The sequence below is a fragment of the Pleurodeles waltl genome, chromosome 9 (assembly GCF_031143425.1).
Source record: "Pleurodeles waltl isolate 20211129_DDA chromosome 9, aPleWal1.hap1.20221129, whole genome shotgun sequence".
Taxonomy (NCBI): domain Eukaryota; kingdom Metazoa; phylum Chordata; class Amphibia; order Caudata; family Salamandridae; genus Pleurodeles; species Pleurodeles waltl.
Window position 1 is genome coordinate 1,189,602,932 of NC_090448.1, and position 576,716 is coordinate 1,190,179,647.

At 51.0% G+C, this 576,716-nt stretch overlaps 2 protein-coding genes across 3 annotated transcripts; both read right to left on the minus strand.

Moving 5' to 3' along the window:
* Positions 1-7,990: 7,990 nt before the first annotated feature.
* Positions 7,991-358,285, minus strand: LOC138260535 (glutamate carboxypeptidase 2-like). Of its 2 annotated transcripts, XM_069209149.1 has the most exons (18): positions 358,155-358,285; positions 327,442-327,731; positions 299,708-299,996; positions 286,988-287,113; positions 258,555-258,738; positions 215,580-215,670; positions 196,430-196,525; positions 162,137-162,222; positions 131,951-132,070; positions 109,246-109,328; positions 89,760-89,823; positions 89,003-89,070; positions 79,565-79,665; positions 79,000-79,090; positions 63,569-63,821; positions 49,728-49,809; positions 45,358-45,450; positions 7,991-10,778 (listed from the first exon to the last, which is right to left on the minus strand). In XM_069209149.1, the coding sequence occupies exons 2-18, from the start codon at positions 327,636-327,638 to the stop codon at positions 10,574-10,576; spliced, it is 2,229 nt and encodes a 742-aa protein (XP_069065250.1). In that variant the 5' UTR covers positions 327,639-327,731; positions 358,155-358,285; the 3' UTR covers positions 7,991-10,573. The 2 variants fall into 2 exon arrangements, with proteins under 2 accessions (XP_069065250.1, XP_069065251.1); XM_069209150.1 differs by lacking the exons at positions 7,991-10,778; positions 49,728-49,809 and having other exon boundaries at positions 358,155-358,276.
* Positions 358,286-400,568: 42,283 nt separating this feature from the next.
* LOC138260537 (fibrinogen-like protein 1-like protein) lies at positions 400,569-564,596 on the minus strand. Its single transcript, XM_069209151.1, has 3 exons — positions 564,524-564,596; positions 546,002-546,168; positions 400,569-406,658 (listed from the first exon to the last, which is right to left on the minus strand). Exons 1-3 carry the CDS (start codon positions 564,574-564,576, stop codon positions 405,964-405,966), a joined length of 915 nt encoding a protein of 304 aa, XP_069065252.1. The 5' UTR covers positions 564,577-564,596; the 3' UTR covers positions 400,569-405,963.
* Between the last annotated feature and the right edge of the window lie 12,120 nt (positions 564,597-576,716).

Below are 576,716 nucleotides of genomic sequence, written 5' to 3' on the forward strand. Positions count from 1 at the left end.
TGGAAGAAGCCATCCACTCACCCCCTCCTTGCCAGGGTGAAACACACTGGGCACAAGGCCCCCTCCAGAACCAGTGGAAGAAAACATCCACTTGAGAGACTGTGGCCTTGCACTCCCCAGGACCAAGCAGTGGGCAAACCACCCACTTGAGAGACTGTGGTCTTGCACTCCCCAGGACTAAGCAGTGGGCAAACCACCCACTTGAGAGACTGTGGCCTTGCACTCCCCAGGACCAAGAAGTAGGCAAACCACCCATTAGAGAAACTGTGGCTTTGCACTCCCCAGGACCAAGCAGTGGGCAAACCACCCACCTGAGAGACTGTGGCTTTGCACTCCCCAGGACCAAGCAGTGGGCAAACCACCCACTTGAGATACTGTGGCTTTGCACTCCTCAGGACCAAGCAGTGGGCATGGAGCCCCCTCCAGGCCAGTGGCGTTGTACCATCTTCCGGCTGAGGTGTCCCCCCATTCCCCGTCCCCCTGAGGTGCCTGTATGTTTTCGACCTGATGACCCTGCAGTGTTCTCTCTGTATTGAGGCAGGAGTCAAGTGTGGCCTTGGCCTATGTGTTTTGGCCCAGTGGGCCACGTACATTTTTGAGTGGGCATTGTCCCTCCTTTTGTATATATTGTATGTATTGTACATACTGTTTTTTTGCTATAAGAACATATTTCTCAAACTGTCTAATATTACACTCATTTTACTCCATTCCTTTTGTCCTTGCGTTATTCCTGAGGGTTAAGGGGTCTATATGTAATGTTGTTGCATGTGTCTGTGTGTATGGTGTTGGGGTGGGGGTGGGGGTGGGGTGTTGCGTGTTGCGTGTTGCATATGTCACTCTCTTTTTCCTCTGCCTCCCTTGTGTGAGTCCCAGTACTCACCTTGGTTGTCTTCACCGGCGTTCGTATTCCTGGTGTATGAGAAAGTAGACCAGCATAGGGAACACCTGCAGTTTGGGCTTCATGGTGTTGTGGTTCTTCCTTGAGTGTCGAGAGGTGAGTCGTTTTCCTTCAGAGCAGTGCTTCTGCCGTGCTTTTGATGGCATTGGTACCGCCCCAGGAAAGCTGGCGGATAGGCGTGTTGTAATGCAGTGGGCGGTACATTGTCTGCTGCCTGGCTGTTGGCGGTTACCATTGCGGTGTTTGTTGCTATCGCTGTGGCGGTTGGTGTGTTAAAGTGGCTGTTTGTGTTGGCGGTTTCCACCGTGGTCATAATTCAAATTTTTTTACTGCCGGTATTACCGCCGCTTTATCACAGACCGCCAGGGTTGTAATGAGGGCCTATGTGCGGATCCCTATGTAGACATTGCGATGGGGGGTAAAATGTTACACTTATTGGTTGACTCAGGAGCACATATTACAATGATTACATCTGAACTATTTCACAGCACCTGGAGTGATAGGAAATTGTATCCCCCAGACAGGGCACCTGTCTCGTATGAAGGAAGGGAAATAGAACTGGACAATTTTATTGAAGGCATTTTAGAGTTTAAAGGTTGTAAGATCCAAGGCAAAATATATGTGGCATTTAAGGGTTTGAATATTTTGGGGTGGTTCCGCCAAGATCTCTTTGGTATGATGGTGAAACCCGGAACTAGAGAACAAGTTCTAGTAGTTAAGGATTCTACATATTTGCCTCCATTTGAGGACGAATTTCACAGTCTTCACAGAAGGACTAGGGAAAATTAAAACATAGGGTAAAAATTAAGCAAGTTGAAATTCCTGGGAAACATAAAATCAGGTCGGTTCCGTTTAGTTTGAGAGAAGTTCTCAAATGTGAACTGAATAAGCTTCAAAAGAGTGGTGTAATAGAATCATTGAATCCAGTTTGTGGCTTTCGCCCTTAGTTGTTGCTCGGAAATGGAATGGGGACATGCACTTGTGTGTGGATTTGAGGAGTCTTAACAAAGAAATTTGGGTGGACTCACATCTTCTACCCAAGATTAGTGATCTTTTAGAGGAACTCAAAGGTGCAGAGTGGTTTTCTAAAATTGGTCTTGCATCAGTTTACCACCAGGTAGTTTTGGAAGAAGAATCCCAGCACTATACAGCATTCAATTCACCGTTTGGTTCATTCCAATTTTGCAGGATGCCGTTTGGCTTGGCATTAGCTGCTACGGTTTTCCAGCGCATAATGCACAAGTTGTTGGAAAATATTAAAGGTATTTTAGCATTTCAAGACAATGTTTTGATGCATGCTAAGCATCCAGAAGATCATGACAAGATTATTATATTTTTACCCTACATTTTTCAGACAAATGGTGTGACTGTCAAGAAGAAGTGCGAATTCTGGAAAAGGGAAATTGAGTTTTTGGGACACTGTGTGCCAAGGAAAGGAATAGCACTTAGACATGGGTTGGTTAAGGCAGTGTTAGACTCTTGAAAACCCAGAAAGAAGGAGGAATTACGCTTGTTTACTGGGATGTGCAAATATTATGCTAGATTTATTCCAGATTATGTAACCAAAATGAAAGTTCTGTAAAATATGCTAAAAACAAGGTTCCCTTTGTGTGGGATAGTGAATGCTAAAACACATTTGACAGTGTTAAACTGAAATTGACAAATGCTAGAACATTAAGTCTATGAGTCCTGGAACGTTTGCACCATCACAGTGGATGCTAGTAAGTATGGGTTGGGTGCAGTTCTGACTCAAGGTTCCAGAGAGGATGAAACTATCATCAGTTATCTTCAAGAGTACTATGTGAAACTGAGCTGAATTACTCAGTAATTGAGAAGGAATTGCTAGCTTGGTACAGGGCGAGTGAGAAATTCAGGAGTTATGTGTGGGGCAGGAAATGTGTAATACAAACAGATCATAAGCCTCTGGTACACATCTTGAGTGGGGACAAAGTTAAGTACACCACGCCACGCGTCTCACTACGAAATTGTTACAATATGATTCCAAGTTAAATACATTCCAGGTAAGGAAAATATCACAGCAGACTTATTGTCGAGGTAACCTGTCTGCGAACAGGAAGCAACAGGTCTGGAAAAGGATAAGGGTGATTGTTTCATAGCAATAGTGGATACTGATGAGAGCAAAGTTTGCACTGTTTGGAAAACGGAGGAGAGCAATGATGTTGTGTTGGGAAAAGTCAAGGAGTATATTGTGAATGGACGGTCCAAGGAAAGGAGTGTGGGTACTGAGATTCAACCTTTCTCCAAAATCTGTGAAGAACCATCTATTGAAGATGGTGGGGTGCTGAGGAATGATAAATGTGTTCCCCCAGATATGTTGGTTAACTATGCACATGAAGGCCATTTAGGCTCAACCATGATGAAGAGAAGAGTGAGAGCTCATTATTGGTGGCCTTCTATGGGCAGAGATTTAGATATGGTGGTGAGTAGGTGTGTGGTGTGTAGCAGAGCAGAGAAGGGGTTCAAGGTCGTGACACCACTCTTACAACCTATACCTATGCCTGAGAAACCATGGATAAAAGTTGGCATTGACATGACCTTTTCACTTTCTCCCACATCATTTACGCTATACATTTGTGTTGATGGATTACCATAGCAAATGGCCAGAAGTTTGTTTTTTCCCTAATCCAACGGCTGGCAGTGTCATATATTTCCTCAGAGATGTTTTCATGAGGGAGCGGTTCTCAGAGTCCATAGTCTCTGATAATGGAGTCCAGTTTGTCAGTCATGAAAGGGAAGCTTTCCTGGAAGAATCTGGTGTGAAGCATCTGAAACGTTCACTCTACCAACCACAAACCAATGCTTTGGTAGAAAGGATGAATAGAGTGGTGGAAGAATGTATTAAGTGGGTTAAGGATAATAGGTTTTGATGTGGGAGAGGCGGTGAAGTCTATGCTGTGGTTTTATCCCATAACACCACATTCGCTCACCAAAATGCCCCCGTTTGAGCTTCCCAAGGGATGACGTTCCCCCTTTAAACTATATCCTGCCTGGTTAGCCAAAGCAGTAGAGGGTAAGGTAACAGATAAGGTGAACCAAAGAAAAATGTTGGGAGAAGTAAAAGAAGCACAGACTAAAATGAAAGACAGGTACCATCTAAAAAAAATCTACCAGAACTCAGATTTTCAAACCTGGGGATGTTGTACGCATTGAACATCAAACATTTGTTAAAAAGGGGACTACCAGTTATGGTGAACAGATCACTGTGAATAAGGTATGTGGCAATGCTGTTATGGTGGAAGGAGGCCATTGGTGGAATGTTGGGATGTTGGGAAAATTGTTAAGGTTAGAGATGATGTTTTCAATGAGTTTGGAAGAAATATAAATGTGTTATCCAGTCAGGTGATAAATGAGAACAAAAAGCCAATGTTTAGAAATATGGAACAACACAATCCAGGGAGATCCACTTTGTGAAAAATATGTACCATGGAAACTCAAGGAGGGTTACATTTGTGATAATTTTACGAAATGTAAACATCATAACATTGTATGGTTTTATTGTATTATGCTCATGGTCTCCGAAGTGTATTTTATACTTCTTAGGTTTCAACTTGCAAACATTAGTTCTTTACAATTTAGTTTTGTCTTTGTTATTAGGGTTATCTGTGTTATTCGTTATATTTGGTTGGGTACTGTAATGGGATTTTTATTTTTATTTTTTAAATTGAAAAAACCACAGAGATAATGTGTTATGCTCACACTTTCCATTATCATGGAAGGTATTTGGGTGGGTTCTGTCACTGTGTGTACATGGAGGGTTCCAACGATGTCAGTTGGAGCACGTCTGGCAGAGGGCCCAGCAGTGGTTCTGTACGCTGATTTTTGTAGAAATAAAATCTTACCGATGATGACCTCCACACATCTGTAACTCATTACAAGAGAACATAACACGCTGCTTATCACCCCTAGGGGTATCCAGGAGCTGAGGTCCAGTGGGCTCTAGTCATGAAGTCTGCAAGTAAAGATAAGGTTTGAAGGTGGAAGGGGAAGCCGTTGCAGGACATGGCCATGAGGTAGAAGAAGGAACGACCTCCACTCCGGTAGATGCAGGAGACGTGTTCAAGGCCAAGAGAGGCAAAGCAGAGTTGTCTGGCGTGTTGGTGGAAGGTCTCGTGATGGTTGAAGTAGGTAGTTTTGATGCTGTGGAGGGCTTTGTAGGTATGGGATAGCAGCTTGTACTGGCATTTCTTCTGGATGGGAGTCAATGGAGGGTTCTGAAGTGGGGGTGATGCTGGTTCATTTTGGACATTGAGGACAAGTTTGGCTGCGGTATTCTGTATTGACTGGAGTCACTTCAGGAGCTGGGTGGTGGCTCTGGCATAGGGTACATTTCAATAGTCATGTTGGCTGGTTACTGGGACTTGAGTGACTGTTTTCCTGGTTTTGATGGGGATTCATCTGAATTCGTTGTCCAGGATGATTGCAAGGTTGTAGGCGCAGTGGTGGTGGTTGGCAAGGGTCCGAGTGTGGTGGGTCACCATGTGTCATCTCATGGTGTGATGCTCCTCCTGAAGATGAGCACTTCCGTCTTGTCTGTGTTCAGCTTTAGGCAGGTGGACCTCATCTAGTTGGCGAAGTTGGCAATGGTGTTCCAGAAGTTGGATCTGGTGGTGGTGTAGGGGTCTTCAGTGAAAGAGAGGATGAGTTGGGAGTCATCAGCATATGAGATGATGTTGAGCCTGTGAGTGCAGACGATGTCAGCCAGTGGAGTCATTTAGGCATTGAAGAAGGTGGGGCTGAGGGAGGAGCCTTGAAGGATGCAGCAGATGATGATCTTGGGCTCAGAGGTGAAGGGCAGAAGGTGGATTCTCTGTATATGTCCTGTGAGGAAGGGGATGATCCACTTGAGGGTGTTTCCCCGGATGCCGATGTAGTAGAGTCTGGTGATGAGGGTGTGGTGGGACACGGTGTGGAAGGCCACGGGAAGGGCTGCTGTCACGGCTCAGTCAAGGATGGGTCTGATGTCATCAGTTGCGGGTATCAAGGGGCAGTCTCGGTGCTGAGGTTGGAGCGGAAGCTGGATTGGGAGGCATCAAGTAGGACCTTGGCAGGGAAGGGGAGTAGAGAGATGGGGCGGTAACTCTTGAGTTCACTGTGGTCCGCGGAGGGCTTCTTCAGGAGAGGTTTAACCTGTGTGAGTTTCCATGCGTCGGGGACAGTGGCAATGGTGGTGTATGAGTTGAGGATGTTGGTGAGTGCATTTCTGATTTCCTTCTGTCCCAGGTTGAAGACGTGGTGGAGGCAGGGGTTTGTCGGTACTCTGGAGTGGTCATGATGACTGGGGTGCCCAAGGTGGTGAGTGGTTTCCAGTCTGTCAGCAGGTGGCAGTGGGCGGAATCAGTAGGTGGCCAAAGTCAGTTGGTTTTGGGTCGAAGTTGCAGTAGTTGTCAGATATCTTGTTGTAGAAGTAGTCCCCCAGGGTGTCGCAGATGGCTTGGAAAAAGTGAATTGTATTCGCAGCTGCAGATGGGCAGGAGAACTCTTTGACAATGCTGAAGAGTTCCTTCATGTGATTGGCACTTTCCTCAATGCTGTTGGTTCGGGTGTCCTTCCTGGCTTCTTTGAGGCAGTGGTGGTATTCACTGAGGGCTGATTTGAAGGTGGTGAGGTCTGTGGGGTTCATTCTGGAGTGCCATCTTCTCTTCCGTTGCTTGCATTCGTGTTTGGAGGCCGGAGTTTGGGGTGAACCAGCTTTTGGGATAGCTGGATCTGCTGGTGTTGCCCATTTTCATGGGGTGACAGTGTCAGCACAGCTGGAAATGTAGTTAGAGAGGTTCTGGAAGGCCACTTCAAAGTCACTGGTGGAGTCGGGCCAGGTGGTGATGAGGGCTTTGGTCCATTGGGTCTCAGTGATATTTTTCCATCCTTGGTGTGAAGGGATGGGGGGTTTGGTGGTGGGTCTTGGTGATCCTGCGATAGTGAAGAGGACGATCCTGTGGTCATTCCAGGTCAGTTTGGCGATATGACTAAGGGGAGACACTGCGACCGGAACTATCCACCATAGAGAAGATTGTGTGAATGACTCTGTATTCATTGACAGGGATTAATTGTGGTACATCTCGCCTATAAGTTCCACATGTATGCAAACACCAGACAATATGTCATTTGATTGATGTCACCAGGAATTGCCAACACGTTGATAATCTTTGTTCATTTATTTGCACATATGCATATCTAAAATTAATTAAAAGGTTGTTTAAAAAAAAAAAAAAAAAATATTCAGAGAAAAAGGTGAATAAGTCATGAGACAATAGCATCAACCATTATTACTTTACAGCGAGCTGCGGTCACTGGATGGATTGTTCCAATAGCCTTTTAGTCCTTCTGCCGAGGGCTTTCTTGATCGTCAATGGTCCTCTATCTATGGACCATGCCTGAGACCAAGGTAAGGGCCAATAATGAGGCAGAGGGCCTTTAATAACTAGTATGACCTTAGGCAGAAAGACTAAAAGGCTCTCAGAACAATCCACCCACTGAGGGTAGAATGTTCTGCATCAAAGGGATGGAAAGAGAAAGATCATCACTGGAATGCTGGATCTACCCTGGCCACCCTGGCCCAGAGCCAGTCCACTGTCTCCAATGCAGCGTCCAACGTCCCAGTGGTGGAATGTACTGTGGGCTCCAGACAGGGGCTACAATAAACTCCTTGTACATACATTACATATACATGCTAGGTAGTGTGAAGGAAGATCAAAGGCTCCATTGCTATTTAAAGTCTAAAATATGTTTTTAAAGATGAAAATGGCAAAAAAAAGCAATCAGTCAGAGAACCCTTGCCCATCGGAAACACTGAGCATGTAATTCTCACCCCCTGGCCACAAATCAATAATTTTTATGCATTTTCGTCCCATGAACGGTGAAGGCACAAGTGATGGAGGCTGAAACTCACATAGCAGGAGTGTGGGCAGGAGCCAGGCTTTCTCGTGAGAAGGACTGAGAGAAACTTGAAAAGATACAGATAATATATATTACCCAGATGCAGAGGTGGTTTTGTGAATCCTCACTTACAAGGAGGAGGCAGAAAGCGTCAGAAGCACGAGTACAGCGTGAGTAAGTATAACATGGAAGTACAAAAATGGCTGACATTTTAATAAAATGCAATATAAATCATCAAAAAAATTTGAAAAATGGTAAACAAGTTCACTGTTAAAAGGCCTTTTAACAATGTCTGTTCTGCAAACTACTGATCCATATTCACAAACTTCAATGTCTGAAATCATGAAGGGCCAGATGCATCATGCTTTTTTGCGATCGCAAATGTCCCAATCTGTCTGTTTCCAATCGCAAAAATGCATTTTGGTATGTATGAATTCCAATTTGCGATTCGGTAACGTGTTACCGAATCGCAAGTTGGAATTTTGCATACATACCGATTTGCTATTAGGAAGGGGCGTGTCAAGGGCATCCCTTCCTAATACCGAATCGCAGTGGTATGTAGGACTGTTTTGTGACCCAAATGCGGTCACAAAACATTCACATTTTACCACCTACATCAAGTAGGTGCTAATCCGTTCGGAAACGGGAAGGGGTCCCTAGGGGACCCTTTGTGAATGGTTGCAAAAACATTTTTTAAGGGTAGGCAGTGGTCCTACAGTCCCACCAACCACTGCCTACTCTTAAAAAATGGAAAGAAAACTTTTAATTTTTCTTTTTTAAACACATCCCATTTTCCTTTAAGGAAAACAGGCTGCATTTAAAGAAAAAACAAAGATTGCTTTATTTAAAAGCAATCACAGCCATGGTGGTCTGCAGAGCCCAACAGGCCACCATCCGTATGATTATAGCCATTCACAATGGGTCACAAATTGCGACCTACCTCATGAATATTAATAAGGTAGGTTGATTTGCGAGCCATTGGGAATCGCAAAATGAAACTCCTGGAGTTTCATACATTCAAATAGCGATTACATAATTGCGATTCGTAGGTAATCACTATTTAGAAAAGTGATACATCTGACCCAAAAATACATACCATGAGCGCACGTGATGGAATAAGTTGTGATGATATTCAATGAACAAAGACACCTTTTACAGAGCACAAATAAAGTCATTCAGTTCTACAGTTCTGCAGGATTTCCACTAATCGATTCCCCCTGAAGAAGGCTTTAGAAAGTCGAAACATCACTGTCAGTGAAAATGTTTCTCAGTAGTGTCTTCTGAGGTCTGGTGCACTGTTTAATTCTTATTGCTGCATAGGCTGTTTGTTTTTAGTAGGTGTCTTCTGAGGTCTGGTGCACTGTTTGTTTCTCAATGGTGTCTTCTAAGGGCTGCTGCATTATGTGTCCCTTATTGGATAAATGACGTTTGTTTCTCATTGGTCTCTTCAGAAGTCTACTGCATTGCTTGTTTCTCCTAAGTGTCATCTGTGGTGTGCTGAAATGCTTGTTTCTCACTGGTGTCTGCGTTGTTTCTCGTTGTTGTCTACATTGTTTCTCATTATTATCTTCAGAGGTGTGTTGCAATGTTTCTCTTTGGAGTGTTTTTTTGGATGTGTTGCATTGTTTGTTTCTCGTTGGTGTCTGTTGTTTCTTGTTGATATCTATCTGCTACATTGTTGTCTTCTGATGTGTCCTGCAGTGATTCTCTTTGGTGTGTTTTTAGACATGTTGCATTGTTTGTTTCTCACTGTTCTCTTCTGAGGTGTGTTGCAGTGTTTGTCTTTGGAGTGTTTTTGAACTTGTTGGTTTGTTTGTTTCTCATTGGTGTCTGTGTTGTTTCTTGTTGCTTTCTTCTAAGGTGTGCTACATTGTTTGGTTCCCATTGTTCTCTTCTGAAGAGCCTTGGGTTGTTACTTTCTCATTGGTGTCTGTGTTGTTTCTTGTTGATATCTTCTGAAGATGTGCTCCATTGTTTCCCATTGTTGTCTTCTGAGGAGCTCTGGGTTGTTACTTTCTCATTGGTGCCTGTGTTGCTTCTCGTTGTTCTCTTCTTCTGTGGTGTGCTACATTGTTTGTTCCTTATTATTCTTTTTTGAGGAGTCCTAAACTGTTTGTTTCTCATTGGTGTCTGTGTTGTTTCTCGTTGATATCTTCTGAGGTGTGCTTCATTGTGTGTTTCTCATTGTTCTCCTCTGAGTCGTCCTGGGTTGTTTGTTTCTCGATGGTGTCTGTGTTGTTTCTCATTGATATATTTGAGGTGAGCTACATTGTTTCTCATTGTTGTCTTTTGAGGAGTTCTGAGTGGCTTGTTTCTTATTGATGTCTGTGTGTGTTTCTTGTTGCTTTCCTCTGAGGTGCGCTACATTGAGTGTTTCTCATTTTTCTCCCCTGAGTCGTCCTGGGTTGTTTGTTTCTCGTTGGTGTCTGTGTTGCTTCTCGTTGCTTTCTTCTGAGGTGTGCTACATTATTTGTTTCTCATTGTTGTCTTTTGAGGAGTCCTGGGTGGTTTGTTTCTTACTGGTGTCTGTGTGTGTTTCTTGTTGCTTTCCTCTGCGGTGCGCTACATTGTGTGTTTCTCATTGTTCTCCTCAGAGGAGTCCTGGGTTGTTTGTTTCTCACAGGGGTCTCTTGAAGTATGTTGTTAGTTGCTTCTCATCCATGTCTACAGTGTTTATTCTATTTTGTTTCCTCTTAGTTACAGAGTGTTGTATATTTCTGATGGGGTCTTCTGAAGTGCACTGCTCTGATTCGTTGGCCCGTGGCTGGTCATTTGTCCAGCCTATAATCCGCCAATATCACTGGTGTCCCTCAGGACGCTAGCCGCGGATTGGATGCTGAAGATGATGATGGAAATCTGCTTCTTCACTTGCTGCCACCGCAGCGTCTGCTGCGCATCAGTCTCGATGTCGAAGAGAGCAGCTGCCAGCCCTGGGAAGCTGGATGCGGCGTAGGTGTTGTGCTGGTTTGGAGCATAAATGATGTGTCTGGAGAAAGCAATGAAGGGTAAAAGAGACACAGAGGATTAGGGTGGTGCTGGAGGTGACAGCTTCACACACTTACGATACCTCTGGGAGGACAAGGTGCGACCCACAACCGCATTGCACCAGCAGGACAAAAAACTCAGTCAAACCTCAAAATACTGGGAAACCTAACCAGACAATTCTCACACCATCAGGCAACACCTTCCCCATGTAAAGCAACTCAGGAACCAACACCTATTAGTGCATTTACCCCATGGGGTACAATCCTACCCATCCATAGAATACTGGGAGTACACCCCAACAATTCATGGAGCTTCAGGACACAAACAATCAACCAATTCATGCAACCAACAGCCAATGGCTGAGAGACTGTGCATAGATGAGGGTCAACAAAGCCGGCAATTTGCAGAACCTATGGACACCAAGCCCAAGAATTCATACCGCCCATGAGCAAAACCCACTCCAGACTAAAATCCAGAGAATACTAACAGTAGCAGGTTATTTAATCAAAGAAAAAACAACAACCCATTAATCAAAAAAAGCAAAGAACAACAATGTACCAATTGCTAAACTATGGGACCGCAATACCACAAGCCTATGACACCGATTGACAACAGCCCCACCAATTCATGCCACACGAGGCAAAACCCCTTCTAACGAAAACAACACAGGGACTATAAATACATTACCTAAAAAAACAGCACCAACAAAAATAACTCACACAATCTGTGGGCAATAGCCCCACAATATTAAATAATAAACCAGACCACCAAGTAATATACACCAAGACAGCAACCTCACCCGGGAGTGACAGTCCCACCGTTACATAAGAGCTTATAACAACAACTCTGTCGGTGAATTCAACCAGGCCAAGGAACATGCACAAGAATCAAGCAATTCATATACCCAGGGTCAACAACCACATTCATTCATAGAACTAAAGACACAAAATGACAATATCATAGTCCCAGGGGTAGAAACTTCATAAAATTCATAAATCAATGGACAATATTCGAGGAAGGTAGCCCACCGATCCATATACCCAGGGATGACATAACTGTACATTTAGGACATAACAAAGTCAAAAATGTATCCACCACAGGGCACATAATATACCCAAGAACAACAGACCCATCAATCAGCAGAGCCTAGGACAACATGTCATTATTGTTTTATATTCCACACACACTCATAGCAATCAGCTATATGTATTAGAGATTACCAAAAAGGCCGCCATGTTTTCTCCATTGTTTAACTGCTGTGAAAGACTGAGATGTGGCTGCTTTCAGACATAGCTTTAGCTGCTGAAAGAACCCACTAATTTTAACAACATGTGAATAATAATTCAATAATCCCTACAAACAAGACACATCAACCACACCAGTTGACAAAACCAGTGGCAACATCTGCAATTGTTTATAAACCCTGAACGCCTACTTCATACCGTTTAGGTAGAACAACTGCTCATCAAGTATATTGACAAAACTCCCATTAGATCATAAGTTGAGGCACAATGCCATTGACAACACAATACAGTATGAGTTTCTGAATGCCTGGGAAAATAACTCCGGCAGGTCATAAAACCAGGGACAAATAACCTCACAATTCATACCAGCAAGGGTCACATTGGACAATATAAGAACTCCCCAGTTTCTTACAAACCCCCAATTCATTTATCTATTATAAACAACCAGACACGTTTATATGATCCAGGGTGAACGGCTAACCATGTTACATAAGGCAGAACCACAACAATTTGCACCGCCAAAGGCGTGGCACTCATATCCCAAGCTTATTGAGTAACCAATCAGAGATGTCCCTACACACCACTAATGTTCCATACTATAGAGACGTCACAAGGTGAACACCCACCTAAGGAAGAACCAACCACAGGGACTCTAAGGGGGTGATTCTGACCTCGGCGGTAAAAGGCCCTTACCGCCGGTCAGAAGTCCGCCATTATACCGCCGCGGTCGCGGTAAACCGCCACAGTCATTCTGACCTCCAACTGTCAAACCGCCAAAAACCCGACATCCACGGAAGGCTGCCTCATCAGCGGGCAGCGATAAACTGGAGATGACCAAACCTCCACCGTCACGCCAACACAAACACGCCCATGCCATTCCGACCCACGAATCCACGCGGCGGTCTTTCAACCGCAGTATTCCATTGGCGGTACACACTGCCGCGGTCAAAATACACATACCCTTACAAAACACAGCCACATTGGACAATTCGAAATACACACACCTGATACACATACACACACCACTCCCACACACTCAATACAATATAAAACACACACCCACATCACCCACAAACCCCCATAAATCGAAAATCAGAGACAAGGCGCAATACACAGAGAGAGAGCACAGGGAACGCAAACCACAACACACACAGGAACCCAACTTCATCACCCACACCACATCTACGCACACATCACCACACACCACCACTCACATCACCACAAACACCACCCCACACCTCATCCACACCACCCCATGGCACCCCAAAGACACCCCAGGTTCTCAGACCAAGAACTCAGGGTCATGGTGGAGGAAATAATAAGGGTAGAGCCCCAGCTCTTCGGCACACAGGTGCAGCACACCACAATAGCCAGGAAGGCGGAGCTATGGCAAAGGATCGTCGACAGGGTCAACGCTGTGGGACAGCATCCCAGAAATCGGGAAGACATCCGAAAGTGCTGGAACGACCTACGGGGGAAGGTGCGCTCGATGGTGTCGCGACACAACATCACTGTGCAGAAGACTGGCGGCGGACCCCCACCCACTCCACCCGAATTCACAGCATGGGAGCAAAAGGTCTTCAACATCCTGCATCCTGACGGCCTCGCTGGAGTACCCGGAGGAATGGACTCTGGTAAGTCTAATCTCAACTACTTCACCCCCCCCCCAACCACCAGCATGCCAACCCACACCCCCACCCTCACCCCCAACCCCAACCCCCCAGCACAGATCCTCCCTGCCAATGTCTCACCAGCACAACCCACCCAAGACAACACCAACCCCTGAATGCCAACACAAACCATAGACACCCATCACCTATGCATGACCACTGCACATACCCATCCACCCCCCCAAACCACCCTCACATCTTCTCCCACAAGGGAATGCCAGCACTGGGGGACAAGGGCACCCACAAATCGCACGCCATGGCACACACAAAATCAATAACCATACTCTCTTACCCCTGCAGGGCCCGAACGCCAACACACCGGCCAGGAGGGTCCAGATTTGTCCATCCCACCCCCACAACAGGCCCCCAGTGATGACAGCAGCTCTGTCGACCTAGAACCTGATGACCAGCCCGGACCATCGGGGACCTCTGGACAGTCGGTTCCCCACACACAGACACAGGCCACAGCAGACCCAACCCCCTCTGGGAATATCAGCACAGCACCCACCCAGCGGGCCCATGCCTCTGTCTCCAGGACAGGTCAAGCAGCGTTGTGTCTACCACTACAGGGCACCCAGGGTAACCCACCACCCCAACAACAACAGGGACCTGGGGGCAGTGGTAGTGGGCACACCGTCCAGGGGACAGAGGCCCGGGGAAACAGGGGAACTGGGAGGGCTGCTGTGTGACAGGGGGGGGAGGACAGGCCCAGGGAACCCACTCTCCAAGAGGCCCTCACCACCATCATGGGAGCATACCACCACTCCCAGGAGACGATGGCGACGGTACTGGCCAGGTTCCAGGAGATCCAGGCACAGCAGGAGGAACGCTACATGGGGTTCAGAGACGAACTCAGGAACATCCGTTCCACTATGGGGACCATAGTCCTGGCCCTCAACCGGATAGAAACCACATTGCGGAACCATGTGGCACTCCAAAGGGCCCCTGTCACTAGCCAGGACCTGGAACTGCCTACCACCTCCGCCAGCGCTAGTGGACAGGAGGCCCCCACACAACGACAGGCCACCAGAACCCCACCTCCTGCTGAAGAACAACCACCACGCAAGCGGAACCTGAGATCACAAAAGAAGACAGAGTAGGATGCCAAGACCCCCGCCAGCATAACATACCCCCTGATGTCATCCCACTGTCCCACATTGTCACCCTGTCCAACCTTAAACAGCCCCTGCTCCATCCTTCCACAGGCATATGGACAATGCACCTGTGAAACTGAGAACTGGACTCTGCCATGGACATTACTCCACCCCCACCCATCACCGTTTTACTATCATGGACCTCTATGTAGCACTAAAAATAAATCACTCATTGCACTGAAAATAATCTGGAGTCAGCTTGTATTCTTAACAAATGTATTACACATAACGGTTCAATAATGTCCAGTTAATTTGTGATGACAACATACCGATGTCAATAAGCTTTAGTCCATGGGCAAACAAAGCAGAAGTCACACAGTGGGTCATACAGCTCTGAAAAGGGAAGGGAAAGTCACAAATCAGTTAAAAGGAAATGGGGGGAAACACAGAAAGTAGAGATGCAGGAGGCCTGAAGTAAATTTAAAATGGCGTGGGTGATTCTTACCTGTGTGCTACTGAAAATACTGTTGTATAACTGTGTCCCTGTTGTCTGTGTCGTCCCCGTTGTCTTCCTCGTCTTCACTCTCCACAGCTGCTACAACACCACCATCTGGACCATCCTCCTGCAGGAAAGGCACCTGGCGTCGCAAAGCAAGATTGTGAAGCATACAGCAGGCGACGATGATCTGGCACACCTTCTTTGGTGAGTACATGAGGGATCCACCTGTCATATGCAGGCACCTAAACCTGGCCTTCAGGAGCCCGAAGGTCCTTTCTATGATCCTCCTGGTTTGCCCATGGGCCTCATTGTACCGTTGCTCTGCCCTGGTCCGGGGATTCCTCACTGGGGTCAATAGCCAAGGCAGGTTGGGGTAACCAGAGTCACCTATTAGCCACACACGTTGTCTCTGTAGCTGTTCCATCACATAGGGGATGCTGCTATTTCGCAAGACATACGCGTCATGCACTGACCCAGGGAACTTGGCATTTACATGGGAGATGTACTGGTCAGCCAAACAGACCACCTGGACATTCATCGAATGGTAATTTTTTCAATTTCTGTACCCCTGCTCATTGTCTTTGGGGGGTACTAAAGCCACATGTGTCCCGTCAATGGCACCAATGATGTTGGGGATATGTCCAAGGCCATAGAAATCACCCTTCACTGTGGCCAAATCACCCTCCTCAGGGAAAACAATGTAGCTCCGCATGTATTTCATCAGGGCAGACAACACTCTGGACAAAACCTTAGAAAACATAGGCTGAGACATCCCAGATGACACGGCCACTGTTGTCTGAAAAGACCCACTTGCCAAAAAATGGAGGACTGACAGAACCTGCACCAGAGGGGGAATTCCTGTGGGTTGGCGGATGGGGGACATCAGGGCTGGCTCCAGCTGGGCACACAGTTCATGTATAGTGGCTCGGTCAAGTCGGTATCGGAGTATAATATGGCGTTCTTCCATTGTCGACAGGTCCACCAGCGGTCGGTACACGGGAGGATTCATCCTTCTCCTCGCAAGTCCCAGTGGACGGTGCCTAGGAAGGACAACATGGAGTATAGAGTCAAGCAACACACAGGTACGTAACCACAGCTTGCACAGTATACGAATCGCTAGTCATTGAAAGGCTTGTATGAGTGGCAATGCAAGGCCTAGGCCTGTGTGACGCAGTACAAATTATGCCATGTGGACCCTTGAAATGGCGGCTGCCTGACCTGTGAAGTGTGACAGTGGGATGTGAGGTCAATGCGCTGGCGTGGCACACCGTGGCGGTAGGCGGTCGAAGACCGCTGTGCGAAGCCGCATTGGTTAACATTGAAACCTGTGGGTTTCAGGAGCCAATGATGATGTGCGCCGGCGGTACGCTCCGCTGCGGTACGCTCCGCTGCGGTACGCACCGCCGCGGGCGTGACCGCCATTTTCTATCTGCTTAATCACTCGAGACCTGATCATCCACAGGAGAGGACCTATACTGCAAGTGCTGCTGTGACCTCGGTCTGGAAGAGACAATGGCTGCTGCGACTGGGGAAAGGGCCCCTGCCTTCACTTCTGAAGAGTTGGAGAAACTAGTGGATGGGGTCCTGCCCCAGTATGCGCTACTCTACGGTCCTCCAGACCAACAGGTAAGTACACTGGGTGCACGTTGAATGGGCTATGCCTGGGTTGTGTATGGTGGATGTAAGATGGTGGGGTGGGGAGAGAATGAGGAGTGCAAGGCACGACAGATGAGAGCATGTGCCACATGGCAAGGTTGGGGAGGGGGGGCCAATCACATCTAACATACGGAAAAATTATGATATTTCCTTTCCCACCCTGTACATGTCAAATAGGTCAGCGCCCATCAGAAAGTCGACATTTGGCGTGCCATCGCCAAGGACGTCCGGGCCCTGGGGGTCCACAACAGACGGGGCACCCACTGCCGCAAGAGGTGGGAGGACATCCGCCGCGGGACCGGGAAGACCGCCGAGTCACTGCTGGGGATGGCCTCCCAACCTAGGAGGGGTGCCAGTCGTACCCTGACCCCCCTGATGTCCCAGGTCCTGGCGGTGGCCTACCCCGATTTGGATGGGCGCGTGAGGACATCACAGCAGACACAAGGGGGTGAGTACCAGCACATTCAGCTATCTTTACGCGCAGTGGAGGCGTCTGGGTGGGGGAGGAGGGCTGTGGGTGACATTAGACCAGGGCGCTTTCTGTAGTGTAGTCCTCTCCTTTAGGCATGGCCCTGTGCCCCCGCCCCCCACCTCTGTAGGGTGCCAAGTACAGCTATCCATGGTCCAGCATCACCCATGTGCGCATTTGTTGTCCCTAGACCTGTTGGCCTAGTCACAAGTACTGAGTAGTGTACCCTGATTGCGCGGTGTAGTGCATGAGGCACCTGTGTCTGTCCTCTCCACCAACGGTGTTGACAATGCATGCACTCAACCTATCTTTATTTCTCCCCCCACCCTTTTTCTTTATCTTCTTTTGCATGTGTGCATTAGCATCATCAGGCGGAGGAGAATTGGCATCGGAGCACGAGGGAGCTGCAACTCACAAGGCCCCGGTGGGCCATGGTACAGACACCGAGGGCACCAGTGATACGGAGGGCGAGGGGAGCATCACAACGGGGACCCGTGGTGACACCAGCGACACCGACACGTCCTCGGATGGGAGCTTCCTAGCGGTGGCGGCAACATCCGGGCCCCCCGCCTCTACAGGTACAGCCGCCACCCAGCGCACCAGCTCCGCCCTCCCAGCAGCCCCTCAGCCTTCGCTCCGTGCCCGCTCGCCCAAGAAGGCGGGCATCTCCTTCGCCCCAGGCACCTCAGGCCCTGCCCCAGTTACCCCTGCTGCCCTCAGTGAGGAGGTCATTGACCTCCTACAGACCATCATTGTTGGGCAGTCTACCCTTTTGAATGCCATCCAGGGTGTAGAGAGGGAGGTGCATCGGAGCAATGCATACCTGGAGGGCATTCATTCGGGTCAGGCTGCCCATCAACGATCGTTCAATGCTCTGGCCTCAGCACTGACGGCAGCCATTGTCCCTGTTTCCAGCCTCCCTCTTCTAACTGCCTCCACCCTGTCTCTGTCTCCTGTTCCTCAGCCTATCCCATCCACACCATCAGACCAGCCTGCACACACCTCAACACCCAAGGGCAGCTCATCCAGACATAAGCACCACAGATCACACAAACATTCACCCAAGCAACACTCAGATGCAGACATGCCAACAGTCACTACCACCTCTGTGTCCCCCTCCTCCTCGTCTCCCTCCTCCCTCCCTGTGACGTCTCCACTCACACCTGCATGCACACCACCATCAGCCAGTACTTCCATCACCAGCACACCCTCCAGTACAGTCCGCACACGTGCAGTCACCACCCCCACTGCCATTTACACGTCCCCTGTGTCCTCTCCCACTGTGTCTGTCACCCCCTCTTCCAATACACACAAACGCAGGCAGCCACCCACCCAACAGCCAACCACATCACCACAGCCTACGTCACAAGCACCTGCACCCAAAGACAGCACACCTGACTCTCCTACAACCACATCCTCTTCCTCCACTTCCATAACCACTACACCTACCCTTTACCTTGCTCCTAAAAAAGTTTACCTCTCCAATCTTAACCTCTTTGCCCCACCTGACCCACCCCCTCCATCTGCTAAGAGTCCCAAGAGCACCTCAGCCACCACCAGCCCGGCTTCAAGTGTCACCATAGTGCATGGGTTTTGGAGTCCACCCTTTGCCAGCAGTGATACATCAGTCAGCAGCAAGGGGACAGCCAGCCCCCCCCCCCCCCCTGGAAAGAGGACCCGTAAAATCAAGGGCCGCCGCGAGAAGACTGACACGGCTGCCCCCAAGGACCAAAGTTCTGCCACTTCACCTGCCACAACATCCAGGGGAGGCAAGGGCCAGAGAGCCTCATCGAAGGAGGGAAAGGGCAGCAGGGCGGAGAAGTCAGCCAGCAGGAGCGCGGACCAGGAGGGCCCCACAAGCCCCATCCCGGATGTGAGGGAGGACACCCAAGGGCCCAGGACTCCGTCACCGAAGGGTCCAGCAAATGCACGGTCGGAGGGCGACTAAGCATGGAGTCCTGGCCAGGTCTGGCTCCCTTGAATGACTGGACAAGCACCGCTGAACAGGGCCCCGCCGTGAAGAAAGGCACCGCTGAACAGGGCCCCGCCGTGAAGAAAGGCACCGCTGAACAGGGCCCCGCCGTGAAGAAAGGCACCGCTGAACAGGGCCCCGCCGTGCAGAAAGGCACCGCTGAACCGGGCCCCGCCGTGAAGAAAGGCACCGCTGAACAGGGCCCCGCCGTGCAGAAAGGCACCGCTGAACAGGGCCCCGCCGTGAAGAAAGGCACCGCTGAACAGGGCCCCGCCGTGAAGAAAGGCACCGCTGAACAGGGCCCCGCCGTGAAGAAAGGCACCGCTGAACAGGGCCCCGCCGTGAAGAAAGGCACCGCTGAACAGGGCCCCGCCGTGAAGAAAGGCACCGCTGAACAGGGCCCCGCCGTGAAGAAAGGCACCGCTGAACAGGGCCCCACCGTGAAGAAAGGCACCGCTGAAAAGGGCCCCGCCAAGACAGGCACCGCTCCGCTGGGCCCCGCCGTCTCAAGCACCGCTCCGCTGGGCCCTTCCTGTCAAGCACCGCTCCGCTGGGCCCCGGCGGTCTCAAGCACCGCTCTGCTGGGCCCTTCCTGTCAAGCACCGCTCCGCTGGGCCCCGCCGTCTCAAGCACCGCTCCGCTGGGCCCTTCCTGTCAAGCACCGCTCCGCTGGGCCCTTCCTGTCAAGCACCGCTCCGCTGGGCCCCGCCGTCTCAAGCACCGCTCCGCTGGGCCCTTCCTGTCAAGCACCGCTCCGCTGGGCCCCGCCGTCTCAAGCACTGCTCCGCTGGGCCCTCCCTGTCAAGCACCGCTCCGCTGGGCCCTTCCTGTCAAGCACCGCTCCGCTGGGCCCCGCCGTCTCAATCACCGCTCCACTGGGCCCTTCCTGTCAAGCACCGCTCCGCTGGGCCCTTCCTGTCGAGCACCGCTCCGCTGGGCCCCGCCGTCTCAAGCACCGCTCCGCTGGGCCCTTCCTGTCAAGCACCGCTCCGCTGGGCCCCGCCGTCTCAAGCACCGCTCCGCTGGGCCCTTCCTGTCAAGCACCGCTCCGCTGGGCACCGCCGTCTCAAGCACCACTCCGCTGGGCACCGCCGTCTCAAGCACCGCTCCGCTGGGCACCGCCGTCTCAAGCACCGCTGGCCCAATGACAGTGCCGGTTCTGTGTCGAGCTACTGTTCACGCTTCACTCGGCCCACCCTGCCTCCTCCATTACCTGTGGAGACTGTTATCCACTTGAGAGACTGTGGCTTTGCACTCCCCAGGATTGAACAGTGGGCAACCCACCCACTGTAGAGACTTGAGAGACTGTGGCTTTGCACTCCCCAGGATTGAACAGTGGGCAACCCACCCACTGTAGAGACTAGAGAGACTGTGGCTTTGCACTCCCCAGGATGGAACAGTGGGAAGGTCCCTAAGGGCTGCAGCATGTGTTGTGCCACCGTAAGGGACCCCTCATCTAACACATGCACACTGGCATTGCAGATTGTGTGTGTTGGTGGGGAGAAAAAGGCAAAGTCGACATGGCATCCCCCTCAGGATGCCATGCACACAAAATGCTGCCTGTGGCATAGGTAAGTCACCCCTCTAGCAGGCCTTATAGCCCTAAGACAGGGTGCACTATACCACATGTGAGGCCATAGCTGCATGAGCAATATGCCCCTACAGTGTCTAAGTCTATTCTTAGACATTGTAAGTACAGCGAGGCCATATTAAGTATATGGTCTGAGAGTTTGTCAAAAACAAACTCCACAGCTCCATAATGGCTACATTGAATACTTGGAAGTTTGGTATCAATCTTCTCAGAATAATAAACCCACACTGATGCCAGTGCTGGATTTATTTTAAAAAATGCACACAGAGGGCATCTTAGAGATGCCCCCTGTATTTTACCCAATCGTTCAGTGCAGGACTGACTGGTCTGTGCCAGCCTACCACTGAGACGAGTTTCTGACCCCATGGGGTGAGAGCCTTTGTGCTCTCTGAGAACAGAAACAAAAGCCTGCTCTTGGTGGAGGTGCTTCTCACCTCCCCCTGCAGGAACTGTAACACCAGAAGTGAGCCTCAAAGGCTCAGGCTTCGTGTTACAATGCCCCCAGGGCACTCCAGCCAGTGGAAATGCCCGCCACCGGACACAGCCCCACTTTTGGCGGGAAGTCCAGAGGGATAATTAGGATGCCCTGTAGGTTATGCCTTCCGTCCATAGGGCATCAACCATGCCCTGCAGGGTATGTGTCCCGTCCACATGGCATCAACCAGGCCCTGTAGGGTATGTCTCCTGTGTACAGGGCATCAGCCATGTCCTGTAGGGTATGTCTCCGGTCCACATGGCATCAACCATGCCTTGTATTGTATGCCTCCCGTAGGTATGTCTCCCGTCCAGATGGGATCAACCATGCCCTGTAGGGTATGTCTCCCGTCCACGTGGCATCAACCATGCCCTGTAGGGTATGTCTCCCAGCCACAGGGCATCAACCATGCCCTGTAGGGTATGTTTCCCGTCCACATGGCATCAACCATGCCCTGTAGGGCTTGTCTCCCGTCCACGTGACATCAACCATGCCCTGTAGGGTATGTCTCCCAGCCACAGGGCATCAACCATGCCCTGTAGGGTATGTCTCACGTCCACATGGCATCAACCATGCCCTGTGGGTTAGTCTCCCAGCCACAGGGCATGGTCCCATCCACGTGGCATCAACCATGCCCTGTAGGGTATGTCTCCTGTCCACGTGGCATCAACCATGCCCTGTAGGGTAGGCCTCCTTTCCACAGGGCATTAACCATGCCCTATAGGGTATGCCTCCTGTCTACAGGGCATCAACCATGCCCTGTAGGGTATGTCTCCCGTCCACGTGGCATCAACCATGCCCTGTAGGGTATGTCTCCCAGCCACAGGGTATCAACCATGCCCTGTAGGGTATGTCTCCCGTCCACATGGCATCAACCATGCCCTGTAGGGCTTGTCTCCCGTCCACGTGACATCAACCATGCCCTGTAGGGTATGTCTCCCAGCCACAGGGCATCAACCATGCCCTGTAGGGTATGTCTCCCGTCCACATGGCATCAACCATGCCCTGTAGGGTATGTCTCCTAGCCACAGGGCATGGTCCCATCCACGTGGCATCAACCATGCCCTGTACGGTATGTCTCCCGTCCACATGGCATCAACCATGCCCTGTAGGGTAGGCCTCCTTTCCACAGGGCATTAACCATGCCCTATAGGGTATGCCTCCTGTCTACAGGGCATCAACCATGCCCTGTAGGGTATGTCTCCCAGCCACAGGTCATCACCTATGCCCTGTATGGTATGTCTCCCGTCCACATGCCATCAACCATGCCCTGTAGGGTTTGTCTCGCAGCCACAGGTCATCACCTATGCCCTGTACGGTATGTCTCCCGTCCACATGGCATCAACCATGTCCTGTAGGGTATGCCTCCTGTCTACAGGGCATCAACCACGCCCTGTAGGGTATGTCGCCCATGCACAGGACCGATATAGAACAGGGCGCAAGGCGATTCAGCACACTATTGCTAGGGAAGAAAGGGAGGCATACACTCTCTCTCGGGGACACAGCGCATAATTATTAAGTGATGTGACAAGACCGGACACATTGTTCCGATGAATAAAGAGGATTACATTAGGGAAATTGATCGGCAATTAGCCGACACTTCAGCATATTGAAGACCCCCGTATAACCCCTAAATGAGGATAGCAGCACGTTACAAGAAAAGTTGAATCACAGGGATTGATGTCTTATTACAAACTTGGAATATAGGTACATCTATAACCCCACTCCCAGGTCACCCTGCATATACATTCTCTCTAAGATAGATAAAACTGACTCATTTCCACCAGGCAGGCCCATCATCTCAGGATAGGATCTCCCACGGAGAAACTATCAGAGTTTACTGATATTTTTTTACAACCTTTTGTATGCAATTTGCCTTCATACGTTAGAGACACCAAGGATCTGCTATGCAAGATAAGTGATTTCGATTGGAGAGAGGGGCCCCTTTTGGTTCCTGTTGATGTGGTATCTCATTATACCAGCATCCCTAGGGCGGAGGGTTTTATTGCCAAACATGATTTTCTGGACAACCGTGATGCGAATTTGCTCGAACCTTCTAATATTTTGATGCTCTTATTTGAGACTGTATTGAATAACAAAGTTTTTCTACACAATGGGGTTTGGCAAAAACAAGGAGTAGCCATGGGGGCGAAACTCTCTCCAGCATTCGCGAACCTCTATATGGGCTTTTTTGAGAAAGTACAATTGTGGCAGAGTCCCCACCAGAATTGATCAAACATGTCATTTCCTGGGACAGATACATCAACGATGTACTTATGTTCTGGTCCGGCGATTCTGACTCACTTTGCCTGTTTATTCAAGAACTCAATATCCATAATATTAACTTTTCTAGTCAACATAGTACCTCTCACATCATTTATTTGGATGTTACTCTATATATTAACAACAGAATATGTCCAAAGATCTATAGGACACCCACAGTATGTAACTCTATATTGCATGCCAAAAGCGCCCATCCCGGAACACAAACTTGGGCTATCCCTGATGGAGAAGCCACGAGAATTAGACGCAATTGTAGTCAGGACAGGGAATTCCTTAATGAACTATGCCAGATGGAGCAGCCAATGGCCAAAGATGAATACCCGACCAGTTTAATAACAGTGGCCAGTAACAGGATCAAAAACTAAATCGGGGCACCTTACTCACTGCCTCTAATATGTATAAACGTAGGGAACATAGAAATCTGTCTCTCATCACTCCATATAGCGCCCCTAGTGCTCGGATCTACAACATTTTGCACAAACATTCATCCTTTCTACTTGCTGACAACACGCTGAAGGAAGGCGTCACATCGAAACCTAGTGTCACGCACAGCAGGGGTCGCGCAGTGAGAGATATTCTTTGTCACAGTTTCTTACCACCTGATACCAAGGAAGCACCGTCACCTAGGCCACTCGGTGGGTTTCGTAAATGTGGACCTTGTAAAGTTTGTTCTGATGCCAAAGACAAGACTGGTCAGTTTCAGTATGTGGGTCGCACAATCAGGCCACGAAGGAGAGGGCCCAAGAACATATAAGGGTGATTAGACACAACAACAGAGACTATCCCTTTGCCGTACATTATAATATTGTAAATGGAAAAAGGGACATTTTGAGCATCACTTCTCACTGCATTGATGCAATAGGTGCCCTTCCACAGGGGGGTAATAAAACATTGATTTTGAGACGTATGGAGAGTAAACGGATTATCAGACTTGGATCAGGGGGAGGACGGGTTGGTGAGGACCTACATGTTTTCTTGGGGGAGTGAGTGAGTACATTTATGAATAGACAAGAGCCGCTGTGAGGGACATCGTTCGCGTTTGGTACAATATGTACCACTGTGCTAGTCACACTATATGTACCTGAGAGTTCCACCTTAACTGCCATAATAATATGATATTTTAATAATAATGTGTCCTTCTTACCCCGGCATTAACTTTCTTCCCCTATTTTAGATGAGAGGATGGTTCCCTAAGTGGTACCTTATTTTCCTTTTTCTGCCGTGAAGCCAACAAATATCGTAACGATGTTTGATTGGTGATGAGCATCATGGATCCCGTCCAAAGTACTAGAGTCTTCTCTGGTTCCTCTGAGCCCAGGCGTGCTCGGGTACCCATCGGGCTAGTACTGATGTTTACGGCACTCCCATTGCGTCTGACATGCATGTGAAGATTGGAGTATTTCAGGCCCCAGTTACTGAGCAGCGTTGATACCAATGGATAGACATGTGTGTTATATTCATGTTTGGTATCCCTTGGCTTTACAGGGTGTAATATTGTCTGTTCATTTCCACGCTCAGCTGGTCTCACGCATGACTCTATCATCTCTACTGTGATTCCGGTAAGAGCAGGTCATCATGTGTTCAACTTTCCAAGGATATCACGTTTGGAGCACATGGATGGACTCTGTACATATGACATGGGACCAACAGCTCCATGCGTTGCTGAGATGGTGCCCACATTCACCCTGCACCCTTCATGCCATCACAAAGGGCATTTAAGTGCTCGTTCTGGATTATCATTTGCTGTTTCCATTGTATCTTTACCCCAAGAAGTTTGTTCCCATATTGGAAACTTTCTGGTGAAACAGACAATTTAAATACAACCCAAAGATGTCCCTAATGACTTATACTGTACTTGTGGAACATGCATGTATTTATTGCGAACAGTGGATGAGGTGTGCACGGTTCAGGATGGCGCCTGCTTGTTCCTAACCCCCGGGGGCTCCTTGAGCCAATTAAGGCCTCTGGTATTTTCTAACCTCCTGTGTTCACTCCTCCCGCCGGCGCCCTGGCACTTTCCGCCTTCGGTAGGTCGGTGCCCTTGCGGTGTGTGGCACTAGCCCGGTGTTGGCGCTACGCTGGAGCTTTCCTGGATGGGTGCAACGGCGGCATTAGACTGTCAGCGCCTGCCCCGCATTTGTTTTAGGTGTCCTGCCCGAAGGCGCTATATTTAACCTGCGGCGGCCTTCCGCTAATGAACCTAATGCCCTCCTGGCATTCCTGTTGGCATCGGTGACTCGGTCGGGCAGGGTAGCTGTACATTGAGCACTCCCAGCTCCGAGGACTTCCCCCACCGGAAGCGGCAATCTCTGACCCATGGGCTGAGGCTGTGCCCCCTCCTCTGCTTCACCCCCACATGATGTGTAACTCCCATGCGCGCACTTCCGCCCGCAGTAATTACCGCCTGGCATTTGTGGCATCAGCGGGGGTCAATGGCACGGCGACGAGGCTGCCACTGAATGAACCCCAAGGATGGTCTGTGGTATCAGTGGACCCTCTCTCATAACTGGCAATCACAGCCTGTGTGCGGGGGACCCCCTGAACAAGATTACTGGGTTTATTTTTCAAAAACATTGTGGCGATGCCCGCCCACCTGCACGCCCTGATTATTCCGTGGTTTGTACCCGAGCCAAGCCGTGTACACACAGTACAAAGCGGCCCAAGGGTTTCTACTCGCACTAAATATAGTTTATTTTCCAATTCATCCTCAGATCTGTCTTACACTCATGTGCAACACATTCAACCCGTTTTCGCTACAATTTAGCTTTAACATTAGAGCGTCCTTCTTCGCAGGCCACGGTTTTCGGGCTCCCACGGCCGAGCCGGCTCTGCTCATACCAGGGGCGCCTCGGCCTGCCCATGCCTTGTTTGATGACCTCCCAGGTACTGACCCCCAGGTACCAGGGGCGCCTCATGGCCGGCTCCTTGGAGCTGCTGAGCTCATACCAGGGGCGCCTCGGCCTGCCCGCGCCTTGTTTGATGACCCCCCAGGTACCAGGGGCGCCTCAGCCTGCCCATGCCTTGTTTGATGACCCCAGGTACCAGGGGCGCTTCAGCCTGCCAGCGCCTTGTTTGAAGACCCCCAGGTACCAGGGGCGCCTCGGCCTGCCCACGCCTTGTTTGATGACCTCCCAGGTACTGACCCCCAGGTACCAGGGGCGCCTCATGGCCGGCTCCTTGGAGCTGCTGTGCTCATACCAGGGGCGCCTCAGCCTGCCCGCGCCTTGTCTGAAGACCCCCAGGTACCAGGGGCGCCTCAGCCTGCCCATGCCTTGTTTGATGACCCCCAGGTACCAGGGGCGCCTCGGCCTGCCCGCGCCTTGTTTGAAGACCCCCAGGTACCAAGGGCGCCTCAGCCTGCCAGCGCCTTGTTTGAAGACCCCCAGGTACCAGGGGCACCTCAGCCTGCCCATGCCTTGTTTGAAAAGCCCCAGGTACCAGGGGCGCCTGGGCCTGCCCGTGCCTTGTTTGAAGACCCCCAGGTACCAAGGGCGCCTCAGCCTGCCAGCGCCTTGTTTCAAGACCCCCAGGTACCAGGGGCGCCTCAGCCTGCCCATGCCTTGTTTGAAGACCCCCAGGTACCAGGGGCGCCTCAGCCTGCCAGCGCCTTGTTTGATGACCCCCAGGTACTGACCCCCAGGTACCAGGGGCGCCTCGGCCTGCCCGCGCCTTGTTTGATGACCCCCAGGTACTGACCCCCAGGTACCAGGGGCGCCTGGGCCTGCCCGCGCCTTGTTTGAAGACCCCCAGGTACCAGGGGCGCCTCGGCCTGCCCACGCCTTGTTTGATGACCCCCAGGTACTGACCCCCAGGTACCAGGGGCGCCTCGGCCAGCCCGTGCCTTGTTTGATGACCCACAGGTACTGACCCCCAGGTACCAGGGGAGCCTCGGCCTGCCCGCGCCTTGTTTGAAGACCCCCAGGTACCAGGAGCGCCTCAGCCTGCCAGCGCCTTGTTTGATGACCCCCAGGTACTGACCCCCAGGTACCAGGGGCGCCTCAGCCTGCCCGTGCCTTGTTTGATGACCCCCAGGTACCAGGGGGGCCTCAGCCTGCCCGCGCCTTGTTTGATGACCCCCAGGTACTGACCCCCAGGTACCAGGGACGCCTCAACCTGCCCGTGCCTTGTTTGATGACCCCCAGGTACCAGGGGCGCCTCAGCCAGCCAGCGCCTTGTTTGATAACCCCCAGGTACCAGGGGCGCCTCAGCCTGCCCGTGCCTTGTTTGATGACCCCCAGGTACCAGGGGCGCCTCAGCCTGCCATTGCCTTGTTTGATGATCCCCGGGTACCAGGGGCGCCTCGGCCTGCCCACGCCTTGTTTGATGACCCCCAGGTACAAGGGGCGCCTCAGACTGCCCGCGCCGGGGCGCCTCAGCCTGCCCACTCCTTGTTTGATGACCCCCAGGTACCAGGGGCGCCTCAGCCTCCCCGCGGCTTGTTTGATGACCCCCAGGTACCAGGGGCGTCTCAGCCTGCCCGTGCCTTGTTTGATGACCCCCAGGTACCAGGGGCGCCTCGGCCTCCCCGTGCCTTGTTTGATGACCCCCAGGTACCAGGGGCGCCTCGGCTTGCCATTGCCTTGTTTGATAACCCCCAGGTACCAGGGGCGCCTCGGCCTGCCCGTGTCTTGTTTGATGACCCCCAGGTACTGACCCCCAGGTACCAGGGGCGCCTCAGCCTGCCCGCGGCTTGTTTGATGACCCCCAGGTACCAGGGGCGTCTCAGCCTGCCCGTGCCTTGTTTGATGACCCCCAGGTACCAGGGGCGCCTCGGCCTCCCCGTGCCTTGTTTGATGACCCCCAGGTACCAGGGGCGCCTCGGCTTGCCATTGCCTTGTTTGATAACCCCCAGGTACCAGGGGCGCCTCGGCCTGCCCGTGTCTTGTTTGATGACCCCCCAGGTACTGACCCCCAGGTACCAGGGGCACCTCAGCCTGCCCACGCCTTGTTTGATGACCCCCAAGTACCAGGGGCGCCTCGGCCTGCCCACGCCTTGTTTGATGACACCCAGGTACCAGGGGCGCCTCAGCCTGCCCGTGCCTTGTTTGAAGACCCCCAGGTACCAGGGGCGCCTCAGCCTGCCGATGCCTTGTTTGATGACCCCCAGGTACCAGGGGCGCCTCAGCCTGCCCACGCCTTGTTTGATGACCCCCAGGTACCAGGGGCGCCTCAGCCTGCCCGTGCCTTGTTTGAAGACCCTCAGGTACCAGGGGCGCCTCGGCCTGCCCGTGCTTTGTTTGAAGACCCCCAAGTACCAGGGGCGCCTCTGCCTGCCCGCGCCTTGTTTGATGACTCCCAGGTACCAGGGGCGCCTTGGCCTGCCCGTGCCTTGTTTGATGACCCCCAGGTACTGACCCCCAGGTACCAGGGGCGCCTCAGCCTGCCCACGCCTTGTTTGATGACCCCCAAGTACCAGGGGCGCCTCGGCCTGCCCCCGCCTTGTTTGATGACACCCAGGTACCAGGGGCGCCTCAGCCTGCCCGTGCCTTGTTTGAAGACCCCCAGGTATCAGGGGCGCCTCAGCCTGCCGACGCCTTGTTTGATGACCCCCAGGTACCAGGGGCGCCTCAGCCTGCCCACGCCTTGTTTGATGACCTCAGGTACCAGGGGCGCCTCAGCCTGCCCGTGCCTTGTTTGAAGACCCCCAGGTACCAGGGGCGCCTCGGCCTGCCCGTGCCTTGTTTGAAGACCCCCAGGTACCAGGGGCGCCTCGGCCTGCCCACGCCTTGTTTGATGACCCCCAGGTACTGACCCCCAAGTACCAGGGGCGCCTCAGCCTGCCCATGCCTTGTTTGATGACCCCCAAGTACCAGGGGCGCCTCGGCCTGCCCACGCCTTGTTTGATGACACCCAGGTACCAGGGGCGCCTCAGCCTGCCCGTGCCTTGTTTGAAGACCCCCAGGTACCAGGGGCGCCTCAGCCTGCCGACGCCTTGTTTGATGACCCCCAGGTACCAGGGGCGCCTCAGCCTGCCCACGCCTTGTTTGATGACCCCCAGGTACCAGGGGCGCCTCAGCCTGCCCGTGCCTTGTTTGAAGACCCCCAGGTACCAGGGGCGCCTCGGCCTGCCCGTGCCTTGTTTGAAGACCCCCAGGTACCAGGGGCGCCTCGGCCTGCCCACGCCTTGTTTGATGACCCCTAGGTACCAGGGGCGCCTCAGCCTGCCCGTGCCTTGTTTGATGACCCCCAGGTACCAGGGGCGCCTCGGCCTGCCCGTGCCTTGTTTGATGACCCCCAGGTACTGACCCCCAGGCACCAGGGGCGCCTCGGCCTGCCCACGCCTTGTTCGATGACCCCCAGGTACCAGGGGCGCCTCGGCCTGCCCGTGCCTTGTTTGATGACCCCCAGGCACCTCCTGCTGGGGGTCACCTTCACCACCACTCATACAAGAAGCGGGTAATCGCCTCGGGGTATTTTCTCATCACACGGGTGGGCGTTTTTCTCTCTTTCTCCTGACACGGCCGAGGTGGCCGGTGTATGCGGGGGATAGGTATTGATGTCCTGTGAGGTTAGCTGCGGTCTGTGACTCGCGGAGTCCCCTGGTTTTCAGGGTTATTCAGCACGATCCTGCTTTCTATAGGGGCGCTATGTGATTCAACCCGCTATGTCTTACTTGAAGTCTTGTATGCACGGTGTGAAGTTAGCTGTACTTTTGTTGAGGTTTGCAGGAGTCTATCCTGTGTTTACGTCACTCCGTCAGCACCGCACTTTAAAGTCACGGGGCTGAGACTTATTTCCACATTTGTTTCCGCGGCACAGGACCCCTCGTTAACCTCAGTCTCTGCACCTAGACTGAGCCCTGGAAATACACAAGGCCAACATCTTTTCATTCTCTTCTTTCTTCTCGTATTTAATAATACTCTATTTTGGGGGTCATTTACATTTTTTGGGGTAATTATAATTCACATGTTGATTATCCACAGTGGTCTTGGTTTAACTCGTAAATAGTCACCAATTTTCTGTTATCGTCTTGCAATCCGGTTGAATTGCTCTTTTATGTATCGACCTTCACAGCCTTGAAAAAGTCTTGAAGACAAAACACGTGTTGCCTGTTTTCCCACCATTGGATGAGTGGCATTCTCCCATCACTGCATGAGCGCCGTTCTCCCATCACTGCCTGAGTGGCGTTCTCCCACCATTGGATACGTGGCGTTCTCCCATCACAGCATGAGTGGTGTTCTCCCATCACTGCATGAGTGGCGTTCTCCCACCATTGGATGAGTGGTGTTCTCCCATCACTGCATAAGTGGCGTTCTCCCACCATTGCATGGGTGGCGTTCTCCCATAACTGCATGAGTGGTGTTCTCCCATGCATGAGTGGCATTCTCCCACCATTGCATGAGTGGCGTTCACCCATCACTGCATGAGTGGTGTTCTCCCATCACTGCATGAGTAGCCTTCTCCCACCATTGCATGAGTGGTGTTCTCCCACCATTGCATGAGTGGCGTTCTCCCATCACTGCATGAGCGGTGTTCTCCCACCATTGCGTGAGTGGCGTTCTCCCACCACTGCATAAGTGGCGTTCTCCCACCATTGCATGAGTGGCGTTCTCCCACCACTGCATAAGTGGCGTTCTCCCACCATTGCATGAGTGGCGTTCTCCCATCACAGCATGAGTGGAGTTCTCCCATCATTGCATGAGTGGTGTTCTCCCATAACTGCATCAGTGGCGTTCTCCCACCATTGCGTGAGTGGTGTTTTCACACCATTGCATGAGTGGCGTTCTCCCATCACTGCGTGAGTGGTGTTCTCACATCACTGCGTGAGTGGCGTTCTCACATCACTGCGTGAGTGGCGTTCTCCCATCACTGCGTGAGTGGCGTTCTCCCATCACTGCGTGAGTGGTGTTCTCACATCACTGCGTGAGTGGCGTTCGCACATCACTGCATGAGTGGTTTTCTCCGGCGGCTACATGAGGTGGCATTCTCCCGCCACTGCGTGAGTGGCGTTCTCCCACCACTGCGTGAGTAGCGTTGTCCCACCAATGCGTGAGTGGTGTTCTCCCACCATTGCATGAGTGGTGTAGGAGGCTGGCCTGGCTTGTAGTGGGTACCAAAGGTACTTACACCTTGTGCCAGGTCCAGTTATCCCTTATTAGTAGAATAGAGGTGTTTCTAGCAGCTTAGGCCGATAGAAGGTAGCTATAGCAAACCAGCTTAGGCTGAACTAGGAGACATGCAAAGCTCCTACTATACCACTGGTGTCATATGCACAATACCATAAGAAAACACAATACACAGATATACTAAAAATAAAGGCACTTTATTTTTATGACAATATGCCACAAGTATCTCAGTGAGTACCCTCAGTAAGAAGGTAAGTAATAAACACAAGTTATATGTACACAAACCACAAATAGGTAAGTAAGAGTCAGAAAAGTAATCCAAACAGTGTATAATTACAATAGGTTGCAATAGGCAAGCATAGGTATAGGGGCAACACAAACCATATACTCCAAAAGTGGAATGCGAATCACAAATGGACCCCAGACCTATGGGAGCTTGTAGAGGGTCGCTGGGACTGTAAGAAAACAGTCAGGGTGTCCAAGATACCCCACCACAAGACCCTGAAAAGTAGGAGTAAAGTACACCTACTACCCCAGAGAGCACAATAGTCGTGATAGGGGGATTCTGCAGGAAGAACACACACCAGCAAAGCACTGAAGACGGATTCCTGGATCTGAGGACCTGCAAAGCAAGGGGACCAAGTCCAATAGTCGCAACAGTGTCCGTGGGGGGGGGCAGGAGCCCAGAAAACCCCAGATGAAGGTGCAAGGAAGCTGCCTCCGGACGGAAGAAGCTTGGAATTCTGCAAGAAAGAAGAGGACTAGGAACTTCTCCTTTGGAGTGAAGTTGTCCCACGTCGCGATGAAGCTTGAAGAGGTGTTTCCACGCAGAAATACTGCAAACAAGCCTTGCTAGCGGCAAGGGTCGCAGTAGAGGTTTTTGGGTGCTGCTGAGGACAAGGTAGGACCAGGATGTCGCCACTTGGAGGAGAAGACAGAGGGGGCGCTCAGCAACTCAGAGAGCCCTCACAGAAGCAGACAGCACCCGCAGAAGTACCCCAACAGGCACTTGGAAGATTTGTGAACCAGAGTCCACGCAGAGTTACAAAAGAGGGTCCCACGACATCAAAGGCCAACTCAGCGGGTTGAGCACTGCAGGACGGAGTGCTGGGGACCCAGGCTAGGCTGTGCATGAAGGAAATCCTGGAAGAATGCACAGAAGCCGGAGCAGCTGCAAATCACGCAGTACACAGGTTTGCAGTCAAGCGTGGGGAGGCAAGGACTTACCTCCACCAAACTTGGACTGAAGGGCCACTGGACTGTGGGAGTCACTTGGGTGGAGTTTCTGTGTTCCAGGGACCACGCTCGTCAGGATAAGAGGGGACCCAGAGCACCAGTGATGCAGTCTTTTGGTGCCTGCGTTAGCAGGTGGAAGATTCCGTCGACCCACGGGAGATTTCTTCTGTGCTTCTGGTGCAGGGTGAAGGCAGGTGACCCCCAGAGCATGCACCACCTGTAAACAGTCGAGAAAGCCAGCAGGATGAGGCGCTACAATGTTGCTGGTAGTCGTCTTCCTACTTTGTCGCAGTTTTGCAGGCGTCCCGGAGCAGTCAGCGGTCGATCCTTGGTAGAAGTCGAAGAGGGAGATGCAGAGGAACTAGGTGAGCTCTTGCATTAATTATCTGAAGAATTCCCCAAAGCAGAGACCCTGAATAGCCAGAAAAGGAGGTTTGGCTACCGAGAAAGGATGATTGGCTACCAAGAAAGGTAAGAGCCTATCAGAGGGGGTCTCTTACGTCACCTGCTGGCAATGGCCACTCAGAGCAGTCCAGTGTGCCCCCAACACCTCTGTTTCCAAGATGGCAGAGGGCTGGGACACACTGGAGGAGCTCTGGGCACCTCCCCTGGGAAGTACTGGTCAGCGGAGTGGTCACTCCCCTTTCCTTTGTCCAGTTTTGCGCCAGAGCAGGGCTGGGGTATCCCTAAACCAGTGTGGACTGGCTTATGCAGAGATGGGCACAATCTGTGCCCATCAAAGCATTTCCAGAGGCTGGGGGAGGCTACTCCTCCCAGCCCTTCACACCTATTTCCAAAGGGAGAGGGTGTAACACCCTCTCTCAGAGGAAATCCTTTGTTCTGCCTTCCTGGGCCAGGGCTGCCTGTACCCCAGGAGGGCAGAAACCTGTCTGAGGGGTTGGTAGCAGCAGCAGCTGCAGTGGAAACCTCGGAAAGGCAGTTTGGCAGTACCCGGGTTCTGTGCTAGAGACCCGGGGGATCATGGAATTGTCCCCTCAATACCAGAATGGTATTGGGGTGACAATTCCATGATCTTAGACATGTTACATGGCCATGTTCGGAGTTACCATTGTGAAACTATACATAGGTAGTGACCTATGTATAGTGCACGCGTGTGATGGTGTCCCCACACTCACAAAGTCCGGGGAATTGGCCCTGAACGATGTGGGGGCACCTTGGCTAGTGCCAGGGTGCCCACACACTAAGTAACTTGGCACCAAACCTTCACTAGGTGAAGGTTAGACATATAGGTGACTTATAAGTTACTTATGTGCAGTGTAAAATGGCTGTGAAATAACGTGGATGTTATTTCACGCAGACTGCAGTGGCAGGCCTGTGTAAGAATTGTCAGAGCTCCCTATGGATGGCAAAAGAAATGCTGCAGCCCATAGGGATCTCCTGGAACCCCAATACCCTGGGTACCTAAGTACCATATACAAGGGAATTATATGGGTGTACCAGTGTGCCAATGAGAATTGGTATATTTAGTCATTAGCCTGCAGTGACAAATTTAGAAAGCAGAGAGAGCATAAACACTGAGGTTCTGGTTAGCAGAGCCTCAGTGATACAGTTAGGCACCACGCAGGGAACACATACAGGGCACATACTATGAGCACTGGGGCCCTGTCTGGCAGGGTCCCAGTGACACAAGGACTAAAACAACATACATACAGTGAAATATGGGGGAATCAACATCTACAGTGCACCCAGTATCTGCATTTTGTGACTCACCATGTTTTTGGGGTACTAGCGGTCGTACCTCCTATAGCTGTGTTCAGGCTGCTGGCCTGGCGTCCCTCTAGATCATGCATTTCTGGGGCACAACCACCAGCACCTCTAGTGACACAAGTACTAAAACAACATACAGTGAAATATGGGGGTAACATGCCAGGCATGATGGTACTTTCCTACACAACCCCCCCCCCCCCAAACGAAGGACAATAAGACTAGCCATGACCTGATTAGTCTTCAATGTCTAAGTGGAAATATCTGGAGAGTCCATCTGCATTGGAGTGGGTACTCCCAGGTCTATGTTCCACTATATAGTCCATTCCCTGTAAAGATATGGACCACCTCAACAATTTAGGGTTTTCACCTTTCATTTGTTTTAGCCAAAGTATAGGTTTGTGGTCTGTCTGAACAATGAAGTGAGTGCCAAACAGGAATGGCCTCAACATTTTCAGTGCCCAGACCACAGCAAAGGCCCCCCTCTCTATGGCAGACCAACACTTTTCTCTAGGGGTCAACCTTCTGCTGATAAAAGCAACTGGTTGATCCTGGCCCTCAGAATTCAGTTGTGATAAGACTGCCCCTACCACTAATTCAGATGCATCAGTTTGAACAATGAATTTCTTGGAGTAACATGGGCTTTTTAGGACAGGTGCAGAGCACATGGCCTGTTTGAGCTCCTCAAAAGCTTTCTGACAGCTAGCTGTCCATAACACCTTCTTAGGCATTTTCTCACTTGTGAGATCATTAAGAGGGGCTGCTATGAAGCCATAATTTTTAATGAATCTCCTGGAATACCCTGTGAGGCCTAAAAAGGCTCTCACCTGGGTCTGAGTTGTAGGGGGAACCCAATCCATGATTCTCTGGATTTCCCCCTGTAGTGGTGCAATCTGTCCTCCACCTACCAGGTGGCTCAGATAAACCACTTTACCCTGTCCTATCTGGCACTTTGAGGCCTTGATAATGAGGCCTGCCTTTTGCAGGGCCTCCAAAACTTTCCACAGGTGGACCAGGTGATCATCCCAGGTAGAGCTAAAGACAGCAATATGATCAAGATATGCTACACTGAAAGTCTCCAACCTTTGCAGGACTGTGTTCATCAACCTCTGAAAAGTGGCAGGTGCATTTTTCAAACCAAAAGGCATCACTGTGAATTAGTAGTGCCCTCCTATGGTTGAAAATGCAGTCTTTGGTTTAGCATCTTCTGCCATTCTGATCTGCCAATACCCTGCAGTCAGATCCAAAGTGCTAAGATACTTGGCAGAAGCCAGTGTATCAATGACCTCATCTGCCCTGGGTATAGGGTGAGCATCAGTTTTTGTTACCTGATTGAGACCTCTGTAGTCTACACAAAACCACATCTCCCTCTTTCCATCTTTGGTGTGAGGTTTTGGTACAAGCACCACTGGGCTAGCCCATTGGCTTTCAGAAGGTTCGATCACTCCCAGATCCAACATTTTCTGCACCTCTTGTTTAATGCAGTCTCTGACATGGTCAGGCTGCCTATAAATTTTACTTTTGACAGGCAGGCTGTCTCCAGTGTCAATTGTGTGTTCACACCAGGATGTTGTACCTGTTACAATTGAAAAGAGGTCTGAAAATTGGCCTAGGAGATTGATGTAGTTGTCTTTCTGTTCTGCAGTCAGACAATCTGCTAAAAATACTCCCTCCACTAAGGCATCTGCTTCAGTGGTGGAAAAGAGATCAGGGAGAGGGTCACTCTCTTCTTCCTGTCCCTCATCTGTTGCCATGAGCAGGGTGAGATCAGCCCTGTCATAGAAGGGTTTCAGGCGGTTGACATGACTCACTCTAAGGGGACTCCTGGCAGTGCCCAGGTCTACCAAATAGGTAACCTCACCCTTCTTCTCAACAATTAGATGGGGTCCACTCCATTTGTCTTAGAGTGCTCTTGGGTCCACAGGCTCCAATACCCATACCTTCTGTCCTGGTTGGTACTGGATCAGAACAGCCTTCTGGTCATGACATTGCTTTTGCAGCTCCTGGCTAGCCTGACGTTTTTTACTGGCCTTTTTCATGTACTCAGCCATTCTGGATCTTAGGCCAAGTACATAATCCACTATGTCCTGTTTAGGAGCTTTTAAAGGTTGTTCCCAAACCTCCTTCACAAGAGTGAGTAGACCTCTTACAGGGTGCCCAAAGAGGAGTTCAAAGGGGCTGAAGCCCACTCCTTTCTGGGGTACCTCCCTGTAAGCAAAAAGGAGGTAAGGTAACAGGACATCCCATCTCCTCCTGAGTTTTTCAGGGAGTCCCATTATCATACCTTTGAGAGTTTTATTAAACCTCTCTACCAGTCCATTAGTCTGTGGATGGTAAGGGGTGGTGAACTTGTAGGTAACACCACACTCCTTCCACATTGCTTTCAAGTATGCAGACATGAAGTTGTTACCTCTGTCTGATACTACTTCTTTAGGAAAACCCACCCTTGAAAATATTCCCAGGAGGGCCTTTGCCACTGCAGGAGCTGTAGTGGTCCTTAGAGGAATGGCTTCAGGATATCTTGTGGCATGGTCCACAACCACCAAGATGAATCTATTGCCTGAAGCGGTAGGAGAGTCAAGGGGGCCAACTATGTCAACCCCTACCCTTTCAAAGGGCGCCCTAACCACTGGAAGTAGAATTAGAGGGACCTTTGGAGTGCAACCAGTCTTGCCACTGGCTTGGCAGGTCACACAAGACTTGCAAAAATCTTTGGTGTCCTCTGACATCCTAGGCCAGTGAAACAAGGGGACAAGTCTTTCCCAAGTTTTTATCTGGCCCAAATGCCCAGCCAAAGGAATGTCATGTGCAAGAGTTAGAAGAAACTCTGTACTGCAGGGGAATGACCAATCTCCTGGCAGCTCCAGGTTTTGGGTCTCTTTCCTCGGTGTACAAGAGGTTATCTTCCCAGTATACTCTCTGGCTGTCACTGACATCCCCATTTTGCTGTTTGACAGATTGCTGTCTGGGACCCTCTAATGTGGGACAGGTTTGCTGTGCCACACTCAGCTCTTCCCTGGCAGGCCCCCCTCCATCCAAAAGCTCAGCAGTGTCTGCTGCCAGCTCCTCTGGTGAAGGTTCTGCACAAGAAGGAAATTCCTCTTCCTCAGAAGGGTAATCCTCTGTAGAGGGACGGATAGTGGGTAGGGATTTACCCTTGCTACCCCTAGCTTTAGGGAGCACTTGGTCCATTGTTCCAGGATCCAGGTTACCCTGTCCCTTTTGCTTTTTGGCCTGAGCCCTGGTTAAAGCAAAAATATGCATGGAATGCCCAGTATTGCTGCATGAGCCTCCAACTCCACTTCTGTCCAAGCTGATGTCTCTAAATCATTCCCTAGTAGACAGTCTACAGGTAAATTTGAGGCAACCACAACTTTCTTTGGACCAGTACCCCCCCCAGTTGAGATTCACAAAAGCCATGGGGTGGCTAAGACTGTTGTTATGAGCGTCTGTCACTTGGTATTGCTGACAAAGTAGGTGTTGTTCAGGGTGTACCAGTTTTTCTATCACCATAGTAACACTGGCACATGTGTCCCTGTAGGCCTGAACCTCAACACCTCTGATTAGGGGAAGTTGCTTGTACTTACCGATATTAAGGGGACAGGCAACCACGGTGGCCAAATCAATGGCACCTTCAGAGACTAGCACAGCCTCTGTGGTCTCCCTAACAAGACCAACCCCAACTAAATTACCCAAAGTGAGCCCAGCTACTTCCTTGGATTGGCTATTAGTAGTATTTTTCCCACCACCACTGCTATTACTAGGGGCACTAGAGGTTGCAGTAGGGGTTGTGATAGTGGGAGGTTTGGTGTTTTTCTTTGGACAACTGGCATCAGTTGCCCAATGGCCTTTGACTTTACACAAATAACACCAAGGCTTTTTAGGTTGATTATTGGAAGAGGATTTGGACCCACCACCCGAGAGGATTTTTGTGGGCCTGATGAAGACTCAGAATGTTTACTTTTGTCCCCACCCTTGCACCCTTGTCAGAAGACTTACCATCCTTCTTCTTGCCATCCTTGTCACCCCCTGTATGAACTTTTCTGTTCACCCTTGTTGTGACCCATTTGTCTGCCTTCTTTCCCAATTCTTGGGGAGAGGTCAGATCCCAGTCCACTAGGTATTGGTGCAACAAGTCAGACACACTGTTGTTCAGAATATCCTCTCTCAGAATAAGATTATACAGGCTTTCATAGTCAGAAACTTTACTGCCATGTAACCACCCCTCCAAGGCCTTCACTGAACAGTCAACAAAGTCTATCCAGTCTTGTGAGGACTCTTTTCTGGTGTCTCTGAACTTAATCCTGTATTGTTCAGTGGTTAAGCCAAATCCATCCAAGAGTGAATCTTTCAATACTCAAAAACGTCCGACCAATCTCTCTCCTCCCTTTTCCAGCGAAAGTCATCGAGAAGATCGTCAACGCACAGCTCGCCCACTTCCTAGAAGACAACTCCATCCTAGACCCCTCTCAATCTGGATTCAGACAAAACCACAGCACTGAGACCGCACTCCTCGCCACCACAGATGATATCAGACAACAAATGGACAACGGCGAAACATCAGCCCTCATCCTCCTCGACCTATCAGCCGCTTTCGACACAGTCTGCCACCGCACCCTACTAACCCGTCTCCATGAAACCGGCATCCAAGACAAAGCCCTCAACTGGATCTCATCCTTCCTCTCCGACAGAACCCAGAGAGTCCGACTCTCACCTTTCCGCTCCAAAGCCACCAACCTTATCTGCGGCGTCCCCCAAGGCTCCTCTCTTAGCCCAACTTTGTTCAACGTCTACATGGCCCCCCTCGCACAACTGGCCCGCCAACACAACCTCAGCATCATCTCCTACGCCGACGACACCCAGCTCGTCCTCTCCCTGACCAAAGACCCTCTCACCGCCAAAGCCAACATCCACGAGGGACTGAAATCCATCGCCGAGTGGATGAACAACAGCCGTCTGAAGCTCAACTCCGACAAGACGGAAGTCCTCATCCTCGGACGCTCCCCCTCGGCCTGGAACGACTCCTGGTGGCCCAACACCCTCGGACCCCCACCCACCCCAGCCAGCCACGCACGAAACCTCGGCTTCATCCTCGACTCTGCTCTGACCATGTCCAAACAGGTCAACGCCGTCTCCTCTTCTTGTTTCAACACCCTCCGCATGCTCCGCAGAATCTTCAAGTGGATTCCAACAGGAACCAGAAAAACGGTGACTCAAGCCCTCGTCAGTAGCAGACTTGACTATGGCAACGCACTCTACACAGGCATCCCAACGAAAGACATCAAACGACTCCAGCGCATCCAGAACGCATCCACCCACCTGATCCTCGACATACCCCGCTGATGTCACATCTCCCCCCACCTGAAGGACCTCCACTGGCTCCCCGTAGAAAAAAGGATCACCTTCAAACTCCTCACCCACGCACACAAGTCACTACACAACACCGGACCCGCCTACCTGAACACCAGACTCAACTTCTACGTCCCCCCACGTCAACTCCGCTCCACCAACCTCGCCCTCGCCATCGTCCCCCGTATCCAGCGCAAGACCTCTGGCGGCAGATCCTTCTCCTTCCTCGCCGCCAAGACCTGGAACTCTCTCCCCACCTCACTACGCCAGACCCAGGACCTCCTCACCTTCAGGAGACTCCTCAAGACATGGCTCTTCGAACGCTAGCAGCACCCCCCCCCCCCAGCGCCTCGAAACCCGGACGGGTACATAGTGCGCTTTATAAATTCACTGATTGATTGATTGATTGAATACTGTGTAGTTGTTAGCTTCACTTTCTCTAACAGTAAGGAGCCTATCCCTACCCTTTCTAGTGAAAGATAGCCACAAGATAGCAGCCCACTGCCTTTGAGGGACCCCCTGTACCATACAGGCCCTCTCAAGTGCAGCAAACCACTTGTTGATGTCATCCCCCTCATTGTAAGGGGGGACTATCTTTTGCAGATACCTGGAATATTGCTCTCTAACAGGATTACTATCAGGAATACTGTTGCTGCCACCATGGGGAACTAACCCCAACCTCTGTCTTTCCTTCTCAATGTCTAGGGATTCCCTATCTAAGGCCAGTTGTTGCTGTTTATGCTTCAGTCTGGTCTCTTCAACCCTCAACTTTTTTGAGTTCCCTTTCTAACAAGTTATCCTCAGGGTGAGTGGGTTGGGAATGCTTTGACACAGATGACAAATTGGAAACTTCAGAGGGGGACCTGTCCCTAACTGTCTGGACCCTGGTAACCTGGCCTCCAGGGATAAAGGATGCCCTACTGTCATGGGAACCTCTATCACTACCAGCATTACTAGGTGCCCTGCTAGGGGGCAGACCCTTATCAGAACTCTCCCCAGCTTCCTCAGGGGGATCCTCTGAATCAGACTGGGAAGCTTCTACTAACCTCTCATTTGATGGGCCAGACTGGTTCTGGTCATCCACAACAAGCATGTTAAACAGAAACTCTTTTGTAGGGTTCTTTCCTATAACTAAACCTCTATCTAAGCAGAGACTCCTTAAGCTCTTATAGTTCAAAATGTCATAAGTAGCATTGACAGTTTTGAGAGTGGAATTTACCACAGACATGATAGTAAAAGGTTTAGAGATAGGGAGAAGAGAGAAAAAGTTTTAGAACGTTTGAAAGCACAGAGAAAAAAACTTTTTCTAACTTTTAGAAAACTTTTAGAAGTTTTAAGAAACTTTTCAGAACTTTGTAAAAAGTTTTTAGAAAAGCAAACTTTTTGGGTTAAGTGTACATACACTGAACTGTTTGGTAGATGATTCTCTTATGAAAAGTACAAAATGACAAAGTGGTAAAGCAGTTGCAAGTACTTATCCCACCGCTGCACCACCAATGTAGGAGGCTGGCCTGGCTTGTAGTGGGTACCAAAGGTACTTACACCTTGTGCCAAGTCCAGGTATCCCTTATTAGTAGAATAGAGGTGTTTCTAGCAACTTAGGCTGATAGAAGGTAGCTATGGCAAAGCAGCTTAGGCTGAACTAGGAGACATGCAAAGCTCCTACTATACCACTTATATCATATGCACAATATCATAAGAAAACACAATACACAGAGTTACTAAAAATAAAGGTACTTTATTTTTATGACAATATGCCACAAGTATCTCAGTGAGTACCCTCAGTAAGAAGGTAAGTAATATACACAAGTTATATGTACACCAACCACAAATAGGTCAGTAAGAGTCAGAAAAGTAATGCAAACAGTGTAGAATTACAATAGGTTGCAGTAGGCAAGCATAGGTATAGGGGCAACACAAACCATATACTCCAAAAGTGGAATGCGAATCACAAATGGACTCCAGACCTATGGGAGCTTGTAGAGGGTCACTGAGACTATAAGAAAACAGTCAGGGTGTCCAAGATACCCCACCCCAAGACCCTGAAAAGTAGGAGTAAAGTACACCTACTACCCCAAGAGAGCACAATAGTCGTGATAGGGGGATTCTGCAAGAACAACAAACACCAGCAGTGCACTGAAAATGGATTCCTGGACCTGAGGACCTGCAAAGCAAGGGGACCAAGTCCAATAGTAGCAAAAGTGTCCATGTGGGGGCAGGAGCCCAGAAAACCCCGGAAGAAGGTGCAATGAAGCTGCCTCGGGATGGAAGAAGTGTGGAACTCTGCAAGAAAGAAGAGGACTTGCAACTTCTCCTTTAGTGGGAAGTTGTCCCACGTAGCGATGAAGCTTGCAGAGGTGTTTCCACACAGAAATACTGCAAACAAGCCTTGCCAGCTGCAAGGGTCATGGTAGAGGTTTTTGGGTGCTGCTGAGGACCAGGAAGGACCAGGATATTGCCACTTGGAGGAGGAGACAGAGGGGGTGCTCAGCAACTCAGAGAGCCCTCACAGAAGCAGGCAGCACCCGCAGAAGTACCTGAACAGGCACTTGGAAGATTTGTGAACCGGAGTCCATGCAGAGTCACAAAAGAGGGTCCCACGACATTGGAGGCCAACTCAGCGGGTTGAACACTGCAGGACAGAGTGCTGGGGACCCAGGCTAGGCTGTGTACAAAGGAAATCCTGGAAGAGTGCACAGAAGCCGGAGCAGCTGCAAATCACGCAGTACACAGGTTTGCAGTTTAGCGTAGGGAGGCAAGGACTTACCTCCACCAAACTTGGACTGAAGGGCCACTGGACTGTGGGAGTCACTTGGGTAGAGTTCCTGTGTTCCAGGGACCACGCTTGTCAGGGTGAGAGGGGACCCAGAGGACCAGTGATGCAGTCTTTTGGTGCCTACGTTAGCAGGGGTAAGATTCCGTCGACCCACAGGAGATTTCTTCTGTGCTTCTGGTGCAGGGTGAAGGCAGGCTACCCCCAGAGCATGCACCACCTGGACACAGTCGAGAATGCAGGCAGGATGAGGCGCTACAATGTTGCTGGTAGTTGTCTTGCTACTTTGCTGCAGTTTTGCAGGCGGCCTGGAGCAGTCAGCAGTCGATCCTTGTTAGAAGTCGAAGAGGGAGATGCAGAGGAACACTGGTGAGCTCTTGCATTCGATATCTGAAGAATTCCCCAAAGCAGAGACCCTAAATAGCCAGAAAAGGAGGTTTAGCTACCAAGAAAGGAGGATTGGCTACCAAGAAAGGTAAGAGCCTATCAGAGGGGGTCTCTGACGTCACCTGCTGGCACTGGCCACTCAGAGCAGTCCAGTTTGCCCCCAACACCTCTGTTTCCAAGATGGCAGAGGTCAGGGACACACTGGAGGAGCTCTGGGCACCTCCCCTGGGAGGTACTGGTCAGGGGTGTGGTCACTCCCATTTCCTTTGTCCAGTTTCGCACCAGAGCAGGGCTGGGGGATCCCTGAACCGGTGTAGACTGGCTTATGCAGAGATGGGCACCATCTGTGCCCATCAAAGCATTTCCAGAGGCTGGAGGAGGCTATCCCTCCCCAGCCCTTCACAACTATTTTCAAAGGGAGAGGGTGTAACACCCTCTCTCAGAGGGAATCCTTTGTTCTGCCTTCCTGGGCCAGGGCTGCCTGGACCCCAGGAGGGCAGAAACCTGTCTGAGGGGTTGGCAGCAGTAGCAGCTGCAGTGGAAACCCCGGAAAGGCAGTTTGGCAGTACCCGGGTTCTGTGCTAGAGACCCGGGGGATTATAGAATTGTCACCCCAATACCAGAATGGTATAGGGGTGACAATTCCATGATCTTAGACATGTTACATGGCCATGCTCAGAGTTACCATTGTGACGCTATACATAGGTAGTGACCTTTGTATAGTGCATGCGTGTAATGGTGTCCCCGCACTCACAAAGTCTGGGGAATTTGCCCTGAATGATGTGGGGGCACCTTGGTTAGTGCCAGGGTGCCCACACACTAAGTAACTTGGCATCCAACCTTCACTAGGTGAAGGTTAGCCATATAGGTGACTAATAAGTTACTTATGTGCAGTGTAAAATGGCTGTGAAATAACGTGGACGTTATTTCACGCAGGCTGCAGTGGCAGACCTGTGTAAGAATTGTCTGAGCTCCCTATGGATGTCAAAAGAAATGCTACAGCCCATAGGGATCTCCTGGAACTCCAATACCCTGGGTACCTAAGTACCATATACAAGGGAATTATATGGGTGTACCAGGGTGCCAATGAGAATTGGTAAATTCAGTCACTAGCCTGCAGTGACAAATTTAGAAAGCAGAGAGATCATAAACACTGAGGTTCTGGTTAGCAGAGCCTCAGTGATACAGTTAGGCACCACACAGGGAACACATACAGGGCACATAATATGAGCACTGGGGTCCTGTCTGGCAGGGTCCCAGTGACACAAGGACTAAAACAACATACATACAGTGAAATATGGGGGAATCAACATCTACAGTGCACCCAGTATCTGCATTTTGTGACTCACCATGTTTTTGGGGTACTAGCGGTCGTACCTCCTGTAGCTGTGTTCAGGCTGCTGGCCTGGCGTCCCTCTAGATCATGCATTTCTGGGGCACAACCACCAGCACCTCTAGTACATGCACTTGCAGTATTTGTGGAATACCCCATAGTATCCTATGTCCTGCACTTGCTGTCTTTGATAGCCCATCCTCCAGTTCATGTATTTGTGGGTAACACCCTACCCAGAGTACATCCAGTTGCTCTATTTGGGTATAACACATCACATTGGCTCAAGCCCCGGTAGTTATGGGGCACCTGAGGTATACCACAGCACACAAATGTGGATATGACACCATGCAATACCTCCAATGCCTGTAGATGGTGTGTTGGGGTGCTTAATCTAGAGTACCTCAGTATCTGTACTCCTAGGGCACCCCAGAATCCCCCCAATTTTTATATTGACTATATTTGCAGGGGTGGGAGAAAAATTAAACCCACTTGTACCTACTGTTCTTGTATTCATGGGCCACACCCCCTGAGTACCCCAAAACCTGTACTTCTGAGGCACCCCTACAGTACCCTCAATATTTATATAATCTGTAATATTTGGGAGGTGGGGTTGTCCGCCAGTACCTCTTGTCCCTCTATTCATGGAGCACCCTCCTGGAGTGCATTCTGTACCTGCATTTCTGGAGCTCAGCCCCTCCCGTCCCCCCAGTGTACCTACAGCCCCTGTATTGATGAGGCACCCCAGAGTTCCCCAGTACCTGTATTTGGGCTCTCCGGCTATGCCCAGCGGGTCAATGAATGCTCTCTCCAGCTGCATCAGTTGGTCATTCACTCTGCGGACATCTAGGGGGCTGCAACAGAGACAGAAACACAATGAATCCCTCACTTGTGGAACACCTACGGTTACAAATATATTTTAATTTTGAGTATCAGTTCTATTTAAAATAAAAAACACAACGTAACTATTAAAAACGATTAAAATATTATAAAAAAATGAAGGCCTCTATCAAGGTTTGGCGAGCCGAGATGGACAGTATACAGTGGTCCCCCACCCTGCCAAACTATATTTAGAGGCAGGGGAACCACTGGGAGCCTGATTTCGGACTTGAAATCAAGCTGCGTCGACGGAAGACCCAAGAAGACCGCCAAGTCGACAGTGTTCGGCTCGCTGTATTTAGATATTACAGTTTTGCAAGCGGTGGACTGGCGCCGGTCGCTGATGGAGGGAGGAGATCGCGGGAGCCAATGGACATCGGACGATAACAGTGACTGTGGAATAGAGGTATTTTCACACGCACACACACTGAACCCTTGTCATGTGTGTCCCCTGCATCACACACAACACAACTCCAACTACCAACACTACTACACACTCAGCTACACAAACACTCACACACAACTACAAATATCACAACAATGACTGCCACACATCACTCACCTGAATGTTGCCTGCAGCAACGCAACACACAACACAATAAACACAACATCCAACCAATTTACAGGTTGCACACAGACTGACACAACCACAGCACCCCCTCAAGCTCTCTCCCTCTCACCCAGTCAATCGCATAAACAAAGCAGATGCTGACTTACGCAACTGACGGCTGTAGGAGGCTGGCCTAGTTTGTGGTGGGTACCTGAGGTACTTATACCTTATACCAGGTCCAGGCATCCCTTATTTGTGAAGTGTAGTCAGTGTCTAGAAGCCAGGCTGTCCAGGGGTAGCTGTAGCTGAGCAGCCAAGACTGAACTAGGAGACATGCAAAGCTCTTGCAATACCACTGTAGTCACACAGTACTCACACACATGAAAGATAATACTCAGTGTTACAAAAATAAAGATACTTTATTTTTGGTTACACAATACCACAAACTACTAGAAGGGCAACCCTCCAATAAGGTGTAGGAAAATGCCACTGTTGGCATGGTTACCCCCTCACTTTTTGCCTATTTTTAATGCTAAATATGATTGAAAGTGTGCTGGGACCCTGCTAACCAGGCCCCAGCACCAGTGTTCTTTCACTTAAAAATGTACCATTGTCTTCACAATTGGCACAGCCCTGGCACACAGATAAGTCCCTTGTAAATGGTACCCGTGGTACCAAGGGCCCTGTGGCCAGGGAAGGTCTCTAAGGGCTGCAGCATTTATTATGCCACCTTGGGGAACCCTCCCTCAGCACATGCACACTGCCTCACAGCTTGTGTGTGCTGGTGGGGAGAAAATGACTAAGTCGACATGCCACTCCCCGCAGAGTGCCATGTCCACAACCCACTGCCTGTGGCATAGGTAAGTCACCCCTCTAGCAGGCCTTACAGCCCTAAGGCAGGGTGTACTATACCACAGGTGACGGCATAGCTGCATGAGCACTATGCCCCTACAGTGTCTAAGCCAATTCTTAGACATTGTAAGTGCAGGGTAGCCATAAAGAGTATATGGTCTGGGACTTTGTCAAACACAAACTCCACAGTTCCATAATGGCTACACTGAATACTGGGAAGTGTGGTATCAAACTTCTCAGCACAATGCACACAGAGGGCATCTTAGAGATGCCCCCTGTATACCAACCCAACTACTAGTGCTAGGTTGACCAGTTTCTGCCAGCCTGCCACATCCAGACGAGTTTCTGGCCACATGGGGTGAGTGCCTGTGTCACTCTGTGACCAGGAACAAAGCCTGTAGTAAGTGGAGGTGCTTCACACCTCCCCCTGCAGGAACTGTAACCCCTGGCGGTGAGCCTCAAAGGCTCAAGCCTGGTGTTACAGCGCCCCAGGGCAGCCAGTGGAGATGCCCGCCCTCTTGGACACAGCCCCCACTTTTGGCAGCAAGTCCGGAGGCGATAATGAGAAAAACAAGGAGGAGTAGCAGGACAGCCCCTAAGGTGCCTCCAGGCAGGACAGCCCCTAAGGTGTCCTGAGCTGAGGTGACCCCTGCCTTAGAAAATCCTCCATCTTGCTTTGGAGGATTTCTCCCAATAGGATTAGGAATGTGCCGAGGCAGAAGAAGGGTGTAGCCGCCCTCAGGGACAGCAGCCATTGGCTACTGCCCTCCAGCCCTAAACACACCCCTATATTAAGTATTTAGGAGCAACCCTGAACCCAGGAAATCAGATTCCTGCAATCTACACAAAGAAGAAGGACTGCTGACCTGAAAGCCCTGCAGAGACGACGGAGACAACAACAGACTTTGCCCCAGCCCTACCGGCCTGTCTCCAGGCTCAAAGAACCTGCAACAGCGACGCATTGAGCGGGATCAGTGACCTCTGCCGACTCAGAGGACTGCCCTGCAACCCAAAGGACCAAGAAACCCCAGAGGACAGCGGCTCTGTCTGAACATCCAAGAAGAAACCAACTTTAAAGGGACTCCAGCCTCACTCCGGAAGTGTGAGTCCCCAACACTCTGCACCCGACGCCCCCGGCTCATGTTCAGAACAACCAACACTGCGGAGAGGACCCACAGGCGACTCCAAGAACGTGGACACTCTGAAATGACCTCCCTGCACCCCCACGACGACAGCTGCAGAGAGAATCCAGAGGCTCCCCCTGACCGCGGCTGCCCGGTAACAAAGAACCCGACGCCTGGAAGAAGCACTGCACCCGCAGCCCCCAGGCCCGAGAGAAACCAACTACCGGTGCAGGAGTGACCAGCAGGCGGCCCTCATCCTAGCCCAGTCGGTGGCTAGCCTGAGAAGCCCCCCGGTGCCATGCCTGCATCGCCAGAGTGACCCCCTGGGTCCCTCCATTGATTCAATAGCAAACCTGATGCCTACTTTGCCTACTGAAACCGTCCGCCTCTGCGCTGCTGAGGGTGTGTTTTGTGGGCTTGTGTGTCCCCCCCCCCAGTGCTCTACAAACCCCCCCGGTCTGCTCCCAGAGGATGCAGGTATTTACCTGCTAGCAGACTGGAACCGGAGCACCCCTAGTCTCCATAGGTGCCTATGTTATTTGGGCCCTACTTTGAACTCTGCACCTGACCAGCCCTGTGTTGCTGGTGCTGGGTGTTTGGGGTTGACTTGAACCCCCAATGGTGGGCTGCCTATGCCCTGGAGACTGAACTTGTAAGAGCTTTACTTACCTGCTAAACTAACTTGCACTTACCTCCCGCAGGAACTTTTGAATTTTGCAGTGTTCATTTTTAAAATAGTTTATTGCCATTTGTATGCCAAACTGTGTACATTACTGTTTTAATTCAAAGTTTCATACTTACCTATGCCAAGTACTTTAGAATGTCTGTACTTACTTGAATTCTGAATCTTGTAGTTCTAAAATAAATTTAAAAAATAATATTTTTCTATATAAAAACCTATTGGCCTGGAGTTAAGTCTTTGAGTGTGTGTTCCTCATTTATTGCCTGTGTGTGTACAACAAATGCTTAACACTACCCTCTGATAAGCCTACTGCTCGACCACACTACCACAAAATAGAGCATTAGAATGATCTCTTTTTGCCACTATCAACCTCTAGGGGGAGCCCTTGGACTCTGTGCACTATCTCTCACTTTGAGATAGTATATACAGGGCCAGCTTCCTACACAAAGTACCACTCAGCTGCAGTTAATACTAGAAAATCAGCCATATTTAGACCATGATCCTCACGTCAGGCAATGATTTTTCTATGAATTATTCTAACGTAGCTCCCTGGGGCAGGGTATTTCCAGTCTGTGCTGGTCCCTGGGATCTGTCTTTGAGGACTGTAACCAGCACTGGGCGAGACGTACGGAGCGGGAGAGGGTCCCCGCGAGGGTGTCGTACTGTCTGTGCTGGGGGTGGATAGTCTGTCCTCTGCGAGGTACCTCCCTACTCACGCTGAAGTACCTCGACCTGCCCCCAGTGCGTACTTTGAGCCGCGGTTGCAGGTGGGGCCGCGGCACCAGCACTCATTCTTCCTAATCAGACTTTGGCCCGGGGCAAGGGAGAGACAAAAACAAAAGGAGGAAAGAAGGACGAGGGAGCAGGGATGAAGCGAGAGAGAGAAAGGCTGGGAGAGTGTGGTAGTGGATGAAAGAGACATGAGGGGGAATCAGGACCATGCAGCCATGATATTCAGCCCTTTGACAACCCTGTCGTGAGCTTCTCAGCAAACTCGGGGTCCTGGCACTTATCTTTCACAAACTAAGCACTGCTTGGACCTACTTCTTCAGGTCGAGGTTTTCAATCTTCTTATGTAGAGTCTCTGCCGCGGCCCGGAAGTCAACGGTGGCTCCTCGGACCCCGTCTGGGAATCAGGAAACAAGAACCAGTTAGTCTGAGGTACAGCGTGTGTGCATATGGTGGTGTATGTTTGCGTATGCATGCATGAACATGTTTGTATGTATCTATGCGCATGTCTTGTTGGTTTGGTGTCTGTGTGTGCATGTGTCTAGGACTGCATGTGTGTGTGTATGTGACAGGCACAACTTGCATGCAGGGGCGAGCATATATAAATGCTTCTATGTGTGTCTGTGTATGCCTGCATGTGCGTGTGCGTGTGTGTGTGTGTGCATGACTGTATGTGAGAAATGGCCTTTTTAGGTTCACATCTACTTCTGCACACTTTCTAACTATCAGGTACTAGTATAATGTCTCTGAGTGTACTGAGGCCTGCTAACCACACTTCAGTACCCATACTCGGACCCTTAAAAGTGTATGTTTAGTTGGTTTATACCACCGTAGCACAGGTTAACTTACTTATAAGTCCCTAGTATATGGTGCCAAGGGTTCTCAGGGCCTGTAAGATAAAATGTTCACCGTGGCCTGCAGCACTTATTGTACCACTGCGAGTGCGACAAAGTAAAACATGGCTCCCCGTCGCTACTGCAGTCTGGTAGAGCAGGACTAAACTGCTAACTGGACTTTTTCATTTAAACTCATGACAAAGTCCAGACCTCCCTTTTTACTATATAGAAGTCTCACCCGTATGGTCGGCCTGTAGCCCTGAGCCAGGGTACTGTATATGAAAAAGAAGATGAGTGTTTTCATGTCCTAACTAAAAACTCCAAGTTGTTGTTTTACTGTAGAAGGTCTAGTGGCCCCACTGGTGAGTACAGAGTTACACGCTGACAGCTCAGCTGTGCTGACTTCTGAAAGGAACTACCGAAGTTGGTACCTAAAGGTATCAAAAGAATCATTACATTAAACTCAGAATAATCTCCAAGTCGGATTTGATGTAACTTTTGAGTAAAAGGAAAGTTTAGAAAGTTGCCACTCTGTTGCCTGAGTTTTCCAGTAGCCGTAAGAAGGGCTGCTCTTATGGTCTGGTAGCCATGTTGGCATCTGGCATAGAGAGGAGAACAAGTTGGCAAACTAGTTTTCCGTGGGCTTGTAGCCCTCATGTAGCTACACCTCTACGGCGAGCCACCAAGTTTGACACACCAAAAGAAGGGTTCTGCCATATTGAGAATGGAGAGAATATTGCACTCTGGGATAGACAGATGCCACACTTTGCGGGAAGTCATCAGACAGGAGGGAACCTGGTAGCCCATTGGCTAGTAGTCAATGCATCCCCTGAATGAAACATTTGGGCATATAAGTGGCACACAGAACTCAGATCATGTCTGTAGTGGAGAGAGGCTCAAAGAAGGACTGCCCTGGACCTGGCAACGAGAGGCTGCACCAGAGACTGGACTGCACCTGCTGGCCCTTGGGCTAGCAAAGAAAGGACTGTGTCTGTGATGCCCTGTTTGAGGTAAGTCATTCCTGAGCTCTAGACAGAGAAGTTGAACTTCAACAGTCAGTTTGCTGACTTCCTGTTACAGCTCCATGGCCACAAAAGCTGAAGACGCCACCTTGGAGAGTTGGTAGCCACAAGCAGTTGATTGTCACTGACTGCTGAAGCGGAGCCTGAGAAACCAAGACCTGACACTCAAAAGTCGCACGTGAGTCTGCTGGACTTGATAGAGTCATCAGAGTGCAGTTTGATCACCCAAGATGGACACTGGCCTCAGTTAGAGGGGAACCATTAGTTTTGCTGTGACCAGAGACCGATAGACTAGTGGCAACTGGTTTTGGCTGGACTTCACCAGGACTTTGTGGGACATTGGCCTCTGCGGCCAATGTCTCCCTACATATTCCAAGGGGAGGCCCCAGGAGGACCCCATCGGCATGCACAGCATCCTTCAGCATCCTGTATCCCTTGCATCAGGACCACTCCATTAATGTCTATGGGTGGATTCACCCATAGAACCTGGAACTTGACTGGAGACTTCTTTGACTGTGAGGCAACAGTCCTGCTAAGCTTTAATGGCCCCCTGTGAGTCACTCCCTAGAGACTTTGGTAGTTCAAAGTGGGCTGGAGTAGCAAAACACAACTTTACAAAAGTTTTCAATGTAACTGCTAACCGCGGTAGTAGCCAATGCTTGCTTGCGTTCTGAGTGAAAAGCTGTGATTTATGATTTGCTTGATAATTTATATCTCCGGAGCACTCCAGTGGCTTTTCTTCATTTTAGTGTCTAGAGTTTATACAAATAAGACCCATTTTCATAAACTGGTGTTGGATTTACTTTGTGTTGCGTTTCTTTGTCATTCAATTGTTTTGGTACGTGTAAAAGCTTTGCACTTGTTCCTTTGTTAAAGCCTGACTGCTTGAAGCTGCATCTACCCTGGGCTGAGCTAAGGTTTTACAAACAAGCCTGACTGCACCCAAGATGGGTGTGTGAGTTTATTACACAGTGAGGTCGCACAATCAAGTCATGTTGTAAACCGCATTTCCTTGCAGTGTGCATTTGCTATGACAGTGAGTGTGTGTGGCTCGACGTGTCTATGCATGTGTGAGCATGCATATACAAATGTGTATGTGCCTGCACTGGTGTATCTGTATATGACCATGTGTGTTGGTGGCTGTGTGCCTGCATGTGTGTGCATGTGCTGAAGGCAGTATATGTGTGTGTATCTGTTTGTGAGACTCGACTTGTGTATGCAGGTGTAATCAAGCAAATATGTGGGTGCAGGTTGTGTGCGCGTGTTGTGTCTGTGGATACATGTGTGTGCTGTGTGTTTATGTCTGTACTTATGCAAATGTGTCTCTGTATGATTGTGTGTTATCTTTACCACGAAGGAGCTGGTCACCCCGCCTGGCACCCCTGTTCACCCCTGTACCTGAGGCCTGGCACCCCGCCCGGTGTCTCTTCCTCCAGTTTCATGACACACTCTCTTCACTGTCCCATCCTTAGTTCCTCCACACTCTCCCACCCTCCTGAAACCCATTTCTATCCATCTCCAGGGTCACCATCAGAGTGGGACTGAAAACCAAAACCAGCTCTGGCAGTACTGTGCCAACCAGCCACACGCCACAAGACACCACAAACAAAATGGGACCACAGGGGGCATGGTTGGATCATGCCAGCCCGTCATGCTCTGAAAGATTCTGGGTCTGCAGCGACTGGGCATGCGGTGCAGTGGCACCGGGTACTGACTACAGTTACATTATATGTCACAGAAAATACAAGTCTGCCTGGGCCCTGGCACTGTCTACTGCTGGTGGAGAGGAAGTGTGGTGGAGGGATGAGGAATGGGAAGTTAAGGGGGAACCTGAGAAGAGAGAGGAAAAGAATAGAAGGAAAGGATGAAAGATAGGAGAGGAAAACGTTCAAGAACAGAAGAAAGAGGTAAGGACAGGAAAATGGGAGGGGGAAGAGGAATAGTAAGGGGCCAGAAGTAACATCATCAAGGAAAGAAGACGACTCAGGAGATGGAAGATAGAGAAGCTAACACAAGTTACTTTTTTACAGCGCCGAGGTACCCTTCCCGGGTGATTTGTGCGCTACATTAAATTAACATAACATATAGATGTGAGAGAAAAGGGGGAAGGAGAGAGCGAACAGAGGTAGAGTAAGTGGAGAAAAGAAGGAAAGAAGGGTGGGCTATGGATAGAGAGAAAGGACAGAGGAGAGTTAGGGCAGAGAAGGAATGAAAGAGGACAAAAGGTGAGAGAGAGGCATGGGAAAACATAGTGAAGGAAGAAGGAAGAGCAGGTGAGAAGCAGGCAGGGAAGAGAGGGTGAAAGGAGGACAGGGGCTAGGGAGGGAAGGACATAGGGGGTGAGAGGAAAGAGGAGGTGAGAAGCAGGAAGGGAAGAGAAGGTGAAAGGAGGACAGATCTTGGGGGGGGGACATAGGGAGGAAGGAGGGAAGAGTGGGTGAGAAGCAGGCAGAGAAGATGGGGTGAAAGGAGGGTAGAGGTTAGGGAGGGAAGGACACAGGGAGGAAGGAGGGAAGAGCGGTGAGAAGCAGGAAGGGAAGAGAGGGTGAAAGGAGGACAGAGGTTGGGGGGCATAGGGAGGAGAGAGGGAAGAGCAGGAGAGAAGCAGGCAGGGAAGAGAGGGTGGAAGGAGGACAGAGGTTAGGGAGGGGGGACATAGGGAGGAGAGAGGGAAGAGCAGGAGAGAAGCAGGAGGGGAAGACAGGGTGGAAGGAGGGCAGAGGCTAGGGAGGTGAGAGGGAAGAGCAGGTGAGAAGAAGGAGGGGGGGAGAGGACGAAAGGAGGACAGAGATGAGGGAGGGAAGGACATAGGAAGGAAGGAGGGAAGAGCAGGTGAGAAGCAGGCAGGGAAGAGAGGGTGAAAGGAGGACAGAGGTGAGGGAAGGACATAGGGAGGAGAGAGGGAAGAGCGGTGAGGAGCAGGAAGGAAAGAGAGGGTGAAGGGAGGACAGAGGTTAGGGAGGGGGGACATAGGGAGGAAGGAGGGCAGAGCAGGTGAGAAGCAGGAAGGGAAGAGAGGGTGAAAGGAGGATAGAGGATAGGGAGGGAAGGACATAGGGAGGAAGGATGGAAGAGCAGGTGAGAAGAAGGCAGGGAAGAGAGGGTGAAAGGAGGACAGAGGTTAGAGAGGGGAGGACATAGGGAGGAAGGAGAGAAGAGCAGGTGAGAAGCAGGCAGGGAGGAGAGGGTGGAAGGAGGGCAGAGGCTAGGGAGGGGAGGACATAGGGAAGTGAGAGGGAAGAGCAGGTGAGAAGAAGGAGGGGAGGAGAGGGCGAAAGGAGGACAGAGGTTAGGGAGGAAAGAACATAAGGAGGAAGGAGAGAAGAGAGGGTGAGACGCAGGCAGGGAAGAGAGGATGAAAGGAGGACAGAGGTTAGGGAGGAAAGGACATAGGAAGGAAGGAGGGAAGAGCAGGTGAGAAGCAGGCAGGGAGGGCAAAAGGAGGATAGAGGTTAGGGAGGAAAGGACTGTAGGAGGCTGGTCTGGCTTGTAGTGGGTACCAGAGGTACTTACACCTTGTGCCAGGTCCAGTTATCCCTTATTAGTGTAGAAGAGGTGTTTCTCGCAGCTTAGGCTGATAGAAGGTGGCTATGGCAAAGCAGCTTAGGCTGAACTAGGAGACATGTAAAGCTCCTACTATACCACTTATATCATATGCACAATATCATAATAAAACAAAATACACAGAGTTACTAAAAAATAAAGGTACTTTATTTTTATGACAATGTGGCAAAAGTATCTCAGTGAGTACCCTCAGTATGAGGATCAGTTATATACACAAGTTATATGTACACAAACCAAAATTAGGTAAGTAATTGCAAGAAAAGTAATGCAAACAGTGTAGAATCACAATAGGTTGCAATAGGAGCACATAGGTATAGGGGAAACACAAACCACTTACTCCAATTGTGGAATGCGAACCACGAAGGGACCCCAGACCTATGTGAGCTTGTAGAGGGTCGCTGGGACTGTAAGAAAACAGTGAGGGTTAGAAAAATACCCCACCCCAAGATCCTGAAAAGTAGGAGTAAAGTGCACCTACTACCCCCAGAGAGCACAGAAGTCGTGATAGGGGGATTCTGCAGGAAGAACACACACCAGCAGTGCACTGACAACAGATTTCCGGACCTGAGTACCTGTAAGACAAGGGGACCAAATCCAATAGTCGTGACAGTGTCGAGAGGGGGCAGGAGCCTAGGAAATGCCAGCTGAAGGTGCAAGGAAGCTGCCACTGGTTGGAAGAAGCTTGGAGTTCTGCAAGAAAGAAGAGGACTAGGAACTTCTCCTTTGGCAAACGGATGTCCCACGTCGTGCCGAAGCTTGCAGAGGTATTCCCACGCAGAAAGACCACAAACAAGCCTTGCTAGCTGCAAGGGTCATGGTAGAGGTTTTTGGGTGCTGCAGGGGCCCAGGAGGGACTAGGATGTCACCTTTTGGAGGAGGAGACAGAGGAGGCACTCAGCATCTCAGAGAGCCCTCACTGAAACAGGCAGCACCCGCAGAAGTACCCCAACAGGCACTTGGAAGTAAAGTGAACCAGAGTCCATGCAAAGTCACAAAAGGGAGTCCTACGACGCCGGAGGACAACTCAGAAGGTTGTGCACTGCAGGATAAAGTGCTGGGGACCCAGGCTTGGCTGTGCACCAAGGAAATCCTGGAAGAGTGCACAGGAGCTGGAGCAGCTGCAAATCACGCGGTACACAACTTTGCAGTCTAGCGTGGGGAGGCAAGGACTTACCTCCACCAAACTTGGACTGAAGAGTCACTGGACTGTGGGAATCACTTGGACAGAGTTGCTGAGTTCCAGGGACCTCGCTCGTCGTGCTGAGAGGGGACCCAGAGGACCAGTGATGCAGTCTTTTGTTGCCTACGGTTGCAGGGGGAAGATTCCGTCGACCCACAGTCGAGAAAGCCGGCAGGATTAGGCGCTACAATGTTGCTGGTAGTCGTCTTGCTACTTTGTTCCGGTTTTGCAGGCGTCCTGGAGCAGTCAGCGGTCGATCCTATGGTAGAAGGTGAAGAGGGAGATGCAGAGGAACTCTGGTGAGCTCCTGCATTCGTTATCTAAAGAATTCCCCAAAGCAGAGACCCTAAATAGCCAGAAAAGGAGGTTTGGCTACAATGGAAGGAGGATTGGCTACCAAGAGAGGTAAGAGCCTATCAGAAGGAACCTCTGACGTCACCTGCTGGAACTGGCCACTCAGAGCAGTCCAGTGTGCCCCCAACACCTCTGTTTCCAAGATGGCAGAGGTCTGGGACACACTGGAGGAGCTCTGGGCACCTCCCCTGGGAGGTGTAGGTCAGGGGAGTGGTCACTCCCCTTTTCTTTGTCCAGTTTCGCACCAGAGCAGGGCTGGGGGATCCCTGAACTGGTGTAGATTGGCTTATGCAGAGATGGGCACCATCTGTGTCCATCAAAGCATTTCCAGAGGCTGGGGAGGCTACTCCTCCCAAGCCCTTCACACCTATTTCCAAAGGGAGAGGGTGTAACACCCTCTCTCAGAGGAAATCCTTTGTTCTGCCTTCCAGGGCCAGGGCTGCCTGGACCCCAGGAGGGCAGAAACCTGTCTGAGGGGTTGGCAGCAGCAGCAGCTGCAGTGGAGACCCCAGAAAGGCAGTTTGGCAGTATCCGGGTTCTGTGCTAGAGACCCAGGGGATCATGGAATTGTCTCCCAATACCAGAATGGTATTGGTGTGACAGTTCCATGATCTACACATGTTGCATGGCCATGTTCGCAGTTACCATTGTGACGCTATACATAGGTAGTGACCTATGTATAGTACACGCGTGTTATGGTGTCCTCGCACTCACAAAGTCCGAGGAATTTGCCCTGAACGATGTGGGGGCACCTTGGCTAGTGCCAGGGTGCCCACACACTAATTAACTTGGCACCCAACCTTCACCAGGTGAAGGTTAGAAATATAGGTGACTTATAAGGTATTTAGGTGCAGTGGTAAATGGCTGTGAAATAACGTGGACGTTGTTTCACACAGGCTGCACTGGCAGGCCTGTGTAAGAATTGTCAGAGCTACCTATGGGTGGCAAAATAAATGGTGCAGCCCATAGGGATCTCTTGGAACCCCAATACCCTGGGTACCTCAGTACCATATACAAGGGAATTATATGGGTGTACCAGTATGCCAATGTGAATTGGTAAATTTAGTCACTAGCCTATTAGTGGCAAATTTGGAAAGCAGAAAGAGCATAACCACTGAGGTTCTGGTTAGCAGAGCCTCAGTGAGACAGTTAGGCAACACACAGGGAACACATACAGGGCACATACTTATGAGCACTGGGGCCCTGTCTGGCACGGTCCCAGTGATACATAGACTAAAACAACATATATACAGTGAAATATGGGGGTAACATGCCAGGCAAGATGGCACTTTCTTACACAACCCCCACCCCCAAACGAAGGACAATAAGACTAGCCAGGACCTGATGAGTCTTCATTGTCTAAGTGGAAATATCTGGAGAGTCCTTCTGCATTGGAGTCGGTACTCCCAGTTCTATGTTCCACTGTATAGTCCATTCCCTGTAGAGATATGGACCACCGCAACAATTTAGGGTTTTCACCTTTCATTTGTTTTAGCCAAAGTAGAGGTTTGTGGTCTGTCTGAACAATAAAGTGAGTGCCAAACAGGTATGGCCTCAACTTTTTCAGTGCCCAGACCACAGCAAAGGCCTCCCTCTCTATGGCAGACCAAAGCTTTTCTCTAGGGGTCAACCTTCTGCTGATAAAAGCAACTGGTTGATCCTGGCTCTCAGAATTCAGTTGTGATAAGACTGCCCCTATCCCTAATTCAGATGCATCAGTTTGAACAATTAATTTATTGGACTAACATGGGCTTTTTAGGACAGGTGCAGAACACATGGCCTGTTTGAGCTCCTCAAAAGCTTTCTGACAGCTAGCTGTCCATAATACCTTTTTAGGCATTTTGTTTACTTGTGAGATCATTAAGAGGGGCTGCTATAGAGCCATAGTTTTTAATGAATTTCCTGTAATACCCTGTGAGGCGTAAGAAGGCTCTCACCTGGGTCTGGGTTGTAGGGGGAACCCAATCCATGGTTGTCTGGATTTTCCCCTGCAGTGTTGCAATCTGTTCTCCACCTACCAGGTGTCACAGATAAACCACCTTTCCCTGCCCTGTCTGGCACTTTGAGGCCTTGATAGTGAGGCCTGCCTTTTGCAGGGCCTCCAAAACTTTCCAAAGGTGGACCAGGTGCTCATCCAAGGTGGAGCTAAAGACAGCAATATCATCTAGATATTCTGCACTAAAAGCCTCCAACCCTTGCAGGACTGTGTTCACCAACCTCTGAAAAGTGGCAGGTGCATTTTTCAAACCAAAGTGCATCACTGTAAATTGGTAGTGCCCTCCTATAGTTGAAAATGCAGTTTTGGGTTTAGCATCCTCAGCCAATTTGATCTGCCAATACCCTGCAGTCAAATCAAAGGTGCTAAGATACTTGGCAGATGCCAGTGTATCAATGAGCTCATCTGCCCTGGGTATAGGGTGAGCATCAGTTTTTGTTACCTGATTGAGATCTCTGTAGTCTACACAAAACCTCATCTCCCTTTTTTTAATCTTTTGAGTGAGGCTTTAGTACAAGCACCACAGGACTCGCCCATGGGCTTTCAGAAGGTTCAATAACTCCCAGATCAAGCATTTTCTGTAGCTCTTGTTTTATGCAGTCCCTGACATGGTCAGGCTGCCTATAAATCTTACTCTTAACAGGCAGGCTGTCCCCAGTATCAATTGTGTGTTCACACCAGGATGTTGTACCTGGCACAAATGAGAAGAGGTCAGAAAATTGTCCAAGGAGATTTATGCAGTTGTCTTTCTGTTCAACAGTCAGACAATCTGCCAAAACTACTCCCTCCACTTAAGCATCAGTTTCAGTGGTGGAAAAGAGATCAGGGAGAGGGTCACTCTCTTCTTCCTGTCCCTTATCTGTTGCCATGAGCAGGGTGAGATCAGCCCTGTCATAGTAGGGTTTTAGGCGGTTGACATGAATCACCCTAAGGTGACTCCTGGCAGTGCCCAGGTCTACCAGATAGGTAACCTCACCCTTTTTCTCAACAATGAGATGAGGTTCACTCCATTTGTCCTGGAGTGCTCTTGGGGCCAAAGGCTCCAATAACCACCCCTTCTGTCCTGGTTGGTACTGGATCAGAACAGCCTTCTGGTCATGCCATTACTTTTGCAGCTCCTGGCTGGCCTGAAGGGTTTTACTGGCCTTTTTCATGTACTCAGCCATTCTGGATCTTAGGCCAAGAACATAATCCACTATGTCCTGTTTGGGAGCTTCTAAAGGTTGTTCCCAATCCTCCTTCACAAGAGTGAGTGGACCTCTTACAGGGTGTCCAAATAGGAGTTCAAAGAGGCTGAAGCCCACTCCTTTCTGGGGTACCTCCCTGTAAGCAAAAAGGAGGCAAGGTAACAGGACATTCCATCTCCTTCTGAGTTTTTCAGGGAGTCCCATTATCATACCTTTGAGAGTTTTATTAAACCTCTCTACCAGTCCATTAGTCTGTGGGTGATAAGGAGTGGTGAACTTGTAGGTAACACCACACTCCTTCCACATTGCTTTCAAGTATGCAGACATGAAGTTGCTACTCCTGTCTGATACAACCTCTGTAGTGAAACCCACCCTGGAAAAGATTCCCAGGAGGGCCTTTGCCACTGCAGGAGCTGTAGTGGTCCTTAGAGGAATTGCTTCAGGATATCTTGTGGCATGGTCCACAACCACCAAGATAAACCTATTGCCTGAAACAGTAGGAGGGTCAAGGGGGGCAACTATGTCAACCTCTACCCTTTCAAAGGATACCCCAACCACAGGTAGTGGAAGAAGGGGAGCCTTTGGAGTGCCACCAGCCTTGCCACTGGCTTGGCAGGTCACATAAGACTTGCAAAAATCTTTAGTGGCCTCTGACATCCTAGGCCAGTGAAACAGGGGGACAAGTCTCTCCCATGTTTTGATCTGGTCCAAATGCCCAGCCAAAGGAATGTCATGTGCAAGAGTTAGGAGGAACTCTCTATACTGCAGGGGAATGACCAATCTCCTGGCTGCTCCAGGTTTTGGGTCCCTTGCCTCGGTGTACAAGAGGTTGTCCTCCCAGTAAACTCTATGTGAGTCACTGACATCCCCATTTTGCTGCTTGACAGCTTGCTGTCTGAGACCCTCTAATGTGGGACAGGTTTGCTGTGCCACACTCAGCTCTTCCCTGGCAGGCCCCCCTTCACCCAAAAGCTCAGCAGTGTCTGCTGCCAGCTCATCTGGTGAAGGTTCTGCACAGGGAGGACATTCTTCTTCCTCAGAAGGAGAATCATCTGTGGAGGGAGGGATAGTGGGTAGGCATTTACCCTTGCTACACCTAGCTTTAGGGAGTACTTGGTTCATTGTTCCGGGATCCAAGTTACCCTGTCCTTTTTGCTTTTTGGCCTCAGCCCTTGTCAAAGCAAAAATATGCCCAGGAATGCCCAGCATTGCTGCATGAGCCTTCAACTCCACTTCTGCCCAAGCTGATGTCTCTAAATCATTTCCTAGTAGATAGTCTACAGGTAAATCTGAGGCAACCACAACTTTCTTTGGACCAGTACGCCCCCCCCCCCCCAGTTGAGATTCACAACAGCCATGGGGTGGCTAAGAGTGTTGTTATGAGTGTCTGTCACTTGGTACTGCTGACCAAGTAGGTGTTGTTCAGGGTGGACCAGTTTCTCTATCACCATGGTAACACTGGCACCTGTGGCCCCGTAGGCCTGAACCTCAACACCATTTATTAGGGGAAGTTGCTTGTACTTAACCATATTAAGGGGACAAGCAACCAAGGTGGCCAAATCAATAGCACCTTCAGTGACTAACACGGCCTCTGTGGTCTCCCTAACAAGACCAACCCCAGCTACATTGCCAATAATGAGCCCAGCTACACCCTTGGATTGGCTATTTGTAGGTTTCCCACCACCATTGCTATTACTAGGGGCACTAGAATTTGCAGCAGGGGTTGTGGTAGTGGGAGGTTTGGTGTTTTTCTTTGGACAACTGGAATCAGTTGCCCAATGGCCTTTGACTTTACACAAATAACACCAAGGCTTTTTAGGTTGAATATTGGAAGAAGATTTGGACCCACCACCCTTACCAGAGGATTTTTGTGGGCCTGATGAAGACTCAGTTTTACTTTTGTCCCCACCCTTGTCAGAAGACGTACCATCCTTCTTCTTGCCATCCTTGCCACCCCCTGTATGAACTTCCCTGTTCACCCTTTTTCTGACCCACTTGTCTGCCTTCTTTCCCAATTCTTGGGGAGAGGTCAGATCCAAGTCCACTAGGTATTGGTGTAACAAGTCAGACACACAGTTATTCAGAATATGCTCTCTCACAATAAGATTATACAGGTTTTCATAGTCAGATACTTTACTGCCTTGTAACCACCCCTCTAAGGCCTTCACTGAACAGTGCACAAAGTCTGTCCAGTATTGAGAGGACTCTTTTCTGGTGTCTCTGAACTTAATCCTGTATTGTTCAGTGGTTAAGCCAAATACATCCAAGAGTGCATCCTTCAAAACTGTAAAATTGTTAGCTTCACTTTCGCTAACAGTAAGGAGCCTATCACTACCATTTCCATTGAAAGTTAGCCACAAAATAGCAGCCCACTGCCTTTGAGGGACCCCCTGTACCATACAGGCCCTCTCAAGTGCATCAAACCACTTGTTGATGTCATCCCCCTCCTTGTAAGGGGGGACTATCTTGTGCAGATTCCTGGAATCATGCTCACTAACAGGATTACTATCAGGAATACTGCTGCTGCCACCATGGGGTCCAAACCCCAACCTCTGTCTTTGCTTCTCAATGTCTAGGGATTCCCTATCTAAGGCCAGCTGTTGCTGTTTAAGCTTCAGTCTGGTCTCTTCAACTCTCAACCTTTTGAGTTCCCTTTCTAACAAGTTATCCTCAGGGTGGGTGGGTTGGGAATGCTTTGACACAGAAGACAAGTTGGAAACTACAGAGGGGGTCCCAGTGACACATAGACTAAAACAACATATATACAGTGAAATATGGGGGTAACATGCCAGGCAAGATGGTACTTTCCTACAAGGACATAAGGAGGAAGGAGGGAAAAGCGGGTGAGAAGCAGGCAGGGAAGAGAGGGTGAACAGAGGACAGAGGTGAGGGAAGGACACAGGGAGGAGAGAGGGAAGAGCGATGAGAAGCAGGAAGAAAAGAGAGGGTGAAGGGAGGACAGAGGTTAGGGAGGGGGCATAGGGAGGAGATAGGGAAGAGCAGGAGAGAAGCAGGCAGGGAAGAGAGGGTGAACGGAGGATAGAGGTTAGGGAGGGGGGACATAGGGAAGAGAGAGGGAAGAGCAGGAGAGATGCAGCCATGGAAGAGAGAGCAAAAGGAGGACGGAGGTTAGGGAGGGAAGGACATAGGTAGGAGAGAGGGAAGAGTAGGTGAGAAGCAGGCAGGGAAGAAAGGGTGAAAGGAGGATAGAGGTTAGGGAGGGAAGGACATAGGGAGGTGAAAGGGAAGGGTGGGTGAGAAGCAGGAGGGGAAGAGAGGATGAAAGGAGGACAGAGGATAGGGAGAGGAGGACACAGGGCAGTGGGAGGGAAGAGCAGGTGAGAAGCAGGAAGGGAGGAGAGGGTGAAAGGAGGACAGAGGTTAGGGAGGGAAGGAGAAAGGGAGGAATGAGGGAACAGCAGGTGAGAAGCAGACAGGGAAAAGAGGGTGAAAGGAGGACAGAGGTTAGAGAGAAAAGGACATAGGTAGGAAGGAGGGAAGAGCAGGTGCAGGCAGGGAAGAGAGGGTGAAAGGAGGACAGAGGTTAGGGAGGGGAGGACATAGGGAGGTGAGAGGAAACAGCAGGTGAGAAGCAGGAGGGGAATAGAGGGTGAAAAGAGGACAGAGGTTAGGGAGGGGAGGACATAGGGAGGAAGGAGGGAGGAGCAGTGAGAAGCAGGAAGGGAAGAGAGGGTGAAAGGAGGACAGAGGTTAGGGAGGCGGGGAAATAGGGAGTTGAGAGGGAAAGGCAGATAAAATGAGGCACTTGGAAACCTCTCGGTACAGTTAGTGCAGTAGGTGCAGTGACACCCGGGCCCGGGGGTGTGAAGATGTCTTTGATTACTCACCCATGATGCAAAGAGTCCATTCTCACCTTTTGCATTAGGGCCCAGGACACTGCCTCCAGGAAAGCTAGAGTGGTGAAATGGCTGGTCTCACTGGCCCCCCTCTTCTCACCCTGTTGACCTCTCTCAGGTCTATCTCCCTCCCCCCTCCCCCACACCTCATACCACATACCCAGAGTAATGTTCTGGCTCCTCAGCAGGGATCCCTGGGTGGTTTCCACCTCAGTCACAATCCTCTCCAGAGTGGACGCATACTCCAGACAGTCCAGCCTCAGGATTACTCGATCCGCCAGGGCCAGGGCCATCTCCCCCCACATCCGGGCCACAGCCTGGTGGTACTTAAAGCCCCTGTCCATCAGGCGCGAGACCAGGTCATACGTCTCATACACTGAGTGGTACATGGGGTAGGAGGCGATGGAGATACTCTGAGAGAGAGGAAACAGATAGAGCTTTTCAGTCAGGAGCCACAAGACAGAGTGCTGTGAAGACAATCACGTTTAGAAACATTAAAGTATACAAAAGAGTGATGGATGGAATGTTAAATCATTTTTGTAGGAGGCTGGACTGGCTTGTAGTGAGTACCAAGGGGTACTTGCACCTTGCACCAGGCCCAGTTATCCCTTATTAGTGTATAGGGTGTCTAGCAGCTTAGGCTGATAGATAATGGTAGCTTAGCAGAGCAGCTTAGGCTGAACTAGGAGACGTGTGAAGCTACTACAGTACCACTTAGTGTCATATGCACAATATCATAAGAAAACACAATACACAGTTATACTAAAAATAAAGGTACTTTATTTTTATGACAATATGCCAAAGTATCTTAGAGTGTACCCTCAGTGAGAGGATAGGAAATATACACAAGATATATATACACAATAGCAAAAATATGCAGTATAGTCTTAGAAAACAGTGCAAACAATGTATAGTTACAATAGGATGCAATGGGGACACATAGGGATAGGGGCAACACAAACCATATACTCCAAAAGTGGAATGCGAACCACGAATGGACCCCAAACCTATGTGACCTTGTAGAGGGTCGCTGGGACTATTAGAAAATAGTGAGAGTTAGAAAAATAACCCTCCCCAAGACCCTGAAAAGTGAGTGCAAAGTGCACTAAAGTTCCCCTAAGGACAAAGAAGTCGTGTTAGAGGAATAATGCAGGAAAGACACAAACCAACAATGCAACAACTGTGGATTTCCAATCTAGGGTACCTGTGGAACAAGGGGACCAAGTCCAAAAGTCACAAGCAAGTCGGAGATGGGCAAATGCCCAGGAAATGCCAGCTGCGGGTGCAAAGAAGCTTCTACTGGACAGAAGAAGCTGAGGTTTCTGCAGGAACGAAAAGGGCTAGAGACTTCCCCTTTGGTGGACGGATCCCTCTCGCCGTGGAGAGTCGTGCAAAAGTATTTTCCCGCCGAAAAAATGCCAAAAAGCCTTGCTAGCTTCAAATCGTGCGGTTACCGTTTTTGGACGCTGCTGTGGCCCTGGAGGGACCAGGAGGTCGCAAATTGGACCAGGAGAGAGAGGGGACGTCGAGCAAGACAAGGAGCCCTCTCAGCAGCAGGTAGCACCCGGAGAAGTGCCAGAAACAGGCAGTACGAGGATGCATGAAATGGTGCTCACCCGAAGTCGCACAAAGAAGTCCCACGTCGCCGGAAAACAACTTAGGAGGTCGTGCAATGCAGGTTAGAGTGCCGTGGACCCAGGCTGGACTGTGCACAAAGGATTTCCGCCGGAAGTGCACGGAGGCCAGAGTAGCTGCAAAAGTCGCGGTTCCCAGCAATGCAGTCTAGCGAGGTGAGGCAAGGACTTACCTCCACCAAACTTGGACTGAAGAGTCACTGGACTGTGGGGGCCACTTGGACAGAGTTGCTGGATTCGAGGGACCTCGCTCGTCGTGCTGAGAGGAGACCCAAGGGACCAGTAATGCAGCTTTTTGGTGCCTGCGGTTGCAGGGGGAAGATTCCGTCGACCCACGGGAGATTTCTTCGGAGCTTCTGGTGCAGAGAGGAGGCAGACTACCCCCACAGCATGCACAAACAGGAAAACAGTCGAGAAGGCGGCAGGATCAGCGTTACAGAGTTGCAGTAGTCGTCTTAGCTACTTTGTTGCAGTTTTGCAGGCTTCCAGCGCGGTCAGCAGTCGATTCCTTATCAGAAGGTGAAGAGAGAGATGCAGAGGAACTCGGCTGAGCTCTTCCATTCGTTATCTACAATTTCCCCAGAGACAGAGACCCTAAATAGCCAGAAAAGAGGGTTTGGCTACTTAGGAGAGAGGATAGGCTAGCAACACCTGAAGGAGCCTATCACAAGGAGTCTCTGATCTCACCTGCTGGCACTGGCCACTCAGAGCAGTCCAGTGTGCCAGCAGCACCTCTGTTTCCAAGATGGCAGAGGTCTGGAGCACACTGGAGGAGCTCTGGACACCTCCCAGGGGAGGTGCAGGTCAGGGGAGTGGTCACTCCCCTTTCCTTTGTCCAGTTTCGCGCCAGGGCTAAGGGGTCCCCTGAACCGGTGTAGACTGGCTTATGCAGAATTGGGCACATCTGTGCCCACCAAAGCATTTCCAGAGGCTGGGGGAGGCTACTCCTCCCCTGCCTTCACACCATTTTCCAAAGGGAGAGGGTGTCACACCCTCTCTCAGAGGAAGTTCTTTGTTCTGCCATCCTGGGCCAGGCCTGGCTGGACCCCAGGAGGGCAGATGCCTGTCTGAGGGGTTGGCAGCAGCAGCAGCTGCAGTGAAACCCCAGGAAGGGCAGTTTGGCAGTACCAGGGTCTGTGCTACAGACCACTGGGATCATGGGATTGTGCCAACTATGCCAGGATGGCATAGAGGGGGCAATTCCATGATCATAGACATGTTACATGGCCATATTCGGAGTTACCATTGTGAAGCTACATATAGGTAGTGACCTATATGTAGTGCACGCGTGTAATGGTGTCCCCGCACTCACAAAGTTCAGGGAATTGGCTCTGAACAATGTGGGGGCACCTTGGCTAGTGCCAGGGTGCCCTCACACTAAGTAACTTTGCACCTAACCTTTACCAGGTAAAGGTTAGACATATAGGTGACTTATAAGTTACTTAAGTGCAGTGTAAAATGGCTGTGAAATAACGTGGACGTTATTTCACTCAGGCTGCAGTGGCAGGCCTGTGTAAGAATTGTCAGAGCTCCCTATGGGTGGCAAAAGAAATGCTGCAGCCCATAGGGATCTCCTGGAACCCCAATACCCTGGGTACCTCAGTACATATACTAGGGAATTATAAGGGTGTTCCAGTAAGCCAATGTAAATTGGTAAAATGGTCACTAGCCTGTTAGTGACAATTTGGAAAGAAATGAGAGAGCATAACCACTGAGGTTCTGATTAGCAGAGCCTCAGTGAGACAGTTAGTCACTACACAGGTAACACATTCAGGCACACTTATGAGCACTGGGGCCCTGGCTGGCAGGGTCCCAGTGACACATACAACTAAAACAACATATATACAGTGAAAAATGGGGGTAACATGCCAGGCAAGATGGTACTTTCCTACAATTTTCAGTCACTAGTAATTACTCGGACCACATCCCAGTCCATCAATATTTTGCTCACCATGCCTCCTCAATTTGGACCCTGCTAAGTGCAAATTAGTCTTTACCCTGCTATAATCATAACAGTCCAGCCCAAACTGCCAGGCCCTGCCTGAACCAGAACACAAGCAACCCAGGACCGGTTTCACGCTCGTTATGGGCTCATCAGCAGGATACAGCTTGGTTCCAGTGACAGTGTGCACAGGAGCCACGTCTGGGCACACCCTTCCCACTTAAGGTATTGCACTAAAGTATACAAAAAAGTGAAGGAAGGAGTCCTTGAATTACTCTCAGCCACTGGTAATTACTCACCCAGAGTAGGATGTAGGAAACTAGCCTCTTTCTAGATTGGTTACCCCCACTTTTGACTTATTTGTCAGTGTGTTTGACTGTGTCTACTGGGATCCTGCTAATCAGGACCCTAGTAGTTATGCTCTCTCACTTAAATTATGGCTGTTGCATACTGGTAACACAGTATTTCACCCTCAATTGGCATACTGGTGCCCCCTTATAAGTCCCTAGAATATGGTACTTAGGTACCCAGGGCATTGGGGTTTCAGGGAATGCCTATGGGCTGCAGCAATCTTTTGCCACCTATAGGGAGCCGATGCAATGGTTTCTTCAGGACTGCCATTGTAGCCTGTGTGAAATGGTGCATGCACCCTTTCACTGCCATTTACACTGCACCAGATCACTTATAAGTCACCCCTATAGAAGGCCCTCTAGCCCTGAGGCCAGGGTGCAGAGTACATGTGTGTGAGGGCACCCCTGCACTAGCAGAGGTCCCCCACGACATCCAGGACCAATTTCCTGGGAATTGTGAGTGCGGGGACTCCATTTCACACGTGTACTGGACATAGGTCACTACCTATGTCCAGCTACATAATGGTAACTCCGACCATAGGCATGTTTGCTATCAAACATGTATGAATCATACCCCCATGCTTTTGCAAGCATTGGTTGTATGATTTCATGCACTCTGGGGGCTCCTTAGAGAACCCCTAGTATTGCAGTTCCAGCCTTCTGAGGTTTTCCAGGCAGCCCCAGCTGCTGCCACCTCACAGACAGGTTTCTGCCCTCCTGTTGCTTAAGAAGCTCAAGCCCAGGAAGGCAGAACAAAAGATTTCCTTTGGGAGAGGGCTGTTACACCCTCTCCATTTGGAAATAGGTGTTACAGACTTGGGAGGGGTAGCCTCTCCAAGCCACGGGAAATGCTTTAAAGGGCACATTTGGTGCTATCCTTGCATAGACCAGTCTACACCGGTTCGGGGACCCCCTGTCCCTGCTCTGGCGTGAAACTGGACAGTGGAAAAGGGAGTGAACACTCCCATGTTTATCACCACCCCAGGGGTGGTGCTCAGAGCTCCTTCAGAGGGTCCCTGTGTTTTGCCATCTTGGATTCCAAGGTTGGCAGGGCACTCTGGGAGCATCTGAGTGGCCAGTGCCAGCAGGTGACGTCACAGCCCTCCCCTGATAGGTACTTCCCAGTGTAGCTGACCAATCCCCCTTTCAGGGCTATTTACGGTCTCTCATTTAGGTGGTTCTTCAGATTCGGATTGCAAGACTCCAGCAGGAATTCTCTGCATCCTCCACTCACCGAAGAAACTGCATCTGGACCCTCCAGGAACTCTACAAACTGCAACAAAGAAGCAAAGATGACTTCAGCAACATTGTATCTACAGCTCCTGACAGCAACAGCAACTGTTTTCCGGTTGTGCATCTTCAGAGAAGTGCCTGTCTTCAGCCTGCACCAGAAGAGCGAAGGAATTTCCCTTGGGCTGAAGAAGTCACTCCCCTGCTTCTGCAGGTAGCAGCTGCAACGACAACCGGCTGCGTGGATTCCCTCTCCTGCTGAGCTGCATGGATCCTGCATCACGGGTGGTGGACTGAAGTGATCCCAATGTCCTACTGTCCAACTTTGGTGGAGGTAAGAGCTTGCCTCCCCAAGCAAGACAGTACCCCGTGCACAACATGTTTTGCAGTTGCCAAGGCTTGTTGGCGTCCTTCCATAAAGTTCTTCAAGCATCTTGCAGCTCTGGCCCCCAGCACTCTATCCTGCAATGCACAGCTTCCTGAGTGGTTCTCTGGCGGCGTGGCAGCCTTTGTCGTAGTGCTGCATTGGCCTCCTTTAGCACCTTCTTTGTCCCCATGCTGTGGACATCCTATGCACACTGCCTGGTCTGCTGAGAGCCCCTTCTGAACCCCCTCCTGGGTAGGATCCACCTGGTCCTTCCTGGTCCCGGGCAGTGCCATCTTCTGCTAACCGTGAGCTTTACATGTGCCCAGGCTTATTGGCGGACTCCAGTGACGCAAACCAGACTGCAATCCTCCATCCGGCGTGGGACATCACTTGCACCAACCAGGAACCCACAACTGTCTTCTTGGATGCAATACTGGCTGTTGTTCTTTACTGGTGGTTCTTCTTTTGCACCTTCCTCCGGGTTAGCAGGGGCTCCTGTTCTCCCTGGACTCTTCAGTGCTTCTTGGAGTTGGTCCTCTTCTTCCACAGGTCTTCAGGTCCAGGAATCCATCGTTGGTGTCTGGCAGCCTCTTCTAGTTCTTGCATAATCTTCGTTCTCGTGTTCTTGTGTGTTCTAGGAAAGTTACTGTGATTTACTCCTGCTTTCCTGGGCTCTGGGGTGGGTTCTATTACTTACCTTTGGTGTTTTTTATTTATTATTTTATTTATTTATTTATTTATTCAGTTTAATAAACATACAACAACAAGCCCAGGAGCAGGGCAAATACAAACAAAGACAATCCCAGCAATGCCCAAATGTCAATTTTTTATAGCCAGTCAATAATAAGATGTAATAAGGGACATAGAGCCATTATACTCAGTGCAGCAGGGTCCGGCCAACATATCGCATACTGGCCATTGGGATTAACATTAGAAACATACCTCAAAAAAAGGGCTAAATGTTACCACGCTCCCAGGGGGGAAAAAAAACAGGTAAGGAACCAACAAAAGAAGTGAACTGCGGCAGGGAGGAACACCAGCAGCACAGTCATCCATCCCAGCAAACTAACATGGCATAGACAGGCAGCAACACAGAGCGGGTGCTCCATGTGCATGGCGGACCGAGAAAGCACACAACATTTCATTTATGAGACTCCAGATAGGAGCGCAAGGGTGCCCAAACGTCCCTCGGGCGGGAGACCTCAGGGACCAGTTCCCAAAAAATCGTTAACTGCTCCTGACAAAATGCTGTATCTTGCAGCCAGTTGGCCCCGCGAGGAGCCCGGCCCCTCCCCCAACACATCGACACTCTGCGCTTAGCCAACAGCAGCAATAGTCCCACCAGCCTCCGCGAAGCCGTTGGCACCCCGTCCACCAGTCCAAGCAGTGCCAGCACAGGGGAAAGAGGAAGATCCAAACCAGTCATTTCTGCAATCGCATGCATCACTTCCAGCCAGAAGGCGTGCACCGCCCCACAATTCCACGCTAAGTGTAAAAAACCAGCATCAGGGGCCCGACACCTTTCGCAATTATCATCCGCGCGCAGCCCCATAGCGTAGAGACTTCGAGGGGTGTAATATAAACGATTCAGAAATTTAAAATGGATAAGCCGCAGCCGATAATTCGGCGACAGCATTTGTTCCACGCTTCTTCAGAAATGCACTCCCCAACATCCATTTCCCATCTGGTTTTAGCAGACACAGCAATATCCCTCTGCTGTTCCTGCAGACAACCACACAGCCTAGTAATGAGTTTGTGCGGTGACTGCACACACCACAACATCTCCAGAGCCCAACAGGTCCTCGGAGTAGTCGGGAGACCCGCGAAACACGCGCGGAGCATCGCATAGACTCGCAAAACATATAACCGATGCATAGCATTATCGGCACCCTCTCCAGGCACTGCCTCTGGGGAGATCAGCCACCCCCCCTCAAACCAATGCCCCAAAGAAGACAGACCCAAGCTATCAGGGAAGTCCCACAGCTGCACGTCCCGGGACATCCTCTCATCAGTGACATCCAGCACTGGCATCGCAGAAGCAAAGGGCTCACATGTCACCGACCGTCGCAACAAAGCCACCCATGCCCTGGAGGTGCACGCCACTGTATCCACTCCACAGGACCGGGACCGAAACAAACACCTAAGGACCCACGGCAGCCTATCCGGCCACACCGCATCACTCTCAGGCGCAAGATGTGGTAGGTAGCGCACTGGGCAAATCCAATAGTATGCAAAGTGGGACTGCGCACAATAATAATAGAGCTCCAAATCAGGGACAGCCAGGCCGCCCAGTTCAAAAGGCAGCGTCAGCTTCTCCCAAGCAATCCTGGGCTGCCCACCCGCCCAGACCAATTGTATCAGGGCTGAACGGAGGCACCGCAGGAAACCAGCAGTAAGTGCCAGTGGAAGGTTCACAAATAAGTATAGAAACTTTGGCAACACGACCATCTTAGCAATAGCTATGCGCCCTATAAGCGACAACGGCAGCGAGCACCACACCTCGATCCTGTCTTCCAGCCAAGCTACTAGCCTGCCATAATTAGCCAACCAAAGCGTTTCAACATCACAGCTCAGCCAGATTCCCAAGTATCTGACCGGACCGCTCGCCCACTCAATAGGATACCGGGACAGGAAGCTCGCCGTCCCAGCAGTAAGAGGCAGCACAACCGATTTCGACCAGTTGATTATTATGCCAGAAATGGCACCAAATCGAACAATCTCGGTTCGTGAACATAGAGCGCAATATCATCAGCGTACATCAAGATTAATATAGGCCGCTGCCGGTACGGCATACCTCTGTTATTATGGTGTTGTGGCAAACAGGCTGCGAGCGGCTCCATTGCCATTGCAAAAAGGAGGAGGGACAGGGGGCAACCCTGGTGGGTCCCCCGTTCTACCGGGAAGGGGTCTGAGATACTGCCATTCAGCCGCAATTGAGCGACAGGGTCTGAATACAGCAACCAAATCAATTTAACGAATCGCGCATTCAGGCCCACTCTGCCAAGCAGCGCAAATAAATACTTCCACGCCAGCGAGTCAAACACCTTTGTGGCATCTAAAAACACCGCAGCAGCCTCCTCCTCCGCCTCAAGTGTGCCCACCACTGCAAAGAACGTTCGCAGATTATGGGGGTCATTACGAGGGGTAATGTTGCATCCGTACCGCCAACAGGCTGGCCATACGGAGACCCTCATTATGACCGCGGCGCGTCGCAACGCCGGGGCCGGCGGTTTCCCGCCGTTTTAGCCCTGGCGGTGATAATCCGCCAGGGCAGCGCTGCAAGCAGCGCTGCCCTGGGGATTATGACCCCCCTACCGCCAGCCTGTTTCTGGCGGTTTGCACCACCAGGAAGAGGCTGGCGGTAAGGGTTGTCCTGGAGCCCACTGGCATGGGCAGTGCAGGGGCCCCCTAACAGGGCCCTGGGCAGCTTTTCACTGTCTGCATAGCAGACAGTGAAAAGCACAACGGGTGCAACTGCACCCGTCGCACGGCCGCAACACCGCCGGCTCCATTAGGAGCCGGCTCCTATGTTGCGGCCTCATCCCCGCTGGCCCGGCGGGCGTAAACTTGGTTTGCACCAGCCGGCCCAGCGGGGATGTCGTAATGGGGTCCGCGGGAGTGCAGCCGCATTGGCGGCCTACCGCCGCCCGCCAAGCTCGTAATGACCCCCAATGTGTCGTCGACCGCCCCGGAACAAACCCAGACTGGTCAGGAAGCACCAACCGCGACATCAACGGCTGCAATCGTGCCGCTATCATCTTGGCCAAAATTTTATTATCCAGGTTGATCTTAGAGAGTAGGCGATACGAATCACATCTATGGGGTCCTTGCCAGGCTTGAGAATCGTAACAATCAGCGCTTCCCGAAGGGAGGCGGGAAGAGCTCCAGTCTCCATCACCTCAGCGTAAACCTCCAACAATTGAGGAGCTAGTATATCAGAATATTCTTTATAGAAAGCAGGGGTCAGGCCATCTAACCCAGGGGACTTATCACCGGGTAGGCCGCTAATCGCCGCCATCACCTCCTCCACAGAGAAGGGTGCATCGTCAAACCAGAGCAAGCTGATCTCGGAGAAATATTCCTGCGCAGCCTCATTATTCAACTCGGTGGGAGCGGAATACAAATCCATAAAATATCTAGTAAAAACTTTCATAACTCCCTCCGTCCCAGCCACGCGCTCACTCTCCAACCTATCTATTCCAGTAACATAGCTGCTAGCCCAGGGTTTGCGTAGCATGTTCGCCAGTGTGCGTCCCACTCTATCTCCCTTGCCATAGTGCCTCGCCCTGGCATACTTCCCCAAAAAGCAAACTTCTGATTTTTGTAACATTTTTAAGACCAAGTTTATCAACTTATGGTAAGTATTTTTTTAGTTATGATTTTTCAAGGTTTAGAAAATGTTGCTTTTCTGTGCTTAATTACACACCATAGGAATCAATCAGAAAACTTTAAAAATTCATAAAAAAATCAGGCAATACTCTCACAAATGTCACTTTCTATTCTTAGCTCAAGGTCGTTAAGTGTCCAATAGGTCAGCCGGAGAACGTTGGGTTGTTCCCCGTTCAAGCGGGAGCAGCGGCTGAAGGTCTTGGAGCTGGTGCGTAAAGGAGAAAAGGATCACTTGAAAACACACTGCACAGTTGTACTTAAAGATAAATCCCGTGGGTCCCTTTTGAGGGTGGAGGCTGCAAGGGGTTAGGGATCCCTGGAGCACAGCTGGTTAGTTGATGCAAAGGCCAGGGAGGCAGGAGTTGTGCATCTTAGGGTCCTTGGAGTCAAGAGCAGGCAACTTTGAGGGTGGATTGCAGGTCAGCAGGACCACTCTGGGGGTGGCTCTCAGGTGTCCTAAAGTCCCTGTGCTTGCTTCTCTACTTCTGAGATTCCAGAATGGACTTTCCTTCTGAGTGTCCGATGTTGGGGGTCCGATACGCCGGGTAGTAGTACTCCACAGCCCTGGAGAGTCATAGTGCCACCAAACTTGGCATGGTGGCAGGTCTTGCCTTAAAAGCTGTTATAAGACATTTAGTTGAGCTGCTGGGTCCGAGTCATAGGTCAGCAGCTGGTCACTTCACCGGACGTTGCGGGTTTCTTGCCTGCTGGGTTTAGGGAGTTATACCTTCACGCAAAGGCAGGTTCTTGTTGATTTTTTGAAGGCTGGAGGTGCTCTGTTGTTTTGTAGAATCCTTCAGGTTTCCAGGTGACACCTCAGCAGCGATTGTCAAGTCCTTGGAACAGTAGGCAGGGTTTGTTGCCTTTTTCTTCGTGCAGCAGGACTTCTGTTCTTGTACCTCAGGTCTTCTTTGTTCCGGGTCTTCCTATGTCCATTGAATCTAATCTCTTGGTCTTAGGTTGCCCTCTAAATACTGCATTGAAGGGGTGTTAGGGGGAGTACCTGGTAGCGGCCAAAGGGTCACCTACCTTAGGGTGGCTATACCCACTAAGTGACCACTTCCTGTCGGAAGGGGTCACATCACTAACCCTGATTGGCTATTTTCCTGCCATCCAAGATGGAGGAAAATAAAATGGAGGAGTCATTTCGTCTGCCACACTTGAGGGGTGGTGCAGGTTGTGGATGGCCTATCCTCTTATCCTTGCTAGGTTTCCCCCTGGTTTTCCTGCCTAAAGTGGGGGCAAAACCATTGGGCAGCCATCTGCTGCTAGCAGCAGAGGCCAAATTTCAAAGGCAGTAAGCCTTTGAAGCTGATCGCTGGTGCAGGGTGCCTGCCTGGGGAAGAGATGTAATACCTCCACCTAGGCAAGGCTTTGTTTTCTGATTCCTGGGAGCAAAAGACTCTCACCCCAGGAGTCCAGAATTGTGTCTGGTGGTGGCAGGCTGGTTAGGACCAGTCAGCAACCATGCCAGGGCAGTTATGTTTTGCAGGGGGCACCTGTAAGGTGCTCTCTGGGTATTGGTTAAAAAAATTCAACACTGGCATCAGCGTGTGTTTATTATTCTGAGTTGTATGAGACCAAACAACCAAGGGTTCAGAGAGGCCATCATGTAGCTGGAGAATGTGCAATCACCAGTGTCCAGTGACATGCAGTGACATGCATTTGCTATGGCTTCCCTGCACACTTACTATGTCTTAAGGGTTTTGTAAAGACACAGCAGCGACATATTTGCTCATGCACATATGCCCTCACATGCATTATAGTGCACCCTGCCTTAGGGCTGTAAGGCAGGCCTGAGGGGTGACTTACTTATACTGAATGCAGTGTTAGTGGGCATGGTACTCTTGCTGAGTGCTGTGTCGAGTTTGCAACTTTGGATTCACCTTGTCATGCATTTGCATTGGCAGTCGGCATGAGGCTACTGTGTGGCGCCACAGAGTGGCACAAGTGGTGCTGCAGCTGTGAGGGGCCTTCTGCAGTACCCATGCCCTAGGTAATCAGGGTATCATTTACTAGGGACTTAGAAAAGTGACTGAAGTGCCAAATAGTTTAGAGCAAAGAGATCTGGCCCTGGAAACCTGTTTAGCAGGGGCCAAGGGCACTTAGAGTTTGAAACCATATCATTTTCCAGGCACAAATTAGGAGGCTACCATGTCAAAAGATGCCCTTTCCCACAGTTGGCACAGTAAAAGTACTGTGGACTCCCCGTCCTCAGCACCAAAAGCACATTTGAAGTTGAGACCCTGTGCCTCGTATTTGTCTGACCGAGACAGCATTCAGCACTGTCTCAACCTTCGGTGCCAAGCCAGCAGTCGACCTCAACTACCTTGACGCCAGAAGCTTTGAAGCCAAGGACTTTGGAGCCGAAGATATCAAAGTCGAGCTCCAAGCCCGCTGCAGATCCACAGGAGGAACCAATCTTGCAAGGGCTACAGGAAAAATTGGACACACAGCAGAAGATAATCCACAGACAGGTTGAGGCAGGACAAATTCTGGTTAAAGATTCCTCTCCTTCACCACCTAAAAGAAATCTTACTTTTGAGGAGGCTTTGAGCTTGCTAGTCCTTCCTAAAAGGAAGACTATGGCCAAGGCCACTAGCCCCCCACACTACCATGTCCCTAAACAACATCACCCCAACCATCTTCACCCCCACCTCCACCATTATCAGACTCTCCTTCACCACCACCTCATGCAGGAAAGCCACTAGACATTTCCCCGCAGGGGTCACCGCAGTCAGAAACTTGTGGATATGGGGGACCACAAGAAGATGATCCCTGGGACACCTATGACACTGATCCCCATGCTGACACAGAACCTGACCTTACCCTGCAGACCCTTCTCCCTGTGAGGATGCACCCTCTTAGCAAGAAGTTATAGCTAGGGCTGCTGCTTTTTATAATGTAGAACTACACAGAGAGCCCCTAGAGCAGTGATTTTTAAACTTTTTAATGCCACTCCACCTTAGGTGGAAGAAAAAAATCATCGGGCCCCAATCAGAATTTTTTCACAGTCATTCTACTAAGTTGGCAATGTTTAAAAACGTCTCTCACAATGATCCTGGTAGCTCCCACCTGGACTTCTCAGGCCTGGTTCACAACACTACTAGACCTGTCAGTAGTTCCACATGAGACGGTCAACAGGACGGTCCTTCTCACCCAGAACCACAGACAAATCAGACACCCAGATGCCAAAACTCTCGACCTACCAATTTGGCTCCTGAGCTCATAGATTGTGGTTACCTTAACTTGCCACCAGGATGTATGGAAGCATGCAGACCCACCACTAGAGCTTGCTATGCAGCAAAGGGGAAAGTTTTGTCTGCTACTATCATGCACAACAAATTGACCCTTTTAAAGCAATGGTACAAGACATTGGCTGCACCTTTTTCTGTGTTAGGTCTCAGTCAGTAAAGCCTTCATGGACAGCCTCAAAAGAGTTATTACACCAGGGGTTCCATCCCGCACCTTCCTGGAACCTCAATATCATCCTCACAAGACTCACGCCCCCCTCTTTAAACCACTACACTCATGCCCCCTTCAATTCCTTTCTTGGAAGGTGGCATTTACCATTCACCATCACTTCACTTACATGTGCTGGAGAGCTCCCGCCTTTAACCTTAGAGGAACCTTTCTTGCACAGCTCTGGACCCAACACTAGGTGGCAGGAGTATGCGGTGCATGTGTATCTACGGTCACACACGCCTTGAACAGATTATTTCTTTACTGAGTTACTTTACAAAGCCCATGATCACAAAGGGGGGTTGATGGATGAGTGTACTTTCCTGTGCAACACCTGGTGGGAGTGAAGCCCTGATGGACCCATGTACCTGACTCCCTACCTGTGTGGCTAAGATGTCAAGGAAGAAGAAACCGTCCTTTACCTGACTACCTCCTGTCTCATCTTTAAGACCCTTCCTCAAGTCTTAACAGTAAGTTATTTACTGAACTGATAAATAATATTTGCATGAGTTGAGGTATTTACCAGGCATGTAAAACACTTCCTTCTGCAAAGTCTTCCCTTGGAAATGTGACATAACTTGCAGAATTGGTAGTTAACTGTTGAATCTGATCCTTCAATAAGGTATGTTTTGTTGTTTTACTTCTCATTGTTGTTGTGTTGGCTCAAGTACGTATTCTCCTCATCGTCACAAGCTTGGGTCCCTTTATGTTACTATGGGGGTCATTATGAACACAGCTGTGTTTACCGCCGTTTTCACGCTGGCGGTCATTTCACTGACTGCCAGCCCCCCTGGGATCCCGCCGGCCGCATAATGAACATTTGGCTGGGCCGGCGGGTGGAAACATTGTTTCCGCCCGCCGGCCCAGCAGAATGCATGGCCGTGACAATGCCGGCAGCTCCACATGGAGCTGCCATCAATGCCGCTGTGCGGCAGGCACAGCTGCACCCGTCGCACAGATCACTGCAGTGACCTGCGTGATGGGGCCCCCAGGGGGGCCCCGGAGCACCCCTTCCGTCAGCCTTTCCCTGGCAGGGGAACCCGCCAAGGAAAGGCTGGGGGCTGAAGGGATCATTATCCGAGGGGCAGTGCTGCCCTGTCGGAAAATGATTCCCTCCACCGTCAGCAGCCTGGTGGTGGAGGAGGGCCACCTATGGTGGCCCTCCATGTGTTCTTTATATGGCGGTTCAGACCGCCATGCCGGTGGCAGTCTTTTCCGCCATTGCCGGCATGGCGGTCTGAACCGCCATGTACATAATGAGGGCCACTGTTGTGTCTGGGGCCGCACTCATGGGCACGTACTTCTGGTGTCCAGTTCGATCTGCACCCCTGCATCGCCTGGAACCTCGTGGTGTGAGGTTGGGAGGACCTTTGACGGAGTGTGGACCACCATGCAGGACTGGTAGTGAAAACATCAAATTTCATGATATGGCTTAATTCAGAGTGTTATTTCTCCCTCCTTCAATTTCCTTATACATTTTGGCACATCTGATTTGCTGTCATCTGCCAGTGGAAAGCAGAAGGTGCTTGGTACGTATTCCCTGGGCAAAATCTTGTTTGCGGAGAGATCAGAACTTACCCCACAGCTTGTAGGTGAGTGTAGGCATGAGAAGAGAGGTCCTCGTGCCAACCTCTGTGTGCTTGGCTGACGTTCAAGCCAAATTGATGTCAAAAGCATTGTTTAGATATTGCTGCTGGCAGGTCTCCTGATCTGTTTCTGTAGACAAGGTTTTAAGTGACCAACAGTGGAAGTCAGCAGAGACCATGTGGCAGGAGGGAGGAGAGCCGGATTGAAAACCAAACCCAGCCCTTGCAACAATGTTCAAACCAGCCCACACTGCCTAGAAGAGGGGCACAGGGGCATGGTAGGGTCATGGCAGCAATCTTCTAAAAGAAACCCCCTGGACTGCCAGGGAAGTGCCAGTGAGGGCACAACTGCCAGCCAGGCCCAGGAGGGAGGTGGGTGCTGGCGTTGCAGGTGGGGGTATTGTGACGTGCAGGACGCAGTGACTGCTTTCATACTCTCAGTGAAAGAACATTTCAGCATCCCGTGGACACAGCTGGTGAAGAGCGCCCTGTGCTGTAATTAATCGTAAGCCACAGTTCACAACCATAGTCTGTGGAGCACAGGGCGGATATCCCAGAGCACCCCCTGCTGGTCCGTCCCTGAGATGTAAACTCTCCATGGTATGGGGGAGAGCAGAGGGGTCAGACTTACCTTGTCGTAGGTGTACTGCATATCTGCCACAGAGACGCCGGTTATGAGCAGGAAAGGCGCATGGTCACTGGCAGCTCCGGGGCCGTCAATGCTGCAGAAAGAGGAAGAGATTACTCCACGGGGGGCACTTCTTAATGATGTGGTCTTCCTCCCAAGGCAGGTCTCAAGTTTGAGTCTCACAAATGACTGAGGGCCTCATTTAGAGTATGGGGGAGGGGTTACTCTGTCACAAACATGACGGATATCCAGCCCACCAAAATCTAAACACCATTATATCCAATGGGATTCAGATTTCGGCGGGCAGGACATCAGTCACTGTCGGAGTTACCCCTCCTCCAAACTCCTAATCAGGCCCTCACTCATCATTTATTGGATAACTTATAACACCGATGGGCTATCACAGTACGTGAGAGTATCCTTAGTAGACATTACTCCTGACCACAACAGAATGACTTTTATTAACTTCTCAACTTGAGTCTTTCCTGAACTTCTCTTGAACCTCTATATCTGATCTAGTTCTTCACTGCCTAAGCCACCCGCCCAACCGTACTAAAAAGCCACGTACCCTGGGACAGACTTGTCATACTCCGATGGGGTGTTCGCCAGCCAAGTGTCGTACACTGTCTTCCTGCCCGCTGCCACCTCCGATGGGTTGGGATTCTCAACCTCGTGGAGAAAAGAGAAGACTGTAAGAGACCACAAACCCGGACGGCATGTCTTTCACCACTGCACCCTAAGCCCACGCTGGAATCATGTGGGCACAAGCCAACACTTCACCCCCGGCCCCTTCAGCCCATGCGGGAACCATGTAGGCACAGCCTCAACACTTACCTGAAAACTCATGCCCCTTGAGCTCATGCTGGAATCATGTGGGCACAACCCAACACTTCACCCAGGCCCCTTCAGCCCATGCGGGAACCATGTGGGCACAGCCTCAACACTTACCTGAAAACTCATGCCCCTTGAGCTCATGCTGGAATCATGTGGGCACAAACCAACACTTCACCCCCGGCCCCTTCAGCCCATGTGGGAACCATGTAGGCACAGCCTCAACACTTACCTGAAAACTCATGCCCCTTGAGCTCATGCTGGAATCATGTGGGCACAACCCAACACTTCACCCAGGCCCCTTCAGCCCATGCGGGAACCATGTGGGCACAGCCTCAACACTTACCTGAAAACTCGTGCCCCTTGAGCTACTGCTGGAATCATGTAGGCACAACCCAACACTTCACCCCAGGCCCGTTCAGCCCATGTGGGAACCATGTAGGCACAGCCTCAGCACTTACCTGAAAACTCGTGCCCCTTGAGCTAATGCTGGAATCAAGTGGGCACAAGTCAACACTTCACCCCAGGCCCCTTCAGCCCATGCGGGAACCATGTGGGCACAGCCTCAACACTTACCCGAAAACTCGTGCCCCTTGAGCTAAGGCTGGAATCATGTAGGCACAACCCAACACTTCAGCTCTGGACCGACACCTCATCAGTCCAATGTTAGAACCATGTAGGCATAAACTCATCAATACTGCTTCAACCAGTGCAGGACCCATGTGGGTACAACCCCAACAATTTAGTCCAGGATCAATGCCTCTTCATCCAGCGATGGAGGTGGCATAGTAGTCCAAAGAAACAATGGACGAGCATGCAGCCCAAGTAATTACTAGTGTTTCAGATTAACTCAAGCATTACATCCATCAGTTTTTAGTATTCTTCACTTATTTATTTTCCCCTCATCCAATGATGGCAACACCCATTGCCAAGACCAAACCATTGTCTCCACACAAAGACCAAAACTCCACCCAGGACCAGATGCTCTTTCACCTCAGAGTCACCCCCTGAGCGTAACCCCAGGTCTTCTACGTCACACATGGAACTCAATGGATGTTGCCTCAGGACCCCACCTCAGGACCTATGCCTGTTCACCCCACAGAGGCAATAAATGTGGAAGGACCCCCAACACTCGACCCCAGCACCAATGCCCCTTCACTTCCTGGTGACACCAAATGGGCATCCCTAACACCGTACCCGAGGACTGATCCCCCTTCACTTCCAGGTGACACCGAATGGGCATCTCTAACACCGTACCCGAGGACTGATCCCCCTTCACTTCCTGGTGACACCGAATGGGCATCCCTAACACCGTACCTGAGGACTGATCCCCCTTCACTTCCTGGTGACACCAAATGGTCATCTCTAACACCGTACCCGAGGACTGATGCCCCTTCACTTCCTGGTGACACCAAATGGGCATCCCTAGCACCGTACCCGAGGACTGATGCCACTTCACTTGCTGGTGACACCAAATTGGCATTTCTAACACCATACCCGAGGACTGATGGCCCTTCACTCCCAATAAAAACATATTGGTACAACCACAACACTCCAGCCCAGGTCCAATGCCCCTTCACTTCCTGGTGACACCGAACGGGTCTCTAACACTGTACCCGAGGACTGATCCCCCTTCACTTCCTGGTGACACCGAATGGGCATCCCTAACACAGTACCTGAAGACTGATCCCCATTCACTTCCTGGTGACACCAAATGGGCATCCCTAACACCGTACCCAAGGACTGATGTCCCTTCACTTCCTGGTGACACCAAATGGGCATCCCTAACACCGTACCCGAGGACTGATGCCACTTCACTTCCTGGTGACTCCAAATGGGCATCTCTAACACCGTACCCGAGGACTGATGGCACTTCACTTGCTGGTGACACCAAATTGGCATTTCTAACACCATACCCGAGGACTGATGGCCCTTCACTCCCAATGACAACATATTGGTACAACCACAACACTCCAGCCCAGGTCCAATGCCCCTTCACTTCCTGGTGACACCGAATGGGCATCTCTAACACTGTACCCGAGGACTGATCCCCCTTCACTTCCTGGTGACACCGAATGGGCATCTCTAACACCGTACCCGAGGACTGATGGCACTTCACTTGCTGGTGACACCAAATGGGCATTTCTGACACCATACCCGAGGACTGATGGACCTTCACTCCCGATGATAACATATTGGTACAACCACAGCACTCCATCCCAGATTCAATGCCCATTCTTCCTTCAAAGGCAGTAAATTGTTGTAAAGTTCCTTCCCTGGTGTGAAAATCATTCACACCGTTGCTGCACCGAAAGAACATTCCACAGACACCACATTTTAGGACCAATGCCCCTTCACCCCAGAACAGCACCTAAGACCATGGCACAAGCAACCACATTATAGTGCCTCTGCACACCACAGCATCCACCACAGCACCTCAAAAGATCATGCAGTGGGTTTCCTTTAATATCAGATCCCAAGATAAATGTCCCATCATCACAGCAGCATTCTTTCTTCTCTTTAAAACTATTGGCAAATAAACTCATTAACAGCAATGAAAGTGCATGTCCCAAACATGCTCTCCTAACTAATTGCTCTTTTCACCCCAAGTCCAGAGACTGTTCACCTCAAAATCACCCTCCTTTCACCCAAAAAGCAGTGCCCATTGATATGAAGAATGTCCCCCATGCCAAAGTCGTTTCCATTCCCTCCATGATGAAAATGATCATGCATGCCTCATACACCCTACGGCAAGCGTATGCCTCAAATACTACACCCCAAGTGCATGCCATGTTCAGCCAGAGACCAATATCCCAACACCCTATAAAAAAAAGTCAAACTTCATATCCCAAAAAAACCACACTATGACCAGAGCCATTTTCCCTCCATTACCAGTGCTTCTTCCAACCCAGGATCAGCTGCCCCATTACTTCAAAACAAATGTTATCCCCCGGCCCAGCCCCACCAGCACCCCTTCACTCCAAAATCAGTGACCAATGTTACGTTTTGTTATTTGCACTTGAAATAGCACAGTGACTCACACCTGTATGTGTATGTTGGAGCTTCACTAACACAGAGCCAGCCAACTGCTAAAAAAGCCAAGTCTTCAAGAGTTTTAAAAACTTGGCATAGCGTGAACAAGAGTGAATAGATGTTTGTCTCAAAAAGTTGTACCATTTCAGATCAAGACCACTGGTTGTCATTCTAAGAACCCAGCCAGAAAAGGGGTATCCAACACTTGCTGAAAGAGCAGTGCCCTCTCTACACAAGGAGAAATGCTCGGCTCATGTCAGGGCTAGAGCCTCTGTAAAGAGGGGCATGAATGAGAAAATCTCCAAATAAATGAATGAAAGACTAGCTCTCCGTTCACCTCAAGAGGAGCAACAAAACACCAACGAATGAACTCATCTCAAGACCAGTGCTCTCTTCACAACAAGACCAAAATAGTCTCTACATCTCAAGACCTGTTACCTCACCACATCAAGACCAACACCTCCTTTATCTCAAGACCCGTTCCATCATCACAGCAAGGACAATGCCTGGTTCATCTCAAGACCTGTATCCTCATCACACCAAGACCAACACCTCCTGTCCCTCATCACACCAAGACCAACACCTCCTGTCCCTCATCACACCAAGACCAACACCTCCTGTCCCTCATCACACCAAGACCAACACCTCCTGTCCCTCATCACACCAAGACCAACACCTCCTGTCCCTCATCACACCAAGGCCAGTTCCTTCTTCATCTCAAGATCTGTCCCATCATCACACCCTGGGCAATTCCTTCTTCATCTCAAGACCTATAAACTCATCACATCAAGATCAGTTACTTCTTTGTGCCAAGAACTGTACCATCATCACACCAAGACCAGTTCCTTCTTCGTGCCAACACCCATGCCATTGGCCCACTAAGACCAATGGCTTTTTCATCTCATTACCTGTGTCTCATGACACCAAGACCAGTTCTTTCTTCATGCCTAGACCTGTGCCCTCGAACAGAAAAAAAGAGGGGTTTGCTCATCTAACTCCAGTCACTAGGTCAGTAAATGTTAAAAAACAGAAGAGCGGTTCACCGCAGGGATACATTTATAGAAAAACATTCATGCCACAATGAAGTAATTAATTTCCACCGGGATTTTGACTTAATCAATCGTAGATCACTTTAGCATTATTTACATAAGCCAGTCGGTGCATCTTTCCACATTCCATAGTATTAAAATGGTTATAGATCTCTGGTACAAGAATTAGGACAAAAACAAATAACAACTTACAAACACAAGACTTAAACATTCAACATATTGCATATGCCCAAGAAACAGGGAAGCTCCTTGTCCATGTGTTCCTCCATGCTTCCTTATTATGAACGACAAAAAGGAGGTTGAGTAATGAGTCCAGTTTTCATTCCCCCCGGAGGTAGTCACCGAGGCAAGGGAGTCCTGGGGCACCTGCCCCTTGCTTTTTCCTTATGACTGAGCAAATGAAACAAAATGGGCCTGATTACGATCTTGGCGGATGAGATACTCCATCCCAAACATGGCCTATATCTTGTTAGACTCCTCCTACTCTAAGGTTGACACATTTTGGCCATAGTCATTAAGGGTCTTCTGAAGACTAGGAAGACAAGAGACCCCAATGCTGTGTGATGACCACTTGTCACATAGAGAAGCGCAGCAGCTGCACCACGAGCATAAGCGCCATGGAATGTTATCCTAGTCACGTCGTACATGTTCCTTCGAGGACCGGATCGACCAATCTATTCTCCCATTGATGGTGCACTCTGTGATGTCACATCTACTACATGAAAACAAATACTGACCTGTACCCTCATCACCCTCAAGACCTGTCCTACCTTTGTACTAAGAATGGCACGAAAACAGACTGCCCAAGCAACCCCGTACAGACTAGTGACATCTTCCAATCAACGCTGGCATCGAAAGAGCAGAACATGAAGTGTTCCTTCCAAGACCAGTGCCAGTCGCCACAAGGGTGACGAAGAAAATCAGAATAGACACCTTCTGACACCAACAAAGCTCTTCCGCAAACAGATGGACTGTTCGCTGTCAACACTTCCACCTAGCAATTGGACGGTTCGGGGTGTCACTGTTACAAGTTATGGACTGCTCATCAAGCCCTGGGACGTGCCATTGGGTAACTGGTCAGCAGCTACTAGTCAGGAACAGTTGGGGGTGAATTGCCAGTGTGTTATTAGTCAGCAACTACTAGTCAGTGAGAGTTACGGGTGACCCGCCAGTGTGTTACTAGTCAGCAACTACTAGTCAGCAAGAGTTAGGGGTGACTCACCAGTGTGTTACTAGTGAGCAACTACTAGTCAGTGAGAGTTAGGGGTGATTCAACAGTGTGTTACTAGCCAGCAACTGTCAGCAAGAGTTAGTGGACTTGTCATTGTGGTACTAGTCAGCAACTACTAGTCAGCAAGAAGTAGGTGTGACTTGCCAGTGTGTTACTAGTCAGCAACTAGTAGTCAGCAACAGTTAGGAGTGATTTGACAGTGTGTTATTAGTCAGCAACTATTAGTCAGCAAGAGTTAGGATGATTTCATAGTGGCACTAGTCAGTAACTACTGGTCAGCAAGAGTTAGGAGTGACTCACCAAGGTGTTACTAGCAACAGTTAGTGGTGACATGACATTGTGGTAGTAGTCATCAACTACTTATCAGCAAGAGTTAGGGGTGACTCATCAGGATGTTACTAGTCAGCAACAACTAGTCAGCAAGAACTAGGGGTGGCTCGCCAGTGTGCTACTAGTCAGCATCTACTAATCAGCAAGAGGTAGGGATGACTCACCAGAGTGGTACTGGCCAGTAACTTCTAGCCAGCGAGAGTTAGGGGTGACTTGCCAGTGTGTTATTCATTGTGGATGACTGATCAATCTACACTTTGCAAAGCATTCAGAATGTGAAGCAACTTCATGTCCAATCTTTCAGTTCCAACTTAGTAAACTACGCCTAACCTTACTCAGTAATGGGTCGTAATTTATTGGCACCTATTTGCTGACATCACCTGCCAGGACCACCCCTAAACGAGTGGCATGTTTGACCTTATGTTAAACATATGTGATACAATAATGATTTGCAATAATCGTTTTTTATTTTTTTTATTTAGGTGATAACCTGATAGCCGGGTCACTTTCTGCAGCTTGAACAGTTCTATCCACCTCAGGTGCCAAGGCAACATCATAGATCAGATCACAGGCATCCTGATGGAACTCCATCCCCTTGTTGGCCTACATCACCTTCAAACCCTTCTGCATCATTGACAAACCCATCACCATCAGCAAACAAGCCACTATCTCTGGTCGTATCTCTGGTCGTTCTCTGCACTCCCGGAGCCAGGACACCTTCAGACTGCAGACCAAGAAGTAATAAAAGAACACAAGGCCCAAGCCTTTTCCATCGATGCACATAGGATCTGGAACAACATCCTTGTTTGCATCAGGATCGCCTGAGGGCTGCTCCAGTTTAAGAAAGAGTTCAAGCCTCACATCTTTAAAGAACACAACATCACAATGTAATAACCATCCACAACCCGCTACTCCTCCTATCACTTGTTGACTTTATAGTCCATCTTTGACCCTGTACAGTGCTCCACCGCCTCCTGGCGCTTCTCAGAGACCCCCGGAGCCTCAACCAAGAGCCCACCCAACATTCCCTTGTTGCAGACTTCCAACTCTGGTACCCCAGGATGTGTGCACCAACAGACCCTAACTCTTCTCAACCAAGAGCCCACCCATCATCCCTTTGTTACAGACTTCCACTTCTGGTGGCCAAGGATGTGTTCACCGAGAGTCCCTAACTCTTCTCATCCAATAGCCCACCCAACATTCCCTTGTTGCAGACTTCCAACTCTGGTACCCAAGGATGTGTGCACCAACAGACCCTAACTCTTCTCAACCAAGAACCCACCTATCATCCCTTTGTTACAGACTTCCACTTCTGGTGGCCAAGGATGTGTTCACCGAGAGTCCCTAACTCTTCTCATCCAATAGCCCACCCAACATTCCCTTGTTGCAGACTTCCACCTCTGGTGGCCGATGACCTGTGTACTGAGAGAACCTAACTCTTCTCAACCAAGAGCCCATCCAACATTCCCTCAATGCAGACTTTCACCTCTGGTGGCCAAGTATGTGTGGACAAAGAGGCCTTAACTCTTCTTAAAGAGGAGCCGACTCAACATTCCCTCATTGCAGACTTCCACCTATGGTGGCCAAGGATGTGACCGAGAGACCCTAGCTCATCTCAACTAAGAGTCCTCCCAACATTCTCTCATTGCAGACTTTCACCTCTGCTGGCCAAGGATGTGTGGACCGAGAGACCCTAACTCATCTCAACTAAGAGTCCACCCAACATTCTCTCACTGAAGACTTCGACCTCTGGTGGCCAAGGATGTGTGGACCAAGAGACCCTAACTCTTCTCAACCAAGAACCCACCCAACATTCCCTCATTGCAGACTTCCACCTGGTGGCCAAGGATGTGAAGACCGAGAGACCCTAACTCATCTCAACCAAGAGCCCACCCAACATTTCCTCATTGCAGACTTCCACCTCTGGTGGCCAAGGATGTGTGCACCGAGAGACTGTAGTGATATTTGTGTGTTGACCACTGATCTCGTGTCGCACCACTTTGCACCTGGCTTAGCTGCCTACTGTCACTTTAGTGGTCACTGGTTATAGACTATTTTGTATTCAGCCTAGGCTCCCATTTTGTTTTCAGCTTAGCTTCACCGCCACATTAAAGTATTTTTCAGTACAAACATGTTATGCAACATGTGTTCCATTTCTGCATGTTTTCCTTCTCACTGAAGAGCTAGGAAATATTATCACCATGGACTGGTATATAATATGTAGGCGGTAAGCAGTCAGTACGATAAGAATGTACCAGTCTGATGTTTATTGATGTTTACAAGCAGAGAACGGTTTGACTTTGGGAGAAATGCTTTGGGATGCTGGACAATTCTCCACGCGTTCCTTTCAAAGTTTACCCAAACTAGCCAGCATTTTTTAATATTTCCTTCTTAGGGAGGGGTTTTTCTAGAAAGCCCTTTCCACGGTTCTTTAAGATCTAAAAAGATGGCCCTGCTCAGTAGCAGTGGATTCCGAGACCTCGGTCAGGACTGGATGTCAAATGCCTGACATCTGTCCTGTAAGGGTGGAGATCTCTTTCTCACAGTTGAACAGGGTCATCTTCTTGTTGGCATGAGCAAGATGAAGCACCTGACAGGCCCTACGGTGATGAATTTTTATCAATTTCTTGCTTTGCATTGTGTATGAATATATATATCCATATATCAATATAAGCGTTTGTATCCTTGCATGTATATATTTTCTGTTTATAGATTGAAGATTCTTTACACATGGCCTTACATGTGGTTGCACGTTTTGAAAGTACACTTTTTACTATTCAAACCTTCCTTCACGAACCTTGCAAAAAGCTATAATAAATGTCTTCTTCAGATTAAGAAGTGCATTCCAGAGAATCTTTTCGACTCCTTTCAGTGTGTGTATCTTGGCTCAGTCAAAAGTAAAGCAAAACAGAGACCCTAACTCAACCCAACATTCTCTCATTGCAAATGCCCACCTCTGCTGGCCAAGGATATGTGGTTGAGAGACCCTAGCTCATCTCAACTAATAGTCCACCCAACATTCTCTCATCGCAGACTTCCACCTGGTGGCCAAGGATGTGTAGACCGAGAGACCCTAACTCATCTCAACCAAGAACCCACCAAACATTCCCTTATTGCAGACTTCCACCTCTGGTGGCCAAGGATGTGTGGACAAAGAGACCCTTACTCTTTCTCAAGCAATAGCCCACCCAAACTTCCCTTGTTTCAGACTTCCACCTCTGGGGGCCGATGACCTGTGTACTGAGAGTACCTAACTCTTCTCAACCAAGAGCCCATCCAACATTCCCTCATTGCAGAGTTCCACCTCTAGTGGCCAAGGATCTGTGGACAAAGGGACAGTCCTCCAAGACTTGCTCTTCCTTCTCATAAGCATAAGAGCCCTTGACTGAAATCTTGCTGGTTTTTTTGATCTAGCAACCATTTTGTGGACTTCGTGGCACTAAGGGAGACAGGCTGTGCATCACACATTCACAAATAAAAACACATTTCAGAAGAGAAGCTGGGAACTTGAGTCCCCCATCATCCGACTCACCTTCTTTGCCGCCTCATAAAGAAGAGAGTTAAGAGCAGGAGTTGCGTGCGCCGCGAAGGTGGCGTTCCCTGAGAAGAAAACACATTTACACTCAGAGACAGTAAGTAAAGTGCATCTTTCCCTCCCTTAAGCACACAAATAATTAACTGTTCCATTATCTCGTCTTAAGAACACTCCATCACTGTTCTGTCCTGTTAGCGTTACCCCATAATAGAAATAGACTGTTCCATTGCCTCAAACCAGCTAGATTAAAATAAACTTCTATCATCTCATCCCGGACTAGAATTGGACTGCTCCATCATCTCACCCAAGGTATCCCAGATAGAAAAAGCCCAGAAATGTCCTCTGAACGCTGGAAAAAGACTCTCCTCTTGTTGGGGTATCACTGGTATTGTTTCAGAAGACAGGGGTGTTTTGGGGGTCCACCTTCAGAAATGATGTAATGGCAGGCTTGCGTTAGTATGTTTTATTTACAGTGGCGGGCTGTGCCCTGCCAGTGATGTGGGAGTACGGTGACATTGCTGATGTCATCGGCATACACATCATCGCAGGGCTCTCCGCAGCATCTCTTACCGGTGTCTCACACAAAGACCATTCCACAATCACCTCCATCCAGACACAGCAAAGAATATGAAACACCATCAGCTGAACCAAGGGATCCCAGCATTCCTTGCAGCTGCCACCATCTGGTCATGATGTGAATGGAATAAGATTCTTAATGTTTTCAAATCTAACTTCTCCCTCTGCGGCCACTTACCTTGTAGAGCCAGGTCAACGTTGAGGTAGGCGACAGCCCTGGAGCCCAGCACCTTGGACATCTCCTGGGAAGAGAGGAGATGTCTTTACACTACTCGCTCCTTGCACGTCGAGCACAGATTCAGTATTAAAACAGCTCAGTGTGGTGTCAGTGTCTGTGGGGTGAATGCTTATTCAGTATTAAAAACCGCTCAGTGTGGTGTCAGTGTTTGTGGGGTCACTGAGGATTCAGTGTTAAAAACAGCTCAGTGTGGTATAAGTGTCTGTGGGGTGAATGAGTATTCAGTATTAAAAACAGCTCAGTGTGGTGTCAGTGTCTGTGGAGTGACTGAGGATTTAGTGCTAAAAACAGCTCAGTGTGGTGTCAGTGTATGTGGGGTGAATGAAGATTCAGTATTAAAAACAGCTCAGTGAGGTGTCAGTGTTTGTGGGGTGACTGAGGATTCAGTGCTAAAAACATTTCAGTGTGGTGTCAGTGTCTGTGGGGTGAATGAGTATTCAGTATTAAAAACAGCTCAGTGTGGTGTCAGTGTTTGTGGGGTGAATGAGGACACAGCAGAGGAAACAGCTCATCTCGGTGTGAGTGTTTATAGGGTGAGTGAGGATTCAGTGATAAGAACAGCTCAGTGTGGTGTCAGTGTTTGTGGGGTGAATGAGGATTCAGTGCTCAAAACAGCTCAGTGTGGTGTCAGTGTCTGTGGGGTGACTGAGGATTCAGTGCTAAACACAGCTCAGTGTGGTGTCAGTGTCTGTGGGGTGAATGAGTATTCAGTATTAAAAACAGCTCAGTGTGGTGTTAGTGTTTGTGGGGTGACCGAGGATTCAGTGCTAAAAACAGCTCAGTGTGGTGTTAGTGTCTGTAGGGTGACTGGGGATTCAGTATTAAAAACAGGTCAGTGTGGTGTCAGTGTTTGTGGGGTGACTCGGGATTCAGTGCTAAAAACAGCTCAGTGTGGTGTCAGTGTTTGTGGGGTGACTGAGGATTCATGATTAAAAACAGCTCAGTGTGGTGTCAGTGTTTGTGGGATGACTGAGGATTCAGTGCTAAAAACAGCTCAGTGTGATGTCAGTGTTTGTGGGGTGAATGAGGATTCGGTGCTAAAAACAGCTCAGTGTGATGTCAGTGTTTGTGGGGTGAATGAGGATTCAGTGCTAAAAACAGCTCAGTGTGGTGTCAGTGTCTGTGGGCTGAATGAGTATTCAGTGCTAAAAACAGCTCAGTGTGGTGTCAGTGTTTGTGGGGTGAATGAGGACTCCGTGCTAGAAACAGTTCAGTGAGGTGTCAGTGTGTTTGTGGGATGACTGAGGATTCAGTGCTAAAAAAAGGTCAGTGTGGTGTCAGTGTCTGTGGGGTGAATGAGGATTCAGTATTAAAAACAGCTCAGTGTGTTGTCAGTGTTTGTGGGGTGAATGAGGACACAGCAGAGGAAACAGCTCATCTCGGTGTCAGTGTCTGTGGGGTGACTGAGGATTCAGTGCTAAAATCAGCTCAGTGTGGTGTCAGTGTTTGTGGGGTGACTGAGGATTCAGTGCTAAAAACAGCTCAGTGTGGTGTCAGTGTTTGTGGGGTGAATGAGGATTCAGTACTAACAACAGCTCAGTGTGGTGTCAGTGTTTGTGGGGTGAATGAGGATTCAGTGCTAAACATAGCTCAGTGTGGTGTCAGTGTTAATGGGGTGAATGTGTATTCAGTATTAAAAACAGCTCATTGTGGTGTTAGTGTTTGTGGAGTGAATGAGGATTCAGTGCTAAAAACAGCTCAGTGTGGTGTCAGTGTTTGTGGGGTGAATGAGGATTCAGTATTAAAACAGCTCAGTGTGGTGTCAGTGTCTATGGGGTGACTGAGGATTCAGTATTATAAACTGCTCAGTGTGGTGTCAGTGTCTGTGGGGTGACTGAGGATTCAGTGCTAAAAACAGCTCAGTGTGGTGTCAGTGTCTGTGGGGTGACTGAGGATTCAGTATTAAAAACAGCTCAGTGTGGTGTCAGTGTCTGTGGGGTGAATGCTTATTCAGTATTAAAAACAGCTCAGTGTGGTGTCAGTGTTTGTGGGGTCACTGAGGATTCAGTGTTAAAAACAGCTCAGTGTGGTGTCAGTGTCTGTGGGGTGAATGAGTATTCAGTATTAAAAACAGCTCAGTGTGGTGTCAGTGTCTGTGGGGTGACTGAGGATTTAGTGCTAAAAACAGCTCAGTGTGGTGTCAGTGTATGTGGGGTGAATGAAGATTCAGTATTAAAAACAGCTCAGTGAGGTGTCAGTGTTTGTGGGGTGACTGAGGATTCAGTGCTAAAACATTTCAGTGTGGTGTCAGTGTCTGTGGGGTGAATGAGTATTCAGTATTAAAAACAGCTCAGTGTGGTGTCAGTGTTTGTGGGGTGAATGAGGACACAGCAGAGGAAACAGCTCATCTCGGTGTGAGTGTTTATAGGGCGACTGAGGATTCAGTGATAAGAACAGCTCAGTGTGGTGTCAGTGTTTGTGGGGTGAATGAGGATTCAGTGCTCAAAACAGCTCAGTGTGGTGTCAGTGTCTGTGGGGTGACTGAGGATTCAGTGCTAAACACAGCTCAGTGTGGTGTCAGTGTCTGTGGGGTGAATGAGTATTCAGTATTAAAAACAGCTCAGTGTGGTGTTAGTGTTTGTGGGGTGACCGAGGATTCAGTGCTAAAAACAGCTCAGTGTGGTGTTAGTGTCTGTAGGGTGACTGAGGATTCAGTATTAAAAACAGGTCAGTGTGGTGTCAGTGTTTGTGGGGTGACTCGGGATTCAGTGCTAAAAACAGCTCAGTGTGGTGTCAGTGTTTGTGGGGTGACTGAGGATTCATGATTAAAAACAGCTCAGTGTGGTGTCAGTGTTTGTGGGATGACTGAGGATTCAGTGCTAAAAACAGCTCAGTGTGATGTCAGTGTTTGTGGGGTGAATGAGGATTCGGTGCTAAAAACAGCTCAGTGTGATGTCAGTGTTTGTGGGGTGAATGAGGATTCAGTGCTAAAAACAGCTCAGTGTGGTGTCAGTGTCTGTGGGCTGAATGAGTATTCAGTGCTAAAAACAGCTCAGTGTGGTGTCAGTGTTTGTGGGGTGAATGAGGACTCCATGCTAGAAACAGCTCAGTGAGGTGTCAGTGTGTTTGTGGGATGACTGAGGATTCAGTGCTAAAAAAAAGGTCAGTGTGGTGTCAGTGTCTGTGGGGTGAATGAGGATTCAGTATTAAAAACAGCTCAGTGTGTTGTCAGTGTTTGTGGGGTGAATGAGGACACAGCAGAGGAAACAGCTCATCTCGGTGTCAGTGTCTGTGGGGTGACTGAGGATTCAGTGCTAAAATCAGCTCAGTGTGGTGTCAGTGTTTGTGGGGTGACTGAGGATTCAGTGCTAAAAACAGCTCAGTGTGGTGTCAGTGTTTGTGGGGTGAATGAGGATTCAGTACTAACAACAGCTCAGTGTGGTGTCAGTGTTTGTGGAGTGAATGAGGATTCAGTGCTAAACATAGCTCAGTGTGGTGTCAGTGTTAATGGGGTGAATGTGTATTCAGTATTAAAAACAGCTCATTGTGGTGTTAGTGTTTGTGGAGTGAATGAGGATTCAGTGCTAAAAACAGCTCAGTGTGGTGTCAGTGTTTGTGGGGTGAATGAGGATTCAGTATTAAAACAGCTCAGTGTGGTGTCAGTGTCTATGGGGTGACTGAGGATTCAGTATTATAAACTGCTCAGTGTGGTGTCAGTGTCTGTGGGGTGACTGAGGATTCAGTGCTAAAACAGCTCAGTGTGGTGTCAGTGTCTGTGGGGTGACTGAGGATTCAGTATTAAAAACAGCTCAGTGTGATGGCAGTGTTTGTGGGGTGACTGAGTATTCAGTGCTAAAAACAGCTCAGTGTGGTGTCAGTGTTTGTGGGATGACTGAGGATTCAGTACTAAAAACAGCTCAGTGTGGTGTCAATGTCTGTGGGGTGACTGAGGATTCAGAATTAAAAACAGCTCAGTGTGGTGTCAGTGTTTGTGGGGTGACTGAGGATTCAGTGGTAAAAACAGCTCAGTGTGGTGTCAGTGTCTGTGGGGTGATTGAGGATTCAGTATTAAAAACTGCTCAGTGTGGTGTCAGTGTCTGTGTGGTGACTGAGGATTCAGTGCTAAAAACAGCTCAGTGGGGTGATGACTGAGGATTCAGTGCTAAAAACAGCTCAGTGTGGTGTCAGTGTTTGTGGGGTGACTGAGGATTCAGTGCTAAACACAGCTCGGTGTGGTGTCAGTGTCTGTGGGGTGACTGAAGATTCATGTTTGTGGGGTGACTGAAGATTCAGTATTAAAAACAGCTCAGTGTGGTGTCAGTGTTTGTGGGGTAAATGAGGATTCAGTGTTAAAAACAGCTCAGTGTGGTGTCAGTGTTTGTGGGGTGAATGAGGACACAGCAGGGGAGACAACTCATCTCGGAGTCAGTGTCTGTGGGGTGACTGAGGATTCAGTGCTAAAAACAGCTCAGTGTGGTGTCAGTGGGGTGACTGAGGATTCAGTGCTAAAAACAGCTAAGTGTGGTGTCAGTGTCTGTGGGGTGACTGAGGATTCAGAATTAAAAACAACTCAGTGTGGTGTCAGTGTTTGTGGGGTGACTGAGGATTCAGTGCCAAACACAGCTCGGTGTGGTGTCAGTGTCTGTGGGGTGACTGAAGATTCATGGTTGTGGGGTGAATGAAGATTCCGTATTAAAAACAGCTCAGTGTGGTGTCAGTGTTTGTGGGGCAAATGAGGATTCAGTGTTAAAAACAGCTCAGTGTGGTGTCAGTGTTTGTGGGGTGAATGAGGACACAGCAGAGGAGACAACTCATGTCGGAGTCAGTGTTTGTGGGGTGAATGACCCATTATTTAACCAAGTTACTGTCAAAGACACCTTCCACGGAGAGCTCCACAGGGTCAGTGATGGGGCATTCATCTCTTGAGTCCAACCAGTACAGGTGAAGGTTGGCCCTCTAACCTAGTGCCTTTAGTACCTCGGAACTCATGAAACGGGTGAAGGTTGGCCCTCTATCCTAGTGTCTTGAGTACCTGGGAACCCATGAAACGGGTGAAGGTTGGCCCTCTAACCTAGTGCCTTGAGCACATCGGAACTCATGAAACGGGTGAGGTTGACCCTCTTTCCTAGTGTCTTGAGTACCTGGGAACCCATGAAACGGGTGAAGGTTGGCCCTGTAACCTAGTGCCTTGAGTACTTAGGAACCCATGAAACAGGTGAAGGTTGGCCCTCTAACCTAGTGCCTTGAATACCTGGGAACCCATGAAAATAGGTGCCTTGAGTACCTGGAAACCCATGAAACGGGTGAAGGTTGGCCCTTTAACCTAGTGCCTTGAGTACTTCAAAATCCATGAAATGGGTGAATGTTGGCCCTCTAACCTAGTGCCTTGAGTACCTGGGAACCCATGAAACGGGTAAAGGTTGGCCCTCTAACCTAGTGCCTTGAGTACCTGGAAACCCATGAAACGGGTGAAGGTTGGCCCTCTATCCTAGTGCCTTGAGTACCTCGGAACCCAGTAAACCTGAGTGGGAGAGCCACCTGCCCTGTAATTAAGCAAGGGGATGTACCACCTATTGTTAGCAGGTGAAACACCCTGATTCTCCCAATACACAAGGTGGGGAAAGTCTAGACCTTAGGGGTATACTCAATGTGGGGAACCCAAGGTTATCCGTGGCCCCCAAACCTGACACCATACTCTCCTCCATCCCTGCCAATGCTCAATGGTTCACCGTGGTTGACCTTGCTCCACTTTCTTCTCCATCACAATACACCATCACCATACACCATCACTATACACCATACACCATCACCATACCCCATGCCCCATCACCATTCACCATACAATCAATTAATCAATCAATCAGTATTTGTAAAGCGTGGCTACTCACCAGTGAGGGTCTCAAGGGGCCATACACCATCAACATACACCATCACCATACCCCATCACCATACACTATACACCATACAGCATCACAATACATTATACACCAACACCATACACCATCCATTACACACCATCACCATACATGATCACCATAACCATAGACTATCACCATACATCATACACCATCACCATACACCATCGCCATACACCATCACTATACGCTATACACCATCACCATACACCATCACCATAACCATACAGCATCATCATACACCATTACCAGAACCATACACTATACTATCACCATATACACCATCGCCATACACCATCACCATACATCATCGCTATACACTATACACCATCGCTATACACCATCACCATACATCATCGCCATACACCAAACACCATCACCATACACCATACACTATACACCATCACCATACATCATCGCTATACACTATCCACCATCGCTATACACCATCACCATACATCATTGCTATACACTATACACCATCGCTATACACCATCACCATACACCATACAATCAATCAATCAGTATTTGGAAAGCGTGGCTACTCACCCGTGAGGGTCTCAAGGGGCCATACACCATACACCATCACCATCCACCATCACTATACACCATCAACATACACCATCACCAAACACCATCACCATACACTATACACCGTCACCATACACTATACACCATACAGCATCACCATACACCATCACTGTACACCATAACCATACACCATCACCATACACCATCACCATACACCATACAGCATACAGCATCACCATACACTATACACCATCACTATACACCATAACCATACACCATCACCTGATGTAGGAAGAATAGGAATACATCACATACAAACAAACATAAGTTCCCAAATCCCAGTCCAAGCATTTTAGGCTAGATAGTTGTAAACCAATGTACATAGTGAAAGGCTTAATAAATGACATGTTAAAAAAGACAGACCGTGGGTTCAATAGAAAGGCAGGTCATATTTAGGACAAACAAACACTTATTACTTAGGAAACATATACACATGCTGCATGGTTAAGTTAGATGTGCTGAAACACACAAGAGGCCCAAGCCACATTAGAATGAGAGTTTTTCTTTAAAGCTGCACCAACTGTTGCTTTCAAAATGTTCACTTAGCATGAACATGGAGGAACAGAAGGGTGTCTCCTTCCTTAGCACAGGGGTCCTAAAAACCACAAGTCATTCATATCGTGTTAAGGGGAACTGTGTAAGGGTCAGATAAGTATTTGCAAGGCAGGGTTACCATAAGCAGCACGCAACATATAGGGCCTCATTCTCACCCTGGCGGTAATTACCGCCAGGGCGGAGGTCGGCGGTAGCACCGCCAACAGGCTGGCGGTGCTCTGCCGGGCATTCTGACCGCGGCGGTACAGCCGCGGCCAGAAGCGGACAGCCGGCGGGCTACCGCCGACTTTCCGCTGCCCGTCTGAATCCTCCATGGCGGCGGAGCGCGCTCCGCCGCCATGGGGATTCAGACACCCCCTACCGCCATCCTGTTCATGGCGGCTCTCCTGCCATGAACAGGATGGCGGTAGGGGGTGCCGCGGGGCCCCTGGGGGCCCCAAAAAGTATTTCAGTGTCTGCCCAGCAGACACTGAAATACGCGACGGGTGAAACTGCACCCGTCGCACCTTCCCACTCCGCCGGCTCAATTCTGAGCCGGCATCCTAGTGGGAAGGTTGATTTGCCCTGGGCTGGTGGGCAGACTTTTGGCGGCCGCCCGCCAGCCCAGGGCAAATGTCAGAATCACCGCCGCGGTCTTTCTACCGCGGTGCGGTGTTCTGACGGTGGTACCTTGGCGGACGGCCTCCGCCGTCCGCCAAGGTCAGAATGACCGCCATAATCTCTTGTTGTGCAGAAAGATAGATATGGTGAATGACATCATTGTAACTTACCCACCCATGAGGCCAACAAGTGCAAGTGCTTCTTTCCAGAGGCACCTCATTATCTTATCTGTACTGCTTGTAGTTGCTTACGTCAATGGTGAACTCTTCACCACAGTTTTTTGTGGATTTCACAGTATAAATGCTACTGGTGTTTGAACTAGAACGTTGAACTTCAGTCATGGCCTCTATGTTGAGACTGCCTGTTGTTCCCAGCTGAAAATTAAACCTATATTATTGTGTCAAATTGATCTGTCTTATTTTATTAACAGATTTCCCTCTATCACACCATAACCATACACCATAACCATACACTATACACTACCACCATACACTATACACCATCAGCATACACCATCGCCATAAACCATCATCATACACTATACACCATTACCATACACCATTACTATACACCATTGCTATACACCATCACCATACATCATCACCATACACTATACACCATCACCATACATCATCGCCATATACCATCACCATACACTATAGACCATCACCATACACTATACACCATCGCTATACACCAGCACCATACACTATACACCATCGCTATACACCAGCACTATACACTATACACCATCACAATACACCATCACAATACACTATACACCATCACCATACTGCATCACTATACACCATCACCATACACCATCACATACACCATCACCATACACTGTACACCAGCACCATCGCTATACACTATACACCATCGCTATACACCATCACCATAGACTATACACCATCACCATAACCATACACCATCACCATAACCATACACCATCACAATACACCATCACCATTCACTATACACCATCGCTATACACCATCACCATACATCATCGCCATACACTATACACCATCACCATAACCATACACCATCACCATACACTATACACCATCACCATACATCATCGCCATACAGACGGAGAGGCAGTGTCTCTTCTTCATGTCCTGAGGGTCCCAGCTTTCTCAGACCAGTCTCCCTCGAGCCTTCACAGGGTCTCGCTCAGTCTTTTCACAAACCCTGAGAGGGACGTGGACACGTGGGTCCCCCGGGGTCTCCTCCAGCCCAGAACCTCGAGGATGGATTGTGGGTTCTGTTGCTCTAGATCCGCACAGAGGAGGCTGAGCGGCGGCAGGACTGGCAGGAAGGGCTGGAGTTCCGCTCCCCTGACATCTTGGGCCCAGAGTTTCCTCTGAGAAGCGCCGCCTGCCTCGGAAGGAGTTGGGTCCAACCATCAGGTGCCCCCGACCCCCGTTCCTGGTTTCCAGGGGTGCACATCTCTGGCACTGGCTGGATATTTCCGACAGTGGTGTCTGGGTTTTGGTTAAAAGGCCAAACCTTGCAAAGAGCACAGATGAAAAGACGCCCCTGAACCCTGGAAGTGCTCTAGGGAAGGAGAAGGAGCATTTGTAAAAATCACCCCGGCCTGACTCCGCCCACTCTGGGGTCCCTGCTCGTGCGAACCCTCGAGCCTGCACTGTCCTGAACAGGGGGTGCTGGTAGCAAGAGATGGGGATCGGAAGTGGCCTGTACTGTCCTGAACAGGGGGTGCTGGTAGCAAGAGATGGGGATCGGACGAGGCCTGCACTGTCCTGAACAGGGGGTGCTGGTAGGGGCCGTGGGGATCAGAAGGGGTCCATGGCTACTGCTCCCCAGCTCTGGGGACGGGCACAGCTGTGCTCCGCCTTGTCTGTGGTCTGGGGGGGCTGCAAGTCTTCCTGGAGCCTCTGGAAGTCTGGTGCTGGGGTCCCCTTCACCCTTGCTGAGTACACGCACCCCTCAAGGCCTTGGTGTGAAGTATTGCAATTCTCCGGCTCCCACACAACTTTCATCCGTGGTCCACGGCTGAGAGGCCAGGGATGAGGAGGAGGCCAGGACTGAGGACGGAGGCCACGGCTGAGGATGGAGAGGCCAGGACTGAGGTCGGAGGCCAGGGCTGAGGACGGAGGCCAGGGTTGACGACGGAGGCCACGGCTGAGGATGGAGAGGCCACGGCTGAGGATAGAGAGGCCAGGGCAGAGGATGGAGAGGCCAGGGCTGAGGACGGAGGCCAGGGCTGAGGATGGAGAGGCCAGGGCTGAGGATGGAGAGGCCAGGGATGAGGACGGAGGCCAGGGCTGAGGATGGAGAGGCCACGGCTGAGGATGGAGAGGCCAGGGCAGAGGATGGAGAGGCCAGGGCTGAGGACGGAGGCCAGGGCTGAGGATGGAGAGGCCAGGGCTGAGGATGGAGAGGCCAGGGCTGAGGACGGAGGCCAGGGCTGAGGATGGAGAGGCCAGGGCTGAGGATGGAGCTGAGGATAGAGGCCACGGCTGAGGATGGAGGCCAGGGCTGAGGACAGAGAGGCCAGGGCTGAGGACGGAGGCCAGGGGGCCAGGGCTGAGGATGGAGGCCACGGCTGAGGATGGAGAGGCCAGGGCTGAGGATGGAGGCCACGGCTGAGAATGGAGGCCAGGGCTGAGGACGGAGGCCATGGCTGAGGATGGTGAGGCCAGGGCTGAGGATGGTGAGGCCAGGGCTGAGGATGGAGAGGCCAGGGCTGAGGTCGGAGGCCAGGGTAGAGGATGGAGAGACCAGGGCTGAGGATGGAGAATCCAGGGCTGAGGATGGAGCTGAGGATAGAGGCCACGGCTGAAGATGGAGGCCACGGCTGAGGACGAAGGCCAGGAGGCCAGGGCTGAGGACGGAGGCCAGGGCTGAGGATGGAGAGGCCAGGGCTGAGGTCGAAGGCCAGGGCAGAGGATGGAGAGGCCAGGGCTGAGGATGGAAAGGCCAGGGCTGAGGTCGGAGGCCAGGGCAGAGGATGGAGAGGCCAGGGCTGAGGATGGAGAATCCAGGGCTGAGGATGGAGCTGAGGATAGAGGCCACGGCTGAGGATGGAGGCCACGGCTGAGGACGAAGGCCAGGAGGCCAGGGCTGAGGACGGAGGCCAGGGCTGAGGATGGAGGCCAGGGCTGAGGTCGGAGGCCAGGGCAGAGGATGGAGAGGCCAGGGCTGAGAATGGAGAGGCCAGGGCTGAGGACGGAGGCCAGGGCTGAGGATGGAGCTGAGGATAGAGGCCACAGCTGAGGATGGAGGCCAGGGCTGAGGATGGAGAGTCCACGGCTGAGGATGGAGGCCAGGGCTGAGGATGGAGAGGCCAGGGCTGAGGACGGAGGCCAGGGGGCCAGGGCTGAGGATGGAGGCCACGGCTGAGGATGGAGGCCATGGCTGAGGATGGAGGCCTCGGCTGAGGACGGAGGCCACGGCTGAGGATGGAGAGGCCAGGGCTGAGGATGGAGAGGCCAGGGCTGAGGTCGGAGGCCAGGGCAGAGGACGAAGGCCAGGAGGCCAGGGCTGACGACGGAGGCCAGGGCTGAGGATGGAGGCCAGGGCTGAGGTCGGAGGCCAGGGCAGAGGATGGAGAGGCCAAGGCTGAGAATGGAGAGGCCAGGGCTGAGGATGGAGGCCAGGGCTGAGGATGGAGCTGAGGATAGAGGCCACAGCTGAGGATGGAGGCCAGGGCTGAGGATGGAGAGTCCACGGCTGAGGATGGAGGCCAGGGCTGAGGATGGAGAGGCCAGGGCTGAGGACGGAGGCCAGGGGGCCAGGGCTGAGGATGGAGGCCACGGCTGAGGATGGAGGCCTCGGCTGAGGATGGAGGCCACGGCTGAGGATGGAGAGGCCAGGGCTGAAGATGGAGAGGCCAGGGCTGAGGTCGGAGGCCAGGGCAGAGGATGGAGAGGCCAGGGCTGAGGATGGAGCTGAGGATAGACGCCACGGCTGAGGATGGAGGCCACGGCAGAGGACGAAGGCCAGGAGGCCAGGGCTGAGGACGGAGGCCAGGGCTGAGGATGGAGGCCAGGGCTGAGGTCGGAGGCCAGGGCAGAGGATGGAGAGGCCAGGGCTGAGAATGGAGAGGCTAGGGCTGAGGACGGAGGCCAGGGCTGAGGATGGAGCTGAGGATAGAGGCCACAGCTGAGGATGGAGGCCAGGGCTGAGGATGGAGAGTCCACGGCTGAGGATGGAGGCCAGGGCTGAGGATGGAGAGGCCAGGGCTGAGGACGGAGGCCAGGGGGCCAGGGCTGAGGATGGAGGCCACGGCTGAGGATGGAGGCCATGGCTGAGGATGGAGGCCTCGGCTGAGGACGGAGGCCACGGCTGAGGACGGAGGCCACGGCTGAGGATGGAGAGGCCAGGGCTGAGGATGGAGAGGCCAGGGCTGAGGTCGAAGGCCAGGGCAGAGGATGGAGAGGCCAGGCATGAGGATGGAGCTGAGGAGCGAGGCCAGGGCTGAGGACGAAGGCCAGGGCTGAGGACGAAGGCCAGGAGGCCAGGGCTGAGGATGGAGGCCTCGGCTGAGGACGGAGGCCACGGCTGAGGATGGAGAGACCAGGGCTGAGGACGGAGGCCAGCATCAGTGTCTGCTGCTCGCTCTCGGGTCACTGAAGCTCCCTCTGAGATGAGTGATGGCCTCAGTGAGGTCCGAGGCTCAGCGGGATGGGCACATCACTGGTCCACACGCTGAGCTGCAGCATCCGGGTGACGGGTCAGGAAAAAGGGGGACAAGAGGTGATGAGGGCGGAACTAGCAGGCGCCCTCCCAGTGCTCCCGGGGCCAGTCTGCTTGGAAGCTCCACAGACCGGAAGTGGAGCTCATTAGTGAGGACCAAGGCGAGGAGCTCGTGGAACTCTTCATAGCTGAGGCTGCACCTGATGCACAACAGCAACCACTGGACACACGCAGGGCTCACTTCTTACCCTGCGCACCACAAACGAACCACACGTAGCTCACCGATGCACCAATGCACTGGACGCACGCAGCTCACTGATGCACCAATGCACTGGACGCACAATGAACCACACGCAGCTCACTGATGCACCAATGCACTGGACGCACAATGAACCACACGCAGCTCACTGATGCACCAATGCACTGGACACACAATGAACCACACACAGCTCACTGATGCACCAATGCACTGGACACACGCAGCTCACTGATGCACCAATGTATTGGACGCACAATGAACCACACGCAGCTCACTGATGCACCAATGCACTGGACACACAATGAACCACACGCAGCTCACTGATGCACCAATGCACTGGACACACGCAGCTCACTGATGCACCAATGCACTGGACACACAATGAACCACACACAGCTCACTGATGCACCAATGCACTGGACACACAATGAACCACACGCAGCTCACCGATGCACCAATGCACTGGACGCACAATGAACCACACGCAGCTCACCGAGGCACCAATGCACTGGACGCACAATGAACCACACGCAGCTCACTGATGCACCAATGCACTGAACACACAATGAACCACACACAGCTCACTGATGTACCAATGCACTGGACACACGCAGCTCACTGATGCACCAATGCACTGGACACACAATGAACCACACACAGCTCACTGATGCACCAATGCACTGGACACACGCAGGGCTCACTTCATACCCTGCGCACCACAAATGAACCACACGCAGCTCACAGATGCACCAATGCACTGGACGCACAAGGAACCACACGCAGCTCACTGATGCACCAATGCACTGGACACACAATGAACCACACACAGCTCACCGATGGCTACGTTGGAAGGTCTTAGACACTCAGCCTAGGCTGACCCATGTCATCACATCTCCATCAAGCTGACCGCCTCTTCTACAGCAAGAATGGGGCCCTACACAAAGGACTGACGTTTGTACACAGAGCACTCAGTGGCACTGCCCGCCACACTCAGTACCTCTCCCGAGACGTACCATTCTGGAACCTATCATCAAAAAGCCATACTCGCCATTCTGTGCCTTCTAGGCGCTTTACACTCCTAACATCCGTGTGTAGCTGTTGCACTGAAATATCGGATCTGATTCACAAAGGTAACTTACTCTTTTGAGCAAGTTTACTCCTTTTCAGCACGTATAAACTGCACTTTTGTACTGTCTGTGCTCGACCAATGGGAAACCTGCCAGCTTGCAGTCAAATGCAACGCAGCACAAGCAGCCGCGTTGTGCTACATTTCTTCACAAAACCACGTGATCAGCCTTGCGTGGTTTTGTGAATTCTATAGAGGGGTTTGCGCTGCCCCGTGTCCCTCTGCACGATGCAAGGACAATGCCAAGGCTTAGTAAATCTAGACCTGAGTGACCCCTAACTCCAACAAACCTTCCCATCAACCATTAGCAAACAAACACAACCACAACACAAACACCACACAACAGCAAACCAAATCAGCACATCAATCACCCCCACCCAAATAACCTCCAAACACAATCTCACTTCCAGAAGGACACCCGTGTGATCACAAGGTTCCCTAACTGTACCGTAATTGTAGTTTCGCACCACAGTCCCCCACACTCTACACAAATCACCAGACAACGCAGAAGTTACACCACCATGATCCACCACAAAATGACCGCACACACACGCACTCACATATACACACTCACACACATACACACATACACCCATACACACACACATATACACATACCCACACACGAACGCACACGCACATACACCTATACACCCATACATACCCACACATATACACATACACACACCCACACACGCACGCACACTCACACACATACACTCACACATACACTCACACACACACACACATATACACATACCCACACACGCACACACACACCTCCAAGTCCTCATTTCTCTAACCAAGGAACCTCCCTTCCACCGCCACCAGAAGCCACAAGCACAATACACCCCAGACCAGCCACATCAAAATATCCCCTCTCCCCCCAGCTCCACCATCACTGCAGGACACGAGGATGGAAGAAACATGACAACTAAAATGCAGACTCTTCAAGGCGAGATCCAAGTTCAAACATCCCTTTAACATCCTTAATCTACTCTCAGAAACAAACCGGACGGACCTTTCTTACAGGACCCCGGCTCTGCCAGACTCTGCAGCCACGTGCCACAAACCCATCCCTCCCGATCTTCACATCATTGCCAAAAATCATACTGGCAATTTTAAAGGAGGTCTACCGGTCATCCACAAAACACCCTGCGCATAGAAATGATTGAATATCTCCCCATGGAGGGCTGCGAATCCTTGATGGTCAGATGTCACCCCACTCCACCCGGTGCCTGTCCCTCCCTCTTAGCAGCAACGCCGACTTTAGAGATCCCTACTTGATACAGTGGCCCTCATCCCCCGGGACCACCCACACCTATACATTCTAGCAAGGGGGGCAGGCATCCCGCATTGGCCGGGACAGTCCCAGCTTTGCACCTGCTGTCCCGGCGGATGCTCATGTCCGGGTTTATGGGGGGGGGGGGTTCTACTGAAAACGGGGGGAGGGGACTTTTTATATTTTCCGAAGGAGGGGCAGTTATCAGCTGTTATAAGAAAGGAATTTCATCAACAGGAGTGATGCTGGCTTTAAAAACTGCACTTTATTTATGTTCTTTTTGCCTCTTGTGTCATTGCACGCTGGTGAGTGGCTTCACTCTGTGCGCTCGGTTGAAGTAACATTGTTACCCTTCTTCTAATTTTGTGAAATGTCCTGGTTTTTGGCTTTAAAATTCTGGTCACCCTAATTCTAGGAGACCTCAAAATATGGTTTAACAAGAAAAACTAACCACAGCCACAGCTACCACAATCAACCTTGAAGCCTTAATTATTTGTGTCCCACCTCACTGTGAAGGAGAGATGCTAGATGTCATATCTGCACCTTCAGGACAAGCCACAGTCACACACAACTCCACCGTAAGCTCAAGAGACACAGCATCCTCATCTTCAAGGTCTACACACCTTTCAATAGCAACGCTTGTAAGGCAGCCAAAACAAACAACAAGAAAGACCCCTGCAGACAATGGAGAAAACTAGAGATCCTAAGAGGACACTGCGCTCCAGGCTTGCACCAGTTATCACCACACCACTGTACCTTAAGAAATCCGAGGAGGCCCTGCTCTCTCAGCGCCAGCCGCAGGCTCTGGAACTCACCACCAGCCAGCATTAGAAACGCCCAAGACATGTACACTTCTGAAGACAGATAGAAACGTGGCAACTCCCTAGATAACTGCACCATCTGCTTCCCGGCAGCATACCCCAAAACAGTTGCACCCTCAAGCCCAGTCCTCCACTTACAACCCACAAAGCGCAAAGAACTCAACCAGCAAACTGCTTTTGAGATTCAGATAGGGTGAGAAGGGCTGACCTATGCCTCGCTGTGGTATCATACAGTTACCTCTTTCCATATATAAACGTTATGGCCCACACTAATATAAAACCATGATAAGCAGTGGTCCACAATAAATTATAACTTATACCTCTTACATTCACAAACATGCATCTGCTACAAGGGTTGTCCATCACCAGCACTGTATGATAAAGCCTTATTGGAAATGGCCGTCTCTGCAAGGTTATCCCCAAACTTTTTGCCTTTGTCCTGCTATTTTTCTGACCCACTTTTTGTTGGCTTTAGGTCTCTGGGCGCTTTACCACTGCTAAACAGTGCCAAAGTGCACGTGCCCTCGCCCCTAAAACTTGGTATTATTGGCTTACACCTGGTTGGCTTATTTAATTTACCTGTAGGTCCCTTGTACAGTGGTAAGCCATATACCCCGGGCCTGTAAATTAAATGCTACTAGTGGGCCTGCAGTGCTGAATGCACCACCCACAGAAGTAGCCTTTCAAACCTGTCTCAGGCCTGCCACTGCATGGCCTGCGTACTCAGTTTACTTCCACATTGACTTGGCAAGTCAAACTACTTGCCAAGGTCTGAACTCCCTTTTTACTACACCTAAGTCACCCCTAAAGTAGGCCCTAGATAGCCCGATGGGCAGGGTGCTGTTGTCGTTGGTCCAATTTAGTTTCTTGTCTGGGCACAGTATTTGCCTTAGCGTAGGCTTGCGGCCTGTACCCCTTTACCCAGATAATATGCTCTGTTTTTAAATATTCAATTTTATTCATTTAACCACAGCTTGTTTTAGCAGTAATGTTTTTATTTTCATAATCAATCGCTTTTCTGCGAGATCGTCACTATCAGTGCTTTGCATGACATATTTTTCATTGTATTCTTTTACCCCGGTTTAGCAGGAACAGAATGCAAGGCACACAGGATAATATTTTGAATTGCTGCCACAAGATTGTGTAAACAGTCCAGCGGTTAGGTACATACCAGCATCAGGCTTCTGTGCAAGGACAAAACATGTCCCCTATATAAATATCTTGTGGGACAAAGAGCGGGTTCAAGCCAGGATTTTACATCCATACTTCATGCCGGTTTGAGGCTGACTTCAGCCTTTGTGTCTCTATGGATCCTGATCTGGAGGCTGGAGGCCTGCCCAGGTACCAAGGTGATGGGGGTGGGATGTACATCTCAGACACTCCACGGACAGATTTTGGCTTAAATCGCCAGGCTCTCACTAGGGACTAGAGATTAGTTTCTAAGTAGGAATTATATATTCATGCTATTGCATTATGTTGGGGTTGTTTATATTTACACGTCTGATTTTCACAATCCTGATTTTGTTATTCCTCATTATCCTAATCATTGTGGCTCATGCATTTTATGGTAGTTTGCATCGTCAGTAAATGTATTGAAAACTATCCTGCCTCTCCTTCTTGAGTACGTGTGTGGAAGAGACTTGTATGTGGATAGGAAAAGGTAAGGCTTGTTCATCACAATTTCTCATAGGGTGTTTTTCAGAGTTCCATGCGGTAAGCTGCCACAAATCATGTTTATTGTTTGGGTTCAAGTGAGATGCTCCTAGAGAGCGGGGATGGTTGGGCTGACTGTTGCCCAACCCTCCTGGCTTATGACATTGTGTAATTAAAAGGTAGAACATGTACTTTAACGTTTTGCATGTCCTAGTAGTATCAAACATCCTATTTCCTTTTTAACTGCTGTGAGGGTTTTAACTGCTGTGAGGGTTTGCTCCTCTCATAGGTTAGCATTGAGAATTGCATTATATATGTCTAAGTGGTCATTTCTTATCTGTGAGGAGTAGTATGGCCATGTTTGGTATGTTGGGAATGGGAGTGAGAAATCCTGCTTACTGGTGTGGGTGGATTTTACAGTACTATTTTAGAAATGCCACTTTTAGAAAGTGGGCATTTCTCTGTGCTTTTAACTCTAGTGCTTTTTCAGCCTGAATCCAATCCACATCTGGAGAAAGTGACAGTTCCAGTTGCTGCATAGTCTCCAGACAACCATCGCACAGATAGGGAGAATGAGGGTCGTTCACACATTACATGCAAATAGACTGTGTCTTGCCCTCACACAATGGACTGTTTACCCCCTATTGATGTCTGGAGACAGGGCTGGGTTGAAAGTGTTCTGCTTCACTTGAAAGGGATCCTTTGAGCCCCTCCCCCCAACAAAGACATGTTTTAGTATGAGGACATGGGCGCTGAGACCCCATGATTGGCAAGCACTTTTGCACCTGGGACTGAACCTCTGGCTGAAGGACTGCTGAGCTGCACCAAGGACTCATCTGGACTGCTCTTCTATTGTTGCCTTGCTGCCTGCTACTGGCTGGGTGGCACAGAGGACTCACTGGATTGCATCGAAACAACATTATATTATGAGCATTCACCTAATTATTCTTGTGTCACATCCTAAAGGATAACTAGGGGAGTATCCCTGTGGGCCATGGCTCTTAGGGGGACCCTTGGTAACTTGCATGTTCTACTGATAGAGTTCTTACCCTGATGAGTCGTTATATGCCGCTATGGATATCTGCAATGTCAGGATATCAAGTGCTACCTTTCAGCAGTTGCATATTATGATTATGATGTTCTTGGTCCATGATCTACATTGACAATATAAGACCTATATTTTTATATAATCCTGTGTGGAGTCTCTTTTTGTGGTGTATTTATTGTGTGGCTGGTGTATGTGCGTTCCACAGATGCTTTACACATGACCTCTTGGGATAAATGTGACTGCTCTGTGCCAAGCTACCTTGGGGATCGCACAGGTTATCTTTGGTGTGTAACTTGCTCACCCTGGCTACAGTGGTGGGGGGTTCTGCCTGGCAGAGGTGCCCACCCTTAGCCAACCAGAAACCCCATTTCTAGCAGCATCATCAAATGAATGGGCATGAAACAACTGAAGAGATCTGTCACACATTGCTGGACAATTTGGAAGACTCTAATGTAGCCACTTCGGGTCCCAAATACCTATATAATCTGACTGCTTCTTTACATCTCACTTAGACACTCAGATATGGGATGAGAGTGAAAATGCCCATCCCAACAGATCTCTCCTCTTGTCTCTTCCTCCAACGATGCCCGCTCAGGACCACAACTGTACACAAAATCTTAGATTGTACAATCCAGTGGAGCAACCAGATAAGCAGACTATGCCACACGACACATCATAAAGGACCTGACAAACTGCACATCTATGGCTCACACTACATCACGAAACACACAGCTGTGTGCTGCGTCCCATAACGTGATAACCACACCTTGGTGGTCATGATGCACAATATGGAAATAACATGGAAACACTTCCCACATAGGATCTAAGTAACGACAACACCCTTCGAACCACACCCCCCACACGTGTAGCGTGCTACTCATGTAAGCAAGCGCTTCAGCACCCCAGATAGGGGTAGTATGCGCTATATAAATGCTGCAATATAATAAAATACAATACAACACACTTACCTCAACCCACTCAGACGAGCCAATGAGGTTATATTCTTCTGCGCCCCAACTACAGAACAGTATGGATCGACGAGGCCTCCAACCTGGGGAGAGGCAGAGATACGGTTAGGAGGAAGAGAGGTGAGAAGATAGAGGGAGTGAGAGTGAGTGAGGGGAGAGATGAGAGGATGGAGGGAGAAAGGTTGAGAGAAAGAGTGAAGAAAAGACAATAAGTTAGATGGAGAAGAGGAGAGAGAGTAGGGAAGAGAAACAGAGGGAGTGAGACAGTGAGACATGGAGGGGGAGACAGGATGAGGGAGAAATAGTGAGAGACAGAGAGTGAGGAGAGAGACTGGAAGATAGAAGGAAAAGATCAGACAAGAAGAGACAGGGAGGGAGATAATGAGAGAGTGAGAAGATGGGAGTGAGACAAAGTTTTGAGAGGAGGGGAGCTGTTTTTGTTATAAAAGTGTCCAATATTGAGGAATTGCACATAAAAAGATGGAATGGAATGGATCCAGAAGAAGTGTCAGTGTTTAAAGTTAATTCAGGTTTTTAAGCCACCACTGAGTCACTTCCTCAGTTGACGGCTACTGTCTGTTGATTCAATGTCTCGCGAGTGGGACCGAGGGAAATTGTCAGAAATTACGGGAAAAAACAAACCTTGGTGCATTTAAGCCCACTGACAGGTAATTAATTGGGTCCTCACCAGACAAGGACCACCCAAATGCAAGTCAGTCGTATCCCCACTCCAGTAGGTACAGTCCCTCTCAACGGTCCTGGTCAGGTTCACTTTAGATGGGAGCTCAAACAATATCAGTTTCCACCGGTTTGGGTCTCATACAGGAGGAACAGCTTGAATCCAAGAGCACAGTGAGCACTGAACCCATGTCTGGGTTAGGGGTGGGCGGTGAGCGCAAGGAGTTTGTCCCACTGCATGCGCTACCCTGCTGAGTTTTTTCCTTGTTCGGGCTCGCCAACATTAAGTTGGTGAGCACGAGCGAGGAAAATCTTACTCCAGACCACCTCCCAGCATCTCGCTCAATGCGGGTGGTCGTAGATGGTCACTACCGCCCACATTGACAAATCTGTTTGCGGTGAGCGAGCTGCCGCTTGAGTAGAAAATCTACTTGAGCGGGAGAAAAGAAGCAGTGCTCTCCTATGCTGTCCGTGGTGCCATTTGCGCTGGTTTTTCAGCACAGTACAAACAGCCGGCACTAAAAATCAGCTCAAACGGCATGACCTAACGCACTTCACCGCTTGCAGAACTCAACGTATCGCAGCAGAGTTTTTTGGCCACTTCGAGGAGTAACGCGTAGCAGAACTCTGTGAACTGCGCCCAGGCCTAGTCTGGGCCTTCCCATCACACGTAGGGCACCTCACTTAGAAAAGCAGCTTAAAGGCAGTATAGAGATGGAGGGGCTGGGAGCAGAGTGGTGCTGCAAAGCTTTACTTCCTAGAAGATGTTTTGAGTTGGCATAGGTGTAGGCAAGTACCATCTTGCCTGGCATGTTACCCCCATTTTTACCTGTATGTCAGGGTGTTTTTGCCTGTCTCACTGGGATGCTGCTAGTCAGGGCCCCAGTGCTCATAGTTTATGGCCTAATGTATGTGGTGTCAGTAGTGCTTGACTGTGTCACTGAGGCTCTGCCAATCAGAACCTCAGTGGTTATGCTCTCCCTGCTTTTAAATTTGTCACTAACAGGCTAGTGACTAATTTTACCAATTCACATTGGCATACTGGTACACCCATATAATTCCCTAGTATATGGTACTGAGGTACCCAGGGTATTGGGGTTCCAGGAGATCCCTATGGGCTGCAGCCTTTCTTTTGCCACCCATAGGGAGCTCTGACAATTCTTACACAGGCCTGCCACTGCAGCCTGAGTGAAATAACGTTCACGTTATTTCACAGCCATTTTCACTGCACATAAGTAACTTATAAGTCACCTATATGTCTAACCTTCACTTGCTGAAGGTTAGGTGTAAAGGTACTAAGTATGAGGGCACCCTTGCACTAACAAAGGTGACCCCACATAGTTCAGGGCCAATTCCTGGAACTTTGTGGGTGTGTGCAATACATATAGGTCAATACCTATAAGTAGCTTCACAATTTTAACGCCGAATATGGACATGTAAGGTGTCTAAGATCATGGAAATGTCCCCCCGTTCCAAATCTGGTATTGGGAGCCAATTCCATGGATCCTGGGGGCTCCACCATGGACCCCCCGTACTGCCAAACCAGCTCTCTGAGGCTTGCACTGCAGCTACAGCTGCTGCCACCTCACAGACAGGGTTCTGCCCTCCTGAGGTCTGAGCAGCTCATAGGAAATAGGTGTTACAGGCTGGGAGGGGTAGCCTCCCCCAGACTCTGGAAATGCTTTGAAGGGCACGGATGGTGCCGTCCTTGCACAAACCAGTCTACAAACCCGTCTACACCAGTTCAAGGATCCCCCAGTCCCTGCTCTGGCACGAAACTGGACAAAGGAAAGGGGAGTGACCACTCCCCTGTCCATCACCACCCCAGGGGTGGTAACCAGAGCTCCTCCAGTGTGTCCCAGACTTCAGCCATCTTGCTTTGCAAGGTGTGGGGACACTCCGGAGGGCTCTGCTTGCAAGTTTCCAACAGGAATTCTCTGCGACTACTACTTCATCCTCTGAACTCGGATTGACCGCAGACTGCTCCAGGAACTGCTGTAACAGCAGCAAAGTATCCACAAGGGATACTTTTCTTCTGCAACTTCAGCTCCAGCCAGCAACTGCAACAGTTTCCATGCTGTGCACGCTCTAAAGACTCCCTGTCTTCACCCTGCACCAGAAGGCCCGAAGAAATCTCCTGTGGGGTGACGGAGTCACTCTCCTGCTCACGCAGGCACCTTCCAAGTCGACTACCAGTTCTCTTGGACTCCTCTCACAGCAACAAGCGTGCTCCTTGGAACACAGAGGGTGGACGACCCCATAGACACAGACTGTCCTGAGGTCCTGTTGACGCAATTTGTAGTAGGTAAGACCTTGCCTTCCCTGAGAGCGACAGTACCCCTGTGCACTGCGTCTTCTTCACCGCCTGAGGCGTCTGTGCACTATTTGCAAAATTCCTTCATGCACAGCCTGGCCCAGGTCCCCAGCACTCTATCCTGTGACGCTCAACTCGCTGAGTTATCCTCCGGCGGCGTGGGACCCTTCTTTGCAGTGCTGCACCAACTTTGTTTTTCACCTCCTTTCTCCCTGTGTCCTGGGACTCCCGTGGGTGTCCTGAGGGCTCTCTGAAGTGCTGAGAGCCCCCTCTTCCTCCTCACACAGAGTTGAGGCCCCCAGGTCCCTCCTGGGTCCAGCCAGCGCTATTTTGACGCAAAAAGCAACTTTGTCATAACCAAAGCTTGTAGGCGACTTCCAACACAAAATAACGTCTGCAACGATCTTCAAGTCGTGGGACATCCATTGCATCATGCAGGAACCCGCTGGCATCTTCCTTGGGTGCATTTCTGCAGTCTTCGTCCAACCTGGGACTCTTCTTTTGCACCCTCTCCTGGGTTGGCAGGGGCTCCTGTCCTTTCTCGAACTTCTTTCGACTTCTGGACTTGGTCCCCTTCTTTTGCAGGTCTTCAGGTCCAGGAATCTAGCAGTTGTTGTTTGCAGACTTGGTTGGTTACTGCAATAGTCCATATCACAAGGTGTAGTGTCTCCTAAGGAAACTTGCAGTACTTTACTCCTGCTTTTCTGGGGTGTGGTAATTTACTAACCTTTACTGTATTCTTACTCTCCCAGCGATTCTGCCCACACTACACTTGTCTAGGGGGGAATTTGTGATACGCATTCCACTTTCTTAGTATATGGTTTGTGTTGCCTCTAGACCTATTTTCTCCCATTGCATTCTATAGCATTTCCTATGGTTTGCACTATCCTCTGTCTAATTACTTGCCTTATTTTGGTGTCTAGTGTATATATTGTGTACAATACTTACCTCCAGAAGGAGTATTGCCTCTAAGATATTTTAGGCACTGTGTCACCCAAATAAAACACCTTTATTTTTGGTAACACTATTGTCTTTGCTTGTGTATAAGTACTGTGTAACTATAAGTGATATTGCATGAGCTTTGCACGTCTCCTAGTTCAGCCTAAGCTGCTCTGCTATAGCTCCCTCTATCTGCCTAAGCTGCTAGAACACTACTACATTTCACTAATAAGGGATAACTGGACCTGGTGTAAGTAACCAAGGTACCCACTACAAACCAGGCCAGTCTCCTACAATAGGTAGGGTATATCAGCCTTTAGTGCCGAAGATGACAACCTTACTTATCCAGAAGCCGAATCCCATGATTAAACATTTGTTTCATATAGTGCTTCACAGTGCACTTCTGCCTTTTCTAAGCACAGTAAATTACAGAAGCTGCTATCACCCAAATTTAAGGTCCTCAAATTACTGGTCTGTGGAAGGATGGAAAGCTAAAGCATCCTTGCTGGGATTAAAACCTGTGCCCTGCCCATCACCACGTTGTTCATGAGGCAAAGGTTCCACTCACAGACTTATCTTCCCACCCCCTGGCGCACCTCTGTCCCTCCGGGACCTCAACCTGTTACATGGCTGCTCTTGAGGTTCAGAAGTAAGAATAGGAGTTACAGACGACCAAAGAGAGAGGACCTGGGATACGACAGGTGAGAGAAGAGAAGAAATGTGATTGTGCAAACAAGGAGCAAGACTGATAGAAGAAAAGAAATGTGTGACTGCTAAGAAATTGAAAGACGGAGCCGGATACTGTAAAACAACCAGAACTTGGTGCCTGCAGCTCCCCAGTACTTCAACCCTCCCGCTCTCATGGTTCTAGGGTCTTGCTGGGATTTGCATCTGGTGCTGACATGATTGCATGAATGAGCATGTTTGAACTGGTATGTCACAAGCAGGACCTGACTGAGGCAGAGAAGGCGCAGCCCTGCATGCTTGCGTGCCCTCACAGGGAACAATTCTACCGCCAGATAGCAGTGTGCATCATGCTGACCTCTGCCCGATTGATAAAGCCACCAGTAAACCCTCCATGTCTCACAGGAGGCCTGCATCCGTCCATGAACAAGAGGAGGGCAGCAACTCATGAAGAGTGAGGCAATTCTTTGCGGAATCAAATGTTGAATACTTGTCCTTCGAACCTCTGGCAACATTGGTGATTCATCCAGTACACATCTTAAGCAGCTTTTAATCTCATCTGGCAGGTGAGTTGGAAACAGGATGCTTATAAGAGGAGTCAGGGCTGCACCATTAACCACTTACATATTCACAAGATGCCTTAATAGCCACCTACAATTCCACAAGCTGCCTTCTTAACCACCTACTAATCCCCAACACACAGTCTTAACCACCTACAAATCCACAGGATGCCTTCTTAACCACCTACAAATCTGCAAGATGCCTTCTTAACCACCTACAAATCCCCAAGACACACTCCTTCTTAAACACCTACTAATCCCCAAGACACTGGCTTAACCACCTACAAATCCACAGGATACCTTCTTAACCACCTACAAATCTGCAACACTCCTTCTTAAACACCTACTAATCCCCAAGACACGGTCTTAACCACCCACAAATCTGCAAACCACCTTCTTAACTGCCTACATATCCACAAGCCTTCATAACACCTACTAATCCCCAAGACACCATCTTAACCACCTACAGTCCCCAAGATGCCTTCTTAACCACCTACAAATCAGCAATACGCCTTCCTAACCACCTACAAATCTGCAACACTCATTTCTAACCACCTACAAATCTGCAACACTCCTTCATAACCACCTAATCACCCAAGACACCATCTTAACCACCTACAAATTCCCAAGATGCCTTCTTAACCACCTACTAATCCCCAAGACGCCTTCTTAACCACCTACAAATCAGCAAGACACCTTCTTAACCAGCTACAAATCTGCAACACCCCTTCTTAACCACCTACAAATCAGCAACATTCCTTATTAACCACCTACTAATCTGCAACACTCCTTCTTAACCACATACAAATCCACAACACTCATTCACCTACAAATCTGTAACACTCCTTCTTAACCACTTACAAATCTGCAACACTCCTTAACCACCTATGAATCTGCAAGATGCCTCCTTAACCACCCACAAATCCCCAAGATGCCTTCTTAACCACCTACAAATCCCCAAGATGCCTTCTTAACCACCTACTAATCCCCAAGACACTGTCTTAACCACCTACAAATCCACCAGATGCCTTCTTAACCACCTACAAATCGCCAAGACACCTTCTTAACCACCTACAGATCTGCAACCCTCCGTTTTAACCAGCTACAAATCTGCACTACTCCTTCTTAACCACCTACAATTCCCCAATACACTGTGTTAACCACCTACAAATCAGCAACACTCCTTCTTAACCACCTACAAATCCACGAGATGCCTTCTTAACCACCTACAAATCCCCAAGACACCTTCTTAACCACCTACAAATCTGCGAGAAGCCTTCCTATCCACCTACAAATGTGCAAGACACCTTCTAAACCACCTACACATCCTCCAGATTCCTTCTTAACCACCTACAAATCCCCAAGACTCTTTTTAAATCACCTACAAACCCCCAAGATGCCTTCTTAACCACCTACAAATCTGCAACACATCTTCTTAACCACCTAAAAACCCACAGGATGCCTTCTTCAAGTGGTCTTGACAATCACCAGGATTCTAAGAGGGAGAAAGCATTGTACAAAGAAGAAGCTACATGAAACAACGCTGCTTAGCTACAACTTAGGATGACCAAACATGCTGATATAAGAACCCCCTCCAGCAGCTTTCTATTATAAGATGTATTCTGCATGTACAGCAAACATTAAAATGTGTTTTTATATGTCTAATAATATGAGAGAGGTGGCTTGTTGTCACTTAAGGGATTAAATCAGAAGCAGCAATAAAATAATGATAGTCAAACAGGGCTCACACTGACTTATTTGGGCTGTGTTGGAATGGTACATGTGACAGTGGGGGAACTAAACTGAAGTATGAAGAAGTCCAGGTCCACAAAGCAAGCCCTGGGAACGATGCTTTAACTGTGGGCAACAGAGCCACAGAAGGAGACCGCCCTAAGGTGACCTCAGCTCCGAAGATGTCCAACCTGCTTTCCACATGGAGGATGAGTGCAAGAGTCCCCCTGTGGAAGCAAGGATGTAGTCCCTGGATTTCTGGGTGGTGGATGCTTCGGTTCTACCAGTGGTGCTGCCTAAAACCAGACAGTGTCTACACAACATGTGGATGGTGTGAGTGTTAATGTGCTCAGGTGTTCTGGAGCCACTGTGAGGAGGGGTGCCATGAAATACCTTAAGGGAGGTACATCCAGTGCCGGAGGAGAGATCAGCCAAGTTTCTTGTTCACCATTGCTGAAGTGCAGTCACCACTGCCCTCATCAGGTGTGGTCATTAACAAAACCTGTTATTCCCCCTACACAGGAAATAACCATTACCAGGGGCCCATACAATTTAATAGGAGGAAATAACAAGGGTTATGTGGTTTGGAGAATAATACACAGAAATCGGACTTACTGTACCAATTTTCACATGTTTTTGCACGGTATTCCCCCCGATGACATCTACCTGTTGAAGCAGGTGAAATCTCCTGGTCGAATGCCACTTACCAGCGGCACGTCTGCTGGTAACGCATAATTCCAGTGAGCCTGGTAACTCCCATTACTGAGCCCATCGGAATTAATGGGCTACTGGTTATGAGGCCAAAGTGAAGAGGTTCAATGTAGGTGATAATTCACCTCCAGATTGACTGTCTGCTGAGGAATGATATCTCTAGCTGGGGATGGTGAGGGTTGTTCTTGCTTACTGTCTTACAGTGCCTGGGAGGGACTCACGTGGAGGAGACCCCACAACAGGAATTAAGTAGCAGCCAGATCTCAGTCAGCAAAGCCCACAGTGCTGCAGCCTTGGGCAGGGAGGAGTTCATACACACTGCAAGGTGCTGTTGTCAGTGAACCTGCCAGATCTACAAGACATGTTGGCTGATAAAATTATTCAGAGCTCAGGAAGTGTGCTCCACTCTTCAAGGACTGCACCGTATGATGAAGGTGCTGACAGAACAGGAAGATTATGTGTGTCATGGTTGTGTGGGAAGATTGGTTTGTCTACAGTGAAGACACCGATCTTTGTCAAAGTGCTAGAGTTCCAGTGACACAGAAGCTTCCACTTGCAGACGGTTCTCGAAGTTCCCGTAGTAGAACAAGCTCAATCAGGAATAGAAGGATACGCCCTGTGTTCTTTTAGTATGAAATGGGCGAGATACTAGAAGATTTTCCTTGCCATGCCTACCTTAGCAAATGAGTGGCAAGTTAGGAGGCCAGACAAAGATTTAAATCACTGCGTGTCGTTGCAGTTGTTTTTGAAAGGGAGTGGATAAGTATCATTAGGACTCTGTATGCCCTTATAAAAATCAGATAGTAACAGAATACTTCTTGTTATGGAACAGACACCACACACATTGAGGCTGTGCTTTTGAGGTGCACTATTGCCCCTCTGGTGATAGAGACCATCATGGCAATCTGGTCAGATTTACCAGAGTTGTGATCTCTACCCAGTGAGCTAACCAAGTCCACTTACATGATTAAAGATGGAATAACAGGGAGGTGCCTTAAAAGTTGTCCACTTTGTGCATTACCCTCAAATCAACAGGTTGGCAGAATGTTTTAACAAACCAAAGAAGAGGAAGTATAACATTTTCCTGCAGTACCAGGTATTTGCATATCGTGAGGTGCCACAAAAGGGAGTAGGAGCAAGAGTTTTTAAAACTTTATTAGGTCAGCCAAGCTGCCCCTTTCCCTTTTGTGAAGGATGAGTGGTCAGTAACCTAAGATTCTACACACATGAATTTGTGGATTCAGTCCTGGGCCCCAGGAAGAAGATTATCTATTTGGTGCACAAGGACAGGCAGAAGCTCCTGAAATGGCGGAATGACCGGAATGTAAGTATCTAGGGTGCCAGAAATGTAAGACAATTCTTATACAGAGGCTCATCTGTCCTCCTGCTTCTGAGGATAAATTGTGTGCACATTTTCTGTACAAATCACCAATATCAAACACTTAGCATACATTGGAGAGACCCAGCAACCACAGATGGCATTCTGTTCTGTGTTCAGCAGTTGAAGCCCCACCCTAGGCAAGTGGAGAAGTAATAAAAACTTTCAGTCACACTGAAGGATAAGGTGGATGGTGAGCCGGTGGCATGCCTGGTGCTAGGATCAGAAAAATATGCTGGCAAATTTAAGAACACTGTGCACCACTTTAGCACCTCCTTAGCGTCATTTCTTTTACACTTAAGGCGGTGCTAAGGTGGCCTTTTCCCCGTGCCATATTTCAAAGTGGTGCAATGCGTGCATTGCACCACTTTGTAACCCTTTGCACTACATTATGCCTTTGCCATGCATAATGTAGGCAAAGGGGGCGTTCCGGCACAAGGGGCCCGCAATAATGGCGCAATGAAATCTACACGTGTGCCATATTTACAAAGTGGTGCAATGCGTGCATTGCGCCACTTTGTAACCCTTTGCACCACATTATGCCTTTGCCATGCATAATGTAGGCAAAGGGGGCGTTCCGGCACAAGGGGCCCGCAATAATGGCGCAATGAAATCTACACGTGTGCCATTAATGTTTGCTGAAAGCAGACGTTAAAAGGACGCACCCATTGTAATATATGGGCCTCCTTGCACTTTGCTTCACTAGCGTCAACATTTTTGATGCCAGTGGAGCAAAGCGCAACAATCGTGTCAACATTTTTACGCTATTGTTCCTAATACTACCTTGGCACACCGTATCATAAATACAGCGCACAGATGGTGGCGATAGGCGGGTGCACACGGTGTAAGAAAAGTGGCGCTGCACCTGGTGCAACTCCACTTTTCTTAAATTCAGCCTTTGGTTTGGTGGAAGGAGTTTATCCCTCCCTCTTGACACCTACACACTATGAAGAGTGTAGGGTCTGTTGTCAAAGACCTTTGAGTTGACATAGGTCCGTACATTCATCTGTTAACACTGACGCTTGGATAGACTCGGATCTGCATGCACGCCTGTTATCATAGATCCATTGGTCGACTTAGTTCTACACGTTCATCCGTTATCACTGAAACTTGTATGGTTTGTTGGAGGGAGTTTATCTCCCTCCCTCTTGACACCTACACACTATGAAGAGTGTAGGGCCTGTTGTCAAAGACCTTTGAGTTGACATAGGTCTGCACATTCATCTGTTAACACTGACGGATGAGCATGCGTGCCTGTTATCATAGACCAGTTGGTCGACTTGGTTCTACACATTCATCCGTTATCACTGAAACTTGTATAGTTTGTTGGAGGGAGTTTATCTTGCCTCCCACTCAACACCTACACTGAAGGATGAGTGTAAGACGTGGTATCACAGACCTTTGGGTTGACTCGGATCTGCATGTGCACCTGTTATCACAGACCTTGGGTTAGCTTAGGTCTGCATGTACACCTGTTAACGCAAGCACATACCCTTGGGTGGCTTAGATCTGCACGTTCATCTGTTATTGCTGACACTTGCGTTGGCTCGGATCTGCATGGACAGCTGTTATCATAGAGTTTTGTTGACTCTGATCTGCATGTGCGCCTCTTATCACAGACCTTGGGTTAGCTTAGGTCTGCATGTACACCTGTTAACGCAAGCCCTTGGGTTTACTCAGATCTGTGTCTCCACCTTCTATCACTGCATAGATTATCAAGACTTTGAGGCAGTTATCAAGACACATTTTGAAGCAGATGGCCCTTACTCACAACACATAGGAGGAAATGGCTTCTTTAACACAAAGCTGTGCTCTTCAGGATAAACTGTTTATGTGACTTCTCAATGGCCAGTGAATGCTATTGGGCATAATCTGGATAGCTTCTGTGTCACCTGCTTTTAAAGCTGGCTATGTGGTGTGTCATGGACACCTGGGTCCTGATTCTCAAACTGCACTTTATAGCAAGCTCTGTAGTATTACAAACTGTAACACTAAATGTACGTTTTGCCTGTAGTTATGTGTGCAGAGGTTTCAACCCTGACTGCAGAGCCTCCACACCTGAAGGTATAGATTTTAGCAGCAAATGTTGAAGGGACCGAGGGGAATGGGTAGGAAAAGGAGCAGACTTGCCACAGATGGGGATGGGATTAGGAAGGAGTAAAAGGGAGTTAGGGATGAGTTTAGGGAGGGCCGTCACCCACACAAGGGTAATCCAATTGCTATACTCCAGGGTGGGAGATTTGTAACCTTCACATTTGTAGTAAGTTGTAAACATACTCAAAAGTGAATCTGGCTCCAAGAGTGTGGGTAGGACACCCGGTGCCACAGTCTAGGTTGTAATGGGCTGAGAAGTTTCCAATACCCAGGCCCACCAGGTACCACTAAATATTCTTCTCCACCTAAGGATAGATAGTTGCACTCTTCACTGTCCTGATCTCCCAGAAGCTTCCACAGGTCATTTGGAATCCGGAGTACAGGAGGTCTTTGTGACATTCAGACTTCCCCTGTGCAGGGCATTTGTGGGGAAGCCTCCTGATTTCAGACATGCCTTTGCACTACTGCCACTTGCCTCTGACAAGGGAGTTGGAGTCATTCCTTCTCAACCCAATGGGAATTGCAGAGAGCATCCCAGGACACTAGGGCCCATATTTACAAGAGAATTATGCAGAGTGGTGCCGCAAGCCAGCTTGCTGCGCTGCGCCATTAGGAAAGTGCAGGGATGCGTAGTATTTACAGCAATACAACGCATCCCTGTACACTCCTCTGCAATGGCGAACAACTGGCTGCTAGCGCCAACGCAGGCACGCTTGCACCATGGTGCAAGGGTGACTGCATTGCAGGGATGATGGTTTATGGGCAGGAAGGGACACCTTCTTGCACATAAACAATCCATTATGGTGTTTTCCTCCTTCTATGTGTGCTGCAGAATGCAGCACACAGAAAGAACAGAAAGCAAGGAGAAATAAAGATACTCGGTACTGTCAGCAACGCTATCCTGTTGTCAAGATTGCGTAAAGTCGGGATACAGGGAACAGCCCCAGCTTGGTTGAGCTCTTTCCTGTCTGGCCTTTCCTTCCAGGTCCATTCACAACAGCAGAGGTCCAAACCGTACCACTTACCTCACGGGGTGCCAAGGGGTCCATTCTAAGCCCCCTCTTACTCCATCTTTAGATGAGTCCACTGGCAGAGATTGTGGAATCCAGTGGGCGTGCCCTGTTTTCCTAAGCAGATGACGCCCAAATTGTGTCAGCTTGGATGAATGCAAAATTAAATGGAGATAAGACAGAGGTTCTACTTGTGGGGAACCATCCCCACCTCTGGGGTCCTCATATGTGGCCAGTCATCCTGGGTTACACCCTGTCACTGATAAATGTTGTAAGAAACCTGGGGGTGTGGATCAACAAAAAACTGAATATGGGCCATCAAGTCAATAAAGTTGCTGGCACCTGTTTTGATGTCTTCAAGTGTCTAAAGGAGTTTCTGATGTATCTTCCAGCACCAACTCAAAGAACGGTAGTCTAACCGCTGGTAGTTCTACCAATACCCTTTACCTTTACCTACACATCAGACAGAAATACAACAGGCACCTCAGGGGGAAGGGAAGTGGGGGCACCTCAGCCGGATGAGTGCACGATGCCAGATCCACGAGGGGGCTCCATGCCTATTGATGTATCCTGGTTAGTGCAAAGCCACAGTCTCTCAAGTCTACACAGTGGGTGGTTTGCCCACTGTTCAATCCTGTGGAGTGCAAAGCCACAGTCTCTCAAGTCTCTACAGCGGGTGGTTTGCCCACTGTTCAATCCTGGGAGTGCAAAGCCACAGTCTCTCAAGTCTCTACAGTGGGTGGTTTGCCCACTGTTCAATCCTGGGAGTGCAAAGCCACAGTCTCTCAAGTGGATAACTGTCTCCACTGGTTCTGGGGGGCGACTGGTGCCCAGAGTATTTCATCCTGTGAAGGGCAGACGGAGTGGATGCATGTCTCCACTGGTTCTGGAGGGGGACTGGTGCCCAGAGTGCTTCATCCTGTGAAGGACAGACGGAGTGGATGCATGTCTCCACTGGTTCTGGGGGGGGACTGGTGCCCAGAGTGCATCACGCACCCCGTGACGGTCCAGAGTTGCATCGGTGCCACTGCCGCTCATGGGCTAGCGGTGCTTGAGTTGGCAGTGCCCTGTTCAGCGGTGCTTGAGTTGGCGGTCACCTGTTATCGGTGCTTGAGTTGGCGGTGCCCTGTTCAGCGGTGCTTGTTTTGGCTGTGCCCTGTTCAGCGGTGCCTGAGTTGGCGGTCCTTCATTGCCCAGCTGGGCTGGGGCTGGCGGTCCTTCATTGGGCAGCTGGGCTGTGGCTGGCGGGGCCCTCCTGGGCAGCTGGGCTGTGGCTGGCAGGGCCCAGCTGGGCTGTGGCTGGCGGGGCCCTCCTGGGCAGTGAGGATGGGGCTGGCGGTGGCCTCCTGCGCAGCTGGGCTGTGGCTGGCGGGACCCTCCTGGGCAGCGAGGATGGGGCTGGAGATGGCCTCCTGTGCAGCGAGGATGGGGCTGGCGGTGGCCTCCTGGGCAGCGAGGATGGGGCTGGCGGTGGCCTCCTGGGTAGTGAGGATGGGGCTGGCGGTGGCCTCCTGTGCAGCGAGGATGGGGCTGGCGGTGGCCTCCTGTGCAGCGAGGATGGGGCTGGCGGTGGCCTCCTGGGCAGCGAGGATGGGGCTGGCGGTGGCCTCCTAGCAGCGGGGATGATGGCGGTCTTCTCTGCCGTGCTGCTCCTCCCAGACTTGCCGGGTTTCTTGTGGCCCTTCCCCACCTTGGGAGAAGTCACAGCTGAGTCCACACTCCCACCAGGACCCGTGGGAGCGGCTTGGGTGGCTGGAGTCTTCCCCCTCTCCCGCCGGGCATTGGCCAACTTCTGGTGCTTCACGGGAGGGACTGGCTGTTCTGTGACTCCGTGCCACACTGGCTGTCCTGGTGGCCGGTGCACTCCACATACCTGTGACAACAGCCACCACTGGTCCCGGAGATGTTGTGGCTGAGGTGCTAGTTCAGGACCTATGAGTTGGACGGGGGGTGGGAAATAGGTCAAGGCTGGACAGGAAAAGTTGTTTGGACACACTGGGAGGGGTAGCTGGAGGGGGTTTGGGAGTGGAGGAAGAGGTGGTGGTTGTAGGAGGTGTAAGTTTGGTGGCTTTGGGTGCAGGTGCATGTGCTGGAGGCTGTTGTGAGGTGGATGGCTGTTGGGTGGGTGTGTGCCTGCGTTTGTGTATCTTCGGAGGGGGCGTCACAGACACACTGGTAGAGAACACAGGGGACGTGTGTATGGTATTGGGGGTGGTGAGTGCACATGAGCGGGGTGTGCTGGTGGGTGTGCTGGTGCGGGATGTAGTGGCTGTAGAGGTAGTGCATGCAGGTGTGAGTGTAGACGAGACTGGGAGGGAGGAGGGAGACGACGAGGAGGGGGACACAGTCGAGGCAGTGGATGTTGGTGTGCCTGTGGGATGTGTGGTGCTTATGTTTGCCTGAGCTTCCCTTGTGTGGTGAGGTGTATGCAGGCTGGTCTGATGGTGTGCTTGGGATAGGCAGAGGTACAGGGGGTTGGGTCTGGGTGGAGGAAGTTGGAGGGGGGAGGCTAGACACAGGGACAAGACTGCCATCAGTGCTGAGGCCAGAGTTTGAAAGGCTCGGTGAAGGGCTGCCTGACCACAATGAATGCCCTCCAGGAATGCATTTGTTTGTTGCAACTGCCTCTCTACACCCTGGATGGCATTCAAAATTGTAGACTGCCTAACAGTGAGGGACCTGAGGAGGACAATGGCCTCCTCACTGAGGGCAGCAGGGGTGACTGGGGCAGGGCCTGAGGTGCCTGGGGCAAAGGTGATGCCCACCCTCCTGGGTGAGCGGGCACGTGGAGAAGGCTGAGGGGCTGCTGGGAGGGCAGTGCTGGTAGGGGGGGTGGCGGCTGACCCTGTAGATGCGGGGGGCACAGATATTGCCACCACCACAAGGGAGCTCCCATCGGAGGGCGAGTCCGTGACGCTGGTTTCAGCTCCTGTCCCCGCCGTGGTGCTCCCCTCGCCCTCCGTCCCACTGGTGTATTCTGAGTCTGTGGTGTGGCCCTCCATTGCTATGTGGGATGCAGCTCCCTCGTGCTCCGATGCCACTGCTCCTCCGTCTGATGATGCTAATGCACACAAGAACAGGGAGACCACAAAAAGGGGGGGGGAACAGAAGAAAGACATGTTGAGTGCATGGATTACCGCTACCGTTGGCGGACAAGACAGACACAGAAGCCCCCTGCACTACGTCACGCTCTTGGGCTCTACAGTGCAATTCATGGGAAATGGCCTACAAGGCTATGGACGACATCTACACACATAGATGACACAGGTGCATGAATAGCTGTACTTGGCACTCTACAGAGGTGGGGTGGGGGGGCCACTGGGCCATGCTTTACGGAGGGGCCTAGCCTACGGAACTCGCCCTGGCCTAGGGAAACCCACAGCCATCCTCCCCCACCCAGGCACCTCCACTGCACTCAAAGTCAACTGAATGAGAGTGTACTCACCCCCTTGTGTCTGCTGTGATGCCCTCAAGCACCCATCCAACTCCGGGTAGGCCACCGCCAGGATCCTGAACATCAGGGGGGTCATGGTTCAACGGGCACCCCTCCCACGTTGGGAGGCCATCCCCAGCTGAGCCTCTGCCGTCTTCTTGCTCCAGCGGCGAATGTCCTCCCATCTTTTCCTGCAGTGGGTGCTCCGTCTGTGGTGGACCCCCAGGGTCCGGATGTCCTTGGCGATGGCACGCCAAATATCCTTCTTCTGGTGGGCACTGACCTACATGAAATGTACAGGCATAGCCCATACAACATGCTCTCTGTGTACTTACCTGTTGGTCTGGAGGACCGTAGAGTAGCGTGTACTGGGGGAGGAACCCATCGATGAGCTTCTCCAACTCCTCCGATGTGAAGGCAGGGGCCCTTTCCCCAGACGCACAAGCCATTGTCTCTTCCAGACCGAGGTCACAGCAGCACTTGCAGTGTAGGTCCTCTCCTGTCGAAGATCAGGTATCGAGTGATTATACAGATAGAAAATGGCGTTCACGTCCGCGGCAGTGCGTACCATCACCGCCGGCGTACATCGTCATTGGCTCCTGGGACCCATAGGGTCCAATGTTAACCAATACAGCATTGCACCGCGGTCTTCGACCGCCTACCGCAACGGTGTACAACGCCAGCGCAGTTACCTCACATCCCATTGTCCCACTATAGAGGTCAGGCAGCCGCCATTTCAGGGGCCCACATGGCCTTATTTCCAACTGCGTCACACATACCTAGGCCTAGTCTCAACACACATACAGGCCACATTTTGTGTATGATTGGGGTTCTGTGTAGACTGTGGGTACATACTTCTGAGTTGTTTGACTCTGTGCTTGTTGTTGTCCTTCATAGGCACCGTCCGCTGGGACATGTGAGGAGATGGCGGAATCCTCCAGTGTACCGACCGCTGGTGGACCTGTCGACAATGGAGGAAAGAAATGTGATTATCACCTACAGGTTTGACTGTGCCACAATCCAGGAACTGTGTACACAGTTGGAGCATGACCTGATGTCAGCGATCCTCATCCCACAGGAATCCCCCCTCAAGTGCAGGTGCTATCAGTGCTCCATTTCCTTGCAAGTGGGTCTTTTCAAACAACTGTGGCCATGGCATCAGGGATGTCCCAGCCTATGTTTTCCAACGTATTGTCCAGAGTGTTGTCTGCCCTGCTGAAACACATGCGGAGCTACATCGTTTTCCCTCAGGTGGAGGATTTGCCTACAGTGAAAGGTGACTTCTATGCCCTTGGACATATCCCCAACATCATAGGTGCCATTGATGGGACCCATGTGGCTTTGGTCCCCCCCCCCCACAGGAGTGAACAGGAGTACAGGAACCGGAAGAGTTATCATTCCATGAATGTACAGATGGTATGTTTGGCAGACCAGTACATCTCCCATGTGAATGCCATGTTCCCTGGCTCAGTGCATGACGCCTACATCCTGCAGAATAGCAGCATCCCTTATGTGATGGGTCAACTCCAGAGGCACCGTGTGTGGCTATTAGGTGACTCTGGTTACCCCAACCTGTCATGGCTACTGGCCCCAGTGAGGAATCCCAGGACAAGGGCAGAGGAACGCTACAATGAGGCCCATGGGCGAACTAGGAGGGTGATTGAGCAGACCTTCAGCCTCCTGAAGGCCAGGTTCAGGTGTCTGCATATGACAGGTGGATCCCTATTCTACTCACCAAAGAAGGTGTGCCAGATCATCGTGGCCTGCTGTATGCTTCACAACTTGGCTTTGCGACAACAGGTGCCTTTTCTGCAGGAGGATGGTCCAGATGACGGTGTTGTGGCAGCTGTTCAGCCTGTGGACAGAGATGAGGATGAAGCAGAGGAAGAAGACATGCAGAACAGGGACTCAGTGATACAGCAATATTTCCAGTGAAACACAGGTGAGAATACATTCCTGCCTACTACATGTACTTTTACACTTCTATCTCTATCTTGTCTGTCGTTTTCACCCAGTGTATGGTCACTGAGTTGTCACTTTCCCTTACGGTTTCACAGGTGTGGGTCCCAACGTGCCTCATCTGCTTAGATTCCTCATGGACTAGAGCTGTGTGACATAGGTATGTTGACATTACTATTTCAAGAACATTTTGTCACTGTAATTGCAAATACACTATTTTGAAATCACAGACAGACTCCAGATCTTTTGGTGCTTTAGGTGTGTTTATTTAGATACAAAATATTGGAGGAGGAAGTTAAATGGGGAGGGGTGATGGCAGAGGAGTGTCCATGGCAGAGTCCAGTCTATTAGTCTCACCGGTGCATTGCCCATATGGGCATAGGAAGTGGAGCTGGGGCAGTTTCAATATGGACAGGGTGACAAAGTGGGACAGTGGGATGACAATCAGGGTGGTCTCATTTCTTGGCGGGGGTCTTGGCATCATGCTCTGTCTTGTTCCTGGATCTCAGGGACCGTTTGCGGGGTGGTTCTCCGTCTGCAGGGGGTGGGGTGCTGGTGTGGTGGTCCTGTGGCGGTGCCTCCTGTCCACTAGCGCCGGCGGAGGTGGTGGGCAGTTCATTGTCCATGCTAGTGTCAGGGGTCCCTTGTAGTGCCACAGTGTCCCTCCTGGTGTGGAGTACTTCCTTCAGCACCCCTACGATGGGGCCCAGGGTGGAGCTGATAGTTCTGAGTTCCTCCCTGAACCCCAAATACTGTTCCTCCTGCATGCGCTGGGTCTTCTGAAACTTGGCCAGTACCGTTGCCATCGTCTCCTGGGAGTGGTGGTAGGCTCCCATGATGGAGGAGAGGGCCTCTTGGAGAGTGGGTTCCCTTGGCCTGTCAGCCCCCTGTCACACAGTAGCCCTCCCAGTTCCCCTGTGTTCCTGGGCCTCCGTCCCCTGGACCGTGTGCCCACTACCACTGCCCCCAGGTCTCTGTTGTTGTTGGGATGGTGGGTTATCCTGGGTTCCCTGTAGTGGTGGACACACAGCTGATTGACGCGTCCTGGGGACATAGGGATGGGCCCGCTGGGTGGGTGCTGTTCTGGTGTTTCCTGAGGGGGGACGGTCTGTGGTGGCCTGTGCCTATGTGAGGGGAACCGACTGTCCCGAGGCCCCCGATGGTCCGGGCTGGTCATCTAGATCCAGGTGGACAGAGGTGCTGTCATCACTGTGGGCCTCTTCTGTGGGTGGAGTGGACATGTCCGGACCCTCCTGTCTGGTGATGTTGGGTAGTGGTCCTGCAGGGGTGGAAAGGCATGATTATTGCATCTGTGTGTGTCATGGTGTGCAATGGGTGGGTGACTGTGTACCCCAGTGCTGGCATTCCTGTGTGTGAGCTTGTGTGATGATGGTTTAGGGGGGTGTATGGGTATGTGCAGTGGGCATGCTTTAGTGATGGGTGTCCATGTGTTGTTGTTGCATGCAGGGCCTGGTGTTGGGATGTGTGGTTTGTGATATTGGTACATTTGTAAGGAGTTGGAGTGATAGGGGTGAGGGCGAGGGTGGGGGTATGTGATGGCATGCAGGTAGGGTGGGGGATGTAATAGTTAAGATTTGACTTACCAGAGTCCATTTCTCCACCGACTCCTACAAGGCCCTCAGGATGCAGAATCGCCAAGACCTGCTCCTCCCATGTTGTTAGTTGTGGGTGGGGAGGTGGTGGTCTGCCCCCAGTCCGCTGAACCGCCTGGTGGTGTCTTGAGACCACGGAATGCACCTTCCCCCATAGGTCGTTCCACCTCTTCCTGATCTCCTCCTGATTTCTTGGGTGCTGTCCCACTGCGTTGACCCTGTCGACTATTCTTCGCCATAGCTCCATCTTCCTTGCAATTGAGGTGTGCTGCACCTAGGATCCAAATAGCTGTGGCTCTACCCGGACGATTTCCTCCACCATGACCCTGAGCTCCTCCTCCGAGAACCTGGGCTGTCTTTGCTGTGCCATGGGGTGATGTGTGGGGTGGTGTGTGTGGTGATAAGTGTGGTGATATGTAGTGGTGTGTTGTGTGAGGTGCGTGGAAGTTGTATGGGTGATGGTGTTGTGTGCCTGTGGATGCTAATTTGTTGATGGTGGTGTCTCTCTCTGGCCTTCTCTCTGTAATTGTGGTCGTAGGGGTTTGTGGGTGATGTGGGTGTGTGTTTTATATTGTATTGGGTGTGTGGGAGTGGTGTGTGTATGTGTATCAGGTGTGTGTATTTCGAATTGTCCAATGTGGTGGTGTTTTGGTGATGTGTGTGTATTTTTAGCGCGGCTGTGTGTACCGCCAATGGAATACCGCGGTTGAAAGACCGCCGCGTGGATTCGTGTGTCGTGATAGTGTGGGCGTTTTTCTGTTGGCGTGACGGTGGAGGTTTGGTTTTCGCCAGTTATCACTGACCTTTGGTGTGGCGGACTTGTGTGGGTGTCTGAATTTTGGCGGATTTCGGGATGTGGGTCATAACAGCTGTGGCGGAATTCCGCGGCCGGGGCAGTGTGTTGGTGGTCTTCTTAACGGCGGTAAGCAGCTTTTACTGCCAATGTTGTAATGACCCCCTAAATCTAGAGAGACCCTACACCTGCAAAGTGTCCAGCGGAAAGATTTGCCTTCGAAGAGTCCTGGAGTTCATTGTTGGTGCCGAGAGATTGAGGCCTAAAACCCAAGAGGTCCTTCTCAGGTATAGAATCTTTGACCAGTGCTGTAGTTTATTCTTTCTTGCAAAAGGACTGCAACTTGTGAGCCACGGCCAAAAAATAGTGTTTTTTAAGCACAAACTTTGAGGCTCATAGACTACCACTACTATCCAATTTGTAGGCAGACTCAAGTGCCCATCAAGAACCAAGGCTCTCACCAGACGCCTGGACTTTGGCAATTTGTTGTCGTCGACCCCAAGACTGCACTCCAGCAGCAGAGGACCCTGCTGACCTCACCATCAACAAGAAAAAGAACCAGAAAAGTTTCTAAGTGCACAGGTAAAATCTTGTCCGGGACTCACCCAGCACCTGCATTGGATTCTTATTTCCATCGCGTTTGGCCTGAAAATTTGACTTTGCCCCTGATGCTTGCGTTTGAAGCTTATAGACTGCAGTTGAGGTAAAAAATCAGTGATTCATAAACTTTTCCAAACTTTTTGGAGTGAAAAGCACTGATTTGGAGAAATCTCACAAAAATCATAACTCCTGTTCCCTCCATCTGATTTTTGTCGATTTGGTATCTACCTTAAGATAAAAATAGACTCTAGTTTTATATGTTGGAGTGGGATATGTATTGTGTTGTTTTGTGTTAGTCATTGACTGTTTTGGTACAGATAAATGCTTTACAGTTATTTGCCTCCGAGTTAAGCCTGACTGCTCGGTGCCACGGCTAGCCAGGACTGAGCTAAGGTTTCATTTAAAGAACCCGTTCTTGTTGTGCCCTCCAAACCTCAGATCTCCAGTTTCTTAAAATGCCTCCAACACACATCCATGACTGTTAGTTAGCTTTATTTAGGTAAAATAAAATACCATCAAAGCACATGAACAAAAGACATAAATACATCGAAGTTAAAAACAAAAAATGATAAAACCTCTAGCTAGTAATAGCAAGCAATAAATATAACAATTCTGCCATATCTCAAGCCTAATTTAAAAATACAATATGATAAAAAAACATTTGAGAATTATGAAAAACAGTATTAAAAAGCATAAATACAAACCACAACGCATCACATATTCTCAGGGCTAATTCTCATTGGTCATCGCTATAATATTGGCTTTCGATTTACAATTGCTAACTAATGACAATTATAATACTGTATGTCATGATTATGACTTCAAGGATTTGCATCTAATGGGCCAAATTGCCTCCAGAAACTGCCAATGCACATGCCACGTTACCACAAGCATTTGATTTAAAAATCCTAAGAGCTAGACTCCCGCTCCCAAAACCCATGGATCTGCAGAGTGGAATAAGCCAACGTGCCCTCTGCTTAGAATAAGCGATGCAGCAAAATAAAACGTGGGCTATATGTTCAACAACTCCACATCCCATCGGACATAAGTCATTGTCAGTGCCAGAATTAGACCATTTACAAGTAAAAGAGCAAAGTGCTAATGTTCCTAACCTAAATCTGGTATAAAGTGCACGTGCTGAAGGAGATACAATCAAGTCCATAAAGTGCTCAAATTCATAATGGCATTTCAAGGATAAAAAACTATCAGTTATACTAAGCGAGTAAACCTCTGCTAGTTTTTTCATTTGTACAGTCAGCCAATATGCATCTTTCACAAGCTGCACAGCATTGTTTTGGAAGGTGAGAGGGGTCTGACCAGAAATCGCCCAGGCCAAGATTAAAAAGGGTTTCTTTAATGTAATTTCACCACCTAACTTTCTTTATGGATTGCGTACTAGTCAGGGCACTAAGCCCAGCTCTATATGGGCCTAAGATGTCCAAGGACCATATCCTAATCCAGTGTGTCAATGGCCTTAAGGCAGCATATGCGAAATGGAGTGCAGATTCAAACCCAACCTAATGGGCAGAGTTGGGGAATTTACCAGTATTTTTAATAGCATTTTCAAGAAAAAGATTTCAGCTTTCTCCAAATCATTCAGGTTACAATAACCCCATAACTCTGCACAATATATTACTCCACCCCTTGCTTGGGCTTTGTATATTTCTATTGCAGGAGTAATTGCAAAGCTGAGAGATTTGGCAACATCTCAGAAGACACCCAGATTTTAGTTTTTTAGCTCATAAGAGACTTTGATAAATGGGCCTGCCATTTATGGGAATCCTCCAGTCTTATTCCCAGATAATCAAAATCAGTTACTCTTTCCAAAACCTCTCCCTCCAAAGATATCTTCCTTCCTATTTTGTGTTTACGATCACCGAACACCATATATTTGGTTTAGGAAGTATTAACTTCCAGGCCATGGTCTCTGCAGAAGCACGTGAACCTCTCAAGCAGATGATGTCATGTTTGCTGAAATGGGGGACACAGATCAGGGGTCCTAATGATCTCGAGGAGGTGGCGCGCGATCTTTGGAGCCATGCGGGGGGTTTCTTTGTCTCTGACGTCCACGCCCCAGAATCTGTGGGATGTCAATGGTACTTAGACCCCAGTGTCCAGGAGGTGTGTGTATGTGCATTTATTGTACGCTTTGTGCACACGTGCACTGCGCAGTGCCACATTGTGATGTATTTCCCAAGCACTTCTTACCATCCTTAAGGAGCCGTCCCATCGCCCGGCTGAGCTCCATCATGGCAGCGGTCCCACTGGAGGGGTCAACGGCACCGAACACCCAGGCGTCGCGGTGATTACCAAGCATCACATACCGGTCTGAGGACAGAAGGGAAGAAGCTGAGTCAACGACAGAGGCTACGGAGGAGATGCTGAGTCAATGACAGGCTACAGAGGAGATGCTGAGTCACTGACTGAGGCTACAGAGGGGATGCTGAGTCAATAACAGGCTACAGAGGAGATGCTGAGTCACTGACTGAGGCTACAGAGGGGATGCTGAGTCAACGACAGAGGCTACAGAGGGGATGCTGAGTCACTGACTGAGGCTACAGAGGGGATGCTGAGTCAACGACAGAGGCTACGGAGGAGATGCTGAGTCACTGACTGAGGCTACAGAGGGGATGCTGAGTCACTGACTGAGGCTACAGAGGGGATGCTGAGTCACTGACTGAGGCTACAGAGGGGATGCTGAGTCAATGACTGAGGCTACAGAGGAGGAACTGAGTCACTGACTGAGGCTACAGAGGGGATGCTGAGTCACTGACTGAGGCTACAGAGGGGATGCTGAGTCAATAACAGGCTACAGAGGAGATGCTGAGTCACTGACTGAGGCTACGGAGGAGATGCTGAGTCACTGACTGAGGCTACAGAGGGGATGCTGAGTCACTGACTGAGGCTACAGAGGGGATGCTGAGTCACTGACTGAGGCTACAGAGGGGATGCTGAGTCACTGACTGAGGCTACAGAGGGGATGCTGAGTCAATGACTGAGGCTACAGAGGAGGAACTGAGTCACTGACTGAGGCTACAGAGGGGATGCTGAGTCACTGACTGAGGATACAGAGGGGATGCTGAGTCACTGACTGAGGCTACAGAGGGGATGCTGAGTCACTGACTGAGGCTACAGAGGGGATGCTGAGTCAATGACTGAGGCTACAGAGGAGATGCTGAGTCACTGACTGAGGCTACAGAGGGGATGCTGAGTCAATGACTGAGGCTACAGAGGGGATGCTGAGTCACTGACTGAGGCTACAGAGGGGATGCTGAGCCAATGACTAAGACTACAGAGGGGATGCTGAGTCACTGACTGAGGCTACAGAGGGGATGCTGAGTCAATGACAGGCTACAGAGGAGATGCTGAGTCACTGACTGAGGCTACAGAGGGGATGCTGAGTCACTGACTGAGGCTACAGAGGAGATGCTGAGTCACTGACTGAGGCTACAGAGGGGATGCTGAGTCACTGACTGAGGATACAGAGGGGATGCTGAGTCACTGACTGAGGCTACAGAGGGGATGCTGAGCCAATGACTAAGACTACAGAGGGGATGCTGAGTCACTGACTGAGGCTACAGAGGGGATGCTGAGTCAATGACAGGCTACAGAGGAGATGCTGAGTCACTGACTGAGGCTACAGAGGGGATGCTGAGTCACTGACTGAGGCTACAGAGGAGATGCTGAGTCACTGACTGAGGCTACAGAGGGGATGCTGAGTCACTGACTGAGGATACAGAGGGGATGCTGAGTCAATGACTGAGGCTACAGAGGAGATGCTGAGTCACTGACTGAGGCTACAGAGGGGATGCTGAGTCAATGACAGGCTACAGAGGAGATGCTGAGTCACTGACTGAGGCTACAGAGGGGATGCTGAGTCAATGACTGAGGTTACAGAGGAGGAACTGAGTCACTGACTGAGGCTACAGAGGAGATGCTGAGTCACTGACTGAGGATACAGAGGGGATGCTGAGTCAATGACTGAGGCTACAGAGGAGATGCTGAGTCACTGACTGAGGCTACAGAGGGGATGCTGAGTCAATGACAGGCTACAGAGGAGATGCTGAGTCACTGACTGAGGCTACAGAGGGGATGCTGAGTCAATGACAGGCTACAGAGGGGATGCTGAGTCAATAACAGGCTACAGAGGAGATGCTGAGTCACTGACTGAGGCTACAGAGGGGATGCTGAGTCAACGACAGAGGCTACAGAGGGGATGCTGAGTCAACGACAGAGGCTACAGAGGGGATGCTGAGTCACTGACTGAGGCTACAGTGGAGAAGCTGAGTCACTGACTGAGGCTACAGAGGGGATGCTGAGTCACTGACTGAGGCTACAGAGGGGATGCTGAGCCAATGACTAAGACTACAGAGGGGATGCTGAGTCACTGACTGAGGCTACAGAGGGGATGCTGAGTCAATGACAGGCTACAGAGGAGATGCTGAGTCAATGACTAAGACTACAGAGGGGATGCTGAGTCACTGACTGAGGCTACAGAGGGGATGCTGAGTCACTGACTGAGGCTACAGAGGAGGAACTGAGTCACTGACTGAGGCTACAGAGGAGATGCTGAGTTACTGACTGAGGCTACAGAGGGGATGCTGAGTCAATGACAAGCTACAGAGGAGATGCTGAGTCAATGACTAAGACTACAGAGGGGATGCTGAGTCACTGACTGACGCTACAGAGGGGATGCTGAGTCAATGACTGAGGCTACAGAGGAGGAACTGAGTCACTGACTGAGGCTACAGAGGAGATGCTGAGTCAATGACTGAGGATACAGAGGGGATGCTGAGTCAATGACTGAGGCTACAGAGGAGGAACTGAGTCACTGACTGAGGCTACAGAGGAGATGCTGAGTCAATGACTGAGGCTACAGAGGAGATGCTGAGTCACTGACTGAGGCTACAGAGGAGAAGCTGAGTCACTGACTGAGGCTACAAAGGGGATGCTGAGTCACTGACTGAGGCTACAGAGGAGATGCTGAGTCAATGACTGAGGCTACAGAGGGGATGCTGAGTCAATGACTGAGGCTACAGAGGAGGAACTGAGTCACTGACTGAAGCTACAGAGGAGATGCTGAGTCAATGACTGAGGCTACAGAGGAGATGCTGAGTCACTGACTGACACTACAGAGGGGATGCTGAGTCAATGACTGAGGCTACAGAGGAGATGCTGAGTCACTGACTGAGGCTACAGTGGAGAAGCTGAGTCAATGACTGAGGCTACAGAGGAGGAACTGAGTCACTGACTGAGACTACAGAGGAGATGCTGAGTCAATGACTGAGGCTACAGAGGGGATGCTGAGTCACTGACTGAGGCTACAGAGGGGATGCTGAGTCAATGACAGGCTACAGAGGAGATGCTGAGTCACTGACTGAGGCTACAGAGGGGATGCTGAGTCACTGACTGAGGCTACAGAGGGGATGCTGAGTCACTGACTGAGGCTACAGAGGGGATGCTGAGTCAATGACAGGCTACAGAGGAGATGCTGAGTCAATGACTGAGGCTACAGAGGGGATGCTGAGTCACTGACTGAGGCTACAGAGGGGATGCTGAGTCAATGACAGGCTACAGAGGAGATGCTGAGTCAATGACTGAGGCTACAGAGGGGATGCTGAGTCACTGACTGAGGCTACAGAGGGGATGCTGAGTCAATGACAGGCTACAGAGGAGATGCTGAGTCACTGACTGAGGCTACAGAGGGGATGCTGAGTCACTGACTGAGGCTACAGAGGGGATGCTGAGTCACTGACTGAGGCTACAGAGGAGATGCTGAGTCACTGACTGAGGCTACAGAGGGGATGCTGAGTCAATGACTGAGGCTACAGAGGAGGAACTGAGTCACTGACTGAGGCTACAGAGGAGATGCTGAGTCACTGACTGAGGATACAGAGGGGATGCTGAGTCAATGACTGAGGCTACAGAGGAGATGCTGAGTCACTGACTGAGGCTACAGAGGGGATGCTGAGTCAATGACTGAGGCTACAGAGGAGATGCTGAGTCAATGACTGAGGCTACAGAGGAGATGCTGAGTCACTGACTGAGGCTACAGTGGAGAAGCTGAGTCACTGACTGAGGCTACAGAGGGGATGTTGAGTCAATGACTGAGGCTACAGAGGAGATGCTAAGTCACTGACTGAGGCTACAGAGGGGATGCTGAGTCAATGACAGGCTACAGAGGAGATGCTGAGTCACTGACTGAGCTACAGAGGGGATGCTGAGTCAATGACTGAGGCTACAGAGGGGATGCTGAGTCAATGACAGGCTACAGAGGAGATGCTGAGTCACTGACTGAGGCTACAGAGGGGATGCTGAGTCAATGACTGAGGCTACAGAGGGGATGCTGAGCCAATGACTAAGACTACAGAGGGGATGCTGAGTCAACGACAGAGGCTACAGAGGAGATGCTGAGTCAATAACAGGCTACAGAGGAGATGCTGAGTCACTGACTGAGGCTACAGAGGGGATGCTGAGTCAATGACTGAGGCTACAGAGGAGGAACTGAGTCACTGACTGAGGCTACAGAGGAGATGCTGAGTCAATGACTGAGGCTACAGAGGAGATGCTGAGTCACTGACTGAGGCTACAGAGGAGAAGCTGAGTCACTGACTGAGGCTACAGAGGGGATGCTGAGTCACTGACTGAGGCTACAGAGGAGATGCTGAGTCAATGACTGAGGCTACAGAGGAGATGCTGAGTCACTGACTGAGGCTACAGAGGAGAAGCTGAGTCACTGACTGAGGCTACAAAGGGGATGCTGAGTCACTGACTGAGGCTACAGAGGAGATGCTGAGTCAATGACTGAGGCTACAGAGGGGATGCTGAGTCAATGACTGAGGCTACAGAGGAGGAACTGAGTCACTGACTGAAGCTACAGAGGAGATGCTGAGTCAATGACTGAGGCTACAGAGGAGATGCTGAGTCACTGACTGAGGCTACAGAGGGGATGCTGAGTCAATGACTGAGGCTACAGAGGAGATGCTGAGTCACTGACTGAGGCTACAGTGGAGAAGCTGAGTCCATGACTGAGGCTACAGAGAGGATGCTGAGTCACTGACTGAGGCTACAGAGGGGATGCTGAGTCACTGACTGAGGCTACAGAGAGGATGCTGAGTCACTGACTGAGGCTACAGAGGGGATGCTGAGTCAATGACTGAGGCTACAGAGGAGATGCTGAGTCACTGACTGAGGCTACAGAGGGGATGCTGAGTCAATAACAGGCTACAGAGGAGATGCTGAGTCACTGACTGAGGCTACAGAGGGGATGCTGAGTCACTGACTGAGGCTACAGAGGGGATGCTGAGCCAATGACTAAGACTACAGAGGGGATGCTGAGTCACTGACTGAGGCTACAGAGGGGATGCTGAGTCAATGACAGGCTACAGAGGAGATGCTGAGTCACTGACTGAGGCTACAGAGGGGATGCTGAGTCACTGACTGAGGCTACAGAGGAGATGCTGAGTCACTGACTGAGGCTACAGAGGGGATGCTGAGTCACTGACTGAGGATACAGAGGGGATGCTGAGTCAATGATTGAGGCTACAGAGGAGATGCTGAGTCACTGACTGAGGCTACAGAGGGGATGCTGAGTCAATGACAGGCTACAGAGGAGATGCTGAGTCACTGACTGAGGCTACAGAGGGGATGCTGAGTCAATGACTGAGGCTACAGAGGAGGAACTGAGTCACTGACTGAGGCTACAGAGGAGATGCTGAGTCACTGACTGAGGATACAGAGGGGATGCTGAGTCAATGACTGAGGCTACAGAGGAGATGCTGAGCCACTGACTGAGGCTACAGAGGGGATGCTGAGTCAATGACAGGCTACAGAGGAGATGCTGAGTCACTGACTGAGGCTACAGAGGAGATGCTGAGTCACTGACTGAGGCTACAGTGGAGAAGCTGAGTCACTGACTGAGGCTACAGAGGGGATGCTGAGTCAATGACTGAGGCTACAGAGGAGATGCTAAGTCACTGACTGAGGCTACAGAGGGGATGCTGAGTCAATGACAGGCTACAGAGGAGATGCTGAGTCACTGACTGAGGCTACAGAGGGGATGCTGAGTCAATGACAGGCTACAGAGGAGATGCTGAGTCACTGACTGAGGCTACAGAGGGGATGCTGAGTCAATGACTGAGGCTACAGAGGAGGAACTGAGTCACTGACTGAGGCTACAGAGGGGATGCTGAGTCACTGACTGAGGATACAGAGGGGATGCTGAGTCAATGACTGAGGCTACAGAGGGGATGCTGAGTCACTGACTGAGGCTACAGAGGGGATGCTGAGTCACTGACTGAGGCTACAGAGGGGATGCTGAGTCAATGACTGAGGCTACAGAGGAGATGCTGAGTCACTGACTGAGGCTACAGAGGGGATGCTGAGTCAATGACTGAGGCTACAGAGGAGATGCTGAGTCACTGACTGAGGCTACAGAGGGGATGCTGAGTCAATGACAGGCTACAGAGGAGATGCTGAGTCACTGACTGAGGCTACAGAGGGGATGCTGAGTCAATGACTGAGGCTACAGAGGAGGAACTGAGTCACTGACTGAGGCTACAGAGGAGATGCTGAGTCACTGACTGAGGATACAGAGGGGATGCTGAGTCAATGACTGAGGCTACAGAGGAGATGCTGAGTCACTGACTGAGGCTACAGAGGGGATGCTGAGTCAATGACTGAGGCTACAGAGGAGATGCTGAGTCACTGACTGAGGCTACAGAGGAGATGCTGAGTCACTGACTGAGGCTACAGTGGAGAAGCTGAGTCACTGACTGAGGCTACAGAGGGGATGCTGAGTCAATGACTAAGGCTACAGAGGAGATGCTAAGTCACTGACTGAGGCTACAGAGGAGATGCTGAGTCAATGACTGAGACTACAGAGGAGATGCTGAGTCAATGACTGAGACTACAGAGGGGAAGCTGAGTCAATGAGAGAGGCTGCAGAAGAGATGCTGAGTCGGTGATAGAGACTACAGAGGGGAAGCTGAGTAAATGACTGAGGCTACAGAGGAGATGCTGAGTCAATGACAGGCTACAGAGGAGAGACTGAGTCACTGACTGAGGCTACAGAGGAGAAACTGAGTCACTGACTGAGGCTACAGAGGAGATGCTGAGTCACTGACTGAGGCTACAGAGGGGATGCTGAGTCAATGACTGAGGCTACAGAGGAGATGCTGAGTCACTGACTGAGGCTACAGAGGGGATGCTGAGTCAATGACTGAGGCTACAGAGGAGATGCTGAGTCACTGACTGAGGCTACAGAGGAGATGCTGAGTCACTGACTGAGGCTACAGAGGGGATGCTGAGTCAATGACTGAGGCTACAAAGGAGGAACTGAGTCACTGACTGAGGCTACAGAGGAGATGCTGAGTCACTGACTGAGGATACAGAGGGGATGCTGAGTCAATGACTGAGGCTACAGAGGAGATGCTGAGTCACTGACTGAGGCTACAGAGGGGATGCTGAGTCAATGACTGAGGCTACAGAGGAGATGCTGAGTCACTGACTGAGGCTACAGAGGAGATGCTGAGTCACTGACTGAGGCTACAGTGGAGAAGCTGAGTCACTGACTGAGGCTACAGAGGGGATGCTGAGTCAATGACTGAGGCTACAGAGGAGATGCTAAGTCACTGACTGAGGCTACAGAGGAGATGCTGAGTCAATGACTGAGACTACAGAGGAGATGCTGAGTCAATGACTGAGACTACAGAGGGGAAGCTGAGTCAATGAGAGAGGCTGCAGAAGAGATGCTGAGTCGGTGATAGAGACTACAGAGGGGAAGCTGAGTAAATGACTGAGGCTACAGAGGAGATGCTGAGTCAATGACAGGCTACAGAGGAGAGACTGAGTCACTGACTGAGGCTACAGAGGAGAAACTGAGTCACTGACTGAGGCTACAGAGGAGATTCTGAGTCAATGACTGAGACTACAGAGGGGAAGTTGAGTTAATGAGAGAGGCTGCAGAAGAGATGCTGAGTCAATGATTGAGGCTACAGAGGAGATGATGTGTCAATGATTCAGGATACAGTGGAGACGATGAGTCAATGACTGAGACTACAAAGGGGAAGCTGAGTCACTGACTGAGGCTACAGAGGAGATGCTGAGTCACTGACTGAGGCTACAGAGGAGATGCTGAGTCACTGACTGAGGCTACAGAGGAGATGCTGAGTCAATGACTAAGGCTACAGAGGAGATGCTGAGTCAACGACAGAGGCTACAGAGGAGATGCTGAGTCAACGACAGAGGCTATAGAGGAGATGCTGAGTCACTGACTGAGGCTACAGAGGGGATGCTGAGTCAATGACTGAGGCTACAGAGGAGATGCTGAGTCACTGACTGAGGCTACAGAGGAGATGCTGAGTCACTGACTGAGGCTACAGAGGAGAAGCTGAGTCACTGACTGAGGCTACAGAGGAGATGCTGAGTCACTGACTGAGGATACAGAGGGGATGCTGAGTCAATGACTGAGGCTACAGAGGAGGAACTGAGTCACTGACTGAGGCTACAGAGGAGATGCTGAGTCAATGACTGAGGCTACAGAGGAGATGCTGAGTCACTGACTGAGGCTACAGAGGAGAAGCTGAGTCACTGACTGAGGCTACAAAGGGGATGCTGAGTCACTGACTGAGGCTACAGAGGAGATGCTGAGTCAATGCCTGAGGCTACAGAGGGGATGCTGAGTCAATGACTGAGGCTACAGAGGAGGAACTGAGTCACTGACTGAAGCTACAGAGGAGGAACTGAGTCACTGACTGAAGCTACAGAGGAGATGCTGAGTCAATGAATGAGGCTACAGAGGAGATGCTGAGTCACTGACTGAGGCTACAGAGGGGATGCTGAGTCAATGACTGAGGCTACAGAGGAGATGCTGAGTCACTGACTGAGGCTACAGTGGAGAAGCTGAGTCAATGACTGAGGCTAAAGAGGAGGAACTGAGTCACTGACTGAGACTACAGAGGAGATGCTGAGTCAATGACTGAGGCTACAGAGGGGATGCTGAGTCACTGACTGAGGCTACAGAGGGGATGCTGAGTCAATGACAGGCTACAGAGGAGATGCTGAGTCACTGACTGAGGCTACAGAGGGGATGCTGAGTCACTGACTGAGGCTACAGAGGGGATGCTGAGTCACTGACTGAGGCTACAGAGGGGATGCTGAGTCAATGACAGGCTACAGAGGAGATGCTGAGTCAATGACTGAGGCTACAGAGGGGATGCTGAGTCACTGACTGAGGCTACAGAGGGGATGCTGAGTCAATGACAGGCTACAGAGGAGATGCTGAGTCAATGACTGAGGCTACAGAGGGGATGCTGAGTCACTGACTGAGGCTACAGAGGGGATGCTGAGTCAATGACAGGCTACAGAGGAGATGCTGAGTCACTGACTGAGGCTACAGAGGGGATGCTGAGTCACTGACTGAGGCTACAGAGGGGATGCTGAGTCACTGACTGAGGCTACAGAGGAGATGCTGAGTCACTGACTGAGGCTACAGAGGGGATGCTGAGTCAATGACTGAGGCTACAGAGGAGGAACTGAGTCACTGACTGAGGCTACAGAGGAGATGCTGAGTCACTGACTGAGGATACAGAGGGGATGCTGAGTCAATGACTGAGGCTACAGAGGAGATGCTGAGTCACTGACTGAGGCTACAGAGGGGATGCTGAGTCAATGACTGAGGCTACAGAGGAGATGCTGAGTCACTGACTGAGGCTACAGAGGAGATGCTGAGTCACTGACTGAGGCTACAGTGGAGAAGCTGAGTCACTGACTGAGGCTACAGAGGGGATGTTGAGTCAATGACCGAGGCTACAGAGGAGATGCTAAGTCACTGACAGGCTACAGAGGGGATGCTGAGTCAATGACAGGCTACAGAGGAGATGCTGAGTCACTGACTGAGCTACAGAGGGGATGCTGAGTCAATGACTGAGGCTACAGAGGGGATGCTGAGTCAATGACAGGCTACAGAGGAGATGCTGAGTCACTGACTGAGGCTACAGAGGGGATGCTGAGTCAATGACTGAGGCTACAGAGGGGATGCTGAGCCAATGACTAAGACTACAGAGGGGATGCTGAGTCAACGACAGAGGCTACAGAGGAGATGCTGAGTCAATAACAGGCTACAGAGGAGATGCTGAGTCACTGACTGAGGCTACAGAGGGGATGCTGAGTCAATGACTGAGGCTACAGAGGAGGAACTGAGTCACTGACTGAGGCTACAGAGGAGATGCTGAGTCAATGACTGAGGCTACAGAGGAGATGCTGAGTCACTGACTGAGGCTACAGAGGAGAAGCTGAGTCACTGACTGAGGCTACAGAGGGGATGCTGAGTCACTGACTGAGGCTACAGAGGAGATGCTGAGTCAATGACTGAGGCTACAGAGGAGATGCTGAGTCACTGACTGAGGCTACAGAGGAGAAGCTGAGTCACTGACTGAGGCTACAAAGGGGATGCTGAGTCACTGACTGAGGCTACAGAGGAGATGCTGAGTCAATGACTGAGGCTACAGAGGGGATGCTGAGTCAATGACTGAGGCTACAGAGGAGGAACTGAGTCACTGACTGAAGCTACAGAGGAGATGCTGAGTCAATGACTGAGGCTACAGAGGAGATGCTGAGTCACTGACTGAGGCTACAAAGGGGATGCTGAGTCAATGACTGAGGCTACAGAGGAGATGCTGAGTCACTGACTGAGGCTACAGTGGAGAAGCTGAGTCAATGACTGAGGCTACAGAGAGGATGCTGAGTCACTGACTGAGGCTACAGAGGGGATGCTGAGTCACTGACTGAGGCTACAGAGAGGATGCTGAGTCACTGACTGAGGCTACAGAGGGGATGCTGAGTCAATGACTGAGGCTACAGAGGAGATGCTGAGTCACTGACTGAGGCTACAGAGGGGATGCTGAGTCAATAACAGGCTACAGAGGAGATGCTGAGTCACTGACTGAGGCTACAGAGGGGATGCTGAGTCACTGACTGAGGCTACAGAGGGGATGCTGAGCCAATGACTAAGACTACAGAGGGGATGCTGAGTCACTGACTGAGGCTACAGAGGGGATGCTGAGTCAATGACAGGCTACAGAGGAGATGCTGAGTCACTGACTGAGGCTACAGAGGGGATGCTGAGTCACTGACTGAGGCTACAAAGGAGATGCTGAGTCACTGACTGAGGCTACAGAGGGGATGCTGAGTCACTGACTGAGGATACAGAGGGGATGCTGAGTCAATGATTGAGGCTACAGAGGAGATGCTGAGTCACTGACTGAGGCTACAGAGGGGATGCTGAGTCAATGACAGGCTACAGAGGAGATGCTGAGTCACTGACTGAGGCTACAGAGGGGATGCTGAGTCAATGACTGAGGCTACAGAGGAGGAACTGAGTCACTGACTGAGGCTACAGAGGAGATGCTGAGTCACTGACTGAGGATACAGAGGGGATGCTGAGTCAATGACTGAGGCTACAGAGGAGATGCTGAGCCACTGACTGAGGCTACAGAGGGGATGCTGAGTCAATGACAGGCTACAGAGGAGATGCTGAGTCACTGACTGAGGCTACAGAGGAGATGCTGAGTCACTGACTGAGGCTACAGTGGAGAAGCTGAGTCACTGACTGAGGCTACAGAGGGGATGCTGAGTCAATGACTGAGGCTACAGAGGAGATGCTAAGTCACTGACTGAGGCTACAGAGGGGATGCTGAGTCAATGACAGGCTACAGAGGAGATGCTGAGTCACTGACTGAGGCTACAGAGGGGATGCTGAGTCAATGACAGGCTACAGAGGAGATGCTGAGTCACTGACTGAGGCTACAGAGGGGATGCTGAGTCAATGACTGAGGCTACAGAGGAGGAACTGAGTCACTGACTGAGGCTACAGAGGGGATGCTGAGTCACTGACTGAGGATACAGAGGGGATGCTGAGTCAATGACTGAGGCTACAGAGGGGATGCTGAGTCACTGACTGAGGCTACAGAGGGGATGCTGAGTCACTGACTGAGGCTACAGAGGGGATGCTGAGTCAATGACTGAGGCTACAGAGGGGATGCTGAGTCAATGACTGAGGCTACAGAGGAGATGCTGAGTCACTGACTGAGGCTACAGAGGAGATGCTGAGTCACTGACTGAGGCTACAGAGGGGATGCTGAGTCAATGACAGGCTACAGAGGAGATGCTGAGTCACTGACTGAGGCTACAGAGGGAATGCTGAGTCAATGACTGAGGCTACAGAGGAGGAACTGAGTCACTGACTGAGGCTACAGAGGAGATGCTGAGTCACTGACTGAGGATACAGAGGGGATGCTGAGTCAATGACTGAGGCTACAGAGGAGATGCTGAGTCACTGACTGAGGCTACAGAGGGGATGCTGAGTCAATGACTGAGGCTACAGAGGAGATGCTGAGTCACTGACTGAGGCTACAGTGGAGAAGCTGAGTCACTGACTGAGGCTACAGAGGGGATGCTGAGTCAATGACTGAGGCTACAGAGGAGATGCTAAGTCACTGACTGAGGCTACAGAGGAGATGCTGAGTCAATGACTGAGACTACAGAGGAGATGCTGAGTCAATGACTGAGACTACAGAGGGGAAGCTGAGTCAATGAGAGAGGCTGCAGAAGAGATGCTGAGTCGGTGATAGAGACTACAGAGGGGAAGCTGAGTAAATGACTGAGGCTACAGAGGAGATGCTGAGTCAATGACAGGCTACAGAGGAGAGACTGAGTCACTGACTGAGGCTACAGAGGAGAAACTGAGTCACTGACTGAGGCTACAGAGGAGATGCTGAGTCAATGACTGAGGCTACAGAGGAGATGCTGAGTCACTGACTGAGGCTACAGAGGGGATGCTGAGTCAATGACTGAGGCTACAGAGGAGATGCTGAGTCACTGACTGAGGCTACAGAGGAGATGCTGAGTCACTGACTGAGGCTACAGAGGGGATGCTGAGTCAATGACTGAGGCTACAGAGGAGGAACTGAGTCACTGACTGAGGCTACAGAGGAGATGCTGAGTCACTGACTGAGGATACAGAGGGGATGCTGAGTCAATGACTGAGGCTACAGAGGAGATGCTGAGTCACTGACTGAGGCTACAGAGGGGATGCTGAGTCAATGACTGAGGCTACAGAGGAGATGCTGAGTCACTGACTGAGGCTACAGAGGAGATGCTGAGTCACTGACTGAGGCTACAGTGGAGAAGCTGAGTCACTGACTGAGGCTACAGAGGGGATGCTGAGTCAATGACTGAGGCTACAGAGGAGATGCTAAGTCACTGACTGAGGCTACAGAGGAGATGCTGAGTCAATGACTGAGACTACAGAGGAGATGCTGAGTCAATGACTGAGACTACAGAGGGGAAGCTGAGTCAATGAGAGAGGCTGCAGAAGAGATGCTGAGTCGGTGATAGAGACTACAGAGGGGAAGCTGAGTAAATGACTGAGGCTACAGAGGAGATGCTGAGTCAATGACAGGCTACAGAGGAGAGACTGAGTCACTGACTGAGGCTACAGAGGAGAAACTGAGTCACTGACTGAGGCTACAGAGGAGATTCTGAGTCAATGACTGAGACTACAGAGGGGAAGTTGAGTTAATGAGAGAGGCTGCAGAAGAGATGCTGAGTCAATGATTGAGGCTATAGAGGAGATGATGTGTCAATGATTCAGGATACAGAGGAGACGATGAGTCAATGACTGAGACTACAAAGGGGAAGCTGAGTCACTGACTGAGGCTACAGAGGAGATGCTGAGTCACTGACTGAGGCTACAGAGGAGATGCTGAGTCACTGACTGAGGCTACAGAGGAGATGCTGAGTCAATGACTAAGGCTACAGAGGAGATGCTGAGTCAACGACAGAGGCTACAGAGGAGATGCTGAGTCAACGACAGAGGCTATAGAGGAGATGCTGAGTCACTGACTGAGGCTACAGAGGGGATGCTGAGTCAATGACTGAGGCTACAGAGGAGATGCTGAGTCACTGACTGAGGCTACAGAGGAGATGCTGAGTCACTGACTGAGGCTACAGAGGAGAAGCTGAGTCACTGACTGAGGCTACAGAGGGGATGCTGAGTCAATGACTGAGGCTACAGAGGAGATGCTAAGTCACTGACTGAGGCTACAGAGGAGATGCTGAGTCAATGACTGAGACTACAGAGGAGATGCTGAGTCAATGACTGAGACTACAGAGGGGAAGCTGAGTCAATGAGAGAGGCTGCAGAAGAGATGCTGAGTCGGTGATAGAGACTACAGAGGGGAAGCTGAGTAAATGACTGAGGCTACAGAGGAGATGCTGAGTCAATGACAGGCTACAGAGGAGAGACTGAGTCACTGACTGAGGCTACAGAGGAGATGCTGAGTCAATGACTAAGGCTACAGAGGAGATGCTGAGTCAACGACAGAGGCTACAGAGGAGATGCTGAGTCACTGACTGAGGCTACAGAGGGGATGCTGAGTCAATGACTGAGGCTACAGAGGAGGAACTAAGTCACTGACTGAGGCTACAGAGGGGATGCTGAGTCAACGACAGAGGCTACAGAGGAGATGCTGAGTCACTGACTGAGGCTACAGAGGGGATGCTGAGTCAATGACTGAGGCTACAGAGGAGGAACTGAGTCACTGACTGAGGCTACAGAGGAGATGCTGAGTCACTGACTGAGGATACAGAGGGGATGCTGAGTCAATGACTGAGGCTACAGAGGAGATGCTGAGTCAATGACTGAGACTACAGAGGGGAAGCTGAGTCAAAGAGAGAGGCTGCAGAAGAGATGCTGATTCAATGATTGAGACTACAGAGGGGAAGCTGAGTAAATGACTGAGGCTAAAGAGGAGATACTGCGTCAACGACAGAGGCTACAGAGGAGATGCTGAGTCACTGTCTGAGGCTACAGAGGGGATGCTGAGTCAATGACTGAGGCTACAGAGGAGATGCTGAGTCAATGACAGGCTACAGAGGAGAGACTGAGTCACTGACTGACGCTACACAGGAGAAACTGAGTCCCTGACTGAGGCTACAGAGGAGATGCTGAGTCAATGATTCAGGATACAGAAGATACATTGACTGAGGCTAGAGAGGAGAGGCTGAGTCACTGACTGAGACTACAGTGGAGAGGATGACTCAATGACTGAGGCTACAGAGGGGATGTTAAGCCAATTACTGAGGATGCAGAGGAGATGCTGAGTCACTGACTGAGGATACAGAGGGGATGCTGAGTCAATGACTGAGGCTACAGAGGAGATGCTGAGTCACTGACTGAGGCTACAGAGGGGATGCTGAGTCAATGACTGAGGCTACAGAGGAGACAATGTGTCATTGACTGAGGCTAGCGGGAGAGATTGAGTCACTGACTGAGGCTACAGAGGAGATGCTGAGTCAATGACATGCTACAGAGGGGAAACTGAGGCAATGACAGGCTACAGAGGAGATGCTGAGTCAATAATTCATGATACAAAGGAGATGATGAGTCAATGACTGAGGCTACAGAGGAGATGCTGAGTAAATGATTCAGGATACAGAGGAGACAATGAGTCATTGACTGAGGCTAGAGAGGAGAGGTTGAGTCATTGACTGAGGCTACAGAGGAGATGCTAAGTTAATGACAGAGGCTACAGAGGAGAGACTGAGTTGATGGCCGAGGCTACAGAGGAAAGGCTCAGTCAATGACTGAGGCTACAGTGAAGATGCTGAGTCAATGACAGAAGCTACAGAGGAGAGGATGAGTCAATGACTGAGGATACAGAGGAGATGATGAGTCAATGGTGAAGGCTACAGAGGAGACGATTAGTCAATTACTGAGGGTACAGAAGAAACTGAGCAAATGACACAGACTACAGAGGGAAAACTGAGTCAATGACTGAGGGTACAGAGGAGAAGGTGGGGCAATGACTGAGGATACAGAGGAGAAGCTGAGCCAATGGTTGAGACTACAGAGGGGAAGCTGAGTCAATGCCTGAGGCTACAGAGGAGATGTTAAGTCAATGATTCAGGATACAGAGGAGATGATGAGTGAATGACTGAGGCTACAGAGGAGATGCTGAGTCAATGACTGAGGTTACAGAGGAGATGCTGAGTCAATGCCTGAGGCTACAGAGGAGATGCTGAGTCAATGATTCAGGATACAGAAGATACAATGAGTCATTGACTGAGGCTAGAGAGGAGAGGCTGAGTCACTGACAGAGGCTACAGAGGAGAGACTGAGACGATGACCAAGGCTACAGAAGAGACGATGAGTCAATGATTGAGGCTACAGAAGAGACTGAGTCAATGACACAGACTACAGAGGAGAAGGTGAGTCAATGACTGAGGCTACAGTGGGGATGCTGAGTCAATGACTGAGGATACAGAGGAAAAGGTGAGTCAATGACTGAGGATACAGAGGAGAAGCTGAGTCAATGATTGAGACTACAGAGGGGAAGCTGAGTCAATGACTGAGGCTACAGAGGAGATGCCGAGTCAATGATTCAGGATACAGAGGAGACGATGAGCCAATGACTGAGGCTACAGAGGAGATGCTGAGTCAATACCTGAGTTTCAGAGGAGATGCTGAATTAATGATTCAGTATACAAAGGAGACAATGAGTCACTGACTGAGCCTAGAGAGGAGAGGCTGAGTCACTGAATGAGGCTACAGAGGAGAGGATGAGCCAATGACAGAGGCTACAGAGGAGAGACTGAGTCGATGATTGAAGCTACAGAGGAGACACCGAGTCAATGATTGAGGATACAGAGGAGAAGCTGAGTCAATGATTGAGACTACAGGGGAGAGGAGGAGTCAATGGCTGAGGTTACCGAGGAGGTGCTGAGTCGATGACAGAGGCTACAGAGGAGAGGATGAGTCAATTACTGAGGCTACGGAGGAAATGAGCCAGTGACAGAGGCTACAGAGGTGAGACTGAGTCACTGACTGAGGCTACAGAGGAGCTGCTGAGTCAAATACTGAGGTTACAGAGGACATGAGTCAATGACAGAGGCTACAGAGGAGAAGCTGATTCAATGATTGAGACTACAGGGGGAAGCTGAGTCAATGACTGAGGCTATAGAGGAGATGCTGAGTCAATGACTGAGACTACAGAGGGGAAGCTGAGTCAATGAGAGAGGCTGCAGAAGAGATGCTGAGTCGGTGATAGAGACTACAGAGGGGAAGCTGAGTCAATGACTGAGGCTACAGAGGAGAGACTGAGTCAATGACTGAGGCTACAGAGGAGGAACGGAATCACTGACTGAGGCTACAGAGGAGATGCTGGGTCAATGACTCAGGATACAGAGGAGACACCGAGTCAATGACTGCAGCTACAGAAGAGATGCTGAGTCACTGACTGAGGCTACAGAGGAGATGCCGAGTCAATGATTAAGGATACAGGGAAGATGCTGAGTCAATGACTGAGGCTATAGAGGAGATGCTAAGTCAATGATTCAGGATAGAGAGGAGACGCTCAGTCAATGACGGAGGCTACAGAGGAGGTGCTGAGTCAAAGATTCAGGATACAGGGAAGATGCTGAGTCAATGACTGAGGCTATAGAGGAGATTCTGAGTCAATGACAGAGGTTACAGAGGAGACGCTGAGTCAATGACAGACTACAGAGGAGATGCTAAGTCAATGATTCAGGATACAGAGGAGACGCTCAGTCAATGACTGGGGCTACAGAGGAGATGATGAGTCACTGACTGAGGCTACAGAGGAGATGCTGAGTCAATGATTCGGGATACAGAGGAGATGCTGAGTCAATGACTGAGGCTACAGAGTACATGAGTCAATGACAGAGGCCAAAGAGGGACAAGTGAGTCACTGACTGAGGCTATAGAGGAGATGCTAAGTCAGTGGTGAGTGAGTGGTGAGTGCTTGACTGGGGATATAATGGGGATGAGAAGATCTTAGGACAGAGCAATGAACTATGGTTTGTGTAACACATCAGGAGGGCTGCGGACAACAGAAAAGAGGTTGTGTCTGGAGGTGTGAGCGCTGAGCACGAGAGGTTGGGTTAGAGGGCGCTGTGATACTGTGGGAGAGGAAGGATGGGAGGACAGACCAGGAAAGGATGGGTATTCTGGGGTCTATGGAACAGACAGACTCAAAGACTGAGGACAGGCGAGGAGAGGCCAGGTCTGGGGACTCAAGATGCAGTTGGAGAGCCAGGTCTCAGGCTATAACAGGGAAGGATGGGTCTGGCTCTGGGGACAGGGTCAGAGGATACTCTAGGAGAGGCCGGTTCAGTGGGACTCATGAGGCAATCAGAGATGCAAGGCCTGGGGGGGTTGATGGTAGTGTTAGAGTGGCAGGGTCTTAGCGCTTGGTCTGAGAGTAAACCAGGAAAGGGTGGGTTAAGGGTCTCTGGGACAGTTTGAGTTGTCGAGACAAGGTTGCTGGTAGAACAGGAGAGGCTTAGTAAAGAGGGCTGTTATACAGTACAAGAGTCAGTTGTGTTGGGGGTCTGATGATGCAGACAGATGTACAAGGATCCAAGGATAGACAAAGTCTGAGGGTAGACCAGAAAAGATTGGATCACGTGGTCTGAGGATACCGAGGGAAAGGATGGGTCTGAGGACAGACAAGGTCTGAGGAGCAATTCCTTCATGCAATGGCAGGTGGCATCATGTAGCTCCACTTCAGATCCATCTCACCCCAGATGTAATGCCGGGTCCCCATATATGTGCCAACTCTGTGCTCCAGCATCAGTTTCTTTTCTTACGCACCTGCTGATACGGACCCGGAGCTTTTGAGTCCTGTCAATATGACAGACTTGTTACCCTCTAAAACATGTCAGTGTGTAGCATGTCTCCTCCTGAAACATCATGCTTTCAGCTGTGTCTTGACTACTATAGTCAAATGTCGATGACTGACACCCATGACCTGCGTCTCTGGTGCCTGTGCTCCAAACATGACTCAACCTTGTGCAACAGCTGCATCACAATGAAACATTCCCAGTTGAGATAGAAGTTGACGGAGTGGACGTGCTCTCTCTCCTGAGTCTCCTCCTGTGAGCGGCAGTCATCAAGATCACGGAGTTCAGGCAAGTCAAAAAAGGCCAAAAAACATAACAAGTCTAAGCATGGCTCTCCATCGTCATGCACTCACACCACTCGGAGGCGCACAACACGCTGGGCACCTCTAGGCTGCAGGAGTCAATCCTCTACGTCAGAAACGATTGCTGGCCTCAATACGCCCTCAATTTCCTTGGCCTTCAGCGATGTCACAACAGCTCCAAGAGCTGAAACAGGCCTTAAATACCAATTGTTGTGCTCCTACCACATTCCTCTGGAAGGTCTTTGGGCCCCAAAGGCCTAAGGGGCCTCCATCGGGTTACTTCTGCGCTTATCTGCCTCGCTTCGAGGCTGGCCCTTTCCTTGGCTCTACCGACCCCGGTGCCACACAGACGCCACTTGGCTGCTTCAGGCATCAACGCCAGTACCAATGTCACTGATGTCAGAAACTGCGCCAATGAATTTATTAGAATCAGAGACCCATCCCTTTCACCCAGAACCTGATACATATATTCCACGCTATGATGATGGGGACAATGATTATGACCAGGACAAATATGATGAAGGTAAAATATTATGGGGGTCATTCTGACCCTGGCGGTCATGGACCGCCAGGGCCAACGACCGCGGGAGCACCGCCAACAGGCTGGCGGTGCTCCCATGGGCATTCTGACCGCGGCGGTACAGCCGCGGTCTGAAACGGGAAAGCGGCGGTGTCCCGCCAGTTTCCCGCTGCCCAAGGGAATCCTCCATGGCGGCGCTGCTGGGGATTCCGACCCCCTTACCGCCAGCCTGGTTCTGGCGGTTTTGACCGCCAGAACCTGGCTGGCGGTAACGGGTGTCGTGGGGCCCCTGGGGGCCCCTGCAGTGCCCATGCCAATGGCATGGGCACTGCAGGGGCCCCCTAACAGGGCCCCACCAAGAGTTTCAGTGTCTGCCAAGCAGACACTGAAAATCGCGACGGGTGCAACTGCACCCGTCGCACCCCTTCCACTCCGCCGGCTCCATTCGGAGCCGGCATCCTCATGGAAGGGGGTTTCCCGCTGGGCTGGCGGGCGGCCTTCTGGTGGTCGCCCGCCAGCCCAGCGGGAAACTCAGAATTACCGCGGTGGTCTTCTGACAGCGCAGCGGTATTCTGACGGCGGGACTTTGGCGGGCGGCGACCGCCTATGTGATCTTTAAGAAGCCAGTGGCCTAGGTACATCCCCAGATATTGGCCTCTCATCCCCGACCTGAGCTATGGCATAGTAAGAATCTGCCTCCTTTGCTACAGTGACCAGGAGAGCAGCAGAGGTTTTAGACCTCACTACCACTGAGGTGAAAACAAATGTACTTAACAAGGTCCTCATCCCTGCACGAACCAGCCAAGAACCTCTCTTACCATCTAATAAGGCCCCGACAGATGTCCTGGTAGGCACCAGGACGAATCCAGGATGTTGCCCTCCAGTGCACACGCAGGTGTCGAGGCATCACAGACCTACTCCTGGAGATCTGGGTTTCCTCCTTCAGCACCCCACTCCATAGAGCTTGGTGGGACAGACATCTACCAGTCACCTAAGCCCAATTCATTTCCCATGGCTCCCCTGATAGGGGATCTAAATGGATGGGAACATTCTGTAAGTAAATGTTATCCTTTGGGCCTCCTGGGCAGTTACTCGCATGCATTGTGGGACAGAATAGTGGCCATCTTGCCAGTTGTCCCAGAGGAAATCTGACCAACATTGCAATTTTTGATTTTGGATGGTCAGGATACGGCAGGGTACTCTATTCGCTCGAGCCTGGATACCACCAACTGTCTGGGTACGGACGTCAGTAACAGGTTAGTGCTTTGTCACCACACCTGTCTCAAATGCTCTCCGTGCCTTGGCCATTGCCTAACTTTATGCGCTCAGGCCTGAATACCACTGATTGTATAGGTAGGGCAGCCAGGACCAGTGTAGTGCACTCCATAGGCTTTTCCTTAGACGTTCAACAGTCCTTGATGACTTCAGGAACTACCTGGACCTCCCACCAGAGTACCCCAGTTGTCCTGCAAACAACCCTGGAACCGACTTACCTCCTTCTCCAAAGGGTATCTTTGTGCACAGCTCCTGGCTCACCGATTAGCTCTGCACCCAGCCACCCTGTGCTCTGCAACGAAGAACCTGCTGTGTCCTAAGGGTCCTGCACCCCTTGTGACCTCAACACCCCAAGGGGACCACAAGGAACCACCTGCAAACTTACCTGTGTAGTCCTTTTCCAAGTGGTCCCTCCCAGTGGCCCTGCACCAGCTCCAGGGGCTTTTCACCACTGCTCCCACCGGAACCGGGAGTCGCCCGAACTTCTCCAGCTGGCACCGTGTGCCCACCGATGACCTCAACCAACCCGCAAAAGGAGAACTTGGTAAACCAACTATACCATTTTATTTGTATTTTTAAAGGCGACTTTCCATTGATTCCTATGGTGCGTAATTATGCACAAAAAGTCTATTTTTATTAAACTTCAAAAATCCATATTGCAGAAAGTACTAAACCAATTTTGATAATCTAGGGCTTAAAAATTACATACAAATATGCAGTATTTTTATAGATTGGTCTTGAGTTATTCCTTTGAGTGTGTGAGTTGCATGATTGATACTGTGAGTACAACAAATGCTTTGCACTTCTCCAAGATTGGCATAACTGCTCGACCAGCTACCTTAAAAATTAGACCATTAGGTGTTCCAGTTTTTACCCCTGTAAACCAATATGTGGTTGCCTGGACCCCCTGCGCAGTGTGTCTACCTTTGTACACTACATAGAGGGCCTGCCTCCTACATTTGGTGTATCAAGGATGGTATAAATACTTTGCTACTAGTGGGCATTTGCTGATACCCCTTTGTAAATTTTGTGAGCACACAGATGTATCTCCAAATTGCCTTGAGTTCATTATTTTTTCATTTTCAATTGCTAAACATTTTTTGCAAATTTTTTAAATAATTGTTAGGGTCCTGGTTTTCAATACGTTTTTAAAAAGTACTTACTTTTGTTGGTCTATCCAAAAAGGTGATTCCAAATTCTTAAAAAGGTACCAACTTTAGTAAAGTAAAAATGACAGATGTAGAGACCAATAACCACCAGCTTGACCTAGAACCTTATGAGGCCTACAGCTATGACTAATTCAGGAGACTCTGTAGTCTGTACAAACTACATACTGGAAAGAGCCCCAAAGCAGAGAAACGTAGGTTTTTGGTGGCCCAGCATGAAAATGATAATCCCCCAGATGAAATAGATGATAATGATTCATCTGTGGTGGATGAAGACCCTGTGAACAATGGAGATGAGAGTAGCTCATATAGCAGATGCACTAGTGCACCCACAGAAACATCCCTGGACATTGCCAGGCTGACCAGGAGACTGGCCTTAGAGAGGCAGCTCCTTGAAACAGAGAAACAAAGAAAAAAGTTGGGCCTAGGACCCATCTCTGGTGGCAGCATATTAATAGGTAGGATGAGAAACCTTTCAACCAGAGATTCCCAAAAGGAGTTGCCTCCCCCTCCCAATAAGGAGAGGATACCCAGAAATGGTTCATTCCCTTTGAAAGAGCCTGCATTGGGTGGAAAATTGAGAAAACGTATTGGGGCATTCTGGTATGGGAATTTTTCTCAGGAAAGTGCAGGGATAGGCTCCTGACATTGAGTGAAACAGATGCTAAATCCTCTGATGTCATGAAGGGTACCCTGATTGAGGGCTTTGGATTTACCAGTCAGGAATACCGCATAAAGTTCAGGGGGAATCAAAAAATCCCAGTCAGTCCTGGGTAGAATTTGTAGATTTCTCAGTAAAAATGCTAGGTGGTTGGTTATAAGGTAGCAAGGGAGCCATGAAAGGCCTGGGGCCTAGCCTTTATCCCTGACAGCTGTCAGCGGCCACTGTAGCTTACTGTCCTGGTGGGCAGAGTTGGCCCTGGGGGTTGAAGGAGTCACACCCCAGGGGTGGAGTGGGCCACACCTCTGTGTTGGCCATGGTGGTACTGGCTGCCCCCTGGGATACATCTGTGACTAAAGTAAGGTTAGATGCTGCACAGATGGTATCCGCAGGTGAGTAGAGGGGTCCCCATGGTTTAGCTTAGTAGGCCCAGGAAGTACAGACAGAGGGATGCAACTGGATTCAAGATGGCATAAAACTGGAACATGTCTCTGCTGTTGTGGGCTACGGTCAATTTCTATCTCCCTAATCAGGGAAGTCCATCAAGGTATTGTGCTGGACCTGGCCCTTTTTGCAGGGTTATCCCCAGACCTTTTGCTTCTTTCAGAAATAATATTAAAGGGTGTAATTTGAGGAAATATGGCGCTCAAGGTACCAATCTACCCTATGTCAACAATGGGGAACCTCACAAGGGAAACACCCAACCCTCCGAGGTAAAACAACCTCTACACTAAGAAAAATTGCACAATGAGGGTCCCCTCTTGTAAATAAGATGAAAGAATTTAAATAAACAATTCACAGGAAAAATTCATTAGAAATATTAGTCCATATCACACCAAACTGCTCCAAGTACGGACGCACTCGCTATGCGTCCATACTTGGAGACGCAGCTTGCCTTAATATTAGAAGTATTTAAACAACGGGTGGTTTGGATTGCCCATTGAAGTAATATTTGAGTTGTGAAGCACATTTGGATTGGAAGAACTTGGATTACCGATTATTGTTTTTGAATAGTGATGAACAATTAAGTGGATTGGATTTCCCATTGAATCATAGTTTGGTTTGTGAAGCACATGTGGTTTTGAGGAACCTGGATTATCGATTATTGTTGTGGAATAGGGATGAACAATTAAGCCCTGAAGAAGTCGTAAGGGATATAATTATCTCCCAAGACGAAACACGTGTTGGCTGGAAGCATAAATTCCTGTGGATTTCAGACTGTTGAATGTTAATCAGATTTTGAATAAACTTTGGACTCATCGATTGATTCTATTGATTTTCTCCAGGACCAGTTTGGTGTGATATGGACTGATATTTCGAATGAATTTTTTCATGTGAATTGTTTATTTAAATTCTTTCATCTTATTTACAAGAGGGGACCCTCATTGTGCAACTTTTGCTTCTTTCATCCTATTTTTTCTGACCAGTTACTGTTGTCTTTAGAGGCATGTTACTACTGCTAACCAGTGCTAAAGTGCATGTGCTCTCTGTGTAAATTGTATTGGTAATTGACATTTCCATGATTGGTATATCCGATTTACTAGTAAGTCCCTAGTAAAGTGCACTAGAGGTATCCAGGGCCTAAAAATCAAATGCTCTTGTGGGCCTGCAGCACTGACCCACATCAGTAGCCCTGTAAATATGGCTCAGACCTGCCACTGCAGTGTCTGTGTGTGCAGTTTTAAACTGCCAAGTTGACCTGGCACCCAAACCTTCCTTTTTTGTACATGTGAGGCACCCCTAAAGTAGGCCCTAGGTAGCCCCATGGGCAGGGTGCAGCGTATGTTAAAGGTAGGATATGTACTGGTGTGTTTTACATGTCCTGACAGTGAAATACTGCTAAATTCGGTTTGCACTATTGCAAGGCCTATCTCTCTCATAGGTTAATATCGGGACTGCCTTTAAATATCTTTTAAGTGCACTTTCCCATTGGGAGCAGATAGAGATTTGGAGTTTGGGGTCTCTGAGCTCATAATTTAAAAATACATCTTGTCGTAAAGTTGTTTTTTAGATTGTCAGTTTTAAATGACACTTTTAGAAAGTGGGCATTTTCTTGCTTAACCATTCTGTGCCTCTGCCTGCTTGTGTATTCCCTGTCTTGGTCAGATTGACAGTTGGGCTGTTTGTAAATCTTCACTGGACTGTGACACAAAGGGAGCTGGGGTGTAGCCTGCATATCCTGATGAGTCTCCTGGGCTAGAGTGTGCAGGGAGGAGCTGACACTTACTCCTGAAGGGGCTGTGCCTGCCCTTACACAATGCAGTCTCCAACCCCCTGGTGTGTGTCTAGGGCCTGGCTTGGGCAAGGCAGGATCTTGTGAACAACAGAGACTTTCCTTTGAAGTTTACCAACCTTAAAGGCAGAAAGGGGTATAAGTAGTGGACCCAAAACCACAGATTTTTAGATTACTTCTAGATTCAAGAGGAACCTCTGCCAAGAAGAAGGAGTACTGCACCTTTGCCTGTGACTGGTCTTTGCTGGGTTGGCCTGTCGTTGCTGCTTCTGCCTGAAAGAGGACAAAGACTGGACTTTGTGGTATATTCCTGCTTGTGAAGTATCTCCAAGGGCTTGGACTGAGCTTCCCTCCTGTTTTGATGTCTCAGAGCCATCAAAGACTTCCTCTACCAGCACGTGGACTCCCTGCTGAGCCTCATACCCTGCCAAGTGGTGCCCTATCCACTCCATGGGCCCTTGAGAGGTAAAGTTGGCAGAATCAAGCGTAAAATCCACACACAGGAGCCGTGTGGGGAAAATTTCTACACATCACCGGCAACGCGGCTGTAAAAACGACACAACACCTGCATTGCGGCTGGGAAATCAATGCATCACCTGCATCATCGCTGGAGAAATGATGCAAAACCCATTTGTGGATGCTGAAAACGACGCAAACCCCACACAGCGTGGTTCCTCGTCATCATGCGACCGGATTTCACATGCATTATCGCTGGGTGTCAAAATCGACGTGAACCTGCCCATCCAGAAATCAACACATTTCTCTCCTGCGGGAGAGAAAAACGACACATTGCCTATCCCACTGGAGAAGAAATTATGCACGGCCTCACTTGCAAGTAAGGAATCGATGCATAGCTAACTTTTCCGACACATGCTCGCCCGTATGGCTTTATTTTTGATGCAAATCAGGTACTTTGTCTAACATCAATGCATCCATTGTTTTCTATGGAGTAAGACTCTTTTTAATTTAAAACTTTATGACTTTACTTGTGTATGTTGGATTATTGTCATTTTGGTCTTGTTTAATTTAGATAAATATTGGCTATTTTCCTAAACTGTTGTGGTGTCCATTTTGTAGTGTTTTCACTGTATTACTGTGTGTGTTGGTAAAAATACTTTACACATTGCCTTTGAGATAAGCCTGGCTGCTTGCTACCAAGGGGGTGAGCAGGGGTTATCTTAAGTGAGTATCTCCACTGCCCTGACTGGAGTGAGGGTCCCTGCTTGGTCAAAGTGCAAACTGACTGCCAACCAGAGACCCCATTTCTAACAGTAGGCCTCTAAGAGCAGCAGCACTGATTGTGCCACCCTCTCGGGCCATGCATCCAGCCCTGCCATGGTAGGCTGAGTGTCCTGTTGCAATCCTAAAATTCAAACTCGACATGGCACACTGCCTATGTGCCCTGTCCACTCCACACTGCATACCATAGAGGTAAGACACCCCTCTGGCAGGCCTTTCAGCCCTACGGGAGAGTGCACTATATTGTATGGGAGAGCATAGCTGAATGAGCAATATGTCCTTACTGTGTCCTTGCCAAACCTGGGACATAGTGAGTGAACAGAGAAACCATTTTAAAATGCATGTGCTGGACACTGGTGAGTACGAGTTTCTCAGCTACATGATGGCCACGCTGAAACCTGGGTTGTTTGGTATGAATCAACTCAGAATGATAAATCCACACTGGTGTCAGTGTTAGAATTTATTATAAAAGGTACCTGAGGTCACCTTGGAGGTGCCCCTGCAAAAGCTAACTACCCTGGCATGTTTGCTGACTGGGTCTATCCAGCCTGCCACCTCCACACAGCCAATCTACAAACCTTGGGGAAGAGATCTGTCTCTCTGGTTTGAAGGACAAAGTCCTTCCTGGATGGAGGTGTCAACACCCCCTCCCTCAGGAATCTACACTGCCCTGCGGCAAGCTTCAAAGGGCTAACCGCCTTTGAAACTCGACCCCCAGGCCTGCTGCTAGCAGCAGATGATAACTCATGTGCAAACCCCAACTTTTGTCAAGAGCCACAGCAGGAAACTCAAACAAAGGGTAGGAGGAGTGGCCTCACCTGGCATGCACTTCCCCTAAGGTGTTGCCTGCGAGGTAAGAACCCCATTTCGTTTTCCTCCATCTTGGATGGAATGAAAATAGCCAATCAGGAATAATGAAGTGACCCTTCCTACAGGAAGTGGTCCCTTTAGTGGCTGTAGGGACCCAAAGGTAGATGACCCATTGGCCACTACCAGGTTCCCCCTAAAACTCCCACTAAATACAGTATTTAGGGGGCATCCTTAGACCAGGAAATCAGATTCAATGAACAAAAGAAGACTAGCACCAAGACGATCTGAACCACGAGAACTGTGGACCTGCTGCACCCAAGAAAAGGGGACAAATCCTGCCTGCTACACTCAGGACCCGACAAGCTCTGCTGAGGAACTGCTGGACAATTGGACAGCTTTGCAAAAACCCCAGAGGACCTCCAGACTTTGTAATTCACCCAAGACCTCCCTCCAGAATATAGGTACCACTCTGCAACTGCAAGAAACCAACAAACTAGTGAGGGTCACTTCACTGACTAGCCCCTATCTCCTGAACCAGATACTGTACCTCGGCGAGGAGAAGCCCTGCCAGTGTGCCATGTTTTGTGGCACTGTGATCCCTAGCAGGCAAACTGTACCAATACCCTAGGTATTGGTCAGCTAACGTCAAACGCTGAGTAAAACAGCCCACCTGGGGCTTCAACCAGAACAAGAGGAAGCTCCAGTCCAGGGACTTCAGGAATACCCCAGTCCTCCTGCCAGACTGCCCCTGTTGTCCTGCAAATGACCCTTGAACCAACTTACCTCCTTGCTCCAGAGGGCATCCTTGTGCACAGCTCCTGGCTCACCGTTCCGCTCTGCATCGGCCGCCCTGTGCTCTGCACCAAAGAACCTGCTGTGTCCCTAGGGTCCCCCACCACTTGCGGCCTTGAGACTCCAAGGGGACCCCATAAATCCAACTTTAAACTCACCTGAGTAGTGCTTTTACAAGTGGTCCCCTGCAGTGGCCCTGGACCAGCTCCAGAGACCTTCTCCCGCTGCTCCTGCCGGAACCCGGAGCCACCCAAACCTCTCCAGCTGGCACTCAACCAACCTACAAAAGAAGAACTTGGTAAACAAACTGTACGATTTTATGTGTATTTTTAAAGTTGATCCACCATTGATTCTTATGGTGCGTAATTACGCACAAAAGGTCTATTTCCATTTATAGTTCAAAAATTACTTAACCAATTTTGATACTCTTGGTCTTAAAAATTATTTACAAATCTGAAGTATTTTTATAAATTGGTCTCGAGTTATTCTTTTGAGTTTGTGAGTTGCAACATTGATACCATGTGTACAACAAATGCTTTGCATTTCTCCAAGATTGGCATAACCGCTCGACCAAGCTACCTTAAGAATTAGAGCATTAGGTGATCTACTTTTAATTCCTGTAAACCAACGTGTGGTTGCCTGGACCCTCTGCACTGTGTGCCTAGCTTTGCACACTACAAAGAGGCCAGCCTCCGACCGTTGTCTGGTGTTCCTGTCACAACATCGAACCCTTAAATGTACAGTTGTCTGATGTACTAATGCTTTGTATTTCTTTAGCCCAGCAAGGCTGTGCCAACTGTTAAGGTTAAGCTTTCAGCCCTTTCGGTCTTATGTTTGCCAGCTCAGCCATTCCTCTTCAAGGCACAAGTTGTGATGTGTTTTTTGAAGGCGCTGATAGACCTGTTCCCTCTAACACCTTTACCATGCCGCAATGGGACCCTAATTTGGTCCCCACTCTCCTGATGAACACTTCCTAAGAGCAAATACACAGTTGTGCTTCCTTTCTTCAAACCATGAGGGCAGCATTCCTATCACCATTACATCTGCCTGCAGACTCCGCAAACTTTAATCATCATCTATGGCTCAACCATACACTTCATTCTTCCCAAACAAACTGGTCCTTCCGGGCAGAAGCAGGATTCCTACAAAACTAGTCACGCCCTTCCATGTAGGGCAGTTCATAATTTTGCCAACTTTTTATGCACGCCCTTCTCACCATGAAAGAGGAAAGGCTGCACTGCGTGGACCCTAAGAGGGCCTTTAGTTTCTTCACAATGACAGGGCCAGAGAGTACCAGAAAGATTACTAGCTATTGCTTGGTTTCTCTGGAGCAAAAAAACACAAAGTGGTGCAAAAGAGAACCATCTCCCAAATGAATGTGTTATTTAATTTAGATTTGCTATGGGCTGGCAAAACTCCAGAATGATTGCATGCTCATTCCACCAGAGCGAAGGCTGCCATGACTGTTCTAGCATGCGGTGCACCAGTTCTCTACAATTGCAAGGCAACTACATCAGCGTCCCTTCACAGATTTATACATTCCACCCACCCACAACATTAGGGAGGTAATGCTTTGGTATCTATTCACATGGTGAAGAATCTGCAGTTAGGAGTTTCTATCAGTAGAACAAGTTGCTTAGCTTCGGTAACGCCTTTCCTACTAGAGACTGTCTGACTGCAGATTCTCCACCAACCCTCCCATCCTCCTCATTCTGTGTAATGTTCTCACTCCGTCCAAGAATAAGATCCCAGATTTGAAAATCAGCACTGTGCCATATTCTGATTTCAGTGACTCTGCATCTGACTGCCCAGTGATCAAAAAGAATCTGATGCCTATGCTTGGGGGTGGCACCTATATGGGGCTCCAATATCACATCCGGGTCGGGACGGAACTAGCATGCAGCCAAAGGATGCCACCTGCAGATGCATAAGGGAATTGCTAACAAATGTTTCCAAATCCACTTTGGTGCCTGGGGAAAATCACAAAGTGAGAAATCTGCAGTTAGATAAAGTCTAAACCAGAAAAGGTGTTTCCGAAGGTAATGTCTTGATTACTATTTTTTACTTCTATGGGTGGACACAGTGTTGGGAAGGGTGTGTGTAAAACATTGTACATTAAAAAAGAAACTGTGCACGATAGGATCTCACAAATAAGGGGGTGAGGGATGGATCATGGGACAGAGGTAGGGACAGGATGAAGGGACAGGGATTAACTATCCGGGACAGAACATGATCCAGGCAGCAAAGGTGTGAGGGTAGAGGGACTGTCCATTTAGTCTGGGACAGTGAGGGGCAGGAGGAACCGCAGATGCTGGCAGGGAGGGTGGCGGACACGGAGACCTCCTGATCCAGGGAGGGACAGAGGGATCTGCTGATCCTGTCAGAGAGAGTGATGAAACCGAGGGATCTGCTGATCTTGCAGACAGGGTGAGGAGTGAAGCGACTGGCTATGGTGGCACTGGGTTTGGAGGACGAGTGGTTCATCATGTCTTAGATAATTTTAGGATTGGGGAATGTTTCACGCAGCGGACAGCGCATGTGGTAGCAAGCAGACAGGGGCAATGGCCGGCCGTGACGATGGTGGCAATGTGCCACTGGGTGGATTTTAAAGGTCACAGTGTCAAGGGTTTGATTTATTGCCCACTTCCTCCCCATTCAGCATGAAGCCTTCACTGAAGCAGCGCGGGCCTCACCTGGCTCATGCATGCCCCGGATGTAGCCAATCACATTCTTGATCTGCTTCCTCACGTTGTAGGTCTGGACGTAGAGTCTGATTTTGCTGCAGTGGAAGAGAAGGCAAAGAAGGTGAGCTCAGGTAGCGCAAGCGCCTTGAGTGATGATGTCAGAGGTACTAGATGTAATTATCAACTCCTAATGAGAGGAGTTAGAAATGGAGTTTGTGGGTGGCTAGGGTATGCACCTAAGCCAGGCACAACCCACCACTCTAGTCAGGGCGAGTAAGTTACACACCAAAGATAACCTGTGCTCACCCGCTGGTAGATGGCCCAGACCAGTTGGTCTTATCCTCAGAGGTCATGTGTAAAGCGTTTGTGCAACACACACACACACACACACCAGGGACATAATGAATACACCACAGAAGAGACTCCGTACAAGATTCTATCAAAATATGTTGCTGTATTATACATCTCTATCACCAGACCAGCACTGACATCAGACATTAATACAGTGCACACTATCCCTCCCAGGTGCAGGTAACAAGTCAGTACTCCCCTGGAGATGCTGTTAGCTACGGGATAAACACACACAGTTATCACTTGAAGTGCACTTGTTATTCCGGTGGAGGGAGAGAGAGCTACTGTGATCACAAATTTTTTAGGGGACACAACGGAGTACAGGGCACCTGTACTGCTACCCCTCCTTGTACGAGGTCGAACTGAACCGATGAGCCAATGTAGGGAAAGGCAAGGTTGCGGTAGTCATGCAGCAAGGACCTGCTCTGTCCTCGTCGTCGTCAGGGTAACAAAAGGGATGCGGCCGCTCTACCCCAGAATTAGTGATGGCGAGGGGTGGGGATAGCAGGTGCCTGCCCCGGCACAGGTGTAGGCAATCGCCCGTACCTCCCCAGGGCCACCGGGCCTTCTTGGAAACAGAGCGCAGGATGGGGAAGGGCTCCTCTGGGACCAACTCACCCGCTGTACTCCTGGTGAGGGCGGGTTTCAACAGAGTGGTCCCTGCCTCCCTGGGGAACCACTCACTCTGCTCCTCAGAGGGCCAGCCCTGCCCTCCGAGCCTCCTCGTGAGGGCCATGCCAGGGGGCAGCCAGCGAGGGAGACCGGGCCACGTAGATGTAGCCGCGAAAGAATGCTTCAGGATGGCAACGCTCCCCACCGGGTTGTCCATCGCGGTCCCCTCGGGGGGCTGTCCTGCAGATGACAAGGGCTTCACTGCTCTACACCCTGGGGAAGTGGAATATACAGCACTCACCACATGATGACATACTCAGAAGAAAAGTGCTTGTAGATCCTAATGAGCTCGCCACGTGCTCTGCAAGAAAGCCACTTACAGCACTCTCTGTGCGCTAGGGCAGTGGTTCCCAACCTTTCCACTTCTGTGGACCCCCACTGTGTCATTACAGGATCCCGGGGACCCCCCACTGCCTCATTACTGAAAGCAGGGGACCTAACCTGTTAATATTATTTAATTTTCTAAGTAGTCGCGAACCCCATGAGGAGGCTTTGCGGACCCCCAGGTGTCCCCGGACCACAGGTTACGGCAAACAAGAAAGTGCTCATGAGGCAGCGAGGGATTAAAAAGTGAAATGAGCAACATAGAGCGCTCCCCAGAACACTGGTTTAAGCAGACAAGGGACAGAAAACAGCGCCCACCCTGCGCTGGGGCCCCTTCGAGAATACTTGGGCACAAAGCAGGGCAGTTATGCAGCAGGCCAGTACAAGGGTTTCCTTGAGCAGAGTGGCATTTTCTCCCACAGGCAAGCTGGCTGACAACGCAAGTAGTCCCATGGGCAGTTCCTCCTGGCAGCACCAGCAGTGCTAGGGAAACCAAAGTCAGGGAGCATCTGGCAGCAGGGCAACAAGCAAAAAAGCAATTCAGTGAGTCTTTGATGCCACCCAGCAGACAGCAGGAAGTAGGACAACAGAAAAGCAGCCCAGATAAGTCCTTTGTGCAGCTCAGCAGTCCCTCTGACAGAGGTTTAGTCTCCATTCCAGAAGTGCTCTAAAACATGGGCCCAGCTGCTTAAGCTCAAAAATGCCTTTGTTCAGGGGGTGACTTCAAAGAAACTCTTTCAATTGAAGCCCAAAACCCTTTCAACCCAGGTCTGGCTCCAGATATCAGTAGGGTTAAATCAGCCTTTTGTGTTAAGCCAGGACACAGCCTATACAAGTGTAAGTGTGCCCCTCCTCCTTTTCTCCCAGCCCAGGAAGACTATTAGTATGTGGATGGATGCAGATGCCTCTCCTGTCACACCTAGCCCCTCCTGTGTTGTGGCTGTCGGGAAAGTATGCACAAAATGTAGCTGCCAATCAGCTCTAGACGTGGATTGGAGTCAGGCTGCAAAGCACAGAGAAATCCCACTTTCTAAAAGTGGCATTTCTAACATAGCAATGCAAAATCCAACTACAGCAGTAAACAGGATTTCTCAATACCATTCCAAGCATACCAAACATGCCCCCACCACTCCTCACAGATCAGAAATTACCACTTAAAAATATGTAAGGGAATTCCCAGTGCTAACCTACGAAAGAAGCAACCCTTGCAGCAGCAAAAACATGCAACAGGTTGTTTGTCACTACTAGGACATATAACACCTAAAAGTACATGTCCCTCCTATGACAACACCCTGCCCATAGCCATAGGGCTATCTAGGACCTACCTTAGGGATGACCTAGGTGTAGTAAAAAGGGAGTTTAGGCCTTGGCAAGTATGCCAAGTCAATGTGGCAGTATAGTGTGCATGCAGGCCCTGTGGTGGCAGGCCTGAGACAGGTTTGAAAGGGTACTTCTGTGGGTGACACAATCAGCACTGCAGGCCCGCTAGTAACATTTAATTTACAGGCCCTGGGTATATTGTATACCACTTTACAAGGGACTTACATGTACAATGAATAAGCCAACCAGGTGTAACCCAATTATACCAACTTTTAGGGGACAGAGCACCTGCACTTTAGCACTGATTAGCAGTGGTAAAGTGCTCAGAGTCCCAAAGTCAACAAAAAGAGGATCAGAAAAATAGGAGTAGAAAAGCAAGACGTCTGGGGATGACCTTGCAGAAAGGGCCATTTCTAAAAAGCAGAAATCAAACCACAGACAAACACAAAGAGAGTGATGCTACCACATCACACCCACCGAAAATCCAGCAAACAAACCACCCAATGAGACAATGCACTGCATGTCACATGGCCACCTCATGCAGCAGAAAAAGAAAAAAGAACATGCATGTGTTGCTTCCTTTAGGGAAAGAAGAAATCCACTAAGAGTACTGTTGGAGGCTGGCCCTCTATGTAATGTACAAAACCAAGTACACTATGCAGAGGGTCGGAACAACCACATGTTAGTTTTCAGGGGTGAAAATCAGAGCGCCTAATACTTAAAGGTAGCTGGTCGAGCAGTTAGGCTAATCCAGGAGATATTCTAAGTATTTGCTGTTCTCACAAATCCAATCATGCACCACACACATTCAATGAATAACTCAAGACCAGAATTTATAAAAATACTTCAGACTTTTATAGGATTTTAGGACCAAATTCATTCGACTAGGTTAAGTACTTTTCTTGTTATGACTTTTTAAAGTTTTAACAAAGTTAGTCTTTCCGTGCGTAATTACGCACCATTGAAATCAATAGGCGGGCACTTTTAAAAATGCATTAAAAATCGTATGGTTGAGTTACTTGTCTCTTCTTTTGCAGGATGGTCGCAGGGGTCAGTGGGCACCTTGTGCCAGGTGGAGAGCTGCGGGCAGCTCCCGGTTCCAATGGGAGCAGCGTTGGCAAAGTTCTTGGCACAGGCACAGGGCCACCTGGATGGGCCACTTGAAAAAGGAGCTGGTTTGCAAACTCACAGTGGTGCCTCGGGGTCCCCTTTGGCTGTCGAGGTCACAAGGGGTTGGGGACCCGGGGCACACAGCAGAAACCGCAATGCAAGGTCTTGGAGGCTGTGCGCCACGGAGTCCACTGGAGCTGGAGGTAAGTCTCTTTGGGGGTCACTTGCAGGACACTGGGCACACTCTGGTTGGAGGTCCGGGGTGTCCCTGAAGTCCCTCAACTGGGGCTTCCGCCTGATCGTTTGTTAGCTCTGGGGGAGCTGGTTTTCTCCAGGTCCGTCGTCGGCTGACCAGGACCCAGGGTATTGCTTTATCTTGGCTGGGGGTTGCAGTGCCACCAAACTTGGTGCAGTTGGGGGTCACTTCCGGACTATTGTCTCTGTGTTGTTGGTCCAGCTGTGACTTCCGGTCGCGGAGATATCGGCAATTCAGTGAAGTGTCCTTCGCTGGTTTCTTGTTCTTTTGCAATTTACTTGCTTTTCATGAGTGGTGCCTCCACTCAGGAGGGAGATCTGGGGTGATCCTTGAAGCCTGGAGGTCCCCTGGGTTTCTTGGGGTCGGTCCAGTGTTCAGCTCCTCCGCTGTCACGACTGTCGGGACTCTGGTGCAGCAAGCAGGGGTCTTGGCGTCTCTTCTGGTGCAGCAGGTCCTCAGTTCTCGTCCTGGCAGTTTCTCTGGTGCTGGTTTTCTTGTCTTCTTGGAATCTTTTTCGAATCTAGAACCTTGGTCTAGGGGAGCCCACTAAATACTGAATTTAGTGGGCGTTTTAGGGGGAACCTGGTGGTGTCCAAAGGGGTGCTTACCCTTGGGTGGCTACACCCATTATATTGACCACTTCCTGTGGGAAGGGTCACTTCCCTAAACCTCATTAGCTGTTTCTCTCCATTCCAAGATGGAGAAAACTGAATCAGGGGTCCCACTTTGCATGCAAGCCCTTAGGGGTGGTGTATGCTCAGTGAGGTCACTCCTCCTACCCTTTGTCTGGTTTCCCGCCTTTGCTCCTGCCAAAAGTGGGGGCTTGCCAGGGGGAAGCCCGCTGCTGCCAGCAGCAGGCTTGGGGGTCACATTTGAGGGGCTATAGCCCTTTGTGGCTCACTGCCAGGGTGTTGCACATTCCTGAGGGAGGGGGTGTTAGCTCCCACCCAGGAAGGGCATTGTGTTACAAACCAGAGAGCCAGGGCTCTCCCCCAGGTTTGTATATTGGCTGTCTGGAGTGGCAGCTGGATGGAACCAGCCAGCAACTCTGCCAGTTAGGGTTAGCTTTAGCAGGGGTCACCTCTAAGGTAGCCCTGGGTACATTTAAGGTTAAATCCAATACTGGTATCAGTTTGGATTTAACATTCTGAGTAGTTTGATACCAAACAACCCAGGGTTCAGAGTGGCCATTATGTAGCTGGGGAACTCGTGTTTGACCAGTGCCCAGTACATACATTAAAATGGCTGCTCTGTTCACTCACTATGTCTTAGGTGTGGCAAGGACACAGTGGGGACATATTGCTCATCCAGTTATGCCCTCACATACAGTATGGTGCACCCGCCTTAGGGCTGAGAGGCCTGCTAGTGGGGTGGCTTACCCATAACATGTGCAGTGTATGGTGGACAAGGCACACAGAGAGTGTTCCATGTCGTGTTTATCCTTTTAGGGTTGCCCCAGTACACTCAGCCTGCAATGGCAATACTGAGTGCATCTGGGTGCAGGGCCCTTGGGGGTGGCACAATCAGTGCTGCTGCCCCCAGGGGTCTACTCTTTATATCTGGTGCCCTCGGTACAGGGGTACCCATTTACTAGGGACTTACAGGGGTATTTAAAAGTATAACCAATTGTGCCAAGCATCACAACAGTTTTAGGGAAAGAGCTCTGGCCCAGGGAACCTGGTTAGGAGGGCCCCTGGGCACTACAAACTTCTAGAACACGTCAATATCAGGCAAAAAGTGGGGCTAACCATGCAAAAAGAGGCCTCCTCTCACAAGTACAACATCTGAAAGGCCGGAGAGTAAGTCGTAATCAAGCCCATAACTGCAGGAGGACTGGTGGAAGAGGGCAGAATCTAGTAAAAATAGGTGCAATGAACATCAGAACACTTAAGATGGACATAGGATTCTGAAGCAGAGGCCGACCCTGCAGTAGCAGAGGATCTCCAGCCGGCCTGCATCAACCAAGTTCAGATGACAAAATGGAAGCCCTAAAAGCCCTGCACAAGGAGACAAGATCCATGCCGCTAATGCCAAGAGAATGCTGTGGATCGGAAAAGGAATTATTAAGCAGAGCTTGCAAGATTCCCAAGAGGAAACGATGTACAGAGTGTCCCACACAGCCCAAGCCAACAAGAATGAAAAGCAGATGGTCCTAAATTTGAAGAGGTAGATGCAGCAGGCCTCCCTCCAAACACAGGGAGAGATCGGAGGACTCCAGAGTTGTTCTATTATCACCGGTAGGAAAACACAATCGCACCAAAGGGACATCCCGCAAAAGAACCACTCAAGCCAACGACGTTTCTGCGGACATTGCACACTGTGGCTAATGTTTTTCACAAGGTGGATTAGGGCAACTGTGAGAGCTGTGGACAACAGACGCCTGGATATCCAGATATAATCCAGATATAATACTTTGCATCCCATATTAATAAGGCAGAGAGATTTGAGTCAGCTTCATCTGGGGCAGGTGACTCTACTCAACAACATGGGCCACTATTTATGGGCTTTTGATGCAGGGCAGAGCAGCAAGTCCCCATCCTGTGCGTCCCCGTGACAGAGGGAAAGGGCAGGAATGCACCGTATCCGTGCAGCACACTGCATTGCTCTCCTGTCCCCTGCGCTGGTGCCACTGTGACAGCCTAGCTCCAACGCCGGCAGCCTTGCACCTGTCCTGCATGCAGGATTGGTTTTGTGGGGGAAGGGGCACCTGGGACTTGCCTTACTCCATATCTATGAAGGGATTCAAAGTCGTGTGAGGTGTCTGCGTGGCCTCGTAGATATGTGTTCAAGGTTTGCTTTGCTGTTGTATCACAGAACGTGGCGCAATGTTGGCGCAATCGGCTCATAAATAGCCCATAGCATTTAATGCTACTGATACAGTGTATCAGGCTTTGTAGTTACATTTGGAGATGCTCAATTTTTTGAAGGCGTAGGCCTGAAATCCTTTGAGTCATCTGCCAGGTTTAGGCTGAAGAGTGTAAGTATTGGGAACTCCACATTAAATGGGTCCCAGAGAGACCCCACCTTTCGAAGCGGTCTTGAATGGTGGGTTTTCCGCCACACTATGAGAAGCGGGGTGCAGCTGGTTGGTTCTATCTAGAGCGGTACTGCTTTTTAAACGTCTTGAGTCCCAAAGGAAGCGCGACAGGAAGGAACCTTCCTTGATCCTGTTTCATCAGTTGATGACTTTCTTCAAGCACATTTGTGTTTTTGAACTGTTCCCCAATCCCAGGGGAGAGTACACGCAGTGGGGTACAAGATACGGATGAAAGTCAACCCCCTAGATGAGAAGCTGTGGTAGGAGTGGGGTGCAGACCTGCTTACTCACACACATTAGTATCCCCTGCAGGTCTGGAAGATTATTCATAATGATAACGGTGGTGACCCACCTTGTGCGGACGAGACCAATTAGTGGCCTCCAAATTTACCACCATGAGGCGTGAAGGTGCTGCCACATATCCAGATCAAAATGTTAGATTATGGTTTGTTTATTGTTATTTGCAAAGTTCTTGATTTCTAAGTACTGGGTTGAAAAGAATGTGTCCTCCTTTCATGAATGAGTGAATGTATCAATGAAGACACAGGTGCTTGCTAGGGCAGCTAAACGAAGCATCAAAATCTCCCTGGATGAAGACATAGGGGCATACTACATAAATGGTGGCGCAACAAGTGACCTTGCAGCGCTGCCCTGCACCACAGGAAAAGGGCAGAAATTCACCGTATTTTACAAAATATGCAGTGGCGTAAGAAAACTTGAGGGGGCCAGTTGTTAAGAACATGGAAGGCCCCCTCTCAACTCACTCAGGAGCTCTTAGGCCAGGGTACTGTGCTGAGGGGGCCCTTTGGACCTCGGGGGCCTCCCAGCCCCAGGGGGCTACGGGGACCTTTGTTACGCCACTGGGAATGGAGTGCATTTCTGTACTACCCCCTTGTGCTGGCGCCTTTTTACCTGCCTAGCACCAACGCAGCCACCATGGTGCTAGGGTGTCTGCATTGTAGGCAGGATCATTTGTGCCGCAAGGGACACCTTCCTGACAGCTACTCCATGAAGGCAATAGACGGCTACTGATGGAGGTGTTAGATGGCTACTGATGGAGGTGTCAGACGGCTACTGATGGAGGTGTTAGAGGGCCACTGATGGAGGTGTTAGAGGGCCACTGATGGAGGTGTTAGACGGCTACTGATGAAGGCGTTAGACGGCTACTGATGGAGGTGTTAGACGGCTACTGATGAAGGCGTTAAATGGCTACTGATGAAGTTGTTAGAGGGCTACTGATGGAGGCGTTAGACAGCTACTGATAAAGCTGTTAGACGGCAACTGAGAAGGCATTAGACGGCTACTGATGGAGGCGTTAGACGGCTACTGATAAAGTTGTTAGACAGCTACTGATGAAGGTGTTAGAGGCGTTAGACGGCTACTGATGAAGGCGTTAGACGGCTACTGATGAAGGTGTTAGACGGCTACTGATGAAGGTGTTAGACGGCTACTGATGAAGGTGTTAGACGGCTAATGATGAAGGTGATAGACGGCTACTGGTGGAGGAGTTAGATGGCTACTGATGGAGACGTTAGACGGCTACTGATGAAGGTGTTAGACGGTTACTGATTAAGGCGTTAGACGACTACTGATGAAGGTGTTAGATGGAGGAGTTAGATGGCTACTGATAGAGGCATTAGACGGTTACTGATGAAGGTGTTAAATGGAGGAGTTAGACGGCTACTGATGAAGGTGTTAGACGGCTATTGATGAGACGGCTACTGATGAAGGTGTTAGACGGCTACTGATGGTGGTGTTAGACAGCTAATGATGGGGGTGTTAGACAGCTACTGATGAAGGTGTTAGACAGCTACTGATAAAGGTGTTAGAGGGCTACTGATGGAGACGTTAGACAGCTACTGATAAAGCTGTTAGACAGCTACTGATGGAGGCGTTAGATGGCTACTGATGGAGGCGTTAGACGGCTACTAATGGAGTTGTAAGACAGCTACAGATAAAGCTCTTAGAGGGCTACTGATGGAGGCATAAGACAGCTACTGATGGAGGAATAAGACGGCTACTGATGGAGGCGCTAGACGGCAACTGATGGAGGCGTTAGACGGCTACTGATAGAGGTGTTAGACGGCTACTGATGGAGGTGTTAGATGGCTACTGATAAAGTTGTTAGACAGCTACTGATGAATGTGTTAGACGGCTGCTGATGAAGGTGTTAGACGGCTAATGATAAAGGTGTTAGACAGCTACTGATCAAGGTGATAGACGGCTACTGATGGAGGAGTTAGATGGCTACTGATGAAGGTGTTAGATGGTTACTGATTAAGGCGTTAGACGACTACTGATGAAGGTGTTAGATGGAGGAGTTAGATGGCTACTGATGACGGTGTTAGACGGCTACTGATGAGACGGCTACTGATGAAGGTGCTAGACGGCTACTGATGGAGGTGTTAGACAGCTACTGATGGGGGCGTTAAACAGCTACTGATGGGGGCGTTAAACAGCTACTGATGAAGGTGTTAGAAGGCTACTGATGGAGACGTTCGACAGCTACTGAGAAAGCTGTTAGACGGCTACTGATGGAGGCGTTAGATGGCTACTGATGGAGGCGTTAGACGGCTACTGATGGAGGTGTAAGACAGCTACAGATAAAGCTGTTAGACGGCTACTAATGGAGGCATTAGACGGCTACTGATGGAGGTGTTTGGATGGCTACTGATGGAAGCGTTAGGCGGCTACTGATGGAGGAGTTAGACGGCTAATGAGGAATGCTTTAGACGGCTACTGATGAAGGCGTTAGACGGCTACTGATGAGACAGCTACTGATGAAGGTGTTAGACGGCTACTGATGGAGGTGTTAGACAGCTACTGATGGGGGCGTTAGACAGCTACTGATGAAGGTGTTAGACGGCTACTGATGGAGGCGTTAGATGGCTACTGATGGAGGCGTTAGACGGCTACTAATGGAGTTGTAAGACAGCTACAGATAAAGCTCTCAGACGGCTACTGATGGAGGCATAAAACAGCTACTGATGGAGGAATAAGACGGCTACTGATGGGGGCGTTAGATGGCAACTGATGGAGGCGTTAGACGTCTACTGATAGAGGTGTTAGACGGCTACTGATGGAGGCGTTAGACGGCTACTGATGGAGGTGTTAGACGGCTACTGATAACGTTGTTAGACAGCTACTGATGAAGGTGTTAGACGGCTACTGATGAAGGTGTTAGACGGCTAATGATGAAGGTGTTAGACAGCTACTGTTGAAGGTGATAGACTGCTACTGATGGAGGAGTTAGATGGCTACTGATGGAGGTGTTAGACTGCTTCTGATGGAGGAGGAGTTAGACAGCTACTGATGAAGGTGTTAGATGGTTACTGATTAAGGCGTTAGACGACTACTGCTGAAGGTGTTAGATGGAGGAGTTAGATGGCTACTGATGGAGGCGTTAGACGGGTACTGATGAAGGTGTTAGACGGGTACTGATGAAGGTGTTAAATGGAGGAGTTAGACGGCTACTGATGAAGGTGTTAGATGGCTACTGATGAGACAACTACTGATGAAGGTGTTAGACGGCTACTGATGGAGGTGTTAGACAGCTACTGATGGGGGCGTTAAACCGCTACTGATGGTGGCGTTAGACAGCTACTGATGAAGGTGTTATAGGGCTACTGATGGAGACGTTCGACAGCTACTGAGAAAGCTGTTAGACGGCTACTGATGGAGGCGTTAGATGGCTACTGATGGAGGCGTTAGACAGCTACTGATGGAGGTGTAAGACAGCTACAGATAAAGTTGTTAGACGGCTACTAATGGAGGCATTAGACGGCTACTGATGGAGGTGTTAGACGGCTACTGAAGGATGGGTTTGGATGGCTACTGATGGAAGCGTTAGGCGGCTACTGATGGAGGAGTTAGACGGCTAATGAGGAATGCGTTAGACGGCTACTGATGAAGGCGTTAGATGGCTACTGATGAAGGCGTTAGACAGCTACTGATGGAGGTGTTAGACGGCTACTGATGGAGGTGTTAGACGGCTACTGATGGAGGTGTTAGACGGCTACTGATGGAGGTGTTAGACGGCTACTGATGGAGGTGTTAGACGGCTACTGATGGAGGTGTTAGACGCTACTGATGGAGGTGTTAGACGCTACTGATGGAGGAGTTAGACGCTACTGATGAAGGTGTTAAATTGCTACTGATGAAGGTGTTAGAGGGCTACTGATGAAGGCGCTAGGCGGCTACTGATGGAGCCGTTAGACGGCTACTGGTGAAGGCGTTAGATGGCTACTGGTGAAGGCGTTAGACGGCTACTGGTGAAGGCGTTAGACGTCTGCTGATGGAGGCATTACATGGCTATTGATGGAGGCGTTAGACAGCTACTAATGGAGAAGTTAGATGGCTACTGATGGAGGCGTAAGACAGCTACTGATGGAGGCATAAAACGGCTACTGATGGAGGCGTTAGACGGCTACTGATGGAGGCGTTAGACGGCTACTGATGGAGGTGTTAGACGGCTACTGATAAAGTTGTTAGACAGTTACTGATGAAGGTGTTAGAGGCGTTAGACGGCTACTGATGAAGGTGTTAGACAGCTACTGATGAAGGTGATAGACGGCTACTGATGGAGGAGTTAGATGGCTACTGATGGAGGTGTTAGACAGCTTCTGATGGAGGAGGAGTTAGCTACTGAAGAAGGCGTTAGACAGCTACTGATGAAGGTGTTAGATGGTTACTGATTAAGGCGTTAGACGACTACTGATTAAGGTGTTAGATGGAGGAGTTAGATGGCTACTGATGAAGGCGTTAGATGGCTACTGATGGAGGCATTAGACGGGTACTGATGAAGGTGTTAAATGGAGGAGTTAGACAGCTACTGATGGAGGTGTAAGACAGCTACTGATGGGGGCGTTAGACAGCTACTGATGGGGGCGTTAGACAGCTACTGATGAAGGTGTTATAGGGCTACTGATGGAGACGTTCGACAGCTACTGAGAAAGCTGTTAGATGGCTACTGATGGAGGCGTTAGATGGCTACTGATGGAGGCGTTAGACAGCTACTGATGGAGGTGTAAGACAGCTACAGATAAAGCTGTTAGACGGCTACTAATGGAGGCATTAGACGGCTACTGATGGAGGTGTTAGACGGCTACTGAAGGATGGGTTTGGATGGCTACTGATGGAAGCGTTAGGCGGCTACTGATGGAGGAGTTAGACGGCTAATGAGGAATGCGTTAGACGGCTACTGATGAAGGTGTTAGACGGCTACTGATGAGACGGCTACTGATGAAGGTGTTAGACGGCTACTGATGGAGGTGTTAGACAGCTACTGATGGGGGCGTTAAACAGCTACTGATGGGGGCGTTAAACAGCTACTGATGGAGGCGTTAGATGGCTACTGATGGAGGCGTTAGACGGCTACTAATGGAGTTGTAAGACAGCTACAGATAAAGCTCTTAGACGGCTACTGATGGAGGCATAAAACAGCTACTGATGGAGGAATAAGACGGCTACTGATAGAGGTGTTAGACGGCTACTGATGGAGGTGTTAGACGGCTACTTATGGATGGGTTTGGATGGCTACTAATGGAAGCGTTAGGCGGCTACTGATGGAGGAGTTAGACGGCTAATGAGGAATGCGTTAGACGGCTACTGATGAAGGCGTTAGACGGCTACTGATGAAGGCGTTAGACGGCTACTGATGGAGGTGCTAGACGGCTACTGATGGAGGTGTTAGACGGCTACTGATGGAGGTGTTAGACGGCTACTGATGGAGGTGTTAGACGGCTACTGATGGAGGTGTTAGACGCTACTGATGGAGGTGTTAGACGCTACTGATGGAGGAGTTAGACGCTACTGATGAAGGTGTTAAATTGCTACTGATGAAGGTGTTAAAGGGCTACTGATGAAGGGGCTAGGCGGCTACTGATGGAGCCGTTAGACGGCTACTGGTGAAGGCGTTAGATGGCTACTGGTGAAGGCGTTAGACGGCTACTGGTGAAGGCGTTAGACGGCTACTGGTGAAGGCGTTAGACGTCTGCTGATGGAGGCATTACATGGCTATTGATGGAGGCGTTAGACAGCTACTAATGGAGAAGTTAGATGGCTACTGATGGAGGCGTAAGACAGCTACTGATGGAGGCATAAGACGGCTACTGATGGAGGCATAAGACGGCTACTGATGGAGGCGTTAGACGGCTACTGATGGAGGTGTTAGACGGCTACTGATAAAGTTGTTAGACAGTTACTGATGAAGGTGTTAGAGGCGTTAGACGGCTACTGATGAAGGTGTTAGACAGCTACTGATGAAGGTGATAGACGGCTACTGATGGAGGAGTTAGATGGCTACTGATGGAGGTGTTAGACAGCTTCTGATGGAGGAGGAGTTAGCTACTGAAGAAGGAGTTAGACAGCTACTGATGAAGGTGTTAGATGGTTACTGATTAAGGCGTTAGACGACTACTGATTAAGATGTTAGATGGAGGAGTTAGATGGCTACTGATGAAGGCGTTAGATGGCTACTGATGGAGGCATTAGACGGGTACTGATGAAGGTGTTAAATGGAGGAGTTAGACAGCTACTGATGAAGGTGTTAGACGGCTACTGATGAAGGTGTTAGACAGCTACTGATGGAGGTGTTAGACGGCTACTGATGGAGGTGTTAGACAGCTACTGATGGGGGCGTTAGACAGCTACTGATGGGGCGTTAGACAGCTACTGATGGGGCGTTAAACAGCTACTGATGGGGGCGCTAGACAGCTACTGATGAAGGTGTTATAGGGCTACTGATGGAGACGTTCGACAGCTGCTGAGAAAGCTGTTAGACGGCTACTGATGGAGGCGTTAGATGGCTACTGATGGAGGCGTTAGACGGCTACTGATGGAGGTGTAAGACAGCTACAGATAAAGCTGTTAGACGGCTACTGATGGAGGCATTAGATGGCTACTGATGGAGGTGATAGACGGCTACTGATGGAGGTGGTAGACGGCTACTGATGGAGGTGTTAGACGCTACTGATGGAGGAGTTAGACGCTACTGATGAAGGTGTTAAACTGCTACTGATGAAGGTGTTAGACGGCTACTGATAAAGGCACTAGACGGCTACTGATGAAGGCGTTAGACATCTACTGATGGAGGCATTAGACGGCTAATGATGGAGGCATTAGACAGCTACTGATGGAGGCATCAGACGACTACTGATGGGGGCGTTAGACGACTACTGATGGAGGTGTTAGACGACTACTAATGGAGGCGTTAGACGGCTACTGATGGGGGTGTTAGACAGCTACTGGTGAAGGCGTTAGACGGCTACTGGTGAAGGTGTTGGACAGCTACTGGTGGAGGCATTTGATGACTACTGATGGGGGCGTTAGACGACTACTGATGGAGGCGTCAGACGGCTACTGATGGGGGTGTTAGACGGCTACTGATGGGGGTGTTAGACGGCTACTGATGGAGGAGTTAGACGCTACTGATGAAGGTGTTAAATTGCTACTGATGAAGGTGTTAGAGGGCTACTGAGGAAGGCGCTAGACGGCTACTGATGGAGCCGTTAGACAGCTACTGGTGAAGGCGTTAGACGGCTAATGGTGAAGGTGCTAGACGGCTACCGGTGAAGACGTTAGACGTCTGCTGATGGAGGCATTACATGGCTATTGATGGAGGCGTTAGACAGCTACTAATGGAGACGTTAGATGGCTACTGATGGAGGCGTAAGAGCTACTGATGGAGGCATAAGACGGCTACTGATGGAGGCGTTAGACGGCTACTGATGGAGGTGTTAGACGGCTACTGATAGAGGCGGAAGATGGCTACTGATAGAGGCGTTAGACGGCTAATGATGGATGGGCTTGGATGGCTACTGATGGAAGCGTTAGGTGGCTACTGGTGGAGGAGTTAGACGGCTAATGAGGAAGGCGTTAGACGGCTACTGATGAAGGCGTTAGACGGCTACTGATGAAGGCGTTAGACGGCTACTGATGGGGGTGTTAGACGTCTACTGATGAAGGTGTTAGACGGCTAATGATGGAGGCATTAGACAGCTAAAGATGGAGGCATTAGATGGCTACTGATGGAGGTGTTAGATGGCTACTGATGGAGGCGCTAGATGGCTAATGATGAAGGCGCTAGACGGCTAATGATGAAGGCGTTAGACGGCTACTGATGAAGGCGTTAGACGGCTACTGATGGAGGTGTTAGATGGCTACTGATGGAGGTGTTAGACGGCTACTGATGAGACGGCTACTGATGAAGGTGTTAGACGGCTACTGATGGAGGTGTTAGACAGCTACTGATGGGGGCGTTAGACAGCTACTGATGAAGGTGTTAGACGGCTACTGATGGAGGCGTTAGATGGCTACTGATGGAGGCGTTAGACGGCTACTAATGGAGTTGTAAGACAGCTACAGATAAAGCTCTCAGATGGCTACTGATGGAGGCATAAGACAGGTACTGATGGAGGAATAAGACGGCTACTGATGGGGGCGTTAGACGGCAACTGATGGAGGCGTTCGACGGCTACTGATAGAGGTGTTAGACGGCTACTGATGGAGGCGTTAGACAGCTACTGATGGAGGTGTTAGACGGCTACTGATAACGTTGTTAGACAGCTACTGATGAAGGTGTTAGACGGCTACTGATGAAGGTGTTAGACGGCTACTGATGAAGGTGTTAGACAGCTACTGATGAAGGTGATAGACGGCTACTGATGGAGGAGTTAGATGGCTACTGATGGAGGTGTTAGACAGCTTCTGATGGAGGAGGAGTTAGACAGCTACTGATGAAGGTGTTAGAGGGCTACTGATGAAGGCGCTAGACGGCTACTGATGGAGCCGTTAGACAGCTACTGGTGAAGGCGTTAGACGGCTACTGGTGAAGGTGTTAGACGGCTACCGGTGAAAACGTTAGACTTCTGCTGATGGAGGCATTACATGGCTATTGATGGAGGCGTTAGACAGCTACTAATGGAGACGTTAGATGGCTACTGATGGAGGCGTAAGAGCTACTGATGGAGGCATAAGACGGCTACTGATGGATGGGTTTGGATGGCTACTGATGGAAGCGTTAGGTGGCTACTGGTGGAGGAGTTAGACGGCTAATGAGGAAGGCGTTAGACGGCTACTGATGGGGGTGTTAGACGGCTACTGATGAAGGTGTTAGACGGCTAATGATGGAGGCATTAGACAGCTAATGATGGAGGCATTAGATGGCTACTGATGGAGGTGTTAAATGGCTACTGATGGAGGCGCTAGATGGCTAATGATGAAGGCGCTAGACGGCTAATGAAGGCGTTAGACGGCTACTGATGAAGGCGTTAAACGGCTACTGATGGAGGTGTTAGATGGCTACTGATGGAGGTGTTAGATGGCTACTGATGGAGGTGTTAGACGGCTACTGATGAGACGGCTACTGATGAAGGTGTTAGACGGCTACTGATGAAGGTGTTAGACGGCTACTGATGGAGGCATTAGATGGCTACTGATGGAGGCATTAGATGGCTACTAATGGAGTTGTAAGACAGCTACAGATAAAGCTCTCAGACGGCTACTGATGGAGGCATAAGACAGCTACTGATGGAGGAATAAGACGGCTACTGATGGGGGCGTTAGACGGCAACTGATGGAGGCGTTAGACGGCTACTGATAGAGGTGTTAGACTGCTACTGATGGAGGCGTTAGACGGCTACTGATGGAGGTGCTAGACGGCTACTGATAACGTTGTTAGACAGCTACTGATGAAGGTGTTAGACGGCTACTGATGAAGGTGTTAGACGGCTAATGATGAAGGTGTTAGACAGCTACTGATGAAGGTGATAGACGGCTACTGATGGAGGAGTTAGATGGCTACTGATGGAGGTGTTAGACAGCTTCTGATGGAGGAGGAGTTAGACAGCTACTGATGAAGGTGTTAGATGGTTACTGATTAAGGCGTTAGACGACTACTGATGAAGGTGTTAGATGGAGGAGTTAGATGGCTACTGATGAAGGCGTTAGACGGCTACTGATGGAGGCGTTAGACGGGTACTGATGGAGGTGTTAAATGGAGGAGTTAGACGGCTAATTATGAAGGTGTTAGATGGCTACTGATGAGACGACTACTGATGAAGGTGTTAGACGGCTACTGATGGAGGTGTTAGACAGCTACTGATGGGGGCGTTAAACCGCTACTGATGGGGGCGTTAAACCGCTACTGATGGGGGTGTTAAACAGCTACTGATGGCGGCGTTAGACAGCTACTGATGAAGGTGTTATATGGCTACTGATGGAGACGTTCGACAGCTACTGAGAAAGCTGTTAGACGGCCACTGATGGAGGCGTTAGATGGCTACTGATGGAGGCGTTAGACAGCTACTGATGGAGGTGTAAGACAGCTACAGATAAAGCTGTTAGACGGATACTAATAGAGGCATTAGACGGCTACTGATGGAGGTGTTAGACGGCTACTGATGGATGGGTTTGGATGGCTACTGATGGAAGTGTTAGGCGGCTACTGATGGAGGAGTTAGACGGCTAATGAGGAATGCGTTAGACGGCTACTGATGAAGGCGTTAGATGGCTACTGTTGAAGGTGTTAGATGGCTACTGATGAGATGGCTACTGATGAAGGTGTTAGACGGCTACTGATGGAGGTGTTAGACAGCTACTGATGGGGGCGTTAAACAGCTACTGATGGGGGCGTTAAACAGCTACTGATGGAGGCGTTAGATGGCTACTGATGGAGGAGTTAGACGGCTACTAATGGAGTTGTAAGACAGCTACAGATAAAGCTCTTAGACGGCTACTGATGGAGGCATAAGACAGCTACTGATGGAGGAATAAGACGGCTACTGATAGAGGTGTTAGACGGCTACTGATGGAGGTGTTAGACGGCTACTGATGGATGGGTTTGGATGGCTACTAATGGAAGCGTTAGGCGGCTACTGATGGAGGAGTTAGACGGCTAATGAGGAATGCGTTAGACGGCTACTGATGAAGGCGTTAGATGGCTACTGATGAAGGCGTTAGACGGCTACTGATGGAGGTGCTAGATGGCTACTGATGGAGGTGTTAGACGGCTACTGATGGAGGTGTTAGACGGCTACTGATGGAGGTGTTAGACGGCTACTGATGGAGGTGTTAGACGGCTACTGATGGAGGTGTTAGACGGCTACTGATGGAGGTGTTAGACGCTACTGATGGAGGTGTTAGACGCTACTGATGGAGGAGTTAGACGCTACTGATGAAGGTGTTAAATTGCTACTGGTGAAGGCGTTAGATGGCTACTGGTGAAGGCGTTAGACGGCTACTGGTGAAGGCGTTAGACGTCTGCTGATGGAGGCATTACATGGCTATTGATGGAGGCATTAGACAGCTACTAATGGAGAAGTTAGATGGCTACTGATGGAGGCGTAAGACAGCTACTGATGGAGGCATAAGACGGCTACTGATGAAGGCGTTAGACGGCTACTGATGGAGGCGTTAGACGGCTACTGATGGAGGTGTTAGACGGCTACTGATAAAGTTGTTAGACAGTTACTGATGAAGGTGTTAGAGGCGTTAGACGGCTACTGATGAAGGTGTTAGAGGCGTTAGACGGCTACTGATGAAGGTGTTAGACAGCTACTGATGAAGGTGATAGACGGCTACTGATGGAGGAGTTAGATGGCTACTGATGGAGGTGTTAGACAGCTTCTGATGGAGGAGGAGTTAGCTACTGAAGAAGGCGTTAGACAGCTACTGATGAAGGTGTTAGATGGTTACTGATTAAGGTGTTAGATGGCTACTGATGGAGGCATTAGACGGGTACTGATGAAGGTGTTAGACGGCTACTGATGGAGGTGTTAGACGGCTACTGATGGAGGTGTTAGACGGCTACTGATGGGGGTGTTAGACTTCTACTTTGTTAGATGGCTACTGATGGGGGTGTTAGACAGCTACTGATGGAGATGTTAGACAGCTACTGATGGGGGCGTTAGACGACTACTGATGGAGGCGTTAGACGACTACTGATGGAGGCGTTAGACGCCTACTGATGGGGGTGTTAGACGGCTACTGATGAAGGTGTTAGACGGCTAATGATGGAGGCGCTAGACAGCTAAAGATGGAGGTGTTAGACAGCTACTGATGAAGGTGTTAGAAGGCTAATGATGGAGGCATTAGACAGCTAAAGATGGAGGCATTCGATGGCTACTGATGGGGGTGTTAGACGGCTACTGATGGAGGTGTTAGACGGGTACTGATGAAGATGTTAGACAGCTACTGATGGAGGTGTCAGACGGGTACTGATGATGATGTTAGACGGCTACTGATGGAGGTGTTAGACGGCTACTGATGAAGGTGTTAGGCGGCTACTGATGAAAGCGTTAGACAGCTACTGATGAAGATGTTAGACAGCTGCTGATGGAGGTGTTAGACGGCTACAGATGGAGGTGTTAGACGGCTACTGATGGAGGTGTTAGACGGCTATTGATGGAGGTGTTAGACGGCTATTGATGGAGGTGTTAGACGGCTCCTGATGGGGGTGTTAGATGGCTACTGACGAAGGTGTTAGACGGCTACTTTGTTAGACGGCTACTAATGGAGGTGTTATACAGCTACTGATGGAGATGTTAGACAGCTGCTGATGGAGGTGTTAGACAGCTACTGATGGGGGCGTTAGACGACTACTGATGGGGGCGTTAGACGACTACTGATGGGGGCGTTAGACGACTACTGATGGAGGCTTTAGACGACTACTGATGGAGGCGTTAGACGACTACTGATGGAGGCGTTAGACGGCTACTGATGGAGGCGTCAGACGGCTACTGATGGGGGTGTTAGACGGCTACTGATGGGGGTGTTAGACGGCTACTGATGGAGGAGTTAGACGCTACTGATGAAGGTGTTAAATTGCTACTGATGAAGGCGTTAGACGGCTACTGATGGAGGTGCTAGATGGCTACTGATGGAGGTGTTAGACGGCTACTGATGGAGGTGTTAGACGGCTACTGATGGAGGTGTTAGACGGCTACTGATGGGGGTGTTAGACTTCTACTTTGTTAGATGGCTACTGATGGGGGTGTTAGACAGCTACTGATGGAGATGTTAGACAGCTACTGATGGGGGCGTTAGACGACTACTGATGGAGGCGTGAGATGACTACTGATGGAGGCGTTAGACGCCTACTGATGGGGGTGTTAGACGGCTACTGATGAAGGTGTTAGACGGCTAATGATGGAGGCGCTAGACAGCTAAAGATGGAGGTGTTAGACAGCTACTGATGAAGGTGTTAGACGGCTAATGATGGAGGCATTAGACAGCTAAAGATGGAGGCATTCGATGGCTACTGATGGGGGTGTTAGACGGCTACTGATGGAGGTGTTAGACGGGTACTGATGAAGATGTTAGACAGCTACTGATGGAGGTGTCAGACGGCTACTGATGAAGATGTTAGACGGCTACTGATGGAGGTGTTAGACGGCTACTGATGAAGGTGTTAGGCGGCTACTGATGAAAGCGTTAGACAGCTACTGATGAAGATGTTAGACAGCTGCTGATGGAGGTGTTAGACGGCTACAGATGGAGGTGTTAGACGGCTACTGATGGAGGTGTTAGACGGCTATTGATGGAGGTGTTAGACGGCTACTGATGGGGGTGTTAGACGGCTACTGATGGGGGTGTTAGACGGCTACTTTGTTAGACGGCTACTAATGGAGGTGTTATACAGCTACTGATGGAGATGTTAGACAGCTGCTGATGGAGGTGTTAGACAGCTACTGATGGGGGCGTTAGACGACTACTGATGGGGGCGTTAGACGACTACTGATGGAGGCTTTAGACGACTACTGATGGAGGCGTTAGACGACTACTGATGGAGGCGTTAGACGGCTACTGATGGGGGTGTTAGACGGCTACTGGTGAAGGCGTTAGACGGCTACTGGTGAAGGTGTTAGACAGCTACTGGTGGAGGCATTAGATGACTACTGATGGGGGCGTTAGACGACTACTGATGGGGGTGTTAGACGGCTACTGATGGAGGTGTTAGACGGCTACTGAAGAAAGCGTTAGACAGCTACTGATGAAGATGTTAGACGGCTATTGATGGAGGTGTTAGACGGCTACTGATGGAGGTGTTAGACGGCTACTGATGGAGGTGTTAGACGGCTACTGATGGAGGTGTTAGACGGCTACTGATGGAGGTGTTAGACGGCTATTGATGGAGGTGTTAGACGGCTACTGATGGGGGTGTTAGATGGCTACTGATGAATGTGTTAGACAGCTACTGGTGGAGGCATTAGATGACTACTGATGGGGGCGTTAGACGACTACTAATGGAGGCGTTAGACGGCTACTGATGGAGGTGTTTGACAGCTACTGATGAAGGTGTTAGACGGCTAATGATGGAGGCATTAGACAGCTAAAGATGGAGGCATTAGATGGCTACTGGTGAAGGTGTTAGACAGCTACTGGTGGAGGCATTAGATGACTACTGATGGGGGCGTTAGACAGCTAAAGATGGAGGCATTAGACAGCTAAAGATGGGGGTGTTAGACAGCTACTGATGAAGGTGTTAGATGGCTAATGATGGAGGCATTAGATGGCTACTGATGGAGGTGTTAGACGGCTACTGATGAAGGTGTTAGACGGCTACTGATGAAGGTTTTAGACGGCTACTGATGGAGGTGTTAGACAGCTACTGATGAAGGTGTTAGACGGCTACTGATGAAGGTGTTAGACGGCTACTGATGAAGGTGTTAGACAGCTACTGATGGAGGTGTTAGACAGCTACTGATGGAGATGTTAGACAGCTGCTGATGGAGGTGTTAGACAGCTACTGATGGAGGCATAAGACGGCTACTGATGAAGGCGTTAGACGGCTACTGATGGAGGCGTTAGACGGCTACTGATGGAGGTGTTAGACGGCTACTGATAAAGTTGTTAGACAGTTACTGATGAAGGTGTTAGAGGCGTTAGACGGCTACTGATGAAGGTGTTAGAGGCGTTAGACGGCTACTGATGAAGGTGTTAGACAGCTACTGATGAAGGTGATAGACGGCTACTGATGGAGGAGTTAGATGGCTACTGATGGAGGTGTTAGACAGCTTCTGATGGAGGAGGAGTTAGCTACTGAAGAAGGCGTTAGACAGCTACTGATGAAGGTGTTAGATGGTTACTGATTAAGGCGTTAGATGGCTACTGATGGAGGCATTAGACGGGTACTGATGAAGGTGTTAGACGGCTACTGATGGAGGTGTTAGACGGCTACTGATGGAGGTGTTAGACGGCTACTGATGGGGGTGTTAGACTTCTACTTTGTTAGATGGCTACTGATGGGGGTGTTAGACAGCTACTGATGGAGATGTTAGACAGCTACTGATGGGGGCGTTAGACGACTACTGATGGAGGCGTTAGACGACTACTGATGGAGGCGTTAGACGCCTACTGATGGGGGTGTTAGACGGCTACTGATGAAGGTGTTAGACGGCTAATGATGGAGGCGCTAGACAGCTAAAGATGGAGGTGTTAGACAGCTACTGATGAAGGTGTTAGACGGCTAATGATGGAGGCATTAGACAGCTAAAGATGGAGGCATTCGATGGCTACTGATGGGGGTGTTAGACGGCTACTGATGGAGGTGTTAGACGGGTACTGATGAAGATGTTAGACAGCTACTGATGGAGGTGTCAGACGGCTACTGATGAAGATGTTAGACGGCTACTGATGGAGGTGTTAGACGGCTACTGATGAAGGTGTTAGACGGCTACTGATGAAAGCGTTAGACAGCTACTGATGAAGATGTTAGACAGCTGCTGATGGAGGTGTTAGACGGCTACAGATGGAGGTGTTAGACGGCTACAGATGGAGGTGTTAGACGGCTACTGATGGAGGTGTTAGACGGCTACTGATGGAGGTGTTAGACGGCTATTGATGGAGGTGTTAGACGGCTACTGATGGGGGTGTTAGATGGCTACTGATGAAGGTGTTAGACGGCTAATTTGTTAGACGGCTACTAATGGAGGTGTTATACAGCTACTGATGGAGATGTTAGACAGCTGCTGATGGAGGTGTTAGACAGCTACTGATGGGGGCGTTAGACGACTACTGATGGGGGCGTTAGACGACTACTGATGGAGGCTTTAGACGACTACTGATGGAGGCGTTAGACGACTACTGATGGAGGCGTTAGACGACTACTGATGGAGGCGTTAGACGGCTACTGATGGGGGTGTTAGACGGCTACTGGTGAAGGCGTTAGACGGCTACTGGTGAAGGCGTTAGACGGCTACTGGTGAAGGTGTTAGACAGCTACTGGTGGAGGCATTAGATGACTACTGATGGGGGCGTTAGACGACTACTGATGGGGGTGTTAGACGGCTACTGATGGAGGTGTTAGACGGCTACTGAAGAAGGTGTTAGACGGCTACTGAAGAAGATGTTAGACAGCTGCTGATGGAGGTGTTAGACGGCTATTGATGGAGGTGTTAGACGGCTACTGATGGAGGTGTTAGACGGCTACTGATGGAGGTGTTAGACGGCTACTGATGGAGGTGTTAGACGGCTACTGATGGAGGTGTTAGACGGCTACTGATGAAGGTGTTAGACGGCTATTGATGGAGGTGTTAGACGGCTACTGATGGGGGTGTTAGATGGCTACTGATGAAGGTGTTAGACAGCTACTGGTGGAGGCATTAGATGACTACTGATGGGGGCGTTAGACGACTACTGATGGAGGCGTTAGACGGCTACTGATGGATGTGTTTGACAGCTACTGATGAAGGTGTTAGACGGCTAATGATGGAGGCATTAGACAGCTAAAGATGGAGGCATTAGATGGCTACTGGTGAAGGTGTTAGACAGCTACTGGTGGAGGCATTAGATGACTACTGATGGGGGCGTTAGACAGCTAAAGATGGAGGCATTAGACAGCTAAAGATGGGGGTGTTAGACAGCTACTGATGAAGGTGTTAGATGGCTAATGATGGAGGCATTAGATGGCTACTGATGGGGGTGTTAGACGGCTACTGATGGAGGTGTTAGACGGCTACTGATGAAGGTGTTAGACGGCTACTGATGAAGGTTTTAGACGGCTACTGATGGAGGTGTTAGACAGCTACTGATGAAGGTGTTAGACGGCTACTGATGAAGGTGTTAGACAGCTACTGATGAAGGTGTTAGACAGCTACTGATGGAGGTGTTAGACAGCTACTGATGGAGGTGTTAGACAGCTACTGATGGGGGCGTTAGACGACTACTGATGGAGGCGTTAGACGGCTACTGGTGAAGGCGTTAGACGGCTACTGGTGAAGGCGTTAGACGGCTACTGGTGAAGGCGTTAGACGGCTACTGGTGAAGGCGTTAGACGGCTACTGGTGAAGGTGTTAGACGGCTACTGATGGAGGCGTTAGACGGCTACTGGTGAAGGCGTTAGACGGCTACTGATGGAGGCGTTAGACGGCTACTGATGGAGGCGTTAGACGGCTACTGATGGAGGCGTTAGACGGCTACTGGTGAAGGCGTTAGACGGCTACTGGTGAAGGTGTTAGACAGCTACTGGTGGAGGCATTAGATGACTACTGATGGGGGCGTTAGACGACTACTGATGGAGGCGTTAGACGGCTACTGATGGGGGTGTTAGACGGCTACTGATGAAGGTGTTAGACGGCTAATGATGGAAGCGTTAGACAGCTAAAGATGGAGGCATTAGATGGCTACTGATGGGGGTGTTAGACGGTAGACGGCTAATGATGGAGGCATTAGACAGCTAAAGATGGAGGCATTAGACAGCTAAAGATGGAGGCATTAGATGGCTACTGATGGGGGTGTTAGACGGCTACTGATGGGGGTGTTAGACGGCTACTGATGGAGGTGTTAGACGGCTACTGATGAAGGTGTTAGACAGCTACTGATGAAAGCGTTAGACAGCTACTGATGAAGATGTTAGACAGCTGCTGATGGAGGTGTTAGACGGCTATTGATGGAGGTGTTAGACGGCTACTGATGGAGGTGTTAGACGGCTACTGATGGAGGTGTTAGACGGCTACTGATGGAGGTGTTAGACAGCTACTGATGAAAGCGTTAGACAGCTGCTGATGGAGGTGTTAGACGGCTATTGATGGAGGTGTTAGACGGCTACTGATGGAGGTGTTAGACGGCTACTGATGGAGGTGTTAGACGGCTACTGATGGAGGTGTTAGACGGCTACTGATGGAGGTGTTAGACGGCTACTGATGGAGGTGTTAGACGGTTACTGATGAAGGTGTTAGATGGCTACTGATGAAGGTGTTAGACGGCTACTTTGTTAGACGGCTACTGATGGGGGTGTTAGACAGCTACTGATGGAGATGTTAGACAGCTGCTGATGGAGGTGTTAGACAGCTACTGATGGAGGCTTTAGACAGCTACTGAGGGAGGCGTTAGACAGCTGCTGATGAAGACGTCAGTCAGCTACCACAGGAAGTTCTTAGCTTCTCCACAACTCCTCTAAGGACTATTTTTCTGCAGGAACGTGCCCCTTGTGCAAGGTTGCATGCATTGGTGCTAGGCAGCGCATTGTGCGCCGGTGCGGGTGCAAGGACAGGAATGCGCTGTATGCCTTTAATACTGTGCATTGCTGCCCTCTCCTAGTGACACAGTGCCGCACTGCACGGTGACAAGCTGCACTACGCCTCTTTGCATGCGTATGGCCCTTAGTTTGTGTTTGAGGTGCAGTCGCAAATATTAATTAAAACTGTCTAATATACCAAATGAAAGCATTGTCCAAGGTGGACTGAAGAGACACCAAGAAGCCCCCTGTCTCAGATAAGGAAATGTGCTTCCCATACTGCTTTCACTGGAAGTGTTAAGGGGGGTGGTTATTTTGTTTTCTAAATGTCCACACTAACTAGCTGTGGCACTGCTGAGAATGGGGGTCCCCAGCTTCACCTCAGGCCTGTCCCACCCACACACAGCTCTACTACTGCACCTCAGGCCTGTCCCACCCACACACAGCTCTCTGCACCTCAGGCCTGTCCCACCCACACACAGCTCTCTGCACCTCAGGCCTGTACTAACCACACACAGCTCTACCACGCCAGAGGCGTTAGACGACTACTGATGGAGGCGTTAGACGGCTACTGATGGAGGCGTTAGACGGCTACTGATGGAGGCGTTAGACGGCTACTGATGGAGGCGTTAGACGGCTACTGGTGAAGGCGTTAGACGGCTACTGGTGAAGGTGTTAGACAGCTACTGGTGAAGGTGTTAGACAGCTACTGGTGAAGGTGTTAGACAGCTACTGGTGGAGGCATTAGATGACTACTGATGGGGGCGTTAGACGACTACTGATGGAGGCGTTAGACGGCTACTGATGAAGGCGTTAGACGGCTACTGATGAAGGTGTTAGACGGCTAATGATGGAAGCGTTAGACAGCTAAAGATGGAGGCATTAGATGGCTACTGATGGGGGTGTTAGACGGCTACTGATGAAGGTGTTAGACGGCTAATGATGGAGGCATTAGACAGCTAAAGATGGAGGCATTAGACAGCTAAAGATGGAGGCATTAGATGGCTACTGATGGGGGTGTTAGACGGCTACTGATGGGGGTGTTAGACGGCTACTGATGGAGGTGTTAGACGGCTACTGATGAAGGTGTTAGACAGCTACTGATGAAAGCGTTAGACAGCTACTGATGAAGATGTTAGACAGCTGCTGATGGAGGTGTTAGACGGCTATTGATGGAGGTGTTAGACGGCTACTGATGGAGGTGTTAGACGGCTACTAATGGAGGTGTTAGACGGCTACTGATGGAGGTGTTAGACGGCTACTGATGGAGGTGTTAGACGGTTATTGATGGAGGTGTTAGACGGCTACTGATGGAGGTGTTAGACGGCTACTGATGGAGGTGTTAGACGGCTACTGATGGAGGTGTTAGACGGCTATTGATGGAGGTGTTAGACGGCTATTGATGGAGGTGTTAGACGGCTACTGATGGAGGTGTTAGACGGCTACTGATGGAGGTGTTAGACGGCTACTGATGGGGGTGTTAGATGGCTACTGATGAAGGTGTTAGACGGCTACTTTGTTAGACGGCTACTGATGGGGGTGTTAGACAGCTACTGATGGAGATGTTAGACAGCTGCTGATGGAGGTGTTAGACAGCTACTGATGGAGGCTTTAGACAGCTACTGAGGGAGGCGTTAGACAGCTGCTGATGAAGACGTCAGTCAGCTACCACAGGAAGTTCTTAGCTTCTCCACAACTCCTCTAAGGACTATTTTTCTGCAGGAACGTGCCCCTTGTGCAAGGTTGCATGCATTGGTGCTAGGCAGCGCATTGTGCGCCGGTGCGGGTGCAAGGACAGGAATGCGCTGTATGCCTTTAATACTGTGCATTGCTGCCCTCTCCTAGTGACACAGTGCCGCACTGCACGGTGACAAGCTGCACTACGCCTCTTTGCATGCGTATGGCCCTTAGTTTGTGTTTGAGGTGCAGTCGCAAATATTAATTAAAACTGTCTAATATACCAAATGAAAGCATTGTCCAAGGTGGACTGAAGAGACACCAAGAAGCCCCCTGTCTCAGATAAGGAAATGTGCTTCCCATACTGCTTTCACTGGAAGTGTTAAGGGGGGTGGTTATTTTGTTTTCTAAATGTCCACACTAACTAGCTGTGGCACTGCTGAGAATGGGGGTCCCCAGCTTCACCTCAGGCCTGTCCCACCCACACACAGCTCTACTACTGCACCTCAGGCCTGTCCCACCCACACACAGCTCTCTGCACCTCAGGCCTGTCCCACCCACACACAGCTCTCTGCACCTCAGGCCTGTACTAACCACACACAGCTCTAACAGTGCACCTCAGACTTGGCCTAACCACACACACCTCTGCCAGTCCACCTCATGCTTGTTCCATCCACACTCAGTTCTGTAATGCACCTCAGTCCTGTCCTACCCACCCACAGCGCTGCCAATGCACCTCAGGCCTGTCCCACCTCCCGGCCGCTCTGCAATGCACCACAGTCCTGTCCTATACACAGACAGCTCTGCCAATGCACCTCAGTCATGCCCTACCAACACATATCTCTGCCAATGCACCTCAGTCCTGTCGCAACCACAGACAGCCCTACCAATGCACCTCAGGCCTGTCCTACCCACACACATCTCTGCCAATGCACCTCAGGCCTGTCGCAACCACACACAGCTCTGCCTGTGCACCTCAGGCCTGTCCCACACACACACAGCTCTCTGCACCTCAGGCCTGTACTAACCACACACAACTCTACCAGTGCACCTCAGGCCTGTCCTAACCACACACAGCTCTGCCAGTGCACCTCAGGCCAGTCCCACCCACACACAGCTCTCTGCACCTCAGACCTGTACTAACCCCACACAACTCTACCAGTGCACCTCAGGCCTGTCCTAACCACACACAGCTCTGACAGTGCACCTCAGGCCTGTCCCACCCACACACAGCTCTCTGCACCTCAGGCCTGTACTAACCAGACACGGCTCTCTGCACCTCAGGCCTGTACTAACCACACACAGCTCTACCAGTGCACCTCAGGCCTGTCCTGACCACACACAGCTCTACTACTGCACCTCAGGCCTGTGCCATACACACACAGCTCTCTGCACCTCAGGCCTGTACTAACCACACAACACCTCTACCAGTGCACCTCAGGCCTGTCCTAACCACACACAGCTCTGCCAGTGCACCTCAGGTCTGTCCCATCCACACACAGCTTCCTGCACCTCAGGCCTGTACTAATCACGCACAGCTCTACCAGTGCACCTCAGGCCTCCCCTAACCACACACAGTCTACCAGTGCACCTCAGGCCTGTCCCACCCACACACAGCTTTCTGCACCTCAGGCCTGTCCCACCTCCTGACAGCTCTACCAGTGCACCTCACGCCTGTCCTGACCACACACAGCTCTACTACTGCACCTCAGGCCTGTCCCACCCACACACAGCTTTCTGTACCTCAGGTCTGTCCCACCCACACACAACTCTCTGCACCTCAGGCCTGTACTAACCACGCACAGCTCTACCAGTGCACCTCAGGCTTGACCTAACCACACACACCTCTGCCAGTCCACCTCAGGCCTGTTCCATCCAAACTCAGTTCTGCAATGCACCTCAGTCCTGTCCTACCCACACACAGCACTGCCAATGCACCTCAGGCCTGTCCTACCTCTTGACCGCTCCGCAATGCACCTCAGTCCTGTCCTACCCACAGGCAGCTCTGCCAATTCACCTCAGTCCTGCCCTACCCACAAACATCTCTGCCAATGCACCTCAGTCCTGTCGCACCCACAGACAGCGCTGCCAATGCACCTCAGGCCTGTCCCACCCACACACAGCTTTCTGCACCTTAGGACTGTCCCTCACACACACAGCTCTGCCAGTGCACCCCAGGCCTTCCACATCCACAACCAGCTCACTGCACCTCAGGCCTGTCCCACCTCCTGACAGCTCTGCCAGTGCACCTTAGTCCTGTCCTAACCACACACAACTCTCCCAGTGCACCTGGGGCCTGTCCTAACCACACACAGAACTAACAGTGCACCTCAGGCCTGTCCTAACCACACACAGCTCTACCAGTGCACCTCAGACCTGTCCTAACCACACACAGCTCTGCCAGTGCACATCAGGCCTTTCCCACCCACACACAGCTTTCTGCACGTCAGGCCTGTCCCACCTCCTGACAGCTCTGCCAATACAACTAAGTCCTGTCCTAACCACACACACCTCTGCCAGTGCAGCTCAGGCCTGTTCCACCCACACACACCTCTGCCAATGAACCTGAGGCCTGTCCCTTCCACATGCAGCTTTCTGCACCTCAGGCCTGCCACACCCGCATACAGCTTTCTGCACCTCAGGCCTGTCCCACCCAGACACAGCTCTGCCAATGCAGCTCAGTCCTGTCCCATTCCCACACACAGCTCTGCCAATACACCTCAGTCCTGTCCCATCCTCACACACAGCTCTCCCAATGCACCTCAGTCCTGTCCTACCCGTACACAGCTCTGCAATGCACCTCAGCCCTGTCCTACCTGTACACAGCTCTCCAATGCACCTCAGTCCTGTCCTACCCAAACATAGCTCTGCCAATGCCCCCCCCAGTCCTGTCCCACCCACAGACATCTCTGTCAATGCACCTCAGTCCTGTCCTACCCACACACAGCACTGCCAATGCACATCAATTCTGTCCAGCCTACAGACAACTCTGCTAACGTACTTCAGTATTTTTCTACCCACACATAGCTCCGCTAGGGCACCTCAGTCCTGTCCCACCCACAGACAGCTCTATAAATGCACCTCAGGCCTATCCCACCTACACACATCTCTGCCAATGCACCTCAGGCCTGTCCCATCCCCACACACAGCTCTGTCAATGCACCCACATACAGCTCTGACAATACATATAATTCACAACCTACACTAGCCATAATGCAGGAAGTAACCGTTCACTCACTGTGTCAGTGGACTTCAGTCCTGTTCTAACAACACACAGCTGTGCCAATGCACCTCAGTCCTGTCTCACACACACAGCTCTGCCAACACGCCTCAGTCCTGTCCTATCCACACACAGCTCTGCCAATGCACCTCAGTCCTGTCCCAACCACAGCTCTCCAATGCACCTCAGTTCTGTTCTACCCACACATCTCTGCCAATGCACCTCAGTCCTGTCCCACCCATACATAGCTTTGCCAATGCACATTAGTCCTGTCCTACCCACACACAGCTCTGTCAATATACTTCAGTCCTTACATACCCACACACAGCTCTACAATGCACCTCAGTCCTGTCCTGCATGCACACAGCTCTGCCAATGCACCTCAGTGCTGTCTTACCCACACATAGCTCTGCAATCCTACCCACACACAGCTCTGCCAATGCACCTCAGTCCTGTCCCACACAGCTCTCCAATGCACCCCAGTCCTGTCCCACACAGCTCTCCAATGCACCTCAGTCTTGTCCTACCCACACGCAGCTGTCAAATGCACCTCAGTACTTTCCCACCCACACGCAGCTCTCCAATGCACGTCAGTCCTGTCCCACCCACACACAGCTCTGCCAATGCACCTCAATCGTGCCCTACCCACACACAGCTCTCCTATACACCTCAGTCCTGTCCTACCCACACACAGCTCTGTCAATGCACATGAGTCCTGTCCTACCTGCACACAGTTGTGTCAATGCTCTTCAGTCCTGTCCCATCCCCACACACAGCTCTGACAATGCACATCTGTCCTGTCCTACTCATACGCAGCTCTGCAATGCACCTCAGTGCTGTCCTACCTGTACACAGCTCTCCAATGCACCTCAGTCCTTTCCTACCCACATACAATTCTTCCAGTGCACCTCAGTCCTGTCCCACCCAGACAGCTCTGCCAATGCATCTCAGTCCTGTCCCACCCACACACATCTCTTCCAATGCACCTCAGTGTTGTCCTACCTGCACACAGTTCTGCCAATGCACCTCAGTCATGTCCCACCCACAGACAGCTCTGCCAATGCACCTCCGTCCTGTCCCATGCACACACATCTTTGTACACCTCAGGCCTGCCACACCCACATACAGCTCTCTGCACCTCAGGCCTGTCCTAACCACACACAGCTCTGCCAGTGCACCTCAGGCCTGTCCTAACCACACACAACTCTGACAGTGCACCTTAGGCCTGTCCCACTCACACATAGCTTTCTGCACCTCAGGCCTGTCCCACCCACACACAGCTCTGCCAATGCAGCTCAGTCCTGTCCCATCCCCACACACAGCTCTGCCAATGCAGCTCAGTCCTGTCCCATCCTCACACACAGCTCTGCCAATGCACCTCAGTCCTGCCCTACCTGTACACAGCTATGCAATGCCCCTCAGCCCTGTCCTACCTGTACAGAGCTCCCCCATGCACCTCAGTCCTGTCCTACCCAAACATAGCTCTGCCAATGCACCTCAGACCTGCCCCACCCACAGATAGCTCTGTCAATGCACCTCAGTCCTGTGCTACCCACAAACAACTCTGCAAAATGCACATCAATTCTGTCCCGCCTACAGACAGTTCTGCTAATGTACTTCAGTCTTATCCTACCCACACATAGCTCTGGCAGTGCACCTCAGTCCGTCCAACCCGCAGACAGCTCTATTAGTGCACCTCAGGCCCGTCCCACCTACAGACATCTCTGCCAATGCACCTCAGTCCTGTCCCATCACCACACACAGCTCTGTCAATGCACCTCAGTCCTGCCCCATCCCCACACACAGCTCTGCCAATACACCTCAGTCCTGTCCTACTCGTACACAGCTCTGCCAATGCACCTCAGTCCTGTCCCTCCCACAGACAGCTCTACCAGGGCACCTTAGGCCTGTCCCACCCATACACAGCTATCTGCACCTCAGGCCTGCCCAACGAACATGTCTCTGCACTTCAGTCCTGTCCTATCCACCCACAGCTCTCTGCACCTCAATACTGTGCCACACACACACACCGCTGCCAGTGCACCTCACGCCTGTCCTACCCACATACAGCTCTGACAATACATATAATTCACAACCTACACTGTCCCATACACACACAGCTCTCTGCACCTCAGGCCTGTACTAACCACACAACACCTCTACCAGTGCACCTCAGGCCTGTCCTAACCACACACAGCTCTGCCAGTGCACCTCAGGTCTGTCCCATCCACACACAGCTTCCTGCACCTCAGGCCTGTACTAATCATGCACAGCTCTACCAGTGCACCTCAGGCCTCCCCTAACCACACACAGTCTACCAGTGCACCTCAGGCCTGTCCCACCCACACACAGCTTTCTGCACCTCAGGCCTGTCCCACCTCCTGACAGCTCAGGAAGTAACCGTTCACTCACTGATGACAGTGGACTTCAGTCCTGTTCTAACAACACACAACTGTGCCAATGCACCTCAGTCCTGTCACACACACAGCTCTGCCAGCACACCTCAGTCCTGTCCTATCCACACACAGCTCTGCCAATGCACCTCAGTCCTGTCTCACCCACACACAGCTCTCTGCACCTAGGTCCTTTCCACCCACACACAGTTCTCCAATGCACCTCAGTCCTGTACCACTCACACACAGCTCTCCAATGCACCTCAGTTCTGTTCTACCCACACATATCTGCCAATGCACCTCAGTCCTGTCCCACCCATACACAGCTTTGCAATGCACATTAGTCCTGTCCTACCCACACACAGCTTTGCCAATGTACTTCAGTCCTTACATACCCACACACAGCTCCCCAATGCACCTCATTCCTGTCCTAACCACACACAGCTCTGCCAAAGCACCTCAGTCCTGTCCTACCTGCACGCAGCTCTGCCAATGCACCTCAGTACTGTCCTACCCACACATAGCTCTGCAATGCACCTGAGTACTGTCCTACTCAAACACATCTCTGCCAATGCACCTCAGTCCTGTCCCACACAGCTCTCTAATGCACCTCGATCTTGTCCTACCCACACACAGCTGTCAAATGCACCTCAGTACTTTCCTACCCACACACAGCTCTCCAATGCACCTCAGTCCCATCCCACCCACCCACAGCTCTGCCAATGCACCTCACTCCTGCCCTACCCACACACAGCTCTCCTATGCACCTCAGTCCTGTCCTACCCACACACAACTTTGCCAATGCACATGAGTCCTGTCCTACCTGCACACAGTTGTGCCAATGCACCTCAGTCCTGTCCCATCCCCACACACAGCTCTGCCCATGCACCTCAGTTCTGTCCTACCTATACGCAGCTCTGCAATGCACCTCAGCCCTGTCCTACCTGTACACAGCTCTCCAATGCACCTCAGTCCTTTCCTACCCACATACAATTCTGCCAGTGCAACTCAGTCCTGTCCCACCCACAGACAGCTCTGCCAATGCACCTGTCCTGTCCTACCTGCACACAGCTCTGCCAATGCACCTCAGTCCTGTCTCACCCACACACAGCTCTCTGCACCTAGGTCCTTTCCACCCACACGCAGCTCTCCAATGCACCTCAGTTCTGTTCTACCCACACATCTCTGCCGATGCACCTCAGTCCTGTTGCACCCATACACAGCTTTGCAATGCACATTAGTCCTGTCCTACCCACACACAGCTTTGCCAATGTACTTCAGTCCTTACATACCCACACACAGCTCTCCAATGCACCTCAGTCCTGTCCCACCCACACACAGCTCTGCCAAAGTACCTCAGTCTTCTCCTACCTGAACACAGCTCTGCCAATGCACCTCTACTCAGCTCTGCGGTGCTACAACAATTCGCAAGTGAGCTACCAGTGAGGACAGAAGTGTTGGGGGGATGGGAGTTAAAACGTTTCTTACCTTTTTTCATGGGGTGAAGTAAATCCCGGCCCAGTTCTGTAGGTGATGTTAAGCTTTCCTCGCCAGGATGGAGGGACCTGCTCTCCTCCCATTTTACTAAATGTAAAAAAATAAAAAAATTTAACCAAACAGTTTAAAATAGATTAGAATAATTCAGTTCTCTTCAGCACTGGACTGAAATTAAAGTATTTCTCCTTGTTGCACCATGACACTGCCCTCGTCCCCCACTCACTCCTACTAACCACAAACGCAACCTCTGGATTATCCTGGTCACCCACTGATCATGAAGCAACAGATCAACGCTGTCTCCTCAGCCTGCTCCTACCTCCTCCGCAAGCTAAACAAGATCTTCCGAATGATCGCCATCTCCACCAGGAAGACAGTCACCCAGGCCTCATCACCAGCCGTCTCAACTACGGCAACGTACTCTACGCCAGAACCATGAGGCAGCTCATGAACCACTTCCAGATCATCCAGAATGCGGCAACAGGACTAGTACTCGACCTCCCAAGAAGAACCAGCATCGCTCCTCACCTCAGAGCCCTCTACCGGCTCGCTGTCCAGCAAAAAATGTCTCTTCAAGCTCCTCACACACACCTACAAGGCCCTCCTCAACACCAGACCATCCTACATCAACAAGCGCCTCATATTCCACCAACCGACCAGAGAACTCGGCTCAGCCTCCCTCATCCAGGCCCACGTCCCCTACATCAGTCATGAACGCTTCGGAGTACGCTCCTTCTCCCACTTCGCCACCAAGTCCTGGAACGAGCTCCCCCTCCACCTGCACTCCTCCCCTTCCCTGAAGGACTTCAGAAAGCAGCTCAGGACTTGGCTGTTCGACTGCATCACAAACTGGTAGAGGCCTGCAGCACCCCTCTAGCGCCTACAAGAACACTTGATCGATTGAGTGTGAGTAGGAAGAGTATTGTAGGATCTTATAGGACTACACAGTTAATGATCAGTCATGTCCATAGGATCAGGCAATTCTGGTTAGGACAAGACTTCGGAACACCAGCTAAACCATTCAGTCTCCGTACGTGCCAAGAAGACGTGTCATTTCCACCACCCTCCAGTCAGTGAGTTCTGAAGACCAGCCAGGTGGGTCTAACAACCTTCATCCAGCTTTCACTCAGGAGCCTAAGACAGGCCACAGCGCCCACTTTCCATCCACTAACTTCACAAGAACAGACCTGGAGTTCACTCCTTGCTGAGAGATCTTGAGGCAACACCCTTGTCACTGACTGGCTTCTCCAGGTCCAATCTCCATTCATTCTTTATGCAGGAAACTAGGAGACATGTTGGGCCTCCACCCTCTCTCCAAAGACATGAGAATACCAGCCATGGTATTCAGCCTCTATCCGGTCTCCCTGCGTACCAAGAACAGGTGTGATGCCCATCACCCCACCTCTACTGCAGACACATTCTGCAGAAAGTGATCTGTCAGTCCTCCAAAACCGGGTCCTTCATCACATCCGTGTAAGATATGCATGTGGCGCGGCTTTTGAACATGTACACGTGTGTCAGAGTAAGCATGAAGTGTCACTATAGCAACCGTGAATCCATTGCCTGGCAAGGGTGGAACCTGAGAGATCGCTGTGCAGCCTTCAGGGCTCCTCCAAGCGTTCCTGAGCTCCTCAGTAGAGCAGACTCCATGTCAGTGCTTCTTAACCTGTGCTCTGGGGACCCGCGGGGTCCACAAGGCCTTCTCAGGGATCCACGAATGCTTAAAAATGTAAATAATATTAACAAAGAAATGAAGTGTACATAAACAAAAAACCATTATGTAAAACTGAACATTTTAAAACATTCTGTAAATATGAAGGAATTTGAACTCACTGGTAAAAATGAAGCAGTTTCCTGCGGTTGATTTGTGGGAGCGGTGCACGTGCACCACAGGGAATAACTATTTAAGAGCTTAGGGGTTACACAAATACAAGTGACACTTCTAACCCGGGGTATGTATGGGAGTAACAGCGCAGCGCAGAGGCCAGCCACCATGCTCCGCTGCCCTGCATCACTGGGAAAGGGAGGAACGCGCGGTATTTAGAAGAATACTGCCCATTCCTGTACTCTCCCCCTGTGCCGCTGCCCTTGTGGCTGCCTAGCGCCCACACAGGCACCCTTGCCGAGGTGCAGGGGTGTCTGCGTTGTAGACTGGATTCCTGTTAGGCAGGATGGGATTTCCTGCAAACAAACAATCCCCGGAGACTCTTTCCTCTTTCCATGTGCGCTGCAGAATTCATCACCAATAGAAACAGGAAAAAACAAGCATTTGCAATGCAACGGGTCTTGCGTTTGCTCATGTTAGAGCTGATAGCGTTGTAAACTCCTAACCCGACTTTTCACCTATCGGCAAAAGTGCATTTATGTACGTAACCCGAAAAAGTGCAATTAACTATGTAAAGTGCTCGATTTCTGCCAAGCGAAATCGCACTAGTAAATTAGAGAAAAAAAAGTCCACGAGCCCGATGGAAAACAGCGAGCCGCGCATGTTTTCTGTACTTGGTCGCTGCGCTCGAGGAGGGCTAGCCACCGGAAAAGGCATGACGCATGCGTGCCTTCGACTAATGAAAGCAAGCACATTTTATTAGGCAAACCCACCAATGAAACACACTGACGTGACGTGGACGGGGCTCTGAGCCCTTTTCTAAACCCTAAAGCGTCTCACTGTGATACGCATGCGCGAGCGCATGCAACGCAGGCTCGACCCTAACGAGGAGAAATACAGATCATTCTGCTCGTTACGCCTTGCCTGGGGCGGCGCATCTTCATGGCGCATTACCAGGCTTATCTGTTCCTATAAATCTGGAAATGTTTTAAAATCCATGGATGTGTCCTGGGAATTCCCATGGAAACGCCTCCCTCGTGCAGAGTAACGCAACTCAGCGATTCGCCTGCATTACATTCCTCAAGGTGTATGTGCTGCGGGAGCGACACGGCCTGGGTTGTTTAAGTGATATGTTCAGCATCACACATGGCAGCATCAAGCGCTGCGCCAGGATCTGAACCTGGGTCTCAAGGTGAAAGGCAGCAGCTCTACCCACTAGGCCACACGTCCTGCTGCTTCTTCGCCATTCACATTTTTCTTCCGCTCACTACAGCACACTCCCTGGGGCAATGCTCCCACACCCCCTTTAAAAAAAGGGGCCTGGTGGACGGGGTCCCCAGGGCCGAACAGCCCTGCCAAGTTTCCGAGGTCCTTTCGTAATGTGCTGCCCTAGTGCAGGATTTGTACGGGAATTCTGGGACTTGTAGTCTTGTTTGATCCATTATAAAACATGACTTCAAGTCCCAGAATTCATAGGGAGAAGCCAGGAGTAGAGCAGCCCTTCACCCGTGGAGCTGGGAAACGCGCAGCTGTGTAGCAAGGCTCGGGGAGGGGGGCACGGAGATACAAAGCGGGCACTGAGAGTCAGTGCTGTTTATAACCTGTCTGTGCACTACAACCGAGGTTAGGCCTTACTTTTCACTCTGCACGTCCTTGGATAGTCGCTGAACCTCGGCCTCTGGGCGCTACACTTTGGGTTTGGTGCTCAGGTCGAGGGGAACCCTCTTGAGAGGCGTGGGCGGCCCTCTGGGGCAGAGGGTGAGATTACACGACTCTAAAATCGCCTTTTCAGATGGAGGCGCCTGGTACAATATTCGGTATTTCTGAGTAAAGAGCAGGTTGGCAAACACATGCAGAGCTGCAGGTCTTCCGAAGTGTCCTCCAAGCATCGGGTCATATCAAGGCCTCACCAGAGATGGTAAACACGAATCAAAGCACAGGCTGTAGAGTGTAAGGAACACCCCTACAGCCCCCGAGTGCCTTGAAGCTGCCCTTCAGTGGCCGAGCCATAAGCCAGCAGGGGCCAGTGACGCACCAAAGACATATCTCCACCTGGTAAGTGCCCCGGCGCTGAGATATGCAAATCACCAGGAAGGGGGAAAAGAGGAACGTGCATGAGTGAGGTAAAGGGGCCGGGAGTGTCTGGAAGTCAGTTAAAGAGGCCTGAGCTTCATTTCAGACTATCTAGCCTTGGCTCGCGGGCACTTACTCAACAACAAACTAAGCGTGGTATGGCGTTCGCATCCAGGCGCGTCCCTCCTTCCTCGGTGTGCTCTTCGCTTGTCGGTACAGCGCTTGTCAAGACTCCTTTGAGGCGCTAGAGCAGCGCTTCCTGCTCCTCTGTGCCGAGTTCTCTACCCTGCTTGTCCGTGATGAGGGCGCTGTGTGTTCCTGGGAGTCACCACTGACTATCGTCATGACATGTGGGACCTCACCCGCTCTCACCTGGCGCCCTCAGCTGGGCAGGCGCGGTCACCCGTCTACGCCTGTCTGCCTGCTTCTGTCAGTACTCTGCCTGCTTCTGTCAGTGCTCTGACTGCTCTGCCTGCTTCTGTCAGTGCTCTGACTGCTTCTGTCAGTGCTCTGACTGCTCTGCCTGCCTCTGGTAGTACTCTGTCTGCTTCTGTCGGTACTGTGACTGCTCTGCCTGCTTCTGGCAGTGCTCTGCCTGCTTCTGTCAGTGCTCTGACTGCTCTGCCTGCCTCTGGTAGTACTCTGTCTGCTTCTGGCAGTGCTCTGCCTGCTTCTGGCAGTGCTGTCTGCTTCTGTCAGTGCTCTGACTGCTCTGCCTGCTTCTGGCAGTACTCTGCCTGCTTCTGTCAGTGCTTTGACTGCTCTGCCTGCTTCTGTCAGTGCTCTGCCTGCTTCTGTCAGTGCTCTGACTGCTCTGCCTGCCTCTGGTAGTACTCTGTCTGCTTCTGTCAGTACTGTGACTGCTCTGCCTGCTTCTGGCAGTGCTCTGCCTGCTTCTGTCAGTGCTCTGACTGCTCTGCCTGCTTCTGTCAGTGCTCTGACTGCTCTGCCTGCCTCTGGCAGTACTCTGCCTGCTTCTGGCAGTGCTCTGACTGCTCTGCCTGCTTCTGGCAGTGCTGTCTGCTTCTGGCAGTGCTCTGACTGTTCTGGCTGCTTCTGGCAGTGTTCTGACTGCTCTGTCTGCTGCTGGCAGTACTCTGACTGCTTCTGTCAGTGATGTCTGCTGCTGGCAGTACTCTGACTGCTCTGTCTGCTGCTGGCAGTACTCTGACTGCTTCTGTCAGTGCTCTGACTGCTCTGCCTGCTTCTGGCAGTACTCTGACTGCTCTGCCTGCTTCTGGCAGTACTCTGACTGCTCTGCATGCTTCTGGCAGTACTCTGACTGCTCTGTCTGCTTCTGGCAGTACTCTGCCTGCTTCTGGCAGTACTCTGACTGCTCTGCCTGCTTCTGGCAGTACTCTGCCTGCTTCTGGCAGTACTCTGACTGCTCTGTCTGCTTCTGGCAGTACTCTGACTGCTTCTGGCAGTGCTCTGACTGCTCTGCCTGCTTCTGGCAGTGCTCTGACTGCTCTGCCTGCTTCTGGCAGTGCTCTGACTGCTCTGCCTGCTTCTGGCAGTGCTCTGCCTGCTCTGCCTGCTTCTGGCAGTGCTCTGCCTGCTCTGCCTGCTTCTGGCAGTGCTCTGACTGCTCTGCTTGCTTCTGGCAGTGCTCTGACTGCTCTGCCTGCTTATGGCAGTGCTCTGACTGCTCTGCCTGCTTCTGGCAGTGCTCTGTCTGCTTCTGGCAGTACTCTGACTGCTCTGCCTGCTTATGGCAGTGCTCTGTCTGCTTCTGACAGTGCTCTGACTGTGCTGCCTGCTTCTGGCAGTGCTGCCTGCTTCTGGCAGTACTCTGCCTGCTTCTGGCAGTACTCTGACTGCTCTGCCTGCTTCTGGCAGTACTCTGACTGCTCTGCCTGCTTCTGGCAGTGCTCTGACTGCTCTGCCTGCTTCTGGCAGTGCTCTGCTTGCTTCTGGCAGTACTCTGACTGCTCTGCCTGCTTCTGGCAGTACTCTGACTGCTCTGCCTGCTTCTGGCAGTACTCTGACTGCTCTGCCTGCTTCTGGCAATACTCTGACTGCTCTGCCTGCTTCTGGCAGTACTCTGACTGCTCTGCCTGCTTCTGGCAGTGCTCTGTCTGCTTCTGACAGTACTCTGACTGCTCTGCCTGCTTCTGGCAGTACTCTGACTGCTCTGCCTGCTTCTGGCAGTGCTCTATCTGCTTCTGACAGTGCTCTGACTGCTCTGCCTGCTTCTGGCAGTACTCTGCCTGCTTCTGGCACTGCTCTGCTTGCTTCTGGCAGTACTCTGACTGCTCTGCTTGCTTCTGGCAGTGCTCTGTCTGCTTCTGTCAGTGCTCTGACTGCTCTGCCTGCTTCTGGCAGTGCTCTGACTGCTCTGCCTGCTTCTGGCAGTGCTCTGACTGCTCTGCCTGCTTCTGGCAGTACTCTGACTGCTCTGCCTGCTTCTGGCAGTACTCTGACTGCTCTGCCTGCTTCTGGCAGTGCTGTCTGCTTCTGTCAGTACTGTGACTGCTCTGCCTGCTTCTGGCAGTGCTCTGCCTGCTTCTGGCAGTGCTCTGACTGCTCTGCCTGCTTCTGGCAGTGCTCTGACTGCTCTGCTTGCTTCTGGCAGTGCTCTGACTGCTCTGCTTGCTTCTGGCAGTGCTCTGACTGCTCTGCCTGCTTATGGCAGTGCTCTGACTGCTCTGCCTGCTTCTGGCAGTGCTCTGTCTGCTTCTGGCAGTACTCTGACTGCTCTGCCTGCTTATGGCAGTGCTCTGTCTGCTTCTGACAGTGCTCTGACTGTGCTGCCTGCTTCTGGCAGTGCTGCCTGCTTCTGGCAGTACTCTGCCTGCTTCTGGCAGTACTCTGACTGCTCTGCCTGCTTCTGGCAGTACTCTGACTGCTCTGCCTGCTTCTGGCAGTACTCTGACTGCTCTGCCTGCTTCTGGCAGTGCTCTGACTGCTCTGCCTGCTTCTGGCAGTGCTCTGCTTGCTTCTGGCAGTACTCTGACTGCTCTGCCTGCTTCTGGCAGTACTCTGACTGCTCTGCCTGCTTCTGGCAGTACTCTGACTGCTCTGCCTGCTTCTGGCAATACTCTGACTGCTCTGCCTGCTTCTGGCAGTACTCTGACTGCTCTGCCTGCTTCTGGCAGTGCTCTGTCTGCTTCTGACAGTACTCTGACTGCTCTGCCTGCTTCTGGCAGTACTCTGACTGCTCTGCCTGCTTCTGGCAGTGCTCTATCTGCTTCTGACAGTGCTCTGACTGCTCTGCCTGCTTCTGGCAGTACTCTGCCTGCTTCTGGCACTGCTCTGCTTGCTTCTGGCAGTACTCTGACTGCTCTGCTTGCTTCTGGCAGTGCTCTGACTGCTCTGTCTGCTTCTGGCAGTGCTCTGTCTGCTTCTGTCAGTGCTCTGACTGCTCTGCCTGCTTCTGTCAGTGCTCTGACTGCTCTGCCTGCTTCTGGCAGTGCTCTGACTGCTCTGCCTGCTTCTGGCAGTACTCTGACTGCTCTGCCTGCTTCTGGCAGTGCTGTCTGCTTCTGTCAGTACTGTGACTGCTCTGCCTGCTTCTGGCAGTGCTCTGCCTGCTTCTGGCAGTGCTCTGACTGCTCTGTCTGCTTCTGGCAGTACTTTGACTGCTTCTGGCAGTACTCTGACTGCTCTGCCTGCTTCTGGCAGTACTCTGACTGCTTCTGACAGTGCTCTGACTGCTCTGCCTGCTTCTGGCAGTACTCTGACTGCTCTGCCTGCTTCTGGCAGTACTCTGACTGCTCTGCTTGCTTCTGGCAGTACTCTGACTACTCTGTCTGCTTCTGGCAGTGCTCTGCCTGCTTCTGGCAGTGCTCTGACTGCTCTGCCTGCTTCTGGCAGTGCTCTGTCTGCTTCTGGCAGTACTCTGACTGCTCTGCCTGCTTCTGGCAGTGCTCTGTCTGCTTCTGACAGTGCTCTGACTGCTTCTGACAGTGCTCTGACTGCTCTGCCTGCTTCTGGCAGTGCTGCCTGCTTCTGGAGGTCTCTGCCTGCTTCTGGCAGTACTCTACATGCTTCTGGCAGTACTCTGACTACTCTGCCTGCTTCTGGCAGTGCTCTGTCTGCTCTATCTGCTTCTGGCAGTGCTGCCTGCTTCTGGCAGTACTCTGCCTGCTTCTGGCAGTACTCTGCCTGCTCTGCTTGCTTCTGGCAGTACTCTGACTACTCTGACTGCTTCTGGCAGTGCTCTGACTGCTCTGCCTGCTTCTGGCAGTGCTCTGACTGCTGTGCCTGCTTCTGGCAGTGCTGCCTGCTTCTGGCAGTGCTCTGCCTGCTCTGCCTGCTTCTGGCAGTGCTCTGACTGCTCTGCTTGCTTCTGGCAGTGCTCTGACTGCTCTGCCTGCTTATGGCAGTGCTCTGACTGCTCTGCCTGCTTCTGGCAGTGCTCTGTCTGCTTCTGGCAGTACTCTGACTGCTCTGCCTGCTTATGGCAGTGCTCTGTCTGCTTCTGACAGTGCTCTGACTGTGCTGCCTGCTTCTGGCAGTGCTGCCTGCTTCTGGCAGTACTCTGCCTGCTTCTGGCAGTACTCTGACTGCTCTGCCTGCTTCTGGCAGTACTCTGACTGCTCTGCCTGCTTCTGGCAGTGCTCTGACTGCTCTGCCTGCTTCTGGCAGTGCTCTGCTTGCTTCTGGCAGTACTCTGACTGCTCTGCCTGCTTCTGGCAGTACTCTGACTGCTCTGCCTGCTTCTGGCAGTACTCTGACTGCTCTGCCTGCTTCTGGCAATACTCTGACTGCTCTGCCTGCTTCTGGCAGTACTCTGACTGCTCTGCCTGCTTCTGGCAGTGCTCTGTCTGCTTCTGACAGTACTCTGACTGCTCTGCCTGCTTCTGGCAGTACTCTGACTGCTCTGCCTGCTTCTGGCAGTGCTCTATCTGCTTCTGACAGTGCTCTGACTGCTCTGCCTGCTTCTGGCAGTACTCTGCCTGCTTCTGGCAGTACTCTGCCTGCTTCTGGCACTGCTCTGCTTGCTTCTGGCAGTACTCTGACTGCTCTGCTTGCTTCTGGCAGTGCTCTGACTGCTCTGTCTGCTTCTGGCAGTGCTCTGTCTGCTTCTGTCAGTGCTCTGACTGCTCTGCCTGCTTCTGTCAGTGCTCTGACTGCTCTGCCTGCTTCTGGCAGTGCTCTGACTGCTCTGCCTGCTTCTGGCAGTACTCTGACTGCTCTGCCTGCTTCTGGCAGTACTCTGACTGCTCTGCCTGCTTCTGGCAGTGCTGTCTGCTTCTGTCAGTACTGTGACTGCTCTGCCTGCTTCTGGCAGTGCTCTGCCTGCTTCTGGCAGTGCTCTGACTGCTCTGCCTGCTTCTGGCAGTGCTCTGACTGCTCTGCCTGCTTCTGGCAGTGCTCTGACTGCTCTGCTTGCTTCTGGCAGTGCTCTGACTGCTCTGCCTGCTTATGGCAGTGCTCTGACTGCTCTGCCTGCTTCTGGCAGTGCTCTGTCTGCTTCTGGCAGTACTCTGACTGCTCTGCCTGCTTATGGCAGTGCTCTGTCTGCTTCTGACAGTGCTCTGACTGTGCTGCCTGCTTCTGGCAGTGCTGCCTGCTTCTGGCAGTACTCTGCCTGCTTCTGGCAGTACTCTGACTGCTCTGCCTGCTTCTGGCAGCACTCTGACTGCTCTGCCTGCTTCTGGCAGTGCTCTGACTGCTCTGCCTGCTTCTGGCAGTGCTCTGCTTGCTTCTGGCAGTACTCTGACTGCTCTGCCTGCTTCTGGCAGTACTCTGACTGCTCTGCCTGCTTCTGGCAGTACTCTGACTGCTCTGCCTGCTTCTGGCAGTGCTCTGTCTGCTTCTGACAGTACTCTGACTGCTCTGCCTGCTTCTGGCAGTACTCTGACTGCTCTGCCTGCTTCTGGCAGTGCTCTATCTGCTTCTGACAGTGCTCTGACTGCTCTGCCTGCTTCTGGCAGTACTCTGCCTGCTTCTGGCACTGCTCTGCTTGCTTCTGGCAGTACTCTGACTGCTCTGCTTGCTTCTGGCAGTGCTCTGACTGCTCTGTCTGCTTCTGGCAGTGCTCTGTCTGCTTCTGTCAGTGCTCTGACTGCTCTGCCTGCTTCTGTCAGTGCTCTGACTGCTCTGCCTGCTTCTGTCAGTGCTCTGACTGCTCTGCCTGCTTCTGGCAGTGCTCTGACTGCTCTGCCTGCTTCTGGCAGTACTCTGACTGCTCTGCCTGCTTCTGGCAGTGCTGTCTGCTTCTGTCAGTACTGTGACTGCTCTGCCTGCTTCTGGCAGTGCTCTGCCTGCTTCTGGCAGTGCTCTGACTGCTCTGTCTGCTTCTGGCAGTACTTTGACTGCTTCTGGCAGTACTCTGACTGCTCTGCCTGCTTCTGGCAGTACTCTGACTGCTTCTGACAGTGCTCTGACTGCTCTGCCTGCTTCTGGCAGTACTCTGACTGCTCTGCCTGCTTCTGGCAGTACTCTGACTGCTCTGCCTGCTTCTGGCAGTACTCTGACTGCTCTGCTTGCTTCTGGCAGTACTCTGACTACTCTGTCTGCTTCTGGCAGTGCTCTGCCTGCTTCTGGCAGTGCTCTGACTGCTCTGCCTGCTTCTGGCAGTGCTCTGTCTGCTTCTGGCAGTACTCTGACTGCTCTGCCTGCTTCTGGCAGTGCTCTGTCTGCTTCTGACAGTGCTCTGACTGCTTCTGACAGTGCTCTGACTGCTCTGCCTGCTTCTGGCAGTGCTGCCTGCTTCTGGAGGTCTCTGCCTGCTTCTGGCAGTACTCTACATGCTTCTGGCAGTACTCTGACTACTCTGCCTGCTTCTGGCAGTGCTCTGTCTGCTCTATCTGCTTCTGGCAGTGCTGCCTGCTTCTGGCAGTACTCTGCCTGCTTCTGGCAGTACTCTGCCTGCTCTGCTTGCTTCTGGCAGTACTCTGACTACTCTGACTGCTTCTGGCAGTGCTCTGACTGCTCTGCCTGCTTCTGGCAGTGCTCTGCCTGCTTCTGGCAGTGCTCTGACTGCTCTGCCTGCTTCTGACAGTGCTCTGACTGCTCTGCCTGCTTCTGGCAGCACTCTGCCTGCTTCTGGCACTGCTCTGCTTGCTTCTGGCAGTACTCTGACTGCTCTGCTTGCTTCTGGCAGTGCTCTGACTGCTCTGTCTGCTTCTGGCAGTGCTCTGTCTGGCAGTGCTCTGACTGCTCTGCCTGCTTCTGGCAGTACTCTGACTGCTCTGCCTGCTTCTGGCAGTGCTGTCTGCTTCTGTCAGTACTGTGACTGCTCTGCCTGCTTCTGGCAGTGCTCTGCCTGCTTCTGGCAGTGCTCTGACTGCTCTGTCTGCTTCTGGCAGTACTTTGACTGCTTCTGGCAGTACTCTGACTGCTCTGCCTGCTTCTGGCAGTACTCTGACTGCTTCTGACAGTGCTCTGACTGCTCTGCCTGCTTCTGGCAGTACTCTGACTGCTCTGCCTGCTTCTGGCAGTACTCTGACTGCTCTGCCTGCTTCTGGCAGTACTCTGACTGCTCTGCTTGCTTCTGGCAGTACTCTGACTACTCTGTCTGCTTCTGGCAGTGCTCTGCCTGCTTCTGGCAGTGCTCTGACTGCTCTGCCTGCTTCTGGCAGTGCTCTGTCTGCTTCTGGCAGTACTCTGACTGCTCTGCCTGCTTCTGGCAGTGCTCTGTCTGCTTCTGACAGTGCTCTGACTGCTTCTGACAGTGCTCTGACTGCTCTGCCTGCTTCTGGCAGTGCTGCCTGCTTCTGGAGGTCTCTGCCTGCTTCTGGCAGTACTCTACATGCTTCTGGCAGTACTCTGACTACTCTGCCTGCTTCTGGCAGTGCTCTGTCTGCTCTATCTGCTTCTGGCAGTGCTGCCTGCTTCTGGCAGTACTCTGCCTGCTTCTGGCAGTACTCTGCCTGCTCTGCTTGCTTCTGGCAGTACTCTGACTACTCTGACTGCTTCTGGCAGTGCTCTGACTGCTCTGCCTGCTTCTGGCAGTGCTCTGACTGCTTCTGGCAGTGCTCTGACTGCTCTGCCTGCTTCTGGCAGTGCTCTGACTGCTGTGCCTGCTTCTGGCAGTGCTGCCTGCTTCTGGCAGTGCTCTGACTGCTCTGCCTGCTTCTGGCAGTGCTGCCTGCTTCTGGAGGTCTCTGCCTGCTTCTGGCAGTGCTCTGTCTGCTTCTGGCAGTGCTCTGACTGCTCTGCCTGCTTCTGGCAGTACTCTGCCTGCTTCTGGCAGTACTCTGACTGCTCTGCTTGCTTCTGGCAGTACTCTGACTACTCTGACTGCTTCTGGCAGTGCTCTGACTGCTCTGCCTGCTTCTGGCAGTGCTCTGACTGCTCTGCCTGCTTCTGGCAGTGCTCTGCCTGCTTCTGGCAGTGCTCTGACTGCTCTGCCTGCTTCTGGCAGTGCTCTGCCTGCTTCTGGCAGTGCTCTGACTGCTGTGCCTGCTTCTGGCAGTGCTGCAAGCTTCTGGTAGTGCTCTGACTGCTCTGCCTGCTTCTGGCAGTACTCTGACTGCTCTGTCTGCTTCTGTCAGTGCTCTGTCTGCTTCTGCCAGTGCTCTGACTGCTCTGCCTGCTTCTGGCAGTGCTCTGTCTGCTTCTGGCAGTGCTCTGACTGCTCTGCCTGCTTCTGTCAGTGCTCTGACTGCTCTGCCTGCTTCTGTCAGTGCTCTGACTGCTCTGCCTGCTTCTGGCAGTACTCTGACTGCTCTGTCTGCTTCTGACAGTGCTCTGCCTGCTTCTGGCAGTGCTCTGACTGCTCTGCCTGCTTCTGTCAGTACTGTGACTGCTCTGCCTGCTTCTGTCAGTACTCTGACTGTTCTGCCTGCTTGTATCTGCTGTTGCTTGCACTCCTGCAGCCCCTCCTACGACCAGATCATTTGTGGCACAAAAGTGCAACAGTCCTTCTCCATTGACACTTCTTTCCTGTGGGTCTGCCATGGTTCGTGTTGTCACTTCCCACTTTAGGGTCTCACGTTATAACCCGAAGGCTGTGGTTCAGCTTCATCTGCTGGTAGAACAGGCCCTTGTCCTCCCCATCTCCAAGGACGGAGCTCGAAGCCCTCCTACCTGGTCCCAGAAAGGAGCTCAGATTCTCTTCCTCCGTCCCAGGCACGAGATTGAGCATGGGCGTAGGAAGTGTGGGGGACGCGGGGGATATGCCCCCCCCCCCAGATGTTGGAGTGGGGGGGACACGGGGGACAAGGGTGGGGGGCACGAGGGGACAGAAGAATTTTCCCTTCTCCTGTAATTCGCAGGGCCATTAGCGCCGCGTGAAAGCGCTACCTATATGGCCCTGCACTTGACCTGTGACCTGCCTCCAGGACACTCGCCCTCTGCCCTTTTGTTGTGCTGCAGCACACAAGGGATTCCTTCTCACCTTGCCCCACAGCCGCCTGCAGTCTGCACTTCTGAGAGCAAAGGGAGAAGAGAGGCCCTTTGTTGATTGCTGTCTGCATCCCGTCCCTCCTGAGCCCGACCCTTCCTGTCCCTTGAAGATCGACCCCTGAAGACAGCAGCAAGATTTGAGAAGGTAAGGAGGTTTGGGTAATTAAATAAAGTACTGCCAAGTAACTCCCTTTCTTTTTAAATCCAGTGCTGTGTTGCAGAGTATCTCCCTTTCTAAAAACAGTGTTGTTGAGTTACTGTGAGATATGAGCCGGGCAGGCTTTAGTGCGCGGGTGGCACCCTGTGCGCCAGTGTTTGTTAGGGCCCCCCTTTCTGTCACCTCTCTCTCACTCTCTTCTCTCCTCTGTCTCCAGCTTGCCTGCCCCAGAGCTAATTATTGTCCCCTAAGTTGACATCCTGCCCCCCCCAACAGTTCGGTCCCCTGTCTCTCCCTCAGCCTTCCTGGTATTTGTGAAAGCCCGCTCTGAAGGGCAAGGGCTGTCTGTAAATCTCATTTCCTGCCAATGGCCTGTGGATGCAAAGCCAGCACTGTGGCAGCTCACAGGCTTTACAGGACTTCACAGGCTATGGTGGTACAGAGCCTGGCACTGCTGGATAGACGGCAGAGAGACCATCACACAGCACGGGTCCCAGGAAGAACCAGATGGCCTAAGAGATGGACAGGGCAAGGTAAGGCAGCTAGGGCAATGCAACCGGTGCTGCCGCACTGGGTGCTGACTTAGGATGGGGGTGCTATGTTTGCAAGTATATTGTGACTTTAAAAGCACCTGCTGGATGTTCCTTGCCACCAACACTTTTCAGGCAACAATAAAAATCTTAACATAATTCCGGTGATTAATGGTCATTCTGGAGAGAGACTGAAGTTTTGTCTAGTGGAAGTTTTGACTCATCATAACGTACAGGGTTACTATGCCTGCTACAAAGCCTGTCTACATGCAGATCACAAAGTGTATATAATGTGAATAGGTCAGTGGGTTTCTGCTTTTGTCAGATGCAGAAAAGTACCCTCTTTTTGGCATGGTTACCCCACTTTTTGCCTGTTGTCAGTATGTTTTGACTGTGTTCACTGGGATCCTGCTAACCAGGACCCCAGTGCTCTCTCCCATTAAATTTGGTTGCTTGGACCACACACACCCCCCACTTGGCATACGGGTGCCCCTTATAAGTCTCTAGTATATGGTACCCAGGTACCCAGGGCATTGGGGGATCAGGGGTTCCCATGGGCTGCAGCATTTATTATGTATTATGCCACCCATAGGAGCCCATGTAAACTGTGTCTGCAGGCCTGCCATTGCAGCCTGCGTGAAAATGTGCATGCACCCTCTCACTTCAGGCCACTGCACCAGGTCACTGTAAGTCACCCATATTGTAGGCCCTCCTAGCCCAGAGGGCAGGGTGCAAGTACCTGTGTGTGAGGGCACCTCTGCAGGAGCAGAGGTGCCCCCACGAACTCCAGCTCCATTTTCCTGGACCTCGTGAGTGCGGGGACGCCATTTTACGCTTGTACTGGACATTGGTCACTACCTATGTCCAGCTACATAATGGTAACTCCGAACCTGGGCATGTTTGGTAACAAACATGTCAGAATCATACCCCAATACTATTGTCAGTATTGATTGTATGATTCCATGCACTTTGGGGGCTCCTTAGAGGATCCCCAGCATTGCTCCTACCAGCTTTATGGGGTCTTCCGAACAGCTCACGCTGCTGCCACCCCTCAGACAGATTTCTGCCCTCCTTCTGCTGCTTGAGCAGCTCATGCCCAGGAAGGCAGAACAAAGGATTTCCTTTGGAAGAGGGGGGCAACACCCTCTCCGTTACAAGGCTTGGGAGGGGTAGCCTCGCCAAGCTACTAGTATGCTCTGAAGGGCACATTTGGTGCCCTCCTTGCATAAACCAGTCTGTACCAGTTCAGGGATCTCAGCCCCTACTCTGGCGTGAAACTGGACAATGGAAATGGCGTAACCACTCCCCTGTCCATCACCACCCCAGGGGTGGTGCCCAGAGCTCCTCCAGGTGGCCACTTGATTCTTCCATCTTGAATCTAAGGTTGGCAGAGGCCTCTGTGAGAATCTGAGTGGCCAGGTCAGGGAGGTGACATCACAGCCCCCTCCTAGGTGGTCACCCGGCTAGATGACCAATCCCCCTTTCTGGGTTATTTTGGGTTTCCCTCTTGGGTGGGTCCTCCGATTTGACGTGCAAGATTCCAGCAGGACTCCTCTGCAACGTTTACTTTGACTTCTGGCCACTGGAACAGCAACTGGACTTCACAGGAACCTACAATCTGCAGCTCCAGCGACGACTTTGCCACGCAACATTGTTTCTCCGACTCCTTCCAGCAACTGCAACATTTGCCCAGCTGTGCTTCCTCTGAGGGCAGCAAGTCTTCAGTCTGCATGAGAAGAAAGAAGGAAAATTCCTTGAAGTGAAGGAGTCACTTACCTGCATCCGCAGGCACCAACTGCAACAAAAACTGGCTGCGTGGATCTCCTCTCCTCTCCTCCTGAGCTGCGTGGATCCTGCATCAGGGGTGGTAGTCTGGAGTGGTCTCCTTGGTCCTCTCTACCAGCTGCCCAACTTTGGAGTAGGTAGGTCCTTGCCTTCCCATGCAGGACAGTACCCCCATGCACCGCATCTCTTGCAGCTAACCCCGGCACTCTTCTCTGTGAAGCACAGCCCTCAATGTGCTTCGCCTGTGAAGTGGGACCTCTCTTCAGGTGTGCAGTGGGCCTCTCTACAGCTCCTGGGCTCCTTGCCTGTAGGTCTTCTGTGGGGGCTGTCTCTCCTCCACCAGACTCTCTGCCTTGCTGATGGTCACCTGAGACTCCCCTCCATGGGTTGAGTCCCCCTGGACCTTGCTGGTCCCCGGTAGCTCCACTTTTCTCCTACTGCGACATTTGCTTTTGCCAAGGCTTGTTGGTGGGTTTTCCACACCACAGACTCACTGCAATTCTTCATCTGGCGTGGGACGTCGACTGCATCACCTAGGAACTCTTCATCTGCTCCAGTGCTGCATTGCTGACCATCTTCGTCTCCCCGTCGACCAACTCCTGCATCCACAGATGGGTGGGTAGTGGCTCCTGCCACGACCGGACCATCCTACGTAAACTGGACTTGGTGCCCTTCTTTTCCAGGTCTTACTCTTCCAGGATTCACCTCTAGTTTCTTGCAGTCTTGTCTGCGTTTTGCAATATCCTTCTCTGAAGTCCTTTTGGTGGGTCAGGGAAAAAACTGTAACTTACCTCTTTTCTCCTGGTCGCTGGGGGGCACTCTGGTACTTACCTTTGGGGTTTCCTAGTTCCTCCAGCTCCCCTCTACCAATTCCACTTCCTTGGGTGGGGACCCAGCTTTCGCATTTCACTTTCTTAGTATATGGTCTGGTCCCCTCTAGGCCTTCAGTATTGCCTATTGCTTTTCACTGTTTTCTATTGCTTTTTATGCCAACTTCTGATTGCTGCTGTACATATAACAGTGTGTTACTTACATCCTATTGGGAGTATTGCCTATCTAGTGTTTTCGTGTTTGTGTTACTGTAATAAGGAACCTTTATTTTCATAACACATGTTTCTTTCATGTGTGTAAGTGCTGTGTGACTACAGTGGTATTGCATGAGCTTTGCATGTCTCCTAGGTAAGTCTTGGCTGCTCATCCACAGCTACCTCTAGAGAGCCTGGCTTCTAGGCACTGCCTACACCTCACTAATAAGGGGATACCTGGACCTGGTATAAGGTGATAATACCATAGGTACCCACCACACACCAGGCCAGCTTCCGACATCAAAGAGCTCCTTTTTTGTCCCCTGCAATTTATAAATGAAAACTGAATATAGAACAGTGAGCAATGAACTCATCAAAGAGCTGCATGCAAACATCAAGGTATAGATTAGAGCGTCATGATTTGCCCCCACTTTTTCATTAACTTAATGTTGCAAAACAAGTTGATTTGAGGGCAAATCAGTTCTTATTATTAAAGAAAGCCCCCAACCATGGTGTTATGTTTTAAATTCTGAGTTTGCGCTTCTCCAGATAACGCACTCTGAAACTATACCTGCTACCAGTATGGATGACCTGTGACACCTACACCTTGTAGTCCTCTGTCTTATGTAACATTTCATATGCACTGATTTACACATATATGATGATTGTCTCTGCGTAATGTCTGTGTGATGTAAAGTGCTCTGACACCCTAGACTGGTGTGAGGGATGAATGATGGAACAACACATGCGTAGATCGTGCATGCCTTAACATCGCGGTCTCAACGACGACCGTGTCTTTACTACGCATGCCTTAACATCGCGGTCTCAACAACGACCGCGTCTTTACTACGCATGCCTTAACATCGCGGTCTCAACGACGACCGCGTCTTTACTACGCATGCCTTAACATCGCGGTCTCAACAACGACTGCGTCTTTACTACGCATGCCTTAACATCGCGGTCTCAACGACGACCGCGTCTTTACTACGCATGCCTTAACATCGCGGTCTCAACAACGACCGTGTCTTTACTACGCATGCCTTTACAACGAATTTCATTGTAAAAGCATATTTGGTAAAGGAACATGCGTGGTAAATTCTCCCTACCCTGCCCCCTTAAACCTGATACCATACTCCACCCCTCCAAGCACTTAAAACTGCCCCTGCCCTGAGCCCTAACCCCCCCCCGCCCTAAAAGTAACCCTGCCCTGTCCTAAAAACTACCCACCCCCCCACTCTGAACCCTAAAACCCACCCTGAGCTGCTCTAAAAACTACCTTAATGCCCCTGCCCCCCAGAACCCTAAAACCTACCCCACCATGTCCCAAAAACAACCCCAACCCTACCCTGTCCTAAAAATGAACCCGACCTCCCACCCTAAACTCGGCCACAGCCCTACTTACCTCTCTCTCCTCTGCTTCTTCCTGTTCCACCCGGACAGCTAGACTGCTCTCTATGCTGTAACCACGCATATGCGTGGTAAAGACATGTGTGGTAAAGGCATCCATGCTAGCCCCATATTTGTGGCAATGGCAGCATGGTCAATGCATTGCATTGCGTTGATTGCGTTGTAAGGAATATTTCCCGGTATGAGTGGTGCTATAAAACTAATGAACTGCATCTGTGAGAGAGTGGTGATGGATAGTAGTGAGAGAATCCGTGGCAGAGGTGGTCACTGGGGAGCAAAACAAACAATGTCGCACAGTGCGCCACCAGCACTAAGGCCGGCCCTGTCAGACAGCACAGAGGTTCACAGGAACACGGCAACACAGAGACTGCCACTTGACAGTCAGACAAGGACCTAGCAGCAATCATAGGCCTTACTGGCCTTCACAGGCAGGCGGAGGCCCAGAGACTGACACAGCCTGACTAGAAAGAAAGCTCCCAACAGGCAGCACAGTGCATGGCAGGCAGCACAGGAATCGGCAGCAAGCACTGCGCCCAGCAGGCAGTACAGGCCTCTTAGGACTTCACAGAGCCTGTCGCTGCCTAACAGGCAGCAAAGGGCCCAGCAGACAGGGAATTGCAGGCCACACAGGACTCGAGTGGAAGCGACCGTCTTCCCCATCTCCCCCCACCACGGCAACCCTTCTGGGTGCAAACTTTGTGCAGGGGGCCCACCTCAAGGTTGTCCCTGTCCCCCCCAGAAATTTAGTGTCTCCTACGCCCCTGAGATTGAGCTCCTCTCACTGAGAGCCCGTCCCACCCCGGCTGGTGGCCCCCAGGCTCACCGGTCCAGGGCCTTGCCCGGATGGAGGCCACAGCCCCGCCCCGTGCCCATGCACATGCTGTGAACCCGCCCTGTGCCCAGCACTCTTCATCCATGCAATCATAACATCAGAATGCTGCCGGATGCACTCCTGGACGGTGAATGATTAAATGAACACTGAAACATTTAACATGTGAGGCATGACTCGTGGGACAGTGACACCCCATGGACCGTAACCTACCTCAAGTATTTTACTGCGTTGTCGTAGCCAATCGGAGTCACAGGGATTGAGGGCAAACCCAGATCCTTTTCATCCAAGAAGAAGGCCGAGTCTGCAAAAGAAACTGACATTGTATTTCAGGCACAAACCGGGGTGTGGACAGGCGGTTTCCAGGGATGGTTGGATCACAAACTAACCCAAACTGCAGTGATTCATGGAAGAAGTTGTAGCTATTGCATGTTTATCAAAACTCAGTTTCAAAGTAAGCTACAAGTGTTGTCTTACACACAGAAGGATTTGTTGTTCATATATCCTCTTGGCACATGCTTGCCTCTCTAACCCCCCATGTGTAAAACATGTAATGTGGTTGTGGGAAACTGGCACCTTGTTGCAGTACCCCCCACCCACCCACACTTTTTGTCTGGCTTCTGAATGCAACTTGGACTGGAGTGCACTGGGATTCTGCTAACCAGGTTCCCAGTGCCAGTGTTCGTTCCCAAAAACATTATAGAGGTAACTGGATACACCTTTAGCTACCACTATAAGTCCCTAGTAAAAGGTACCTAGGTGCCTGGGGCATGGGGTACAAGGAGTACGCTCCTGAGGGCAGCAGCACTGACTGTGCCACCCTCTAGGGCCTTGCATCCAGATGCACCCAGCACTGCAATGGCAGACATAGGGAGTCATTATGACCCCAGCGGTAAAAAACACCTACCGCCGTGGTGACAGCCACCAAAAGACAATCGTCGCGCTACCAGCCGTCTGCCAAATTATGACCACAGCCGGATTTCCGCCAGAAGGATGGCGGAAACCCGCCTGTGGCCATGCCGGTGGATGGCGGTAAGGTGGCACTGCTGCCAGCAGCTGCGCCACGCCACTAGACCGCCGCCAGCCGTATTTTGTGAATTAATATGGCCTGGCGGTGTTCTGCTGGCGGACGCTGCAGTTGGCAGCAGCGCCCCGTCCCGTCTCCTGCCAGACGACCCCCTGGACACGGGTAAGTGGATGCTTGGACAGGGGAGGGGGGTGTTGCGTGGGTGTGTATTTCTGTGTGTGTGTATGTGGGTGTGTGTTGCGTGTTGTATGTGTGTGCATGTTTGGGGGTGTGAGTGCGTGTATGTTGAGTAGTGTGAATGTGTCTGTGTGTAGGTATGTAAGTGTGTGTGGATGTGTGTGTGAATGGATGTATGCATGCGTGGAAGAATGTGGGAATGGGTGTGTGCATGTGTAAAGGGAGGGGCGTGTATGAAGGGGGGTCTGGAGAGGAAGAAGGGAACCTGTGGAGGGGGAGGGAGGTGAGGGAGACCCCTATCAGTGACAGGGAAGGGATTCCCTGTCTCTGATAGTGCCTACTGCCATGGTTTTCGTGGTGGTAAGGAAGCAATGAAAACCATGGCAGTAGGCGGGGTCATAATTCCGCAGGCGGGCAGTGACAGCAGCCGGGCTGGAGATTGATGTCTCCAGCCCGACGGCCGTTACCGCCGTGGCAGTCAGTATGGTACATTGGCGGTTTGGCTTCAGCCAAACTGCCAATGTCATAATATGAAGGAAAGTACCGCCAGCCTGTTGGCAGTACTTTCCTCCATATTACCGCCGGGGTCATAATGATCCCCATAGTGTTCTGGTGCAAACCTAACACACAAACTGGACTTGGCACACTGCCTGTGTGCCCTGTCCACCATACACTGCATTTACTTTAGGTAAGACACCCCTCTGGCAGGCCTTCCAGCCCTAAGGCAGGGTGCACCATACCATATGTGAGGGCATAATTGCATGAGCCATATGCCCCCGCCGTGTCCTTGCCAAACCTGGGACATAGTGAGTGAACAGAGCAGCCATTTTAAATGCATGTGTTGGACACTGGTCAGTATGGGTTTCACAGCTACACAATGGCTACTCTGAACCCTAGGATTTTTGGTATCAAACAACTGTAGGAGGCTGGACTGGCTTGTAGTGAGTACCAAGGGGTACTTACACCTTGCACCAGGCCCAGGTATCCCTTATTAGTGTAGAGCGGTGTCTAGCAGCTTAGGCTGATAGAAAAGGTAGCTTAGCAGAGCAGTTTAGGCTGAACTAGGAGACGAGTGAAGCTCCTACAGTACCACTAGTGTCATATGCACAATATCATAAGGAAACACAACACACAGATATACTAAAAATAAAGGTACTTTATTTTTATGACAATATGCCAAAAGTATCTCAGTGAGTACCCACAGTATGAGGATAGCAAATATACACAAAATATATGTACACAATACCAAAATATGCAGTAATAGCAATAGAAAACAGTGCAAACAATGTATAGTCACAATAGGATGCAATGGGGACACATAGGGATAGGGGCAACACAAACCATATACTCTAGAAGTGGAATGCGAACCACGAATGGACCCCAAACCTATGTGACCTTGTAGAGGGTCGCTGGGACTAAGAAAACAGTGAGGGTTAGAAAAATAGTCCCCCCCCAAGACCCTGAAAAGTGGGTGCCAAGTGCACCTAAGTTCCCCAAAGAGCACAGAAGTCGTGATAGGGGAATTCTGCAGGAAAGACCAACACCAGCAATACAACAACAATGGATTTCCAGACGAGGGTACCTGTGGAACAAGGGGACCAAGTCCAAAAGTCACGATTAAGTCGGGAGTGGGCAGATGCCCAGGAAATGCCAGCTGTGGATGCAAAGAAGCTGCCACCGGATGGTAGAAGCTGAGGATTGTGCATGAACGACAAGGGCTAGAAACTTCCCCTTTGGAGGATGGATGTCCCCTGTCGTGAAGAGTCGTGCAGAAGTGTTTTCCCGCAGAAAGACCGCAAACAAGCCTTGCTAGCTGCAAGGGTCGTGGTTAGGGTTTTTGGATGCTGCTGTGGCCCAGGAGGGACCAGGATGTCGCCAACTGCGTGGGGAGACAGAGGGGTCGCCCAGCAAGAGAAGGAGCCCACTCAGAAGCAAGCAGCACCCGCAGAAGTGCCAGAACAGGCACTACGAAGTGGAGTGAATCGGTGCTCACCCGAAGTTGCACAAGAGAGTCCCACGCCGCCGGAGGACAACTCAGGAGGTCGTGCAATGCAGGTTAGAGTGCCAGGGACCCAGGCTTGGCTGTGCACAAAGGAAATCCTCGGTGAGTGCACAGGAGCTGGAGTAGCTGCAAAGGACGCGGTTCTCAGCAATGCAGTCTGGCGTGGGGAGGCAAGGACTTACCTCCACCAAACTTGGACTGAAGAGTCACTGGACTGTGGGAGTTACTTGGACAGAGTTGCTGAGTTCAAGGGACCTCGCTCGTCGTGCTGAGAGGAGACCCAGAGGACCGGTGATGCAGTTCTTTGGTGCCTGCGGTTGCAGGGGGAAGATTCCGTCGACCCACGGGAGATTTCTTCGGAGCTTCTAGTGCAGAGAGGAGGCAGACTACCCCCACAGCATGCACCACCAGGAAAACAGTCGAGAAGGCGGCAGGATCAGCGTTACAAGGTCGCAGTAGTCGGCTTTGCTACTTTGTTGCAGTTTTGCAGGCTTCCAGCGCGGTCAGCAGTGGATTCCTTGGCAGAAGGTGAAGAGAGAGATGCAGAGGAACTCTGATGAGCTCTTGCATTCGTTATCTAAGGAATTCCCCAAAGCAGAGACCCTAAATAGCCAGAAAAGAGGGTTTGGCTACTTAGGAGAGAGGATAGGCTAGCAACACCTGAAGGAGCCTATCAGAAGGAGTCTCTGGCGTCACCTGCTGGCCCTGGCCACTCAGAGCAGTCCAGTGTGCCAGCAGCACCTCTGTTTCCAAGATGGCAGAGGTCTGGAGTACACTGGAGGAGCTCTGGGCACCTCCCAGGGGAGGTGCAGGTCAGGGGAGTGGTCACTCCCCTTTCCTTTGTCCAGTTTCGTGCCAGAGCAGGGCTGAGGGGTCCCTGAACCGGTGTAGACTGGCTTATGCAGAAATGGGCACCATCTGTGCCCATGAAAGCATTTCCAGAGGCTGGGGGAGGCTACTCCTCCCCTGCCTTAACACCTTTTTCCAAAGGGAGAGGGTGTAACACCCTCTCTCTGAGGAAGTCCTTTGTTCTGCCTTCCTGGGCCAAGCCTGGCTGGACCCCAGGAGGGCAGAAGCCTGTCTGAGGGGTTGGCAGCAGCTGCAGTGAAACCCCTGAAAAGGCAGTTTGGCAGTACCCGGGTTTGTGCTAGAGACCCGGGGAATCATGGGATTGTCTCCCCAATACCAGGATGGCATTGGTGGGGCAATTCCATGATCTTAGACATGTTACATGGCCATATTCGGAGTTACCATTGTGAAGCTACACATAGGTAGTGACCTATATGTAGTGCACGTGTGTAATGGTGTCCCCGCACTCACAAAGTCCGGGGAATTGGCCCTGAACAATGTGGGGGCACCTTGGCTAGTGCCAGGGTGCCCACACACTAAGTAACTTAGCACCCGACCTTTACTAGGTAAAGGTTAGACATATAGGTGACTTATAAGTTACTTAAGTGCAGTGGTAAATGGCTGTGAAATAACGTGGACGTTATTTCACTCAGGCTGCAGTGGCAGGCCTGTGTAAGAATTGTCAGAGCTCCCTATGGGTGGCAAAAGAAATGCTGCAGCCCATAGGGATCTCCTGGAACCCCAATACCCTGGGTACCTCAGTACCATATACTAGGGACTTATAAGGGTGTTCCAGTATGCCAATGTGAATGGTAAATTTGGTCACTAGCCTGTTAGTGACAATTTAGAAAGCAGAGAGAGCATAACCACTGAGGTTCTGGTTAGCAGAGCCTCAGTGAGACAGTTAGTCATCACACAGGTAACACATACAGGGCACACGTATGAGCACTGGGGCCCTGCCTGGCAGGGTCCCAGTGACACATAGACTAAAACAACATATATACAGTGAAATATGGGGGTAACATGCCAGGCAAGATGGTACTTTCCTACAACAACTCACAATGATAAATCCAAACTGGTACCAGCACTGGATTTATTATAAAATGTACCCAGGGGTCACCTCAGGGGTGGCCCCCTGCAAAAGCTAAATACCCTGGCATGGTTGTTGACTGGTTCCATCCAGCCGGCCACGTCCAAACACCCAATCTACAAACCTTGGGGGAGGGCCCTGTCTCTTTGGTTTGTAAGACAATGCCCTTCCTGGGTGGTGGAGCTGACACCCCCTCCCTCAGGAATGTGCAACACCCTGGCGGTGAGCTTCAAAGGGTAACAGCCCCTGAAACTCGAGTCTTCAGGCCTGCTGCTAGCAGCAGAGGGCTCCCCCCTTTGTCAACCCCCACATTTGGCGGGAGCAAAGGCAGGAAACTCACAAAGGGTATTAGGAGTGGTCTCACTGAGCATGCACCACCCCTGGGGCCTTGCAGGTGAAGTGAACCCTCCATTTCATTTTCCTCCATGTTGGATGGAAGGAAAATATCCAATGAGGTTTAGGGTAGTGACTCTTCCCACAGGAAGTGGTCACTGTAGTGGGTGTAGCCCCCCAAGGGTAAGTGTCCCATTGGACACTACCAGGTTCCCCCTAAAACGCCCACTAAATTCAGTATTTAGTGGGCTCCCCTAAACCAAGAAATCTGATTTGAAAGGACAAAGAAGACCAGCACCAAAGTAGATCTGAAGCAAGAGAACTGTGGACCTGCTGCACAAGAAAAGGCACCAAACCCTGTCGGCTGCACCCAGGACCCGAACATCGCCGCTGAGGAGGAGCTGGACACTGGACAGACACCAAGGAACCCAGGGGACCTCCAGACTTCACAAATTACCCTGGATCTCCCTCCTGAGTGAGGCACCACTCTACAAACCAATAAAGACCAATAAGCCAGTGAGGGTCACTTCATTGACTGGCCGATATCTCCACAACTGGAAGTCACAGCCAGACCCAACGAAACACTAATAATAGCACAGATGTGAACTACAAGTGCGCCAAGTTTAGTGGTACTGCACCCTCCAGTATGAGAGTTGTGCCACTACCCTGGGTACTGGTCAGCTGACATTGGACAACCAGAAAACCAGCTCCCTTGGAGCTGAAAAAGGATCAGGAGGAAGCCCCAATCGAGGGACTTCAGGAACACCCTGGACCTCCCACCAGGATACCCCCGTTGTCCTGTAAGTAGCCCTCAAACATAACATAATATGTGTATTTGTAAAGCGCATGTTCACCCGTAGGCATCTTGGCGCTGAATAACAGATGTTTATTGTTACCCAACTAAATGGTACTCATTTTATCGACCACAGAATTTGGATGAAAGGCTAAGTGGACCCACTGGGGTTTGAACCTGTGACCATGAGGTCAAACACAGGCTCCTACAGTGGACACATTAGTCCACTAAGCCACCAGACCCACTACAGACCCACCGGACTCACCTCCAGCTCCAGAGGGCTCCATTGCGCACAGCTCCTGGATCATCCACTCGCTCTGCATCTGGCCTTCCTGAGTCCTGCATCACAGAACCAGCTGTGCGCCATGGGTTCCTAACCCCTTGCAACCTCAACAGCCCAAGGGGACCCTGAAGCACCACCTTTAATTCTACAAACCAGCTCCCTTTCCAGGTGGCCCCTCCTAGTGACCCTGTGCCTGTGCCAAAAGACGTTCTAGCTCTGCTCCCACCTGAACCGGGAGGCACCCAAGACGCTTCAGCTGGCACAGGGTGCCCACCACCCTCATCGACCATCCTGCAAAAGAAGAGACTGGTAACTCACCTGTGTGATTTTATATACATTTTTATATGTGGCCTTCCATTGATTCCTATGGTGCGTAATTACGCACAGAAAGACTAACTTTATTAAAACTTTGAAAAATCCTAATTCAAAAAGTACTTAACGTATCTTGACCATCTTGGTCTTTTTATAAATTCTGGTCTTGAGTTATTCATTGAGTGTGTGTGGTGCATGATTGGATTTGTGAGTACAACAAATGCTTAGCACATCTCCTGGATTAGCCTACCTGCTCGACCAGCTGCCTTAAAAATTGGAGCATTAAGTATCTGATTTTACTTCTGGAAACCAACATGTGGTTGCCTGGACCCCCTGTACAATGTGCCTAGCTTTGCACACTACGTAGAGGGCCAGCCTCCGGCAGTGGTCCCCTATGGACACACATGGCGTTCAAGAGACCACCTCAACTGCTTCATTTGGACATGATGTTGAGGTGGGAACCCGAGGCTTGGCATGGTGGGGGCCAGCATGGGTGATTCAGAAGGGACCCCAGGGCTGGGGGGCGAGTAGTCTGCGCCAAGCCACTGGACATGCAGGGTCGCCCTCGGGCAGATCCCACGTCCGCTTGCAGGCCTCAGGAGGGACTGAGCACGGGCACAGGAAGCAGCGAGGCCTCAGGAGGGACTGAGCACGGGCACAGGAAGCAGCGAGGCCTCAGGAGGGACCAAGCATTATGTGAGAGAGGGCCTCTTTTTGGCAGGGTTATACCCCCACTTCTTGCCTGATGTTAATGTGTCCTAGAAATTGTAGTGCCCAGGGCCCCTGCTAACCAGGTTCCCTGTGCTAGAGCGCTTTCCATAAATCTGTTGTGATGCATTGGCACAATTGGACACACCTTTAACTACCACTATAAGTTCCTAGTAAGTGGGTACCTATGTACGCCGGGCATGGGGTACTATGGGTAGGCCCCTGAGGCCAGCAGCACTGATTGTGCGACCCTCTAGGGCCACGCATCCAGATGCACCCAGCACTGCCATTGCAGGCTGAGTTTTCTGGTGCAAACCTAAAACACAAACTCAACATGGCACACTACATGTGTGCCTGGCCACTGCATTTACAATGGGTAAGACACCCCTCTGGCAGGACTAATAGCCCTAAGGCAAGGTGCTCCATTTTATAGGCAAGGGCATAGATGCATGAGCAATATGCTCCACTGTGTCCTTGCCAAATCTGGGACATAGAGAGTGAACAGAGCAGCCATTTTAATACATGTGCTGGACACTGGTCAATACGAGTTTCCCAGCTACATGATGGCCACTCTGAACCCTGGGTTGTTTCATATCAAACAACTCAGAATGATAAATCCAAACTGGTGCCAGTCTTGGATTTATCGCTAATTGTACCCTAGGGGCATCTTAGACGTGCCCCCTGCAAAGGCTAACTATCCTGACGTGGTTGCTGACTGGTCCTATCCAGCTGCCACCTCCAGACAACCAATATACAAACCATGGGGGAGAGCCCTGCCTCTCTGGTTTGTAAGACAATGCTCTTCCTGGGTGGGGAGCTAACACCCCCTCCCTCAGGAATGTGCACTGTCCTGGCGATGAGCTTAAAAGGGCTTAGCACCCTTGAAATTTGACCCCAAGCCTGCTGCTAGTAGCAGATGTTACCCCCTTTGCAATCCCCCACTGTTGGGGGGAGCAAAGGCAGGAAACCACACAAAGGGTAAGAGGAGGGGCCTCACCTAGCATGAACCACCCCTAAGGTGTTGCCTACGAGATGAACCCTCTTTTTCATTTTCCTCCACCTTACATGGAGAGAAAGTAGCCAATTAGGTTTAGGGCAGTGACCCTGGTCACTATAGTTGGTGTAGCCAGCCAAAGGTAAGTGTCCCATTGGAAGTGCCCACTAAATTCAGTATTTAGTTGGTAACCCTAGACTTAGATTTCAGAGTGGAAAGGAAGAAGAGAAGACCACACCAAGAAGAACCAAAGCCCGAGGGCTGTGGACCTGCTGCACAAGAACATACGCCAAACCCTGCCTGCTGCATCTGGGACCTGACAATCGCCGCTGCGGAGGAGCTGATCACTGGACTGACCTTGACAAACCCTGAGAACCTCCAGACTTTGCCAATAGCCCGAGATCTCCGTCCAGAGAGGAGGTACCACTCTACAACCAAGCAAGAACCAGCAAGCCAGTGAGAGTCACTTCACTGACTGGCTGATATCTCCTGAACTGGAAGTTGCAGCTGGACTTGACAAGATATCATTGACCACCAGGACAAACCCCTCAAGTGTGCCAAGTTTGGTGGCACTGCACCCTCCAGTGGCCGAGTCGTGATAATACCCTGAGTACTGGTCAGCTGACATCAGACAACCAGAAAACCAGCTTGCCTAGAGCTGACAAGAGATCAGGAGGAAGCCCCAGTTGAGGAACTTGAGAAACACCCCAGACATCCCACCTGAGTGCCACCCTCCAAGAGACTCATTTCCAGCTCCAAGGGACTCCGTTGCGCACAGCTCCTCGATCAACAACTCGCCCTGTACCCGGCCGTCCCGCACCCTGCAACAAGGAACCAGCTGTCCCCACAGGGTCCTACACCTCTTGTGACCTCAACACCCCAAGGGGATCCCAAGGCACCACCTTTAAATCTGCAAGAATCACCATTTTCCAAGTGGTCTCCCTGGGTGGCCCTGCACATGCTCCAAGAGACTTTTCAGCTCCCAAGCCTCTCCAGCTGACACAGTGTACCCACCGACGACCTCGACCAACCTGAAAAAATGGAACCTGGTAACCTAACTGTACGATTTTGTATGCATTTATAAAAGTGACTGCCTATTGGTTCCTATGGTGCGTAATTACACACAGAAAGACTGCATTTAGTAAAACTTCAAAAATTCTTATCTCAAAAAGTACTTAACCAATTTTAATAATCTTGGTCTTGAAAAATTATATACAAATGTGAACTATTGTTATAAATTGGTCTTGAGTTATTCCTTTGAGTGTTTGAGACGCATGATTGATACTGTGAGTACAGTAAATGCTTTGCACTTCAAGATTAGCCTACCTGCTCGACCTGCTACCTCAAAAATAAGAGCATTAGGTGATCTAGTGTTTGCCTCCGGAAACCGTGTGGTTGCCGGGACCCCCTACACAGGGTGCCTAGTTTATACACTACATAGAGGGCCAGCCTCCTACACACAGGAAGCAGCAAGGCCTCAGGAGGGACCGAGCGTGGACACAGGAAGCAGCAAAGGCCTCAGGAGGGACTGAGCGTGGACACAGGAAGCAGTGAGGCCTCAGGAGGGACCGAACATGGACACAGGAAAAAGCAAGGCCTCAGGAGGGACTGTGCATGGACACAGAATGCAGCACGGCCTCAAGAGGGACTGAGTGTTGACACCGGAGGGACTGAGCATGGACACAGGAAACAGCAAGGCCTCATGGCGACAGAGGGGACCTAGCCTGGGCAAAGGAAGCAACAAGGCCTCAGGAGGAAGTGAGTATGGATACAGGAAGCAGCAAGGCCTCAGGAGTACTGAGCGTGGACACCGGAGGGCCTGAGCGTGAACACAGGAAGCAGCAAGGCCTCAGGAGGAACTGAGTGTGGACACCGGAGGGCCTGAGCGTGAACACAGGAAGCAGCAAGGCCTCAGGAGGAACTGAGCGTGGACACAGGAAGTAGCAAGGCCTCAGGAGTACTGAGTGAGTACATAGAAAGCAGCAAGGCCTCAGGAGGGACTGAGCATGGACACAGGAAGCAGCAAGGCCTCTGGAGGGACCGAGCATGGACACAGGAAATAGCGAGGACTCAGGAGGGACCGAGCATGGACACAGGAAGCAGCGAGGACTCAGGAGGGACCGAGCGTGGACATAGGAAGCAGCAAGGCCTCAGGTGGGACCGAGCGTGGACACAGGAAGCAGTAAGGCCTCAGGAGGGACTGAGCCTGGGCACAGAATGCAGCAAGGCCTCAGGAGGGGAAAGAGGAGAAGGAGCATGGACACAGTAAGCAGCAAGGCCTCAGGTGGGACCGAGCGTGGACACCGGAGGAACTGAGCATGGACACAGGAAGCAGCAAGGCCTCACGGGGGACCAAGCATGGACACAGGAAGCAGCAGGGCCTCAGGACTACTGAGGGTGGACACAGGAGACTGAGCGTGGATGCAGGAAGCAGCAAGGCTCAGGAGGGGACAGAGGGGATGGAGCATGGATACAGGAAGCAGCAAGGGCTCAGGAGGGACTGACTGTGGATACAATAATCAACGAGGCCTGAGGAGGGACTGAGCATGGACACAGGAAGCAGCAAAGCCTCAGGAGTACTGAGTGTAGCCACAGAAAGCAGCAAGGCCTCAGGTGGGACGGAGCGTGGACAAAGGAAGCAAAAAGGTCTCAGGAGGGACTGAGCATGGATACAGGAAGCAGCGAGGCCTCAGGTGGGACTGAGCATGGATACAGGAAGCAGCAAGGTCTCAGGGGTACTGAGTGTGGACACCGGAGGGACTGAGCATGGACACAGGAAGCAGCAAGGCTTCAGGGGTACTGAGCGTGGACACTGGAGGGACTGAGAGTGGACACAGGAAGCAGCGAGGCCTTGGGGGGGGGGGGGGGACTGAGCGTGGACCTAGGAAGCAGCAAAGGCCTCAGGAGGGACTGGTCATGGACACAGGAAGCAGCAAGGTCTCAGGAGGGAGGCCTCGGGAGGGACTGAGCGTGGACACAGGAAGCAGCAAAGGCCTCAGGAGGGACTGAGCATGGATACAGGAAGCAGCGAGGCCTCAGGAGGGACTGAGCATGGACACAGGAAGCAGCGAGGCCTCTGCAGAGACTGAGGATGTATACAGGAAGCAGTGAGGCCTCTGGAGGGACTGAGTATGGATACAGGAAGCAGCAAGGCCTCTGGAGGGACTGAGCATGGATACAGGGAGCAGCGAGGCCTCAGAAGGGACTGAGCATGGACACAGGAAGCAGCGAGGCCTCCAAAGGATCTGAGCATGGATACAGGAGGGACCGAGCGTTGACACAGAAAGCAGCAAGGCCTCAGGTGGGACTGAGCGTTGACACAAGAAGCAGCGAGGCCTCAGGAGTACTGAGTGTGGACACTGGAAGCAGCAAGGCCTCAGGTGGGACTGAGTGTGGACACTGGAAGCAGCAAGGCCTCAGGTGGGACTGAGTGTGGACACTGGAAGCAGCAAGGCCTCAGGTGGGACTTAGTGTGGACACTGGAAGCAGCAAGGCCTCCAGGTGGGACTGACACTGCACACAGGAAGCAACAAGGCCTCAGGAGGGACTGAGCATGGATACAGGAAGAATCAAGGCCTCAAGAGTACTGAGTGTGTACATAGAAATCAGCAAGGCCTCAGGAGGGACTAAGCATGGACACAGGAAGCAGCAAAGCCTCAGGTGGGACCGAGTGTGGACACAGGAAGCAGTAAGGCCTCAGGAGGGACTGAGTGTGGACACAGGAAGCAGTAAGGCCTCAGGAGGGACCGAGTGTGGACACAGGAAGCAGCAAGGCCTCAGGAGTGCTGAGTAAAGACACAGAAAGAAAGCAGCAAGGCCTCAGGTGGGACCAAGCATTGACACTGGAAGTAGCAAGGCCTCAGGAGTACTGAGCGTGGACACAGGAAGTAGCAAGGCCTCAGGTGGGACCGAGCATGGATACAGGGGGGAGTGAGCATGGACACAGGGAGCAGCAAGGCCTCTGGAGGGACCGAGTGGGGACAGAGGAAGGAGCGAGGCCTCTGGAGGGACCGAGTGGGGACAGAGGAAGCAGCAAGGCCTCAGGAGTACTGAGCGTGGATACAGAATGCAACAAGGCCTCAGGAGTACTGACCGTGGACACAGGAGGGACTGAGCATGGACAGAGAAAAAAGCAAGGCCTCAGTAGGAACTGAGCATGGATACAGGAATCAGCAAGGCCTCAGTAGGAACTGAGCATGGATTCAGGAAGCAGCGAGGCCTCAGGAGGGACTGAGCATAGACCCACGAGGCAGCAAGGCCTCAGGAGGGGACTAAGGGTGGACAAAGGAAGCAGCTAGGCCTCAGGAGGGGCTGAGTGTGGACACAGGAAGCAGCAAGGCCTCAGGAGGGAACTGAGCATGGACACAGGAAGCAGCAAGGCCTCACTATGGAACTGAGCATGGACACAGGAAGCAGCGAGGCCTCAGGAGGAACTGAGCGTGGACACAGGAAGCAGCGAGGCCTCAGGAGGGACTGAGCATAGATACAGGAAGCAGCGAGGCCTCAGGAGGGACTGAGCATGGACAAGAGAAGCAGCGAGGCCTCAGGAGGGACTGAGCATAGATACAGGAAGTAGCGAGGCCTCAGAAGGGACTGAGCATAGATGCAGGAAGCAGGAAGGCCTCAGGAGGGACTGACCATGGACACAGGAAGCAGCGAGGCCTCCGGAGGGACTCCTGCTTCATCCTCTGACCTCGGATCAACCGCAGACTGCTCCAGGAACTGCTGTAACAGCAACAAAGTATCCACAAGGGATACTTTTCCTCTGCAACTTCACCTCCAGCCAGCACCTGCAACAGTTTCCACGGTCTGCACGCTCTGATGACTCCCTGTCTTCATCCTGCACCAGTAGCACCGAAGAAATCTCCCGCGGAGTGACAGTCACTTCCCTGCTCCAACAGGCACCTTCTAAGACAATGACCCGTTCTCTGGGACTCCTCTCCTGACGATGAGCATGCACATTGGAACACAGGTGGTGGACCCCTTCGACACAGACTGTCCTAAGGTCCAGCTGTCCAAATTTGGTTGAGGTATGAGCTTGCCTTCCCTGTCTGCAACAGTACTCCTGTGCCCTGCATCATCTTCACCTCCTGGAGCCTCTGTGCACTATTTGCAAGAATCCTTCGTGCACAGCCTAGCCGAGGTCCCCAGCACTCCATCCTGCGATGCTCAACCCGCTGAGCTGTCCTCCGACGGCGTGGGACCTCCTTTTGTAGTGCTGCAGCAACCGCAATTTGCACCTTCTTTGTCCCCGTATCCTGGGACTCCTGTGGGTGCTGCCTGGTCATGTGTGGGTTCCCTCCAGTGTTGGGAGCCCCCTCTGTCTCCTCAGTCCGAGTTGAGGCCCCCAGGTCCCTCCTGGGCCCAGGCAGCACCATTTTGACGCAATCGGCAACATTGCTTGAACCAAGGCTTGTTGGACAAATCCAGCGCTGCAACTCGCCTGCATCCAACATCTCCACATGGGACATCCTTTGCATCACACAGGAACCCGCAGCCATCTTCTTTGGTGCTCTTCTGCAGACTTCTTCTAACCGCAGAATCCTTCTTTGCACCATCTTCTAGGTTGGCAGGGGCTCCTGTCCTTCCTGGAGTCTTCTACGACTTCTGTACTTGGTCTCCTCTCTCCACACGTCTTCAGGTCAAGGAATCCATCATTTGTTGCTTGCAGTCTTGCTTGGTTCTTGCAATAACTCTTATCATGAGTTGTAGTGTGTCCTGAGGAAACTTGCTGTACTTTACTCCTACTTTCCTGGGCTCTGGGGTGGAGTATTTTACTTACCTTTGGTGTATTCCTACACTCGCAGCGCCCCGCTACACACTACACATGTCTAGGGGGGGAATTTGTGATTCGCAATCCACTTTCTTAGTATCCAGAAGGAGTAGTGCCTCTAAGATATTTTTGGCTTTGTGTCACTAAAATAAAGTACCTTTTTTTTGGTAACACGGAGTATTGTCTTTTATTGTGTATAAGTACTCTGTGACTACAGTGGTGTTGCATGAGCTTTGCATGTCTCCTCACTCAGCCTTGGCTGCTCTGCCTACAGCTACCTCTAGAGAGCCTGGCTGCTCGACACTGACTACATTTCACTGTTAAGGGATAACTGGACCTGGTATTAGGTGTAAGTACCTTAGGTACCCACTACAAACCAGGCCAGCCTCCTACAGCCGCGCTGTGCAAGTGTTTGATTGACTGATTGGAGTCTCTCTGGACCTAACTACACAGAGTCTGAGTCAACAGCAGGGAGTCCGAGGACCCACATAAACACACATGCATCCACACATACATACATAGACACATGCATACACCCACACATACACACTTGCGTACACACATACATATATCCACACATACATACAACCACACATACATATATCCATACATACACACTTGCATACACCCACACGCACACATATATCCACACATACATACCTACACACGTGCATACACCCACATGTACACATATGCATATATCCACACGTGCATACCTACATGCATACACATACATACATAGACACATTAATGTCTGCAGATTCCAGCTATGTGTGGCTGACGAGAAGCAGGATGTGAGGGGGAGGTGGGAGCCTGTACCCTGCACTGAACACTACACACTTTGTCCTCACTTATTGACTTTGGACATATTTTACAGCCCAAAAGGGATTAAGCGATTATCCAAGAATCAGACAATTGGGCGTCAGGCGCCAAAGCTGGGATAATAGCGCAGAGTTCCGGGTTCCCATGCCACTGAGTGACTTCTGGACGATCATAGATTCAACATTAGTGTGCGGCGTGCACTCTCACCACAACCCTGTGACACACCTCCCACACAGTCAGAAGGCGGCCGCACGGAGATACCGCTTCATAGTGCACCCCACGGCTTCCAAGCGCTTTAAGTAACCGGGGTTACTATTACCAAGTGTAATGGCACTAAGGGCCGTATTTATACTCTGGTTGCGCCGAATTTGCGTCGTTTTTTCCGACGCAAATTCGACGCTAAACTAACGCCAACTAACGCCATATTTATACTATGGCGTTAGACGCTTCGGGCGCCAAAGTGCCCGGAGTGTGCGTCATTTTTTAGCGTGAACCCCTTCCTTGCGTTAATGATATGCAAGGGAGGCGTTCCATTCTTAAAAAATGACTCCCAGGCCTTTACGTGGTATTTATACTCCCGGGCAAAAATGACGCCCGGGAGTGGGCGTGGCCAAAAACAGCGCATTTGCGCCGCTTTTTAACGCCTGGGTCAGGCATGGCGTTAAGGGACAAGTGGGCTCAAAATGAGCCCAGAGTGCCCTCCCCTGCCCCCAGGGACCCCCCCTGCCACCCTTGCCCACCCCAGGAGGACACCCAAGGACGGAGGGACCCATCCCATGGACATTAAGGTAAGTTCAGGTAAGTATTTTTTTTTTTTTTTTTGTGGCATAGGGGGGCCTGATTTGTGCCCCCCTACATGCCACTATGCCCAATGACCATGCCCAGGGGACAGAAGTCCCCTGGGCATGGCCATTGGGCAAGGGGGCATGACTCCTATCTTTACAATGATAGGAGTCATGTTGATGGGGGATGGGCGTCGTTAAAAAATGGCGCAAGTCGGGTTAAGACGATTTTTTCGACGCAACCTGACTTGCCCCATTTTAAGACGCCCATACGCCATTTTCCCCCTACGCCGGCGCTGTCTGGTGTACGTGTTTTTTTTCCACGCACACCAGGCAGCGCCGGTCTGGTAGCGCCGGCTAACGCCATTCAATAAATACGGCGCCCGCATGGCGCTTCAGAATGGCGTTAGACGGCGCTAAATTTTTTGACGCTAAACTGCGTTAGCGCAGTTTTGCGTCAAAAAGTATAAATATGGCCCTAAATGTATCAGCCGGAGAGGGATAGAAGTTCTGAATGAGCGCTGGTGGGACTGAAACTTGTGATCAGTGATCACCGCACGTTTCAGCAGTGAGCTGCTAAGTTTAGAACAGCAGGCGCCCGTGCAGTTACACTCAAAGTATTAAAGGAGGGTGAATTATAGATAAGGGAAAACAGGAGTAAACCAGAGGGACTTGTTCAAGAGCCCTCAGTGACACCAAACTGACCTACATGGATGAGCAGAAAGTCTGGTTTCAGTCCGGAATACACAGAAAGGTCCGGGCTGCTCCCGCTTAAGAGCCCCCCTGAGAGAGAACTCACGACCTCCTCAACAAATCATGCATCCAGGGTTAAACATCCATGAGTTACTCAAGCGGCATTTCCAAAGTCCACTGCGGTCTACACTGATGTACCGCGCCGCCTTCAGTTCCCACGCTGGGCCCGAGCGACTGAGGGGCATATTTATACTCTGTTTGCTCCGGAATTGCGTCGTTTTTTTTTTACGCAAATCCGACGCAAAGCTAACTCCATATTTATACTTTGGCGTTAGACCCGTCTAGCGCCAAAGATCTTGGCGTTTGCGTCATTTTTTAGCGTGGACACCTACCTTGCGTTAATGATATGCAAGGTAGGCGTTCCCGTCTAAAAAATGACTCCAAGGCATGTGCGCCTTATTTAAACTCCCGGGCAAAAATGGCGCACGGGAGTGGGCGGGTAAAAAAAAATGACGTCCAGCCGCTTTTGTGTCATTTCTTAACGCCTGAGCAGGTGTTAAGGGACCTGTGGGCTCGGAAGGAGCCCAGAGGTGCCCTCCCATGCCCCCAGGGACACCCCCTGCCACCCTTGCCCACCCCAGGAGGACGCCCAAGGATGGAGGGACCCATCCCAGGGAACTTAAGGTAAGTTCAGGTAAGTATATTTCTTTTAATTTTATTGTGGCATAGGGGGGCCTGATTTGTGCCCCCCTACATGCCACTATGCCCAATGACCATGCCCAGGGGACAGAAGTCCCCTGGGCATGGCCATTGGGCAAGGGGGCATGACTCCTGTCTTTGGTAAGACAGGAGTCATGTCAATGGAGGGTGGGAGTAAAAAAAAATGGCGCAACTCGGGTTGAGGCAGATTTTTTGCCTCAGACCGACTTGCCCCATTTTTTGACGCCCAAGCTCCATTTTCCCCTACGCTGGCGCTGCCTGGTGTAAGTCATTTTTTTTTACGCACACCAGGCAGCTCCGCCGGCTAACGTCATTCCATAAATAAGGCGCCCTCATGGCGCTTTGGAATGGCGTTAGCCGGCGTTAACATTTTTGACGCACAACTGCGTTGGCGCAGTTGTGCGTCAAAAAGTATAAATATGGCCCTGAGCCTTCACTCTCCTCACTTGAGTACTCAGGACCAGATTTAATGAAACGTGGCGCGGCGTCACTTTAGAAACGCAGGGATGCGCTGTATTTAAGGGAATACGGCGCACCCCTGCGTTTCCCCTGCACTGGCGCTAAATTTAGCTGCCAACGCAGGCGTCCTCACACCATCCTGCAAGGAAGTCCACGCTGAGGGGAATGATTGTTTATGTGCAGGAGGAGCCCCGTCCTGCACATAAACAATCACTAACGGCGCTTTGGCACTTCGGTGTGCAGAAGAGCAAAAGCGCCATTTTACAATGGTTGTTTACGTGCAGGAGGGACACCTTCCCACACAAACAATCATGTCTGCCATTTTGCCCTTTCTGTGCGTGCGGCAGAATGCAGCATGCATAGAAAAGGCAAAAACAAAGGAGGAATAAAAGTATTCCTCCTCGTTGCGCCTTGCTAACACCATCCCTGGGGTGGCGTTCGATTTTGGCGCTGCCTCAGGTTTACGAAACCTCGTAAATCTGAGGCAGCGTCAAAATGCAGTGGGTGTTGCTGTGGCACGCCCACAGCAACACCCAGTGCACGCCCCTTCCATGCACAGTGCTGCGTGGGAAGGGGCCGTATTTACAAGGTGGCGTTAAGCCACACAAAGTGGCTTCAGGCCACTGTGTAAATGGGCTCAGTGCTTAGCGGCGGCACTGAAAGTGACGGTCCAGTGGCGCTGGGGGCCTAGAAATACAGCCTTCACTGTTTACAATGATGGATTTATCCTCCGCAGGGATCAATCTTGAAACCAGCACTCGCAGCTGTTTGTACGCGCACAAGATGCGCAGGATGGATGCTCCATAAAACCAGGGGCCCTGCACAGAACTGAGGCATTTCCAATCACCTTCTTCCTCTATCTGCAGCACAAAATGAAAATATTGCCCTTATTTATTATATTTTTTATAATAATATTTTGGGGTCACTTCCAATCTAGTGTGGGGACCCAGAGATGACCTGGACAGAAATAGCACAGTTTTGTAAAAGGAATGTCCCGCAAAACATTATGGGGTGAGTTTCTAAGCAACCGAGGGCACCACAGTAAAAATAACATTTCTAAGAAACATGGTCATGTAACCACACAGCCAGGCCCTAGAGGGTATTACCACATGACAACAGAAGAGAAGAACATAAAGCAGTGTAACTATATGCCAGCCTCTACCGGACATAGTGCCCTACACAATTTCAGGCCTAGCAGACCCATTGCTATAATTTTACAAACAAGGCCCTTAAAACACAAACTACCACCTGCTGTGAAACAAAAGTTCCAGCCATCATAGTACTTAAAAAGGTACTGAATGGGGGAAGAGGTTACTATTTTGGGGTCCCCCCCCAACCTAGTGTGGGGACCCAGAGATGACCTAGACAGAAAGAGTTCATTGTGCTGAATGGTTTGGTGGTGGGCCCATTGTCCTGGACCACCACACGGTGAGTTATTGCAAAAATGTTGTGTGAAAGGAATGCCCTGCAAAGCATTATGGGGCAAGTTTCAGAGTGGAGCAAATATTGTAGTATCTTGATTGTAATGCTTAGAACAGCCCCTAGAGGACATCACAATAAGAATAACATTTGTAGGAAACATGATCATGTAACCATACAGCCAGGCCCTAGAGGGCATAAGCACACGAAAACAGAACAGCAGAACATAGTGTAGTGTAACCACATATGTAACCCCTAGAGAGTGTAGTGTGCAGGAGGCTGGCCTACACCAGATCCAGTTATCCCTTATTAGTGAAATGTAATAGTGTTCTAGCAGCTTAGGCTGACAGAGATAGCTATAGCAGAACAGCTTAGGCTGAACTAGGAGACATGCAAAGCTCATGCAATACCACTTATAGTCACACAGTACGTATACACAAATAAAGACAATACTCAGTGTTACAAAAAATAAAGGTATTTATTTGGGTGACACAGTACCAAAGATATCTTAGAGACAATACTCCTTCTGGAGGTAAGTATTATTCATAATGTATACACTAGACACCAAAATAAGGTACGCAATTAGACATAGGATAGTGCAAACAATAGGAAACGCTCTAGAATACAATGGGAGAAACACAAACCATATACTAAGAAAGTGGAATGTGTATCGCGAATTCCCCCCTAGACAAGTGTAGTGTGTGCACAATTACTGGGAGAGTAAGAATACAGTAAAGGTAAGTAAAGTACCCCACCCCAGAGCCCAGAAAAGCAGGAGTAAAGTACTGCAAGTTTCCTTAGGACACACTACAAGTCATGATTAGAATTATTGCAAGAACCAAACAAGACTGCAAACAACAAACAATGGATTCCTGGACCTGAAGACTTGTGAAGGAAGAAGACCAAGTCCAGAAGTCGAAAGAAGTTCCAGGAAAGGCAGGAGCTCCTGCCAACCCAGAAGAGGGTGCAAAAGAAGAGTCCCTGGTTGGACGAAGACTGCAGAACTGCACCCTAGGAAGATGCCAGCGGGTTCCTGCGTGAGGCATTGGATGTCCCACGTCGTGAAGTTGGATGCAGGCGAGTTTTGGTGCTGGATTCCTCCAACACGCCTTGGTTCTGGCAAAGTCGCGTTTTGCATCAACTAGACACTATCTGGACCCGGGGGGACCGGAGGGCCCCAACTCTGTGTGACGAGGAAGAGGGGGCTCTCAGCACTTCAGAGAGCCCTCAGTCGACCAGGCAGCACCCACTGGAGTCCCAGGACACGGGGACAAAGGAGGTGCAAAATGCGGTTGGTGCACCACAACAAAGGAAGGTCCCACGCCGCCGGAGAACAACTCAGTGATAGAGTGCTGGGGCCCTGGGCGAGGCTGTGCACGAAGGAATTTTGCAAATAGTGCACAGAGGCCTTAGGAGGTGAAGAAGACGCAGTGCACAGGGGTACTGTCGTACTCGGAGAAGGCAAGGTCTTACCTCCTCCAAATTGGGACAGCAGGACCTCAGGACAGTCTGTGTCAATAAGGTCCACCCTCTGTGTTCCAAGAAGCACACTCGTCACTGTGAGAGGAGTCCAAGAGAACCGGTCGTCGACTTAGAAGGTGCCTGCGTGAGCAGGGAAGTGACTCCGTCATCCCACGGAAGATTTCTTCGGTCCTTCTGGTGCAGGTTGAAGACAGGGAGTACTCAGAGCGTGCACACCGTGGAAACTGTTGCAGTTGTTGGCTGGAGCTGAAGTTGCAGAGGAAAAGTATCCCTTATGGATACTTTGTTGCTTTTACAGCGGTTCCTGGAGCAGTCTGCGTTTGATCCGAGGTCAGAGGATGAAGTAGTAGTCACAGATGATTCCTGCTGGAAACTTGCAAGTAGAATCCGAAGAGAATCCACAGGAGAGACCCTAAATGGCCCTGAAAGGGGGATTGGTCACCTAACCAGGTAAGCACCTATCAGGAGGGGTCTCTGACGTTACCTGCTGGCACCGGCCACTCAGATCCTGCCAGAGTGCCCCACCACCTTTGAATCCAAGATGGCAAAACCCAGGGACACTCTGGAGGAGCTCTGGGCACCACCCTTGGGGTGGTGATGGACAGGGGAGTGGTCACTCCTCTTTCCTTTGTTCAGGTTCATGCCAGAGCGGGGACTGGGGGTCCCTGAACCAGTGTAGACTGGCTTATGCAAGGAGGGCACCATCTGAGCCCTTCAAAGCTATCCCTCCCCAGCCTGTAACACCTATTTCCAAAGGGAGAGGGTGTAACACCCTGCTCCCAAAGGAAATGCTTTGTTCTGCCTTCCTGGGACTGAGCTGCTCAGACCCCAGGAGGTCAGAACCCTGTCTGTGAGGTGACAGCAGCTGTAGCTGCAGTGAAAACCCCAGAGAGCTGGTTTGGCAGTACTTGGGGCCCATGGTGGAGCCCCCAGGATCCATGGAATTGGCTCCCCAATGCCACATTTGAAATGGGGGGACAATTCCATGATCTTAGACACCTTACATGGCCATATTCGGAGTTACCATTGTGAAGCTACATATAGGTATTGACCTCTATGTAGTGCACGCATGTAATGGCGTCCCGGCATTCACAAAGTCCCGGGAAATGGCCCTGAACTATGTGAGAGCACCTTTGCTAGTGCAAGTGTGCCCTCACACTTAGTAACTTTGCACCTAACCTTCAGCAAGTGAAGGTTAGACATATAGGTGACTTATAAGTTACTTAAGTGCAGTGAAAATGGCTGTGAAATAACGTGGATGTTATTTCACTCAGGCTGCAGTGGCAGTCCTGTGTAAGGATTGTATGAGCTCCCTATGGGTGGCAAAAGAAATGCTGCAGCCCATAGGGATCTCCTGGAACCCCAATACCCTGGGTACCTAAGTACCATATACTAGGGAATTATATGGGTGTACCAGTGTGCCAATTGAAATTGGCAAATAAAGTCACTGGCCTACAGTGATAAACTTAAAAGCAGAGAGAGCATAAGCGCTGAGGTTCTGATTAGCAGAGCCTCCGTGACACAGTCAAGCACTATACAGACACACACGTTAGGCCATAAACTATGAGCCCTGGGGTCCTGACCAGCAGGATCCCACGGAGACAGGCAAAAACATACTGACATACAGGTAAAAATGGGGGTAACATGCCAAGAAAGATGGTACTTCCCTACATTTTCAGTTCTAGCAGGCCTGCTGCAACAATATTACAAGAAAGGCCCTTAAAACATAAAATTCTCTCAGCTCTAAAACAAAAGCTCCAGCCATGAGACAGCTTTAAAAGACATTGAATGGTGGGAGAGGTTAGTAGTTTGGGGTCACCCCTAGCCTAGTGTGAGGGCCCAGAGATGAGCTAGACAGAAAGAGTGTGTTGTGCTGAACGTTTTGGTGGTGGTCCCATTGTCCTAGGGTTTCCTGAATGCAGTGAAAATTGTAGTATTTCGTGTCACACTGGGCCGGGAGAGCCACTTTGAGGATTTCTGTGGTTTTTTTGTTTTAAATGCCCCAGTTTGTATATTTTTCAACTGTTAAATTTGTTAAGTGGTACCCATGTAAAGCGCTCCTCCGATTGAGATTACTTAATGAAACTTCACTTACCCATGTAAAGCGCTCCTCCAAACAAGGTCACTATATGTAACTTCACATAGCCATGTAAAGCGTGCCTTCGATAGAGGTCACTATATGAAACTTCACGTAGCCATGTAAAGCGTTAATCTGATCGAGGTCACTATATGAAACTTCACGTAGCCATGTAAAGCGTTCCTCCGATCGAGGTCACTATATGAAACTTCACGTAGCCATGTAAAGCGCTCCTCTGATCGAGGTCACTATATGAAACTTCACATAGCCAAGTAAAGCGTTCCTCCGATTGAGGTCACTGTATGAAACTTCACGTAGCCATGTAAAGCGCTCCTCCAATGGAGTTTGCTCCATATGTACCTTTTAAAAAACAATAATTAAATAAATAGAAAAGAACCCCCTTCCAGCTTGCAGCCTTTGTGTGCAGACACCACAAAGAAACAACAGCATGCCCAAAGCAAGGAAAAGGAAGAAATAACCTGGAGCGCTGCGAGCCAAAAGAAAAAAGTAGTGCGCCACACTAAGGTATACGGCCGATCGTGCAACAATCCATGTAACAGGGTCAGTCTCCAAGGCGGTAACAAAGCAGTCTCAAGGCGGGACAAACATAAAGCGTTTACCTACGAAATCAAGGGAATTTTGAAAGGCAGGCCAATGAACAAATGAAACTGATGGGCATGAGATGAGCCTGGTGAAATCCCACAGATGTGGATTATAACATGACGAGCAGCCGAGCTTGAGCAATGCCTAGGCATGACTTAAACATGAAGAAACTGAAATCAGATCTGGATTTAAACTGGGTTATAGGGTACAAATCACCAGTATTAGACACATGCCTACTGTTATTTTTGCAAATAGAACAGAAACAGTCACTGAACAAACGCTAAAAGTGAAACAAAGGAAATAGCTCTGTTTATGTCCCACTTTTCTGTAACCAACTGATCGCAGTGTTTGTGCGTGTGCGATAGTGAGGCGCTTAGCATACGGACAGGCCGTCACTCATCACTGCTGGACCCAGCGCTGAACTAAACTCTTTCCGGCCAGCTGCAGGCTAGTGCTTAGTTTGTAAAAAAAAAAAATAAGTGCCCTCGCCAGGAGGCCACCGCAGCTTGCACCACCCACTGACCCTGACAGTACAATAACAACAACAACTGACCTCCACACTCCTGCATGTGCAACACTTCAGACTATTCCAGGCCCCAAAGTAATAAAAAATGTCCTGACTGACAGGTATTACTCATTTTTAATGCATATTTAATTAATAAACAACTGTTGTGCCCGTGTCTAAATTAAATATACAATGCCACCACGTGGGAGACTGCCATAAGTGCCAGTGTTGACAATTAAGTCTCGGTGCCGAGCACTTGAAACCACCGGCTCAAATTCACCACTGCTGTGTACTGAACCAATTCCAGTACACGAGAGGGGTGCCTCTCAACGTCTGATAACTGACCCAGTGCTAAGTCCGACGTCCAGGTGGCCACCACCAGACCACAAGATCGAGGTATTTTTGAGATGGAGCAGGATTGCATCAGGGTGCACATCTATGCTCTCCTTGCCATGTTCAGAATTCTGGATCAGAGAATGGGGAAACTCTGGTTCCAGAGCCAGGGCAGGTGCAATGCCTCTTACAGGACAGGAATTTTGAGCATATGACATCACCAGAACCCGTGGGGCCATCAGGAGATTCCCTCCTGTCATCTGGTTCCAATGCAAAACTTTATGAACCAGAAAACATCTCGAGTCAAGGTGGACCCACTTCACTGTGCAGTAACCTTTGTACCTTTCGGACGTGTCATCACGCAGAAACCTTGTCCCCTTCCTCCTTCTCACTTTGGCATTCTGCTGTCTGCGTGCACTGATGCCAGCATCAATCGAGAGATTCGTAGAACACTTCTTGTCACCCTTAAGGGTAGGCAACCGCTGCATGATCAATGTTCTCTCAAATCCATGTTGGATGGCAGCGAAGGGTGTGGGCTGGGCACCTTCCTAGTAGAGATGTAGCTGATGAGGCTTTAGTGAGCATCTGCTGCATGTTTGTATACTCCATAGAAACTTACAGATGGCCCATTTAAGGCGGTAGTGTCTGAGGTCCAAGATCCTCGTTACTTGGTTGAATGTCTGTGTGACCTTTTCTGGTTCACTGTTGGCCTAAGGCCACCTGGGTGCAATCCTCCTGACACTGATCTTCCTGATCTCAGATACCAGGTAAACTCATGGACTTGAACCAGTGGTCTGTCATCAGTACTGGCTTCCTGCGGGAGTCCATGTGTTGCAAAGGCCTTCTCCATTTTCAGTATAACATCCTAAGCTGCAATGGACTGAATTAATTCAACTCCAAAATGTTCCCTCTAGTCATGGAGCACTACTGACAGATGTTGCCCATCTACAGAGCTTGCAAAATCCATGCTGAGCTGCACCGATGGGTAGGAGGTCAGTTTCCAACACAATAGCAGCTGGTGTTTCATGAGGTCCCTTGGTTTGACTGGCAAAAAGGTTGCTACAACCTTCTCTAGTTGAGTCGATTTCAGGAAACCAGACCTTCTATTGTATTTTAACTTTAATTTTCACAATTCCTTGGTGCCATGCAGCTCTGTGGTCCAGTATGGAATTCTTCCTATCAGAGACTTTAAGCTCCTAGCCAAGCTTGCTCCTAACATTCTTAAGTCTAAGTTGCCTCTACAATCTCCAGACAGGGCTTCCACTTTTTGATGACAAGTCTGTCATATTCTTCAGTTTCTTCCACCTAGAATGGTTCCATTTTTTGGCATCCCTTGAGTGACTTGAAAGTTAATCAGTAGTGCTACCTTAATTAGGTCGATATAGGAGTATTCTTTTAATTAAAGTATCCACTTCATGATGTGGGTGGTGGTTTAGACATAGTTCCTTTGAACAATAGGATTGATGGCTTGCTGTCTTTGTAAACATAAAAGTGACTGATGTATAACTACATATGAAAATGTCAGCACCCTCACAGAAAGGCGATGGGCTCCTTTTCGATGTAGGAGTACCTTTGCTCAGTTGTTGTCAAAGCTTGGCTGACAAAAGTCACAGGCCAGCAATAGTTGTGTTGTTGTTGGAGCAGGATGGCTCCTAACCCAGTGGGGCTAGAGTCTACCACCAGTTCAGTGGGTCAAGTCGGGTCATAATACTGCATAGTGGTTTCAGTGGCTAATGCATCTTTGATTTCCTGAAATGCCTTATGCTGTTCTTTGCTCCATTCCCCTGGCACATCTGTTCTTAGAAGGTCGTGTCACACATGTAGGACTTCCTGGAGTCCTGGCAGCATCTCCTTAATACATTGTTGAAAACTGCTGCACTGTATATTCCAAAGTTTATGTGCCGAGGACGGCTTAGTCCAGTGTGGGCTGAGAAGGTGGTTACATATTGAAAAGCTTTGTATAACTTTAACTGATGATATCTTGACTTTAACTTTATTATTGAAAACCACCTTGTCTCATTGAAACCTCTTGTACAATGTTGTCTATGGTTTGGTGAGGTTATTCCTGACTGATGACTTTATTGGGTAACCTTATATCCACACATACTGTTACTTCTCCGGCTTTGTTTGGACTTGCGCACTATCACAACAGGTGAGAACCATGGGTGCTATTAACTCTAACGACCAGTGGTTGTGTAGCTTCACACCCTTTCCTTTTAGGCACCAAATTCCTTCAAAGCTGCTGGGAAATTCTTGTATCATGCTGGTCACAGTGCATTCCTGTACCCCAAAGGCAAAACCGATAATGTGCAGTGATTCTGCCACAAATCAGCTAACCAACGTAGGTAATGGTTATGAAGAACCAAGTGGATGACTCTTCGTAGGGTAGTTTGGTTTGGATTCCGACAGCCATGGTTAGGGGATTCTTGCTGCTGTACATGAATGCTTTGGTGTTAGTCACCTTGAGGGTGGGATGTGGTCATAGGGCTATTTAGTCTTGTGCCACAACATCATGCACAAAGTAACGTAATTGTCTATCAGGCAATTGTGTAGTGATGTGTTCCACTTTCTACATTCTATAGTCTAGGTTCTATTGAGCATGGAGTGTAGAAACAGAATGTTCGGGTCGGATGAAAGTTTAAGGAAGGCAGTTCCTGTGGAGAGTTGGGAGCTGCTGGATGAGCGCAGAGTAAGACTGTGGCTAATAAACCTGCTTCTTACGGATCACAATTGGTGTGATGTCTTTGGTGTTACACACTACCACAGATTGATTCTAGACCTTTGAATGTTCAATTTGCATTTCAGTTTCTACCACGCCTGCTGCCATCATTCCTCAGTGTGAAAATCAGGTGTATACGTCCTTCTGAAGTTTCAGATTCGTCCTTTAATTCTGCTTTCTGGTGAAATTCTTGTAAGGTTTCCAGGCTCTTCAGTGCTTTCTTGTTCTGATGTCCCAAGCATGTTTTACTGTCGTTTGCAGAGAAGCAGACTTTAGGGAAGTGGTTGACTGCCACATGCTGAACAGGTTATCTCTTTTGCCTGGCAAGGATTATTTTGATGTTGAGGTCTTTCTCAGAACCCGCAGGTTTCATTTGGTGCCTTTGCCATTAGCCTATGTACAGACCTGTTCAATTCATGTTGGGCTCAATCAGCTCAGTTTTGAGTGGTCTGGAGGCTAGGGATGTGCCTTGATAAGCTGCACGTGCCTAAGATAGCTCATGAGATCTGATGAGTGTGAGCATGGCTGACAGTGCCATCTTGCCTTGTGTTAGTATTTCTCTTTGCAGCCAAGGTGAGTGACACCCTTGGATTATCCATGCTCTGATCTCTTTGACTAGATGATCAAACCCACAGGCCCTGGCAAGCTCTCAGAGGCAGCCACAGAAAGGCTCAATGGGCTCTTTCAAGCCTGGTCTGGCCGAGTGGAGGATACAGCTCTCAGTCTGTATCGGCTGGCGTGCTGATGATCAAAGTGTTCTTCTAACTCTGGAAGTCCTGAATATCCACCGGTAGGCAGGAAATAGTCCCCAAACAGAACTATTCTACATTGGATCTCATGAGGATCTGGCAAAATACCAACCCGTAGAGCTGCACTCCAACAAGCCATCGTCATTGCTCTTAGCATGTCATCATGTCACATGATGCCTTATAAAGAGTGCCGTTCATCCAAAGCACACTGGAAAGTAGTGTATGGGAGGCTACTAAAAAGGCATTCCTTGTACCACAGTGACCCTGCCGTCCATCACCCTCAGTCCCAGCCCATCCAAAAAGAGTGCAAATCTCACAGGTGAGACTATCAGGAGATCCATTATATTGAGTGTAACATCCTCCCCAGCCTAAGTACTCGTAAATGAACATGCCACACTTGGAGCCTTACACCTCTTTATTCTTCTGCGTGCAAGAGCGAACTCCACATTCTGAACAAACACTACATTGGAGACACAGATTGAGTATCTGCAAACACTCCCATCAGCTCCCAGAACACAGCATAGTAATGTTGACAACAGTTGAAAGAATGACATATAACTTTTTTTAATTCAATTAACTATATATGAGCACATTTCACAGATCTTCCATTCACACAATAGATCTCACCTGTAAAGTCTTCCATCAGCTCCCATGGCAGATCTCACCTGGAAATACTTTCATCATGTGCCAGGACACTTTTGAATACACTTCATAGATCTTTCACTCACACAACAGGTCTTACATGTAAACACTCCCATCAGCTCCCAGGACAGTCCCAAGCACGCGTCACACTCACACAACAGAACTCACCTGTAAATACTTCCATCATCTCCCGGGATAAGTCTGAGGACACTTCACAGATCTTCCACTCACACAACAGGTCTCACCTGTAAATATTTCCACCAGCTCGCAGGACAGGCCTCAACACTCTTCATACTCACTCAACAGATCTCATCCCATCAGTTCCCGGGACGTGTCTGAGGACATTTCACAGATCTTCCACTAACGAAACAGATCTCCTTTGGCCATCCTCCGCAAAACAGTCATTAAGGCTGGACACAAATAGCAAGTGTCCCATGAACTCATGCCGCAAAGATACCTTTAAAAATCCATGGACGTCATCAGGCCCTGCTCCGGAGGGAATCAGTGATATAATATCCATGCACACAATATTGAATCACAAAAGTATCAGAAAATAAATATTGTTTATAAATTTAGGCTTCCTATGCTTAACTAATAAAAACACAAATACAGATAACCAAAATATTGCCTTTAATTGGAAACAAAAACATTATTACCTTTAAATAAACATAAAATATGTCACAAATACTGAAAAGCAAAATAAAAAATAAAGCTACAAAATACCATATGACCCTATGTTGAACTAAACAAAAAATGAATATAAACTCTAAAAACATTCATAAATGATCCAACCACATTATATGAATTTTATAACACTAAAGTAAACTTTAGACCCTAAACAAAATATAGACTTCAACACATGAAAATATTATAAAGTAAAAAGACTTGGAGCTAATAAAATATATAAAACAAACAAAATAAATTACATTTTATGCACAAATCATACACCCAAAATAACCTTAAAAACAGCAATACCTAGCATTAAAATAGAAATACTAATTAGCATCCACCATCAAAAACATTAACTGAGAAAAAATAATTCAAACAAAATGAACACTAAACAATAAAAGCAACCATAAGGGAAACTAAACAATAAAAACATATAATTCATTGAAAATACAATTTAAAAGGAGCCCAAAATGTTACCACGTAACACAACCAAAAATAGTAAAGTTGCAAAACTATGATACTCTGCCAAAGTTCCTACAGAAAGCCAGAAAAGAAAAGTGAAAAAAAACATAGAACTACCTTCATAAGGAAGTTATATATTTATTAAAACATACTTAAAGCACTTATTCAAAAACATAAAAATAGAAATAACGAACAAAACACTTATCTACCAAACTTGAGAAAGTACAGAACAATTTGAACGCCATCGACAAACTATAAAACCACCAATAAAATCAAGCAACTGAATACCTGAAAAATGCTCTTAAAAAGTAAGTACTGTTGAAACCTTCTAAATGTCAGCTGAACCTAAAAGCAAACACCCTCAGTTCCTATCAACTACCAACAAACAAATGTTTAAAGTATAGATGAAACAACAGAAAAGAAGTCACTTGATCGACATCAAAACACCTTCTACAGAAAAGAAAAAGACTGCAATTAGCATTAAGAGCACATGTGTGAGTATAAAATGCAACACAATTCTCATAATTTTGTACGTACATTTCAGATGTAAAGTAAAATCATTACAATTTATTCAAATATATTATTAAACTATTTTCAGACATAATAAGAGAGAAACAAAGATAGATCACATCACAGAAAGGCGAAAAGTTACTCACTCACAAGGGCTACACTTACAGCCAAGAAAGTATACACACCGAAAATATAAATCGCAAATGTACAAAATATTCCGCTAAAGCTTGATGTTGTTATTAATCTAAGAGAACTCAACCCACAAATGTCACCGAAATTGAAGTAAGGCACGCCCTTCAAGATTTAAAAGAGGCCAGCAGCAGTTCCCAAGATCCCACGACTAAAACACTAAAAGATTTGGGGCCAGATGTATCATGCCGTTTGCGATCGCAAAAATGCATTTTGGTATGTATGAATCCAAATTTGTGATTCAGTAACTTGTAACCGAATCGCAAATTGGAATTGCGACTACATACCGATTCGCTATTTGGAAGGGGCGTGTTAAGGGCATCCCATCCTAATACTGAATCACAGCGGTATGTAGGAATGTTTTGTTACCAAAATGCAGTCGCAAAACATTTGTATTTTGCTGGCTACTTCAAGTAGGTGGTAAGCGGTCCACAAACGAGAAGGGGCCCCCAACGGACGCCTTCCCCTTTGAGAATGGTAGCAAAAACATTTTTTAAGAGCAGGCGGTGGTCCCACGGAGCACTGCCTGCTCTTTAAAAATTAAAAGAAAACTTTCTATTTTTCTTTTTTTTTAAACGGGCTGCACTTAAAAAAAAAACAAAAAAAAAGATTGCTTTATTTAAAAGCAATCACAGACCTGGTAGTCTGCTGAGCCCAACAGGCGACCATCCCTGTGATTATAGCCATTCACAATGGGTCGCAAATTGTGACCTACCTCATGAATATTAATGAGGTAGGTTGATTTGCAAGCCATTGTGAATCACTAAATTAAACTCCTGGAGTTTCATACATTCAAATAGCGATTACATATTTGCCGTTCGCAGATAATCACAATTAGGTAATCGCTATTTGGTAAAATGATACACCGGGACCCTACCCCCTAAAGTACCTGAAAAAATCACAAGTCAGCTGCCTGCTATACCCACTTTAAAACACTTACTTGCACAAACTGAAAAAGCCACCAGTGATACTCCTCTTGTCTGAGAAGATACAAAGAGATCCAAATTCCTGAACACTTAATCACCACACATAGGGGGTCATTCTAACCCTGGCGGTAAAAACCGCCAGGGCGAACGACCGCGGTAGCACCGCCAACAGGCTGGCGGTGCACCGCTGGGCATTCTGACCGCGGTGGTTCAGCCGCGGCCAGAAACGGAAAGTCGGCGGTGTCCCGCCGACTTTCCGCTGCCCTTGAGAATCCTCCATGGCGGCGGGGCGCGCTCCGCCGCCATGGGGATTCTGAAACCCCCTACCGCCATCCCGTTCCCGGCGGTTCACCCGCCGGGAACAGGATGGCGGTAGGGGGTGCTGCGGGGCCCCTGGGGGCCCCTGCAGTGCCCACGCCAATGGCATGGGCACTGCAGGGGTCCCCGTAAGAGGGCCCCAAAAAGAATTTCAGTGTCTGCCTAGCAGACACTGAAATTCACGACGGGTGCAACTGCACCCGTCGCACCTTCCCACTCCGCCGGCTCAATTCTGAGCCGGCGTCCTCGTGGGAAGGGTGTTTCCCGCTGGGCTGGCGGGCGGACTTTCGGCGGTCGCCCGCCAGCCCAGTGGGAAACCCAGAATGACCGCTGCGGTCTTTTGACCGCGGTACGGTCTTCTGGTGGTTCTGCCCCCCATAATGAGGAACCCTTCCTCCAACATGACAACCTTAATAATGAGGAACACATTAATAAGCCTAAGAATATGCCTGAAACCATTCACTCAGATATACATGCGCCATTAATGGTGAACATCAAAGCACAAATACACCCCTCAATGCGTCTTGCTGCCTAATAGACAAAGTACCACTTACAATGAACTACTAAACCACAATAAAATTAAAACAGACAACTGCTCCCCACATAAAATAACTGATTTTGAACAAGCTATGATACAAACAATACTAAAATCATACCCAGACACCGCCATACAAGGTTATTACTACCATCCTAACCAAAGCATTTGGAGACATCGTCAACATTCCGCACTAAGGCCCAGATTTATACTTTTTGACGCAAAACTGCGTTTGCGAACTTTTGCGTCAAGAAGCATAATACTGGCTTAGTACTCCTAGTATAGCACAGGCCACTCCAGCAATGGATTGAAGTGTCCTGTGGGGGAGATTTGAAGTCAGAAGGCGGCGCGGTATGCTCTCTCTGACTCCCAGGGACAGCTGAAAAGCTGGTGTCGCTAAACTTTACCGCCAGTTGAGAGCTGAGCATTCAACGTTCCCATCCTGGACCAAATGTCCAGCAGTCTTTCCGTGGTTTCCACAATGCACAGTCTGAAGCGAATCTCCTCTGGGGCGTGGAGGAAAGACGCCAGGGGTTGCTAGTTGTATTTACCGCAGAGTGGCTTTGAGATGTGATTATAGCCCTAGTGTGGAATTTTGTTTGGTGTGGTGTGACTGAAGGTGAGCACGTGCATTTGAATGATGTGTGGCCACAGTGTGATGTTGTTGTGCAGTACTTACAATATGCAAACTGTTGTTTTGAATAGGCATTGCATGCCACGAAAAGTTTATATCCTAATGTGCCCATAGAAGTGTTAAAGCAGAATTAAAAGTTGAATGTATACTGTGAAATGATAAATCAAGGACTAGACAACATTATTTATATAACAAAAATATAGAAATTGAACTATTAATGAATGCCTAGTCATGGAATTCCCCCTTAGAGCATATGCAGAAGCTATCCCCAGTGACAAAAATAAACTATAAAAGTCTAGGCTGGAGTGGTTTAAAGCCACCCAAAAGCACGTGTGTCCTTGGCCAAAAGAAGCAACATTCAGTAATAAGGTAATTGAGCATGTTGTCACATACCTCCTAAGTAAATATGCAGGAGCCAAATTAAGGAAAAGAGAAGCCACTGTAGCATTATAGAAGGTATTTTGTGAAAATTCAAGGGACTCCTCACAAGGAGACACCCCTAACACCACATCTGTTCGACCACCTCCCTATGAGCGCTGCATCCACCCACTAGGGCAGCTGCAAGAAGCTCCAGTAGGGTTTTAGAACCCCAGGATTGGGACTCCTGCACACTCCCTGACAGTTACCCCTAAGATAACCCCACGCACACCAAGGCCAACGAGAGCAAGCACTCCTAGACAGCAGACTAGGATAGGGGACCCCCAATTTTCAGGTCAACTAGAGGAGCAGTTCATACTGCATCCAGATCCTGCCCTTCCCCAGCAAGACAAGAGCGAAGAACAGTGTTCAGGGGGTAGTGAGGCCAATCACATATTTCATAAGCAACGCTGCGGTTGCAGGTACACTGCAGGTAGTGTAATTAGAGGACAGGTATCCACCCGCGAAGGGAGGTCGAGAATGCAGGGTGGCGTGACTATGTGCAAAGGACCGTAGATATAACACAATAGCCAGGATCTCAAGGAAGGGAACAGGAACATAGGAGGACTGAAGGTAGTCAGCCCCCTCGGCAGGAGGAGAAGGGTACATACTACTCTAACCAGAGAGGCTGCAGGACTGGCTATCGTGCAGTGAGAGCAGGAGAGGGACAAGTGAAGTACGGGGAGAAAAGCACAATGATGACTGTACAAGGACAAACTCAGAGAAGTTAGTAGACAGGACAGAATCCATACACCAGCATGTGGAGAGCATGGGTGAACTTCTTCGAACCCAAGAAGTAAGTCATCCCTATTTATGACATTCAAGAGACACCACTCATTGAGTTAGACTGCACAAGGGGCAAGTGGGGACTGTCTGAACCAACTAATACAAGGGGAAGAAGGCTAGGCCTGCTCCCTAGAACTAGGAGGCTCTGGGCCAAGAGCTTGAGCGGTTACAATTTTAAAGCACCCTTAGCCAGACAGACCCCGGATTAGGGTCAAGCAAGGTTAGGGGACGGGTGACTCTCCACAAGAGACCAGCACAGCAAATGAGTGCCCAAGCAAATTCGGGCAGCGTAAGCCTCACTCCCAGTAAGCCCGTCGCTGGAGGAGAAGGTAGCTGGCATCTTGTTGTACCATTTGCAGATAACTTAGTAGACTGGACTGAGCGGTTAGCTCCACGAATGAGTCCATGGCACCAAGACAGGTCATTTGACCTACATGACATAGCAAACGCTGAACACTACATCCTGTATGGTGAGGGTGATCCACATTGGGACTATCATTAAATGAGGAAATGTCTGCGTATAGAACTATAGTATGCAGACCGCACCATCCTCAGCGTGCCTCTGCTCCTTTACACCAGATGCCCCTGAGATGTAGGCTACCTGAGGCACCACATTACATTCTTTGGCCACAAATGGACACAGAAAACCTCAAAAAACAGTTGCCACTGCTTACAGAGGGAGCAGGAAAATGAATCAGGGCATTTGAGAAACAAGCTGTATTACCCTGGCAGTGGGGGATGTAAAAAGCCTGCTTAGCTCCCCATAGCGGATGAAGCAGACACAGTATTTCAAAAGGTTGGAGTTCGAAATGTGACTTTCACTGATACTAGGTGTGATGGGCCTCCATTTAATCTGGTCAGATCTGTAGTGGTGGGATCAGCACAGGAAAATGTACCCCGCCAGACCAGACATTGGATCTCCCATGAATCAGTCTGTGAAACCAAAGGAGGATCCCGCACAATATGTCATTAAGATGAAAGGAAAATGGGCCCAGGAAGTAGGTCAGGGCTGGGAAGTGACAGGAGGTAATGCTGTACTGTTCTATAATGTAGTCAAGAAATGGTTGCCCTCAGACGTGCAGGACAGCCTAGAGAACATAGCGGCACTGGAAACAAAGCCCTGGACTGAAATTCAAGCACACAATCTATTTTTGTAATAAAAAGCAAAACAAAGAGAAAAGTAAACAGGAAGTAGCAGGGAAAGCAGCTGCCAAGCTGGTGCAGCACAAATTAGCGAACAAGGGGGCAATGGAAGGTGTTGCAGTGACAGTGGCGACTCAGATGTTTGCCGTGTCTGCTGGACGGTCCCAGGGGTCACCCAAGGACAGTACCCCCGCAGCAGGACTCAGGGAAGTAACAGAGGAGGCCGCGGAGGAGCAAGAAGAGGTAGGATGGGTCCTTCAAGAAGGTATCAGGCCTATTATTATTGTCAGAAGTTTGGGCATCTTATTAGAGACTGTAACATGAGGACATGGGATGAGCACAATGGATGAATGGCAATTTATAATCAAGCAGGAAATACAACAGCACTGCAGCGCCCACAAACTACATACATATCTCAGACATCCTTGCAATAAGTACAGCTGCCAGGAATGCCCAAAGCAGAGAATGTGCTGCCTCAGCAGAACTACCAAGCATTTTCCATGGAGATCCCACCATAAAGTTGACAAGGAGGAGTAGCGGTAAGGGAGGAAACCCTTTCCAAGTGAACCATGTGGGAGCGTATACACAATGAGGGTGCCCACAGACTATTTCTATTTGTCTAGACTTGTCAATAATGCACAGGTCAGATGAGAAACCCACTGTGGCATTGACTATAAATGACAAGAGATATGTATTCCTCATAGATGCAGGACCAATGAAACAATGTACTTGAGAGGGAGGCCTTCCAATGTCCAACAGATCCATGGACACACAGGGATTCTCTGGGAAATCATAAGGGTTTCCTTTACCAAGCCAGCGGAGATGGAAGTAGGAGGGAGACACATTGACGGCTGTCTACTGTTCTCACTGGCTGTCCCAGAAGAGATATGATGGCCAAATTAAACATGACCATTTGTTTTTAGCAAGATTGTAGCATGGTGTGCTCTACACCTGGAGATACATCCTCCAGAGTCATGGTACTAATGGTAGACTCCTCCAGCAGAGACCAGACTGGAGCATGACCTGCTGGTGTGGGGGCATTTACTGCATCAGTATACACCATCATAGCAGAGACACCAGAATTACTAGGAAGGGAGGTTCAATTACCCAAAAAATTCCTCTTTTGACAACAAGGACAGTACTATGGGTTATCAGAAGCTGGGGTGATATTACAGATAGAGGTTTTGAAATTAACATTGACCTATGGTGCTCTAATAGTGAGCGACCATAAAGTTGTTATGTGGGCATGTGTCATTTTATTGAGCCAGGAAAGATGGTTAGGGAGATATTGGATGACAAACTGTTTGTTGATGGCCTTAGGAGAAGAGTTATGCTTTTTCAGGAAGACATACCACTCAGAACCATAGGTTATCTAACAATTTACGGTGGGTATCACAGGTCACATTTCTATCAGAGAGGTCCCTCAAGATGTGAGAGACATTAGGATTAGAGGGTCCTTTGCTAGCAAAAAGAAGAAAGGATAGAATTAAGAGACAGCTTAAGATTAAGGCCCAAATGCAACTAACACATGTCAACGTAGTACACCTGGTCACTGCCACAAGATACAACACTTTACCAGAAGTACGATACATCCTCACAGGTAAGCAAGACATCAAGGAAGAAATATCACATATGAGAAAGACAGGTCGCTCACTACCGTGGATTGGACCCAGGTGGTCCTAGATCCAGGATTTCTAGGGGGTAACACACACACCAACTGAATGTAACAACTATTTTGCAAACCCCTTATCTCCAGATTGTGTCCGAAGGCCAGGGTTTAGAGGAAGAGGTTAGATCTTTGCTCATAATCAATGGCATCCCAACAATGAGTTTTCTTGCAGGGCGATGTCTTTATGGAATGGCAGTGATATTATCCAGGAAGCAATAAAGATATGTACAACTACCTGGGACAAAAATATTTCACGCTACACTCGGGTAGATAACACTGTAAGTCCCCAGGCTGTCTTTAAACTAACTTCTGTTTCCTTATTTTATAGGGGAAATGGCACCATTGATGTAGGTCAGAATATTGGTTGTAAGGTCACAGTCTTCCACACCCACATGCAGAGGGGCACCTCTAGCCTAATGGATTTCTTCTGGTAGTGTGGAGACGTGCTTTCTGCCCGGTTACCACCAAACTGGGGAGGGATTTGTTCCATAGAAACTTTGCACGCTCCAGGTTTGGTAATACCTAAAAATAAACATATCCACTTTTTCATAAACACCCCATGAGCCATCTAACAACCTTGGCACATCACAACCAAAGGAAGAGAACTGCAGAATATTATGACACGAGCACCTGGAATGAAATCCCTTAAGAGTACGGTTTGTTCAACGACGCTCAACTTTTCTTCGGGAGCATCATGCCATTTGTCCAAGCAAAAGCAACCACATGTTGGCTTCAGATCACAAGGTGGGAGCTCCTCAAGGTCATTAACACCACCTATGAGGGCTTCAATGCCATAAAGGAAGAACTGCGTGCTGTAAGGGTAATGGTGCTGCACACCATTATGTACTGGACCTTATGACGGCCATCAAAAGAGGTGTTTGCAAGAAGATAGGCACGCATGTTGCATGCATGTTTATTCCAGTGAATGATGCTGAAAATGGAACTCTATCAAAGGCTATACAGACGCTGCATAATTTACAAACTAAAATGATACATGAAGGAGGTGCCCAGATTGTTGGATCAGTGGTTGGTTGCGTCTTTACCATCCTGGATGTCAGGACTGTCGGGGGCTCTATTACCAATGTCCATGATCTTGCTACTAATATACTGTATGATACAAGCAATACTAGCATGTGTTAGGAGACTAGGTGCTAAGGCGGGAGGGATGTTTTCAATTAGGACACCAACACACGTACTGGATTCCCAAGACAACATGTATCACCTGGTACCCAAGACAGACTAAGATCTAGATGAAGTAGTTGAAATATCAACTAGAGAGGGGAATGTTGTAGGAAATGTAAAAACTAAATGCACTTTAGCAATTATGAAATGTGAAAATATCGTGTAGCATTGAGCCCAAGCAGAAACCACACAACCGTTTGTAATTAGAAACCAGTTTAGGCCGAACCTCCACAACGACACGAGCAAGGTGAAAGGTTCATTTTAGGATATAAGAGACATGAAAGAGTTTTCAGTTAAAGGCCAAATCATGTCTAACTGACCCTAAGCATTTGCAGCATCGGCACACAAGTCCCCCAGCACACTCAGTGCCTACAAACAGACTGCAGCCTGATAAGACAATGGGTACATAATTGAATTAGCCCAGAGCACACGTGTGCACAAATAAACAATGGGTGCAGGGAAGAGAGCAGGTTCTGAGCTCACGGAGGTCTGACACACACACAATGCCGCCAGCACATGCTTCACGTAAATTACATTTATTATGAAGCCCGCACACATTCATGGGTCAAAGAATACCCTGTCATAGGCAATTGTCAAAGGCGTAACAAAGAACGCGCAATGTATTAAATCTGGAATTCTGGGTTAATTGGTCATGTGTTTAAGTGCTTTTCCATTTTAAATCTATAATTATTTGTAATAAAGAACTGTGTCAAAATTGTATGAAAAGGCTTGTCTGTGAACAGGCATTTCAGAAAAACAATAGTGGCAGGGTGTGCAGGGCTGACGTGCAGTCCACAGTGTTTTTCTCCCTGTCATGACAGTTAATAAATTCTGTCTTTGGATTGCCAAGAAGAGTTTGCTCAGTTGTTTGTGTCTTGGGAGCATTTTCTTTCACCCGGCAACAACTACAACATAAAAATCCTCAACCTAAAAACCAACTCTATGACATTAACTAGTTCTACCTACACATCAAAAACCCTAGTAAAAATCTTTAGAAGTGACTTACCTTATCCAACGATCAGCAGCAGGTTACTGCGACTCACAACCTGGAAGTTGTCCAAAAGAAACATCTCCAAAGAAGAAAGAAGTCTGCCTGAGGAACAGAGAAACCTCCACCTGGAACCACCTCTGCTTCTGACACCCAAGGTCCAAGTCCAAGTGGCCCACCAGTCCAATGAAGGTTTCCCAGCACTTCTGACCCAGAGTCCATCATGGCCTGACCCCTGCTTGACTCCACAGCAACGCCTGCAGCCTACATCCGAGAGCTCCTCCTGACCGCAACCTTCCCGGTAAGCTGTTTCTGATGCCAAAAGACGCCCCTGCACCAGAGCCCCTGGGCCTTGAGGAGCTAGATCGCTGGTGTCCCTACAACCCCTGACATCTTAACTTACCTGGGCAGCTGTGGGTTGACCTCTCCAGTCTCCTGGCCAGAGCCTGCAGCCTGTTTTAGAAACTGATCTCCTCCATTGATAACATTGGGCGCCCCGGTGCTCTGTTGGCACTCTGCGTCCGGCTGCCCCTGTGCCGCTGAGGGTGTAAGTGTGATGCTGCCTTGTGGCCCCCCCTGGTGTTTGCTCAACCCCCAAAGACCAACATCTGACACCACCTGTACTTACCTGGGAGCAGCATATCTTCAGTCCCCCCAGTCTCCATTGACTAACTTTGGGCACCGATTCCAACTTCGACCTTGGCAGCCAGACGCCATCGTGCCCCTGTGGTTGTACACTTGGTACCAACCTGAACCCTGCCCAGTGCTAGCCTGAAACCCTGAAGACTGGGGTTGTAAGTTGTGTACTTACCTGAAAAACCACATTCTCACAAAGTCTTTTTAGTTTAAAAACTGCTTACCTGGTAACAAAGTTCTTGGGTTCAAAGCAAATAAAAAAGCTTGTTTCACCAGCAAATTCAGCAAGGATTATATATGCTTTGTTGAGAGCTAATACCTTCATGCTGTGAGCTCACCTGGGTTGGCAAGCCTTCAGGATGCCTGGTCTGGCAGTGTGCTGCAGTACACCACACAGTGCACAGCCAGAAGTGCTCACAGCCTATCCTTGCCTGCTTTTCTGAGGTCTCAGTCATGCAAAGGGGTGATTGCAACCTGCGAGAAAAGTGGCAGCTGGACCGGAGAGTTCTGCATCGGACAAAAGAAGTCAACCTTGAGTGTCTATGCTCGCTTAGTTGACACCATGTGTTAGAAGACTAAGGCATAGTCAAGCCCTATGAACTGCCCTTTCCAAGATGGTGGACGGTCCAGAGATTTCTGACTCAGTTTCTTAATCCAGAAGAGAGTGCAAGACACCAACGATGGATTCCTGGTCCTGAAGACCTGTGGAAGAAGGGGACCAAGTCCAAGAAGCACTGAAGAGTTCAGGGAGAACAGGAGCCTCTGCTAACCGGGATGAAGGTGCAAAAGAAGAACCACCGGTGAGAAGACAAAGTCCGTATTGCACCAAAAAAAAAAGTATGCGTGTTCTTGGTGGGTACAGAAGATGTCCCACACCAGATGGATGAATGCAGTCTGGTTTGCGTTGCTGGATTCTTCCAACAAGCCTTGGCATACGCAAAGTTCATGGTTAGCAGAAAATGGCGCTGCCCGGGACCAGGAGGGACCTGGTGATCTCTCCCCAGGAGGGGGAAACAGTGGGGGCACTTAGCAACTCGGAGAGCCCTCAGAAGACCAGGCAGTGTGCACAGGAGTCCCACAGCACGGGACAAAGAAGGTGCAAATGGAGGCCTATGCAGCACAACACAAAGGGATCCCACTCCGCCGGAGAACCACTCGGGGAGCTGTGCATTGCAGGATGGAGTGCGGGGGCCTAAGCTGTGCTGTGCATGAAGAACTTCTTGGAAGGTCACACACAAGCCTTGGCAACTGCAAGTCACGCGGAGCAAGGGGGTACTGTCTTGCGTGGGGAGGCAAGCTCTTACCTCCACCCAAGTTGGACAGCTGGACATTGGGACTGTTGGAGTCACTTTAGTCCACCACCCGTGTTGCTGGGTCCACACCTGTCATCTGGGACGGGGACCCACGCCACTGGTCGTTGCTGCAGAGTGGTGCCTGCTGAAGCAGGGAAGTGACTCCATCACTCCACAGGAGATTTCTTCGGTTCTTCTGGTGCAGGCTGAAGACAGGCAGTCGTTGGATGATGCACGACCTGGAAACTGTGGCACTTGCTGGCAGGAGCTGAAGTTACAATGCTGCAGAAGTCGTCTTTACTTCTTTGTTGCAGTTTGTAGAGTTCCTTGAGGGTCCAGATGCAGTTTCTTCTGTGAGAAGTTGAAGTGGAGGATTCAGAGGATTCCTGATGGAGTCTTGCAATCCGAATCTGCAGAAACACCTAGAGGAGAGACCCTAAATGGCCCTGAAAGGGGGATTGGTCACCTAACCAGGTAAGCACCTATCAGGAGGGGTCTCTGACGTTACCTGCTGGCACCGGCCATTCAGATCCTGTCAGAGTGCCCCACCACCTTTGAATCCAAGATGGCAAAACCCAGGGACACTCTGGAGGAGCTCTGGGCACCACCCCTGGGGTGGTGATGGACAGGGGAGTGGTCACTCCTCTTTCCTTTGTTCAGGTTCATGCCAGAGCGGGGACTGGGGGTCCCTGAACCAGTGTTGACTGGAGTATGCAAGGAGGGCACCATCTGAGCCCCTCAAAGCATTTCCATTGGCTCTGGGAGGCTACTCCTCACATGCCTGTAACACCTATTTCCAAAGGTAAAGGGTGTAACATCCCTCTGCCAAAGGAAATCCTTTGTTCTGCCTTCCTGGGATTGAGCTGCTCAAGCAACATGAGGGTAGAAACCTGTCTGTGAGGTGGCAGCAGCTAGGGCTGCCTGGAAAGCCTCAGAAGGTTGGTATGGCAGTACTTGGGGTCCACTGTGGAGACCCCAGAGTCCATGGGATTGTGGAACCAATACTGGAATCAGTATTGGGGTACAATTCCCAGTTGTTAGACACCTTACAAGGCCTTATTCGAGGTTACCATTGGAAGCTCGACATAGGTATTGACCTATGTCCAGTTCACACGTAAAATGGTGTCCCCACACTCACGAAGTCCAGGAAAATAGACCAAAATGAGGTGGGGGCACCTCTGCTAGTTCAGAGGTGCCTTCACACACAGGTATTTTGCACCCAGCCTTCAGGGTTGGAAGTCCTGATATATAGGTGATTTATAAGTGCACTGATGGAGTGAAAATGGCTATGAAATAGTGTGTACACTATTTCACTCAGGCTGCAGTGGCAGTCCTGTAGAAGCCTTTGAATGGGCTCCCTATGGGTGGCAAAAGAAATGCTGCAGCCCATAGGTATCCCCTGGAACCCCAATGCCCTGGGTACCTAGGTAACATATACTAGGGACATATATGGGGGACCAGTATGGCAATTTGGAGTGAAATACTGAGTTACCAGTATGTAACAGAGAGAGCATGAGCACTGGGGTCCTGATTAGTAGGACTCCAGTGACAATTTAGAAAACAATGAAACACACTGACAAGCAAGCCGTTAACCATAAGCAATGGGGTCCTCACAAGCAGGGTCCCAGGGACACAGTCAAAACACACTGACATCAGGTAGAAACTGGGGGTAATGTGCCAAAAAGAGGGTACTTTCCTACAGTGAGTATGAAAGAATCATGCAGTAAGAGCACAGCACACGTTTCCAAGAATATAATATGTGGTTTGCTTGGTGAATGCTGTTTTTTTTACCTTCCATTAGGAGTAGTATATATGCTACTTCTTTAGATGGACATCTTTGTAGCAGTCCTTGATTTGAGTTCTGAGTTGTCGCGTGTCCCTAAGCTCACACTTTTCTTGGGAGAGAACTCAATCTTGTCACACCAGCTGTATGTGCAAAAGGCCGCTTAAATATGTAACAAGCCAGGCTAACATATTTAAACCCATTGAGTATCCTGTCCCTACAAATTCAACCCTCTCTCTATATGAACAATAGAACTTTTAACTAAAGTCATGTCCTGCTGCTTTACACTTCCCTCCTAACACCTGAGGCGTCACTTCGCTTGTCTACGCTGCTCACCCCAGCACCAGGACTCCCTCTTGACTCACCTTTCCTTGTCTCTTCCCCACTTCTCCTATAACCTCCTGCTCAAATGTCCATTCTTTGAGCCATCACACCTCTCTTCCAGCGGCAGCCATCAAAACGGTAGATCTCCGCCTGACCTGGCTCATTGCCACATGCCAAGGTGGCTGAGGGATTTGCCGATAGTATGACTCACAGGCCTGTGTGATAACGGACCACACTAGCCATGTGGCCCCCTCGCCTTTACTTCTCCTCCCTCCTCACTCACACAGGACGGTCCCCTCTCCTCTGCCCAGTGTCTTTATCTGCACATACTCCATGGTACAAAGACAGGCACACAGCCCTCGAGGGAGGTACTACTTACCAATAGAGGGGTAGAAAGGTGTCAAGGGGTCCCCATAAGATGACAGGATGGTTCCTCGTTGGGCTCCTGTGCCCGGGAGCCACCAGTCCTCTGGGTAAACCCTGGCACCCGCTCCCGAGACATAGTCTGCTGGGTCACAGTAAAGGATCATCCCTGCACAGCCAAAGGACTCTGCATTCTGAACCTGGAGAAAGAGGTCGGAGTCAGGAGGCTGAGGGGTACAGGAGACAAACACAAGAGAAAAGCAGGAGAAGACATACGGCTTCTGGAGAATGAGGAAGACAGGAGAGGGGGTACAGGAGAGATGTGGAGACATGAAGCCTGTGTCAGGAGATTGAGGGGTGTAGGAGAGGAAGTACAGAAGAGATGTGGAGACAAGAAGCCTCTGTCAGGTGACTGAGGGGTACAGCAGAGATGTTACAGGGGAGATGTGGAGACAAGCAGCCTTTGCGAGGTGACTGAGGGGTACAGAGAGATGTGGAGACAAGTGGCATGTGTCAGGAGAATGAAGGGTGCAGGAGAGGGGGTACAGAGAGATGTGGAGACAATCGGCCTGCGTCAGGAGACTGAGGGGTGCAGGAGAGGGGGTAGAGAGAGATGTGGGGACAAGCGGCCTGTCAGGAGACTAAGGGGTGCATGAGAGAGGGTACAGAGAGATGTGAAAAGTAGTGGCCTGCGCCAGGAGACTGAGGGGTGGAGGAGAGATGTGGAGACAAGCAGCCTGTGTCAGGAGACTGACGGTGCAGGATAGGGGGGGTAGAGAGAGATGTGGAGAAAAGTGGCCTGCGTCAGGAGACTGACAGGTGCAGGAGAGGGGGTACAGAGGGATGTGGAGGCAAGCGGCCTGTGTCAGGACACTGAGGGGTGCAGGAGAGGGGGTACAGAGAGATGTGGAGACAAGTGGCCTGTGTCAGGACACTGAGGGGTGCAGGAGAGGGGGTACAGAGAGATGTGGAGACAAGTGGCCTGTACCATGAGACTGAGGGGTGTAGGAGAGGGGGTACAGAAAGATGTGGAGACAAGCGGCCTGTGTCAGGAGACTGCGGGGTGCAGGAGAGGGGGGCACAGAGAGATTTGGAGACAAGCGACCTGTGTCAGGAGACTGAGGGGTGCAGGAGAGGGGGTACAGAGAGATGGGGAGACATGCGGCCTGTGTCAGGAGACTGAGGGGTGCAGGAGAGATGTGGAGACAAGCGGCCTGTGTCAGGAGACTGAGGGGTACAGGAGAGGGGGTACAGAGAGATGTCGAGACAAGTGGCCTGTGTCAGGAGACTGACAGGTGCAGGAAAGGGGGTACAGAGAGATGTGGGGACAAGTGGCCTGCGTCAGGAGACTGACGGGGGCAGCAGAGGGGGTACAGAGAGAGGTGGAGGCAAGCGGCCTGTGTCAGGACACTGAGGGGTGCAGGAGAGGGGGTACAGAGAGATGTGGAGACAAGTGGCCTGTGTCAGGAGACTGAGGGGTGCAGGAGAGGAGGGTACAGAGAGATTTGGAGACAAGCGACCTGTGTCAGGAGACTGAGGGGTGCAGGAGAGGGGGGTACAGAGAGATGGGGAGACAAGAGGCCTGTGTCAGTAGACTGAGGGGTGCAGAAGAGATGTGGAGACAAGCGGCCTGTGTCAGGAGACTGAGGGGTACAGGAGAGGGGGTACAGAGAGATGTGGAGACAAGTGGCCTGTGTCAGGAGACTGACAGGTGGAGGAAAGGGGGTACAGAGAGATGTGGAGACAATCGGCCTGCGTCAGGAGACTGAGGGGTGCAGGAGAGTGGGTACAGAGAGATGTGGGGACAAGCGGCCTGTCAGAGACTAAGGGGTGCAGGAGAGGGGGTACAGAGAGATGTGGAAACTAGTGGCCTGCGTCAGTAGACTGACGGGTGGAGGAGAGTTGTGGAGACAAGTGGCCTGTGTCAGGAGACTGAGAGGTGCAGGAGAGATGTGGAGACAAGTGGCCTGTGTCAGGAAACTGAGGGGTGCAGGAGAGGGGGTACAGAGGGATCTGGAGACAAGCGGCCTGTGCCAGGAGACTGACGGGTTCAGGAGAGGGGGTACAGAGAGATGTGGAGACAAGTGGCCTGCGTCAGGAGACTGACGGGTGCAGGAGAGGGGGTACGGAGAGATGTGGAGACAAGTGGCCTGTGTCAGGAGACTGACAGGTGAAGGAAAGGGGGTACAGAGAGATGTGGAGACAAGTGGCCTGTGTCAGGAGACTGACCGGTGGAGGAGAGGGGGTTCAGAGAGATGTGGAGACAAGCGGCCTGTGTCAGGAGACTGAGGGGTGGAGGAGAGATGTGGAGACAAGCAGCCTGTGTCAGGAGACTGAGGGGTGCAGGAGAGGGGGTACAGAGAGATGTGGGGACAAGCGGCCTGCGTCAGGACACTGAGGGGAGCAGGAGAGATGTGGGGACAAGTGGTCTGTGTCAGGAAACTGAGGGGTTCAGGAGAGGGGGTACAGAGAGATGTGAAGACAAGCGGCCTGTGTCAGGAGACTGAGGGGTACAAACAGATGTAGAGACAAGCGGCCTGAGTCAGGAGACGGAGGGGTACAGGAGAGGGGGTACAGAGAGATGTGGAGTCAAGTGTCCTGCGTCAGGAGACTGACGGGTGCAGGAGAGGGGGTACAGAGAGATGTGGAGGCAAGCGGCCTATGTCAGGAGACTGAGGGGTGCAGGAGGGATGTGGAGACAAGCGGCCTGTGTCAAGACACTGTGGGGTGCAGGAGAGGGGTTACAGAGAGATGTGGAGACAAGTGGCCTGCGTCAGGAGACTGACGGGTGCAGGGGAGGGGTTACAGAGAGATGTGGAGACAAGCGGCCTGCGTCAGAAGACTGAGGGATACAGAGAGATGTGGAGACAAGCGGCCTGCGTCAGCAGACTGAAGGGTGCAGGAGAGGGGGTACAGAGAGATGTGGAGACAAGTGGCCTGTGTCAGGAGACTGACAGGTGCAGGAGAGGGGTACAGAGAGATGTGGAGGCAAGTGGCCTGTGTCAGGAGACTGAGGGGTGCAGGAGAGGTGTGGAGACAAGCGGCCTGTGTCAGGACACTGAGGGGTGCAGGAGAGGGGGTACAGAGAGATGTAAAGCAAGCGGCCTGTGTCAGGAGACTGAGGGGTGCAGGAGAGATGTGGAGACAAGCAGCCTGCGTCAGGAGACTGAGGGGTGCAGGAGAGGGGGTACAGAGAGATGTGGAGGCAAGCAGCCTGTGTCAGGAGACTGAGGGGTGCAGGAGAGATGTGGAGACAAGTGGCCTGTGTCAGGAGACTGACAGGTGCAGGAGAGGGGGTACAGAGAGATGTCTCGGCAAGAGGCCTGTGTCAGAAGACTGAGGGGTGCAGGAGAGATGTGGAGACAAGCGGCCTGTGTCAGGAGACTGACTGGTGCAGGAGAGGGGTTACAGAGAGATGTGGAGACAAGCGGCCTGCGTCAGGAGACTCAGGAGTGCAGGAGAGATGTGGAGACAAGCGGCCTGTGTCAGGACACTGAGGGGTGCAGGAGAGGGGGTACAGAGAGATGTGGAGACAAGCGGCCTGCGTCAGGAGACTCAGGAGTGCAGGAGAGATGTGGAGACAAGTGACCTGTGTCAGGAGACTGAGGGGTTCAGGAGAGATGTGGAGACAAGCGGCCTGTGTCAGGAGACTGACGGGTGCAGGAGAGGGGGTACAGGCAGATGTGGAGGCAAGCAGCCTGTGTCAGGAGACTGAGGGGTGCAGGAGAGATGTGGAGACAAGCGGCCTGTGTCAAGAGACTGACGGGTGCAGGAGAGAGGGTACAGAGAGATGTGGAGACAAGCGGCCTGCGTCAGGAGACTCAGAAGTGCAGGAGAGATGTGGAGACAAGCGGCCTGTGTCATGAGACTGACAGGTGCAGGAGAGGGGGTACAGAGAGATGTGGAGACAAGCACCTCTGTCAGGAGACTCGGGAGTGCAGGAGAGATGTGGAGACAAGTGGACTGTGTCAGGATACTGAGTGGTGCAGGAGAGGGGGTACAGAGAGATGTGGAGACAAGTGGCCTGTGTCAGGAGACTGACGGGTGCAGGAGAGGGGTACAGAGAGATGTGGAGACAAGTGGCTTGTGTCAGGACACCGAGGGGTGCAGGAGAGTTGGTACAGAGAGATGTGGAGACAAGTGGCCTGTGTCAGGAGACTGACGGGTGCAGGAGAGGGGGTACAGAGAGATGTGGAGACAAGCGGCTCTGTCAGGAGACTGAGGGGTGGAGGAGAGATGTGGAGACAAGCGGCCTGTGTCAGGAGACTGAGGGGTACAGAGAGATGTGGAGACAAGTGGCCTCCATCAGAATACTGAGGGGTGCAGGAGAGGGGGTACTGAGAGATTTGGAGACAAGCGGCCTGCGTCAGGAGACTCAGGAGTGCAGGAGAGATGTGGAGACAAGTGGACTGTGTCAAGACACTGAGGGGTGCAGGAGAGGGGGTACAGAGAGATGTGGAGACAAGTGGCCTGTGTCAGGAGACTCACGGGTGCAGGAGAGGGGGTTCAGAGAGATGTGGAGACAAGCTGCATGTGTCAGGAGACTGAGGGGTGGAGGAGAGATGTGGAGACAATCGGCCTGTGTCAGGAGACTGAGGGGTGGAGGAGAGATGTGGAGACAAGCGGCATGTGTCAGGAGACTGAGGGGTGCAAGAGAGGGGGTACAGAGAGATGTGGAGGCAAGCGGCCTGTGTCAGGAGTCTAAGGGGTGCAGGAGAGATGTGGAGACAAGCGGCCTGTGTCAGGAGACTCAGGAGTGCAGGAGAGACGTGGAGACAAGTGGCCTGTGTCAGGAGACTGAGGGGTTCAGGAGAGATGTGGAGACAAGCGGCCTGTGTCAGGAGACTGACGGGTGCAGGAGAGGGGGTACACAGAGATGTGGAGGCAAGTCGCCTGTGTCAGGAGACTGAGGGGTGCAGGAGAGATGTGGAGACAAGCGGCCTGTGTCAAGAGACTGACGGGTGCAGGAGAGGGGGTACAGAGAGATGTGGAGACAAGCGGCCTGCGTCAGGAGACTGACGGGTGCAGGAGAGGGGGTACAGAGAGATGTGGAGACAAGTGGCCTGCGTCAGGAGACTGACGGGTGCAGGAGAGGGGGTACAGAGAGATGTGGAGACAAGCGGCCTGCGTCAGGAGATTCAGAAGTGCAGGAGAGATGTGGAGACAAGTGGACTGTGTCAGGACACTGAGGGGTGCAGGAGAGGGGGTACAGAGAGATGTGGAGACAAGCGGCCTGTGTCAGGAGACTGACGGGTGCAGGAGAGGGGGTACAGAGAGATGTGGAGACAAGCGGCCTCTGTCAGGAGACTCAGGAGTGCAGGAGAGATGTGGAGACAAGCGGCCTGTGTCAGGAGACTCAGGAGTGCAGGAGAGACGTGGAGACAAGTGGCCTGTGTCAGGAGACTGAGGGTTTCAGGAGAGATGTGGAGACAAGCGGCCTGTGTCAGGAGACTGACGGGTGCAGGAGAGGGGGTACAGAGAGATGTGGAGGCAAGCGGCCTGTGTCAGGAGACTGAGGGGTGCAGGAGAGATGTGGAGACAAGCGGCCTGTGTCAAGAGACTGACGGGTGCAGGAGAGGGGGTACAGAGAGATGTGGAGACAAGCGGCCTGCGTCAGGAGACTGACGGGTGCAGGAGAGGGGGTACAGAGAGATGTGGAGACAAGTGGCCTGCGTCAGGAGACTGACGGGTGCAGGAGAGGGGGTACAGAGAGATGTGGAGACAAGCGGCCTGCGTCAGGAGACTCAGAAGTGCAGGAGAGATGTGGAGACAAGTGGACTGTGTCAGGACACTGAGGGGTGCAGGAGAGGGGGTACAGAGAGATGTGGAGACAAGTGGCCTGTGTCAGGAGACTGACGGGTGCAGGAGAGGGGTACAGAGAGATGTGGAGACAAGTGGCTTGTGTCAGGACACTGAGGGGTGCAGGAGGGGGGTACAGAGAGATGTGGAGACAAGTGGCCTGTGTCAGGAGACTGACAGGTGCAGGAGAGGGGGTACAGAGAGATGTGGAGGCAAGCGGCCTCTGTCAGGAGACTGAGGGGTGGAGGAGAGATGTGGAGACAAACCGCCTGTGTCAGGAGACTGAGGGGTTCAGAGAGATGTGGAGACAAGCGGCCTGTGTCAGGAGACTGAGGGGTACAGGAGAGGGGGTACAGAGAGATGTCGAGACAAGTGGCCTGTGTCAGGAGACTGACAGGTGCAGGAAAGGGGGTACAGAGAGATGTGGGGACAAGTGGCCTGCGTCAGGAGACTGACGGGGGCAGCAGAGGGGGTACAGAGAGAGGTGGAGGCAAGCGGCCTGTGTCAGGACACTGAGGGGTGCAGGAGAGGGGGTACAGAGAGATGTGGAGACAAGTGGCCTGTGTCAGGAGACTGAGGGGTGCAGGAGAGGAGGGTACAGAGAGATTTGGAGACAAGCGACCTGTGTCAGGAGACTGAGGGGTGCAGGAGAGGGGGGTACAGAGAGATGGGGAGACAAGAGGCCTGTGTCAGTAGACTGAGGGGTGCAGAAGAGATGTGGAGACAAGCGGCCTGTGTCAGGAGACTGAGGGGTACAGGAGAGGGGGTACAGAGAGATGTGGAGACAAGTGGCCTGTGTCAGGAGACTGACAGGTGGAGGAAAGGGGGTACAGAGAGATGTGGAGACAATCGGCCTGCGTCAGGAGACTGAGGGGTGCAGGAGAGTGGGTACAGAGAGATGTGGGGACAAGCGGCCTGTCAGAGACTAAGGGGTGCAGGAGAGGGGGTACAGAGAGATGTGGAAACTAGTGGCCTGCGTCAGTAGACTGACGGGTGGAGGAGAGTTGTGGAGACAAGTGGCCTGTGTCAGGAGACTGAGAGGTGCAGGAGAGATGTGGAGACAAGTGGCCTGTGTCAGGAAACTGAGGGGTGCAGGAGAGGGGGTACAGAGGGATCTGGAGACAAGCGGCCTGTGCCAGGAGACTGACGGGTTCAGGAGAGGGGGTACAGAGAGATGTGGAGACAAGTGGCCTGCGTCAGGAGACTGACGGGTGCAGGAGAGGGGGTACGGAGAGATGTGGAGACAAGTGGCCTGTGTCTGGAGACTGACAGGTGGAGGAAAGGGGGTACAGAGAGATGTGGAGACAAGTGGCCTGTGTCAGGAGACTGACCGGTGGAGGAGAGGGGGTTCAGAGAGATGTGGAGACAAGCGGCCTGTGTCAGGAGACTGAGGGGTGGAGGAGAGATGTGGAGACAAGCAGCCTGTGTCAGGAGACTGAGGGGTGCAGGAGAGGGGGTACAGAGAGATGTGGGGACAAGCGGCCTGCGTCAGGACACTGAGGGGAGCAGGAGAGATGTGGGGACAAGTGGTCTGTGTCAGGAAACTGAGGGGTTCAGGAGAGGGGGTACAGAGAGATGTGAAGACAAGCGGCCTGTGTCAGGAGACTGAGGGGTACAAACAGATGTAGAGACAAGCGGCCTGAGTCAGGAGACGGAGGGGTACAGGAGAGGGGGTACAGAGAGATGTGGAGTCAAGTGTCCTGCGTCAGGAGACTGACGGGTGCAGGAGAGGGGGTACAGAGAGATGTGGAGGCAAGCGGCCTATGTCAGGAGACTGAGGGGTGCAGGAGGGATGTGGAGACAAGCGGCCTGTGTCAAGACACTGTGGGGTGCAGGAGAGGGGTTACAGAGAGATGTGGAGACAAGTGGCCTGCATCAGGAGACTGACGGGTGCAGGGGAGGGGTTACAGAGAGATGTGGAGACAAGCGGCCTGCGTCAGAAGACTGAGGGATACAGAGAGATGTGGAGACAAGCGGCCTGCGTCAGCAGACTGAAGGGTGCAGGAGAGGGGGTACAGAGAGATGTGGAGACAAGTGGCCTGTGTCAGGAGACTGACAGGTGCAGGAGAGGGGTACAGAGAGATGTGGAGGCAAGTGGCCTGTGTCAGGAGACTGAGGGGTGCAGGAGAGGTGTTGAGACAAGCGGCCTGTGTCAGGACACTGAGGGGTGCAGGAGAGGGGGTACAGAGAGATGTAAAGCAAGCGGCCTGTGTCAGGAGACTGAGGGGTGCAGGAGAGATGTGGAGACAAGCAGCCTGCGTCAGGAGACTGAGGGGTGCAGGAGAGGGGGTACAGAGAGATGTGGAGGCAAGCGGCCTGTGTCAGGAGACTGAGGGGTGCAGGAGAGATGTGGAGACAAGTGGCCTGTGTCAGGAGACTGACAGGTGCAGGAGAGGGGGTACAGAGAGATGTGGCGGCAAGAGGCCTGTGTCAGAAGACTGAGGGGTGCAGGAGAGATGTGGAGACAAGCGGCCTGTGTCAGGAGACTGACGGGTGCAGGAGAGGGGTTACAGAGAGATGTGGAGACAAGCGGCCTGCGTCAGGAGACTCAGGAGTGCAGGAGAGATGTGGAGACAAGCGGCCTGTGTCAGGACACTGAGGGGTGCAGGAGAGGGGGTACAGAGAGATATGGAGACAAGCGGCCTGCGTCAGGAGACTCAGGAGTGCAGGAGAGATGTGGAGACAAGTGACCTGTGTCAGGAGACTGAGGGGTTCAGGAGAGATGTGGAGACAAGCGGCCTGTGTCAGGAGACTGAGGGGTGCAGGAGAGATGTGGAGACAAGCGGCCTGTGTCAAGAGACTGACGGGTGCAGGAGAGAGGGTACAGAGAGATGTGGAGACAAGCGGCCTGCGTCAGGAGACTCAGAAGTGCAGGAGAGATGTGGAGACAAGCGGCCTGTGTCATGAGACTGACAGGTGCAGGAGAGGGGGTACAGAGAGATGTGGAGACAAGCACCTCTGTCAGGAGACTCGGGAGTGCAGGAGAGATGTGGAGACAAGTGGACTGTGTCAGGATACTGAGGGGTGCAGGAGAGGGGGTACAGAGAGATGTGGAGACAAGTGGCCTGTGTCAGGAGACTGACGGGTGCAGGAGAGGGGTACAGAGAGATGTGGAGACAAGTGGCTTGTGTCAGGACACCGAGGGGTGCAGGAGAGGTGGTACAGAGAGATGTGGAGACAAGTGGCCTGTGTCAGGAGAGTGACGGGTGCAGGAGAGGGGGTACAGAGAGATGTGGAGACAAGCGGCTCTGTCAGGAGACTGAGGGGTGGAGGAGAGATGTGGAGACAAGCGGCCTGTGTCAGGAGACTGAGGGGTACAGAGAGATGTAGAGACAAGTGGCCTCCATCAGAATACTGAGGGGTGCAGGAGAGGGGGTACTGAGAGATTTGGAGACAAGCGGCCTGCGTCAGGAGACTCAGGAGTGCAGGAGAGATGTGGAGACAAGTGGACTGTGTCAAGACACTGAGGGGTGCAGGAGAGGGGGTACAGAGAGATGTGGAGACAAGTGGCCTGTGTCAGGAGACTCACGGGTGCAGGAGAGGGGGTTCAGAGAGATGTGGAGACAAGCTGCATGTGTCAGGAGACTGAGGGGTGGAGGAGAGATGTGGAGACAATCGGCCTGTGTCAGGAGACTGAGGGGTGGAGGAGAGATGTGGAGACAAGCGGCCTGTGTCAGGAGACTGAGGGGTGCAAGAGAGGGGGTACAGAGAGATGTGGAGGCAAGCGGCCTGTGTCAGGAGTCTAAGGGGTGCAGGAGAGATGTGGAGACAAGCGGCCTGTGTCAGGAGACTCAGGAGTGCAGGAGAGACGTGGAGACAAGTGGCCTGTGTCAGGAGACTGAGGGGTTCAGGAGAGATGTGGAGACAAGCGGCCTGTGTCAGGAGACTGACGGGTGCAGGAGAGGGGGTACACAGAGATGTGGAGGCAAGCGGCCTGTGTCAGGAGACTGAGGGGTGCAGGAGAGATGTGGAGACAAGCGGCCTGTGTCAAGAGACTGACGGGTGCAGGAGAGGGGGTACAGAGAGATGTGGAGACAAGCAGCCTGCGTCAGGAGACTGACGGGTGCAGGAGAGGGGGTACAGAGAGATGTGGAGACAAGTGGCCTGCGTCAGGAGACTGACGGGTGCAGGAGAGGGGGTTCAGAGAGATGTGGAGACAAGCGGCCTGCGTCAGGAGACTCAGAAGTGCAGGAGAGATGTGGAGACAAGTGGACTGTGTCAGGACACTGAGGGGTGCAGGAGAGGGGGTACAGAGAGATGTGGAGACAAGCGGCCTGTGTCAGGAGACTGACGGGTGCAGGAGAGGGGGTACAGAGAGATGTGGAGACAAGCGGCCTCTGTTAGGAGACTCAGGAGTGCAGGAGAGATGTGGAGACAAGCGGCCTGTGTCAGGAGACTCAGGAGTGCAGGAGAGACGTGGAGACAAGTGGCCTGTGTCAGGAGACTGAGGGTTTCAGGAGAGATGTGGAGACAAGCGGCCTGTGTCAGGAGACTGACGGGTGCAGGAGAGGGGGTACAGAGAGATGTGGAGGCAAGCGGCCTGTGTCAGGAGACTGAGGGGTGCAGGAGAGATGTGGAGACAAGCGGCCTGTGTCAAGAGACTGACGGGTGCAGGAGAGGGGGTACAGAGAGATGTGGAGACAAGCGGCCTGCGTCAGGAGACTGACGGGTGCAGGAGAGGGGGTACAGAGAGATGTGGAGACAAGTGGCCTGCGTCAGGAGACTGACGGGTGCAGGAGAGGGGGTACAGAGAGATGTGGAGACAAGCGGCCTGCGTCAGGAGACTCAGAAGTGCAGGAGAGATGTGGAGACAAACGGCCTGTGTCAGGAGACTGAGGGGTTCAGAGAGATGTGGAGACAAGTGGCCTGCATCAGAAGACTGAGGGGTACAGGAGAGGGGTTACCGAGAGATGTGGAGACAAGTGGCCTGCGTCAGGAGACTGACAGGTGCAGGAGAGGGGGAACAGAGAGATGTGGAGACAAGCGGCCTGCATCAGAAGACTGAGGGGTGCAGGAGAAGGGGTACAGAGAGATGTGGAGACAAGTGGCCTGTGTCAGGAGACTGACGGGTGCAGGAGAGGGGGTTCAGAGAGATGTGGAGACAAGCGGCCTGTGTCAGGAGACTGAGGGGTGGAGGAGAGATGTGGAGACAAGCGGCCTGTGTCAGGAGACTGAGGGGTGCAGGAGAGGGGGTATAGAGAGATGTGGAGGCAAGCGGCTTGTGTCAGGAGAGTAAGGGGTGCAGGGGAGATGTGGAGACAAGCGGCCTGTGTCAGGAGACTGACAGGTGCAGGAGAGGGGTACAGAGAGATGAGGAGACAAGCGGCCTGCGTCAGGAGATTCAGGAGTGCAGGAGAGATGTGGAGACAAGCGGCCTGTGTCAGGACACTGAGGGGTGCAGGAGAGGGGGTACAGAGAGATGTGGAGACAAGCGGCCTGTGTCAGGACACTGAGGGGTGCAGGAGAGGGGGTACAGGGAGATGTGGAGACAAGCGGCCTGCGTCAGGAGACTCAGGAGTGCAGGAGAGATGTGGAGACAAGCGGCCTGTGTCAGGAGACTGAGGGGTGCAGGAGAGATGTGGAGACAAGCGGCCTGTGTCAGGAGACTGACGGGTGCAGGAGAGGGGGTACAGAGAGATGTGGAGGCAAGCGGCCTGTGTCAGGAGACTGAGGGGTGCAGGAGAGATGTGGAGACAAGCGGCCTCTGTCAGGAGTCTCAGGAGTGCAGGAGAGATGTGGAGACAAGCGGCCTGTGTCAGGAGACTCAGGAGTGCAGGAGAGACGTGGAGACAAGTGGCCTGTGTCAGGAGATTGAGGGTTTCAGGAGAGATGTGGAGACAAGCGGCCTGTGTCAGGAGACTGACGGGTGCAGGAGAGGGGGTACAGAGAGATGTGGAGGCAAGCGGCCTGTGTCAGGAGACTGAGGGGTGCAGGAGAGATGTGGAGACAAGCGGCCTGTGTCAAGAGACTGACGGGTGCAGGAGAGGGGGTACAGAGAGATGTGGAGACAAGCGGCCTGCGTCAGGAGACTGACGGGTGCAGGAGAGGGGGTACAGAGAGATGTGGAGACAAGTGGCCTGCATCAGGAGACTGACGGGTGTAGGAGAGGGGGTACAGAGAGATGTGGAGACAAGCGGCCTGCGTCAGGAGACTCAGAAGTGCAGGAGAGATGTGGAGACAAGTGGACTGTGTCAGGACACTGAGGGGTGCAGGAGAGGGGGTACAGAGAGATGTGGAGACAAGTGGCCTGTGTCAGGAGACTGACGGGTGCAGGAGAGGGGTACAGAGAGATGTGGAGACAAGTGGCTTGTGTCAGGACACTGAGGGGTGCAGGAGAGGGGGTACAGAGAGATGTGGAGACAAGCGGCCTGCGTCAGGAGACTCAGAAGTGCAGGAGAGATGTGGAGACAAGTGGACTGTGTCAGGACACTGAGGGGTGCAGGAGAGGGGGTACAGAGAGATGTGGAGACAAGTGGCCTGTGTCAGGAGACTGACGGGTGCAGGAGAGGGGGAACAGAGAGATGTGGAGACAAGCGGCCTGCATCAGAAGACTGAGGGGTGCAGGAGAGGGGGTACAGAGAGATGTGGAGACAAGTGGCCTGTGTCAGGAGACTGACGGGTGCAGGAGAGGGGGTTCAGAGAGATGTGGAGACAAGCGGCCTGTGTCAGGAGACTGAGGGGTGCAGGAGAGATGTGGAGACAAGCGGCCTGTGTCAAGAGACTGACGGGTGCAGGAGAGGGGGTACAGAGAGATGTGGAGACAAGCGGCCTCTGTCAGGAGACTCAGGAGTGCAGGAGAGATGTGGAGACAAGTGGACTGTGTCAGGACACTGAGGGGTGCAGGAGAGGGGGTACAGAGAGATGTGGAGACAAGTGGCCTGTGTCAGGAGACTGACGGGTGCACGAGAGGGGTTACAGAGAGATGTGGAGACAAGCGGCCTCTGTCAGGAGACTGAGGGGTGGAGGAGAGATGTGGAGACAAGCGGCCTGTGTCAGGAGACTGAGGGGTACAGAGAGATGTGGAGACAAGTGGCCTGCATCAGAAGACTGAGGGGTACAGGAGAGGGGTTACCGAGAGATGTGGAGACAAGCGGCCTGCGTCAGGAGACTCAGGGGTGCAGGACAGATGTGGAGACAAGTGGACTGTGTCAGGACACTGAGGGGTGCAGGAGAGGGGGTACAGAGAGATGTGAAGACAAGCGGCCTGTGTCAGGACACTGATGGGTGCAGAAGAGGGGGTACAGAGAGATGTAGAGACAAGCGGCCTGCGTCAGGAGACTCAGGAGTGCAGGAGAGATGAGGAGACAAGCGGCCTGTGTCAGGAGACTGAGGGGTGCAGGAGAGATGTGGAGACAAGCGGCCTGTGTCAGGAGACTGACGGGTGCAGGAGAGGGGGTACAAAGAGATGTGGAGGCAAGCGGCCTGTGTCAGGAGACTGAGGGGTGCAGGAGAGATGTGGAGACAAGCGGACACTGAGGGGTGCAGGAGAGGGGGTACAGATAGATGGGAGACAAGAGGCCTGTGTCAGGACACTGAGGGGTGCAGGAGAGGGGGTACAGAGAGATGTGGAAACAAGTGGCCTGTGTCAGGAGACTGACGGGTGCAGGAGAGGGGGTACAGAGAGATGTGGAGGCAAGCGGCCTCTGTTAGGAGACTGAAGGGTGGAGGAGAGATGTGGAGACAAGCGGACACTGATGGGTGCAGGAGAGGGGGTACAGAGAGATGTGGAGACAAGTGACCTGTGTCAGGAGACTGACGGGTGGAGGAGAGATGTCGAGACAAGCGGCCTGTGTCAAGAGACTGAGGGGTGCAGGAGAGGGGGTACAGAGAGATATGGAGACAAGCGGCCTGCGTCAGGACACTGAGGGGTGCAGGAGAGATTTGGGGACAAGTGGCCTGTGTCAGGAGACTGAGGGGTGCAGGAGAGGGGGTACAGAGAGATGTGGAGACAAGCGGCCTGCGTCAGGAGACTCAGGAGTGCAGGAGAGATGTGGAGACAAGCGGCCTGTGTCAGGAGACTGAGGGGTGCAGGAGAGATGTGGAGACAAGCGGCCTGTGTCAGGAGACTGACGGGTGCAGGAGAGGGGTACAGAGAGATGAGGAGACAAGCGGCCTGCGTCAGGAGATTCAGGAGTGCAGGAGAGATGTGGAGACAAGCGGCCTGTGTCAGGACACTGAGGGGTGCAGGAGAGGGGGTACAGAGAGATGTGGAGACAAGCGGCCTGTGTCAGGACACTGAGGGGTGCAGGAGAGGGGGTACAGGGAGATGTGGAGACAAGCGGCCTGCGTCAGGAGAGTCAGGAGTGCAGGAGAGATGTGGAGACAAGCGGCCTGTGTCAGGAGACTGAGGGGTGCAGGAGAGATGTGGAGACAAGCGGCCTGTGTCAGGAGACTGACGGGTGCAGGGAGGGGGTACAGAGAGATGTGGAGGCAAGCGGCCTGTGTCAGGAGACTGAGGGGTGCAGGAGAGATGTGGAGACAAGCGGCCTCTGTCAGGAGACTCAGGAGTGCAGGAGAGATGTGGAGACAAGCGGCCTGTGTCAGGAGACTCAGGAGTGCAGGAGAGACATGGAGACAAGTGGCCTGTGTCAGGAGACTGAGGGTTTCAGGAGAGATGTGGAGACAAGCGGCCTGTGTCAGGAGACTGACGGGTGCAGGAGAGGGGGTACAGAGAGATGTGGAGGCAAGCGGCCTGTGTCAGGAGACTGAGGGGTGCAGGAGAGATGTGGAGACAAGCGGCCTGTGTCAAGAGACTGACGGGTGCAGGAGAGGGGGTACAGAGAGATGTGGAGACAAGCGGCCTGCGTCAGGAGACTGACGGGTGCAGGAGAGGGGGTACAGAGAGATGTGGAGACAAGTGGCCTGCGTCAGGAGACTGACGGGTGTAGGAGAGGGGGTACAGAGAGATGTGGAGACAAGCGGCCTGCGTCAGGAGACTCAGAAGTGCAGGAGAGATGTGGAGACAAGTGGACTGTGTCAGGACACTGAGGGGTGCAGGAGAGGGGGTACAGAGAGATGTGGAGACAAGTGGCCTGTGTCAGGAGACTGACGGGTGCAGGAGAGGGGTACAGAGAGATGTGGAGACAAGTGGCTTGTGTCAGGACACTGAGGGGTGCAGGAGGGGGGTACAGAGAGATGTGGAGACAAGTGGCCTGTGTCAGGAGACTGACAGGTGCAGGAGAGGGGGTACAGAGAGATGTGGAGGCAAGCGGCCTCTGTCAGGAGACTGAGGGGTGGAGGAGAGATGTGGAGACAAACGGCCTGTGTCAGGAGACTGAGGGGTTCAGAGAGATGTGGAGACAAGTGGCCTGCATCAGAAGACTGAGGGGTACAGGAGAGGGGTTACCGAGAGATGTGGAGACAAGTGGCCTGCGTCATGAGACTGACAGGTGCAGGAGAGGGGGAACAGAGAGATGTGGAGACAAGCGGCCTGCATCAGAAGACTGAGGGGTGCAGGAGAGGGGGTACAGAGAGATGTGGAGACAAGTGGCCTGTGTCAGGAGACTGACGGGTGCAGGAGAGGGGGTTCAGAGAGATGTGGAGACAAGCGGCCTGTGTCAGGAGACTGAGGGGTGGAGGAGAGATGTGGAGACAAGCGGCCTGTGTCAGGAGACTGAGGGGTGCAGGAGAGGGGGTATAGAGAGATGTGGAGGCAAGCGGCTTGTGTCAGGAGAGTAAGGGGTGCAGGGGAGATGTGGAGACAAGCGGCCTGTGTCAGGAGACTGACAGGTGCAGGAGAGGGGTACAGAGAGATGAGGAGACAAGCGGCCTGCGTCAGGAGATTCAGGAGTGCAGGAGAGATGTGGAGACAAGCGGCCTGTGTCAGGACACTGAGGGGTGCAGGAGAGGGGGTACAGAGAGATGTGGAGACAAGCGGCCTGTGTCAGGACACTGAGGGGTGCAGGAGAGTGGGTACAGGGAGATGTGGAGACAAGCGGCCTGCGTCAGGAGACTCAGGAGTGCAGGAGAGATGTGGAGACAAGCGGCCTGTGTCAGGAGACTGAGGGGTGCAGGAGAGATGTGGAGACAAGCGGCCTGTGTCAGGAGACTGACGGGTGCAGGAGAGGGGGTACAGAGAGATGTGGAGGCAAGCGGCCTGTGTCAGGAGACTGAGGGGTGCAGGAGAGATGTGGAGACAAGCGGCCTGTGTCAGGAGACTGACGGTGCTGGAGAGGGGGTACAGAGAGATGAGGAGACAAGCGGCCTGCGTCAGGAGACTCAGGAGTTCAGGAGAGGTGTGGAGACAAGCGGCCTGTGTCTGGACACTGAGGGGTGCAGGAGAGGGGCTGCGGAGAGATGTGGAGACAAGTGGCCTGTGTCAGGACACTGAGGGGTTCAGGAGAATGGGTACAGAGAGATGTGGAGACACGCGGCCTGCATCAGGAGACTGAGGGGTACAAAGAGATGTAGAGACAAGTGGCCTGTGTCAGGACACTGAGGGGTGCAGGAGAGAGGGGTTACATAGAGATGTGGAGTCAAGTGTCCTGCGTCAGGAGACTGACGGGTGCAGGAGAGGGGGTACAGAGAGATGTGGAGGCAAGCGGCCTATGTCAGGAGACTGAGGGGTGCAGGAGGGATGTGGAGACAAGCGGCCTGTATCAGGACACTGTGGGGTGCAGGAGAAGGGTTACAGAGTGATGTGGAGACAAGTGGCCTGTGTCAGGAGACTGACGGGTGCAGGAGAGGGGTTACAGAGAGATGTGGAGACAAGCGGCCTGCGTCCGAAGACTGAGGGGTACAGAGAGATGTGGAGACATGCGGCCTGCGTCAGCAGACTGAAGGGTGCAGGAGAGGGGGTACAGAGAGATGTTTAGACAAGTGGCCTGTGTCAGGAGACTGACAGGTGCAGGAGAGGGGTACAGAGAGATGTGGAGGCAAGTGGCCTGTGTCAGGAGCCTGAGGGGTGCAGGAGAGATGTGGAGACAAGCGGCCTGTGTCAGGACACTGAGGGGTGCAGGAGAGGGGTTACAGAGAGATGTGGAGTCAAGTGTCCTGCGTCAGGAGACTGACGGGTGCAGGAGAGGGGGTACAGAGAGATGTGGAGGCAAGCGGCCTATGTCAGGAGACTGAGGGGTGCAGGAGGGATGTGGAGACAAGCGGCCTGTGTCAGGACACTGTGGGGTGCAGGAGAAGGGTTACAGAGAGATGTGGAGACAAGTGGCCTGCGTCAGGAGACTGACGGGTGCAGGAGAGGGGTTACAGAGAGATGTGGAGACAAGCGGCCTGCGTCAGAAGACTGAGGGCACAGAGAGATGTGGAGACATGCGGCTTGCGTCAGCAGACTGAAGGGTGCAGGAGAGGGGGTACAGAGAGATGTGGAGACAAGTGGCCTGTGTCAGGAGACTGACAGGTGCAGGAGAGGGGTACAGAGAGATGTGGAGGCAAGTGGCCTGTGTCAGGAGACTGAGGGGTGCAGGAGAGATGTGGAGACAAGCGGCCTGTGTCAGGACACTGAGGGGTGCAGGAGAGGGGGTACAGAGAGATGTGAAGGCAAGCGGCCTGTGTCAGGAGACTGAGGGGTGCAGGAGAGATGTGGAGACAAGCGGCCTGTGTCAGGACACTGAGGGGTGCAGGAGAGGGGATACAGAGAGATGTGGAGACAAGCGGCCTGTGCCAGGAGACTGACGGGTGCAGGAGAGGGGGTACAGAGAGATGTGGAGACAAGCGGCCTGTGTCAGGAGATTGAGGGGTGGAAGAGAGATGTGGAGACAAGGGGCCTGTGTCAGGAGACTAAGGGGTGCAGGAGAGGGGATACAGAGAGATGTGGAGGCAAGCGGCCTGTGTCAGGAGACTGAGGGGTGCAGGAGAGATGTGGAGACAAGCGGCCTGTGTCAGGAGACGGACAGGTGCAGGAGAGGGGGTACAGAGAGATGTGGAAGCAAGCGGCCTGTGTCAGGAGACTGACGGGTGCAGGAGAGATGTGGAGACAAGCGGCCTGTGTCAGGAGACTGACGGGTGCAGGAGAGGGGTTACAGAGAGATGTGGAGACAAGCGGCCTGCGTCAGGAGACTCAGGAGTGCAGGAGAGATGTGGAGACAAGCGGCCTATGTCATGACACTGACAGGTGCAGGAGAGGGGGTACAGGGAGATGTGGAGACAAGAGGCCTGCGTCAGGAGACTCAGGAGTGCAGGAGAGATGTGGAGACAAGTGGCCTGTGTCAGGAGACTGAGGGGTTCAGGAGAGATGTGGAGACAAGCGGCCTGTGTCAGGAGACTGACGGGTGCAGGAGAGGGGGTACAGAGAGATGTGGAGGCAAGTGGCCTGTGTCAGGAGACTGAGGGGTGCAGGAGAGATGTGGAGACAAGCGGCCTGTGTCAAGAGACTGACGGGTGCAGGAGAGGGGGTACAGAGAGATGTGGAGACAAGCGGCCTCTGTCAGGAGACTCAGGAGTGCAGGAGAGATGTGGAGACAAGTGGACTGTGTCAGGACACTGAGGGGTGCAGGAGAGGGGGTACAGAGAGATGTGGAGACAAGTGGCCTGCGTCAGGAGACTCAGGGGTGCAGGACAGATGTGGAGACAAGTGGACTGTGTCAGGACACTGAGGGGTGCAGGAGAGGGGGTACAGAGAGATGTGGAGACAAGCGGCCTGTGTCAGGAGACTGAGGGGTACAGAGAGATGTGGAGACAAGTGGCCTGCATCAGAAGACTGAGGGGTACAGGAGAGGGGTTACCGAGAGATGTGGAGACAAGCGGCCTGCGTCAGGAGACTCAGGGGTGCAGGACAGATGTGGAGACAAGTGGACTGTGTCAGGACACTGAGGGGTGCAGGAGAGGGGGTACAGAGAGATGTGGAGACAAGCGGCCTGTGTCAGGACACTGAGGGGTGCAGAAGAGGGGGTACAGAGAGATGTAGAGACAAGCGGCCTGCGTCAGGAGACTCAGGAGTGCAGGAGAGATGAGGAGACAAGCGGCCTGTGTCAGGAGACTGAGGGGTGCAGGAGAGATGTGGAGACAAGCGGCCTGTGTCAGGAGACTGACGGGTGCAGGAGAGGGGGTACAAAGAGATGTGGAGGCAAGCGGCCTGTGTCAGGAGACTGAGGGGTGCAGGAGAGATGTGGAGACAAGCGGACACTGAGGGGTGCAGGAGAGGGGGTACAGATAGATGGGAGACAAGAGGCCTGTGTCAGGACACTGAGGGGTGCAGGAGAGGGGGTACAGAGAGATGTGGAAACAAGTGGCCTGTGTCAGGAGACTGATGGGTGCAGGAGAGGGGGTACAGAGAGATGTGGAGGCAAGCGGCCTCTGTTAGGAGACTGAAGGGTGGAGGAGAGATGTGGAGACAAGCGGACACTGATGGGTGCAGGAGAGGGGGTACAGAGAGATGTGGAGACAAGTGACCTGTGTCAGGAGACTGACGGGTGGAGGAGAGATGTCGAGACAAGCGGCCTGTGTCAAGAGACTGAGGGGTGCAGGAGAGGGGGTACAGAGAGATATGGAGACAAGCGGCCTGCGTCAGGACACTGAGGGGTGCAGGAGAGATGTGGGGACAAGTGGCCTGTGTCAGGAGACTGAGGGGTGCAGGAGAGGGGGTACAGAGAGATGTGGAGACAAGCGGCCTGCGTCAGGAGACTGAGGGGTACTGGAGAGGGGTTACAGAGAGATGTGGAGACAAGCGGCCTGTGTCAGGACACTGAGGGGTGCAGAAGAGGGGGTACAGAGAGATGTAGAGACAAGCGGCCTGCGTCAGGAGACTCAGGAGTGCAGGAGAGATGAGGAGACAAGCGGCCTGTGTCAGGAGACTGAGGGGTGCAGGAGAGATGTGGAGACAAGCGGCCTGTGTCAGGAGACTGACGGGTGCAGGAGAGGGGGTACAGAGAGATGTGGAGGCAAGTGGCCTGTGTCAGGAGACTCAGGAGTACAGGAGAGATGTGGAGACAAGTGGACTGTGTCAGGACACTGAGGGGTGCAGGAGAGGGGGTACAGAGAGATGTGGAGACAAGTGGCCTGTGTCAGGAGACTGACGGGTGCACGAGAGGGGTTACAGAGAGATGTGGAGACAAGCGGCCTCTGTCAGGAGACTGAGGGGTGGAGGAGAGATGTGGAGACAAGCGGCCTGTGTCAGGAGACTGAGGGGTACAGAGAGATGTGGAGACAAGTGGCCTGCATCAGAAGACTGAGGGGTACAGGAGAGGGGTTACCGAGAGATGTGGAGACAAGCGGCCTGCGTCAGGAGACTCAGGGGTGCAGGACAGATGTGGAGACAAGTGGACTGTGTCAGGACACTGAGGGGTGCAGGAGAGGGGGTACAGAGAGATGTGGAGACAAGCGGCCTGTGTCAGGACACTGAGGGGTGCAGAAGAGGGGGTACAGAGAGATGTAGAGACAAGCGGCCTGCGTCAGGAGACTCAGGAGTGCAGGAGAGATGAGGAGACAAGCGGCCTGTGTCAGGAGACTGAGGGGTGCAGGAGAGATGTGGAGACAAGCGGCCTGTGTCAGGAGACTGACGGGTGCAGGAGAGGGGGTACAAAGAGATGTGGAGGCAAGCGGCCTGTGTCAGGAGACTGAGGGGTGCAGGAGAGATGTGGAGACAAGCGGACACTGAGGGGTGCAGGAGAGGGGGTACAGATAGATGGGAGACAAGAGGCCTGTGTCAGGACACTGAGGGGTGCAGGAGAGGGGGTACAGAGAGACGTGGAAACAAGTGGCCTGTGTCAGGAGACTGACGGGTGCAGGAGAGGGGGTACAGAGAGATGTGGAGGCAAGCGGCCTCTGTTAGGAGACTGAAGGGTGGAGGAGAGATGTGGAGACAAGCGGACACTGATGGGTGCAGGAGAGGGGGTACAGAGAGATGTGGAGACAAGTGACCTGTGTCAGGAGACTGACGGGTGGAGGAGAGATGTCGAGACAAGCGGCCTGTGTCAAGAGACTGAGGGGTGCAGGAGAGGGGGTACAGAGAGATATGGAGACAAGCGGCCTGCGTCAGGACACTGAGGGGTGCAGGAGAGATGTGGGGACAAGTGGCCTGTGTCAGGAGACTGAGGGGTGCAGGAGAGGGGGTACAGAGAGATGTGGAGACAAGCGGCCTGCGTCAGGAGACTGAGGGGTACTGGAGAGGGGTTACAGAGAGATTTGGAGACAAGTGGCCTGCGTCAGGAGACTGACGGGTGCAGGAGAGGGGGTACAGAGAAATGTGGAGGCAAGCGGCCTGTGTCAGGAGACTGAGGGGTGCAGGAGAGATGTGGAGACAAGTGGCCTGTGTCAGGAGGCTGACGGGTGGAGGAGAGATGTCGAGACAAGCGGCCTGTGTCAGGAGACTGACGGGTGCAGGAGAGGGGGTGCAGAGAGATGTGGAGACAAGCGGCCTCTGTCAGGACACTGAGGGTTGCAGGAGAGGGGTTACAGAGAGATGTGGAGACAAGCGACCCGTGCCAGGAGACTGACGGGTGCAGGAGAGGGGGTGCAGAGAGATGTGGAGACAAGCGGCCTCTGTCAGGACACTGAGGGTTGCAGGAGAGGGGTTACAGAGAGATGTGGAGACAAGTGGCCTGCGTCAGAAGACTGACGGGTGCAGGAGAGGGGTTACAGAGAGATGTGGAGACAAGCGGCCTGCGTCAGGAGACTGAGGGGTACAGAGAGATGTGGAGACAAGCAGCCTGCGTCAGCAGACTGAAGGGTGCAGGAGAGGGGGTACAGAGAGATGTGGAGACAAGTGGCCTGCGTCAGGAGACTGAGGGGTGCAGGAGAGATGTGGAGACAAGCGGCCTGTGTCAGGACACTGAGGGGTGCAAGAGAGGGGGTACAGAGAGATGTGGAGGCAAGCGGCCTGTGTCAGGAGACTGAGGGGTGCAGGAGAGAGGTGGAGACAAGCGGCCTGTGTCAGGCCACTGAGGGGTGCAGGATAGGGTGGGTACAGAGAGATGTGGAGACAAGCGGCCTGCGTCGGGAGACTGAGGGGTACAGAGAGATGTGGAGACAAGGGGTCTCTGTCAGGACACTGAGGGGGTGCAGGAGAGGGGGTACAGAGAGATGTGGAGACAAGCGGCCTGCGTCAGGAGACTCAGGAGTGCAGGAAAGATGTGGAGACAAGCGGCCTGTGTCAGGACACTGAGGGGTGCAGGAGAGGGGGTACAGAGAGATGTGGAGACAAGCGGCCTGTGTCAGGACACTGAGGAGTGCAGGAGAGGGGGTACAGAGAGATGTGGAGACAAGCGGCCTGCATCAGGAGACTCAGGAGTGCAGGAAAGATGTGGAGACAAGCGGCCTGTGTCAGGACACTGAGGGGTGCAGGAGAGGGGGTAATCAATCAATCAATCAATCATAGTATTTATAGAGCGCGCTATGTACCCGTCAGGGTTTCGAGGCGCTGAGGGCGGGGGCGGGGAGGGGGGTGGGGGGGCTGCTGATTTAGCGGTCGAAGAGCCAGGTCTTGGGGAGCCTTCTGAAAGCGAGGAGGTCCTGGGTCTGGCGAAGAGATGTGGGGAGAGAGTTCCAGGTCTTGGCGGCGAGGAAGGAGAAGGATCTGCCGCCGGATGTCTTGCGCTGGATTCGGGGTACGATGGCGAGGGCGAGGTTGGCGGAACGGAGTTGACGTGTTGGAGTGTAGAAGTTGAGTCTGGTGTTGAGGTAGGAGGGTCCGGTGTTGTGAAGTGCCTTGTGAGCGTGGGTCAGGAGTTTAAAGGTGATCCTCTTGTCTACCGGAAGCCAGTGGAGTTCCTTTAGGTGAGGGGAGATGTGAATTCGGCGGGGTATGTCTAGGATCAGTCGGGCGGAGGCATTTTGGATACGTTGGAGGCGTTTGATGTCTTTGGTTGGGATGCCTGTGTAGAGTGCATTGCCGTAGTCAAGTCTGCTGCTGACGAGGGCCTGGGTCACCGTCTTTCTGGTTTCTGTTGGAATCCTTTTGAAGATTCTGCGGAGCATTCGAAGGGTGTTGAAACAGGAGGAGGAGACGGCGCTGACCTGTTTGGACATGGTGAGGGCGGAGTCCAGGATGAAGCCGAGGTTTTTTGCGTGGCTGGCAGGGGTGGGTGGGGGTCCGAGGGCGGAGGGCCACCATGAGTCGTTCCAGGCCGAGGGAGTGCGTCCGAGGATGAGGACTTCCGTCTTGTCGGAGTTGAGTTTCAGGCGACTGTCGTTCATCCAATCGGCGATGGATTTTAGTCCCTCGTGGAGGTTTGTTTTGGCGGTGAGCGGGTCTTTGGTCAGGGAGAGGACAAGCTGGGTATCGTCGGCGTAGGAGATGATGCTGAGATGATGTTGGCGGGCCAGTTGAGCGAGGGGGGCCATGTAGACGTTGAACAACGTAGGGCTGAGGGAGGATCCTTGGGGGACGCCGCAGATGAGGTTGGTGGCTTTGGAGCGGAAAGGGGAGAGGCGGACTCTCTGCGTTCTGTCGGAGAGGAAGGATGAGATCCAGTGGAGGGCTTTATCTTGGATGCCGGCTTCCTGGAGGCGGGTCAGTAGGGTGCGGTGGCAGACGGTGTCGAAAGCGGCTGATAGGTCGAGGAGGATGAGGGCTGAGGTTTCGCCGTTGTCCATTTGATGTCTGATGTCATCTGTGGCGGCGAGGAGGGCAGTCTCAGTGCTGTGGTTTCGTCTGAATCCGGATTGTGAGGAGTCCAGGATGGAATTGTCTTCGAGGAAGTGGGTGAGCTGGGTGTTGACGATCTTCTCGATGACTTTCGCTGGAAAAGGGAGGAGAGAGATCGGACGGAAGTTTTTGAGGTCGTTGGGGTCAGCCTTGGGTTTTTTGAGGAGGGGTTGGATTTCTGCGTGTTTCCAGCTGTCCGGGAAGGTGGCAGAAGTGAAGGAGAGGTTGATGATCTTGCGGAGTTCGGGGGCGATGGTGGCGATGGCTGAGTTGAAAACATGATGGGGGCAGGGGTCCGTGGGGGAGCCTGAGTGGATGGTGTTCATGGTTGTAATGGTTTCTGCCTCGTCCACGTGGGTCCAGGCGGCGAGGCGGCAGTCGCGGGAGGAGACGTCAGGGGTGGGGTCTGGCGGAGGACCGGTGTTGAAACTGTCGTGGATGGTGGTGATTTTCTGGTGGAAGAAGGTGGAGAGGTCGTCGCAGAGTTTCTGGGAGGGCGGAATGTCGTTGGAGTTGGCTTTCGGATTGGAGAGTTCCTTCACGATGCCGAAGAGTTCTTTGCAGTCGTGGGCGTTGTTGTTGATGCGTTCGGTGAAGTGGGCGCGCTTGGCGGTGCGGATCCGTTGGTGGTGTTCGCGGTTGGCGTTTTTGAGGGCGGCGAGGTTGTCGGGTGTGCGTTCTTGGATCCATTTCTTTTTGAGCTTCTGGCAGTTGCTTTTGGAGGTGGTGAGATCGTCTGTGAACCAGGCTGGTTTTTTCTTTCCTTGGATGGTGGTGGGTTTCTTGAGAGGGGCAAGGGTGTTGGCGCAGTCGAGGATCCATTGATGGAGGTTGATGGCGGCTGTGCTCGGGTCGATTGCGTCGGGCGGAAGGTTGTTGATGAGGGTGCTGGTCAGTTGTTCTTGGGTGACTTTGCCCCAGCGGCGGTGGGGAGGTAGCTGGGTGCGGTGTTGCTCTGTGGTTTTCTTATAGGTGAAATGGACACAGTGATGGTCGGTCCAGTGGAGTTCGGAGGTGTGGCTGAAGGAAATGTGGTTGCTAGAGGTGAAGAGGGGGTCAAGGGTGTGTCCGGCGATGTGGGTAGGCGTGTTGACTAGCTGGCGGAGACCGAGGTTGAGGAGGTTGGAGGTCAGTGACGCGGTGTTGACGTCGTTGGTATTTTCCAGATGGTAGTTCAGATCTCCCAGGAGGATGTAGTCCGGGGAAGCGAGGGCGTGGGTGCTTGCAAGGTCGGCGATGGTGTCGTTGAAGGGGGCTCTTGGTCCTGGAGGGCGGTAAATGAGGGTTCCTCTGAGGGTCGTGTTGGGGTCCGTGTGGATCTGGAAGTGGAGGTGTTCAGCTGTCCTGAGGGTGTCGTCCGAGTGAGTGTGGATTTTGAGGGTAGCTTTGTGAGCGATGGCTATTCCGCCGCCGATTCCGTTGGTTCGATCTCTTCTGGTGATTTTGTAGCCGTCCGGTATGGCGATGGCGATGTCCGGAGAAGAGGAGTCGTTCCACCAGGTTTCGGTCAGGAAAGCCACGTCAGGAGCAGTGGTGTCGAGCAAATCCCAGAGCTCGATGGCGTGTTTTCGTGCGGAGCGGGTGTTGATGAGGATGCAGTTCAGGTGGTTGGGGTTGGATGTTTTCGTAGTTGGAATGGTCGTTCTGATGCAGGAGAAGTTGCAGGTACGGCAGGAGAAAGGTCCTTTAGTGTGCTTCGGGGATGCCCGGTAGCATTCAGTGGAGGAGCCAGGGTTGAAGGCGCGGAGTTCGTTGATTGAGTAGCGGATGCGGGGGGCGCGAGGGCCCGGGGGTGTGGTGCTGGGCGCGGTCCAGGTGCGGACGGGCGCAGCCGGGCTTGCCTCTGGCGCGCCAGCGGCGCGGACACGCAGCGCCAGCCATTAAGAAGGGAGGGGGGAGGGAGGAGCAGCTGGGAGGCGGGAGGGAGCGGCAAATGGGGGAGCGAGGGGGGCGGGGCCGCAGGGAGGCAGCGGCAGGGAGCGGGGAGCGCACAAGGGGCAAAACAGTGAAAATGAGCAAAATACAAGCAGTTACAATAGGAAAGGCACACAATCAGAAAAACACAATGGCACAATATGCGATCGGGGAGACAGCAATCAGGGGGGCACAAAGGGGGCAGAAGCGCCGGCGGCGAGGCGCTGAAAAACAACGAAAAAAGCGAAAAAACACTTACGGGACGGCGGAAAGCGGCACACGGGTCAAGTGAAGCTAGTCAGAGCCCACTAGACCCCAGGGATGAGGCGCAGGAGGATGCCTGCGGGTGGAGGAGGGCCTCGAACACGCAAACGGCAGCGTGGTCGGGGGACAGAGGCAGGAGGCAGCAGGTTGGTGCTGCGGTCGTGGGGGGCGAGCTCAGGACCTGAAACAGGTCAGAGGTCGCTCACTCGCGACGCGCAGCGCCAGCCATTAAGAAGGGAGGGGGGAGGGAGGAGCAGCTGGGAGGCGGGAGGCGGGAGGGAGCGGCAAATGGGGGCGCGAGGGGGGCGGGGCCGCAGGGAGACAGCGGCAGGGAGCGCACAAGGGGCAAAACAGTGAAAATGAGCAAAATACAAGCAGTTACAATAGGAAAGGCACACAATCAGAAAAACACAATGGCACAATATGCGATCGGGGAGACAGCAATCAGGGGGGCACAAAGGGGACAGAGAGATGTGGAGACAAGCGGCCTGTGTCAGGAGACTAAGGGGTGCAGGAGAGGGGGTACAGAGAGATGTGGAGACAAGCGGCCTGCGTCAGGAGACTCAGGGGTGCAGGAAAGATGTGGAGACAAGCGGCCTGTGTCAGGACACTGAGGGGTGCAGGAGAGGCGGTACAGAGAGATGTGGAGACAAGTGGCCTGTGTGAGGAGACTGACGGGTGCAGGAGAGGGGGTACAGAGAGATGTGGAGACAAGCGGCCTGCATCAGGAGACTCAGGAGTGCAGGAGAGATGTGGAGACAAGTGGACTGTGTCAGGACACTGAGGGGTGCAGGAGAGGGGGTACAGAGAGATGTGGAGACAAGTGGCCTGTGTCAGGAGACTGACGGGTGCAGGAGAGGGGGTTCAGAGAGATGTGGAGACAAGCGGCCTGTGTCAGGAGACTGAGGGGTGCAGGAGAGATGTGGGTACAAATGGCCTGTGTCAGGAGACTTAGGGGTGCAGGAGAGGGGGTACAGAGAGAAGTGGAGACAAGTGGCCTGCGTCAGGAGACTGAGGGGTACAGAGAGATGTGGAGACAAGCGGTCTGCGTCAGGAGACTGACGGGTGCAGGAGAGGGGGTACAGAGAGATGTGGAGGCAAGCGGCCTGTGTCAGGAGACGGAGGGGTGCAGGAGAGGGGGTACAGAGAGATGTGGAAGCAAGCAGCCTGTGTCAGGAGACTAAGGGGTGCAGGAGAGATGTGGAGACAAGCGGCCTGTGTCCGGACACTGAGGGGTACAGAGAGATGTGGAGACAACCGGCCTGTGTCAGGAGACTGAGGGGTGCAGGAGAGGGGGTACAGAGAGATGTGACACTTTTCTAGCACCCCCCCCCGTTACCGGCACTTAACGGCACCATGGCTGCACCATATTTACAATATAGGGAACCATGGCAGTCGTTAGCATAATAGCATCAACATTTTTGATGCTATTCTGGCGCTTCGCTATACTAGCGTCAACAATTGTGACACCAGTGCAGCAAAGCACAGGGAGGTGCCTTGCAGAAGACGGGTGCTTCATTTCAACACCTGCTCTGAGCAGGCATTAAAAATGGCGCAGTGAAATGTTGTTAATTTCATGGCACCAGTTTTTCAGGCCTCCCAGCGCCGGAACGCCCACCTTGCATATTGTTGCACAAGGGGGTGCAAAGTGGCACAATGCAAGCATTGCACCACTTTGTAAATATAAATTTCAAGTGACACTATGGCGGCTCTAAGGTGGCTCAAGGGGTTTGTGAATATGCAGCCACTTTAGCACCGCCAATGCGTAATTTCAACCACTTTCAGACTCAATTTTTTGTGATGACATCATATAGATTCTGCCTTCAGTCAGTTTTAGCATCAACATTCCGTGATGACATCATGTTATCAATCAGCTTCAGTTTCAACATTCTGTGATGATGTCACAGGCACTGGGCTTACAGTCATTTTCAAAGTAAACATTGCATGATGACATCATGAAAATGTAGGTTTCAGTCAGTTCAGCTTCAATATTCCATGATGACTTCACAGATGCTCTATTTCTGGCAGCTTGAGTCTCAACAATCCGTGATGACATCACAGACACTCTGGTATCAGACAGCTTCAGTCTCAATATCCCATGATGACATCACAGGACTCTGTTTACATTCAACTTTAGTCTCAACATTCTGTGATGACATCACAGACACAGCCTTTAGTCACTTTCAAACACAACGATCAATTATTACATCACAGAGACTCTGCTGTTAGTAACTCCCAAACTCCAGATTCCATGATGACATCACAGACACACTGCTGTCAGTCAGCTTCAGCCTCAACATTCCATGATGGCATCACAGACACTCTGCTGTCAGTCAGCTTCAGCCTCAACATTCCATGATGGCATCACAGACACTCTGCTGTCAGTCAGCTTCTGTGGTAATATTCCATGATGACATCACAGACACACTGCTGTCAGTCAGCTTCTGTGGTAATATTCCATGATGACATCACAGACACACTGCTGTCAGTCAGCTTCTGTGGTAATATTCCATGATGACATCAGACACACTGCTGTCAGTCAGCTTCTGTGGTAATATTCCATGATGACATCACAGACACTCTGCATCTTCTGGCTGGTCCTAGAAGGTTCTCCTGAGTGGAAGCACACACAGCATCCACACAGACACACCCAGCCCATGTGTAAGCACCAGAGGATACTATACCCGGGCCACAGTAAAACCACCACACCAGCCAGTGAGCCCCGGTTCCCTTCTCTCAAGCAGCTCCCAGGGACCTCCTAGCTGTGACAGAATCAACAGTGAGAAGATAGAACTGGAGAGAAAAGACCATCTACACATATACAAGGCAGGTGTCACAGCGGAATAGACATAGCGGAGGATGAATATTTGTGGAAATTTCTGGGTCTCCCCAAGTCCCAGCGTACAGGCAGAAACTGTGGGCCATGACAGATAGGTTACCTTGTCTCCTCTGAATATCTTTCCATATCGCGCAATCGCCACAAGCCCCGTCAGGTTCAGAGTCAGGTTCAGAGTCAGATAATGGAAGTCATCCGTGTCTCCATAATTCACGTAAATCAGATCACCCTAAAAAGCAAGAAGAGGCTCAAGGTGAACCAGGTGAGATCTCTGGTGCCCGGGGATACAGTGATGACCCACCAGACCCAACACCTTCCCATACTAGAAGAAGGACCCCGCTCCGCTGCACGGCTTGAGATCTTCCACCCTGGCCCGACAGGAGTGCGCTCTACCTGTGATACGGTGATGACCCACCAGACCCAACACCTTCCCATACTAGAAGAAGGACCCCGCTCCGCTGCATGTCTTGAGGATTCAGATCTCCAACCCTGACCCGACAGGAGTGCGCTCTACCTGTGATACGGTCAGGACCCACCAGACCCAACACTTTCCCATACTAGAAGAAGGACCTGGCTCCGCTGCACGGCTTGAGGCTTCAGATCTCCAACCCTGACCCGACAGGAGTGCGCTCTACCTGTGATACGGTCAGGACCCACCAGACCCAACACCCTCCCTTACTAGAAGAAGGACCCCGCTCCGCTGCACGGCTTGAGGCTTCAGATCTCCAACCCTGACCCGACAGGAGTGCGCTCTACCTGTGATACGGTGATGACCCACCAGACCCAACACCTTCCCATACTAGAAGAAGGACCTGGCTCCGCTGCACGGCCTGAGGTTTCAGATCTCCAACCCTGACCCGACAGGAGTGCGCTCTACCTGTGATACGGTCAGGACCCACCAGACCCAACACCTTCCTTTACTAGAAGAAGGACCTCGCTCTGCTGCACGGCTTCAGGCTTCAGATCTCCAACCCCAGCCCGACAGGAGTGCGCTCTGCCTGTGATACGGTCAGGACCCACCAGACCCCACACGTTCCCTTACTAGAAGAAGGACCTCGCTCTGCTGCACGGCTTGAGGCTTCAGATCTCCAACCCTGACCCGACAGGAGTGCGCTCTACCTGTGATACGGTCAGGACCCACCAGACCCAACACCTTCCCATACTAGAAGAAGGACCCCGCTCCGCTGCACGGCTTGAGGCTTCAGATCTCCAATCCTAGCCCGACAGGAGTGCGCTCTACCTGTGATACGGTCAGGACCCACCAGACCCAACACCTTCCCATACTAGAAGAAGGACCTGGCTCCGCTGCACGGCTTGAGGCTTCAGATCTCCAACCCTGACCCGACAGGAGTGCACTCTACCTGTGATACGGTCAGGACCCACCGGACCCAACACCTTCCCTTACTAGAAGAAGGACCCTGCTCCGCTGCACGGCTTTAGGCTTCAGATCTCCAACCCTGGCCTGACAGGAGTGCGCTCTACCTGTGATACGGTCAGGACCCACCTGACCCAACACCTTCCCTTACTAGAAGAAGGACCGCACTCCGCTGCACGGCTTGAGGCTTCAGATCTCCAACACTGACCCGACAGGAGTGCGCTCTACCTGTGATACGGTCAGGACCCACCAGACCCAACACCTTCCCTTACTAAAAGAAGGAACCCGCTCCGCTGCACGGCTTGAGGCTTCAGATCTCCAACCCCAGCCCAACAGGAGTGCGCTCTACCTGTGATACGGTCAGGACCCACCAGACCCAACACCTTCCCTTACTAGAAGAAGGACCCCGCTCCGCTGCACGGCTTGAGGCTTCAGATCTCCAACCCTGACCCGACAGGAGTGCGCTCTACCTGTGATATGGTCAGGACCCACCAGACCAAACACCTTCCCTTACTAGAAGAAGGACCCCGCTCCGCTGCACGGCTTGAGGCTTCAGATCTCCAACCCTGACCCGACAGGAGTGCGCTCTACCTGTGATACGGTCAGGACCCACCAGACCCAAAACCTTCCCATACTAGAAGAAGGACCCCGCTCCGCTGCACGGCTTGAGGCTTCAGATCTCCAATCCTAGCCCGACAGGAGTGCGCTCTACCTGTGATACGTTCAGGACCCACCAGACCCAACACCTTCCCTTACTAGAAGAAGGACCCCACTCCGCTGCACGGATTAAGGCTTCAGATCTCCAACCCTGACCCGACAGAAGTGCGCTCTCCCTGTGATACGGTCAGGACCCACCAGACCCAACACCTTCCCTTACTAGAAGAAGGACCCCGCTCCGCTGCACGGCTTGAGGCTTCAGATCTTCAACCCTGGCCCGACAGGAGTGCCCTGTACCTGTGATACGATCAGGACCCACCAGACCCAACACCTTCCCATACTAGAAGAAGGACCCCGCTCCGCAGCATGTCTTGAGGCTTCAGATCTCCAACCCTGACCCGACAGGAGTGCGCTCTACCTGTGATACGGTCAGGACCCACCAGACCCAACACCTTCCCATACTAGAAGAAGGACCTGGCTCCGCTGCACGGCTTGAGGCTTCAGATCTCCAACCCTGACCCGACAGGAGTGCGCTCTACCTGTGATACGGTCAGGACCCACCAGACCCAACACCTTCCCTTACTAGAAGAAGGACCCCGCTCCGCTGCACGGCTTGAGGCTTCAGATCTCCAACCCCAGCCCGACAGGAGTGCGCTCTACCTGTGATACGGTCAGGACCCACCAGATCCAACACCTTCCCATACTAGAAGAAGGACACCGCTCTGCTACACGGCTTGAGGCTTCAGATCTTCAACCCTGGCCCGACAGGAGTGCGCTTTACCTGTGATACGGTCAGGACCCACCAGACCCAACACCTTTCCTTACTAGAAGAAGGACCCCGCTCCGCTGCACGGCTTGAGGCTTCAGATCTCCAACCCTGACCCGACAGGAGTGCGCTCTACCTGTGATACGGTCAGGACCCACCAGACCCAACACCTTCCCTTACTAGAAGAAGGACCCTGCTCCGCTGCACGGCTTGAGGCTTCAGATCTCCAACCCTGACCCGACAGGAGTGCGCTCTACCTGTGATACAGTCAGGACGCACCAGACCCAACACCTTCCCATACTAGAAGAAGGACCCCACTCCGCTGCACGGCTTGAGGCTTCAGATCTCCAACACTGACCCGACAGGAGTGCGCTCTACCTGTGATACGGTCAGGACCCACCAGACCCAACACCTTCCCTTACTAAAAGAAGGACCCCGCTCCGCTGCACGGCTTGAGGTTTCAGATCTCCAACCCCAGCCCAACAGGAGTGCGCTCTACCTGTGATACGGTCAGGACCCACCAGGCCCAACACCTTCCCTTACTAGAAAAAGGACCCCGCTCCGCTGCACGGCTTGAGGCTTCAGATCTCCAACCCTAGCCCGACAGGAGTGCGCTCTACCTGTGATACGTTCAGGACCCACCAGACCCAACACCTTCCCTTACTAGAAGAAGGACCCCGCTCCGCTGCACGGATTAAGGCTTCAGATCTCCAACCCTGACCCGACAGGAGTGCGCTCTACCTGTGATACGGTCAGGACCCACCAGACCCAACACCTTCCCTTACTAGAAGAAGGACCCCGCTCCGCTGCACGGCTTGAGGCTTCAGATCTCCAACCCTCACCCGACAGGAGTGCGCTCTACCTGTGATACGGTCAGGACCCACCAGACCCAACACCTTCCCTTACTAGAAGAAGGACCCCGCTCCGCTGCACGGCTTGAGGCTTCAGATCTTCAACCCTGGCCCGACCGGAGTGCCCTGTACCTGTGATACGATCAGGACCCACCAGACCCAACACCCTCCCTTACTAGAAGAAGGACCCCGCTCCGCTGCACGGCTTGAGGCTTCAGATCTCCAACCCTGACCCGACAGGAGTGCGCTCTACCTGTGATACGGTGATGACCCACCAGACCCAACACCTTCCCATACTAGAAGAAGGACCCCGCTCCGCTGCATGGCTTGAGGCTTCAGATCTCCAACCCCAGCCCAACAGGAGTGCGCTCTACCATATGATACGGTCAGGACCCACCAGACCCAACACCTTCCCATCCTAGAAGAAGGACCCCGCTCCGCTGCACGGCTTGAGGCTTCAGATCTCCAACCCCAGCCCAACAGGAGTGCGCTCTACCTGTGATACGGTCAGGACCCACCAGACCCAACACCTTCCCTTACTAGAAGAAGGACCCCGCTCCGCTGCACGGCTTGAGGCTTCAGATCTCCAACCCTGACCCGACAGGAGTGCGCTCTAACTGTGATACGGTCAGGACCCACCAGACCCAACACCTTCCCTTACTAAAAAAGGACCCCGCTCCGCTGCACGGCTTGAGGCTTCAGATCTCCAACCCCAGCCCGACAGGAGTGCGCTCTACCTGTGATACGTCAGGACCCACCAGATCCAACACCTTCCCATACTAGAAGAAGGATCCTGCTCCGCTGCACGGCTTGAGGCTTCAGATCTCCAACCCTGACCCGACAGGAGTGCGCTCTACCTGTGATACGGTCAGGACCCACCAGATCCAACACCTTCCTATACTAGAAGAAGGATCCCGCTCCTCTGCACGGCTTGAGGCTTCAGATCTCCAACCCTGACCCGAGAGGAGTGCGCTCTACCTGTGATACGGTTAGGACCCACCAGACCCAACACCTTCCCTTACTAGAAGAAGGACCCCGCTCCGCTGCACGGCTTGAGGCTTCAGATCTCCAACCCTGACCCGACAGGAGTGCGCTCTTCCTGCGATACGGTCAGGACCCACCAGACCCAACACCTTCCCTTACTAGAAGAAGGACCTCGCTCTGCTGCACGGCTTGAGGCTTCAGATCTCCAACCCTGACCCGACAGGAGTGCGCTCTACCTGTGATACGGTCAGGACCCACCAGACCCAAAACCTTCCCATACTAGAAGAAGGACCCCGCTCCGCTGCACGGATTAAGGCTTCAGATCTCCAACCCTGACCCGACAGGAGTGCGCTCTACCTGTGATACGGTCAGGACCCACCAGACCCAACACCTTCCCTTACTAGAAGAAGGACCCCGCTCCGCTGCACGGATTAAGGCTTCAGATCTCCAACCCTGACCCGACAGGAGTGCGCTCTACCTGTGATACGGTCAGGACCCACCAGACCCAACACCTTCCCTTACTAGAAGAAGGACCCCACTCCGCTGCACGGCTTGAGATCTTCCACCCTGGCCCGACAGGAGTGCGCTCTACCTGTGATACGGTGATGACCCACCAGACCCAACACCTTCCCATACTAGAAGAAGGACCCCGCTCCGCTGCATGTCTTGAGGCTTCAGATCTCCAACCCTGACCCGACAGGAGTGCGCTCTACCTGTGATACGGTCAGGACCCACCAGACCCAACACCTTCCCATACTAGAAGAAGGACCTGGCTCCGCTGCACGGCTTGAGGCTTCAGATCTCCAACCCTGACCCGACAGGAGTGCGCTCTACCTGTGATACGGTCAGGACCCACCAGACCCAACACCCTCCCTTACTAGAAGAAGGACCCCGCTCCGCTGCACGGCTTGAGGCTTCAGATCTCCAACCCTGACCCGACAGGAGTGTGCTCTACCTGTGATATGGTCAGGACCCACAAGACCCAACACCTTCCTTTACTAGAAGAAGGACCTTGCTCTGCTGCACGGCTTGAGGCTTCAGATCTCCAACACTGACCCGACAGGAATGCGCTCTACCTGTGATACGGTCAGGACCCACCAGACCCAACACCTTCCCTTACTAAAAGAAGGACCACGCTCCGCTGCACGGCTTGAGGCTTCAGATCTCCAACCCTGACCCGACAGGAGTGCGCTCTACCTGTGATACGGTGATGACCCACCATACCCAATACCTTCCCATACTAGAAGAAGGACCTGGCTCCGCTGCACGGCCTGAGGCTTCAGATCTCCAACCCTGACCCGACAGGAGTGCGCTCTATCTGTGATACGGTCAGGACCCACCAGACCCAACACCTTCCTTTACTAGAAGAAGGACCTCGCTCTGCTGCACGGCTTGAGGCTTCAGATCTCCAACACTGACCCGACAGGAGTGCGCTCTACCTGTGATACGGTCAGGACCCACCAGACCCAACACCTTCCCTTACTAGAAGAAGGACCCCGCTCCGCTGCACGGCTTGAGGCTTCAGATCTCCAACCCTAGCCCGACAGGAGTGCGCTCTACCTGTGATACGTTCAGGACCCATCAGACCCAACACCTTCCCTTACTAGAAGAAGGACCCCGCTCCGCTGCACGGATTAAGGCTTCAGATCTCCAACCCTGACCCGACAGGAGTGCGCTCTACCTGTGATACGGTCAGGACCCACCAGACCCAACACCTTCCCTTACTAGAAGAAGGACCCCACTCCGCTGCACAGATTAAGGCTTCAGATCTCCAACCCTGACCCGACAGGAGTGCGCTCTACCTGTGATACGGTCAGAACCCACCAGACCCAACACCTTCCCTTAGTAGAAGAAGGACCCCGCTCCGCTGCACGGCTTGAGGCTTCAGATCTCCAACCCTGGCCTGACAGGAGTGCGCTCTACCTGTGATACGGTCAGGGCCCACCGGACCCAACACCTTCCCTTACTAGAAGAAGGACCCTGCTCCGCTGCACGGCTTGAGGCTTCAGATCTCCAACACTGACCCGACAGGAGTGCGCTCTACCTGTGATACGTTCAGGACCCACCAGACCCAACACCTTCCCTTACTAGAAGAAGGACCCCGCTCCGCTGCACGGATTAAGGCTTCAGATCTCCAACCCTGACCCGACAGGAGTGCGCTCTACCTGTGATACGGTCAGGACCCACCAGACCCAACACCTTCCCTTACTAGAAGAAGGACCCCACTCCGCTGCACAGATTAAGGCTTCAGATCTCCAACCCTGACCCGACAGGAGTGCGCTCTACCTGTGATACGGTCAGAACCCACCAGACCCAACACCTTCCCTTAGTAGAAGAAGGACCCCGCTCCGCTGCACGGCTTGAGGCTTCAGATCTCCAACCCTGGCCTGACAGGAGTGCGCTCTACCTGTGATACGGTCAGGGCCCACCGGACCCAACACCTTCCCTTACTAGAAGAAGGACCCCGCTCCGCTGCACGGCTTGAGGCTTCAGATCTCCAACACTGACCCGACAGGAGTGCGCTCTACCTGTGATACGGTCAGGACCCACCAGACCCAACACCTTCCCTTACTAAAAGAAGGACCCCGCTCCGCTGCACGGCTTGAGGCTTCAGATCTCCAACCCCAGCCCGACAGGAGTGCGCTTTACCTGTGATACGGTCAGGACCCACCAGATCCAACACCTTCCCATACTAGAAGAAGGATCCCGCTCCGCTGCACGGCTTGAGGCTTCAGATCTCCAACCCTGACCCGACAGGAGTGCGCTCTACCTGTGATACGGTCAGGACCCACCAGACCCAACACCTTCCCTTACTAAAAGAAGGACCCCGCTCCGCTGCACGGCTTGAGGCTTCAGATCTCCAATCCTAGCCCGACAGGAGTGCGCTCTACCTGTGATACGGTCAGGACCCACCAGATCCAACACCTTCCCATACTAGAAGAAGGATCCCGCTCCGCTGCACGGCTTGAGGCTTCAGATCTCCAACCCTGACCCGAGAGGAGTGCGCTCTACCTGTGATACGGTTAGGACCCACCAGACCCAACACCTTCCCTTACTAGAAGAAGGACCCCGCTCCGCTGCACGGCTTGAGGCTTCAGATCTCCAACCCTGACCCGACAGGAGTGCGCTCTACCTGCGATACGGTCAGGACCCACCAGACCCAACACCTTCCCTTACTAGAAGAAGGACCTCGCTCTGCTGCACGGCTTGAGGCTTCAGATCTCCAACCTTGACCCGACAGGAGTGCGCTCTACCTGTGATACGGTCAGGACCCACCAGACCCAACACCTTCCCTTACTAGAAGAAGGACCCCGCTCCGCTGCACGGCTTGAGGCTTCAGATCTTCAACCCTGGCCCGACAGGAGTGCGCTCTACCTGTGATACGGTGATGACCCACCAGACCCAACACCTTCCCATACTAGAAGAAGGACCCCGCTCCGCTGCATGGCTTGAGGCTTCAGATCTCCAACCCTGACCCGACAGGAGTGCGCTCTACCTGTGATACGGTCAGGACCCACCAGACCCAACACCTTCCCATACTAGAAGAAGGACCTGGCTCCACTGCACGGATTAAGGCTTCAGATCTCCAACCCTGACCCGACAGGAGTGCGCTCTACCTGTGATACGGTCAGGACCCACCAGACCCAACACCTTCCCTTACTAGAAGAAGGACCCCGCTCCGCTGCACGGCTTGAGGCTTCAGATCTTCAACCCTGACCTGACAGGAGTGCGCTCTACCTGTGATACCGTCAGGACCCACCAGACCCAACACCCTCCCTTACTAGAAGAAGGACCCCGCTCCGCTGCACGGCTTGAGGCTTTAGATCTCCAACCCTGACCCGACAGGAGTGCGCTCTACCTGTGATACGGTCAGGACCCACCAGACCCAACACCTTCCCATACTAGAAGAAGGACCCCACTCCGCTGCACGGATTAAGGCTTCAGATCTCCAACCCTGACCCGACAGGAGTGCGCTCTACCTGTGATACGGTCAGGACCCACCAGACCCAACACCTTCCCTTACTAGAAGAAGGACCTCGCTCTGCTGCACGGCTTGAGGCTTCAGATCTTCAACCCTGGCCCGACAGGAGTTCCCTGTACCTGTGATACGGTCAGGACCCACCAGACCCAACACCCTCCCTTACTAGAAGAAGGACCCCGCTCCGCTGCACGTCTTGAGGCTTCAGATCTCCAACCCTGACCCGACAGGAGTGCGCTCTACCTGTGATACGGTCAGGACCCACCAGACCCAACACCTTCCCATACTAGAAGAAGGACCCCACTCCGCTGCACGGATTAAGGCTTCAGATCTCCAACCCTGACCCGACAGGAGTGCGCTCTACCTGTGATACGGTCAGGACCCACCAGACCCAACACCTTCCCTTACTAGAAGAAGGACCCCGCTACCGCTGCACGGCTTGAGGCTTCAGATCTTCAACCCTGGCCCGACAGGAGTGCCCTGTACCTGTGATACGGTCAGGACCCACCAGACCCAACATCCTCCCTTACTAGAAGAAGGACCCCGCTCCGCTGCACGGCTTGAGGCTTCAGATCTCCAACCCTGACCCGACAGGAGTGCGCTCTACCTGTGATACGGTCAGGACCCCCCAGACCCAACACCTTCCCTTACTAGAAGAAGGAGCTCGCTCTGCTGCACGGCTTGAGGCTTCAGATCGCCAACCCTGGCCCGACAGGAGTGCGCTCTACCTGTGATACGGTCAGGACCCACCAGACCCAACACCTTCTCTTACTAGAAGAAGGACCTCGCTCCGCTGCACGGCTTGAGGCTTCAGATCTCCAACCCTGACCCGACAGGAGTGCGCTCTACCTGTGATACGGTCAGGACCCACCAGACCCAACTCCTTCCCTTACTAGAAGAAGGACCCCGCTCCGCTGCACGGCTTGAGGCTTCAGATCTCCAACCCTGACCCGACAGGAGTGCGCTCTACCTGTGATAGGAAGTCTGGACTTTTAAATCGGGCGGGCGGACCTTCATGTTAGTGGTATGTATACTGTGCCAACATTTAAATCGGGCGCAGTTTTTTCTTAGGAAGAGTATTTGTTTTATTAATAACTTTGGTGCCATTTGGTGAATCCTCACAAAACTTTCCAGAAAAGGTTCATCTCCGCTGCTCCTTCCTGGAAAGTTTCTACGTGCTCCGTCATGCGGAGGCTGAGAACAAGGGAGAGGGGGGTTAAAAACACTTTTTTCTCATGCAATTTCAATAGGAAAAATTAGACAATGATACAGAAGAAAAAGCTGAACAGAATTACATTCAATTTGTCAAAAAGCCAGATCATTGTTCAGATTTTGTATGATTTGGTGTTAATCCATTCAACTGCTTTCATTAAATTAAGCAGAAACAAAGAGCGCTCTGGAAGGCTGGCTCGCAGGACCTCGAATAAAAAATATTGGGGCAGATTTACAAGAAAGTGGTGCCACTTTTCTTGTGCCCCCCTTGTGCCTCCCTGATGACACCATGTGTGCGCCGTATTTACAATACGGTGCTCCATGTCACGCAATACCACAAGAGCGTCCGCTTTTTTGCTGCACTAGTGCCAAAAGTTTTGACGCTATTCCAGCAAAGCACAGAGAGGCCCAGAGGAGATTATGGGTTCGTCCTTTGAACGCCTGCCCTGAGCAGGCGTTAAAATGATGCCAAAAATGGCGCAGTGAAATCTAGTACATTTCACTGCACCTTTTTATGGGCTTCCCTGTGAGGGAACACCGCCCCTTAAATACATCATGCCTGGCACAGAGATAATGTGGCACAAGAATTTACAAAGTGGTGCAATGCATGAATTGCGCCACTTTCTAAATATGGCGTGGGGACATAGCCTCCTTAATGCCACATTAGCGTAAAAAAACTATGCTAGTGTAGCGCCAGGGGTTTGTAAATATGCCCGATCGTGATTTCGTTGGTCACAAGGGCTTTTTTTCCTGTCTGCGTGTTTGGCCCTGCAGGATCGCTCAGTCCTGTGCACTGAGCACTCTCATTGACTGGCCACAACGTGAAGCAACGGCTGCCATTACAGGACGCAGGAGCTCAGTCTTCATGTCCTGAAACTTTAGAAAAATTAAAGTAGTACTGAGTTAGGTAGGGGTACCCTGCACCCCCTGGCCCTTATGGGGTGGTCCAAAAGGAACCTCCACAGTCTTTGGCCCACCGATCCTACGGGACTCACATGATATTTTGACGTATCCAGTGAAAATCCTGGTAGGGGGTTCGGTCACAATCCCCTGTCGCGCACATGGCCAAAAGCTGTACATGACGGGGAGTTGGCCACAGACGTATGATAAGATATTACTGTAAGTTTAAAAAAATAGACATTCACTGAAAAAAACAAAGGTTAACTTGAAATCATATGTGGGTCGTCTAATAATAAAAAACTACAATTTTAAAACAAAAAATACTGATATCGACCAGTCATACGTAACTGATATGAATATAACTCTGCTTACCCCTCACATAGTGCATCGCTAATGACATCTGCAATCTGTGGTCGTGCGAGTTTTAATCATCGCTTCTGCGGTTAGATTCTGGCCCAGATGTGCAACTCGCCCAGCTGCCCAGCGCCAATGGGAGAGGGCAGGAATGTGCTATATCTATGCAATACGTTGCACTCCTGCCCTTCCCCACTGCGCTAGTGCTAACGCAGACACCCTTCCTCCGTGGTGCAGGGTGTCTGCGTTGTCGGCAGGATTTATTTTGTGCAGGAAGTGGCACCTTCCTGCACATAAACAATGCTGGAGGGTTTTTTCTCTTTCTATGCGTGCTGCAGAACGCAACACTTAGAAAGTGCAAATAATAATAAAGATATATTTCCTTGTTGCATCTCCCTGGGGATGCGTCAGATTTTGATGCCTGCCCAGGTTTACATGATGTAGTAAATCTGGGAATGGGTTAAAATCCACAGGTGTTGCACGGGACTACCCACTGCAACGCCAATGGAATGCCTCCCTTGCGCAGAGTAAGACAATGCAGTGATTTCCGCTGCATTGCCGTACTCCATATCTATGAGGCCATAAAAGCCATGCAAGGCGACTTTGCATGTCCTTATAGATATGGTTGAAAGGTTTCATCCACCGTTGCGTCACTAAATTTGATGCAACGGCGGCACAAGCCTCTCATAAATATGCCCCTCTGTATCCAGAGACCTCCTACATGGAGGAGCATGCAGTGTGGTCCCCAGAACAGGCGGTGTCACTCTCCTGAACCCCTTGAAGGAAGCCTTGTGGTCCATTCAGATACATCGAGTGGCTCCCTGGTACCTGCCTCTGGGATTCTGTTACTTCCCTTAACAACGCTTAGGGGGTCATTCTGACCCCGGCGGTCAAGGACCGCCGGGGTCGGCGGTAGCACCGCCAACAGGCTGGCGGTGCTCCGCCGGGCATTCTGACCGCGGCGGTACAGCCGCGGCCAGAAACGGAAAGTCGGCGGTGTACCGCCGACTTTCCGCTGCCCATGGGAATCCGCCATGGCGGCACAGCTTGCTGCGCCGCCATGGGGATTCCGACCCCCTCACCGCCATCCTGTTCCTGGCGGTTCCGCCCGCCAGGAACAGGATGGCGGTGAGGGGTGTCGTGGGGCCCCTGGGGGCCCCTGCAGTGCCCATGCCAATGGCATGGGCACTGCAGGGGCCCCCGTAAGAGGGCCCCACTTTGAATTTCAGTGTCTGCTCAGCAGACACTGAAATTCGCGACGGGTGCTACTGCACCCGTCGCACATCCTCCACTCCGCCGGCTCCATTCGGAGCCGGCATCCTCATGGAGGGGTGTTTCCTACTGGGCTGGCGGGCGGCCTTTTGGCGGTCGCCCGCCAGCCCAGTGGGAAACCCAGAATACCCGCGGCGGTCTTTTGACCGCGCAGCGGTATTCTGGCGGTTCCCTCCAGGCGGCCGGCTCCCGCCGCCCGCCGGGGTCAGAATGACCCCCTTATTAGTCTCTTCACACACTGGTGTTTTGGAATTGTAGCGTTTTTGAGCTAAAGAGTTTTACCTCTGAAGAGATCCTTCTGCCTGCACCTAGTCTATGGCTGGTTGTGCTATGGTTCTTGGCCCAGTTATGGGATCCTCTCTCTGAGCTTGGGTGGTCGTGGCCTTAGAGAGGTTCTACGAGAGTGGGTGGTCATCGCTTGGGTCAGGGCACCTGCGCCTCACTCTGCGTAGTAGTTGTTGATCTTGACTTACCACCACCACTCCTGCCGGTGAGTATGAGTTGAAGGGGTTCACCACGGAGGGGTCGTCCTGCTCCGGACTGAGGATCTTCTCACTCTTGACAGACTCCTCCATCTCGCTTCCGTCTTCCTGTAAGATGGACACGTAGTTGGGGTCACTGGCATTGGGGTAGGAGAGTAGAACCGTGTAGGTGTATATCCGGGCTCCGTCGAGGTCCCGCTTCCACGTGTCGTGGATGTACCCAGCCAGGACCTCCTCATCCTCTGAGCTGCCTGCAATGTGAGGCTTCTTGGAGAAAAACCTGCACAAGAAAGAAAGAAAAGGCACTGTGGGTTTTATGTGGCGCTTCACAGTGGAGGTGACCCTGAAAGGATCTCAGTGTTCCATGCAGACTGTGGGGTGGTCATGCAGGCCTCTTGGAGCCACAACTGGGCCACTACACCAGGGGTCAGATTAGTGACATTACAGCTGGTGCCACAGGCCCCCACCTGGAACACACCCTCACCTATAGAAGACACACATCCAAGTGAGGGCTTCCCTCATGGCAGCGAGACAATTCAAAGGGAACATCTCTTTCCTATTTGCATGTTCACATTACTGACGAATGTGTCTGGGTAATCGGAGCTGACACTGAGGGGCATATTTATACTCTGTTTGCGCCGGAATTGCGTCATTTTTTTGACGCAATTCTGTCGCAAAACTAACTCCATATTTATACTTTGGCGTTAGACGCGTCTAGCGCCAAAGTCCATGGAGTTTGCGTCATTTTTTAGCGTGGACACCTACTTTGCGTTAATGAGATGCAAGGTAGGGGTTCCCGTCTAAAAAATTGACTCCGAGGCATGTGCGCCGTATTTACACTCCCGGGCAAAATTCACGCCCGGGAGTGGGCGGGTCCAAAAAAATGACGTACGGCCGCTTTTGCGCCGTTTTTTAGCGCCTGGACAAGGCAGGCGTTAAGGGACCTGTGGGCTCGGAAGGAGCCCAGAGGTGCCCTGCCATGCCCCCAGGGACACCCCCTGTCACCCTTGCCCACCCCAGGAGGACACTCAAGGCTGGAGGGACCCATCCCAGGGACATTAAGGTAAGTTCCGGTAAGTACTTTTTTTTTTTTTTTTTTGTGGCATAGGGGGGCCTGATTTGTGCCCCCCTACATGCCACAATGCCCAATGACCATGCCCAGGGGACAAACGTCCCCTGGGCATGGCCATTGGGCAAGGGGGCATGACTCCAGTCTTTGCTAAGACAGGAGTCATTTCTATGGGGGTTGGGAGTCGAAATAAATGGCGCAAATCGGGTTGAGGCGAAAAATTTGCCTCAGCCTGACTTGCCCCATTTTTTCGCGCCCAAGCTCCATATCCCCCTACGCCGGCGCTGCCTGGTGTACGTAGTTTTTTTCCACGCACACCAGGCAGCGCCGGCAGCTAACGCCGGCTAACGTCATTGAATAAATACGGCGCCCGCATGGCGCTTCAGAATGGCGTTAGCTGGTGCTAACTTTTTTGACGCAAAACTGCGTTAGCGCAGTTTTGCGTCAAAAAGTATAAATATGGCCCTGAATGTGCAAAACCCAGGCCCAAATTTACTAAAAGCTCACACAACGCAGCAAGACAACTGACTGTATTGCGCTGCGTCAATTGAAGAGAGCAGGAACACTCCGTTGCTATTAGGATATGACACATTCCTGTTTTCTCCCTCTGCTGCAGCACTTAATGCTGCCCAGCACCAATGCAGGCACCCTTGCACCATGGGGCAAGGATTCCTGCATTGCATACAGGATTGTTTTTGTGCAGGAAGGTGCACACCTTCCTGCACAAAAACAATCCCAGAGGTGTTTCACTCCTTCTTTGTGAGCTGCAAAATGCAGCACACATAGAAAGAAGAAATAAAAAGGCACAATAAAGATATTTCTCCCCGTTATGCCTCTGCTAGGAAGGCGTGCCATTGTGAACCAATCCTCGGTTTACTATTCTTGGTAAATCTGGGAATGTGCCAAAATCCTGGGTCAATGCGTGAGAATGCCCATGCTCCACCATAGAACGTCTCTGTAATGCAGGGTAACACAAGGCAGTGACGTGTTGCTTACTGTTACTCTAGATTTACTAAGCCACGCAGAGCAATGCAAGCTAGCGTTGTGTGGCTTAGTAAATCTGACTTAAGGGCTTGTGTTGCCCTCTTGTCACCGTACGTGATGCAAGGGCAATGCAAGCCCTTGGTAAATCTGGGCCTCAGTGTGTGCAGCCCCTGTTACATAAAGTGGCTTTGCGTGGCTTAGTAAATCTGACTTAAGGCCTTACTTCACCTTGTGTGACACAAGGGCAACAGAAGCCCTTGGTAAATCTGACAATTGCAAAAAGAACACATGATAGACAGAATGTAGAACAAATGTTTGATGTGTTCTGCATTCTGCATTCCGTCCATCATCTGTTCTTTTTGCTTTAGTCGCTCTATGTGGGAAGGGTATGCCCAGATGTGGGTCCCGTGCTCACTGCACCACTGAATTCACGCTAGCCTGGCTGATGAGGGTGATACCCCAAAACCGGTCCCAGGATGCTTATTTCCGGTCCAGAGAAGACCTGGCCTTGCAGTTCGGGGTGGACTGGATCACGGTCAAGACAGATTTGCATCTGGCTGGATCCAAACTGGGTGGCGCGGTGAGCAAAGAAATGATGGAATAAACCCAGATCTGTGACTGGGGGTGAATGTTTGATTTGCTCTGCGTTCTGTCAATCATCTGTTCTTTTTCCTCTTTGTAAATCTGTGCTCTTGTGTGTGCATCCCCAGGATCTGGAACACCACAATGTGCACCCCCCAGGAACAGCACCCCCAGAATCTGGACTCCTCACGATATACTCCAGTATGTTAAGCACCCAGGACGTGCACTACTCAGGATGTACACTCTACACCCCACAACATCTGCATTCCGGGGTTGTGAACCCACCAGGAGGTGCGCCACCAAGGAAGAGCACTCTCAAATCTTGCAGCACCCAGAGTGCGCACCCCAGCATGTGCTCTACCCAAGCTGTGCACCGCCCGGTGTATGAACCCACCCAGCTCCAGGGAGCCGAACCCACACTACTAGGTGTGCCAATGTGGTCGCATGGAGGTGAGATGGCTGAGAATACAGCGCAGGCCCTGTAGCTGGAGGAGTCTTTTTCACACACTGTAAACTCTATGAGCCTTTGGATTACTGGCTCCCGGCCCCCCCGAGAGATCTGCTCAGACTGCACAGCTGCAGGAAGGAGGGAAACCCTACGAGGCGCATTCAACAGAGTGGAGCAGGGCAGCGCTGCACCGCGCCAGAGGGAAAGGGCAGAAACGCTCCATATTTACAAATGGAGGTGCATTTCTGCCCTCTCCCCTGTGATAGGGCCCTTTTGGCAGCCTAACACCAATGCAGGCACCCGTGCACCATGGTGCCAGGGTGCCCGTATTGCATGCAGGATTGTTTTACTGCAGGAAGGGACACCTACCTGCACAAAACAATCCATGGATGTGTTTTCCTCTTTCTATGTGTGCCGCTGATTGCAGCACATATGGAAAGAGGAAAAATGAGGAGAAATAGAGATATTTCTGTGAGACAAGGCCTCGTTTTTACATGGTTAGCCCTCACTCTTTGCCTGATGTATGATGGAGCCTAGAAAGTGATAGAGCCCAGGGCCCCCACTAACCAGGTTCCCTGGGCCAGAGCTCTTTCCCTAAACTGTGGAAACACCGTTGGCTGCCACCACGAGCCCCTAGTAAATGGTAGATTCCAGGGCACGAAGTACTAAGGGTAGGCTACCGAGGGCAGCAGCACTGACTGTGCCACCCTCTAGGGCTATGCATCCAGATGCACCCAGCACTGCCACAGCAGCCTGAGTGTCCTGATGCAAACTCGACATAGCACACTCGCTGTGTGCCCTGTCCACTCCACACTGCATAGCATATGGGTAGGTCACCCCTCTGGCAGGACTTCAGTCTTAAGGCAAGGTGCTTCATATTGTATGTGAGAGCATAGCTGTATGAGCAGTATGCCCCCACTGTGACCTTGTCAAACTTGGGACATAGTGAGCGAACAGAGCAACCATTTTAGTACATGTGCTGGAGACTGGTCAGTACGAGTTTCCCAGCAACATGATGGCCACTTTGAACCCTGGGTTGTTTGGTATCAAACAACTCAAAATGATAAATCCAAACTGGTACCAGTATTAGATTTATTACTAAATGTACCCAGGGGTCACCTTAGAGAGATCTGTCTCTCTGGTTTGTGAAACAAAGTCCTTCCTGGGTGGAGGTGCTGACATCCCCTCCCTCTGGAATGTGCACTGCCCTGGCGGTGAGCTTCAGAGGGCTAACCACCTTTGAAACTCAATCCCCCAATGTAGAAAAGTACCATCTTGCCTGGCATGTTACCCCCATTTTTCACATGTATGTAAGTTTGTTTTTGTGTCTGTCTCACTGGGATCCTGCTAGCCAGGACCCCAGTGCTCATAGTTTGTGGCCTGAATGTGTGTATCTGTGTAGTGCTTAACTGTGTCACTGAGGCTCTGCTAACCAGAACCTCATTGCTTATGCTTTCTCTGCTTTTAAATTTGTCACTAGAGGCCAGTGACTTCATTTACCAATTTCAATTGGCACACTGGACCCCCTGATAAGTCCTTAGTATATGGTACCTAGGTACCCAGGGCATTGGGGTTCCAGGAGATCCTTCTGGGCTGAAGCATTTCTTTTGCCGCCCACAGGGAGCTCAGACAAACCCTTACACAGGACTGCCATTGCAGCCTGCGTGAAATAGTGCACACACTATTTCACATCCATTTTCACTGCACTTAAGTAACTTATAAGTCACTTATATGTCTAACCTTCATTTACTGAAGGCTAGGTGCAAAGTTACTACGTGTGAGGGCACCCTTGCACTAGCAAAGGTGCCCCCACACAGTCCAGGCCAATTCCCCGGACTTTGTGAGTGCGGGGACACCATTACATGTGTGCACTACATATAGGTCAATATCTATATGTATCTTCACAATGGTAACCCAAATATGGCCATGTAAGGTGTGTAAGATCATGGAATTGCTCCCCCATTCAAAATCTGGTATTGGTGAGCCAATTCCATGCATCCTCCAGTGTGTCCCAGACTTCAGCCGTCTTGTTTTCCAAGGTGTGGGCGCACTCTGGAGGGCTCTGAGAGGCCAGTGCCAGCAGGTGACGTCAGAGACCCCTCCTGATAGGTCCATACCAGGTTAGGTAGCCAATCCCCCTATAAGGGCTATTTAGAGTCTCTCCTGCGGGTTCTCTTCAGATTCTGCTTGCAAGTTTCCAGCAGGAATCCTCTGCAACTGCTACTTCATCCTCTGACCTCGGATCGACTGCAGCCTGCTCCAGGAACCGCTGTAACAGCAACAAAGTATCCAGAAGGGATGCTTCAACTCTGCAACTTCAGCTCCAGCCAGCAACTTCAACAGTTTCCACGGTGTGCACACTCTGGGGACTTCCTTTTCTTCATCCTGCACCAGAAGGACCGAAGAAATCTCCTGCGGGGTGATGGAGTCACTCTCCTGGTCCTGCAGGCACCTTCTAAGTCGACGACCGGTTCTCTGGGACTCCTCTCCCGATGACGAGAGTGCTTCTTGGAACACAGAGGGTTGGCCCCATCGACACAGACTGTCCTGACGTCCTGCTGTCCCAATTTTGATGAGGTAAGAGCTTGCCTTTACCAAATACAACAGTACCCCTGTGCACCACGTCTTCTTCACCTCCTGAGGCCTCTGTGCACTATTTGCAAGAATCCTTCGTGCACAGCCTGGCGTTTTACACCTCCTTTGTCCCCCACTCTTGTTTTGCACCCTCTTCTAGGTTGTCGGAGGCTCCTGTCCTTTCTGGAACCTTCTCCAACTTCTGGACTTGGTCTCCTCCCTTTACAGGTCTTCAGGTCCAGGAATTCACCATTTGTTGTTTGCAGTCTTGCTTGGTTCTTGCAATAACTCTAATCACAACTTGTAGTGTGTCCTAAGGAAACTTGCAGTACTTTACTCAGCTCTGGGGTGTGGTATTTTACTCACCTTTGTGGTTTTCTTACTCTCCCAGAGACACACTACACTTGTCTAGGGGGAAATTCGTGATTCACATTCCACTTTCTTAGTATATTGATTGTGTTGCCCCTAGACCTATTTACTCCCATTACATTCTATAGCATTTCATATTGTTTGCACTATTCTATGTCTAATTACTTACCTTATTTTGGTGTCTAGTGTATATATTGTGTATAATACCTCCAGAAGGAGTATTCCCTCTAAGATATTTTTGGCCTTTTGTCACCCAAATAAACTACCTTTATTTTTGGTAACAGTGAGTATTGTCTTTACTTGTGTATAAGTACTGTGTAACTATAAGTGGTATTGCATGAGCTTTGCATGTCTCCTAGTTCAGCCTAAGCTGCTCTGCTATAGCTACCTCTATCGGCCTAAGCTGTTAGAACACTGCTATTTCATTAATAAGGAATAACTGGACCTGGTATAAGGTGGAAGTACACAAGGTACCCACTACAAACCAGGCCAGCCTCCTACACCCAGGCCTGCAGCTAGCAGCATATGGTAACTCATGTGCAAACTGCAACTTTCAGCTGGAAACTAAACAAAGGGTAGGAGGAGTGGCCCCACCTAGCATGCACCTGTAGGAGGCTGGACTGGCTTGTAGTGAGTACCAAGGGGTACTTGCACCTTGCACCAGGCCCAGTTATCCCTTATTAGTGTATAGGGTGTCTAGCAGCTTAGGCTGATAGATAATGGTAGCTTAGCAAAGCAGCTCAGGCTGAACTAGGAGACGTGTGAAGCTACTACAGTACCACTTAGTGTCATATGCACAATATCATAAGAAAACACAATACACAGTTATACTAAAAATAAAGGTACTTTATTTTTATGACAATATGCCAAAGTATCTTAGAGTGTACCCTCAGTGAGAGGATAGGAAATATACACAAGATATATATACACAATAGCAAAAATATGCAGTATAGTCTTAGAAAACAGTGCAAACAATGTATAGTTACAATAGGATGCAATGGGGAAACATAGGGATAGGGGCAACACAAACCATATACTCCAAAAGTGGAATGTGAACCACGAATGGACCCCAAACCTATGTGACCTTGTAGAGGGTCGCTGGGACTATCAGAAAATAGTGAGAGTTAGAAAAATAACCCTCCCCAAGACCCTGAAAAGTGAGTGCAAAGTGCACCAAAGTTCCCCTAAGGACAAAATAGTCGTGTTAGAGGGAAAATGCAAGGAAAACACAAATCAGCAATGCAACAACGATGGATTCCTGACTGAGGGTACCTGTGGAACAAGGGGACCAAGTCCAAAAGTTACAAGCAGCTCGGAGATGGGCAGATGCCCAAGAAATGCCAGCGGTTGGTGCAAAGAAGCTCTTACTAGGCTGAAGAACTGTGAATACTGCAGGAACGACAAGGGCTAGAGACTTCCCCTTTGGAGGATGGATCCCCCACGCCTTGGAGAGTCGTGCAAAAGTGTTTTCCCGCCGGATGGACGCCAACAAGCCTTGCTACACGCAAATCGTGCGTTTGGCGTTTTTGGACGCTGCTGGGGCCCAGGAGGGACCAGGAGGTCGCAAATTGGACCTGCAGAGAGAGGGGACGTCGAGCAAGACAAAGAGCCCTCACTGAAGCAGGTAGCACCCGGAGAAGTGCCAGAAACAGGCACTACGAGGATGCGTGAAACGGTGCTCGCCGAAGTTGCACAAAGGAGTCCCACGTCGCCGGAGACCAACTTAGAAAGTCGTGCAATGCAGGTTAGAGTGCCGTGGACCCAGGCTTGGCTGTGCACGAAGGATTTCCGCCGGAAGTGCACAGGGGCCGGAGAAGCTTGCAAAGTCGCGGTTCCCAGCAATGCAGCCCAGCGAGGTGAGGCAAGGACTTACCTCCACCAAACTTGGGCTGAAGAGTCACTGGACTGTGGGGGTCACTTGGACGGTGTCGCTGGATTCGAGGGACCTCGCTCGTCGTGCTGAGAGGAGACCCAAGGGACCGGAGATGCAGCTTTTTGGTGCCTGCGGTTGCAGGGGGAAGATTCCGTCGACCCACGGGAGATTTCTTCGGAGCTTCTGGTGCAGAGAGGAGGCAGACTACCCCCACAGCATGCACAAGCAGGAAAACAGTCGAGAAGGCGGCAGGATCAGCGTTACAGAGTTGCAGTAGTCGTCTTTGCTACTATGTTGCAGGTTTGCAGGCTTCCAGCGCGGTCAGCGGTCGATTCCTTATCAGAAGGTGAAGAGGGAGATGCAGAGGAACTCGGCTGAGCTCATGCATTCGTTATCTAAAGTTTCCCCAGAGACAGAGACCCTAAATAGCCAGAAAAGAGGGTTTGGCTACCTAGGAGAGAGGAAAGGCTACTAACACCTGAAGGAGCCTATCACAAGGAGTCTCTGACGTCACCTGGTGGCACTGGCCACTCAGAGCAGTCCAGTGTGCCAGCAGCACCTCTGTTTCCAAGATGGCAGAGGTCTGGAGCACACTGGAGGAGCTCTGGACACCTCCCAGGGGAGGTGCAGGTCAGGGGAGTGGTCACTCCCCTTTCCTTTGTCCAGTTTCGTGCCAGAGCAGGGGCTAAGGGGTCCCTGAACCGGTGTAGACTGGCTTATGCAGAATTGGGCACATCTGTGCCCAACAAAGCATTTCCAGAGGCTGGGGGAGGCTACTCCTCCCCTGCCTTCACACCATTTTCCAAAGGGAGAGGGTGTCACACCCTCTCTCAGAGGAAGTTCTTTGTTCTGCCATCCTGGGCCAGGCCTGGCTGGACCCCAGGAGGGCAGCTGCCTGTCTGAGGGGTTGGCAGCAGCAGCAGCTGCAGAGAAACCCCAGGAAGGGCAGTCTGGCAGTACCAGGGTCTGTGCTACAGACCACTGGGATCATGGAATTGTACCAACAATGCCAGGATGGCATAGAGGGGGCAATTCCATGATCATAGACATGTTACATGGCCATATTCGGAGTTACCATGGTGAAGCTACATATAGGTAGTGACCTATATGTAGTGCACGCGTGTAATGGTGTCCCCGCACTCACAAAGTTCAGTGAATTGGCTCTGAACAATGTGGGGGCACCTTGGCTAGTGCCAGGGTGCCCTCACACTAAGTAACTTTGCACCTAACCTTTACCAGGTAAAGGTTAGACATATAGGTGACTTATAAGTTACTTAAGTGCAGTGTAAAATGGCTGTGAAATAACGTGGACGTTATTTCACTCAGGCTGCAGTGGCAGGCCTGTGTAAGAATTGTCAGAGCTCCCTATGGGTGGCAAAAAAAATGCTGCAGCCCATAGGGATCTCCTGGAACCCCAATACCCTGGGTACCTCAGTACCATATACTAGGGAATTATAAGGGTGTTCCAGTAAGCCAATGTAAATTGGTAAAATTGGTCACTAGCCTGTTAGTGACAATTTGAAAGTAATGAGAGAGCATAACCACTGAGGTTCTGGTTAGCAGAGCCTCAGTGAGACAGTTAGGCACCACACAGGGAACATATACATGCACACCTATGAGCACTGGGGCCCTGTGTGACAGGGTCCCAGTGACACATACATATAGGCCACAAACCTATGAGCACTGGGGTCCTGACCAGCAGGATCCCAGTGACACATAACAACCATACTGAAAACATAGTGTTTTCACTATGAGCACTGAGGCCTGGCTATCAGGATCCCAGTGAGACAGTGAAAACAGTGACAAACACCCTGACATACACTCACAAACAGGCCAAAAGTGGGGGTAACAAGGCTAGAAAGAGGCTACCTTCTCACACAACCCCCCCCCAAACGAAGGACAATAAGGCTAACCTTGGCCAGTTGAGACTTTATTGTCTAAGTGGTGATAAGTAGAGAGTAGCTCTGCAATAGACTGGTTACTCCCTTTATCATCCACTATATGGTTACTTCCCTGTGGGGATGTAAACCACCCTGTTTGAAGTTTTTTAGCTAAGCAACAATGTGAAGATATATTTTCAGAGTTTCTATCAGTAAGTTTTAGTTTAGAGCAGTGGGAATTGTCCACTGAACCTATTTGTAGTGATGGAAATGCCAGACAGGGATGCTGTCTCAGAAAAGCCATAGCTGGGCAAAAACTTTGTCCATCTGGCTGGAAGAGAGAACAGGGATGCTGTTTCTCTTGAGTTGGAGCAGGGCAGGGATGCTGTCCTATCAGCTCCACACTAGGGCAGGGATGCTGTCCTAAGTGTTGTGAGGCAGTGCAGAGTTTCTGCACTAAAGTTTCTCTGGGAGGGTTGGAGGGATGCTCCATGTTAACTAAAATGGTGCTCTTTTTCTCACCAATGTTAGTTATCCCACAGAGAGGTACTTCTACCTCAGGGAGTCCAGCTTTGCCAGCTGATGATTCCCTTGGAACAGGTGCCACCCTAGGAGAGGTTTCTCCCACCACAGGAATAGTATCCTGAATGGTAGGGTGGTTAGGGGATACTGTGATACCCTTTTTACCTGTTGATGGAGAGGGATCCTGAGTTTTCAGGCCTTCTCTCCTTTGCTTTTTCATTTCACTTGAAATGAGAGGGAACAATTCCTCAGGGATGCCCAGCATGGCTGCATGGGCATAAAACTCTACATCAGCCCAACCTGAGGCCTCTAGGTCATTACCTAAGAGACAGTCTACAGGTAAGCTAGGTGATACCACCACCTGCTTAGGGCCAGTAACTCCACCCCAACTAAACTGAATTATAGCTAAGGGAAGAAACTTAGTGGAGTTATGGACATCAATAATCTTATACTGTTGTCCAATGATGTGTTGTTCAGGAGGCACTAGGTTTTCAGTCACCAAAGTGAAACTGGCACCTGTGTCCCTGTAGGCCAAGGCCTCAACACCATTTATTGAAACTGTCTGCCTGTACTTATCCATTGTAAGGGGACAAGCAGCCAGTGTGGCAAGGCCAATGCCACTAGGTGTGACAGAAACTGTCTTGGGACTGATTACATCAGTTTCCACTATGGACCCATAAGTGAACCCAACTACACCCTTTGCTTGACTGTTGCCAGCAGTCCCACCACTAGTACCATTACTGCTAGGGGCACTAGAGCTTGATGTATTAGTGGTGGTAGGCTCAGGGGGTTTACCTGGACAGGACTTATCCCCTGGCCTATGGCCTCTGTTTTTACACACAAAGCACCAAGGCTTTTTAATGTGTGCAGGTTGGGAAGAAGAGGAAGAATTTGTTTTATCCCCACCCTCTGAAGAGTGTTTAAGATTTGAAGTGGGATCTTTGGTTTTACCCTTATCCCCATGCTTATCTTGAGATTTTTCACCATCTTTCTTCTTATTGCCATCTTTGTCACCCCCTGTATGAACTTTTCTGTTCACCCTTGTTCTGACCCATTTGTCTGCCTTCTTTCCCAATTCTTGGGGAGAGGTCAGATCAGAGTCTACCAGGTACTGGTGCAACAAATCAGACACACAATTATTAAGTATATGCTCTCTCAGGATTGTGTTATACAGGCTTTCATAATCAGTAACTTTACTGCCATGTAACCACCCCTCCAAGGCCTTCACTGCCTGGTCAATGAAATCAACCCAGTCTTGTGAAGACTCCTTTTTGGTCTCTCTGAACTTTATCCTGTACTGTTCAGTGGTTAAGCCATAACCATCCAGGAGTGCATTTTTAAGAACTTGGAAATTGTTAGCATCATTTTCTTTTACAGTAAGGAGCCTATCCCTACCTTTTCCAGTAAATGATAGCCATAGGATAGCAGCCCACTGCTTTTGAGGGACATCCTGTACAGCACAGGCCCTCTCAAGTGCAGCAAACCACTTGTTAATGTCATCCCCCTCCTTGTAAGGGGGAACTATCTTGTGCAGATTCCTGGAATCATGCTCTTTTGCAGGATGACTATGGGGAATACTGCTGCTGCCACCATGGGTATCTAAACCCAACTTCTGTCTTTCCTTCTCTAATTCTAAAGACTGTCTATCCAAATCCAGCTGTTGCTTCTTGAGCTTCAGTCTGGTTTGTTCCACTCTCAATCTATTGAGCTCCCTTTCTAACAATCTGTCATCAGGGTGGGTGGGAGGGACATTTCTAGATACAGAGGTATGATGGGAATGAACAGAAGGAGACCTGTCCCTTACAGAGGGCACCCTAACAGCTTGGCTACCAGCATAATGTGAGAGCACATCATCAGTATGATGTGATTCAACCTCTGTACCAACTATGCTAGACTGTCTAGTAATGGGCAGGCTGAGAAGTTTCTTTCCTGAACCTTTTCCTGGGGGAGTCCCTGGATCAGATTGAGAACCATTAGCTACTTTTTCTACAGATTGGGCACTTATGGCCTTATCCTGTACTCTAAGCATATTGATTAACAGTTCTAAGGAAGGATTCTTCCCTACACTCAAACCTCTCTCTATGCAGAGACTCCTTGCTCCTTTCCAGCTAAGGTGATCATATGCAAGTTTGGACAGTTCAACTTTTTGGCCTGTGCCAGACATTTTTTTAGAGAGAGTTAAAGTGATAGACAAAGAGAAAAAAAGTTTTCAGAACTTTTTGGAAAGACAGAAAAAAAACTTTTTAAACTTTTAAGAACTTTTTGAAATTTTAGAAGTACTTTTCAGCACTTAGAAAAGAGTGAAAAGAGGAAATGCAAAACTTTTTGGCTATGTGTATATACACTGACCTTGTTTTGTATATTTTTCTCTTATGAAAAGTACAATGACAAGAGTGGTAAGTAGTCTCAAAGCACTTATCCCACCACTGCACAACCAATGTAGGAGGCTGGACTGGCTTGTAGTGAGTACCAAGGGGTACTTGCACCTTGCACCAGGCCCAGTTATCCCTTATTAGTGTATAGGGTGTCTAGCAGCTTAGGCTGATAGATAATGGTAGCTTAGCAAAGCAGCTCAGGCTGAACTAGGAGACGTGTGAAGCTACTACAGTACCACTTAGTGTCATATGCACAATATCATAAGAAAACACAATACACAGTTATACTAAAAATAAAGGTACTTTATTTTTATGACAATATGCCAAAGTATCTTAGAGTGTACCCTCAGTGAGAGGATAGGAAATATACACAAGATATATATACACAATAGCAAAAATATGCAGTATAGTCTTAGAAAACAGTGCAAACAATGTATAGTTACAATAGGATGCAATGGGGAAACATAGGGATAGGGGCAACACAAACCATATACTCCAAAAGTGGAATGTGAACCACGAATGGACCCCAAACCTATGTGACCTTGTAGAGGGTCGCTGGGACTATCAGAAAATAGTGAGAGTTAGAAAAATAACCCTCCCCAAGACCCTGAAAAGTGAGTGCAAAGTGCACCAAAGTTCCCCTAAGGACAAAATAGTCGTGTTAGAGGGAAAATGCAAGGAAAACACAAATCAGCAATGCAACAACGATGGATTCCTGACTGAGGGTACCTGTGGAACAAGGGGACCAAGTCCAAAAGTTACAAGCAGCTCGGAGATGGGCAGATGCCCAAGAAATGCCAGCGGTTGGTGCAAAGAAGCTCTTACTAGGCTGAAGAACTGTGAATACTGCAGGAACGACAAGGGCTAGAGACTTCCCCTTTGGAGGATGGATCCCCCACGCCTTGGAGAGTCGTGCAGAAGTGTTTTCCCGCCGGATGGACGCCAACAAGCCTTGCTACACGCAAATCGTGCGTTTGGCGTTTTTGGACGCTGCTGGGGCCCAGGAGGGACCAGGAGGTCGCAAATTGGACCTGCAGAGAGAGGGGACGTCGAGCAAGACAAAGAGCCCTCACTGAAGCAGGTAGCACCCGGAGAAGTGCCAGAAACAGGCACTACAAGGATGCGTGAAACGGTGCTCGCCGAAGTTGCACAAAGGAGTCCCACGTCGCCGGAGACCAACTTAGAAAGTCGTGCAATGCAGGTTAGAGTGCCGTGGACCCAGGCTTGGCTGTGCACGAAGGATTTCCGCCGGAAGTGCACAGGGGCCGGAGAAGCTTGCAAAGTCGCGGTTCCCAGCAATGCAGCCCAGCGAGGTGAGGCAAGGACTTACCTCCACCAAACTTGGGCTGAAGAGTCACTGGACTGTGGGGGTCACTTGGACGGTGTCGCTGGATTCAAGGGACCTCGCTCGTCGTGCTGAGAGGAGACCCAAGGGACCGGAGATGCAGCTTTTTGGTGCCTGCGGTTGCAGGGGGAAGATTCCGTCGACCCACGGGAGATTTCTTCGGAGCTTCTGGTGCAGAGAGGAGGCAGACTACCCCCACAGCATGCACAAGCAGGAAAACAGTCGAGAAGGCGGCAGGATCAGCGTTACAGAGTTGCAGTAGTCGTCTTTGCTACTATGTTGCAGGTTTGCAGGCTTCCAGCGCGGTCAGCGGTCGATTCCTTATCAGAAGGTGAAGAGGGAGATGCAGAGGAACTCGGCTGAGCTCATGCATTCGTTATCTAAAGTTTCCCCAGAGACAGAGACCCTAAATAGCCAGAAAAGAGGGTTTGGCTACCTAGGAGAGAGGAAAGGCTACTAACACCTGAAGGAGCCTATCACAAGGAGTCTCTGACGTCACCTGGTGGCACTGGCCACTCAGAGCAGTCCAGTGTGCCAGCAGCACCTCTGTTTCCAAGATGGCAGAGGTCTGGAGCACACTGGAGGAGCTCTGGACACCTCCCAGGGGAGGTGCAGGTCAGGGGAGTGGTCACTCCCCTTTCCTTTGTCCAGTTTCGCGCCAGAGCAGGGGCTAAGGGGTCCCTGAACCGGTGTAGACTGGCTTATGCAGAATTGGGCACATCTGTGCCCAACAAAGCATTTCCAGAGGCTGGGGGAGGCTACTCCTCCCCTGCCTTCACACCATTTTCCAAAGGGAGAGGGTGTCACACCCTCTCTCAGAGGAAGTTCTTTGTTCTGCCATCCTGGGCCAGGCCTGGCTGGACCCCAGGAGGGCAGCTGCCTGTCTGAGGGGTTGGCAGCAGCAGCAGCTGCAGAGAAACCCCAGGAAGGGCAGTCTGGCAGTACCAGGGTCTGTGCTACAGACCACTGGGATCATGGAATTGTACCAACAATGCCAGGGTGGCATAGAGGGGGCAATTCCATGATCATAGACATGTTACATGGCCATATTCGGAGTTACCATGGTGAAGCTACATATAGGTAGTGACCTATATGTAGTGCACGCGTGTAATGGTGTCCCCGCACTCACAAAGTTCAGTGAATTGGCTCTGAACAATGTGGGGGCACCTTGGCTAGTGCCAGGGTGCCCTCACACTAAGTAACTTTGCACCTAACCTTTACCAGGTAAAGGTTAGACATATAGGTGACTTATAAGTTACTTAAGTGCAGTGTAAAATGGCTGTGAAATAACGTGGACGTTATTTCACTCAGGCTGCAGTGGCAGGCCTGTGTAAGAATTGTCAGAGCTCCCTATGGGTGGCAAAAAAAATGCTGCAGCCCATAGGGATCTCCTGGAACCCCAATACCCTGGGTACCTCAGTACCATATACTAGGGAATTATAAGGGTGTTCCAGTAAGCCAATGTAAATTGGTAAAATTGGTCACTAGCCTGTTAGTGACAATTTGAAAGTAATGAGAGAGCATAACCACTGAGGTTCTGGTTAGCAGAGCCTCAGTGAGACAGTTAGGCACCACACAGGGAACATATACATGCACACCTATGAGCACTGGGGCCCTGTGTGACAGGGTCCCAGTGACACATACATATAGGCCACAAACCTATGAGCACTGGGGTCCTGACCAGCAGGATCCCAGTGACACATAACAACCATACTGAAAACATAGTGTTTTCACTATGAGCACTGAGGCCTGGCTATCAGGATCCCAGTGAGACAGTGAAAACAGTGACAAACACCCTGACATACACTCACAAACAGGCCAAAAGTGGGGGTAACAAGGCTAGAAAGAGGCTACCTTCTCACAGCACCGCCCCTAAGGTTCCTCCAGAAAAATAGCCAATCAGAGATAGGGAAGTGACCCTTTCCACAAGAAGTGGTCACTTTAGTGGGTGTAGCTACCCAAAGCTAGGTGACCCATTGATCACTACCAGGTTCTCTCTACAATGCCCACTAAATACAGTATTTAGTGGGCATCCCTAGAGAGGGAAATAAGATTTGATGGACAAAAGAAGACCAGCACCAAGAAAATCAAGAACTGTGGACCTTCTGCACCTAGGAAAATGCGCCAAACCCTCCCTGCTGCACCCAGGACCTGACAATCATCACTGTGAAGCTGCTGGACAGCTGGACAACTCTACAAGAAGCCCCTGAGGGCCTCCAGGCTTTGCAAAGACGACGACTTTGCTTGCAACATTGTTTTTCTGTCTCCTTCCAACTTTTGCAACATTTCTCAGGTCATGCATCCTCTGAGGACAGCCCGCCTTCAGTCTGCACAGAAAAGAAGAAGGAATCTCCCTTGGAGTGAAGGAGTCACTCCCCCGCATCTACAGGCACCAACAGCAACAATGATCGGCTGCGCTGATCCCCTCTCCTGCTGAGCTGTGTGGATCCTGCAACACGGGTGGCAGTCAGAAGTGATTCAGACGGTCCTCTTTACCAGCTGTCCAACTTGGGTGGAGGTAAGCCCTGCCTTTCCATGCAGGACAGAACCCCTGTGCACAGCGTCCTTTGCAGCTGCCAAGGCTTGTTAGCACTTCTTCCAAGGGGTCTTCAGTCTTCATGTAGCTCCAGCCCCCAGCACTCCTACCTGCGACACACACCTCCCTGAGTGACTCTCTTGCGGCGTGGGACTCCTTTTCGTAGTGCTGCATGGGCTTGTTTTGCATCTTCTGTGTCCCCATCCTGTGAGTTCTGCCTGTGCTTCTGTGGGCTCTCTGTGATGCTGAGGGTCCCCTATGACTCACCCTCCTGGTTTAAGTCCTCTTGGACCTTGCTGGTCCCCGGCAGCACCACTTTCTGCCAACTGCGAGATTTGCCTGTGCCAAGGCTTGTTGATGGAATCCAGATACGCAAACCCAACTGCAAACTTCCTTCCGGCATGGGACATCACCTGCATTCACCAAGAACTCAACTTCAACTCCAAAGCTGCAGTGCTGACTTTCCTTCTGCACCATTGACCAACTCCTGTATCCTCAGCTTGGAGGGTTGGGGCTCCTGCCCCCACTGGACTCTGCTTTGTCTTCTGGACTTGGCCCCCTCTTTCCACAGGTCTTACTCTTCAGGAATCCACCATTGGTTTCTTGCAGTCATCCCTGGTTTTGTCAATCCTCTTCTTTTCTTCTAAGTAGGTGTTCTAGGGAAACTCTAGTAATTTACCCCTGCTTTCTTGGTTGCTGGGGGTGTTGTGGTACTTACCTTTGTACTTTCCTGGTACCCCAGCGACCTTCTACACACTCCACTTACCTGGGTGGGGATGACACTCTCGCATTCTATTTTTTTAGTATATGGTGTGTGCTCCCCCTAGGTCCACTATTCTCTATTGCATTTTACACTATTTGCACTATTTTCTAACTATTCTTGTGCCTATTTCTGACAACTAGTGTATATATATTGTGTATTACTTACCTCCTAAGGGAGTATTGCCTCTATAGTAATTTTGGTGTTGTGTTCCCATAATGAAGTGCCTTTATTTTTGTAACACTGAGTACTGTATTGTCTTTCATGTGTGTAAGTGCTGTGTAACTACAGTGGTTTTGCATGAGCTTTGCATGTCTCCTAGGTAAGCTTTGGCTGCTCATCCACAGCTACCTCTAGAGAGCCTTGCTTCTAGGCACTGCCTACACTATACTAATAGGGGATACCTGGAACTGGTATAAGGTGTAAGTACTTTAGGTACCCAGCACACACCAGCTTCCTACACCTCACAGAGTAGTGTGCCCTGCCTTAGGGCTGTAAGGCCTGCCAGAGGGGTTTCTTGCCCGTTATATATGCAGTATATGGTGGACAGGGCACGCAGGCAGTGTGCAATGTCAAGTTTACTTTTTAGGTTTGCATCAAGGCACCCAGCCTGCAATGGCAGCGCTGGGTGTACTGGAATGCATGACCCTAGAGGGTGGCACATTCAGTGCTGCTGCCCTCAGGGGCCTGCCCTTAGTGTCCCATGCCCTGGGTACCTAAGTACCATTTACTAGGGACGTATACTGGTAGCTAAAGGTGTCTTTAATTGTGCCACTCATCATAACAGTTTTAGGGAAAGAGCTCTGGCCCAGGCAACCTGATTAGTGGGGGCTGTGGCACTACAACTTCTTGGCTACATTAAACATCAGGCAAAAAGTGGGGGCTGACCATGCAAACAGAGGCCTCTCCTCACAATTGCTGACTGTGGCCCTCATTCCGACCCTGGCGGTTTGAAACCGCCAGGGTGGAGGGCAACGGAAGCACCGCCAACAGGCTGGCGGTGCTTCCAGGGCTATTCTGACCGCGGCGGTAAAGCCGCGGTCAGAAAAGGGGAACTGGCGGTTTCCCGCCGGTTTTCCCCTGGCCCAGGGAATCCTCCATGGCGGCGCTGCTTGCAGCGCCGCCATGGGGATTCTGACCCCCTTCCCGCCAGCCTGTTCCTGGCGGTAAAACCCGCCAGGAACAGGATGGCGGGAACGGGTGTCGTGGGCCCCTGGGGGCCCCTGCACTGCCCATGCCTCTGGCATGGGCAGTGCAGGGGCCCCCTAACAGGGCCCCACCATGATTTTCACTGTCTGCTATGCAGGGAAAGGCAGTTTGGCAGTACCAGGGTCTGTGCTACAGACCACTGGGATCATGGGATTGTGCCAACTATGCCAGGATGGTATAGAGGGGGCAATTCCATGATCATAGACATATTACATGGCCATATTCGGAGTTACCATTGTGAAGCTACATATAGGTAGTGACCTATATGTAGTGCACGCGTGTAATGGTGTCCCCGCACTCACAAAGTCCGGGGAATTGGCCCTGAACAATGTGGGGGCACCTTGGCTAGCGCCAGGGTGCCCTCACACTAAGTAACTTAGCACCCAACCTTTACCGGGTAAAGGTTAGACATATAGGTGACTTATAAGTTACTTAAGTGCAGTGTAAAATGGCTGTGAAATAACGTGTGCGTTATTTCACTCAGGCTGCAGTGGCAGGCCTGTGTAAGAATTGTCAGAGCTCCCTATGGGTGGCAAAAGAAATGCTGCAGCCCATAGGGATCTCCTGGAACCCCAATACCCTGGGTACCTCAGTACCATATACTAGGGAATTATAAGGGTGTTCCAGTAAGCCAATGTAAATTGGTAAAATTGGTCACTAGCCTGTCAGTGACAATTTGAAAGAAATGAGAGAGCATAACCACTGAGGTTCTGATTAGCAGAGCCTCAGTGAGACAGTTAGTCACTACACAGGTAACACATTCAGGCACACTTATGAGCACTGGGGCCCTGGAGAACAGGGTCCCAGTGACACATACAACTAAAACAACATATATACAGTGAAAAAATGGGGGTAACATGCCAGGCAAGATGGTACTTTCCTACACAACCCCCCCCCAAACGAAGGACAATAAGACTAGCCATGACCTGATGAGTCTTCATTGTCTAAGTGGAAATATCTGGAGAGTCCATCTGCATTGGAGTGGCTACTCCCAGGTCTATGTTCCACTGTATAGTCCATTCCCTGTAGGGATATGGACCACCTCAACAATTTAGGATTTTCACCTTTCATTTGTTTTAGCCAAAGTAGAGGTTTGTGGTCTGTCCGAACAATGAAGTGAGTGCCAAACAGGTATGGCCTCAACTTCTTCAGAGCCCAGACCACAGCAAAGGCCTCCCTCTCAATGGCAGACCAACGCTTTTCTCTAGGGGTCAACCTCCTACTAATAAAAGCAACAGGTTGATCCTGGCCCTCAGAATTAAGTTGTGATAGGACTGCCCCTACTCCTAATTCAAATGCATCAGTCTGGACATAGAATTTTTTAGAGTAACAAGGGCTTTTCAGGACAGGTGCAGAGCACATGGCCTGCCTCAGCTCCTCAAAAGCTATCTGACAGTTAGCTGTCCACAATACCTTTTTAGGCATCTTTTTGGATGTGAGGTCATTAAGAGGGGCTGCAATGGAGCCAGAGTTTTTCATGAACCTCCTGTAATACCCAGTGAGGCCTAGGAAGGCTCTCACCTGAGTCTGAGTCTGAGTGGTAGGGGGAACCCAATCTATAATAGTTTGGATTTTCCCCTGTAGTGGTGCAATCTGTTCCCACACCAACAAGGTGTCCCAGATAAACCACCCTCCCCTGCCCTATCTGGCACTTTGAAGCCTTGATAGTGAGGCCTGCCTTTTGCAGGGCCTCCAAAACTTTCCATAGGTGGACCAGGTGATCATCCCAGCTGGAGCTAAAGACAGCTATATCGTCCAAATATGCTGCACTGAAAGCTTCCAGCCCTTGCAGGACTGTGTTCACCAACCTCTGAAAAGTGGCAGGTGCATTCTTCAATCCAAAAGGCATTACTGTGAACTGGTAATGTCCTCCAATGGTTGAAAATGCAGTTTTAGGTTTAGCATCTTCTGATAATTTGATCTGCCAATACCCTGCAGTCAAATCAAAAGTGCTTAGATACTTGGCAGATGCCAGTGTATCTATGAGCTCATCTGCCCTGGGTATAGGGTGAGCATCAGTTTTGGTTACAAGGTTGAGACCTCTATAGTCTACACAAAACCGCATTTCCTTCTTTCCATCTTTGGAATGGGGTTTTGGTACAAGTACCACAGGAGAAGCCCATGGACTTTCAGAGTGCTCAACCACTCCCAGCTCTAACATTTTCTGCACCTCTTGCTTTATGCAGTCCCTGACATGGTCAGGCTGCCTATAGATCTTACTTTTGACAGGTAAACTGTCTCCAGTATCTATAGTGTGCTCACACCAAGAAGTGGTACCTGGCACAGTAGAGAAGAGTTCAGAGAATTGATCTAGGAGATTTATGCAATGGTCTTTCTGCTCAGCAGTAAGACAATCTGCCAAAACTACACCTTCCACAAGAGCATCTTGTTCTGTGGAAGAGAAGAGATCAGGTAGAGGATCACTGTCTTCTTCCTGTCCCTCATCAGTTGCCATGAGCAGGGTGAGATCAGCCCTGTCATAGTAGGGTTTCAGGAGATTGACATGGAGCACCCTAAGGGGACTCCTGGCAGTGCCTAAGTCAACTAAATAGGTGACTTCACCCTTCTTTTCAACAATTATGTGGGGTCCACTCCACTTATCTTGGAGTGCTCTTGGGGCCACAGGCTCCAAGACCCACACTTTCTGCCCTGGTTGGTACTGAACCAAAACAGCCTTCTGATCATGCCATTGCTTCTGGAGCTCCTGGCTGGCCTGAAGGTTTTTACTGGCCTTTTTCATATACTCAGCCATCCTTGATCTGAGGCCAAGTACATAATCCACAATATCTTGCTTCGGAGCTTTTAAAGGTTGTTCCCAACCCTCCTTTACAAGTGTGAGTGGACCCCTAACAGGGTGTCCAAAAAGAAGTTCAAAGGGGCTGAAGCCCACTCCTTTCTGGGGTACCTCCCTGTAGGCAAAAAGGAGGCATGGTAACAGGATATCCCATCTCCTGTGGAGTTTTTCAGGGAGACCCATAATCATGCCTTTGAGAGTTTTATTAAATCTCTCCACCAGTCCATTTGTTTGTGGATGATAGGGTGTAGTGAACTTGTAAGTCACACCACACTCCTTCCACATGGCCTTTAAGTATGCAGACATGAAATTGCTTCCTCTGTCTGATACTACTTCCTTTGGGAAGCCCACCCTAGAAAATATTCCTAGGAGGGCCTTTGCCACTGCAGGTGCTGTAGTGGTCCTTAAAGGAATTGCTTCAGGATATCTTGTGGCATGGTCCACTACCACCAAGATAAACCTATTGCCTGAAGCAGTAGGAGGGTCAAGGGGGCCAACTATGTCAACCCCTACCCTTTCAAAGGGAACCCCAACCACAGGCAGTGGAATAAGGGGTGCCTTTGGAGTGCCACCTGTCTTGCCACTGGCTTGACAGGTTTCACAGGACTTACAAAATTCCTTTGTGTCCTCAGACATCCTAGGCCAATCAAACAATGGAACCAATCTGTCCCAAGTTTTCATTTGACCCAGGTGCCCAGCTAGGGGAATGTCGTGTGCAAGAGTTAGGAGGAACTTTCTGTACTCCTGAGGGATCACTAATCTCCTGGCAGTTCCAGGTTTAGGATCCCTTGCCTCAGTATACAAGAGGTTGTCCTCCCAGTAAACTCTGTGAGAGTCACTGACATCCCCATTAGCCTGTTTGACAGCTTGCTGTCTGAGACCCTCTAATGTGGGACAGGTTTGCTGTGCCACACTCAGCTCCTCCCTGGCAAGCCCCCCTTCACCCAAAAGCTCAGCAGTGTCTGCTTGAAGCTCCTCTGGTGTAGGTTCTGCACAGGGAGGGAATTCTTCTTCCTCAGAAGTTGAATCCACTGTAGAGGGAGGGATAGTAGGAAGCGGTTTGCTTCTACTAGCCCTAGCTTTAGGGAGCACTTGGTCCATTGTTCCAGGATCCAAGCTTCCCTGTACTTTTTGCTTTTTGGCCTGAGCCCTTGTCAAAGCAAAAATATGCCCTGGGATGCCCAGCATTGCTGCATGGGCCTCCAACTCCACATCTGACCAAGCTGATGTCTCCAAATCATTCCCTAATAGACAGTCTACAGGTAAATCTGAAGCTACCACAACTTTCTTTGGACCAGTAACCCCCCCCCAGTTGAGATTTACAACAGCCATGGGGTGGCTAAGTGTGTTGTTGTGAGCATCGGTTACTTGGTACTGGTGACCAAGTAGGTGTTGTTCAGGGTGGACCAGTTTCTCTATGACCATAGTCACACTGGCTCCAGTGTCCCTGTAGGCCTGAACCTCAACACCATTTATTAGGGGTAGCTGCTTGTACTTATCCCTATTAAGGGGACAAGCAACTAAGGTGGCTAAATCAATAGCCCCCTCAGAGACTAACACAGCCTCTGTGGTCTCCCTAACAAGACCAACCCCAACTAAGTTACCAATAGTGAGCCCAGCTACTCCCTTGGATTGGCTATTAGTAGGTTTGCTCCCACCACCACTGCTATTAGTAGGGACACTAGGTGTAGCAGTAGGGGTTGTAGTGGTAGGAGGCTTGGTGCTTTTCTTTGGACAACTGGGATCTGTTGTCCAATGGCCTTTTATTTTACATAAATAGCACCATGGTTTCTTTTCCTTGTTTTGATTAGAAGAGGATTTGGGCCCACCACCCCCACCAGAGTGTTTTTGTGGGCCTGATGAAGACTCATCTTTAGATTTGTCCCCACCCTTGTCTGAAGACTTACCATCCTTCTTCTTGTTGCCATCTTTGTCACCCCCTGTATGAACTTTTCTGTTCACCCTTGTTCTGACCCATTTGTCTGCCTTCTTTCCCAATTCTTGGGGAGAGGTCAGATCAGAGTCCACCAAGTACTGGTGCAATAAATCAGACACACAATTATTAAGAATATGCTCTCTCAGGATCAAGTTATACAGGCTGTCATAATCAGTAACTTTACTGCCATGTAACCACCCCTCCAAGGCCTTCACTGAATGGTCAATGAAATCAACCCAGTCTTGTGAAGACTCCTTTTTGGTCTCTCAGAACTTTATCCTGTATTGTTCAGTGGTTAAGCCATAACCATCCAGGAGTGCATTCTTAAGAACTTGGAAATTATTAGCATCATTTTCTTTCACAGTAAGGAGCCTATCCCTACCTTTTCCACTAAATGATAGCCATAGGATAGCAGCCCACTGCCTTTGAGGGACATCCTGTACAGCACAGGCCCTCTCAAGTGCAGCAAACCACTTGTTAATGTCATCCCCCTCCTTATAAGGGGGAACTATCTTATGCAGATTCCTGGAATCAGGCTCTTTTGCAGGATGACTATGGGGAATACTGCTGCTGCCACCATGGGTTTCTAAACCCAGTTTCTGTCTCTCCTTCTCTACTTCTAAAGTCTGTCTATCCAAATCCAGCTGTTGCTTCTTGAGCTTCAGTCTGGTTTGTTCCACTCTCAATCTATTGAGCTCCCTTTCTAACAATCTGTCATCAGGGTGGGTGGGAGGGACATGCCTTGAAACAGAAGTATGGTGAGAATGGACAGAAGGAGACCTGTCCCTTACAGAGGGCACCCTAACAGCTTGGCTAACAGAAACATCAGTACCACTGTGGTGAGAATAAATGCTTTTGCTATGATGTGAGACAACACTATTTGTATGGTGTGACCCAACATCATTACCAACTATGCTAGACTGTCTAGTAATGGGCAGGCTAGGAAGTTTCTTTCCTGAATCTTTTCCTGGGGGAGTCCCTGGATCAGATTGGGAACCATTAGCTACTTTTTCAACAGATGGGGCACTTCTTGCCTTATCTTGTTCTCTAAGCATGTTAAGTAACAATTCCAAGGAAGGATTCTTCCCTACACTCAAACCTCTCTCTATGCAGAGACTCCTTGCTCCTTTCCAGCTAAAGTGATCATATGCAAGTTTGGACAGATCAACATTTTGGCCTGTGCCAGACATTTTTAGAGAGAGTTAAAGTGATAGAAAAAGAGAAAAAAGTTTGTCAGAGCTTTCAGAAAGACTGAGAAAAAAAACTTTTTCAACTTTTTAGAACTTTTTAGAAAGTTAGAAGTACTTTTCAGCACTTAGAAAAGAGTGAAAAGAGGAAATGCAAAACTTTTTGGCAATGTGTATATACACTGAACTTGTTTTGTATATTTTTCTCTTATGAAAAGTACAATGACAAGAGTGGTAAGTAGTCTCAAAGCACTTATCCCACCGCTGCACAACCAATGTAGGAGGCTGGACTGGCTTGTAGTGAGTACCTAGGGGTACTTGCACCTTGCACCAGGCCCAGTTATCCCTTATTAGTGTATAGGGTGTCTAGCAGCTTAGGCTGATAGATAATGGTAGCTTAGCAGAGCAGCTTAGGCTGAACTAGGAGACGTGTGAAGCTACTACAGAACCACCTAGTGTCATATGCACAATATCATAAGAAAACACAATACACAGTTATACTAAAAATAAAGGTACTTTATTTTTATGACAATATGCCAAAGTATCTCAGAGTGTACCCTCAGTGAGAGGATAGGAAATATACACAAGATATATATACACAATACCAGAAATATGCAGTATAGTCTTAGAAAACAGTGCAAACAATGTATAGTTACAATAGGATGCAATGGGGACACATAGGGATAGTGGCAACACAAACCATATACTCCAAAAGTGGAATGCGAACCACAAATGGACCCCAAACCTATGTGACCTTGTAGAGGGTCGCTGGGACTATTAGAAAATAGTGAGGGTTAGAAAAATAGCCCACCCCAAGACCCTGAAAAGTGAGTGCAAAGTGCACTAAAGTTCCCCAAAGGACCAAGAATCGTGATAGGGGAATAAGGCAGGAAAGACACAAACCAACAATGCAACAACGCTGGATTTCCAATCTGGGATACCTGTGGAACAAGGGGACCAAGTCCAAAAGTCACAAGCAAGTCGGAGATGGGCAGATGCCCAGGAAATGCCAGCTGCGGGTGCAAAGAAGCTTTGACTGGACTGAAGAAGCTGCGGTTTCTGCAGGAACGCAAAGGGCTAGAGACTTTCCCTTTGGAGGACAGATCCCCCTTGCCTTGTAGAGTCATGCAGAAGTGTTTTCCCGCCGAAAGAATGCCAACAAGCCTTGCTAGCTGCAAATCGTGCGGTTAGCGTTTTTGGACGCTGCTGTGGCCCAGGAGGGACCAGGAGGTCGCAAATTGGACCAGGAGGTAGAGGGGATGTCGAGCAAGACAAGCAGCCCTCTTAGCAGCAGGTAGCACCCAGAGAAGTGCCAGAAACAGGCACTACAAGGATGTGTGAAACGGTACTCACCCGAAGTCGCACAAAGGAGTCCCACGTCGCCGGAGACCAACTTAGAAAGTCGTGCAATGCAGGTTAGAGTGCCGTGGACCCAGGCTTGGCTGTGCACGAAGGATTTCCGCCGGAAGTGCACAGGGGCCGGAGTAGCTGCAAAAGTCGCGGTTCCCAGCAATGCAGTCTAGCGAGGTGAGGCAAGGACTTACCTCCACCAAACTTGGACTGAAGAGTCACTGGACTGTGGGAGTCACTTGGACAGAGTTGCTGGATTCGAGGGACCTCGCTCGTCGTGCTGAGAGGAGACCCAAGGGACCGGTAATGCAGCTTTTGGTGCCTGCGGTTGCAGGGGGACGATTCCGTCGACCCACAGGAGATTTCTTCGGAGCTTCTAGTGCAGAGAGGAGGCAGACTACCCCCACAGCATGCACCACCAGGAAAACAGTCGAGAAGGCGGCAGGATCAGCGTTACAGAGTTGCAGTAGTCGTCTTTGCTACTATGTTGCAGGTTTGCAGGCTTCCAGCGCGGTCAGCTGTCGATTCCTTGGCAGAAGGTGAAGAGAGAGATGCAGAGGAACTCGGATGAGCTCTTGCATTCGTTATCTAAGGAATCCCAAGAGACAGAGACCCTAAATAGCCAGAAAAGAGGGTTTGGCTACCTAGGAGAGAGGATAGGCTAGCAACACCTGAAGGAGCCTATCACAAGGAGTCTCTGACGTCACCTGGTGGCACTGGCCACTCAGAGCAGTCCAGTGTGCCAGCAGCACCTCTGTTTCCAAGATGGCAGAGGTCTGGAGCACACTGGAGGAGCTCTGGGCACCTCCCAGGGGAGGTACAGGTCAGGGGAGTGGTCACTCCCCTTTCCTTTGTCCAGTTTCGCGCCAGAGCAGGGCTAAGGGGTCCCTGAACCGGTGTAGACTGGCTTATGCAGAATTGGGCACATCTGTGCCCAAGAAAGCATTTCCAGAGGCTGGGGGAGGCTACTCCTCCCCTGCCTTCACACCATTTTCCAAAGGGAGAGGGTGTAACACCCTCTCTCAGAGGAAGTCCTTTGTTCTGCCATCCTGGGCCAGGCCTGGCTGGACCCCAGGAGGGCAGATGCCTGTCTGAGGGGTTGGCAGCAGCAGCAGCTGCAGTGAAACCCCGGGAAAGGCAGTTTGGCAGTACCAGGGTCTGTGCTACAGACCACTGGGATCATGGGATTGTGCCAACTATGCCAGGATGGTATAGAGGGGGCAATTCCATGATCATAGACATATTACATGGCCATATTCGGAGTTACCATTGTGAAGCTACATATAGGTAGTGACCTATATGTAGTGCACGCGTATAATGGTGTCCCCGCACTCACAAAGTCCGGGGAATTGGCCCTGAACAATGTGGGGGCACCTTGGCTAGTGCCCTCACACTAAGTAACTTAGCACCCAACCTTTACCATGTAAAGGTTAGACATATAGGTGACTTATAAGTTACTTAAGTGCAGTGTAAAATGGCTGTGAAATAACGTGTGCGTTATTTCACTCAGGCTGCAGTGGCAGGCCTGTGTAAGAATTGTCAGAGCTCCCTATGGGTGGCAAAAGAAATGCTGCAGCCCATAGGGATCTCCTGGAACCCCAATACCCTGGGTACCTCAGTACCATATACTAGGGAATTATAAGGGTGTTCCAGTAAGCCAATGTAAATTGGTAAAATTGGTCACTAGCCTGTCAGTGACAATTTGAAAGAAATGAGAGAGCATAACCACTGAGGTTCTGATTAGCAGAGCCTCAGTGAGACAGTTAGTCACTACACAGGTAACACATTCAGGCACACTTATGACCACTGGGGCCCTGGAGAACAGGGTCCCAGTGACACATACAACTAAAACAACATATATACAGTGAAAAAATGGGGGTAACATGCCAGGCAAGATGGTACTTTCCTACAGTCTCCGAGTGGGCCACTTACTGGAGGTTCTTGTCAATGTTCTCGGCCTTGATCTCCTCCAGGAGCCTTTTGCTGTATTTTGGGTCCCCGTCCTGACTCATCTGTTGCATCCAGTCAGGGAGGTCAGGAGCAATAGCAAACTTCCCAATGATGATTCCCATCACGAACACGGTGACAACAGCAAAGATGGTGGCCACAACCTTAATGAGGGTCGCCATATCTTCCAGAAGGTGGGGCCTTACACACACTACCACACCACGGTGTGCAGGATAACACCAGGGAGCCCTTCAAACGATGCCGTCCACACCAGGCTGTATCAACACAATATAAGTATAAGGTTAAACCACCATCCACACTAGGGTGTATCAACACAATATAAGGATAAGGTTAAACCACCACCCACACCAGGCTGCGTCAACACAATATTAGGATAAGGTTAAACCACCACCCACACTAGGGTGTATCAACACAATATAAGTAGAAGGTTAAACCACCATCCACACCAGGGTGTATCAACACAATATAAGGATAAGGTTAAACCACCACCCACACCAGGCTGTATCAACACAATATAAGGATAAGGTTAAACCACCATCCACACCAGGGTGTATCAACACAAAATAAGGATAAAGTTAAACCACCACCCACACCAAGCTGTGCAACACAATATCAGAATAAGGTTAAAACACCACCCACACCAGGCTCTATCAACACAATATAAGGATAAGGTTAAAGCACCATCCACACTAGGGTGTATCAACACAATATAAGGATAAGGTTAAACCACCACCCACACCAGGCTGTGTCAACACAATATCGGGATAAGGTTAAACTACCACCCACACCAGGCTGTATCAACACAATATAAGGATAAGGTTAAACCACCACCCACACCAAGCTGTGTCAACACAATATCAGGATAAGGTTAAACCACCACCCACACCAGGCTGTATCAACACAATATAAGTAGAAGGTTAAACCACCATCCACACTAGGGTGTATCAACACAATATAAGGATAAGGTTAAACCACCACCCACACCAGGGTTTATCAACACAATGGGCCTGATTACAACTTTGGACGAGGTGTTAATCCGTCCCAAAAGTAACGGTAAAGTGACGGATATACCACCAGTCGTATTACGAGTCCATTATATCCTATGGAACTCGTAATACGGCTGGTGGTATATCCGTCACTTTACCGTCACTTTTGGGATGGATTAACACCTCCTCCAAAGTTGTAATCAGGCCCAATATCAGGATACTGATAACCACCACCCACACCAGGGTGTATCAACACAATATAAGAATAATGTTAAACCACCGCCCACACCAGGCTGTTTCAAGACATTGGGCCTCATTCTGACCCTGGGGGCCACGGACGACTGAAGCACCGCCAACAGGCTGGCGGTGGTTCTTTGCCCATTCCGAACGCAGCTGTAAAGCTGTGGTCGGAAAACCGGGTCCGGCGGTTTCCCACCGGATTTTCCCCGGCTGGGCGAATCCTCCATGGCGGCGCTGCAAGCAGCGCCGCCATGGGGATTCTGACCCCCTTCCCGCCAGCCTGTTTCTGGCGGTTTTTACCGCCAGGAAAAGGCTGGTGGGAACGGGTGTCCTGGGGCCCCTGGGGGCCCCTGCACTGCCCATGCCACACCAGGCTGCGTCAACACAATATTAGGATAAGGTTAAACCACCACCCACACTAGGGTGTATCAACACAATATAAGTAGAAGGTTAAACCACCATCCACACCAGGGTGTATCAACACAATATAAGGATAAGATTAAACCACCACCCACACCAGGCTGTATCAACACAATATAAGGATAAGGTTAAACCACCACCCACACCAAGCTGTGTCAACACAATATAAGGATAAGGTTAAACCACCACCCACACCAAGCTGTGTCAACACAATATCAGGATAAGGTTAAACCACCACCCACACCAGGCTGTATCAACACAATATAAGTAGAAGGTTAAACCACCATCCACACTAGGGTGTATCAACACAATATAAGGATAAGGTTAAACCACCACCCACACCAGGGTTTATCAACACAATGGGCCTGATTACAACTTTGGAGGAGGTGTTAATCCGTCCCAAAAGTAACGGTAAAGTGACGGATATACTACCAGTCGTATTACGAGTCCATTATATCCTATGGAACTCGTAATATGGCTGGTGGTATATCCGTCACTTTACCGTCACTTTTGGGACGGATTAACACCTCCTCCAAAGTTGTAATCAGGCCCTCTATCAGGATACTGATAACCACCACCCACACCAGGGTGTATCAACACAATATAAGAATAATGTTAAACCACCGCCCACAACAGGCTGTTTCAAGACATTGGGCCTCATTCTGACCCTGGCGGTCCAAGACCGCCAGGGCCACGGACGACTGAAGCACCGCCAACAGGCTGGCGGTGCTTCATTGCCCATTCCGAACGCAGCTGTAAAGCCGCGGTCGGAAAACCGGGTCCGGCGGTTTCCTGCCGGATTTCCCCCGGCTGGGCGAATCCTCCATGGCGGCGCTGCAAGCAGCGCCGCCATGGGGATTCTGACCCCCTTCCCGCCAGCCTGTTTCTGGCGGTTTTTACCGCCAGGAACAGGCTGGCGGGAACGGGTGTCCTGGGGCCCCTGGGGGCCCCTGCACTGCCCATGCCACTGGCATGGGCAGTGCAGGGGCCCCCTAACAGGGCCCCAGTATGCTTTTCACTGTCTGCCTAGCAGACAGTGAAAAGCGCGACGGGTGCAACTGCACCCGTCGCACACCTGCAACACCGCCGGCTCCATTCGGAGCCGGCTTCAGTGTTGCAGGCCTCTTTCCCGCTGGGCCGGCGGGCGCTATTTTGGCTAGCGCCCAGCGGGAAAGTCAGAATGGCCCCAGCGGTCTTTCGACCGCAGAGCAGCCATATGGCGGTTCCAGCCAGGCGGGCGGCGACCGCCGCCCGCCACGGTTGGAATGAGGGGCATTATCAGAATACTGTTAAACTGTCACCCACATCAGGCTGAATCAACACAATGGGGGTTATTACAACTTTGGAAGAGGTGTTAATCCGTCCCAAATGTGACGGATATACCACCAGCCGTATTACGAGTTCCATAGGATATAATGGACTCGTAATACGGCTGGTGGTATATCCGTCACTTTACCGTCACTTTTGGGACGGATTAACACCTCCTCCAAAGTTGTAATAACCCCCTATATCAGGATAAGGTTAAACCACCATCCACACCAGGCTGTGTCAAAACAATATCAGGATAAGGTAAAACCACCACCTATTCAAGGCTCTGCCAACATGACACCAAAAATACAATCTAACATCTTTTGAAGCAGGAAGTGCCAACTTGCAAACAAGAAGACCTTCAAGCCGCTATAGAGCACAGACTGTGTGAACACGTCAGGAGTCCAGTCACCTTCTGACAATGACAACCTGTGCAGACACAACACCACAGACACCTTTATCTCCCTGTCCACACTGGATGTTGTGCCCCTGAAGACATGACACAGGTACAGGCCTCTCCCACATCTGGCTTTGCTGGGCATTCAAACTCCTCCTTACAAAATGCTGCACCGGTACCAAGTTGTGCCAAAGTAAAGCTGAGCAAACCTTCCCCTCTGTACAGACCAGGCAGCAGCAGAGCAGCACCAGGAGAACTTCCAACATGTGTCAACACCAGGCTTAAAAGATCTGCAGACTTCTGCCCCTCGAGGCTGCCAAGTCACAAACCTGAAAGATCAGCTCACACACGCCTGTGAGAGACAACAAACCACTCTCCACGGCTGAATGTACACAAAGAACAAGACACTTCCAAGCCCAGGAGAACCCACCCGATCTTCCTAATCCGGCTCTTCTGCCTTTTAGGAGGTCGCCGCACCGGACCTAGAGACTGCCTTTTCCAGTACATGACTAATCTGAGCTAGAAGAGGGAGACTCCACCCAACGCTTACCCTTCTCTAAATTCTTAATCAGATCATCTTCTCACACCAGTCATTAAAATTGTACGTTTTATTATTCGCCATTACCCTAAGGGATGCGGGTTACCTTAATTGGGCTGCTGCCCCCAACTTTTTTAATACATCAATTCTTTTCCCCAGCTCCTATTGTTTGTTTAAAGTGATAGATGCCAGATCAGATCTAATCTCAAAAGGGACCCTATTCACGACAATAGTTTCTTCTTCAGTGTTAGTGTCAGAATGCGTTCTTTAACTGCAAATGTATGAGAATAAACCAGGATCTTCCTTGGCTTATCTCTATTAGAGGGCATTTTTGCTGGGACCCTATGAACTCTTTGAATATCTTTAACAATATGAACTTCCATATCCTCAAAATTTACTTCTTGTTTTATTAGGCATACTACCAGCCCCTTCAAGTCATCTCCTTCCAATCCCTCGGGGAACCTCAAGTTGTTCCGCCTTTGATTATTTTCCAAGGACTCCATCCTAGCCATTACCCCGGCCTCTCCTGCTTTAAAACTTTTAACCTTTTCTTTGCTTTCCTTCACTGCAGCCCTAAAGTCACCAACTTCTTCCTCTAAAGCAGCTGTTGTGCCTGCCAAATCATCAATTTTTCTACTGCGATCCTCACAAAGACTCCTGATCTCAGCCTGATTACTTTTAGAGGTCTCAAAACCCCCCTTTAATTCCATTGATAATGCTTTCAACACGCCAGTAACAGAATGGGAAAAAGAGTCGTCAGGGTCCTTCCCTTCCAAAGGACCTGTTTTGTGCAAAAATTGTACATCCCCTTTACCCTCCTGTCCTCTTCCCGGGGTTTCTTGGTTTTGCGGGCATTCTACAGGACAACTAGGCTGTGCCCATATCAAATTATCTCCCGGAACAATCATGTCCACAGCTACTGGGGGCATCTTCTCCTCCTCCCTCTTAGCCGGGGGTAGTTTCTTGCTCAAACTGTACACTCCCCTCACTGGCGGGCATTTTTGGCGTTTCCGGTAACACTCTAAAGTAGGTTCTTAAAGATGGAGTAATCCTTGCTTTCCTACCAGCTACAGTTCCTAGATTATTCAAAACGGTCTTCCTTTTATTATAACAAATTTGTGCTTCCTTATTGCCGACTGTAGTCTGAGTCTGAACAGTCTCTTTACACACTTCGGGGGTTATTCCAACTTTGGAGGAAGTGGTAATCCGTCCCAAAAGTGACGGTAAAGTGACGGATATACCACCAGCCGTATTACGAGTCCATTATATCCTATGGAACTCGTAATACGGCTGGTGGTAAATCCGTCACATTTGGGACGGATTACCACCTCCTCCAAAGTTGGAATAACCCCCTTCATCTGTAGTGCTCTTTCTTGCTTTTCTGGCACTCCGCAAAGAACAAGCTGATCCACTACTGCAGCTGCTAGATGCCACTTTTCCTCCTTTTTTGGGAAGAGGCAGCCCCTCTGTCCTTCCCTCCAACAAACACGGGGTAAAAAATGGAGCACCCCCCCTGATAATGCCACAATGTAATTTACCCCTCTCTGAGTTCCTTGTGTACCTTCTACTGCCGTCCGCAAGGAAAGCACTCCACCTGCTTCTTCCAGGCTGCCTCCTCTCGAGCTAGTGCTACCTCTGCCACCTTTGCCCCGGAACGAGATTTTTGCCGCCGCCTCTCTCCTTCGGTGAACGTCCGCTGCTGCTCTCAACAATGATGCGGCTTGCCTTGAGTCGCAGATGCCGCACATCTCCTCCAAAGCCCTCCCCGCAATTCTTTATGCCTCCAAACCATTGCCGCATCTCCGACCGCGAATCTCGTTGTGCACCCCTGGCCTCCGGTAAGTCATCTAATAATATCTTTCTTCTGTCTCCAGGTACGCGGAGCCCTCTGCGACCGCCACCTCAGCCAGCCACCATGTTCATGGGATGGGGCGGGGGAGGCGATGGGGTGCACTGGTGGGGAAGTAAAGAAGGAGAAAATGGGGAAAGGTCCTTAGGGTGGAGGGAGAGGGGGTTGAAAAGAGATGCAAAGAGTGGGTGGAAGTTTAACTGGGAGGGATGACGGTAAAAGAGTTGAAATTCCTGTCCTGGAATATTAATGGTCTGCGGGTGAAGTGTAGACAAAAGAGATTGCTGCAGTATCTGAAAGATGTTCCAGCTGATGTGGTGATTTTGCAGGAAACACATCTTTCCAGGCAAGAATGTTTGGAGATATTTCAACCATGTAGATGGGTACAACGGGTCACAAGTTCTAATTATAAATGGGGGTAGTAAAAGGGTGGCTATTTTACTACAAAATATCAATATAACCTTTGTTTAGGGCCCAGTAGATAAATCTGGGAGGTGGGTTGTGGGGAAATTGATGGTATATGATTGTGCTTTTACATTGGTGGGATATCAGGGACCTAATGGAGATGAGATAACCCCATTGACAGAGGTGTCTCATCTGTTATTGAAATACTGGGACCCTATAATTTGGACCGGGGATTTTAAAGTTGTACTAAATTATGAACTGGATAGGTCCTCACATAGTAGGTTGAGAGTTAATGAGAAGATGCAAGCTCAGGTGCGAATAATGATGTCCCAATTTGGGTTATATGATATGTGGAGAGAGAAGATGGGGCATGAGAAAGGATACACCTATAATAATAAAAAATACAGGCACCAGTCTCGGATTGACTATTTTTTAATAGTTGGTGCCTGTGAGAGAAGGCCTCTTCTTGCATGTTAGCCCCCACTTTGTGCCTGATGTTGATGTGTTCTAGAAGTTGGTAGTGCCCCGGACCCCTGCTGAACAGGTTCCCTGGGCCAGAGCTCTTTCCCTAAAACTGTTGTGATACTCTTAAATACCCCTGTAAGTTCCTAGTAAATTGGTACCCCAGTACCCAGGGCAATAGATGTTAAGAGTAGGCCCCTGGGAGCAGCAGAACTGATTGTGCCACCTCAAAGGGCCATGCGCCCAGATGCACCCACCATTGCCATTGCAGGCTGAGTGTATTGGGGCAACCCTAAAAGGATAAACCTGACATGGCACACTCTCTGTGAGCCCTGTGCACTGTACACTGCACATGTAATGGGTAATTCACCCCTCTAGCAGGCCTTCCAGCCCTAAGGCAGGGTGCACCATACTATATGTGGGGGCATAGTTGCATGAGCAATATGCCTCCACTGTGTCCTTGCCAAACCTGGGACATAGTGAGTGAACAGAGCAGACATTTTAATGTATGTACTGGGCACTGGTCAAACACAAGTTCCCCAGCTACATAATGGCCAGTCTGTGCCCTGGGTTGTTTGGTATCAAACAACTCAGTATGTTAAATCCAAACTGATACCAGTATTGGATTTAACCTTAAATGTAACCAGGGGCCACCTTAGAGGTGCCCCCTGCAAACGCTAACCCTAAGTAGTATAGTTGCTGGCTGGTTCCATCCAGCTGCCACTCCAGACAGCCAATATACAAACCTGGGGGAGAGCCCTGGCTCTCTCGTTTGTAACACAATGCCCTTCCTGGGTGGAGGAGCTAACACCCCCACCTCAGTAATGTGCAACACCTTGGCAGTGAGCTTCAAAGGGCTACACCCCCTGAAACTCGAGCCTCCAGGCCTGCTTCTAGCAGCAGAGGGCTTCCACCTTTGCAAAACGCCACTTTTGGCGGGAGCAAAGGTGGGAAAACAGACAAAGGGTCGGAGGAGTGGCCTCGCTGAGCATGCACCACCCCTAGGGGCTTGCATGCGAAGTGGACCCTCAGATTCAGATTCCTCCATCTTGGAATGGAGAAAAACAGCCAATGAGGTTTAGGGAAGTGACCCTCCCCACAGGAAGTGGTCACTATAGTGGGTGTAGCCACCCAAGGGTAAGTGCCCCATTGGACACTACCAGGCTCCCCCTAAAACGCCCACTAAATTCAGTATTTAGTGGGCTCCCCTAGACCGAGATTTTAGATTTGAAAAGGACTCAAAGAAGATTCCAAGAAGACAAGAAAATTAGCACCAGAGAAACCTCCAGGATGAGAATAGAAGACCTGCTGCACCAGAAGAGACACCAAGACCCCTGCTTGCTGCACCAGAGTCCCAACAATCGTGACAGCAGAGGAGCTGACCACTGGACTGACCCCAAGAAACCCAGAGGACCTCCAGGCTTCAAGGATCACCCCAGATCTCCCTCCTGAGTGGAGGCACCACTCAAGAAAAGCTAGTAAACTGCAAAAGACCAAGAAACCAGTGAAGGACACTTCACTGAATCACCAATATCTCTGCGACTGGAAATCACAGCCAGACCCAACAACACACAGACAACAGTCTGGAAGTGCCCCCCAACTGCACCAAGTTTGGTGGCGCTGCAACCCCTAGTGGCTGAAATAGAGCAATAACCTGGGCCCTGGTCAGCTGACATGCGACCAGGAGAAAACCAGCTCCCCCAGAGCTAACAAAGGATCAGGAGGAAACCCCAGTTGAGGGACTTCAGGAACACCCCAGACCTCTGACCAGAGTGCCCCCATTGCCCTGCATGAGACCCCCAAAGAGACTTACCTCGAGCTCCAGAGGACTCTGTTGCACACAGCATCCAAGACCTCCAAAACGCCCTGCACCTGGCCACCCTGGGCCTTGCATTAAGGGATCCGCTGTGTGCCCCAGGTCCCTTGTGATCTCGACAGCCAACGGGGAACCCCATATACCGCTTTGAATTTGCAAACTAGCTCCTTTTCCAAGTGGCCTATCGAGGTAGCCCTGTGCCTGTGCCAAGAACTTTGCCAACGCTGCTGCCGCCAGAACCAGAAGCTGCCCAGAGCTCTCCAGCTAGCACAAGGTGCCCACCGACCCCTGCGACCATCCTGCAAAAGAAGAGACTGGTAACTCAACCGTATGATTTTTGATACATTTTTAAAAGTGACTGCCCATTGAATCCAATGGTGCGTAATTATGCACCGAACGACTAACTTTGCTAAAGCTTTAAAAAGTAATAACAAGAAAAGTACTTAACCTATTCTAAAGATTTTGGTCTTAAAAATTATATAAAAGTCTGAAGTATTTTTTATAAATTCTGGTCTTGAGTTATTCATTGAGTGTGTGTGGTGCATGATTGGATTTGTGAGTACAGCAAATACTTACCACATCTCCTGGATTAGCCTAAGTGCTCGACCAGCTACCTTAAAAATTAGAGCATTAGGTGGTCTGATTTTTACCCCTGAAAACGAACATGTGGTTGCCCGGACACCCTGCACAGTGTACTTGGTTTCTGTACACTGCATCAAGGGCCAGCCTCCAACAGTGCCTTGAAAGAGCCAGCGGAGTACGTTTCACGTGTTGGGGCGCATTTATGTGATGATTCTGCTATCAGCCTGAAGCTTAGGCTACCGGCTAACAAAGAAGGAAGCAGGCGGACCCTCGATAGAACGTTGTTACTAGGTGAGAAGGTGGCAGCGGAGTTACGGCAGAAACACTGGAATTCTTTAAGTTTAATAAGGGCTCTGCTTCGTTGGCATTAGTTTGGGACACTTTCAAAGCCTTTTTAAGGGGGAGACTGATAAGAGCAGCCTCATTTAAGAGGAAAACATGTACTGAAGAGATAAGCAGATAGAAAGTCGGATGCAGCAAGTTGGTCAGAGATTGGTGTGACAGAATCTTGAGGAAGGCGCAGTGGTCCAGCTGTGTAAACAGGGTCAAGAGGCTCGGGTGGAATTGGCAGCAGCGACAGGCAGCAGGGTTAGTTTGAGGTGTGAGGTAAATAGGGTGGCACATTTTGAACACGGCAAAAATAGCGGTAAAATCTTGGCCTGGAAAACAAAATCTGAAATAGTTAGGAACAGGGTGGTAGAAATTCGAGGCGGGAACCCCGAGCAGGACAGGAGAAGTAGGGAAGAGGTGGAGGAAAGCTTTTATAATTATTTAATGACTTCTATACAGAGGAAATAGAGGTATCTCCGGTGAGGGCGAAGCAGTGGGTAGGGGGGTTAGAATTACCTGCCCTGAGTGAAGAAGCGATGGAGATGCTTAATGAACCGATCAAGTTGTTAGAAGTAGAGCAAGCTGGGCGGTCCAGGAAGCTTGGTGAGGCCCCAGGGCCAGCTGGACTACCCGTGGAGGTACAACGAGCATTACGAAGCTGCGTTACAATTTTCTGTGGGAATTGTGCAATAATATAATAGAGGCGGATGAGAGGCTCCCCCATCTTGGAACAAAGCTATCATCACAATAATTCTAAAATCAGGTAAAGATCCCAAAAAATGTGAGTCATACCGCCCAATATCCCTTTTAAACTGTGATTATAAAATCTTTGCAAAGATTCTGGCAGATAGGCTAGGGGAGGTTTTGGGAAGGCTAATCCATACAGACCAGAAAGGCTTTTCAAAAGGAAGGTATAAGCATGAATTGACGCACGGGTTGATAGGTTCAATTGATTTTGCCACTACGTGTCAGGCCCCACTGGCGGTTGTAATGGTTGACGCTACAAAGGCGTTTGATAGGGTTAATTGGACCTATTTAAATGAAGTGTACGAGGTTTATAACCTGCGTAGTCAGTTTATAAAGACATTATTAAAGATTTACCATGATCCGTGTACTAGAATTTTGGTTAATGGTTCACTATCCCCTCATTTAAGATAGAAAGGGGAACGAGACTGGGGTGCCCGTTATCTCCACTGTTGTCTGATCTATATGTTGAACCATTGACGAGTAGTATTAGAAGGGGTCAGAGGATCCCCCCATTTATGTGTAGGAAGCTATCTAGGAAAGTTTCTCTATATGCAGATGATTTGATGATGTATACATCTAACTTGAGTCAGGCTAAACGGGCACTGGAAGAATTGATGGTAGGATTTGGGAAAATCTTGGGTTATGCAGTTAATAATGAAAAGACAGAGGTTATGGCATGGAATATGGTTACAAGTACCCCTACAGTTCAAAAACGGGGGTTCAAGTACTTAGGGGTCATCATAACGCATGATATAAGTAAATTGTCAGATACAAACTTCATAGAAGTGATTAGTGAAGTGGATCAGTTAATGAGAAAACAGTCAAACCTTCCCTTAACTATTATAGGGCGGGTGAATTTAGTTAAGATGGCAATTGAGCCTAAATTCACATTTATTGTTACCTCAATACCATTAATGTATAACCAAGACTGCTTTAGGAAACTTCAAGGGGAAATAAGTAGTTTCATCTGGGCTTCTAAGGGAGTTCCTATTTCCTGGAAAAATTTGAAAAGAAAAAAAGAGAAAGGAGGACTGGCGGTTGCGGGTATGCAATATTATGCGAGGGCTTATTTTCTGAAAAATGCGAGGGAGTTTTTTAATCAATCAGGATGTTCGGATTTGGGGCAGATCTTGATAGTAACGATGGAGGAAAAGTGTGGGCGGCAGAAGAGTTTTTTTATAAGTTTGGAGACCCCAAATCTTTTAAGAAAATCTGACTCAAGGTGCTGCAGGATCCAGCAAAGCTCCGGTATACGGTTCGAAAGATTACAAACCTATCTTACTACAGTGAACATGCTCTTGTTTGGGACTCACCTGGCTCACCTGAATGGACAAAAGGTGCTTTGGCAACCCCGTTGAGAGAAGCTGGGTTGCTGGAATGGGGACATTTTTGTTACAATGGAGAAATAAGGTCATATGAAAATTTGAATGGAGATGCAAGGGGTAATCTGTCCAAATTTAAATATCTTCAGATAAAAAGTTGGGCGAACCATCTAAATAAGGAAGTGGGAGGAACGGACAGTCTGGAGGAACTGATGCAGATGGGAACTGTTGCGAAGAAGGAAGTGGCCAGATGGTACTGGTCGATTCTGGACATTGTGGATGGCGAATCTTCTCTCCCAGAAGAGTGATGGAAAAAATGCTTGCCAGAGCCACAGCAAGAGGACTTATGGAAAGTATCTAGTACACTTTTGGACAATACGGTTAAATCCACTGCTTTAAGAAGGAATCATTTGTTTTCTATTCATAGAGTCTTTTGGACACCAGCAAAGCTCTCCAGACTGGATCGGAACATTATGGTCAGGTGCAAAAAATGTGGAGCGGAATCCACAGATGATTTACATATGGTTGTGGAATGCCCAATGCTCAGTAAGTTTTGGAAAGAGGTTGGTGCAGCAATTAAGGAAGTATAGTCCCTCGGAGCCCCAAGGTAAGCATGTCATTAGTCATCTTTGCATGATGCTAACTGCTCTTTCACATGATGCTGGTGGCAAGGAGGGAAATGTGTAAAAAGTGGATCAGTCTCCTCCCTCCCACTTTCTCAGTGTTAAGACTCCATGAGGTATCACTGGAAGCTTGGTGCGAGGGGGGATAGTAAGAGATGTGGGTTTAGGGACCCCCTGAAACAGTGGTTGGATACGGGAATTATATGGGTGGGTAGTAAGGTATGGTCCTATGATTCTGCGTACTTGCCGGACAACCACTGCCCGTATTCCGATGACTTGTTGGTAATGTGCTTATAGTGGAGATCAGATACATTCCAGACGGGAATGTCTCTATAGAGATGAGCTTTGAGTAAAAGATGATAACACTTTTCAGCTGAATAAACTCTGTAACCCCCCCCCCCCCCCCCCCTTCCCAGACACCACCTTTTTCTGAGTGGAATGTCAGAAGATTAATGAGGACCAAATAAAAAAATACACTTCGAATTCACTGCCCAGAAGGGACAGTACAACACAGATGGGCTTTCAACCTTCTGCCTGTACTGCTGTGACCAACACACCACCAGAGACACCTTCAAACTCCAACTTACACCGGGAGTGCCAACACAGCACCAGAGACACCTTCAACCTGCAACTTACACCCGCACTGCCAACACAGCACCAGAGACACCTTCAACCTGCAACTTACACCGGCAGTGCCAACACAGCACCAGAGACAACCTCAACCTACAACTTACACCAGCAGTGCCAACACAGCACCAGACACCTTCAACCTGCAACTTACACCCGCAGTGCCAACACACCAACAGAGACACCTTCAACCTGCAACTTACACCGGCAGTGCCAACACACCACCAGAGACACCTTCAACCTGCAACTTACACCCGCAGTGCCAACACAGCACTAGACACCTTCAACCTGCAACTTACACCCGCACTGCCAACACAGCACCAGAGACACCTTCAACCTGCAACTTACACCCGCACTGCCAACACAGCACCAGAGACACCTTCAACCTGCAACTTACACCCGCAGTGCCAACACAGCACCAGAGACAACCTCAACCTACAACTTACACCAGCAGTGCCAACACAGCACCAGACACCTTCAACCTGCAACTTACACCCGCACTGCCAACACAGCACCAGAGACACCATCAACCTGCAACTTACACCGCACTGCCAACACACCACCAGAGACACCGTCAACCTGCAACTTACACCAGCAGTGCCAACACACCACCAGAGACACCTTCAAACTCCAACTTATACCCGCACTGCCAACACAGCACCAGAGACACCTTCAACCTGCAACTTACACCCACACTGCCAACACAGCACCAGAGACACCTTCAACCTGCAACTTACACCCGCAGTGCCAACACAGCACCAGAGACACCTTCAACCTGCAACTTACACCCGCACTGCCAACACAGCACCAGAGACACCTTCAAACTCCAACTTACACCCGCACTGCCAACACACCACCAGAGACACCTTCAAACTCCAACTTACACCCGCACTGCCAACACAGCACCAGAGACACCTTCAACCTGCAACTTACACCCACACTGCCAACACAGCACCAGAGACACCTTCAACCTGCAACTTACACCAGCAGTGCCAACACAGCACCAGAGACAACCTCAACCTACAACTTACACCAGCAGTGCCAACACAGCACCAGACACCTTCAACCTGCAACTTCCACTAGCAGTGCCAACACCGCACCAGAGACACCTTCAACCTGCAACTTACACCGGCAGTGCCAACACAGCACCAGAGACACCTTCAACCTGCAACCTACACCTGCACTGCCAACACACCACCAGAGACACCGTCAACCTGCAATTTACACCGGCAGTGCCAACACACCACCAGAGACACCTTCAACCTGCAACTTACACCCGCAGTGCCAACACACCAACAGAGACACCTTCAACCTGCAACTTACACCGGCAGTGCCAACACCCCACCAGAGACACCTTCAAACTCCAACTTACACCCGCACTGCCAACACAGCACCAGAGACACCTTCAACCTGCAACTTACACCCGCACTGCCAACACAGCACCAGAGACACCTTTAACCTGCAACTTACACCCGCAGTGCCAACACACCACCAGAGACACCGTCAACTTGCAACTTACACCGGCAGTGCCAACACAGCACCAGAGACACCTTCAACCTGCAACTTACACCCGCAGTGCCAACACAGCACCAGAGACACCTTCAACCTGCAACTTACACCCGCAGTGCCAACGCAGCACCAGAGACACCGTCAACCTGCAACTTACACCAGCAGTGCCAACACAGCACCAGAGACACCTTCAACCTGCAACTTACACCCGCAGTGCCAACACACCACCAGAGACACCTTCAACCTGCAACTTACACCAGCACAGCACCAGAGACACCTTCAACCTGCAACTTACACCCGCAGTGCCAACACAGCACCAGAGACGCCTTCAACCTGCAACTTACACCCGCACTGCCAACACAGCACCAGAGACACCTTCAACCTGCAACTTACACCCGCACTGCCAACACAGCACCAGAGACACCTTCAACCTGCAACTTACACCGGCAGTGACAACACAGCACCAGAGACACCTTCAACCTGCAACTTACACCCGCAGTGCCAACACAGCACCAGAGACACCGTCAACCTGCAACTTACACCAGCAGTGCCAACACAGCACCAGAGACACCTTCAACCTGCAACTTACACCCGCAGTGCCAACACACCACAAGAGACACCTTCAACCTGCAACTTACACCAGCACAGCACCAGAGACGCCTTCAACCTGCAACTTACACCCGCACTGCCAACACAGCACCAGAGACACCTTCAACCTGCAACTTACACCCGCACTGCCAACACAGCACCAGAGACACCTTCAACCTGCAACTTACACCAGCAGTGCCAACACAGCACCAGAGACACCTTCAACCTGCAACTTACACCGCACTGCCAACACAGCACCACAGACACCTTCAACCAGCAACTTACACCCACAGTGCCAACACAGCACCAGAGACACCTTCAACCTGCAACTTACACCAGCAGTGCCAACACAGCACCAGAGACACTTTCAACTTGCAACTTACACCAGCAGTGCCAACACAGCTCCAGAGACACCTTCAACCTGCAACTTACACCAGCAGTGCCAACACAGCACCAGAGACACCTTCAACTTGCAACTTACACCGGCAGTGCCAACACAGCACCAGAGACACCTTCAACCTGCAACTTACACCCGCAGTGCCAACACAGCACCAGAAACACCTTCAACCTGCAACTTACACCAGCAGCGCCATCACAGCTCCAGAGACACCTTCAACGTGCAACTTACACCAGCAGTGCCAACACAGCACCAGAGACACCTTCAACTTGCAACTTACACCGGCAGTGCCAACACAGCACCAGATACACCTTCAACCTGCAACTTACACCCGCAGTGCCAACACAGCACCAGACACCTTCAACTTGCAACTTACACCTGCACTGCCAACACAGCACCAGAGACACCTTCAACTAGCAACTTACACCGGCAGTGCCAACACAGCACCAGAGACACCTTCAACCTGCAACTTACACCCGCAGTGCCAACACAGCACCAGACACCTTCAACTTGCAACTTACACCCGCAGTGCCAACACACCACCAGAGACACCTTCAACCTGCAACTTACACCCGCAGTGCCAACACAGCACCAGAGACACCGTCAACCTGCAACTTACACCAGCAGTGCCAACACAGCACCAGAGACACCTTCAACCTGCAACTTACACCCGCAGTGCCAACACAGCACCAGACACCTTCAACCTCCAACTTTCACCGGCAGTGCCAACACAGCACCAGAGACGCCTTCAACCTCCAACTTACACCAGCAGTGCCAACACAGCACCAGACACCTTCAACTTGCAACTTACACCGGCAGTGCCAACACACCACCAGAGACACCTTCAACCTGCAACTTACACTGGCAGTGCCAACACAGCATCGGCAGTGCCAACACAGCACCAGAGACACCTTCAACTTGCAACTTACACCCGCAGTGCCAACACAGCACCAGAGACACCTTCAACCTGCAACTTACCCCAGCAGTGCCAACACAGCACCAGACACCTTCAACTTGCAACTTACACCCGCAGTGCCAACACAGCACCAGAGACACCTTCAACCTGCAATTTACCCCAGCAGTGCCAACACAGCACCAGAGACACCTTCAACCTGCAACTTACACCCGCAGTGCCAACACAGCACCAGAGACACCCTCAACCTACAACTTACACCTGCAATGCCAACACAGCACCAGAGACACCGTCAACCTCCAACTTACACCCGCACAGAACCAGAGACACCTTCAGCCTGCAACTTACACCAGCAGTGCCAACACACCACCAGAGACACCTTCAAACTCCAACTTATACCCGCACTGCCAACACAGCACCAGAGACACCTTCAACCTGCAACTTACACCCACACTGCCAACACAGCACCAGAGACACCTTCAACCTGCAACTTACACCCGCAGTGCCAACACAGCACCAGAGACACCTTCAACCTGCAACTTACACCCGCACTGCCAACACAGCACCAGAGACACCTTCAAACTCCAACTTACACCGCACTGCCAACACACCACCAGAGACACCTTCAAACTCCAACTTACACCGGCAGTGCCAACACAGCACCAGAGACACCTTCAACCTGCAACCTACACCTGCACTGCCAACACACCACCAGAGACACCGTCAACCTGCAATTTACACCGGCAGTGCCAACACACCACCAGAGACACCTTCAACCTGCAACTTACACCCGCAGTGCCAACACACCAACAGAGACACCTTCAACCTGCAACTTACACCGGCAGTGCCAACACACCACCAGAGACACCTTCAAACTCCAACTTACACCCGCACTGCCAACACAGCACCAGAGACACCTTCAACCTGCAACTTACACCCGCACTGCCAACACAGCACCAGAGACACCTTCAACCTGCAACTTACACCCGCAGTGCCAACACACCACCAGAGACACCGTCAACTTGCAACTTACACCGGCAGTGCCAACACAGCACCAGAGACACCTTCAACCTGCAACTTACACCCGCAGTGCCAACACAGCACCAGAGACACCTTCAACCTGCAACTTACACCCGCAGTGCCAACGCAGCACCAGAGACACCGTCAACCTGCAACTTACACCAGCAGTGCCAACACAGCACCAGAGACACCTTCAACCTGCAACTTACACCCGCAGTGCCAACACACCACCAGAGACACCTTCAACCTGCAACTTACACCAGCACAGCACCAGAGACACCTTCAACCTCCAACTTACACCCGCAGTGCCAACACAGCACCAGAGACGCCTTCAACCTGCAACTTACACCCGCACTGCCAACACAGCACCAGAGACACCTTCAACCTGCAACTTACACCCGCACTGCCAACACAGCACCAGAGACACCTTCAACCTGCAACTTACACCGGCAGTGACAACACAGCACCAGAGACACCTTCAACCTGCAACTTACACCTGCAGTGCCAACACAGCACCAGAGACACCGTCAACCTGCAACTTACACCAGCAGTGCCAACACAGCACCAGAGACACCTTCAACCTGCAACTTACACCCGCAGTGCCAACACACCACAAGAGACACCTTCAACCTGCAACTTACACCAGCACAGCACTAGAGACGCCTTCAACCTGCAACTTACACCCGCACTGCCAACACAGCACCAGAGACACCTTCAACCTGCAACTTACACCCGCACTGCCAACACAGCACCAGAGATACCTTCAACCTGCAACTTACACCAGCAGTGCCAACACAGCACCAGAGACACCTTCAACCTGCAACTTACACCGCACTGCCAACACAGCACCAGAGACACCTTCAACCAGCAACTTACACCCACAGTGCCAACACAGCACCAGAGACACCTTCAACCTGCAACTTACACCAGCAGTGCCAACACAGCACCAGAGACACTTTCAACTTGCAACTTACACCAGCAGTGCCAACACAGCTCCAGAGACACCTTCAACCTGCAACTTACACCAGCAGTGCCAACACAGCACCAGAGACACCTTCAACTTGCAACTTACACCGGCAGTGCCAACACAGCACCAGAGACACCTTCAACCTGAAACTTACACCCGCAGTGCCAACACAGCACCAGAAACACCTTCAACCTGCAACTTACAACAGCAGCGCCATCACAGCTCCAGAGACACCTTCAACGTGCAACTTACACCAGCAGTGCCAACACAGCACCAGAGACACCTTCAACTTGCAACTTACACCGGCAGTGCCAACACAGCACCAGACACCTTCAACTTGCAACTTACACCTGCACTGCCAACACAGCACCAGAGACACCTTCAACTTGCAACTTACACCGGCAGTGCCAACACAGCACCAGAGACACCTTCAACCTGCAACTTACACCCGCAGTGCCAACACAGCACCAGACACCTTCAACTTGCAACTTACACCGGCAGTGCCAACACACCACCAGAGACACCTTCAACCTGCAACTTACACCCGCAGTGCCAACACAGCACCAGAGACACTGTCAACCTGCAACTTACACCAGCAGTGCCAACACAGCACCAGAGACACCTTCAACCTGCAACTTACACCCGCAGTGCCAACACAGCACCAGACACCTTCAACCTCCAACTTTCACCGGCAGTGCCAACACAGCACCAGAGACGCCTTCAACCTCCAACTTACACCAGCAGTGCCAACACAACACCAGACACCTTCAACTTGCAACTTACACCAGCAGTGCCAACACAGCACCAGAGACACCTTCAACTTGCAACTTACACCCGCAGTGCCAACACAGCACCAGAGACACCTTCAACCTGCAACTTACCCCAGCAGTGCCAACACAGCACCAGACACCTTCAACTTGCAACTTACACCCGCAGTGCCAACACAGCACCAGAGACACCTTCAACCTGCAACTTACACCGGCAGTGCCAACACAGCACCGGCAGTGCCAACACAGCACCAGAGACACCTTCAACTTGCAACTTACACCCGCAGTGCCAACACAGCACCAGAGACACCTTCAACCTGCAACTTACCCCAGCAGTGCCAACACAGCACCAGACACCTTGAACTTGCAACTTACACCTGCAGTGCCAACACAGCACCAGAGACACCTTCAACTTGCAACTTACACCCGCAGTGCCAACACAGCACCAGAGACACCTTCAACCTGCAACTTACCCCAGCAGTGCCAACACAGCACCAGACACCTTCAACTTGCAACTTACACCCGCAGTGCCAACACAGCACCAGAGACACCTTCAACCTGCAACTTACCCCAGCAGTGCCAACACAGCACCAGAGACACCTTCAACCTGCAACTTACACCCGCAGTGCCAACACAGCACCAGAGACACCCTCAACCTACAACTTACACCTGCAATGCCAACACAGCACCAGAGACACCGTCAACCTCCAACTTACACCCGCACAGAACCAGAGACACCTTCAGCCTGCAACTTACACCGGGAGTGCCAACACAGCACCAGAGACACCTTCAACCTGCAACTTACACCGGCACAGCAGCAGAGACACCTTCAACCTCCAACTTACACCGGCAGTGCCAACACAGCACCAGAGACACCGTCAACCTCCAACTTACACCAGCAGTGACAACACAGCACCAGAGACACCCTCAACCTGCAACTTACACCCGCAGTGCCAACACAGCACCAGACACCTTCAACTTGCAACTTACACCGGCAGTGCCAACACACCACCAGAGACACCTTCAACCTGCAACTTACACCCGCAGTGCCAACACAGCACCAGAGACACCGTCAACCTGCAACTTACACCAGCAGTGCCAACACAGCACCAGAGACACCTTCAACCTGCAACTTACACCCGCAGTGCCAACACAGCACCAGACACCTTCAACCTCCAACTTTCACCAGCAGTGCCAACACAGCACCAGAGACACCTTCAACCTCCAACTTACACCAGCAGTGCCAACACAGCACCAGACACCTTCAACTTGCAACTTACACCGGCAGTGCCAACACACCACCAGAGACACCTTCAACCTGCAACTTACACCGGCAGTGCCAACACAGCACCGGCAGTGCCAACACAGCACCAGAGACACCTTCAACTTGCAACTTACACCCGCAGTGCCAACACAGCACCAGAGACACCTTCAACCTGCAACTTACCCCAGCAGTGCCAACACAGCACCAGACACCTTCAACTTGCAACTTACACCCGCAGTGCCAACACAGCACCAGAGACACCTTCAACCTGCAACTTACAACGGCAGTGCCAACACAGCACCGGCAGTGCCAACACAGCACCAGAGACACCTTCAACTTGCAACTTACACCCGCAGTGCCAACACAGCACCAGAGACACCTTCAACCTGCAACTTACCCCAGCAGTGCCAACACAGCACCAGACACCTTGAACTTGCAACTTACACCCGCAGTGCCAACACAGCACCAGAGACACCTTCAACCTGCAACTTACCCCAGCAGTGCCAACACAGCACCAGAGACACCTTCAACCTGCAACTTACACCCGCAGTGCCAACACAGCACCAGAGACACCCTCAACCTACAACTTACACCTGCAATGCCAACACAGCACCAGAGACACCGTCAACCTCCAACTTACACCCGCACAGAACCAGAGACACTTTCAGCCTGCAACTTACACCGGCAGTGCCAACACAGCACCAGAGACACCTTCAACCTGCAACTTACACCGGCACAGCACCAGAGACACCTTCAACCTCCAACTTACACCGGCAGTGCCAACACAGCACCAGAGACACCGTCAACCTCCAACTTACACCAGCAGTGACAACACAGCACCAGAGACACCCTCAACCTGCAACTTACACCCGCAGTGCCAACACAGCACCAGAGACACCGTCAACCTCCAACTTACACCAGCAGTGACAACACAGCACCAGAGACACCCTCAACCTGCAACTTACACCCGCAGTGCCAACACACCACCAGAGACACCCTCAACCTGCAACTTACACCAGCAGTGCCAACACAGCACCAGAGACACCTTCAACCTGCAACTTACACCAGCAGTGCCAACACAGCACCAGAGACACCGTCAACCTCCAACTTACACTGGCAGTGCCAACACAGCACCAGAGACAACTTCAACCTGCAACTTACACCCGCAGTGCCAACACAGCACCAGAGACACCTTCAACCTACAACTTACACCAGCAGTGCCAACACAGCACCAGAGACACCTTCAACCTGCAACTTACACCGGCAGTGCCAACACAGCACCAGAGACAACCTCAACCTACAACTTACACCAGCAGTGCCAACACAGCACCAGACACCTTCAACCTGCAACTTACACCCGCAGTGCCAACACACCAACAGAGACACCTTCAACCTGCAACTTACACCGGCAGTGCCAACACACCACCAGAGACACCTTCAACCTGCAACTTACACCCGCAGTGCCAACACAGCACTAGACACCTTCAACCTGCAACTTACACCCGCACTGCCAACACAGCACCAGAGACACCTTCAACCTGCAACTTACACCCGCACTGCCAACACAGCACCAGAGACACCTTCAACCTGCAACTTACACCCGCAGTGCCAACACAGCACCAGAGACAACCTCAACCTACAACTTACACCAGCAGTGCCAACACAGCACCAGACACCTTCAACCTGCAACTTACACCCGCACTGCCAACACAGCACCAGAGACACCATCAACCTGCAACTTACACCCGCACTGCCAACACACCACCAGAGACACCGTCAACCTGCAACTTACACCAGCAGTGCCAACACACCACCAGAGACACCTTCAAACTCCAACTTATACCCGCACTGCCAACACAGCACCAGAGACACCTTCAACCTGCAACTTACACCCACACTGCCAACACAGCACCAGAGACACCTTCAACCTGCAACTTACACCCGCAGTGCCAACACAGCACCAGAGACACCTTCAACCTGCAACTTACACCCGCACTGCCAACACAGCACCAGAGACACCTTCAAACTCCAACTTACACCCGCACTGCCAACACACCACCAGAGACACCTTCAAACTCCAACTTACACCCGCACTGCCAACACAGCACCAGAGACACCTTCAACCTGCAACTTACACCCACACTGCCAACACAGCACCAGAGACACCTTCAACCTGCAACTTACACCAGCAGTGCCAACACAGCACCAGAGACAACCTCAACCTACAACTTACACCAGCAGTGCCAACACAGCACCAGACACCTTCAACCTGCAACTTCCACTAGCAGTGCCAACACCGCACCAGAGACACCTTCAACCTGCAACTTACACCGGCAGTGCCAACACAGCACCAGAGACACCTTCAACCTGCAACCTACACCTGCACTGCCAACACACCACCAGAGACACCGTCAACCTGCAATTTACACCGGCAGTGCCAACACACCACCAGAGACACCTTCAACCTGCAACTTACACCCGCAGTGCCAACACACCAACAGAGACACCTTCAACCTGCAACTTACACCGGCAGTGCCAACACCCCACCAGAGACACCTTCAAACTCCAACTTACACCCGCACTGCCAACACAGCACCAGAGACACCTTCAACCTGCAACTTACACCCGCACTGCCAACACAGCACCAGAGACACCTTTAACCTGCAACTTACACCCGCAGTGCCAACACACCACCAGAGACACCGTCAACTTGCAACTTACACCGGCAGTGCCAACACAGCACCAGAGACACCTTCAACCTGTAACTTACACCCGCAGTGCCAACACAGCACCAGAGACACCTTCAACCTGCAACTTACACCCGCAGTGCCAACGCAGCACCAGAGACACCGTCAACCTGCAACTTACACCAGCAGTGCCAACACAGCACCAGAGACACCTTCAACCTGCAACTTACACCCGCAGTGCCAACACACCACCAGAGACACCTTCAACCTGCAACTTACACCAGCACAGCACCAGAGACACCTTCAACCTGCAACTTACACCCGCAGTGCCAACACAGCACCAGAGACGCCTTCAACCTGCAACTTACACCCGCACTGCCAACACAGCACCAGAGACACCTTCAACCTGCAACTTACACCCGCACTGCCAACACAGCACCAGAGACACCTTCAACCTGCAACTTACACCGGCAGTGACAACACAGCACCAGAGACACCTTCAACCTGCAACTTACACCCGCAGTGCCAACACAGCACCAGAGACACCGTCAACCTGCAACTTACACCAGCAGTGCCAACACAGCACCAGAGACACCTTCAACCTGCAACTTACACCCGCAGTGCCAACACACCACAAGAGACACCTTCAACCTGCAACTTACACCAGCACAGCACCAGAGACGCCTTCAACCTGCAACTTACACCCGCACTGCCAACACAGCACCAGAGACACCTTCAACCTGCAACTTACACCCGCACTGCCAACACAGCACCAGAGACACCTTCAACCTGCAACTTACACCAGCAGTGCCAACACAGCACCAGAGACACCTTCAACCTGCAACTTACACCGCACTGCCAACACAGCACCACAGACACCTTCAACCAGCAACTTACACCCACAGTGCCAACACAGCACCAGAGACACCTTCAACCTGCAACTTACACCAGCAGTGCCAACACAGCACCAGAGACACTTTCAACTTGCAACTTACACCAGCAGTGCCAACACAGCTCCAGAGACACCTTCAACCTGCAACTTACACCAGCAGTGCCAACACAGCACGAGAGACACCTTCAACTTGCAACTTACACCGGCAGTGCCAACACAGCACCAGAGACACCTTCAACCTGCAACTTACACCCGCAGTGCCAACACAGCACCAGAAACACCTTCAACCTGCAACTTACACCAGCAGCGCCATCACAGCTCCAGAGACACCTTCAACGTGCAACTTACACCAGCAGTGCCAACACAGCACCAGAGACACCTTCAACTTGCAACTTACACCGGCAGTGCCAACACAGCACCAGATACACCTTCAACCTGCAACTTACACCCGCAGTGCCAACACAGCACCAGACACCTTCAACTTGCAACTTACACCTGCACTGCCAACACAGCACCAGAGACACCTTCAACTAGCAACTTACACCGGCAGTGCCAACACAGCACCAGAGACACCTTCAACCTGCAACTTACACCCGCAGTGCCAACACAGCACCAGACACCTTCAACTTGCAACTTACACCCGCAGTGCCAACACACCACCAGAGACACCTTCAACCTGCAACTTACACCCGCAGTGCCAACACAGCACCAGAGACACCGTCAACCTGCAACTTACACCAGCAGTGCCAACACAGCACCAGAGACACCTTCAACCTGCAACTTACACCCGCAGTGCCAACACAGCACCAGACACCTTCAACCTCCAACTTTCACCGGCAGTGCCAACACAGCACCAGAGACGCCTTCAACCTCCAACTTACACCAGCAGTGCCAACACAGCACCAGACACCTTCAACTTGCAACTTACACCGGCAGTGCCAACACACCACCAGAGACACCTTCAACCTGCAACTTACACTGGCAGTGCCAACACAGCATCGGCAGTGCCAACACAGCACCAGAGACACCTTCAACTTGCAACTTACACCCGCAGTGCCAACACAGCACCAGAGACACCTTCAACCTGCAACTTACCCCAGCAGTGCCAACACAGCACCAGACACCTTCAACTTGCAACTTACACCCGCAGTGCCAACACAGCACCAGAGACACCTTCAACCTGCAATTTACCCCAGCAGTGCCAACACAGCACCAGAGACACCTTCAACCTGCAACTTACACCCGCAGTGCCAACACAGCACCAGAGACACCCTCAACCTACAACTTACACCTGCAATGCCAACACAGCACCAGAGACACCGTCAACCTCCAACTTACACCCGCACAGAACCAGAGACACCTTCAGCCTGCAACTTACACCAGCAGTGCCAACACACCACCAGAGACACCTTCAAACTCCAACTTATACCCGCACTGCCAACACAGCACCAGAGACACCTTCAACCTGCAACTTACACCCACACTGCCAACACAGCACCAGAGACACCTTCAACCTGCAACTTACACCCGCAGTGCCAACACAGCACCAGAGACACCTTCAACCTGCAACTTACACCCGCACTGCCAACACAGCACCAGAGACACCTTCAAACTCCAACTTACACCCGCACTGCCAACACACCACCAGAGACACCTTCAAACTCCAACTTACACCGGCAGTGCCAACACAGCACCAGAGACACCTTCAACCTGCAACCTACACCTGCACTGCCAACACACCACCAGAGACACCGTCAACCTGCAATTTACACCGGCAGTGCCAACACACCACCAGAGACACCTTCAACCTGCAACTTACACCGGCAGTGCCAACACACCAACAGAGACACCTTCAACCTGCAACTTACACCGGCAGTGCCAACACACCACCAGAGACACCTTCAAACTCCAACTTACACCCGCACTGCCAACACAGCACCAGAGACACCTTCAACCTGCAACTTACACCCGCACTGCCAACACAGCACCAGAGACACCTTCAACCTGCAACTTACACCCGCAGTGCCAACACACCACCAGAGACACCGTCAACTTGCAACTTACACCGGCAGTGCCAACACAGCACCAGAGACACCTTCAACCTGCAACTTACACCCGCAGTGCCAACACAGCACCAGAGACACCTTCAACCTGCAACTTACACCCGCAGTGCCAACGCAGCACCAGAGACACCGTCAACCTGCAACTTACACCAGCAGTGCCAACACAGCACCAGAGACACCTTCAACCTGCAACTTACACCCGCAGTGCCAACACACCACCAGAGACACCTTCAACCTGCAACTTACACCAGCACAGCACCAGAGACACCTTCAACCTCCAACTTACACCCGCAGTGCCAACACAGCACCAGAGACGCCTTCAACCTGCAACTTACACCCGCACTGCCAACACAGCACCAGAGACACCTTCAACCTGCAACTTACACCCGCACTGCCAACACAGCACCAGAGACACCTTCAACCTGCAACTTACACCGGCAGTGACAACACAGCACCAGAGACACCTTCAACCTGCAACTTACACCTGCAGTGCCAACACAGCACCAGAGACACCGTCAACCTGCAACTTACACCAGCAGTGCCAACACAGCACCAGAGACACCTTCAACCTGCAACTTACACCCGCAGTGCCAACACACCACAAGAGACACCTTCAACCAGCAACTTACACCAGCACAGCACTAGAGACGCCTTCAACCTGCAACTTACACCCGCACTGCCAACACAGCACCAGAGACACCTTCAACCTGCAACTTACACCCGCACTGCCAACACAGCACCAGAGATACCTTCAACCTGCAACTTACACCAGCAGTGCCAACACAGCACCAGAGACACCTTCAACCTGCAACTTACACCGCACTGCCAACACAGCACCAGAGACACCTTCAACCAGCAACTTACACCCACAGTGCCAACACAGCACCAGAGACACCTTCAACCTGCAACTTACACCAGCAGTGCCAACACAGCACCAGAGACACTTTCAACTTGCAACTTACACCAGCAGTGCCAACACAGCTCCAGAGACACCTTCAACCTGCAACTTACACCAGCAGTGCCAACACAGCACCAGAGACACCTTCAACTTGCAACTTACACCGGCAGTGCCAACACAGCACCAGAGACACCTTCAACCTGAAACTTACACCCGCAGTGCCAACACAGCACCAGAAACACCTTCAACCTGCAACTTACACCAGCAGCGCCATCACAGCTCCAGAGACACCTTCAACGTGCAACTTACACCAGCAGTGCCAACACAGCACCAGAGACACCTTCAACTTGCAACTTACACCGGCAGTGCCAACACAGCACCAGACACCTTCAACTTGCAACTTACACCTGCACTGCCAACACAGCACCAGAGACACCTTCAACTTGCAACTTACACCGGCAGTGCCAACACAGCACCAGAGACACCTTCAACCTGCAACTTACACCCGCAGTGCCAACACAGCACCAGACACCTTCAACTTGCAACTTACACCGGCAGTGCCAACACACCACCAGAGACACCTTCAACCTGCAACTTACACCCGCAGTGCCAACACAGCACCAGAGACACCGTCAACCTGCAACTTACACCAGCAGTGCCAACACAGCACCAGAGACACCTTCAACCTGCAACTTACACCCGCAGTGCCAACACAGCACCAGACACCTTCAACCTCCAACTTTCACCGGCAGTGCCAACACAGCACCAGAGACGCCTTCAACCTCCAACTTACACCAGCAGTGCCAACACAACACCAGACACCTTCAACTTGCAACTTACACCAGCAGTGCCAACACAGCACCAGAGACACCTTCAACTTGCAACTTACACCCGCAGTGCCAACACAGCACCAGAGACACCTTCAACCTGCAACTTACCCCAGCAGTGCCAACACAGCACCAGACACCTTCAACTTGCAACTTACACCCGCAGTGCCAACACAGCACCAGAGACACCTTCAACCTGCAACTTACACCGGCAGTGCCAACACAGCACCGGCAGTGCCAACACAGCACCAGAGACACCTTCAACTTGCAACTTACACCCGCAGTGCCAACACAGCACCAGAGACACCTTCAACCTGCAACTTACCCCAGCAGTGCCAACACAGCACCAGACACCTTGAACTTGCAACTTACACCCGCAGTGCCAACACAGCACCAGAGACACCTTCAACTTGCAACTTACACCCGCAGTGCCAACACAGCACCAGAGACACCTTCAACCTGCAACTTACCCCAGCAGTGCCAACACAGCACCAGACACCTTCAACTTGCAACTTACACCCGCAGTGCCAACACAGCACCAGAGACACCTTCAACCTGCAACTTACCCCAGCAGTGCCAACACAGCACCAGAGACACCTTCAACCTGCAACTTACACCCGCAGTGCCAACACAGCACCAGAGACACCCTCAACCTACAACTTACACCTGCAATGCCAACACAGCACCAGAGACACCGTCAACCTCCAACTTACACCCGCACAGAACCAGAGACACCTTCAGCCTGCAACTTACACCGGGAGTGCCAACACAGCACCAGAGACACCTTCAACCTGCAACTTACACCGGCACAGCAGCAGAGACACCTTCAACCTCCAACTTACACCGGCAGTGCCAACACAGCACCAGAGACACCGTCAACCTCCAACTTACACCAGCAGTGACAACACAGCACCAGAGACACCCTCAACCTGCAACTTACACCCGCAGTGCCAACACAGCACCAGACACCTTCAACTTGCAACTTACACCGGCAGTGCCAACACACCACCAGAGACACCTTCAACCTGCAACTTACACCCGCAGTGCCAACACAGCACCAGAGACACCGTCAACCTGCAACTTACACCAGCAGTGCCAACACAGCACCAGAGACACCTTCAACCTGCAACTTACACCCGCAGTGCCAACACAGCACCAGACACCTTCAACCTCCAACTTTCACCAGCAGTGCCAACACAGCACCAGAGACACCTTCAACCTCCAACTTACACCAGCAGTGCCAACACAGCACCAGACACCTTCAACTTGCAACTTACACCGGCAGTGCCAACACACCACCAGAGACACCTTCAACCTGCAACTTACACCGGCAGTGCCAACACAGCACCGGCAGTGCCAACACAGCACCAGAGACACCTTCAACTTGCAACTTACACCCGCAGTGCCAACACAGCACCAGAGACACCTTCAACCTGCAACTTACCCCAGCAGTGCCAACACAGCACCAGACACCTTCAACTTGCAACTTACACCCGCAGTGCCAACACAGCACCAGAGACACCTTCAACCTGCAACTTACAACGGCAGTGCCAACACAGCACCGGCAGTGCCAACACAGCACCAGAGACACCTTCAACTTGCAACTTACACCCGCAGTGCCAACACAGCACCAGAGACACCTTCAACCTGCAACTTACCCCAGCCGTGCCAACACAGCACCAGACACCTTGAACTTGCAACTTACACCCGCAGTGCCAACACAGCACCAGAGACACCTTCAACCTGCAACTTACCCCAGCAGTGCCAACACAGCACCAGAGACACCTTCAACCTGCAACTTACACCCGCAGTGCCAACACAGCACCAGAGACACCCTCAACCTACAACTTACACCTGCAATGCCAACACAGCACCAGAGACACCGTCAACCTCCAACTTACACCCGCACAGAACCAGAGACACTTTCAGCCTGCAACTTACACCGGCAGTGCCAACACAGCACCAGAGACACCTTCAACCTGCAACTTACACTGGCACAGCACCAGAGACACCTTCAACCTCCAACTTACACCGGCAGTGCCAACACAGCACCAGAGACACCGTCAACCTCCAACTTACACCAGCAGTGACAACACAGCACCAGAGACACCCTCAACCTGCAACTTACACCCGCAGTGACAACACAGCACCAGAGACACCGTCAACCTCCAACTTACACCAGCAGTGACAACACAGCACCAGAGACACCCTCAACCTGCAACTTACACCCGCAGTGCCAACACACCACCAGAGACACCCTCAACCTGCAACTTACACCAGCAGTGCCAACACAGCACCAGAGACACCTTCAACCTGCAACTTACACCAGCAGTGCCAACACAGCACCAGAGACACCGTCAACCTCCAACTTACACTGGCAGTGCCAACACAGCACCAGAGACAACTTCAACCTGCAACTTACACCCGCAGTGCCAACACAGCACCAGAGACACCTTCAACCTACAACTTACACCAGCAGTGCCAACACAGCACCAGAGACACCTTCAACCTGCAACTTACACCCGCAGTGCCAACACAGCACCAGAGACACCTTCAACCTGCAACTTACACCCGCAGTGCCAACACAGCACCAGAGACACCTTCAACCTACAACTTACACCAGCACAGCACCAGAGACACCTTCAACCTGCAACTTACACCAGCAGTGCCAACACAGCACCAGAGACACCTTCAGCCTGCAACTTACACCGGCAGTGCCAACACAGCACCAGACACCTTCAACCTGCAACTTACACCCGCACAGCACCAGAGACACCTTCAGCCTGCAACTTCAAACAAGGAGGTGACATGCATGTGCCAAAGTGTGTCAACACAACACTACAGCGATCTTACAAATTCCCGTGTCACCAGTCTGCGCTAAAACCACGCAAAACCCTTAACCTACTGCCCACCCCAGGGTGTGCCAACACCTGCAGAATCCTTAACACTTCTACCCACAGTGAGCTCAGCCAACATGGCACCAGCAAAATCTTCAAACTACTGCCCACAGCGAGCTGTGCCAACATAGCTCCAAAGAAATCTTCAAACTACTGCCCACAGCAACATGGCACCGAGGAGATCTTCAAACTGCTGCCCACAGCAGGCAGCGCTAACACAGCATCATATGAGCCATCCAAACCTCTGCCGTTACCAGGCTGTGCCAGCCCAACCCCAAGGACGCGCCAACCCTGTGCCCACAGCAGCAGAGAGGGACCTCCAATCTCTGCACTCACCAGGGTGTGCCCTCATCCGCTGCTCACGGGCGACGTAACCCCGACAGCTGTCCCAGATCAGTCCGTGCCAGCACCCCGAGGAGCTGTGCCCCCCGCACCCTCCTGCCTTCACCGTGCCAGCCTCTGTGCCCGCGAGTGAATCATTCGCCACCCACTTCTAGAGCCCCCCCCTCCTGCTGGATCCACCGCCCCACCCCTCCCCCGACCCCCCAGACGAGAAAGTTTCCCAACATTCAAAGGTCAAGAGACGGTTCCCAGGCGCAGCGCCCAAAATAAACCGTGCTGGCCTCAGTGCGCAGTGCCAGGGGCGGGGGGGGGGGGGGGGGGGGGGGGAGGGGGGGGACATCTGTCAGCTCTCTGGGTCTCAAGATACCAGCCAAGGAAGAGACACCATCCTCTGGAGGGGAGGCGGGGTCTAGCGCTTTGAAGGCTGGACATGAAGTGGGACGCTCCACTGCCCGCCATTCAAAGCAGCCGGAGAGGAAAATATTTATTACTGCAGGGGTTGTGCCCACAATCTCTGCTAACGACACCCCCCACTCCTCAATGTGCCGACCCACCAGCAGCCCCCACCCCTGGAAAGGCCGGGCAGAGACCTCATGGCCCCCACCTCATGCTTACTTTGGGTTAAGGCCTCTTTTTGCATGGTTAGCCCCCACTTCTTAGCCTGATTATGATGGAGCCTTGAGGTTGTGAGTGCCCAGGGCCCCCACTAACCGGGCTCTCTGGCCAGATCACGTGTGTGCTCGTGCAAACCTAAAGTGAAAACTCAACATAGCACACTGCCTGTGTGCCCAGTCCACCACACACTGCGTGCACTATAGGAAACTCACCCCTCTTGCAGGCCTTCCCGCCCTAAGGCAGGGTGCACCATACTCTATGTGAGGGCATAATTGCATGAGCAATATGCCCCCGCCGTGTCCTTGCCAAACCTGGATCATAGTGAGTGACCAGAGCAGCCATTTTAATACATGTGCTGGACACTGGTCACCGCCCAGCTACATGAGGGCTACTCTGAACCCTGAGTTGTTTGATATCAAACACCTCAGAATGATAAATCCAAACTGGTTCCAGTGGTGGTTTACTATCAAATGTACCCAGGGATCACCTCAGAGGTGTCTCCTGCAGAAGCTAATCACCCTGGCATGGTTGCTGACTGGTTCCATCCAGCCTGCCACTCCAGACAGCCAATCTACAACCTTGGGGGAGAGATCCATCACTCTAGATTGTAGAACAATGTCCTTCCTGGGTGTTGCTGCTAACACCCCCTCCTTTAGGAATGTGCACAGCCCTGACAGCAAGTTTCAAAGGGATTACCGCCTTTGAAACTTCACCCCCAGGCCTGCTGCTAGGAGCAGATGGCCACCCCTGTTGCAAACCCCATTTTGGACGAGAGCAACGGTGAGAAAATGCACAAAGGGTAGGAGGAGTGGTCCCATATGGCATGCGCCACCCTAAAGGTGTTGCCTGCAAGGTGGACACTCCATTTCATTTTCCTCCATCTTAGATGGAAGGAAAATAGCCAATCAGGTATAGGGAAGTGACACCCCCCCCCCCCCCCCACAGGAAGTGGTCACTTAGTGGGTGTAGCCACCCTAAGGTAGATAAACCATTGGTCACTACCAGGTTCCCCCTCAAACTCCCAATGAACACAGTATTTATTGGGCATCACTAGACCAGGAAATTAGATTTGATGGACAAAAGAAGACCAGCACCAAGAAAATCAGAAGTGCAAGAACTGTGGACCTGCTGCACCAAAGAAAAGGTGCCAAACTCTGCCTGCTGCACCCAGGACCTGACAACCGCCTCTGAGGAGCTGCTGGACAACTCTACAAAAACCCAAGGAGACCTCCAGGCTACGCAAATTGCCAGAGAACTCCCTCCAGATTGGAGGTACCACTCTACAACCCAAAAAACCATCAAGCCATTGAGGCTCACTTCACTGACTAGCCACTCACTCCTGAACCTGATTCCACAACTGGACCAAACTGCAACCCAATGACTGTGAGGACAGACCCTGTCAGTGTGACAAGTTTGGTGGCACTGCAACCTCTAACAGACAACCCGTGCCAATGCAGCCTGCCTGGGGCTAAAAAAGGACTAGGCAGAAGCCCCAGTTGAGGGACTCCAGAAGCAACCTGGACCTCCCTCCAGAGTGCCTCCGTTGTCCTGTGAACGACCCTGGAACTATCTTACCTCCTACTCCTGAGGGCATTCTTGCACACAGCTCCTGCCTCACCAATTTACTCTTCACCTGGCTGCCCTGTGCCCTGCACTGAAGAACCTGATGTGGCCTAAGGGTCCCCCACCCCCTGTGACCTGGACTCCAAGGGGACCCCAAAGATCCCTCTTTACACTTACCTGTGCAGCACTTTTCCAAGTGGCCTTGCACCAGCTCTAAAGACCTTCTCCTGCTGCTTCTGCCGGATCCGGGATCCACCCAAACTTCTCCAGCTGGCATAGTGTGCCTACCGATGACCTTGACCAACCTGCAAAAGAATAACTTGGTAAACCAACTGCACGATTTAATTTGTATTTTTAAAGGTGATCCTCCATTGATTCCTATGGTGCATAATTACGCATAAAAAGACGATTTTTATTAAACGTCAAAAATACATATCTCGAAAAGTACTTACCCAATTCTGATTATCTTGGTATTAAAATTTATATAAAACCATAAACATTTTTTGTAAATCGGTCTTGAGTTATTCCTTTGAGTGTGTGAGTTGGAAGATTGACACTGTGAGTACAACAAATGCTTTTCTTTTCTCCAAGATTGGCCTAATTGCTCGACCAAGCTACCTTAAAAATTAGAGCATTAGGTGATCTAGTTTTTACCCCTGTAAACCAAAGTGTGATTGCCTGGATCCCCTACACAGTGTGCCTAGCTTTGCATACTACATAAAGGGCCAACCTCCTACAGCAGGACATCCCATCTCCTTCTGAGTTTTTCAGGGAGTCCTCCAATCATGCCTTTTAGGGTCTCGTCAAATCTTTCAACCAGCCCACTTGTTTGAGGATGGTATGGGGTGGTGAACCTATAGGTCCTCTCAAATTCCTAGGCCCAACTCATTTCTCTGCTTCTCTATTTCCAAAAGCTGGCTCTCTTAGGCCAATCTCTTGGTCAGCCTGGCAATGTCCAGGTCTGTTTCTGTGGGTTCAATAGTGCTTCTGATAGAGGAGGAACTACCCTCATCCCCATTATCCACAGGCTCTTCTTCACCCTCCATAGATGCATCATCATCTTCTTCATCTGGGGGATTATCTCTTTCATGCCGGGCCACCAGAAACCTATGTTTCTCTGCACTGAGGCTTTTTCCAGTACAAAATTGGTACAGCCTGCAGAGTCTCCTTAATTGGTCATAGCTATATGTCTCATAAAGTTCTAGGTCGATTTCCTGGTTCTTGGTCTCTGCATCGGTCATTTTTGCTTTACTAAAGATGGAACCTTTTTAATGATTTCAAATCCTCTTTTTGGATAGATGAACTACAGTAAGGGTTTTTAAAACGTTTTGCTAAAGTTGTAGGGACCTAACCAGGGCTGTAACAATTATTTAAAAAATTTGAAAAAAATGTTTAGCTAATTGAAAATGAAAAAATAATTAATTAAGGGCAATTTGGAGAGTTATCCATGTGCTCACAAAATTGACAGCAAATGCAAAGTCTTTATACCATTGATGATACACCAGATGCAGTAGGCGGCCCTCTATGTAGTGTGCAAAGCTAGGCACACTGTGCAGGGGGCCCAGGCAACCACACATTGGTTTACAGGGTTAAAAAGAGATCACTAATGCTCTAGTTTTTAAGGTAGCTTGGTCGAGCAGTTAGGCCAATCTTGGAGACGTGCAAAGCATTTGTTGTCCTCAAAGCAACAATCGTGCAACTCACACACTCAAAGGAATCACTCGAGACCAATTTATAAAAACCTTCAGATTTTTATGTAATTTTTAAGACCAAGATTATCAAACTTGGTTAAGTGTTTTCCAAGATATGAATTTTTAAAGTTTTAATAAAAATTGTCTTTTTGTGCGTGATGTCGCACCATAGGAATCAATGGAAGATTACTTTTAAAATACATATAAAATCGTACAGTTGGCTTACCAAGTTCTTCTTATGCAGGTTGGTCAAGGTCGTTGGTGGGCACACTGTGCTGGCCGGAGAAGTTTGAGTGGCTCCCGGTTCCAGCGGGAGCAGCGGCAGAAGGTCTCTGCAGCCGGTGCAGAACCACTGTGGGGGACCACTTGGAAAAGAGCTGCACAGGTAAGTTTAAAGATGGTTCCTTGAGGACTCCTTGAGCGCCAAGGTCGCACGGATGGGGGACCCTTAGAGCACAGCCGGTACTTCAGTGCAGTGCACAGGGCGGCCGGGCACAGAGTGAATCAGTGAGCTAGGAGCTGTGCGCAAAGATACCCTCAGGAGCAGGAGGCAAGTTGGTTCCAGGGTTGATCACAGGACAACAGAGGCACTCTGGTGGGAGGTCTGGGTTGCTTCTGGAGCCCCTTGCCTGGGGCTCTTTTTCAGCCTCGGGTAGGCTGTTTTTCATGATGTCTGACGTGGGCTGACCAATACCACTGGTACACGGTTTGGCCACTGGGGGTTGCAGTGCCACCAATCTTAGCACACTGGCAGGGATTTTTCTTCCAGTTGTTTGGTTTCAGTTTGGTCCAGCTGCAGTGTACATCTCAGGAGTTAGTGGCAGGTCAGTGAAGTGACCCTCTCTGGCTTGTTGCTATCTTACAGTTGTAGAGTGGTACCTCCACTCTGGAGGGATTTCTCTTGTGATTTACAAAGCCTGGAGGTCCTCTGGGGTTTTGTAGAGTTGTCCAGTTGTCCAGCAGCTCCTCAGCGACGATTGTCAGGTCCTGGGTGCAGCAGGCAGAGTTTAGCGCCTTTTCTATGGTGCAGCAGGTCCACTGTTTTCGAGCTTGGATCTTCTTGGCGCTGATCTTCTTTTGTCAGTCAAATCTGATTTCCTGGTCTAGGGATGCCCTCTAAATACGAAAGTTAAAGGAAAACTTGTAGTGACCAACTTCTCATCTACCTTATAAAAACAAAATTCGCACTTGTATAGCGCACTACTCACCCGTTAGGGTCTCAAGGCACTGTACACATACTGCTGTGGAAACCCACCTGGCTTTTCCCTGTGAGACACCCACTCCTGGACAGCCCCAGGGTGAAGGCAGGCATCCAAGCGCTGTTGTGGAGATTAAGCAAGCTATTGCCCAGAGTTACAGAGTGGGACCCATTAATTAGATTAGGCACTGAGGCGAGATTTATCTGGTCCAAGGGAATTGAGCCAAAGACCCACTGAGGTGGGAATTGAACCCTGGTCCCGGGCCAGATCTCTGCATCAGGGTCTGCCACTTTAACCATTGTGCCACACTTCTCCACCTTATGGTGGCTACACCCACTAAGTGACCACTTCTAGTGGGAAGGAGTCACATCCCTATACCTGTTTGGCTGGTTTCCATCCATCCAAGATGGAGGAAAATTAAATGGACTGTCCACCTCGCAGGCAACACCTTAGGGGTGGTGCATGCCAATCGGAGCTACTCCCACTATTCTTTGTGTAGTTTTCCCGCTATTGCTCCCGTCAAAAGTGGAGGTTTACAAAGGGGGCGGGCACCTGTTGCTAGCAGCAGGCCTAGGAGTTGAGTTTCAAAGGCAGTAAGCACTTTGAATCTCACTGCCAAGGCAGTGCACATTCCTGAGGGAGAGGGTGTTAGCACCTCCACCCAGGAAGGGCATTGTTCTACAACCCAGAGAGACAGATCCCACCCCAAGGTTCTAGATTAAATGTCTGGTGGTGGCAGGCTGGATAGAATCAGTTTGCAACCATTCCAGGGTAGTTAGCTTTTGCCGGGGGAACCGCTAAGGTGACCGCTGGGTACATTTAATAATAAATCCACCACTTGCACCACTGGGGATTTATCATTCTGAGTTTTTTGATACCAAACAACCCAGGGTTCACCGGGGCCATCATGTAGCTGTGAAACTTGTACTGACCAGTCTCCAGGACATGCACTTGAGATGGCTATTCTGTCCACTCACTATGCCCCAGGTTTGGCAGAGAAATAGTTTGGGCATATTGCTCATGCAGCTATGCCTTCACATACAGTATGGTGCACCATGCCTTAGGGCTGGAAGGCCTGCCTGAGGGGTTACTTACCCATGGTGTATGCAGTGTGTCATTGGCAGGGCACACAGGCAGTGTGCCCTGTCAAGTTTACTTTTTAGGGTTGCATCAGGGCACTCAGCCTGCAATGGCAGTGTCGGGTGTACTGGAATGCATGGCCCTAGAGGGTGGCACAATTGCTGCCCTCAGGGGCCTACCCTTAGTACCCCATGCCCTGAGTACCCAAGTACTATTTACTGGGGCCTTATAGTGGTAGCCAAAGGTGTCTCTAATTGTGCCAAGGCATCATAACAGTTTTAGGGAAAGATCTCTGGCCCAGGGGACCTGATTGACAGGGGCCATGGGCATTACAATTTCTAGGCTACATCATACATCAGGCAAAAAGTGGGTGTAAACCATGTCAAAAAGGGGCTGCTCCTCACACTACCCCCCACCCAAATGAAAGAGGACAAGACTACCCTTTCATTAGTGAGTCTTCATTATCTAAGTGGAAGAGCCTGGAGAGGCCATCTGCATTGGCATGGGCAGTCCAAGGTCTCTGCTCATCTTGAAAGTCCATTCCCTGTAGCGAAATGGGCCACCCCAGGAGTTTAAGGTTTTCTCCATTCATCTGTTGTAGATATCTGAGAGGCCTGTGATCAGTCTGAACTATAAAATGAGAGTCAAACCGGTATGCCCTAAGCTTCTTCAGGGCCCAAACCACAGCAAAGGCTTTCCTCTCGATGGCACTCCAATTTTGTTCCGTGGGAAGTAGTTTCTTGCTTATAAAAGCAACTGGCAGGTCATGTCCATCACAATTTTTCTGGGAAAGGACCACTCCATTCCCTATTTCAGAAGCATCTGTTTGGACTATGAATCGCCCGGAGTAGCTTGGTGCTTGTAGGACTGGAGCAGAGCACGTACTATTCTTCAGAATGCCAAAGGCCCTTTGACAACTCACTGTCCAGTTAACCTTTTGGGGCATTTTCTTGGAGTTTAGTTCCATGAGGGGAGCAACTATTATGCCGTAATCCTTCACAAATCTCCTATAGTACCCAATCAAGCCAAGGATTTCCCTGACCTATGTCTGTGTTTTGGGAGCTTCCCAATGCAGAATGGTCTGGATCTTAGGTTGGAGGGGTTGCACTTGGCCTCCACCAATCAGGTGGCCAAGTAAACAACTTTCCCCCTGCCCTATCTGGCACTTACTGGCCTTGATAGTGGGTCCTGCCTTCTGCAGGGCCTCAAAGACCTTCCCTAGGTGGATCAGGTGATCCTGTCAGGTGGAACTATAGACAGCTATGTCATCCAGATAAGCTGCACTAAAAGATTCCAGTCTAGCAAGGACTTGGTTCACCAACCTCTGGAATGTGGCAGGTGCATTCTTCAGTCCAAAGGGCATAAGAGTGAACTGATAATGACCACTAGGAGTACAGAATACTAACCACTGGGAGCTCCTTAGAGGACCCCCAGTATTGCCCCTACCAGTCTTCTGGGGTTTCCGCGCAACCTGCTCTGCTGCCACCCCTCAGACAGGTTTCTACCCTCCTGCTGATTCACCAGCTCAAGCAGAGGAAGGCAGAACAAAGGATTTCCTGTAGGAGAGGGAAGTAACACCCTCTCCCTTGGAAATAGGTGTTACAAGGCTTGGGAGGGGTAGGCTCCCCAAGCCACTGGTTTGCTTTGAAGGTCACATTTTGTGCCCTCCTTGCATAAACATGTTTGCACCAGTCCAGGACCCCCTGGTCTCTGCTGTGGCACGAAACTGGACAAAGGAAAGGGGAGTGACCACTCCCCTGTCCGTTACCGCCCCAGGGGTGGTGCCCAGAGCTCCTCCACGTGGCCACTTAATTCTGCCATCTTGAAACCAAGATGTGCAGAGGCCCCTGGGAGCATCGGAGTGGCTAGGTCAGGTAAGTGACATCACATCCCCCTCCTGATAGGTGGTCACCTCACTAGGTGACCAAACCCCCTTTTAGGGCTATTTAGTGACTCCCTTGAGGGTGGGTCCTCAGATTCAACATGCAAGATTCCACCAGGACTCCTTTGCATCGTTTACTTCATCTTCTGGCCACTGGAACCACAACTGGACTCTTTAGGAATCGACAATCAGCAACTTCAGTGACAACTCTGCAACATTGTTTCTCTGGCTAGTTCCAGCAACTGCAACATTTCCCCAGTTGCGCATCCTCTGAGGTCAGCGAGACTGCAGCCTGCACCAAGAATCAAGAATAAATCTCCCTTGGAGTGAAGGAGTCACTTCCCTGCACCTGCAGGCACCAACTGCAACTATGAATGGCTGCGTGGATCTGCTCTCCTCTTGAAACTGGATGGATCGTGCATCACAGGTGGTAATCTGGTGTGTTCCCTTTTGTCATCTCTGCCAGCTGTCTAACTTGGAAGATAGTATGCCCTTAAAACCTCTCCTTGCAGGACAGTACCCCTGTGCACCATGACTCTTGCAGGCTTGTTTGCTCCTGCTCCAAGGGTTCTTCAGGCTCCTTGTAGCCCCGGCCCCAGCACTATGTCCTGCCAAGCACAATCTCCTCTCTGCTGCTCCAGCGACGTGGGACTCCTCTTCAGGTGTGCTGATTGGGCCTCACTGCAACTTACTGTGCCTGCTGCCAGTGGGTTGCCTGTGGGGGCTGTGACTGCGACTGCTTCTGTTGGTTCTCCTGACTGCTGAGGGTCACCTTGGACTTCCCTCCTTGGGTCGAGTCCCCTGGGCCTTGCTGGTCCTCTTCAGCCTTGCAACGCTTTTTTCACTCCTCTTGCATTTGCCAAGGCTTGTTGGTGGTCCCCTTGCACCACTGACCAACTGCTACCCGACAACGAATGTGGGACACCATCTGCACCACTTCAAGGACTCCTCTTCAGCTCTGGGGCTTCACAGCTGGTCTCCTTCTCCCCTTGTTAACCTGGTTCTGCACCCAGGGTGGGTAGTGACTCCTGCCCCCACTGGACACTCCATCATGGACTAGACTCTGTCGCCTTCTTTTGCAGGTCCTCTTCCACCTTTGGTTTCTTCTTTTCTGGTCGTGTTCTTGTACAAACCTTTTTCCAAGTCCTCCTGTTGGTCCGTGGGAAGACTAGATACTTACTTCTGCTCTCCTGGTCTTTGGGAGTCACTCTGGTACTCACCTCTTGGGGTTTCTAGTTCCTCCAGCACCCGTATAACAACTCCACATCCTTGGGTGGGGGCCTCCATTTCGCATTCCACTTTCTTAGTATATGGTTTGTCCCTTCCCTAGGGCTCTTGCTATTTTTACTACGTATTGCCAATGCTTGTTGTTTCTATACTATTTATTGATTGCTAATGTGTATATAATTAGTGTGTACATACCTCCAGTCAGGGGGAGCTGCCTATAAGTATTCTAGTGTTGTGTTACCATAATAAAATACATTTATTTTTGTAACACTGTGTGGTTCTTTCATGTGTGATAAGTTGCTGTACGACTATAGTGGTATTGCATAAGCTTTGCATGTTTCCTAGATAAGTCTTGGCTGCTCATCCACTGCTACCTCTTGAGAGCCTGGCTTCTAACAGACTGCCTACCCTTCACTAATATGGGATCCCTGGACCTAGAATAAGGTGATGACACCATAGGTGCTCACCACACACCAGGCCAGCTTCCTACAGAAAGGGGTCTCGAATTACAGGCTGCCAATGCGTGGCATGGGGCTGCTCTCATATTACAGGCTGCTAGTGCATGGCGTGGAGGTGCTTTCATATTACAGACTGCCAGTGTGTAGTGATGCTCTCATATTGCAGGCTGCTAGTGCATAGCGTGTTGTAGCTCTCATATTACAGGCTGCCAATGCGTGGCGTGGGGCTGCTCCCAAATTACAGACTGCTAGTGCATGGCGTGGTGGTGCCTTTATATTGCAGGCTGCCAGTACATGGTGGTGCTCTTGTATTAGAGGCTGATAGTGCATGGCGTGTTGGTGCTCTCATAGTACAGGCTGCCAGTGTGTGGCGGTGCTCTCATATTACAGGCTATCAGTGCGTGGTGGGGGAAATGCTCTTGCATTACAGGCTGACGTGGCATGGGGTTGCTCTTGTATTACAGACTGATAGTGCATGACATGAAGGGTGCTCTCATATTTTAGACCCAGTGTGAGGCATGTGCTTGAATTATAGGCTGCCGATGCGTGGCAGATGTTCTTGTATTACAGCCTGTCAGTGTGTGGCGTGGGGTCCTCTTGCTTAACATGCTGCCAGTGCACGGTTTAGGGTGCTCTCATATTACAGTTTACCAGTATGTGGCGTGAGGGGCTTGCCCAGCAACAAAGAATCCTCACTAGTAGTTTGGTCACCCAAAACCAAGCTAGACTCACTCACGTCATTACCTGAAAACTCACCTCCAAGCATGCACCCAATCTATAGATTTTCCCACTTATCGGACAAACCAAAACTTGCACCACGCATAAAACCCACCACATCAGGCTTTATCTTGTTCCACTAACATCCATCATCCACTGTCACGGTCATTCTGACCTCAGCGGTAAAAGGCGCTTACCGCCGGTCAGAAGACCGCCATAACACCGCCGCGGCCGCGGTAAACCACCACGGTCATTCTGACCCGCAACTGGCAACCCGCCAAAAACCCGACATCCACAAAAGTCCGCCACACCAAAGGTCAGCGCAAAAATGGCGATGAACAAACCTCCACCGTCACGCCAACAGAAATACGCCCATACCATTCCGACCCACAAATCCACGCGGCGGTCTTTCAAACGCGGTATTCCATTGGCGGTACACACCGCCGCGGTCAAAATACACACACACATAGAAAACTCGGCCACATTGGTCAGTTTGAAATACACACACCTGATACACATACTAACACCACTCCCACACACCCAACACAATATAAAACACACACCCACATCACCCACAAGCCCCTACGACCCGAAATTATTGACGAAGGCTAGAGAGAGAGCACAGAATAGACAATCCCACAACACAGAGGCACACAACACCATCACCCACACAGAATCCACACACCAAACACCACACACCACCACACGCACCACACTCATCACCACAAACGCCACCCCACACCTCAACCACACCACCCCATGGCACCCCAAAGACACCCCAGGTTCAGTGACGCCGAACTCAGGGTCATGATGGAGGAAATAGTCCGTGTAGAGCCCCAGCTCTTCGGGGCACAGGTGCAGCACACCACAATTGCCAGGAAGATGGAGCTATGGCAAAGGATAGTGGACAGGGTTAACGTGGTGGGACAGCATCCACGCAATCGGGAGGACATCAGGAAGAGATGGAACGACCTACGGGGGAAGGTGCATTCCATGGTATCAAGGCACAACATTGCGGTGCAGAAGACTGGCGGCGGACCCCCACCTACTCCCCCCGAATTTACCGCATGGGAGGAGGAAGTCTTGCACATCCTGCATCCTGAGGGCCTCGCAGGAGTAGGCGGAGGAATGGACTCTGGTAAGTCAAATCTTCACTACTGCTTCCCACCCCCACCCCACCTGCATGCCAAATCATACCCCCACCCCCATCACACCAACACCTAGCAAAAGGCTCACCATCACAACCCACCCATCCCAACACCAAGCCCTGCATGCGACCACAAAGCATGGACACCCATCACCAAAGCATGCCCACTGCACACACACATCACCCCCACAAGCCACCCTCACAAAAGCCCCCACAAGGAAATGCCTGCACTTGGGTACACGGACACCCACCCATCACACGAAATGCCACACACAGAAGCAATAACCATACCTTTATACCCCTGCAGGACCCGAACGCCACCACACCGCCACGGAGGGTCCAGAGATGTCCATTCCACCCCCAGAAGAGGCCCCCAGCAATGACAGCAGCTCTGTCTCCCTGGAGCCAGATGACCAGCCCGGCCCATCGGGGACCTCTGGACAGTCGGTTCCCCACAGACAGCCACAGGCTACACCAGACCCAACCCCCTCTGGAAACACCAGCACAGCTCCCACCCAGCGGGCCCATGCCTCTATCTCCAGGACACGTAAATCAGCAGTGTGTCCACCACTACAGGGCACCCAGGTTGACCCACCACCCCAACAACAACAGGGACCTGGGGGCAGTGGTAGTGGGCACACCGTCCAGGGGACAGAGGCCCAGGAACACAGGGGAACTGGGAGGGCTGCTGTGCGACAGGGGGGGGACAGGCCCGGGGAACCGACTCTCCAAGAGGCCCTCTCCTCCATCATGTGAGCATACCACCGCTCCCAGGAGACGATGGCGACGGTACTGGCCCGGTTCCAGGAGATCCAGGAACTGCAGGAGGAACGGTACATGGGGTTCAGGGAGGAACTGAGGAACATCGGTTCCGCAATGGGGACCATCGTCGTGGCCCTTACCCAGATCGTCACCACATTGCGGGACCATGTGGCACCCCAAAGGGCCCCTGTCACTAGCCCAGGCCAGGAACAGCCTACCACCTCCGCCGGCGCTAGTGGCAGGAGGCCCCCACACAACAACAGGCCACCAGAACCCCACCTCCTGCAGAAGAAGAACCACCCCGCAAGCGGAACCTGAGATCTCACAAGAAGACAGAGTAGGAATGTAAGACCCCCGCCAGCCTAAGATACCCCCTGATGTCATCCCACTGTCCCACATTGTCACCCTGTCCAACCTTGAACTGCCCCTGCTCCATCCTTCCCCAGGCATATGGACAATGCACCTGTGCGACTGAGAACTGGACTCTGCCATGGACATTACTCCACCCCCACCCATCACCGTTTCCCAATCATGTACCTATATATAGCACTTAAAATAAATCACTTATTGCACTTAAAATAACAGGAGTCTGCTTGTATTCTTAACAAATGTATTACACATAACGGTGCAATAATGTCCAGTTACTTTGTGATGACAACATACCAATTTCAATAAGCTTTAGTCCATGGGCAAACAAAGCTGAAGTCAGGCAGTGGGTCATACAGCTCTGAAAAGGGAAGGGAAAGTCACAAATCAGTTAACAGGAACTGGGGGGAAACACAGACAGTGGAGACGCATGAGGCCTTAAGTAAATGTAAAATGGCGTGGCTGATTCTTACCTGTGTGCTACTGAAAATATTGTTGTATGACTGTATCCCTGTTGTCCGTGTCGTCCCCGTCGTCTTCCTCCTCTTCACTCTCCACAGGCTCCACAGCTGCTACAACACCACCATCTGGACCATCCTCCTGCAGAAAAGGCACCTGGCGTCGCAAAGCAAGATTGTGAAGCATACAGCAGGCCACGATGATCTGGCACACCTTCTTTGGTGAGTACATTAGGGATCCCCCTGTCATATGCAGGCACCTAAACCTGGCCTTCAGGACCCTGAGGGTCCGTTCTATAATCCTCCTAGTTCGCCCTTGTGCCTCATTGTACCGTTCCTCTGCCCTGGTCCGGGGATTCCTCACTGGGGTCAGTAGCCACGACAGGTTGGGGTAACCAGAGTCACCAATTAGCCACACACGGTGTCTCTGTAGCTGTTCCATCACATAAGGGATGCTGCTATTTCACATGACATATGCGTCATGCACTGACCCAGGGAACTTGGCATTTACATGGGAGATGTACTGGTCAGCCAAACAGACCACCTGGACATTCATCGAAGGATAACTTTTTCTGTTTCTGTACACCTGCTCACTTTCTTTGGGGGGAACCAAAGCCACATGGGTCCCATCAATGGCACCAATGATGTTGGGGATATGTCCAAGGGCATAGAAATCACCCTTCACTGTAGCCAATTCGCCCACCTCAGGGAAAATAATGTAGCTCCGCATGTATTTCATCAGGGCAGACAACACTCTGGACAAAACCTTAGAAAACATAGGCTGAGACATCCCAGATGATATGGCCACTGTTGTCTGAAAAGACCCACCTGCCAAAAAATGGAGTACTGACAGAACCTGCACCAGAGGGGGAATCCCTGTGGGTTGGCGGATGGGGGACATCAGGTCTGGCTCCAGCTGGGCACATAGTTCATGTATAGTTGCTCTGTCAAGCCTGTATGTAAGTATGACATGTCGTTCTTCCATTGTCGACAGGTCCACCAGCGGTCGGTACACGGGAGGATTCATCCTTCTCCTCGCAAGTCCCAGCGGACGGTGCCTAGGAAGGACAACATGGAGCACAGAGTCAAGCAACCCACAGGTTCGTTCACACAGCTTGCACAGTACACGAATCGCTATGCATTGAAAGGCTTGTATGAGTGGCAATGCAAGGCCTAGGACTGTGTGACGCAGTAGAAATCATGCCATGTGGGCCCTTGAAATGGCAGCTGCCTGACCTGTGAAGTGTGACAGTGGGATGTGAGGTCACTGCGCTGGCGTGGCACACCGTGGCGGTAGGCGGTCGAAGACCGCGGCGCAAAGCAGCATTGGTTAACATTGAACCCTATGGGTCTGAGGAGCCAATGACGATGTGCGCCGGCGGTCGCGGTAAGCACCGCCGCGGTACGCACCGCCGCGGGCGTGACCGCCATTTTCTATCTGATTAATCACTCGAGACCTGATCATCCACAGGAGAGGACCTATACTGCAAGTGCTGCTGTGACCTCGGTCTGGGAGATACAATGGCTGCTGCGACTGGGGAAAGGGCCCCTGCCTTCATTTCCAAAGAATTGGAGAGACTTGTTGATGGGGTCCTCCCCCAGTATGCGCTACTCTACGGTCCTCCAGACCAACAGGTTAGTACACAGGGTGCACGTTGAATGGGCTATGCCTGTGTTGAGTGGGGTGTATGTAAGATGGTGGGGAGGGGAGCGAATGAGGAGTGCAACGCACGAAAGATGAGAGCATGTGCCACATGGCAAGGTTGGGGAGGGGGGGGCACTCACATTGACCAGGCAGAAAACTGATGCGATTTCCTTTACCACCCTGTACATGTCACATAGGTCAGCGCCCATCAGAAGATCGACATTTGGCGTGCCATCGCCAAGGACGTCTGGGCCCTGGGGGTCCACAACAGACGGGGCACCCACTGCCGAAAGAGGTTGGAGGACATCCGCCGCGGGACCAGAAAGACCGCCGAGTCTCTGCTGGGGATGGCCTCCCAACGTAGGAGGGGTGCCAGCCGCCAATTGACCCCCCTGATGTCCCGGATCCTGGCGGTGGCCTACCCCGATTTGGATGGGCGCGTGAGGACATCACAGCAGACACAAGGGGGTGAGTATTAGCACATTCTGCTATCTTTGCGCGCAGTGAAGGTGTCTGGGTGGGGGAGGAGGGCTGTGGCTATCTCCAGGCCAGGGCGCATTCTGTAGGCTAGGCCCCTCCGTTAGACACGGCCCTGTGCCCCCGCCCCCCACCTCTGTAGGGTGCCAAGTACAGCTATCCATGGTCCGGCCTCACCCATGTGTGCATTTGTCGTCCATAGACCTGTAGGCCTAGTCACAATAACTGAGGAGTGTACCCCGATTGCGCGGCCTAGTTCAGGGGGCTTTTGTGTCTGTCCTCTCCGACAACGGTGTTGCCAATGCATGCACTCAACCTGTCTTCATTTCTCTCCCCCCCCCCATTTTCTTTGTCTTCCTGTTCATGTGTGCATTAGCATCATCAGGCGGAGGAGAAGTGGCATCGGCGCACGAGGGAGCTGCATCTCACATGGCCCAGGAGGGCCATACAACAGACTCCGAGTACACCAGTGAGACGGAGGGCGAGTGGAGCTCCACAACGGGGACCCGTGGAGACGTCAGCGACACCGACACGTCCTCGGAAGGGAGCTCTCTAGCGGTGGCGGCAACATCCGTGCCCACTGCCACAACAGGTACAGCCACCACCCAGCGCACCAGCCCTGCCCTCCCAGCAGCCCCTCAGCCTTCGCTCCGTGCCCGCTCGCCCAGGAAGGCGGGCATCTCCTTCGCCCCAGGCACCTCCGGCCCTGCCCCAGTTACCCCTGCTGCCCTCAGTGAGGAGGTCATTGACCTCCTGAGGACACTCATTGTTGGGCAGTCTACCCTTTTTGAATGCCATCCAGGGTGTAGAAAGGGAGGTGCATCGGAGCAATGCATACCTGGAGGGCATTCATTCGGATCAGGCTGCCCATCAGCGATCGTTCAACGCTCTGGCCTCAGCACTGACGGCAGCCATTGTCCCTGTCTCCAGCCTCCCTCTTCTGACTCCCTCCACCCAGTCCCAGTCTCCTGTTCCTCTGCCTATCCCATCCACACCATCAGACCAGCCTGCACACACCTCTACACCCAAGGGCAGCTCATCCAGACATAAGCACCACAGATCCCACAAGCATTCACCCAAGCAACATCCAGATGCAGACATGCCAACAGTCACTACCACCTCTGTGTCCCCCACCTCCTCATCTCCCTCCTCCCTCCCTGTGACGTCTCCACTCACACCTGCATGCACACCACCATCAGCCAGTACTTCCATCACCAGCACACCCTCCATTACAGTCCGCACACGTGCAGTCACCACCCCCACTGCCATTTACACGTCCCCTGTGTCCTCTCCCAGTGTGTCTGTCACCCCCTCTTCCAAAGCACACAAACGCAGGCAGCCACCCACCCAACAGCCATCCACCTCACGACAGCCTCCGTCAGAAGCACCTGCACCCAAAGACAGCACACTTGACTCTCCTACAACCACATCCTCTTCCTCCACTCCCATACCCACTACACCTACCCGTCCCTGTCTTTCCCAAGTCGTTTTCCTTTCCAACCTTGAGCTCGTTCCAATCACTGACCCACCCCCTCCATCTGGTAAGAGTAAAAAAAGCACCTCAGCCACCACCAGCCCTGCATCTACTGTGACCATAGTGCAGGGCTATTGGAGTCCACCAGCTCCTAGGGCAGGAACATCGGCCAGCAGCAAGGGGACAGCCGGCCCACCCCCTGGGAAGAGGACAAAAAAAAAAAGGCCTGGCGCGACAAGACTGAGACGGCTGCCACCAAGGACAGTAGCCTTGCCCCGTCACCTGCCACATCATCCAAGGGAGGCAAGGGCCACAGAGCTTCAGCGAAGGAGGACAAGGGCAGCAGGGCAGAGAAGTCAGGCAGCAGGCGAGCTGCCCAGGAGGGCCCCACCAGCCCCATTTCGGTTGTGACGGACGACACCCACAGGCCCAGGACTCCATCACAGGAGGGCCCCGCGACCGCAAGGTCGGATGGCGAATGAGCGGGAAGTCTTGCCCAGGTCTGGCTCCCTAGACACACAGGACAAGCACCGCTGAACAGGGCCCCGCCGGGAGGAGCACCGCTGAACAGGGCCCCGCCGGGAGGAGCACCGCTGAACAGGGGCCCGCCGGGACAAGAACCGCTGAACAGGGGCCCGCCGGGAGGAGCACCGCGGAACAGGGCCCCGCCGGGAGGAGCACCGCTGAACAGGGGCCCGCCGGGACAAGAACCACTGAACAGGGGCCCGCCGGGAGGAGCACCGCTGAACAGGGCCCCGCCGGGAGGAGCACCGCTGAACAGGGGCCCGCCGGGACAAGAATCGCTGAACAGGGGCCCGCCGGGACAAGAACCGCTGAACAGGGGCCCACTGGGAGGAGCACCGCTGAACAGGGCCCCGCTGGGAGGAGCACCACTGAACAGGGGCCTGCCAGGACAAGAAACGCTGAACAGGGGCCCGCCGGGAGGAGCACCGCTGAACAGGGCCCCGCCGGGAGGAGCACCGCTGAACAGGGGCCCGCCGGGACAAGAATCGCTGAACAGGGGCCCGCCGGGACAAGCACCGCTGAACAGGGGCCCGCCGGGAGGAGCACCGCTGAACAGGGGCCCGCCGGGACAAGAATCGCTGAACAGGGGCCCGTCGGGACAAGAACCGCTGAATAGGGGCCCGGCGGGAAGAGCACCGCTGAACAGGGCCCCGCCGGGAGGAGCACCACTGAACAGGGGCCCGCCGGGACAAGAATCGCTGAACAGGGGCCCGCCGGGACAAGCACCGCTGAACAGGGCCCTGCCGGGAGGAGCACAGCTGAACAGGGCCCCGCCGGGAGGAGCACCACTGAACAGGGGCCTGCCAGGACAAGAACCGCTGAACAGGGGCCCGCCGGGAGGAGCACCGCTGAACAGGGCCCCGCCGGGAGGAGCACCGCTGAACAGGGGCCCGCCAGGACAAGAACCGCTGAACAGGGGCCTGCCGGGAGGAGCACCGCTGAACAGGGCCCGCCGGGAGGAGCACCGCTGAACAGGGGCCCGCCGGGACAAGAACCGCTGAACAGGGGCCCGCCGGGACAAGCACCGCTGAACAGGGCCCCGCCGGGAGGAGCACCGCTGAACAGGGGCCCGCCGGGACAAGAACCGCTGAACAGGGGCCCGCTGGGACAAGAACCGCTGAACAGGGGCCCACCGGGACAAGAACCGCTGAACAGGGGCCCGGCGGGAGGAGCACCGCTGAACAGGGCCCCGCCGGGAGGAGCACCGCTGAACAGGGGCCCGCCGGGACAAGAATCGCTGAACAGGGGCCCGCCGGGACAAGAACCGCTGAACAGGGGCCCGCCGGGAGGAGCACCGCTGAACAGGGCCCCGCCGGGAGGAGCACCGCTGAACAGGGGCCCGCCGGGACAAGAATCGCTGAACAGGGGCCCGCCGGGACAAGAACCGCTCCGCTGGGCCCTTCATCTCAAGCACCGCTCCGCTGGGCCATTCCTGTCAAGCACCGCTCCGCTGGGCCCCGCCGTCTCTGCACCGCTCCGATGGGCCCTTCCTGTCAAGCACCGCTCCGCTGGGCCCCGCCGTCTCAAGCACCGCTCCGCTGGGCCCTTCCTGTCAAGCACCGCTCCGCTGGGCCCCGCCGTCTCTGCACCGCTCCGCTGGGCCCTTCCTGTCAAGCACCGCTCCGCTGGACCCCGCCGTCTCTGCACTGCTCCGCTGGGCCCTTCCTGTCAAGCACCGCTCCGCTGGGCCCCGCTGTAGGAAAGTACCATCTTGCCTGGCATGTTACCCCCATTTTTCACTGTATATATGTTGTTTTAGTTGTATGTGTCACTGGGACCCTGGTAACCCAGGGCCCCAGTGCTCATAAGTGTGCCTGAATGTGTTACCTGTGTAGTGACTAACTGTCTCACTGAGGCTCTGCTAATCAGAACCTCAGTGGTTATGCTCTCTCATTTCTTTCCAAATTGTCACTAACAGGCTAGTGACCATTTTTACCAATTTACATTGGCTTACTGGAACACCCTTATAATTCCCTAGTATATGGTACTGAGGTACCCAGGGTATTGGGGTTCCAGGAGATCCCTATGTGCTGCAGCATTTCTTTTGCCACCCATAGGGAGCCCTGACAATTCTTACACAGGCCTGCCACTGCAGCCTGAGTGAAATAACGTCCACGTTATTTCACAGCCATTTTACACTGCACTTAAGTAACTTATAAGTCACCTATATGTCTAACCTTTACCTGGTAAAGGTTAGGTGCAAAGTTACTTAGTGTGAGGGCACCCAGGCACTAGCCAAGGTGCCCCCACATTGTTCAGAGCCAATTCCCTGAACTTTGTGAGTGCGGGGACACCATTACACGCGTGCACTACATATAGGTCACTACCTATATGTAGCTTCACCATGGTAACTCCGAATATGGCCATGTAACATGTCTATGATCATGGAATTGCCCCCTCTATACCATCCTGGCATAGTTGGCACAATCCCATGATCCCAGTGGTCTGTAGCACAGACCCTGGTACTGCCAAACTGCCCTTCCTGGGGTTTCACTGCAGCTGCTGCTGCTGCCAACCCCTCAGACAGGCAGCTGCCCTCCTGGGGTCCAGCCAGGCCTGGCCCAGGATGGCAGAACAAAGAACTTCCTCTGAGAGAGGGTGTGACACCCTCTCCCTTTGGAAAATGGTGTGAAGGCAGGGGAGGAGTAGCCTCCCCCAGCCTCTGGAAATGCTTTGTTGGGCACAGAGGTGCCCAATTCTGCATAAGCCAGTCTACACCGGTTCAGGGGACCCCTTAGCCCTGCTCTGGCGCGAAACTGGACAAAGGAAAGGGGAGTGACCACTCCCCTGACCTGCACCTCCCCTGGGAGGTGTCCAGAGCTCCTCCAGTGTGCTCCAGACCTCTGCCATCTTGGAAACAGAGGTGCTGCTGGCACACTGGACTGCTCTGAGTGGCCAGTGCCACCAGGTGACGTCAGAGACTCTTGTTGATAGGCTCCTTCAGGTGTTAGTAGCCTATCCTCTCTCCTAGGTAGCCAAACCCTCTTTTCTGGCTATTTAGGGTCTCTGTCTCTGGGGAAACTTTAGATAACGAATGCATGAGCTCAGCCGAGTTCCTCTGCATCTCTCTGTTCACCTTCTGATAAGGAATCGACTGCTGACCGCGCTGGAAGCCTGCAAACCTGCAACATAGTAGCAAAGACGACTACTGCAACTCTGTAACGCTGATCCTGCCGCCTTCTTGACTGTTTTCCTGCTTGTGCATGCTGTGGGGGTAGTCTGCCTCCTCTCTGCACCAGAAGCTCCGAAGAAATCTCCCGTGGGTCGACGGAATCTTCCCCCTGCAACCGCAGGCACCAAAAAGCTGCATTACCGGTCCCTTGGGTCTCCTCTCAGCACGACGAGCGAGGTCCCTCGAATCCAGCGACTCTGTCCAAGTGACCCCCACAGTCCAGTGACTCTTCAGCCCAAGTTTGGTGGAGGTAAGTCCTTGCCTCACCTCGCTGGGCTGCATTGCTGGGAACCGCGACTTTGCAGCTACTCCGGCCCCTGTGCACTTTCGGCGGAAATCCTTTGTGCACAGCCAAGCCTGGGTCCACGGCACTCTAACCTGCATTGCACGACTTTCTAAGTTGGTCTCCGGCGACGTGGGACTCCTTTGTGCAACTTCGGCGAGCACCGTTTCACGCATCCTCATAGTGCCTGTTTCTGGCACTTCTCCGGGTGCTACCTGCTTCAGTGAGGGCTCTTTTTCTTGCTCGACGACGCCTCTCTCTTCAGGTCCAATTTGCGACCTCCTGGTCCCTCCTGGGCCCCAGCAGCGTCCAAAAACGCCAAACGCACAATTTGCGACTAGCAAGGCTTGTTGGCGTTCTTTCGGCGGGAAAACACTTCTGCACAACTCTCCACGGCGAGAGGGATCTGTCCACCAAAGGGGAAGTCTCTAGCCCTTTTCGTTCCTGCAGAAACCTCAGCTTCTTCTGTCCAGTAGAAGCTTCTTTGCACCCGCAGCTGGCATTTCCTGGGCATCTGCCCATCTCCGACTTGCTTGTGACTTTTGGACTTGGTCCCCTTGTTCCACAGGTACCCTAGATTGGAAATCCACAGTTGTTGCATTGCTGGTTTGTGTCTTTCCTGCATTATTCCTCTAACACGACTTCTTTGTCCTTAGGGGAACTTTAGTGCACTTTGCACTCACTTTTCAGGGTCTTGGGGAGGGTTATTTTTCTAACTCTCACTATTTTCTAATAGTCCCAGCGACCCTCTACAAGGTCACATAGGTTTGGGGTCCATTCGTGGTTCGCATTCCACTTCTGGAGTATATGGTTTGTGTTGCCCCTATCCCTATGTTTCCCCATTGCATCCTATTGTAACTATACATTGTTTGCACTGTTTTCTAAGACTATACTGCATATTTTTGCTATTGTGTATATATATCTTGTGTATATTTCCTATCCTCTCACTGAGGGTACACTCTAAGATACGTTGGCATATTGTCATAAAAATAAAGTACCTTTATTTTTAGTATAACTGTGTATTGTGTTTTCTTATGATATTGTGCATATGACACTAAGTGGTACTGTAGTAGCTTCACACGTCTCCTAGTTCAGCCTAAGCTGCTCTGCTAAGCTACCATTATCTATCAGCCTAAGCTGCTAGACACCCTATACACTAATAAGGGATAACTGGGCCTGGTGCAAGGTGCAAGTACCCCTTGGTACTCACTACAAGCCAGTCCAGCCTCCTACATTGGTTGTGCAGTGGTGGGATAAGTGCTTGAGACTACTTACCACTCTTGTCATTGTACTTTTCATAAGAGAAAAATATACAAAACAAGGTCAGTGTATATACACATAGGCAAAAAGTTTTGCATTTCCTCTTTTCACTCTTTTCTAAGTGCTGAAAAGTACTCCTAAACTTTCAAAAAGTTCTTAAAAGTTTAAAAAGTTTTTTTCTGTCTTTCCAAAAAGTTCTGAAAACTTTTTTCTCTTTTTCTATCACTTTAACTCTCTCTAAAAATGTCTGGCACAGGCCAAAATGTTGATCTGTCCAAACTTGCATATGACAACCTTAGCTGGAAAAGAGCAAGGAGTCTCTGTATAGAGAGAGGTTTGAGTGTAGGGAAAAATCCTTCCTTGGAACTGTTACTTAACATGCTTAGAGAACAGGATAAGGCCATAGGTGCCTCATCTGTTGAAAAAGTACCTCATAGTTCCCAATCTGATTCAGGGACTCCCCCAGGAAAAGATTCAGGAAAGAAACTCCCTAGCCTGCCCATTACTAGACAGTCTAGCATAGTTGGGAATGATGATGAGCCACACCATACAAATAGTGTTGTCTCACATCATAGCAAAAGCATTTATTCTCACCATACTGGTAGTAATGTTTCTGTTAACCAAGCTGTTAGGGTAGCTTCTGTAAGGGACAGGTCTCCTTCTGTTCATTCCCATCATAGCTCTGTTTCTAGGAATGTCCCTCCCACCAACCCTGATGACAGAATGTTAGAGAGGGAACTCAATAAGTTGAGGGTGGAACAAACCAGACTGAAGCTTAAAAAGCAACAGCTGGATTTGGATAGACAGTCTTTTGAATTAGAGAAGGAAAGACAGAAGTTGGGTTTAGAAACCCATGGTGGCAGCAGCAGTATTCCCCATAGTCATCCTGCAAAAGAGCATGATTCCAGGAATCTGCACAAGATAGTTCCCCCTTATAAGGAGGGGGATGACATTAACAAGTGGTTTGCTGCACTTGAGAGGGCCTGTGTTGTACAGGATGTCCCTCAAAGGCAGTGGGCTGCTATCCTATGGCTATCATTTAGTGGAAAAGGTAGGGATAGGCTCCTTACTGTGAAATAAAATGATGCTAATAATTTCCAAGTTCTTAAGAATGCACTCCTGGATGGTTATGGCTTAACCACTGAACAGTACAGGATAAAGTTCAGAGAGACCAAAAAGGAGTCTTCACAAGACTGGGTTGATTTCATTGACCATTCAGTGAAGGCCTTGGAGGGGTGGTTACATGGCAGTAAAGTTACTGATTATGACAGCCTGTATAACTTAATCCTGAGAGAGCATATTCTTAATAATTGTGTGTCTGATTTGTTGCACCAGTACTTGGTGGACTCTGATCTGACCTCTCCCCAAGAATTGGGAAAGAAGGCAGACAAATGTGTCAGAACAAGAGTGAACAGAAAAGTTCATACAGGGGGTGACAAAGATGGCAACAAAAAGAAGGATGGTAAGTCTTCTGACAAGGGTGGGGACAAATCTAAAAATGAGTCTTCATCAGGCCCACAAAAACACTCTGGTGGGGGTGGTGGGTCCAAATCCTCCTTTAATCAGAACAAGGAAAAGAAACCATGGTGCTATTTATGTAAAATAAAAGGCCATTGGACAACAGATCCCAGTTGTCTAAAGAAAGGCACCACTGCTCCTACCACTACAACCCCTACTGCTACACCTAGTGTCCCTACTAATAGCAGTGGTGGTGGGAGCAAACCTACTAATAGCCAATCCAAGGGAGTAGCTGGGCTCACTTTTGGTAACTTAGTTGGGGTTGGTCTGATTAGGGAGACCACAGAGGCTACTTTAGTCTCTGAAGGGGCTATTGATTTAGCCACTTTGGTTGCTTGCCCCCATAACTTGGAGAAGTACAAGCAACTAACCCTAATAAATGGTTTTGAGGTCCAGGCCTACAGGGACACAGGTGCCAGTGTCACAATGGTGATTGAGAAACTGGTGCACCCTGAACAACACATACTTGGACACCAGTACCAAGTAACCGATGCTCACAACATAACACAAAGCCACCCCATGGCTGTTGTAAATCTCGACTGGGGGGGGGGTAACTGGTCCAAAGAAAGTTGTGGTAGCTTCAGATTTACCTGTAGACTGTCTATTAGGGAATGATTTGGAGACATCAGCTTGGTCAGATGTGGAGTTGGAGGCCCATGCAGCAATGCTGGGCATCCCAGGGCATATTTTTGCTTTGACAAGGGCTCAGGCCAAAAAGCAAAAAGGACAGGGAAGCTTGGATCATGGAACAATGGACCAAGTGCTCCCTAAAGCTAGGGCTAGTAGAAGCAAACCACTTCCTACTATCCCTCCCTCTACAGTGGATTCTACTTCTAAGGAAGAAGAATTCCCTCCCTGTGCAGAACCTACACCAGAGGAGCTGGAAGCAGACACTGCTGAGCTTTTGGGTGAAGGGGGGCCTGCCAGAGAGGAGCTGAGTGTGGCACAGCAAACCTGTCCCACATTAGAGGGTCTCAGACAGCAAGCTGACAAACAGGCTAATGGGGATGTCAGTGACTCTCACAGAGTTTACTGGGAGGACAACCTCTTGTACACTGAGCATAGGGATCCTAAACCTGGAGCTGCCAGGAGATTAGTGATTCCTCAGGAGTACAGAAAGTTCCTCCTAACACTGGCACATGACATTCCCCTAGCTGGGCACCTGGGTCATATGAAAACTTGGGACAGATTGGTTCCATTGTTTCATTGGCCTAGGATGTCTGAGGACACAAAATAATTTTGTAAGTCCTGTGAAACCTGTCAAGCCAGTGGCAAGACAGGTGGCACCCCAAAGGCACCCCTTATCCCACTGCCTGTGGTTGGGGTTCCCTTTGAGAGGGTAGGGGTTGACATAGTTGGCCCCCTTGACCCTCCTACTGCTTCAGGCAATAGGTTTATCTTGGTGGTAGTGGACCATGCCACAAGATATCCTGAAGCTATTCCTTTAAGGACCACTACAGCTCCTGCAGTGGCAAAGGCCCTTCTGGGAATATTTTCCAGGGTGGGCTTCCCAAAGGAAGAAGTATCAGACAGAGGAAGCAATTTCATGTCTGCATACTTAAAGGCCATGTGGAAGGAGTGTGGTGTAACGTACAAGTTCACAACACCCTATCATCCACAAACAAATGGACTGGTGGAGAGATTTAATAAAACTCTCAAAGGCATGATTATGGGTCTCCCTGAAAAACTCCGCAGGAGATGGGATATCCTTCTACCATGCCTCCTTTTTGCCTACAGGGAGGTACCCCAGAAAGGAGTGGGCTTCAGCCCCTTTGAACTTCTTTTTGGACACCCTGTTAGGGGTCCACTCACACTTGTAAAGGAGGGTTGGGAACAACCTTTAAAAGCTCCTAAGCAGGATATTGTGGATTATGTACTTGGCCTCAGATCAAGGATGGCTGAGTACATGAAAAAGGCCAGCAAAAACCTTCAGGCCAGCCAAGAGCTCCAGAAGCAATGGCATGATCAGAAGGCTGTTTTGGTTCAGTACCAACCAGGGCAGAAAGTGTGGGTCTTGGAGCCTGTGGCCCCAAGAGCACTCCAAGATAAATGGAGTGGTCCCCACACAATTGTTGAAAAGAAGGGAGAAGTCACCTATTTAGTTGACTTAGGCACTGCCAGGAGTCCCCTTAGGGTGCTCCATGTCAACCGCCTGAAACCCTACTATGACAGGGCTGATCTCACCCTGCTCATGGCAACTGATGAGGGACAGGAAGAAGACAGTGATCCTCTACCTGATCTCTTCTCTTCCACAGAACAAGATGCTCTTGTGGAAGGTGTAGTTTTGGCAGATTGTCTTACTGCTGAGCAGAAAGACCATTGCATAAATCTCCTAGGACAATTTTCAGAACTCTTCTCTACTGTGCCAGGCACCACTTCTTGGTGTGAGCACACTATAGATACTGGAGACAGTTTACCTGTCAAAAGTAAGATCTATAGGCAGCCTGACCATGTCAGGGACTGCATAAAGCATGAAGTTCAGAAAATGTTGGAACTAGGAGTGGTTGAGCACTCTGACAGTCCATGGGCTTCTCCTGTGGTACTGGTACCAAAACCCAATTCTAAAGATGGAAAGAAAGAAATGCGGTTTTGTGTAGACTATAGAGGTCTCAACTTGGTAACCAAAACTGATGCTCACCCTATACCCAGGGCAGATGAGCTTATAGATACACTGGCATCTGCCAAGTATCTAAGCACTTTTGATTTGACTGCAGGGTATTGGCAGATCAAATTATCAGAAGATGCTAAACCTAAGACTGCATTTTCTACCATTAGAGGACATTACCAGTTTACTGTAATGCCTTTTGGTTTGAAAAATGCACCTGCCACTTTTCAGAGGTTGGTGAACACAGTCCTGCAAGGGCTGGAAGCTTTCAGTGCAGCATATTTGGACGATATAGCTGTCTTTAGCTCCAGCTGGGATGATCATCTGGTCCACCTATGATAAGTTTTGGAGGCCCTGCAAAAGGCAGGCCTCACTATCAAGGCTTCAAAGTGCCAGATAGGGCAGGGTAAGGTGGTTTATCTGGGACACCTTGTTGGTGGGGAACAGATTGCACCACTTCAGGGGAAAATCCAAACAATTATTGATTGGGTTCCCCCTACCACTCAGATTCAGGTGAGAGCCTTCCTAGGCCTCACTGGGTATTACAGGAGGTTCATTAAGAACTATGGCTCCATTGCAGCCCCTCTTAATGACCTCACATCCAAGAAAATGCCTAAAAGGTATTATGGACAGCAAACTGTCAGAAAGCTTTTGAGGAGCTGAAGCAGGCCATGTGCTCTGCACCTGTCCTGAAAAGCCCTTGTTACTCTAAAAAATTCTATGTCCAAACTGATGCATCTGAATTAGGAGTAGGGGCAGTCCTATCACAACTTAATTCTGAGGGCCAGGATCAACCTGTTGCTTTTATTAGTAGAAGGTTGACCCCTAGAGAAAAGCGTTGGTCTGCCATTGAGAGGGAGGCCTTTGCTGTGGTCTGGGCTCTGAAGAAGTTGAGGCCATACCTGTTTGGCACTCACTTCATTGTTCAGACAGACCACAAACCTCTACTTTGGCTAAAACAAATGAAAGGTGAAAATCCTAAATTGTTGAGGTGGTCCATATCCCTACAGGGAATGGACTATACAGTGGAACATAGACCTGGGAGTAGCCACTCCAATGCAGATGGACTCTCCAGATATTTCCACTTAGACAATGAAGACTCATCAGGTAATGGCTAGTCTTATTGTCCTTCGTTTGGGGGGGGGTTGTGTAGGAAAGTACCATCTTGCCTGGCATGTTACCCCCATTTTTCACTGTATATATGTTGTTTTAGTTGTATGTGTCACTGGGACCCTGGTAACCCAGGGCCCCAGTGCTCATAAGTGTGCCTGAATGTGTTACCTGTGTAGTGACTAACTGTCTCACTGAGGCTCTGCTAATCAGAACCTCAGTGGTTATGCTCTCTCATTTCTTTCCAAATTGTCACTAACAGGCTAGTGACCATTTTTACCAATTTACATTGGCTTACTGGAACACCCTTATAATTCCCTAGTATATGGTACTGAGGTACCCAGGGTATTGGGGTTCCAGGAGATCCCTATGGGCTGCAGCATTTCTTTTGCCACCCATAGGGAGCCCTGACAATTCTTACACAGGCCTGCCACTGCAGCCTGAGTGAAATAACGTCCACATTATTTCACAGCCATTTTACACTGCACTTAAGTAACTTATAAGTCACCTATATGTCTAACCTTTACCTGGTAAAGGTTAGGTGCAAAGTTACTTAGTGTGAGGGCACCCTGGCACTAGCCAAGGTGCCCCCACATTGTTCAGAGCCAATTCCCTGAACTTTGTGAGTGCGGGGACACCATTACACGCGTGCACTACATATAGGTCACTACCTATATGTAGCTTCACCATGGTAACTTCGAATATGGCCATGTAACATGTCTATGATCATGGAATTGCCCCCTCTATACCATCCTGGCATAGTTGGCACAATCCCATGATCCCAGTGGTCTGTAGCACAGACCCTGGTACTGCCAAACTGCCCTTCCTGGGGTTTCACTGCAGCTGCTGCTGCTGCCAACCCCTCAGACAGGCAGCTGCCCTCCTGGGGTCCAGCCAGGCCTGGCCCAGGATGGCAGAACAAAGAACTTCCTCTGAGAGAGGGTGTGACACCCTCTCCCTTTGGAAAATGGTGTGAAGGCAGGGGAGGAGTAGCCTCCCCCAGCCTCTGGAAATGCTTTGTTGGGCACAGAGGTGTCCAATTCTGCATAAGCCAGTCTACACCGGTTCAGGGGACCCCTTAGCCCTGCTCTGGCGCGAAACTGGACAAAGGAAAGGGGAGTGACCACTCCCCTGACCTGCACCTCCCCTGCGAGGTGTTCAGAGCTCCTCCAGTGTGCTCCAGACCTCTGCCATCTTGGAAACAGAGGTGCTGCTGGCACACTGGACTGCTCTGAGTGGCCAGTGCCACCAGGTGATGTCAGAGACTCTTGCTGATAGGCTCCTTCCGGTGTTAGTAGCCTATCCTCTCTCCTAGGTAGCCAAACCCTCTTTTCTGGCTATTTAGGGTCTCTGTCTCTGGGGAAACTTTAGATAACGAATGCATGAGCTCAGCCGAGTTCCTCTGCATCTCTCTCTTCACCTTCTGATAAGGAATCGACTGCTGACCGCGCTGGAAGCCTGCAAACCTGCAACATAGTAGCAAAGACGACTACTGCAACTCTGTAACGCTGATCCTGCCGCCTTCTCGACTGTTTTCCTGCTTGTGCATGCTGTGGGGGTAATCTGCCTCCTCTCTGCACCAGAAGCTCCGAAGAAATCTCCCGTGGGTCGACGGAATCTTCCCCCTGCAACCGCAGGCACCAAAAAGCTGCATTACCGGTCCCTTGGGTCTCCTCTCAGCACGATGAGCGAGGTCCCTCGAATCCAGCGACTCTGTCCAAGTGATCCCCACAGTCCAGTGACTCTTCAGCCCAAGTTTGGTGGAGGTAAGTTCTTGCCTCACCTCGCTGGGCTGCATTGCTGGGAACCGCGACTTTGCAGCTACTCCGGCCCCTGTGCACTTCCGGCGGAAATCCTTTGTGCACAGCCAAGCCTGGGTCCACGGCACTCTAACCTGCATTGCACGACTTTCTAAGTTGGTCTCCGGCGACGTGGGACTCCTTTGTGCAACTTCGGCGAGCACCGTTTCACGCATCCTCGTAGTGCCTGTTTCTGGCACTTCTCCGGGTGCTACCTGCTTCAGTGAGGGCTCTTTGTCTTGCTCGACGACCCTTCTCTCTTCAGGTCCAATTTGCGACCTCCTGGTCCCTCCTGGGCCCCAGCAGCGTCCAAAAACGCCAAACGCACGATTTGCGACTAGCAAGGCTTGTTGGCGTTCTTTCGGCGGGAAAACACTTCTGCACGACTCTCCACGGCAAGAGAGATCCGTCCACCAAAGGGGAAGTCTCTAGCCCTTTTCGTTCTTGCAGAAACCTCAGCTTCTTCTGTCCAGTAGAAGCTTCTTTGCACCCGCAGCTGGCATTTCCTGGGCATCTGCCCATCTCCGACTTGCTTGTGACTTTTGGACTTGGTCCCCTTGTTCCACAGGTACCCTAGATTGGAAATCCACAGTTGTTGCATTGCTGGTTTGTGTCTTTCCTGCATTATTCCTCTAACACGACTTCTTTGTCCTTAGGGGAACTTTAGTACACTTTGCACTCACTTTTCAGGGTCTTGGGGGGGGTTATTTTTCTAACTCTCACTATTTTCTAATAGTCCCAGCGACCCATCACATAGGTTTGGGGTCCATTCGTGGTTCGCATTCCACTTTTGGAGTATATGGTTTGTGTTGCCCCTATCCCTGTGTTTCCCCATTGCATCCTATTGTAACTATACATTGTTTGCACTGTTTTCTAAGACTATACTGCATATTTTTGCTATTGTGTATATATATCTTGTGTATATTTCCTATCCTCTCACTGAGGGTACACTCTAAGATACGTTGGCATATTGTCATAAAAATAAAGTACCTTTATTTTTAGTATAACTGTGTATTGTGTTTTCTTATGATATTGTGCATATGACACTAAGTGGTACTGTAGTAGCTTCACACGTCTCCTAGTTCAGCCTAAGCTGCTCTGCTAAGCTACCATTATCTATCAGCCTAAGCTGCTAGACACCCTATACACTAATAAGGGATAACTGGGCCTGGTGCAAGGTGCAAGTACCCCTTGGTACTCACTACAAGCCAGTCCAGCCTCCTACACCCGCCGTCTCTGCACCGCTCCGCTGGGCCCTTCATCTCAAGCACTGCTCCGCTGGGCCCCGCCGTCTCTGCACCGCTCCGCTGGGCCCTTCATCTCAAGCACCGCTCCGCTGGGCCCCGCCGTCTCAAGCACCGCTCCGATGGGCCCTTCCTGTCAAGCACCGCTCCGCTGGGCCCCACCGTCTCTGCACCGCTCCGCTGGGCCCTTCCTGTCAAGCACCGCTCCGCTGGGCCCCGCCGTCTCTGCACCGCTCCGCTGGGCCCTTCATCTCAAGCACCGCTCCGCTGGGCCCCGCCGTCTCTGCACCGCTCCGCTGGGCCCTTCCTGTCAAGCACCGCTCCGCTGGGCCCTGCCGTCTCTGCACCCCACCGCTGGGCCCTTCCTGTCAAGCACCGCTCCGCTGGGCCCCGCCGTCTCTGCACCGCTCCGCTGGGCCCTTCATCTCAAGCACCGCTCCGCTGGGCCCCGCCGTCTCTGCACCGCTCCGCTGGGCCCTTCATCTCAAGCACCGCTCCGCTGGGCCCTGCCGTCTCAAGCACCGCTCCGATGGGCCCTTCCTGTCAAGCACCGCTCCGCTGGGGCCTTCATCTCAAGCACCGCTGGCCCATTGACAGTGCCGGTTCTGTGTCAAGCAGGGCTTCAGGAAGCACTCTGGGCACCATGCCTCCTCCAGTAACAGTGGAGTCGGTAATCCATCTGATGGACTGTGGCTTGGCACTCCCCAGGATGGAACAGTGGGCAAGCCACCCACTGTAGAGACTTGTGAGACTGTGGTTTTGCACTCCCCAGGATGGGACAGTGGGCATGGAGGCCCCTCGTGGATCTGGCATCAAGGACTCATGTGGCTGAGGTGCCCCCCTTCCCTTCCCCCTGAGGTGCCTGTAGTTTTATCATCTGATGCCCCAGCAGTGTTCTCTCCAATGGTATCTGGTCTCCTGTGTGGGCTTTGCCCATGTGTTTGTGCACATTGGCCCACGGACTATGGAACTTTGACGGAATGTGCAGGACTTATTGCCTATGTATATATTGTTGACTATGTTAATTCCTTATTTTTGTATCTTTTATATAGCATATTTCCCATCCCTTTAATGGAGCTATTTATACATATATTTTATAGATCATTTTAATTGTGTCTTTGCATTATTCCGGTGGGTTTGGGGGGTGTCACTCTGACTTGTTGCTCGGCATTGGGGTGTAGGTATTTGTGGTGGGGGGGTGGGTGTATGGCGCATGTGTGTGCCCGTAAGCTTTCCTCCTCCCCCCTCCCCTGTGTCGTAGGTGCAGTACTCACCGTTGTCGTCTGCGCCGGCGTTCGTACCCCTGGTAGATGAGCAGGTAGACAATAGCTGGTAGGATGTTTAATTCGGGTTCCATGCTGTCCTCCTTCCTCGTGGAGTGTGTATAGGTGAGCGTTTTCCCGTTCGTAGTCTGTTTCCGCCGTGTGGCGGATTGGTGAGTTGTGATAGGGTGGGCGGTACATTGTCTGCCGCCTGCCTGTTGGCGGTGACCGCCGCGCTGTTTGTCCCGCCGTGGCGGTCGGAGTGTTAAAGTAGCGGGCTGTGTTGGCGGTTCCCGCCAGGGTCAGAATTCCTTTTTTTGGACCGCCTGCCTGTTGGCGGGTTGGCCGCCGCTTTATCACCACCCGCCAGGGTCAGAATGACCCCCTTTGTCTTTCGTCAGGCCATCTTATCTCACTTTGCTCTTTTGCACTTCTTAAACTCTTTGACATTCTTCATGAACATCAGGTACACCCTAGTCTTTTCCAAAACCCAATTTGGAGACAGTTCACTTAAAGTGATGCCCCCTCAACAACACAAATGATGAGACACCCATGGTTGAATGAGTTTAATGGTAACTCCACATTCGTCCACAGCTGCTCGAACTTCCTGTCCAGACAATAATGCCAATTGAATTGTTTCATTTATGAGGCAGTTCACTCTTTCCACCAGTCCATTACTTTGTGGATGGTACAGAGCAATAGTTAAATGTTTGATCCCCCCCCACCTGCGAAGAAAGAAAAGTATCCAAAGACTGCACCCAATCGACAGTGACTACAAATTTAGGTATTACCTTCAGTGTGAAATAGTGTCTTAAGCGTGCTAATTACCACCATGGTACTGGACTCTTCCGGGCATTTATGCTACAGATAATTTGAGTGATAATCAGCAAATTTATAAGGAATATCTTAAAATGTTTTTAAGGGACTACCTAAGCCCAATAAAATCATGGCCCAGTTTTTCCCAAGGAAAATCAGGAAATTCTACCTGTCGAAAAGAGGTATTATATGTACACAAGAACTTATCTCCCATGTTGCACCCCTCAGAACATGCAGTAAATAATTCCATCTCACTATCCATACACAGCAACCAATTAAATGAGTGTAACCTTTTCTTATGCCCAATGAATCCAACATGTCCCAAATGAGCACATTTTATTAATCTACCTCTTAATTCCTCCTCCAGCTCCTGTTTCATTACACTGTTTCTGAGAAATTATACCATCTGCAACCATAACTCCACTGATCAAACCCGCAACACACTATACTTCCTCTGGTTGGTCCCTACTTTGATCACCTACAACATGACAATTTGAAAGAAAATTGTCTCTGCAGTTCTTTGCCCCTTGTATGTGTTTCATCCTGAAATTAAAACTTGCATTTTGGATAGCAGTCTCACCAGTGTGGGACATGACTTGTTGAAATTACCATTATTTAAAACTTAGGCAGTTAGAAATTTGGTCTTGGTTGACTAGGTTATGAACCCTGATCAAGCAGCAACCACAATCCTAGTCAGGGTAAGTCAGATACACACCCTTAACCTGTGCTCACCCTCTGGTAGCTTGGCAGAGAGCAGTCAGGCTTAACTTAGAGTCAATGTGTAAAGTATTTGTGCAACACTTCAAACAGTAGAACAATGAAAACACCACACAAAAATAATCTACAAGGTTAGAAAGATAGATCTGAATGTACTAAATACAACAAGACCAAAACAACAAAAATCCAATAGGTAGAAATTGAGTTATATATTTTTAAAGAATAAACTGTAAAATAGCGCTTAGTAGCAAGAAGCGCCAACCAGGGATATCTGGTCGCATCGGACAGGGGCAGAGTCAAAAGTTCAAGCTGACCACGATGAGGCATGGGCTGGCTACAGCGAAACAGTTAGGCACGCTGAACCACAGTACCTTGAATCCTGGTTGCTTTGCGTGGGCCCAAACCTGATGTGTCACACAACTGAGGCGATGTGTTGGTTCTGAGATGCAGCGAGGCTGTAATGCAAGGTCCTTTTGTGTCGTCATCAAGGATCCTGTCAATGGGGCTTTGGATGCGAAGGCCGGCATCTGGGATGCGTTGCGCAGCTGAGGCAATGCGTTAGTTCCAATGAGAGCTGAGGCTGCAATGCAGACCTGTAGCATCGTCAAGGAGAGATACAAGAAGTTGGCACCAGGTAGAGCATCGTGCAGTGGTGGTTCTGAAAGCGATGCATTAGTCCAAAGGTGCAGCGGTGAGAGTCTGTTGTGTCAGTTCTGTCCCACGTAGTAGTGGCAATGCACCAGTCCTAATCCATGCAGCAATGGCAATGCGTTGGTTCCTCTACTGCAGCAGGAAATGCATCTATTCCACTGGAGCAAACACCGTAAACCCACTTCCAAAGGTTCAGGACTTGGGTAGCACCACTTGGCAGGAAAGACTCACAGATGTCCAGGTGCAGGAGCAGGGTGGTCCCTATAGTGGGTGTAGCTACACAAAGGTAAGTGTCCCATTGGACACTACCAGGTTCCCCCTAAAATGCCCACTAAATTCAGTATTTAGTGGGCACCCTTAGACCAAGAAATCAGATTCAAAAAGACAAAGAAGACCGGAACCAAAGCAAGACAACTGTGGACCTGCTGCATCAAGAAAAGGTGCCAAACCCTGCCTGCTGCACCCAGAACCCGAAAATCGCTGCTGCGGAGGAGCTGAACACTGGTACGACCCCAAGAAACCCACGGGACCGCAAAGCTTCAAGAATCACCCCAGATCTCCCTTATGAGTGGAGGCACCACTCAAAAACCAAGCAAGAACCAACAAGCCAGTGAGGGTCACTTCACTGACCGGCCAAATTCTCCGTGATCAGAAGTTGCAGCCAGACCCAACAACCCACCAATGACTGCCCGGAAGTGACCTATAAGTGTGCCAAGATTGGTGGCACTGCGTTCTCCAGTGGCCGAATTACGCCAATACCATGGGTACTGGTCAGCTGACATTGGACAACCAGAAAACCAGCTCCCCCAGAGCTGAAAAAGAATCAGGAGGAAGCTCCAGTCAAGGGACTTCAGAAACATCCTGGACCTCCAACTGGAGTGCCCCCGTTGTCCTGTAAGCAGCCCTCAAAGAGGCTCAGCTGTAGCTCCAAATGACTGCGTTGCACACAGCTCCTGGATCTCCATCTCGCCCTGCATCTGGCGACCCGGCACTCTGCAATGAGGAACCAGCTGTGCTCCCCAGGCCCCCAACCCCTTACGATCTCAACAGTTCAAGGGGACCCCCAAAGCACTAACTTTAAATCTACAATCCAGCTCCTTTTCCAAGTGGCCTATCCAAGTGGCCCTGTGCCAAGAGGTTTTCCAACGCTGCTCCAGCCAGAACCGGGAGCCACCAGAGGCTCCCCAGCTGGCACAGGGTGCCCACCAACTACCTCTACCACCCCACAAAAGAAAAAACTAGTAACCCAACTGTATGATTTTTAATGCATTTTTAAAAGTGATTGCCTTTTGATTCCTATGGTGCGTAATTACTTACAGAAAGACTAATTTTATTAAAACTTTGAAATGTCATATCTCAAAGAGTACTTAACGTAGCTTAAAGAACTTGGTCTTAAAAGTTATATAAAAGTCTGAAGTATTTTTATAAAAATCTTGTCTCAAGTTATTCTTTGAATTTGTGTGGTGTATGATTGGATTTGTGAGTACAGCAAATGCTTAGCACATCTCCTGGATTAGCCTAGCTGCTTGACCAGCTACCTTAAAAATTGGAGCATTACATGGTCTAATGTTTACCTCTGGAAATCAACGTGCGGTTGCCTGCCCCCCCCCTCCACAGCGTGCCTAGTATTGCACACTACACAGAGAGGGCCAGCCTCTAACAGTCCTCCAAACCAAGATGGAGGATTCTGCAAGGAGAGGGCAACTTCAACTCTGGACACCTTAGGGGTGGTCCTAGGTGGGGTGGTCACTCCTCCCTGTTTCCCTATCTTCCCCACCGGACTTGACGCCAAAAGAGGGGCTTTGTCTGGGGGCGTGGAAGTGGGGGGGCGGGCAACTCCACTAGCTGGGGTGCCATGGGACAATGTAACAGGAGGCTTGAGCCTTTGAGGCTTACCGCCAGGTTAGCTTGGGTGCCATGGGACACTGTAACAGGAGGCTTGAGCCTTTGAGGCTCACCACCAGGTGTTACTGCAGGGGGGAGGTGTGAAGCACCTCCACCCAGGACAGGTGTTGTTTCTGACCACTGAGAGCACAAAGATTCTCACCCCATGTGGTCAGAAACTTGTCTGAAAGTGGAAGGCTGGCACAGACCGGTCAGTCCTACACTAGAAGTTTTGCTAACCTACAGGGTGAATCTCTAAGATGCCCTCTGTGTGCATTTTTCAATAAATCCCACACAGGCATCAGTGTGGGTTTACTGTGCTGAGAGGTTTGATACCAAACTTCCCAGTATTCAGTGTAGCCATTAGGGTGCTGTGGAGTTCGTACTGACAAACTCCCATACCATATAGTCAATATGGATATCCTGCACTTACAATGTCTGAGAACGGACTCAGACACTGTAGGGGCATATTTCTCATGCAGCTATGCCCATATCTGTGGTATAGTGCACCCTGCCTTAGGGCTGTAAGGCCTGCTAGAGGGGTGACATACCTATGCCACAGGCACTGATTTGTGGGCATGGCACCCTGAGAGGGGTGCATTGTCGACTTGGCCTTTTTCTCCCGACCAGCACACAAAAGCTGCAAGGGCAGTGAACCTGTGTTTGGTGAGGGGCCTCCTAGGATTGCATAATCCATGCTGCAGCCCTTGGGGACCTTCCCTAGTCACAGGGCCCGTGGTACCATGGGTACCTTTTACAAGAGACTTAACTGTGTGCCAGGGCTGTGCCAATTGTGGGAACAAAGGTACAGATTTTGGGAAAGAACACTGGTGCTGGGGCCTGGTTAGCAGGGTCCCAGCACACTTCCAATCAAAGCTGGCATCAACACTAGGCAAAACGTGTGTGTGTGGGGGGGGAGAGGGTAACCATGCCAACAGTGGCACTGTCCTGCACACGTCTTCAGCTTCAACAATTCTGACAGACAAAACTAACCTGTTTCCTGGTTATTTGTTTCTGAAGCAGTTTCATCAAGTATCTGTTCGTTCACTTGCATTATTTTTTGCATGTTTCAGCAAGCCTTAGCACTTCACCCATGTTTCCTAAAGGCAGGACACTGATTACAATTTGCCAAATTAATCTTAGATCCACATCTGAAACAAGGACTCTGTGTCACTGAGTTATTGTTATCAGATTACTTCTCAGACAATGAAGTATTTCAAGTTTAGGTCTGACCCCAGATGCATTGCTGAGTTCAGTATCAGTCCTCATCTTGAATTTGCCTTGTTCTTTGAGGCCACAGTTGATTTTCCAATGGCTCTAGCAATTTATCATTTCTCCTCCAAAGGGGAATTTTGACACAGCAGCACAGGAGTCTTTCTTGTATTCTATTGTTGCAACAATTTAGTATAAGTCGATCCCTGAGATAGTTGTCCAAAAGAGCATCACATTTGTGGATGGAAGTGAGTATCTTTAACTCTGCTGAAAAACGATTGTTAGACCTGGCATCCTTTGCGTGGTCCCCCTGTCTTTTCTTGCCTGTGCTTCCTATGTTTTAACTGTGTGCTGGGCTTTGTTTTTGCCCTTTTTGGTACTCTGGGGGCTTTACCACTGCTGACCAGTACTAAAGTGCAAGTGATCCTTTGTAAAGTGTATATATGATTGGCTTTTCCATGATCGGCATATTTGATTTACTAGTAAGTCCCTAGTAAAGTGCACTGGGGCAACCCAGGGCCTGTAAATCAAATGCTACTAGTGGGCCTGCAGCACTGGTTGTGCCACCCACCTTAGTAGCCCTGTAAGCACTGCTCAGACCTGCCTCTGCAGTGTCTTTGTGTGTGCAGTTTCACTGCCAATTCGACTTGGCGTATAAAAGTACTTGCTAAGCCTAAAACTCTCTTTTTTCTACATATAAGTCACCCCTAAGGTATGCCCTAGGTAACCTATAGGGCAGGGTGCTGTGTAGGCAAAATGCATGACATATACCAGTACTGTATAGTTTACGTGTCCTGGTAGTGTAAAACTCCTAATTTCATTTTTACACTGCTGTGAGGCCTGCTCCCTTCATAGGCTAACATTGGGGCTACCCTCATATATTGTTTGAGTGGTAGCTGCTGATCTGAAAGGAGTAGGAAGGTCATATTTAGTATGGCCAGAATGGTGATACAAAATCCTGATGACTGGTGAAGTTGAATTTAATGTTACTATTGTAGAAATGCCACTTTTAGAAAATTTCTCTGCACTTAAATCCTTCTGTGCCTTCCAATCCACGTCTGGCTGGGTTCAGTTGTCAGCACCCTTGTGCATTCACTCACACACACCGCAAACACAGGATACTCAGCCTCACTTGCATACATCTGCATTTTGGATGGGTCTTCCTGGGCTGGGAGGGTGGAGGGCCTGACACTTGCATGTCAAAGGACAGTAGCCTGCCCTCACACAAAGGACTGCCACACCTCCTACTGGGACCCTGGCAGACAGGATTGAACTGAAAGGGGACCTTGTGCACTTCTAAGACACTCTTTGAAAGTCTCTCCCACTTCAAAGGCACATTTGGGTATTTAAACAGGGCCTCTGCCCCTACCAACTCAGACACTTCCTGGAGAAGAGAACCAGAACCAGAATCTGCAACCTGCCCAGAAGAACTGCCTGGCTGCCCAAAGGACTCACCTGACTGCTTTCAGTGAAGGACTGCTGCCTTGCTGTTGCCCTGCTGCCTTGCTGCTCTCTGGCTTTGCTGAGAAGTGCTCTCCAATGGCTTGGCTAGAGCTTGCCTCCAGTTCCCTGAAGACTAAGGACCAAAAAGACTCCATATATACAAGAAGGACTCCTTGTGCGGCGAAATTCGACGCACAGCCTGCCAGAAACGACGCACAGCTTGCACCGTGATGACAAATTCACAGCATGCCGAACCGGAACGATGCAGCCTGACTTTGCCGCAAGAAGATCGAGTCAGCGTAGTGACTGGAAATTCAATGCATGGCCCACTGGATCGACGCACAGCCGAGTTGGAACAAAGCAGCCCAACTTCCAGAGAGGAATTGATGCAGCGCCTGCCGTGCGGTAGAAATTTCCACGCAACGCCCACCAAATCGACGCGATCCCTGTGACTTCGTCCTGTCAGCGCAAGACATCCACGCATCATCCCCAAGGCATTCGAAAACCTCGCAACCCGAAGAGGATCCACGACCGAGTGCCAGAAATTGACACACAGCCGTCCCAGCGTCACAACTAAATGACGCATTGCTGTGTGCGGCCTGAGAAATCGACACACACAGTTGTTTTTCCACTAATCTCCTCCTCTGCAGTTCTTTGCGGAGATTTTGAACGCGAACCAGGTACTTTGTGCTTGGACCTGCATTTTACCAGATAAATATTATATATATTTTTCTAAATACTGTGTGGTGTATTTTTGTGGTGCTATACTGTGTTATTGCACAAATACTTTACACATTGCCTTCTAAGTTAAGCCTGACTGCTCAGTGCCAAGCTACCAGAGGGTGGACACAGGATAATTTGGATTGTGTGTGACTTACCCTGACTAGAGTGAGAGTCCTTGCTTGAACAGGGGGTAACCTGACTGCCAACCAAAGACCCCATTTCTAACAACTGCCAAGTTTTCACTGTTCAAAGCCTATCTCTCTCATAGATTAACATGGGGCCTGTCTTTAAATATCTTTTAAGTTCAGTTTCCCTTTGGGAGCAGATAGACACATGGAGGTTGTCGTCTCTGAACTCACAATTTAAAAATACATATTTTGGTAAAGTTGTTTTTTAAATTGTCAGTTTGAAAAGGCCACTTTCAGAAAGTGGGCATTTCTTGCTTAAACCATTCTGTGACTCTGCCTGCTTGTGTATTTCCTGCCTGGGTCAGACTGACAGTTGGGCTGTTTGTGAATCTCCACTAGACAGTGACACTAAGGGAGCTGGGGTGTAGCCTGCATATCCTGATACGCCATCCGGACTGGAGTGGAGAGAGGACTGGTCACTTACACCTGAATGGGCTGTGCCTGCCCTCTCACAATGCAGTCTCCAACCCCGGGGTTGTGCCTGGGACCAGGCCTGGCCAAGGCAGGATCTTGTGAACAACAGAGACTTTCCTTTGACGTTTGCCAACTTCAAAGGCACGAAGGGGTATAAGTAGTGGACCCAAACACCCAGATTTTCAGATTACTTCTGGATTCAAGAGGAACCTCTGCCAAGGCAAAGAGCTGAAGAGCTGGAGGACGAGTACCGACGCTTTGCCTGTAACTGTGCTTTGCTGGGTTGACCTGCAGTTGCTGTTTCTGCCTGAAAGAGGACAAAGACTGGACTTTGTGGTATACTCCTGCTTGTGAAGAATCTCCAAGGGCTTGGACTGAGCTTGCCTCCTGTTATGAAGTCTCAGGGCCATCAAAAACTTCCTCTGCCAGCATCTGGACTCTTTACTGAGACTCCTGCCCTGTAGAGTGGTGCCCTATGCAGTCCGTGGTCCCTTGAGAGTTGAAGTTGGCAGAGCAAGGACTGAAATCCACGCACAGAACACCCTTCAGGGACAATTTCGATGCACCACCTGCTGAAAAACAATGCTCCGCCTGCATTGCGGCTGGGAGATTGACGCATTGCTGCTGGAGAAACGACAACACCCACTTGCAGCTGCTGATAGCGATGCAAACCCCACACAGCACGGTTTTCTGACACCATGCAACCGGATTTCTCACACATCATTGCTGGGCGTCAAAAATCAACACAAGCCTGCGTGGATCTGAGGTACCACGTCCAGGAATTGACACATCACTCTCTTGCAGGAGAGAAAAACGACACATCGCCTACCCGACCAAAGAAGAAACGACACACGGCCTCCTTGCGAGTAAGGAATCAACGCATTGCTGACTTTTTTGACTCACGCTCGCCCGTGAGGCTTTATTTTGACGTGAACCGGGTACTTTGTGTAACAACAACGTTTCCATTGTTTTCTATGGAGTGAGAATCTTATTCTTTTGAAAACTCATATCTTGACTTGTGTATGTTGGATGTTTGTCGTTTTGGTCTTGTTTGGTCTTGTTTTGGTCTTTGTTTCACACTTCTTCTACGAGAAGTGTGGCTCAATGGTTAGAGCGGCAGACCCTGAAGCAGAGATCTGGCTCAAGACCAGGGTTCAAGTCCTGCTTCGGCAGGTCTTGGGCTCAATTCCCCTTGACCAGATAATTCTCGCCTCGGTGCCTAATCTAATTCATGGGTCCCACTCTGCAACTCTGGGCAATAGCTTGCTTAATCTCCACAACGGCCCCAACAGCGCTTGGATGCCTGGCTTCACCCTGGGGGTGCTCAGGAGTGGGCGCCTCACAGGGAAAAGCCAGGAGGGGTTCCATAGCGGTATGAGTACAGCGCCTTGAGACCCTAACGGGTGAATAGTGCGCTATACAAGTGCTAATTTACATTTTTAATTAGATAAATATTGCTTCTTTTTCTAAACTGGTGTGGTGTCCATTTTGTAGTGTTTTAACTGTCTTACTGTGTGTGTTGGTACAAATACTTTACACATTGCTTTTGAGATGAGCCTGACTTCTTGTGCCAAGCTACCAGGGGGTGAGCAGAGGTTCTCTTAGGAGTGTAACTCCCTTATCCTGACTAGAGTGCGGGTCCCTGCCTGGACAGAGTGCATACTGACTGCCAACCAGGGTCCCCATATCTAACAACTATGAATAGATTAATTTGGTTGTTGATGATGAGTAAAAAAAAAGAAATCTGTCTATATATTATTATTCTAAAAGTCATTATTGAAAAAAAGCCTCTAATCTGTTGAGCGCTTCAGTTAAATTGTTCCGCACAAAAGGTAAAAGAGGTATTTTGGGAGGCAGTGAAGCAAAGATTCTTTGTGTTTCAGACCTCAAACTATTTCATCGATGGTGTTTACCTTTCAAGTTCAGTGTTCTCTCTAGTGTAGTGGCCACTCTGCTATCTCAAGCCATTTCCACTGGCTGAATTGTTCACTTGCTCTCATTTGTTGCACCTTTGTGGATGTGACACGCACTGACACACTTTGAAGACAAGAGCCCTTGAGCAGTAAACCCCTCGATTACAAGGTGTGTGCAATGAACACTTGGGCCCGATTCACAATGGGCCTCCGCACTCATGGTGGAGCTCCCATAGTCATGATGGGGGCCCGCACTCAAGGAGGAAGTCCGCAGTCATGACCGGGGCCCGCACTGCCTGAGGAGGTCCCATAGTCATGACATGGGGCTCGCACTCATGGGTGAGGTTCTGCAGTCGTGACAGGGGCCCACACTCCTGGAGTAGGTCCTGAAGTTATGACCGGGGGCTCACACTCCTGGAGGAGGTCCCACAACTGTCCCGCACTCATGGTGGAGGTCCCATAGTTGTGACGGTGGCCCTGCACTAGTGATTGAGATCCTGGAGTTGTGACGGAGTGCTCGCACTCGTGGTGGGACCTCCATAATGAGTAAATGCAGCACAGAGTTTCTGCCACCAGTGCAGAAGCCCTCTGGGAATCTGCCCCTGTGCACCCACCCAGGATGCCTCAGGGTAACACAGCCCCAGTGTCAGAATTGAAGTGCGGCCACCAGATTCACCACAGAGCATGTGCCCCATCAGTCTGTAAAACAGTCACTGCAATGAAAGAATCTCTAAAAGTCAGCAACGAGGCAGGTCCTGCTCAGTGAGGAACATTTAGTGGAAGAAAAGGTGACAAAGGTTGTGGAAGACAGAGTAAGGGCCAGTGTCCACTCCTCCATGGATGGGTGTTCCTCCCTCGATCTTGTCGCCAAATTATGTTACTGACGCTTGTAAACGAATCAGGAGGAGTGCAGATGAAGAAGATAGGTTTATTCAGTGGAAGACACCAGTACAGCACACAACACCTCGCAGGTAACTGCTCCAGAGCATCCATCAAGAGAAGCATGGAAATGTCAAGTAAACATGAGATAAAACAAAGAGACAGTGCAGCGCAGAGTAATGAACAGCTCAAGTAAACATGAGATAAAACAATGACGCGGAGCAATGAACAGGTCAAGTAAACATGAGATAAAACAATTTGGCAGGGTAATGAACAGCTCAAGTAAACGTGAGATAAAACAAAGAGAGAGTGGAGAGCAGAGTAATGAATAGCTCAAGTAAACATGAGATAAAACAAAGGGACGGTGCAGAGCACAGTAATGAACAGCTCAAGTAAACATGAGATAAAACAAAGAGACAGTGCAGAGCAGAGTAATGAACAGCTCAAGTAAACATGAGATACAACAAAGACAGTGCAGAGCAGAGTAATGAACAGGTCAAGTAAATGAGATAAAACAAAGAGGCAGAGAAATGAACAGCTCAAGTAAATATGAGATAAAACAAAGATTGTACAGAGCAGAGTAATGAACAGCTCAAGTAAACATAAGATAAAACAAAGACAGTGCAGCACAGAGTAATGGACAGGCCAGTAAATATGAGATAAAACAATGAGGTAGAGTAATGAACAGCTCAAGTAAACGTGAGATAAAACAAAGAGAGAGTGCATAGCAGAGTAATGAACAGCTCAAGTAAACATGAGATAAAACAACGAGGCAGAGTAATGAACAGCTCAAGTAAGCATGTGATAAAACAATGGGGCAAAGTAATGAACAGCTCAAGTAAACGTGAGATAAAACAAAGAGAGAGTGCAGAACAGAGTAATGAACAACTCAAGTAAACATGAGATAAAACAACGAGGCAGAGTAATGAACAGTTCAAGTAAACATGAGATAAAAACAAAGAGTGCAGAACAGAGTTATGAACAGCTCAAGTAAACATGAGATAAAACAAACACAGTGCAGAGCAGAGTAATGAACAGGTCAAGTAAGCATGAGATATAACCAAGAGGCAGAGTAATGAACAGTTTAAATAAACGTGAGATAAAACAAAAAGACAGTGCAGAGCAATGAACAGCACAAGTAAACACAAGATAAAACAAAGAGAGTGCAGAACAGAGTAATGAACAACTCAAGTAAACATGAGGTGCAACAAAGAGTGCAGAGCAGAGTAATGAAAAGGTCAAGTAAACATGAGATAAAACAATGAGGCAGAGTAATGAACAGCTCAAGTAAACGTGAGATAAAACAAAGAGAGAGTGGAGAGCAGAGTAATGAATAGCTCAAGTAAACATGAGATAAAACAATGGGGCAGAGTAATGAACAGCTCAAGTAAACGTGAGATAAAACAAAGAGAGAGTGGAGAGCAGAGTAATGAATAGCTCAAGTAAACATGAGATAAAACAATGGGGCAGAGTAATGAACAGCTCAAGTAAACGTGAGATAAAACAAAGAGAGAGTGGAGAGCAGAGTAATGAATAGCTCAAGTAAACATGAGATAAAACAAAGAGACGGTGCAGAGCACAGTAATGAACAGCTCAAGTAAACATGAGATAAAACAAAGAGACAGTGCAGAGCAGAGTAATGAACAGCTCAAGTAAACATGAGATAAAACAAAGACAGTGCAGAGCAGAGTAATGAACAGGTCAAGTAAATGAGATAAAACAAAGAGGCAGAGAAATGAATAGCTCAAGTACATATGAGATAAAACAAAGATTGTGCAGAGCAGAGTAATGAACAGTTCAAGTAAACATAAGATAAAACAAAGACAGTGCAGCACAGAGTAATGGACAGGCCAGTAAATATGAGATGAAACAATGAGGTAGAGTAATGAACAGCTCAAGTAAACGTGAGATAAAACAAAGAGAGAGCACATAGCAGAGTAATGAACAGCTCAAGTAAACATGAGATAAAACAACGAGGCAGAGTAATGAACAGAACAGAGTAATGAACAACTCAAGTAAACATGAGGTGCAACAAAGAGTGCAGAGCAGAGTAATGAAAAGGTCAAGTAAACATGAGATAAAACAAAGACAGTGCAGAGCAATGAACAGTTCAAGTAAATGTGAGATAAAACAAAGAGTGCGGAACAGAATAATGAACAGCTTAAGTAAACATGACATAAAACAAAGAGGCAGAGCAATGAACATCTCAAGTAAACATGACATAAAACAAAGACAGTGCAGAGCAATGAACAGCTCAAGTAAACATGAGATAAAACAAAGACAGTACAAAGCAATGAAAAGGTCAAGTAAACATGAGATATAACCAACAGGCAGAGGGATGAACAGCTCAAGTAAACATGAGATAAAACAAAGAGACAGTGCAGAGCAATGAACAGGTCAATTAAACATAAGATAAAATAAAGAGGCAGAGTAATGAACAACTCAAGTAAGCATGAGATAAAACAAAGAGGCAGAGCAGAGTAATAAACAGGTCATGTAAGCATGAGAAAAAACAAAGAAACAATGCAGAGCAGAGTAATGAACAGCTCAAGTAAACATGAGATAAAACAAAGAGGCAGAGTAATGAACAGCTCAAGTAAGCATGAGATAAAACAAAGAGACAGTGCAGAGCGGAGTAATGAGCAGGTCAAGTAAGCATGAAATAAAACAAAGAGAGTGCAGAGCAGAGTAATGAACAGGTCAAGTAAACATGAGATAAAACAATGAGGCAGAGTAATGAACAGGTCAAATAAAAATGAGATAAAACAATGAGGCACAGCAATGAACATCTCAAGTAAACATGAGGTAAAACAAAGAGGCAGAGTAATGAACAGCTCAAGTAAACATGAGATTAAACAAAGAGGCAGAGTAATGAACAGCTCAAGTAAGCATGAGATAAAACAAAGAAACAATGCAGAGCAGAGTAATGAACAGCTCAAGTAAACATGAGATAAAACAAGAGGCAGAGTAATGAACAGCTCAAGTGAACATGTTATAAAACAATAAGGCAGAGTAATGAACAGCTGAAGTAAACATGTGATAAAACAATGAGGCAGAGTAATGAACAGCTCAAGTAAACGAGATAAAACAAAGAGTGCAGAACAGAGTAATGAACAACTCAAGTAAACATGAGATAAAACATAGAGTGCAGAGCAGAGTAATGAACAGGTCAAGTAAACATGAGGTAAAACAAAGACAGTGCAGAGCAGAGTAATGAACAAGTCAAGTAAGCATGAGATATAACCAAGAGGCAGAGCAATGAACAGCTTAAGTAAACGTGAGATAAAACAAAGACAGTGCAGAGCAGAGTAATAAACAGGTCAAGTAAGCATGAGATAAAACAAAGAGAGAGTGCAGAGCAGAGTACTGAACAGGTCAAGTAAACATGAGATAAAACAATGAGGCAGAGTAATGAACAGCTCAAGTAAGCATGAGATAAAACAAAGAGACAATGCAGAGCAGAGTAATGAACAGGTCAAGTAAACATAAGCTAAAACAATGAGGCAGAGGAATGAACAGGTCAAGTAAATATGAGTTAAAACAATGAGGCACAGTAATGAACATCTCAAGTAAACATCAGGTAAAACAAAGAGGCACAGTAATGAACATCTCAAGTAAACCTGATGTAAAACAAAGAGGCTGAGTAATGAACAGCTGAAGTAAACATGATATAAAACAAGGAGGCAGAGCAGAGTAATGATCAGGTCATGTAAGCATGAGATAAAACAAAGCGAGTGCAGAGCAGAGTAATGAACAGGTCAAGTAAACATGAGATAAAACAATGAGGCAGAGTAATGGACAGCTCAAGTAAACATCAGGTCAAACAAAGCGAATAGAGAGCAATGAACAGGTCAAGTAAACATGAGATAAAATAATGAGACACAGTAATGAACATCTCAAGTAAGCATGAGATAAAACAAAGAGGCAGAGTAATGAACAGGTCAAGTAAACATGAAATAAAACAAAGAGGCAGAGTAATGAACAGCTCAAGTAAGCATGAGATAAAGCAAAGAGACAGTGCAGAGCAGAGTAATGAACAGGTCAAGTAAACATGAGATAAAACAATGAGGCAGAGTAATGAACAGCTCAAGTAAGCATGAGATAAAACAAAGAGTGCAGAGAAATGACCAGGTCAAAGTAGAACATATAACAGAGGTTTACTTCAGTGTTCTGCATTTCCTACAGATTACAAGGCTGGAGTAAAGAGTAAAACATACATTTGCAGTGTGAGTCATGTGTTACAATTGCCAGGTTTATAAAATTGCAAGAAGGGTGAGTGGGGCAGGGATTGTGGCCTGTGGCTCTCCTTCATTTGGGTCTCATGGACAAACTTTGGCTCCAAACGACCTTGACTCAACCCTTGCACCAATGAGGTTGTTTATAGAGCCCCATTAGGCACACAATATAATATATATGGGCACACTATCCATTCATGTTTGTGGAGATACTACTGGTTGTTCGCGGGCATGCTACTGGTTGTTCATGGACATGGTACTGGTTGTCTCTGGGCACACTACTGGTTGTTTCTGGGCATACTGCTGGTTGTTTCTGGGCATACTGTTGGTTGTTCGTGGGCATACTACTGGTTGTTCGTGGCCATACTACTGGTTGTTTCTGGGTATACTACTGGTTGTTCATGGGCATACTACTGGTTGTTTCTGGGCATATTACTGGCTGTTCATGGGCATACTACTGGTTGTTTGTAGGCATACAACTGGTTGTTTCTGGGCACACTACTGGTTGTTTCTGGGCACACTACTGGTTGATCATAGGCATACTACAGGTTGTTTCTGGGCACACTACTGGTTGTTTCTGGGCACACTACTGGTTGATCATAGGCATACTACTGGTTGTTTCTGGGCACACTACTGGCTGTTTCTGGGCACACTACTGGTTGATCATAGGCATACTACTGGTTGTTTCTGGACACACTACTGGTTGTTCATAGACATACTACTGGTTGTTTGTAGGCATACTACTAGTTGTTCGTAGGCATACCACTGGTTGTTTGTACGCATACCACTGGTTGTTTGTAGGCATACTACTGGTTGGTCATGGGCATACTACTGGTTGTTTGTAGGCATACTACTGGTTGTTCATAGGCAAACTACTGGCTGTTCGTAGGCATACTTGTGGTTGCTTATAGGTATACTACTGGTTGTTCGTGGGCATACTACTGGTTGTTCATGGGCATACTACTGGTTGTTTGTGGGCATGCTACTGGCTGTTTATGAAGTTACTACTGGTTGTTTATAAAGCTACTACTGGTTGTTCCTGGGCACGCACAACACTGCCACTGAGGGATGCAGTCCAGAAGCCCCAGAGGTGATGGCCCTTGATGTCCTAGGGCATGCAGGTCACGCCAGGACCCCCATACACCTTGTGGCCTGCGGTGGTCCCTGCTGCCCACTCCACACATGCAGGTCACAGCTCATCCTTGCTGCAGCGGCAGCTCTGGCTGCATGGTGGCTGCTGTGCAGGCCGCGCCATCATCCAGGAGTACTTGCATGGGTGCTCCTTGTTGCAGTCCTTCTGCCAGTAGATGACATTGCGGCGGTTGAGGTTGGCTCCCGCGCAGGCGTCATACCACCAGCCACCTCCAGGGACCCCATTGTACTCCAGCTTGGCACAGTTCTGGAAGTAGTTGTCGTTGTCGCGGTCCTTGGTGGTGAACCTCTGGTTGTCGTGCAGGTAGGCCTCAGTGTCCTGGGTCAAGGCATCCACAGCAGTGCCAGAAAAGAGCCCCAGCCGGATGCGGTATCCTGAGTCCTCAGACTCAACCTGGAAAGGCTCGTACTCGCCCCACTTGACCTCACCATCCATGTCCACCAGCTTCACGCCCAGTGTGTAGTGCCGCGGGGCTTGGGTCAGCTGATGCATATGTTCATTGCCAATCCAGTGGTCCCCAAGTACCCTCCCAAAGCCGGCTTTGTAGTCTTGCCAGCCACGGTCAAAGTCCTCCGTGCTGTTGGCCGTGAGGTGCTGCAGGACAGTCCAGCCACCATCACTCATGGCACAGAACACCACGATGGCCACTGTCGCCGGCCGGATGATATACAGACCATCGCTGGCTGCACCTTCTGACTGATGGAAGAGCTCATAGCAATCAATGGGGAAGTCTGTGGGGAGAAAGAGAGAGAAGGAGAGAGATGAGCCACTCAGAGAAGACCAAACCCTTCTGCACTACTCAATGTCCGGCTGTGGTCCACTGACAGCAAGACATGGAGCCCATTAGCAGCTGACCCAAGACTGGCAATACATGCACCAAACCACCATCATTACCAGACTGCGGTCTGGCAATACTAGCATGGCAGGGACCTTATCAGCCGACTCCAGTCTGGCAATAGGTGCACTACACTGTGGCCATCAGGGCACAGTCTGCCAGTGGTGGTACATGTGATCAGAAAATGTCATCAATCACAGGACAGGAGAGCCAAAGACTGATGTGGCTGAAGCATTACCCCATGCAGTAGGCTGTCAGGGATAGAAGCAAAGTGCAAATGACAGGCAGACCAATGGCAGAAGAGAGCTGACCCAAAGACACTCTGGGGCACATTATAACACTGGCGGTAAGTGCTGCCTACCAGCACGGTGACGGCCGCCAAAATACCGTCACCGCAGCTAACATCCTTCAGCCAAAATATGACCCCAGCTGGATTTCCGCCACAAGAAGGGCAGAAATCCGGCTGTGGTCATACTGGCAGACGGTGTTAAGATGGTTCTGCTACCACCAGCAGCGCCACGCCAGTAGACCGCCGCCAGCCATATTATGTCAAATAATACGGCCTGGTGGTTTTCTGCTGGTGGGCGCTGCTGGCGGTATCAGCGCCACGTCCTTTCTCCTGAGGGAAGACCCCCTGGATGCAGGTAAGTCGGGTTTCCGACAAGGGAGGGGGGTGGGCGGTGTTGTGTGTGTGTGTGGGGGGGGTGCATGAATGTGTGAGTGTGTGCATTTGTGAGAATGCGTGTATGAATGGTAATGTGAATACGTGTCAGTATGAATGTGTGTACGGATGCATGCATGAATAAATCGATGCATGCGTGTATGAGTGCGTGTATGCCTGTGTGAGCGAGTGTGTGAATGTGTGGTGTGTGCCTGTGAGAGTGCCTGTATGAAGTGGGGATTAGAAGGGGGAGCGGGAATGGAGGGGGGTGCGAGTCATCTGGGGGTTGGAAGGTGGGTGGGTGGTCCTCCGACCAATGACAGGGAAAGAATTCCCTGTCACTGGTGGGGCCTACCGCCATGGTTTTCATGGCATTATGAACGCCACGAAAACCATGGCGGTAGGCAGGGTTAAAATGCCGCCGGCGGTACAGAAGCGGCCGCCGGGTTGGAGATTGTTATCTCCTGCCCGGCGGCTGCTCAACCCGCCAATGTCATAATGTGGCAGTATGTACCGCCAGCCTATTGGCCGTACTACCGCCACATTTACACCGACTGCCGGGGTCACAATGACCTCCTCTGTGTGTCTGCATGGATGCATATTTAAAATACAGATTCCACTGTTATTTAATGATGTTGTTTTATTACAAGCATTTAAGCCTTTCAGGCCTTCTGAAGAGATTCGAGCAAGAATTAATAAAGTGTAAATCTTCTACCATTAAGGTTTGTCAAAGGGGGTAACCAATAGCAAAGTCCGTCCCTACAAAAGTCACCTGTAACACTTCATGTAACAAAATACCTCTCTGTAGGCTGATACAGAGAAAATAACACTCCACCTCTAAACGCCTATTGACTTTAACATATGCTTTTCACAACCAATATGTCAGATCTGCTGATATTATCATAACTTCTCATAATAAACAGATCAGACCTCTTGCACTTAAATCTCTTTTCCTATTGAACCAATGTAACCAGGTACCTAGCTAGAGCCTGTGGCATGATGTGATAGCAATCCACTATCAGAGGCCTATTGGCTTTAACAAAGGCTTTTTACAATAAGTAAGCCATGCCTACTAGCTTTGTCAGAACGTTTCAAAATAAGAAACCTATGGAATCTGGCATGACACTACCTGATGAACCAGTAACGTATACACCCTTTACCATTGGCTTTACACCTCAATCAATCAATCAAGGGTTTGTAAAGCATAGCTACTCACCCTTGAGGGTCTCAAGGTGCTGGTGGAGGTAGTGGGGGGGTGCTGAGGATCAGTTGAAGAGCCAGGTCTTGAGGTCCTTCCTGAACTGAGACAGGGTGGGGGACTGTCTGAGGTGGATGAGGAGGGTGTTCCAGGTCTTGGCGGCGATGTGGGAGAAGGCTCTTCCTCCGGCTGTAGTCTTCCGGATGCAGGGGACATTGGCAAGGGCCTGGTCGGCGGAGCAATGCTGTCTGGCGGGAGTGTAGAAGGAGAGTCTGTGGTTGAGGTAGGCTGGTCCAGCGTCGTGTAGGGCCTTGTAGGCGTGGGTCAGGAGCTTGAAGGTGATTCTCTTGTAAATAGGCAGCTAGCGTAGGTCTCGTAGAAGGGCGGAGGTGTGGCTGTGTCGTGGGGTGTTCTTGGTGAGACGGGCAGAGGCGTTCTCGATGCGTTGCAGTCTTTTCCGGGTCTTGGCGGTGGTTCCGGTGTAGAGTGCATTGCCGTAGTCGAGGCGGCTGCTGATGAGGGCCTGGGTGACCGTCCTTCTAGCTTCGGTAGGGATCTACCTGTAGATTTTTCGAAGCATGCGCAGGGTGTGAAAGCAGCCCGATGAGACGGCGCTCACCTGTGAGTCCATTGAAAGCGATGACCCTAAGATGACGCAGAGGTTGTGGGCGTGGTTGGTGGCGTTTCCGAGGGCAGTGGGCCACCAGGAATCGTTCCAGGCGGAGGGTGCTGAGCCAAGGATGAGGACTCCTGTTTTGTCTGAGTTCCGTTTGAGGCAGCTGTCTTTTATCGAGGCGGCGACTGCTTTCATTCCTTCGTGGAAATTGTTTTTGGTGGTGGTCGGCTTGTTGGTGAGGGAAACTATGAGTTGGGTGTCGTCGGCGTAGGAGACCATGTTGAGTGCGTTGCTTCTGACGATGGCGGCCATCGGGGTCATGTAGAGGTTGAAGAGGGTGGGACTCAGCGAGGATCCTTGGGGGACGCCGCAGCTGATCTTGGTGGCTTCCAAGAGAAAGGGGGAGAGTCGGACCTTCTGTGTTCTGCCGGTGAAAAACGAGGAGAGCCATTGCAGTGCTGAGTCTCGGATGCCGGCGTCATGGAGACGGTTGAGTGGTGTGTCGTGTGAGACTGTGTCGAAGGCGGTAGAGAGGTCCAGGAGGATGAGTGCGACGGTTTTGCCTCAGTTGAGGAGGGTGCGGATGTCATCTGTGGCGGCAAGTAGTGCAGTCTCGTGGTATGGTTGCTTCTGAATCCAGACTGAGAGGGGTCCAGGATTCTGTTGGCTTCCAGGAAGGCAGTGAGTTGTTTCTTGACTTCTTTCTCAATGACTGGCCAGAAAGGGGAGAAGGGAGATGGGCCTGTAGTCTTTAGGTCTGTCGGGTCAGCGGTGGGTTTCTTCAGTAGAGGGTTGATCTCGGCGTGTTTCCAACTCTCTGAGAAGGTGGCAATTTCAAACGAGCGGTTGATGGTATGCCGGAGTTTGGGTGAGATGATGTTGCTGGCCCTGTTGAAGATGTGGTGAGGACAGGGGTCGGTGGGAGCTCCTGAGTGGATGGTTGCAATGATGTTGCGGGTCTCGTTGTCGGTGATGTTGTTCCAGCGAAGGAGGCTGGAGGGACATGGTGACGCTTTGGTCGACGGGCTGGTGGTGAGATTCATGGGGGGACCCTGGGTGGTGAAGCTGTCGTAAATGTCTGCGATCTTGTGGTGGAGGTAGTTGGTGAGTTTTTAGCAGAGTTCTTGTGACGGGATGTCGGTGGAGTCAGAGTTGGGGTTGGTGAACGTCTTTGATGACGGTGTAAAGTCCCTTGCTGTTGTGGGCATTTTTGTTGATGCGTTGTTGCAGGGCGAGTTTTTGGGTGTTCCTAATGAGCTGGTGGTGATGTTTGACAGCGTTTTTGAAGGTTTTGTGATTTACGGGGGTCTTGTTGGTGCGCCATCTCTTCTCTAGATGTCTGCAGACCTGCTTTGATTTTTTGAGTGTGGGGGTGAACCAGTTTGCTTTCTTGGCTGTGCCTCTGTAGTGAGGTGTCTAGATTGGGGTGAGGGTGTTGGTGCAGTCGGTGATCCATTTGTGGAGGTTGTGTGCGGCAGTATTGACGTGGTCATCGGCTTGGGGACGGTGTTGGGTTGAGGCTACTTGTGAGCTGGGCTTCAGGGACCTTGTTCCAATTTCTGCAGAGAAGTTGGGGAGGGTGGTGGCGACTGATGGGTTTATTGAAGGTGAAGTGAATGCAGCGGTGGTCGGTCCATTGGAGTTCAGTAGTGTGGCTGACGGAGACGTGGTTGCTGGCGGAGAAGGTGGGGTTCAGTGTGTGGCCGGCCGAGTGAGTGGGTGCGGTGACGAGTTGCTTGAGTCCTAGGTTGGGGAAGTTTTTGATCAGGTTGGTGGAGTTGTCGTTTGCATTTTCCAGGTGGACGTTGAAGTCCCTCAGTAGGATGTAGTCCTCGGATGCAAGAGCGTGGGTGCTGGCGAGGTCGGCGATGGAGTCGCAGAACGTGGGGCGGGGTCCTGGAGGTCTGAAGATGAGGGTCACCTGGAGTGTTGTGTTGGTTCCAATCTGGAAGTGGAGTTGTTCCATGGTGGTCGATGAGTTTTCAGAGTGTGTGGAGATGCGAAGGGTGTCTTTGTGGATGATAGCGGTGCCTCCTCCTGGTAGGTTGGTGCAGTCCTTGCGTACAATCTTGTATCCATCGGGGATTGCTGTGGCGCTGTCGGGGCACGAGGAGGGGTTGAGCCAAGTTTCGGTGGTGAAGGCGACATCTGGGGAGGTTGAGTCGAGGAGGTTCCAGTCCTCGACGCATGCTTGTGTACAGAGCGGGTGTTGATGAGGATGCAGCTGAGGTGGTTGCGTCCTGCTCCTTAGGTCCTTGGGACGGTGCTCTGGAGGCTCGTGAAGTTGCAGTTCCTGCAGGTGAAGGGTCCTTTGGTGTCTCTCGGAGAGGCGGAGTGGCAGGCGGGTGATTTGCCGGCGCTGAGAGCGAGGAGGGTGCGGGCACTGTAGCAGCAGGTGGTCCGGGGGCCAGGGTTCCTGGTGTTGGGTGCGGGCCAGGTGCAGGTGGGTGCAGATGGGCTTGCCTTTGGTGCGCCAACGGCATGGCCGCACAGCGGCCTCCATAAATAGCAGAGAGAGGCGGGTGGATGGGCTGCAGCTGGGAGGTGGGAGGGCGGGAAGAGCAGCGAACGGCAGGAGCGAGTGAGCAGTGAGGAGCAGGCAGCAGGGCACAGACCAGGGGAGGCGCTGGCAGCGGGCTGGAACGCAGCAACACGGGCCCGCTAGCAGGTGGCGCCGGCGGTGGGGCAGCTCACGCGAGCCCAAGGGTCAACCCACCAAGAGTGGTCGAGAGCACATAGGCTGACGACCATGGAGCTTACAGTGATAGAATTAGAAAGAGGTGGAGAAATCCACCTTAAAAACCCACCTACAGCCTCTCAACAGGGCCCACCGAGAGCCGGCGCCCTGAGAGCCACCAAGCCTTGCCGGAGGGGGCGCCGACGCCGAAACCCTTGTCCACTACAGTAATCTGTGGATTACATGTAACGCGATTGCAGTCGATAGCCTGTGTCATAATGTGATAACATCCAGCTGGTAAAGGCCTACTGGCTTTAACAGGCGCCTTTTCACAATAATTATACCCGGCCTTCTGCCTTTGTCATAACATTTAATAACAAGCAGAGTAGACCTTGGCTTTCAGATAACATTTCCTTGCACAACAATCTGGCGAACAGCTGGTGACCACCAAACCAGTCCCCCCTTAAAAGAGGGGTACACTCAGACTGAGAGCGGTGTCGAGAATGGCAGCTCCTATGAGAATCCAACTACGATTGTGTGAATGAATGAATGATTCATAGAGCGAGCAGCTGTCCCACAGATGTGCGGCCCCACCGCAGCTGTAGGAGGGGGTGTTAGTGGGGGGACAAGGCTGATTCCAGTGAGTGGAGTAGCCGGGTTCCCAGCAGGTTTGCTCATTGGGGAGCCCCGAAGGGGGTTCATTGCAGAGGTTGAAGGGAGCAGCCCGGGCACCCCAGCCAGCGCCTCTCCCTGTGGGTGCTACCAGGGGGTGAGGGGGGCTCAGAGAACGGGCAGGATCATGTGCCTGGAGTCTGTCCCTCCGGGGCACAGCGCTCTCCTCTGAAGACATTTAGGGCCATATTTATACTTTTTGACGCAAAACTGCGCTAACGCAGTTTTGCGTCAAAAAAATTAGCGCCGGCTAACGCCATTCTGAAGCGCCATGCGGGCGCCGTATTTAATCAATGACGTTAGCCGGCGTTAGCCGCCGGCGCTGCCTGGTGTGCGTGGAAAAAAACGACGTACACCAGGCAGCGCCGGCATAGGGGAATATGGAGCTTGGGCACCAAAAAATGGGGCAAGTCAGGCTGAGGCAAATTTTTCGCCTCAACCCGATTTGCGCCATTGTTTACGACTCCCAACCCCAATAGAAATGACTCCTGTCTTAGCAAAGACAGGAGTCATGCCCCCTTGCCCAATGGCCATGCCCAGGGGACTTCTGTCCCCTGGGCATGGTCATTGGGCATAGTGGCATGTAGGGGGGCACAAATCAGGCCCCCCTATGCCACGAAAAAAAAAAAAAAACAATGACTTACCTGAACTTACCTTAATGTCCCTGGGATGGGTCCCTCCAGCCTTGGGTGTCCTCCTGGGGTGGGCAAGGGTGACAGGGGGTGTCCCTGGGGGCAGGGGAGGGCACCTCTAGGCTCCTTCAGAGCCCACAGGTCCCTTAACGCCTGCCTTTTCCAGGCGCTAAAAAACGGCGCAAAACCGGCAGGACGTCATTTTTTTTGACCCGCCCACTCCCGGGCGTGAACTTTGCCCGGGAGTGTAAATACGGCGCACATGCCTCGGAGTCAATTTTTTAGACGGGAACGCCTACTTTGCATCTCATTAACGCAAAGTAGGTGTCCACGCTAAAAAATGACGCAAACTCCATGGACTTTGGCGCTAGACGCGTCTAACGCCAAAGTATAAATATGGAGTTAGTTTTGCGTCGGAATTGCGTCAAAAAAAACGACGCAATTCCAGCGCAAACAGAGTATAAATATGCCCCTTACCGTGAAGAGCTGATGTGGGGCTCTTTCTTAGGAGGGCAGAGGGGCACTGGTGGGAGGACAGAGGACGCCCCTTACTGACCCCAGGTCCCGGGCTCCTCACCTGCCCCCCAGGGTCTGCGGCCACCATCATCGGACCAGGAGAAGACTTTGCTTTAAGCGAGGTCAGTTGTGAACTGCCCCTCGGTCCCACTGACGAGCCAAGCCTGGGAGGAGTTCACTAACCCACTGTGAGCCACGGGGGTGCCACACTGCCCTCGCCCCCAGAGCTGCGAGCTGGAGTCTAAAGTGCATGCTGGGAGGGTGCTGGGGACCAGCAATACACCCCCCATGACTGCCCTCCTCCCAGAGGAAAAGCAAACCAAGCGAAGGACTTACTTATCTAAGACACTTGGGTGGCACCGCTGGGCCACGTCTGCCCCAGAGAGGCCACTCCGTGTCTGATTGTAAACCCGACACTCTGGTCACTCTGGTGCCAGGGAGACTCTCCGAGGCAGCCACTCTGCTGCTGCAGCTGGATCCAACAACATACTCACAGCTTGTGGAGGGAAACACTCTCATGTGGGAGCCCTCATCTTCTGACCACTCAAAGCATCTACTCGTGTCCACCAACAAAACCACCCTCTGCAGTACTCCTGAAACCCCCTCTCTGCGGTACTCCTGAAAAACCCTAACTGAGGGACTCCTGAAACCCCCTCTCTGCAGTACTCCTGAAACCCCCTCTCTGAGGTACTCCTGAAAACCCCTCTCTGTAGTACTCCTGAAAACCCCCTCTCTGCAGTACTCCTGAAAACCCCTCTCTGAGGTACTCCTGAAAACCCTTCTCTGCGGTACTCCTGAAAACCCCTCTCTGAGGTACTCTTGAAAACCCTTCTCTGCGGTACTCCTGAAAACCCCTATCTGAGGGACTCCTGAAAACCCCTCTCTGCAGTACTCCTGAAAACCCCCTCTCTGCAGTACTCCTGAAAACCCCTCTCTGAGGTACTCCTGAAAACCCTTCTCTGCGGTACTCCTGAAAACCCCTATCTGAGGGACTCCTGAAAACCCCCTCTCTGCAGTACTCCTGAAAACCCCTATCTGAGGGACTCCTGAAACCGCCTCTCTGCAGTACTCCTGAAAACCCCTCTCTGCAGTACTCCTGAAAACCCCTCTCTGCAGTACTCCTGAAAACCCCTCTCTGGCAGTACTCCTGAAAACCCCTCTCTGCAGTACTCCTGAAACCCCATCTCTGAGGTACTCCTGAAAACCCCTCTCTGCGGTACTCCTGAAAACCCCTCTCTGAGGTACTCCCGAAAACCCCTCTCTGAGGTACTCCTGAAAACCCCTCTCTGCAGTACTCCTGAAAACCCCTATCTGAGGGACTCCAGAAAACCCCTCTCTGTGGTACTCCTGAAACCCCCTCTCCGAGGTACTCTTGAAAACCCCTCTCTCTACTACTCCTGAAAACCCCTCTCTGTGGTACTCCTGAAAACACCTCTCTCTGTAGTACTCCTGAAACCCCCTCTCTGTAGTACTCCTGAACACCCCTCTCTGAGGGACTCCTGAAAACCCCTCTCTGTGGTACTCCTGAAAACCCCTCTCTGTGGTACTCCTGAAAACCCCTCTCTGTAGTACTCCTGAAAGCCCTCTCTGAGGTACTCCTGAAAACCCCACTCTGCGGTACTCCTGAAAACCCCTCTCTGTAGTACTCCTGAAAACCCCTCTCTGAGGTACTCCTGAAAACCCCACTCTGCGGTACTCCTGAAAACCCCTCTCTGAGGTACTCCTGAAAACCCTTCTCTGCGGTACTCCTAAAAATCCCTCTCTGCGGTACTCCTGAAAACCCCTCTCTGCGGTACTCCTGAAAACCCTTCTCTGCGGTACTCCTGAAAACCCCTCTCTGAGGTACTCCTGAAAACCCTTCTCTGCGGTACTCCTGAAAACCCCTCTCTGCGGTACTCCTGAAAACCGCTCTCTGCGGTACTCCTGAAAACCCCTCTCTGTGGTACTCCAGAAAACCCCTCTCTGTGGTAATCCTGAAAACCCCTCTCTGTGGTACTCCTCAAAAAACCCTCTCTGTAGTACTCCTGAAAACCCTCTCTGTACTACTGAAAACCCCCTCTCTGCAGTACTCCTGAAAACCCCTCTCTGTACTACTCCTGAAAGCCCTCTCTGTAGTACTCCTGAAACCCCCTCTATGTACTACTCCTGAAACCCCTCTCTGTGGTACTCCTGAAAACCCCACTCTGTGGTACTCCTGAAAACCCCTCTCTGTAGTACTCCTGAAAGCCCCTCTCTGTAGTACTCCTGAACCCTATCTGTAATACTACTGAAAACCCCTCTCTGAGGTACTCCTGAAACCCCTCTTTGTGGTACTCCTGAAAACCGCTCTCTGCAGTACTCCTGAAAACCCCTCTCTGTGGTACTCCTGAAAACCCCTCTCTGTGGTACTCCTCAAAAACCCCTCTCTGTAGTACTCCTGAAAACCCTCTCTGTACTACTGAAAACCCCCTCTCTGCAGTACTCCAGAAACCCCCTCTCTGCAGTACTCCTGAAAACCCCTCTCTGAGGGACTCCTGAAAACCCCTCTCTGTAGTACACCTGAAAACCCCTCTCTCTGGTACTCCTGAAAACCCCACTCTGTGGTACTCCTGAAAGCCCCTCTCTGTAGTACTCCTGAAAGCCCCTCTCTGCAGTACTCCTGAAAACCCCTCTCTGCAGTACTCCTGAAAACCCCTCTCTGCAGTACTCCTGAAAACCCCTCTCTGAGGTACTCCTGAAAACCACCTCTCTGCAGTACTCCTGAAAACCCCTCTCTGTAGTACTCCTGAAACCCCATCTCTGAGGTACTCCTGAAAACCCCTCTCTGAGGGACTCCTGAAAACCCCTCTCTGTAGTACTCCTGAAAACCCCTCTCTGTGGTACTCCTGAAAACCCCACTCTGTGGTACTCCTGAAAGCCCCTCTCTGTAGTACTCCTGAAAGCCCCTCTCTGCAGTACTCCTGAAAACCCCTCTCTGCAGTACTCCTGAAAACCCCTCTCTGCAGTACTCCTGAAAACCCCTCTCTGAGGTACTCCTGAAAACCCCCTCTCTGCAGTACTCCTGAAAACCCCTCTCTGTAGTACTCCTGAAACCCCATCTCTGAGGTACTCCTGAAAACCCCTCTCTGCGGTACTCCTGAAAACCCCTCTCTGAGGTACTCCCGAAAACCCCTCTCTGAGGTACTCCTGAAAACCCCTCTCTGCAGTACTCCTGAAAACCCCTATCTGAGGGACTCCAGAAAACCCCTCTCTGTGGTACTCCTGAAACCCCCTCTCCGAGGTACTCTTGAAAACCCCTCTCTCTACTACTCCTGAAAACCCCTCTCTGTGGTACTCCTGAAAACACCTCTCTCTGTAGTACTCCTGAAACCCCCTCTCTGTAGTACTCCTGAACACCCCTCTCTGAGGGACTCCTGAAAACCCCTCTCTGTGGTACTCCTGAAAACCCCTCTCTGTGGTACTCCTGAAAACCCCTCTCTGTAGTACTCCTGAAAGCCCTCTCTGAGGTACTCCTGAAAACCCCACTCTGCGGTACTCCTGAAAACCCCTCTCTGTAGTACTCCTGAAAACCCCTCTCTGAGGTACTCCTGAAAACCCCACTCTGCGGTACTCCTGAAAACCCCTCTCTGAGGTACTCCTGAAAACCCTTCTCTGCGGTACTCCTGAAAATCCCTCTCTGCGGTACTCCTGAAAACCCCTCTCTGCGGTACTCCTGAAAACCCTTCTCTGCGGTACTCCTGAAAACCCCTCTCTGAGATACTCCTGAAAACCCTTCTCTGCGGTACTCCTGAAAACCCCTCTCTGCGGTACTCCTGAAAACCGCTCTCTGCGGTACTCCTGAAAACCCCTCTCTGTGGTACTCCTGAAAACCCCTCTCTGTGGTACTCCTGAAAACCCCTCTCTGTGGTACTCCTCAAAAAACCCTCTCTGTAGTACTCCTGAAAACCCTCTCTGTACTACTGAAAACCCCCTCTCTGCAGTACTCCTGAAAACCCCTCTCTGTACTACTCCTGAAAGCCCTCTCTGTAGTACTCCTGAAACCCCCTCTATGTACTACTCCTGAAACCCCTCTCTGTGGTACTCCTGAAAACCCCACTCTGTGGTACTCCTGAAAACCCCTCTCTGTAGTACTCCTGAAAGCCCCTCTCTGTAGTACTCCTGAACCCTATCTGTAATACTACTGAAAACCCCTCTCTGAGGTACTCCTGAAACCCCTCTTTGTGGTACTCCTGAAAACCGCTCTCTGCAGTACTCCTGAAAACCCCTCTCTGTGGTACTCCTGAAAACCCCTCTCTGTGGTACTCCTCAAAAACCCCTCTCTGTAGTACTCCTGAAAACCCTCTCTGTACTACTGAAAACCCCCTCTCTGCAGTACTCCAGAAACCCCCTCTCTGCAGTACTCCTGAAAACCCCTCTCTCTGGTACTCCTGAAAACCCCACTCTGTGGTACTCCTGAAAGCCCCTCTCTGTAGTACTCCTGAAAGCCCCTCTCTGCAGTACTCCTGAAAACCCCTCTCTGCAGTACTCCTGAAAACCCCTCTCTGCAGTACTCCTGAAAACCCCTCTCTGAGGTACTCCTGAAAACCCCCTCTCTGCAGTACTCCTGAAAACCCCTCTCTGTAGTACTCCTGAAACCCCATCTCTGAGGAACTCCTGAAAACCCCTCTCTGCGGTACTCCTGAAAACCCCTCTCTGAGGGACTCCAGAAAACCCCTCTCTGTGGTACTCCTGAAACCCCCTCTCCGAGGTACTCTTGAAAACCCCTCTCTCTACTACTCCTGAAAACCCCTCTCTGTGGTACTCCTGAAAACACCTCTCTCTGTAGTACTCCTGAAACCCCCTCTCTGTAGTACTCCTGAACACCCCTCTCTGAGGGACTCCTGAAAACCCCTCTCTGTGGTACTCCTGAAAACCCCTCTCTGTGGTACTCCTGAAAACCCCTCTCTGTAGTACTCCTGAAAGCCCTCTCTGAGGTACTCCTGAAAACCCCACTCTGCGGTACTCCTGAAAACCCCTCTCTGTAGTACTCCTGAAAACCCCTCTCTGAGGTACTCCTGAAAACCCCACTCTGCGGTACTCCTGAAAACCCCTCTCTGAGGTACTCCTGAAAACCCTTCTCTGCGGTACTCCTGAAAATCCCTCTCTGCGGTACTCCTGAAAACCCCTCTCTGCGGTACTCCTGAAAACCCTTCTCTGCGGTACTCCTGAAAACCCCTCTCTGAGGTACTCCTGAAAACCCTTCTCTGCGGTACTCCTGAAAACCCCTCTCTGCGGTACTCCTGAAAACCGCTCTCTGCGGTACTCCTGAAAACCCCTCTCTGTGGTACTCCTGAAAACCCCTCTCTGTGGTACTCCTGAAAACCCCTCTCTGTGGTACTCCTCAAAAACCCCTCTCTGTAGTACTCCTGAAAACCCTCTCTGTACTACTGAAAACCCCCTCTCTGCAGTACTCCTGAAAACCCCTCTCTGTACTACTCCTGAAAGCCCTCTCTGTAGTACTCCTGAAACCCCTCTCTGTGGTACTCCTGAAAACCCCACTCTGTGGTACTCCTGAAAACCCCTCTCTGTAGTACTCCTGAAAGCCCCTCTCTGTAGTACTCCTGAACCCTATCTGTAATACTACTGAAAACCCCTCTCTGAGGTACTCCTGAAACCCCTCTTTGTGGTACTCCTGAAAACCGCTCTCTGCAGTACTCCTGAAAACCCCTCTCTGTGGTACTCCTGAAAACCCCTCTCTGTGGTACTCCTCAAAAACCCCTCTCTGTAGTACTCCTGAAAACCCTCTCTGTACTACTGAAAACCCCCTCTCTGCAGTACTCCAGAAACCCCCTCTCTGCAGTACTCCTGAAAACCCCTCTCTGAGGGACTCCTGAAAACCCCTCTCTGTAGTACTCCTGAAAACCCCTCTCTGTGGTACTCCTGAAAACCCCACTCTGTGGTACTCCTGAAAGCCCCTCTCTGTAGTACTCCTGAAAGCCCCTCTCTGTAGTACTCCTGAACCCTCTCTGTAATACTACTGAAAACCCCTCTCTGAGGTACTCCTGAAACCCCTCTCTGTGGTACTCCTGAAAACCCTCTCTGTAGTACTCCTGAAAGCCCCTCTCTGTAGTACTCCTGAAAACCCTCTCTGTAGTACTCCTGAAAGCCCCTCTTTGTAGTACTCCTGAAAACCCCTCTCTGTAGTACTCCTGAAAGGCCTCTCTGTAGTACTCCTGAAACCCCCTCTCTGTACTACTCCTGAAACCCCTCTCTGCAGTACTCCTGAAAGCCCCTCTCTGTACTACTCCTGAAAACCCCTCTCTGTAGTACTCCTGAAAACCCCTCTCTGTAGTACTCCTGAAAGCCCTCTCTGTAGTACTCCTGAAACCCCCTCTCTGTACTACTCCTGAAACCCCTCTCTGCAGTACTCCAGAAACCCCCTCTCTGCAGTACTCATGAAAACCCCTCTCTGTAGTACTCCTGAAACCCCTCTCTGTAGTACTCCTGAAAGCCCCTCTCTGTAGTACTCCTGAAAACCCTCTCTGTAGTACTCCTGAAAGCCCCTCTCTTTAGTACTCCTGAAATCCCCTCTCTGTAATACTCCTGAAAGCCCTCTCTGTAGTACTCCTGAAACCCCCTCTCTGTACTACTCCTGAAACCCCTCTCTGCAGTACTCCTGAAAGCCCCTCTCTGTACTACTCCTGAAAGCCCCTCTCTGTAGTACTCCTGAAACCCCTCTCTGTAGTACTCCTGAAACCCCCTCTCCGTACTACTCCTGAAACCCCTCTCTGTAGTACTCCAGAAACCCCCTCTCTGCAGTCCTCCTGAAAACCCCTCTCTGAGGGACTCCTGAAAACCCCTCTCTGTGGTACTCCTGAAAACCCCTCTCTGTGGTACTCCTGAAAACCCCACTCTGTGGTACTCCTGAAAACCCCACTCTGTGGTACTCATGAAAACCCCTCTCTGTAGTACTCCTGAAAGCCCCTCTCTGTAGTACTCCTGAACCCTCTCTGTAGTACTCCTGAAACCCCCTCTCTGTAGTACTCCTGAAACCCCCTCTCTGTAGTGCTCCTGAAAGCCCCTCTCTGTAGTGCTCCTGAAAGCCCCTCTCTGTAGTACTCCTGAACACCCCTCTCTGTAGTACTCCTGAAACCCCCTCTCCGTAGTTCACCTGAAAACCCCTCTCTGCAGTACTCCTGAAACCCCTCTCTGTAGTACTCCTGAAACCCCCTCTATGTAGTACTCCTGAAAACCCCTCTCTGTACTGCTCCTGAAAACCCCTCTCTGTACTGCTCCTGAAAACCCCTTTCTCCAGTATTCCTGAAACCCCTCTCTGTAGTACTCCTGAAACCCCCTCTCTGTAGTACTCCAGCCCCTCTCTGTACTGCTCCGGAAATCCCCTCTCTGTACTGCTGCTGAAAACCCCTCTCTGTATTACACCTGAAAACCCCTCTCTGCAGTACCCCCTCTCTGTAGTACCCCCTCTCTGTAGTACTCATGAACCCTCTCTGTGGTACTCCTGAAAACCCCTCTCTGTACTACTCCTGAAAACCCCTCTCTGTAGTACTCCTGAAAACCCCTCTCTGACGTACTCCTGAAACCCCCTCTCTGTAGTACTCCTGAAAACCCCTCTCTGCAGTACTCCTGAAACCCCTCTCTGTACTACTCCTGAAAACCCCTCTCTGCAGTACTCCTAAAACCCCTCTCTGTAGTACTCCTGAAACCCCCTCTCTGTAGTACTCCTGAAAACCCCTCTCTGCAGTACTCCTGAAACCCCTCTCTGTAGTACTCCTGAAACCCCCTCTATGTAGTACTCCTGAAAACCCCTCTCTGTACTGCTCCTGAAAACCCCTCTCTGTACTGCTCCTGAAAACCCCTTTCTCCAGTATTCCTGAAACCCCTCTCTGTAGCCCTCCTGAAACCCCCTCTCTGTAGTAGTCCTGAAAACCCCTCTCTGTAGTACTCCAGCCCCTCTCTGTACTGCTCCCGAAAACCCCTCTCAGTACTGCTGCTGAAAACCCCTCTTTGTAGTACACCTGAAAACCCCTCTCTGCAATACCCCCTCTCTGTAGTACCCCCTCTCTGTAGTACCCCCTCTCTGTAGTACTCATGAACCCTCTCTGTGGTACTCCTGAAAACCCCTCTCTGCAGTACTCCTGAAAACCCCTCTCTGAGGGACTCCTGAAAACCCCTCTCTGTGGTACTCCTGAAAACCCCTCTCTGTGGTACTCCTGAAAACCCCACTCTGTAGTACTCCTGAAAACCACTCTCTGTAGTACTCCTGAAAGCCCTCTCTGTAGTACTCCTGAAAACCCCTCTCTGTAGAACTCCTGAAACCCCCTCTCTGTACTGCTCCTGAAAGAAGCCCCTCTCTGTAGTACTCCTGAACACCCCTCTCTGTAGTACTCCTGAAAACCCCTCTCTGTAGTACTCCTGAAAGCCCTCTCTGTAGTACTCCTGAAAACCCCTCTCTGCAGTACTCCTAAAACCCCTCTCTGTAGTACTCCTGAAACCCCCTCTCTGTAGTACTCCTGAAAACCCCTTTCTGACGTACTCCTGAAACCCCCTCTCTGTAGTACTCCTGAAAACCACTCTCTGCAGTACTCCTGAAACCCCTCTCTGTAGTACTCCCGAAAACCCCTCTCTGTAGTACTCCTGAAAGCCCTCTCTGTACTACTCCTGAAAACCCCTCTCTGCAGTACTCCTAAAACCCCTCTCTGTAGTACTCCTGAAACCCCCTCTCTGTAGTACTCCTGAAAACCCCTCTCTGCAGAACTCCTGAAACCCCTCTCTGTAGTACTCCTGAAAACCCCTCTCTGTACTGCTCCTGAAAACCCCTCTCTGTACTGCTCCTGAAACCCCCTCTATGTAGTACTCCTGAAAACCCCTCTCTGTACTGCTCCTGAAAACCCCTCTCTGTACTGCTCCTGAAAACCCCTTTCTCCAGTATTCCTGAAACCCCTCTCTGTAGTACTCCTGAAACCCCCTCTCTGTAGTACTCCTGAAAACCCCTCTCTGTAGTACCCCCTCTCTGTAGTACCCCCTCTCTGTAGTACTCCTGAACCCCCCTCTCTGCAGTACTCCTGAACCCCCCTCTCTGCAGTACTCCTGAACCCCCCTCTCTGCAGTACTCCTGAACCCCCCTCTCTGCAGTACTCCTGGAAGCTCTTGCACAGGTTGAGCAGGTTCAGCAGGTGAGGCCAGGTGAGGCCAGGTGAGGCCATGCGAGGCCAGGGCTGATCTGTCAGACTCTCTCAGCAGCGCCGTCCACCCCGGGGGGACTCTGCATCCTACAGTCTCCGCCTCTGGAGTCTTTCCACCCGGCAGCTCGTAGGGGTCCGCTCTGCACTTAAATGGGGCCCTTTTCACGGCTACAAATCCCAACGATCAGACGACCCGGAGTGGCCGCCAAGAGCTTGCAGCAGCCACACGTGTTACCCGAGCGCTGCTGCGCCTCTTCACAACTGGCAGGGTACTCACGACACTGAAATTAACAACCTCAGGCACAGGGATGTGGTCCTGACCCCAATACCATTCTGAGAACGTACTGGGCCTGTCTGGACCAGTCTCTGGGAGACTCCGTTCCAGAAAAGTATGGCCCAGTAGAATCCCCAACCTTAAAACTCTTTGTCAGAAATGGTGTTGTTAGTGGACTGTGGTGTTACCCGTGGTCAAGCAGCAACCGCAGTCCCAGTCAGGGTAAGGACCAGCCACACACCTTAGAGTAACCTGTGCCCACCCTCCGGTAGCTTGGCACAAGCACTCAGGCCTAACTTAGAGGCAATGTGTACACTATTTGTGCAACACTTCAAACAGTGAAACCGTGAAAACACCACACAAAAAATCCCACAGCAGGTAAGAAAAATAAATCACAATGTCGCAAGTAAAACAAGACCAAAAGAGCAAATCCGCAAGAATTAGAACTGAAGATATTGGATTCAAAGTACTGCCAAGAAGCAGAAAGCTCTGTTGGGCATTTCTGGCCAAGCCGTACCAGGACAAAGTCAAAAGTTCAGGCCAACCGCAACGCAGCTCGGGCAGCTACAGGGGCCAGGTTAGGCCCAAACGTATTATAAATCCTAGGTTGCAAAGCATCGCTTGGGTCCGCAAAGATGCAGCCGAGGCGATGAGTCGGTTTTGAGATGTGGCGAGGCTCTAATCCGAGGTCCTGTTCTGTCCGTGTCGAGGATCCCGTCGAGGGGGCTTGCGAGGGGAAGGCCAGTGCTGAGGATCCGTCGCGCAGTCGGGTGAAGTGCTGGTTCCGATGACCCATGTAGCTGCGATGCAGATTTCGGCTTCCTTCTCAAGGCTGCTGTTGACAGCAGATGTGAGGAGCTTGCGCCAGGAAGTGCGCAGTGGCGGTTCTGAAGGTGATGCATCGAACCCGAGATGCGGGATGAAACAGTGATGCAAGTCCGTTGCGACAGGTCCAATCCACGCGATACATCAGTTCTGCTCAGGGATGCGCTGCTCCAAAGGAGAGATGCATTGCTCAGCCAAGGAGATGCATTGTTTCGGTTAGGGGATGCACCGCATAGCAGAGAGGATGTGTTGGTTTCGCTGGGAAGCACCTTAGGCTGACGTTCAAGGGTCAAGGACTGAGTGGCACCACTTGGCAGAGAAGACTCGCAGATGGCAGAGTCCAGGTGCAGGAGCAGGGTGGTTGGAAATCTTTTATGTCCCTGAGACTACAGAGCAGGAGGCCAGCCAGCTAACTCTTGAAGTCACGCTGGGTTCGAGTGATGCAGGTCCAGTCCCCTTCTCACCCAGGGAAGAGGACAGCAGGCAGCAGATCAGCACGGCAACGCAAGAGTCCAGTCCAAAACAGTGGAAGTCCTTCAGAAGCACAGAAGTCTAATCTTCCTGACAGAGTATCCACAAGTCCAGGTGTATACTTAAGTGTGAGTCTGAGAGGCCTATGTTTATAACCTGGCGCCCTTCTCCAGGAAGGTGGGAGACGCTTCTGGAAAGGTTCGTTGAAGTTCTTGGAATTTCCTGCCTCCCCTGCCCTGGCTCCAGGCTGGCTGCAGTGACAATACAGGCTTGTTGGACCTATTGTGAGGAGACAGGACACAGCTTATTCAGGTGCAAGTGGGGTTGTGATCAGCTCCAACGCCATTCTGACAGTTGATGGCTCATTGAGGCTTAGCTTATCCCACTATTGTGTGATTGTTTGGGAGGAATTTGAGGTCTATCAGCTACACCAAGTCCTGTAACCCAAGACAGGCTGCAGACACAAAGAGCTAACGGCAGGAAAATGTCAACTATCTAATACTGACATTTTCAAAATTGTAATGATATCCGGTCTTTGCCATTGAAAAAAGTTTATCATTACAATACCATAGACACCAGACATGACATATCTACCTCCTCTCATTTAGGAAATATAGCTTATTACCTGTATCAAGGAATGCACAATGTTATCCTATTGGAAGCGGTGGGCCTCACAGTGGTGAAAAACTAATTTGGGAGTTTTTCACTACCAGGACATGTAAAACTTAAACGTATATGTCCTAACTTTTAACTACACAACACCCTGCACTATGGACTACCTAGGGCCTACCTTAGGGGTGACTAATGTAATAAAAGTGCAGTTTAAGGCTTGGCAAGGGATCTTAAATGCCAAATTGACATGGCAGCGTGACACTGCCTTCAGGCTGCAATGGCAGGCCTAGGGCAAGTTTTAGAGCGCTAACTAGGCGGGTGGCACAATCAGTGCTGCAGGCCCACTGGTAGCATTTAATTAACAGGCCCTGGGGATATAGTATACCACCGTAAAGGAAGCTTATGAGTCAATTAGGTATGCCAATTGGGTATAAGCCAATTTGCCCATGTTTTAGGGTAGTGAGCACAACCACTTTAGCAATAGTTAGTCGGGGTAAAGTGCACAGAGCCCTAAGGCCAACAAAAACAAATTCAGCAAAAAGAGAAGGGTAAAACACAAAACATTTGGGGGTGACCCTACAGAGAGGGCCATTTCCAACACTCTTGAATTTCAGTGATTCTAAAGTCCAGACCAGACAAGCCTAGTGACTCTTGAGGCAATTGTACTCTAGCTCCATAGACACCATGCGGGTATAAGGCAGCGTTAGGCAGGCTAGAGAGGACTTTGGGAGCCTTCCTCATCATTGCTTCCTTTCTGAAGCCTAAGTCCTTGACCAGTTCTAAACCTCACCTGCAGGAGTTTTGCAATCTCCTAGCTTCGCTTTTTACCGCCAACGTAGAGTACATCTAGGATCATATTAAACATCAGTAGAGGCCACTGTAATCACCATACCTGGGACAGCTCTCAACCACGAGAAGCAAATGGAACCCCCAGGCTGGTGAATAAATCCAGGCCTGGTTGTCCACTTCACCTTGTCTTGTGAAGATGTCACACAGCCTGGGCTCATGACTGAGGGCCTGATTGGTTCTCAGTAGATGGAATCCTCCATCACAAACGTGACAGATACCCTGCCGTATTCCGATCTCCACAGAATATAACGGGGTCATAATTCAGCAGACGGGATATCTGTCACTTTTGTGACAGAGTATTCCCCTCCACCAAGAACTAAATCAGGCCCCAAGGTGTTACACCAGACGGGAGTTCCAGTCCAGCTTAGCTACAACCATCGTTCTTGAAGAATGTAAAATGGGGGTAGTCTATTCACTCTTGAAAAACGAAAATCTAAATCCTGATGACCCTGCCAACTATCCACCAACCATTTTACTCCTAACATCAGTAAAACGTATGAAAAAGTGCCCACCATCCCACTCTCACTTTATTGGATGAGTTCAACATTCTTGACCAATGGTAACTGGGCTTTCATTTTGGCCGAGAGATGTAAACAACAGTTTTCTTGGCCTTAGTCTCTGGAGTTAGGACTCGTTATATCTCTGAACTTCAAGACCTCACAAAGGTCGAAAAAAAACTTCATAGCTGCTAGAAAGTCAGACAGAACTCCCACCATCATACAGGACTCAAGAGTCAAGAACTCACCTGTTCACCTCTTTCTGACAAAAACATGAACTTCTGATAAATACAAGGCAACACAGCCAACCCTCACAGGTCTCAGTGTGTTGAAGAAGGGAGAGGTGGGTACAGATGTTCAGAGTCAGCACAGGTCTCAGTGTGTTGAAGAAGGGAGAGGTAAGATACATATGTTCAGAGTCAGCACGGGTGTCAGTGTGTTGAAGAAGGGAGATGTGGGCACAGATATTCAGTCAGCACAGGTCTCAGTGTGTTGAAGAAGGGAGAGGTAAGATACAGATGTTCAGAGTCAGCACAAGTCTTAGTGTGTTGAAGAAGCGAGAGGTGGGTACAGATGTTCAGAGTCAGCACAGGTCTCAGTGCTTTGAAGACGGGAGAGGCAGAGCTCAGGTGTTCAGAGTCAGCATAGGTCTCAGTGTGTTGAAGAAGGGAGAGGCAGAATACAGATGTTCAGAGTCAGCATAGGTCTCAGTGTGTTGAAGAAGAGAGAGGCAGAGCTCATATGTTCAGAGTCAGCACAGGTCTCAGTGTGTTGAAGAAGGGAGAGGTGGGTACAGATGTTCAGAGTCAGCACAGGTCTCAGTGTGTTGAAGAAGGGAGAGGCAGAGCTCATATGTTCAGAGTCAGCAGAGGTCTCAGTGTGTTGAAGAAGGGAGAGATGGGTACAGATGTTCAGAGTCAGCACAGGTCTCAGTGTGTTGAAGAAGGGAGAGGCTAAGTACAGATATTCAGAGTCAGCACAGGTCTCAGTGTGTTGAAGAAGTGAGAGGTGGGTACAGATGTTCAGAGTCAGCACAGGTCTCAGTGTGTGAAAGAAGGGAGAGGCAGAGCTCAGATGTTCAGAGTCAGCACAGGTCTCAGAGTGTTGAAGAAGTGAGAGGTGGGTACAGATGTTCAGAGTCAGCACAGGTCTCAGTATGTGAAAGAAGGGAGAGGCAGAGCTCAGATGTCCAGAGTCAGCACAGGTCTCAGTGTGTTGAAGAAGGGAGAGGTGGGTACAGATGTTCAGAGTTAGCACAGGTCTCAGTGTGTTGAAGAAGGGAGAGGTGGGTACAGATCTTGAGAGTCAGCACAGGTCTCAGTGTGTTGAAGAAGGGAAAGGTAGGGTACAGGTGTTCAGAGTCAGCACAGGTCTCAGTGTGTTGAAGAAGAGAGAGGTGGGTACAGATGTTGAGAGTCAGCACAGGTCTCAGTGTGTCGAAGAAGGGAGAGGTGGGTACAGATGTTCAGAGTCAGCACAGGTCTCAGTGTGTTGAGGAAGGGAGAGGTAAGATACATATGTTCAGAGTCAGCACGGGTGTCAGTGTGTTGAAGAAGGGAGATGTGGGTACAGATATTCAGTCAGCACAGGTCTCAGTGTGTTGAAGAAGGGAGAGGTAAGATACAGATGTTCAGAGTCAGCACAAGTCTTAGTGTGTTGAAGAAGGGAGAGGTGGGTACAGATGTTCAGAGTCAGCACAGGTCTCAGTGTGTTGAGGAAGGGAGAGGTAAGATACAGATGTTCAGAGTCAGCACAGGTCTCAGTGTGTTGAAGAAGGGAGAGGTGGGTACAGATGTTCAGAGTCAGCACAGGTCTCAGTGTGTTGAAGAAGGGAGAGGAAAGATACAGATGTTCAGAGTCAGCACAGGTCTCAGTGTTTTGAAGACGGGAGAGGCAGAGCTCAGTGGTTCAGAGTCAGCAGAGGTCTCAGTGTGTTGAAGAAGGGAGAGGCAGAATACAGATGTTCAGAGTCAGCATAGGTCTCAGTGTGTTGAAGAAAGGAGAGGCAGAGCTCATATGTTCAGACTCAGCAGAGGTCTCAGTGTGTTGAAGAAGGGAGAGGTGGGTACAGATGTTCAGAGTCAGCACAGGTCTCAGTGTGTTGAAGAAGGGAGAGGCAGAGCTCATATGTTCAGAGTCAGCAGAGGTCTCAGGCCCTCATTCTGACCTTGGCGGTCGGCGGAGAGGCGGCGGTCGGACCGCGAACAGACCGGCGGTATTAAAAATGGCATTCTGACCGCGGCGGTCACCGCCGCGACCGACCGCCACTTCCCCACTCCGACAGCCACGGCGGTCATGACCGACGGGCTGGAGTCTGCGCACTCCGGTGGTCGACCCAAGACCGCCAACGGTATCATGACCCTGCTTACCGCCGCGGTTTCTGGCGGTCGGGAACCGCCATGCGAACCATGGCGGTAGGCACTATCGGGGCCAGGGAATTCCTTCCCTGGCACTGATAGGGGTCTCCCCCACCCCCCACTGCCCCCCCGAGTCCTCCCCCCACACCCTCCACCCCCCTGCCACCCCCCAGAGGTGGTACGAACCCCCTCCCCACCCCCACCCCGACATGCACATACACGCACCCCGACATGCACACACCCCCAACATGCACATATACACACCCCCTACACACACACATACACAACGGGGACACATACCCGCACACATACATGCCGACATGCGCACCCGCCGAACTACACACATTGCCCATAGGCACAGCAGCACTCCCCGCCCGCATGCACGCACTCACACACCCCCTCTACACACTCACACGCACACCCCCATGCACGCACACATCACACAACACCCCCCCCACCCCCTCCCCTCACGGACGATCAACTTGCCTTGTGCGTTGGTCCTCCGGGAGGAGACAGGAGCCATGGGGAGGTGACCGCCAACAGAAGACCGCCACACAGTAATGTGGGTCGTAATTCTGTGGGCGGTGTTCTGCTGGCGTGGCGGTGGAGGTTGACCAGTCTCCACTTTCCCGCCGACCGCCAGTGTGGCTGCTGGCGGTTTTCCGGCGGAACGCTCCCTGCGGTCAGAATGCGCACAGCGGCATACCGCCGCGGTCGGCGGTCTTCACCGCGGCGGTAACTCGGCGGTCTTGCGAAAAGACCGCCAAGGTCAGAATGACCCCCTCAGTGTGTTGAAGAAGGAAGAGGTGGGTACAGATGTTCAGAGTCAGCACAGGTCTCAGTGTGTTGAAGAAGGGAGAGGCTGAGTACAGATGTTCAGAGTCAGCACAGGTCTCAGTGTGTTGAAGAAGTGAGAGGTGGGTACAGATGTTCAGAGTCAGCACAGGTCTCAGTGTGTGAAAGAAGGGAGAGGCAGAGCTCAGATGTTCAGAGTCAGCACAGGTCTCAGAGTGTTGAAGAAGTGAGAGGTGGGTACAGATGTTCAGAGTCAGCACAGGTCTCAGTATGTGAAAGAAGGGAGAGGCAGAGCTCAGATGTCCAGAGTCAGCACAGGTCTCAGTGTGTTGAAGAAGGGAGAGGTGGGTACAGATGTTGAGAGTCAGCACAGGTCTGAGTGTGTTGAAGAAGGGAGAGGTGGGTACAGATGTTCAGAGTCAGCACAGGTCTCAGTGTGTTGAGGAAGGGAGAGGTAAGATACAGATGTTCAGAGTCAGCACAGGTGTCAGTGTGTTGAAGAAGGGAGATGTGGGTACAGATATTCAGAGTCAGCACAGGTCTCAGTGTGTTGAAGAAGGGAGAGGTAAGATACAGATGTTCAGAGTCAGCACAGGTCTCAGTGTGTTGAAGAAGTGAGAGGTGGGTACAGATGTTCAGAGTCAGCACAGGTCTCAGTGTGTGAAAGAAGGGAGAGGCAGAGCTCAGATGTTCAGAGTCAGCACAGGTCTCAGAGTGTTGAAGAAGTGAGAGGTGGGTACAGATGTTCAGAGTCAGCACAGGTCTCAGTATGTGAAAGAAGGGAGAGGCAGAGCTCAGATGTCCAGAGTCAGCACAGGTCTCAGTGTGTTGAAGAAGGGAGAGGTGGGTACAGATGTTCAGAGTTAGCACAGGTCTCAGTGTGTTGAAGAAGTGAGCGGTGGGTACAGATCTTGAGAGTCAGCACAGGTCTCAGTGTGTTGAAGAAGGGAAAGGTAGGGTACAGGTGTTCAGAGTCAGCACAGGTCTCAGTGTGTTGAAGAAGAGAGAGGTGGGTACAGATGTTGAGAGACAGCACAGGTCTGAGTGTGTTGAAGAAGGGAGAGGTGGGTACAGATGTTCAGAGTCAGCAAAGGTCTCAGTGTGTTGAAGAAGGGAGAGGTAAGATACATATTTTCAGAGTCAGCACGGGTGTCAGTATGTTGAAGAAGGGAGATGTGGGTACAGATATTCAGTCAGCACAGGTCTCAGTGTGTTGAAGAAGGGAGAGGTAAGATACAGATGTTCAGAGTCAGCACAAGTCTTAGTGTGTTGAAGAAGGGAGAGGTGGGTACAGACGTTCAGAGTCAGCACAGGTCTCAGTGTGTTGAGGAAGGGAGAGGTAAGATACAGATGTTCAGAGTCAGCACAGGTCTCAGTGTGTTGAAGAAGGGAGAGGTGGGTACAGATGTTCAGAGTCAGCACAGGTCCCAGTGTGTTGAAGAAGGGAGAGGAAAGATACAGATGTTCAGAGTCAGCACAGGTCTCAGTGTTTTGAAGACGGGAGAGGCAGAGCTCAGGTATTCAGAGTCAGCAGAGGTCTCAGTGTGTTGAAGAAGGGAGAGGCAGAATACAGATGTTCCGAGTCAGCATAGGTCTCAGTGTGTTGAAGAAGGGAGAGGCAGAGCTCATATGTTCAGACTCAGCAGAGGTCTCAGTGTGTTGAAGAAGGGCGAGGTGGGTACAGATGTTCAGAGTCAGCACAGGTCTCAGTGTGTTGAAGAAGGGAGAGGCAGAGCTCATATGTTCAGAGTCAGCAGAGGTCTCAGTGTGATGAAGAAGGGAGAGGTGGGTACAGATGTTCAGAGTCAGCACAGGTCTCAGTGTGTTGAAGAAGTGAGAGGTGGGTACAGATGTTCAGAGTCAGCACAGGTCTCAGTGTGTGAAAGAAGGGAGAGGCAGAGCTCAGATGTTCAGAGTCAGCACAGGTCTCAGAGTGTTGAAGAAGTGAGAGGTGGGTACAGATGTTCAGAGTCAGCACAGGTCTCAGTATGTGAAAGAAGGGAGAGGCAGAGCTCAGATGTCCAGAGTCAGCACAGGTCTCAGTGTGTTGAAGAAGGGAGAGGTGGGTACAGATGTTCAGAGTCAGCACAGGTCTCAGTGTATTGAAGAAGTGAGCGGTGGGTACAGATCTTGAGAGTCAGCACAGGTCTCAGTGTGTTGAAGAAGGGAAAGGTAGGGTACAGGTGCTCAGAGTCAGCACAGGTCTCAGTGTGTTGAAGAAAAGAGAGGTGGGTACAGATGTTGAGAGTCAGCACAGGTCTGAGTGTGTTGAAGAAGGGAGAGGTGGGTACAGATGTTCAGAGTCAGCACAGGTCTCAGTGTGTTGAGGAAGGGAGAAGTAAGATACAGATGTTCAGAGTCAGCACGGGTGTCAGTGTGTTGAAGAAGGGAGATGTGGGTACAGATATTCAGAGTCAGCACAGGTCTCAGTGTGTTGAAGAAGGGAGAGGTAAGATACAGATGTTCAGAGTCAGCACAGGTCTCAGTGTGTTGAAGAAGGGAGAGGTGGGTACAGATGTTCGGAGTCAGCACAGGTCTCAGTGTGTTGAAGAAGAGAGGGGTGGGTACAGATTTTCAGAGCCAGCACAGGTCTCAGTGTGTTGAGGAAGGGAGAGGTAAGATACATATGTTCAAGAGTCAGCACAGGTGTCAGTGTGTTGAAGAAGGGAGAGGTGGGTACAGATGTTCGGAGTCAGCACAGGTCTCAGTGTGTTGAAAAAGGGAGGGGTGGGTACAGATGTTCAGAGCCAGCACAGGTCTCAGTGTGTTGAGGAAGGGAGAGGTAAGATACAGATGTTCAAGAGTCAGCACAGGTCTCAGTGTGTTGAGGAAGGGAGAGGCAGAGCTCAGGTGTTCAGAGTCAGTAGAGGTCTCAGTGTGTTGAAGAAGGGAGAGGTGGGTACAGATGTTCAGAGTCAGCATAGGTCTCAGTGTGTTGAAGAAGGGAGAGGTGGATACAGATGTTCAGAGTCAGCACGGGTGTCAGTGTGTGGAAGAAGGGAGAGGCAGAGCTCAGATGTTCAGAGTCAGCACAGGTCTCAGTGTATTGAAGAAGGGAGAGGTGGGTACAGATGTCCAGAGTCAGCACAGGTCTCAGTGTGTTGAAGAAGGGAGAGGTGGGTACAGATGTTCAGAGTCAGCACAGGTCTCAGTATGTGAAAGAAGGGAGAGGCAGAGCTCAGATGTTCAGAGTCAGCACAGGTCTCAGTGTGCTGAAGAAGGGAGAGGTGGGTACAGATGTTCAGAGTCAGCACAGGTCTCAGTGTGTTGAAGAAGTGAGCGGTGGGTACAGAACTTGAGAGTCAGCACAGGTCTCAGTGTGTTGAAGAAGGGAAAGGTAGGGTACAGGTGTTCAGAGTCAGCACAGGTCTCAGTGTGTTGAAGAAGAGAGGGGTGGGTACAGATGTTGAAAGTCAGCACAGGTCTGAGTGTGTTGAAGAAGGGAGAGGTGGGTACAGATGTTCAGAGTCAGCACAGGTCTCAGTGTGTTGAGGAAGGGAGAGGTAAGATACAGATGTTCAGAGTCAGCACGGGTGTCAGTGTGTTGAAGAAGGGAGATGTGGGTACAGATATTCAGAGTCAGCACAGGTCTCAGTGTGTTGAAGAAGGGAGAGTTAAGATACAGATGTTCAGAGTCAGCACAGCTCTCAGTGTGTTGAAGAAGGGAGAGGTGGGTACAGATGTTCGGAGTCAGCACAGGTCTCAGTGTGTTGAAGAAGGGAGGGGTGGGTACAGAACTTGAGAGTCAGCACAAGTCTCAGTGTGTTGAAGAAGGGACAGGTAGGGTACAGGTGTTCAGAGTCAGCACAGGTCTCAGTGTGTTGAAGAAGAGAGAGGTGGGTACAGATGTTGAAAGTCAGCACAGGTCTCAGTGTGTTAAAGAAGGGAGAGGTGGGTACAGACGTTCAGAGTCAGCACAGGTCTCAGTGTGTTGAGGAAGGGAGAGGTAAGATACAGATGTTCAGAGTCAGCATAGGTCTCAGTGTGTTGAAGAAGGGAGAGGCAGAGCTCATATGTTCAGACTCAGCAGAGGTCTCAGTGTGTTGAAGAAGGGCGAGGTGGGTACAGATGTTCAGAGTCAGCACAGGTCTCAGTGTGTTGAAGAAGGGAGAGGCAGAGCTCATATGTTCAGAGTCAGCAGAGGTCTCAGTGTGATGAAGAAGGGAGAGGTGGGTACAGATGTTCAGAGTCAGCACAGGTCTCAGTGTGTTGAAGAAGTGAGAGGTGGGTACAGATGTTCAGAGTCAGCACAGGTCTCAGTGTGTGAAAGAAGGGAGAGGCAGAGCTCAGATGTTCAGAGTCAGCACAGGTCTCAGAGTGTTGAAGAAGTGAGAGGTGGGTACAGATGTTCAGAGTCAGCACAGGTCTCAGTATGTGAAAGAAGGGAGAGGCAGAGCTCAGATGTCCAGAGTCAGCACAGGTCTCAGTGTGTTGAAGAAGGGAGAGGTGGGTACAGATGTTCAGAGTCAGCACAGGTCTCAGTGTATTGAAGAAGTGAGCGGTGGGTACAGATCTTGAGAGTCAGCACAGGTCTCAGTGTGTTGAAGAAGGGAAAGGTAGGGTACAGGTGCTCAGAGTCAGCACAGGTCTCAGTGTGTTGAAGAAAAGAGAGGTGGGTACAGATGTTGAGAGTCAGCACAGGTCTGAGTGTGTTGAAGAAGGGAGAGGTGGGTACAGATGTTCAGAGTCAGCACAGGTCTCAGTGTGTTGAGGAAGGGAGAAGTAAGATACAGATGTTCAGAGTCAGCACGGGTGTCAGTGTGTTGAAGAAGGGAGATGTGGGTACAGATATTCAGAGTCAGCACAGGTCTCAGTGTGTTGAAGAAGGGAGAGGTAAGATACAGATGTTCAGAGTCAGCACAGGTCTCAGTGTGTTGAAGAAGGGAGAGGTGGGTACAGATGTTCGGAGTCAGCACAGGTCTCAGTGTGTTGAAGAAGAGAGGGGTGGGTACAGATTTTCAGAGCCAGCACAGGTCTCAGTGTGTTGAGGAAGGGAGAGGTAAGATACATATGTTCAAGAGTCAGCACAGGTGTCAGTGTGTTGAAGAAGGGAGAGGTGGGTACAGATGTTCGGAGTCAGCACAGGTCTCAGTGTGTTGAAAAAGGGAGGGGTGGGTACAGATGTTCAGAGCCAGCACAGGTCTCAGTGTGTTGAGGAAGGGAGAGGTAAGATACAGATGTTCAAGAGTCAGCACAGGTCTCAGTGTGTTGAGGAAGGGAGAGGCAGAGCTCAGGTGTTCAGAGTCAGTAGAGGTCTCAGTGTGTTGAAGAAGGGAGAGGTGGGTACAGATGTTCAGAGTCAGCATAGGTCTCAGTGTGTTGAAGAAGGGAGAGGTGGATACAGATGTTCAGAGTCAGCACGGGTGTCAGTGTGTGGAAGAAGGGAGAGGCAGAGCTCAGATGTTCAGAGTCAGCACAGGTCTCAGTGTGTTGAAGAAGGGAGAGGTGGGTACAGATGTCCAGAGTCAGCACAGGTCTCAGTGTGTTGAAGAAGGGAGAGGTGGGTACAGATGTTCAGAGTCAGCACAGGTCTCAGTATGTGAAAGAAGGGAGAGGCAGAGCTCAGATGTTCAGAGTCAGCACAGGTCTCAGTGTGCTGAAGAAGGGAGAGGTGGGTACAGATGTTCAGAGTCAGCACAGGTCTCAGTGTGTTGAAGAAGTGAGCGGTGGGTACAGAACTTGAGAGTCAGCACAGGTCTCAGTGTGTTGAAGAAGGGAAAGGTAGGGTACAGGTGTTCAGAGTCAGCACAGGTCTCAGTGTGTTGAAGAAGAGAGGGGTGGGTACAGATGTTGAAAGTCAGCACAGGTCTGAGTGTGTTGAAGAAGGGAGAGGTGGGTACAGATGTTCAGAGTCAGCACAGGTCTCAGTGTGTTGAGGAAGGGAGAGGTAAGATACAGATGTTCAGAGTCAGCACGGGTGTCAGTGTGTTGAAGAAGGGAGATGTGGGTACAGATATTCAGAGTCAGCACAGGTCTCAGTGTGTTGAAGAAGGGAGAGTTAAGATACAGATGTTCAGAGTCAGCACAGCTCTCAGTGTGTTGAAGAAGGGAGAGGTGGGTACAGATGTTCGGAGTCAGCACAGGTCTCAGTGTGTTGAAGAAGGGAGGGGTGGGTACAGAACTTGAGAGTCAGCACAAGTCTCAGTGTGTTGAAGAAGGGACAGGTAGGGTACAGGTGTTCAGAGTCAGCACAGGTCTCAGTGTGTTGAAGAAGAGAGAGGTGGGTACAGATGTTGAAAGTCAGCACAGGTCTCAGTGTGTTAAAGAAGGGAGAGGTGGGTACAGACGTTCAGAGTCAGCACAGGTCTCAGTGTGTTGAGGAAGGGAGAGGTAAGATACAGATGTTCAGAGTCAGCACGGGTGTCAGTGTGTTAAAGAAGGGAGAGGTGGGTACAGACGTTCAGAGTCAGCACAGGTCTCAGTGTGTTGAGGAAGGGAGAGGTAAGATACAGATGTTCAGAGTCAGCACGGGTGTCAGTGTGTTGAAGAAGGGAGATGTGGGTACAGATATTCAGAGTCAGCACAGGTCTCAGTGTGTCGAAGAAGGGAGAGTTAAGATACAGATGTTCAGAGTCAGCACAGGTCTCAGTGTTTTGAAGACGGGAGAGGCAGAGCTCAGGTGTTCAGAGTCAGCATAGGTCTCAGTGTGTTGAAGAAGGGAGAGGCAGAATACAGATGTTCAGAGTCAGCATAGGTCTCAGTGTGTTGAAGAAGGGAGATGAGGGTACAGATATTCAGAGTCAGCACAGGTCTCAGTGTGTTGAAGAAGGGAGAGGTAAGATACAGATGTTCAGAGTCAGCACAGGTCTCAGTGTTTTGAAGACGGGAGAGGCAGAGCTCAGGTGTTCAGAGTCAGCATAGGTCTCAGTGTGTTGAAGAAGGGAGAGGCAGAATACAGATGTTCAGAGTCAGCATACGTCTCAGTGTGTTGAAGAAGGGAGAGGCAGAGCTCATATGTTCAGAGTCAGCAGAGGTCTCAGTGTGTTGAAGAAGGGAGAGGTGGGTACAGATGTTCAGAGTCAGCACAGGTCTCAGTGTGTTGAAGAAGGGAGAGGCAGAGCTCATATGTTCAGAGTCAGCAGAGGTCTCAGTGTGTTGAAGAAGGTAGAGGTGGGTACAGATGTTCAGAGTCAGCACAGGTTTCAGTGTGTTGAAGAAGGGAGAGGCTGAGTACAGATGTTCAGAGTCAGCACAGGTCTCAGTGTGTTGAAGAAGTGAGAGGTGGGTACAGATGTTCAGAGTCAACACAGGTCTCAGAGTGTTGAAGAAGTGAGAGGTGGGTACAGATGTTCAGAGTCAGCACAGGTCTCAGTATGTGAAAGAAGGGAGAGGCAGAGCTCAGATGTCCAGAGTCAGCACAGGTCTCAGTGTGTTGAAGAAGGGAGAGGTGGGTACAGATGTTCAGAGTCAGCACAGGTCTCAGTGTGTTGAGGAAGGGAGAGGTAAGATACAGATGTTCAGAGTCAGCACGGGTGTCAGTGTGTTGAAGAAGGGAGATGTGGGTACAGATATTCAGAGTCAGCACAGGTCTCAGTGTGTTGAAGAAGGGAGAGTTAAGATACAGATGTTCAGAGTCAGCACAGGTCTCAGTGTTTTGAAGACGGGAGAGGCAGAGCTCAGGTGTTCAGAGTCAGCATAGGTCTCAGTGTGTTGAAGAAGGGAGAGGCAGAATACAGATGTTCAGAGTCAGCATAGGTCTCAGTGTGTTGAAGAAGGGAGATGTGGGTACAGATATTCAGAGTCAGCACAGGTCTCAGTGTGTTGAAGAAGGGAGAGGTAAGATACAGATGTTCAGAGTCAGCACAGGTCTCAGTGTTTTGAAGACGGGAGAGGCAGAGCTCAGGTGTTCAGAGTCAGCATAGGTCTCAGTGTGTTGAAGAAGGGAGAGGCAGAATACAGATGTTCAGAGTCAGCATACGTCTCAGTGTGTTGAAGAAGGGAGAGGTAAGATACAGATGTTCAGAGTCAGCACAGGTCTCAGTGTTTTGAAGACGGGAGAGGCAGAGCTCAGGTGTTCAGAGTCAGCATAGGTCTCAGTGTGTTGAAGAAGGGAGAGGTAAGATACAGATGTTCAGAGTCAGCACAGGTCTCAGAGTGTTGAAGAAGTGAGAGGTGGGTACAGATGTTCAGAGTCAGCACAGGTCTCAGTATGTGAAAGAAGGGAGAGGCAGAGCTCAGATGTCCAGAGTCAGCACAGGTCTCAGTGTGTTGAAGAAGGGAGAGGTGGGTACAGATGTTGAGAGTCAGCACAGGTCTGAGTGTGTGAAGAAGGGAGAGGTGGGTACAGATGTTCAGAGTCAGCACAGGTCTCAGTGTGTTGAGGAAGGGAGAGGTAAGATACAGATGTTCAGAGTCAGCACAGGTGTCAGTGTGTTGAAGAAGGGAGATGTGGGTACAGATATTCAGAGTCAGCACAGGTCTCAGTGTGTTGAAGAAGGGAGAGGTAAGATACAGATGTTCAGAGTCAGCACAGGTCTCAGTGTGTTGAAGAAGTGAGAGGTGGGTACAGATGTTCAGAGTCAGCACAGGTCTCAGTGTGTGAAAGAAGGGAGAGGCAGAGCTCAGATGTTCAGAGTCAGCACAGGTCTCAGAGTGTTGAAGAAGTGAGAGGTGGGTACAGATGTTCAGAGTCAGCACAGGTCTCAGTATGTAAAAGAAGGGAGAGGCAGAGCTCAGATGTCCAGAGTCAGCACAGGTCTCAGTGTGTTGAAGAAGGGAGAGGTGGGTACAGATGTTCAGAGTTAGCACAGGTCTCAGTGTGTTGAAGAAGTGAGCGGTGGGTACAGATCTTGAGAGTCAGCACAGGTCTCAGTGTGTTGAAGAAGGGAAAGGTAGGGTACAGGTGTTCAGAGTCAGCACAGGTCTCAGTGTGTTGAAGAAGAGAGAGGTGGGTACAGATGTTGAGAGACAGCACAGGTCTGAGTGTGTTGAAGAAGGGAGAGGTGGGTACAGATGTTCAGAGTCAGCACAGGTCTCAGTGTGTTGAAGAAGGGAGAGGTAAGATACATATTTTCAGAGTCAGCACGGGTGTCAGTGTGTTGAAGAAGGGAGATGTGGGTACAGATATTCAGTCAGCACAGGTCTCAGTGTGTTGAAGAAGGGAGAGGTAAGATACAGATGTTCAGAGTCAGCACAAGTCTTAGTGTGTTGAAGAAGGGAGAGGTGGGTACAGACGTTCAGAGTCAGCACAGGTCTCAGTGTGTTGAGGAAGGGAGAGGTAAGATACAGATGTTCAGAGTCAGCACAGGTCTCAGTGTGTTGAAGAAGGGAGAGGTGGGTACAGATGTTCAGAGTCAGCACAGGTCCCAGTGTGTTGAAGAAGGGAGAGGAAAGATACAGATGTTCAGAGTCAGCACAGGTCTCAGTGTTTTGAAGACGGGAGAGGCAGAGCTCAGGTATTCAGAGTCAGCAGAGGTCTCAGTGTGTTGAAGAAGGGAGAGGCAGAATACAGATGTTCAGAGTCAGCATAGGTCTCAGTGTGTTGAAGAAGGGAGAGGCAGAGCTCATATGTTCAGACTCAGCAGAGGTCTCAGTGTGTTGAAGAAGGGAGAGGTGGGTACAGATGTTCAGAGTCAGCACAGGTCTCAGTGTGTTGAAGAAGGGAGAGGCAGAGCTCATATGTTCAGAGTCAGCAGAGGTCTCAGTGTGTTGAAGAAGGGAGAGGTGGGTACAGATTTTCAGAGTCAGCACAGGTCTCAGTGTGTTGAAGAAGGGGAGGCTGAGTACAGATGTTCAGAGTCAGCACAGGTCTCAGTGTGTTGAAGAAGTGAGAGGTGGGTACAGATGTTCAGAGTCAGCACAGGTCTCAGTGTGTGAAAGAAGGGAGAGGCAGAGCTCAGATGTTCAGAGTCAGCACAGGTCTCAGAGTGTTGAAGAAGTGAGAGGTGGGTACAGATGTTCAGAGTCAGCACAGGTCTCAGTATGTGAAAGAAGGGAGAGGCAGAGCTCAGATGTCCAGAGTCAGCACAGGTCTCAGTGTGTTGAAGAAGGGAGAGGTGGGTACAGATGTTCAGAGTCAGCACAGGTCTCAGTGTGTTGAAGAAGTGAGCGGTGGGTACAGATCTTGAGAGTCAGCACAGGTCTCAGTGTGTTGAAGAAGGGAAAGGTAGGGTACAGGTGCTCAGAGTCAGCACAGGTCTCAGTGTGTTGAAGAAAAGAGAGGTGGGTACAGATGTTGAGAGTCAGCACAGGTCTGAGTGTGTTGAAGAAGGGAGAGGTGGGTACAGATGTTCAGAGTCAGCACAGGTCTCAGTGTGTTGAGGAAGGGAGAAGTAAGATACAGATGTTCAGAGTCAGCACGGGTGTCAGTGTGTTGAAGAAGGGAGATGTGGGTACAGATATTCAGAGTCAGCACAGGTCTCAGTGTGTTGAAGAAGGGAGAGGTAAGATACAGATGTTCAGAGTCAGCACAGGTCTCAGTGTGTTGAAGAAGGGAGAGGTGGGTACAGATGTTCGGAGTCAGCACAGGTCTCAGTGTGTTGAAGAAGAGAGGGGTGGGTACAGATTTTCAGAGCCAGCACAGGTCTCAGTGTGTTGAGGAAGGGAGAGGTAAGATACATATGTTCAATAGTCAGCACAGGTGTCAGTGTGTTGAAGAAGGGAGAGGTGGGTACAGATGTTCGGAGTCAGCACAGGTCTCAGTGTGTTGAAAAAGGGAGGGGTGGGTACAGATGTTCAGAGCCAGCACAGGTCTCAGTGTGTTGAGGAAGGGAGAGGTAAGATACAGATGTTCAAGAGTCAGCACAGGTCTCAGTGTGTTGAGGAAGGGAGAGGCAGAGCTCAGGTGTTCAGAGTCAGCAGAGGTCTCAGTGTGTTGAAGAAGGGAGAGGTGGGTACAGATGTTCAGAGTCAGCATAGGTCTCAGTGTGTTGAAGAAGGGAGAGGTGGATACAGATGTTCAGAGTCAGCACGGGTGTCAGTGTGTGGAAGAAGGGAGAGGCAGAGCTCAGATGTTCAGAGTCAGCACAGGTCTCAGTGTGTTGAAGAAGGGAGAGGTGGGTACAGATGTCCAGAGTCAGCACAGGTCTCAGTGTGTTGAAGAAGGGAGAGGTGGGTACAGATGTTCAGAGTCAGCACAGGTCTCAGTATGTGAAAGAAGGGAGAGGCAGAGCTCAGATGTTCAGAGTCAGCACAGGTCTCAGTGTGCTGAAGAAGGGAGAGGTGGGTACAGATGTTCAGAGTCAGCACAGGTCTCAGTGTGTTGAAGAAGTGAGCGGTGGGTACAGAACTTGAGAGTCAGCACAGGTCTCAGTGTGTTGAAGAAGGGAAAGGTAGGGTACAGGTGTTCAGAGTCAGCACAGGTCTCAGTGTGTTGAAGAAGAGAGGGGTGGGTACAGATGTTGAAAGTCAGCACAGGTCTGAGTGTGTTGAAGAAGGGAGAGGTGGGTACAGATGTTCAGAGTCAGCACAGGTCTCAGTGTGTTGAGGAAGGGAGAGGTAAGATACATATTTTCAGAGTCAGCACGGGTGTCAGTGTGTTGAAGAAGGGAGATGTGGGTACAGATATTCAGTCAGCACAGGTCTCAGTGTGTTGAAGAAGGGAGAGGTAAGATACAGATGTTCAGAGTCAGCACAAGTCTTAGTGTGTTGAAGAAGGGAGAGGTGGGTACAGACGTTCAGAGTCAGCACAGGTCTCAGTGTGTTGAGGAAGGGAGAGGTAAGATACAGATGTTCAGAGTCAGCACAGGTCTCAGTGTGTTGAAGAAGGGAGAGGTGGGTACAGATGTTCAGAGTCAGCACAGGTCCCAGTGTGTTGAAGAAGGGAGAGGAAAGATACAGATGTTCAGAGTCAGCACAGGTCTCAGTGTTTTGAAGACGGGAGAGGCAGAGCTCAGGTATTCAGAGTCAGCAGAGGTCTCAGTGTGTTGAAGAAGGGAGAGGCAGAATACAGATGTTCAGAGTCAGCATAGGTCTCAGTGTGTTGAAGAAGGGAGAGGCAGAGCTCATATGTTCAGACTCAGCAGAGGTCTCAGTGTGTTGAAGAAGGGAGAGGTGGGTACAGATGTTCAGAGTCAGCACAGGTCTCAGTGTGTTGAAGAAGGGAGAGGCAGAGCTCATATGTTCAGAGTCAGCAGAGGTCTCAGTGTGTTGAAGAAGGGAGAGGTGGGTACAGATGTTCAGAGTCAGCACAGGTCTCAGTGTGTTGAAGAAGGGGAGGCTGAGTACAGATGTTCAGAGTCAGCACAGGTCTCAGTGTGTTGAAGAAGTGAGAGGTGGGTACAGATGTTCAGAGTCAGCACAGGTCTCAGTGTGTGAAAGAAGGGAGAGGCAGAGCTCAGATGTTCAGAGTCAGCACAGGTCTCAGAGTGTTGAAGAAGTGAGAGGTGGGTACAGATGTTCAGAGTCAGCACAGGTCTCAGTATGTGAAAGAAGGGAGAGGCAGAGCTCAGATGTCCAGAGTCAGCACAGGTCTCAGTGTGTTGAAGAAGGGAGAGGTGGGTACAGATGTTCAGAGTCAGCACAGGTCTCAGTGTGTTGAAGAAGTGAGCGGTGGGTACAGATCTTGAGAGTCAGCACAGGTCTCAGTGTGTTGAAGAAGGGAAAGGTAGGGTACAGGTGCTCAGAGTCAGCACAGGTCTCAGTGTGTTGAAGAAAAGAGAGGTGGGTACAGATGTTGAGAGTCAGCACAGGTCTGAGTGTGTTGAAGAAGGGAGAGGTGGGTACAGATGTTCAGAGTCAGCACAGGTCTCAGTGTGTTGAGGAAGGGAGAAGTAAGATACAGATGTTCAGAGTCAGCACGGGTGTCAGTGTGTTGAAGAAGGGAGATGTGGGTACAGATATTCAGAGTCAGCACAGGTCTCAGTGTGTTGAAGAAGGGAGAGGTAAGATACAGATGTTCAGAGTCAGCACAGGTCTCAGTGTGTTGAAGAAGGGAGAGGTGGGTACAGATGTTCGGAGTCAGCACAGGTCTCAGTGTGTTGAAGAAGAGAGGGGTGGGTACAGATTTTCAGAGCCAGCACAGGTCTCAGTGTGTTGAGGAAGGGAGAGGTAAGATACATATGTTCAATAGTCAGCACAGGTGTCAGTGTGTTGAAGAAGGGAGAGGTGGGTACAGATGTTCGGAGTCAGCACAGGTCTCAGTGTGTTGAAAAAGGGAGGGGTGGGTACAGATGTTCAGAGCCAGCACAGGTCTCAGTGTGTTGAGGAAGGGAGAGGTAAGATACAGATGTTCAAGAGTCAGCACAGGTCTCAGTGTGTTGAGGAAGGGAGAGGCAGAGCTCAGGTGTTCAGAGTCAGCAGAGGTCTCAGTGTGTTGAAGAAGGGAGAGGTGGGTACAGATGTTCAGAGTCAGCATAGGTCTCAGTGTGTTGAAGAAGGGAGAGGTGGATACAGATGTTCAGAGTCAGCACGGGTGTCAGTGTGTGGAAGAAGGGAGAGGCAGAGCTCAGATGTTCAGAGTCAGCACAGGTCTCAGTGTGTTGAAGAAGGGAGAGGTGGGTACAGATGTCCAGAGTCAGCACAGGTCTCAGTGTGTTGAAGAAGGGAGAGGTGGGTACAGATGTTCAGAGTCAGCACAGGTCTCAGTATGTGAAAGAAGGGAGAGGCAGAGCTCAGATGTTCAGAGTCAGCACAGGTCTCAGTGTGCTGAAGAAGGGAGAGGTGGGTACAGATGTTCAGAGTCAGCACAGGTCTCAGTGTGTTGAAGAAGTGAGCGGTGGGTACAGAACTTGAGAGTCAGCACAGGTCTCAGTGTGTTGAAGAAGGGAAAGGTAGGGTACAGGTGTTCAGAGTCAGCACAGGTCTCAGTGTGTTGAAGAAGAGAGGGGTGGGTACAGATGTTGAAAGTCAGCACAGGTCTGAGTGTGTTGAAGAAGGGAGAGGTGGGTACAGATGTTCAGAGTCAGCACAGGTCTCAGTGTGTTGAGGAAGGGAGAGGTAAGATACATATTTTCAGAGTCAGCACGGGTGTCAGTGTGTTGAAGAAGGGAGATGTGGGTACAGATATTCAGTCAGCACAGGTCTCAGTGTGTTGAAGAAGGGAGAGGTAAGATACAGATGTTCAGAGTCAGCACAAGTCTTAGTGTGTTGAAGAAGGGAGAGGTGGGTACAGACGTTCAGAGTCAGCACAGGTCTCAGTGTGTTGAGGAAGGGAGAGGTAAGATACAGATGTTCAGAGTCAGCACAGGTCTCAGTGTGTTGAAGAAGGGAGAGGTGGGTACAGATGTTCAGAGTCAGCACAGGTCCCAGTGTGTTGAAGAAGGGAGAGGAAAGATACAGATGTTCAGAGTCAGCACAGGTCTCAGTGTTTTGAAGACGGGAGAGGCAGAGCTCAGGTATTCAGAGTCAGCAGAGGTCTCAGTGTGTTGAAGAAGGGAGAGGCAGAATACAGATGTTCAGAGTCAGCATAGGTCTCAGTGTGTTGAAGAAGGGAGAGGCAGAGCTCATATGTTCAGACTCAGCAGAGGTCTCAGTGTGTTGAAGAAGGGAGAGGTGGGTACAGATGTTCAGAGTCAGCACAGGTCTCAGTGTGTTGAAGAAGGGAGAGGCAGAGCTCATATGTTCAGAGTCAGCAGAGGTCTCAGTGTGTTGAAGAAGGGAGAGGTGGGTACAGATGTTCAGAGTCAGCACAGGTCTCAGTGTGTTGAAGAAGGGGAGGCTGAGTACAGATGTTCAGAGTCAGCACAGGTCTCAGTGTGTTGAAGAAGTGAGAGGTGGGTACAGATGTTCAGAGTCAGCACAGGTCTCAGTGTGTGAAAGAAGGGAGAGGCAGAGCTCAGATGTTCAGAGTCAGCACAGGTCTCAGAGTGTTGAAGAAGTGAGAGGTGGGTACAGATGTTCAGAGTCAGCACAGGTCTCAGTATGTGAAAGAAGGGAGAGGCAGAGCTCAGATGTCCAGAGTCAGCACAGGTCTCAGTGTGTTGAAGAAGGGAGAGGTGGGTACAGATGTTCAGAGTCAGCACAGGTCTCAGTGTGTTGAAGAAGTGAGCGGTGGGTACAGATCTTGAGAGTCAGCACAGGTCTCAGTGTGTTGAAGAAGGGAAAGGTAGGGTACAGGTGCTCAGAGTCAGCACAGGTCTCAGTGTGTTGAAGAAAAGAGAGGTGGGTACAGATGTTGAGAGTCAGCACAGGTCTGAGTGTGTTGAAGAAGGGAGAGGTGGGTACAGATGTTCAGAGTCAGCACAGGTCTCAGTGTGTTGAGGAAGGGAGAAGTAAGATACAGATGTTCAGAGTCAGCATGGGTGTCAGTGTGTTGAAGAAGGGAGATGTGGGTACAGATATTCAGAGTCAGCACAGGTCTCAGTCTGTTGAAGAAGGGAGAGGTAAGATACAGATGTTCAGAGTCAGCACAGGTCTCAGTGTGTTGAAGAAGGGAGAGGTGGGTACAGATGTTCGGAGTCAGCACAGGTCTCAGTGTGTTGAAGAAGAGAGGGGTGGGTACAGATTTTCAGAGCCAGCACAGGTCTCAGTGTGTTGAGGAAGGGAGAGGTAAGATACATATGTTCAAGAGTCAGCACAGGTGTCAGTGTGTTGAAGAAGGGAGAGGTGGGTACAGATGTTCGGAGTCAGCACAGGTCTCAGTGTGTTGAAAAAGGGAGGGGTGGGTGCAGATGTTCAGAGCCAGCACAGGTCTCAGTGTGTTGAGGAAGGGAGAGGTAAGATACAGATGTTCAAGAGTCAGCACAGGTCTCAGTGTGTTGAGGAAGGGAGAGGCAGAGCTCAGGTGTTCAGAGTCAGCAGAGGTCTCAGTGTGTTGAAGAAGGGAGAGGTGGGTACAGATGTTCAGAGTCAGCATAGGTCTCAGTGTGTTGAAGAAGGGAGAGGTGGATACAGATGTTCAGAGTCAGCACGGGTGTCAGTGTGTGGAAGAAGGGAGAGGCAGAGCTCAGATGTTCAGAGTCAGCACAGGTCTCAGTGTGTTGAAGAAGGGAGAGGTGGGTACAGATGTCCAGAGTCAGCACAGGTCTCAGTGTGTTGAAGAAGGGAGAGGTGGGTACAGATGTTCAGAGTCAGCACAGGTCTCAGTATGTGAAAGAAGGGAGAGGCAGAGCTCAGATGTTCAGAGTCAGCACAGGTCTCAGTGTGCTGAAGAAGGGAGAGGTGGGTACAGATGTTCAGAGTCAGCACAGGTCTCAGTGTGTTGAAGAAGTGAGCGGTGGGTACAGAACTTGAGAGTCAGCACAGGTCTCAGTGTGTTAAAGAAGGGAAAGGTAGGGTACAGGTGTTCAGAGTCAGCACAGGTCTCAGTGTGTTGAAGAAGAGAGGGGTGGGTACAGATGTTGAAAGTCAGCACAGGTCTGAGTGTGTTGAAGAAGGGAGAGGTGGGTACAGATGTTCAGAGTCAGCACAGGTCTCAGTGTGTTGAGGAAGGGAGAGGTAAGATACAGATGTTCAGAGTCAGCACGGGTGTCAGTGTGTTGAAGAAGGGAGATGTGGGTACAGATATTCAGAGTCAGCACAGGTCTCAGTGTGTTGAAGAAGGGAGAGTTAAGATACAGATGTTCAGAGTCAGCACAGCTCTCAGTGTGTTGAAGAAGGGAGAGGTGGGTACAGATGTTCGGAGTCAGCACAGGTCTCAGTGTGTTGAAGAAGGGAGGGGTGGGTACAGAACTTGAGAGTCAGCACAGGTCTCAGTGTGTTGAAGAAGGGACAGGTAGGGTACAGGTGTTCAGAGTCAGCACAGGTCTCAGTGTGTTGAAGAAGAGAGAGGTGGGTACAGATGTTGAAAGTCAGCACAGGTCTCAGTGTGTTAAAGAAGGGAGAGGTGGGTACAGACGTTCAGAGTCAGCACAGGTCTCAGTGTGTTGAGGAAGGGAGAGGTAAGATACAGATGTTCAGAGTCAGCACGGGTGTCAGTGTGTTGAAGAAGGGAGATGTGGGTACAGATATTCAGAGTCAGCACAGGTCTCAGTGTGTCGAAGAAGGGAGAGTTAAGATACAGATGTTCAGAGTCAGCACAGGTCTCAGTGTTTTGAAGACGGGAGAGGCAGAGCTCAGGTGTTCAGAGTCAGCATAGGTCTCAGTGTGTTGAAGAAGGGAGAGGCAGAATACAGTTGTTCAGAGTCAGCATAGGTCTCAGTGTGTTGAAGAAGGGAGATGAGGGTACAGATATTCAGAGTCAGCACAGGTCTCAGTGTGTTGAAGAAGGGAGAGGTAAGATACAGATGTTCAGAGTCAGCACAGGTCTCAGTGTTTTGAAGACGGGAGAGGCAGAGCTCAGGTGTTCAGAGTCAGCATAGGTCTCAGTGTGTTGAAGAAGGGAGAGGCAGAATACAGATGTTCAGAGTCAGCATACGTCTCAGTGTGTTGAAGAAGGGAGAGGCAGAGCTCATATGTTCAGAGTCAGCAGAGGTCTCAGTGTGTTGAAGAAGGGAGAGGTGGGTACAGATGTTCAGAGTCAGCACAGGTCTCAGTGTGTTGAAGAAGGGAGAGGCAGAGCTCATATGTTCAGAGTCAGCAGAGGTCTCAGTGTGTTGAAGAAGGTAGAGGTGGGTACAGATGTTCAGAGTCAGCACAGGTTTCAGTGTGTTGAAGAAGGGAGAGGCTGAGTACAGATGTTCAGAGTCAGCACAGGTCTCAGTGTGTTGAAGAAGTGAGAGGTGGGTACAGATGTTCAGAGTCAACACAGGTCTCAGAGTGTTGAAGAAGTGAGAGGTGGGTACAGATGTTCAGAGTCAGCACAGGTCTCAGTATGTGAAAGAAGGGAGAGGCAGAGCTCAGATGTCCAGAGTCAGCACAGGTCTCAGTGTGTTGAAGAAGGGAGAGGTGGGTACAGATGTTCAGAGTCAGCACAGGTCTCAGTGTGTTGAAGAAGGGAGAGGCAGAATACAGATGTTCAGAGTCAGCATACGTCTCAGTGTGTTGAAGAAGGGAGAGGTAAGATACAGATGTTCAGAGTCAGCACAGGTCTCAGTGTTTTGAAGACGGGAGAGGCAGAGCTCAGGTGTTCAGAGTCAGCATAGGTCTCAGTGTGTTGAAGAAGGGAGAGGTAAGATACAGATGTTCAGAGTCAGCACAGGTCTCAGTGTTTTGAAGACGGGAGAGGCAGAGCTCAGGTGTTCAGAGTCAGCATAGGTCTCAGTGTGTTGAAGAAGGGAGAGGCAGAATACAGATGTTCAGAGTCAGCATACGTCTCAGTGTGTTGAAGAAGGGAGAGGCAGAGCTCATATGTTCAGAGTCAGCAGAGGTCTCAGTGTGTTGAAGAAGGGAGAAGTGGGTACAGATGTTCAGAGTCAGCACAGGTCTCAGTGTGTTGAAGAAGGGAGAGGCAGAGCTCATATGTTCAGAGTCAGCAGAGGTCTCAGTGTGTTGAAGAAGGTAGAGGTGGGTACAGATGTTCAGAGTCAGCACAGGTTTCAGTGTGTTGAAGAAGGGAGAGGCTGAGTACAGATGTTCAGAGTCAGCACAGGTCTCAGTGTGTTGAAGAAGTGAGAGGTGGGTACAGATGTTCAGAGTCAACACAGGTCTCAGAGTGTTGAAGAAGTGAGAGGTGGGTACAGATGTTCAGAGTCAGCACAGGTCTCAGTATGTGAAAGAAGGGAGAGGCAGAGCTCAGATGTCCAGAGTCAGCACAGGTCTCAGTGTGTTGAAGAAGGGAGAGGTGGGTACAGATGTTCAGAGTCAGCACAGGTCTCAGTGTGTTGAGGAAGGGAGAGGTAAGATACAGATGTTCAGAGTCAGCACGGGTGTCAGTGTGTTGAAGAAGGGAGATGTGGGTACAGATATTCAGAGTCAGCACAGGTCTCAGTGTGTTGAAGAAGGGAGAGTTAAGATACAGATGTTCAGAGTCAGCACAGGTCTCAGTGTTTTGAACACGGGAGAGGCAGAGCTCAGGTGTTCAGAGTCAGCATAGGTCTCAGTGTGTTGAAGAAGGGAGAGGCAGAATACAGATGTTCAGAGTCAGCATAGGTCTCAGTGTGTTGAAGAAGGGAGATGTGGGTACAGATATTCAGAGTCAGCACAGGTCTCAGTGTTTTGAAGAAGGGAGAGGTAAGATACAGATGTTCAGACTCAGCACAGGTCTCAGTGTTTTGAAGACAGGAGAGGCAGAGCTCAGGTGTTCAGAGTCAGCATAGGTCTCAGTGTGTTGAAGAAGGGAGAGGCAGAATACAGATGTTCAGAGTCAGCAGAGGTCTCAGTGTGTTGAAGAAGGGAGAGGCAGAGCTCATATGTTCAGAGTCAGCAGAAGTCTCAGTGTGTTGAAGAAGGGAGAGGTGGGTACAGATGTTCAGAGTCAGCACAGGTCTCAGTGTGTTGAAGAAGGAAGAGGCAGAGCTCATATGTTCAGAGTCAGCAGAGGTCTCAGTGTGTTGAAGAAGGGAGAGGTGGGTACAGATGTTCAGAGTCAGCACAGGTCTCAGTGTGTTGAAGAAGGGAGAGGCTGAGTACAGATGTTCAGAGTCAGCACAGGTCTCAGTGTGTTGAAGAATTGAGAGGTGGGTACAGATGTTCAGAGTCAGCACAGGTCTCAGTGTGTGAAAGAAGGGAGAGGCAGAGCTCAGATGTTCAGAGTCAGCACAGGTCTCAGAGTGTTGAAGAAGTGAGAGGTGGGTACAGATGTTCAGAGTCAGCACAGGTCTCAGTATGTGAAAGAAGGGAGAGGCAGAGCTCAGATGTCCAGAGTCAGCACAGGTCTCAGTGTGTTGAAGAAGGGAGAGGTGGGTACAGATGTTCAGAGTCAGCACAGGTCTCAGTGTGTTGAAGAAGTGAGCGGTGGGTACAGATCTTGAGAGTCAGCACAGGTCTCAGTGTGTTGAAGAAGGGAAAGGTAGGGTACAGGTGTTCAGAGTCAGCACAGGTCTCAGTGTGTTGAAGAAGAGAGAGGTGGGTACAGATGTTCAGAGTCAGCACAGGTCTCAGTGTGTTGAGGAAGGGAGAGGTAAGATACAGATGTTCAGAGTCAGCACGGGTGTCAGTGTGTTGAAGAAGGGAGATGTGGGTACAGATATTCAGAGTCAGCACAGGTCTCAGTGTGTTGAAGAAGGGAGAGTTAAGATACAGATGTTCAGAGTCAGCACAGCTCTCAGTGTGTTGAAGAAGGGAGAGGTGGGTACAGATGTTCAGAGTCAGCAAAGGTCTCAGTGTGTTGAAGAAGGGAGGGGTGGGTACAGATTTTCAGAGCCAGCACAGGTCTCAGTGTGTTGAGGAAGGGAGAGGTAAGATACAGATGTTCAAGAGTCAGCACGGGTGTCAGTGTGTTGAAGAAGGGAGAGGTGGGTACAGATGTTCGGAGTCAGCACAGGTCTCAGTGTGTTGAAGAAGGGAGGGGTGGGTACAGATGTTCAGAGTCAGCACAGGTCTCAGTGTGTGAAAGAAGGGAGAGGCAGAGCTCAGATGTCCAGCAGCACAGGTCTCAGTGTGTTGAAGAAGGGAGAGGCAGAATACAGATGTTCAGAGTCAGCATACGTCTCAGTGTGTTGAAGAAGGGAGAGGCAGAGCTCATATGTTCAGAGTCAGCAGAGGTCTCAGTGTGTTGAAGAAGGGAGAGGTGGGTACAGATGTTCAGAGTCAGCACAGGTCTCAGTGTGTTGAAGAAGGGAGAGGCAGAGCTCATATGTTCAGAGTCAGCAGAGGTCTCAGTGTGTTGAAGAAGGTAGAGGTGGGTACAGATGTTCAGAGTCAGCACAGGTTTCAGTGTGTTGAAGAAGGGAGAGGCTGAGTACAGATGTTCAGAGTCAGCACAGGTCTCAGTGTGTTGAAGAAGTGAGAGGTGGGTACAGATGTTCAGAGTCAACACAGGTCTCAGAGTGGTGAAGAAGTGAGAGGTGGGTACAGATGTTCAGAGTCAGCACAGGTCCCAGTGTGTTGAAGAAGGGAGAGGTGGGTACAGATGTTCAGAGTCAACACAGGTCTCAGAGTGGTGAAGAAGTGAGAGGTGGGTACAGATGTTCAGAGTCAGCACAGGTCTCAGTATGTGAAAGAAGGGAGAGGCAGAGCTCAGATGTCCAGAGTCAGCACAGGTCTCAGTGTGTTGAAGAAGGGAGAGGTGGGTACAGATGTTCAGAGTCAGCACAGGTCCCAGTGTGTTGAAGAAGGGAGAGGAAAGATACAGATGTTCAGAGTCAGCACAGGTCTCAGTGTTTTGAAGACGGGAGAGGCAGAGCTCAGGTATTCAGAGTCAGCAGAGGTCTCAGTGTGTTGAAGAAGGGAGAGGCAGAATACAGATGTTCAGAGTCAGCATAGGTCTCAGTGTGTTGAAGAAGGGAGAGGCAGAGATCATATGTTCAGACTCAGCAGAGGTCTCAGTGTGTTGAAGAAGGGAGAGGTGGGTACAGATGTTCAGAGTCAGCACAGGTCTCAGTGTGTTGAAGAAGGGAGAGGCAGAGCTCATATGTTCAGAGTCAGCAGAGGTCTCAGTGTGTTGAAGAAGGGAGAGGTGGGTACAGATGTTCAGAGTCAGCACAGGTCTCAGTGTGTTGAAGAAGGGGAGGCTGAGTACAGATGTTCAGAGTCAGCACAGGTCTCAGTGTGTTGAAGAAGTGAGAGGTGGGTACAGATGTTCAGAGTCAGCACAGGTCTCAGTGTGTGAAAGAAGGGAGAGGCAGAGCTCAGATGTTCAGAGTCAGCACAGGTCTCAGAGTGTTGAAGAAGTGAGAGGTGGGTACAGATGTTCAGAGTCAGCACAGGTCTCAGTATGTGAAAGAAGGGAGAGGCAGAGCTCAGATGTCCAGAGTCAGCACAGGTCTCAGTGTGTTGAAGAAGGGAGAGGTGGGTACAGATGTTCAGAGTCAGCACAGGTCTCAGTGTGTTGAAGAAGTGAGCGGTGGGTACAGATCTTGAGAGTCAGCACAGGTCTCAGTGTGTTGAAGAAGGGAAAGGTAGGGTACAGGTGCTCAGAGTCAGCACAGGTCTCAGTGTGTTGAAGAAAAGAGAGGTGGGTACAGATGTTGAGAGTCAGCACAGGTCTGAGTGTGTTGAAGAAGGGAGAGGTGGGTACAGATGTTCAGAGTCAGCACAGGTCTCAGTGTGTTGAGGAAGGGAGAAGTAAGATACAGATGTTCAGAGTCAGCACGGGTGTCAGTGTGTTGAAGAAGGGAGATGTGGGTACAGATATTCAGAGTCAGCACAGGTGTCAGTGTGTTGAAGAAGGGAGAGGTAAGATACAGATGTTCAGAGTCAGCACAGGTCTCAGTGTGTTGAAGAAGGGAGAGGTGGGTACAGATGTTCGGAGTCAGCACAGGTCTCAGTGTGTTGAAGAAGAGAGGGGTGGGTACAGATTTTCAGAGCCAGCACAGGTCTCAGTGTGTTGAGGAAGGGAGAGGTAAGATACATATGTTCAAGAGTCAGCACAGGTGTCAGTGTGTTGAAGAAGGGAGAGGTGGGTACAGATGTTCGGAGTCAGCACAGGTCTCAGTGTGTTGAAAAAGGGAGGGGTGGGTACAGATGTTCAGAGCCAGCACAGGTCTCAGTGTGTTGAGGAAGGGAGAGGTAAGATACAGATGTTCAAGAGTCAGCACAGGTCTCAGTGTGTTGAGGAAGGGAGAGGCAGAGCTCAGGTGTTCAGAGTCAGCAGAGGTCTCAGTGTGTTGAAGAAGGGAGAGGTGGGTACAGATGTTCAGAGTCAGCATAGGTCTCAGTGTGTTGAAGAAGGGAGAGGTGGATACAGATGTTCAGAGTCAGCACGGGTGTCAGTGTGTGGAAGAAGGGAGAGGCAGAGCTCAGATGTTCAGAGTCAGCACAGGTCTCAGTGTGTTGAAGAAGGGAGAGGTGGGTACAGATGTCCAGAGTCAGCACAGGTCTCAGTGTGTTGAAGAAGGGAGAGGTGGGTACAGATGTTCAGAGTCAGCACAGGTCTCAGTATGTGGAAGAAGGGAGAGGCAGAGCTCAGATGTTCAGAGTCAGCACAGGTCTCAGTGTGCTGAAGAAGGGAGAGGTGGGTACAGATGTTCAGAGTCAGCACAGGTCTCAGTGTGTTGAAGAAGTGAGCGGTGGGTACAGAACTTGAGAGTCAGCACAGGTCTCAGTGTGTTGAAGAAGGGAAAGGTAGGGTACAGGTGTTCAGAGTCAGCACAGGTCTCAGTGTGTTGAAGAAGAGAGGGGTGGGTACAGATGTTGAAAGTCAGCACAGGTCTGAGTGTGTTGAAGAAGGGAGAGGTGGGTACAGATGTTCAGAGTCAGCACAGGTCTCAGTGTGTTGAGGAAGGGAGAGGTAAGATACAGATGTTCAGAGTCAGCACGGGTGTCAGTGTGTTGAAGAAGGGAGATGTGGGTACAGATATTCAGAGTCAGCACAGGTCTCAGTGTGTTGAAGAAGGGAGAGTTAAGATACAGATGTTCAGAGTCAGCACAGCTCTCAGTGTGTTGAAGAAGGGAGAGGTGGGTACAGATGTTCGGAGTCAGCACAGGTCTCAGTGTGTTGAAGAAGGGAGGGGTGGGTACAGAACTTGAGAGTCAGCACAGGTCTCAGTGTGTTGAAGAAGGGACAGGTAGGGTACAGGTGTTCAGAGTCAGCACAGGTCTCAGTGTGTTGAAGAAGAGAGAGGTGGGTACAGATGTTGAAAGTCAGCACAGGTCTCAGTGTGTTAAAGAAGGGAGAGGTGGGTACAGACGTTCAGAGTCAGCACAGGTCTCAGTGTGTTGAGGAAGGGAGAGGTAAGATACAGATGTTCAGAGTCAGCACGGGTGTCAGTGTGTTGAAGAAGGGAGATGTGGGTACAGATATTCAGAGTCAGCACAGGTCTCAGTGTGTCGAAGAAGGGAGAGTTAAGAAACAGATGTTCAGAGTCAGCACAGGTCTCAGTGTTTTGAAGACGGGAGAGGCAGAGCTCAGGTGTTCAGAGTCAGCATAGGTCTCAGTGTGTTGAAGAAGGGAGAGGCAGAATACAGATGTTCAGAGTCAGCATAGGTCTCAGTGTGTTGAAGAAGGGAGATGAGGGTACAGATATTCAGAGTCAGCACAGGTCTCAGTGTGTTGAAGAAGGGAGAGGTAAGATACAGATGTTCAGAGTCAGCACAGGTCTCAGTGTTTTGAAGACGGGAGAGGCAGAGCTCAGGTGTTCAGAGTCAGCATAGGTCTCAGTGTGTTGAAGAAGGGAGAGGCAGAATACAGATGTTCAGAGTCAGCATACGTCTCAGTGTGTTGAAGAAGGGAGAGGCAGAGCTCATATGTTCAGAGTCAGCAGAGGTCTCAGTGTGTTGAAGAAGGGAGAGGTGGGTACAGATGTTCAGAATCAGCACAGGTCTCAGTGTGTTGAAGAAGGGAGAGGCAGAGCTCATATGTTCAGAGTCAGCAGAGGTCTCAGTGTGTTGAAGAAGGTAGAGGTGGGTACAGATGTTCAGAGTCAGCACAGGTTTCAGTGTGTTGAAGAAGGGAGAGGCTGAGTACAGATGTTCAGAGTCAGCACAGGTCTCAGTGTGTTGAAGAAGTGAGAGGTGGGTACAGATGTTCAGAGTCAACACAGGTCTCAGAGTGTTGAAGAAGTGAGAGGTGGGTACAGATGTTCAGAGTCAGCACAGGTCTCAGTATGTGAAAGAAGGGAGAGGCAGAGCTCAGATGTCCAGAGTCAGCACAGGTCTCAGTGTGTTGAAGAAGGGAGAGGTGGGTACAGATGTTCAGAGTCAGCACAGGTCTCAGTGTGTTGAGGAAGGGAGAGGTAAGATACAGATGTTCAGAGTCAGCACGGGTGTCAGTGTGTTGAAGAAGGGAGATGTGGGTACAGATATTCAGAGTCAGCACAGGTCTCAGTGTGTTGAAGAAAGGAGAGTTAAGATACAGATGTTCAGAGTCAGCACAGGTCTCAGTGTTTTGAAGACGGGAGAGGCAGAGCTCAGGTGTTCAGAGTCAGCATAGGTCTCAGTGTGTTGAAGAAGGGAGAGGCAGAATACAGATGTTCAGAGTCAGCATAGGTCTCAGTGTGTTGAAGAAGGGAGATGTGGGTACAGATATTCAGAGTCAGCACAGGTCTCAGTGTGTTGAAGAAGGGAGAGGTAAGACACAGATGTTCAGAGTCAGCACAGGTCTCAGTGTTTTGAAGACGGGAGAGGCAGAGCTCAGGTGTTCAGAGTCAGCATAGGTCTCAGTGTGTTGAAGAAGGGAGAGGCAGAATACAGATGTTCAGAGTCAGCATACGTCTCAGTGTGTTGAAGAAGGGAGAGGTAAGATACAGATGTTCAGAGTCAGCACAGGTCTCAGTGTTTTGAAGACGGGAGAGGCAGAGCTCAGGTGTTCAGAGTCAGCATAGGTCTCAGTGTGTTGAAGAAGGGAGAAGTAAGATACAGATGTTCAGAGTCAGCGCAGGTCTCAGAGTGTTGAAGAAGGGAGAGGTGGGTACAGATGTTCAGAGTCAGCACAGGTCTCAGTATGTGAAAGAAGGGAGAGGCAGAGCTCAGATGTCCAGAGTCAGCACAGGTCTCAGTGTGTTGAAGAAGGGAGAGGTGGGTACAGATGTTGAGAGTCAGCACAGGTCTGAGTGTGTTGAAGAAGGGAGAGGTGGGTACAGATGTTCAGAGTCAGCACAGGTCTCAGTGTGTTGAGGAAGGGAGAGGTAAGATACAGATGTTCAGAGTCAGCACAGGTGTCAGTGTGTTGAAGAAGGGAGATGTGGGTACAGATATTCAGAGTCAGCACAGGTCTCAGTGTGTTGAAGAAGGGAGAGGTAAGATACAGATGTTCAGAGTCAGCACAGGTCTCAGTGTGTTGAAGAAGTGAGAGGTGGGTACAGATGTTCAGAGTCAGCACAGGTCTCAGTGTGTGAAAGAAGGGAGAGGCAGAGCTCAGATGTTCAGAGTCAGCACAGGTCTCAGAGTGTTGAAGAAGTGAGAGGTGGGTACAGATGTTCAGAGTCAGCACAGGTCTCAGTATGTGAAAGAAGGGAGAGGCAGAGCTCAGATGTCCAGAGTCAGCACAGGTCTCAGTGTGTTGAAGAAGGGAGAGGTGGGTACAGATGTTCAGAGTTAGCACAGGTCTCAGTGTGTTGAAGAAGTGAGCGGTGGGTACAGATCTTGAGAGTCAGCACAGGTCTCAGTGTGTTGAAGAAGGGAAAGGTAGGGTACAGGTGTTCAGAGTCAGCACAGGTCTCAGTGTGTTGAAGAAGAGAGAGGTGGGTACAGATGTTGAGAGACAGCACAGGTCTGAGTGTGTTGAAGAAGGGAGAGGTGGGTACAGATGTTCAGAGTCAGCACAGGTCTCAGTGTGTTGAAGAAGGGAGAGGTAAGATACATATTTTCAGAGTCAGCACGGGTGTCAGTGTGTTGAAGAAGGGAGATGTGGGTACAGATATTCAGTCAGCACAGGTCTCAGTGTGTTGAAGAAGGGAGAGGTAAGATACAGATGTTCAGAGTCAGCACAAGTCTTAGTGTGTTGAAGAAGGGAGAGGTGGGTACAGACGTTCAGAGTCAGCACAGGTCTCAGTGTGTTGAGGAAGGGAGAGGTAAGATACAGATGTTCAGAGTCAGCACAGGTCTCAGTGTGTTGAAGAAGGGAGAGGTGGGTACAGATGTTCAGAGTCAGCACAGGTCCCAGTGTTTTGAAGAAGGGAGAGGAAAGACACAGATGTTCAGAGTCAGCACAGGTCTCAGTGTTTTGAAGACGGGAGAGGCAGAGCTCAGGTATTCAGAGTCAGCAGAGGTCTCAGTGTGTTGAAGAAGGGAGAGGCAGAATACAGATGTTCAGAGTCAGCATAGGTCTCAGTGTATTGAAGAAGGGAGAGGCAGAGCTCATATGTTCAGACTCAGCAGAGGTCTCAGTGTGTTGAAGAAGGGAGAGGTGGGTACAGATGTTCAGAGTCAGCACAGGTCTCAGTGTGTTGAAGAAGGGAAAGGTAGGGTACAGGTGTTCAGAGTCAGCACAGGTCTCAGTGTGTTGAAGAAGTGAGCGGTGGGTACAGATCTTGAGAGTCAGCACAGGTCTCAGTGTGTTGAAGAAGGGAAAGGTAGGGTACAGGTGTTCAGAGTCAGCACAGGTCTCAGTGTGTTGAAGAAGAGAGAGGTGGGTACAGATGTTCAGAGTCAGCACAGGTCTCAGTGTGTTGAGGAAGGGAGAGGTAAGATACAGATGTTCAGAGTCAGCACGGGTGTCAGTGTGTTGAAGAAGGGAGATGTGGGTACAGATATTCAGAGTCAGCACAGGTCTCAGTGTGTTGAAGAAGGGAAAGTTAAGATACAGATGTTCAGAGTCAGCACAGCTCTCAGTGTGTTGAAGAAGGGAGAGGTGGGTACAGATGTTCGGAGTCAGCACAGGTCTCAGTGTGTTGAAGAAGGGAGGGGTGGGTACAGAACTTGAGAGTCAGCACAGGTCTCAGTGTGTTGAAGAAGGGACAGGTAGGGTACAGGTGTTCAGAGTCAGCACAGGTCTCAGTGTGTTGAAGAAGAGAGAGGTGGGTACAGATGTTGAAAGTCAGCACAGGTCTCAGTGTGTTAAAGAAGGGAGAGGTGGGTACAGACGTTCAGAGTCAGCACAGGTCTCAGTGTGTTGAGGAAGGGAGAGGTAAGATACAGATGTTCAGAGTCAGCACGGGTGTCAGTGTGTTGAAGAAGGGAGATGTGGGTACAGATATTCAGAGTCAGCACAGGTCTCAGTGTGTCGAAGAAGGGAGAGTTAAGATACAGATGTTCAGAGTCAGCACAGGTCTCAGTGTTTTGAAGACGGGAGAGGCAGAGCTCAGGTGTTCAGAGTCAGCATAGGTCTCAGTGTGTTGAAGAAGGGAGAGGCAGAATACAGTTGTTCAGAGTCAGCATAGGTCTCAGTGTGTTGAAGAAGGGAGATGAGGGTACAGATATTCAGAGTCAGCACAGGTCTCAGTGTGTTGAAGAAGGGAGAGGTAAGATACAGATGTTCAGAGTCAGCACAGGTCTCAGTGTTTTGAAGACGGGAGAGGCAGAGCTCAGGTGTTCAGAGTCAGCATAGGTCTCAGTGTGTTGAAGAAGGGAGAGGCAGAATACAGATGTTCAGAGTCAGCATACGTCTCAGTGTGTTGAAGAAGGGAGAGGCAGAGCTCATATGTTCAGAGTCAGCAGAGGTCTCAGTGTGTTGAAGAAGGGAGAGGTGGGTACAGATGTTCAGAGTCAGCACAGGTCTCAGTGTGTTGAAGAAGGGAGAGGCAGAGCTCATATGTTCAGAGTCAGCAGAGGTCTCAGTGTGTTGAAGAAGGTAGAGGTGGGTACAGATGTTCAGAGTCAGCACAGGTTTCAGTGTGTTGAAGAAGGGAGAGGCTGAGTACAGATGTTCAGAGTCAGCACAGGTCTCAGTGTGTTGAAGAAGTGAGAGGTGGGTACAGATGTTCAGAGTCAACACAGGTCTCAGAGTGTTGAAGAAGTGAGAGGTGGGTACAGATGTTCAGAGTCAGCACAGGTCTCAGTATGTGAAAGAAGGGAGAGGCAGAGCTCAGATGTCCAGAGTCAGCACAGGTCTCAGTGTGTTGAAGAAGGGAGAGGTGGGTACAGATGTTCAGAGTCAGCACAGGTCTCAGTGTGTTGAAGAAGGGAGAGGCAGAATACAGATGTTCAGAGTCAGCATACGTCTCAGTGTGTTGAAGAAGGGAGAGGTAAGATACAGATGTTCAGAGTCAGCACAGGTCTCAGTGTTTTGAAGACGGGAGAGGCAGAGCTCAGGTGTTCAGAGTCAGCATAGGTCTCAGTGTGTTGAAGAAGGGAGAGGTAAGATACAGATGTTCAGAGTCAGCACAGGTCTCAGTGTTTTGAAGACGGGAGAGGCAGAGCTCAGGTGTTCAGAGTCAGCATAGGTCTCAGTGTGTTGAAGAAGGGAGAGGCAGAATACAGATGTTCAGAGTCAGCATACGTCTCAGTGTGTTGAAGAAGGGAGAGGCAGAGCTCATATGTTCAGAGTCAGCAGAGGTCTCAGTGTGTTGAAGAAGGGAGAAGTGGGTACAGATGTTCAGAGTCAGCACAGGTCTCAGTGTGTTGAAGAAGGGAGAGGCAGAGCTCATATGTTCAGAGTCAGCAGAGGTCTCAGTGTGTTGAAGAAGGTAGAGGTGGGTACAGATGTTCAGAGTCAGCACAGGTTTCAGTGTGTTGAAGAAGGGAGAGGCTGAGTACAGATGTTCAGAGTCAGCACAGGTCTCAGTGTGTTGAAGAAGTGAGAGGTGGGTACAGATGTTCAGAGTCAACACAGGTCTCAGAGTGTTGAAGAAGTGAGAGGTGGGTACAGATGTTCAGAGTCAGCACAGGTCTCAGTATGTGAAAGAAGGGAGAGGCAGAGCTCAGATGTCCAGAGTCAGCACAGGTCTCAGTGTGTTGAAGAAGGGAGAGGTGGGTACAGATGTTCAGAGTCAGCACAGGTCTCAGTGTGTTGAGGAAGGGAGAGGTAAGATACAGATGTTCAGAGTCAGCACGGGTGTCAGTGTGTTGAAGAAGGGAGATGTGGGTACAGATATTCAGAGTCAGCACAGGTCTCAGTGTGTTGAAGAAGGGAGAGTTAAGATACAGATGTTCAGAGTCAGCACAGGTCTCAGTGTTTTGAACACGGGAGAGGCAGAGCTCAGGTGTTCAGAGTCAGCATAGGTCTCAGTGTGTTGAAGAAGGGAGAGGCAGAATACAGATGTTCAGAGTCAGCATAGGTCTCAGTGTGTTGAAGAAGGGAGATGTGGGTACAGATATTCAGAGTCAGCACAGGTCTCAGTGTGTTGAAGAAGGGAGAGGTAAGATACAGATGTTCAGAGTCAGCACAGGTCTCAGTGTTTTGAAGACAGGAGAGGCAGAGCTCAGGTGTTCAGAGTCAGCATAGGTCTCAGTGTGTTGAAGAAGGGAGAGGCAGAATACAGATGTTCAGAGTCAGCAGAGGTCTCAGTGTGTTGAAGAAGGGAGAGGCAGAGCTCATATGTTCAGAGTCAGCAGAAGTCTCAGTGTGTTGAAGAAGGGAGAGGTGGGTACAGATGTTCAGAGTCAGCACAGGTCTCAGTGTGTTGAAGAAGGAAGAGGCAGAGCTCATATGTTCAGAGTCAGCAGAGGTCTCAGTGTGTTGAAGAAGGGAGAGGTGGGTACAGATGTTCAGAGTCAGCACAGGTCTCAGTGTGTTGAAGAAGGGAGAGGCTGAGTACAGATGTTCAGAGTCAGCACAGGTCTCAGTGTGTTGAAGAATTGAGAGGTGGGTACAGATGTTCAGAGTCAGCACAGGTCTCAGTGTGTGAAAGAAGGGAGAGGCAGAGCTCAGATGTTCAGAGTCAGCACAGGTCTCAGAGTGTTGAAGAAGTGAGAGGTGGGTACAGATGTTCAGAGTCAGCACAGGTCTCAGTATGTGAAAGAAGGGAGAGGCAGAGCTCAGATGTCCAGAGTCAGCACAGGTCTCAGTGTGTTGAAGAAGGGAGAGGTGGGTACAGATGTTCAGAGTCAGCACAGGTCTCAGTGTGTTGAAGAAGTGAGCGGTGGGTACAGATCTTGAGAGTCAGCACAGGTCTCAGTGTGTTGAAGAAGGGAAAGGTAGGGTACAGGTGTTCAGAGTCAGCACAGGTCTCAGTGTGTTGAAGAAGAGAGAGGTGGGTACAGATGTTCAGAGTCAGCACAGGTCTCAGTGTGTTGAGGAAGGGAGAGGTAAGATACAGATGTTCAGAGTCAGCACGGGTGTCAGTGTGTTGAAGAAGGGAGATGTGGGTACAGATATTCAGAGTCAGCACAGGTCTCAGTGTGTTGAAGAAGGGAGAGTTAAGATACAGATGTTCAGAGTCAGCACAGCTCTCAGTGTGTTGAAGAAGGGAGAGGTGGGTACAGATGTTCAGAGTCAGCAAAGGTCTCAGTGTGTTGAAGAAGGGAGGGGTGGGTACAGATTTTCAGAGCCAGCACAGGTCTCAGTGTGTTGAGGAAGGGAGAGGTAAGATACAGATGTTCAAGAGTCAGCACGGGTGTCAGTGTGTTGAAGAAGGGAGAGGTGGGTACAGATGTTCGGAGTCAGCACAGGTCTCAGTGTGTTGAAGAAGGGAGGGGTGGGTACAGATGTTCAGAGTCAGCACAGGTCTCAGTGTGTGAAAGAAGGGAGAGGCAGAGCTCAGATGTCCAGCAGCACAGGTCTCAGTGTGTTGAAGAAGGGAGAGGCAGAATACAGATGTTCAGAGTCAGCATACGTCTCAGTGTGTTGAAGAAGGGAGAGGCAGAGCTCATATGTTCAGAGTCAGCAGAGGTCTCAGTGTGTTGAAGAAGGGAGAGGTGGGTACAGATGTTCAGAGTCAGCACAGGTCTCAGTGTGTTGAAGAAGGGAGAGGCAGAGCTCATATGTTCAGAGTCAGCAGAGGTCTCAGTGTGTTGAAGAAGGTAGAGGTGGGTACAGATGTTCAGAGTCAGCACAGGTTTCAGTGTGTTGAAGAAGGGAGAGGCTGAGTACAGATGTTCAGAGTCAGCACAGGTCTCAGTGTGTTGAAGAAGTGAGAGGTGGGTACAGATGTTCAGAGTCAACACAGGTCTCAGAGTGGTGAAGAAGTGAGAGGTGGGTACAGATGTTCAGAGTCAGCACAGGTCTCAGTATGTGAAAGAAGGGAGAGGCAGAGCTCAGATGTCCAGAGTCAGCACAGGTCTCAGTGTGTTGAAGAAGGGAGAGGTGGGTACAGATGTTCAGAGTCAGCACAGGTCCCAGTGTGTTGAAGAAGGGAGAGGAAAGATACAGATGTTCAGAGTCAGCACAGGTCTCAGTGTTTTGAAGACGGGAGAGGCAGAGCTCAGGTATTCAGAGTCAGCAGAGGTCTCAGTGTGTTGAAGAAGGGAGAGGCAGAATACAGATGTTCAGAGTCAGCATAGGTCTCAGTGTGTTGAAGAAGGGAGAGGCAGAGATCATATGTTCAGACTCAGCAGAGGTCTCAGTGTGTTGAAGAAGGGAGAGGTGGGTACAGATGTTCAGAGTCAGCACAGGTCTCAGTGTGTTGAAGAAGGGGAGGCTGAGTACAGATGTTCAGAGTCAGCACAGGTCTCAGTGTGTTGAAGAAGTGAGAGGTGGGTACAGATGTTCAGAGTCAGCACAGGTCTCAGTGTGTGAAAGAAGGGAGAGGCAGAGCTCAGATGTTCAGAGTCAGCACAGGTCTCAGAGTGTTGAAGAAGTGAGAGGTGGGTACAGATGTTCAGAGTCAGCACAGGTCTCAGTATGTGAAAGAAGGGAGAGGCAGAGCTCAGATGTCCAGAGTCAGCACAGGTCTCAGTGTGTTGAAGAAGGGAGAGGTGGGTACAGATGTTCAGAGTCAGCACAGGTCTCAGTGTGTTGAAGAAGTGAGCGGTGGGTACAGATCTTGAGAGTCAGCACAGGTCTCAGTGTGTTGAAGAAGGGAAAGGTAGGGTACAGGTGCTCAGAGTCAGCACAGGTCTCAGTGTGTTGAAGAAAAGAGAGGTGGGTACAGATGTTGAGAGTCAGCACAGGTCTGAGTGTGTTGAAGAAGGGAGAGGTGGGTACAGATGTTCAGAGTCAGCACAGGTCTCAGTGTGTTGAGGAAGGGAGAAGTAAGATACAGATGTTCAGAGTCAGCACGGGTGTCAGTGTGTTGAAGAAGGGAGATGTGGGTACAGATATTCAGAGTCAGCACAGGTGTCAGTGTGTTGAAGAAGGGAGAGGTAAGATACAGATGTTCAGAGTCAGCACAGGTCTCAGTGTGTTGAAGAAGGGAGAGGTGGGTACAGATGTTCGGAGTCAGCACAGGTCTCAGTGTGTTGAAGAAGAGAGGGGTGGGTACAGATTTTCAGAGCCAGCACAGGTCTCAGTGTGTTGAGGAAGGGAGAGGTAAGATACATATGTTCAAGAGTCAGCACAGGTGTCAGTGTGTTGAAGAAGGGAGAGGTGGGTACAGATGTTCGGAGTCAGCACAGGTCTCAGTGTGTTGAAAAAGGGAGGGGTGGGTACAGATGTTCAGAGCCAGCACAGGTCTCAGTGTGTTGAGGAAGGGAGAGGTAAGATACAGATGTTCAAGAGTCAGCACAGGTCTCAGTGTGTTGAGGAAGGGAGAGGCAGAGCTCAGGTGTTCAGAGTCAGCAGAGGTCTCAGTGTGTTGAAGAAGGGAGAGGTGGGTACAGATGTTCAGAGTCAGCATAGGTCTCAGTGTGTTGAAGAAGGGAGAGGTGGATACAGATGTTCAGAGTCAGCACGGGTGTCAGTGTGTGGAAGAAGGGAGAGGCAGAGCTCAGATGTTCAGAGTCAGCACAGGTCTCAGTGTGTTGAAGAAGGGAGAGGTGGGTACAGATGTCCAGAGTCAGCACAGGTCTCAGTGTGTTGAAGAAGGGAGAGGTGGGTACAGATGTTCAGAGTCAGCACAGGTCTCAGTATGTGGAAGAAGGGAGAGGCAGAGCTCAGATGTTCAGAGTCAGCACAGGTCTCAGTGTGCTGAAGAAGGGAGAGGTGGGTACAGATGTTCAGAGTCAGCACAGGTCTCAGTGTGTTGAAGAAGTGAGCGGTGGGTACAGAACTTGAGAGTCAGCACAGGTCTCAGTGTGTTGAAGAAGGGAAAGGTAGGGTACAGGTGTTCAGAGTCAGCACAGGTCTCAGTGTGTTGAAGAAGAGAGGGGTGGGTACAGATGTTGAAAGTCAGCACAGGTCTGAGTGTGTTGAAGAAGGGAGAGGTGGGTACAGATGTTCAGAGTCAGCACAGGTCTCAGTGTGTTGAGGAAGGGAGAGGTAAGATACAGATGTTCAGAGTCAGCACGGGTGTCAGTGTGTTGAAGAAGGGAGATGTGGGTACAGATATTCAGAGTCAGCACAGGTCTCAGTGTGTTGAAGAAGGGAGAGTTAAGATACAGATGTTCAGAGTCAGCACAGCTCTCAGTGTGTTGAAGAAGGGAGAGGTGGGTACAGATGTTCGGAGTCAGCACAGGTCTCAGTGTGTTGAAGAAGGGAGGGGTGGGTACAGAACTTGAGAGTCAGCACAGGTCTCAGTGTGTTGAAGAAGGGACAGGTAGGGTACAGGTGTTCAGAGTCAGCACAGGTCTCAGTGTGTTGAAGAAGAGAGAGGTGGGTACAGATGTTGAAAGTCAGCACAGGTCTCAGTGTGTTAAAGAAGGGAGAGGTGGGTACAGACGTTCAGAGTCAGCACAGGTCTCAGTGTGTTGAGGAAGGGAGAGGTAAGATACAGATGTTCAGAGTCAGCACGGGTGTCAGTGTGTTGAAGAAGGGAGATGTGGGTACAGATATTCAGAGTCAGCACAGGTCTCAGTGTGTCGAAGAAGGGAGAGTTAAGAAACAGATGTTCAGAGTCAGCACAGGTCTCAGTGTTTTGAAGACGGGAGAGGCAGAGCTCAGGTGTTCAGAGTCAGCATAGGTCTCAGTGTGTTGAAGAAGGGAGAGGCAGAATACAGATGTTCAGAGTCAGCATAGGTCTCAGTGTGTTGAAGAAGGGAGATGAGGGTACAGATATTCAGAGTCAGCACAGGTCTCAGTGTGTTGAAGAAGGGAGAGGTAAGATACAGATGTTCAGAGTCAGCACAGGTCTCAGTGTTTTGAAGACGGGAGAGGCAGAGCTCAGGTGTTCAGAGTCAGCATAGGTCTCAGTGTGTTGAAGAAGGGAGAGGCAGAATACAGATGTTCAGAGTCAGCATACGTCTCAGTGTGTTGAAGAAGGGAGAGGCAGAGCTCATATGTTCAGAGTCAGCAGAGGTCTCAGTGTGTTGAAGAAGGGAGAGGTGGGTACAGATGTTCAGAATCAGCACAGGTCTCAGTGTGTTGAAGAAGGGAGAGGCAGAGCTCATATGTTCAGAGTCAGCAGAGGTCTCAGTGTGTTGAAGAAGGTAGAGGTGGGTACAGATGTTCAGAGTCAGCACAGGTTTCAGTGTGTTGAAGAAGGGAGAGGCTGAGTACAGATGTTCAGAGTCAGCACAGGTCTCAGTGTGTTGAAGAAGTGAGAGGTGGGTACAGATGTTCAGAGTCAACACAGGTCTCAGAGTGTTGAAGAAGTGAGAGGTGGGTACAGATGTTCAGAGTCAGCACAGGTCTCAGTATGTGAAAGAAGGGAGAGGCAGAGCTCAGATGTCCAGAGTCAGCACAGGTCTCAGTGTGTTGAAGAAGGGAGAGGTGGGTACAGATGTTCAGAGTCAGCACAGGTCTCAGTGTGTTGAGGAAGGGAGAGGTAAGATACAGATGTTCAGAGTCAGCACGGGTGTCAGTGTGTTGAAGAAGGGAGATGTGGGTACAGATATTCAGAGTCAGCACAGGTCTCAGTGTGTTGAAGAAAGGAGAGTTAAGATACAGATGTTCAGAGTCAGCACAGGTCTCAGTGTTTTGAAGACGGGAGAGGCAGAGCTCAGGTGTTCAGAGTCAGCATAGGTCTCAGTGTGTTGAAGAAGGGAGAGGCAGAATACAGATGTTCAGAGTCAGCATAGGTCTCAGTGTGTTGAAGAAGGGAGATGTGGGTACAGATATTCAGAGTCAGCACAGGTCTCAGTGTGTTGAAGAAGGGAGAGGTAAGATACAGATGTTCAGAGTCAGCACAGGTCTCAGTGTTTTGAAGACGGGAGAGGCAGAGCTCAGGTGTTCAGAGTCAGCATAGGTCTCAGTGTGTTGAAGAAGGGAGAGGCAGAATACAGATGTTCAGAGTCAGCATACGTCTCAGTGTGTTGAAGAAGGGAGAGGTAAGATACAGATGTTCAGAGTCAGCACAGGTCTCAGTGTTTTGAAGACGGGAGAGGCAGAGCTCAGGTGTTCAGAGTCAGCATAGGTCTCAGTGTGTTGAAGAAGGGAGAAGTAAGATACAGATGTTCAGAGTCAGCACAGGTCTCAGAGTGTTGAAGAAGGGAGAGGTGGGTACAGATGTTCAGAGTCAGCACAGGTCTCAGTATGTGAAAGAAGGGAGAGGCAGAGCTCAGATGTCCAGAGTCAGCACAGGTCTCAGTGTGTTGAAGAAGGGAGAGGTGGGTACAGATGTTGAGAGGCAGCACAGGTCTGAGTGTGTTGAAGAAGGGAGAGGTGGGTACAGATGTTCAGAGTCAGCACAGGTCTCAGTGTGTTGAGGAAGGGAGAGGTAAGATACAGATGTTCAGAGTCAGCACAGGTGTCAGTGTGTTGAAGAAGGGAGATGTGGGTACAGATATTCAGAGTCAGCACAGGTCTCAGTGTGTTGAAGAAGGGAGAGGTAAGATACAGATGTTCAGAGTCAGCACAGGTCTCAGTGTGTTGAAGAAGTGAGAGGTGGGTACAGATGTTCAGAGTCAGCACAGGTCTCAGTGTGTGAAAGAAGGGAGAGGCAGAGCTCAGATGTTCAGAGTCAGCACAGGTCTCAGAGTGTTGAAGAAGTGAGAGGTGGGTACAGATGTTCAGAGTCAGCACAGGTCTCAGTATGTGAAAGAAGGGAGAGGCAGAGCTCAGATGTCCAGAGTCAGCACAGGTCTCAGTGTGTTGAAGAAGGGAGAGGTGGGTACAGATGTTCAGAGTTAGCACAGGTCTCAGTGTGTTGAAGAAGTGTGCGGTGGGTACAGATCTTGAGAGTCAGCACAGGTCTCAGTGTGTTGAAGAAGGGAAAGGTAGGGTACAGGTGTTCAGAGTCAGCACAGGTCTCAGTGTGTTGAAGAAGAGAGAGGTGGGTACAGATGTTGAGAGACAGCACAGGTCTGAGTGTGTTGAAGAAGGGAGAGGTGGGTACAGATGTTCAGAGTCAGCACAGGTCTCAGTGTGTTGAAGAAGGGAGAGGTAAGATACATATTTTCAGAGTCAGCACGGGTGTCAGTGTGTTGAAGAAGGGAGATGTGGGTACAGATATTCAGTCAGCACAGGTATCAGTGTGTTGAAGAAGGGAGAGGTAAGATACAGATGTTCAGAGTCAGCACAGGTCTCAGTGTGTTGAAGAAGGGAGAGGTGGGTACAGATGTTCAGAGTCAGCACAGGTCCCAGTGTTTTGAAGAAGGGAGAGGAAAGACACAGATGTTCAGAGTCAGCACAGGTCTCAGTTTTTTGAAGACGGGAGAGGCAGAGCTCAGGTATTCAGAGTCAGCAGAGGTCTCAGTGTGTTGAAGAAGGGAGAGGCAGAATACAGATGTTCAGAGTCAGCATAGGTCTCAGTGTATTGAAGAAGGGAGAGGCAGAGCTCATATGTTCAGACTCAGCAGAGGTCTCAGTGTGTTGAAGAAGGGAGAGGTGGGTACAGATGTTCAGAGTCAGCACAGGTCTCAGTGTGTTGAAGAAGGGAGAGGCAGAGCTCATATGTTCAGAGTCAGCAGAGGTCTCAGTGTGTTGAAGAAGGGAGAGGTGGGTACAGATGTTCAGAGTCAGCACAGGTCTCAGTGTGTTGAAGAAGGGAGAGGCAGAGCTCATATGTTCAGAGTCAGCAGAGGTCTCAGTGTGTTGAAGAAGGGAGAGGTGGGTACAGATGTTCAGAGTCAGCACAGGTCTCAGTGTGTTGAAGAAGGGGAGGCTGAGTACAGATGTTCAGAGTCAGCACAGGTCTCAGTGTGTTGAAGAAGTGAGAGGTGGGTACAGATGTTCAGAGTCAGCACAGGTCTCAGTGTGTGAAAGAAGGGAGAGGCAGAGCTCAGATGTTCAGAGTCAGCACAGGTCTCAGAGTGTTGAAGAAGTGAGAGGTGGGTACAGATGTTCAGAGTCAGCACAGGTCTCAGTATGTGAAAGAAGGGAGAGGCAGAGCTCAGATGTCCAGAGTCAGCACAGGTCTCAGTGTGTTGAAGAAGGGAGAGGTGGGTACAGATGTTCAGAGTCAGCACAGGTCTCAGTGTGTTGAAGAAGTGAGCGGTGGGTACAGATCTTGAGAGTCAGCACAGGTCTCAGTGTGTTGAAGAAGGGAAAGGTAGGGTACAGGTGCTCAAGGTCAGCACAGGTCTCAGTGTGTTGAAGAAAAGAGAGGTGGGTACAGATGTTGAGAGTCAGCACAGGTCTGAGTGTGTTGAAGAAGGGAGAGGTGGGTACAGATGTTCAGAGTCAGCACAGGTCTCAGTGTATTGAGGAAGGGAGAAGTAAGATACAGATGTTCAGAGTCAGCACGGGTGTCAGTGTGTTGAATAAGGGAGATGTGGGTACAGATATTCAGAGTCAGCACAGGTCTCAGTGTGTTGAAGAAGGGAGAGGTAAGATACAGATGTTCAGAGTCAGCACAGGTCTCAGTGTGTTGAAGAAGGGAGAGGTGGGTACAGATGTTCGGAGTCAGCACAGGTCTCAGTGTGTTGAAGAAGAGAGGGGTGGGTACAGATTTTCAGAGCCAGCACAGGTCTCAGTGTGTTGAGGAAGGGAGAGGTAAGATACATATGTTCAAGAGTCAGCACAGGTGTCAGTGTGTTGAAGAAGGGAGAGGTGGGTACAGATGTTCGGAGTCAGCACAGGTCTCAGTGTGTTGAAAAAAGGAGGGGTGGGTACAGATGTTCAGAGCCAGCACAGGTCTCAGTGTGTTGAGGAAGGGAGAGGTAAGATACAGATGTTCAAGAGTCAGCACAGGTCTCAGTGTGTTGAGGAAGGGAGAGGCAGAGCTCAGGTGTTCAGAGTCAGCAGAGGTCTCAGTGTGTTGAAGAAGGGAGAGGTGGGTACAGATGTTCAGAGTCAGCATAGGTCTCAGTGTGTTGAAGAAGGGAGAGGTGGATACAGATGTTCAGAGTCAGCACGGGTGTCAGTGTGTGGAAGAAGGGAGAGGCAGAGCTCAGATGTTCAGAGTCAGCACAGGTCTCAGTGTGTTGAAGAAGGGAGAGGTGGGTACAGATGTCCAGAGTCAGCACAGGTCTCAGTGTGTTGAAGAAGGGAGAGGTGGGTACAGATGTTCAGAGTCAGCACAGGTCTCAGTATGTGAAAGAAGGGAGAGGCAGAGCTCAGATGTTCAGAGTCAGCACAGGTCTCAGTGTGCTGAAGAAGGGAGAGGTGGGTACAGATGTTCAGAGTCAGCACAGGTCTCAGTGTGTTGAAGAAGTGAGCGGTGGGTACAGAACTTGAGAGTCAGCACAGGTCTCAGTGTGTTGAAGAAGGGAAAGGTAGGGTACAGGTGTTCAGAGTCAGCACAGGTCTCAGTGTGTTGAAGAAGAGAGGGGTGGGTACAGATGTTGAAAGTCAGCACAGGTCTGAGTGTGTTGAAGAAGGGAGAGGTGGGTACAGATGTTCAGAGTCAGCACAGGTCTCAGTGTGTTGAGGAAGGGAGAGGTAAGATACAGATGTTCAGAGTCAGCACGGGTGTCAGTGTGTTGAAGAAGGGAGATGTGGGTACAGATATTCAGAGTCAGCACAGGTCTCAGTGTGTTGAAGAAGGGAGAGTTAAGATACAGATGTTCAGAGTCAGCACAGCTCTCAGTGTGTTGAAGAAGGGAGAGGTGGGTACAGATGTTCGGAGTCAGCACAGGTCTCAGTGTGTTGAAGAAGGGAGGGGTGGGTACAGAACTTGAGAGTCAGCACAGGTCTCAGTGTGTTGAAGAAGGGACAGGTAGGGTACAGGTGTTCAGAGTCAGCACAGGTCTCAGTGTGTTGAAGAAGAGAGAGGTGGGTACAGATGTTGAAAGTCAGCACAGGTCTCAGTGTGTTAAAGAAGGGAGAGGTGGGTACAGACGTTCAGAGTCAGCACAGGTCTCAGTGTGTTGAGGAAGGGAGAGGTAAGATACAGATGTTCAGAGTCAGCACGGGTGTCAGTGTGTTGAAGAAGGGAGATGTGGGTACAGATATTCAGAGTCAGCACAGGTCTCAGTGTGTCGAAGAAGGGAGAGTTAAGATACAGATGTTCAGAGTCAGCACAGGTCTCAGTGTTTTGAAGACGGGAGAGGCAGAGCTCAGGTGTTCAGAGTCAGCATAGGTCTCAGTGTGTTGAAGAAGGGAGAGGCAGAATACAGATGTTCAGAGTCAGCATAGGTCTCAGTGTGTTGAAGAAGGGAGATGAGGGTACAGATATTCAGAGTCAGCACAGGTCTCAGTGTGTTGAAGAAGGGAGAGGTAAGATACAGATGTTCAGAGTCAGCACAGGTCTCAGTGTTTTGAAAACGGGAGAGGCAGAGCTCAGGTGTTCAGAGTCAGCATAGGTCTCAGTGTGTTGAAGAAGGGAGAGGCAGAATACAGATGTTCAGAGTCAGCATACGTCTCAGTGTGTTGAAGAAGGGAGAGGCAGAGCTCATGTGTTCAGAGTCAGCAGAGGTCTCAGTGTGTTGAAGAAGGGAGAGGTGGGTACAGATGTTCAGAGTCAGCACAGGTCTCAGTGTTTTGAAAACGGGAGAGGCAGAGCTCAGGTGTTCAGAGTCAGCATAGGTCTCAGTGTGTTGAAGAAGGGAGAGGCAGAATACAGATGTTCAGAGTCAGCATACGTCTCAGTGTGTTGAAGAAGGGAGAGGCAGAGCTCATGTGTTCAGAGTCAGCACAGGTCTCAGTGTGTTGAAGAAGGGAGAGGCAGAGCTCATATGTTCAGAGTCAGCAGAGGTCTTAGTGTGTTGAAGAAGGTAGAGGTGGGTACAGATGTTCAGAGTCAGCACAGGTTTCAGTGTGTTGAAGAAGGGAGAGGCTGAGTACAGATGTTCAGAGTCAGCACAGGTCTCAGTGTGTTGAAGTGAGAGGTGGGTACAGATGTTCAGAGTCAACACAGGTCTCAGAGTGTTGAAGAAGTGAGAGGTGGGTACAGATGTTCAGAGTCAGCACAGGTCTCAGTATGTGAAAGAAGGGAGAGGCAGAGCTCAGATGTCCAGAGTCAGCACAGGTCTCAGTGTGTTGAAGAAGGGAGAGGTGGGTACAGATGTTCAGAGTCAGCACAGGTCTCAGTGTGTTGAGGAAGGGAGAGGTAAGATACAGATGTTCAGAGTCAGCACGGGTGTCAGTGTGTTGAAGAAGGGAGATGTGGGTACAGATATTCAGAGTCAGCACAGGTCTCAGTGTGTTGAAGAAGGGAGAGTTAAGATACAGATGTTCAGAGTCAGCACAGGTCTCAGTGTTTTGAAGACGGGAGAGGCAGAGCTCAGGTGTTCAGAGTCAGCATAGGTCTCAGTGTGTTGAAGAAGGGAGAGGCAGAATTCAGATGTTCAGAGTCAGCATAGGTCTCAGTGTGTTGAAGAAGGGAGATGTGGGTACAGATATTCAGAGTCAGCACAGGTCTCAGTGTGTTGAAGAAGGGAGAGGTAAGATACAGATGTTCAGAGTCAGCACAGGTCTCAGTGTTTTGAAGACGGGAGAGGCAGAGCTCAGGTGTTCAGAGTCAGCATAGGTCTCAGTGTGTTGAAGAAGGGAGAGGCAGAATACAGATGTTCAGAGTCAGCATACGTCTCAGTGTGTTGAAGAAGGGAGAGGTAAGATACAGATGTTCAGAGTCAGCACAGGTCTCAGTGTTTTGAAGACGGGAGAGGCAGAGCTCAGGTGTTCAGAGTCAGCATAGGTCTCAGTGTGTTGAAGAAGGGAGAGGTAAGATACAGATGTTCAGAGTCAGCACAGGTCTCAGTGTTTTGAAGAAAAGAGAGGTGGGTACAGATGTTGAGAGTCAGCACAGGTCTGAGTGTGTTGAAGAAGGGAGAGGTGGGTACAGATGTTCAGAGTCAGCACAGGTCTCAGTGTTTTGAAGACGGGAGAGGCAGAGCTCAGGTGTTCAGAGTCAGCATAGGTCTCAGTGTGTTGAAGAAGGGAAAGGTAGGGTACAGGTGCTCAGAGTCAGCACAGGTCTCAGTGTGTTGAAGAAAAGAGAGGTGGGTACAGATGTTGAGAGTAAGCACAGGTCTGAGTGTGTTGAAGAAGGGAGAGGTGGGTACAGATGTTCAGAGTCAGCACAGGTCTCAGTGTGTTGAGGAAGGGAGAAGTAAGATACAGATGTTCAGAGTCAGCACGGGTGTCAGTGTGTTGAAGAAGGGAGATGTGGGTACAGATATTCAGAGTCAGCACAGGTCTCAGTGTGTTGAAGAAGGGAAAGGTAAGATACAGATGTTCAGAGTCAGCACAGGCCTCAGTGTGTTGAAGAAGGGAGAGGTGGGTACAGATGTTCGGAGTCAGCACAGGTGTCAGTGTGTTGAAGAAGAGAGCGGTGGGTACAGATTTTCAGAGCCAGCACAGGTCTCAGTGTGTTGAAGAAGGGAGAGTTAAGATACAGATGTTCAGAGTCAGCACAGGTCTCAGTGTTTTGAAGACGGGAGAAGCAGAGCTCAGGTGTTCAGAGTCAGCATAGGTCTCAGTGTGTTGAAGAAGGGAGAGGCAGAATACAGATGTTCAGAGTCAGCATAGGTCTCAGTGTGTTGAAGAAGGGAGATGTGGGTACAGATATTCAGAGTCAGCACAGGTCTCAGTGTGTTGAAGAAGGGAGAGGTAAGATACAGATGTTCAGAGTCAGCACAGGTCTCAGTGTTTTGAAGACAGGAGAGGCAGAGCTCAGGTGTTCAGAGTCAGCATAGGTCTCAGTGTGTTGAAGAAGGGAGAGGCAGAATACAGATGTTCAGAGTCAGCATAGGTCTCAGTGTGTTGAAGAAGGGAGAGGCAGAGCTCATATGTTCAGAGTCAGCAGAAGTCTCAGTGTGTTGAAGAAGGGAGAGGTGGGTACAGATGTTCAGAGTCAGCACAGGTCTCAGTGTGTTGAAGAAGGAAGAGGCAGAGCTCATATGTTCAGAGTCAGCAGAGGTCTCAGTGTGTTGAAGAAGGGAGAGGTGGGTACAGATGTTCAGAGTCAGCACAGGTCTCAGTGTGTTGAAGAAGGGAGAGGCTGAGTACAGATGTTCAGAGTCAGCACAGGTCTCAGTGTGTTGAAGAATTGAGAGTTGGGTACAGATGTTCAGAGTCAGCACAGGTCTCAGTGTGTGAAAGAAGGGAGAGGCAGAGCTCAGATGTTCAGAGTCAGCACAGGTCTCAGAGTGTTGAAGAAGTGAGAGGTGGGTACAGATGTTCAGAGTCAGCACAGGTCTCAGTATGTGAAAGAAGGGAGAGGCAGAGCTCAGATGTCCAGAGTCAGCACAGGTCTCAGTGTGTTGAAGAAGGGAGAGGTGGGTACAGATGTTCAGAGTCAGCACAGGTCTCAGTGTGTTGAAGAAGTGAGCGGTGGGTACAGATCTTGAGAGTCAGCACAGGTCTCAGTGTGTTGAAGAAGGGAAAGGTAGGGTACAGGTGTTCAGAGTCAGCACAGGTCTCAGTGTGTTGAAGAAGAGAGAGGTGGGTACAGATGTTCAGAGTCAGCACAGGTCTCAGTGTGTTGAGGAAGGGAGAGGTAAGATACAGATGTTCAGAGTCAGCACGGGTGTCAGTGTGTTGAAGAAGGGAGATGTGGGTACAGATATTCAGAGTCAGCACAGGTCTCAGTGTGTTGAAGAAGGGAGAGTTAAGATACAGATGTTCAGAGTCAGCACAGCTCTCAGTGTGTTGAAGAAGGGAGAGGTGGGTACAGATGTTCAGAGTCAGCAAAGGTCTCAGTGTGTTGAAGAAGGGAGGGGTGGGTACAGATTTTCAGAGCCAGCACAGGTCTCAGTGTGTTGAGGAAGGGAGAGGTAAGATACAGATGTTCAAGAATCAGCACGGGTGTCAGTGTGTTGAAGAAGGGAGAGGTGGGTACAGATGTTCGGAGTCAGCACAGGTCTCAGTGTGTTGAAGAAGGGAGGGGTAAGATACAGATGTTCAGAGTCAGCACAGGTCTCAGTGTGTGAAAGAAGGGAGAGGCAGAGCTCAGATGTCCAGCAGCACAGGTCTCAGTGTGTTGAAGAAGGGAGAGGCAGAATACAGATGTTCAGAGTCAGCATACGTCTCAGTGTGTTGAAGAAGGGAGAGGCAGAGCTCATATGTTCAGAGTCAGCAGAGGTCTCAGTGTGTTGAAGAAGGGAGAGGTGGGTACAGATGTTCAGAGTCAGCAGAGGTCTCAGTGTGTTGAAGAAGGTAGAGGTGGGTACAGATGTTCAGAGTCAGCACAGGTTTCAGTGTGTTGAAGAAGGGAGAGGCTGAGTACAGATGTTCAGAGTCAGCACAGGTCTCAGTGTGTTGAAGAAGTGAGAGGTGGGTACAGATGTTCAGAGTCAACACAGGTCTCAGAGTGTTGAAGAAGTGAGAGGTGGGTACAGATGTTCAGAGTCAGCACAGGTCTCAGTATGTGAAAGAAGGGAGAGGCAGAGCTCAGATGTCCAGAGTCAGCACAGGTCTCAGTGTGTTGAAGAAGGGAGAGGTGGGTACAGATGTTCAGAGTCAGCACAGGTCTCAGTGTGTTGAGGAAGGGAGAGGTAAGATACAGATGTTCAGAGTCAGCACGGGTGTCAGTGTGTTGAAGAAGGGAGATGTGGGTACAGATATTCAGAGTCAGCACAGGTCTCAGTGTGTTGAAGAAGGGAGAGTTAAGATACAGATGTTCAGAGTCAGCACAGGTCTCAGTGTTTTGAAGACGGGAGAGGCAGAGCTCAGGTGTTCAGAGTCAGCATAGGTCTCAGTGTGTTGAAGAAGGGAGAGGCAGAATACAGATGTTCAGAGTCAGCATAGGTCTCAGTGTGTTGAAGAAGGGAGATGTGGGTACAGATATTCAGAGTCAGCACAGGTCTCAGTGTGTTGAAGAAGGGAGAGGTAAGATACAGATGTTCAGAGTCAGCACAGGTCTCAGTGTTTTGAAGACGGGAGAGGCAGAGCTCAGGTGCTCAGAGTCAGCATAGATCTCAGTGTGTTGAAGAAGGGAGAGGCAGAATACAGATGTTCAGAGTCAGCATAGGTCTCAGTGTGTTGAAGAAGGGAGAGGCAGAGCTCATATGTTCAGAGTCAGCAGAAGTCTCAGTGTGTTGAAGAAGGGAGAGGTGGGTACAGATGTTCAGAGTCAGCACAGGTCTCAGTGTGTTGAAGAAGGAAGAGGCAGAGCTCATATGTTCAGAGTCAGCAGAGGTCTCAGTGTGTTGAAGAAGGGAGAGGTGGGTACAGATGTTCAGAGTCAGCACAGGTCTCAGTGTGTTGAAGAAGGGAGAGGCTGAGTACAGATGTTCAGAGTCAGCACAGGTCTCAGTGTGTTGAAGAATTGAGAGGTGGGTACAGATGTTCAGAGTCAGCACAGGTCTCAGTGTGTGAAAGAAGGGAGAGGCAGAGCTCAGATGTTCAGAGTCAGCACAGGTCTCAGAGTGTTGAAGAAGTGAGAGGTGGGTACAGATGTTCAGAGTCAGCACAGGTCTCAGTATGTGAAAGAAGGGAGAGGCAGAGCTCAGATGTCCAGAGTCAGCACAGGTCTCAGTGTGTTGAAGAAGGGAGAGGTGGGTACAGATGTTCAGAGTCAGCACAGGTCTCAGTGTGTTGAAGAAGTGAGCGGTGGGTACAGATCTTGAGAGTCAGCACAGGTCTCAGTGTGTTGAAGAAGGGAAAGGTAGGGTACAGGTGTTCAGAGTCAGCACAGGTCTCAGTGTGTTGAAGAAGAGAGAGGTGGGTACAGATGTTCAGAGTCAGCACAGGTCTCAGTGTGTTGAGGAAGGGAGAGGTAAGATACAGATGTTCAGAGTCAGCACGGGTGTCAGTGTGTTGAAGAAGGGAGATGTGGGTACAGATATTCAGAGTCAGCACAGGTCTCAGTGTGTTGAAGAAGGGAGAGTTAAGATACAGATGTTCAGAGTCAGCACAGCTCTCAGTGTGTTGAAGAAGGGAGAGGTGGGTACAGATGTTCAGAGTCAGCAAAGGTCTCAGTGTGTTGAAGAAGGGAGGGGTGGGTACAGATTTTCAGAGCCAGCACAGGTCTCAGTGTGTTGAGGAAGGGAGAGGTAAGATACAGATGTTCAAGAGTCAGCACGGGTGTCAGTGTGTTGAAGAAGGGAGAGGTGGGTACAGATGTTCGGAGTCAGCACAGGTCTCAGTGTGTTGAAGAAGGGAGGGGTAAGATACAGATGTTCAGAGTCAGCACAGGTCTCAGTGTGTGAAAGAAGGGAGAGGCAGAGCTCAGATGTCCAGCAGCACAGGTCTCAGTGTGTTGAAGAAGGGAGAGGCAGAATACAGATGTTCAGAGTCAGCATACGTCTCAGTGTGTTGAAGAAGGGAGAGGCAGAGCTCATATGTTCAGAGTCAGCAGAGGTCTCAGTGTGTTGAAGAAGGGAGAGGTGGGTACAGATGTTCAGAGTCAGCAGAGGTCTCAGTGTGTTGAAGAAGGTAGAGGTGGGTACAGATGTTCAGAGTCAGCACAGGTTTCAGTGTGTTGAAGAAGGGAGAGGCTGAGTACAGATGTTCAGAGTCAGCACAGGTCTCAGTGTGTTGAAGAAGTGAGAGGTGGGTACAGATGTTCAGAGTCAACACAGGTCTCAGAGTGTTGAAGAAGTGAGAGGTGGGTACAGATGTTCAGAGTCAGCACAGGTCTCAGTATGTGAAAGAAGGGAGAGGCAGTGCTCAGATGTCCAGAGTCAGCACAGGTCTCAGTGTGTTGAAGAAGGGAGAGGTGGGTACAGATGTTCAGAGTCAGCACAGGTCTCAGTGTGTTGAGGAAGGGAGAGGTAAGATACAGATGTTCAGAGTCAGCACGGGTGTCAGTGTGTTGAAGAAGGGAGATGTGGGTACAGATATTCAGAGTCAGCACAGGTCTCAGTGTGTTGAAGAAGGGAGAGTTAAGATACAGATGTTCAGAGTCAGCACAGGTCTCAGTGTTTTGAAGACGGGAGAGGCAGAGCTCAGGTGTTCAGAGTCAGCATAGGTCTCAGTGTGTTGAAGAAGGGAGAGGCAGAATACAGATGTTCAGAGTCAGCATAGGTCTCAGTGTGTTGAAGAAGGGAGATGTGGGTACAGATATTCAGAGTCAGCACAGGTCTCAGTGTGTTGAAGAAGGGAGAGGTAAGATACAGATGTTCAGAGTCAGCACAGGTCTCAGTGTTTTGAAGACGGGAGAGGCAGAGCTCAGGTGCTCAGAGTCAGCATAGGTCTCAGTGTGTTGAAGAAGGGAGAGGCAGAATACAGATGTTCAGAGTCAGCATAGGTCTCAGTGTGTTGAAGAAGGGAGAGGCAGAGCTCATATGTTCAGAGTCAGCAGAAGTCTCAGTGTGTTGAAGAAGGGAGAGGTGGGTACAGATGTTCAGAGTCAGCACAGGTCTCAGTGTGTTGAAGAAGGAAGAGGCAGAGCTCATATGTTCAGAGTCAGCAGAGGTCTCAGTGTGTTGAAGAAGGGAGAGGTGGGTACAGATGTTCAGAGTCAGCACAGGTCTCAGTGTGTTGAAGAAGGGAGAGGCTGAGTACAGATGTTCAGAGTCAGCACAGGTCTCAGTGTGTTGAAGAATTGAGAGGTGGGTACAGATGTTCAGAGTCAGCACAGGTCTCAGTGTGTGAAAGAAGGGAGAGGCAGAGCTCAGATGTTCAGAGTCAGCACAGGTCTCAGAGTGTTGAAGAAGTGAGAGGTGGGTACAGATGTTCAGAGTCAGCACAGGTCTCAGTATGTGAAAGAAGGGAGAGGCAGAGCTCAGATGTCCAGAGTCAGCACAGGTCTCAGTGTGTTGAAGAAGGGAGAGGTGGGTACAGATGTTCAGAGTCAGCACAGGTCTCAGTGTGTTGAAGAAGTGAGCGGTGGGTACAGATCTTGAGAGTCAGCACAGGTCTCAGTGTGTTGAAGAAGGGAAAGGTAGGGTACAGGTGTTCAGAGTCAGCACAGGTCTCAGTGTGTTGAAGAAGAGAGAGGTGGGTACAGATGTTCAGAGTCAGCACAGGTCTCAGTGTGTTGAGGAAGGGAGAGGTAAGATACAGATGTTCAGAGTCAGCACGGGTGTCAGTGTGTTGAAGAAGGGAGATGTGGGTACAGATATTCAGAGTCAGCACAGGTCTCAGTGTGTTGAAGAAGGGAGAGTTAAGATACAGATGTTCAGAGTCAGCACAGCTCTCAGTGTGTTGAAGAAGGGAGAGGTGGGTACAGATGTTCAGAGTCAGCAAAGGTCTCAGTGTGTTGAAGAAGGGAGGGGTGGGTACAGATTTTCAGAGCCAGCACAGGTCTCAGTGTGTTGAGGAAGGGAGAGGTAAGATACAGATGTTCAAGAGTCAGCACGGGTGTCAGTGTGTTGAAGAAGGGAGAGGTGGGTACAGATGTTCGGAGTCAGCACAGGTCTCAGTGTGTTGAAGAAGGGAGGGGTGGGTACAGATGTTCAGAGTCAGCACAGGTCTCAGTGTGTGAAAGAAGGGAGAGGCAGAGCTCAGATGTCCAGCAGCACAGGTCTCAGTGTGTTGAAGAAGGGAGAGGTGGGTACAGATGTTCAGAGTCAGCACAGGTCTCAGTGTGTTGAAGAAGTGAGCAGTGGGTACAGATCTTAAGAGTCAGCACAGGTCTCAGTGTGTTGAAGAAAAGAGAGGTGGGTACAGATGTTGAGAGTCAGCACAGGTCTGAGTGTGTTGAAGAAGGGAGAGGTGGGTACAGATGTTCAGAGTCAGCACAGGTCTCAGTGTATTGAGGAAGGGAGAAGTAAGATACAGATGTTCAGAGTCAGCACGGGTGTCAGTGTGTTGAAGAAGGGAGATGTGGGTACAGATATTCAGAGTCAGCACAGGTCTCAGTGTGTTGAAGAAGGGAGAGGTAAGATACAGATGTTCAGAGTCAGCACAGGTCTCAGTGTGTTGAAGAAGGGAGAGGTGGGTACAGATGTTCGGAGTCAGCACAGGTCTCAGTGTGTTGAAGAAGAGAGGGGTGGGTACAGATTTTCAGAGCCAGCACAGGTCTCAGTGTGTTGAGGAAGGGAGAGGTAAGATACATATGTTCAAGAGTCAGCACAGGTGTCAGTGTGTTGAAGAAGGGAGAGGTGGGTACAGATGTTCGGAGTCAGCACAGGTCTCAGTGTGTTGAAAAAAGGAGGGGTGGGTACAGATGTTCAGAGCCAGCACAGGTCTCAGTGTGTTGAGGAAGGGAGAGGTAAGATACAGATGTTCAAGAGTCAGCACAGGTCTCAGTGTGTTGAGGAAGGGAGAGGCAGAGCTCAGGTGTTCAGAGTCAGCAGAGGTCTCAGTGTGTTGAAGAAGGGAGAGGTGGGTACAGATGTTCAGAGTCAGCATAGGTCTCAGTGTGTTGAAGAAGGGAGAGGTGGATACAGATGTTCAGAGTCAGCACGGGTGTCAGTGTGTGGAAGAAGGGAGAGGCAGAGCTCAGATGTTCAGAGTCAGCACAGGTCTCAGTGTGTTGAAGAAGGGAGAGGTGGGTACAGATGTCCAGAGTCAGCACAGGTCTCAGTGTGTTGAAGAAGGGAGAGGTGGGTACAGATGTTCAGAGTCAGCACAGGTCTCAGTATGTGAAAGAAGGGAGAGGCAGAGCTCAGATGTTCAGAGTCAGCACAGGTCTCAGTGTGCTGAAGAAGGGAGAGGTGGGTACAGATGTTCAGAGTCAGCACAGGTCTCAGTGTGTTGAAGAAGTGAGCGGTGGGTACAGAACTTGAGAGTCAGCACAGGTCTCAGTGTGTTGAAGAAGGGAAAGGTAGGGTACAGGTGTTCAGAGTCAGCACAGGTCTCAGTGTGTTGAAGAAGAGAGGGGTGGGTACAGATGTTGAAAGTCAGCACAGGTCTGAGTGTGTTGAAGAAGGGAGAGGTGGGTACAGATGTTCAGAGTCAGCACAGGTCTCAGTGTGTTGAGGAAGGGAGAGGTAAGATACAGATGTTCAGAGTCAGCACGGGTGTCAGTGTGTTGAAGAAGGGAGATGTGGGTACAGATATTCAGAGTCAGCACAGGTCTCAGTGTGTTGAAGAAGGGAGAGTTAAGATACAGATGTTCAGAGTCAGCACAGCTCTCAGTGTGTTGAAGAAGGGAGAGGTGGGTACAGATGTTCGGAGTCAGCACAGGTCTCAGTGTGTTGAAGAAGGGAGGGGTGGGTACAGAACTTGAGAGTCAGCACAGGTCTCAGTGTGTTGAAGAAGGGACAGGTAGGGTACAGGTGTTCAGAGTCAGCACAGGTCTCAGTGTGTTGAAGAAGAGAGAGGTGGGTACAGATGTTGAAAGTCAGCACAGGTCTCAGTGTGTTAAAGAAGGGAGAGGTGGGTACAGACGTTCAGAGTCAGCACAGGTCTCAGTGTGTTGAGGAAGGGAGAGGTAAGATACAGATGTTCAGAGTCAGCACGGGTGTCAGTGTGTTGAAGAAGGGAGATGTGGGTACAGATATTCAGAGTCAGCACAGGTCTCAGTGTGTCGAAAAAGGGAGAGTTAAGATACAGATGTTCAGAGTCAGCACAGGTCTCAGTGTTTTGAAGACGGGAGAGGCAGAGCTCAGGTGTTCAGAGTCAGCATAGGTCTCAGTGTGTTGAAGAAGGGAGAGGCAGAATACAGATGTTCAGAGTCAGCATAGGTCTCAGTGTGTTGAAGAAGGGAGATGAGGGTACAGATATTCAGAGTCAGCACAGGTCTCAGTGTGTTGAAGAAGGGAGAGGTAAGATACAGATGTTCAGAGTCAGCACAGGTCTCAGTGTTTTGAAAACGGGAGAGGCAGAGCTCAGGTGTTCAGAGTCAGCATAGGTCTCAGTGTGTTGAAGAAGGGAGAGGCAGAATACAGATGTTCAGAGTCAGCATACGTCTCAGTGTGTTGAAGAAGGGAGAGGCAGAGCTCATGTGTTCAGAGTCAGCAGAGGTCTCAGTGTGTTGAAGAAGGGAGAGGTGGGTACAGATGTTCAGAGTCAGCACAGGTCTCAGTGTTTTGAAAACGGGAGAGGCAGAGCTCAGGTGTTCAGAGTCAGCATAGGTCTCAGTGTGTTGAAGAAGGGAGAGGCAGAATACAGATGTTCAGAGTCAGCATACGTCTCAGTGTGTTGAAGAAGGGAGAGGCAGAGCTCATGTGTTCAGAGTCAGCACAGGTCTCAGTGTGTTGAAGAAGGGAGAGGCAGAGCTCATATGTTCAGAGTCAGCAGAGGTCTTAGTGTGTTGAAGAAGGTAGAGGTGGGTACAGATGTTCAGAGTCAGCACAGGTTTCAGTGTGTTGAAGAAGGGAGAGGCTGAGTACAGATGTTCAGAGTCAGCACAGGTCTCAGTGTGTTGAAGAAGTGAGAGGTGGGTACAGATGTTCAGAGTCAACACAGGTCTCAGAGTGTTGAAGAAGTGAGAGGTGGGTACAGATGTTCAGAGTCAGCACAGGTCTCAGTATGTGAAAGAAGGGAGAGGCAGAGCTCAGATGTCCAGAGTCAGCACAGGTCTCAGTGTGTTGAAGAAGGGAGAGGTGGGTACAGATGTTCAGAGTCAGCACAGGTCTCAGTGTGTTGAGGAAGGGAGAGGTAAGATACAGATGTTCAGAGTCAGCACGGGTGTCAGTGTGTTGAAGAAGGGAGATGTGGGTACAGATATTCAGAGTCAGCACAGGTCTCAGTGTGTTGAAGAAGGGAGAGTTAAGATACAGATGTTCAGAGTCAGCACAGGTCTCAGTGTTTTGAAGACGGGAGAGGCAGAGCTCAGGTGTTCAGAGTCAGCATAGGTCTCAGTGTGTTGAAGAAGGGAGAGGCAGAATTCAGATGTTCAGAGTCAGCATAGGTCTCAGTGTGTTGAAGAAGGGAGAGGCAGAGCTCATGTGTTCAGAGTCAGCAGAGGTCTCAGTGTGTTGAAGAAGGGAGAGGTGGGTACAGATGTTCAGAGTCAGCACAGGTCTCAGTGTTTTGAAAACGGGAGAGGCAGAGCTCAGGTGTTCAGAGTCAGCATAGGTCTCAGTGTGTTGAAGAAGGGAGAGGCAGAATACAGATGTTCAGAGTCAGCATACGTCTCAGTGTGTTGAAGAAGGGAGAGGCAGAGCTCATGTGTTCAGAGTCAGCACAGGTCTCAGTGTGTTGAAGAAGGGAGAGGCAGAGCTCATATGTTCAGAGTCAGCAGAGGTCTTAGTGTGTTGAAGAAGGTAGAGGTGGGTACAGATGTTCAGAGTCAGCACAGGTTTCAGTGTGTTGAAGAAGGGAGAGGCTGAGTACAGATGTTCAGAGTCAGCACAGGTCTCAGTGTGTTGAAGAAGTGAGAGGTGGGTACAGATGTTCAGAGTCAACACAGGTCTCAGAGTGTTGAAGAAGTGAGAGGTGGGTACAGATGTTCAGAGTCAGCACAGGTCTCAGTATGTGAAAGAAGGGAGAGGCAGAGCTCAGATGTCCAGAGTCAGCACAGGTCTCAGTGTGTTGAAGAAGGGAGAGGTGGGTACAGATGTTCAGAGTCAGCACAGGTCTCAGTGTGTTGAGGAAGGGAGAGGTAAGATACAGATGTTCAGAGTCAGCACGGGTGTCAGTGTGTTGAAGAAGGGAGATGTGGGTACAGATATTCAGAGTCAGCACAGGTCTCAGTGTGTTGAAGAAGGGAGAGTTAAGATACAGATGTTCAGAGTCAGCACAGGTCTCAGTGTTTTGAAGACGGGAGAGGCAGAGCTCAGGTGTTCAGAGTCAGCATAGGTCTCAGTGTGTTGAAGAAGGGAGAGGCAGAATTCAGATGTTCAGAGTCAGCATAGGTCTCAGTGTGTTGAAGAAGGGAGATGTGGGTACAGATATTCAGAGTCAGCACAGGTCTCAGTGTGTTGAAGAAGGGAGAGGTAAGATACAGATGTTCAGAGTCAGCACAGGTCTCAGTGTTTTGAAGACGGGAGAGGCAGAGCTCAGGTGTTCAGAGTCAGCATAGGTCTCAGTGTGTTGAAGAAGGGAGAGGCAGAATACAGATGTTCAGAGTCAGCATACGTCTCAGTGTGTTGAAGAAGGGAGAGGTAAGATACAGATGTTCAGAGTCAGCACAGGTCTCAGTGTTTTGAAGACGGGAGAGGCAGAGCTCAGGTGTTCAGAGGCAGCATAGGTCTCAGTGTGTTGAAGAAGGGAGAGGTAAGATACAGATGTTCAGAGTCAGCACAGGTCTCAGTGTTTTGAAGAAAAGAGAGGTGGGTACAGATGTTGAGAGTCAGCACAGGTCTGAGTGTGTTGAAGAAGGGAGAGGTGGGTACAGATGTTCAGAGTCAGCACAGGTCTCAGTGTTTTGAAGACGGGAGAGGCAGAGCTCAGGTGTTCAGAGTCAGCATAGGTCTCAGTGTGTTGAAGAAGGGAAAGGTAGGGTACAGGTGCTCAGAGTCAGCACAGGTCTCAGTGTGTTGAAGAAAAGAGAGGTGGGTACAGATGTTGAGAGTAAGCACAGGTCTGAGTGTGTTGAAGAAGGGAGAGGTGGGTACAGATGTTCAGAGTCAGCACAGGTCTCAGTGTGTTGAGGAAGGGAGAAGTAAGATACAGATGTTCAGAGTCAGCACGGGTGTCAGTGTGTTGAAGAAGGGAGATGTGGGTACAGATATTCAGAGTCAGCACAGGTCTCAGTGTGTTGAAGAAGGGAAAGGTAAGATACAGATGTTCAGAGTCAGCACAGGTCTCAGTGTGTTGAAGAAGGGAGAGGTGGGTACAGATGTTCGGAGTCAGCACAGGTCTCAGTGTGTTGAAGAAGAGAGCGGTGGGTACAGATTTTCAGAGCCAGCACAGGTCTCAGTGTGTTGAAGAAGGGAGAGTTAAGATACAGATGTTCAGAGTCAGCACAGGTCTCAGTGTTTTGAAGACGGGAGAGGCAGAGCTCAGGTGTTCAGAGTCAGCATAGGTCTCAGTGTGTTGAAGAAGGGAGAGGCAGAATACAGATGTTCAGAGTCAGCATAGGTCTCAGTGTGTTGAAGAAGGGAGATGTGGGTACAGATATTCAGAGTCAGCACAGGTCTCAGTGTGTTGAAGAAGGGAGAGGTAAGATACAGATGTTCAGAGTCAGCACAGGTCTCAGTGTTTTGAAGACAGGAGAGGCAGAGCTCAGGTGTTCAGAGTCAGCATAGGTCTCAGTGTGTTGAAGAAGGGAGAGGCAGAATACAGATGTTCAGAGTCAGCATAGGTCTCAGTGTGTTGAAGAAGGGAGAGGCAGAGCTCATATGTTCAGAGTCAGCAGAAGTCTCAGTGTGTTGAAGAAGGGAGAGGTGGGTACAGATGTTCAGAGTCAGCACAGGTCTCAGTGTGTTGAAGAAGGAAGAGGCAGAGCTCATATGTTCAGAGTCAGCAGAGGTCTCAGTGTGTTGAAGAAGGGAGAGGTGGGTACAGATGTTCAGAGTCAGCACAGGTCTCAGTGTGTTGAAGAAGGGAGAGGCTGAGTACAGATGTTCAGAGTCAGCACAGGTCTCAGTGTGTTGAAGAATTGAGAGTTGGGTACAGATGTTCAGAGTCAGCACAGGTCTCAGTGTGTGAAAGAAGGGAGAGGCAGAGCTCAGATGTTCAGAGTCAGCACAGGTCTCAGAGTGTTGAAGAAGTGAGAGGTGGGTACAGATGTTCAGAGTCAGCACAGGTCTCAGTATGTGAAAGAAGGGAGAGGCAGAGCTCAGATGTCCAGAGTCAGCACAGGTCTCAGTGTGTTGAAGAAGGGAGAGGTGGGTACAGATGTTCAGAGTCAGCACAGGTCTCAGTGTGTTGAAGAAGTGAGCGGTGGATACAGATCTTGAGAGTCAGCACAGGTCTCAGTGTGTTGAAGAAGGGAAAGGTAGGGTACAGGTGTTCAGAGTCAGCACAGGTCTCAGTGTGTTGAAGAAGAGAGAGGTGGGTACAGATGTTCAGAGTCAGCACAGGTCTCAGTGTGTTGAGGAAGGGAGAGGTAAGATACAGATGTTCAGAGTCAGCACGGGTGTCAGTGTGTTGAAGAAGGGAGATGTGGGTACAGATATTCAGAGTCAGCACAGGTCTCAGTGTGTTGAAGAAGGGAGAGTTAAGATACAGATGTTCAGAGTCAGCACAGCTCTCAGTGTGTTGAAGAAGGGAGAGGTGGGTACAGATGTTCAGAGTCAGCAAAGGTCTCAGTGTGTTGAAGAAGGGAGGGGTGGGTACAGATTTTCAGAGCCAGCACAGGTCTCAGTGTGTTGAGGAAGGGAGAGGTAAGATACAGATGTTCAAGAGTCAGCACGGGTGTCAGTGTGTTGAAGAAGGGAGAGGTGGGTACAGATGTTCGGAGTCAGCACAGGTCTCAGTGTGTTGAAGAAGGGAGGGGTAAGATACAGATGTTCAGAGTCAGCACAGGTCTCAGTGTGTGAAAGAAGGGAGAGGCAGAGCTCAGATGTCCAGCAGCACAGGTCTCAGTGTGTTGAAGAAGGGAGAGGCAGAATACAGATGTTCAGAGTCAGCATACGTCTCAGTGTGTTGAAGAAGGGAGAGGCAGAGCTCATATGTTCAGAGTCAGCAGAGGTCTCAGTGTGTTGAAGAAGGGAGAGGTGGGTACAGATGTTCAGAGTCAGCAGAGGTCTCAGTGTGTTGAAGAAGGTAGAGGTGGGTACAGATGTTCAGAGTCAGCACAGGTTTCAGTGTGTTGAAGAAGGGAGAGGCTGAGTACAGATGTTCAGAGTCAGCACAGGTCTCAGTGTTTTGAAGAAGTGAGAGGTGGGTACAGATGTTCAGAGTCAACACAGGTCTCAGAGTGTTGAAGAAGTGAGAGGTGGGTACAGATGTTCAGAGTCAGCACAGGTCTCAGTATGTGAAAGAAGGGAGAGGCAGAGCTCAGATGTCCAGAGTCAGCACAGGTCTCAGTGTGTTGAAGAAGGGAGAGGTGGGTACAGATGTTCAGAGTCAGCACAGGTCTCAGTGTGTTGAGGAAGGGAGAGGTAAGATACAGATGTTCAGAGTCAGCACGGGTGTCAGTGTGTTGAAGAAGGGAGATGTGGGTACAGATATTCAGAGTCAGCACAGGTCTCAGTGTGTTGAAGAAGGGAGAGTTAAGATACAGATGTTCAGAGTCAGCACAGGTCTCAGTGTTTTGAAGACGGGAGAGGCAGAGCTCAGGTGTTCAGAGTCAGCATAGGTCTCAGTGTGTTGAAGAAGGGAGAGGCAGAATACAGATGTTCAGAGTCAGCATAGGTCTCAGTGTGTTGAAGAAGGGAGATGTGGGTACAGATATTCAGAGTCAGCACAGGTCTCAGTGTGTTGAAGAAGGGAGAGGTAAGATACAGATGTTCAGAGTCAGCACAGGTCTCAGTGTTTTGAAGACGGGAGAGGCAGAGCTCAGGTGCTCAGAGTCAGCATAGGTCTCAGTGTGTTGAAGAAGGGAGAGGCAGAATACAGATGTTCAGAGTCAGCATAGGTCTCAGTGTGTTGAAGAAGGGAGAGGCAGAGCTCATATGTTCAGAGTCAGCAGAAGTCTCAGTGTGTTGAAGAAGGGAGAGGTGGGTACAGATGTTCAGAGTCAGCACAGGTCTCAGTGTGTTGAAGAAGGAAGAGGCAGAGCTCATATGTTCAGAGTCAGCAGAGGTCTCAGTGTGTTGAAGAAGGGAGAGGTGGGTACAGATGTTCAGAGTCAGCACAGGTCTCAGTGTGTTGAAGAAGGGAGAGGCTGAGTACAGATGTTCAGAGTCAGCACAGGTCTCAGTGTGTTGAAGAATTGAGAGGTGGGTACAGATGTTCAGAGTCAGCACAGGTCTCAGTGTGTGAAAGAAGGGAGAGGCAGAGCTCAGATGTTCAGAGTCAGCACAGGTCTCAGAGTGTTGAAGAAGTGAGAGGTGGGTACAGATGTTCAGAGTCAGCACAGGTCTCAGTATGTGAAAGAAGGGAGAGGCAGAGCCAGATGTCCAGAGTCAGCACAGGTCTCAGTGTGTTGAAGAAGGGAGAGGTGGGTACAGATGTTCAGAGTCAGCACAGGTCTCAGTGTGTTGAAGAAGTGAGCGGTGGGTACAGATCTTGAGAGTCAGCACAGGTCTCAGTGTGTTGAAGAAGGGAAAGGTAGGGTACAGGTGTTCAGAGTCAGCACAGGTCTCAGTGTGTTGAAGAAGAGAGAGGTGGGTACAGATGTTCAGAGTCAGCACAGGTCTCAGTGTGTTGAGGAAGGGAGAGGTAAGATACAGATGTTCAGAGTCAGCACGGGTGTCAGTGTGTTGAAGAAGGGAGATGTGGGTACAGATATTCAGAGTCAGCACAGGTCTCAGTGTGTTGAAGAAGGGAGAGTTAAGATACAGATGTTCAGAGTCAGCACAGCTCTCAGTGTGTTGAAGAAGGGAGAGGTGGGTACAGATGTTCAGAGTCAGCAAAGGTCTCAGTGTGTTGAAGAAGGGAGGGGTGGGTACAGATTTTCAGAGCCAGCACAGGTCTCAGTGTGTTGAGGAAGGGAGAGGTAAGATACAGATGTTCAAGAGTCAGCACGGGTGTCAGTGTGTTGAAGAAGGGAGAGGTGGGTACAGATGTTCGGAGTCAGCACAGGTCTCAGTGTGTTGAAGAAGGGAGGGGTGGGTACAGATGTTCAGAGTCAGCACAGGTCTCAGTGTGTGAAAGAAGGGAGAGGCAGAGCTCAGATGTCCAGCAGCACAGGTCTCAGTGTGTTGAAGAAGGGAGAGGTGGGTACAGATGTTCAGAGTCAGCACAGGTCTCAGTGTGTTGAAGAAGTGAGCAGTGGGTACAGATCTTAAGAGTCAGCACAGGTCTCAGTGTGTTGAAGAAAAGAGAGGTGGGTACAGATGTTGAGAGTCAGCACAGGTCTGAGTGTGTTGAAGAAGGGAGAGGTGGGTACAGATGTTCAGAGTCAGCACAGGTCTCAGTGTATTGAGGAAGGGAGAAGTAAGATACAGATGTTCAGAGTCAGCACGGGTGTCAGTGTGTTGAAGAAGGGAGATGTGGGTACAGATATTCAGAGTCAGCACAGGTCTCAGTGTGTTGAAGAAGGGAGAGGTAAGATACAGATGTTCAGAGTCAGCACAGGTCTCAGTGTGTTGAAGAAGGGAGAGGTGGGTACAGATGTTCGGAGTCAGCACAGGTCTCAGTGTGTTGAAGAAGAGAGGGGTGGGTACAGATTTTCAGAGCCAGCACAGGTCTCAGTGTGTTGAGGAAGGGAGAGGTAAGATACATATGTTCAAGAGTCAGCACAGGTGTCAGTGTGTTGAAGAAGGGAGAGGTGGGTACAGATGTTCGGAGTCAGCACAGGTCTCAGTGTGTTGAAAAAAGGAGGGGTGGGTACAGATGTTCAGAGCCAGCACAGGTCTCAGTGTGTTGAGGAAGGGAGAGGTAAGATACAGATGTTCAAGAGTCAGCACAGGTCTCAGTGTGTTGAGGAAGGGAGAGGCAGAGCTCAGGTGTTCAGAGTCAGCAGAGGTCTCAGTGTGTTGAAGAAGGGAGAGGTGGGTACAGATGTTCAGAGTCAGCATAGGTCTCAGTGTGTTGAAGAAGGGAGAGGTGGATACAGATGTTCAGAGTCAGCACGGGTGTCAGTGTGTGGAAGAAGGGAGAGGCAGAGCTCAGATGTTCAGAGTCAGCACAGGTCTCAGTGTGTTGAAGAAGGGAGAGGTGGGTACAGATGTCCAGAGTCAGCACAGGTCTCAGTGTGTTGAAGAAGGGAGAGGTGGGTACAGATGTTCAGAGTCAGCACAGGTCTCAGTATGTGAAAGAAGGGAGAGGCAGAGCTCAGATGTTCAGAGTCAGCACAGGTCTCAGTGTGCTGAAGAAGGGAGAGGTGGGTACAGATGTTCAGAGTCAGCACAGGTCTCAGTGTGTTGAAGAAGTGAGCGGTGGGTACAGAACTTGAGAGTCAGCACAGGTCTCAGTGTGTTGAAGAAGGGAAAGGTAGGGTACAGGTGTTCAGAGTCAGCACAGGTCTCAGTGTGTTGAAGAAGAGAGGGGTGGGTACAGATGTTGAAAGTCAGCACAGGTCTGAGTGTGTTAAAGAAGGGAGAGGTGGGTACAGATGTTCAGAGTCAGCACAGGTCTCAGTGTGTTGAGGAAGGGAGAGGTAAGATACAGATGTTCAGAGTCAGCACGGGTGTCAGTGTGTTGAAGAAGGGAGATGTGGGTACAGATATTCAGAGTCAGCACAGGTCTCAGTGTGTTGAAGAAGGGAGAGTTAAGATACAGATGTTCAGAGTCAGCACAGCTCTCAGTGTGTTGAAGAAGGGAGAGGTGGGTACAGATGTTCGGAGTCAGCACAGGTCTCAGTGTGTTGAAGAAGGGAGGGGTGGGTACAGAACTTGAGAGTCAGCACAGGTCTCAGTGTGTTGAAGAAGGGACAGGTAGGGTACAGGTGTTCAGAGTCAGCACAGGTCTCAGTGTGTTGAAGAAGAGAGAGGTGGGTACAGATGTTGAAAGTCAGCACAGGTCTCAGTGTGTTAAAGAAGGGAGAGGTGGGTACAGACGTTCAGGGTCAGCACAGGTCTCAGTGTGTTGAGGAAGGGAGAGGTAAGATACAGATGTTCAGAGTCAGCACGGGTGTCAGTGTGTTGAAGAAGGGAGATGTGGGTACAGATATTCAGAGTCAGCACAGGTCTCAGTGTGTCGAAGAAGGGAGAGTTAAGATACAGATGTTCAGAGTCAGCACAGGTCTCAGTGTTTTGAAGACGGGAGAGGCAGAGCTCAGGTGTTCAGAGTCAGCATAGGTCTCAGTGTGTTGAAGAAGGGAGAGGCAGAATACAGATGTTCAGAGTCAGCATAGGTCTCAGTGTGTTGAAGAAGGGAGATGAGGGTACAGATATTCAGAGTCAGCACAGGTCTCAGTGTGTTGAAGAAGGGAGAGGTAAGATACAGATGTTCAGAGTCAGCACAGGTCTCAGTGTTTTGAAAACGGGAGAGGCAGAGCTCAGGTGTTCAGAGTCAGCATAGGTCTCAGTGTGTTGAAGAAGGGAGAGGCAGAATACAGATGTTCAGAGTCAGCATACGTCTCAGTGTGTTGAAGAAGGGAGAGGCAGAGCTCATGTGTTCAGAGTCAGCAGAGGTCTCAGTGTGTTGAAGAAGGGAGAGGTGGGTACAGATGTTCAGAGTCAGCACAGGTCTCAGTGTTTTGAAAACGGGAGAGGCAGAGCTCAGGTGTTCAGAGTCAGCATAGGTCTCAGTGTGTTGAAGAAGGGAGAGGCAGAATACAGATGTTCAGAGTCAGCATACGTCTCAGTGTGTTGAAGAAGGGAGAGGCAGAGCTCATGTGTTCAGAGTCAGCACAGGTCTCAGTGTGTTGAAGAAGGGAGAGGCAGAGCTCATATGTTCAGAGTCAGCAGAGGTCTTAGTGTGTTGAAGAAGGTAGAGGTGGGTACAGATGTTCAGAGTCAGCACAGGTTTCAGTGTGTTGAAGAAGGGAGAGGCTGAGTACAGATGTTCAGAGTCAGCACAGGTCTCAGTGTGTTGAAGAAGTGAGAGGTGGGTACAGATGTTCAGAGTCAACACAGGTCTCAGAGTGTTGAAGAAGTGAGAGGTGGGTACAGATGTTCAGAGTCAGCACAGGTCTCAGTATGTGAAAGAAGGGAGAGGCAGAGCTCAGATGTCCAGAGTCAGCACAGGTCTCAGTGTGTTGAAGAAGGGAGAGGTGGGTACAGATGTTCAGAGTCAGCACAGGTCTCAGTGTGTTGAGGAAGGGAGAGGTAAGATACAGATGTTCAGAGTCAGCACGGGTGTCAGTGTGTTGAAGAAGGGAGATGTGGGTACAGATATTCAGAGTCAGCACAGGTCTCAGTGTGTTGAAGAAGGGAGAGTTAAGATACAGATGTTCAGAGTCAGCACAGGTCTCAGTGTTTTGAAGACGGGAGAGGCAGAGCTCAGGTGTTCAGAGTCAGCATAGGTCTCAGTGTGTTGAAGAAGGGAGAGGCAGAATTCAGATGTTCAGAGTCAGCATAGGTCTCAGTGTGTTGAAGAAGGGAGATGTGGGTACAGATATTCAGAGTCAGCACAGGTCTCAGTGTGTTGAAGAAGGGAGAGGTAAGATACAGATGTTCAGAGTCAGCACAGGTCTCAGTGTTTTGAAGACGGGAGAGGCAGAGCTCAGGTGTTCAGAGTCAGCATAGGTCTCAGTGTGTTGAAGAAGGGAGAGGCAGAATACAGATGTTCAGAGTCAGCATACGTCTCAGTGTGTTGAAGAAGGGAGGGGTGGGTACAGAACTTGAGAGTCAGCACAGGTCTCAGTGTGTTGAAGAAGGGACAGGTAGGGTACAGGTGTTCAGAGTCAGCACAGGTCTCAGTGTGTTGAAGAAGAGAGAGGTGGGTACAGATGTTGAAAGTCAGCACAGGTCTCAGTGTGTTAAAGAAGGGAGAGGTGGGTACAGACGTTCAGGGTCAGCACAGGTCTCAGTGTGTTGAGGAAGGGAGAGGTAAGATACAGATGTTCAGAGTCAGCACGGGTGTCAGTGTGTTGAAGAAGGGAGATGTGGGTACAGATATTCAGAGTCAGCACAGGTCTCAGTGTGTCGAAGAAGGGAGAGTTAAGATACAGATGTTCAGAGTCAGCACAGGTCTCAGTGTTTTGAAGACGGGAGAGGCAGAGCTCAGGTGTTCAGAGTCAGCATAGGTCTCAGTGTGTTGAAGAAGGGAGAGGCAGAATACAGATGTTCAGAGTCAGCATAGGTCTCAGTGTGTTGAAGAAGGGAGATGAGGGTACAGATATTCAGAGTCAGCACAGGTCTCAGTGTGTTGAAGAAGGGAGAGGTAAGATACAGATGTTCAGAGTCAGCACAGGTCTCAGTGTTTTGAAAACGGGAGAGGCAGAGCTCAGGTGTTCAGAGTCAGCATAGGTCTCAGTGTGTTGAAGAAGGGAGAGGCAGAATACAGATGTTCAGAGTCAGCATACGTCTCAGTGTGTTGAAGAAGGGAGAGGCAGAGCTCATGTGTTCAGAGTCAGCAGAGGTCTCAGTGTGTTGAAGAAGGGAGAGGTGGGTACAGATGTTCAGAGTCAGCACAGGTCTCAGTGTTTTGAAAACGGGAGAGGCAGAGCTCAGGTGTTCAGAGTCAGCATAGGTCTCAGTGTGTTGAAGAAGGGAGAGGCAGAATACAGATGTTCAGAGTCAGCATACGTCTCAGTGTGTTGAAGAAGGGAGAGGCAGAGCTCATGTGTTCAGAGTCAGCACAGGTCTCAGTGTGTTGAAGAAGGGAGAGGCAGAGCTCATATGTTCAGAGTCAGCAGAGGTCTTAGTGTGTTGAAGAAGGTAGAGGTGGGTACAGATGTTCAGAGTCAGCACAGGTTTCAGTGTGTTGAAGAAGGGAGAGGCTGAGTACAGATGTTCAGAGTCAGCACAGGTCTCAGTGTGTTGAAGAAGTGAGAGGTGGGTACAGATGTTCAGAGTCAACACAGGTCTCAGAGTGTTGAAGAAGTGAGAGGTGGGTACAGATGTTCAGAGTCAGCACAGGTCTCAGTATGTGAAAGAAGGGAGAGGCAGAGCTCAGATGTCCAGAGTCAGCACAAGTCTCAGTGTGTTGAAGAAGGGAGAGGTGGGTACAGATGTTCAGAGTCAGCACAGGTCTCAGTGTGTTGAGGAAGGGAGAGGTAAGATACAGATGTTCAGAGTCAGCACGGGTGTCAGTGTGTTGAAGAAGGGAGATGTGGGTACAGATATTCAGAGTCAGCACAGGTCTCAGTGTGTTGAAGAAGGGAGAGTTAAGATACAGATGTTCAGAGTCAGCACAGGTCTCAGTGTTTTGAAGACGGGAGAGGCAGAGCTCAGGTGTTCAGAGTCAGCATAGGTCTCAGTGTGTTGAAGAAGGGAGAGGCAGAATTCAGATGTTCAGAGTCAGCATAGGTCTCAGTGTGTTGAAGAAGGGAGATGTGGGTACAGATATTCAGAGTCAGCACAGGTCTCAGTGTGTTGAAGAAGGGAGAGGTAAGATACAGATGTTCAGAGTCAGCACAGGTCTCAGTGTTTTGAAGACGGGAGAGGCAGAGCTCAGGTGTTCAGAGTCAGCATAGGTCTCAGTGTGTTGAAGAAGGGAGAGGCAGAATACAGATGTTCAGAGTCAGCATACGTCTCAGTGTGTTGAAGAAGGGAGAGGTAAGATACAGATGTTCAGAGTCAGCACAGGTCTCAGTGTTTTGAAGACGGGAGAGGCAGAGCTCAGGTGTTCAGAGTCAGCATAGGTCTCAGTGTGTTGAAGAAGGGAGAGGTAAGATACAGATGTTCAGAGTCAGCACAGGTCTCAGTGTTTTGAAGAAAAGAGAGGTGGGTACAGATGTTGAGAGTCAGCACAGGTCTGAGTGTGTTGAAGAAGGGAGAGGTGGGTACAGATGTTCAGAGTCAGCACAGGTCTCAGTGTTTTGAAGACGGGAGAGGCAGAGCTCAGGTGTTCAGAGTCAGCATAGGTCTCAGTGTGTTGAAGAAGGGAAAGGTAGGGTACAGGTGCTCAGAGTCAGCACAGGTCTCAGTGTGTTGAAGAAAAGAGAGGTGGGTACAGATGTTGAGAGTAAGCACAGGTCTGAGTGTGTTGAAGAAGGGAGAGGTGGGTACAGATGTTCAGAGTCAGCACAGGTCTCAGTGTGTTGAGGAAGGGAGAAGTAAGATACAGATGTTCAGAGTCAGCACGGGTGTCAGTGTGTTGAAGAAGGGAGATGTGGGTACAGATATTCAGAGTCAGCACAGGTCTCAGTGTGTTGAAGAAGGGAAAGGTAAGATACAGATGTTCAGAGTCAGCACAGGTCTCAGTGTGTTGAAGAAGGGAGAGGTGGGTACAGATGTTCGGAGTCAGCACAGGTCTCAGTGTGTTGAAGAAGAGAGCGGTGGGTACAGATTTTCAGAGCCAGCACAGGTCTCAGTGTGTTGAAGAAGGGAGAGTTAAGATACAGATGTTCAGAGTCAGCACAGGTCTCAGTGTTTTGAAGACGGGAGAGGCAGAGCTCAGGTGTTCAGAGTCAGCATAGGTCTCAGTGTGTTGAAGAAGGGAGAGGCAGAATACAGATGTTCAGAGTCAGCATAGGTCTCAGTGTGTTGAAGAAGGGAGATGTGGGTACAGATATTCAGAGTCAGCACAGGTCTCAGTGTGTTGAAGAAGGGAGAGGTAAGATACAGATGTTCAGAGTCAGCACAGGTCTCAGTGTTTTGAAGACAGGAGAGGCAGAGCTCAGGTGTTCAGAGTCAGCATAGGTCTCAGTGTGTTGAAGAAGGGAGAGGCAGAATACAGATGTTCAGAGTCAGCATAGGTCTCAGTGTGTTGAAGAAGGGAGAGGCAGAGCTCATATGTTCAGAGTCAGCAGAAGTCTCAGTGTGTTGAAGAAGGGAGAGGTGGGTACAGATGTTCAGAGTCAGCACAGGTCTCAGTGTGTTGAAGAAGGAAGAGGCAGAGCTCATATGTTCAGAGTCAGCAGAGGTCTCAGTGTGTTGAAGAAGGGAGAGGTGGGTACAGATGTTCAGAGTCAGCACAGGTCTCAGTGTGTTGAAGAAGGGAGAGGCTGAGTACAGATGTTCAGAGTCAGCACAGGTCTCAGTGTGTTGAAGAATTGAGAGGTGGGTACAGATGTTCAGAGTCAGCACAGGTCTCAGTGTGTGAAAGAAGGGAGAGGCAGAGCTCAGATGTTCAGAGTCAGCACAGGTCTCAGAGTGTTGAAGAAGTGAGAGGTGGGTACAGATGTTCAGAGTCAGCACAGGTCTCAGTATGTGAAAGAAGGGAGAGGCAGAGCTCAGATGTCCAGAGTCAGCACAGGTCTCAGTGTGTTGAAGAAGGGAGAGGTGGGTACAGATGTTCAGAGTCAGCACAGGTCTCAGTGTGTTGAAGAAGTGAGCGGTGGGTACAGATCTTGAGAGTCAGCACAGGTCTCAGTGTGTTGAAGAAGGGAAAGGTAGGGTACAGGTGTTCAGAGTCAGCACAGGTCTCAGTGTGTTGAAGAAGAGAGAGGTGGGTACAGATGTTCAGAGTCAGCACAGGTCTCAGTGTGTTGAGGAAGGGAGAGGTAAGATACAGATGTTCAGAGTCAGCACGGGTGTCAGTGTGTTGAAGAAGGGAGATGTGGGTACAGATATTCAGAGTCAGCACAGGTCTCAGTGTGTTGAAGAAGGGAGAGTTAAGATACAGATGTTCAGAGTCAGCACAGCTCTCAGTGTGTTGAAGAAGGGAGAGGTGGGTACAGATGTTCAGAGTCAGCAAAGGTCTCAGTGTGTTGAAGAAGGGAGGGGTGGGTACAGATTTTCAGAGTCAGCACGGGTGTCAGTGTGTTGAAGAAGGGAGATGTGGGTACAGATATTCAGAGTCAGCACAGGTCTCAGTGTGTTGAGGAAGGGAGAGGTAAGATACAGATGTTCAAGAGTCAGCACGGGTGTCAGTGTGTTGAAGAAGGGAGAGGTGGGTACAGATGTTCGGAGTCAGCACAGGTCTCAGTGTGTTGAAGAAGGGAGGGGTAAGATACAGATGTTCAGAGTCAGCACAGGTCTCAGTGTGTGAAAGAAGGGAGAGGCAGAGCTCAGATGTCCAGCAGCACAGGTCTCAGTGTGTTGAAGAAGGGAGAGGCAGAATACAGATGTTCAGAGTCAGCATACGTCTCAGTGTGTTGAAGAAGGGGGAGGCAGAGCTCATATGTTCAGAGTCAGCAGAGGTCTCAGTGTGTTGAAGAAGGGAGAGGTGGGTACAGATGTTCAGAGTCAGCAGAGGTCTCAGTGTGTTGAAGAAGGTAGAGGTGGGTACAGATGTTCAGAGTCAGCACAGGTTTCAGTGTGTTGAAGAAGGGAGAGGCTGAGTACAGATGTTCAGAGTCAGCACAGGTCTCAGTGTGTTGAAGAAGTGAGAGGTGGGTACAGATGTTCAGAGTCAACACAGGTCTCAGAGTGTTGAAGAAGTGAGAGGTGGGTACAGATGTTCAGAGTCAGCACAGGTCTCAGTATGTGAAAGAAGGGAGAGGCAGAGCTCAGATGTCCAGAGTCAGCACAGGTCTCAGTGTGTTGAAGAAGGGAGAGGTGGGTACAGATGTTCAGAGTCAGCACAGGTCTCAGTGTGTTGAGGAAGGGAGAGGTAAGATACAGATGTTCAGAGTCAGCACGGGTGTCAGTGTGTTGAAGAAGGGAGATGTGGGTACAGATATTCAGAGTCAGCACAGGTCTCAGTGTGTTGAAGAAGGGAGAGTTAAGATACAGATGTTCAGAGTCAGCACAGGTCTCAGTGTTTTGAAGACGGGAGAGGCAGAGCTCAGGTGTTCAGAGTCAGCATAGGTCTCAGTGAGTTGAAGAAGGGAGAGGCAGAATACAGATGTTCAGAGTCAGCATAGGTCTCAGTGTGTTGAAGAAGGGAGATGTGGGTACAGATATTCAGAGTCAGCACAGGTCTCAGTGTGTTGAAGAAGGGAGAGGTAAGATACAGATGTTCAGAGTCAGCACAGGTCTCAGTGTTTTGAAGACGGGAGAGGCAGAGCTCAGGTGCTCAGAGTCAGCATAGGTCTCAGTGTGTTGAAGAAGGGAGAGGCAGAATACAGATGTTCAGAGTCAGCATAGGTCTCAGTGTGTTGAAGAAGGGAGAGGCAGAGCTCATATGTTCAGAGTCAGCAGAAGTCTCAGTGTGTTGAAGAAGGGAGAGGTGGGTACAGATGTTCAGAGTCAGCACAGGTCTCAGTGTGTTGAAGAAGGAAGAGGCAGAGCTCATATGTTCAGAGTCAGCAGAGGTCTCAGTGTGTTGAAGAAGGGAGAGGTGGGTACAGATGTTCAGAGTCAGCACAGGTCTCAGTGTGTTGAAGAAGGGAGAGGCTGAGTACAGATGTTCAGAGTCAGCACAGGTCTCAGTGTGTTGAAGAATTGAGAGGTGGGTACAGATGTTCAGAGTCAGCACAGGTCTCAGTGTGTGAAAGAAGGGAGAGGCAGAGCTCAGATGTTCAGAGTCAGCACAGGTCTCAGAGTGTTGAAGAAGTGAGAGGTGGGTACAGATGTTCAGAGTCAGCACAGGTCTCAGTATGTGAAAGAAGGGAGAGGCAGAGCTCAGATGTCCAGAGTCAGCACAGGTCTCAGTGTGTTGAAGAAGGGAGAGGTGGGTACAGATGTTCAGAGTCAGCACAGGTCTCAGTGTGTTGAAGAAGTGAGCGGTGGGTACAGATCTTGAGAGTCAGCACAGGTCTCAGTGTGTTGAAGAAGGGAAAGGTAGGGTACAGGTGTTCAGAGTCAGCACAGGTCTCAGTGTGTTGAAGAAGAGAGAGGTGGGTACAGATGTTCAGAGTCAGCACAGGTCTCAGTGTGTTGAGGAAGGGAGAGGTAAGATACAGATGTTCAGAGTCAGCACGGGTGTCAGTGTGTTGAAGAAGGGAGATGTGGGTACAGATATTCAGAGTCAGCACAGGTCTCAGTGTGTTGAAGAAGGGAGAGTTAAGATACAGATGTTCAGAGTCAGCACAGCTCTCAGTGTGTTGAAGAAGGGAGAGGTGGGTACAGATGTTCAGAGTCAGCAAAGGTCTCAGTGTGTTGAAGAAGGGAGGGGTGGGTACAGATTTTCAGAGCCAGCACAGGTCTCAGTGTGTTGAGGAAGGGAGAGGTAAGATACAGATGTTCAAGAGTCAGCACGGGTGTCAGTGTGTTGAAGAAGGGAGAGGTGGGTACAGATGTTCGGAGTCAGCACAGGTCTCAGTGTGTTGAAGAAGGGAGGGGTGGGTACAGATGTTCAGAGTCAGCACAGGTCTCAGTGTGTGAAAGAAGGGAGAGGCAGAGCTCAGATGTCCAGCAGCACAGGTCTCAGTGTGTTGAAGAAGGGAGAGGTGGGTACAGATGTTCAGAGTCAGCACAGGTCTCAGTGTGTTGAAGAAGTGAGCAGTGGGTACAGATCTTAAGAGTCAGCACAGGTCTCAGTGTGTTGAAGAAGGTAAAGGTAGGGTACAGGTGTTCAGAGTCAGCACAGGTCTCAGTGTGTTGAAGAAGGGAGAGGCAGGGTAGAGATTTTCAGAGTCAGCACAGGTCTCAGTGTGTGGAAGAAGGGAGAAGTAAGATACTAATGTTCAAAGTCAGCATAGGTCTCAGTGTGTTGAAGAAGGGAGAGGTGGGTACAGATGTTGAGAGTCAGCACAGGTCTCAGTGTGTGGAAGAAGGGAGAGGCAGAGCTCAGATGTTCAGAGTCAGCACAGGTCTCAGTGTGTTGAAGAAGGGAGTGGTGGCTACAGATGTTCAGAATCAGCATAGGTCTCAGTGTGTTGAAGAAGGGAGACGTGGGTACAGATGTTCAGAGTCAGCACAGGTCTCAGTGTGTTGAAGAGGTGGGTACAGATGTTCAGAGTCAGCACAGGTCTCAGTGTGTTGAAGAAGGGAGAGGTAAGATACAGATGTTCAGAGTCAGCAAGGGTGTCAGTGTGTTGAAGAAGGGAGAGGTGGGTACAGATGTTCAGAGTCAGCACAGGTTTCGGTGTGTTGAAGAAAGGAGAGGCTGGGTACAGATGTTCAGAGTCAGCCACAGGTCTCAATGTGTTGAAGAAGGGAGAGGAGGGTACAGATGTTCAGAGTCAGCACAGCTCTCAGTATGTTGAAGAAGGGAGAGGCAGAGCTCAGATGTTCAGAGTCAGCACAGGTCTCAGTGTGTTGAAGAAGGGAGAGGTGGGTACAGATGTTCAGAGTCAGCACAAGTCTCAGTGTGTTGAAGAAGGGAGAGGCAGAGTACAGATGTTCAGAGTCAGCACAGGTCTTAGTGTGTTGAAGAAGGTCGTGGTGGCTACAGATGTTCAGAGTCAGCATAGGTCTCAGTGTGTTGAAGAAGGGCAACGTGGGTACAGATGTTCAGAGTCAGCACAGGTCTCAGTGTGTTGAAGAGGTGGGTACAGATATTGAGAGTCAGCACAGGTCTCAGTGTGTTGAAGAAGGGAGACGTGGGTACAGATGTTCAGAGTCAGCACAGGTCTCAGTATGTTGAAGAGGTGGGTACAGATAATGAGAGTCAGCACAGGTCTCAGTGTGTGGAAGAAGGGAGAGGCAGAGCTCAGATGTCCAGAGTCAGCACAGGTCTCAGTGTGTGGAAGAAGGAAGAGGTGGGTACAGATGTTCAGAGTCAGCATAGGTCTCAGCGTGTTGAAGAAGGGAGAGGTGGGTACAGATGTTCAGAGTAGCACAGGTCTCAGTGTGTTGAAGAAGGGAGAGGCAGAGCTCAGATGTTCAGAGTCAGCACCACAGGTCTCAGTGTGTTGAAGAAGGGAGAGGTGGGTACATATTTTCACAGTCAGCACAGGTCTCAGTGTGTTGAAGAAGTGAGAGGTGGGTACAGACGTTCAGAGTCAGCACAGGTCTTAATATGTTGAAGAAGGGAGAGGCAGGGTACAGATGTTCAGAGTCAGCACAGGTCTCAGTGTGTGGAATAAGGGAGAGGCAGAGCTCAGATGTTGAGAGTCAGCACAGGTCTCAGTGTGTTAAAGAAGGGAGAGGTGGGTACAGACGTTCAGAGTCAGCACAGGTCTCAGTGTGTGGAAGAAGTGAGAGGCAGAGAACAGATGTTCAGAGTCAGCACAGGTCTCAGTGTGTTGAAGAAGTGAGAGGCAGAGCTCAGGTGTTCAGAGTCAGCACAGGTCGCAGTGTGTTGAAGAAGGGTGAGGTGGGTACAGATGTTCAGAGTCAGCACAGGTCTCAGTGTGTTGAAGAAGGTAGAGGCAGAGCTCAGATGTTCAGAGTCAGCACCACAGGTCTCAGTGTGTTGAAGAAGGGAGAGGTGGGTACAGATTTTCACAGTCAGCACAGGTCTCAGTGTGTTGAAGAAGTGAGAGGTGGGTACAGACGTTCAGAGTCAGCACAGTTCTTAATATGATGAAGAAGGGAGAGGCAGGGTACAGATGTTCAGAGTCAGCACAGGTCTCAGTGTGTGGAATAAGGGAGAGGCAGAGCTCAGATGTTGAGAGTCAGCACAGGTCTCAGTGTGTTAAAGAAGGGAGAGGTGGGTACAGAAGTTCAGAGTAGGCACATGTCTCAGTGTGTGGAAGAAGTGAGAGGCAGAGAACAGATGTTCAGAGTCAGCACAGGTCTCAGTGTGTTGAAGAAGTGAGAGGCAGAGCTCAGGTGTTCAGAGTCAGCACAGGTCGCAGTGTGTTGAAGAAGGGTGAGGTGGGTACAGATGTTCAGAGTCAGCACAGGTCTCAGTGTGTTGAAGAAGGTAGAGGCAGAGCTCAGATGTTCAGAGTCAGCACAGGTCGCAGTGTGTTGAAGAAGGCAGAGGTAAGGTAGAGATGTCCAGAGTCAGCACAGGTCTCAGTGTGCGGAAGAAGGGATAGACAGGGTAGAGATGTTCAGAGTCAGCACGGGTGTCAGTGTGTTGAAGAAGGGAGAGGTGGGTACAGATGTTCGGAGTCAGCCACAGGTCTCAGTGTGTTGAAGAAGGGAGAGGAGGGTACAGATGTTCAGAGTCAGCACAGGTCTCAGTATGTGGAAGAAGGGAGAGGCAGAGCTCAGATATTCAGAGTCAGCACAGGTCTCAGTGTGTTGAAGAAGGGAGAGGCAGACCTCGGATGTTCAGAGTCTGCACAGGTCACAGTGTGTTGAAGAAGGGAGAGGTAAGGTACAGATGTCCAGAGTCACCACAGGTCTCAGTGTGTGGAAAAAGGAAGAGGCAGGGTAGAGATGTTCAGAGTCAGCACAGGTCTCAGTGTGTTGAAGAAGGGAGAGGTAAGATACAGATGTTCAGAGTCAGCACAGGTCTCAGTATGTTGAGGAAGGGAAAGACAGGGCTCAGATGTTCAGAGTCAGCACAGGTCTCAGTGTGTTAAAGAAGGGAGAGGTGGGTACAGATGTTCAGAGTTAGCACAGGTCTCAGTATGTTGAAGAGTTGGGTACAGATATTGAGAGTCAGCACAGGTCTCAGTGTGTGGAAGAAGGGAGAGGCAGAGCTCAGATGTCCAGAGTCAGCACAGGTCTCAGTGTGTGGAAGAAGGAAGAGGTGGGTACAGATGTTCAGAGTCAGCAAAGGTCTCAGTGTGTTGAAGAAGGGAAAGGCAGAGCTCAGATGTTCAGAGTCAGCACCACAGGTCTCAGTGTGTTGAAGAAGGGAGAGGTGGGTACAGACGTTCAGAGTCAGCACAGGTCTTAATATGTTGAAGAAGGGAGAGGCAGGATACAGGTGTTCAGAGTCAGCACAGGTCTCAATGTGTGGAATAAGAGAGAGGCAGAGCTCAGATGTTGAGAGTCAGCACAGGTCTCAGTGTGTTAAAGAAGGGAGAGGTGGGTACAGAAGTTCAGAGTCAGCACAGGTCTCAGTGTGTGGAAGAAGTGAGAGGCAGAGAACAGATGTTCAGAGTCAGCACAGGTCTCAGTGTGTTGAAGAAGTGAGAGGCAGAGCTCAGGTGTTCAGAGTCAGCACAGGTCGCAGTGTGTTGAAGAAGGGTGAGGTGGGTACAGATGTTCAGAGTCAGCACAGGTCTCAGTGTGTTAAAGAAGGGAGAGGTGGGTACAGACGTTCAGAGTCAGCACAGGTCTCAGTGTGTGGAAGAAGTGAGAGGCAGAGAACAGATGTTCAGAGTCAGCACAGGTCTCAGTGTGTTGAAGAAGTGAGAGGCAGAGCTCAGGTGTTCAGAGTCAGCACAGGTCGCAGTGTGTTGAAGAAGGGTGAGGTGGGTACAGATGTTCAGAGTCAGCACAGGTCTTAGTGTGTTGAAGAAGGGAGAGGCAGAGCTCAGATGTTCAGAGTCAGCACAGGTCGCAGTGTGTTGAAGAAGGGAGTGGTAAGGTAGAGATGTCCAGAGTCAGCACAGGTCTCAGTGTGTGGAAGAAGGGATAGACAGGGTAGAGATGTTCAGAGTCAGCATGGTTGTCAGTGTGTTGAAGAAGGGAGAGCTGGGTACAGATGTTTGGAGTCAGCCACAGGTCTCAGTGTGTTGAAGAAGGGAGAGGAGGGTACAGATGTTCAGAGTCAGCACAGGTCTCAGTATGTGGAAGAAGGGAGAGGCAGAGCTCAGATATTCAGAGTCAGCACAGGTCTCAGTGTGTTGAAGAAGGGAGAGGCAGACCTCGGATGTTCAGAGTCTGCACAGGTCACAGTGTGTTGAAGAAGGGAGAGGTAAGGTACAGATGTCCAGAGTCAACACAGGTCTCAGTGTGTGGAAAAAGGAAGAGGCAGGGTAGAGATGTTCAGAGTCAGCACAGGTCTCAGTGTGTTGAAGAAGGGAGAGGTAAGATACAGATGTTCAGAGTCAGCACAGGTCTCAGTGTGTTGAGGAAGGGAAAGACAGGGCTCAGATGTTCAGAGTCAGCAGAGGTCTCAGTGTGTTGAAGAAGGGAGAGGTGGGTACAGATATTCAGAGTCAGCACATGTCTCAGTGTGTGGAAGAAGGGAGAGGTGGGTACAGCTGTTCAGAGTAAGCACAGGTCTCAGTGTGTTGAAGAAGGGAGAGGTAAGGTACAGATGTCCAGAGTCAGCACAGGTCTCAGTGTGTTGAGGAAGGGAGAGGTAAGATACAGATGTTCAGAGTCAGCACGGGTGTCAGTGTGTTGAAGAAGGGAGATGTGGGTACAGATATTCAGAGTCAGCACAGGTCTCAGTGTGTTGAAGAAGGGAGAGGTGGGTACATATTTTCACAGTCAGCACAGGTCTCAGTGTGTTGAAGAAGTGAGAGGTGGGTACAGACGTTCAGAGTCAGCACAGGTCTTAATATGTTGAAGAAGGGAGAGGCAGGGTACAGATGTTCAGAGTCAGCACAGGTCTCAGTGTGTGGAATAAGGGAGAGGCAGAGCTCAGATGTTGAGAGTCAGCACAGGTCTCAGTGTGTTAAAGAAGGGAGAGGTGGGTACAGACGTTCAGAGTCAGCACAGGTCTCAGTGTGTGGAAGAAGTGAGAGGTAGAGAACAGATGTTCAGAGTCAGCACAGGTCTCAGTGTGTTGAAGAAGTGAGAGGCAGAGCTCAGGTGTTCAGAGTCAGCACAGGTCGCAGTGTGTTGAAGAAGGGTGAGGTGGGTACAGATGTTCAGAGTCAGCACAGGTCTCAGTGTGTTGAAGAAGGTAGAGGCAGAGCTCAGATGTTCAGAGTCAGCACCACAGGTCTCAGTGTGTTGAAGAAGGGAGAGGTGGGTACAGATTTTCACAGTCAGCACAGGTCTCAGTGTGTTGAAGAAGTGAGAGGTGGGTACAGACGTTCAGAGTCAGCACAGGTCTTAATATGTTGAAGAAGGGAGAGGCAGAGTTCAGGTGTTCAGAGTCAGCATAGGTCTCAGTGTGTTGAAGAAGGGAGAGGCAGAATACAGATGTTCAGAGTCAGCATAGGTCTCAGTGTGTTGAAGAAGGGAGATGAGGGTACAGATATTCAGAGTCAGCACAGGTCTCAGTGTGTTGAAGAAGGGAGAGGTAAGATACAGATGTTCAGAGTCAGCACAGGTCTCAGTGTTTTGAAGACGGGAGAGGCAGAGCTCAGGTGTTCAGAGTCAGCATAGGTCTCAGTGTGTTGAAGAAGGGAGAGGCAGAATACAGATGTTCAGAGTCAGCATACGTCTCAGTGTGTTGAAGAAGGGAGAGGCAGAGCTCATATGTTCAGAGTCAGTAGAGGTCTCAGTGTGTTGAAGAAGGGAGAGGTGGGTACAGATGTTCAGAGTCAGCACAGGTCTCAGTGTGTGGAATGAGGGAGAGGCAGAGCTCAGATGTTGAGAGTCAGCACAGGTCTCAGTGTGTTAAAGAAGGGAGAGGTGGGTACAGAAGTTCAGAGTAGGCACATGTCTCAGTGTGTGGAAGAAGTGAGAGGTGGGTACAGATTTTCACAGTCAGCACAGGTCTCAGTGTGTTGAAGAAGTGAGAGGTGGGTACAGACGTTCAGAGTCAGCACAGGTCTTAATATGATGAAGAAGGGAGAGGCAGGGTACAGATGTTCAGAGTAAGCACAGGTCTCAGTGTGTTGAAGAAGTGAGAGGCAGAGCTCAGGTGTTCAGAGTCAGCACAGGTCGCAGTGTGTTGAAGAAGGGTGAGGTGGGTACAGATGTTCAGAGTCAGCACAGGTCTTAGTGTGTTGAAGAAGGGAGAGGCAGAGCTCAGATGTTCAGAGTCAGCACAGGTCGCAGTGTGTTGAAGAAGGGAGAGGTAAGGTAGAGATGTCCAGAGTCAGCACAGGTCTCAGTGTGTGGAAGAAGGGATAGACAGGGTAGAGATGTTCAGAGTCAGCATGGTTGTCAGTGTGTTGAAGAAGGGAGAGCTGGGTACAGATGTTTGGAGTCAGCCACAGGTCTCAGTGTGTTGAAGAAGGGAGAGGAGGGTACAGATGTTCAGAGTCAGCACAGGTCTCAGTATGTGGAAGAAGGGAGAGGCAGAGCTCAGATATTCAGAGTCAGCACAGGTCTCAGTGTGTTGAAGAAGGGAGAGGCAGACCTCGGATGTTCAGAGTCTGCACAGGTCACAGTGTGTTGAAGAAGGGAGAGGTAAGGTACAGATGTCCAGAGTCAACACAGGTCTCAGTGTGTGGAAAAAGGAAGAGGCAGGGTAGAGATGTTCAGAGTCAGCACAGGTCTCAGTGTGTTGAAGAAGGGAGAGGTAAGATACAGATGTTCAGAGTCAGCACAGGTCTCAGTGTGTTGAAGAAGGGAAAGACAGGGCTCAGATGTTCAGAGTCAGCAGAGGTCTCAGTGTGTTGAAGAAGGGAGAGGTGGGTACAGATATTCAGAGTCAGCACATGTCTCAGTGTGTGGAAGAAGGGAGAGGTGGGTACAGCTGTTCAGAGTAAGCACAGGTCTCAGTGTGTTGAAGAAGGGAGAGGTAAGGTACAGATGTCCAGAGTCAGCACAGGTCTCAGTGTGTTGAGGAAGGGAGAGGTAAGATACAGATGTTCAGAGTCAGCACGGGTGTCAGTGTGTTGAAGAAGGGAGATGTGGGTACAGATATTCAGAGTCAGCACAGGTCTCAGTGTGTTGAAGAAGGGAGAGGTGGGTACATATTTTCACAGTCAGCACAGGTCTCAGTGTGTTGAAGAAGTGAGAGGTGGGTACAGACGTTCAGAGTCAGCACAGGTCTTAATATGTTGAAGAAGGGAGAGGCAGGGTACAGATGTTCAGAGTCAGCACAGGTCTCAGTGTGTGGAATAAGGGAGAGGCAGAGCTCAGATGTTGAGAGTCAGCACAGGTCTCAGTGTGTTAAAGAAGGGAGAGGTGGGTACAGACGTTCAGAGTCAGCACAGGTCTCAGTGTGTGGAAGAAGTGAGAGGTAGAGAACAGATGTTCAGAGTCAGCACAGGTCTCAGTGTGTTGAAGAAGTGAGAGGCAGAGCTCAGGTGTTCAGAGTCAGCACAGGTCGCAGTGTGTTGAAGAAGGGTGAGGTGGGTACAGATGTTCAGAGTCAGCACAGGTCTCAGTGTGTTGAAGAAGGTAGAGGCAGAGCTCAGATGTTCAGAGTCAGCACCACAGGTCTCAGTGTGTTGAAGAAGGGAGAGGTGGGTACAGATTTTCACAGTCAGCACAGGTCTCAGTGTGTTGAAGAAGTGAGAGGTGGGTACAGACGTTCAGAGTCAGCACAGGTCTTAATATGTTGAAGAAGGGAGAGGCAGAGCTCAGGTGTTCAGAGTCAGCATAGGTCTCAGTGTGTTGAAGAAGGGAGAGGCAGAATACAGATGTTCAGAGTCAGCATAGGTCTCAGTGTGTTGAAGAAGGGAGATGAGGGTACAGATATTCAGAGTCAGCACAGGTCTCAGTGTGTTGAAGAAGGGAGAGGTAAGATACAGATGTTCAGAGTCAGCACAGGTCTCAGTGTTTTGAAGACGGGAGAGGCAGAGCTCAGGTGTTCAGAGTCAGCATAGGTCTCAGTGTGTTGAAGAAGGGAGAGGCAGAATACAGATGTTCAGAGTCAGCATACGTCTCAGTGTGTTGAAGAAGGGAGAGGCAGAGCTCATATGTTCAGAGTCAGTAGAGGTCTCAGTGTGTTGAAGAAGGGAGAGGTGGGTACAGATGTTCAGAGTCAGCACAGGTCTCAGTGTGTGGAATGAGGGAGAGGCAGAGCTCAGATGTTGAGAGTCAGCACAGGTCTCAGTGTGTTAAAGAAGGGAGAGGTGGGTACAGAAGTTCAGAGTAGGCACATGTCTCAGTGTGTGGAAGAAGTGAGAGGTGGGTACAGATTTTCACAGTCAGCACAGGTCTCAGTGTGTTGAAGAAGTGAGAGGTGGGTACAGACGTTCAGAGTCAGCACAGGTCTTAATATGATGAAGAAGGGAGAGGCAGGGTACAGATGTTCAGAGTAAGCACAGGTCTCAGTGTGTTGAAGAAGTGAGAGGCAGAGCTCAGGTGTTCAGAGTCAGCACAGGTCGCAGTGTGTTGAAGAAGGGTGAGGTGGGTACAGATGTTCAGAGTCAGCACAGGTCTTAGTGTGTTGAAGAAGGGAGAGGCAGAGCTCAGATGTTCAGAGTCAGCACAGGTCGCAGTGTGTTGAAGAAGGGAGAGGTAAGGTAGAGATGTCCAGAGTCAGCACAGGTCTCAGTGTGTGGAAGAAGGGATAGACAGGGTAGAGATGTTCAGAGTCAGCATGGTTGTCAGTGTGTTGAAGAAGGGAGAGCTGGGTACAGATGTTTGGAGTCAGCCACAGGTCTCAGTGTGTTGAAGAAGGGAGAGGAGGGTACAGATGTTCAGAGTCAGCACAGGTCTCAGTATGTGGAAGAAGGGAGAGGCAGAGCTCAGATATTCAGAGTCAGCACAGGTCTCAGTGTGTTGAAGAAGGGAGAGGCAGACCTCGGATGTTCAGAGTCTGCACAGGTCACAGTGTGTTGAAGAAGGGAGAGGTAAGGTACAGATGTCCAGAGTCAACACAGGTCTCAGTGTGTGGAAAAAGGAAGAGGCAGGGTAGAGATGTTCAGAGTCAGCACAGGTCTCAGTGTGTTGAAGAAGGGAGAGGTAAGATACAGATGTTCAGAGTCAGCACAGGTCTCAGTGTGTTGAGGAAAGGAAAGACAGGGCTCAGATGTTCAGAGTCAGCAGAGGTCTCAGTGTGTTGAAGAAGGGAGAGGTGGGTACAGATATTCAGAGTCAGCACATGTCTCAGTGTGTGGAAGAAGGGAGAGGTGGGTACAGCTGTTCAGAGTAAGCACAGGTCTCAGTGTGTTGAAGAAGGGAGAGGTAAGGTACAGATGTCCAGAGTCAGCACAGGTCTCAGTGTGTTGAGGAAGGGAGAGGTAAGATACAGATGTTCAGAGTCACCACGGGTGTCAGTGTGTTGAAGAAGGGAGATGTGGGTACAGATATTCAGAGTCAGCACAGGTCTCAGTGTGTCGAAGAAGGGAGAGTTAAGATACAGATGTTCAGAGTCAGCACAGGTCTCAGTGTTTTGAAGACGGGAGAGGCAGAGCTCAGGTGTTCAGAGTCAGCATAGGTCTCAGTGTGTTGAAGAAGGGAGAGGCAGAATACAGATGTTCAGAGTCAGCATAGGTCTCAGTGTGTTGAAGAAGGGAGATGAGGGTACAGATATTCAGAGTCAGCACAGGTCTCAGTGTGTTGAAGAAGGGAGAGGTAAGATACAGATGTTCAGAGTCAGCACAGGTCTCAGTGTTTTGAAGACGGGAGAGGCAGAGGTCAGGTGTTCAGAGTCAGCATAGGTCTCAGTGTGTTGAAGAAGGGAGAGGCAGAATACAGATGTTCAGAGTCAGCATACGTCTCAGTGTGTTGAAGAAGGGAGAGGCAGAGCTCATATGTTCAGAGTCAGCAGAGGTCTCAGTGTGTTGAAGAAGGGAGAGGTGGGTACAGATGTTCAGAGTCAGCACAGGTCTCAGTGTGTTGAAGAAGGGAGAGGCAGAGCTCATATGTTCAGAGTCAGCAGAGGTCTCAGTGTGTTGAAGAAGGTAGAGGTGGGTACAGATGTTCAGAGTCAGCACAGGTTTCAGTGTGTTGAAGAAGGGAGAGGCTGAGTACAGATGTTCAGAGTCAGCACAGGTCTCAGTGTGTTGAAGAAGTGAGAGGTGGGTACAGATGTTCAGAGTCAACACAGGTCTCAGAGTGTTGAAGAAGTGAGAGGTGGGTACAGATGTTCAGAGTCAGCACAGGTCTCAGTATGTGAAAGAAGGGAGAGGCAGAGCTCAGATGTCCAGAGTCAGCACAGGTCTCAGTGTGTTGAAGAAGGGAGAGGTGGGTACAGATGTTCAGAGTCAGCACAGGTCTCAGTGTGTTGAGGAAGGGAGAGGTAAGATACAGATGTTCAGAGTCAGCACGGGTGTCAGTGTGTTGAAGAAGGGAGATGTGGGTACAGATATTCAGAGTCAGCACAGGTCTCAGTGTGTTGAAGAAGGGAGAGTTAAGATACAGATGTTCAGAGTCAGCACAGGTCTCAGTGTTTTGAAGACGGGAGAGGCAGAGCTCAGGTGTTCAGAGTCAGCATAGGTCTCAGTGTGTTGAAGAAGGGAGAGGCAGAATACAGATGTTCAGAGTCAGCATAGGTCTCAGTGTGTTGAAGAAGGGAGATGTGGGTACAGATATTCAGAGTCAGCACAGGTCTCAGTGTGTTGAAGAAGGGAGAGGTAAGATACAGATGTTCAGAGTCAGCACAGGTCTCAGTGTTTTGAAGACAGGAGAGGCAGAGCTCAGGTGTTCAGAGTCAGCATAGGTCTCAGTGTGTTGAAGAAGGGAGAGGCAGAATACAGATGTTCAGAGTCAGCAGAGGTCTCAGTGTGTTGAAGAAGGGAGAGGCAGAGCTCATATGTTCAGAGTCAGCAGAAGTCTCGGTGTGTTGAAGAAGGGAGAGGTGGGTACAGATGTTCAGAGTCAGCACAGGTCTCAGTGTGTTGAAGAAGGAAGAGGCAGAGCTCATATGTTCAGAGTCAGCAGAGGTCTCAGTGTGTTGAAGAAGGGAGAGGTGGGTACAGATGTTCAGAGTCAGCACAGGTCTCAGTGTGTTGAAGAAGGGAGAGGCTGAGTACAGATGTTCAGAGTCAGCACAGGTCTCAGTGTGTTGAAGAATTGAGAGGTGGGTACAGATGTTCAGAGTCAGCACAGGTCTCAGTGTGTGAAAGGAGGGAGAGGCAGAGCTCAGATGTTCAGAGTCAGCACAGGTCTCAGAGTGTTGAAGAAGTGAGAGGTGGGTACAGATGTTCAGAGTCAGCACAGGTCTCAGTATGTGAAAGAAGGGAGAGGCAGAGCTCAGATGTCCAGAGTCAGCACAGGTCTCAGTGTGTTGAAGAAGGGAGAGGTGGGTACAGATGTTCAGAGTCAGCACAGGTCTCAGTGTGTTGAAGAAGTGAGCGGTGGGTACAGATCTTGAGAGTCAGCACAGGTCTCAGTGTGTTGAAGAAGAGAGAGGTGGGTACAGATGTTCAGAGTCAGCACAGGTCTCAGTGTGTTGAGGAAGGGAGAGGTAAGATACAGATGTTCAGAGTCAGCACGGGTGTCAGTGTGTTGAAGAAGGGAGATGTGGGTACAGATATTCAGAGTCAGCACAGGTCTCAGTGTGTTGAAGAAGGGAGAGTTAAGATACAGATGTTCAGAGTCAGCACAGCTCTCAGTGTGTTGAAGAAGGGAGAGGTGGGTACAGATGTTCAGAGTCAGCAAAGGTCTCAGTGTGTTGAAGAAGGGAGGGGTGGGTACAGATTTTCAGAGCCAGCACAGGTCTCAGTGTGTTGAGGAAGGGAGAGGTAAGATACAGATGTTCAAGAGTCAGCACGGGTGTCAGTGTGTTGAAGAAGGGAGAGGTGGGTACAGATGTTCGGAGTCAGCACAGGTCTCAGTGTGTTGAAGAAGGGAGGGGTGGGTACAGATGTTCAGAGTCAGCACAGGTCTCAGTGTGTGAAAGAAGGGAGAGGCAGAGCTCAGATGTCCAGCAGCACAGGTCTCAGTGTGTTGAAGAAGGGAGAGGCAGAATACAGATGTTCAGAGTCAGCATACGTCTCAGTGTGTTGAAGAAGGGAGAGGCAGAGCTCATATGTTCAGAGTCAGCAGAGGTCTCAGTGTGTTGAAGAAGGGAGAGGTGGGTACAGATGTTCAGAGTCAGCACAGGTCTCAGTGTGTTGAAGAAGGGAGAGGCAGAGCTCATATGTTCAGAGTCAGCAGAGGTCTCAGTGTGTTGAAGAAGGGAGAGGTGGGTACAGATGTTCAGAGTCAGCACAGGTCTCAGTGTGTTGAAGAAGGGAGAGGCTGAGTACAGATGTTCAGAGTCAGCACAGGTTTCAGTGTGTTGAAGAAGGGAGAGGCTGAGTACAGATGTTCAGAGTCAGCACAGGTCTCAGTGTGTTGAAGAAGTGAGAGGTGGGTACAGATGTTCAGAGTCAACACAGGTCTCAGAGTGTTGAAGAAGTGAGAGGTGGGTACAGATGTTCAGAGTCAGCACAGGTCTCAGTATGTGAAAGAAGGGAGAGGCAGAGCTCAGATGTCCAGAGTCAGCACAGGTCTCAGTGTGTTGAAGAAGGGAGAGGTGGGTACAGATGTTCAGAGTCAGCACAGGTCTCAGTGTGTTGAGGAAGGGAGAGGTAAGATACAGATGTTCAGAGTCAGCACGGGTGTCAGTGTGTTGAAGAAGGGAGATGTGGGTACAGATATTCAGAGTCAGCACAGGTCTCAGTGTGTTGAAGAAGGGAGAGTTAAGATACAGATGTTCAGAGTCAGCACAGGTCTCAGTGTTTTGAAGACGGGAGAGGCAGAGCTCAGGTGTTCAGAGTCAGCATAGGTCTCAGTGTGTTGAAGAAGGGAGAGGCAGAATACAGATGTTCAGAGTCAGCATAGGTCTCAGTGTGTTGAAGAAGGGAGATGTGGGTACAGATATTCAGAGTCAGCACAGGTCTCAGTGTGTTGAAGAAGGGAGAGGTAAGATACAGATGTTCAGAGTCAGCACAGGTCTCAGTGTTTTGAAGACGGGAGAGGCAGAGCTCAGGTGTTCAGAGTCAGCATAGGTCTCAGTGTGTTGAAGAAGGGAGAGGCAGAATATAGATGTTCACAGTCAGCATAGGTCTCAGTGTGTTGAAGAAGGGAGAGGCAGAGCTCATATGTTCAGAGTCAGCAGAAGTCTCAGTGTGTTGAAGAAGGGAGAGGTGGGTACAGATGTTCAGAGTCAGCACAGGTCTCAGTGTGTTGAAGAAGGAAGAGGCAGAGCTCATATGTTCAGAGTCAGCAGAGGTCTCAGTGTGTTGAAGAAGGGAGAGGTGGGTACAGATGTTCAGAGTCAGCACAGGTCTCAGTGTGTTGAAGAAGGGAGAGGCTGAGTACAGATGTTCAGAGTCAGCACAGGTCTCAGTGTGTTGAAGAATTGAGAGGTGGGTACAGATGTTCAGAGTCAGCACAGGTCTCAGTGTGTGAAAGAAGGGAGAGGCAGAGCTCAGATGTTCAGAGTCAGCACAGGTCTCAGAGTGTTGAAGAAGTGAGAGGTGGGTACAGATGTTCAGAGTCAGCACAGGTCTCAGTATGTGAAAGAAGGGAGAGGCAGAGCTCAGATGTCCAGAGTCAGCACAGGTCTCAGTGTGTTGAAGAAGGGAGAGGTGGGTACAGATGTTCAGAGTCAGCACAGGTCTCAGTGTGTTGAAGAAGTGAGCGGTGGGTACAGATCTTGAGAGTCAGCACACGTCTCAGTGTGTTGAAGAAGGGAAAGGTAGAGTACAGGTGTTCAGAGTCAGCACAGGTCTCAGTGTGTTGAAGAAGGGAGATGTGGGTACAGATATTCAGAGTCAGCACAGGTCTCAGTGTGTTGAAGAAGGGAGAGTTAAGATACAGATGTTCAGAGTCAGCACAGCTCTCAGTGTGTTGAAGAAGGGAGAGGTGGGTACAGATGTTCAGAGTCAGCAAAGGTCTCAGTGTGTTGAAGAAGGGAGGGGTGGGTACAGATTTTCAGAGCCAGCACAGGTCTCAGTGTGTTGAGGAAGGGAGAGGTAAGATACAGATGTTCAAGAGTCAGCACGGGTGTCAGTGTGTTGAAGAAGGGAGAGGTGGGTACAGATGTTCGGAGTCAGCACAGGTATCAGTGTGTTGAAGAAGGGAGGGGTGGGTACAGATGTTCAGAGTCAGCACAGGTCTCAGTGTGTGAAAGAAGGGAGAGGCAGAGCTCAGATGTCCAGCAGCACAGGTCTCAGTGTGTTGAAGAAGGGAGAGGTGGGTACAGATGTTCAGAGTCAGCACAGGTCTCAGTGTGTTGAAGAAGTGAGCAGTGGGTACAGATCTTAAGAGTCAGCACAGGTCTCAGTGTGTTGAAGAAGGTAAAGGTAGGGTACAGGTGTTCAGAGTCAGCACAGGTCTCAGTGTGTTGAAGAAGTGAGAGGTGGGTACAGATGTTCAGAGTCAACACAGGTCTCAGAGTGTTGAAGAAGTGAGAGGTGGGTACAGATGTTCAGAGTCAGCACAGGTCTCAGTATGTGAAAGAAGGGAGAGGCAGAGCTCAGATGTCCAGAGTCAGCACAGGTCTCAGTGTGTTGAAGAAGGGAGAGGTGGGTACAGATGTTCAGAGTCAGCACAGGTCTCAGTGTGTTGAGGAAGGGAGAGGTAAGATACAGATGTTCAGAGTCAGCACGGGTGTCAGTGTGTTGAAGAAGGGAGATGTGGGTACAGATATTCAGAGTCAGCACAGGTCTCAGTGTGTTGAAGAAGGGAGAGTTAAGATACAGATGTTCAGAGTCAGCACAGGTCTCAGTGTTTTGAAGACGGGAGAGGCAGAGCTCAGGTGTTCAGAGTCAGCATAGGTCTCAGTGTGTTGAAGAAGGGAGAGGCAGAATACAGATGTTCAGAGTCAGCATAGGTCTCAGTGTGTTGAAGAAGGGAGATGTGGGTACAGATATTCAGAGTCAGCACAGGTCTCAGTGTGTTGAAGAAGGGAGAGGTAAGATACAGATGTTCAGAGTCAGCACAGGTCTCAGTGTTTTGAAGACGGGAGAGGCAGAGCTCAGGTGTTCAGAGTCAGCATAGGTCTCAGTGTGTTGAAGAAGGGAGAGGCAGAATATAGATGTTCACAGTCAGCATAGGTCTCAGTGTGTTGAAGAAGGGAGAGGCAGAGCTCATATGTTCAGAGTCAGCAGAAGTCTCAGTGTGTTGAAGAAGGGAGAGGTGGGTACAGATGTTCAGAGTCAGCACAGGTCTCAGTGTGTTGAAGAAGGAAGAGGCAGAGCTCATATGTTCAGAGTCAGCAGAGGTCTCAGTGTGTTGAAGAAGGGAGAGGTGGGTACAGATGTTCAGAGTCAGCACAGGTCTCAGTGTGTTGAAGAAGGGAGAGGCTGAGTACAGATGTTCAGAGTCAGCACAGGTCTCAGTGTGTTGAAGAATTGAGAGGTGGGTACAGATGTTCAGAGTCAGCACAGGTCTCAGTGTGTGAAAGAAGGGAGAGGCAGAGCTCAGATGTTCAGAGTCAGCACAGGTCTCAGAGTGTTGAAGAAGTGAGAGGTGGGTACAGATGTTCAGAGTCAGCACAGGTCTCAGTATGTGAAAGAAGGGAGAGGCAGAGCTCAGATGTCCAGAGTCAGCACAGGTCTCAGTGTGTTGAAGAAGGGAGAGGTGGGTACAGATGTTCAGAGTCAGCACAGGTCTCAGTGTGTTGAAGAAGTGAGCGGTGGGTACAGATCTTGAGAGTCAGCACACGTCTCAGTGTGTTGAAGAAGGGAAAGGTAGAGTACAGGTGTTCAGAGTCAGCACAGGTCTCAGTGTGTTGAAGAAGGGAGATGTGGGTACAGATATTCAGAGTCAGCACAGGTCTCAGTGTGTTGAAGAAGGGAGAGTTAAGATACAGATGTTCAGAGTCAGCACAGCTCTCAGTGTGTTGAAGAAGGGAGAGGTGGGTACAGATGTTCAGAGTCAGCAAAGGTCTCAGTGTGTTGAAGAAGGGAGGGGTGGGTACAGATTTTCAGAGCCAGCACAGGTCTCAGTGTGTTGAGGAAGGGAGAGGTAAGATACAGATGTTCAAGAGTCAGCACGGGTGTCAGTGTGTTGAAGAAGGGAGAGGTGGGTACAGATGTTCGGAGTCAGCACAGGTATCAGTGTGTTGAAGAAGGGAGGGGTGGGTACAGATGTTCAGAGTCAGCACAGGTCTCAGTGTGTGAAAGAAGGGAGAGGCAGAGCTCAGATGTCCAGCAGCACAGGTCTCAGTGTGTTGAAGAAGGGAGAGGTGGGTACAGATGTTCAGAGTCAGCACAGGTCTCAGTGTGTTGAAGAAGTGAGCAGTGGGTACAGATCTTAAGAGTCAGCACAGGTCTCAGTGTGTTGAAGAAGGTAAAGGTAGGGTACAGGTGTTCAGAGTCAGCACAGGTCTCAGTGTGTTGAAGAAGGGAGAGGCAGGGTAGAGATTTTCAGAGTCAGCACAGGTCTCAGTGTGTGGAAGAAGGGAGAAGTAAGATACTAATGTTCAAAGTCAGCTTAGGTCTCAGTGTGTTGAAGAAGGGAGAGGTGGGTACAGATGTTGAGAGTCAGCACAGGTCTCAGTGTGTGGAAGAAGGGAGAGGCAGAGCTCAGATGTTCAGAGTCAGCACAGGTCTCAGTGTGTTGAAGAAGGGAGACGTGGGTACAGATGTTCAGAGTCAGCACAGGTCTCAGTGTGTTGAAGAGGTGGGTACAGATGTTCAGAGTCAGCACAGGTCTCAGTGTGTTGAAGAAATGAGAGGTAAGATACAGATGTTCAGAGTCAGCAAGGGTGTCAGTGTGTTGAAGAAGGGAGAGGTGGGTACAGACGTTCAGAGTCAGCACAGGTCTCAGTGTGTGGAAGAAGTGAGAGGCAGAGAACAGATGTTCAGAGTCAGCACAGGTCTCAGTGTGTTGAAGAAGTGAGAGGCAGAGCTCAGGTGTTCAGAGTCAGCACAGGTCGCAGTGTGTTGAAGAAGGGTGAGGTGGGTACAGATGTTCAGAGTCAGCACAGGTCTCAGTGTGTTGAAGAAGGTAGAGGCAGAGCTCAGATGTTCAGAGTCAGCACCACAGGTCTCAGTGTGTTGAAGAAGGGAGAGGTGGGTACAGATTTTCACAGTCAGCACAGGTCTCAGTGTGTTGAAGAAGTGAGAGGTGGGTACAGACGTTCAGAGTCAGCACAGTTCTTAATATGATGAAGAAGGGAGAGGCAGGGTACAGATGTTCAGAGTCAGCACAGGTCTCAGTGTGTGGAATAAGGGAGAGGCAGAGCTCAGATGTTGAGAGTCAGCACAGGTCTCAGTGTGTTAAAGAAGGGAGAGGTGGGTACAGAAGTTCAGAGTAGGCACATGTCTCAGTGTGTGGAAGAAGTGAGAGGCAGAGAACAGATGTTCAGAGTCAGCACAGGTCTCAGTGTGTTGAAGAAGTGAGAGGCAGAGCTCAGGTGTTCAGAGTCAGCACAGGTCGCAGTGTGTTGAAGAAGGGTGAGGTGGGTACAGATGTTCAGAGTCAGCACAGGTCTCAGTGTGTTGAAGAAGGTAGAGGCAGAGCTCAGATGTTCAGAGTCAGCACAGGTCGCAGTGTGTTGAAGAAGGCAGAGGTAAGGTAGAGATGTCCAGAGTCAGCACAGGTCTCAGTGTGCGGAAGAAGGGATAGACAGGGTAGAGATGTTCAGAGTCAGCACGGGTGTCAGTGTGTTGAAGAAGGGAGAGGTGGGTACAGATGTTCGGAGTCAGCCACAGGTCTCAGTGTGTTGAAGAAGGGAGAGGAGGGTACAGATGTTCAGAGTCAGCACAGGTCTCAGTATGTGGAAGAAGGGAGAGGCAGAGCTCAGATATTCAGAGTCAGCACAGGTCTCAGTGTGTTGAAGAAGGGAGAGGCAGACCTCGGATGTTCAGAGTCTGCACAGGTCACAGTGTGTTGAAGAAGGGAGAGGTAAGGTACAGATGTCCAGAGTCACCACAGGTCTCAGTGTGTGGAAAAAGGAAGAGGCAGGGTAGAGATGTTCAGAGTCAGCACAGGTCTCAGTGTGTTGAAGAAGGGAGAGGTAAGATACAGATGTTCAGAGTCAGCACAGGTCTCAGTATGTTGAGGAAGGGAAAGACAGGGCTCAGATGTTCAGAGTCAGCACAGGTCTCAGTGTGTTAAAGAAGGGAGAGGTGGGTACAGATGTTCAGAGTTAGCACAGGTCTCAGTATGTTGAAGAGTTGGGTACAGATATTGAGAGTCAGCACAGGTCTCAGTGTGTGGAAGAAGGGAGAGGCAGAGCTCAGATGTCCAGAGTCAGCACAGGTCTCAGTGTGTGGAAGAAGGAAGAGGTGGGTACAGATGTTCAGAGTCAGCAAAGGTCTCAGTGTGTTGAAGAAGGGAAAGGCAGAGCTCAGATGTTCAGAGTCAGCACCACAGGTCTCAGTGTGTTGAAGAAGGGAGAGGTGGGTACAGACGTTCAGAGTCAGCACAGGTCTTAATATGTTGAAGAAGGGAGAGGCAGGATACAGGTGTTCAGAGTCAGCACAGGTCTCAATGTGTGGAATAAGAGAGAGGCAGAGCTCAGATGTTGAGAGTCAGCACAGGTCTCAGTGTGTTAAAGAAGGGAGAGGTGGGTACAGAAGTTCAGAGTCAGCACAGGTCTCAGTGTGTGGAAGAAGTGAGAGGCAGAGAACAGATGTTCAGAGTCAGCACAGGTCTCAGTGTGTTGAAGAAGTGAGAGGCAGAGCTCAGGTGTTCAGAGTCAGCACAGGTCGCAGTGTGTTGAAGAAGGGTGAGGTGGGTACAGATGTTCAGAGTCAGCACAGGTCTCAGTGTGTTAAAGAAGGGAGAGGTGGGTACAGACGTTCAGAGTCAGCACAGGTCTCAGTGTGTGGAAGAAGTGAGAGGCAGAGAACAGATGTTCAGAGTCAGCACAGGTCTCAGTGTGTTGAAGAAGTGAGAGGCAGAGCTCAGGTGTTCAGAGTCAGCACAGGTCGCAGTGTGTTGAAGAAGGGTGAGGTGGGTACAGATGTTCAGAGTCAGCACAGGTCTTAGTGTGTTGAAGAAGGGAGAGGCAGAGCTCAGATGTTCAGAGTCAGCACAGGTCGCAGTGTGTTGAAGAAGGGAGTGGTAAGGTAGAGATGTCCAGAGTCAGCACAGGTCTCAGTGTGTGGAAGAAGGGATAGACAGGGTAGAGATGTTCAGAGTCAGCATGGTTGTCAGTGTGTTGAAGAAGGGAGAGCTGGGTACAGATGTTTGGAGTCAGCCACAGGTCTCAGTGTGTTGAAGAAGGGAGAGGAGGGTACAGATGTTCAGAGTCAGCACAGGTCTCAGTATGTGGAAGAAGGGAGAGGCAGAGCTCAGATATTCAGAGTCAGCACAGGTCTCAGTGTGTTGAAGAAGGGAGAGGCAGACCTCGGATGTTCAGAGTCTGCACAGGTCACAGTGTGTTGAAGAAGGGAGAGGTAAGGTACAGATGTCCAGAGTCAACACAGGTCTCAGTGTGTGGAAAAAGGAAGAGGCAGGGTAGAGATGTTCAGAGTCAGCACAGGTCTCAGTGTGTTGAAGAAGGGAGAGGTAAGATACAGATGTTCAGAGTCAGCACAGGTCTCAGTGTGTTGAGGAAGGGAAAGACAGGGCTCAGATGTTCAGAGTCAGCAGAGGTCTCAGTGTGTTGAAGAAGGGAGAGGTGGGTACAGATATTCAGAGTCAGCACATGTCTCAGTGTGTGGAAGAAGGGAGAGGTGGGTACAGCTGTTCAGAGTAAGCACAGGTCTCAGTGTGTTGAAGAAGGGAGAGGTAAGGTACAGATGTCCAGAGTCAGCACAGGTCTCAGTGTGTTGAGGAAGGGAGAGGTAAGATACAGATGTTCAGAGTCAGCACGGGTGTCAGTGTGTTGAAGAAGGGAGATGTGGGTACAGATATTCAGAGTCAGCACAGGTCTCAGTGTGTTGAAGAAGGGAGAGGTGGGTACATATTTTCACAGTCAGCACAGGTCTCAGTGTGTTGAAGAAGTGAGAGGTGGGTACAGACGTTCAGAGTCAGCACAGGTCTTAATATGTTGAAGAAGGGAGAGGCAGGGTACAGATGTTCAGAGTCAGCACAGGTCTCAGTGTGTGGAATAAGGGAGAGGCAGAGCTCAGATGTTGAGAGTCAGCACAGGTCTCAGTGTGTTAAAGAAGGGAGAGGTGGGTACAGACGTTCAGAGTCAGCACAGGTCTCAGTGTGTGGAAGAAGTGAGAGGTAGAGAACAGATGTTCAGAGTCAGCACAGGTCTCAGTGTGTTGAAGAAGTGAGAGGCAGAGCTCAGGTGTTCAGAGTCAGCACAGGTCGCAGTGTGTTGAAGAAGGGTGAGGTGGGTACAGATGTTCAGAGTCAGCACAGGTCTCAGTGTGTTGAAGAAGGTAGAGGCAGAGCTCAGATGTTCAGAGTCAGCACCACAGGTCTCAGTGTGTTGAAGAAGGGAGAGGTGGGTACAGATTTTCACAGTCAGCACAGGTCTCAGTGTGTTGAAGAAGTGAGAGGTGGGTACAGACGTTCAGAGTCAGCACAGGTCTTAATATGTTGAAGAAGGGAGAGGCAGAGTTCAGGTGTTCAGAGTCAGCATAGGTCTCAGTGTGTTGAAGAAGGGAGAGGCAGAATACAGATGTTCAGAGTCAGCATAGGTCTCAGTGTGTTGAAGAAGGGAGATGAGGGTACAGATATTCAGAGTCAGCACAGGTCTCAGTGTGTTGAAGAAGGGAGAGGTAAGATACAGATGTTCAGAGTCAGCACAGGTCTCAGTGTTTTGAAGACGGGAGAGGCAGAGCTCAGGTGTTCAGAGTCAGCATAGGTCTCAGTGTGTTGAAGAAGGGAGAGGCAGAATACAGATGTTCAGAGTCAGCATACGTCTCAGTGTGTTGAAGAAGGGAGAGGCAGAGCTCATATGTTCAGAGTCAGTAGAGGTCTCAGTGTGTTGAAGAAGGGAGAGGTGGGTACAGATGTTCAGAGTCAGCACAGGTCTCAGTGTGTGGAATGAGGGAGAGGCAGAGCTCAGATGTTGAGAGTCAGCACAGGTCTCAGTGTGTTAAAGAAGGGAGAGGTGGGTACAGAAGTTCAGAGTAGGCACATGTCTCAGTGTGTGGAAGAAGTGAGAGGTGGGTACAGATTTTCACAGTCAGCACAGGTCTCAGTGTGTTGAAGAAGTGAGAGGTGGGTACAGACGTTCAGAGTCAGCACAGGTCTTAATATGATGAAGAAGGGAGAGGCAGGGTACAGATGTTCAGAGTAAGCACAGGTCTCAGTGTGTTGAAGAAGTGAGAGGCAGAGCTCAGGTGTTCAGAGTCAGCACAGGTCGCAGTGTGTTGAAGAAGGGTGAGGTGGGTACAGATGTTCAGAGTCAGCACAGGTCTTAGTGTGTTGAAGAAGGGAGAGGCAGAGCTCAGATGTTCAGAGTCAGCACAGGTCGCAGTGTGTTGAAGAAGGGAGAGGTAAGGTAGAGATGTCCAGAGTCAGCACAGGTCTCAGTGTGTGGAAGAAGGGATAGACAGGGTAGAGATGTTCAGAGTCAGCATGGTTGTCAGTGTGTTGAAGAAGGGAGAGCTGGGTACAGATGTTTGGAGTCAGCCACAGGTCTCAGTGTGTTGAAGAAGGGAGAGGAGGGTACAGATGTTCAGAGTCAGCACAGGTCTCAGTATGTGGAAGAAGGGAGAGGCAGAGCTCAGATATTCAGAGTCAGCACAGGTCTCAGTGTGTTGAAGAAGGGAGAGGCAGACCTCGGATGTTCAGAGTCTGCACAGGTCACAGTGTGTTGAAGAAGGGAGAGGTAAGGTACAGATGTCCAGAGTCAACACAGGTCTCAGTGTGTGGAAAAAGGAAGAGGCAGGGTAGAGATGTTCAGAGTCAGCACAGGTCTCAGTGTGTTGAAGAAGGGAGAGGTAAGATACAGATGTTCAGAGTCAGCACAGGTCTCAGTGTGTTGAAGAAGGGAAAGACAGGGCTCAGATGTTCAGAGTCAGCAGAGGTCTCAGTGTGTTGAAGAAGGGAGAGGTGGGTACAGATATTCAGAGTCAGCACATGTCTCAGTGTGTGGAAGAAGGGAGAGGTGGGTACAGCTGTTCAGAGTAAGCACAGGTCTCAGTGTGTTGAAGAAGGGAGAGGTAAGGTACAGATGTCCAGAGTCAGCACAGGTCTCAGTGTGTTGAGGAAGGGAGAGGTAAGATACAGATGTTCAGAGTCAGCACGGGTGTCAGTGTGTTGAAGAAGGGAGATGTGGGTACAGATATTCAGAGTCAGCACAGGTCTCAGTGTGTTGAAGAAGGGAGAGGTGGGTACATATTTTCACAGTCAGCACAGGTCTCAGTGTGTTGAAGAAGTGAGAGGTGGGTACAGACGTTCAGAGTCAGCACAGGTCTTAATATGTTGAAGAAGGGAGAGGCAGGGTACAGATGTTCAGAGTCAGCACAGGTCTCAGTGTGTGGAATAAGGGAGAGGCAGAGCTCAGATGTTGAGAGTCAGCACAGGTCTCAGTGTGTTAAAGAAGGGAGAGGTGGGTACAGACGTTCAGAGTCAGCACAGGTCTCAGTGTGTGGAAGAAGTGAGAGGTAGAGAACAGATGTTCAGAGTCAGCACAGGTCTCAGTGTGTTGAAGAAGTGAGAGGCAGAGCTCAGGTGTTCAGAGTCAGCACAGGTCGCAGTGTGTTGAAGAAGGGTGAGGTGGGTACAGATGTTCAGAGTCAGCACAGGTCTCAGTGTGTTGAAGAAGGTAGAGGCAGAGCTCAGATGTTCAGAGTCAGCACCACAGGTCTCAGTGTGTTGAAGAAGGGAGAGGTGGGTACAGATTTTCACAGTCAGCACAGGTCTCAGTGTGTTGAAGAAGTGAGAGGTGGGTACAGACGTTCAGAGTCAGCACAGGTCTTAATATGTTGAAGAAGGGAGAGGCAGAGCTCAGGTGTTCAGAGTCAGCATAGGTCTCAGTGTGTTGAAGAAGGGAGAGGCAGAATACAGATGTTCAGAGTCAGCATAGGTCTCAGTGTGTTGAAGAAGGGAGATGAGGGTACAGATATTCAGAGTCAGCACAGGTCTCAGTGTGTTGAAGAAGGGAGAGGTAAGATACAGATGTTCAGAGTCAGCACAGGTCTCAGTGTTTTGAAGACGGGAGAGGCAGAGCTCAGGTGTTCAGAGTCAGCATAGGTCTCAGTGTGTTGAAGAAGGGAGAGGCAGAATACAGATGTTCAGAGTCAGCATACGTCTCAGTGTGTTGAAGAAGGGAGAGGCAGAGCTCATATGTTCAGAGTCAGTAGAGGTCTCAGTGTGTTGAAGAAGGGAGAGGTGGGTACAGATGTTCAGAGTCAGCACAGGTCTCAGTGTGTGGAATGAGGGAGAGGCAGAGCTCAGATGTTGAGAGTCAGCACAGGTCTCAGTGTGTTAAAGAAGGGAGAGGTGGGTACAGAAGTTCAGAGTAGGCACATGTCTCAGTGTGTGGAAGAAGTGAGAGGTGGGTACAGATTTTCACAGTCAGCACAGGTCTCAGTGTGTTGAAGAAGTGAGAGGTGGGTACAGACGTTCAGAGTCAGCACAGGTCTTAATATGATGAAGAAGGGAGAGGCAGGGTACAGATGTTCAGAGTAAGCACAGGTCTCAGTGTGTTGAAGAAGTGAGAGGCAGAGCTCAGGTGTTCAGAGTCAGCACAGGTCGCAGTGTGTTGAAGAAGGGTGAGGTGGGTACAGATGTTCAGAGTCAGCACAGGTCTTAGTGTGTTGAAGAAGGGAGAGGCAGAGCTCAGATGTTCAGAGTCAGCACAGGTCGCAGTGTGTTGAAGAAGGGAGAGGTAAGGTAGAGATGTCCAGAGTCAGCACAGGTCTCAGTGTGTGGAAGAAGGGATAGACAGGGTAGAGATGTTCAGAGTCAGCATGGTTGTCAGTGTGTTGAAGAAGGGAGAGCTGGGTACAGATGTTTGGAGTCAGCCACAGGTCTCAGTGTGTTGAAGAAGGGAGAGGAGGGTACAGATGTTCAGAGTCAGCACAGGTCTCAGTATGTGGAAGAAGGGAGAGGCAGAGCTCAGATATTCAGAGTCAGCACAGGTCTCAGTGTGTTGAAGAAGGGAGAGGCAGACCTCGGATGTTCAGAGTCTGCACAGGTCACAGTGTGTTGAAGAAGGGAGAGGTAAGGTACAGATGTCCAGAGTCAACACAGGTCTCAGTGTGTGGAAAAAGGAAGAGGCAGGGTAGAGATGTTCAGAGTCAGCACAGGTCTCAGTGTGTTGAAGAAGGGAGAGGTAAGATACAGATGTTCAGAGTCAGCACAGGTCTCAGTGTGTTGAGGAAAGGAAAGACAGGGCTCAGATGTTCAGAGTCAGCAGAGGTCTCAGTGTGTTGAAGAAGGGAGAGGTGGGTACAGATATTCAGAGTCAGCACATGTCTCAGTGTGTGGAAGAAGGGAGAGGTGGGTACAGCTGTTCAGAGTAAGCACAGGTCTCAGTGTGTTGAAGAAGGGAGAGGTAAGGTACAGATGTCCAGAGTCAGCACAGGTCTCAGTGTGTTGAGGAAGGGAGAGGTAAGATACAGATGTTCAGAGTCACCACGGGTGTCAGTGTGTTGAAGAAGGGAGATGTGGGTACAGATATTCAGAGTCAGCACAGGTCTCAGTGTGTCGAAGAAGGGAGAGTTAAGATACAGATGTTCAGAGTCAGCACAGGTCTCAGTGTTTTGAAGACGGGAGAGGCAGAGCTCAGGTGTTCAGAGTCAGCATAGGTCTCAGTGTGTTGAAGAAGGGAGAGGCAGAATACAGATGTTCAGAGTCAGCATAGGTCTCAGTGTGTTGAAGAAGGGAGATGAGGGTACAGATATTCAGAGTCAGCACAGGTCTCAGTGTGTTGAAGAAGGGAGAGGTAAGATACAGATGTTCAGAGTCAGCACAGGTCTCAGTGTTTTGAAGACGGGAGAGGCAGAGGTCAGGTGTTCAGAGTCAGCATAGGTCTCAGTGTGTTGAAGAAGGGAGAGGCAGAATACAGATGTTCAGAGTCAGCATACGTCTCAGTGTGTTGAAGAAGGGAGAGGCAGAGCTCATATGTTCAGAGTCAGCAGAGGTCTCAGTGTGTTGAAGAAGGGAGAGGTGGGTACAGATGTTCAGAGTCAGCACAGGTCTCAGTGTGTTGAAGAAGGGAGAGGCAGAGCTCATATGTTCAGAGTCAGCAGAGGTCTCAGTGTGTTGAAGAAGGTAGAGGTGGGTACAGATGTTCAGAGTCAGCACAGGTTTCAGTGTGTTGAAGAAGGGAGAGGCTGAGTACAGATGTTCAGAGTCAGCACAGGTCTCAGTGTGTTGAAGAAGTGAGAGGTGGGTACAGATGTTCAGAGTCAACACAGGTCTCAGAGTGTTGAAGAAGTGAGAGGTGGGTACAGATGTTCAGAGTCAGCACAGGTCTCAGTATGTGAAAGAAGGGAGAGGCAGAGCTCAGATGTCCAGAGTCAGCACAGGTCTCAGTGTGTTGAAGAAGGGAGAGGTGGGTACAGATGTTCAGAGTCAGCACAGGTCTCAGTGTGTTGAGGAAGGGAGAGGTAAGATACAGATGTTCAGAGTCAGCACGGGTGTCAGTGTGTTGAAGAAGGGAGATGTGGGTACAGATATTCAGAGTCAGCACAGGTCTCAGTGTGTTGAAGAAGGGAGAGTTAAGATACAGATGTTCAGAGTCAGCACAGGTCTCAGTGTTTTGAAGACGGGAGAGGCAGAGCTCAGGTGTTCAGAGTCAGCATAGGTCTCAGTGTGTTGAAGAAGGGAGAGGCAGAATACAGATGTTCAGAGTCAGCATAGGTCTCAGTGTGTTGAAGAAGGGAGATGTGGGTACAGATATTCAGAGTCAGCACAGGTCTCAGTGTGTTGAAGAAGGGAGAGGTAAGATACAGATGTTCAGAGTCAGCACAGGTCTCAGTGTTTTGAAGACAGGAGAGGCAGAGCTCAGGTGTTCAGAGTCAGCATAGGTCTCAGTGTGTTGAAGAAGGGAGAGGCAGAATACAGATGTTCAGAGTCAGCAGAGGTCTCAGTGTGTTGAAGAAGGGAGAGGCAGAGCTCATATGTTCAGAGTCAGCAGAAGTCTCGGTGTGTTGAAGAAGGGAGAGGTGGGTACAGATGTTCAGAGTCAGCACAGGTCTCAGTGTGTTGAAGAAGGAAGAGGCAGAGCTCATATGTTCAGAGTCAGCAGAGGTCTCAGTGTGTTGAAGAAGGGAGAGGTGGGTACAGATGTTCAGAGTCAGCACAGGTCTCAGTGTGTTGAAGAAGGGAGAGGCTGAGTACAGATGTTCAGAGTCAGCACAGGTCTCAGTGTGTTGAAGAATTGAGAGGTGGGTACAGATGTTCAGAGTCAGCACAGGTCTCAGTGTGTGAAAGGAGGGAGAGGCAGAGCTCAGATGTTCAGAGTCAGCACAGGTCTCAGAGTGTTGAAGAAGTGAGAGGTGGGTACAGATGTTCAGAGTCAGCACAGGTCTCAGTATGTGAAAGAAGGGAGAGGCAGAGCTCAGATGTCCAGAGTCAGCACAGGTCTCAGTGTGTTGAAGAAGGGAGAGGTGGGTACAGATGTTCAGAGTCAGCACAGGTCTCAGTGTGTTGAAGAAGTGAGCGGTGGGTACAGATCTTGAGAGTCAGCACAGGTCTCAGTGTGTTGAAGAAGAGAGAGGTGGGTACAGATGTTCAGAGTCAGCACAGGTCTCAGTGTGTTGAGGAAGGGAGAGGTAAGATACAGATGTTCAGAGTCAGCACGGGTGTCAGTGTGTTGAAGAAGGGAGATGTGGGTACAGATATTCAGAGTCAGCACAGGTCTCAGTGTGTTGAAGAAGGGAGAGTTAAGATACAGATGTTCAGAGTCAGCACAGCTCTCAGTGTGTTGAAGAAGGGAGAGGTGGGTACAGATGTTCAGAGTCAGCAAAGGTCTCAGTGTGTTGAAGAAGGGAGGGGTGGGTACAGATTTTCAGAGCCAGCACAGGTCTCAGTGTGTTGAGGAAGGGAGAGGTAAGATACAGATGTTCAAGAGTCAGCACGGGTGTCAGTGTGTTGAAGAAGGGAGAGGTGGGTACAGATGTTCGGAGTCAGCACAGGTCTCAGTGTGTTGAAGAAGGGAGGGGTGGGTACAGATGTTCAGAGTCAGCACAGGTCTCAGTGTGTGAAAGAAGGGAGAGGCAGAGCTCAGATGTCCAGCAGCACAGGTCTCAGTGTGTTGAAGAAGGGAGAGGCAGAATACAGATGTTCAGAGTCAGCATACGTCTCAGTGTGTTGAAGAAGGGAGAGGCAGAGCTCATATGTTCAGAGTCAGCAGAGGTCTCAGTGTGTTGAAGAAGGGAGAGGTGGGTACAGATGTTCAGAGTCAGCACAGGTCTCAGTGTGTTGAAGAAGGGAGAGGCAGAGCTCATATGTTCAGAGTCAGCAGAGGTCTCAGTGTGTTGAAGAAGGGAGAGGTGGGTACAGATGTTCAGAGTCAGCACAGGTCTCAGTGTGTTGAAGAAGGGAGAGGCTGAGTACAGATGTTCAGAGTCAGCACAGGTTTCAGTGTGTTGAAGAAGGGAGAGGCTGAGTACAGATGTTCAGAGTCAGCACAGGTCTCAGTGTGTTGAAGAAGTGAGAGGTGGGTACAGATGTTCAGAGTCAACACAGGTCTCAGAGTGTTGAAGAAGTGAGAGGTGGGTACAGATGTTCAGAGTCAGCACAGGTCTCAGTATGTGAAAGAAGGGAGAGGCAGAGCTCAGATGTCCAGAGTCAGCACAGGTCTCAGTGTGTTGAAGAAGGGAGAGGTGGGTACAGATGTTCAGAGTCAGCACAGGTCTCAGTGTGTTGAGGAAGGGAGAGGTAAGATACAGATGTTCAGAGTCAGCACGGGTGTCAGTGTGTTGAAGAAGGGAGATGTGGGTACAGATATTCAGAGTCAGCACAGGTCTCAGTGTGTTGAAGAAGGGAGAGTTAAGATACAGATGTTCAGAGTCAGCACAGGTCTCAGTGTTTTGAAGACGGGAGAGGCAGAGCTCAGGTGTTCAGAGTCAGCATAGGTCTCAGTGTGTTGAAGAAGGGAGAGGCAGAATACAGATGTTCAGAGTCAGCATAGGTCTCAGTGTGTTGAAGAAGGGAGATGTGGGTACAGATATTCAGAGTCAGCACAGGTCTCAGTGTGTTGAAGAAGGGAGAGGTAAGATACAGATGTTCAGAGTCAGCACAGGTCTCAGTGTTTTGAAGACGGGAGAGGCAGAGCTCAGGTGTTCAGAGTCAGCATAGGTCTCAGTGTGTTGAAGAAGGGAGAGGCAGAATATAGATGTTCACAGTCAGCATAGGTCTCAGTGTGTTGAAGAAGGGAGAGGCAGAGCTCATATGTTCAGAGTCAGCAGAAGTCTCAGTGTGTTGAAGAAGGGAGAGGTGGGTACAGATGTTCAGAGTCAGCACAGGTCTCAGTGTGTTGAAGAAGGAAGAGGCAGAGCTCATATGTTCAGAGTCAGCAGAGGTCTCAGTGTGTTGAAGAAGGGAGAGGTGGGTACAGATGTTCAGAGTCAGCACAGGTCTCAGTGTGTTGAAGAAGGGAGAGGCTGAGTACAGATGTTCAGAGTCAGCACAGGTCTCAGTGTGTTGAAGAATTGAGAGGTGGGTACAGATGTTCAGAGTCAGCACAGGTCTCAGTGTGTGAAAGAAGGGAGAGGCAGAGCTCAGATGTTCAGAGTCAGCACAGGTCTCAGAGTGTTGAAGAAGTGAGAGGTGGGTACAGATGTTCAGAGTCAGCACAGGTCTCAGTATGTGAAAGAAGGGAGAGGCAGAGCTCAGATGTCCAGAGTCAGCACAGGTCTCAGTGTGTTGAAGAAGGGAGAGGTGGGTACAGATGTTCAGAGTCAGCACAGGTCTCAGTGTGTTGAAGAAGTGAGCGGTGGGTACAGATCTTGAGAGTCAGCACACGTCTCAGTGTGTTGAAGAAGGGAAAGGTAGAGTACAGGTGTTCAGAGTCAGCACAGGTCTCAGTGTGTTGAAGAAGGGAGATGTGGGTACAGATATTCAGAGTCAGCACAGGTCTCAGTGTGTTGAAGAAGGGAGAGTTAAGATACAGATGTTCAGAGTCAGCACAGCTCTCAGTGTGTTGAAGAAGGGAGAGGTGGGTACAGATGTTCAGAGTCAGCAAAGGTCTCAGTGTGTTGAAGAAGGGAGGGGTGGGTACAGATTTTCAGAGCCAGCACAGGTCTCAGTGTGTTGAGGAAGGGAGAGGTAAGATACAGATGTTCAAGAGTCAGCACGGGTGTCAGTGTGTTGAAGAAGGGAGAGGTGGGTACAGATGTTCGGAGTCAGCACAGGTATCAGTGTGTTGAAGAAGGGAGGGGTGGGTACAGATGTTCAGAGTCAGCACAGGTCTCAGTGTGTGAAAGAAGGGAGAGGCAGAGCTCAGATGTCCAGCAGCACAGGTCTCAGTGTGTTGAAGAAGGGAGAGGTGGGTACAGATGTTCAGAGTCAGCACAGGTCTCAGTGTGTTGAAGAAGTGAGCAGTGGGTACAGATCTTAAGAGTCAGCACAGGTCTCAGTGTGTTGAAGAAGGTAAAGGTAGGGTACAGGTGTTCAGAGTCAGCACAGGTCTCAGTGTGTTGAAGAAGTGAGAGGTGGGTACAGATGTTCAGAGTCAACACAGGTCTCAGAGTGTTGAAGAAGTGAGAGGTGGGTACAGATGTTCAGAGTCAGCACAGGTCTCAGTATGTGAAAGAAGGGAGAGGCAGAGCTCAGATGTCCAGAGTCAGCACAGGTCTCAGTGTGTTGAAGAAGGGAGAGGTGGGTACAGATGTTCAGAGTCAGCACAGGTCTCAGTGTGTTGAGGAAGGGAGAGGTAAGATACAGATGTTCAGAGTCAGCACGGGTGTCAGTGTGTTGAAGAAGGGAGATGTGGGTACAGATATTCAGAGTCAGCACAGGTCTCAGTGTGTTGAAGAAGGGAGAGTTAAGATACAGATGTTCAGAGTCAGCACAGGTCTCAGTGTTTTGAAGACGGGAGAGGCAGAGCTCAGGTGTTCAGAGTCAGCATAGGTCTCAGTGTGTTGAAGAAGGGAGAGGCAGAATACAGATGTTCAGAGTCAGCATAGGTCTCAGTGTGTTGAAGAAGGGAGATGTGGGTACAGATATTCAGAGTCAGCACAGGTCTCAGTGTGTTGAAGAAGGGAGAGGTAAGATACAGATGTTCAGAGTCAGCACAGGTCTCAGTGTTTTGAAGACGGGAGAGGCAGAGCTCAGGTGTTCAGAGTCAGCATAGGTCTCAGTGTGTTGAAGAAGGGAGAGGCAGAATATAGATGTTCACAGTCAGCATAGGTCTCAGTGTGTTGAAGAAGGGAGAGGCAGAGCTCATATGTTCAGAGTCAGCAGAAGTCTCAGTGTGTTGAAGAAGGGAGAGGTGGGTACAGATGTTCAGAGTCAGCACAGGTCTCAGTGTGTTGAAGAAGGAAGAGGCAGAGCTCATATGTTCAGAGTCAGCAGAGGTCTCAGTGTGTTGAAGAAGGGAGAGGTGGGTACAGATGTTCAGAGTCAGCACAGGTCTCAGTGTGTTGAAGAAGGGAGAGGCTGAGTACAGATGTTCAGAGTCAGCACAGGTCTCAGTGTGTTGAAGAATTGAGAGGTGGGTACAGATGTTCAGAGTCAGCACAGGTCTCAGTGTGTGAAAGAAGGGAGAGGCAGAGCTCAGATGTTCAGAGTCAGCACAGGTCTCAGAGTGTTGAAGAAGTGAGAGGTGGGTACAGATGTTCAGAGTCAGCACAGGTCTCAGTATGTGAAAGAAGGGAGAGGCAGAGCTCAGATGTCCAGAGTCAGCACAGGTCTCAGTGTGTTGAAGAAGGGAGAGGTGGGTACAGATGTTCAGAGTCAGCACAGGTCTCAGTGTGTTGAAGAAGTGAGCGGTGGGTACAGATCTTGAGAGTCAGCACACGTCTCAGTGTGTTGAAGAAGGGAAAGGTAGAGTACAGGTGTTCAGAGTCAGCACAGGTCTCAGTGTGTTGAAGAAGGGAGATGTGGGTACAGATATTCAGAGTCAGCACAGGTCTCAGTGTGTTGAAGAAGGGAGAGTTAAGATACAGATGTTCAGAGTCAGCACAGCTCTCAGTGTGTTGAAGAAGGGAGAGGTGGGTACAGATGTTCAGAGTCAGCAAAGGTCTCAGTGTGTTGAAGAAGGGAGGGGTGGGTACAGATTTTCAGAGCCAGCACAGGTCTCAGTGTGTTGAGGAAGGGAGAGGTAAGATACAGATGTTCAAGAGTCAGCACGGGTGTCAGTGTGTTGAAGAAGGGAGAGGTGGGTACAGATGTTCGGAGTCAGCACAGGTATCAGTGTGTTGAAGAAGGGAGGGGTGGGTACAGATGTTCAGAGTCAGCACAGGTCTCAGTGTGTGAAAGAAGGGAGAGGCAGAGCTCAGATGTCCAGCAGCACAGGTCTCAGTGTGTTGAAGAAGGGAGAGGTGGGTACAGATGTTCAGAGTCAGCACAGGTCTCAGTGTGTTGAAGAAGTGAGCAGTGGGTACAGATCTTAAGAGTCAGCACAGGTCTCAGTGTGTTGAAGAAGGTAAAGGTAGGGTACAGGTGTTCAGAGTCAGCACAGGTCTCAGTGTGTTGAAGAAGGGAGAGGCAGGGTAGAGATTTTCAGAGTCAGCACAGGTCTCAGTGTGTGGAAGAAGGGAGAAGTAAGATACTAATGTTCAAAGTCAGCTTAGGTCTCAGTGTGTTGAAGAAGGGAGAGGTGGGTACAGATGTTGAGAGTCAGCACAGGTCTCAGTGTGTGGAAGAAGGGAGAGGCAGAGCTCAGATGTTCAGAGTCAGCACAGGTCTCAGTGTGTTGAAGAAGGGAGACGTGGGTACAGATGTTCAGAGTCAGCACAGGTCTCAGTGTGTTGAAGAGGTGGGTACAGATGTTCAGAGTCAGCACAGGTCTCAGTGTGTTGAAGAAATGAGAGGTAAGATACAGATGTTCAGAGTCAGCAAGGGTGTCAGTGTGTTGAAGAAGGGAGAGGTGGGTACAGATGTTCAGAGTCAGCACAGGTCTCGGTGTGTTGAAGAAAGGAGAGGCTGGGTACAGATGTTCAGAGTCAGCCACAGGTCTCAATGTGTTGAAGAAGGGAGAGGAGGGTACAGATGTTCAGAGTCAGCACAGGTCTCAGTATGTGGAAGAAGGGAGAGGCAGAGCTCAGATGTTCAGAGTCAGCACAGGTCTCAGTGTGTTGAAGAAGGGAGAGGTGGGTACAGATGTTCAGAGTCAGCACAAGTCTCAGTGTGTTGAAGAAGGGAGAGGCAGAGTAAAGATGTTCAGAGTCAGCACAGGTCTTAGTGTGTTGAAGAAGGTCGTGGTGGCTACAGATGTTCAGAGTCAGCATAGGTCTCAGTGTGTTGAAGAAGGGCAACGTGGGTACAGTTGTTCAGAGTCAGCACAGGTCTCAGTGTGTTGAAGAGGTGGGTACAGATATTGAGAGTCAGCACAGGTCTCAGTGTGTTGAAGAAGGGAGACGTGGGTACAGATGTTCAGAGTCAGCACAGGTCTCAGTATGTTGAAGAGGTGGGTACAGATAATGAGAGTCAGCACAGGTCTCAGTGTGTGGAAGAAGGGAGAGGCAGAGCTCAGATGTCCAGAGTCAGCACAGGTCTCAGTGTGTGGAAGAAGGAAGAGGTGGGTACAGATGTTCAGAGTCAGCATAGGTCTCAGCGTGTTGAAGAAGGGAGAGGTGGGTACAGATGTTCAGAGTCAGCACAGGTCTCAGTGTGTTGAAGAAGGGAGAGGCAGAGCTCAGATGTTCAGAGTCAGCACCACAGGTCTCAGTGTGTTGAAGAAGGGAGAGGTGGGTACATATTTTCACAGTCAGCACAGGTCTCAGTGTGTTGAAGAAGTGAGAGGTGGGTACAGACGTTCAGAGTCAGCACAGGTCTTAACATGTTGAAGAAGGGAGAGGCAGGGTACAGATGTTCAGAGTCAGCACAGGTCTCAGTGTGTGGAATAAGGGAGAGGCAGAGCTCAGATGTTGAGAGTCAGCACAGGTCTCAGTGTGTTAAAGAAGGGAGAGGTGGGTACAGACGTTCAGAGTCAGCACAGGTCTCAGTGTGTGGAAGAAGTGAGAGGCAGAGAACAGATGTTCAGAGTCAGCACAGGTCTCAGTGTGTTGAAGAAGTGAGAGGCAGAGCTCAGGTGTTCAGAGTCAGCACAGGTCGCAGTGTGTTGAAGAAGGGTGAGGTGGGTACAGATGTTCAGAGTCAGCACAGGTCTCAGTGTGTTGAAGAAGGTAGAGGCAGAGCTCAGATGTTCAGAGTCAGCACCACAGGTCTCAGTGTGTTGAAGAAGGGAGAGGTGGGTACAGATTTTCACAGTCAGCACAGGTCTCAGTGTGTTGAAGAAGTGAGAGGTGGGTACAGACGTTCAGAGTCAGCACAGTTCTTAATATGATGAAGAAGGGAGAGGCAGGGTACAGATGTTCAGAGTCAGCACAGGTCTCAGTGTGTGGAATAAGGGAGAGGCAGAGCTCAGATGTTGAGAGTCAGCACAGGTCTCAGTGTGTTAAAGAAGGGAGAGGTGGGTACAGAAGTTCAGAGTAGGCACATGTCTCAGTGTGTGGAAGAAGTGAGAGGCAGAGAACAGATGTTCAGAGTCAGCACAGGTCTCAGTGTGTTGAAGAAGTGAGAGGCAGAGCTCAGGTGTTCAGAGTCAGCACAGGTCGCAGTGTGTTGAAGAAGGGTGAGGTGGGTACAGATGTTCAGAGTCAGCACAGGTCTCAGTGTGTTGAAGAAGGTAGAGGCAGAGCTCAGATGTTCAGAGTCAGCACAGGTCGCAGTGTGTTGAAGAAGGCAGAGGTAAGGTAGAGATGTCCAGAGTCAGCACAGGTCTCAGTGTGCGGAAGAAGGGATAGACAGGGTAGAGATGTTCAGAGTCAGCACGGGTGTCAGTGTGTTGAAGAAGGGAGAGGTGGGTACAGATGTTCGGAGTCAGCCACAGGTCTCAGTGTGTTGAAGAAGGGAGAGGAGGGTACAGATGTTCAGAGTCAGCACAGGTCTCAGTATGTGGAAGAAGGGAGAGGCAGAGCTCAGATATTCAGAGTCAGCACAGGTCTCAGTGTGTTGAAGAAGGGAGAGGCAGACCTCGGATGTTCAGAGTCTGCACAGGTCACAGTGTGTTGAAGAAGGGAGAGGTAAGGTACAGATGTCCAGAGTCACCACAGGTCTCAGTGTGTGGAAAAAGGAAGAGGCAGGGTAGAGATGTTCAGAGTCAGCACAGGTCTCAGTGTGTTGAAGAAGGGAGAGGTAAGATACAGATGTTCAGAGTCAGCACAGGTCTCAGTATGTTGAGGAAGGGAAAGACAGGGCTCAGATGTTCAGAGTCAGCACAGGTCTCAGTGTGTTAAAGAAGGGAGAGGTGGGTACAGATGTTCAGAGTTAGCACAGGTCTCAGTATGTTGAAGAGTTGGGTACAGATATTGAGAGTCAGCACAGGTCTCAGTGTGTGGAAGAAGGGAGAGGCAGAGCTCAGATGTCCAGAGTCAGCACAGGTCTCAGTGTGTGGAAGAAGGAAGAGGTGGGTACAGATGTTCAGAGTCAGCAAAGGTCTCAGTGTGTTGAAGAAGGGAAAGGCAGAGCTCAGATGTTCAGAGTCAGCACCACAGGTCTCAGTGTGTTGAAGAAGGGAGAGGTGGGTACAGACGTTCAGAGTCAGCACAGGTCTTAATATGTTGAAGAAGGGAGAGGCAGGATACAGGTGTTCAGAGTCAGCACAGGTCTCAGTGTGTGGAATAAGGGAGAGGCAGAGCTCAGATGTTGAGAGTCAGCACAGGTCTCAGTGTGTTAAAGAAGGGAGAGGTGGGTACAGAAGTTCAGAGTCAGCACAGGTCTCAGTGTGTGGAAGAAGTGAGAGGCAGAGAACAGATGTTCAGAGTCAGCACAGGTCTTAGTGTGTTGAAGAAGGGAGAGGCAGAGCTCAGATGTTCAGAGTCAGCACAGGTCGCAGTGTGTTGAAGAAGGGAGAGGTAAGGTAGAGATGTCCAGAGTCAGCACAGGTCTCAGTGTGTGGAAGAAGGGATAGACAGGGTAGAGATGTTCAGAGTCAGCACAGGTGTCAGTGTGTTGAAGAAGGGAGAGGTGGGTACAGATGTTCGGAGTCAGCCACAGGTCTCAGTGTGTTGAAGAAGGGAGAGGAGGGTACAGATGTTCAGAGTCAGCACAGGTCTCAGTATGTGGAAGAAGGGAGAGGCAGAGCTCAGATATTCAGAGTCAGCACAGGTCTCAGTGTGTTGAAGAAGGGAGAGGCAGACCTCGGATGTTCAGAGTCTGCACAGGTCACAGTGTGTTGAAGAAGGGAGAGGTAAGGTACAGATATCCAGAGTCACCACAGGTCTCAGTGTGTGGGAAAAGGAAGAGGCAGGGTAGAGATGTTCAGAGTCAGCACAGGTCTCAGTGTGTTGAAGAAGGGAGAGGTAAGATACAGATGTTCAGAGTCAGCACAGGTCTCAGTGTGTTGAGGAAGGGAAAGACAGGGCTCAGATGTTCAGAGTCAGCAGAGGTCTCAGTGTGTTGAAGAAGGGAGAGGTGGGTACAGATATTCAGAGTCAGCACATGTCTCAGTGTGTGGAAGAAGGGAGAGGTGGGTACAGATGTTCAGAGTCAGCACAGGTCTCAGTGTGTGGAATAAGGGAGAGGCAGAGCTCAGATGTTGAGAGTCAGCACAGGTCTCAGTGTGTTAAAGAAGGGAGAGGTGGGTACAGACGTTCAGAGTCAGCACAGGTCGCAGTGTGTTGAAGAAGTGAGAGGTAAGGTAGAGATGTCCAGAGTCAGCACAGGTCTCAGTGTGTGGAAGAAGGGATAGACAGGGTAGAGATGTTCAGAGTCAGCACAGGTGTCAGTGTGTTGAAGAAGGGAGAGGTGGGTACAGATGTTCGGAGTCAGCCACAGGTCTCAGTGTGTTGAAGAAGGTAGAGGCAGAGCTCAGATGTTCAGAGTCAGCACCACAGGTCTCAGTGTGTTGAAGAAGGGAGAGGTGGGTACAGATTTTCACAGTCAGCACAGGTCTCAGTGTGTTGAAGAAGTGAGAGGTGGGTACAGACGTTCAGAGTCAGCACAGGTCTTAATATGTTGAAGAAGGGAGAGGCAGAGCTCAGGTGTTCAGAGTCAGCATAGGTCTCAGTGTGTTGAAGAAGGGAGAGGCAGAATACAGATGTTCAGAGTCAGCATAGGTCTCAGTGTGTTGAAGAAGGGAGATGAGGGTACAGATATTCAGAGTCAGCACAGGTCTCAGTGTGTTGAAGAAGGGAGAGGTAAGATACAGATGTTCAGAGTCAGCACAGGTCTCAGTGTTTTGAAGACGGGAGAGGCAGAGCTCAGGTGTTCAGAGTCAGCATAGGTCTCAGTGTGTTGAAGAAGGGAGAGGCAGAATACAGATGTTCAGAGTCAGCATACGTCTCAGTGTGTTGAAGAAGGGAGAGGCAGAGCTCATATGTTCAGAGTCAGCAGAGGTCTCAGTGTGTTGAAGAAGGGAGAGGTGGGTACAGATGTTCAGAGTCAGCACAGGTCTCAGTGTGTGGAATGAGGGAGAGGCAGAGCTCAGATGTTGAGAGTCAGCACAGGTCTCAGTGTGTTAAAGAAGGGAGAGGTGGGTACAGAAGTTCAGAGTAGGCACATGTCTCAGTGTGTGGAAGAAGTGAGAGGTGGGTACAGATTTTCACAGTCAGCACAGGTCTCAGTGTGTTGAAGAAGTGAGAGGTGGGTACAGACGTTCAGAGTCAGCACAGGTCTTAATATGATGAAGAAGGAAGAGGCAGGGTACAGATGTTCAGAGTAAGCACAGGTCTCAGTGTGTTGAAGAAGTGAGAGGCAGAGCTCAGGTGTTCAGAGTCAGCACAGGTCGCAGTGTGTTGAAGAAGGGTGAGGTGGGTACCGATGTTCAGAGTCAGCACAGGTCGCAGTGTGTTGAAGAAGGGAGAGGTAAGGTAGAGATGTCCAGAGTCAGCACAGGTCTCAGTGTGTGGAAGAAGGGATAGACAGGGTAGAGATGTTCAGAGTCAGCATGGTTGTCAGTGTGTTGAAGAAGGGAGAGGTGGGTACAGATGTTTGGAGTCAGCCACAGGTCTCAGTGTGTTGAAGAAGGGAGAGGAGGGTACAGATGTTCAGAGTCAGCACAGGTCTCAGTATGTGGAAGAAGGGAGAGGCAGAGCTCAGATATTCAGAGTCAGCACAGGTCTCAGTGTGTTGAAGAAGGGAGAGGCAGACCTCGGATGTTCAGAGTCTGCACAGGTCACAGTGTGTTGAAGAAGGGAGAGGTAAGGTACAGATGTCCAGAGTCAACACAGGTCTCAGTGTGTGGAAAAAGGAAGAGGCAGGGTAGAGATGTTCAGAGTCAGCACAGGTCTCAGTGTGTTGAAGAAGGGAGAGGTAAGATACAGATGTTCAGAGTCAGCACAGGTCTCAGTGTGTTGAGGAAGGGAAAGACAGGGCTCAGATGTTCAGAGTCAGCAGAGGTCTCAGTGTGTTGAAGAAGGGAGAGGTGGGTACAGATATTCAGAGTCAGCACATGTCTCAGTGTGTGGAAGAAGGGAGAGGTGGGTACAGCTGTTCAGAGTAAGCACAGGTCTCAGTGTGTTGAAGAAGGGAGAGGTAAGGTACAGATGTCCAGAGTCAGCACAGGTCTCAGTGTGTGGAAGAAGGGAGAGGCAGAGAACAGATGTTCAAAGTCAGCACAGGTCTCAGTGTGTTGAAGAAGGGAGAGGCAGAGCTCAGATGTTCAGAGTCAGCACAGGTTGCAGTGTGTTGAAGAAGGGAGAGGTAAGGTACAGATGTCCAGAGTCAGCACAGGTCTCAGTGTGTGAAAGAAGAGAGAGGCAGGGTAGAGATGTTCGGAGTCAGCACGGGTGTCAGTGTGTTGAAGAAGGGAGAGGTGGGTACAGATGTTCGAAGTCAGCACAGGTCTCAGTGTGCTGAAGAAGGGAGAGGCTGGGTACAGATGTTCAGAGTCAGCCACAGGTCTCAGTGTGTTGAATAAGGGAGAGGAGGGTACAGATGTTCAGAGTCAGCACATGTCTCAGTATGTGGAAGAAGGGAGAGGCACAGCTCAGATGTTCAGAGTCAGCACAGATCTCAGTGTGTGGATGTAGGAGGCTGGACTGGCTTGTAGTGAGTACCAAGGGGTACTTGCACCTTGCACCAGGCCCAGTTATCCCTTATTAGTGTATAGGGTGTCTAGAAGCTTAGGCTGATAGATAATGGTAGCTTAGCAGAGCAGCTTAGGCTGAACTAGGAGACGTGTGAAGCTACTACAGTACCACTTAGTGTCATATGCACAATATCATAAGAAAACACAATACACAGTTATACTAAAAATAAAGGTACTTTATTTTTATGACAATATGCCAACGTATCTTAGAGTGTACCCTCAGTGAGAGGATAGGAAATATACACAAGATATATATACACAATAGCAAAAATATGCAGTATAGTCTTAGAAAACAGTGCAAACAATGTATAGTTACAATAGGATGCAATGGGGAAACATAGGGATAGGGGCAACACAAACCATATACTCCAGAAGTGGAATGCGAACCACGAATGGACCCCAAACCTATGTGACCTTGTAGAGGGTCGCTGGGACTATTAGAAAATAGTGAGAGTTAGAAAAATAACCCTCCCCAAGAGCCTGAAAAGTGAGTGCAAAGTGCACTAAAGTTCCCCTAAGGACAAAGAAGTCGTGTTAGAGGAATAATGCAGGAAAGACACAAACCAACAATGCAACAACTGTGGATTTCCAATCTAGGGTACCTGTGGAACAAGGGGACCAAGCCCAAAAGTCATAAGCAAGTCGGAGATGGGCAGATGCCCAGGAAATGCCAGCTGCGGGTGCAAAGAAGCTTCTACTGGACAGAAGAAGCTGAGGTTTCTGCAAGAACGAAAAGGGCTAGAGACTTCCCCTTTGGTGGACGGATCCCTCTCGCCGTGGAGAGTCGTGCAGAAGTATTTTCCCGCCGAAAGAACGCCAACAAGCCTTGCTAGCTGCAAATTGTGCGGTTAGCGTTTTTGGACGCTGCTGTGGCCCTGGAGGGACCAGGAGGTCGCAAATTGGACCAGGAGAGAGAGGGGACGTCGAGCAAGACAAGGAGCCCTCTCTGAAGCAGGTAGCACCCGGAGAAGTGCCAGAAACAGGCACTACAAGGATGTGTGAAACGGTGCTCGCCGAAGTTGCACAAAGGAGTCCCACGTCGCCGGAGACCAACTTAGAAAGTCGTGCAATGCAGGTTAGAGTGCCGTGGACGCAGGCTTGGCTGTGCACAAAGGATTTCCGCCTGGAAGTGCACAGGGGCCGGAGTAGCTGCAAAAGTCGCGGTTCCCAGCAATGCAGCCCAGCGAGGTGAGGCAAGAACTTACCTCCACCAAACTTGGATTGAAGAGTCACTGGACTGTGGGGGTCACTAGGACAGAGTCACTGGATTCGAGAGACCTCGCTCGTCGTGCTGAGAGGAGACCCAAGGGACCGGTAATGCAGCTTTTTGGTGCCTGCGGTTGCAGGGGGAAGATTCCGTCGACCCACGGGAGATTTCTTCGGAGCTTCTGGTGCAGAGAGGAGGCAGCATGCACAAGCAGGAAAACAGTCGAGAAGGCGGCAGGATCAGCGTTACAGAGTTGCAGTAGTCGTCTTTGCTACTATGTTGCAGTTTTGCAGGCTTCCAGCGCGGTCAGCAGTCAATTCCTTATCAGAAGGTGAAGAGAGAGATGCAGAGGAACTCGGCTGAGCTCTTGCATTCGTTATCTAAAGTTTCCCCAGAGACAGAGACCCTAAATAGCCAGAAAAGAGGGTTTGGCTACCTAGGAGAGAGGATAGGCTAGCAACACCTGAAGGAGCCTATCACAAGGAGTCTCTGACGTCACCTGGTGGCACTGGCCACTCAGAGCAGTCCAGTGGGCCAGCAGCACCTCTGTTTCCAAGATGGCAGAGGTCTGGAGCACACTGGAGGAGCTCTGGACACCTCCCAGGGGAGGTGCAGGTCAGGGGAGTGGTCACTCCCCTTTCCTTTGTCCAGTTTCGCGCCAGAGCAGGGCTAAGGGGTCCCCTGAACCGGTGTAGACTGGCTTATGCAGAATTGGGCACATCTGTGCCCAACAAAGCATTTCCAGAGGCTGGGGGAGGCTACTCCTCCCCTGCCTTCACACCATTTTCCAAAGGGAGAGGGTGTCACACCCTCTCTCAGAGGAAGTTCTTTGTTCTGCCATCCTGGGCCAGGCCTGGCTGGACCCCAGGAGGGCAGATGCCTGTCTGAGGGGTTGGCAGCAGCAGCAGCTGCAGTGAAACCCCAGGAAGGGCAGTTTGGCAGTACCAGGGTCTGTGCTACAGACCACTGGGATCATGGGATTGTGCCAACTATGCCAGGATGGCATAGAGGGGGCAATTCCATGATCATAGACATGTTACATGGCCATATTCGGAGTTACCATTGTGAAGCTACATATAGGTAGTGACCTATATGTAGTGCACGCGTGTAATGGTGTCCCCGCACTCACAAAGTTCAGGGAATTGGCTCTGAACAATGTGGGGGCACCTTGGCTAGTGCCAGGGTGCCCTCACACTAAGTAACTTTGCACCTAACCTTTACCAGGTAAAGGTTAGACATATAGGTGACTTATAAGTTACTTAAGTGCAGTGTAAAATGGCTGTGAAATAACGTGGACGTTATTTCACTCAGGCTGCAGTGGCAGGCCTGTGTAAGAATTGTCAGAGCTCCCTATGGGTGGCAAAAGAAATGCTGCAGCCCATAGGGATCTCCTGGAACCCCAATACCCTGGGTACCTCAGTACCATATACTAGGGAATTGTAAGGGTGTTCCAGTAAGCCAATGTAAATTGGTAAAATTGGTCACTAGCCTGTTAGTGACAATTTGTAAGAAATGAGAGAGCATAACCACTGAGGTTCTGGTTAGCAGAGCCTCAGTGAGACAGTTAGGCACCACACAGGGAACACATACATATAGGCCACAAACTTATGAGCACTGGGGTCCTGACTAGCAGGGTCCCAGTGACACATAACAAACATACTGAAAACATAGGGTTTTCACTATGAGCACTGAGCCCTGGCTGGCAGGATCCCAGTGAGACAGCGGAAACACCCTGACATACACTCACAAACAGGCCCAAAGTGGGGGTAACAAGGCTAGAAAGAGGCTACTTTCTCACACAACCCCCCCCCCCAAACGAAGGACAATAAGGCTAACCTTGGCCAGTTGAGACTTTATTGTCTAAGTGGTGATAAGTAGAGAGTAGCTCTGCAATAGACTGGTTACTCCCTTTATCATCCACTATATGGTTACTTCCCTGTGGGGATGTAAACCACCCTGTTTGAAGTTTTTTAGCTAAGCAACAATGTGAAGATGTATTTTCAGAGTTTCTATCAGTAAGTTTTAGTTTAGAGCAGTGGGAATTGTCCACTGAACCTATTTGTAGTGATGGAAATGCCAGACAGGGATGCTGTCTCAGAAAAGCCATAGCTGGGCAAAAACTTTGTCCATATGGCTGGAAGAGAGAACAGGGATGCTGTTTCTCTTGAGTTGGAGCAGGGCAGGGATGCTGTCCTATGAGCTCCACACTAGGGCAGGGATGCTGTCCTAAGTGTTGTGAGTCAGTGCAGGGTTTCTGCACTAAAGTTTCTCTGGGAGGGTTGGAGGGATGCTCCATGTTAACTAAAATGGTGCTCTTTTTCTCCCCAATGTTAGTTATCCCACAGAGAGGTACTTCTACCTCAGGGAGTCCAGCTATGCCAGCTGATGATTCCCTTGCAACAGGTGCCACCCCAGGAGAGGTTTCTCCCACCACAGGAATGGTATCCTGAATGGTAGGGTGGTTAGGGGATACTGTGATACCCTTTTTACCTGTTGATGGAGAGGGATCCTGAGTTTTCAGGCCTTCTCTCCTTTGCTTTTTCATTTCAGTAGAAATGAGAGGGAACAATTCCTCAGGGATGCCCAGCATGGCTGCATGGGCATAAAACTCTACATCAGCCCAACCTGAGGCCTCTAGGTCATTACCTAAGAGACAGTCTACAGGTAAGCTAGGTGATACCACCACCTGCTTAGGGCCAGTAAATCCACCCCAACTAAACTGAATTATAGCTAAGGGAAGAAACTTAGTGGAGTTATGAACATCAATAATCTTATACTGTTGTCCAATGATGTGTTGATCAGGGTGCACTAGGTTTTCAGTCACCAAAGTGATACTGGCACCTGTGTCCCTGTAGGCCAAGGCCTCAACACCATTTATTAAAACTGTCTGCCTGTACTTATCCATTGTAAGGGGACAAGCAGCCAGTGTGGCAAGGCCAATGCCACTAGGTGAGACAGAAACTGTCTTGGGACTGACTACCCCAGTTTCTATGATGGACCCATAAGTGAACCCAACTACACCCTTAACTTGACTGTTGCCAGCAGTCCCACCACTAGTACCACTACTGCTAGGGGCACTAGAGCTTGATGTATTAGTGGTGGTAGGCTCAGGGGGTTTACCTGGACAGGACATATCCCCTGGCCTATGGCCTCTGTTTTTACACACAAAGCACCAAGGCTTTTTAATGTGTGCAGGTTGGGAAGAAGAGGAAGAATTTGTTTTATCCCCACCCTCTGAAGAGTGTTTAAGATTTGAAGTGGGATCTTTGGTTTTACCCTTGTCCCCATGCTTATCTTGAGATTTTTCACCATCTTTCTTCTTAGTGTTCTCTTTGTCACCCCCTGTATGAACTTTTCTGTTCACCCTTGTTCTGACCCATTTGTTTGCCTTCTTTCCCAATTCTTGGGGAGAGGTCAGATCAGAGTCCACCAAGTACTGGTGCAACAAATCAGACACACAATTATTAAGAATATGCTCTCTCAGGATCAAGTTATACAGGCTGTCATAATCAGTAACTTTACTGCCATGTAACCACCCCTCCAAGGCCTTCACTGAATGGTCAATGAAATCAACCCAGTCTTGTGAAGACTCCTTTTTGGTCTCTCTGAACTTCATCCTGTATTATTCAGTGGTTAAGCCATAACCATCCAGGAGTGCATTCTTAAGAACTTGGAAATTATTAGCATCATTTTCTTTCACAGTAAGGAGCCTATCCCTACCTTTTCCACTAAATGATAGCCATAGGATAGCAGCCCACTGCCTTTGAGGGACATCCTGTACAACACAGGCCCTCTCAGGTGCAGCAAACCACTTGTTAATGTCATCCCCCTCCTTATAAGGGGAACTATCTTGTGCAGGTTCCTGGAATCATGTTCTTTTGCAGGATGACTATGGGGAATACCGCTGCTGCCACCATGGGTTTCTAAACCCAACTTCTGTCTTTCCTTCTCTAATTCTAAAGACTGTCTATCCAAATCCAGCTGTTGCTTTTTAAGCTTCAGTCTGGTTTGTTCCACTCTCAATCTATTGAGCTCCCTTTCTAACAATCTGTCATCAGGGTGGGTGGGAGGGACATTTCTAGATACAGAGGTATGATGGGAATGAACAGAAGGAGACCTGTCCCTTACAGAGGGCACCCTAACAGCTTGGCTAACAGAAACATCAGTACCACTGTGGTGTGAGTAAATGCTTTTGCTATGATGTGAGACAACACTATTTGTATGGTGTGGCTCTTCATCATTACCAACTATGCTAGACTGTCTTGTAATGGGCAGGCTAGGAAGTTTCTTTCCTGAACCTTTACCTGGGGGAGTCCCTGGATCAGATTGAGAACCATTAGCTACTTTTTCAACAGATGGGGCACTTTTAGCCTTATCTTGTTCTCTAAGCATGTTAAGTAACAGTTCCAAGGAAGGATTCTTCCCTACACTCAAACCTCTCTCTATGCAGAGACTCCTTGCTCCTTTCCAGCTAAGGTGATCATATGCAAGTTTGGACAGATCAACATTTTGGCCTGTGCCAGACATTTTTAGAGAGAGTTAAAGTGATAGAAAAAGAGAAAAAAGTTTTCAGAACTTTTTAGAAAGACAGAAAAAAACTTTTTAAACTTTTAAGAACTTTTTGAAAGTTTAGAAGTACTTTTCAGCACTTAGAAAAGGGTGAAAAGAGGAAATGCAAAACTTTTTGGCTATGTGTATATACACTGACCTTGTTTTGTATATTTTTCTCTTATGAAAAGTACAATGACAAGAGTGGTAAGTAGTCTCAAAGCACTTATCCCACCGCTGCACAACCAATGTAGGAGGCTGGACTGGCTTGTAGTGAGTACCAAGGGGTACTTGCACCTTGCACCAGGCCCAATTATCCCTTATTAGTGTATAGGGTGTCTAGCAGCTTAGGCTGATAGATAATGGTAGCTTAGCAGAGCAGCTTAGGCTGAACTAGGAGACGTGTGAAGCTACTACAGTACCACTTAGTGTCATATGCACAATATCATAAGAAAACACAATACACAGTTATACTAAAAATAAAGGTACTTTATTTTTATGACAATATGCCAAAGTATCTTAGAGTGTACCCTCAGTGAGAGGATAGGAAATATACACAAGATATATATACACAATAGCAAAAATATGCAGTATAGTCTTAGAAAACAGTGCAAACAATGTATAGTTACAATAGGATGCAATGGGGAAACATAGGGATAGGGGCAACACAAACCATATACTCCAAAAGTGGAATGCGAACCACGAATGGACCCCAAACCTATGTGACCTTGTAGAGGGTCGCTGGGACTATTAGAAAATAGTGAGAGTTAGAAAAATAACCCTCCCCAAGACCCTGAAAAGTGAGTGCAAAGTGCACTAAAGTTCCCCTAAGGACAAAGTAGTCGTGTTAGAGGAATAATGCAGGAAAGACACAAACCAGCAATGCAACAACTGTGGATTTCCAATCTAGGGTACCTGTGGAACAAGGGGACCAAGTCCAAAAGTCACAAGCAAGTCGGAGATGGGCAAATGCCCAGGAAATGCCAGCTGCGGGTGCAAAGAAGCTTCTACTGGACAGAAGAAGCTGAGGTTTCTGCAGGAACAAAAAGGGCTAGAGACTTCCCCTTTGGAGGACGGATCCCCCTCGCCGTGGAGAGTCGTGCAGAAGTGTTTTCCCGCCAAAAGAACGCCAACAAGCCTTGCTAGCTGCAAATCGTGCAGTTAGCGTTTTTGGACGCTGCTGTGGCCCTGGAGGGACCAGGAGGTCGCAAATTGGACCAGGAGAGAGAGGGGACGTCGAGCAAGACAAGGAGCCCTCTCAGCAGCAGGTAGCACCTTAAGAAGTGCCAGAAACAGGCACTACGAGGATGCGTGAAACGGTGCTCGCCGAAGTTGCACAAAGGAGTCCCACGTCGCCGGAGACCAACTTAGAAAGTCGTGCAATGCAGGTTAGAGTGCCGTGGACCCAGGCTTGGCTGTGCACAAAGGATTTCCGCCGGAAGTGCACAGGGGCCGGAGTAGCTGCAAAAGTCGCGGTTCCCAGCAATGCAGCCCAGCGAGGTGAGGCAAGGACTTACCTCCACCAAACTTGGACTGAAGAGTCACTGGACTGTGGGGGTCACTAGGACAGAGTCGCTGGATTCGAGGGACCTCGCTCGTCGTGCTGAGAGGAGACCCAAGGGACCGGTAATGCAGCTTTTTGGTGCCTGCGGTTGCAGGGGGAAGATTCCGTCGACCCACGGGAGATTTCTTCGGAGCTTCTGGTGCAGAGAGGAGGCAGACTACCCCCACAGCATGCACAAGCAGGAAAACAGTCGAGAAGGCGGCAGGATCAGCGTTACAGAGTTGCAGTAGTCATCTTTGCTACTATGTTGCAGTTTTGCAGGCTTCCAGCGCGGTCAGCAGTCGATTCCTTATCAGAAGGTGAAGAGAGAGATGCAGAGGAACTCGGCTGAGCTCTTGCATTCGTTATCTAAAGTTTCCCCAGAGACAGAGACCCTAAATAGCCAGAAAAGAGGGTTTGGCTACCTAGGAGAGAGGATAGGCTAGCAACACCTGAAGGAGCCTATCACAAGGAGTCTCTGACGTCACCTGGTGGCACTGGCCACTCAGAGCAGTCTAGTGTGCTAGCAGCACCTCTGTTTCCAAGATGGCAGAGGTCTGGAGCACACTGGAGGAGCTCTGGACACCTCCCAGGGGAGGTGCAGGTCAGGGGAGTGGTCACTCTCCTTTCCTTTGTCCAGTTTCACGCCAGAGCAGGGCTAAGGGGTCCCCTGAACCGGTGTAGACTGGCTTATGCAGAATTGGGCACATCTGTGCCCAACAAAGCATTTCCAGAGGCTGGGGGAGGCTACTCCTCCCCTGCCTTCACACCATTTTCCAAAGGGAGAGGGTGTCACACCCTCTCTCAGAGGAAGTTCTTTGTTCTGCCATCCTGGGCCAGGCAAGGCTGGACCCCAGGAGGGCAGGTGCCTGTCTGAGGGGTTGGCAGCAGCAGCAGCTGCAGTGAAACCCCAGGAAGGGCAGTTTGGCAGTACCAGGGTCTGTGCTACAGACCACTGGGATCATGGGATTGTGCCAACTATGCCAGGATGGCATAGAGGGGGCAATTCCATGATCATAGACATGTTACATGGCCATATTCGGAGTTACCATTGTGAAGCTACATATAGGTAGTGACCTATATGTAGTGCACGCGTGTAATGGTGTCCCCGCACTCACAAAGTTCAGGGAATTGGCTCTGAACAATGTGGGGGCACCTTGGCTAGTGCCAGGGTGCCCTCACACTAAGTAACTTTGCACCTAACCTTTACCAGGTAAAGGTTAGACATATAGGTGACTTATAAGTTACTTAAGTGCAGTGTAAAATGGCTGTGAAATAACGTGTGCGTTATTTCACTCAGGCTGCAGTGGCAGGCCTGTGTAAGAATTGTCAGAGCTCCCTATGGGTGGCAAAAGAAATGCTGCAGCCCATAGGGATCTCCTGGAACCCCAATACCCTGGGTACCTCAGTACCATATACTAGGGAATTATAAGGGTGTTCCAGTAAGCCAATGTAAATTGGTAAAATTGGTCACTAGCCTGTTAGTGACAATTTGTAAGAAATGAGAGAGCATAACTACTGAGGTTCTGGTTAGCAGAGCCTCAGTGAGACAGTTAGGCACCACACAGGGAACACATACATATAGGCCACAAACTTATGAGCACTGGGGTCCTGACTAGCAGGGTCCCAGTGACACATAACAAACATACTGAAAACATAGGGTTTTCACTATGAGCACTGAGCCCTGGCTGGCAGGATCCCAGTGAGACAGCAAAAACACCCTGACATACACTCACAAACAGGCCCAAAGTGGGGGTAACAAGGCTAGAAAGAGGCTACTTTCTCACAGTGGAATAAGGGAGAGGCAGAGCTCAGATGTTCAGAGTCAGCACAGGTCACAGTGTGTTGAAGAAGGGAGAGGTAAGGTACAGATGTCCAGAGTCACCACAGGTCTCAGTGTGTGGAAGAAGGAAGAGAAAGGGTAGAGATGTTCAGAGTCAGCACAGGTCTCAGTGTGTTGAAGAAGGGAGAGGTAAGATACAGATGTTCAGAGTCAGCACAGGTCTCAGTATGTTGAAGAAGAGAAAGGCAAGGCTCAGATGTTCAGAGTCAGCAGAGGTCTCAGTGTGTTGAAGAAGGGAGAGGTGGGTACAGATGTTCAGAGTCAGCGCAGGTCTCAGTGTGTGGAAGAAGGGAGAGGTGGGTACAGCTGTTCAGAGTCAGTACAGGTCTCAGTGTGTTGAAGAAGGGAGAGGTAAGGTACAGATGTCCAGAGTCAGCACAGGTCTCAGTGTGTGGAAGAAGGGAGAGGCAGAGAACAGATGTTCAGAGTCAGCACAGGTCTCAGTGTGTGGAAGAAGGGAGAGGCAGGGTACATCTGTTCAGAGTCAGCACAGGTCTCAGTGTGTTGAAGAAGGGAGAGGTGGGTACAGATGTTCAGAGTCAGCACAGGTCTCAGTGTGTGGAAGAAGGGAGAGGTGGGTACAGCTGTTCAGAGTCAGCACAGGTCTCAGTGTGTTGAAGAAGGGAGAGGTAAGGTACAGATGTCCAGAGTCAGCACAGGTCTCAGTGTGTGGAAGAAGGGAGAGGCAGAGAACGGATGTTCAGAGTCAGCACAGGTCTCAGTGTGTTGAAGAAGGGAGAGGCAGAGCTCAGATGTTCAGAGTCAGCACAGGTTGCAGTGTGTTGAAGAAGGGAGAGGTAAGGTACAGATGTCCAGAGTCAGCACAGGTCTCAGTGTGTGGAAGAAGGGAGAGGCAGGGTAGAGATGTTCAGAGTCAGCACGGGTGTCAGTGTGTTGAAGAAGGGAGAGGTGGGTACAGATGTTCGGAGTCAGCCACAGGTCTCAGTGTGTTGAATAAGGGAGAGGAGGGTACAGATGTTCAGAGTCAGCACAGGTCTCAGAATGTGGAAGAAGGGAGAGGCAGAGCTCAGATGTTCAGAGTCAGCACAGGCCTCAGTGTGTGGAATAAGGGAGAGGCAGAGCTCAGATGTTCAGAGTCAGCACAGGTCACAGTGTGTTGAAGAAGGGAGAGGTAAGGTACAAATGTCCAGAGTCACCGCAGGTCTCAGTGTGTGGAAGAAGGAAGAGGCAGGGTAGAGATGTTCAGAGTCAGCAGAGGTCTCAGTGTGTTGAAGAAGGGAGAGGTGGGTACAGATGTTCAGAGTCAGCACAGGTCTCAGTGTGGGGAAGAAGGGAGAGGTGGGTACAGCTGTTCAGAGTCAGCACAAGTCTCAGTGTGTTGAAGAAGGGAGAGGTAAGGTACAGATGTCCGTAGTCAGCACAGGTCTCAGTGTGTGGAAGAAGGGAGAGGCAGAGAACAGATGTTCAGAGTCAGCACAGGTCTCAGTGTGTTGAAGAAGTGAGAGGCAGAGAGCATATGTTCAGAGTCAGCACAGGTCTCAGTGTGTGTAAGAAGGGAGAGGCAGGGTACAGATGTTCAGAGTCAGCACAGGTCTCAGTGTGTGGAAGAAGGGAGAGGCAGGGTACAGATGTTCAGAGTCAGCACAGGTCTCAGTGTGTTGAAGAAGGGAGAGGTAAGATACAGACGTTCAGAGTCAGCACAGGTCTCAGTGTGTGGAAGAAGGGAGAGGCAGAGCTCAGATGTTCAGAGTCAGCACAGGTCTCAGTGTGTGGAAGAAGGGAGAGGTGGGTACAGATGTTCAGAGTCAGCACAGGTCTCAGTGTGCTGAAGAAGTGAGAGGCAGAGAACAGATGTTCAGAGTCAGCACAGGTCTCAGTGTGTGGAAGAAGGGAGAGGTAAGATACAGACGTTCCGAGTCAGCACAGGTCTCAGTGTGTTGAAGAAGGGAGAGGAGGGTACAGATGTTCAGAGTCAGCACAGGTCTCAGTATGTGGAAGAAGGGAGAGGCAGAGCTCAGATGTCCAGAGTCAGCACAGGTTTCAGTGTGTGGAAGAAGGGAGAGGCAGAGCTCAGATGTTCAGAGTCAGCATAGGTCTCAGTGTGTGGAAGAAGGGAGAGGTGGGTACAGATGTTCAGAGTCAGCACAGATCTCAGTGTGTTGAAGAAGGGAGAGGTAAGATACAGACGTTCAGAGTCAGCACAGGTCTCAGTGTGTGGAAGAAGTGAGAGGCAGAGCTCAGATGTTCAGAGTCAGCACAGGTCTCAGTGTGTGGAAGAAGGGGGAGGTGGCTACAGGCATTGCAGGAGGCTGGAGCAGAGGTTGCAGTGTGTAGGCAGTGGTACCTTGTGCTCCTGGATTCAGTATTCTTCCATGGTCTTCAGGGAGTAAGAGATTGGCATTAGCCAGGACTGTGGCTTCTCCAGCCCCTGTGGTGGCTTCGCCCAGGAGCAGGAGAAGAAGGCTTGCGAATTGGCACCGGAAGGACATCCTGAGGGAGAGCCGGGGCTTCCTGCGGAAGGAGAGGTCACATACTGCTTACAAGTCTTCAAGGAGCAGGGTCCATCCAGCAGAACATGTCAAGTAATCACCAATGAGAACCCCAGAGACTCAAAGACCAAGAGACCAGAGAACTGGGAGATTCTGGAGCAGCCCAGAGGGGACAGAAGACAGAATGAGCCCTCACCAGGGACCACTCATAAGGGAGAAGGGCTCAGCACTTTACATGAAGCGCCCAGAAGCACAATGGACAGGTGCTCTTGATTGCTGCCCCCGGGGCACTTTGTTATTACAGAAGGGTCCACTGAGGCTTGTACAGCCCCTTGTATCACTCAGATCATGCTGCCTAGAGTCTCAGGGGACATTGTTAGCATGGGGCGGGCCCATTGTAAGCACCCTGAGCTTGCATCAGTGGGTATTATGGACACAGGAGCCGAGGCAAAGAGGCTGTCAGAAGGCACACTGGGGGCACAGTCAGTGTGACCCCACAGGTGATACCTGGAAGGGGGAGCGTGTTCAACACCCCTCCTAGGCCCCGCCTTCAGGTGGGGCAGTCAATCATTGCACCCACCTTGAGGGGTATCTCCCCCCCAGGTCCAGGTGCCACCTGTACTCAAAGATGGAATGTGTAATACAGCCCTGGTCTTACCTGCCCAGCACCAGGCCTAGAGGAGGCCAGAACAAACCTCACCTCAGAAGGACCAACTGAGTCAAAAACTCAACTACCAAGAAAAGGCAGAACAGAGCAATCCTCAGTGGCCACTGCCACATTCACAGGGGAAGTCAAAACACTGGACTGGAGGAGAGAAGAGACCTCTGCTGGCAGTGCCCAGGACTCCTCCATGCAAGGAACCCACAGACCTCCTCAGAGGCTACTGTCCTGGCAGTGCCCAGGACTCCTCCATGCAAGGAACCCACAGACCTCCTCAGAGGCCACTGTCCTGGCAGTGCCCAGGACTCCTCCATGCAAGGAACCCACAGACCTCCTCAGAGGAGACTTGTCCTGGCAGTGCCCAGGACTCCTCCATGCAAGGAACCCACAGACCTCCTCAGAGGAGACGTGTCCTGGCAGTGCCCAGGACTCCTGCATGCAAGGAACCCACAGACCTCCTCAGAGGCCACTGTCCTGGCAGTGCCCAGGACTCCTGCATGCAAGGAACCCACAGACCTCCTCAGAGGCCACTGTCCTGTGCCCAGGACTCCTCCATGCAAGGAACCCACAGACCTCCTAGGAGGTCACCTGTCCTGGCAGTGCCCAGGACTCCTCCATGCAAGGAACCCACAGACCTCCTAGGAGGTCACCTGTCCTACAGTGCCCAGGACTCCTCCATGCAAGGAACCCACAGACACCTCAGAGGCCACTGTCCTGGCAGTGCCCAGGACTCCTCCATGCAAGGAACCTACAGACCTCCTCAGAGGAGACTGTCCTGGCAGTGCCCAGGACTCCTCCATGCAAGGAACCCACAGACCTCCTCAGAGGCCACTGTCCTGGCAGTGCCCAGGACTCCTCCATGCAAGGAACCCACAGACCTCCTCAGAGGCCACTGTCCTGGCAGTGCCCAGGACTCCTCCATGCAAGGAACCCACAGACCTCCTCAGAGGCCACTGTCCTGTGGCCAGGACTCCTCCATGCAAGGAACCTACAGACCTCCTCGGAGGTCACCTGTCCTGGCAGTGCCCAGGACTCCTCCATGCAAAGAACCCACAGACCTCCTCAGAGGCCACTGTCCTGGCAGTGCCCAGGACTCCTCCATGCAAGGAACCCACAGACCTCCTCAGAGGCCACTGTCCTGTGCCCAGGACTCCTCCATGCAAGGAACCCACAGACCTCCTCAGAGGCCACTGTCCTGGCAGTGCCCAGGACTCCTCCATGCAAGGAACCCACACACCTCCTCAGAGGTCACCTGTCCTGGCAGTGCCCAGGACTCCTCCATGCAAGGAACCCACAGACCTCCTCAGAGGCCACTGTCCTGGCAGTGCCCAGGACTCCTCCATGCAAGGAACCCACAGACCTCCTCAGAGGTCACCTGTCCGACAGTGCCCAGGACTCCTCCATGCAAGGAACCCACAGACCTCCTCAGAGGTCACCTGTCCTGGCAGTGCCCAGGACTCCTCCATGCAAGGAACCCATAGACCTCCTCAGAGGTCACTGTCCTGGCAGTGCCCAGGAATCCTCCATGCAAGGAACCCACACACCTCCTCAGAGGCCACTGTCCTGGCAGTGCCCAGGGCTGCTCCATGCAAGGAACCTATACACCTCCTAGGAGGTCACCTGTCCGACAGTGCCCAGGACTCCTCCATGCAAGGAACCCACAGACCTCCTCAGAGGCCACTGTCCTGGCAGTGCCCAGGACTCCTCCATGCAAGGAACCCACAGACCTCCTCAGAGGTCACCTGTCCGACAGTGCCCAGGACTCCTCCATGCAAGGAACCCACAGACCTCCTCAGAGGTCACTTGTCCTGGCAGTGCCCAGGACTCCTCCATGCAAGGAACCCATAGACATCCTCAGAGGTCACTGTCCTGGCAGTGCCCAGGACTCCTCCTTGCAAGGAACCCACACACCTCCTCAGAGGCCACTGTCCTGGCAGTGCCCAGGGCTGCTCCATGCAAGGAACCTACAGACCTCCTCGGAGGTCACCTGTCCTGGCAGTGCCCAGGACTCCTCCATGCAAGGAACCCACAGACCTCCTCAGAGGCCACTGTCCTGTGCCCAAGACTCCTCCATGCAAGGAACCCACATACCTCCTCAGAGGCCACTGTCCTGGCAGTGCCCAGGACTCCTCCATGCAAGGAACCCACAGACACCTCAGAGGCCACTGTCCTGTGCCCAGGACTCCTCCATGCAAGGAACCCACATACCTCCTCAGAGGCCACTGTCCTGGCAGTGCCCAGGACTCCTCCATGCAAGGAACCCACAGACCTCCTCAGAGGTCACCTGTCCGACAGTGCCCAGGACTCCTCCATGCAGGGAACCCACAGACCTCCTCAGAGGAGACTTGTCCTGGCAGCGCCCAGGACTCCTCCATGCAAGGAACCCACACACCTCCTCAGAGGTCACCTGTCACCTGTCACCTGTCCTGGCAGTGCCCAGGACTCCTCCATGCAAGGAACCCACAGACCTCCTCAGAGGTCACTGTCCTGGCAGTGCCCAGGACTCCTCCATGCAAGGAACGCACACACCTCCTCAGAGGTCACCTGTCACCTGTCCTGGCAGTGCCCAGGGCTGCTCCATGCAAGAAACCCACAGACCTCCTCAGAGGAGACTTGTCCTGGCAGCAACCAGGCTGCTCATGCAAGAAACCCACAGACCTCCTCTGAGGCCACTGTCCTGGCAGTGCCCAGGACTCCTCCATGCAAGGAACCCACAGACACCTCAGAGGTCACTGTCCTGTGCCCAGGACTCCTCCATGCAAGGAACCCACATACCTCCTCAGAGGCCACTGTCCTGGCAGTGCCCAGGACTCCTCCATGCAAGGAACCCACAGACCTCCTCAGAGGTCACCTGTCCGACAGTGCCCAGGACTCCTCCATGCAAGGAACTCACAGACCTCCTCAGAGGAGACTTGTCCTGACAGTGCCCAGGACTCCTCCATGCAAGGAATCCACATACCTCCTCAGAGGTCACTGTCCTGTGCCCAGGACTCCTCCATGCAAGGAACCCACAGACCTCCTCAGAGGCCACTGTCCTGGCAGTGCCCAGGACTCCTCCATGCAGGGAACCCACAGACCTCCTCAGAGGAGACTTGTCCTGGCAGCGCCCAGGACTCCTCCATGCAAGGAACCCACACACCTCCTCAGAGGTCACCTGTCACCTGTCCTGGCAGTGCCCAGGACTCCTCCATGCAAGGAACCGACAGACCTCCTCAGAGGTCACTGTCCTGGCAGTGCCCAGGGCTGCTCCATGCAAGAAACCACAGACCTCCTCAGAGGTCACCTGTCCTGGCAGCACCCAGGGCTGCTCATGCAAGAAACCCACAGACCTCCTCAGAGGAGACTTGTCCTGGCAGCAACCAGGCTGCTCATGCAAGAAACCCACAGACCTCCTCAGAGGCCACTGTCCTGGCAGTGCCCAGGACTCCTCCATGCAAGAAACCCACACACCTCCTCAGAGGTCACCTGTCCTGGCAGTGCCCAGGGCTGCTCCATGCAAGGAACCTACAGACCTCCTAGGAGGTCACCTGTCCTGGCAGTGCCCAGGACTCCTCCATGCAAGGAACCCACAGACACCTCAGAGGCCACTGTCCTGTGCCCAGGACTCCTCCATGCAAGGAACCCACAGACCTCCTCAGAGGAGACTTGTCCTGGCAGCGCCCAGGACTCCTCCATGCAAGGAACCCACAGACCTCCTCAGAGGTCACCTGTCACCTGTCCTGGCAGTGCCCAGGACTCCTCCATGCAAGGAACCCACACACCTCCTCAGAGGTCACCTGTCCGACAGTGCCCAGGACTCCTCCATGCAAGGAACCCACAGACCTCCTCAGAGGTCACCTGTCCGACAGTGCCCAGGACTCCTCCATGCAGGGAACCCACAGACCTCCTCAGAGGAGACTTGTCCTGGCAGCGCCCAGGACTCCTCCATGCAAGGAACCCACAGACCTCCTCAGAGGTCACCTGTCACCTGTCCTGGCAGTGCCCAGGACTCCTCCATGCAAGGAACCCACAGACCTCCTCAGAGGTCACTGTCCTGGCAGTGCCCAGGACTCCTCCATGCAAGGAACCCACACACCTCCTCAGAGGTCACCTGTCACCTGTCCTGGCAGTGCCCAGGGCTGCTCCACGCAAGAAACCACAGACCTCCTCAGAGGTCACCTGTCCTGGCAGCACCCAGGGCTGCTCATGCAAGAAACCCACAGACCTCCTCAGAGGAGACTTGTCCTGGCAGCAACCAGGCTGCTCATGCAAGAAAATCACAGACCTCCTCAGAGGCCACTGTCCTGGCAGTGCCCAGGACTCCTCCATGCAAGGAACCCACACACCTCCTCAGAGGTCACCTGTCCTACAGTGCCCAGGACTCCTCCATGCAAGGAACCCACAGACCTCCCCAGAGGCCAATGTCCTGGCAGTGCCCAGGACTCCTCCATGCAAGGAACCCACACACCTTCTCAGAGGTCACCTGTCCGACAGTGCCCAGGACTCCTCCAGGCAGGGAACCCACAGACCTCTTCAGAGGAGACTTGTCCTGGCAGTGCCCAGGACTCCTCCGTGCAAGGAACCCACACACCTCCTCAGAGGTCACCTGTCCTGGCAGTGCCCAGGACTCCTCCATGCAAGGAACTCACAGACCTCCTCAGAGGAGACTTGTCCTGACAGTGCCCAGGACTCCTCCATGCAAGGAATCCACACACACCCTCAGAGGTCACCTGTTACCTGTTCTGGCAGTGCCCAGGACTCCTCCAAGCAAGGAACCACAGACCTCCTCAGAGGCCACTGTCCTGGCAGTGCCCAGGACTCCTCCATGCAAGGAACCCACACACCTCCTCAGAGGTCACTGTCACCTGTCCTGGCAGTGCCCAGGGCTGCTCCATGCAAGAAACCACAGACCTCCTCAGAGGTCACCTGTCCTGGCAGCACCCAGGGCTGCTCATGCAAGGAACACACAGACCTCCTCAGAGGCCACTATCCTGGCAATGCCCAGGACTCCTCCATGCAAGGAACCCACAGGCCTCCTCAGAGGCCTCTTTCCTGTGCCCAGGACTCCTCCATGCAAGGAACCCACAGGCCTCCTCAGAGGCCACTGTCCTGGCAGTGCCCAGGGCTGCTCCATGCAAGAAACCACAGACCTCCTCAGAGGTCACCTGTCCTGGCAGCACCCTGGGCTGCTCATGCAAAAAAAAACACAGACCTCCTCAGAGGAGACTTGTCCTGGCAGCAACCAGGCTGCTCATGCAAGAAACTCACAGACCTCCTCAGAGGCCACTGTCCTGTGCCCAGGACTCCTCCATGCAAGGAACCCACAGACCTCCTCAGAGGTCACCTGTCCGACAGTGCCCAGGACTCCTCCATGCAAGGAACCCACAGACCTCCTCAGAGGTCACCTGTCCGACAGTGCCCAGGACTCCTCCATGCACGGAGCTCACAGACCTCCTCAGAGGAGACTTGTCCTGACAGTGCCCAGGACTCCTCCATGCAAGGAATCCACACGCCCCCTCAGAGGTCACCTGTTACCTGTCCTGGCAGTGCCCAGGACTCCTCCATGCAAGGAACCCACAGACCTCCTCAGAGGAGACTTGTCCTGGCAGTGCCCAGGACTCCTCCACGCAGGGAACCCAAAGACCTCCTCAGAGGTCACCTGTCCGACAGTGCCCGGGACTCCTCCATGCAGGGAACCCACAGACCTCCTCAGAGGAGACTTGTCCTGGCAGTGCCCTGGACTCCTCCATGCAGGGAACCCACAGACCTCCTCAGAGGAGACTTGTCCTGGCAGTGCCCAGGACTCCTCTATGCAAGGAACCCACACACCTCCTCAGAGGTCACCTGTCCTGGCAGTGCCCAGGACTCCTCCATGCAAGGAATCCACACACCCCTCAGCGGTCACCTGTTACCTGTCCTGGCAGTGCCCAGGACTCCTCCATGCAAGAACCCACAGACCTCCTCAGAGGTCACCTGTCCTACAGTGCCCAGGACTCCTCCATGCAAGGAACCCACAGACCTCCCCAGAGGCCAATGTCCTGGCAGTGCCCAGGACTCCTCCATGCAAGGAACCCACACACCTTCTCAGAGGTCACCTGTCCGACAGTGCCCAGGACTCCTCCAGGCAGGGAACCCACAGACCTCTTCAGAGGAGACTTGTCCTGGCAGTGCCCAGGACTCCTCCGTGCAAGGAACCCACACACCTCCTCAGAGGTCACCTGTCCTGGCAGTGCCCAGGACTCCTCCGTGCAAGGAACCCACACACCTTCTCAGAGGTCACCTGTCCGACACTGCCCGGGACTCCTCCATGCAGGGAACCCACAGACCTCCTCAGAGGCCAATGTCCTGGCAGTGCCCAGGACTCCTCCATGCAAGGAATCCACACACCCCTCAGCGGTCACCTGTTACCTGTCCTGGCAGTGCCCAGGACTCCTCCATGCAGGGAACCCACAGACCTCCTCAGAGGCCACTGTCCTGGCAGCACCCAGGCCTCCTGTACAGACATCCTTCACTCAAGAGACTGGATACCCTGCTTCAGAGGAGAGGCATCTGGTGGTGCCCGGGCTCCTGTACAGACATCATTCACACAAGAGACTGCATATCCTGCCTGAGAGGGGAGACATGCACTCTCCTGGCAGTGCCCAGGCCTCTCTCTGGGCCTCCGCCATGCACAGAACCCATACCCTGGCTGAGGGAAGAGACAGGAGGAGACAGGCCCTGCACTCCACTCTGGAGAGAGACAGACCTCACCTGTGTCGGTCCCAGGACTGTGAGGAATGAACTCCCTCCACCTGCAGCGTGTGAACGTCTCAGGTGTTGGGACCGGAGGGGGATGGTCACAGGGGTCAAGGGTCACGGAGATATGAAGGATACCGGTGAATGGATGGAGTTATCTATGACTCTATGACCGGGAAGGGGGGGCACCAGGCAGGACCCGGTCCCCAGACTGACACTTACCCCAATGAGGGGCTCGTTACATCTGGAGGACCAGGAGGGCTGAACACTCACCACAGGGGTCAGGTGCCAGGGGCTGGAGGGGCTGCGGCTCATTAATATTTACAAACTTAGGGTACACTGTTAAAGTGCCTAGAGGGCCAGCTGCAGAACGAAGCGCTAGATACCACTGATAGTGAAAGGAGGGAGAGGCCGGAGGGCCCTGGCATAGGAGACCCCCCAAGGCCCAGAGACCGCTGCCATACACCCCACCCCCCAACCACAGGCCCAGAGACCCCTGCCAGGCACCCCACCTCCCAACCACAGGCCCAGAGACCCCTGCCAGGGACCCCACCCCCAAACCACAGGACCAGAGACCCCTGCCAGGCACCCCACCCCCGAACCATAGGCCCAGAGACCCCTACCAGGCACCCCACCCCCCAACCATAGGCCCAGAGACCCTTGCCAGGCGCTCCCCAAACACAGGCCCAGAGACCCCTGCCAGGCACCCCACCTCCCAACCACAGGCCCAGAGACCCCTGCCAGGCACCCCACCTCCCAACCACAGGCCCAGAGACCGCTGCCAGGTGCCCCACCCCCCAACCACAGGCCCAGAGACCCCTGCCAGGCGCCCCTCCCCAGGCCCAGAGTCCCCTGCCAGGCACCACACCCTCCCAACCACAGCCCCAGAGACCGCTGCCAGACACCCCACCCCCCAACCACAGGCCCAGAGACCCCTGCCAGGCACCACAGGCCCAGAGACCGCTGTCAGACACCCCACCCCCCAACCACAGGCCCAGAGACCGCTGCCAGGCTCCCCTGCCAAGTCCCAGAGACCCCTGCCAGGCACCCCACCTCCCAACCACAGGCCCAGAGACCCCTGCCAGGCACCCCACCTCCCAACCACAGGCCCAGAGACCCCTGCCAGGCACGCTACCCCCCAACCACAGGCCCAGAGACCGCTGCCAGGCGCCCCACCCCCCAACCACAGGCCCAGAGACCCCTGCCAGGCGCCTCTCCCCAGGCCCAGAGTCCCCTGCCAGGCACCACACCCTCCCAACCACAGGCCCAGAGACCGCTGCCAGGCACTCCACCCCCCAACCACAGGCCCAGAGACCCCTGCCAGGCACCCCACTTCCCAACCACAGTCCCAGAGACCCCTGCCAGGCGCCCCTTCCCAGGCCCAGAGACCGCTGTCAGGCATCCCACCCCCCAACCACAGGCCCAGAGAACCTGCCAGGCACCCCACCTCCCAACCACAGGCCCAGAGACCGCTGCCAGGCACCCCACCTCCCAACCACAGGCCCAGAGACCCTTGCCAGGCACCCCTCCCCAGGCCCAGAATCCCCTGCCAGGCACCACACCCTCCCAACCACAGGCCCAGAGACCGCTGCCAGGCACCACACCCCCCAACCACAGGCCCACAGACCGCTGCCAGGCACTCCACCCCCCAACCACAGGCCCAGAGACCGCTGCCAGGCACCCCACCTCCCAACCACAGACCCAGAGACCCCTGCCAGGCGCCCCTCCCCAGGCCCAGAGACCCCTGCCAGGCGCCCCTCCCCAGGCCCAGAGTCCCCTGCCAGGCACTCCACCCCCCAATCACAGGCCCAGAGACAACTGACAGGCGCCCCACCCCCCAACCACAGGCCCAGAGACCCCTGCCAGGCGCCCCACCCCCCAACCACAGGCCCAGAGACCCCTGCCAGGCACCCCACCCCCCAACCACAGGCCCAGAGAACCTGCCAGGCACTCCACCCCCCATCCACAGGCCCAGAGTCCCCTGCCAGGCACTCCACCCCCCATCCACAGGCCCAGAGTCCCCTGCCAGGCACTCCACCCCCCAACTACAGGCCCAGAGACCCCTGCCAGGCACTCCACCCCCCAATCACAGGCCCAGAGACCCCTGCCAGGCACCCCACCCCCCAACCACAGGCCCAGAAACCCCTGCCAGGCGCCCCACCCCCCAACCACAGGCCCAGAGACCCCTGCCAGGCGCCCCACCCCCCAACCACAGGCCCAGAGACCCCTGCCAGGCACCCCACCCCCCAACCACAGGTCCAGAGACCCCTGCCAGGCACCCCACCCCCCAACCACAGGCCCAGAGACCCCTGCCAGGCACCCCACCTCCCAACCACAGGCCCAGAGACCCCTGCCAGGCACCCCACCTCCCAACCACAGGCCCAGAGACCGCTGCCAGGTGCCCCACCCCCCAACCACAGGCCCAGAGACCCCTGCCAGGCGCCCCTCCCCAGGCCCAGAGTCCCCTGCCAGGCACCACACCCTCCCAACCACAGCCCCAGAGACCGCTGCCAGACACCCCACCCCCCAACCACAGGCCCAGAGACCCCTGCCAGGCACCACAGGCCCAGAGACCGCTGTCAGACACCCCACCCCCCAACCACAGGCCCAGAGACCGCTGCCAGGCTCCCCTGCCAAGTCCCAGAGACCCCTGCCAGGCACCCCACCTCCCAACCACAGGCCCAGAGACCCCTGCCAGGCACCCCACCTCCCAACCACAGGCCCAGAGACCCCTGCCAGGCACGCTACCCCCCAACCACAGGCCCAGAGACCGCTGCCAGGCGCCCCACCCCCCAACCACAGGCCCAGAGACCCCTGCCAGGCGCCTCTCCCCAGGCCCAGAGTCCCCTGCCAGGCACCACACCCTCCCAACCACAGGCCCAGAGACCGCTGCCAGGCACTCCACCCCCCAACCACAGGCCCAGAGACCCCTGCCAGGCACCCCACTTCCCAACCACAGTCCCAGAGACCCCTGCCAGGCGCCCCTTCCCAGGCCCAGAGACCGCTGTCAGGCATCCCACCCCCCAACCACAGGCCCAGAGAACCTGCCAGGCACCCCACCTCCCAACCACAGGCCCAGAGACCGCTGCCAGGCACCCCACCTCCCAACCACAGGCCCAGAGACCCTTGCCAGGCACCCCTCCCCAGGCCCAGAGTCCCCTGCCAGGCACCACACCCTCCCAACCACAGGCCCAGAGACCGCTGCCAGGCACCACACCCCCCAACCACAGGCCCAGAGACCGCTGCCAGGCACTCCACCCCCCAACCACAGGCCCAGAGACCGCTGCCAGGCACCCCACCTCCCAACCACAGACCCAGAGACCCCTGCCAGGCGCCCCTCCCCAGGCCCAGAGACCCCTGCCAGGCGCCCCTCCCCAGGCCCAGAGTCCCCTGCCAGGCACTCCACCCCCCAATCACAGGCCCAGAGACAACTGACAGGCGCCCCACCCCCCAACCACAGGCCCAGAGACCCCTGCCAGGCGCCCCACCCCCCAACCACAGGCCCAGAGACCCCTGCCAGGCACCCCACCCCCCAACCACAGGCCCAGAGAACCTGCCAGGCACTCCACCCCCCATCCACAGGCCCAGAGTCCCCTGCCAGGCACTCCACCCCCCATCCACAGGCCCAGAGTCCCCTGCCAGGCACTCCACCCCCCAACTACAGGCCCAGAGACCCCTGCCAGGCACTCCACCCCCCAATCACAGGCCCAGAGACCCCTGCCAGGCACCCCACCCCCCAACCACAGGCCCAGAGACCCCTGCCAGGCGCCCCACCCCCCAACCACAGGCCCAGAGACCCCTGCCAGGCGCCCCACCCCCCAACCACAGGCCCAGAGACCCCTGCCAGGCACCCCACCCCCCAACCACAGGTCCAGAGACCCCTGCCAGGCACCCCACCCCCCAACCACAGGCCCAGAGACCCCTGCCAGGCACCCCACCCCCCAACCAAAGGCTCAGAGAACCCTGCCAGGCAACCCACCCCCAGCCACAGGCCCAGAGAACCCTGCCAGGCACCTCACCCACCAACCACAGGCCCAGAGACCGCTGCCAGGCACCCCACCTCCCAACCACAGGCCCAGAGACCCCTGCCAGGCACCACAGGCCCAGAGACCGCTGCCAGGCACCCCACCCCCCAACCACAGGCCCAGAGACCCCTGCCAGGCACTCCACCCCCCAACCACAGGCCCAGAGACCCCTGCCAGGCACCCCACCCCCCAAACACAGGCCCAGAGACCCCTGCCAGGCACGCTACCCCCCCAACCACAGGCCCAGAGACCACTGCCAGGCGCCCCAACCACAGGCCCAGAGACCCCTGCCAGGCACTCCACCCCCCAACCACAGGCCCAGAGACCCCTGCCAGGCACTCCACCCCCCAATCACAGGCCCAGAGAACCTGCCAGACACCCCACCCCCCAACCACAGGCCCAGAGAACCTGCCAGGCGCTCCCCAAACAGAGGACCAAAGTCCCCTGCCAGACGCCAGGCGCCCGCACCCCCCCCCCCCTCTCCCCCCAGGCCCTCAGTTCAGGTGGAGATGAGGGTCCCTCAGGGCGGGGGCCTGATAAAATGGGTGACTGCAGTCCCCGTTTGTGGGCCGTGCCCATCTCCAGGCCCTGTTCATCACCGGGCTGTGCCCGTCTCATGCCCATCTCCAGGCCCTGCCCATCTCATGCCCATCTCCTGGCAGTGCCCATCTCCAGGCCCTGCCCATCTCATGCCCATCTCCTGGCAGTGCCCATCTCCGGGCCATGACACTACCCGCGGGCGGTGGCAGCTGTTAGAACAGGTGGGCACAGGACTCTGCACCAGCACCCGGGGGGGAGTAGGGGGCTGACAGCTGCCCTACCTGCCACATCCATGCTCGGCTATCGCGACAGACACCCCTCAGGGCTCCCGGAGAGTGAGGTGAGCGCGTGCCGTACAGCGGAAGCGAGGATGGGGGACCACTGTACCCCAGGAAGGTGGGATGTCACGACAGACAGTGAGGGCGGGACAGACTCTACAAGACAGACACTAGAAGTGACTATGTTTCACCTACTGAGGGCATCACTGCTGTCTCAGGACTGAGGTTAGGGGCAGGCGAAGGGGAGAGAGAGGGGGAGTGAGGGCGACGGAGGATGAGAGAGGGAGGGAGGGAGAGAGACAGTGGAAGAGGTGAGACACAGAGAGGGAGGGAGGGAGAGGGAGGTAGAGGGAGAGAGAGGGGGGTAGAGAGGAGAGAAGGGGAGAGAGGGGGGGCTTAGAAGAGGGGAGAGAGACAGCTACAGAAAGAGTATGTGAGAGAGCGGGGGGAACAGAGAAAGGAGAAAGAGTGAGAGGTAGGAGAGAGAGCGAGGGAGAGAGAGGAGTCAGAGATGGCGGTATCAGCACTGACATCATGGTCCGACTCTATGAAGATGAACGGCCTGAGCTGATGGGATGGTCTCTTTAAACCTTCGAATCCCTGAACTAAATATATCTCTAAATAGAAAGCAATATCGAATAGCAGCCTTCAGCAGTCAGAGGAGTATGTGGCTTCTCCATATGAAGCTGTTAGCTGTACCACTTCAATGTGAGGGGAGCCTGCACTGGTGCTCCCTGCGCTGTACCTGTTCTACGTGAGGGAAGCCTGCACTGGTGCTCCCTGCGCTGTACCTCTTCAATGTGAGGGAAGCCTGCACTGGTGCTCCCTGCGCTGTACCACTTCAATGTGAGGGGAGCCTGCAGTGGTGCGCCCTGGGCTGTACCTCTTCAATGTGAGGGAAGCTTGCACTGGTGCTTTTTGCGCTGTACCTCTTCAGTGTGAGGGAAGCTTGCACTTGTGCGCCCTGCGCTGTACCTCTTCAATGTGAGGGGAGCTTGCACTGGTGCTCCCTGCACAGTACCTCTTCAATGTGAGGGAAGCTTGCACTGGTGCGCCCTGCACTGCACCTCTTCAATGTGAGGGAAGCTTGCACTGATGCGCCCTGCACTGTACCTCTTCAATGTGAGGGAAGCTTGCAATGGTGCACCCTGCACTGTACCTCTTCAATGTGAGGGAAGTTTGCACTGGTGCACCATGCGCTGTACCTCTTCAATGTGAGGGAAGCTTGCACTGGTGTGCCCAGCGCTGCACCTCTTCAATGTGAGGGAAGCTTGAACTGGTGCGCCGTACACTGTACCTCTTCAACATGAGGGAAGCTTGCACTTGTGCACCCTGTGCTGTACCTCTTCAATGTTAGGAAAGCTTGCACTGATGCGCCCTGTGCTGTACCTCTTCAATGTGAGGGAAGCTTGCGCTGGTGCACCCTGCGCTGTACCTGCTTAATGTGAGGGAAGCTTGCACTGGTGCACCCTGAGCTGTACCTCTTCAATGTGAGGGAAGCCTGCAGTGGTGCGCCCTGGGCTGTACCTCTTCAATGTGAGGGAAGCCTGCAGTGGTGCGCCCTGGGCTGTACCTCTTCAATGTGAGGGAAGCTTGCACTGGTGCTCCCTGCGCTGTACCTCTTCAATGTGAGGGAAGCCTGCAGTGGTGCGCCCTGGGCTGTACCTCTTCAATGTTTGGGAAGCTTGCAATGGTGCACCCTGCACTGTACCTCTTCAATGTGAGGGAAGCTTGCACTGGTGCTCCCTGCGCTGTACCTCTTCAATGTGAGAGAAGTTTGCACTGGTGTTCCCTGCGCTGTACATCTTCAATGTGAGGGAAGCTTGCGCTGGTGCACCCTGCGCTGTACCTGCTTAATGTGAGGGAAGCTTGCATTGGTGCACCCTGAGCTGTACCTCTTCAATGTGAGGGAAGCCTGCAGTGGTGCGCCCTTCGCTGTACCTCTTCAATGTGAGGGAAGCCTGCAGTGGTGCGCCCTGGGCTGTACCTCTTCAATGTGAGGGAAGCTTGCACTGGTGTGCCCTGGGCTGTACCTCTTCAATGTGAGGGAAGCTTGCACTGGTGTGCCCTGGGCTGTACCTCTTAAATGTGAGGGAAGCTTGCACTGGTGTGCCCTGGGCTGTACCTCTTCAATGTGAGGGAAGCTTGCGCTGGTGCACCCTGCGCTGTACCTGCTTAATGTGAGGGAAGCTTGCATTGGTGCAACCTGAGCTGTACCTCTTCAATGTGAGGGAAGCCTGCAGTGGTGCGCCCTGGGCTGTACCTCTTCAATGTGAGGGAAGCTTGCACTGGTGTGCCCTGGGCTGTACCTCTTCAATGTTTGGGAAGCTTGCAATGGTGCACCCTGTACTGTACCTCTTCAATGTGAGGGAAGCTTGCACTGGTGCTCCCTGCGCTGTACCTCTTCAATGTGAGGGACGCTTCCACTGGTGCTTTTTGCGCTGTACCTCTTCAATGCGAGGGAAGCTTGCACTGGTGCTTTTTGCGCTGTATCTCTTCAATGAGAGGGAAGTGTGCACTGGTGCACCCTGAGATGTATCTCTTCAGTGTGAGGGAAGCTTGTAATGGTGCACCCTGCACTGTACCTCTTTAATGTGAGGGAAGCTTGCACTGCTGTGCCCTGTGCTGTACCTCTTCAATGTGAGGGAAGTTTGCAATGGTGCGCCCTGAGCTGTACCTGCTCAATGTGAGGGAAGCTTGCACTGGTGCTCCCCGTGCTGTACCTCTTCAATGTGAGTAAACCTTGCACTGGTGCACTCTGAGCTGTACCTGCTCAATGTGAGGGAAGCTTGCATTGGTGCACCATGAGCTGTACCTCTTCAATGTGCGGGAAGCTTGCACTGGTGCGCTCTGGTATGTACTGCTGCAATGTGAGGGAAGCTTTCACTGGTGCTCCCTGTGCTGTACCTCCTTAATGTGAGGGAAGCTTGCACTGGTGAACCATGCGCTGTACCTGCTCAATGTGAGGGAAGCTTGCATTGGTGCACCTTGCACCGTACCTCTTCAGTGTGAGGTAAGTTTGCACTGCTGTGCCCTGTGCTGACCCTGCTCAATGTGAGAGAAGCTTGCACTGGTGTTCCCTGCGCTGTACCTCTTCAATGTGAGGGAAGCTTCCACTGGTGCTCTTTGCGCTGTACCTCTTCAATGTGAGGGAAGCTTGCAATGGTGCACCCTGCACTGTACCTCTTCAATGTGAGGGAAGCTTGCACTGGTGCTCCCTGCGCTGTACCTCTTCAATGTGAGGGAAGCTTGCACTGGTGCTCCCTGCGCTGTACCTCTTCAATGTGAGGGAAGTTTGCAATGGTGCTCCCTGCACTGTACCTCTTCAGTGTGAGGGACGCTTGCACTGGTGCTCCCAGTGCTGTACCTGTTCTATGTGAGAGAACCATGCACTGATGTGCCCTGCACTGTACCTCTTCAATGTGAGGTAAGTTTGCACTGCTGTGCCCTGCGCTGACCCTGTTCAATGTGAGAGAAGCTTGCACTGGTGTTCCCTGCGCTGTACCTCTTCAATGTGAGGGAAGCTTCCACTGGTGCTCTTTGCGCTGTACCTCTTCAATGTGAGGGAAGCTTGCAATGGTGCACCCTGCACTGTACCTCTTCAATGTGAGGGAAGCTTGCACTGGTGCTCCCTGCGCTGTACCTCTTCAATGTGAGGGAAGCTTGCACTGCTGTGCCCTGTGCTGTACCTCTTCAATGTGAGGGAAGTTTGCAATGGTGCTCCCTGCACTGTACCTCTTCAATGTGAGGGAAGCTTGCACTGGTGCTCCCTGCGCTGTACCTCTTCAATGTGAGGGAAGCTTGCACTGCTGTGCCCTGTGCTGTACCTCTTCAATGTGAGGGAAGTTTGCAATGGTGCTCCCTGCACTGTACCTCTTCAATGTGAGGGAAGCTTGCACTGCTGTGCCCTGCATTGTACCTCTTCAATGTGAGGGAAGCTTGCACTGCTGTGCCCTGTGCTGTACCTCTTCAATGTGAGGGAAGTTTGCAATGGTGCGCCCTGTGCTGTACTTGTGAAATGTGAGGGAATCTTGCGCTGGTGCTCCCTGAGCTGTACAGCTTCAATGTGAGAGAAGCTTGCAATGGCACGCCCTGAGCTGTACCTGCTCAATGTAGGGAAGCTTGCATTGGTGCGCCCTGAGCTGTACCTCTTCAATGTGAGGGAAGCCTGCAATGGTGCACCCTGGGCTGTACCACTTCAATGAGAGGGAAGCTTGCACTGGTTCTCTGTGCACTGTACCTTTTCAATGTGAAGGAAGATTGCACTGCTGTGCCCTGTGCTGAACCTCATAAATGCGAGGGAATATTTCAGTGATGATCCCTGAACTGTACTACTTCAATGTGAGGGAAGCTTGCACTGCTGGTCCCTGCGTTATACCTTCTCCATGTGAGGGAAGCTTGCACTGGTGCTCCCGGCGCTGTACCTGTTGTATGTAAAGGAAGCTTCTACTGGCGCTCCCTCCGCAGTGCCTGTTCTACGTGACTGAAGTTTGCACTGCTCGTGCCGGGCTGTACCTGTTGTAGGAGAAAGAAGCGTCCAATGCCCGTGCATGTGTCGTACGTGTGCTATTTGCAGGAAGCTTGCAGTGGTGCGCCCTGGGCTGTACCTTTTCAATGAGAGGGAAGTTTACAATGGTTCGCCCTGGGCTGTACCTCTTCAATGTGAGGGAAGCTTGCACAGGTGCGCCCCGGGCTGTACCACTTCAATGAGAGGGAAGCTTGTACTGGTTCTCTGCACTGTACCTTTTCAATGTGAGGGAGGATTGCACTGGTGCACCCTGGGCTCTACCTCTTCAATGTCAGGGAGGCTTGCACTGGTGAACCGTGCGCTGTACTTCTTCACTGTGAGGGAAGCTTGTACTTGTGCGCCCTGGGCTGTACCACTTCAATGAGAGGGAAGCTTGTACTGGTTCTCTGTGCACTGTACCTCTTCAATATGAGGGAAGATTGCACTGGTGACCCTGCGTGGTACCTGTTCAATGAGAGGGAAGCTTGCACTCGTGCTCCCTGCACTGTACATGTTCTAGGTGAAGGAAGCTTACAGTGATGACAGGCTGTACCTGTTCTAGATGAAGGAAGCTTGTACTGCTCCTGCCAGGCTGTACCTGTTCTAGGCAAAGGAGGATTGGAGTGCTGCCAGGCTGTACATGTTCCAGGTGAAGGAAGCTTGCACTGCTCCCACCAGGCTGTACATGTTCCAGGTGAAGGAAGCTTGCACTGCTCCCACCAGGCTGCAGCTACTCTTTGTGAACGAAGCTTACTCTGCTCCTGCCAGGCTGAACCTGTTCTAGATGAAGGAAGCTTGCACAGCTCTCGTTTGGTGCCCGTTGTCAGCTCCAGGCCCCGGAATCCAGGTATTTTTAGTCTATGGGCGTCAGAGCCCCGGTGGGGGTCATGGACTCTGACTGGTCTCTGTGGTGGCCCCTGCCCCCGTCACTGACCCCGGGGCCCCATGACCCTGTCCAGAGCGGCTGTCCCACTCTTGGGGTGTCCGCAGAGCACCGGCCTGGGCTGCACCTTAAACAACCCAACAGAGCATCCCCTCATGGTGCAGGGAGGAAAGGTGGGGGCAAAGGCAGAACCCTCCTCAGCGCTGAACACAGGTGCCCCCCACTCTAGGCTCCAGCTCTGGGTGCTGGAAGATACAGCGGACCTGGGGCCGGGGGGCGCTTAAGACAAAGCATTGCAGGTAAAGCACCTATCGGTCAGGGCAGCCGGAACCTAGAACCCACTGACCCGGCACTTGGGGTGCTTTACTGCCCCCTCATACACCCCCCTTCCGGGCCATGGAAGTCCCCCTTTGCAGAGCACTGCCCCCCAGAAGTAGCCATGCTCCCCATCAGTGCCCTCCCGCAGAAGTGGCCATGGTGCCTAGTACTGCCCCCAAAGGGGACCCCGGTGCCAGAACTGTCCCCCCCCCCCAGAAATGGCCTTGGTGCCCAACACTAACCCCCCCCCCCAGAGGTGGCCTCGGTCCCTAGCACGTACACCTCCCCTCCCGTCACCCCCACCCCCCCCCCGAGATGGCCCCGGTGCCCAGACCTGCCCCGCCAGTAGGGGCCCCGGTAGACAGCGTTGCCCCCAGAGGTGGCCCCAGGCCCAGCACTCCCTTCCTCCCTCCCAGAGCTGCCCCCGTGCCACAGACCGCTGCAGTCTTACCTGAGCGTCCAGGTGTGTCTGCCGTCCTCACCTGTAGCGCCTTGAATCAGCATCTAAGAGCTCGGACTCTGCCCCCTGCAGTGGTGCCAGCACTGCCGGACCTTGCCCTGGCACACCTCACCTCCCAGTGACTCACCTCCAGAACTCTGAGGGCCAGGGGAGGAGGTCAGGGGCTGTGCTCGGGTCCGGGAAGGAGGGAGGGGCAGAGGGGCCACAGCATGCTACTTACCTGTGCAGTGGGTCCACAGCATGCCACTTACCTGGGCGGTAGGGCCACTGCGTGTTACTCACCTGTGCAGTGGGGCCTCAGCTTGCGTCTTACCTGCACAGTGGGACCACAGCATGCTACTTACCTGCGCAGTGGGGCCTCAGTTTGCGACTTACCTGCGCAGTGGGACCACAGCATGCTACTTACCTATGCAGTGGGGCCTCAGCTTGCGTCTTACCAGCGCAGTGGGGCCACAGCATGCTACTTACCTGTGCGGTAGGGCCACTGTGTTCCTCACCTGCGCAGTGGGGCCTCAGCTTGCGTCTTACCTGGGCGGCAGGACCACAGCATGCTACTTACCTGCGCAGTGGGGCCACAGCATGCTACTTACCTATGCAGTGGGGCCTCAGCTTGCGTCTTACCAGCGCAGTGGGGCCACAGCATGCTACTTATCTGCGCAGTGGGGCCACAGCATGCAACTTACCTGCGCAGTGGGGCCACAGCATGCTACTTACCTATGCAGTGGGGCCTCAGCTTGCGTCTTACCTGCGCAGTGGGGCCACAGCATGCTACTTATCTGCGCAGTGGGGCCACAGCATGCAACTTACCTATGCAGTGCGGCCTCAGCTTATGTCTTACCTGGGCGGCAGGACCACAGCATGCTACTTACCTGGGCAGTGCTGAAAAAGGAGAAGACCAAAATCGTGATCTTCAGGAAGAGCACATTACCGCGGGACTCCACCTGGTGGGCAACAGAAACAGGACTGACCGCCACCACCACTAGCGAAGTACCTCGGACCATCACTGACTGCAAACTCGACAGACCACCCAAGTCCCTGCTCCCACACCCTGATGATGCTGAGGAGGGTTTTCAAATGGCTGCCAATGCTCACCCGGAAAACCATCACTCCGGCCCTAGTGAAGAGCAAGCTGGACTACAGAATCACCCTCGAAACCAGGCCCAAGAAAGCAAAACTCACCAGAAAACCAGAATCACTCACCCTCCCACGCCACACTCACATCACACCACACCTGAAGGATCTCCGTGGCTCCCCAGACACAAACGAGCACAATTCAAGCATCGCCCACACTTTCAGGCACTACATAAGACTATATCAGCAATCGCTTCTGATGTCACAAAGCTCCTGGAGACGTCCACTCACCTGGACTCCAACTTGCACAATGGCAGGGGTGCAGAGAACCAGGTGAGTGGCTCCTAGTGGGCACGACCCGGCGCCACAGGTGACCCGCTCCTCGCGGCTTCAATACCTGAAGACCTGGCTTTTAGTAGTCCCCCTAGGCCCTCGGAGTGACCTGAAAACCTGGCTTTTCGAGTAGTCCCACTAGGCCCTCGGAGTGACCTGAAGACCTGGCTTTTCGAGTAGTCCCACTAGGCCCTCGGAGTGACCTGAAGACCTGGCTTTTTGAGTAGTCCCCCTAGGCCCTCGGAGTGACCTGAAGACCTGGCTTTTCGAGTAGTCCCACTAGGCCCTCGGAGTGACCTGAAGACCTGGCTTTTCAAGTAGTCCCACTAGGCCCTCGGAGTGACCAGACTCCTAGTGCCCGACACTCTCCCGGTGATAGTGCGCTCTGCAAACCAGCACCACGGGAGCAGACGAGCCGGACCACCGGACCACCGGACACGCGTGCCACCGGACCACCAGACACGCGCCACCGGACCACCGGAAACACGCGCCACCGGACACGCGCGCCACCGGACCACCAGACACGCGCCACCGGACCACCGGAAACACGCGCCACCGGACCACCAGACACACGCTCCACCGGACCACCAGACACGCGCCACCGGACCACCAGACACGTGCCACCGGACCACCGGACACGCGCGCCACCGGACACGCGCGCCACCGGACCACCGGACACGCGCCACCGGACCACCGGACACACATGCCACCGGACCACCAGACACACGCGCCACCGGACCACCGGACACGCGCGCCACCGGACCACCGGACACGCGCGCCACCGGACCACCGGACACACGTGCCACCGGACCACCAGACACACGTGCCACCGGACCACCAGACACACGTGCCACCGGACCACCAGACACACGTGCCACCGGACCACCAGACACGCGCGCCACCGGACCACCGGACACGCGCCACCGGACCACCGGACACACGTGCCACCGGACCACCAGACACACGTGCCACCGGACCACCGGACACGCGCGCCACCGGACCACCAGACACACGCGCCACCGGACACGCGCGCCACCGGACACGCGCACCACCGGACACGCGCCACCGGACACGCGCCAGGGCTCACTGAGCTATGCAGCAAGGACAGGACGATGAAGCAGTTAATGCACAACGTACTGTGCGGGCACGAATCCTTATTTTGCCATTTCTAAACATTAACACATCTGCAGAAGGGGTTCCCCTTGGCAGAAGTGTGACCCCCGCATGCAGCAATAACCCACAGGAAGGAGACCGGGCGACCTTCGCGAACGACCGTCAGCTCTGCTGCAGCTTGGGCAGTGTTTTCAGTAACTTTTCATCCATCTGAGCGAGAAACGCTTTTTCTTCTAACCCGCAGGTTATGCATCATATGGCGGACTATGTGGCAAATCCCTGATTATGTGGAAAACACCGTAGCCCACATTTGCATAATTCCAGTGGCCCTGCAAACCCTGAAGCAGGACCAGTGTCACTGAAGGCGAATGAGCGCAGCTGCAGGAGTCAGTCGCTGCGAGCACCCCTGAGTCACTGTGGGGTTCCTTCACACTCAAAGGACACAAGTAATGAGTCCCAACCCCAAATCTCCCCAGATTCAGGAGGCAGAATTCAGCAGGAGCATCTCTGCTCCAAAGAAGCGTCATTTGATTTCCACTCGGACTCCAGGGGCAGGAAAAAGGTGGCAAGTGCTTGTGGTGGCCACGCCGTGCAAGTAACGTGTGCAATACGGTGCAGATGCCCACTTGGTACATATTCATTGTACATTCACTGAAAACAGTTACAGGGGATTCTGAGTACAACCCACAAAAGGACTGTGTAAGGCGATGGGTTGTTGCCATCAAATCCGCCCAGATATTCTTTCCTTTTTGATCACCTGGTTCTTGACCTTTTTAGTGTGGGTGAGCCTCACACCCGGTGACTCTCAGTGTAAATTCACGGTAAGCGGACTGCACGTGAACCGCCAGTGTCCGAATGCCACTGCGACGCAGCAGGGGTAAGGGGCACTTGTCTGGCTACACATGAACACGTGTGTACACGTGACGCTGCATGTGGGAGACTCCTGTTGTGCACAGCACACTAACTGTACACAGGGAGTCTGGCATGAGGGGGCTCGGTATGATTGGATATTGACCTGGGGTAGGCCTTGAAGTATGAGTGTGCACTGATAGGGAAAGTCAGTGTGGTTTACTGTCTTGTCGGTGACACGCCATGATACACCTATGGAAAGGTGGCTTTAGAGTACAGTTTCACTTCCCTTTGGCCTACAGAGACCAGTGACATAAATTGGGGTGTAACATGTGCGGCACAAGTAATTCTGCAAGTTCCAAAAAGATATCCTTACAGCTTGTGGGCTATCCGGGATTGCCATTTTTCTCTTGAGCCCAGGCATTTTGTCACCCTGCTGTGCCAAGTTAACTCCATTTCTCTCCAGCAGCCCCTGGACACCCTCACAAGTCATTAGCCACGTTCTACAAATCCACATAACAACGTAACATAACAGCAGCAGGAGGAACGACGGCCGCCCCACACAAAGGGAGCAAGTAACAGAGCTTGACTCAGATCCTGAGGAGGGAAGTGGGCTGGAGGATTTGCATCAATGCATCAGCTGTCACACTGTACCAGGGATGGGCCAGCCAAGGCCCACTGAACAAAGGAGGGAGCCCAGACCTCTGGTGCCAAAACAGGAGGGGACTGTAAGGAAATGCCTCCTTGGCATGGTTACGCCCTGACTTTTTCCCTTTGCTGTGCCAAGTTATGATTTGAAAGTGTGCTGGGACCCTGCTAACCAGGCCCCAGCACCAGTGTTCTTTCCCTAAACCTGTACCTCTGTTTCCACAATTGGCACAACCCTGGCATCCAGGTAAGTCCCTTGTAACTGGTACCCCTGGTACCAAGGGCCCTGATGCCAGGGAAGGTCTCTAAGGGCTGCAGCATGTCTTATGCCACCCAGGAGACCCCTCACTCAGCACAGACACACTGCTTGCCAGCTTGTGTGTGCTGGTGGGGCGAAAATGACTAAGTCGACATGGCACTCCCCTCAGGGTGCCATGCCAACCTCACACTGCCTGTGGCATAGGTAAGTCACCCCTCTAGTAGGCCTTACAGCCCTAAGGCAGGGTGCACTATACCACAGGTGAGGGCATATGTGCATGAGCACTATGCCCCTACAGGGCCTAAGCAAAACCTTAGACATTGTAAGTGCAGGGTAGCCATAAGACTATACGGTCTGGGAGTCTGTCATGCACGAACTCCACAGCACCATAATGGCTACACTGAAAACTGGGAAGTTTGGTATCAAACTTCTCAGAACAATAAATGCACACTGATGCCAGTGTACATTTTATTGTAACATACACCCCAGAGGGCACCTTAGAGGTGCCCCCTGAAACCTTAACCGACTATCCGTGTAGGCTGACTAGTTCTAGCAGCCTGCCACACACCAGACATGTTGCTGGCCACATGGGGAGAGTGCCTTTGTCACTCTGTGGCTAGTAACAAAGCCTGTACAGGGTGGAAGTGCTTCTCACCTCCCCCTGCAGGAACTGTAACACCTGGCGGTGAGCCTCAAAGTCTCACCCCCTTTGTTACAGCACCCCAGGGCACTCCAGCTAGTGGAGTTGCCCGCCCCCTCCGGCCACGGCCCCACTTTCGCCGGCAACTACGGAGGAGATAATGAGAAAAACAAGGAGGAGTCACTGGCCAGTCAGGACAGCCCCTAAGGTGTCCTGAGCTGAGGTGACTCTAACTTTTAGAAATCCTCCATCTTGCAGATGGAGGATTCCCCCAATAAGATTAGGGATGTGCCCCCCTCCCCTCAGGGAGGAGGCACAAAGAGGGTGTAGCCACCCTCAGGGCTAGTAGCCATTGGCTACTAACCCCCCAGACCTAAACACACCCCTAAATTCAGTATTTAGGGGCTCCCCAGAACCTAGGAACTCAGATTCCTGCAACCTAAGAAGAAGAGGACTGCTAAGCTGAAAACCCTGCAGAGAAGACGGAGACACCAACTGCTTTGGCCCCAGCCCTACCGGCCTGTCTCCCCACTTCAAGAAAAAACTGCAACAGCGACGCGTCCCCCAGGGTCCAGCGACCTCTGAAGCCTCAGAGGACTACCCTGCATCTAGAAGGACCAAGAACTCCTGAGGACAGCGGCTCTGCTCCAAAGAAGAAACAACTTTGCAACAAATAAACTTTTAAAGGACTGCACATTTCCAGCCGGAAGCGTGAGACTTTCCACTCTGCACCCGACGCCCCTGGCTCGACCTGCAGAGAAACAACACTACAGGGAGGATTCCCCGGCGACTGCGACCCTGTGAGTAGCCAGAGTTGACCCCCCAGCGACGCCTGCAGAGGGAATCCAGAGGCTCTCCCTGACCGCGACTGCCTGCTTCTAAGAACCCAACGCCTGGTAAAGACACTGCACCTGCAGCCCCCAGGACCTGAAGGATCTGACCTCCAGTGCAGAAGCGACCCCCAGGTGGCCCTCTCCCTTGCCCAGGTGGTGGCTACCCCGAGGAGCCCCCCCTGCTTTGTTGAAGAGACCCCTGGGTCTCCCATTGAACTCCATTGCAAACCCGACGCCTGTTTGCACTCTGCACCCGGCCGCCCCCGTGCCGCTGAGGGTGTACTTCTTGTGCTGACTTATGTCCCCCCCCGGTGCCCTACAAAACCCCCCTGGTCTGCCCTCCGAAGACGTGGGTACCTATCTGCTGGCAGACTGGAACCGGGGCACCCCCTTCTCCATTGAAGCCTATGTGTTTTGTGTAGGAGGCTGGACTGGCTTGTAGTGAGTACCAAGGGGTACTTGCACCTTGCACCAGGCCCAGTTATCCCTTATTAGTGTATAGGGTGTCTAGCAGCATAGGCTGATAGATAATGGTAGCTTAGCAGAGCAGCTTAGGCTGAACTAGGAGACGAGTGAAGCTCCTACAGTACCACTTAGTGTCATATGCACAATATCATAAGAAAACACAATACACAGTTATACTAAAAATAAAGGTACTTTATTTTTATGACAATATGCCAAAGTATCTTAGAGTGTACCCTCAGTGAGAGGATAGGAAATATACACAAGATATATATACACAATACCAGAAATATGCAGTATAGTCTTAGAAAACAGTGCAAACAATGTATAGTTACAATAGGATGCAATGGGGAAACATAGGGATAGGGGCAACACAAACCATATACTCCAAAAGTGGAATGCGAACCACGAATGGACCCCAAACCTATGTGACCTTGTAGAGGGTCGCTGGGACTATTAGAAAATAGTGAGAGTTAGCAAAATAACCCTCCCCAAGACCCTGAAAAGTGAGTGCAAAGTGCACTAAAGTTCCCCTAAGGACAAAAGAGTCGTGTTAGAGGAATAATGCAGGAAAGACACAAACCAGCAATGCAACAACTGTGGATTTCCAATCTAGGGTACCTGTGGAACAAGGGGACCAAGTCCAAAAGTCACAAGCAAGTCGGAGATGGGCAGATGCCCAGGAAATGCCAGCTGCGGGTGCAAAGAAGCTTTGACTGGACAGAAGAAGCTGAGGTTTCTGCAGGAACGAAAAGGGCTAGAGACTTCCCCTTTGGTGGACGGATCCCTCTCGCCTTGGAGAGTCGTGCAGAAGTGTTTTCCCGCCGGAAGGACGCCAACAAGCCTTGCTACACGCAAATCGTGCGTTTGACGTTTTTGGACGCTGCTGGGGCCCAGGAGGGACCAGGAGGTCGCAAATTGGACCTGCAAAGAGAGGGGACGTCGAGCAAGACAAAGAGCCCTCACTGAAGCAGGTAGCACCCGGAGAAGTGCCAGAAACAGGCACTACGAGGATGAGTGAAACGGTGCTCGCCGAAGTTGCACAAAGGAGTCCCACGTCGCCGGAGACCAACTTAGAAAGTCGTGCAATGCAGGTTAGAGTGCCGTGGACCCAGGCTTGGCTGAGCACGAAGGATTTCCGCCGGAAGTGCACAGGGGCCGGAGCAGCTGCAAAGTCGCGGTTCCCAGCAATGCAGCCCAGCGAGGTGAGGCAAGGACTTACCTCCACCAAACTTGGGCTGAAGAGTCACTGGACTGTGGGGGTCACTTGGACAGAGTCGCTGGATTCGAGGGACCTCGCTCGTCGTGCTGAGAGGAGACCCAAGGGACCGGTAATGCAGCTTTTTGGTGCCTGCGGTTGCAGGGGGAAGATTCCGTCGACCCACGGGAGATTTCTTCGGAGCTTCTGGTGCAGAGAGGAGGCAGGCTACCCCCACAGCATGCACAAGCAGGAAAACAGTCGAGAAGGCGGCAGGATCAGCGTTACAGAGTTGCAGTAGTCGTCTTTGCTACTATGTTGCAGGTTTGCAGGCTTCCAGCGCGGTCAGCGGTCGTTTCCTTATCAGAAGGTGAAGAGAGAGATGCAGAGGAACTCGGCTGAGCTCATGCATTCGTTATCTAAAGTTTCCCCAGAGACAGAGACCCTAAATAGCCAGAAAAGAGGGTTTGGCTACTTAGGAGAGAGGATAGGCTACTAACACCTGAAGGAGCCTATCAGCAGGAGTCTCTGACGTCACCTGGTGGCACTGGCCACTCAGAGCAGTCCAGTGTGCCAGCAGCACCTCTGTTTCCAAGATGGCAGAGGTCTGGAGCACACTGGAGGAGCTCTGGACACCTCCCAGGGGAGGTGCAGGTCAGGGGAGTGGTCACTCCCCTTTCCTTTGTCCAGTTTCGCGCCAGAGCAGGGGCTAAGGGGTCCCTGAACCGGTGTAGACTGGCTTATGCAGAATTGGGCACATCTGTGCCCAACAAAGCATTTCCAGAGGCTGGGGGAGGCTACTCCTCCCCTGCCTTCACACCATTTTCCAAAGGGAGAGGGTGTCACACCCTCTCTCAGAGGAAGTTCTTTGTTCTGCCATCCTGGGCCAGGCCTGGCTGGACCCCAGGAGGGCAGCTGCCTGTCTGAGGGGTTGGCAGCAGCAGCAGCTGCAGAGAAACCCCAGGAAGGGCAGTCTGGCAGTACCAGGGTCTGTGCTACAGACCACTGGGATCATGGAATTGTACCAACAATGCCAGGATGGCATAGAGGGGGCAATTCCATGATCATAGACATGTTACATGGCCATATTCGGAGTTACCATGGTGAAGCTACATATAGGTAGTGACCTATATGTAGTGCACGCGTGTAATGGTGTCCCCGCACTCACAAAGTTCAGTGAATTGGCTCTGAACAATGTGGGGGCACCTTGGCTAGTGCCAGGGTGCCCTCACACTAAGTAACTTTGCACCCAACCTTTACCAGGTAAGGGTTAGACATATAGGTGACTTATAAGTTACTTAAGTGCAGTGTAAAATGGCTGTGAAATAACGTGGACGTTATTTCACTCAGGCTGCAGTGGCAGGCCTGTGTAAGAATTGTCAGAGCTCCCTATGGGTGGCAAAAGAAATGCTGCAGCCCATAGGGATCTCCTGGAACCCCAATACCCTGGGTACCTCAGTACCATATACTAGGGAATTATAAGGGTGTTCCAGTAAGCCAATGTAAATTGGTAAAAATGGTCACTAGCCTGTCAGTGACAATTTGAAAGTAATGAGAGAGCATAACCACTGAGGTTCTGGTTAGCAGAGCCTCAGTGAGACAGTTAGGCACCACACAGGGAACATATACATGCACACCTATGAGCACTGGGGCCCTGTGTGACAGGGTCCCAGTGACACATACATATAGGCCACAAACCTATGAGCACTGGGGTCCTGACTAGCAGGATCCCAGTGACACATAACAACCATACTGAAAACATAGTGTTTTCACTATGAGCACTGAGGCCTGGCTATCAGGATCCCAGTGAGACAGTGAAAACAGTGACAAACACCCTGACATACACTCACAAACAGGCCAAAAGTGGGGGTAACAAGGCTAGAAAGAGGCTACCTTCTCACACAACCCCCCCCCAAACGAAGGACAATAAGGCTAACCTTGGCCAGTTGAGACTTTATTGTCTAAGTGGTGATAAGTAGAGAGTAGCTCTGCAATAGACTGGTTACTCCCTTTATCATCCACTATATGGTTACTTCCCTGTGGGGATGTAAACCACCCTGTTTGAAGTTTTTTAGCTAAGCAACAATGTGAAGATGTATTTTCAGAGTTTCTATCAGTAAGTTTTAGTTTAGAGCAGTGGGAATTGTCCCCTGAACCTATTTGTAGTGATGGAAATGCCAGACAGGGATGCTGTCTCAGAAAAGCCATAGCTGGGCAAAAACTTTGTCCATTTGGCTGGAAGAGAGAACAGGGATGCTGTTTCTCTTGAGTTGGAGCAGGGCAGGGATGCTGTCCTATGAGCTCCACACTAGGGCAGGGATGCTGTCCTAAGTGTTGTGAGGCAGTGCAGGGTTTCTGCACTAAAGTTTCTCTGGGAGGGTTGGAGGGATGCTCCATGTTAACTAAAATGGTGCTCTTTTTGTCACCAATGTTAGTTATCCCACAGAGAGGTACTTCTACCTCAGGGAGTCCAGCTTTGCCAGCTGATGATTCCCTTGGAACAGGTGCCACCCCAGGAGAGGTTTCTCCCACCACAGGAATGGTATCCTGAATGGTAGGGTGGTTAGGGGATACTGTGATACCCTTTTTACCTGTTGATGGAGAGGGATCCTGAGTTTTCAGGCCTTCTCTCCTTTGCTTTTTCATTTCAGTAGAAATGAGAGGGAACAATTCCTCAGGGATGCCCAGCATGGCTGCATGGGCATAAAACTCTACATCAGCCCAACCTGAGGCCTCTAGGTCATTACCTAAGAGACAGTCTACAGGTAAGCTAGGTGATACCACCACCTGCTTAGGGCCAGTAACTCCACCCCAACTAAACTGAATTATAGCTAAGGGAAGAAACTTAGTGGAGTTATGGACATCAATAATCTTATACTGTTGTCCAATGATGTGTTGTTCAGGAGGCACTAGGTTTTCAGTCACCAAAGTGAAACTGGCACCTGTGTCCCTGTAGGCCAAGGCCTCAACACCATTTATTGAAACTGTCTGCCTGTACTTATCCATTATAAGGGGACAAGCAGCCAGTGTGGCAAGGCCAATGCCACTAGGTGTGACAGAAACTGTCTTGGGACTGATTACATCAGTTTCCACTATGGACCCATAAGTGAACCCAACTACACCCTTTGCTTGACTGTTGCCAGCAGTCCCACCACTAGTACCACTACTGCTAGGGGCGCTAGAGCTTGATGTATTAGTGGTGGTAGGCTCAGGGGGTTTACCTGGACAGGACTTATCCCCTGGCCTATGGCCTCTGTTTTTACACACAAAGCACCAAGGCTTTTTAATGTGTGCAGGTTGGGAAGAAGAGGAAGAATTTGTTTTATCCCCACCCTCTGAAGAGTGTTTAAGATTTGAAGTGGGATCTTTGGTTTTACCCTTATCCCCATGCTTATCTTGAGATTTTTCACCATCTTCCTTCTTATTGCCATCTTTGTCACCCCCTGTATGAACTTTTCTGTTCACCCTTGTTCTGACCCATTTGTCTGCCTTCTTTCCCAATTCTTGGGGAGAGGTCAGATCAGAGTCTACCAGGTACTGGTGCAACAAATCAGACACACAATTATTAAGTATATGCTCTCTCAGGATTGTGTTATACAGGCTTTCATAATCAGTAACTTTACTGCCATGTAACCACCCCTCCAAGGCCTTCACTGAATGGTCAATGAAATCAACCCAGTCTTGTGAAGACTCCTTTTTGGTCTCTCTGAACTTTATCCTGTACTGTTCAGTGGTTAAGCCATAACCATCCAGGAGTGCATTCTTAAGAACTGTAAAATTATTGGCATCATTTTCTTTCACAGTAAGGAGCCTATCCCTACCTTTTCCACTAAATGATAGCCATAGGATAGCAGCCCACTGCCTTTGAGGGACATCCTGTACAGCACAGGCCCTCTCAAGTGCAGCAAACCACTTGTTAATGTCATCCCCCTCCTTATAAGGGGGAACTATCTTGTGCAGATTCCTGGAATCATGCTCTTTTGCAGGATGACTATGGGGAATACTGCTGCTGCCACCATGGGTATCTAAACCCAACTTCTGTCTTTCCTTCTCTAGTTCTAAAGACTGTCTATCCAAATCCAGCTGTTGCTTTTTGAGCTTCAGTCTGGTTTGTTCCACTCTCAATCTATTGAGCTCCCTTTCTAACAATCTGTCATCAGGGTGGGTGGGAGGGACATTTCTAGATACAGAGGTATGATGGGAATGAACAGAAGGAGACCTGTCCCTTACAGAGGGCACCCTAACAGCTTGGCTACCAGTATAATGTGAGAGCACACCATCAGTATGGTGTGATTCAACCTCTGTACCAACTATGCTAGACTGTCTAGTAATGGGCAGGCTGAGAAGTTTCTTTCCTGAACCTTTTCCTGGGGGAGTCCCTGGATCAGATTGAGAACCATTAGCTACTTTTTCACCAGATTGGGCACTTATGGCCTTATCCTGTACTCTAAGCATATTAATTAACAGTTGTAAGGAAGGATTCTTCCCTACACTCAAACCTCTCTCTATGCAGAGACTCCTTGCTCCTTTCCAGCTAAGGTGATCATATGCAAGTTTGGACAGTTCAACATTTTTTCCTGTGCCAGACATTTTTTAGAGAGAGTTAAAGTGATAGAAAAAGAGAAAAAAGTGTTCAGAACTTTTTGGAAAGACAGAAAAAACTTTTTAAACTTTTAAGAACTTTTTGAAAGTTTTAGAAGTACTTTTCAGCACTTAGAAAAGAGTGAAAAGAGGAAATGCAAAACTTTTTGGCTATGTGTATATACACTGACCTTGTT

Bases quoted from the DNA above. Each gene is read 5' to 3' on its own strand.
- LOC138260535 (XM_069209149.1), bottom strand. From the start codon at position 327,638: ATGGCGACCCTCATTAAGGTTGTGGCCACCATCTTTGCTGTTGTCACC. The intron at 299,997-327,441 runs GTAAGTGGCCCA...TTTCTTGTGCAG, and splicing joins AACATTGACAAGAACCTCCA to GTTTTTCTCCAAGAAGCCTC. The intron at 89,824-109,245 runs GTAAGTGTGTTG...CTCTCTTCCCAG, and splicing joins GCTCGTCTGAGTGGGTTGAG to GAGATGTCCAAGGTGCTGGG.
- LOC138260537 (XM_069209151.1), bottom strand. From the start codon at position 564,576: ATGCTGATTCAAGGCGCTACAGGTGAGGACGGCAGACACACCTGGACG. The intron at 546,169-564,523 runs GTAAGACTGCAG...CTCCTTCCGCAG, and splicing joins AGACACACCTGGACGCTCAG to GAAGCCCCGGCTCTCCCTCA. The intron at 406,659-546,001 runs GTACCACTGCCT...TTCTCCCCACAG, and splicing joins ACTGAATCCAGGAGCACAAG to ACTTCCCCATTGATTGCTAT.